A 576,716-nucleotide genomic window follows, 5' to 3' on the forward strand; every position below is an offset into this window, starting at 1 on the left:
CATCGAAATATGCGGTTTTCTCTAAGAATTTTGATAATTTCGTGCAGAATTCTGCTGTTTTCTTGCAATTCAGCCGTTGAATCTTGGTAAAAAGTGATGATTTTGTAGATTTCGTGCTCTTCTTTGCGAATTCAAGCCAGAAAACAACGAAAATCGCAGAGAAATCGTCGTTTTGCATCGAAATATGCGGTTTTCTCTAAGAATTTTGATGATTTCGTGCAGAATTCTGCTGTTTTCTTGCAATTCAGCCGTTGAATCTTGGTAAAAAGTCATGATTTTGTAGATTTCGTGCTATTCTTTGCAAATTCATGCCAGAAAACAACGAAAATCGGCGAGAAATCGTCGTTTTGCATTGAAAAATGCGGTTTTCTGTAAGAATTTTGATAATTTCGTGCAGAATTTTGCTGTTTTCTTGCAATTCAGCCGTGGAATCTTGGTAAAAAGTGATGATTTTGTAGATTTCGTGCTCTTCTTTGCGAATTCAAACCAGAAAACAACGAAAATCGGCGAGAAATCGTTGTTATGCGTCGAAATATGCGGTTTTCTGTAAGAATTTTGATGATTTCGTGCAGAATTCTGCTGTTTTATTGCAATTCAGCCGTTTAATCTTGGTAAAAAGTTATGATTTTGTAGATTTCGTGCTCTTCTTTGCGAATTCAAGCCAGAAAACAACGAAAATCGGCGAGAAATCGTCGTTTTGCATCGAAAAATGCGGTTTTCTCTAAAAATTTTGACGATTTCGTGCAGAATTCTGCTGTTTACTTGCAATTCAGCCGTTGAATCTTGGTAAAAAGTCATGATTTTGTACATTTCGTGCTCTTCTTTGCGAATTCAAGCGAGAAAACAACAAAAATCGGCGAGAAATCGTCGTTTTGCATCGAAATATGCGGTTTTCTGTAAGAATTTTGTTGATTTCGTGCAGAATTCTGCTGTTTTCTTGCAATTCAGATGTTGAATCTTGGTAAAAAGTGATGATTTTGTAGATTTCGTGCTCTTCTTTGCGAATTCAAGCCAGAAAACAACGAAAATCGGCGAGAAATCGTCGTTTTGCATCGAAATATGCGGTTTTCTCTAAGAATTTTAATGATTTCGTGCAGAATTCTGCTGTTTTCTTGCAATTCAGCCGTTGAATCTTGGTAAAAAGTGAAGATTTTGTAGATTTCGTGCTCTTCTTTGCGAATTCAAGCCAGAAAACAACGAAAATCGGCGAGAAATCGTCGTTTTGCATCGAAATATGCGGTTTTCTCTAAGAATTTTGATGATTTCGTGCAGAATTCTGCTGTTTTCTTGCAATTCAGCCGTTGAATCTTGGTAAAAGGTGATGATTTTGTAGATTTCGTGCTCTTCTTTGCGAATTCAAGCCAGAAAACAACGAAAATCGGCGAGAAATTGTCGTTTTGCATCAAAATATGCGGTTTCCTCTAAGAATTTTGATGACTTCGTGGAGAATTCTGCTGTTTTCTTGCAATTCAGCCGTAGAATCTTGGTAAAAAGTGATGATTTTGTAGATTTCGTGCTCTTCTTTGCGAATTCAAGCCAGAAAACAACGAAAATCGGTGAGAAATCGTTGTTATGCGTCGAAATATGCGGTTTTCTGTAAGAATTTTGATGATTTCGTGCAGAATTCTGCTGTTTTCTTGCAATTCAGCCGTAGAATCTTGGTAAAAAGTGATGATTTTGTAGATTTTGTGCTCTTCTTTGCGAATTCAAGCCAGAAAACAACGAAAATCGTCGAGGAATTGTCGTTTTGCATCGAAATATGCGGTTTTCTGTAAGAATTTTGATGATTTCGTGCAGAATTCTGCTGTTTTATTGCAATTCAGCCGTTGAATCTTGGTAAAAAGTTATGATTTTGTAGATTTCGTGCTCTTCTTTGCGAATTCAAGCCAGAAAACAACGAAAATCGGCGAGAAATCGTCGTTTTGCATCGAAATATGCGGTTTTCTCTAAGAATTTTGACGATTTCGTGCAGAATTCTGCTGTTTACTTGCAATTCAGCCGTTGAATCTTGGTAGAAAGTCATGATTTTGTAGATTTCGTGCTCTTCTTTGCGAATTCAAGATAGAAAACAACGAAAATCAGCGAAAAATCGTCGTTTTGCATCGAAATATGCGGTTTTCTCTAAGAATTTCGATGATTTCGTGCAGAATTCTGCTGTTTTCTTGCAATTCAGCCGTTGAATCTTGGTAAAAAGTCATGATTTTGTAGATTTCGTGCTCTTCTTTGCAAATTCATGCCAGAAAACAACGAAAATCGGCGAGAAATCGTCGTTTTGCATCGAAATATGCGGTTTTCTCTAAGAATTTTGATGATTTCGAGCAGAATTCTGCTGTTTTCTTGCAATTCAGCCGTTGAATCTTGGTAAAAAGTCATGATTTTGTACATTTCGTGCTCTTCTTTGCGAATTCAAGCGAGAAAACAACGAAAATCGGCGAGAAATCGTCGTTTTGCATCGAAATATGCGGTTTTCTGTAAGAATTTTGATGATTTCGTGCAGAATTCTGCTGTTTTCTTGCAATTCAGATGTTGAATCTTGGTAAAAAGTGATGATTTTGTAGATTTCGTGCTCTTCTTTGCGAATTCAAGCCAGAAAACAACGAAAATCGGCGAGAAATCGTCGTTTTGCATCGAAATATGCGATTTTCTCTAAGAATTTTGATGATTTCGTGCAGAATTCTGCTGTTTTCTTGCAATTCAGCCGTTGAATCTTGGTAAAAAGTGAAGATTTTGTAGATTTCGTGTTCTTCTTTGCGAATTCAAGCCAGAAAACAACGAAAATCGGCGAGAAATCGTCGTTTTGCATCGAAATATGCGGTTTTCTCTAAGAATTTTGATGATTTCGTGCGGAATTCTGCTGTTTTCTTGCAATTCAGCCGTTGAATCTTGGTAAAAGGTGATGATTTTGTAGATTTCGTGCTCTTCTTTGCGAATTCAAGCCAGAAAACAACGAAAATCGGCGAGAAATCGTCGTTTTGCATCGAAATATGCGGTTTCCTCTAAGAATTTTGATGATTTCGTGCAGAATTCTGCTGTTTTCTTGCAATTCAGCCGTTGAATCTTGGTAAAAAGTGATGATTTTGTAGATTTCGTTCTCTTCTTTGCGAATTCAAGCCAGAAAACAACGAAAATCGGCGAGAAATCGTCGTTTTGCATCGAAATATGCGGTTTTCTCTAAGAATTTTGATGAAATCGTGCAGAATTCTGCTGTTTACTTGCAATTCAGCCGTTGAATCTTGGTAAAAAGTCATGATTTTGTAGATTTCGTGCTCTTCTTTGCGAATTCAAGATAGAAAACAACGAAAATCAGCGAGAAATCGTCGTTTTGCATCGAAATATGCGGATTTCTGTAAGAATTTTGATGATTTCGTGCAGAATTCTGCTGTTTTCTTGCAATTCAGCCGTTGAATCTAGGTAAAAAGTCATGATTTTATAGATTTCGTGCTCTTCTTGGCGAATTCAAGATAGAAAACAACGAAAATCGGCGAGAAATCGTCGTTTTGCATCGAAATATGCGGTTTTCTGTAAGAATTTTGATGATTTCGTGCAGAATTCTGCTGTTTTCTTGCAATTCAGCCGTTGAATCTTGGTAAAAAGTGATGATTTTGTAGATTTCGTGCTCTTCTTTGCGAATTCAAGCCAGAAAACAACGAAAATCGGCGAGAAATCGTCGTTTTGCATCGAAATATGCGGTTTTCTCTAAGAATTTTGATGATTTCGTGCAGAATTCTGCTGTTTTCTTGCAATTCAGCCGTTGAATCTTGGTAAAAAGTGATGATTCTTTAGATTTCGTGCTCTTCTTTGCGAATTCAAGTCAGAAAACAACGAAAATCGGCGAGAAATCGTCGTTTTGCATCGAAATATGCGGTTTTCTCTAAGAATTTTTATGATTTCGTGCAGAATTCTGCTGTTTTCTTGCAATTCAGCCGTTGAATCTTGGTAAAAAGTGATGATTTTGTAGATTTCGTGCTCTTCTATGCGAATTCAAGCCTGAAAACAACGAAAATCGGCGAGAAATCGTCGTTTTGCATCGAAATATGCGGTTTTCTGTAAGAATTTTGATGATTTCGAGCAGAATTCTGCTGTTTTCTTGCAATTCAGCCGTTGAATCTTGGTAAAAAGTCATGATTTTGTACATTTCGTGCTCTTCTTTGCGAATTCAAGCGAGAAAACAACGAAAATCGGCGAGAAATCGTCGTTTTGCATCGAAATATGCGGTTTTCTGTAAGAATTTTGATGATTTCGTGCAGAATTCTGCTGTTTTCTTGCAATTCAGATGTTGAATCTTGGTAAAAAGTGATGATTTTGTAGATTTCGTGCTCTTCTTTGCGAATTCAAGCCAGAAAGCAACGAAAATCGGCGAGAAATCGTCGTTTTGCATCGAAATATGCGGTTTTCTCTAAGAATTTTGATGATTTCGTGCAGAATTCTGCTGTTTTCTTGCAATTCAGCCGTTGAATCTTGGTAAAAAGTGATGATTTTGTAGATTTCGTGCTCTTCTTTGCGAATTCAAGCCAGAAAACAACGAAAATCGGCGAGAAATCGTCGTTTTGCATCGAAATATGCGGTTTTCGCTAAGAATTTTGATGATTTCGTGCAGAATTCTGCTGTTTTCCTGCAATTCAGCCGTTGAATCTTGGTAAAAAGTCATGATTTTGTAGATTTCGTTCTCTTCTTTGCGAATTCAAGCCAGAAAACAACGAAAACCGGCGAGAAATCGTCGTTTTGCATCGAAATATGCGGTTTTCTGTAAGAATTTTGATGATTTCGTGCAGAATTCTGCTGTTTTCTTGCAATTCAGCCGTTGAATCTTGGTAAAAAGTCATGATTTTGTAGATTTCGTGCTCTTCTTTGCGAATTCAAGCCAGAAAACAACGAAAATCGGCGAGAAATCATCGTTTTGCATCGAAAAATGCGGTTTTCTGTAAGAATTTTGATGATTTCGTGCAGTATTCTGCTGTTTTCTTGCAATTCAGCCGTTGAATCTTGGTAAAAAGTCATGATTTTGTAGATTTCGTGCTCTTCTTTGCGAATTCAAGCCAGAAAACAACGAAAATCGGCGAGAAATCGTCGTTTTGCATCGAAATATGCGGTTTTCTGTAAGAATTTTGATGATTTCGTGCAGAATTCTGCTGTGTTCTTGCAATTCAGCCGTTGAATCTTGGTAAAAAGTGATCATTTTGTAGATTTCGTGCTCTTTTGCGAATTCAAGCCAGAAAACAACGAAAATCGGCGAGAAATCGTCGTTTTGCATCGAAATATGCGGTTTTCTCTAAGAATTCTGACGATTTCGTGCAGAATTCTGCTGTTTTCTTGCAATTCAGCCGTTGAATCTTGGTAAAAAGTCATGATTTTGTAGATTTCGTGCTCTTCTTGGCGAATTCAAGATAGAAAACAACGAAAATCAGCGAGAAATCGTCGTTTTGCATCGAAATATGCGGTTTTCTCTAAGAATTTTGATGATTTCGTGCAGAATTCTGTTGTTTTCTTGCAATTCAGCCGTTGAGTCTTGGTAAAAAGGGTGATTTTGTAGATTTCGTGCTCTTCTTTGCAAATTCATGCCAGAAAACAACGAAGATCGGCGAGAAATCGTCGTTTTGCATCGAAATATGCGGTTTTCTGTAAGAATTTTGATGATTTCGTGCAGAATTCTGCTGTTTTCTTGCAATTCAGCCATGAATCTTGGTAAAAAGTCATGATTTTGTGGATTTCGTGTTCATCTTTGCGAATTCAAGCCAGAAAACAACGAAAATCGGCGAGAAATCGTCGTTTTACATCGAAATATCCGGTTTTCTGTAAGAATTTTGATGATTTCGTGCAGAATTCTGCTGTTTTCTTGCAATTCAGCTGTTGAATCTAGGTAAAAAGTCATGATTTTGTAGATTTCGTGCTCTTCTTGGCGAATTCAAGATAGAAAACAACGAAAATCGGCGAGAAATCGTTGTTTTGCATCGAAATATGCGGTTTTCTGTAAGAATTTTGTTGATTTCGTGCAGAATCCTGCTGTTTTCTTGCAATTCAGCCGTTGAATCTATGTAAAAAGTCATGATTTTGTAGATTTCGTGCTCTTCTTGGCGAATTCAAGATAGAAAACAACGAAAATCGGCGAGAAATCGTTGTTTTGCATCGAAATATGCAGTTTTCTCTAAGAATTTTGATGAAATCTACAAAATCATGACTTTTTACCAAGATTCTACGGCTGAATTGCAAGAAAACAGCAGAATTCTGCACGAAATCATCAAAATTCTTACAGAAAACCGCATATTTCGATGCAAAACGACGATTTCTCGCCAATTTTCGTTGCTTTCTGGCATGAATTCGCAAAGAAGAGCACGAAATCTACAAAATCATGACTTTTTACCAAGATTCAACGGCTGAATTGCAAGAAAACAGCAGAATTCTGCACGAAATCATCAATATTCTTAGAGAAAACCGCATATTTCGATGCAAAACGACGATTTCTCGCTGATTTTCGTTGTTTTCTATCTTGAATTCGCAAAGAAGAGCACGAAATCTACAAAATCATGACTTTTTACCAAGATTCAACGGCTGAATTGCAAGAAAACAGCAGAATTCTGCACGAAATTGTCAAAATTCTTAGAGAAAACCGCATATTTCGATGCAAAACGACGATTTCTCGCCGATTTTCGTTGTTTTCTGGCTTGAATTCGCAAAGAAGGGCACGAAATCTACAAAATCATCACTTTTTACCAAGATTCAACGGCTGAATTGCAAGAAAACAGCAGAATTCTGCACGAAATCATCAAAATTCTTAGAGAAAACCGCATATTTCGATGTAAAACGACGATTTCTCGCCGATTTTCGTGGTTTTCTGGCTTGAATTCGCAAAGAAGAGCACGAAATCTACAAAATCATGACTTTCTGCACGAAATCATCAAAATTCTTACAGAAAACCGCATTTTTCGATGCAAAACGACGATTTCTCGCCGATTTTCGTTGTTTTCTGGCTTGAATTCGCAAAGAAGAGCACGAAATCTACAAAATCATGACTTTTTACCAAGATTCAACGGCTGAATTGCAAGAAAACAGCAGAATTCTGCACGAAATTGTCAAAATTCTTAGAGAAAACCGCATATTTCGATGCAAAACGACGATTTCTCGCCGATTTTCGTTGTTTTCTGGCTTGAATTCGCAAAGAAGAGCACGAAATCTACAAAATCATCACTTTTTACCAAGATTCAACGGCTGAATTGCAAGAAAACAGCAGAATTCTGCACGAAATCATCAAAATTCTTAGAGAAAACCGCATATTTCGATGCAAAACGACGATTTCTCGCCGATTTTCGTGGTTTTCTGGCTTGAATTCGCAAAGAAGAGCACGAAATCTACAAAATCATGACTTTCTGCACGAAATCATCAAAATTCTTACAGAAAACCGCATTTGTCGATGCAAAACGACGATTTCTCGCCGATTTTCGTTGTTTTCTGGCTTGAATTCGCAAAGAAGAGCACGAAATCTACAAAATCATGACTTTTTACCAAGATTCAACGGCTGAATTGCAAGAAAACAGCAGAATTCTGCACGAAATCGTCAAAATTCTTACAGAAAACTGCATATTTCGATGCAAAACAACGATTTCTCGCCGATTTTCGTTGTTTTTTATCTTGAATTCGCCAAGAAGAGCACCGAAATCTACAAAATCATAACTTTTTACATAGATTCAACGGCTGAATTGCAAGAAAACAGCAGAATTCTGCACGAAATCAACAAAATTCTTACAGAAAACCGCATATTTCGATGCAAAACAACGATTTCTCGCCGATTTTCGTTGTTTTCTATCTTGAATTCGCGAAGAAGAGCACGAAATCTACAAAATCATGACTTTTTACCTAGATTCATCGGCTGAATTGCAAGAAAACAGCAGAATTCTGCACGAAATCATCAAAATTCTTACAGAAAACCGGAAATTTCGATGCAAAACGACGATTTCTCGCCGATTTTCGTTGTTTTCTGGCTTGAATTAGCAAAGAAGAGCACGAAATCTACAAAATCATGACTTTTTACCAAGATTCATGGCTGAATTGCAAGAAAACGGCAGAATTCTGCACGAAATCATCAAAATTCTTACAGAAAACCGCATATTTCGATGCAAAACGACGATTTCTCGCCGATCTTCGTTGTTTTCTCATGAATTTGCAAAGAAGAGCACGAAATCTACAAAATCATGACTTTTTACCAAGATTCAACGGCTGAATTGCAAGAAAACAACAGAATTCTGCACGAAATCATCAAAATTCTTACAGAAAACCGCATATTTCGATGCAAAACGACGATTTCTCGCCGATTTTCGTTGTTTTCTGGCTTGAATTCGCAAAGAAGAGCACGAAATCTACAAAATCATGACTTTTTACCAAGATTCAACGGCTGAATTGCAAGAAAACAGCAGAATTCTGCACGAAATCATCAATATTCTTAGAGAAAACCGCATATTTCGATGCAAAACGACGATTTCTCGCTGATTTTCGTTGTTTTCTATCTTGAATTCGCAAAGAAGAGCACGAAATCTACAAAATCATGACTTTTTACCAAGATTCAACGGCTGAATTGCAAGAAAACAGCAGAATTCTGCACGAAATTGTCAAAATTCTTAGAGAAAACCGCATATTTCGATGCAAAACGACGATTTCTCGCCGATTTTCGTTGTTTTCTGGCTTGAATTCGCAAAGAAGGGCACGAAATCTACAAAATCATCACTTTTTACCAAGATTCAACGGCTGAATTGCAAGAAAACAGCAGAATTCTGCACGAAATCATCAAAATTCTTAGAGAAAACCGCATATTTCGATGTAAAACGACGATTTCTCGCCGATTTTCGTGGTTTTCTGGCTTGAATTCGCAAAGAAGAGCACGAAATCTACAAAATCATGACTTTCTGCACGAAATCATCAAAATTCTTACAGAAAACCGCATTTTTCGATGCAAAACGACGATTTCTCGCCGATTTTCGTTGTTTTCTGGCTTGAATTCGCAAAGAAGAGCACGAAATCTACAAAATCATGACTTTTTACCAAGATTCAACGGCTGAATTGCAAGAAAACAGCAGAATTCTGCACGAAATTGTCAAAATTCTTAGAGAAAACCGCATATTTCGATGCAAAACGACGATTTCTCGCCGATTTTCGTTGTTTTCTGGCTTGAATTCGCAAAGAAGAGCACGAAATCTACAAAATCATCACTTTTTACCAAGATTCAACGGCTGAATTGCAAGAAAACAGCAGAATTCTGCACGAAATCATCAAAATTCTTAGAGAAAACCGCATATTTCGATGCAAAACGACGATTTCTCGCCGATTTTCGTGGTTTTCTGGCTTGAATTCGCAAAGAAGAGCACGAAATCTACAAAATCATGACTTTCTGCACGAAATCATCAAAATTCTTACAGAAAACCGCATTTGTCGATGCAAAACGACGATTTCTCGCCGATTTTCGTTGTTTTCTGGCTTGAATTCGCAAAGAAGAGCACGAAATCTACAAAATCATGACTTTTTACCAAGATTCAACGGCTGAATTGCAAGAAAACAGCAGAATTCTGCACGAAATCGTCAAAATTCTTACAGAAAACTGCATATTTCGATGCAAAACAACGATTTCTCGCCGATTTTCGTTGTTTTTTATCTTGAATTCGCCAAGAAGAGCACCGAAATCTACAAAATCATAACTTTTTACATAGATTCAACGGCTGAATTGCAAGAAAACAGCAGAATTCTGCACGAAATCAACAAAATTCTTACAGAAAACCGCATATTTCGATGCAAAACAACGATTTCTCGCCGATTTTCGTTGTTTTCTATCTTGAATTCGCGAAGAAGAGCACGAAATCTACAAAATCATGACTTTTTACCTAGATTCATCGGCTGAATTGCAAGAAAACAGCAGAATTCTGCACGAAATCATCAAAATTCTTACAGAAAACCGGAAATTTCGATGCAAAACGACGATTTCTCGCCGATTTTCGTTGTTTTCTGGCTTGAATTAGCAAAGAAGAGCACGAAATCTACAAAATCATGACTTTTTACCAAGATTCATGGCTGAATTGCAAGAAAACGGCAGAATTCTGCACGAAATCATCAAAATTCTTACAGAAAACCGCATATTTCGATGCAAAACGACGATTTCTCGCCGATCTTCGTTGTTTTCTCATGAATTTGCAAAGAAGTGCACGAAATCTACAAAATCATGACTTTTTACCAAGATTCAACGGCTGAATTGCAAGAAAACAACAGAATTCTGCACGAAATCATCAAAATTCTTACAGAAAACCGCATATTTCGATGCAAAACGACGATTTCTCGCCGATTTTCGTTGTTTTCTGGCTTGAATTCGCAAAGAAGAGCACGAAATCTACAAAATCATGACTTTTTACCAAGATTCAACAGCTGAATTGCAAGAAAACAGCAGAATTCTGCACGAAATCATCAAACTTCTTACAGAAAACCGCATTATTCGTTGCAAAACGACGATTTCTCGCCGATTTTCGTGGTTTTCTGGCTTGAATTTGCAAATAAGAGCACGAAATCTACAAAATCATGACTTTTTACCAAGATTCAACGGCTGAATTGCAAGAAAACAGCAGAATTCTGCACGAAATCATCAAAATTCTTACAGAAAACCGCATATTTCGATGCAAAACAACGATTTCTCGCCGATTTTCGTTGTTTTCTGGCTTGAATTCGCAAAGAAGAGCACGAAATCTACAAAATCATCACTTTTTACCAAGATTCTACGGCTAAATTGCAAGAAAACAGCAGAATTCTGCACGAAATCATCAAAATTCTTACAGAAAACCGCATATTTCGATGCAAAACGACGATTTCTCGCCGATTTTCGTTGTTTTCTGGCTTGAATTCGCAAAGAAGAGCACGAAATCTACAAAATCATGACTTTTTCCAAGATTCAACGGCTAAATTGCAAGAAAACAGCAGAATTCTGCACGAAATCATCAAAATTCTCAGAGAAAACTGCATATTTCGATGCAAAACAACGATTTCTCGCCGATTTTCGTTGTTTTCTATCTTGAATTCGCCAAGAAGAGCACGAAATCTACAAAATCATGACTTTTTACATAGATTCAACGGCTGAATTGCAAACAAACAGCAGGATTCTGCACGAAATCAACAAAATTCTTACAGAAAACCGCATATTTCGATGCAAAACAACGAAAATCGGCGAGAAATCGTTGTTTTGCATCGAAATATGCGGTTTTCTGTAAGAATTTAGTTGATTTCGTGCAGAATCCTGCTGTTTTCTTGCAATTCAGCCGTTGAATCTATGTAAAAAGTCATGATTTTGTAGATTTCGTGCTCTTCTTGGCGAATTCAAGATAGAAAACAACGAAAATCGGCGAGAAATCGTTGTTTTGCATCGAAATATGCAGTTTTCTCTAAGAATTTTGATGAAATCTACAAAATCATGACTTTTTACCAAGATTCTACGGCTGAATTGCAAGAAAACAGCAGAATTCTGCACGAAATCATCAAAATTCTTACAGAAAACCGCATATTTCGATGCAAAACGACGATTTCTCGCCAATTTTCGTTGCTTTCTGGCATGAATTCGCAAAGAAGAGCACGAAATCTACAAAATCATGACTTTTTACCAAGATTCAACGGCTGAATTGCAAGAAAACAGCAGAATTCTGCACGAAATCATCAATATTCTTAGAGAAAACCGCATATTTCGATGCAAAACGACGATTTCTCGCTGATTTTCGTTGTTTTCTATCTTGAATTCGCAAAGAAGAGCACGAAATCTACAAAATCATGACTTTTTACCAAGATTCAACGGCTGAATTGCAAGAAAACAGCAGAATTCTGCACGAAATTGTCAAAATTCTTAGAGAAAACCGCATATTTCGATGCAAAACGACGATTTCTCGCCGATTTTCGTTGTTTTCTGGCTTGAATTCGCAAAGAAGAGCACGAAATCTACAAAATCATCACTTTTTACCAAGATTCAACGGCTGAATTGCAAGAAAACAGCAGAATTCTGCACGAAATCATCAAAATTCTTAGAGAAAACCGCATATTTCGATGTAAAACGACGATTTCTCGCCGATTTTCGTGGTTTGCTGGCTTGAATTCGCAAAGAAGAGCACGAAATCTACAAAATCATGACTTTCTGCACGAAATCATCAAAATTCTTACAGAAAACCGCATTTTTCGATGCTAAACGACGATTTCTCGCCGATTTTCGTTGTTTTCTGGCTTGAATTCGCAAAGAAGAGCACGAAATCTACAAAATCATGACTTTTTACCAAGATTCAACGGCTGAATTGCAAGAAAACAGCAGAATTCTGCACGAAATTGTCAAAATTCTTAGAGAAAACCGCATATTTCGATGCAAAACGACGATTTCTCGCCGATTTTCGTTGTTTTCTGGCTTGAATTCGCAAAGAAGAGCACGAAATCTACAAAATCATCACTTTTTACCAAGATTCAACGGCTGAATTGCAAGAAAACAGCAGAATTCTGCACGAAATCATCAAAATTCTTAGAGAAAACCGCATATTTCGATGCAAAACGACGATTTCTCGCCGATTTTCGTGGTTTTCTGGCTTGAATTCGCAAAGAAGAGCACGAAATCTACAAAATCATGACTTTCTGCACGAAATCATCAAAATTCTTACAGAAAACCGCATTTTTCGATGCAAAACGACGATTTCTCGCCGATTTTCGTTGTTTTCTGGCTTGAATTCGCAAAGAAGAGCACGAAATCTACAAAATCATGACTTTTTACCAAGATTCAACGGCTGAATTGCAAGAAAACAGCAGAATTCTGCACGAAATCATCAAAATTCTTACAGAAAACTGCATATTTCGATGCAAAACAACGATTTCTCGCCGATTTTCGTTGTTTTCTATCTTGAATTCGCCAAGAAGAGCACCGAAATCTACAAAATCATGACTTTTTACATAGATTCAACGGCTGAATTGCAAGAAAACAGCAGAATTCTGCACGAAATCAACAAAATTCTTACAGAAAACCGCATATTTCGATGCAAAACAACGATTTCTCGCCGATTTTCGTTGTTTTCTATCTTGAATTCGCGAAGAAGAGCACGAAATCTACAAAATCATGACTTTTTACCTAGATTCAACGGCTGAATTGCAAGAAAACAGCAGAATTCTGCACGAAATCATCAAAATTCTTACAGAAAACCGGATATTTCGATGCAAAACGACGATTTCTCGCCGATTTTCGTTGTTTTCTGGCTTGAATTAGCAAAGAAGAGCACGAAATCTACAAAATCATGACTTTTTACCAAGATTCATGGCTGAATTGCAAGAAAACGGCAGAATTCTGCACGAAATCATCAAAATTCTTACAGAAAACCGCATATTTCGATGCAAAACGACGATTTCTCGCCGATCTTCGTTGTTTTCTCATGAATTTGCAAAGAAGAGCACGAAATCTACAAAATCATGACTTTTTACCAATATTCAACGGCTGAATTGCAAGAAAACAACAGAATTCTGCACGAAATCATCAAAATTCTTACAGAAAACCGCATATTTCGATGCAAAACGACGATTTCTCGCCGATTTTCGTTGTTTTCTGGCTTGAATTCGCAAAGAAGAGCACGAAATCTACAAAATCATGACTTTTTACCAAGATTCAACGGCTGAATTGCAAGAAAACAGCAGAATTCTGCACGAAATCATCAAACTTCTTACAGAAAACCGCATTATTCGTTGCAAAACGACGATTTCTCGCCGATTTTCGTGGTTTTCTGGCTTGAATTCGCAAATAAGAGCACGAAATCTACAAAATCATGACTTTTTACCAAGATTCAACGGCTGAATTGCAAGAAAACAGCAGAATTCTGCACGAAATCATCAAAATTCTTACAGAAAACCGCATATTTCGATGCAAAACAACGATTTCTCGCCGATTTTCGTTGTTTTCTGGCTTGAATTCGCAAAGAAGAGCACGAAATCTACAAAATCATCACTTTTTACCAAGATTCAACGGCTGAATTGCAAGAAAACAGCAGAATTCTGCACGAAATCATCAAAATTCTTAGAGAAAACCGCATATTTCGATGCAAAACGACGATTTCTCGCCGATTTTCGTGGTTTTCTGGCTTGAATTCGCAAAGAAGAGCACGAAATCTACAAAATCATGACTTTCTGCACGAAATCATCAAAATTCTTACAGAAAACCGCATTTTTCGATGCAAAACGACGATTTCTCGCCGATTTTCGTTGTTTTCTGGCTTGAATTCGCAAAGAAGAGCACGAAATCTACAAAATCATGACTTTTTACCAAGATTCAACGGCTGAATTGCAAGAAAACTGCAGAATTCTGCACGAAATCATCAAAATTCTTACAGAAAACCGCATTTTTCGATGCTAAACGACGATTTCTCGCCGATTTTCGTTGTTTTCTGGCTTGAATTCGCAAAGAAGAGCACGAAATCTACAAAATCATGACTTTTTACCAAGATTCAACGGCTGAATTGCAAGAAAACAGCAGAATTCTGCACGAAATTGTCAAAATTCTTAGAGAAAACCGCATATTTCGATGCAAAACGACGATTTCTCGCCGATTTTCGTTGTTTTCTGGCTTGAATTCGCAAAGAAGAGCACGAAATCAACAAAATCATCACTTTTTACCAAGATTCAACGGCTGAATTGCAAGAAAACAGCAGAATTCTGCACGAAATCATCAAAATTCTTAGAGAAAACCGCATATTTCGATGCAAAACGACGATTTCTCGCCGATTTTCGTGGTTTTCTGGCTTGAATTCGCAAAGAAGAGCACGAAATCTACAAAATCATGACTTTCTGCACGAAATCATCAAAATTCTTACAGAAAACCGCATTTTTCGATGCAAAACGACGATTTCTCGCCGATTTTCGTTGTTTTCTGGCTTGAATTCGCAAAGAAGAGCACGAAATCTACAAAATCATGACTTTTTACCAAGATTCAACGGCTGAATTGCAAGAAAACAGCAGAATTCTGCACGAAATCATCAAAATTCTTACAGAAAACTGCATATTTCGATGCAAAACAACGATTTCTCGCCGATTTTCGTTGTTTTCTATCTTGAATTCGCCAAGAAGAGCACCGAAATCTACAAAATCATGACTTTTTACATAGATTCAACGGCTGAATTGCAAGAAAACAGCAGAATTCTGCACGAAATCAACAAAATTCTTACAGAAAACCGCATATTTCGATGCAAAACAACGATTTCTCGCCGATTTTCGTTGTTTTCTATCTTGAATTCGCGAAGAAGAGCACGAAATCTACAAAATCATGACTTTTTACCTAGATTCATCGGCTGAATTGCAAGAAAACAGCAGAATTCTGCACGAAATCATCAAAATTCTTACAGAAAACCGGAAATTTCGATGCAAAACGACGATTTCTCGCCGATTTTCGTTGTTTTCTGGCTTGAATTAGCAAAGAAGAGCACGAAATCTACAAAATCATGACTTTTTACCAAGATTCATGGCTGAATTGCAAGAAAACGGCAGAATTCTGCACGAAATCATCAAAATTCTTACAGAAAACCGCATATTTCGATGCAAAACGACGATTTCTCGCCGATCTTCGTTGTTTTCTCATGAATTTGCAAAGAAGTGCACGAAATCTACAAAATCATGACTTTTTACCAAGATTCAACGGCTGAATTGCAAGAAAACAACAGAATTCTGCACGAAATCATCAAAATTCTTACAGAAAACCGCATATTTCGATGCAAAACGACGATTTCTCGCCGATTTTCGTTGTTTTCTGGCTTGAATTCGCAAAGAAGAGCACGAAATCTACAAAATCATGACTTTTTACCAAGATTCAACAGCTGAATTGCAAGAAAACAGCAGAATTCTGCACGAAATCATCAAACTTCTTACAGAAAACCGCATTATTCGTTGCAAAACGACGATTTCTCGCCGATTTTCGTGGTTTTCTGGCTTGAATTTGCAAATAAGAGCACGAAATCTACAAAATCATGACTTTTTACCAAGATTCAACGGCTGAATTGCAAGAAAACAGCAGAATTCTGCACGAAATCATCAAAATTCTTACAGAAAACCGCATATTTCGATGCAAAACAACGATTTCTCGCCGATTTTCGTTGTTTTCTGGCTTGAATTCGCAAAGAAGAGCACGAAATCTACAAAATCATCACTTTTTACCAAGATTCTACGGCTAAATTGCAAGAAAACAGCAGAATTCTGCACGAAATCATCAAAATTCTTACAGAAAACCGCATATTTCGATGCAAAACGACGATTTCTCGCCGATTTTCGTTGTTTTCTGGCTTGAATTCGCAAAGAAGAGCACGAAATCTACAAAATCATGACTTTTTCCAAGATTCAACAGCTAAATTGCAAGAAAACAGCAGAATTCTGCACGAAATCATCAAAATTCTCAGAGAAAACTGCATATTTCGATGCAAAACAACGATTTCTCGCCGATTTTCGTTGTTTTCTATCTTGAATTCGCCAAGAAGAGCACGAAATCTACAAAATCATGACTTTTTACATAGATTCAACGGCTGAATTGCAAACAAACAGCAGGATTCTGCACGAAATCAACAAAATTCTTACAGAAAACCGCATATTTCGATGCAAAACAACGAAAATCGGCGAGAAATCGTTGTTTTGCATCGAAATATGCGGTTTTCTGTAAGAATTTAGTTGATTTCGTGCAGAATCCTGCTGTTTTCTTGCAATTCAGCCGTTGAATCTATGTAAAAAGTCATGATTTTGTAGATTTCGTGCTCTTCTTGGCGAATTCAAGATAGAAAACAACGAAAATCGGCGAGAAATCGTTGTTTTGCATCGAAATATGCAGTTTTCTCTAAGAATTTTGATGAAATCTACAAAATCATGACTTTTTACCAAGATTCTACGGCTGAATTGCAAGAAAACAGCAGAATTCTGCACGAAATCATCAAAATTCTTACAGAAAACCGCATATTTCGATGCAAAACGACGATTTCTCGCCAATTTTCGTTGCTTTCTGGCATGAATTCGCAAAGAAGAGCACGAAATCTACAAAATCATGACTTTTTACCAAGATTCAACGGCTGAATTGCAAGAAAACAGCAGAATTCTGCACGAAATCATCAATATTCTTAGAGAAAACCGCATATTTCGATGCAAAACGACGATTTCTCGCTGATTTTCGTTGTTTTCTATCTTGAATTCGCAAAGAAGAGCACGAAATCTACAAAATCATGACTTTTTACCAAGATTCAACGGCTGAATTGCAAGAAAACAGCAGAATTCTGCACGAAATTGTCAAAATTCTTAGAGAAAACCGCATATTTCGATGCAAAACGACGATTTCTCGCCGATTTTCGTTGTTTTCTGGCTTGAATTCGCAAAGAAGAGCACGAAATCTACAAAATCATCACTTTTTACCAAGATTCAACGGCTGAATTGCAAGAAAACAGCAGAATTCTGCACGAAATCATCAAAATTCTTAGAGAAAACCGCATATTTCGATGTAAAACGACGATTTCTCGCCGATTTTCGTGGTTTGCTGGCTTGAATTCGCAAAGAAGAGCACGAAATCTACAAAATCATGACTTTCTGCACGAAATCATCAAAATTCTTACAGAAAACCGCATTTTTCGATGCTAAACGACGATTTCTCGCCGATTTTCGTTGTTTTCTGGCTTGAATTCGCAAAGAAGAGCACGAAATCTACAAAATCATGACTTTTTACCAAGATTCAACGGCTGAATTGCAAGAAAACAGCAGAATTCTGCACGAAATTGTCAAAATTCTTAGAGAAAACCGCATATTTCGATGCAAAACGACGATTTCTCGCCGATTTTCGTTGTTTTCTGGCTTGAATTCGCAAAGAAGAGCACGAAATCTACAAAATCATCACTTTTTACCAAGATTCAACGGCTGAATTGCAAGAAAACAGCAGAATTCTGCACGAAATCATCAAAATTCTTAGAGAAAACCGCATATTTCGATGCAAAACGACGATTTCTCGCCGATTTTCGTGGTTTTCTGGCTTGAATTCGCAAAGAAGAGCACGAAATCTACAAAATCATGACTTTCTGCACGAAATCATCAAAATTCTTACAGAAAACCGCATTTTTCGATGCAAAACGACGATTTCTCGCCGATTTTCGTTGTTTTCTGGCTTGAATTCGCAAAGAAGAGCACGAAATCTACAAAATCATGACTTTTTACCAAGATTCAACGGCTGAATTGCAAGAAAACAGCAGAATTCTGCACGAAATCATCAAAATTCTTACAGAAAACTGCATATTTCGATGCAAAACAACGATTTCTCGCCGATTTTCGTTGTTTTCTATCTTGAATTCGCCAAGAAGAGCACCGAAATCTACAAAATCATGACTTTTTACATAGATTCAACGGCTGAATTGCAAGAAAACAGCAGAATTCTGCACGAAATCAACAAAATTCTTACAGAAAACCGCATATTTCGATGCAAAACAACGATTTCTCGCCGATTTTCGTTGTTTTCTATCTTGAATTCGCGAAGAAGAGCACGAAATCTACAAAATCATGACTTTTTACCTAGATTCAACGGCTGAATTGCAAGAAAACAGCAGAATTCTGCACGAAATCATCAAAATTCTTACAGAAAACCGGATATTTCGATGCAAAACGACGATTTCTCGCCGATTTTCGTTGTTTTCTGGCTTGAATTAGCAAAGAAGAGCACGAAATCTACAAAATCATGACTTTTTACCAAGATTCATGGCTGAATTGCAAGAAAACGGCAGAATTCTGCACGAAATCATCAAAATTCTTACAGAAAACCGCATATTTCGATGCAAAACGACGATTTCTCGCCGATCTTCGTTGTTTTCTCATGAATTTGCAAAGAAGAGCACGAAATCTACAAAATCATGACTTTTTACCAATATTCAACGGCTGAATTGCAAGAAAACAACAGAATTCTGCACGAAATCATCAAAATTCTTACAGAAAACCGCATATTTCGATGCAAAACGACGATTTCTCGCCGATTTTCGTTGTTTTCTGGCTTGAATTCGCAAAGAAGAGCACGAAATCTACAAAATCATGACTTTTTACCAAGATTCAACGGCTGAATTGCAAGAAAACAGCAGAATTCTGCACGAAATCATCAAACTTCTTACAGAAAACCGCATTATTCGTTGCAAAACGACGATTTCTCGCCGATTTTCGTGGTTTTCTGGCTTGAATTCGCAAATAAGAGCACGAAATCTACAAAATCATGACTTTTTACCAAGATTCAACGGCTGAATTGCAAGAAAACAGCAGAATTCTGCACGAAATCATCAAAATTCTTACAGAAAACCGCATATTTCGATGCAAAACAACGATTTCTCGCCGATTTTCGTTGTTTTCTGGCTTGAATTCGCAAAGAAGAGCACGAAATCTACAAAATCATCACTTTTTACCAAGATTCAACGGCTGAATTGCAAGAAAACAGCAGAATTCTGCACGAAATCATCAAAATTCTTAGAGAAAACCGCATATTTCGATGCAAAACGACGATTTCTCGCCGATTTTCGTGGTTTTCTGGCTTGAATTCGCAAAGAAGAGCACGAAATCTACAAAATCATGACTTTCTGCACGAAATCATCAAAATTCTTACAGAAAACCGCATTTTTCGATGCAAAACGACGATTTCTCGCCGATTTTCGTTGTTTTCTGGCTTGAATTCGCAAAGAAGAGCACGAAATCTACAAAATCATGACTTTTTACCAAGATTCAACGGCTGAATTGCAAGAAAACTGCAGAATTCTGCACGAAATCATCAAAATTCTTACAGAAAACCGCATTTTTCGATGCTAAACGACGATTTCTCGCCGATTTTCGTTGTTTTCTGGCTTGAATTCGCAAAGAAGAGCACGAAATCTACAAAATCATGACTTTTTACCAAGATTCAACGGCTGAATTGCAAGAAAACAGCAGAATTCTGCACGAAATTGTCAAAATTCTTAGAGAAAACCGCATATTTCGATGCAAAACGACGATTTCTCGCCGATTTTCGTTGTTTTCTGGCTTGAATTCGCAAAGAAGAGCACGAAATCAACAAAATCATCACTTTTTACCAAGATTCAACGGCTGAATTGCAAGAAAACAGCAGAATTCTGCACGAAATCATCAAAATTCTTAGAGAAAACCGCATATTTCGATGCAAAACGACGATTTCTCGCCGATTTTCGTGGTTTTCTGGCTTGAATTCGCAAAGAAGAGCACGAAATCTACAAAATCATGACTTTCTGCACGAAATCATCAAAATTCTTACAGAAAACCGCATTTTTCGATGCAAAACGACGATTTCTCGCCGATTTTCGTTGTTTTCTGGCTTGAATTCGCAAAGAAGAGCACGAAATCTACAAAATCATGACTTTTTACCAAGATTCAACGGCTGAATTGCAAGAAAACAGCAGAATTCTGCACGAAATCATCAAAATTCTTACAGAAAACTGCATATTTCGATGCAAAACAACGATTTCTCGCCGATTTTCGTTGTTTTCTATCTTGAATTCGCCAAGAAGAGCACCGAAATCTACAAAATCATGACTTTTTACATAGATTCATCGGCTGAATTGCAAGAAAACAGCAGAATTCTGCACGAAATCAACAAAATTCTTACAGAAAACCGCATATTTCGATGCAAAACAACGATTTCTCGCCGATTTTCGTTGTTTTCTATCTTGAATTCGCGAAGAAGAGCACGAAATCTACAAAATCATGACTTTTTACCTAGATTCAACGGCTGAATTGCAAGAAAACAGCAGAATTCTGCACGAAATCATCAAAATTCTTACAGAAAACCGGATATTTCGATGCAAAACGACGATTTCTCGCCGATTTTCGTTGTTTTCTGGCTTGAATTAGCAAAGAAGAGCACGAAATCTACAAAATCATGACTTTTTACCAAGATTCATGGCTGAATTGCAAGAAAACGGCAGAATTCTGCACGAAATCATCAAAATTCTTACAGAAAACCGCATATTTCGATGCAAAACGACGATTTCTCGCCGATCTTCGTTGTTTTCTCATGAATTTGCAAAGAAGAGCACGAAATCTACAAAATCATGACTTTTTACCAATATTCAACGGCTGAATTGCAAGAAAACAACAGAATTCTGCACGAAATCATCAAAATTCTTACAGAAAACCGCATATTTCGATGCAAAACGACGATTTCTCGCCGATTTTCGTTGTTTTCTGGCTTGAATTCGCAAAGAAGAGCACGAAATCTACAAAATCATGACTTTTTACCAAGATTCAACGGCTGAATTGCAAGAAAACAGCAGAATTCTGCACGAAATCATCAAACTTCTTACCGAAAACCGCATTATTCGTTGCAAAACGACGATTTCTCGCCGATTTTCGTGGTTTTCTGGCTTGAATTCGCAAATAAGAGCACGAAATCTACAAAATCATGACTTTTTACCAAGATTCAACGGCTGAATTGCAAGAAAACAGCAGAATTCTGCACGAAATCATCAAAATTCTTACAGAAAACCGCATATTTCGATGCAAAACAACGATTTCTCGCCGATTTTCGTTGTTTTCTGGCTTGAATTCGCAAAGAAGAGCACGAAATCTACAAAATCATCACTTTTTACCAAGATTCTACGGCTAAATTGCAAGAAAACAGCAGAATTCTGCACGAAATCATCAAAATTCTTACAGAAAACCGCATATTTCGATGCAAAACGACGATTTCTCGCCGATTTTCGTTGTTTTCTGGCTTGAATTCGCAAAGAAGAGCACGAAATCTACAAAATCATGACTTTTTCCAAGATTCAACGGCTAAATTGCAAGAAAACAGCAGAATTCTGCACGAAATCATCAAAATTCTTAGAGAAAACTGCATATTTCGATGCAAAACAACGATTTCTCGCCGATTTTCGTTGTTTTCTATCTTGAATTCGCCAAGAAGAGCACGAAATCTACAAAATCATGACTTTTTACATAGATTCAACGGCTGAATTGCAAGAAAACAGCAGGATTCTGCACGAAATCAACAAAATTCTTACAGAAAACCGCATATTTCGATGCAAAACAACGAAAATCGGCGAGAAATCGTTGTTTTGCATCGAAATATGCGGTTTTCTGTAAGAATTTTGTTGATTTCGTGCAGAATCCTGCTGTTTTCTTGCAATTCAGCCGTTGAATCTATGTAAAAAGTCATGATTTTGTAGATTTCGTGCTCTTCTTGGCGAATTCAAGATAGAAAACAACGAAAATCGGCGAGAAATCGTTGTTTTGCATCGAAATATGCAGTTTTCTCTAAGAATTTTGATGATTTCGTGCAGAATTCTGCTGTTTTCTTGATATTTAGCCGTTGAATCTTGAAAAAAGTCATGATTTTGTAGATTTCGTGCTCTTCTTTGCGAATTCAAGCCAGAAAACAACGAAAATCGGCGAGAAATCGTCGTTTTGCATCGAAATATGCGGTTTTCTGTAAGAATTTTGATGATTTCGTGCAGAATTCTGCTGTTTTCTTGCAATTTAGCCGTAGAATCTTGGTAAAAAGTGATGATTTTGTAGATTTCGTGCTCTTCTTTGCGAATTCAAGCCAGAAAACAACGAAAATCGGCGAGAAATCGTTGTTTTGCATCGAAATATGCGGTTTTCTGTAAGAATTTTGATGATTTCGTGCAGAATTCTGCTGTTTTCTTGCAATTCAGCCGTTGAATCTTGGTAAAAAGTCATGATTTTGTAGATTTCGTGCTCTTATTTGCGAATTCAAGCCAGAAAACCACGAAAATCGGCGAGAAATCGTCGTTTTGCAACGAATAATGCGGTTTTCTGTAAGAAGTTTGATGATTTCGTGCAGAATTCTGCTGTTTTCTTGCAATTCAGCCGTTGAATCTATGTAAAAAGTCATGATTTTGTAGATTTCGTGCTCTTCTTGGCGAATTCAAGATAGAAAACAACGAAAATCGGCGAGAAATCGTCGTTTTGCATCGAAAAATGCGGTTTTCTGTAAGAATTTTGATGATTTCGTGCAGAAAGTCATGATTTTGTAGATTTCGTGCTCTTCTTTGCGAATTCAAGCCAGAAAACCACGAAAATCGGCGAGAAATCGTCGTTTTGCATCGAAATATGCGGTTTTCTCTAAGAATTTTGATGATTTCGTGCAGAATTCTGCTGTTTTCTTGCAATTCAGCCGTTGAATCTTGGTAAAAAGTGATGATTTTGTAGATTTCGTGCTCTTCTTTGCGAATTCAAGCCAGAAAACAACGAAAATCGGCGAGAAATCGTCGTTTTGCATCGAAATATCCGGTTTTCTGTAAGAATTTTGATGATTTCGTGCAGAATTCTGCTGTTTTCTTGCAATTCAGCTGTTGAATCTTGGTAAAAAGTCATGATTTTGTAGATTTCGTGCTCTTCTTTGCGAATTCATGCCAGAAAACAACGAAAATCGGCGAGAAATTGTCGTTTTGCATCGAAATATGCGGTTTTCTGTAAGAATTTTGATGATTTCGTGCAGAATTCTGCTGTTTTCTTGCAATTCAGCCGTTGAATCTAGGTAAAAAGTCATGATTTTGTAGATTTCGTGCTCTTCTTGGCGAATTCAAGATAGAAAACAACGAAAATCGGCGAGAAATCGTTGTTTTGCATCGAAATATGCAGTTTTCTCTAAGAATTTTGACAATTTCGTGCAGAATTCTGCTGTTTTCTTGCAATTCAGCCGTTGATTCTTGGTAAAAAGTCATGATTTTGTAGATTTCGTGCTCTTCTTTGCGAATTAAAGATAGAAAACAACGAAAATCAGCGAGAAATCGTCGTTTTGCATCGAAATATGCGGTTTTCTCTAAGAATATTGATGATTTCGTGCAGAATTCTGCTGTTTTCTTGCAATTCAGCCGTTGAATCTTGGTAAAAAGTCATGATTTTGTAGATTTCGTGCTCTTCTTTGCGAATTCATGCCAGAAAGCAACGAAAATTGGCGAGAAATCGTCGTTTTGCATCGAAATATGCGGTTTTCTGTAAGAATTTGGATGATTTCGTGCAGAATTCTGCTGTTTTCTTGCAATTCAGCCGTAGAATCTTGGTAAAAAGTCATGATTTTGTAGATTTCGTGCTCTTCTTTGCGAATTCAAGATAGAAAACAACGAAAATCAGCGAGAAATCGTCGTTTTGCATCGAAATATGCGGTTTTCTCTAAGAATTTTGATGATTTCGTGCAGAATTCTGCTGTTTTCTTGCAATTCAGCCGTTGAATCTTGGTAAAAAGTCATGATTTTGTAGATTTCGTGCTCTTCTTTGCAAATTCTTGCCAGAAAACAACGAAGATCGGCGAGAAATCGTCGTTTTGCATCGAAATATCCGGTTTTCTGTAAGAATTTTGATGATTTCGTGCAGAATTCTGCTGTTTTCTTGCAATTCAGCTGTTGAATCTTGGTAAAAAGTCATGATTTTGTAGATTTCGTGCTCTTCTTTGCGAATTCATGCCAGAAAACAACGAAAATCGGCGAGAAATTGTCGTTTTGCATCGAAATATGCGGTTTTCTGTAAGAATTTTGATGATTTCGTGCAGAATTCTGCTGTTTTCTTGCAATTCAGCCGTTGAATCTAGGTAAAAAGTCATGATTTTGTAGATTTCGTGCTCTTCTTGGCGAATTCAAGATAGAAAACAACGAAAATCGGCAAGAAATCGTCGTTTTGCATCGAAAAATGCGGTTTTCTGTAAGAATTTTGATGATTTCGTGCAGAATTCTGCTGTTTTCTTGCAATTCAGCCGTTGAATCTTGGTAAAAAGTCATGATTTTGTAGATTTCGTGCTCTTCTTTGCGAATTCAAGCCAGAAAACAACGAAAATCGGCGAGAAATCGTCGTTTTGCATCGAAATATGCGGTTTTCTGTAAGAATTTTGATGATTTCGTGCAGATTTCTGCTGTTTTCTTGTAATTCAGCCATTGAATTTTGGTAAAAAGTCATGATTTTGTAGATTCCGTGCTCTTCTTTGCGAATTCAAGATAGGAAACAACGAAAATCAGCGAGAAATCGTCGTTTTGCATCGAAATATGGGGTTTTCTCTAAGAATTTTGATGATTTCGTGCAGAATTCTGCTGTTTTCTTGCAATTCAGCCGTTGAATCTTGGTAAAAAGTGATGATTTTGTAGATTTCGTGCTCTTCTTTGCGAATTCAAGCCAGAAAACAACGAAAATCAGCGAGAAATCGTCGTTTTGCATCGAAAGATGCGGTTTTCTCTAAGAATTTTGATGATTTCGTGCAGAATTCTGCTGTTTTCTTGCAATTCAGCCGTTGAATCTTGGTAAAAAGTGATGATTTTGTAGATTTCGTGCTCTTTTTTGCGAATTCAAGCCAGAAAACAACGAAAATCGGCGAGAAATCGTCGTTTTACATCGAAATATGCGGTTTTCTCTAAGAATTTTGACGATTTCGTGCAGAATTCTGCTGTTTTCTTGCAATTCAGCCGTTGAATCTTGGTAAAAAGTCATGATTTTGTAGATTTCGTGCTCTTCTTGGCGAATTCAAGATAGAAAACAACGAAAATCGGCAAGAAATCGTCGTTTTGCATCGAAAAATGCGGTTTTCTGTAAGAATTTTGATGATTTCGTGCAGAATTCTGCTGTTTTCTTGCAATTCAGCCGTTGAATCTTGGTAAAAGGTCATGATTTTGTAGATTTCGTGCTCTTCTTTGCGAATTCAAGCCAGAAAACAACGAAAATCGGCGAGAAATCGTCGTTTTGCATCGAAATATGCGGTTTTCTGTAAGAATTTTGATGATTTCGTGCAGATTTCTGCTGTTTTCTTGTAATTCAGCCGTTGAATTTTGGTAAAAAGTCATGATTTTGTAGATTCCGTGCTCTTCTTTGCGAATTCAAGATAGGAAACAACGAAAATCAGCGAGAAATCGTCGTTTTGCATCGAAATATGGGGTTTTCTCTAAGAATTTTGATGATTTCGTGCAGAATTCTGCTGTTTTCTTGCAATTCAGCCGTTGAATCTTGGTAAAAAGTGATGATTTTGTAGATTTCGTGCTCTTCTTTGCGAATTCATGCCAGAAAGCAACGAAAATTGGCGAGAAATCGTCGTTTTGCATCGAAATATGCGGTTTTCTGTAAGAATTTTGATGATTTCGTGCAGAATTCTGCTGTTTTCTTGCAATTCAGCTGTAGAATCTTGGTAAAAAGTCATGATTTTGTAGATTTCGTGCTCTTCTTTGCGAATTCAAGATAGAAAACAGCGAAAATCAGCGAGAAATCGTCGTTTTGCATCGAAATATGCGGTTTTCTCTAAGAATTTTGATGATTTCGTGCAGAATTCTGCTGTTTTCTTGCAATTCAGCCGTTGAATCTTGGTAAAAAGTCATGATTTTGTAGATTTCGTGCTCTTCTTTGCAAATTCTTGCCAGAAAACAACGAAGATCGGCGAGAAATCGTCGTTTTGCATCGAAATATCCGGTTTTCTGTAAGAATTTTGATGATTTCGTGCAGAATTCTGCTGTTTTCTTGCAATTCAGCTGTTGAATCTTGGTAAAAAGTCATGATTTTGTAGATTTCGTGCTCTTCTTTGCGAATTCATGCCAGAAAACAACGAAAATCGGCGAGAAATTGTCGTTTTGCATCGAAATATGCGGTTTTCTGTAAGAATTTTGATGATTTCGTGCAGAATTCTGCTGTTTTCTTGCAATTCAGCCGTTGAATCTAGGTAAAAAGTCATGATTTTGTAGATTTCGTGCTCTTCTTGGCGAATTCAAGATAGAAAACAACGAAAATCGGCAAGAAATCGTCGTTTTGCATCGAAAAATGCGGTTTTCTGTAAGAATTTTGATGATTTCGTGCAGAATTCTGCTGTTTTCTTGCAATTCAGCCGTTGAATCTTGGTAAAAAGTCATGATTTTGTAGATTTCGTGCTCTTCTTTGCGAATTCAAGCCAGAAAACAACGAAAATCGGCGAGAAATCGTCGTTTTGCATCGAAATATGCGGTTTTCTGTAAGAATTTTGATGATTTCGTGCAGATTTCTGCTGTTTTCTTGTAATTCAGCCATTGAATATTGGTAAAAAGTCATGATTTTGTAGATTCCGTGCTCTTCTTTGCGAATTCAAGATAGGAAACAACGAAAATCAGCGAGAAATCGTCGTTTTGCATCGAAATATGGGGTTTTCTCTAAGAATTTTGATGATTTCGTGCAGAATTCTGCTGTTTTCTTGCAATTCAGCTGTTGAATCTTGGTAAAAAGTGATGATTTTGTAGATTTCGTGCTCTTCTTTGCGAATTCAAGCCAGAAAACAACGAAAATCAGCGAGAAATCGTCGTTTTGCATCGAAAGATGCGGTTTTCTCTAAGAATTTTGATGATTTCGTGCAGAATTCTGCTGTTTTCTTGCAATTCAGCCGTTGAATCTTGGTAAAAAGTGATGATTTTGTAGATTTCGTGCTCTTTTTTGCGAATTCAAGCCAGAAAACAACGAAAATCGGCGAGAAATCGTCGTTTTACATCGAAATATGCGGTTTTCTCTAAGAATTTTGACGATTTCGTGCAGAATTCTGCTGTTTTCTTGCAATTCAGCCGTTGAATCTTGGTAAAAAGTCATGATTTTGTAGATTTCGTGCTCTTCTTGGCGAATTCAAGATAGAAAACAACGAAAATCGGCAAGAAATCGTCGTTTTGCATCGAAAAATGCGGTTTTCTGTAAGAATTTTGATGATTTCGTGCAGAATTCTGCTGTTTTCTTGCAATTCAGCCGTTGAATCTTGGTAAAAAGTCATGATTTTGTAGATTTCGTGCTCTTCTTTGCGAATTCAAGCCAGAAAACAACGAAAATCGGCGAGAAATCGTCGTTTTGCATCGAAATATGCGGTTTTCTGTAAGAATTTTGATGATTTCGTGCAGATTTCTGCTGTTTTCTTGTAATTCAGCCGTTGAATTTTGATAAAAAGTCATGATTTTGTAGATTCCGTGCTCTTCTTTGCGAATTCAAGATAGGAAACAACGAAAATCAGCGAGAAATCGTCGTTTTGCATCGAAATATGGGGTTTTCTCTAAGAATTTTGATGATTTCGTGCAGAATTCTGCTGTTTTCTTGCAATTCAGCCGTTGAATCTTGGTAAAAAGTGATGATTTTGTAGATTTCGTGCTCTTCTTTGCGAATTCAAGCCAGAAAACAACGAAAATCAGCGAGAAATCGTCGTTTTGCATCGAAAGATGCGGTTTTCTCTAAGAATATTGATGATTTCGTGCAGAATTCTGCTGTTTTCTTGCAATTCAGCCGTTGAATCTTGTAAAAAGTCATGATTTTGTAGATTTCGTGCTCTTCTTTGCAAATTCATGCCAAAAAACAACGAAAATTGGCGAGAAATCGTCGTTTTGCATCGAAATATGCGGTTTTCTGTAAGAATTTTGATGATTTCGTGCAGAATTCTGCTGTTTTCTTGCAATTCAGCCGTAGAATCTTGGTAAAAAGTCATGATTTTGTAGCTTTCGTGCTCTTCTTTGCGAATTCAAGATAGAAAACAACGAAAATCAGCGAGAAATCGTCGTTTTGCATCGAAATATGCGGTTTTCTCTAAGAATTTTGATGATTTCGTGCAGAATTCTGCTGTTTTCTTGCAATTCAGCCATTGAATCTTGGTAAAGAGTCATGATTTTGTAGATTTCGTGCTCTTCTTTGCAAATTCTTGCCAGAAAACAACGAAGATCGGCGAGAAATCGTCGTTTTGCATCGAAATATCCGGTTTTCTGTAAGAATTTTGATGATTTCGTGCAGAATTCTGCTGTTTTCTTGCAATTCAGCCGTTGAATCTAGGTAAAAAGTCATGATTTTGTAGATTTCGTGCTCTTCTTGGCGAATTCAAGATAGAAAACAACGAAAATCGGCGAGAAATCGTTGTTTTGCATCGAAATATGCAGTTTTCTCTAAGAATTTTGATTATTTCGTGCAGAATTCTGCTGTTTTCTTGCAATTCAGCTGTTGAATCTTGGTAAAAAGTCATGATTTTGTAGATTTCGTGCTCTTCTTTGCGAATTCATGCCAGAAAACAACGAAAATTGGCAAGAAATCGTCGTTTTGCATCGAAATATGCGGTTTTCTGTAAGAATTTTGATGATTTAACTCAAGCCAGAAAACCACGAAAATCGTCGAGAAATCGTCGTTTTGCATCGAAATATGCGGTTTTCTCTAAGAATTTTGATGATTTCGTGCAGAATTCTGCTGTTTTCTTGCAATTCAGCCGTTGAATCTTGGTAAAAAGTGATGATTTTGTTGATTTCGTGCTCTTCTTTGCGAATTCAAGCCAGAAAACAACGAAAATCGGCGAGAAATCGTTGTTTAGCATCGAAATATGCGGTTTTCTGTAAGAATTTTGATGATTTCGTGCAGAATTCTGCTGTTTTCTTGCAATTCTGCCGTAGAATCTTGGTAAAAAGTGATGATTTTGTAGATTTCGTGCTCTTCTTTGCGAATTCAAGCCAGAAAACAACGAAAATCGGCGAGAAATCGTTGTTTTGCATCGAAATATGCGGTTTTCTGAAAGAATTTTGATAATTTCGTGCAGAATTCTGCGGTTTTCTTGCAATTCAGCCGTTGAATCTTGGTAAAAAGTCATGATTTTGTAGATTTCGTGCTCTTCTTTGCGAATTCAAGCCAGAAAACAACGAAAATTGGCGAGAAATCGTCGTTTTGCATCGAAATATGCGGTTTTCTGTAGGAATTTTGATGATTTCGTGCAGAATTCTGCTGTTTTCTTGCAATTCAGGTGTTGAATCTTGGTAAAAAGTCATGATTTTGTAGATTTCGTGCTCTTCTTTGCGAATTCAAGCCAGAAAACAACGAAATTCGGCGAGAAATAATCGTTATGCATCGAAATATGCGGTTTTCTGTAAGAATTTTGATGATTTCGTGCAGAATTCTGCTGTTTTCTTGCAATGCAGCCGTTGAATCTTAATAAAAAGTCATGATTTTGTAGATTTCGTGCTCTTCTTTGCGAACTCAAGCCAGAAAACCACGAAAATCGGCGAGAAATCGTCGTTTTGCATCGAAATATGCGGTTTTCTCTAAGAATTTTGATGATTTCGTGCAGAATTCTGCTGTTTTCTTGCAATTCAGCCGTTGAATCTTGGTAAAAAGTGATGATTTTGTTGATTTCGTGCTCTTCTTTGCGAATTCAAGCCAGAAAACAACGAAAATCGGCGAGAAATCGTCGTTTTGCATCGAAATACGCGATTTTCTCTAAGAATTTTGACGATTTCGTGCAGAATTCTGCTGTTTTCTTGCAATTCAGCCGTTGAATCTTGGTAAAAAGTCATGATTTTGTAGATTTCGTGCTCTTCTTTGCGAATTCAAGCCAGAAAACAACGAAAATCGGCGAGAAATCGTCGTTTTGCATCGAAATATGCGGTTTTCTGTAAGAATTTTGATGATTTCGTGCAGAATTCTGCTGTTTTCTTGCAATTCAGCTGTTGAATCTTGGTAAAAAGTCATGATTTTGTAGATTTCGTGCTCTTCTTTGCGAATTCAAGCCAGAAAACAACGAAAATCGGCGAGAAATCGTCGTTTTGCATCGAAATATGCGGTTTTCTGTAAGAATTTTTATGATTTCGTGCAGAATTCTGCTGTTTTCTTGCAATGCAGCCGTTGAATCTTAATAAAAAGTCATGATTTTGTAGATTTCGTGCTCTTCTTTGCGAACTCAAGCCAGAAAACCACGAAAATCGGCGAGAAATCGTCGTTTTGCATCGAAATATGCGGTTTTCTCTAAGAATTTTGATGATTTCGTGCAGAATTCTGCTGTTTTCTTGCAATTCAGCCGTTGAATCTTGGTAAAAAGTGATGATTTTGTTGATTTCGTGCTCTTCTTTGCGAATTCAAGCCAGAAAACAACGAAAATCGGCGAGAAATCGTCGTTTTGCATCGAAATACGCGATTTTCTCTAAGAATTTTGACGATTTCGTGCAGAATTCTGCTGTTTTCTTGCAATTCAGCCGTTGAATCTTGGTAAAAAGTCATGATTTTGTAGATTTCGTGCTCTTCTTTGCGAATTCAAGCCAGAAAACAACGAAAATCGGTGAGAAATCGTCGTTTTGCATCGAAATATGCGGTTTTCTGTAAGAATTTTTATGATTTCGTGCAGAATTCTGCTGTTTTCTTGCAATTCAGCCGTTGAATCTTGGTAAAAAGTCATGATTTTGTAGATTTTGTGCTCGTCTTTGCGAATTCAAGCCAGAAAACAACGAAAATCGGCGAGAAATCGTCGTTTTGCATCGAAATATGCGGTTTTCTGTAAGAATTTTGATGATTTCGTGCAGAATTCTGCTGTTTTCTTGCAATTCAGCCGTTGAATCTTGGTAAAAAGTGATGATTTTGTAGATTTCGTGCTCTTCTTTGCGAATTCAAGCCAGAAAACAACGAAAATCGGCGAGAAATCGTCGTTTTGCATCGAAATATGCGGTTTTCTCTAAGAATTTTGATGATTTCGTGCAGAATTCTGTTGTTTTCTTGCAATTCAGCCGCTGAATCTTGGTAAAAAGTCATGATTTTGTAGATTTCGTGCTCTTCTTTGCAAATTCATGCCAGAAAACAACGAAAATCGGCGAGAAATCGTCGTTTTGCATCAAAATATGCGGTTTTCTGTAAGAATTTTGATGATTTCGTGCAGAATTCTGCTGTTTTCTTGCAATTCAGCCGTTGAATCTTGGTAAAAAGTCATGATTTTGTAGATTTCGTGCTCTTCTTTGCGAATTCAAGCCAGAAAACAACGAAAATCGGCGAGAAATCGTCGTTTTGCATCGAAATATGCGGTTTTCTGTAAGAATTTTGATGATTTTGTGCAGAATTCTGCTGTTTTCTTGCAATTCAGCCGTTGAATCTAGGTAAAAAGTCATGATTTTATAGATTTTGTGCTCTTCTTGGCGAATTCAAGATAGAAAACAACGAAAATCGGCGAGAAATCGTTGTTTTGCATCGAAATATGCGGTTTTCTGTAAGAATTTTGATGATTTCGTGCAGAATTCTGCTGTTTTCTTGCAATTCAGCCGTTGAATCTAGGTAAAAAGTCATGATTTTGTAGATTTCGTGCTCTTCTTGGCGAATTCAAGATAGAAAACAACGAAAATCGGCGTGAAATCGTTGTTTTGCATCGAAATATGCAGTTTTCTCTAAGAATTTTGATGATTTCGTGCGGAATTCTGCTGTTTTCTTGCAATTCAGCCGTTGAATCTTGGTAAAAAGTCATGATTTTGTAGATTTCGTGCTCCTCTTTGCGAATTCAAGCCAGAAAACAACGAAAATCGGCGAGAAATCGTCGTTTTGCATCGAAATATGCGGTTTTCTGTCAGAATTTTGATGATTTCGTGCAGAATTCTGCGGTTTTCTTGCAATTCAGCCGTTGAATCTTGGTAAAAAGTCATGCTTTTGTAGATTTCGTGCTCTTCCTTGCGAATTCAAGCCAGAAAACAACGAAAATCGGCGAGAAATAATCGTTTTGCATCGAAATATGCGGTTTTCTGTAAGAATTTTGATGATTTTGTGCAGAATTCTGCTGTTTTCTTGCAATTCAGCCGTTGAATCTTGGTAAAAAGTCATGATTTTGTAGATTTCGTGCTTTTCTTTGCGAATTCAAGCCAGAAAACCACGAAAATCGGCGAGAAATCGTCGTTTTGCATCGAAATATGCGGTTTTCTCTAAGAATTTTGATGATTTCGTGCAGAATTCTACTGTTTTCTTGCAATTCAGCCGTTGAATCTTGGTAAAAAGTGATGATTTTGTAGATTTCGTGCTCTTCTTTGCGAATTCAAGCCAGAAAACCACGAAAATCGGCGAGAAATAATCGTTTTGCATCGAAATATGCGGTTTTCTGTAAGAATTTTGATGATTTCGTGCAGAATTCTGCTGTTTTCTTGCAATTCAGCCGTTGAATCTTAATAAAAAGTCATGATTTTGTAGATTTCGTGTTCTTCTTTGCGAACTCAAGCCAGAAAACCACGAAAATCGTCGAGAAATCGTCGTTTTGCATCGAAATATGCGGTTTTCTCTAAGAATTTTGATGATTTCGTGCAGAATTCTGCTGTTTTCTTGCAATTCACCCGTTGAATCTTGGTAAAAAGTGATGATTTTGTTGATTTCGTGCTCTTCTTTGCGAATTCAAGCCAGAAAACAACGAAAATCGGCGAGAAATCGTTGTTTAGCATCGAAATATGCGGTTTTCTGTAAGAATTTTGATGATTTCGTGCAGAATTCTGCTGTTTTCTTGCAATTCAGCCGTTGAATCTTAATAAAAAGTGATGATTTTGTAGATTTCGTGCTCTTCTTTGCGAATTCAAGCCAGAAAACAACGAAAATCGGCGAGAAATCGTTGTTTTGCATCGAAATATGCGGTTTTCTGAAAGAATTTTGATAATTTCGTGCAGAATTCTGCGGTTTTCTTGCAATTCAGCCGTTGAATCTTGGTAAAAAGTCATGATTTTGTAGATTTCGTGCTCTTCTTTGCGAATTCAAGCCAGAAAACAACGAAAATTGGCGAGAAATCGTCGTTTTGCATCGAAATCTGCGGTTTTCTGTAAGAATTTTGATGATTTCGTGCAGAATTCTGCTGTTTTCTTGCAATTCAGCTGTTGAATCTTGGTAAAAAGTCATGATTTCGTAGATTTCGTGCTCTTCTTTGCGAATTCAAGCCAGAAAACAACGAAAATAGGCGAGAAATAATCGTTATGCATCGAAATATGCGGTTTTCTGTAAGAATTTTGATGATTTCGTGCAGAATTCTGCTGTTTTCTTGCAATTCAGCCGTTGAATCTTAATAAAAAGTCATGATTTTGTAGATTTCGTGCTCTTCTTTGCGAACTCAAGCCAGAAAACCACGAAAATCGGCGAGAAATCGTCGTTTTGCATCGAAATATGCGGTTTTCTCTAAGAATTTTGATGATTTCGTGCAGAATTCTGCTGTTTTCTTGCAATTCAGCCGTTGAATCTTGGTAAAAAGTGATGATTTTGTTGATTTCGTGCTCTTCTTTGCGAATTCAAGCCAGAAAACAACGAAAATCGGCGAGAAATCGTCGTTTTGCATCGAAATACGCGGTTTTCTCTAAGAATTTTGACGATTTCGTGCAGAATTCTGCTGTTTTCTTGCAATTCAGCCGTTGAATCTTGGTAAAAAGTCATGATTTTGTAGATTTCGTGCTCTTCTTGGCGAATTCAAGATAGAAAACAACGAAAATCGGCGAGAAATCGTTGTTTTGCATCGAAATATGCAGTTTTCTCTAAGAATTTTGATGATTTCGTGCAGAATTCTGTTGTTTTCTTGCAATTCAGCCGTTGAATCTTGGTAAAAAGTCATGATTTTGTAGACTTCGTGCTCTTCTTTGCGAATTCAAGCCAGAAAACAACGAAAATCGGCGAGAAATCGTCGTTTTGCATCGAAATATGCGGTTTTCTGTAAGAATTTTGATGATTTCGTGCAGAATTCTGCTGTTTTCTTGCAATTCAGCCGTAGAATCTTGGTAAAAAGTGATGATTTTGTAGATTTCGTGCTCTTCTTTGCGAATTCAAGCCAGAAAACAACGAAAATCGGCGAGAAATCGTTGTTTTGCATCGAAATATGCGGTTTTCTGTAAGAATTTTGATGATTTCGTGCAGAATTCTGCTGTTTTCTTGCAATTCAGCCGTTGAATCTTGGTAAAAAGTCATGATTTTGTAGATTTCGTGCTCTTCTTTGCGAATTCAAGCCAGAAAACAACGAAAATCGGCGAGAAATCGACGTTTTGCATCGAAATATGCGGTTTTCTGTAAGAATTTTAATGATTTCGTGCAGAATTCTGCTGTTTTCTTGCAATTCAGCCGTTGAATCTTGGTAAAAAGTCATGATTTTGTAGATTTCGTGCTCTTCTTTGCGAATTCAAGCCAGAAAACAACGAAAATCGGCGAGAAATCGTCGTTTTGCATCGAAATATGCGGTTTTCTGTAAGAATTTTGATGATTTCGTGCAGAATTCTGCTGTTTTCTTGCAATTCAGCCGTTGAATCTTGGTAAAAAGTCATGATTTTGTAGATTTCGTGCTCTTCTTTGCGAATTCAAGCCAGAAAACAACGAAAATCGGCGAGAAATCGTCGTTTTGCATCGAAATATGCGGTTTTCTGTAAGAATTTTGATGATTTCGTGCAGAATTCTGCTGTTTTCTTGCAATTCAGAAGTTGAATCTAGGTAAAAAGTCATGATTTTGTAGATTTCGTGCTCTTCTTGGCGAATTCAAGATAGAAAACAACGAAAATCGGCGAGAAATCGTTGTTTTGCATCGAAATATGCAGTTTTCTCTAAGAATTTTAATGATTTCGTGCAGAATTCTGCTGTTTTCCTGCAATTCAGCCGTTGAATCTTGGTAAAAAGTCATGATTTTGTAGATTTCGTGCTCTTCTTTGCGAATTCATGCCAGAAAACAACGAAAATCGGCGAGAAATTGTCGTTTTGCATCGAAATATGCGGTTTTCTGTAAGAATTTTGATGATTTCGTGCAGAATTCTGCTGTTTTCTTGCAATTCAGCCGTTGAATCTTGGTAAAAAGTCATGATTTTGTAGATTTCGTGCTCTTCTTTGTGAATTCAAGCCAGAAAACAACGAAAATCGGCGAGATATCGTTGTTTTGCATCGAAATATGCGGTTTTCTGTAAGAATTTTGATGATTTCGTGCAGAATTCTGCTGTTTTCTTGCAATTCAGCCGTTGAATCTAGGTAAAAAGTCATGATTTTGTAGATTTCGTGCTCTTCTTGGCGAATTCAAGATAGAAAACAACGAAAATCGGCGAGAAATCGTTGTTTTGCATCGAAATATGCAGTTTTCTCTAAGAATTTTAATGATTTCGTGCAGAATTCTGCTGTTTTCCTGCAATTCAGCCGTTGAATCTTGGTAAAAAGTCATGATTTTGTAGATTTCGTGCTCTTCTTTGCGAATTCATGCCAGAAAACAACGAAAATCGGCGAGAAATTGTCGTTTTGCATCGAAATATGCGGTTTTCTGTAAGAATTTTGATGATTTCGTGCAGAATTCTGCTGTTTTCTTGCAATTCAGCCGTTGAATCTTGGTAAAAAGTCATGATTTTGTAGATTTCGTGCTCTTCTTTGTGAATTCAAGCCAGAAAACAACGAAAATCGGCGAGATATCGTTGTTTTGCATCGAAATATGCGGTTTTCTGTAAGAATTTTGATGATTTCGTGCAGAATTCTGCTGTTTTCTTGCAATTCAGCCGTTGAATCTAGGTAAAAAGTCATGATTTTGTAGATTTCGTGCTCTTCTTGGCGAATTCAAGATAGAAAACAACGAAAATCGGCGAGAAATCGTTGTTTTGCATCGAAATATGCAGTTTTCTCTAAGAATTTTAATGATTTCGTGCAGAATTCTGCTGTTTTCCTGCAATTCAGCCGTTGAATCTTGGTAAAAAGTCATGATTTTGTAGATTTCGTGCTCTTCTTTGCAAATTCATGCCAGAAAACAACGAAAATCGGCGAGAAATCGTCGTTTTGCATCGAAATATGCGGTTTTCTGTAAGAATTTTGATGATTTCGTGCAGAATTCTGCTGTTTTCTTGCAATTCAGCCGTTGAATCTTAGTAAAAAGTCATGATTTTGTAGATTTCGTGCTCTTCTTTGTGAATTCAAGCCAGAAAACAACGAAAATCGGCGAGAAATCGTTGTTTTGCATCGAAATATGCGGTCTTCTGTAAGAATTTTGATGATTTCGTGCAGAATTCTGCTGTTTTCTTGCAATTCAGCCGTTGAATCTTGGTAAAAAGTGATGATTTTGTAGATTTCGTGCTCTTCTTTGCGAATTCAAGCCAGAAAACAACGAAAATCGGCGAGAAATCGTCGTTTTGCATCGAAATATGCGGTTTTCTCTAAGAATTTTGACGATTTCGTGCAGAATTCTGCTGTTTTCTTGCAATTCAGCCGTTGAATCTTGGTAAAAAGTCATGATTTTGTAGATTTCGTGCTCTTCTTTGCGAATTCAAGCGAGAAAACAACGAAAATCGGCGAGAAATCGTTGTTTTGCATCGAAATATGCAGTTTTCTCTAAGAATTTTAATGATTTCGTGCAGAATTCTGCTGTTTTCTAGCAATTCAGCCGTTGGATCTTGGTAAAAAGTCATGATTTTGTAGATTTAGTGCTCTTCTTTGCGAATTCATGCCAGAAAACAACGAAAATCGGCGAGAAATCGTCGTTTTGCATCGAATTATGCGGTTTTCTGTAAGAATTTTGATGATTTCGTGCAGAATTCTGCAGTTTTCTTGCAATTCAGCCGTTGAATCTTGGTAAAAAGTCATGATTTTGTAGATTTCGTGCTCTTCTATGCGAATTAAAGCCAGAAAACAACGAAAATCGGCGAGAAATCGTCGTTTTGCATCGAAATATGCGGTTTTCTCTAAGAATTTTGATGATTTCGTGCAGAATTCTGCTGTTTTCTTGCAATTCAGCCGTTGAATCTTGGTAAAAAGTGATGATTTTGTAGATTTCGTGCTCTTCTTTGCGAATTCAAGCCAGAAAACAACGAAAATCGGCGAGAAATCGTCGTTTTGCATCGAAATATGCGGTTTTCTGTAAGAATTTTGATGATTTCGTGCAGAATTCTGCTGTTTTCTTGCAATTCAGCCGTAGAATCTTGGTAAAAAGTGATGATTTTGTAGATTTCGTGCTCTTCTTTGCGAATTCAAGCCAGAAAACAACGAAAATCGGTGAGAAATCGTTGTTTTGCATCAAAATATGCGGTTTTCTGTAAGAATTTTGATGATTTCGTGCAGAATTCTGCTGTTTTCTTGCAATTCAGCCGTTGAATCTTGGTAAAAAGTCATGATTTTGTAGATTTTGTGCTCTTCTTTGCGAATTCAGGATAGAAAACAACGAAAATCAGCGAGAAATCGTCGTTTTGCATCGAAATATGCGGTTTTCTCTAAGAATTTTGATGATTTCGTGCAGAATTCTGCTGTTTTCTTACAATTCAGCCGTTGAATCTAGGTAAAAAGTCATGATTTTGTAGATTTCGTGCTCTTCTTGGCGAATTCAAGATAGAAAACAACGAAAATCGGCGAGAAATCGTTGTTTTGCATCGAAATATGCGGATTTCTGTAAGAATTTTGATGATTTCGTGCAGAATTCTGCTGTTTTCTTGCAATTCAGCCGTTGAATCTTGGTAAAAAGTCATGATTTTGTAGATTTCGTGCTCTTCTTTGCGAATTCAAGCCAGAAAACAACGAAAATCGGCGAGAAATCGTTGTTTTGCATCGAAATATGCGGTTTTCTGTAAGAATTTTGATGATTTCGTGCAGAATTCTGCTGTTTTCTTGCAATTCAGCCGTTGAATCTTGGTAAAAAGTCATGATTTTGTAGATTTCGTGCTCTTCTTTGCGAATTCAAGCCAGAAAACAACGAAAATTGGCGAGAATCGTCGTTTTGCATCGAAAAATGCGGTTTTCTCTAAGAATTTTGATGATTTCGTGCAGAATTCTGCTGTTTTCTTGCAATTCAGCCGTTGAATCTTGGTAAAAAGTGATGATTTTGTAGATTTCGTGCTCTTCTTTGCGAATTCAAGCCGGAAAACAACGAAAATCGGCGAGAAATCGTCGTTTTGCATCGAAATATGCGGTTTTCTCTAAGAATTTTGACGATTTCGTGCAGAATTCTGCTGTTTTCTTGCAATTCAGCCGTTGAATCTTGGTAAAAAGTCATGATTTTGTAGATTTTGTGCTCTTCTTTGCGAATTCAGGATAGAAAACAACGAAAATCAGCGAGAAATCGTCGTTTTGCATCGAAATATGCGGTTTTCTCTAAGAATTTTGATGATTTCGTGCAGAATTCTGCTGTTTTCTTACAATTCAGCCGTTGAATCTAGGTAAAAAGTCATGATTTTGTAGATTTCGTGCTCTTCTTGGCGAATTCAAGATAGAAAACAACGAAAATCGGCGAGAAATCGTTGTTTTGCATCGAAATATGCGGATTTCTGTAAGAATTTTGATGATTTCGTGCAGAATTCTGCTGTTTTCTTGCAATTCAGCCGTTGAATCTTGGTAAAAAGTCATGATTTTGTAGATTTCGTGCTCTTCTTTGCGAATTCAAGCCAGAAAACAACGAAAATTGGCGAGAATCGTCGTTTTGCATCGAAAAATGCGGTTTTCTCTAAGAATTTTGATGATTTCGTGCAGAATTCTGCTGTTTTCTTGCAATTCAGCCGTTGAATCTTGGTAAAAAGTGATGATTTTGTAGATTTCGTGCTCTTCTTTGCGAATTCAAGCCAGAAAACAACGAAAATTGGCGAGAATCGTCGTTTTGCATCGAAAAATGCGGTTTTCTCTAAGAATTTTGATGATTTCGTGCAGAATTCTGCTGTTTTCTTGCAATTCAGCCGTTGAATCTTGGTAAAAAGTGATGATTTTGTAGATTTCGTGCTCTTCTTTGCGAATTCAAGCCAGAAAACAACGAAAATCGGCGAGAAATCGTCGTTTTGCATCGAAATATGCGGTTTTCTCTAAGAATTTTGACGATTTCGTGCAGAATTCTGCTGTTTTCTTGCAATTCAGCCGTTGAATCTAGGTAAAAAGTCATGATTTTGTAGATTTCGTGCTCTTCTTGGCGAATTCAAGATAGAAAACAACGAAAATCGGCGAGAAATCGTTGTTTTGCATCGAAATATGCAGTTTTCTCTAAGAATTTTAATGATTTCGTGCAGAATTCTGCTGTTTTCTTGCAATTCAGCCGTTGAATCTTGGTAAAAAGTCATGATTTTGTAGATTTCGTGCTCTTCTTTGCGAATTCATGCCAGAAAACAACGAAAATCGGCGAGAAATCGTCGTTTTGCATCGAAATATGCGGTTTTCTGTAAGAATTTTGATGATTTCGTGCAGAATTCTGCTGTTTTCGTGCAATTCAGCCGTTCAATCTTGGTAAAAAGTCATGATTTTGTAGATTTCGTGCTCTTCTTTGCGAATTCAAGCCAGAAAACAACGAAAATCGGCGAGAAATCGTCGTTTTGCATCGAAATATGCGGTTTTCTGTAAGAATTTTGATGATTTCGTGCAGAATTCTGCTGTTTTCTTGCAATTCAGCCGTTGAATCTAGGCAAAAAGTCATGATTTTGTAGATTTCGTGCTCTTCTTGGCGAATTCAAGATAGAAAACAACGAAAATCGGCGAGAAATCGTTGTTTTGCATCGAAATATGCAGTTTTCTCTAAGAATTTTAATGATTTCGTGCAGAATTCTGCTGTTTTCTTGCAATTCAGCCGTTGGATCTTGGTAAAAAGTCATGATTTTGTAGATTTCGTGCTCTTCTTTGCGAATTCATGCCAGAAAACAACGAAAATCGGCGAGAAATCGTCGTTTTGCATCGAATTATGCGGTTTTCTGTAAGAATTTTGATGATTTCGTGCAGAATTCTGCAGTTTTCTTGCATTCAGCCGTTGAATCTTGGTAAAAAGTCATGATTTTGTAGATTTCGTGCTCTTCTTTGCGAATTAAAGCCAGAAAACAACGAAAATCGGCGAGAAATCGTCGTTTTGCATCGAAATATGCGGTTTTCTCTAAGAATTTTGATGATTTCGTGCAGAATTCTGCTGTTTTCTTGCAATTCAGCCGTTGAATCTTGGTAAAAAGTCATGATTTTGTAGATTTCGTGCTCTTCTTTGCGAATTCAAGATAGAAAACAACGAAAATCAGCGAGAAATCGTCGATTTGCATCGAAATATGCGGTTTTCTCTAAGAATTTTGATAATTTCGTGCAGAATTCTGCTGTTTTCTTGCAATTCAGCCGTTGAATCTTGGTAAGAAGTGATGATTTTGTAGATTTCGTGCTCTTCTTTGCAAATTCATGCCAGAAAACAACGAAAATCGGCGAGAATCGTCGTTTTGCATCGAAATATGCGGTTTTCTGTAAGAATTTTGATGATTTCGTGCAGAATTCTGCTGTTTTCTTGCAATTCAGCCGTTGAATCTTGGTAAAAAGTCATGATTTTGTAGATTTCGTGCTCTTCTTTGCGAATTCAAGCCAGAAAACAACGAAAATCGGCGAGAAATCGTCGTTTTGCATCGAAATATGCGGTTTTCTGTAAGAATTTTGATGATTTCGTGCAGAACTCTGCTGTTTTCTTGCAATTCAGCCGTTGAATCTATGTAAAAAGTCATGATTTTGTAGATTTCGTGCTCTTCTGGGCGAATTCAAGATAGAAAACAACGAAAATCGGCGAGAAATGGTTGTTTTGCATCGAAATATGCGGTTTTCTGTAAGAATTTTGATGATTTCGTGCAGAATTCTGCTGTTTTCTTGCAATTCAGCCGTTGAATCTAGGTAAAAAGTCATGATTTTGTAGATTTCGTGCTCTTCTTGGCGAATTCAAGATAGAAAACAACGAAAATCGGCGAAAAATCGTCGTTTTGCATCGAAATATGCGGTTTTCTGTAAGAATTTTGATGATTTCGTGCAGAATTCTGCTGTTTTCTTGCAATTCAGCCGTTGAATCTTGGTAAAAAGTCATGATTTTGTAGATTTCGTGCTCTTCTTTGCGAATTCAAGCCAGAAAACAACGAAAATCGGCGAGAAATCGTCGTTTTGCATCGAAATATGCGGTTTTCTGTAAGAATTTTGATGATTTCGTGCAGAACTCTGCTGTTTTCTTGCAATTCAGCCGTTGAATCTATGTAAAAAGTCATGATTTTGTAGATTTCGTGCTCTTCTTGGCGAATTCAAGATAGAAAACAACGAAAATCGGCGAGAAATGGTTGTTTTGCATCGAAATATGCGGTTTTCTGTAAGAATTTTGATGATTTCGTGCAGAATTCTGCTGTTTTCTTGCAATTCAGCCGTTGAATCTAGGTAAAAAGTCATGATTTTGTAGATTTCGTGCTCTTCTTGGCGAATTCAAGATAGAAAACAACGAAAATCGGCGAGAAATGGTTGTTTTGCATCGAAATATGCGGTTTTCTGTAAGAATTTTGATGATTTCGTGCAGAATTCTGCTGTTTTCTTGCAATTCAGCCGTTGAATCTAGGTAAAAAGTCATGATTTTGTAGATTTCGTGCTCTTCTTGGCGAATTCAAGATAGAAAACAACGAAAATCGGCGAAAAATTGTTGTTTTGCATCGATATATGCAGTTTTCTCTAAGAATTTTGATGATTTCGTGCAGAATTCTGCTGTTTTCTTGCAATTCAGCCGTTGAATCTTGGTAAAAAGTCATGATTTTGTAGATTTCGTGCTCTTCTTTGCGAATTCAAGCCAGAAAACAACGAAAATCGGCGAGAAATCGTCGTTTTGCATCGAAAAATGCGGTTTTCTCTAAGAATTTTGACGATTTCGTGCAGAATTCTGCTGTTTTCTTGCAATTCAGCCGTTGAATCTTGGTAAAAAGTCATGATTTTGTAGATTTCGTGCTCTTCTTTGCGAATTCAGGATAGAAAACAACGAAAATCAGCGAGAAATCGTCGTTTTGCATCGAAATATGCAGTTTTCTTTAAGAATTTTGATGATTTCGTGCAGAATTCTGCTGTATTCTTACAATTCAGCCGTTGAATCTAGGTAAAAAGTCATGATTTTGTAGATTTCGTGCTCTTCTTGGCGAATTCAAGATAGAAAACAACGAAAATCGGCGAGAAATCGTTGTTTTGCATCGAAATATGCGGTTTTCTGTATGAATTTTGATGATTTCGTGCAGAATTCTGCTGTTTTCTTGCAATTCAGCCGTTGAATCTAGGTAAAAAGTCATGATTTTGTAGATTTCGTGCTCTTCTTGGCGAATTCAAGATAGAAAACAACGAAAATCGGCGAGAAATTGTTGTTTTGCATCGAAATATGCAGTTTTCTCTAAGAATTTTGATGATTTCGTGCAGAATTCTGCTGTTTTCTTGCAATTCAGCCGTTGAATCTTGGTAAAAAGTCATGATTTTGTAGATTTCGTGCTCTTCTTGGCGAATTCAAGATAGAAAACAACGAAAATCGGCGAGAAATCGTTGTTTTGCATCGAAATATGCAGTTTTCTCTAAGAATTTTAATGATTTCGTGCAGAATTCTGCTGTTTTCTTGCAATTCAGCCGTTGGATCTTGGTAAAAAGTCATGATTTTGTAGATTTCGTGCTCTTCTTTGCGAATTCATGCCAGAAAACAACGAAAATCGGCGAGAAATCGTCGTTTTGCATCGAATTATGCGGTTTTCTGTAAGAATTTTGATGATTTCGTGCAGAATTCTGCAGTTTTCTTGCATTCAGCCGTTGAATCTTGGTAAAAAGTCATGATTTTGTAGATTTCGTGCTCTTCTTTGCGAATTAAAGCCAGAAAACAACGAAAATCGGCGAGAAATCGTCGTTTTGCATCGAAATATGCGGTTTTCTCTAAGAATTTTGATGATTTCGTGCAGAATTCTGCTGTTTTCTTGCAATTCAGCCGTTGAATCTTGGTAAAAAGTCATGATTTTGTAGATTTCGTGCTCTTCTTTGCGAATTCAAGATAGAAAACAAAGAAAATCAGCGAGAAATCGTCGATTTGCATCGAAATATGCGGTTTTCTCTAAGAATTTTGATAATTTCGTGCAGAATTCTGCTGTTTTCTTGCAATTCAGCCGTTGAATCTTGGTAAAAAGTGATGATTTTGTAGATTTCGTGCTCTTCTTTGCAAATTCATGCCAGAAAACAACGAAAATCGGCGAGAATCGTCGTTTTGCATCGAAATATGCGGTTTTCTGTAAGAATTTTGATGATTTCGTGCAGAATTCTGCTGTTTTCTTGCAATTCAGCCGTTGAATCTTGGTAAAAAGTCATGATTTTGTAGATTTCGTGCTCTTCTTTGCGAATTCAAGCCAGAAAACAACGAAAATCGGCGAGAAATCGTCGTTTTGCATCGAAATACGCGGTTTTCTGTAAGAATTTTGATGATTTCGTGCAGAATTCTGCTGTTTTCTTGCAATTCAGCCGTTGAATCTATGTAAAAAGTCATGATTTTGTAGATTTCGTGCTCCTCTTGGCGAATTCAAGATAGAAAACAACGAAAATCGGCGAGAAATCGTTGTTTTGCATCGAAATATGCGGTTTTCTGTAAGAATTTTGATGATTTCGTGCGGAATTCTGCTGTTTTCTTGCAATTCAGCCGTTGAATCTAGGTAAAAAGTCATGATTTTGTAGATTTCGTGCTCTTATTGGCGAATTCAAGATAGAAAACAACGAAAATCGGCGAAAAATTGTTGTTTTGCATCGATATATGCAGTTTTCTCTAAGAATTTTGATGATTTCGTGCAGAATTCTGCTGTTTTCTTGCAATTCAGCCGTTGAATCTTGGTAAAAAGTCATGATTTTGTAGATTTCGTGCTCTTCTTTGCGAATTCAAGCCAGAAAACAACGAAAATCGGCGAGAAATCGTCGTTTTGCATCGAAATATGCGGTTTTCTGTAAGAATTTTGATGATTTCGTGCAGAATTCTGCTGTTTTCTTGCAATTCAGCCGTAGATTCTTGGTAAAAAGTGATGATTTTGTAGATTTCGTGATCTTCTTTGCAAATTCAAGCCAGAAAACAACGAAAATCGGTGAGAAATCGTTGTTTTTCATCAAAATATGCGGTTTTCTGTAAGAATTTTGATGATTTCGTGCAGAATTCTGCTGTTTTCTTGCAATTCAGCCGTTGAATCTTGGTAAAAAGTCATGATTTTGTAGATTTCGTGCTCTTCTTTGCGAATTCAAGCCAGAAAACAACGAAAATCGGCGAGAAATCGTCGTTTTGCATCGAAAAATGCGGTTTTCTCTAAGAATTTTGACGATTTCGTGCAGAATTCTGCTGTTTTCTTGCAATTCAGCCGTTGAATCTTGGTAAAAAGTCATGATTTTCTAGATTTCGTGCTCTTCTTTGCGAATTCAAGCCAGAAAACAACGAAAATCGGCGAGAAATCGTTGTTTTGCATCGAAATATGCGGTTTTCTGTAAGAATTTTGAAGATTTCGTGCAGAATTCTGCTGTTTTCTTGCAATTCAGCCGTTGAATCTTGGTAAAAAGTCATGATTTTGTAGATTTCGTGCTTTTCTTTGCGAATTCAAGCCAGAAAACAACGAAAATTGGCGAGAAATCGTCGTTTTGCATCGAAAAATGCGGTTTTCTCTAAGAATTTTGATGATTTCGTGCAGAATTCTGCTGTTTTCTTGCAATTCTGTTGTTGAATCTTGGTAAAAAGTGATGATTTTGTAGATTTCGTGCTCTTCTTTGCGAATTCAAGCCAGAAAACAACGAAAATCGGCGAGAAATCGTCGTTCTGCATCGAAATATGCAGTTTTCTCCAAGAATTTTGACGATTTCGTGCAGAATTCTGCTGTTTTCTTGCAATTCAGCCGTTGAATCTTGGTAAAAAGTCATGATTTTGTAGATTTCGTGCTCTTCTTTGCGAATTCAGGATAGAAAACAACGAAAATCAGCGAGAAATCGTCGTTTTGCATCGAAATATGCAGTTTTCTCTAAGAATTTTGATGATTTCGTGCAGAATTCTGCTGTTTTCTTACAATTCAGCCGTTGAATCTAGGTAAAAAGTCATGATTTTGTAGATTTCGTGCTCTTCTTGGCGAATTCAAGATAGAAAACAACGAAAATCGGCGAGAAATCGTTGTTTTGCATCGAAATATGCGGTTTTCAGTAAGAATTTTGAAGATTTCGTGCAGAATTCTGCTGTTTTCTTGCAATTCAGCCGTTGAATCTTGGTAAAAAGTCATGATTTTGTAGATTTCGTGCTCTTCTTTGCGAATTCAAGCCAGAAAACAACGAAAATCGGCGAGAAATCGTCGTTTTGCATCGAAATATGCGGTTTTCTGTAAGAATTTTGATGATTTCGTGCAGAATTCTGCTGTTTTCTTGCAATTCAGCCGTTGAATCTATGTAAAAAGTCATGATTTTGTAGATTTCGTGCTTTTCTTGGCGAATTCAAGATAGAAAACAACGAAAATCGGCGAGAAATCGTTGTTTTGCATCGAAATATGCGGTTTTCTGTAAGAATTTTGATGATTTCGTGCAGAATTCTGCTGTTTTCTTGCAATTCAGCCGTTGAATCTAGGTAAAAAGTCATGATTTTGTAGATTTCGTGCTCTTCTTGGCAAATTCAAGATAGAAAACAACGAAAATCGGCGAGAAATTGTTGTTTTGCATCGAAATATGCAGTTTTCTCTAAGAATTTTGATGATTTCGTGCAGAAGTCTGCTGTTTTCTTGCAATTCAGCCGTTGAATCTTGGTAAAAAGTCATGATTTTGTAGATTTCGTGCTCTTCTTTGCGAATTCAAGCCAGAAAACAACGAAAATCGGTGAGAAATCGTTGTTTTGCATCGAAATATGCGGTTTTCTGTAAGAATTTTGATGATTTCGTGCAGAATTCTGCTGTTTTCTTGCAATTCAGCCGTTGAATCTTGGTAAAAAGTCATGATTTTGTAGATTTCGTGCTCTTCTTTGCGAATTCAAGCCAGAAAACAACGAAAATCGGCGAGAAATCGTTGTTTTGCATCGAAATATGCGGTTTTCTGTAAGAATTTTGATGATTTCGTGCAGAATTCTGCTGTTTTCTTGCAATTCAGCCGTTGAATCTTGGTAAAAAGTCATGATTTTGTAGATTTCGTGCTCTTCTTTGCGAATTCAAGCCAGAAAACAACGAAAATTGGCGAGAAATCGTCGTTTTGCATCGAAAAATGCGGTTTTCTCTAAGAATTTTGATGATTTCGTGCAGAATTCTGCTGTTTTCTTGCAATTCAGCCGTTGAATCTTGGTAAATAGTGATGATTTTGTAGATTTCGTGCTTTTCTTTGCGAATTCAAGCCAGAAAACAACGAAAATCGGCGAGAAATCGTCGTTTTGCATCGAAATATGCGGTTTTCTCTAAGAATTTTGACGATTTCGTGCAGAATTCTGCTGTTTTCTTGCAATTCAGCCGTTGAATCTTGGTAAAAAGTCATGATTTTGTAGATTTCGTGCTCTTCTTTGCGAAGTCAGGATAGAAAACAACGAAAATCAGCGAGAAATCGTCGTTTTGCATCGAAATATGCGGTCTTCTCTAAGAATTTTGATGATTTCGTGCAGAATTCTGCTGTTTTCTTACAATTCAGCCGTTGAATCTAGGTAAAAAGTCATGATTTTGCAGATTTCGTGCTCTTCTAGGCGAATTCAAGATAGAAAACAACGAAAATCGGCGAGAAATCGTCGTTTTGCATCGAAATATGCGGTTTTCTGTAAGAATTTTGATGATTTCGTGCAGAATTCTGCTGTTTTCTGGCAATTCAGCCGTTGAATCTTGGTAAAAAGTCATGATTTTGTAGATTTCGTGCTCTTCTTTGCGAATTCAAGCCAGAAAACAACGAAAATCGGCGAGAAATCGTCGTTTTGCATCGAAAAATGCGGTTTTCTGTAAGAATTTTGATGATTTCGTGCAGAATTCTGCTGTTTTCTTGCAATTCAGCCGTTGAATCTTGGTAAAAAGTGATGATCTTGTAGATTTCGTGCTCTTCTTTGCGAATTCAAGCCAGAAAACAACGAAAATCGGCGAGAAATCGTCGTTTTGCATCGAAAAATGCGGTTTTCTCTAAGAATTTTGACGATTTCGTGCAGAATTCTGCTGTTTTCTTGCAATTCAGCCGTTGAATCTTGGTAAAAACTCATGATTTTGTAGATTTCGTGCTCTTCTTTGCGAATGCAAAATAGAAAACAACGAAAATCAGCGAGAAATCGTCGATTTGCATCGAAATATGCAGTTTTCTCTAAGAATTTTGATGATTTCGTGTAGAATTCTGCTGTTTTCTTGCAATTCAGCCGTTGAATCTTGGTATAAAGTGATGATTTTGTAGATTTCGTGCTCTTCTTTGCGAATTCAAGATAGAAAACAACGAAAATCAGCAAGAAATCGTCGTTTTGCATCGAAATATGCGGTTTTCTCTAAGAATTTTGATGATTTCGTGCAGAATTCTGCTTGTTTCTTGCAATTCAGCCGTTGAATCTTGGTAAAAAGTCATGATTTTGTAGATTTCGTGCTCTTCTTTGCGAATTCAAGCCAGAAAACAACGAAAATCGCCGAGAAATCGTCGATCTGCATCGAAATATGCGGTTTTCTGTAAGAATTTTGATGATTTCGTGCAGAATTCTGCTGTTTTCTTGCAATTCAGCCGTTGAATCTAGGTAAAAAGTCATGATTTTGTTGATTTCGTGCTCTTCTTGGCGAATTCAAGATAGAAAACAACGAAAATCGGCGAGAAATCGTTGTTTTGCATCGAAATATGCGGTTTTCTGTAAGAATTTTGATGATTTCGTGCAGAATTCTGCTGTTTTCTTGCAATTCAGCCGTTGAATCTAGGTAAAAAGTCATGATTTTGTAGATTTTGTGCTCTCCTTGGCGAATTCAAGATAGAAAACAACGAAAATCGGCGAGAAATCGTTGTTTTGCATCGAAATATGCAGTTTTCTCTAAGAATTTTGATGATTTTGTGCAGAATTCGGCTGTTTTCTTGCAATTGAGCCGTTGAATCTTGGTAAAAAGTCATGATTTTGTCGATTTCGTGCTCTTCTTTGCGAATTCAAGCCAGAAAACAACGAAAATTGGCGAGAAATCGATGTTTTGCATCGAAATATGCGGTTTTCTGTAAGAATTTTGATGATTTCGTGCAGAATTCTGCTGTTTTCTTGCAATTCAGCCGTTGAATCTAGGTAAAAAGTCATGATTTTGTAGATTTCGTGCTCTCCTTGGCGAATTCAAGATAGAAAACAACGAAAATCGGCGAGAAATCGTTGTTTTGCATCGAAATATGCAGTTTTCTCTAAGAATTTTGATGATTTTGTGCAGAATTCGGCTGTTTTCTTGCAATTCAGCCGTTGAATCTTGGTAAAAAGTCATGATTTTGTAGATTTCGTGCTCTTCTTTGCGAATTCAAGATAGAAAACAACGAAAATCGGCGAGAAATCGTTGTTTTGCATCGAAATATGCGGTTTTCTGTAAGAATTTTGATGATTTCGTGCAGAATTCTGCTGTTTTCTTGCAATTCAGCCGTTGAATCTTGGTAAAAAGTCATGATTTTGTAGATTTCGTGCTCTTCTTTGCGAATTCAAGCCAGAAAACAACGAAAATCGGCGAGAAATCGTCGTTTTGCATCGAAAAATGCGGTTTTCTGTAAGAATTTTGATGATTTCGTGCAGAATTCTGCTGTTTTCTTGCAATTCAGCCGTTGAATCTTGGTAAAAAGTCATGATTTTGTAGATTTCGTGCTCTTCTTTGCGAATTCAAGCCAGAAAACAACGAAAATGGGCGAGAAATCGTCGTTTTGCATCGAAATATGCGGTTTTCTGTAAGAATTTTGATGATTTTGTGCAGAATTCGGCTGTTTTCTTGCAATTCAGCCGTTGAATCTTGGTAAAAAGTCATGATTTTGTAGATTTCGTGCTCTTCTTTGCGAATTCAAGATAGAAAACAACGAAAATCGGCGAGAAATCGTTGTGTTGCATCGAAATATGCGGTTTTCTGTAAGAATTTTGATGATTTCGTGCAGAATTCTGCTGTTTTCTTGCAATTCAGCCGTTGAATCTTGGTAAAAAGTCATAATTTTGTAGATTTCGTGCTCTTCTTTGCGTATTCAAGCCAGAAAACAACGAAAATCGGCGAGAAATCGTCGTTTTGCATCGAAAAATGCGGTTTTCTGTAAGAATTTTGATGATTTCGTGCAGAATTCTGCTGTTTTCTTGCAATTCAGCCGTTGAATCATGGTAAAAAGTCATGATTTTGTAGATTTCGTGCTCTTCTTTGCGAATTCAAGCCAGAAAACAACGAAAATGGGCGAGAAATCGTCGTTTTGCATCGAAATATGCGGTTTTCTGTAAGAATTTTGATGATTTCGTGCAGAATTCTGCTGTTTTCTTGCAATTCAGCCGTTGAATCTTGGTAAAAAGTCATGATTTTGTAGATTCCGTGCTCTTCTTTGCGAATTCAAGATAGAAAACAACGAAAATCAGCGAGAAATCGTCGTTTTGCATCGAAATATGCGGTTTTCTCTAAGAATTTTGATGATTTCGTGCAGAATTCTGCTGTTTTCTTGCAATTCAGCCGTTGAATCTTGGCAAAAAGTGATGATTTTGTAGATTTCGTGCTCTTCTTTGCGAATTCAAGCCAGAAAACAACGAAAATCGGCGAGAAATCGTCGCTTTGCATCGAAATATGCGGTTTTCTGTAAGAATTTTGATAATTTCGTGCAAAATTCTACTGTTTTCTTGCAATTCAGCCGTTGAATCTTGGTTAAAAGTCATGATTTTGTAGATTTTGTGCTCTTCTTTGCGAATTCAAGCCAGAAAACAACGAAAATCGCCGAGAAATCGTCGATCTGCATCGAAATATGCGGTTTTCTGTAAGAATTTTGATGATTTCGTGCAAAATTCTGCTGTTTTCTTGCAATTCAGCCGTTGAATCTAGGTAAAAAGTCATGATTTTGTAGATTTCGTGCTCTTCTTGGCGAATTCAAGATAGAAAACAACGAAAATCGGCGAGAAATCGATGTTTTGCATCGAAATATGCGGTTTTCTTTAAGAATTTTGATGATTTCGTGCAGAATTCTGCTGTTTTCTTGCAATTCAGCCGTTGAATCTAGGTAAAAAGTCATGATTTTGTAGATTTCGTGCTCTCCTTGGCGAATTCAAGATAGAAAACAACGAAAATCGGCGAGAAATCGTTGTTTTGCATCGAAATATGCAGTTTTCTCTAAGAATTTTGATGATTTTGTGCAGAATTCTGCTGTTTTCTTGCAATTCAGCCGTTGAATCTTGGTAAAAAGTCATGATTTTGTAGATTTCGTGCTCTTCTTTGCGAATTTAAGATAGAAAACAACGAAAATCAGCGAGAAAACGTCGTTTTGCATCGAGATATGCGGTTTTCTCTAAGAATTTTGATGATTTCGTGCAGAAATCTGCTGTTTTCTTGCAATTCAGCAGTTGAATCTTGGTAAAAAGTCATGATTTTGTAGATTTCGTGCTCTTCTTTGCAAATTCATGCCAGAAAACAACGAAAATCGGCGAGAAATCGTCGTTTTGCATCGAAAAATGCGGTTTTCTGTAAGAATTTTGATGATTTCGTGCAGAATTCTGCTGTTTTCTTGCAATTCAGCCGTTGAATCTTGGTAAAAAGTCATGATTTTGTAGATTTCGTGCTCTTCTTTGCGAATTCAAGCCAGAAAACAACGAAAATGGGCGAGAAATCGTCGTTTTGCATCGAAATATGCGGTTTTCTGTAAGAATTTTGATGATTTTGTGCAGAATTCGGCTGTTTTCTTGCAATTCAGCCGTTGAATCTTGGTAAAAAGTCATGATTTTGTAGATTTCGTGCTCTTCTTTGCGAATTCAAGATAGAAAACAACGAAAATCGGCGAGAAATCGTTGTGTTGCATCGAAATATGCGGTTTTCTGTAAGAATTTTGATGATTTCGTGCAGAATTCTGCTGTTTTCTTGCAATTCAGCCGTTGAATCTTGGTAAAAAGTCATGATTTTGTAGATTTCGTGCTCTTCTTTGCGAATTCAAGCCAGAAAACAACGAAAATGGGCGAGAAATCGTCGTTTTGCATCGAAATATGCGGTTTTCTGTAAGAATTTTGATGATTTCGTGCTCTCCTTGGCGAATTCAAGATAGAAAACAACGAAAATCGGCGAGAAATCGTTGTTTTGCATCGAAATATGCAGTTTTCTCTAAGAATTTTGATGATTTTGTGCAGAATTCTGCTGTTTTCTTGCAATTCAGCCGTTGAATCTTGGTAAAAAGTCATGATTTTGTAGATTTCGTGCTCTTCTTTGCGAATTCAAGATAGAAAACAACGAAAATCAGCGAGAAAACGTCGTTTTGCATCGAGATATGCGGTTTTCTCTAAGAATTTTGATGATTTCGTGCAGAAATCTGCTGTTTTCTTGCAATTCAGCAGTTGAATCTTGGTAAAAAGTCATGATTTTGTAGATTTCGTGCTCTTCTTTGCAAATTCATGCCAGAAAACAACGAAAATCGGCGAGAAATCGTCGTTTTGCATCGAAAAATGCGGTTTTCTGTAAGAATTTTGATGATTTCGTGCAGAATTCTGCTGTTTTCTTGCAATTCAGCCGTTGAATCTTGGTAAAAAGTCATGATTTTGTAGATTTCGTGCTCTTCTTTGCGAATTCAAGCCAGAAAACAACGAAAATGGGCGAGAAATCGTCGTTTTGCATCGAAATATGCGGTTTTCTGTAAGAATTTTGATGATTTTGGGCAGAATTCGGCTGTTTTCTTGCAATTCAGCCGTTGAATCTTGGTAAAAAGTCATGATTTTGTAGATTTCGTGCTCTTCTTTGCGAATTCAAGATAGAAAACAACGAAAATCGGCGAGAAATCGTTGTGTTGCATCGAAATATGCGGTTTTCTGTAAGAATTTTGATGATTTCGTGCAGAATTCTGCTGTTTTCTTGCAATTCAGCCGTTGAATCTTGGTAAAAAGTCATGATTTTGTAGATTTCGTGCTCTTCTTTGCGAATTCAAGCCAGAAAACAACGAAAATCGGCGAGAAATCGTCGTTTTGCATCGAAAAATGCGGTTTTCTGTAAGAATTTTGATGATTTCGTGCAGAATTCTGCTGTTTTCTTGCAATTCAGCCGTTGAATCTTGGTAAAAAGTCATGATTTTGTAGATTTCGTGCTCTTCTTTGCGAATTCAAGCCAGAAAACAACGAAAATGGGCGAGAAATCGTCGTTTTGCATCGAAATATGCGGTTTTCTGTAAGAATTTTGATGATTTCGTGCAGGATTCTGCTGTTTTCTTGCAATTCAGCCGTTGAATCTTGGTAAAAAGTCATGATTTTGTAGATTCCGTGCTCTTCTTTGCGAATTCAAGATAGAAAACAACGAAAATCAGCGAGAAATCGTCGTTTTGCATCGAAATATGCGGTTTTCTCTAAGAATTTTGATGATTTCGTGCAGAATTCTGCTGTTTTCTTGCAATTCAGCCGTTGAATCTTGGCAAAAAGTGATGATTTTGTAGATTTCGTGCTCTTCTTTGCGAATTCAAGCCAGAAAACAACGAAAATCGGCGAGAAATCGTCGCTTTGCATCGAAATATGCGGTTTTCTGTAAGAATTTTGATGATTTCGTGCAAAATTCTACTGTTTTCTTGCAATTCAGCCGTTGAATCTTGGTAAAAAGTCATGATTTTGTAGATTTTGTGCTCTTCTTTGCGAATTCAAGCCAGAAAACAACGAAAATCGCCGAGAAATCGTCGATCTGCATCGAAATATGCGGTTTTCTGTAAGAATTTTGATGTTTTCGTGCAGAATTCTGCTGTTTTCTTGCAATTCAGCCGTTGAATCTTGGTAAAAAATCATGATTTTGTAGATTTCGTGCTCTTCTTTGCAAATTCAAGCCAGAAAACAACGAAAATCGGCGAGAAATCGTCGTTTTGCATCGAAATATTCCTTTTTTCTGTAAGAATTTTGATGATTTCGTGCAGAATTCTGCTGTTTTCTTGCAATTCAGCCGTTGAATCTAGGTAAAAAGTCATGATTTTGTAGATTTCGTGCTCTTCTTGGCGAATTCAAGATAGAAAACAACGAAAATCGGCGAGAAATCGTTGTTTTGCATCGAAATATGCAGTTTTCTCTAAGAATTTTGATGATTTCGTGCAGAATTCTGCTGTTTTCTTGCAATTCAGCCGTTGAATCTTGGTAAAAAGTCATGATTTTGTAGATTTCGTGCTCTTCTTTGCGAATTCAAGCCAGAAAACAACGAAAATGGGCGAGAAATCGTCGATCTGCATCGAAATATGCGGTTTTCTGTAAGAATTTTGATGATTTCGTGCAGAATTCTGCTGTTTTCTTGCAATTCAGCCGTTGAATCTAGGTAAAAAGTCATGATTTTGTAGATTTCGTGCTCTTCTTGGCGAATTCAAGCCAGAAAACAACGAAAATGGGCGAGAAATCGTCGTTTTGCATCAAAATATGCGGTTTTCTGTAAGAATTTTGATGATTTCGTGCAGAATTCTGCTGTTTTCTTGCAATTCAGCCGTTGAATCTTGGTAAAAAGTCATGATTTTGTAGATTTCGTGCTCTTCTTTGCGAATTCAAGCCAGAAAACAACGAAAATCGGCGAGAAATCGTCGTTTTGCATCGAAAAATGCGGTTTTCTGTAAGAATTTTGATGATTTCGTGCAGAATTCTGCTGTTTTCTTGCAATTCAGCCGTTGAATCTTGGTAAAAAGTCATGATTTTGTAGATTTCGTGCTCTTCTTTGCGAATTCAAGCCAGAAAACAACGAAAATGGGCGAGAAATCGTCGATCTGCATCGAAATATGCGGTTTTCTGTAAGAATTTTGATGATTTCGTGCAGAATTCTGCTGTTTTCTTGCAATTCAGCCGTTGAATCTAGGTAAAAAGTCATGATTTTGTAGATTTCGTGCTCTTCTTGGCGAATTCAAGATAGAAAACAACGAAAATCGGCGAGAAATCGATGTTTTGCATCGAAATATGCGGTTTTCTTTAAGAATTTTGATGATTTCGTGCAGAATTCTGCTGTTTTCTTGCAATTCAGCCGTTGAATCTAGCTAAAAAGTCATGATTTTGTAGATTTCGTGCTCTCCTTGGCGAATTCAAGATAGAAAACAACGAAAATCGGCGAGAAATCGTTGTTTTGCATCGAAATATGCAGTTTTCTCTAAGAATTTTGATGATTTTGTGCAGAATTCTGCTGTTTTCTTGCAATTCAGCCGTTGAATCTTGGTAAAAAGTCATGATTTTGTAGATTTCGTGCTCTTCTTTGCGAATTTAAGATAGAAAACAACGAAAATCAGCGAGAAAACGTCGTTTTGCATCGAGATATGCGGTTTTCTCTAAGAATTTTGATGATTTCGTGCAGAAATCTGCTGTTTTCTTGCAATTCAGCAGTTGAATCTTGGTAAAAAGTCATGATTTTGTAGATTTCGTGCTCTTCTTTGCAAATTCATGCCAGAAAACAACGAAAATCGGCGAGAAATCGTCGTTTTGCATCGAAAAATGCGGTTTTCTGTAAGAATTTTGATGATTTCGTACAGAATTCTGCTGTTTTCTTGCAATTCAGCCGTTGAATCTTGGTAAAAAGTCATGATTTTGTAGATTTCGTGCTCTTCTTTGCGAATTCAAGCCAGAAAACAACGAAAATGGGCGAGAAATCGTCGTTTTGCATCGAAATATGCGGTTTTCTGTAAGAATTTTGATGATTTTGTGCAGAATTCGGCTGTTTTCTTGCAATTCAGCCGTTGAATCTTGGTAAAAAGTCATGATTTTGTAGATTTCGTGCTCTTCTTTGCGAATTCAAGATAGAAAACAACGAAAATCGGCGAGAAATCGTTGTGTTGCATCGAAATATGCGGTTTTCTGTAAGAATTTTGATGATTTCGTGCAGAATTCTGCTGTTTTCTTGCAATTCAGCCGTTGAATCTTGGTAAAAAGTCATGATTTTGTAGATTTCGTGCTCTTCTTTGCGAATTCAAGCCAGAAAACAACGAAAATCGGCGAAAAATCGTCGTTTTGCATCGAAAAATGCGGTTTTCTGTAAGAATTTTGATGATTTCGTGCAGAATTCTGCTGTTTTCTTGCAATTCAGCCGTTGAATCTTGGTAAAAAGTCATGATTTTGTAGATTTCGTGCTCTTCTTTGCGAATTCAAGCCAGAAAACAACGAAAATGGGCGAGAAATCGTCGTTTTGCATCGAAATATGCGGTTTTCTGTAAGAATTTTGATGATTTCGTGCTCTCCTTGGCGAATTCAAGATAGAAAACAACGAAAATCGGCGAGAAATCGTTGTTTTGCATCGAAATATGCAGTTTTCTCTAAGAATTTTGATGATTTTGTGCAGAATTCTGCTGTTTTCTTGCAATTCAGCCGTTGAATCTTGGTAAAAAGTCATGATTTTGTAGATTTCGTGCTCTTCTTTGCGAATTCAAGATAGAAAACAACGAAAATCAGCGAGAAAACGTCGTTTTGCATCGAGATATGCGGTTTTCTCTAAGAATTTTGATGATTTCGTGCAGAAATCTGCTGTTTTCTTGCAATTCAGCAGTTGAATCTTGGTAAAAAGTCATGATTTTGTAGATTTCGTGCTCTTCTTTGCAAATTCATGCCAGAAAACAACGAAAATCGGCGAGAAATCGTCGTTTTGCATCGAAAATGCGGTTTTCTGTAAGAATTTTGATGATTTCGTGCAGAATTCTGCTGTTTTCTTGCAATTCAGCCGTTGAATCTTGGTAAAAAGTCATGATTTTGTAGATTTCGTGCTCTTCTTTGCGAATTCAAGCCAGAAAACAACGAAAATGGGCGAGAAATCGTCGTTTTGCATCGAAATATGCGGTTTTCTGTAAGAATTTTGATGATTTTGGGCAGAATTCGGCTGTTTTCTTGCAATTCAGCCGTTGAATCTTGGTAAAAAGTCATGATTTTGTAGATTTCGTGCTCTTCTTTGCGAATTCAAGATAGAAAACAACGAAAATCGGCGAGAAATCGTTGTGTTGCATCGAAATATGCGGTTTTCTGTAAGAATTTTGATGATTTCGTGCAGAATTCTGCTGTTTTCTTGCAATTCAGCCGTTGAATCTTGGTAAAAAGTCATGATTTTGTAGATTTCGTGCTCTTCTTTGCGAATTCAAGCCAGAAAACAACGAAAATCGGCGAGAAATCGTCGTTTTGCATCGAAAAATGCGGTTTTCTGTAAGAATTTTGATGATTTCGTGCAGAATTCTGCTGTTTTCTTGCAATTCAGCCGTTGAATCTTGGTAAAAAGTCATGATTTTGTAGATTTCGTGCTCTTCTTTGCGAATTCAAGCCAGAAAACAACGAAAATGGGCGAGAAATCGTCGTTTTGCATCGAAATATGCGGTTTTCTGTAAGAATTTTGATGATTTCGTGCAGGATTCTGCTGTTTTCTTGCAATTCAGCCGTTGAATCTTGGTAAAAAGTCATGATTTTGTAGATTCCGTGCTCTTCTTTGCGAATTCAAGATAGAAAACAACGAAAATCAGCGAGAAATCGTCGTTTTGCATCGAAATATGCGGTTTTCTCTAAGAATTTTGATGATTTCGTGCAGAATTCTGCTGTTTTCTTGCAATTCAGCCGTTGAATCTTGGCAAAAAGTGATGATTTTGTAGATTTCGTGCTCTTCTTTGCGAATTCAAGCCAGAAAACAACGAAAATCGGCGAGAAATCGTCGCTTTGCATCGAAATATGCGGTTTTCTGTAAGAATTTTGATGATTTCGTGCAAAATTCTACTGTTTTCTTGCAATTCAGCCGTTGAATCTTGGTAAAAAGTCATGATTTTGTAGATTTTGTGCTCTTCTTTGCGAATTCAAGCCAGAAAACAACGAAAATCGCCGAGAAATCGTCGATCTGCATCGAAATATGCGGTTTTCTGTAAGAATTTTGATGTTTTCGTGCAGAATTCTGTTGTTTTCTTGCAATTCAGCCGTTGAATCTTGGTAAAAAATCATGATTTTGTAGATTTCGTGCTCTTCTTTGCAAATTCAAGCCAGAAAACAACGAAAATCGGCGAGAAATCGTCGTTTTGCATCGAAATATTCCTTTTTTCTGTAAGAATTTTGATGATTTCGTGCAGAATTCTGCTGTTTTCTTGCAATTCAGCCGTTGAATCTAGGTAAAAAGTCATGATTTTGTAGATTTCGTGCTCTTCTTGGCGAATTCAAGATAGAAAACAACGAAAATCGGCGAGAAATCGTTGTTTTGCATCGAAATATGCAGTTTTCTCTAAGAATTTTGATGATTTCGTGCAGAATTCTGCTGTTTTCTTGCAATTCAGCCGTTGAATCTTGGTAAAAAGTCATGATTTTGTAGATTTCGTGCTCTTCTTTGCGAATTCAAGCCAGAAAACAACGAAAATGGGCGAGAAATCGTCGTTTTGCATCAAAATATGCGGTTTTCTGTAAGAATTTTGATGATTTCGTGCAGAATTCTGCTGTTTTCTTGCAATTCAGCCGTTGAATCTTGGTAAAAAGTCATGATTTTGTAGATTCCGTGCTCTTCTTTGCGAATTCAAGATAGAAAACAACGAAAATCAGCGAGAAATCGTCGTTTTGCATCGGAATATGCGGTTTTCTCTAAGAATTTTGATGATTTCGTGCAGAATTCTGCTGTTTTCTTGCAATTCAGCCGTTGAATCTTGGTAAAAAGTCATGATTTTGTAGATTTCGTGCTCTTCTTTGCGAATTCAAGCCAGAAAACAACGAAAATGGGCGAGAAATCGTCGTTTTGCATCAAAATATGCGGTTTTCTGTAAGAATTTTGATGATTTCGTGCAGAATTCTGCTGTTTTCTTGCAATTCAGCCGTTGAATCTTGGTAAAAAGTCATGATTTTGTAGATTCCGTGCTCTTCTTTGCGAATTCAAGATAGAAAACAACGAAAATCAGCGAGAAATCGTCGTTTTGCATCGAAATATGCGGTTTTCTCTAAGAATTTTGATGATTTCGTGCAGAATTCTGCTGTTTTCTTGCAATTCAGCCGTTGAATCTTGGTAAAAAGTGATGATTTTGTAGATTTCGTGCTCTTCTTTGCGAATTCAAGCCAGAAAACAACGAAAATCGGCGAGAAATCGTCGCTTTGCATCGAAATATGCGGTTTTCTGTAAGAATTTTGATGATTTCGTGCAAAATTCTGCTGTTTTCTTGCAATTCAGCCGTTGAATCTTGGTAAAAAGTCATGATTTTGTAGATTTTGTGCTCTTCTTTGCGAATTCAAGCCAGAAAACAACGAAAATCGCCGAGAAATCGTCGATCTGCATCGAAATATGCGGTTTTCTGTAAGAATTTTGATGATTTCGTGCAGAATTCTGCTGTTTTCTTGCAATTCAGCCGTTGAATCTAGGTAAAAAGTCATGATTTTGTAGATTTCGTGCTCTTCTTGGCGAATTCAAGATAGAAAACAACGAAAATCGGCGAGAAATCGTTGTTTTGCATCGAAATATGCAGTTTTCTCTAAGAATTTTGATGATTTTGTGCAGAATTCTGCTGTTTTCTTGCAATTCAGCAGTTGAATCTTGGTAAAAAGTCATGATTTTGTAGATTTCGTGCTCTTCTTTGCGAATTCAAGATAGAAAACAACGAAAATCAGCGAGAAAACGTCGTTTTGCATCGAGATATGCGGTTTTCTCTAAGAATTTTGATGATTTCGTGCACAATTCTGCTGTTTTCTTGCAATTCAGCCGTTGAATCTTGGTAAAAAGTGATGATTTTGTAGATTTCGTGCTCTTCTTTGCGAATTCAAGGCAGAAAACAACGAAAATCGGCGAGAAATCGTCGTTTTGCATCGAAATATGCGGTTTTCTCTAAGAATTTTGATGATTTCGTGCAGAATTCTGCTGTTTTCTTGCAATTCAGCCGTTGAATCTTGGTGAAAAGTGATGATTTTGTAGATTTCGTGCTCTTCTTTGCGAATTAAAGCCAGAAAACAACGAAAATCGGCGAGAAATCGTCGTTTTGCATCGAAATATGCGGTTTTCTCTAAGAATTTTGACGATTTCGTGCAGAATTCTGCTGTTTACTTGCAATTCAGCCGTTGAATCTTGGTAAAAAGTCATGATTTTGTAGATTTCGTGCTCTTCTTTGCGAATTCAAGATAGAAAACAACGAAAATCAGCGAGAAATCGTCGTTTTGCATCGAAATATGCGGTTTTCTCTAAGAATTTTGATGATTTCGTGCAGAATTCTGCTGTTTTCTTGAAATTCAGCCGTTGAATCTTGGTAAAAAGTCATGATTTTGTAGATTTCGTGCTCTTCTTTGCAAATTCATGCCAGAAAACAACGAAAATCGGCGAGAAATCGTCGTTTTGCATCGAAATATGCGGTTTTCTGTAAGAATTTTGATAATTTCGTGCAGAATTCTGCTGTTTTCTTGCAATTCAGCCGTTGAATCTTGGTAAAAAGTCATGATTTTGTAGATTTCGTGCTCTTCTTTGCAAATTCATGCCAGAAAACAAGATTTCTCTTCTTTGCGAATTCAAGATAGAAAACAACGAAAATCAGCGAGAAATCGTCGTTTTGCATCGAAATATGCGGTTTTCTCTAAGAATTTTGATGATTTCGTGCAGAATTCTGCTGTTTTCTTGCAATTCAGCCGTTGAATCTTGGTAAAAAGTAATGATTTTGTAGATTTCGTGCTCTTCTTTGCGAATTCAAGCTAGAAAACAACGAAAATCGGCGAGAAATCGTCGTTTTGCATCGAAATATGCGGTTTTCTCTAAGAATTTTGACGATTTCGTGCAGAATTCTGCTGTTTTCTTGCAATTCAGCCGTTGAATCTTGGTAAAAAGTCATGATTTTGTAGATTTTGTGCTCTTCTTTGCGAATTCAAGATAGAAAACAACGAAAATCAGCAAGAAATCGTCGTTTTGCATCGAAATATGCGGTTTTCTCTAAGAATTTTGATGATTTCGTGCAGAATTCTGCTGTTTTCTTGCAATTCAGCAGTTGAATCTTGGTAAAAAGTCATGATTTTGTAGATTTCGTGCTCTTCTTTGCAAATTCATGCCAGAAAACAACGAAAATCGGCGAGAAATCGTCGTTTTGCATCGAAAAATGCGGTTTTCTGTAAGAATTTTGATGATTTCGTGCAGAATTCTGCTGTTTTCTTGCAATTCAGCCGATGAATCTTGGTAAAAAGTCATGATTTTGTAGATTTCGTGCTCTTCTTTGCGAATTCAAGCCAGAAAACAACGAAAATGGGCGAGAAATCGTCGTTTTGCATCGAAATATGCGGTTTTCTGTAAGAATTTTGATGATTTTGGGCAGAATTCGGCTGTTTTCTTGCAATTCAGCCGTTGAATCTTGGTAAAAAGTCATGATTTTGTAGATTTTGTGCTCTTCTTTGCGAATTCAAGATAGAAAACAACGAAAATCGGCGAGAAATCGTTGTGTTGCATCGAAATATGCGGTTTTCTGTAAGAATTTTGATGATTTCGTGCAGAATTCTGCTGTTTTCTTGCAATTCAGCCGTTGAATCTTGGTAAAAAGTCATGATTTTGTAGATTTCGTGCTCTTCTTTGCGAATTCAAGCCAGAAAACAACGAAAATCGGCGAGAAATCGTCGTTTTGCATCGAAAAATGCGGTTTTCTGTAAGAATTTTGATGATTTCGTGCAGAATTCTGCTGTTTTCTTGCAATTCAGCCGTTGAATCTTGGTAAAAAGTCATGATTTTGTAGATTTCGTGCTCTTCTTTGCGAATTCAAGCCAGAAAACAACGAAAATGGGCGAGAAATCGTCGTTTTGCATCGAAATATGCGGTTTTCTGTAAGAATTTTGATGATTTCGTGCAGGATTCTGCTGTTTTCTTGCAATTCAGCCGTTGAATCTTGGTAAAAAGTCATGATTTTGTAGATTCCGTGCTCTTCTTTGCGAATTCAAGATAGAAAACAACGAAAATCAGCGAGAAATCGTCGTTTTGCATCGAAATATGCGGTTTTCTCTAAGAATTTTGATGATTTCGTGCAGAATTCTGCTGTTTTCTTGCAATTCAGCCGTTGAATCTTGGCAAAAAGTGATGATTTTGTAGATTTCGTGCTCTTCTTTGCGAATTCAAGCCAGAAAACAACGAAAATCGGCGAGAAATCGTCGCTTTGCATCGAAATATGCGGTTTTCTGTAAGAATTTTGATGATTTCGTGCAAAATTCTACTGTTTTCTTGCAATTCAGCCGTTGAATCTTGGTAAAAAGTCATGATTTTGTAGATTTTGTGCTCTTCTTTGCGAATTCAAGCCAGAAAACAACGAAAATCGCCGAGAAATCGTCGATCTGCATCGAAATATGCGGTTTTCTGTAAGAATTTTGAGGTTTTCGTGCAGAATTCTGCTGTTTTCTTGCAATTCAGCCGTTGAATCTTGGTAAAAAATCATGATTTTGTAGATTTCGTGCTCTTCTTTGCAAATTCAAGCCAGAAAACAACGAAAATCGGCGAGAAATCGTCGTTTTGCATCGAAATATGCGGTTTTCTGTAAGAATTTTGATGATTTCGTGCAGAATTCTGCTGTTTTCTTGCAATTCAGCCGTTGAATCTAGGTAAAAAGTCATGATTTTGTAGATTTCGTGCTCTTCTTGGCGAATTCAAGATAGAAAACAACGAAAATCGGCGAGAAATCGTTGTTTTGCATCGAAATATGCAGTTTTCTCTAAGAATTTTGATGATTTCGTGCAGAATTCTGCTGTTTTCTTGCAATTCAGCCGTTGAATCTTGGTAAAAAGTCATGATTTTGTAGATTTCGTGCTCTTCTTTGCGAATTCAAGCCAGAAAACAACGAAAATGGGCGAGAAATCGTCGTTTTGCATCAAAATATGCGGTTTTCTGTAAGAATTTTGATGATTTCGTGCAGAATTCTGCTGTTTTCTTGCAATTCAGCCGTTGAATCTTGGTAAAAAGTCATGATTTTGTAGATTCCGTGCTCTTCTTTGCGAATTCAAGATAGAAAACAACGAAAATCAGCGAGAAATCGTCGTTTTGCATCGGAATATGCGGTTTTCGCTAAGAATTTTGATGATTTCGTGCAGAATTCTGCTGTTTTCTTGCAATTCAGCCGTTGAATCTTGGTAAAAAGTCATGATTTTGTAGATTTCGTGCTCTTCTTTGCGAATTCAAGCCAGAAAACAACGAAAATGGGCGAGAAATCGTCGTTTTGCATCAAAATGTGCGGTTTTCTGTAAGAATTTTGATGATTTCGTGCAGAATTCTGCTGTTTTCTTGCAATTCAGCCGTTGAATCTTGGTAAAAAGTCATGATTTTGTAGATTCCGTGCTCTTCTTTGCGAATTCAAGATAGAAAACAACGAAAATCAGCGAGAAATCGTCGTTTTGCATCGAAATATGCGGTTTTCTCTAAGAATTTTGATGATTTCGTGCAGAATTCTGCTGTTTTCTTGCAATTCAGCCGTTGAATCTTGGTAAAAAGTGATGATTTTGTAGATTTCGTGCTCTTCTTTGCGAATTCAAGCCAGAAAACAACGAAAATCGGCGAGAAATCGTCGCTTTGCATCGAAATATGCGGTTTTCTGTAAGAATTTTGATGATTTCGTGCAAAATTCTGCTGTTTTCTTGCAATTCAGCTGTTGAATCTTGGTAAAAAGTCATGATTTTGTAGATTTTGTGCTCTTCTTTGCGAATTCAAGCCAGAAAACAACGAAAATCGCCGAGAAATCGTCGATCTGCATCGAAATATGCGGTTTTCTGTAAGAATTTTGATGATTTCGTGCAGAATTCTGCTGTTTTCTTGCAATTCAGCCGTTGAATCTAGGTAAAAAGTCATGATTTTGTAGATTTCGTGCTCTTCTTGGCGAATTCAAGATAGAAAACAACGAAAATCGGCGAGAAATCGTTGTTTTGCATCGAAATATGCAGTTTTCTCTAAGAATTTTGATGATTTTGTGCAGAATTCTGCTGTTTTCTTGCAATTCAGCTGTTGAATCTTGGTAAAAAGTCATGATTTTGTAGATTTCGTGCTCTTCTTTGCGCATTCAAGATAGAAAACAACGAAAATCAGCGAGAAAACGTCGTTTTGCATCGAGATATGCGGTTTTCTCTAAGAATTTTGATGATTTCGTGCAGAAATCTGCTGTTTTCTTGCAATTCAGCAGTTGAATCTTGGTAAAAAGTCATGATTTTGTAGATTTCGTGCTCTTCTTTGCAAATTCATGCCAGAAAACAACGAAAATCGGCGAGAAATCGTCGTTTTGCATCGAAATTTGCGGTTTTCTGTAAGAATTTTGATGATTTCGTGCAGAATTCTGCAGTTTTCTTGCAATTCAGCCGTTGAATCTTGGTAAAAAATCATGATTTTGTAGATTTCGTGCTCTTCTTTGCAAATTCAAGCCAGAAAACAACGAAAATCGGTGAGAAATCGTCGTTTTGCATCGAAATATGCGGTTTTCTGTAAGAATTTTGATGATTTCGTGCAGAATTCTGCTGTTTTCTTGCAATTCAGCCGTTGAATCTAGGTAAAAAGTCATGATTTTGTAGATTTCGTGCTCTTCTTGGCGAATTCAAGATAGAAAACAACGAAAATCGGCGAGAAATCGTTGTTTTGCATCGAAATATGCAGTTTTCTCTAAGAATTTTGATGATTTCGTGCAGAATTCTGCTGTTTTCTTGCAATTCAGCCGTTGAATCTTGGTAAAAAGTGATGATTTTGTAGATTTCGTGCTCTTCTTTGCGAATTCAAGCCAGAAAACAACGAAAATCGGCGAGAAATCGTTGTTTTGCATTGAAATATGAGGTTTTCTGTAAGAATTTTGATGATTTTCTTGCAGATTTCTGCTGTTTTCTTGCAATTCAGCCGTTGAATCTTGGTAAAAAGTCATGATTTTGTAGATTTCGTGCTCTTCTTTGCGAATTCAAGCCAGAAAACAACGAAAATCGGCGAGAAATCGTCGTTTTGCATCGAAAAATGCGGTTTTCTGTAGGAATTTTGATGATTTCGCGCAGAATTCTGCTGTTTTCTTGCAATTTAGCCGTTGAATCTTGGTAAAAAGTCATGATTTTGTAGATTTCGTGCTCTTCTTTGCGAATTCAAGCCAGAAAACAACGAAAATCGGCGAGAAATCGTCGTTTTGCATCGAAATATGCGGTTTTCTGTAAGAATTTTGATGATTTCGTGCAGAATTCTGCTGTTTTCTTGCAATTCAGCCGTTGAATCTTGGTAAAAAGTCATGATTTTGTAGATTTCGTGCTCTTCTTTGCGAATTCAAGCCAGAAAACAACGAAAATCGGCGAGAAATCGTCGTTTTGCATCAAAATATGCGGTTTTCTGTAAGAATTTTGATGATTTCGTGCAGAATTCTGCTGTTTTCTTGCAATTCAGCCGTTGAATCTTGGTAAAAAGTGATGATTTTGTAGATTTCGTGCTCTTCTTTGCGAATTCAAGCCAGAAAACAACGAAAATCGGCGAGAAATCGTCGTTTTGCATCGAAATATGCGGTTTTCTCTAAGAATTTTGATGATTTCGTGCAGAATTCTGCTGTTTTCTTGCAATTCAGCCGTTGAATCTTGGTGAAAAGTGATGATTTTGTAGATTTCGTGCTCTTCTTTGCGAATTAAAGCCAGAAAACAACGAAAATCGGCGAGAAATCGTCGTTTTGCATCGAAATATGCGGTTTTCTCTAAGAATTTTGACGATTTCGTGCAGAATTCTGCTGTTTACTTGCAATTCAGCCGTTGAATCTTGGTAAAAAGTCATGATTTTGTAGATTTCGTGCTCTTCTTTGCGAATTCAAGATAGAAAACAACGAAAATCAGCGAGAAATCGTCGTTTTGCATCGAAATATGCGGTTTTCTCTAAGAATTTTGATGATTTCGTGCAGAATTCTGCTGTTTTCTTGCAATTCAGCCGTTGAATCTTGGTAAGAAGTCATGATTTTGTAGATTTCGTGCTCTTCTTTGAAAATTCATGGCAGAAAACAACGAAAATCGGCGAGAAATCGTCGTTTTGCATCGAAATATGCGGTTTTCTGTAAGAATTTTGATGATTTCGTGCAGAATTCTGCTGTTTTCTTGCAATTCAGCCGTTGAATCTTGGTAAAAAGTCATGATTTTGTAGATTTCCTGCTCTTCTTTGCGAATTCAAGCCAGAAAACAACGAAAATCGGCGAGAAATCGTCGTTTTGCATCGAAATATGCGGTTTTCTGTAAGAATTTTGATGATTTCGTGCAGAATTTTGCTGTTTTCTTGCAATTCAGCCGTTGAATCTAGGTAAAATGTCATGATTTTGTAGATTTGGTGCTCTTCTTGGCGAATTCAAGATAGAAAACAACGAAAATCGTCGAGAAATCGTTGTTTTGCATCGAAATATGCGGTTTTCTGTAAGAATTTTGATGATTTCGTGCAGAATTCTGCTGTTTTCTTGCAATTCAGCCGTTGAATCTAGGTAAAAAGTTATGATTTTGTAGATTTCGTGCTCTTCTTGGCGAATTCAAGATAGAAAACAACGAAAATCGGCGAGAAATCGTTGTTTTGCATCGAAATATGCAGTTTTCTCTAAGAATTTTGATGATTTCGTGCAGAATTCTGCTGTTTTCTTGCAATTCAGCCGTTGAATCTTGGTAAAAAGTCATGATTTTGTAGATTTCGTGCTCTTCTTTGCGAATTCAAGCCAGAAAACAACGAAAATCGGCGAGAAATCGTCGTTTTGCATCGAAATATGCGGTTTTCTCTAAGAATTTTGACGATTTCGTGCAGAATTCTGCTGTTTTCTTGCAATTCAGCAGTTGAATCTTGGTAAAAAGTCATGATTTTGTAGATTTCGTGTTCTTCTTTGCAAATTCAAGATAGAAAACAACGAAAATCAGCGAGAAATCGTCGTTTTGCATCGAAATATGCGGTTTTCTCTAAGAATTTTGATGATTTCGTGCAGAATTCTGCTGTTTTCTTGAAATTCAGCCGTTGAATCTTGGTAAAAAGTCATGATTTTGTAGATTTCGTGCTCTTCTTTGCAAATTCACGCCAGAAAACAACGAAAATCGGCGAGAAATCGTCGTTTTGCATCGAAATATGCGGTTTTCTGTAAGAATTTTGATAATTTCGTGCAGAATTCTGCTGTTTTCTTGCAATTCAGCCGTTGAATCTTGGTAAAAAGTCATGATTTTGTAGATTTCGTGCTCTTCTTTGCAAATTCATGCCAGAAAACAAGATTTCTCTTCTTTGCGAATTCAAGATAGAAAACAACGAAAATCAGCGAGAAATCGTCGTTTTGCATCGAAATATGCGGTTTTCTCTAAGAATTTTGATGATTTCGTGCAGAATTCTGCTGTTTTCTTGCAATTCAGCCGTTGAATCTTGGTAAAAAGTAATGATTTTGTAGATTTCGTGCTCTTCTTTGCGAATTCAAGCTAGAAAACAACGAAAATCGGCGAGAAATCGTCGTTTTGCATTGAAATATGCGGTTTTCTCTAAGAATTTTGACGATTTCGTGCAGAATTCTGCTGTTTTCTTGCAATTCAGCCGTTGAATCTTGGTAAAAAGTCATGATTTTGTAGATTTTGTGCTCTTCTTTGCGAATTCAAGATAGAAAACAACGAAAATCAGCAAGAAATCGTCGTTTTGCATCGAAATATGCGGTTTTCTCTAAGAATTTTGATGATTTCGTGCAGAATTCTGCTGTTTTCTTGCAATTCAGCCGTTGAATCTTGGTAAGAAGTCATGATTTTGTAGATTTCGTGCTCTTCTTTGCAAATTCATGCCAGAAACCAACGAAAATCGGCGAGAAATCGTTGTTTTGCATCGAAATATGCAGTTTTCTCTAAGAATTTTGATGATTTCGTGCAGAATTCTGCTGTTTTCTTGCAATTCAGCCGTTGAATCTTGGTAAAAAGTCATGATTTTGTAGATTTCGTGCTCTTCTTTGCGAATTCAAGCCAGAAAACAACGAAAATCGGCGAGAAATCGTCGTTTTGCATCGAAATATGCGGTTTTCTCTAAGAATTTTGACGATTTCGTGCAGAATTCTGCTGTTTTCTTGCAATTCAGCAGTTGAATCTTGGTAAAAAGTCATGATTTTGTAGATTTCGTGTTCTTCTTTGCGAATTCAAGATAGAAAACAACGAAAATCAGCGAGAAATCGTCGTTTTGCATCGAAATATGCGGTTTTCTCTAAGAATTTTGATGATTTCGTGCAGAATTCTGCTGTTTTCTTGCAATTCAGCTGTTGAATCTTGGTAAAAAGTAATGATTTTGTAGATTTCGTGCTCTTCTTTGCGAATTCAAGCTAGAAAACAACGAAAATCGGCGAGAAATCGTCGTTTTGCATCGAAATATGCGGTTTTCTCTAAGAATTTTGACGATTTCGTGCAGAATTCTGCTGTTTTCTTGCAATTCAGCCGTTGAATCTTGGTAAAAAGTCATGATTTTGTAGATTTTGTGCTCTTCTTTGCGAATTCAAGATAGAAAACAACGAAAATCAGCAAGAAATCGTCGTTTTGCATCGAAATATGCGGTTTTCTCTAAGAATTTTGATAATTTCGTGCAGAATTCTGCTGTTTTCTTGCAATTCAGCCGTTGAATCTTGGTAAAAAGTCATGATTTTGTAGATTTCCTGCTCTTCTTTGCGAATTCTGTAAGAATTTTGATGATTTCGTGCAGAATTCTGCTGTTTTCTTGCAATTCAGCAGTTGAATCTTGGTAAAAAGTCATGATTTTGTAGATTTCGTGGTCTTCTTTGCGAATTCAAGCCAGAAAACAACGAAAATCGGCGAGAAATCGTCGTTTTGCATCGAAATATGCGGTTTTCTCTAAGAATTTTGACGATTTCGTGCAGAATTCTGCTGTTTTCTTGCAATTCAGCAGTTGAATCTTGGTAAAAAGTCATGATTTTGTAGATTTCGTGCTCTTCTTTGCGAATTCAAGATAGAAAACAACGAAAATCAGCGAGAAATCGTTGTTTTGCATCGTAATATGCAGTTTTCTGTAAGAATTTTGATGATTTCGTTCAGAATTCTGCTGTTTTCTTGCAATTCAGCCGTTGAATCTTGGTAAAAAGTAATGATTTTGTAGATTTCGTGCTCTTCTTTGCGAATTCAAGCTAGAAAACAACGAAAATCGGCGAGAAATCGTCGTTTTGCATCGAAATATGCGGTTTTCTCTAAGAATTTTGACGATTTCGTGCAGAATTCTGCTGTTTTCTTGCAATTCAGCCGTTGAATCTTGGTAAAAAGTCATGATTTTGTAGATTTTGTGCTCTTCTTTGCGAATTCAAGATAGAAAACAACGAAAATCAGCAAGAAATCGTCGTTTTGCATCGAAATATGCGGTTTTCTCTAAGAATTTTGATGATTTCGTGCAGAATTCTGCTGTTTTCTTGCAATTCAGCCGTTGAATCTTGGTAAGAAGTCATGATTTTGTAGATTTCGTGCTCTTCTTTGCAAATTCATGCCAGAAAACAACGAAAATCGGCGAGAAATCGTCGTTTTGCATCGAAATATGCGGTTTTCTGTAAGAATTTTGATGATTTCGTGCAGAATTCTGCTGTTTTCTTGCAATTCAGCCGTTGAATCTTGGTAAAAAGTCATGATTTTGTAGATTTCCTGCTCTTCTTTGCGAATTCTGTAAGAATTTTGATGATTTCGTGCAGAATTCTGCTGTTTTCTTGCAATTCAGCCGTTGAATCTAGGTAAAAAGTCATGATTTTGTAGATTTCGTGCTCTTCTTTGCGAATTCAAGCCAGAAAACAACGAAAATCGGCGAGAAATCGTCGTTTTGCATCGAAATATGCGGTTTTCTCTAAGAATTTTGACGATTTCGTGCAGAATTCTGCTGTTTTCTTGCAATTCAGCAGTTGAATCTTGGTAAAAAGTCATGATTTTGTAGATTTCGTGTTCTTCTTTGCGAATTCAAGATAGAAAACAACGAAAATCAGCGAGAAATCGTCGTTTTGCATCGAAATATGCGGTTTTCTCTAAGAATTTTGATGATTTCGTGCAGAATTCTGCTGTTTTCTTGCAATTCAGCCGTTGAATCTTGGTAAAAGGTGATGATTTTGTAGATTTCGTGCTCTTCTTTGCGAATTAAAGCCAGAAAACAACGAAAATCGGCGAGAAATCGTCGTTTTGCATCGAAATATGCGGTTTTCTCTAAGAATTTTGACGATTTCGTGCAGAATTCTGCTGTTTACTTGCAATTCAGCCGTTGAATCTTGGTAAAAAGTCATGATTTTGTAGATTTCGTGCTCTTCTTTGCGAATTCAAGACAGAAAACAACGAATATCAGCGAGAAATCGTCGTTTTGCATCGAAATATGCGGTTTTCTCTAAGAATTTTGATGATTTCGTGCAGAATTCTGCTGTTTTCTTGCAATTCAGCCGTTGAATCTTGGTAAAAAGTCATGATTTTGTAGATTTCGTGCTTTTCTTTGCAAATTCATGCCAGAAAACAACGAAAATCGGCGAGAAATCGTCGTTTTGCATCGAAATATGCGGTTTTCTGTAAGAATTTTGATGATTTCGTGCAGAATTCTGCTGTTTTCTTGCAATTCAGCCGTTGAATCTTGGTAAAAAGTCATGATTTTGTAGATTTCGTGCTCTCCATTGCGAATTCAAGCCAGAAAACAACGAAAATCGGCGAGAAATCGTCGTTTTGCATCGAAATATGCGGTTTTCTGTAAGAATTTTGATGATTTTGTGCAGAATTCTGCTGTTTTCTTGCAATTCAGCCGTTGAATCTTGGTAAAAAGTCATGATTTTGTAGATTTCGTGCTCTTCTTTGCGAATTCAAGCCAGAAAACAACGAAAATCGGCCAGAAATCGTTGTTTTGCATCGAAATATGCGGTTTTCTGTAAGAATTTTGATAATTTCGTGCAGAATTCTGCGGTTTTCTTGCAATTCAGCCGTTGAATCTTGGTAAAAAGTCATGATTTTGTAGATTTCGTGCTCTTCTTTGCGAATTCAAGCCAGAAAACAACGAAAATCGGCGAGAAATCATCGTTTTGCATCGAAATATGCGGTTTTCTGTAAGAATTTTGATGATTTCGTGCAGAATTCTGCTGTTTTCTTGCAATTCAGCTGTTGAATCTTGGTAAAAAGTCATGATTTTGTAGATTTCGTGCTCTTCTTTGCGAATTCAAGCCAGAAAACAACAAAAATCGGCGAGAAATAATCGTTTTGCATCGAAATATGCGGTTTTCTGTAAGAATTTTGATGATTTCGTGCACAATTCTGCCGTTTTCTTGCAATTCAGCCGTTGAATCTTAATAAAAAGTCATGATTTTGTAGATTTCGTGCTCGTCTTTGCGAACTCAAGCCAGAAAACCACGAAAATCGGCGAGAAATCGTCGTTTTGCATCGAAATATGCGGTTTTCTCTAAGAATTTTGATGATTTCGTGCAGAATTCTGCTGTTTTCTTGCAATTCAGCCGTTGAATCTTGGTAAAAAGTGATGATTTTGTTGATTTCGTGCTCTTCTTTGCGAATTCAAGCCAGAAAACAACGAAAATCGGCGAGAAATCTTTGTTTTGCATCGAAATATGCGGTTTTCTGTAAGAATTTTGATGATTTCGTGCAGAATTCTGCTGTTTTCTTGCAATTCTGCCGTAGAATTATTGGTAAAAAGTGATGATTTTGTAGATTTCGTGCTCTTCTTTGCGAATTCAAGCCAGAAAACAACGAAAATCGGCGAGAAATCGTTGTTTTGCATCGAAATATGCGGTTTTCTGTAAGAATTTTGATAATTTCGTGCAGAATTCTGCGGTTTTCTTGCAATTCAGCCGTTGAATCTTGGTAAAAAGTCATGATTTTGTAGATTTCGTGCTCTTCTTTGCGAATTCAAGCCAGAAAACAACGAAAATCGGCGAGAAATAATCGTTTTGCATCGAAATATGCGGTTTTCTGTAAGAATTTTGATGATTTCGTGCAGAGGTCTGCTGTTTTCTTGCAATTCAGCCGTTGAATCTTAATAAAATGTCATGATTTTGTAGATTTCGTGCTCTTCTTTGCGAACTCAAGCCAGAAAACCACGAAAATCGGCGAGAAATCGTCGTTTTGCATCGAAATATGCGGTTTTCTGTAAGAATTTTGATGATTTTGTGCAGAATTCTGCTGTTTTCTTGCAATTCAGCCGTTGAATCTTGGTAAAAAGTCATGATTTTGTAGATTTCGTGCTCTTCTTTGCGAATTCAAGCCAGAAAACAACGAAAATCGGCGAGAAATCGACGTTTTGCATCGAAATATGCGGTTTTCTGTAAGAATTTTGATGATTTCGTGCAGAATTCTGCTGTTTTCTTGCAATTCAGCCGTTGAATCTTGGCAAAAAGTCATGATTTTGTTGATTTCGTGCTCTGTTTGGCGAATTCAAGATAGAAAACAACGAAAATCGGCGAGAAATCGTTGTTTTGCATCGAAATATGCAGTTTTTTCTAAGAATTTTGATGATTTCGTGCAGAATTTTGCTGTTTTCTTGCAATTCAGCCGTTGAATCTTGGTAAAAAGTCATGATTTTGTAGATTTCGTGCTCTTCTTTGCGAATTCAAGCCAGAAAACAACGAAAATCGGCGATAAATCGTTGTTTTGCATCGAAATATGCGGTTTTCTGTAAGAATTTTGATGATTTCGTGCAGAATTCTGCTGTTTTCTTGCAATTCTGCCGTAGAATCTTGGTAAAAAGTGATGATTTTGTAGATTTCGTGCTCTTCTTTGCGAATTTAAGCCAGAAAACAACGAAAATCGGCGAGAAATCGTTGTTTTGCATCGAAATATGCGGTTTTCTGTAAGAATTTTGATAATTTCGTGCAGAATTCTGCGGTTTTCTTGCAATTCAGCCGTTGAATCTTGGTAAAAAGTCATGATTTTGTAGATTTCGTGCTCTTCTTTGCGAATTCAAGCCAGAAAACAACGAAAATCGGCGAGAAATCATCGTTTTGCATCGAAATATGCGGTTTTCTGTAAGAATTTTGATGATTTCGTGCAGAATTCTGCTGTTTTCTTGCAATTCAGCTGTTGAATCTTGGTAAAAAGTCATGATTTTGTAGATTTCGTGCTCTTCTTTGCGAATTCAAGCCAGAAAACAACAAAAATCGGCGAGAAATAATCGTTTTGCATCGAAATATACGGTTTTCTGTAAGAATTTTGATGATTTCGTGCACAATTCTGCCGTTTTCTTGCAATTCAGCCGTTGAATCTTAATAAAAAGTCATGATTTTGTAGATTTCGTGCTCTTCTTTGCGAACTCAAGCCAGAAAACCACGAAAATCGGCGAGAAATCGTCGTTTTGCATCGAAATATGCGGTTTTCTCTAAGAATTTTGATGATTTCGTGCAGAATTCTGCTGTTTTCTTGCAATTCAGCCGTTGAATCTTGGTAAAAAGTGATGATTTTGTTGATTTCGTGCTCTTCTTTGCGAATTCAAGCCAGAAAACAACGAAAATCGGCGAGAAATCTTTGTTTTGCATCGAAATATGCGGTTTTCTGTAAGAATTTTGATGATTTCGTGCAGAATTCTGCTGTTTTCTTGCAATTCTGCCGTAGAATCTTGGTAAAAAGTGATGATTTTGTAGATTTCGTGCTCTTCTTTGCGAATTCAAGCCAGAAAACAACGAAAATCGGCGAGAAATCGTTGTTTTGCATCGAAATATGCGGTTTTCTGTAAGAATTTTGATAATTTCGTGCAGAATTCTGCGGTTTTCTTGCAATTCAGCCGTTGAATCTTGGTAAAAAGTCATGATTTTGTAGATTTCGTGCTCTTCTTTGCGAATTCAAGCCAGAAAACAACGAAAATCGGCGAGAAATAATCGTTTTGCATCGAAATATGCGGTTTTCTGTAAGAATTTTGATGATTTCGTGCAGAATTCTGCTGTTTTCTTGCAATTCAGCCGTTGAATCTTAAGAAAAAGTCATGATTTTGTAGATTTCGTGCTCTTCTTTGCGAACTCAAGCCAGAAAACCACGAAAATCGGCGAGAAATCGTCGTTTAGCATCGAAATATGCGGTTTTCTCTAAGAATTTTGATGATTTCGTGCAGAATTCTGCTTGTTTTCTTGCAATTCAGCCGTTGAATCTTGGTAAAAAGTGATGATTTTGTTGATTTCGTGCTCTTCTTTGCGAATTCAAGCCAGGAAACAACGAAAATCGGCGAGAAATCGTCGTTTTGCATTGAAATATGCGGTTTTCTCTAAGAATTTTGACGATTTCGTGCAGAATTCTGCTGTTTTCTTGCAATTCAGCCGTTGAATCTTGGTAAAAAGTCATGATTTTGTAGATTTCGTGCTCTTCTTGGCGAATTCAAGATAGAAAACAACGAAAATCGGCGAGAAATCGTTGTTTTGCATCGAAATATGCAGTTTTCTCTAAGAATTTTGATGATTTCGTGCAGAATTCTGCTGTTTTCTTGCAATTCAGTCGTTGAATCTTGGTAAAAAGTCATGATTTTGTAGATTTCGTGCTCTTCTTTGCGAATTCAAGCCAGAAAACAACGAAAATCGGCGAGAAATCGTCGTTTTGCATCGAAATATGCGGTTTTCTGTAAGAATTTTGATGATTTCGTGCAGAATTCTGCTGTTTTCTTGCAATTCAGCCGTTGAATCTTGGTAAAAAGTCATGATTTTGTAGATTTCGTGCTCTTCTTTGCGAATTCAAGCCAAAAAACAACGAAAATCGGCGAGAAATCGTCGTTTTGCATCGAAATATGCGGTTTTCTCTAAGAATTTTGACGATTTCGTGCAGAATTCTGCTGTTTTCTTGCAATTCAGCCGTTGAATCTTGGTAAAAAGTCATGATTTTGTAGATTTTGTGCTCTTCTTTGCGAATTCATGCCAGAAAACAACGAAAATCGGCGAGAAGTCGTCGTTTTGCATCGAAATATGCGGTTTTCTGTAAGAATTTTGATGATTTCGTGCAGAATTCTGCTGTTTTCTTGCAATTCAGCCGTTGAATCTTGGTAAAAAGTCATGATTTTGTAGATTTTGTGCTCTTCTTTGCGAATTCAAGCCAGAAAACAATGAAAATCGGCGAGAAATCGTCGTTTTGCATCGAAATATGCGGTTTTCTGTAAGAATTTTGATGATTTCGTGCAGAATTCTGCTGTTTTCTTGCAATTCAGCCGTTGAATCTTGGTAAAAAGTCATGATTTTGTAGATTTCGTGCTCTTCTTTGCGAATTCAAGCCAGAAAACAACGAAAATCGGCGAGAAATCGACGTTTTGCATCGAAATATGCAGTTTTCTGTAAGAATTTTGATGATTTCGTGCAGAATTCTGCTGTTTTCTTGCAATTCAGCCGTTGAATCTAGGTAAAAAGTCATGATTTTGTAGATTTCGTGCTCTTCTTGGCGAATTCAAGATAGAAAACAACGAAAATCGGCGAGAAATCGTTGTTTTGCATCGAAATATGCAGTTTTCTCTAAGAATTTTGATGATTTCGTGCAGAATTCTGCTGTTTTCTTGCAATTCAGTCGTTGAATCTTGCTAAAAAGTCATGATTTGGTAGATTTTGTGCTCTTCTTTGCGAATTCAAGCCAGAAAACAACGAAAATCGGCGAGAAATCGTCGTTTTGCATCGAAATATGCGGTTTTCTGTAAGAATTTTGATGATTTCGTGCAGAATTCTGCTGTTTTCTTGCAATTCAGCCGTTGAATCTTGGTAAAAAGTCATGATTTTTGTAGATTTCGTGCTCTTCTTTGCGAATTCATGCCAGAAAACAACGAAAATCGGCGAGAAGTCGTCGTTTTGCATCGAAATATGCAGTTTTCTGTAAGAATTTTGATGATTTCGTGCAGAATTCTGCTGTTTTCTTGCAATTCAGCCGTTGAATCTAGGTAAAAAGTCATGATTTTGTAGATTTCGTGCTCTTCTTGGCGAATTCAAGCCAAAAAACAACGAAAATCGGCGAGAAATCGTCGTTTTGCATCGAAATATGCGGTTTTCTCTAAGAATTTTGACGATTTCGTGCAGAATTCTGCTGTTTTCTTGCAATTCAGCCGTTGAATCTTGGTAAAAAGTCATGATTTTGTAGATTTCGTGCTCTTCTTTGCGAATTCATGCCAGAAAACAACGAAAATCGGCGAGAAGTCGTCGTTTTGCATCGAAATATGCAGTTTTCTGTAAGAATTTTGATGATTTCGTGCAGAATTCTGCTGTTTTCTTGCAATTCAGCCGTTGAATCTAGGTAAAAAGTCATGATTTTGTAGATTTCGTGCTCTTCTTGGCGAATTCAAGATAGAAAACAACGAAAATCGGCGAGAAATCGTTGTTTTGCATGGAAATATGCAGTTTTCTCTAAGAATTTTAATGATTTCGTGCAGAATTCTGCTGTTTTCTTGCAATTCAGCCGTAGAATCTTGGTAAAAAGTGATGATTTTGTAGATTTCGTGCTCTTCTTTGCGAATTCATGCCAGAAAACAACGAAAATCGGCGAGAAATCGTCGTTTTGCATCGAAATATGAGGTTTTCTGTAAGAATTTTGATGATTTCGTGCAGAATTCTGCTGTTTTCTTGCAATTCAGCCGTTGAATCTTGGTAAAAATTCATGATTTTGTAGATTTCGTGCTCTTCTTTGCGAATTCAAGCCAGAAAACAACGAAAATCGGCGAGAAATCGTCGTTTTGCATCGAAAAATGCGGTTTTCTGTAAGAATTTTGATAATTTCGTGCAGAATTCTGCTGTTTTCTTGCAATTCAGCCGTTGAATCTTGGTAAAAAGTCATGATTTTGTAGATTTCGTGCTCTTCTTTGCGAATTCAAGCCAGAAAACAACGAAAATCGGCCAGAAATCGTCGTTTTGCATCGAAATATGGGGTTTTCTGTAAGAATTTTGATGATTTCGTGCAGAATTCTGCTGTTTTCTTGCAATTCAGCCGTTGAATCTAGGTAAAAAGTCATGATTTTGTAGATTTCGTGCTCTTCTTGGCGAATTCAAGATAGAAAACAACGAAAATCGGCGAGAAATCATTGTTTTGCATCGAAATATGCAGTTTTCTCTAAGAATTTTAATGATTTCGTGCAGAATTCTGCTGTTTTCTTGCAATTCAGCCGTTGAATCTTGGTAAAAAGTCATGCTTTTGTAGATTTCGTGCTCTTCTTTGCGAATTCATGCCAGAAAACAACGAAAATCGGCGAGAAATCGTCGTTTTGCATCGAAATATGCGGTTTTCTGTAAGAATTTTGATGATTTCGTGCAGAATTCTGCTGTTTTCTTGCAATTCAGCCGTTGAATCTTGGTAAAAAGTCATGATTTTGTAGATTTCGTGCTCTTCTTTGCGAATTCAAGCCAAAAAACAACGAAAATCGGCGAGAAATCGTCGTTTTGCATCGAAATATGCGGTTTTCTCTAAGAATTTTGACGATTTCGTGCAGAATTCTGCTGTTTTCTTGCAATTCAGCCGTTGAATCTTGGTAAAAAGTCATGATTTTGTAGATTTCGTGCTCTTCTTTGCGAATTCATGCCAGAAAACAACGAAAATCGGCGAGAAGTCGTCGTTTTGCATCGAAATATGCAGTTTTCTGTAAGAATTTTGATGATTTCGTGCAGAATTCTGCTGTTTTCTTGCAATTCAGCCGTTGAATCTAGGTAAAAAGTCATGATTTTGTAGATTTCGTGCTCTTCTTGGCGAATTCAAGATAGAAAACAACGAAAATCGGCGAGAAATCGTTGTTTTGCATGGAAATATGCAGTTTTCTCTAAGAATTTTAATGATTTCGTGCAGAATTCTGCTGTTTTCTTGCAATTCAGCCGTAGAATCTTGGTAAAAAGTGATGATTTTGTAGATTTCGTGCTCTTCTTTGCGAATTCATGCCAGAAAACAACGAAAATCGGCGAGAAATCGTCGTTTTGCATCGAAATATGAGGTTTTCTGTAAGAATTTTGATGATTTCGTGCAGAATTCTGCTGTTTTCTTGCAATTCAGCCGTTGAATCTTGGTAAAAATTCATGATTTTGTAGATTTCGTGCTCTTCTTTGCGAATTCAAGCCAGAAAACAACGAAAATCGGCGAGAAATCGTCGTTTTGCATCGAAAAATGCGGTTTTCTGTAAGAATTTTGATAATTTCGTGCAGAATTCTGCTGTTTTCTTGCAACTCAGCCGTTGAATCTTGGTAAAAAGTCATGATTTTGTAGATTTCGTGCTCTTCTTTGCGAATTCAAGCCAGAAAACAACGAAAATCGGCGAGAAATCGTCGTTTTGCATCGAAATATGGGGTTTTCTGTAAGAATTTTGATGATTTCGTGCAGAATTCTGCTGTTTTCTTGCAATTCAGCCGTTGAATCTAGGTAAAAAGTCATGATTTTGTAGATTTCGTGCTCTTCTTGGCGAATTCAAGATAGAAAACAACGAAAATCGGCGAGAAATCATTGTTTTGCATCGAAATATGCAGTTTTCTCTAAGAATTTTAATGATTTCGTGCAGAATTCTGCTGTTTTCTTGCAATTCAGCCGTTGAATCTTGGTAAAAAGTCATGCTTTTGTAGATTTCGTGCTCTTCTTTGCGAATTCATGCCAGAAAACAACGAAAATCGGCGAGAAATCGTCGTTTTGCATCGAAATATGCGGTTTTCTGTAAGAATTTTGATGATTTCGTGCAGAATTCTGCTGTTTTCTTGCAATTCAGCCGTTGAATCTTGGTAAAAAGTCATGATTTTGTAGATTTCGTGCTCTTCTTTGCGAATTCAAGCCAGAAAACAACGAAAATCGGCGAGAAATCATCGTTTTGCATCGAAATATGCGGTTTTCTCTAAGAATTTTGATGATTTCGTGCAGAATTCTGCTGTTTTCTTGCAATTCAGCCGTAGAATCTTGGTAAAAAGTGTTGTAGATTTCGTGCTCTTCGTTGCGAATTCAAGCCAGAAAACAACGAAAATCGGCGAGAAATCGTTGTTTTGCATCGAAATATGAGGTTTTCTGTAAGAATTTTGATGATTTCGTGCAGAATTCTGCTGTTTTCTTGCAATTCAGTCGTTGAATCTTGGTAAAAAGTCATGATTTTGTAGATTTCGTGCTCTTCTTTGCGAATTCAAGCCAGAAAACAACGAAAATCGGCGAAAAATCGTCGTTTTGCATCGAAATATGCGGTTTTCTGTAAGAATTTTGATGATTTCGTGCAGAATTCTGCTGTTTTCTTGCAATTCAGCCGTTGAATCTTGGTAAAAAGTCATGATTTTGTAGATTTCGTGCTCTTCTTTGCGAATTCAAGCCAGAAAACAACGAAAATCGGCGAGAAATCGTCGTTTTGCATCGAAATATGCGGTTTTCTCTAAGAATTTTGACGATTTCGTGCAGAATTCTGCTGTTTTCTTGCAATTCAGCCGTTGAATCTTGGTAAAAAGTCATGATTTTGTAGATTTCGTGCTCTTCTTTGCGAATTCAAGCCAGAAAACAACGAAAATCGGCGAGAAATCGTCGTTTTGCATCGAAATATGCGGTTTTCTGTAAGAATTTTGATGATTTCGTGCAGAATTCTGCTGTTTTATTGCAATTCAGCCGTTGAATCTAGGTAAAAAGTCATGATTTTGTAGATTTCGTGCTCTTCTTGGCGAATTCAAGATAGAAAACAACGAAAATCGGCGAGAAATCATTGTTTTGCATCGAAATATGCAGTTTTCTCTAAGAATTTTAATGATTTCGTGCAGAATTCTGCTGTTTTCTTGCAATTCAGCCGTTGAATCTTGGTAAAAAGTCATGCTTTTGTAGATTTCGTGCTCTTCTTTGCGAATTCATGCCAGAAAACAACGAAAATCGGCGAGAAATCGTCGTTTTGCATCGAAATATGCGGTTTTCTGTAAGAATTTTGATGATTTCGTGCAGAATTCTGCTGTTTTCTTGCAATTCAGCCGTTGAATCTTGGTAAAAAGTCATGATTTTGTAGATTTCGTGCTCTTCTTTGCGAATTCAAGCCAAAAAACAACGAAAATCGGCGAGAAATCGTCGTTTTGCATCGAAATATGCGGTTTTCTCTAAGAATTTTGACGATTTCGTGCAGAATTCTGCTGTTTTCTTGCAATTCAGCCGTTGAATCTTGGTAAAAAGTCATGATTTTGTAGATTTCGTGCTCTTCTTTGCGAATTCATGCCAGAAAACAACGAAAATCGGCGAGAAGTCGTCGTTTTGCATCGAAATATGCAGTTTTCTGTAAGAATTTTGATGATTTCGTGCAGAATTCTGCTGTTTTCTTGCAATTCAGCCGTTGAATCTAGGTAAAAAGTCATGATTTTGTAGATTTCGTGCTCTTCTTGGCGAATTCAAGATAGAAAACAACGAAAATCGGCGAGAAATCGTTGTTTTGCATGGAAATATGCAGTTTTCTCTAAGAATTTTAATGATTTCGTGCAGAATTCTGCTGTTTTCTTGCAATTCAGCCGTAGAATCTTGGTAAAAAGTGATGATTTTGTAGATTTCGTGCTCTTCTTTGCGAATTCATGCCAGAAAACAACGAAAATCGGCGAGAAATCGTCGTTTTGCATCGAAATATGAGGTTTTCTGTAAGAATTTTGATGATTTCGTGCAGAATTCTGCTGTTTTCTTGCAATTCAGCCGTTGAATCTTGGTAAAAATTCATGATTTTGTAGATTTCGTGCTCTTCTTTGCGAATTCAAGCCAGAAAACAACGAAAATCGGCGAGAAATCGTCGTTTTGCATCGAAAAATGCGGTTTTCTGTAAGAATTTTGATAATTTCGTGCAGAATTCTGCTGTTTTCTTGCAACTCAGCCGTTGAATCTTGGTAAAAAGTCATGATTTTGTAGATTTCGTGCTCTTCTTTGCGAATTCAAGCCAGAAAACAACGAAAATCGGCGAGAAATCGTCGTTTTGCATCGAAATATGGGGTTTTCTGTAAGAATTTTGATGATTTCGTGCAGAATTCTGCTGTTTTCTTGCAATTCAGCCGTTGAATCTAGGTAAAAAGTCATGATTTTGTAGATTTCGTGCTCTTCTTGGCGAATTCAAGATAGAAAACAACGAAAATCGGCGAGAAATCATTGTTTTGCATCGAAATATGCAGTTTTCTCTAAGAATTTTAATGATTTCGTGCAGAATTCTGCTGTTTTCTTGCAATTCAGCCGTTGAATCTTGGTAAAAAGTCATGCTTTTGTAGATTTCGTGCTCTTCTTTGCGAATTCATGCCAGAAAACAACGAAAATCGGCGAGAAATCGTCGTTTTGCATCGAAATATGCGGTTTTCTGTAAGAATTTTGATGATTTCGTGCAGAATTCTGCTGTTTTCTTGCAATTCAGCCGTTGAATCTTGGTAAAAAGTCATGATTTTGTAGATTTCGTGCTCTTCTTTGCGAATTCAAGCCAGAAAACAACGAAAATCGGCGAGAAATCATCGTTTTGCATCGAAATATGCGGTTTTCTCTAAGAATTTTGATGATTTCGTGCAGAATTCTGCTGTTTTCTTGCAATTCAGCCGTAGAATCTTGGTAAAAAGTGTTGTAGATTTCGTGCTCTTCGTTGCGAATTCAAGCCAGAAAACAACGAAAATCGGCGAGAAATCGTTGTTTTGCATCGAAATATGAGGTTTTCTGTAAGAATTTTGATGATTTCGTGCAGAATTCTGCTGTTTTCTTGCAATTCAGTCGTTGAATCTTGGTAAAAAGTCATGATTTTGTAGGTTTCGTGCTCTTCTTTGCGAATTCAAGCCAGAAAACAACGAAAATCGGCGAAAAATCGTCGTTTTGCATCGAAATATGCGGTTTTCTGTAAGAATTTTGATGATTTCGTGCAGAATTCTGCTGTTTTCTTGCAATTCAGCCGTTGAATCTTGGTAAAAAGTCATGATTTTGTAGATTTCGTGCTCTTCTTTGCGAATTCAAGCCAGAAAACAACGAAAATCGGCGAGAAATCGTCGTTTTGCATCGAAATATGCGGTTTTCTCTAAGAATTTTGACGATTTCGTGCAGAATTCTGCTGTTTTCTTGCAATTCAGCCGTTGAATCTTGGTAAAAAGTCATGATTTTGTAGATTTCGTGCTCTTCTTTGCGAATTCAAGCCAGAAAACAACGAAAATCGGCGAGAAATCGTCGTTTTGCATCGAAATATGCGGTTTTCTGTAAGAATTTTGATGATTTCGTGCAGAATTCTGCTGTTTTATTGCAATTCAGCCGTTGAATCTAGGTAAAAAGTCATGATTTTGTAGATTTCGTGCTCTTCTTGGCGAATTCAAGATAGAAAACAACGAAAATCGGCGAGAAATCGTTGTTTTGCATCGAAATATGCAGTTTTCTCTAAGAATTTTAATGATTTCGTGCAGAATTCTGCTGTTTTCTTGCAATTCAGCCGTTGAATCTTGGTAAAAAGTCATGATTTTGTAGATTTCGTGCTCTTCTTTGCGAATTCATGCCAGAAAACAACGAAAATCGGCGAGAAATCGTCGTTTTGCATCGAAATATGCTGTTTTCTGTAAGAATTTTGATGATTTCGTGCAGAATTCTGCTGTTTTCTTGCAATTCAGCCGTTGAATCTTGGTAAAAAGTCATGATTTTGTAGATTTCGTGCTCTTCTTTGCGAACTCAAGCCCGAAAACAACGAAAAACGGCGAGAAATCGTCGTTTTGCATCGAAATATGCGGTTTTCTCTAAGAATTTTGATGATTTCGTGCAGAATTCTGCTGTTTTCTTGCAATTCAGCCGTAGAATCTTGGTAAAAAGTGATGATTTTGTAGATTTCGTGCTCTTCTTTGCGAATTCAAGCCAGAAAACAACGAAAATCAGCGAGAAATCGTTGTTTTGCATTGAAATATGAGGTTTTCTGTAAGAATTTTGATGATTTCGTGCAGAATTCTGCTGTATTTCAAGATAGAAAACAACGAAAATCAGCAAGAAATCGTCGTTTTGCATCGAAATATGCGGTTTTCTCTAAGAATTTTGATGATTTCGTGTAGAATTCTGCTGTTTTCTTGCAATTCAGCCGTTGAATCTTGGTAAAATGTCATGATTTTGTAGATTTCGTGCTCTTCTTTGCAAATTCATGCCAGAAAACAAGATTTCTCTTCTTTGCGAATTCAAGATAGAAAAAAACGAAAATCAGCGAGAAATCGTCGTTTTGCATCGAAATATGCGGTTTTCTCTAAGAATTTTGATGATTTCGTGCAGAATTCTGCTGTTTTCTTGCAATTCAGCCGTTGAATCTTGGTAAAAAGTAATGATTTTGTAGATTTCGTGCTCTTCTTTGCGAATTCAAGCTAGAAAACAACGAAAATCGGCGAGAAATCGTCGTTTTGCATCGAAATATGCGGTTTTCTCTAAGAATTTTGACGATTTCGTGCAGAATTCTGCTGTTTTCTTGCAATTCAGCCGTTGAATCTTGGTAAAAAGTCATGATTTTGTAGATTTTGTGCTCTTCTTTGCGAATTCAAGATAGAAAACAACGAAAGTCAGCAAGAAATCGTCGTTTTGCATCGAAATATGCGGTTTTCTCTAAGAATTTTGATGATTTCGTGCAGAATTCTGCTGTTTTCTTGCAATTCAGCCGTTGAATCTTGGTAAGAAGTCATGATTTTGTAGATTTCGTGCTCTTCTTTGCAAATTCATGCCAGAAAACAACGAAAATCGGCGAAAAATCGTCGTTTTGCATCGAAATATGCGGTTTTCTGTAAGAATTTTGATGATTTCGTGCAGAATTCTGCTGTTTTCGTGCAATTCAGCCGTTGAATCTAGGTAAAAAGTCATGATTTTGTAGATTTGGTGCTCTTCTTGGCGAATTCAAGATAGAAAACAACGAAAATCGTCGAGAAATCGTTGTTTTGCATCGAAATATGCGGTTTTCTGTAAGAATTTTGATGATTTCGTGCAGAATTTTGCTGTTTTCTTGCAATTCAGCCGTTGAATCTAGGTAAAAAGTTATGATTTTGTAGATTTCGTGCTCTTCTTGGCGAATTCAAGATAGAAAACAACGAAAATCGGCGAGAAATCGTCGTTTTGCATCGAAATATGCTGTTTTCTGTAAGAATTTTGATGATTTCGTGAAGAATTCAGCTGTTTTCTTGCAATTCAGCCGTTGAATCTTGGTAAAAAGTCATGATTTTGTAAATTTCGTGCTCTTCTTTGCGAATTCAAGCCCGAAAACAACGAAAAACGGCGAGAAATCGTCGTTTTGCATCGAAATATGCGGTTTTCTCTAAGAATTTTGATGATTTCGTGCAGAATTCTGCTGTTTTCTTGCAATTCAGCCGTAGAATCTTGGTAAAAAGTGATGATTTTGTAGATTTCGTGCTCTTCTTTGCGAATTCAAGCCAGAAAACAACGATAATCGGCGAGAAATCGTCGTTTTGCATCGAAATATGCTGTTTTCTGTAAGAATTTTGATGATTTCGTGCAGAATTCTGCTGTTTTCTTGCAATTCAGCCGTTGAATCTAGGTAAAAAGTTACGATTTTGTAGATTTCGTGCTCTTCTTGGCGAATTCAAGATAGAAAACAACGAAAATCGGCGAGAAATCGTCGTTTTGCATCGATATATGCTGTTTTCTGTAAGAATTTTGATGATTTCGTGCAGAATTCTGCTGTTTTCTTGCAATTCAGCCGTTGAATCTTGGTAAAAAGTCATGATTTTGTTGATTTCGTGCTCTTCTTTGCGAATTCAAGCCAGAAAACAACGAAAATCGGCGAGAAATCGTCGTTTTGCATCAAAATATGCGGTTTTCTGTAAGAATTTTGATGATTTCGTGCAGAATTCTGCTGTTTTCTTGCAATTCAGCTGTTGAATCTTGGTAAAGAGTCATGATTTTGTAGATTCCGTGCTCTTCTTTGCGAATTCAAGATAGAAAACAACGAAAATCAGCGAGAAATCGTCGTTTTGCATCAAAATATGCGGTTTTCTCTAAGAATTTTGATGATTTCGTGCAGAATTCTGCTGTTTTCTTGCAATTCAGCCGTTGAATCTTGGTAAAAAGTGATGATTTTGTAGATTTCGTGCTCTTCTTTGCGAATTCAAGCCAAAAAACAACGAAAATCGGCGAGAAATCGTCGTTTTGCATCGAAATATGCGGTTTTCTCTAAGAATTTTGATGATTTCGTGCAGAATTCTGCTGTTTTCTTGTAATTCAGCCGTTGAATCTTGGTAAAAAGTGATGATTTTGTAGATTTCGTGCTCTTCTTTGCGAATTAAAGCCAGAAAACAACGAAAATCGGCGAGAAATCGTCGTTTTGCATCGAAATATGCGGTTTTCTCTAAGAATTTTGACGATTTCGTGCAGAATTCTGCTGTTTACTTGCAATTCAGCCGTTGAATCTTGGTAAAAAGTCATGATTTTGTAGATTTCGTGCTCTTCTTTGCGAATTCAAGCCAGAAAACAACGAAAATCGGCGAGAAATCGTCGTTTTGCATCGAAATATGCGGTTTTCTGTAAGAATTTTGATGATTTTGTGCAGAATTCTGCTGTTTTCTTGCAATTCAGCCGTTGAATCTAGGTAAAAAGTCATGATTTTATAGATTTCGTGCTCTTCTTGGCGAATTCAAGATAGAAAACAACGAAAATCGGCGAGAAATCGTCGTTTTGCATCGAAATATGCGGTTTTCTCTAAGAATTTTGATGATTTCGTGTAGAATTCTGCTGTTTTCTTGCAATTCAGCCGTTGAATCTTGGTAAAAAGTGATGATTTTGTAGATTTCGTGCTCTTCTTTGCGAATTCAAGATAGAAAACAACGAAAATCAGCAAGAAATCGTCGTTTTGCATCGAAATATGCGGTTTTCTCTAAGAATTTTGATGATTTCGTGCAGAATTCTGCTGTTTTCTTGCAATTCAGCCGTTGAATCTTGGTAAAAAGTCATGATTTTGTAGATTTCGTGCTCTTCTTTGCAAATTCATGCCAGAAAACAACGAAAATCGGCGAAAAATCGTCGTTTTGCATCGAAATATGCGGTTTTCTGTAAGAATTTTGATGATTTCGTGCAGAATTCTGCTGTTTTCTTGCAATTCAGCCGTTGAATCTTGGTAAAAAGTCATGATTTTGTAGATTTCGTGCTCTTCTTTGCGAATTCAAGCCAGAAAACAACGAAAATCGGCGAGAAATCGTCGTTTTGCATCGAAATATGCGGTTTTCTCTAAGAATTTTGACGATTTCGTGCAGAATTCTGCTGTTTTCTTGCAATTCAGCCGTTGAATCTTGGTAAAAAGTCATGATTTTGTAGATTTCGTGCTCTTCTTTGCGAATTCAAGCCAGAAAACAACGAAAATCGGCGAGAAATCGTCGTTTTGCATCGAAATATGCTGTTTTCTGTAAGAATTTTGATGATTTCGTGCAGATTTCAGCTGTTTTCTTGCAATTCAGCCGTTGAATCTTGGTAAAAAGTCATGATTTTGTAAATTTCGTGCTCTTCTTTGCGAATTCAAGCCCGAAAACAACGAAAAAACGGCGAGAAATCGTCGTTTTGCATCGAAATATGCGGTTTTCTGTAAGAATTTTGATGATTTCGTGCAGAATTCTGCTGTTTTCTTGCAATTCAGCCGTAGAATCTTGGTAAAAAGTGATGATTTTGTAGATTTCGTGCTCTTCTTTGCGAATTCAAGCCAGAAAACAACGATCATCGGCGAGAAATCGTCGTTTTGCATCGAAATATGCTGTTTTCTGTAAGAATTTTGATGATTTCGTGCAGAATTCTGCTGTTTTCTTGCAATTCAGCCGTTGAATCTAGGTAAAAAGTTATGATTTTGTAGATTTCGTGCTCTTCTTGGCGAATTCAAGATAGCAAACAACGAAAATCGGCGAGAAATCGTCGTTTTGCATCGAAATATGCTGTTTTCTGTAAGAATTTTGATGATTTCGTGCAGAATTCTGCTGTTTTCTTGCAATTCAGCCGTTGAATCTTGGTAAAAAGTCATGATTTTGTTGATTTCGTGCTCTTCTTTGCGAATTCAAGCCAGAAAACAACGAAAATCGGCGAGAAATCGTCGTTTTGCATCAAAATATGCGGTTTTCTGTAAGAATTTTGATGATTTCGTGCAGAATTCTGCTGTTTTCTTGCAATTCAGCTGTTGAATCTTGGTAAAGAGTCATGATTTTGTAGATTCCGTGCTCTTCTTTGCGAATTCAAGATAGAAAACAACGAAAATCAGCGAGAAATCGTCGTTTTGCATCAAAATATGCGGTTTTCTCTAAGAATTTTGATGATTTCGTGCAGAATTCTGCTGTTTTCTTGCAATTCAGCCGTTGAATCTTGGTAAAAAGTGATGATTTTGTAGATTTCGTGCTCTTCTTTGCGAATTCAAGCCAAAAAACAACGAAAATCGGCGAGAAATCGTCGTTTTGCATCGAAATATGCGGTTTTCTCTAAGAATTTTGATGATTTCGTGCAGAATTCTGCTGTTTTCTTGTAATTCAGCCGTTGAATCTTGGTAAAAAGTGATGATTTTGTAGATTTCGTGCTCTTCTTTGCGAATTAAAGCCAGAAAACAACGAAAATCGGCGAGAAATCGTCGTTTTGCATCGAAATATGCGGTTTTCTCTAAGAATTTTGACGATTTCGTGCAGAATTCTGCTGTTTACTTGCAATTCAGCCGTTGAATCTTGGTAAAAAGTCATGATTTTGTAGATTTCGTGCTCTTCTTTGCGAATTCAAGCCAGAAAACAACGAAAATCGGCGAGAAATCGTCGTTTTGCATCGAAATATGCGGTTTTCTGTAAGAATTTTGATGATTTTGTGCAGAATTCTGCTGTTTTCTTGCAATTCAGCCGTTGAATCTAGGTAAAAAGTCATGATTTTATAGATTTCGTGCTCTTCTTGGCGAATTCAAGATAGAAAACAACGAAAATCGGCGAGAAATCGTCGTTTTGCATCGAAATATGCGGTTTTCTCTAAGAATTTTGATGATTTCGTGTAGAATTCTGCTGTTTTCTTGCAATTCAGCCGTTGAATCTTGGTAAAAAGTGATGATTTTGTAGATTTCGTGCTCTTCTTTGCGAATTCAAGATAGAAAACAACGAAAATCAGCAAGAAATCGTCGTTTTGCATCGAAATATGCGGTTTTCTCTAAGAATTTTGATGATTTCGTGCAGAATTCTGCTGTTTTCTTGCAATTCAGCCGTTGAATCTTGGTAAAAAGTCATGATTTTGTAGATTTCGTGCTCTTCTTTGCAAATTCATGCCAGAAAACAACGAAAATCGGCGAAAAATCGTCGTTTTGCATCGAAATATGCGGTTTTCTGTAAGAATTTTGATGATTTCGTGCAGAATTCTGCTGTTTTCTTGCAATTCAGCCGTTGAATCTTGGTAAAAAGTCATGATTTTGTAGATTTCGTGCGCTTCTTTGCGAATTCAAGCCAGAAAACAACGAAAATCGGCGAGAAATCGTCGTTTTGCATCGAAATATGCGGTTTTCTCTAAGAATTTTGACGATTTCGTGCAGAATTCTGCTGTTTTCTTGCAATTCAGCCGTTGAATCTTGGTAAAAAGTCATGATTTTGTAGATTTCGTGCTCTTCTTTGCGAATTCAAGCCAGAAAACAACGAAAATCGGCGAGAAATCGTCGTTTTGCATCGAAATATGCGGTTTTCTGTAAGAATTTTGATGATTTCGTGCAGAATTCTGCTGTTTTCTTGCAATTCAGCCGTTGAATCTAGGTAAAAAGTCATGATTTTGTAGATTTCGTGCTCTTCTTGGCGAATTCAAGATAGAAAACAACGAAAATCGGCGAGAAATCGTTGTTTTGCATCGAAATATGCAGTTTTCTCTAAGAATTTTAATGATTTCGTGCAGAATTCTGCTGTTTTCTTGCAATTCAGCCGTTGAATCTTGGTAAAAAGTCATGATTTTGTAGATTTCGTGCTCTTCTTTGCGAATTCATGCCAGAAAACAACGAAAATCGGCGAGAAATCGTCGTTTTGCATCGAAATATGCTGTTTTCTGTAAGAATTTTGATGCTTTCGTGCAGAATTCTGCTGTTTTCTTGCAATTCAGCCGTTGAATCTTGGTAAAAAGTCATGATTTTGTAGATTTCGTGCTCTTCTTTGCGAACTCAAGCCCGAAAACAACGAAAAACGGCGAGAAATCGTCGTTTTGCATCGAAATATGCGGTTTTCTCTAAGAATTTTGATGATTTCGTGCAGAATTCTGCTGTATTCTTGCAATTCAGCCGTAGAATCTTGGTAAAAAGTGATGATTTTGTAGATTTCGTGCTCTTCTTTGCGAATTCAAGCCAGAAAACAACGAAAATCAGCGAGAAATCGTTGTTTTGCATTGAAATATGAGGTTTTCTGTAAGAATTTTGATGATTTCGTGCAGAATTCTGCTGTATTTCAAGATAGAAAACAACGAAAATCAGCAAGAAATCGTCGTTTTGCATCGAAATATGCGGTTTTCTCTAAGAATTTTGATGATTTCGTGTAGAATTCTGCTGTTTTCTTGCAATTCAGCCGTTGAATCTTGGTAAAAAGTCATGATTTTGTAGATTTCGTGCTCTTCTTTGCAAATTCATGCCAGTAAACAAGATTTCTCTTCTTTGCGAATTCAAGATAGAAAAAAACGAAAATCAGCGAGAAATCGTCGTTTTGCATCGAAATATGCGGTTTTCTCTAAGAATTTTGATGATTTCGTGCAGAATTCTGCTGTTTTCTTGCAATTCAGCCGTTGAATCTTGGTAAAAAGTAATGATTTTGTAGATTTCGTGCTCTTCTTTGCGAATTCAAGCTAGAAAACAACGAAAATCGGCGAGAAATCGTCGTTTTGCATCGAAATATGCGGTTTTCTCTAAGAATTTTGACGATTTCGTGCAGAATTCTGCTTTCTTGCAATTCAGCCGTTGAATCTTGGTAAAAAGTCATGATTTTGTAGATTTTGTGCTCTTCTTTGCGAATTCAAGATAGAAAACAACGAAAGTCAGCAAGAAATCGTCGTTTTGCATCGAAATATGCGGTTTTCTCTAAGAATTTTGATGATTTCGTGCAGAATTCTGCTGTTTTCTTGCAATTCAGCCGTTGAATCTTGGTAAGAAGTCATGATTTTGTAGATTTCGTGCTCTTCTTTGCAAATTCATGCCAGAAAACAACGAAAATCGGCGAGAAATCGTCGTTTTGCATCGAAATATGCGGTTTTCTGTAAGAATTTTGATGATTTCGTGCAGAATTCTGCTGTTTTCGTGCAATTCAGCCGTTGAATCTTGGTAAAAAGTCATGATTTTGTAGATTTCCTGCTCTTCTTTGCGAATTCAAGCCAGAAAACAACGAAAATCGGCGAGAAATCGTCGTTTTGCATCGAAATATGCGGTTTTCTGTAAGAATTTTGATGATTTCGTGCAGAATTCTGCTGTTTTCTTGCAATTCAGCCGTTGAATCTAGGTAAAAAGTCATGATTTTGTAGATTTGGTGCTCTTCTTGGCGAATTCAAGATAGAAAACAACGAAAATCGTCGAGAAATCGTAGTTTTGCATCGAAATATGCGGTTTTCTGTAAGAATTTTGATGATTTCGTGCAGAATTCTGCTGTTTTCTTGCAATTCAGCCGTTGAATCTAGGTAAAAAGTTATGATTTTGTAGATTTCGTGCTCTTCTTGGCGAATTCAAGATAGAAAACAACGAAAATCGGCGAGAAATCGTCGTTTTGCATCGAAATATGCTGTTTTCTGTAAGAATTTTGATGATTTCGTGCAGAATTCAGCTGTTTTCTTGCAATTCAGCCGTTGAATCATGGTAAAAAGTCATGATTTTGTAAATTTCGTGCTCTTCTTTGCGAATTCAAGCCCGAAAACAACGAAAAACGGCGAGAAATTGTCGTTTTGCATCGAAATATGCGGTTTTCTCTAAGAATTTTGATGATTTCGTGCAGAATTCTGCTGTTTTCTTGCAATTCAGCCGTAGAATCTTGGTAAAAAGTGATGATTTTGTAGATTTCGTGCTCTTCTTTGCAAATTCAAGCCAGAAAACAACGAAAATCAGCGAGAAATCGTTGTTTTGCATTGAAATATGAGGTTTTCTGTAAGAATTTTGATGATTTCGTGCAGAATTCTGCTGTTTTTCAAGATAGAAAACAACGAAAATCAGCAAGAAATCGTCGTTTTGCATCGAAATATGCGGTTTTCTCTAAGAATTTTGATGATTTCGTGCAGAATTCTGCTGTTTTCTTGCAATTCAGCCGTTGAATCTTGGTAAAAAGTCATGATTTTGTAGATTTCGTGCTCTTCTTTGCAAATTCATGCCAGAAAACAAGATTTCTCTTCTTTGCGAATTCAAGATAGAAAACAACGAAAATCAGCGAGAAATCGTCGTTTTGCATCGAAATATGCGGTTTTCTCTAAGAATTTTGATGATTTCGTGCAGAATTCTGCTGTTTTCTTGCAATTCAGCCGTTGAATCTTGGTAAAAAGTAATGATTTTGTAGATTTCGTGCTCTTCTTTGCGAATTCAAGCTAGAAAACAACGAAAATCGGCGAGAAATCGTCGTTTTGCATCGAAATATGCGGTTTTCTCTAAGAATTTTGACGATTTCGTGCAGAATTCTGCTGTTTTCTTGCAATTCAGCCGTTGAATCTTGGTAAAAAGTCATGATTTTGTAGATTTTGTGCTCTTCATTGCGAATTCAAGATAGAAAACAACGAAAATCAGCAAGAAATCGTCGTTTTGCATCGAAATATGCGGTTTTCTCTAAGAATTTTGATGATTTCGTGCAGAATTCTGCTGTTTTCTTGCAATTCAGCCGTTGAATCTTGGTAAAAAGTCATGATTTTGTAGATTTCCTGCTCTTCTTCGCGAATTCAAGCCAGAAAACAACGAAAATCGGCGAGAAATCGTCGTTTTGCATCGAAATATGCGGTTTTCGGTAAGAATTTTGATGATTTCGTGCAGAATTCTGCTGTTTTCTTGCAATTCAGCCGTTGAATCTAGGTAAAAAGTCATGATTTTGTAGATTTGGTGCTCTTCTTGGCGAATTAAAGATAGAAAACAACGAAAATCGTTGAGAAATCGTTGTTTTGCTTCGAAATATGCGGTTTTCTGTAAGAATTTTGATGATTTCGTGCAGAATTCTGCTGTTTTCTTGCAATTCAGCCGTTGAATCTTGGTAAAAAGTCATGATTTTGTAGATTTCGTGCTCTTCTTTGCAAATTCATGCCAGAAAACAAGATTTCTCTTCTTTGCGAATTCAAGATAGAAAACAACGAAAATCAGCGAGAAATCGTCGTTTTGCATCGAAATATGCGGTTTTCTCTAAGAATTTTGATGATTTCGTGCAGAATTCTGCTGTTTTCTTGCAATTCAGCCGTTGAATCTTGGTAAAAAGTAATGATTTTGTAGATTTCGTGCTCTTCTTTGCGAATTCAAGCTAGAAAACAACGAAAATCGGCGAGAAATCGTCGTTTTGCATCGAAATATGCGGTTTTCTCTAAGAATTTTGACGATTTCGTGCAGAATTCTGCTGTTTTCTTGCAATTCAGCCGTTGAATCTTGGTAAAAAGTCATGATTTTGTAGATTTTGTGCTCTTCATTGCGAATTCAAGATAGAAAACAACGAAAATCAGCAAGAAATCGTCGTTTTGCATCGAAATATGCGGTTTTCTCTAAGAATTTTGATGATTTCGTGCAGAATTCTGCTGTTTTCTTGCAATTCAGCCGTTGAATCTTGGTAAAAAGTCATGATTTTGTAGATTTCCTGCTCTTCTTCGCGAATTCAAGCCAGAAAACAACGAAAATCGGCGAGAAATCGTCGTTTTGCATCGAAATATGCGGTTTTCGGTAAGAATTTTGATGATTTCGTGCAGAATTCTGCTGTTTTCTTGCAATTCAGCCGTTGAATCTAGGTAAAAAGTCATGATTTTGTAGATTTGGTGCTCTTCTTGGCGAATTAAAGATAGAAAACAACGAAAATCGTTGAGAAATCGTTGTTTTGCTTCGAAATATGCGGTTTTCTGTAAGAATTTTGATGATTTCGTGCAGAATTCTGCTGTTTTCTTGCAATTCAGCCGTTGAATCTAGGTAAAAAGTTATGATTTTGTAGATTTCGTGCTCTTCTTGGCGAATTCAAGATAGAAAACAACGAAAATCGGCGAGAAATCGTTGTTTTGCACCGAAATATGCAGTTTTCTCTAAGAATTTTGATGATTTCGTGCAGAATTCTGCTGTTTTCTTGCAATTCAGCCGTTGAATCTTGGTAAAAAGTCATGATTTTGTAGATTTTGTGCTCTTCTTTGCGAATTCAAGCCAGAAAACAACGAAAATCGGCGAGAAATCGTCGTTTTGCATCGAAATATGCGGTTTTCTCTAAGAATTTTGACGATTTCGTGCAGAATTCTGCTGTTTTCTTGCAATTCAGCAGATGAATCTTGGTAAAAAGTCATGATTTTGTAGATTTCGTGTTCTTCTTTGCGAATTCAAGATAGAAAACAACGAAAATCAGCGAGAAATCGTCGTTTTGCATCGAAATATGCGGTTTTCTCTAAGAATTTTGATAATTTCGTGCAGAATTCTGCTGTTTTCTTGCAATTCAGCCGTTGAATCTTGGTAAAAAGTCATGATTTTGTAGATTTCGTGCTCTTCTTTGCGAATTCAAGCCAGAAAACAACGAAAATCGGCGAGAAATCGTCGTTTTGCATCGAAATATGCGGTTTTCTCTAAGAATTTTGACGATTTCGTGCAGAATTCTGCTGTTTTCTTGCAATTCAGCAGTTGAATCTTGGTAAAAAGTCATGATTTTGTAGATTTCGTGCTCTTCTTTGCGAATTCAAGATAGAAAACAACGAAAATCAGCGAGAAATCGTTGTTTTGCATCGTAATATGCAGTTTTCTGTAAGAATTTTGATGATTTCGTGCAGAATTCTGCTGTTTTCTTGCAATTCAGCCGTTGAATCTTGGTAAAAAGTCATGATTTTGTAGATTTCGTGTTCTTCTTTGCGAATTCAAGCCAGAAAACAACGAAAATCGGCGAGAAATCGTCGTTTTGCATCGAAATATGCGGTTTTCTGTAAGAATTTTGATGATTTCGTGCAGAATTCTGCTGTTTTCTTGCAATTCAGCCGTTGAATCTAGGTAAAAAGTCATGATTTTGTAGATTTCGTGCTCTTCTTGGCGAATTCAAGATAGAAAACAACGAAAATCGGCGAGAAATCGTTGTTTTGCATCGTAATATGCAGTTTTCTCTAAGAATTTTGATGATTTCGTGCAGAATTCTGCTGTTTTCTTGCAATTCAGCCGTTGAATCTTGGTAAAAAGTGATGATTTTGTAGACTTCGTGCTCTTCTTGGCGAATTCAAGCCAGAAAACAACGAAAATCGGCGAGAAATCGTCGTTTTGCATCGAAAAATGCGGTTTTCTGTAAGAATTTTGATGATTTCGTGCAGAATTCTGCTGTTTTCTTGCAATTCAGCCGTTGAATCTTGGTAAAAAGTCATGATTTTGTAGATTTCGTGCTCTTCTTTGCAAATTCAAGCCAGAAAACAACAAAAATCGGCGAGAAATCGTCGTTTTGCATCGAAATATGCGGTTTTCTGTAAGAATTTTGATGATTTCGTGCAGAATTCTGCTGTTTTCTTGCAATTCAGCCGTTGAATCTTGGTAAAAAGTGATGATTTTGTAGATTTCGTGCTCTTCTTTGCGAATTAAAGCCAGAAAACAACGAAAATCGGCGAGAAATCGTCGTTTTGCATCGAAATATGCGGTTTTCTGTAAGAATTTTGATGATTTCGTGCAGAATTCTGCTGTTTTCTTGCAATTCAGCCGTTGAATCTTGGTAAAAAGTGATGATTTTGTAGATTTCGTGCTCTTCTTTGCGAATTAAAGCCAGAAAACAACGAAAATCGGCGAGAAATCGTCGTTTTGCATCGAAATATGCGGTTTTCTCTAAGAATTTTGACGATTTCGTGCAGAATTCTGCTGTTTACTTGCAATTCAGCCGTTGAATCTTGGTAAAAAGTCATGATTTTGTAGATTTCGTGCTCTTCTTTGCGAATTCAAGACAGAAAACAACGAAAATCAGCGAGAAATCGTCGTTTTGCATCGAAATATGCGGTTTTCTCTAAGAATTTTGATGATTTCGTGCAGAATTCTGCTGTTTTCTTGCAATTCAGCCGTTGAATCTTGGTAAAAGGTCATGATTTTGTAGATTTCGTGCTCTTCTTTGCAAATTCATGCCAGAAAACAACGAAAATCGGCGAGAAATCGTTCGAAATATGCGGTTTTCTGTAAGAATTTTGATGATTTCGTGCAGAATTCTGCTGTTTTCTTGCAATTCAGCCGTTGAATCTTGGTAAAAAGTCATGATTTTGTAGATTTCGTGCTCTCCTTTGCGAATTCAAGCCAGAAAACAACGAAAATCGGCGAGAAATCGTCGTTTTGCATCGAAATATGCAGTTTTCTGTAAGAATTTTGATGATTTTGTGCAGAATTCTGCTGTTTTCTTGCAATTCAGCCGTTGAATCTTGGTAAAAAGTCATGATTTTGTAGATTTCGTGCTCTTCTTTGCGAATTCAAGCCAGAAAACAACGAAAATCGGCGAGAAATCGTCGTTTTGCATCGAAATATGCGGTTTTCTGTAAGAATTTTGATGATTTCGTGCAGAATTCTGCTGTTTTCTTGCAATTCAGCCGTTGAATCTTGGCAAAAAGTCATGATTTTGTTGATTTCGTGCTCTGTTTGGCGAATTCAAGATAGAAAACAACGAAAATCGGCGAGAAATCGTTGTTTTGCATCGAAATATGCGGTTTTCTGTAAGAATTTTGATGATTTCGTGCAGAATTCTGCTGTTTTCTTGCAATTCTGCCGTAGAATCTTGGTAAAAAGTGATGATTTTGTAGATTTCGTGCTCTTCTTTGCGAATTCAAGCCAGAAAACAACGAAAATCGGCGAGAAATCGTTGTTTTGCATCGAAATATGCGGTTTTCTGTAAGAATTTTGATAATATCGTGCAGAATTCTGCGGTTTTCTTGCAATTCAGCCGCTGAATCTTGGTAAAAAGTCATGATTTTGTAGATTTCGTGCTCTTCTTTGCGAATTAAAGCCAGAAAACAACGAAAATCGGCGAGAAATCGTCGTTTTGCATCGAAATATGCGGTTTTCTCTAAGAATTTTGATGATTTCGTGCAGAATTCTGCTGTTTTCTTGCAATTCAGCCGTTGAATCTTGGTAAAAAGTGATGATTTTGTAGATTTCGTGCTCTTCTTTGCGAATTAAAGCCAGAAAACAACGAAAATCGGCGAGAAATCGTCGTTTTGCATCGAAATATGCGGTTTTCTCTAAGAATTTTGACGATTTCGTGCAGAATTCTGCTGTTTACTTGCAATTCAGCCGTTGAATCTTGGTAAAAAGTCATGATTTTGTAGATTTCGTGCTCTTCTTTGCGAATTCAAGACAGAAAACAACGAAAATCAGCGAGAAATCGTCGTTTTGCATCGAAATATGCGGTTTTCTCTAAGAATTTTGATGATTTCGTGCAGAATTCTGCTGTTTTCTTGCAATTCAGCCGTTGAATCTTGGTAAAAGGTCATGATTTTGTAGATTTCGTGCTCTTCTTTGCAAATTCATGCCAGAAAACAACGAAAATCGGCGAGAAATCGTTCGAAATATGCGGTTTTCTGTAAGAATTTTGATGATTTCGTGCAGAATTCTGCTGTTTTCTTGCAATTCAGCCGTTGAATCTTGGTAAAAAGTCATGATTTTGTAGATTTCGTGCTCTCCTTTGCGAATTCAAGCCAGAAAACAACGAAAATCGGCGAGAAATCGTCGTTTTGCATCGAAATATGCAGTTTTCTGTAAGAATTTTGATGATTTTGTGCAGAATTCTGCTGTTTTCTTGCAATTCAGCCGTTGAATCTTGGTAAAAAGTCATGATTTTGTAGATTTCGTGCTCTTCTTTGCGAATTCAAGCCAGAAAACAACGAAAATCGGCGAGAAATCGTCGTTTTGCATCGAAATATGCGGTTTTCTGTAAGAATTTTGATGATTTCGTGCAGAATTCTGCTGTTTTCTTGCAATTCAGCCGTTGAATCTTGGCAAAAAGTCATGATTTTGTTGATTTCGTGCTCTGTTTGGCGAATTCAAGATAGAAAACAACGAAAATCGGCGAGAAATCGTTGTTTTGCATCGAAATATGCGGTTTTCTGTAAGAATTTTGATGATTTCGTGCAGAATTCTGCTGTTTTCTTGCAATTCTGCCGTAGAATCTTGGTAAAAAGTGATGATTTTGTAGATTTCGTGCTCTTCTTTGCGAATTCAAGCTAGAAAACAACGAAAATCGGCGAGAAATCGTTGTTTTGCATCGAAATATGCGGTTTTCTGTAAGAATTTTGATAATTTCGTGCAGAATTCTGCGGTTTTCTTGCAATTCAGCCGCTGAATCTTGGTAAAAAGTCATGATTTTGTAGATTTCGTGCTCTTCTTTGCGAATTCAAGCCAGAAAACAACGAAAATCGGCGAGAAATCATCGTTTTGCATCGAAATATGCGGTTTTCTGTAAGAATTTTGATGATTTCGTGCAGAATTCTGCTGTTTTCTTGCAATTCAGCTGTTGAATCTTGGTAAAAAGTCATGATTTTCTAGATTTCGTGCTCTTCTTTGCGAATTCAAGCCAGAAAACAACGAAAATCGGCGAGAAATAATCGTTTTGCATCGAAATATGCGGTTTTCTGTAAAAATTTTGATGATTTCGTGCACAATTCTGCCGTTTTCTTGCAATTCAGCCGTTGAATCTTAATAAAAAGTCATGATTTTGTAGATTTCGTGCTCTTCTTTGCGAACTCAAGCCAGAAAACCACGAAAATCGGCGAGAAATCGTCGTTTTGCATCGAAATATGCGGTTTTCTCTAAGAATTTTGATGATTTCGTGCAGAATTCTGCGGTTTTCTTGCAATTCAGCCGTTGAATCTTGGTAAAAAGTGATGATTTTGTTGATTTCGTGCTCTTCTTTGCGAATTCAAGCCAGAAAACAACGAAAATCGGCGAGAAATCTTTGTTTTGCATCGAAATATGCGGTTTTCTGTAAGAATTTTGATGATTTCGTGCAGAATTCTGCTGTTTTCTTGCAATTCTGCCGTAGAATCTTGGTAAAAAGTGAAGATTTTGTAGATTTCGTGCTCTTCTTTGCGAATTTAAGCCAGAAAACAACGAAAATCGGCGAGAAATCTTTGTTTTGCATCGAAATATGCGGTTTTCTGTAAGAATTTTGATGATTTCGTGCAGAATTCTGCTGTTTTCTTGCAATTCTGCCGTAGAATCTTGGTAAAAAGTGAAGATTTTGTAGATTTCGTGCTCTTCTTTGCGAATTTAAGCCAGAAAACAACGAAAATCGGCGAGAAATCGTTGTTTTGCATCGAAATATGCGGTTTTCTGTAAGAATTTTGATAATTTCGTGCAGAATTCTGCGGTTTTCTTGCAATTCAGCCGTTGAATCTTGGTAAAAAGTCATGATTTTGTAGATTTCGTGCTCTTCTTTGCGAATTCAAGCCAGAAAACAACGAAAATCGGCGAGAAATAATCGTTTTGCATCGAAATATGCGGTTTTCTGTAAGAATTTTGATGATTTCGTGCACAATTCTGCCGTTTTCTTGCAATTCAGCCGTTGAATCTTAATAAAAAGTCATGATTTTGTAGATTTCGTGCTCTTCTTTGCGAACTCAAGCCAGAAAACCACGAAAATCGGCGAGAAATCGTCGTTTTGCATCGAAATATGCGGTTTTCTCTAAGAATTTTGATGATTTCGTGCAGAATTCTGCTGTTTTCTTGCAATTCAGCCGTTGAATCTTGGTAAAAAGTGATGATTTTGTTGATTTCGTGCTCTTCTTTGCGAATTCAAGCCAGAAAACAACGAAAATCGGCGAGAAATCTTTGTTTTGCATCGAAATATGCGGTTTTCTGTAAGAATTTTGATGATTTCGTGCAGAATTCTGCTGTTTTCTTGCAATTCTGCCGTAGAATCTTGGTAAAAAGTGATGATTTTGTAGATTTCGTGCTCTTCTTTGCGAATTCAAGCCAGAAAACAACGAAAATCGGCGAGAAATCGTTGTTTTGCATCGAAATATGCGGTTTTCTGTAAGAATTTTGATAATTTCGTGCAGAATTCTGCGATTTTCTTGCAATTCAGCCGTTGAATCTTGGTAAAAAGTCATGATTTTGTAGATTTCGTGCTCTTCTTTGCGAATTCAAGCCAGAAAACAACGAAAATCGGCGAGAAATAATCGTTTTGCATCGAAATATGCGGTTTTCTCTAAGAATTTTGATGATTTCGTGCAGAATTCTGCTGTTTTCTTGCAATTCAGCCGTTGAATCTTGGTAAAAAGTGATGATTTTGTTGATTTCGTGCTCTTCTTTGCGAATTCAAGCCAGAAAACAACGAAAATCGGCGAGAAATCGTCGTTTTGCATTGAAATATGCGGTTTTCTCTAAGAATTTTGACGATTTCGTGCAGAATTCTGCTGTTTTCTTGCAATTCAGCCGTTGAATCTTGGTAAAAAGTCATGATTTTGTAGATTTCGTGCTCTTCTTTGCGAATTCAAGCCAAAAAACAACGAAAATCGGCGAGAAATCGTCGTTTTGCATCGAAATATGCGGTTTTCTCTAAGAATTTTGACGATTTCGTGCAGAATTCTGCTGTTTTCTTGCAATTCAGCCGTTGAATCTTGGTAGAAAGTCATGATTTTGTAGATTTTGTGCTCTTCTTTGCGAATTCATGCCAGAAAACAACGAAAATCGGCGAGAAGTCGTCGTTTTGCATCGAAATATGCGGTTTTCTTTAAGAATTTTGATGATTTCGTGCAGAATTCTGCTGTTTTCTTGCAATTCAGCCGTTGAATCTTGGTAAAAAGTCATGATTTTGTAGATTTCGTGCTCTTCTTTGCGAATTCAAGCCAGAAAACAATGAAAATCGGCGAGAAATCGTCGTTTTGCATCGAAATATGCGGTTTTCTGTAAGAATTTTGATGATTTCGTGCAGAATTCTGCTGTTTTCTTGCAATTCAGCCGTTGAATCTTGGTAAAAAGTCATGATTTTGTAGATTTCGTGCTCTTCTTTGCGAATTCAAGCCAGAAAACAACGAAAATCGGCGAGAAATCGTCGTTTTGCATCGAAATATGCAGTTTTCTGTAAGAATTTTGATGATTTCGTGCAGAATTCTGCTGTTTTCTTGCAATTCAGCCGTTGAATCTAGGTAAAAAGTCATGATTTTGTAGATTTCGTGCTCTTCTTGGCGAATTCAAGATAGAAAACAACGAAAATCGGGGAGAAATCGTTGTTTTGCATCGAAATATGCAGTTTTCTCTAAGAATTTTAATGATTTCGTGCAGAATTCTGCTGTTTTCTTGCAATTCAGCCGTAGAATCTTGGTAAAAAGTGATGATTTTGTAGACTTCGTGCTCTTCTTTGCGAATTCATGCCAGAAAACAACGAAAATCGGCGAGAAATCGTCGTTTTGCATCGAAATATGAGGTTTTCTGTAAGAATTTTGATGATTTCGTGCAGAATTCTGCTGTTTTCTTGCAATTCAGCCGTTGAATCTTGGTAAAAAGTCATGATTTTGTAGATTTCGTGCTCTTCTTTGCGAATTCAAGCCAGAAAACAACGAAAATCGGCGAGAGATCGTCGTTTTGCATCGAAAAATGCGGTTTTCTGTAAGAATTTTGATAATTTCGTGCAGAATTCTGCTGTTTTCTTGCAATTCAGCCGTTGAATCTTGGTAAAAAGTCATGATTTTGTAGATTTCGTGCTCTTCTTTGCAAATTCAAGCCAGAAAACAACGAAAATCGGCGAGAAATCGTCGTTTTGCATCGAAATATGGGGTTTTCTGTAAGAATTTTGATGATTTCGTGCAGAATTCTGCTGTTTTCTTGCAATTCTGCCGTAGAATCTTGGTAAAAAGTCATGATTTTGTAGATTTCGTGCTCTTCTTTGCGAATTCAAGCCAGAAAACAACGAAAATCGGCGAGAAATCGTTGTTTTGCATCGAAATATGCGGTTTTCTGTAAGAATTTTGATAATTTCGTGCAGAATTCTGCGGTTTTCTTGCAATTCAGCCGTTGAATCTTGGTAAAAAGTCATGATTTTGTAGATTTCGTGCTCTTCTTTGCGAATTCAAGCCAGAAAACAACGAAAATCGGCGAGAAATCATCGTTTTGCATCGAAATATGCGGTTTTCTGTAAGAATTTTGATGATTTCGTGCAGAATTCTGCTGTTTTCTTGCAATTCAGCTGTTGAATCTTGGTAAAAAGTCATGATTTTGTAGATTTCGTGCTCTTCTTTGCGAATTCAAGCCAGAAAACAACGAAAATCGGCGAGAAATAATCGTTTTGCATCGAAATATGCGGTTTTCTGTAAGAATTTTGATGATTTCGTGCACAATTCTGCCGTTTTCTTGCAATTCAGCCGTTGAATCTTAATAAAAAGTCATGATTTTGTAGATTTCGTGCTCTTCTTTGCGAACTCAAGCCAGAAAACCACGAAAATCGGCGAGAAATCGTCGTTTTGCATCGAAATATGCGGTTTTCTCTAAGAATTTTGATGATTTCGTGCAGAATTCTGCTGTTTTCTTGCAATTCAGCCGTTGAATCTTGGTAAAAAGTGATGATTTTGTTGATTTCGTGCTCTTCTTTGCGAATTCAAGCCAGAAAACAACGAAAATCGGCGAGAAATCTTTGTTTTGCATCGAAATATGCGGTTTTCTGTAAGAATTTTGATGATTTCGTGCAGAATTCTGCTGTTTTCTTGCAATTCTGCCGTAGAATCTTGGTAAAAAGTGATGATTTTGTAGATTTCGTGCTCTTCTTTGCGAATTCAAGCCAGAAAACAACGAAAATCGGCGAGAAATCGTTGTTTTGCATCGAAATATGCGGTTTTCTGTAAGAATTTTGATAATTTCGTGCAGAATTCTGCGGTTTTCTTGCAATTCAGCCGTTGAATCTTGGAAAAAAGTCATGATTTTGTAGATTTCGTGCTCTTCTTTGCGAATTCAAGCCAGAAAACAACGAAAATCGGCGAGAAATAATCGTTTTGCATCGAAATATGCGGTTTTCTCTAAGAATTTTGATGATTTCGTGCAGAATTCTGCTGTTTTCTTGCAATTCAGCTGTTGAATCTTGGTAAAAAGTGATGATTTTGTTGATTTCGTGCTCTTCTTTGCGAATTCAAGCCAGAAAACAACGAAAATCGGCGAGAAATCGTCGTTTTGCATCGAAATATGCGGTTTTCTCTAAGAATTTTGATGATTTCGTGCAGAATTCTGCTGTTTTCTTGCAATTCAGCCGTTGAATCTTGGTAAAAAGTCATGATTTTGTAGATTTCGTGCTCTTCTTTGCGAATTCAAGCCAAAAAACAACGAAAATCGGCGAGAAATCGTCGTTTTGCATCGAAATATGCGGTTTTCTGTAAGAATTTTGATGATTTCGTGCAGAATTCTGCTGTTTTCTTGCAATTCTGCCGTAGAATCTTGGTAAAAAGTGATGATTTTGTAGATTTCGTGCTCTTCTTGGCGAATTCAAGATAGAAAACAACGAAAATCTGCGAGAAATCGTTGTTTTTCATCGAAATATGCAGTTTTCTCTAAGAATTTTGATGATTTCGTGCAGAATTCTGCTGTTTTCTTGAAATTCAGTTGTTGAATCTTGGTAAAAAGTCATGATTTTGTAGATTTCGTGCTCTTCTTTGCGAATTCAAGCCAGAAAACAACGAAAATCGGCGAGAAATCGTCGTTTTGCATCGAAATATGCGGTTTTCTGTAAGAATTTTGATGATTTCGTGCAGAATTCTGCTGTTTTCTTGCAATTCAGCCGTTGAATCTTGGTAAAAAGTCATGATTTTGTGGATTTCGTGCTCTTCTTTGCGAATTCAAGCCAAAAAACAACGAAAATCGGCGAGAAATCGTCGTTTTGCATCGAAATATGCGGTTTTCTCTAAAAATTTTGACGATTTCGTGCAGAATTCTGCTGTTTTCTTGCAATTCAGCCGTTGAATTTTGGTAAAAAGTCATGATTTTGTAGATTTTGTGCTCTTCTTTGCGAATTCATGCCAGAAAACAACGAAAATCGGCGAGAAATCGTCGTTTTGCATCGAAATATGCGGTTTTCTCTAAGAATTTTGATGATTTCGTGCAGAATTCTGCTGTTTTCTTGCAATTCAGCCGTTGAATCTTGGTAAAAAGTCATGATTTTGTAGATTTCGTGCTCTTCTTTGCGAATTCAAGCCAAAAAACAACGAAAATCGGCGAGAAATCGTCGTTTTGCATCGAAATATGCGGTTTTCTGTAAGAATTTTGATGATTTCGTGCAGAATTCTGCTGTTTTCTTGCAATTCTGCCGTAGAATCTTGGTAAAAAGTGATGATTTTGTAGATTTCGTGCTCTTCTTGGCGAATTCAAGATAGAAAACAACGAAAATCTGCGAGAAATCGTTGTTTTGCATCGAAATATGCAGTTTTCTCTAAGAATTTTGATGATTTCGTGCAGAATTCTGCTGTTTTCTTGCAATTCAGTCGTTGAATCTTGGTAAAAAGTCATGATTTTGTAGATTTCGTGCTCTTCTTTGCGAATTCAAGCCAGGAAACAACGAAAATCGGCGAGAAATCGTCGTTTTGCATCGAAATATGCGGTTTTCTGTAAGAATTTTGATGATTTCGTGCAGAATTCTGCTGTTTTCTTGCAATTCAGCCGTTGAATCTTGGTAAAAAGTCATGATTTTGTGGATTTCGTGCTCTTCTTTGCGAATTCAAGCCAAAAAACAACGAAAATCGGCGAGAAATCGTCGTTTTGCATCGAAATATGCGGTTTTCTCTAAAAATTTTGACGATTTCGTGCAGAATTCTGCTGTTTTCTTGCAATTCAGCCGTTGAATCTTGGTAAAAAGTCATGATTTTGTAGATTTTGTGCTCTTCTTTGCGAATTCATGCCAGAAAACAACGAAAATCGGCGAGAAGTCGTCGTTTTGCATCGAAATATGCGGTTTTCTGTAAGAATTTTGATGATTTCGTGCAGAATTCTGCTGTTTTCTTGCAATTCAGCCGTTGAATTTTGGTAAAAAGTCATGATTTTGTAGATTTCGTGCTCTTCTTTGCGAAATCAAGCCAGAAAACAATGAAAATCGGCGAGAAATCGTCGTTTTGCATCGAAATATGCGGTTTTCTGTAAGAATTTTGATGATTTCGTGCAGAATTCTGCTGTTTTCTTGCAATTCTGCCGTAGAATCTTGGTAAAAAGTGATGATTTTGTAGATTTCGTGCTCTTCTTGGCGAATTCAAGATAGAAAACAACGAAAATCTGCGAGAAATCGTTGTTTTGCATCGAAATATGCAGTTTTCTCTAAGAATTTTGATGATTTCGTGCAGAATTCTGCTGTTTTCTTGCAATTCAGTCGTTGAATCTTGGTAAAAAGTCATGATTTTGTAGATTTCGTGCTCTTCTTTGCGAGTTCAAGCCAGAAAACAACGAAAATCGGCGAGAAATCGTCGTTTTGCATCGAAATATGCGGTTTTCTGTAAGAATTTTGATGATTTCGTGCAGAATTCTGCTGATTTCTTGCAATTCAGCCGTTGAATCTTGGTAAAAAGTCATGATTTTGTAGATTTCGTGCTCTTCTTTGCGAATTCAAGCCAGAAAACAACGAAAATCGGCGAGAAATTATCGTTTTGCATCGAAATATGCAGTTTTCTGTAAGAATTTTGATGATTTCGTGCACAATTCTGCCGTTTTCTTGCAATTCAGCCGTTGAATCTTAATCAAAAATCATGATTTTGTAGATTTCGTGCTCTTCTTTGCGAACTCAAGCCAGAAAACCACGAAAATCGGCGAGAAATCGTCGTTTTGCATCGAAATATGCGGTTTTCTCTAAGAATTTTGATGATTTCGTGCAGAATTCTGCTGTTTTCTTGCAATTCAGCCGTTGAATCTTGGTAAAAAGTGATGATTTTGTTGATTTCGTGCTCTTCTTTGCGAATTCAAGCCAGAAAACAACGAAAATCGGCGAGAAATCTTTGTTTTGCATCGAAATATGCGGTTTTCTGTAAGAATTTTGATGATTTCGTGCAGAATTCTGCTGTTTTCTTGCAATTCTGCCGTAGAATCTTGGTAAAAAGTGATGATTTTGTAGATTTCGTGCTCTTCTTTGCGAATTCAAGCCAGAAAACAACGAAAATCGGCGAGAAATCGTTGTTTTGCATCGAAATATGCGGTTTTCTGTAAGAATTTTGATAATTTCGTGCAGAATTCTGCGGTTTTCTTGCAATTCAGCCGTTGAATCTTGGTAAAAAGTCATGATTTTGTAGATTTCGTGCTCTTCTTTGCGAATTCAAGCCAGAAAACAACGAAAATCGGCGAGAAATAATCGTTTTGCATCGAAATATGCGGTTTTCTCTAAGAATTTTGATGATTTCGTGCAGAATTCTGCTGTTTTCTTGCAATTCAGCCGTTGAATCTTGGTAAAAAGTGATGATTTTGTTGATTTCGTGCTCTTCTTTGCGAATTCAAGCCAGAAAACAACGAAAATCGGCGAGAAATCGTCGTTTTGCATCGAAATATGCGGTTTTCTCTAAGAATTTTGATGATTTCGTGCAGAATTCTGCTGTTTTCTTGCAATTCAGCCGTTGAATCTTAGTAAAAAGTCATGATTTTGTAGATTTCGTGTTCTTCTTTGCGAATTCAAGCCAAAAAACAACGAAAATCGGCGAGAAATCGTCGTTTTGCATCGAAATATGCGGTTTTCTCTAAAAATTTTGACGATTTCGTGCAGAATTCTGCTGTTTTCTTGCAATTCAGCCGTTGAATCTTGGTAAAAAGTCATGATTTTGTAGATTTTGTGCTCTTCTTTGCGAATTCATGCCAGAAAACAACGAAAATCGGCGAGAAGTCGTCGTTTTGCATCGAAATATGCGGTTTTCTGTAAGAATTTTGATGATTTCGTGCAGAATTCTGCTGTTTTCTTGCAATTCAGCCGTTGAATCTTGGTAAAAAGTGATGATTTTGTTGATTTCGTGCTCTTCTTTGCGAATTCAAGCCAGAAAACAACGAAAATCGGCGAGAAATCTTTGTTTTGCATCGAAATATGCGGTTTTCTGTAAGAATTTTGATGATTTCGTGCAGAATTCTGCTGTTTTCTTGCAATTCTGCCGTAGAATCTTGGTAAAAAGTGATGATTTTGTAGATTTCGTGCTCTTCTTTGCGAATTCAAGCCAGAAAACAACGAAAATCGGCGAGAAATCGTTGTTTTGCATCGAAATATGCGGTTTTCTGTAAGAATTTTGATAATTTCGTGCAGAATTCTGCGGTTTTCTTGCAATTCAGCCGTTGAATCTTGGTAAAAAGTCATGATTTTGTAGATTTCGTGCTCTTCTTTGCGAATTCAAGCCAGAAAACAACGAAAATCGGCGAGAAATAATCGTTTTGCATCGAAATATGCGGTTTTCTCTAAGAATTTTGATGATTTCGTGCAGAATTCTGCTGTTTTCTTGCAATTCAGCCGTTGAATCTTGGTAAAAAGTGATGATTTTGTTGATTTCGTGCTCTTCTTTGCGAATTCAAGCCAGAAAACAACGAAAATCGGCGAGAAATCGTCGTTTTGCATCGAAATATGCGGTTTTCTCTAAGAATTTTGATGATTTCGTGCAGAATTCTGCTGTTTTCTTGCAATTCAGCCGTTGAATCTTGGTAAAAAGTCATGATTTTGTAGATTTCGTGCTCTTCTTTGCGAATTCAAGCCAAAAAACAACGAAAATCGGCGAGAAATCGTCGTTTTGCATCGAAATATGCGGTTTTCTGTAAGAATTTTGATGATTTCGTGCAGAATTCTGCTGTTTTCTTGCAATTCTGCCGTAGAATCTTGGTAAAAAGTGATGATTTTGTAGATTTCGTGCTCTTCTTGGCGAATTCAAGATAGAAAACAACGAAAATCTGCGAGAAATCGTTGTTTTTCATCGAAATATGCAGTTTTCTCTAAGAATTTTGATGATTTCGTGCAGAATTCTGCTGTTTTCTTGAAATTCAGTCGTTGAATCTTGGTAAAAAGTCATGATTTTGTAGATTTCGTGCTCTTCTTTGCGAATTCAAGCCAGAAAACAACGAAAATCGGCGAGAAATCGTCGTTTTGCATCGAAATATGCGGTTTTCTGTAAGAATTTTGATGATTTCGTGCAGAATTCTGCTGTTTTCTTGCAATTCCGCCGTTGAATCTTGGTAAAAAGTCATGATTTTGTGGATTTCGTGCTCTTCTTTGCGAATTCAAGCCAAAAAACAACGAAAATCGGCGAGAAATCGTCGTTTTGCATCGAAATATGCGGTTTTCTCTAAAAATTTTGACGATTTCGTGCAGAATTCTGCTGTTTTCTTGCAATTCAGCCGTTGAATTTTGGTAAAAAGTCATGATTTTGTAGATTTTGTGCTCTTCTTTGCGAATTCATGCCAGAAAACAACGAAAATCGGCGAGAAATCGTCGTTTTGCATCGAAATATGCGGTTTTCTCTAAGAATTTTGATGATTTCGTGCAGAAATCTGCTGTTTTCTTGCAATTCAGCCGTTGAATCTTGGTAAAAAGTCATGATTTTGTAGATTTCGTGCTCTTCTTTGCGAATTCAAGCCAAAAAACAACGAAAATCGGCGAGAAATCGTCGTTTTGCATCGAAATATGCGGTTTTCTGTAAGAATTTTGATGATTTCGTGCAGAATTCTGCTGTTTTCTTGCAATTCTGCCGTAGAATCTTGGTAAAAAGTGATGATTTTGTAGATTTCGTGCTCTTCTTGGCGAATTCAAGATAGAAAACAACGAAAATCTGCGAGAAATCGTTGTTTTGCATCGAAATATGCAGTTTTCTCTAAGAATTTTGATGATTTCGTGCAGAATTCTGCTGTTTTCTTGCAATTCAGTCGTTGAATCTTGGTAAAAAGTCATGATTTTGTAGATTTCGTGCTCTTCTTTGCGAATTCAAGCCAGGAAACAACGAAAATCGGCGAGAAATCGTCGTTTTGCATCGAAATATGCGGTTTTCTGTAAGAATTTTGATGATTTCGTGCAGAATTCTGCTGTTTTCTTGCAATTCAGCCGTTGAATCTTGGTAAAAAGTCATGATTTTGTGGATTTCGTGCTCTTCTTTGCGAATTCAAGCCAAAAAACAACGAAAATCGGCGAGAAATCGTCGTTTTGCATCGAAATATGCGGTTTTCTCTAAAAATTTTGACGATTTCGTGCAGAATTCTGCTGTTTTCTTGCAATTCAGCCGTTGAATCTTGGTAAAAAGTCATGATTTTGTAGATTTTGTGCTCTTCTTTGCGAATTCATGCCAGAAAACAACGAAAATCGGCGAGAAGTCGTCGTTTTGCATCGAAATATGCGGTTTTCTGTAAGAATTTTGATGATTTCGTGCAGAATTCTGCTGTTTTCTTGCAATTCAGCCGTTGAATCTTGGTAAAAAGTCATGATTTTGTAGATTTCGTGCTCTTCTTTGCGAAATCAAGCCAGAAAACAATGAAAGTCGGCGAGAAATCGTCGTTTTGCATCGAAATATGCGGTTTTCTCTAAGAATTTTGATGATTTCGTGCAGAATTCTGCTGTTTTCTTGCAATTCTGCCGTAGAATCTTGGTAAAAAGTGATGATTTTGTAGATTTCGTGCTCTTCTTGGCGAATTCAAGATAGAAAACAACGAAAATCTGCGAGAAATCGTTGTTTTGCATCGAAATATGCAGTTTTCTCTAAGAATTTTGATGATTTCGTGCAGAATTCTGCTGTTTTCTTGCAATTCAGTCGTTGAATCTTGGTAAAAAGTCATGATTTTGTAGATTTCGTGCTCTTCTTTGCGAGTTCAAGCCAGAAAACAACGAAAATCGGCGAGAAATCGTCGTTTTGCATCGAAATATGCGGTTTTCTGTAAGAATTTTGATGATTTCGTGCAGAATTCTGCTGTTTTCTTGCAATTCAGCCGTTGAATCTTGGTAAAAAGTCATGATTTTGTAGATTTCGTGCTCTTCTTTGCGAATTCAAGCCAGAAAACAACGAAAATCGGCGAGAAATAATCGTTTTGCATCGAAATATGCAGTTTTCTGTAAGAATTTTGATGATTTCGTGCACAATTCTGCCGTTTTCTTGCAATTCAGCCGTTGAATCTTAATAAAAAGTCATGATTTTGTAGATTTCGTGCTCTTCTTTGCGAACTCAAGCCAGAAAACCACGAAAATCGGCGAGAAATCGTCGTTTTGCATCGAAATATGCGGTTTTCTCTAAGAATTTTGATGATTTCGTGCAGAATTCTGCTGTTTTCTTGCAATTCAGCCGTTGAATCTTGGTAAAAAGTGATGATTTTGTTGATTTCGTGCTCTTCTTTGCGAATTCAAGCCAGAAAACAACGAAAATCGGCGAGAAATCTTTGTTTTGCATCGAAATATGCGGTTTTCTGTAAGAATTTTGATGATTTCGTGCAGAATTCTGCTGTTTTCTTGCAATTCTGCCGTAGAATCTTGGTAAAAAGTGATGATTTTGTAGATTTCGTGCTCTTCTTTGCGAATTCAAGCCAGAAAACAACGAAAATCGGCGAGAAATCGTTGTTTTGCATCGAAATATGCGGTTTTCTGTAAGAATTTTGATAATTTCGTGCAGAATTCTGCGGTTTTCTTGCAATTCAGCCGTTGAATCTTGGTAAAAAGTCATGATTTTGTAGATTTCGTGCTCTTCTTTGCGAATTCAAGCCAGAAAACAACGAAAATCGGCGAGAAATAATCGTTTTGCATCGAAATATGCGGTTTTCTCTAAGAATTTTGATGATTTCGTGCAGAATTCTGCTGTTTTCTTGCAATTCAGCCGTTGAATCTTGGTAAAAAGTGATGATTTTGTTGATTTCGTGCTCTTCTTTGCGAATTCAAGCCAGAAAACAACGAAAATCGGCGAGAAATCGTCGTTTTGCATCGAAATATGCGGTTTTCTCTAAGAATTTTGATGATTTCGTGCAGAATTCTGCTGTTTTCTTGCAATTCAGCCGTTGAATCTTAGTAAAAAGTCATGATTTTGTAGATTTCGTGTTCTTCTTTGCGAATTCAAGCCAAAAAACAACGAAAATCGGCGAGAAATCGTCGTTTTGCATCGAAATATGCGGCTTTCTCTAAAAATTTTGACGATTTCGTGCAGAATTCTGCTGTTTTCTTGCAATTCAGCCGTTGAATCTTGGTAAAAAGTCATGATTTTGTAGATTTTGTGCTCTTCTTTGCGAATTCATGCCAGAAAACAACGAAAATCGGCGAGAAGTCGTCGTTTTGCATCGAAATATGCGGTTTTCTGTAAGAATTTTGATGATTTCGTGCAGAATTCTGCTGTTTTCTTGCAATTCAGCCGTTGAATCTTGGTAAAAAGTCATGATTTTGTAGATTTCGTGCTCTTCTTTGCGAATTCAAGCCAGAAAACAATGAAAATCGGCGAAAAATCGTCGTTTTGCATCGAAATATGCGGTTTTCTGTAAGAATTTTGATGATTTCGTGCAGAATTCTGCTGTTTTCTTGCAATTCAGCCGTTGAATCTTGGTAAAAAGTCATGATTTTGTAGATTTCGTGCTCTTCTTGGCGAATTCAAGATAGAAAACAACGAAAATCGGCGAGAAATCGTTGTTTTGCATCGAAATATGCAGTTTTCTCTAAGAATTTTAATGATTTCGTGCAGAATTCTGCTGTTTTCTTGCAATTCAGCCGTTGAATCTTGGTAAAAAGTCATGATTTTGTAGATTTCGTGCTCTTCTTTGCAAATTCATGCCAGAAAACAAAATTTTTCTTCTTTGCGAATTCAAGATAGAAAACAACGAAAATCAGCGAGAAATCGTCGTTTTGCATCGAAATATGCGGTTTTCTGTAAGAATTTTGATGATTTCGTGCAGAATTCTGCTGTTTTCTTGCAATTCAGCCGTTGAAACTTGGTAAAAAGTCATGATTTTGTAGATTTCGTGCTCTTCTTTGCGAATTCAAGCCAGAAAACAACGAAAATCGGCGAGAAATCGTCGTTTTGCATCGAAAAATGCGGTTTTCTGTAAGAATTTTGATAATTTCGTGCAGAATTCTGCTGTTTTCTTGCAATTCAGCCGTTGAATCTTGGTAAAAAGTGATGATTTTGTAGATTTCGTGCTCTTCTTTGCGAATTCATGCCAGAAAACAACGAAAATCGGCGAGAAATCGTCGTTTTGCATCGAAATATGAGGTTTTCTGTAAGAATTTTGATGATTTCGTGCAGAATTCTGCTGTTTTCTTGCAATTCAGCCGTTGAATCTTGGTAAAAAGTCATGATTTTGTAGATTTCGTGCTCTTCTTTGCGAATTCAAGCCAGAAAACAACGAAAATCGGCGAGAAATCGTCGTTTTGCATCGAAAAATGCGGTTTTCTGTAAGAATTTTGATAATTTCGTGCAGAATTCTGCTGTTTTCTTGCAATTCAGCCGTTGAATCTTGGTAAAAAGTCATGATTTTGTAGATTTCGTGCTCTTCTTTGCAAATTCAAGCCAGAAAACAACGAAAATCGGCGAGAAATCGTCGTTTTGCATCGAAATATGGGGTTTTCTGTAAGAATTTTGATGATTTCGTGCAGAATTCTGCTGTTTTCTTGCAATTCAGCCGTTGAATCTAGGTAAAAAGTCATGATTTTGTAGATTTCGTGCTCTTCTTGGCGAATTCAAGATAGAAAACAACGAAAATCGGCGAGAAATCGTTGTTTTGCATCGAAATATGCAGTTTTCTCTAAGAATTTTAATGATTTCGTGCAGAATTCTGCTGTTTTCTTGCAATTCAGCCGTTGAATCTTGGTAAAAAGTCATGATTTTGTAGATTTCGTGCTCTTCTTGGCGAATTCAAGATAGAAAACAACGAAAATCGGCGAGAAATCGTTGTTTTGCATCGAAATATGCAGTTTTCTCTAAGAATTTTGATGATTTCGTTCAGAATTCTGCTGTTTTCTTGCAATTCAGTCGTTGAATCTTGGTAAAAAGTCATGATTTTGTAGATTTTGTGCTCTTCTTTCCGAATTCAAGCCAGAAAACAACGAAAATCGGCGAGAAATCGTCGTTTTGCATCGAAATATGCGGGTTTCTGTAAGAATTTTGATGATTTCGTGCAGAATTCTGCTGTTTTCTTGCAATTCAGCCGTTGAATCTTGGTAAAAAGTCATGATGTTGTAGATTTCGTGCTCTTCTTTGCGAATTCAAGCCAAAAAACAACGAAAATCGGTGAGAAATCGTCGTTTTGCATCGAAATATGCGGTTTTCTGTAAGAATTTTGATGATTTCGTGCAGAATTCTGCTGTTTTCTTGCAATTCAGCCGTTGAATCTTGGTAAAAAGTCATGATTTTGTAGATTTCGTGCTCTTCTTTGCGAATTCAAGCCAGAAAACAACGAAAATCGGCGAGAAATCGTCGTTTTGCATCGAAAAATGCGGTTTTCTGTAAGAATTTTGATAATTTCGTGCAGAATTCTGCTGTTTTCTTGCAATTCAGCCGTTGAATCTTGGTAAAAAGTGATGATTTTGTAGATTTCGTGCTCTTCTTTGCGAATTCATGCCAGAAAACAACGAAAATCGGCGAGAAATCGTCGTTTTGCATCGAAATATGAGGTTTTCTGTAAGAATTTTGATGATTTCGTGCAGAATTCTGCTGTTTTCTTGCAATTCAGCCGTTAAATCTTGGTAAAAAGTCATGATTTTGTAGATTTCGTGCTCTTCTTTGCGAATTCAAGCCAGAAAACAACGAAAATCGGCGAGAAATCGTCGTTTTGCATCGAAAAATGCGGTTTTCTGTAAGAATTTTGATAATTTCGTGCAGAATTCTGCTGTTTTCTTGCAATTCAGCCGTTGAATCTTGGTAAAAAGTCATGATTTTGTAGATTTCGTGCTCTTCTTTGCAAATTCAAGCCAGAAAACAACGAAAATCGGCGAGAAATCGTCGTTTTGCATCGAAATATGGGGTTTTCTGTAAGAATTTTGATGATTTCGTGCAGAATTCTGCTGTTTTCTTGCAATTCAGCCGTTGAATCTAGGTAAAAAGTCATGATTTTGTAGATTTCGTGCTCTTCTTGGCGAATTCAAGATAGAAAACAACGAAAATCGGCGAGAAATCGTTGTTTTGCATCGAAATATGCAGTTTTCTCTAAGAATTTTAATGATTTCGTGCAGAATTCTGCTGTTTTCTTGCAATTCAGCCGTTGAATCTTGGTAAAAAGTCATGATTTTGAAGATTTCGTGCTCTTCTTGGCGAATTCAAGATAGAAAACAACGAAAATCGGCGAGAAATCGTTGTTTTGCATCGAAATATGCAGTTTTCTCTAAGAATTTTGATGATTTCGTTCAGAATTCTGCTGTTTTCTTGCAATTCAGTCGTTGAATCTTGGTAAAAAGTCATGATTTTGTAGATTTTGTGCTCTTCTTTGCGAATTCAAGCCAGAAAACAACGAAAATCGGCGAGAAATCGTCGTTTTGCATCGAAATATGCGGGTTTCTGTAAGAATTTTGATGATTTCGTGCAGAATTCTGCTGTTTTCTTGCAATTCAGCCGTTGAATCTTGGTAAAAAGTCATGATTTTGTAGATTTCGTGCTCTTCTTTGCGAATTCAAGCCAAAAAACAACGAAAATCGGTGAGAAATCGTCGTTTTGCATCGAAATATGCGGTTTTCTCTAAGAATTTTGACGATTTCGTGCTGAATTCTGCTGTTTTCTTGCAATTCAGCCGTTGAATCTTGGTAAAAAGTCATGATTTTGTAGATTTCGTGCTCTTCTTTGCGAATTCATGCCAGAAAACAACGAAAATCGGCGAGAAGTCGTCGTTTTGCATCGCAATATGCGGTTTTCTGTAAGAATTTTGATGATTTCGTGCAGAATTCTGCTGTTTTCTTGCAATTCAGCCGTTGAATCTTGGTAAAAAGTCATGATTTTGTAGATTTCGTGCTCTTCTTTGCAAAATCAAGCCAGAAAACAACGAAAATCGGCGAGAAATCGTCGTTTTGCATCGAAATATGCGGTTTTATGTAAGAATTTTGATGATTTCGTGCAGAATTCTGCTGTTTTCTTGCAATTCAGCCGTTGAATCTTGGTAAAAAGTCATGATTTTGTAGATTTCGTGCTCTTCTTTGCGAATTAAAGCCAGAAAACAACGAAAGTCGGCGAGAAATCGTCGTTTTGCATCGAAATATGCAGTTTTCTGTAAGAATTTTGATGATTTCGTGCAGAATTCAGCTGTTTTCTTGCAATTCAGCCGTTGAATCTAGGTAAAAAGTCATGATTTTGTAGATTTCGTGCTCTTCTTGGCGAATTCAAGATAGAAAACAACGAAAATCGGCGAGAAATCGTTGTTTTGCATCGAAATATGCAGTTTTCTCTAAGAATTTTAATGATTTCGTGCAGAATTCTGCTGTTTTCTTGCAATTCAGCCGTTGAATCTTGGTAAAAAGTCATGCTTTTGTAGATTTCGTGCTCTTCTTTGCGAATTCATGCCAGAAAACAACGAAAATCGGCGAGAAATCGTCGTTTTGCATCGAAATATGCGGTTTTCTGTAAGAATTTTGATGATTTCGTGCAGAATTCTGCTGTTTTTTTGCAATTCAGCCGTTGAATCTTGGTAAAAAGTCATGATTTTGTAGATTTCGTGCTCTTCTTTGCGAATTCAAGCCAAAAAACAACGAAAATCGGTGAGAAATCGTCGTTTTGCATCGAAATATGCGGTTTTCTCTAAGAATTTTGACGATTTCGTGCTGAATTCTGCTGTTTTCTTGCAATTCAGCCGTTGAATCTTGGTAAAAAGTCATGATTTTGTTGATTTCGTGCTCTTCTTTGCGAATTCAAGCCAGAAAACAACGAAAATCGGCGAGAAATCGTCGTTTTGCATCAAAATATGCGGTTTTCTGTAAGAATTTTGATGATTTCGTGCAGAATTCTGCTGTTTTCTTGCAATTCAGCTGTTGAATCTTGGTAAAAAGTCATGATTTTGTAGATTCCGTGCTCTTCTTTGCGAATTCAAGATAGAAAACAACGAAAATCAGCGAGAAATCGTCGTTTTGCATCGAAATATGCGGTTTTCTCTAAGAATTTTGATGATTTCGTGCAGAATTCTGCTGTTTTCTTGCAATTCAGCCGTTGAATCTTGGTAAAAAGTCATGATTTTGTAGATTTCGTGCTCTTCTTTGCGAATTCAAGCCAGAAAACAACGAAAGTCGGCGAGAAATCGTCGTTTTGCATCGAAATATGCAGTTTTCTGTAAGAATTTTGATGATTTCGTGCAGAATTCTGCTGTTTTCTTGCAATTCAGCCGTTGAATCTAGGTAAAAAGTCATGATTTTGTAGATTTCGTGCTCTTCTTGGCGAATTCAAGATAGAAAACAACGAAAATCGGCGAGAAATCGTTGTTTTGCATCGAAATATGCAGTTTTCTCTAAGAATTTTAATGATTTCGTGCAGAATTCTGCTGTTTTCTTGCAATTCAGCCGTAGAATCTTGGTAAAAAGTGATGATTTTGTAGATTTCGTGCTCTTCTTTGCGAATTCATGCCAGAAAACAACGAAAATCGGCGAGAAATCGTCGTTTTGCATCGAAATATGAGGTTTTCTGTAAGAATTTTGATGATTTCGTGCAGAATTCTGCTGTTTTTTTGCAATTCAGCCGTTGAATCTTGGTAAAAAGTCATGATTTTGTAGATTTCGTGCTCTTCTTTGCGAATTCAAGCCAAAAAACAACGAAAATCGGTGAGAAATCGTCGTTTTGCATCGAAATATGCGGTTTTCTCTAAGAATTTTGACGATTTCGTGCTGAATTCTGCTGTTTTCTTGCAATTCAGCCGTTGAATCTTGGTAAAAAGTCATGATTTTGTTGATTTCGTGCTCTTCTTTGCGAATTCAAGCCAGAAAACAACGAAAATCGGCGAGAAATCGTCGTTTTGCATCAAAATATGCGGTTTTCTGTAAGAATTTTGATGATTTCGTGCAGAATTCTGCTGTTTTCTTGCAATTCAGCTGTTGAATCTTGGTAAAAAGTCATGATTTTGTAGATTCCGTGCTCTTCTTTGCGAATTCAAGATAGAAAACAACGAAAATCAGCGAGAAATCGTCGTTTTGCATCGAAATATGCGGTTTTCTCTAAGAATTTTGATGATTTCGTGCAGAATTCTGCTGTTTTCTTGCAATTCAGCCGTTGAATCTTGGTAAAAAGTCATGATTTTGTAGATTTCGTGCTCTTCTTTGCGAATTCAAGCCAGAAAACAACGAAAGTCGGCGAGAAATCGTCGTTTTGCATCGAAATATGCAGTTTTCTGTAAGAATTTTGATGATTTCGTGCAGAATTCTGCTGTTTTCTTGCAATTCAGCCGTTGAATCTAGGTAAAAAGTCATGATTTTGTAGATTTCGTGCTCTTCTTGGCGAATTCAAGATAGAAAACAACGAAAATCGGCGAGAAATCGTTGTTTTGCATCGAAATATGCAGTTTTCTCTAAGAATTTTAATGATTTCGTGCAGAATTCTGCTGTTTTCTTGCAATTCAGCCGTAGAATCTTGGTAAAAAGTGATGATTTTGTAGATTTCGTGCTCTTCTTTGCGAATTCATGCCAGAAAACAACGAAAATCGGCGAGAAATCGTCGTTTTGCATCGAAATATGAGGTTTTCTGTAAGAATTTTGATGATTTCGTGCAAAATTCTGCTGTTTTCTTGCAATTCAGCCGTTGAATCTTGGTAAAAAGTCATGATTTTGTAGATTTCGTGCTCTTCTTGGCGAATTCAAGATAGAAAACAACGAAAATCGGCGAGAAATCGTTGTTTTGCATCGAAATATGCAGTTTTCTCTAAGAATTTTAATGATTTCGTGCAGAATTCTGCTGTTTTCTTGCAATTCAGCCGTAGAATCTTGGTAAAAAGTGATGATTTTGTAGATTTCGTGCTCTTCTTTGCGAATTCAAGCCAGAAAACAACGAAAGTCGGCGAGAAATCGTCGTTTTGCATCGAAATATGCAGTTTTCTGTAAGAATTTTGATGATTTCGTGCAGAATTCTGCTGTTTTCTTGCAATTCAGCCGTTGAATCTAGGTAAAAAGTCATGATTTTGTAGATTTCGTGCTCTTCTTGGCGAATTCAAGATAGAAAACAACGAAAATCGGCGAGAAATCGTTGTTTTGCATCGAAATATGCAGTTTTCTCTAAGAATTTTAATGATTTCGTGCAGAATTCTGCTGTTTTCTTGCAATTCAGCCGTAGAATCTTGGTAAAAAGTGATGATTTTGTAGATTTCGTGCTCTTCTTTGCGAATTCATGCCTGAAAACAACGAAAATCGGCGAGAAATCGTCGTTTTGCATCGAAATATGCGGTTTTCTCTAAGAATTTTGATGATTTCGTGCAGAATTCTGCTGTTTTCTTGCAATTCAGCCGTTGAATCTTGGTAAAAAGTGATGATTTTGTAGATTTCGTGCTCTTCTTTGCGAATTAATGCCAGAAAACAACGAAAATCGGCGAAAAATCGTCGTTTTGCATCGAAATATGCGGTTTTCTCTAAGAATTTTGACGATTTCGTGCAGAATTCTGCTGTTTACTTGCAATTCAGCCGTTGAATCTTGGTAAAAAGTCATGATTTTGTAGATTTCGTGCTCTTCTTTGCGAATTCAAGATAGAAAACAACGAAAATCAGCGAGAAATCGTCGTTTTGCATCGAAATATGCGGTTTTCTCTAAGAATTTTGATGACTTCGTGCAGAATTCTGCTGTTTTCTTGCAATTCAGCCGTTGAATCTTGGTAAAAAATCATGATTTTGTAGATTTCGTGCTCTTCTTTGCAAATTCATGCCAGAAAACAACGAAAATCGGCGAGAAATCGTCGTTTTGCATCGAAATATGCGGTTTTCTGTAAGAATTTTGATGATTTCGTGCAGAATTCTGCTGTTTTCTTGCAATTCAGCCGTTGAGTCTTGGTAAAAAGTCATGATTTTGTAGATTTCGTGCTCTTCTTTGCGAATTCAAGCCAGAAAACAACGAAAATCGGCGAGAAATCGTCGTTTTGCATCGAAATATGCGGTTTTCTGTAAGAATTTTGATGATTTTGTGCAGAATTCTGCTGTTTTCTTGCAATTCAGCCGTTGAATCTAGGTAAAAAGTCATGATTTTATAGATTTCGTGCTCTTCTTGGCGAATTCAAGATAGAAAACAACGAAAATCGGCGAGAAATCGTCGTTTTGCATCGAAATATGCGGTTTTCTCTTAGAATTTTGATGATTTCGTGTTGAATTCTGCTGTTTTCTTGCAATTCAGCCGTTGAATCTTGGTAAAAAGTGATTATTTTGTAGATTTCGTGCTCTTCTTTGCGAATTCAAGATAGAAAACAACGAAAATCAGCAAGAAATCGTCGTTTTGCATCGAAATATGCGGTTTTCTCTAAGAATTTTGATGATTTCGTGCAGAATTCTGCTGTTTTCTTGCAATTCAGCCGTTGAATCTTGGTAAAAAGTCATGATTTTGTAGATTTCGTGCTCTTCTTTGCAAATTCATGCCAGAAAACAAGATTTTTCTTCTTTGCGAATTCAAGATAGAAAACAACGAAAATCAGCGAGAAATCGTCGTTTTGCATCGAAATATGCGGTTTTCTCTAAGAATTTTGATGATTTCGTGCAGAATTCTGCTGTTTTCTTGCAATTCAGCCGTTGAATCTTGGTAAAAAGTAATGATTTTGTAGATTTCGTGCTCTTCTTTGCGAATTCAAGCCAGAAAACAACGAAAGTCGGCGAGAAATCGTCGTTTTGCATCGAAATATGCAGTTTTCTGTAAGAATTTTGATGATTTCGTGCAGAATTCTGCTGTTTTCTTGCAATTCAGCCGTTGAATCTAGGTAAAAAGTCATGATTTTGTAGATTTCGTGCTCTTCTTGGCGAATTCAAGATAGAAAACAACGAAAATCGGCGAGAAATCGTTGTTTTGCATCGAAATATGCAGTTTTCTCTAAGAATTTTAATGATTTCGTGCAGAATTCTGCTGTTTTCTTGCAATTCAGCCGTAGAATCTTGGTAAAAAGTGATGATTTTGTAGATTTCGTGCTCTTCTTTGCGAATTCATGCCAGAAAACAACGAAAATCGGCGAGAAATCGTCGTTTTGCATCGAAATATGAGGTTTTCTGTAAGAATTTTGATGATTTCGTGCAGAATTCTGCTGTTTTCTTGCAATGCAGCCGTTGAATCTTGGTAAAAAGTCATGATTTTGTAGATTTCGTGCTCTTCTTGGCGAATTCAAGATAGAAAACAACGAAAATCGGCGAGAAATCGTTGTTTTGCATCGAAATATGCAGTTTTCTCTAAGAATTTTAATGATTTCGTGCAGAATTCTGCTGTTTTCTTGCAATTCAGCCGTAGAATCTTGGTAAAAAGTGATGATTTTGTAGATTTCGTGCTCTTCTTTGCGAATTCAAGCCAGAAAACTACGAAAGTCGGCGAGAAATCGTCGTTTTGCATCGAAATATGCAGTTTTCTGTAAGAATTTTGATGATTTCGTGCAGAATTCTGCTGTTTTCTTGCAATTCAGCCGTTGAATCTAGGTAAAAACTCATGATTTTGTAGATTTCGTGCTCTTCTTGGCGAATTCAAGATAGAAAACAACGAAAATCGGCGAGAAATCGTTGTTTTGCATCGAAATATGCAGTTTTCTCTAAGAATTTTAATGATTTCGTGCAGAATTCTGCTGTTTTCTTGCAATTCAGCCGTAGAATCTTGGTAAAAAGTGATGATTTTGTAGATTTCGTGCTCTTCTTTGCGAATTCATGCCTGAAAACAACGAAAATCGGCGAGAAATCGTCGTTTTGCATCGAAATATGCGGTTTTCTCTAAGAATTTTGATGATTTCGTGCAGAATTCTGCTGTTTTCTTGCAATTCAGCCGTTGAATCTTGGTAAAAAGTGATGATTTTGTAGATTTCGTGCTCTTCTTTGCGAATTAATGCCAGAAAACAACGAAAATCGGCGAAAAATCGTCGTTTTGCATCGAAATATGCGGTTTTCTCTAAGAATTTTGACGATTTCGTGCAGAATTCTGCTGTTTACTTGCAATTCAGCCGTTGAATCTTGGTAAAAAATCATGATTTTGTAGATTTCGTGCTCTTCTTTGCGAATTCAAGATAGAAAACAACGAAAATCAGCGAGAAATCGTCGTTTTGCATCGAAATATGCGGTTTTCTCTAAGAATTTTGATGATTTCGTGCAGAATTCTGCTGTTTTCTTGCAATTCAGCCGTTGAATCTTGGTAAAAAATCATGATTTTGTAGATTTCGTGCTCTTCTTTGCAAATTCATGCCAGAAAACAACGAAAATCGGCGAGAAATCGTCGTTTTGCATCGAAATATGCGGTTTTCTGTAAGAATTTTGATGATTTCGTGCAGAATTCTGCTGTTTTCTTGCAATTCAGCCGTTGAATCTTGGTAAAAAGTCATGATTTTGTAGATTTCGTGCTCTTCTTTGCGAATTCAAGCCAGAAAACAACGAAAATCGGCGAGAAATCGTCGTTTTGCATCGAAATATGCGGTTTTCTGTAAGAATTTTGATGATTTTGTGCAGAATTCTGCTGTTTTCTTGCAATTCAGCCGTTGAATCTAGGTAAAAAGTCATGATTTTATAGATTTCGTGCTCTTCTTGGCGAATTCAAGATAGAAAACAACGAAAATCGGCGAGAAATCGTCGTTTTGCATCGAAATATGCGGTTTTCTCTAAGAATTTTGATGATTTCGTGTTGAATTCTGCTGTTTTCTTGCAATTCAGCCGTTGAATCTTGGTAAAAAGTGATTATTTTGTAGATTTCGTGCTCTTCTTTGCGAATTCAAGATAGAAAACAACGAAAATCAGCAAGAAATCGTCGTTTTGCATCGAAATATGCGGTTTTCTCTAAGAATTTTGATGATTTCGTGCAGAATTCTGCTGTTTTCTTGCAATTCAGCCGTTGAATCTTGGTAAAAAGTCATGATTTTGTAGATTTCGTGCTCTTCTTTGCAAATTCATGCCAGAAAACAAGATTTTTCTTCTTTGCGAATTCAAGATAGAAAACAACGAAAATCAGCGAGAAATCGTCGTTTTGCATCGAAATATGCGGTTTTCTCTAAGAATTTTGATGATTTCGTGCAGAATTCTGCTGTTTTCTTGCAATTCAGCCGTTGAATCTTGGTAAAAAGTAATGATTTTGTAGATTTCGTTCTCTTCTTTGCGAATTTAAGCTAGAAAACAACGAAAATCGGCGAGAAATCGTCGTTTTGCATCGAAATATGCGGTTTTCTCTAAGAATTTTGACGATTTCGTGCAGAATTCTGCTGTTTTCTTGCAATTCAGCCGTTGAATCTTGGTAAAAAGTCATGATTTTGTAGATTTTGTGCTCGTCTTTGCGAATTCAAGATAGAAAACAACGAAAATCAGCAAGAAATCGTCGTTTTGCATCGAAATATGCGGTTTTCTCTAAGAATTTTGATGATTTCGTGCAGAATTCTGCTGTTTTCTTGCAATTCAGCCGTTGAATCTTGGTAAAAAGTCATGATTTTGTAGATTTCGTGCTCTTCTTTGCAAATTCATGCCAGAAAACAACGAAAATCGGCGAAAAATCGTCGTTTTGCATCGAAATATGCGGTTTTCTGTAAGAATTTTGATGATTTCGTGCAGAATTCTGCTGTTTTCTTGCAATTCAGCCGTTGAATCTTGGTAAAAAGTGATGATTTTGTAGATTTCGTGCTCTTCTTTGCGAATTCAAGCCCGAAAACAACGAAAAACGGCGAGAAACCGTCGTTTTGCATCGAAATATGCGGTTTTCTCTAAGAATTTTGATGATTTCGTGCAGAATTCTGCTGTTTTCTTGCAATTCAGCCGTAGAATCTTGGTAAAAAGTGATGATTTTGTAGATTTCGTGCTCTTCTTTGCGAATTCAAGCCAGAAAACAACGAAAATCGGCGAGAAATTGTTGTTTTGCATTGAAATATGAGGTTTTCTGTAAGAATTTTGATGATTTCGTGCAGAATTCTGCTGTTTTCTTGCAATTCAGCCGTTGAATCTTGGTAAAAAGTCATGATTTTGTAGATTTCGTGCTCTTCTTTGCGAATTCAAGCCAGAAAACAACGAAAATCGGCGAGAAATCGTCGTTTTGCATCGAAAAATGCGGTTTTCTGTAAGAATTTTGATGATTTCGTGCAGAATTCTGCTGTTTTCTTGCAATTCAGCCGTTGAATCTTGGTAAAAAGTCATGATTTTGTAGATTTCGTGCTCTTCTTTGCGAATTCAAGCCAGAAAACAACGAAAATCGGCGAGAAATCGTCGTTTTGCATCAAAATATGCGGTTTTCTGTAAGAATTTTGATGATTTCGTGCAGAATTCTGCTGTTTTCTTGCAATTCAGCTGTTGAATCTTGGTAAAAAGTCATGTTTTTGTAGATTCCGTGCTCTTCTTTGCGAATTCAAGATAGAAAACAACGAAAATCAGCGAGAAATCGTCGTTTTGCATCGAAATATGCGGTTTTCTCTAAGAATTTTGATGATTTCGTGCAGAATTCTGCTGTTTTCTTGCAATTCAGCCGTTGAATCTTGGTAAAAAGTGATGATTTTGTAGATTTCGTGCTCTTCTTTGCGAATTCAAGCCAGAAAACAACGAAAATCGGCGAGAAATCGTCGTTTTGCATCGAAATATGGGGTTTTCTCTAAGAATTTTGATGATTTCGTGCAGAATTCTGCTGTTTTCTTGCAATTCAGCCGTTGAATCTTGGTAAAAAGTGATGATTTTGTAGATTTCGTGCTCTTCTTTGCGAATTAATGCCAGAAAACAACGAAAATCGGCGAAAAATCGTCGTTTTGCATCGAAATATGCGGTTTTCTCTAAGAATTTTGACGATTTCGTGCAGAATTCTGCTGTTTACTTGCAATTCAGCCGTTGAATCTTGGTAAAAAGTCATGATTTTGTAGATTTCGTGCTCTTCTTTGCGAATTCAAGATAGAAAACAACGAAAATCAGCGAGAAATCGTCGTTTTGCATTGAAATATGCGGTTTTCTCTAAGAATTTTGATGATTTCGAAATATGCGGTTTTCTCTAAGAATTTTGATGATTTCGTGCAGAATTCTGCTGTTTTCTTGCAATTCAGCCGTTGAATCTTGGTAAAAAGTGATGATTTTGTAGATTTCGTGCTCTTCTTTGCAAATTCAAGCCAGAAAACAACGAAAATCGGCGAGAAATCGTCGTTTTGCATCGAAATATGCGGTTTTCTGTAAGAATTTTGATGATTTCGTGCAGAATTCTGCTGTTTCCTTGCAATTCAGCTGTTGAATCTTGGTAAAAAGTCATGATTTTGTAGATTTCGTGCTCTTCTTTGCGAATTCAAGCCAGAAAACAACGAAAATCGGCGAAAAATAATCGTTTTGCATCGAAATATGCGGTTTTCTGTAAGAATTTTGATGATTTCGTGCAGAATTCTGCTGTTTTCTTGCAATTCAGCCGTTGAATCTTAATAAAAAGTCATGATTTTGTAGATTTCGTGCTCTTCTTTGCGAACTCAAGCCAGAAAACCACGAAAATCGGCGAGAAATCGTTGTTTTGCATCGAAATATGCGGTTTTCTCTAAGAATTTTGAAGATTTCGTGCAGAATTCTGCTGTTTTCTTGCAATTCAGCCGTTGAATCTTGGTAAAAAGTGATGATTTTGTTGATTTCGTGCTCTTCTTTGCGAATTCAAGCCAGAAAACAACGAAAATCGGCGAGAAATCGTTGTTTTGCATCGAAATATGCGGTTTTCTGTAAGAATTTTGATGATTTCGTGCAGAATTCTGCTGTTTTCTTGCAATTCTGCCGTAGAATTTTGGTAAAAAGTGATGATTTTGTAGATTTCGTGCTCTTCTTTGCGAATTCAAGCCAGAAAACAACGAAAATCGGCGAGAAATCGTTGTTTTGCATCGAAATATGCGGTTTTCTGTAAGAATTTTGAAGATTTCGTGCAGAATTCTGCTGTTTTCTTGCAATTCTGCCGTAGAATTTTGGTAAAAAGTGATGATTTTGTAGATTTCGTGCTCTTCTTTGCGAATTCAAGCCAGAAAACCACGAAAATCGGCGAGAAATCGTTGTTTTGCATCGAAATATGCGGTTTTCTCTAAGAATTTTGAAGATTTCGTGCAGAATTCTGCTGTTTTCTTGCAATTCAGCCGTTGAATCTTGGTAAAAAGTGATGATTTTGTTGATTTCGTGCTCTTCTTTGCGAATTCAAGCCAGAAAACAACGAAAATCGGCGAGAAATCGTCGTTTTGCATCGAAATATGCGGTTTTCTCTAAGAATTTTGACAATTTCGTGCAGAATTCTGCTGTTTTCTTGCAATTCAGCCGTTGAATCTTGGTGAAAAGTCATGATTTTGTAGATTTCGTGCTCTTCTTGGCGAATTCAAGATAGAAAACAACGAAAATCGGCGAGAAATCGTTGTTTTGCATCGAAATATGCAGTTTTCTCTAAGAATTTTGATGATTTCGTGCAGAATTCTGCTGTTTTCTTGCAATTCAGCCGTTGAATCTTGGTAAAAAGTCATGATTTTGTAGATTTCGTGCTCTTCTTTGCGAATTCAAGCCAGAAAACAACAAGAATCGGCGAGAAATCGTCGTTTTGCATCGAAATATGCGGTTTTCTGTAAGAATTTTGATGATTTCGTGCAGAATTCTGCTGTTTTCTTGCAATTCAGCCGTAGAATCTTGGTAAAAAGTGATGATTTTGTAGATTTCGTGCTCTTCTTTGCGAATTCAAGCCAGAAAACAACGAAAGTCGGCGAGAAATCGTTGTTTTGCATCGAAATATGCGGTTTTCTGTAAGAATTTTGATGATTTCGTGCAGAATTCTGCTGTTTTCTTGCAATTCAGCCGTTGAATCTTGGTAAAAAGTGATGATTTTGTAGATTTCGTGCTCTTCTTTGCAAATTAATGCCAGAAAACAACGAAAATCGGCGAGAAATCGTCGTTTTGCATCGAAATATGCGGTTTTCTGTTAGAATTTTGATGATTTCGTGCTGAGTTCTGCTGTTTTCTTGCAATTCAGCCGTTCAATCTTGGTAAAAAGTCATGATTTTGTAGATTTCGTGCTCTTCTTTGCGAATTCAAGCCAGAAAACAACGAAAATCGGCGAGAAATCGTCGTTTTGCATCGAAATATGCGGTTTTCTGTGAGAATTTTGATGATTTCGTGCAGAATTCTGCTGTTTTCTTGCAATTCAGCCGTTGAATCTATGTAAAAAGTCATGATTTTGTAGATTTCGTGCTCTTCTTGGCGAATTCAAGATAGAAAACAACGAAAATCGGCGAGAAATCGTTGTTTTGCATCGAAATATGCGGATTTCTGTAAGAATTTTGATGATTTCGTGCAGAATTCTGCTGTTTTCTTGCAATTCAGCCGTTGAATCTAGGTAAGAAGTCATGATTTTGTAGATTTCGTGCTCTTCTTGGCGAATTCAAGATAGAAAACTACGAAAATCGGCGAGAAATTGTTGTTTTGCATCGAAATATGCAGTTTTCTCTAAGAATTTTGATGATTTCGTGCAGAATTCTGCTGTTTTCTTGCAATTCAGCCGTTAAATCTTGGTAAAAAGTCATGATTTTGTAGATTTCGTGCTCTTCTGTGCGAATTCAAGCCAGAAAACAACGAAAATCGGCGAGAAATCGTCGTTTTGCATCGAAATATGCGGTTTTCTGTAAGAATTTTGATGATTTCGTGCAGAATTCTGCTGTTTTCTTGCAATTCAGCCGTAGAATCTTGGTAAAAAGTGATGATTTTGTAGATTTCGTGCTCTTCTTTGCGAATTCAAGCCAGAAAACAACGAAAATCGGCGAGAATTCTTAGAGAAAACTGCATATTTCGATGCAAAACAACGATTTCTCGCCGATTTTCGTTGTTTTCTATCTTGAATTCGCCAAAAAGAGCACGAAATCTACAAAATCATGACTTTTTACCTAGATTCAACGGCTGAATTGCAAGATAACAGCAGAATTCTGCACGAAATCATCAAAATTCTTACAGAAAACCGCATATTTCGATGCAAAAGAACGATTTCTCACCGATTTTCGTTGTTTTCTATCTTGAATTCGCCTAGAAGAGCACGAAATATACAAAATCATGACTTTTTACCAAGATTCAACGGCTGAATTGCAAGAAAACAGCAGAATTCTGCACGAAATCATCAAAATTCTTACAGAAAACCGCATATTTCGTTGCAAAACGACGATTTCTCGCTGATTTTCGTTGTTTTCTATCTTGAATTCGCAAAGGAGAGCACGAAATCTACAAAATCATGACTTTTTACCAAGATTCAACGGCTGAATTGCAAGAAAACAGCAGAATTCTGCACGAAATCGTCAAAATTCTTAGAGAAAACCGCATATTTCGATGCAAAACGACAATTTCTCGCCGATTTTCGTTGTTTTCTGGCTTGAATTCGCAAAGAAGAGCACGAAATCTACAAAATCATCACTTTTTACCAAGATTCAACGGCTGAATTGCAAGAAAACAGCAGAATTCTGCACGAAATCTTCAAAATTCTTAGAGAAAACCGCATATTTCGATGCAAAACGACGATTTCTCGCCAATTTTCGTTGTTTTCTGGCTTGAATTCGCAAAGAAGAGCACGAAATCTACAAAATCATCACTTTTTACCAAGATTCAACGGCTGAATTGCAAGAAAACAGCAGAATTCTGCACGAAATCATCAAAATTCTTAGAGAAAACCGCATATTTCGATGCAAAACGACGATTTCTCGCTGATTTTCGTTGTTTTCTATCATGAATTCGCAAAGAAGAGCACGGAATCTACAAAATCATGACTTTTTACCAAGATTCAACGGCTGAATTGCAAGAAAACAGCAGAATTCTGCACGAAATCATCAAAATTCTTACAGAAAACCGCAAATTTCGATGCAAAACGACGATTTCTCGCCGATTTTCGTTGTTTTCTGGCTTGAATTCGCGAAGAAGAGCACGAAATCTACAAAATCATGACTTTTTACCAAGATTCAACGGCTGAATTGCAAGAAAACAGCAGAATTCTGCACGAAATCATCAAAATTCTTACAGAAAACCGCATATTTCGATGCAAAACGACGATTTCTCGCCGATTTTCGTTGTTTTCTGGCTTGAATTCGCAGAGAAGAGCACGAAATCTACAAAATCATGACTTTTTACCAAGATTCAAAGGCTGAATTGCAAGAAAACAGCAGAATTCTGCACGAAATCATCAAAATTCTCACAGAAAACCGCATATTTCGATGCAAAACAACGATTTCTCGCCGATTTTCGTTGTTTTCTATCTTGAATTCGCCAAAAAGAGCACGAAATCTACAAAATCATGACTTTTTACCTAGATTCAACGGCTGAATTGCAAGATAACAGCAGAATTCTGCACGAAATCATCAAAATTCTTACAGAAAACCGCATATTTCGATGCAAAACAACGATTTCTCGCCGATTTTCGTTGTTTTCTATCTTGAATTCGCCAAGAAGAGCACGAAATCTACAAAATCATGACTTTTTACCAAGATTCAACGGCTGAATTGCAAGAAAACAGCAGAATTCTGCACGAAATCATCAAAATTCTTACAGAAAACCGCATATTTCGTTGCAAAACGACGATTTCTCGCTGATATTCGTTGTTTTCTATCTTGAATTCGCAAAGGAGAGCACGAAATCTACAAAATCATGACTTTTTACCAAGATTCAACGGCTGAATTGCAAGAAAACAGCAGAATTCTGCACGAAATCGTCAAAATTCTTAGAGAAAACCGCATATTTCGATGCAAAACGTCAATTTCTCGCCGATTTTCGTTGTTTTCTGGCTTGAATTCGCAAAGAAAAGCACGAAATCTACAAAATCATCACTTTTTACCAAGATTCAACGGCTGAATTGCAAGAAAACAGCAGAATTCTGCACGAAATCATCAAAATTCTTAGAGAAAACCGCATATTTCGATGCAAAACGACGATTTCTCGCCAATTTTCGTTGTATTCTGGCTTGAATTCGCAAAGAAGAGCACGAAATCTACAAAATCATCACTTTTTACCAAGATTCAACGGCTGAATTGCAAGAAAACAGCAGAATTCTGCACGAAATCATCAAAATTCTTACAGAAAACCGCATATTTCGATGCAAAACGACGATTTCTCGCCGATTTTCGTTGTTTTCTGGCTTGAATTCGCAAAGAAGAGCACGAAATCTACAAAATCATGACTTTTTACCAAGATTCAACGGCTGAATTGCAAGAAAACAGCAGAATTCTGCACGAAATCATCAAAATTCTTACAGAAAACTGCATTTTTCGATGCAAAACGACGATTTCTCGCCGATTTTCGTTGTTTTCTGGCTTGAATTCGCAAAGAAGAGCACGAAATCTACAAAATGATGACTTTTTACCAAGATTCAACGGCTGAATTGCAAGAAAACAGCAGAATTCTGCACGAAATCATCAAAATTCTTAGAGAAAACCGCATATTTCGATGCAAAACGACGATTTCTCGCTGATTTTCGTTGTTTTCTATCATGAATTCGCAAAGAAAAGCACGGAATCTACAAAATCATGACTTTTTACCAAGATTCAACGGCTGAATTGCAAGAAAACAGCAGAATTCTGCACGAAATCATCAAAATTCTTACAGAAAACCGCATATTTCGATGCAAAACAACGATTTCTCGCCGATTTTCGTTGTTTTTTATCTTGAATTCGCCAAGAAGAGCACGAAATTTACAAAATCATGACTTTTTACCTAGATTCAACGGCTGAATTGCAAGAAAACAGCAGAATTCTGCACGAAATCATCAAAATTCTTACAGAAAACCGCATATTTCGATGCAAAACGACGATTTCTCGCCGATTTTCGTTGTATTCTGGCTTGAATTCGCAAAGAAGAGCACGAAATCTACAAAATCATGACTTTTTACCAAGATTCAACGGCTGAATTGCAAGAAAACAGCAGAGTTCTGCACGAGATCATCAAAATTCTTACAGAAAACCGCATATTTCGATGCAAAACGACGATTTCTCGCCGATTTTCGTTGTTTTCTGGCTTGAATTCGCAAAGAAGAGCACGAAATCTACAAAATCATGACTTTTTACCAAGATTCAACGGCTGAATTGCAAGAAAACAGCAGAATTCTGCACGAAATCATCAAAAATCTTAGAGAAAACTGCATATTTCGATGCAAAACAACGATTTCTCGCCGATTTTCGTTGTTTTCTATCTTGAATTCGCCAAGAAGAGCACGAAATCTACAAAATCATGACTTTTTACCAAGATTCAACGGCTGAATTGCAAGAAAACAGCAGAATTCTGCACGAAATCATCAAAATTCTTACAGAAAACTGCATTTTTCGATGCAAAACGACGATTTCTCGCCGATTTTCGTTGTTTTCTGGCTTGAATTCGCAAAGAAGAGCACGAAATCTACAAAATGATGACTTTTTACCAAGATTCAACGGCTGAATTGCAAGAAAACCGCAGAATTCTGCACGAAAACATCAAAATTCTTAGAGAAAACTGCATATTTTGATGCAAAACAATGATTTCTCGCCGATTTTCGTTGTTTTCTATCTTGAATTCGCCAACAAGAGCACGAAATCTACAAAATCATGACTTTTTACCTAGATTCAACGGTTGAATTGCAAGAAAACAGCAGAATTCTGCACGATATCATCAAAATTCTTACAGAAACCCGCATATTTCGATGCAAAACAACGATTTCTCGCCGATTTTCGTTGTTTTTTATCTTGAATTCGCCAAGAAGAGCACGAAATTTACAAAATCATGACTTTTTACCTAGATTCAACGGCTGAATTGCAAGAAAACAGCAGAATTCTGCACGAAATCATCAAAATTCTTACAGAAAACAGCATATTTCGATGCAAAACGACGATTTCTCGCCGATTTTCGTTGTTTTCTGGCTTGAATTCGCAAAGAAGAGCACGAAATCTACAAAATCATGACTTTTTACCAAGATTCAACGGCTGAATTGCAAGAAAACAGCAGAATTCTGCACGAAATCATCAAAATTCTTACAGAAAACTGCGTTTTTCGATGCAAAACGACGAATTCTCGATGATTTTCGTTGTTTTCTGGCTTGAATTCGCAAAGAAGAGCACGAAATCTACAAAATCATCACTTTTTACCAAGATTCAACGGCTGAATTGCAAGAAAACAGCAGAGTTCTGCACGAGATCATCAAAATTCTTACAGAAAACCGCATATTTCGATGCAAAACGACGATTTCTCGCCGATTTTCGTTGTTTTCTGGCTTGAATTCGCAAAGAAGAGCACGAAATCTACAAAATCATGACTTTTTACCAAGATTCAACGGCTGAATTGCAAGAAAACAGCAGAATTCTGCACGAAATCATCAAAAATCATAGAGAAAACTGCATATTTCGATGCAAAACAACGATTTCTCGCCGATTTTCGTTGTTTTCTATCTTGAATTCGCCAAGAAGAGCACGAAATCTACAAAATCATGACTTTTTACCAAGATTCAACGGCTGAATTGCAAGAAAACAGCAGAATTCTGCACGAAATCATCAAAATTCTTAAAGAAAACTGCATTTTTCGATGCAAAACGACGATTTCTCGCCGATTTTCGTTGTTTTCTGGCTTGAATTCGCAAAGAAGAGCACGAAATCTACAAAATGATGACTTTTTACCAAGATTCAACGGCTGAATTGCAAGAAAACAGCAGAATTCTGCACGAAAACATCAAAATTCTTAGAGAAAACTGCATATTTTGATGCAAAACGACGATTTCTCGCCGATTTTCGTTGTTTTCTGGCTTGAATTCGCGAAGAAGAGCACGAAATCTACAAAATCATGACTTTTTACCAAGATTCAACGGCTGAATTGCAAGAAAACAGCAGAATTCTGCACGAAATCATCAAAATTCTTACAGAAAACCGCATATTTCGATGCAAAACAACGATTTCTCGCCGATTTTCGTTGTTTTCTATCTTGAATTTGCCAAAAAGAGCACGAAATCTACAAAATCATGACTTTTTACCTAGATTCAACGGCTGAATTGCAAGATAACAGCAGAATTCTGCACGAAATCATCAAAATTCTCACAGAAAACCGCATATTTCGATGCAAAACAACGATTTCTCGCCGATTTTCGTTGTTTTCTATCTTGAATTCGCCAAAAAGAGCACGAAATCTACAAAATCATGACTTTTTACCTAGATTCAACGGCTGAATTGCAAGATAACAGCAGAATTCTGCACGAAATCATCAAAATTCTTACAGAAAACCGCATATTTCGATGCAAAACAACGATTTCTCGCCGATTTTCGTTGTTTTCTATCTTGAATTCGCCAAGAAGAGCACGAAATCTACAAAATCATGACTTTTTACCAAGATTCAACGGCTGAATTGCAAGAAAACAGCAGAATTCTGCACGAAATCATCAAAATTCTTACAGAAAACCGCATATTTCGTTGCAAAACGACGATTTCTCGCTGATTTTCGTTGTTTTCTATCTTGAATTCGCCAAGAAGAGCACGAAATCTACAAAATCATGACTTTTTACCAAGATTCAACGGCTGAATTGCAAGAAAACAGCAGAATTCTGCACGAAATCATCAAAATTCTTACAGAAAACTGCATTTTTCGATGCAAAACGACGATTTCTCGCCGATTTTCGTTGTTTTCTGGCTTGAATTCGCAAAGAAGAGCACGAAATCTACAAAATGATGACTTTTTACCAAGATTCAACGGCTGAATTGCAAGAAAACAGCAGAATTCTGCACGAAAACATCAAAATTCTTAGAGAAAACTGCATATTTTGATGCAAAACAACGATTTCTCGCCGATTTTCGTTGTTTTCTATCTTGAATTCGCCAACAAGAGCACAAAATCTACAAAATCATGACTTTTTACCTAGATTCAACGGTTGAATTGCAAGAAAACAGCAGAATTCTGCACGAAATCATCAAAATTCTTACAGAAACCCGCATATTTCGATGCAAAACAACGATTTCTCGCCGATTTTCGTTGTTTTTTATCTTGAATTCGCCAAGAAGAGCACGAAATTTACAAAATCATGACTTTTTACCTAGATTCAACGGCTGAATTGCAAGAAAACAGCAGAATTCTGCACGAAATCATCAAAATTCTTACAGAAAACAGCATATTTCGATGCAAAACGACGATTTCTCGCCGATTTTCGTTGTTTTCTGGCTTGAATTCGCAAAGAAGAGCACGAAATCTACAAAATCATGACTTTTTACCAAGATTCAACGGCTGAATTGCAAGAAAACAGCAGAATTCTGCACGAAATCATCAAAATTCTTACAGAAAACTGCGTTTTTCGATGCAAAACGACGAATTCTCGCCGATTTTCGTTGTTTTCTGGCTTGAATTCGCAAAGAAGAGCACGAAATCTACAAAATCATCACTTTTTACCAAGATTCAACGGCTGAATTGCAAGAAAACAGCAGAGTTCTGCACGAGATCATCAAAATTCTTACAGAAAACCGCATATTTCGATGCAAAACGACGATTTCTCGCCGATTTTCGTTGTTTTCTGGCTTGAATTCGCAAAGAAGAGCACGAAATCTACAAAATCATGACTTTTTACCAAGATTCAACGGCTGAATTGCAAGAAAACAGCAGAATTCTGCACGAAATCATCAAAAATCTTAGAGAAAACTGCATATTTCGATGCAAAACAACGATTTCTCGCCGATTTTCGTTGTTTTCTATCTTGAATTCGCCAAGAAGAGCACGACATCTACAAAATCATGACTTTTTACCAAGATTCAACGGCTGAATTGCAAGAAAACAGCAGAATTCTGCACGAAATCATCAAAATTCTTACAGAAAACTGCATTTTTCGATGCAAAACGACGATTTCTCGCCGATTTTCGTTGTTTTCTGGCTTGAATTCGCAAAGAAGAGCACGAAATCTACAAAATGATGACTTTTTACCAAGATTCAACGGCTGAATTGCAAGAAAACAGCAGAATTCTGCACGAAAACATCAAAATTCTTAGAGAAAACTGCATATTTTGATGCAAAACAACGATTTCTCGCCGATTTTCGTTGTTTTCTATCTTGAATTCGCCAACAAGAGCACGAAATCTACAAAATCATGACTTTTTACCTAGATTCAACGGTTGAATTGCAAGAAAACAGCAGAATTCTGCACGAAATCATCAAAATTCTTACAGAAACCCGCATATTTCGATGCAAAACAACGATTTCTCGCCGATTTTCGTTGTTTTTTATCTTGAATTCGCCAAGAAGAGCACGAAATTTACAAAATCATGACTTTTTACCTAGATTCAACGGCTGAATTGCAAGAAAACAGCAGAATTCTGCACGAAATCATCAAAATTCTTACAGAAAACAGCATATTTCGATGCAAAACGACGATTTCTCGCCGATTTTCGTTGTTTTCTGGCTTGAATTCGCAAAGAAGAGCACGAAATCTACAAAATCATGACTTTTTACCAAGATTCAACGGCTGAATTGCAAGAAAACAGCAGAATTCTGCACGAAATCATCAAAATTCTTACAGAAAACTGCGTTTTTCGATGCAAAACGACGAATTCTCGCCGATTTTCGTTGTTTTCTGGCTTGAATTCGCAAAGAAGAGCACGAAATCTACAAAATCATCACTTTTTACCAAGATTCAACGGCTGAATTGCAAGAAAACAGCAGAATTCTGCACGAAATCATCAAAATTCTTAGAGAAAACCTCATATTTCGATGCAAAACGACGATTTCTCGCTGATTTTCGTTGTTTTCTATCTTGAATTCGCAAAGAAGAGCACGGAATCTACAAAATCATGACTTTTTACCAAGATTCAACGGCTGAATTGCAAGAAAACAGCAGAATTCTGCACGAAATCATCAAAATTCTTACAGAAAACCGCATATTTCGATGCAAAACAACGATTTCTCGCCGATTTTCGTTGTTTTCTATCTTGAATTCGCCAAGAAGAGCACGAAATCTACAAAATCATGACTTTTTACCAAGATTCAACGGCTGAATTGCAAGAAAACAGCAGAATTCTGCACGAAATCATCAAAATTCTTGCAGAAAACCGCATATTTCGATGCAAAACGACGATTTCTCGCCGATTTTCGTTGTTTTCTGTCTTGAATTCGCAAAGGAGAGCACGAAATCTACAAAATCATGACTTGTTACCAAGATTCAACGGCTGAATTGCAAGAAAACAGCAGAATTCTGCACGAAATCGTCAAAATTCTTAGAGAAAACCGCATATTTCGATGCAAAACGACGATTTCTCGCCGATTTTCGTTGTTTTCTGGCTTGAATTCGCAAAGAAGAGCACGAAATCTACAAAATCATCACTTTTTACCAAGATTCAACGGCTGAATTGCGAGAAAACAGCAGAATTCTGCACGAAATCATCAAAATTCTTAGAGAAAACCGCATATTTCGATGCAACACGACGATTTCTCGCTGATTTTCGTTGTTTTCTATCTTGAATTCGCAAAGAAGAGCACGGAATCTACAAAATCATGACTTTTTACTAAGATTCAACAGCTAAATTGCAAGAAAACAGCAGAATTCTGCCCAAATCATCAAAATTCTTGCAGAAAACCGCATATTTCGATGCAAAACGACGATTTCTCGCCGATTTTCGTTGTTTTCTATCTTGAATTCGCCAAGAAGAGCACGAAATCTACAAAATCATGACTTTTTACCAAGATTCAACAGCTGAATTGCAAGAAAACAGCAGAATTCTGCACGAAATCGTCAAAATTCTTAGAGAAAACCGCATATTTCGATGCAAAACGACGATTTTTCGACGATTTTCGTTTTTTTCTGGCTTGAATTCGCAAAGAAGAGCACGAAATCTACAAAATTATCACTTTTTACCAAGATTCAACGGCTGAATTGCAAGAAAACAGCAGAATTCTGCACGAAATCATCAAAATTCTTAGAAAAAACCGCATATTTCGATGCAAAACGACGTTTTCTCGCCGATTTTCGTGGTTTTCTGGCTTGAATTCGCAAAGAGGAGCACGAAATCTACAAAATCATGAATTTTTACCAAGATTCAACGGCTGAATTGCAAGAAAACAGCAGAATTCTGCACGAAATCATCAAAATTCTTACAGAAAACCGCATATTTCGATGCAAAACGATTATTTCTCGCCGATTTTCGTTGTTTCTGGCTTGAATTCGCCAAAAAGAGCACGAAATCTACAAAATCATGACTTTTTACCAAGATTCAACGGCTGAATTGCAAGAAAACAGCAGAATTCTGCACGAAATCATCAAAATTCTTAAAGAAAACCGCATATTTCGTTGCAAAACGACGATTTCTCGCTGATTTTCGTTGTTTTCTATCTTGAATTCGCAAAGGAGAGCACGAAATCTACAAAATCAAGACTTTTTACCAAGATTCAACGGCTGAATTGCAAGAAAACAGCAGAATTCTGCACGAAATCGTCAAAATTCTTAGAGAAAACCGCATATTTCGATGCAAAACGACGGTTTCTCGCCGATTTTCGTTGTTTTCTGGCTTGAATTCGCAAAGAAGAGCACGAAATCTACAAAATCATCACTTTTTACCAAGATTCAACGGCTGAATTGCGAGAAAACAGCAGAATTCTGCACGAAATCATCAAAATTCTTAGAGAAAACCGCATATTTCGATGCAAAACGACGATTTCTCGCCGATTTTCGTTGTTTTGTGGCTTGAATTCGCAAAGAAGAGCACGAAATCTACAAAATCATCACTTTTTACCAAGATTCAACGGCTGAATTGCAAGAAAACAGCAGAATTCTGCACGAAATCATCAAAATTCTTAGAGAAAACCGCATATTTCGATGCAAAACGACGATTTCTCGCCGATTTTCGTTGTTTTCTATTATGAATTCGCAAAGAAGAGCACGGAATCTACAAAATCATGACTTTTTACCAAGATTCAACGGCTGAATTGCAAGAAAACAGCAGAATTCTGCACGAAATCATCAAAATTTATACAGAAAACCGCATATTTCGATGCAAAACGACGAATTCTCGCCGATTTTCGTTGTTTTCTGGCTTGAAGTCGCAAAGAAGAGCACGAAATCTGCAAAATCATGACTTTTTACCAAGATTCAACGGCTGAATTGCAAGAAAACAGCAGAATTCTGCACGAAATCATCAAAATTCTTGCAGAAAACCGCATATTTCGATGCAAAACGACGATTTCTCGTCGATTTTCGTTGTTTTCTGGCTTGAATTCGCAAGAAGAGCACGAAATCTACAAAATCATCACTTTTTACCAAGATTCAACGGCTGAATTGCAAGAAAACAGCAGAATTCTGCACGAAATCATCAAAATTCTTAGAGAAAACCGCATATTTCGATGCAAAACGAAGATTTCTCGCTGATTTTCGTTGTTTTCTATCTTGAATTCGCAAAGAAGAGCACGGAATCTACAAAATCATGACTTTTTACCAAGATTCAACGGCTGAATTGCAAGAAAACAGCAGAATTCTGCACGAAATCATCAAAATTCTTACAGAAAACCGCATATTTCGATGCAAAACAACGATTTCTCGCCGATTTTCGTTGTTTTCTATCTTGAAATCGTCAAGAAGAGCACGAAATCTACAAAATCATGACTTTTTACCTAGATTCAACGGCTGAATTGCAAGAAAACAGCAGAATTCTGCACGAAATCATCAAAATTCTTACAGAAAACCGCATATTTCGATGCAAAACAACGATTTCTCGTCGATTTTCGTTGTTTTCTGGCTTGAATTCGCAAGAAGAGCACGAAATCTACAAAATCATCACTTTTTACCAAGATTCAACGGCTGAATTGCAAGAAAACAGCAGAATTCTGCACGAAATCATCAAAATTCTTAGAGAAAACCGCATATTTCGATGCAAAACGACGATTTCTCGCTGATTTTCGTTGTTTTCTATCTTGAATTCGCAAAGAAGAGCACGGAATCTACAAAATCATGACTTTTTACCAAGATTCAACGGCTGAATTGCAAGAAAACAGCAGAATTCTGCACGAAATCATCAAAATTCTTACAGAAAACCGCATATTTCGATGCAAAACAACGATTTCTCGCCGATTTTCGTTGTTTTCTATCTTGAAATCGCCAAGAAGAGCACGAAATCTACAAAATCATGACTTTTTACCTAGATTCAACGGCTGAATTGCAAGAAAACAGCAGAATTCTGCACGAAATCATCAAAATTCTTACAGAAAACAGCATATTTCGATGCAAAACGACGATTTCTCGCCGATTTTCGTTGTTTTCTGGCTTGAATTCGCAAAGAAGAGCACGAAATCTACAAAATCATGACTTTTTACCAAGATTCAACGGCTGAATTGCAAGAAAACAGCAGAATTCTGCACGAAATCATCAAAATTCTTACAGAAAACTGCGTTTTTCGATGCAAAACGACGAATTCTCGCCGATTTTCGTTGTTTTCTGGCTTGAATTCGCAAAGAAGAGCACGAAATCTACAAAATCATCACTTTTTACCAAGATTCAACGGCTGAATTGCAAGAAAACAGCAGAATTCTGCACGAAATCATCAAAATTCTTAGAGAAAACCGCATATTTCGATGCAAAACGACGATTTCTCGCTGATTTTCGTTGTTTTCTATCTTGAATTCGCAAAGAAGAGCACGGAATCTACAAAATCATGACTTTTTACCAAGATTCAACGGCTGAATTGCAAGAAAACAGCAGAATTCTGCACGAAATCATCAAAATTCTTACAGAAAACCGCATATTTCGATGCAAAACAACGATTTCTCGCCGATTTTCGTTGTTTTCTATCTTGAATTCGCCAAGAAGAGCACGAAATCTACAAAATCATGACTTTTTACCAAGATTCAACGGCTGAATTGCAAGAAAACAGCAGAATTCTGCACGAAATCATCAAAATTCTTGCAGAAAACCGCATATTTCGATGCAAAACGACGATTTCTCGCCGATTTTCGTTGTTTTCTGTCTTGAATTCGCAAAGGAGAGCACGAAATCTACAAAATCATGACTTGTTACCAAGATTCAACGGCTGAATTGCAAGAAAACAGCAGAATTCTGCACGAAATCGTCAAAATTCTTAGAGAAAACCGCATATTTCGATGCAAAACGACGATTTCTCGCCGATTTTCGTTGTTTTCTGGCTTGAACTCGCAAAGAAGAGCACGAAATCTACAAAATCATCACTTTTTACCAAGATTCAACGGCTGAATTGCGAGAAAACAGCAGAATTCTGCACGAAATCATCAAAATTCTTAGAGAAAACCGCATATTTCGATGCAACACGACGATTTCTCGCTGATTTTCGTTGTTTTCTATCTTGAATTCGCAAAGAAGAGCACGGAATCTACAAAATCATGACTTTTTACTAAGATTCAACAGCTAAATTGCAAGAAAACAGCAGAATTCTGCCCAAATCATCAAAATTCTTGCAGAAAACCGCATATTTCGATGCAAAACGACGATTTCTCGCCGATTTTCGTTGTTTTCTATCTTGAATTCGCCAAGAAGAGCACGAAATCTACAAAATCATGACTTTTTACCAAGATTCAACAGCTGAATTGCAAGAAAACAGCAGAATTCTGCACGAAATCGTCAAAATTCTTAGAGAAAACCGCATATTTCGATGCAAAACGACGATTTTTCGACGATTTTCGTTTTTTTCTGGCTTGAATTCGCAAAGAAGAGCACGAAATCTACAAAATTATCACTTTTTACCAAGATTCAACGGCTGAATTGCAAGAAAACAGCAGAATTCTGCACGAAATCATCAAAATTCTTAGAAAAAACCGCATATTTCGATGCAAAACGACGTTTTCTCGCCGATTTTCGTGGTTTTCTGGCTTGAATTCGCAAAGAGGAGCACGAAATCTACAAAATCATGAATTTTTACCAAGATTCAACGGCTGAATTGCAAGAAAACAGCAGAATTCTGCACGAAATCATCAAAATTCTTACAGAAAACCGCATATTTCGATGCAAAACGATTATTTCTCGCCGATTTTCGTTGTTTCTGGCTTGAATTCGCCAAAAAGAGCACGAAATCTACAAAATCATGACTTTTTACCAAGATTCAACGGCTGAATTGCAAGAAAACAGCAGAATTCTGCACGAAATCATCAAAATTCTTAAAGAAAACCGCATATTTCGTTGCAAAACGACGATTTCTCGCTGATTTTCGTTGTTTTCTATCTTGAATTCGCAAAGGAGAGCACGAAATCTACAAAATCAAGACTTTTTACCAAGATTCAACGGCTGAATTGCAAGAAAACAGCAGAATTCTGCACGAAATCGTCAAAATTCTTAGAGAAAACCGCATATTTCGATGCAAAACGACGGTTTCTCGCCGATTTTCGTTGTTTTCTGGCTTGAATTCGCAAAGAAGAGCACGAAATCTACAAAATCATCACTTTTTACCAAGATTCAACGGCTGAATTGCGAGAAAACAGCAGAATTCTGCACGAAATCATCAAAATTCTTAGAGAAAACCGCATATTTCGATGCAAAACGACGATTTCTCGCCGATTTTCGTTGTTTTGTGGCTTGAATTCGCAAAGAAGAGCACGAAATCTACAAAATCATCACTTTTTACCAAGATTCAACGGCTGAATTGCAAGAAAACAGCAGAATTCTGCACGAAATCATCAAAATTCTTAGAGAAAACCGCATATTTCGATGCAAAACGACGATTTCTCGCCGATTTTCGTTGTTTTCTATTATGAATTCGCAAAGAAGAGCACGGAATCTACAAAATCATGACTTTTTACCAAGATTCAACGGCTGAATTGCAAGAAAACAGCAGAATTCTGCACGAAATCATCAAAATTTATACAGAAAACCGCATATTTCGATGCAAAACGACGAATTCTCGCCGATTTTCGTTGTTTTCTGGCTTGAAGTCGCAAAGAAGAGCACGAAATCTGCAAAATCATGACTTTTTACCAAGATTCAACATCTGAATTGCAAGAAAACAGCAGAATTCTGCACGAAATCATCAAAATTCTTGCAGAAAACCGCATATTTCGATGCAAAACGACGATTTCTCGTCGATTTTCGTTGTTTTCTGGCTTGAATTCGCAAGAAGAGCACGAAATCTACAAAATCATCACTTTTTACCAAGATTCAACGGCTGAATTGCAAGGAAACAGCAGAATTCTGCACGAAATCATCAAAATTCTTAGAGAAAACCGCATATTTCGATGCAAAACGACGATTTCTCGCTGATTTTCGTTGTTTTCTATCTTGAATTCGCAAAGAAGAGCACGGAATCTACAAAATCATGACTTTTTACCAAGATTCAACGGCTGAATTGCAAGAAAACAGCAGAATTCTGCACGAAATCATCAAAATTCTTACAGAAAACCGCATATTTCGATGCAAAACAACGATTTCTCGCCGATTTTCGTTGTTTTCTATCTTGAAATCGCCAAGAAGAGCACGAAATCTACAAAATCATGACTTTTTACCTAGATTCAACGGCTGAATTGCAAGAAAACAGCAGAATTCTGCACGAAATCATCAAAATTCTTACAGAAAACCGCATATTTCGATGCAAAACAACGATTTCTCGTCGATTTTCGTTGTTTTCTGGCTTGAATTCGCAAGAAGAGCACGAAATCTACAAAATCATCACTTTTTACCAAGATTCAACGGCTGAATTGCAAGAAAACAGCAGAATTCTGCACGAAATCATCAAAATTCTTAGAGAAAACCGCATATTTCGATGCAAAACGACGATTTCTCGCTGATTTTCGTTGTTTTCTATCTTGAATTCGCAAAGAAGAGCAAGGAATCTACAAAATCATGACTTTTTACCAAGATTCAACGGCTGAATTGCAAGAAAACAGCAGAATTCTGCACGAAATCATCAAAATTCTTACAGAAAACCGCATATTTCGATGCAAAACAACGATTTCTCGCCGATTTTCGTTGTTTTCTATCTTGAAATCGCCAAGAAGAGCACGAAATCTACAAAATCATGACTTTTTACCTAGATTCAACGGCTGAATTGCAAGAAAACAGCAGAATTCTGCACGAAATCATCAAAATTCTTACAGAAAGCCGCATATTTCGATGCAAAACAACGATTTCTCGCCGATTTTCCTTGTTTTCTATCTTGAATTCGCCAAGAAGAGCACAAAATCAACAAAATCATGACTTTTTACCTAGATTCAACGGCTGAATTGCAAGAAAACAGCAGAATTCTGCACGAAATCATCAAAATTCTTACAGAAAACCGCATATTTCGATGCAAAACGACGATTTCTCGCCGATTTTCGTTGTTTTCTGGCTTGAATTCGCAAAGAAGAGCACGAAATCTACAAAATCATGACTTTTTACCAAGATTCAACGGCTGAATTGCAAGAAAACAGCAGAATTCTGCACGAAATCATCAAAATTCTTACAGAAAACTGCATTTTTCGATGCAAAACGACGATTTCTCGCCGATTTTCGTTGTTTTCTGGCTTGAATTCGCAAAGAAGAGCACGAAATCTACAAAATGATGACTTTTTACCAAGATTCAACGGCTGAATTGCAAGAAAACAGCAGAATTCTGCACGAAATCATCAAAATTCTTACAGAAAACCGCATATTTCGTTGCAAAACGACGATTTCTCGCTGATTTTCGTTGTTTTCTATCTTGAATTTGCAAAGGAGAGCACGAAATCTACAAAATCATGACTTTTTACCAAGATTCAACGGCTGAATTGCAAGAAAACAGCAGAATTCTGCACGAAATCGTCAAAATTCTTAGAGAAAACCGCATATTTCGATGCAAAACGACGATTTCTCGCCGATTTTCGTTGTTTTCTGGCTTGAATTCGCAAAGAAGAGCACGAAATCTACAAAATCATCACTTTTTACCAAGATTCAACGGCTGAATTGCAAGAAAACAGCAGAATTCTGCACGAAATCATCAAAATTCTTAGAGAAAACCGCATATTTCGATGCAAAACGACGATTTCTCGCCGATTTTCGTTGTTTTCTGGCTTGAATTCGCAAAGAAGAGCACGAAATCTACAAAATCATCACATTTTACCAAGATTCAACAGCTGAATTGCAAGAAAACAGCAGAATTCTGCACGAAATCATCAAAATTCTTAGAGAAAACCGCATATTTCGATGCAAAACGACGATTTCTCGCTGGTTTTCGTTGTTTTCTATCATGAATTCGCAAAGAAGAGCACGGAATCTACAAAATCATGACTTTTTACCAAGATTCAACGGCTGAATTGCAAGAAAACAGCCGAATTCTGCACGAAATCATCAAAATTCTTACAGAAAACCGCATATTTCGATGCAAAACGACGATTTCTCGCCGATTTTCGTTGTTTTCTGGCTTGAATTCGCAAAGAAGAGCACGATATCTACAAAATCATGACTTTTTACCTAGATTCAACGGCTGAATTGCAAGAAAACAGCAGAATTCTGCACGAAATCATCAAAATTCTTACAGAAAACCGCATATTTCGATGCAAAACGACGATTTCTCGCCGATTTTCGTTGTTTTCTGGCTTGAATTCGCAAAGAAGAGCACGAAATCTACAAAATCATGACTTTTTACCAAGATTCAACGGCTGAATTGCAAGAAAACAGCAGAATTCTGCACGAGATCATCAAAATTCTTACAGAAAACCGCATATTTCGATGCAAAACGACGATTTCTCGCCGACTTTCGTTGTTTTCTGGCTTGAATTCGCAAAGAAGAGCACGAAATCTACAAAATCATGACTTTTTACCAAGATTCAACAGCTGAATTGCAAGAAAACAGCAGAATTCTGCACGAAATCATCAAAATTCTTAGAGAAAACTGCATATTTCGATGCAAAACAACGATTTCTCGCCGATTTTCGTTGTTTTCTATCTTGAATTCGCCAAGAAGAGCACGAAATCTACAAAATCATGATTTTTACCTAGATTCAACGGCTGAATTGCAAGAAATCAGCAGAATTCTGCACGAAATCATCAAAATTCTTACAGAAAACCGCATATTTCGATGCAAAACAACGATTTCTCGCCGATTTTCCTTGTTTTCTATGTTGAATTCGCCAAGAAGAGCACAAAATCAACAAAATCATGACTTTTTACCTAGATTCAACGGCTGAATTGCAAGAAAACAGCAGAATTCTGCACGAAATCATCAAAATTTATACAGAAAACCGCATATTTCGATGCAAAACGACGATTTCTCGCCGATTTTCGTTGTTTTCTGGCTTGAATTCGCAAAGAAGAGCACGAAATCTACAAAATCATGACTTTTTACCAAGATTCAACGGCTGAATTGCAAGAAAACAGCAGAATTCTGCACGAAATCATCAAAATTCTTACAGAAAACTGCGTTTTTCGATGCAAAACGACGATTTCTCGCCGATTTTCGTTGTTTTCTGGCATGAATTCGCAAAGAAGAGCACGAAATCTACAAAATCATCACTTTTTACCAAGATTCAACGGCTGAATTGCAAGAAAACAGCAGAATTCTGCACGAAATCATCAAAATTCTTAGAGAAAACCGCATATTTCGATGCAAAACGACGATTTCTCGCTGATTTTCGTTGTTTTCTATCTTGAATTCGCAAAGAAGAGCACGGAATCTACAAAATCATGACTTTTTACCAAGATTCAACGGCTGAATTGCAAGAAAACAGCAGAATTCTGCACGAAATCATCAAAATTCTTACAGAAAACCGCATATTTCGATGCAAAACAACGATTTCTCGCCGATTTTCGTTGTTTTCTATCTTGAATTCGCCAAGAAGAGCACGAAATCTACAAAATCATGACTTTTTACCAAGATTCAACGGCTGAATTGCAAGAAAACAGCAGAATTCTGCACGAAATCATCAAAATTCTTAAAGAAAACCGCATATTTCGTTGCAAAACGACGATTTCTCGCTGATTTTCGTTGTTTTCTATCTTGAATTCGCAAAGGAGAGCACGAAATCTACAAAATCATTACTTTTTACCAAGATTCAACGGCTGAATTGCAAGAAAACAGCAGAATTCTGCACGAAATCATCAAAATTCTTACAGAAAACCGCATATTTCGATGCAAAACGACGATTTCTCGCCGATTTTCGTTGTTTTCTGGCTTGAAGTCGCAAAAAAGAGCACGAAATCTGCAAAATCATGACTTTTTACCAAGATTCAACGGCTGAATTGCAAGAAAACAGCAGAATTCCGCACGAAATCATCAAAATTCTTGCAGAAAACCGCATATTTCGATGCAAAACGACGATTTCTCGTCGATTTTCGTTGTTTTCTGGCTTGAATTCGCAAGAAGAGCACGAAATCTACAAAATCATCACTTTTTACCAAGATTCAACGGCTGAATTGCAAGAAAACAGCAGAATTCTGCACGAAATCATCAAAATTCTTAGAGAAAACCGCATATTTCGATGCAAAACGACGATTTCTCGCTGATTTTCGTTGTTTTCTATATTGAATTCGCAAAGAAGAGCACGGAATCTACAAAATCATGACTTTTTACCAAGATTCAACGGCTGAATTGCAAGAAAACAGCAGAATTCTGCACGAAATCATCAAAATTCTTACAGAAAACCGCATATTTCGATGCAAAACAACGATTTCTCGCCGATTTTCGTTGTTTTCTATCTTGAAATCGCCAAGAAGAGCACGAAATCTACAAAATCATGACTTTTTACCTAGATTCAACGGCTGAATTGCAAGAAAACAGCAGAATTCTGCACGAAATCATCAAAATTCTTACAGAAAACCGCATATTTCGATGCAAAACAACGATTTCTCGTCGATTTTCGTTGTTTTCTGGCTTGAATTCGCAAGAAGAGCACGAAATCTACAAAATCATCACTTTTTACCAAGATTCAACGGCTGAATTGCAAGAAAACAGCAGAATTCTGCACGAAATCATCAAAATTCTTAGAGAAAACCGCATATTTCGATGCAAAACGACGATTTCTCGCTGATTTTCGTTGTTTTCTATCTTGAATTCGCAAAGAAGAGCACGGAATCTACAAAATCATGACTTTTTACCAAGATTCAACGGCTGAATTGCAAGAAAACAGCAGAATTCTGCACGAAATCATCAAAATTCTTACAGAAAACCGCATATTTCGATGCAAAACAACGATTTCTCGCCGATTTTCGTTGTTTTCTATCTTGAAATCGCCAAGAAGAGCACGAAATCTACAAAATCATGACTTTTTACCTAGATTCAACGGCTGAATTGCAAGAAAACAGCAGAATTCTGCACGAAATCATCAAAATTCTTACAGAAAGCCGCATATTTCGATGCAAAACAACGATTTCTCGCCGATTTTCCTTGTTTTCTATCTTGAATTCGCCAAGAAGAGCACAAAATCAACAAAATCATGACTTTTTACCTAGATTCAACGGCTGAATTGCAAGAAAACAGCAGAATTCTGCACGAAATCATCAAAATTCTTACAGAAAACCGCATATTTCGATGCAAAACGACGATTTCTCGCCGATTTTCGTTGTTTTCTGGCTTGAATTCGCAAAGAAGAGCACGAAATCTACAAAATCATGACTTTTTACCAAGATTCAACGGCTGAATTGCAAGAAAACAGCAGAATTCTGCACGAAATCATCAAAATTCTTACAGAAAACTGCATTTTTCGATGCAAAACGACGATTTCTCGCCGATTTTCGTTGTTTTCTGGCTTGAATTCGCAAAGAAGAGCACGAAATCTACAAAATGATGACTTTTTACCAAGATTCAACGGCTGAATTGCAAGAAAACAGCAGAATTCTGCACGAAATCATCAAAATTCTTACAGAAAACCGCATATTTCGTTGCAAAACGACGATTTCTCGCTGATTTTCGTTGTTTTCTATCTTGAATTCGCAAAGGAGAGCACGAAATCTACAAAATCATGACTTTTTACCAAGATTCAACGGCTGAATTGCAAGAAAACAGCAGAATTCTGCACGAAATCGTCAAAATTCTTAGAGAAAACCGCATATTTCGATGCAAAACGACGATTTCTCGCCGATTTTCGTTGTTTTCTGGCTTGAATTCGCAAAGAAGAGCACGAAATCTACAAAATCATCACTTTTTACCAAGATTCAACGGCTGAATTGCAAGAAAACAGCAGAATTCTGCACGAAATCATCAAAATTCTTAGAGAAAACCGCATATTTCGATGCAAAACGACGATTTCTCGCCGATTTTCGTTGTTTTCTGGCTTGAATTCGCAAAGAAGAGCACGAAATCTACAAAATCATCACATTTTACCAAGATTCAACAGCTGAATTGCAAGAAAACAGCAGAATTCTGCACGAAATCATCAAAATTCTTAGAGAAAACCGCATATTTCGATGCAAAACGACGATTTCTCGCTGGTTTTCGTTGTTTTCTATCATGAATTCGCAAAGAAGAGCACGGAATCTACAAAATCATGACTTTTTACCAAGATTCAACGGCTGAATTGCAAGAAAACAGCAGAATTCTGCACGAAATCATCAAAATTCTTACAGAAAACCGCATATTTCGATGCAAAACGACGATTTCTCGCCGATTTTCGTTGTTTTCTGGCTTGAATTCGCAAAGAAGAGCACGATATCTACAAAATCATGACTTTTTACCTAGATTCAACGGCTGAATTGCAAGAAAACAGCAGAATTCTGCACGAAATCATCAAAATTCTTACAGAAAACCGCATATTTCGATGCAAAACGACGATTTCTCGCCGATTTTCGTTGTTTTCTGGCTTGAATTCGCAAAGAAGAGCACGAAATCTACAAAATCATGACTTTTTACCAAGATTCAACGGCTGAATTGCAAGAAAACAGCAGAATTCTGCACGAGATCATCAAAATTCTTACAGAAAACCGCATATTTCGATGCAAAACGACGATTTCTCGCCGACTTTCGTTGTTTTCTGGCTTGAATTCGCAAAGAAGAGCACGAAATCTACAAACTCATGACTTTTTACCAAGATTCAACAGCTGAATTGCAAGAAAACAGCAGAATTCTGCACGAAATCATCAAAATTCTTAGAGAAAACTGCATATTTCGATGCAAAACAACGATTTCTCGCCGATTTTCGTTGTTTTCTATCTTGAATTCGCCAAGAAGAGCACGAAATCTACAAAATCATGACTTTTTACCTAGATTCAACGGCTGAATTGCAAGAAAACAGCAGAATTCTGCACGAAATCATCAAAATTCTTACAGAAAACCGCATATTTCGATGCAAAACAACGATTTCTCGCCGATTTTCCTTGTTTTCTATGTTGAATTCGCCAAGAAGAGCACAAAATCAACAAAATCATGACTTTTTACCTAGATTCAACGGCTGAATTGCAAGAAAACAGCAGAATTCTGCACGAAATCATCAAAATTTATACAGAAAACCGCATATTTCGATGCAAAACGACGATTTCTCGCCGATTTTCGTTGTTTTCTGGCTTGAATTCGCAAAGAAGAGCACGAAATCTACAAAATCATGACTTTTTACCAAGATTCAACGGCTGAATTGCAAGAAAACAGCAGAATTCTGCACGAAATCATCAAAATTCTTACAGAAAACTGCGTTTTTCGATGCAAAACGACGATTTCTCGCCGATTTTCGTTGTTTTCTGGCATGAATTCGCAAAGAAGAGCACGAAATCTACAAAATCATCACTTTTTACCAAGATTCAACGGCTGAATTGCAAGAAAACAGCAGAATTCTGCACGAAATCATCAAAATTCTTAGAGAAAACCGCATATTTCGATGCAAAACGACGATTTCTCGCTGATTTTCGTTGTTTTCTATCTTGAATTCGCAAAGAAGAGCACGGAATCTACAAAATCATGACTTTTTACCAAGATTCAACGGCTGAATTGCAAGAAAACAGCAGAATTCTGCACGAAATCATCAAAATTCTTACAGAAAACCGCATATTTCGATGCAAAACAACGATTTCTCGCCGATTTTCGTTGTTTTCTATCTTGAATTCGCCAAGAAGAGCACGAAATCTACAAAATCATGACTTTTTACCAAGATTCAACGGCTGAATTGCAAGAAAACAGCAGAATTCTGCACGAAATCATCAAAATTCTTAAAGAAAACCGCATATTTCGTTGCAAAACGACGATTTCTCGCTGATTTTCGTTGTTTTCTATCTTGAATTCGCAAAGGAGAGCACGAAATCTACAAAATCATTACTTTTTACCAAGATTCAACGGCTGAATTGCAAGAAAACAGCAGAATTCTGCACGAAATCGTCAAAATTCTTAGAGAAAACCGCATATTTCGATGCAAAACGACGATTTCTCGCCGATTTTCGTTGTTTTCTGGCTTGAATTCGCAAAGAAGAGCACGAAATCTACAAAATCATCACTTTTTACCAAGATTCAACGGCTGAATTGCGAGAAAACAGCAGAATTCTGCACGAAATCATCAAAATTCTTAGACAAAACCGCATATTTCGATGCAAAACGACGATTTCTCGCCGATTTTCGATGTTTTGTGGCTTGAATTCGAAAAGAAGAGCACGAAATCTACAAAATCATCACTTTTTACCAAGATTCAACGGCTGAATCGCAAGAAAACAGCAGAATTCTGCACGAAATCATCAAAATTCTTAGAGAAAACCGCATATTTCGATGCAAAACGACGATTTCTCGCTGATTTTCGTTGTTTTCTATCTTGAATTCGCAAAGAAGAGCACGGAATCTACAAAATCATGACTTTTTACCAAGATTCAACGGCTGAATTGCAAGAAAACAGCAGAATTCTGCACGAAATCATCAAAATTTATACAGAAAACCGCATATTTCGATGCAAAACGACGATTTCTCGCCGATTTTCGTTGTTTTCTGGCTTGAAGTCGCAAAGAAGAGCACGAAATCTACAAAATCATGACTTTTTACCAAGATTCAACGGCTGAATTGCAAGAAAACAGCAGAATTCTGCACGAAATCATCAAAATTCTTGCAGAAAACCGCATATTTCGATGCAAAACGACGATTTCTCGCCGATTTTCGTTGTTTTCTGGCTTGAATTCGCAAAGAAGAGCACGAAATCTACAAAATCATGACTTTTAACCAAGATTCAACAGCTAAATTGCAAGAAAACAGCAAAATTCTGCACGAAATCATCAAAATTCTTGCAGAAAACCGCATATTTCGATGCAAAACGACGATTTCCCGCCGATTTTCGTTGTTTTCTATCTTGAATTCGCCAAGAAGAGCACGAAATCTACAAAATCATGACTTTTTACCTAGATTTAACAGCTGAATTGTAAGAAAACAGCAGAATTCTGCACGAAATCGTCAAAATTCTTAGAGAAAACCGCATATTTCGATGCAAAACGACGATTTTTCGCCGATTTTCGTTTTTTTCTGGCTTGAATTCGCAAAGAAGAGCACGAAATCTACAAAATTATCACTTATTTCCAAGATTCAACGGCTGAATTGCAAGAAAACAGCAGAATTCTGCACGAAATCATCAAAATTCTTACAGAAAACCGCATATTTCGATGCAAAACGACGATTTCTCGCCGATTTTCGTTGTTTTCTGGCTTGAATTCGCAAAGAAGAGCACGGAATCTACAAAATCATGACTTTTTACCAAGATTCAACGGCTGAATTGCAAGAAAACAGCAGAATTCTGCACGAAATCATCAAAATTCTTAAAGAAAACCGCATATTTCGTTGCAAAACGACGATTTCTCGCTGATTTTCGTTGTTTTCTATCTTGAATTCGCAAAGGAGAGCACGAAATCTACAAAATCATTACTTTTTACCAAGATTCAACGGCTGAATTGCAAGAAAACAGCAGAATTCTGCACGAAATCGTCAAAATTCTTAGAGAAAACCGCATATTTCGATGCAAAACGACGATTTCTCGCCGATTTTCGTTGTTTTCTGGCTTGAATTCGCAAAGCAGAGCACGAAATCTACAAAATCATCACTTTTTACCAAGATTCAACGGCTGAATTGCGAGAAAACAGCAGAATTCTGCACGAAATCATCAAAATTCTTAGACAAAACCGCATATTTCGATGCAAAACGACGATTTCTCGCCGATTTTCGATGTTTTGTGGCTTGAATTCGAAAAGAAGAGCACGAAATCTACAAAATCATCACTTTTTACCAAGATTCAACGGCTGAATTGCAAGAAAACAGCAGAATTCTGCACGAAATCATCAAAATTCTTAGAGAAAACCGCATATTTCGATGCAAAACGACGATTTCTCGCTGATTTTCGTTGTTTTCTATCTTGAATTCGCAAAGAAGAGCACGGAATCTACAAAATCATGACTTTTTACCAAGATTCAACGGCTGAATTGCAAGAAAACAGCAGAATTCTGCACGAAATCATCAAAATTTATACAGAAAACCGCATATTTCGATGCAAAACGACGATTTCTCGCCGATTTTCGTTGTTTTCTGGCTTGAAGTCGCAAAGAAGAGCACGAAATCTACAAAATCATGACTTTTTACCAAGATTCAACGGCTGAATTGCAAGAAAACAGCAGAATTCTGCACGAAATCATCAAAATTCTTGCAGAAAACCGCATATTTCGATGCAAAACGACGATTTCTCGCCGATTTTCGTTGTTTTCTGGCTTGAATTCGCAAAGAAGAGCACGAAATCTACAAAATCATGACTTTTTACCAAGATTCAACAGCTAAATTGCAAGAAAACAGCAAAATTCTGCACGAAATCATCAAAATTCTTGCAGAAAACCGCATATTTCGATGCAAAACGACGATTTCCCGCCGATTTTCGTTGTTTTCTATCTTGAATTCGCCAAGAAGAGCACGAAATCTACAAAATCATGACTTTTTACCTAGATTTAACAGCTGAATTGCAAGAAAACAGCAGAATTCTGCACGAAATCGTCAAAATTCTTAGAGAAAACCGCATATTTCGATGCAAAACGACGATTTTTCGCCGATTTTCGTTTTTTTCTGGCTTGAATTCGCAAAGAAGAGCACGAAATCTACAAAATTATCACTTATTTCCAAGATTCAACGGCTGAATTGCAAGAAAACAGCAGAATTCTGCACGAAATCATCAAAATTCTTACAGAAAACCGCATATTTCGATGCAAAACGACGATTTCTCGCCGATTTTCGTTGTTTTCTGGCTTGAATTCGCAAAGAAGAGCACGAAATCTACAAAATCATGACTTTTTACCAAGATTCAACGGCTGAATTGCAAGAAAACAGCAGAATTCTGCAGGAAATCTTCAAAATTCTTACAGAAAACCGCATATTTCGATGCAAAACAACGATTTCTCGCCGATTTTCGTTGTTTTCTGGCTTGAGTTCGCAAAGAAAAGCACGAAATCTACAAAATCATCACTTTTTACCAAGATTCTACAGTTGAATTGCAAGAAAACAGCAGAATTCTTCACGAAATCATCAAAATTCTTACAGAAAACCGCATATTTCGATGCAAAACGACGATTTCTCGCCGATTTTCGTTGTTTTCTATCTTGAATTCGCAAAGAAGAGCACGGAATCTTCAAAATCATGACTTTTTACCAAGATTCAACGGCTGAATTGCAAGAAAACAGCAGAATTCTGCACGAAATCATCAAAATTCTTTCAGAAAACCGCATATTTCGATGCAAAACGACGATTTCTCGCCGATTTTCGTTGTTTTTTGGCTTGAATTCGCAAAGAAGAGCACGAAATCTACAAAATCATGACTTTTTACCAAGATTCAACGGCTGAATTGCAAGAAAACAGCAGAATTCTGCACGAAATCATCAAAATTCTTACAGAAAACCGCATATTTCGATGCAAAACAACGATTTCTCGCCGATTTTCGTTGTTTTCTGGCTTGAATTCGCAAAGAAGAGCACAAAATCTACAAAATTATGACTTTTTACCAAGATTCAACGGCTGAATTGCAAGAAAACAGCAGAATTCTGCACAAAATCATCAAAATTCTTACAGAAAACCGCATATTTCAATGCAAAACGACGATTTCTCGCCGATTTTCGTTGTTTTCTGGCTTGAATTCGCAAAGAAGAGCACGAAATCTACAAAATCATGACTTTCTACCAAGATTCAACGGCTGAATTGCAAGAAAACAGCACAATTCTTCACGAAATCATCAAAATTCTTACAGAAAACTACATTTTTCGATGCAAAACGACGATTTCTCGCCGATTTTCGTTGTTTTCTGGCTTGAATTCGCAAAGAAGAGCACGAAATCTACAAAATCATGACTTTTTACCAAGATTCAACGGCTGAATTGCAAGAAAACAGCAGAATTCTGCAGGAAATCATCAAAATTCTTACAGAAAACCGCATATTTCGATGCAAAACAACGATTTCTCGCCGATTTTCGTTGTTTTCTGGCTTGAATTCGCAAAGAAGAGCACGAAATCTACAAAATCATCACTTTTTACCAAGATTCTACAGCTGAATTGCGAGAAAACAGCAGAATTCTGCACGAAATCATCAAAATTCTTAGACAAAACCGCATATTTCGATGCAAAACGACGATTTCTCGCCGATTTTCGTTGTTTTGTGGCTTGAATTCGAAAAGAAGAGCACGAAATCTACAAAATCATCACTTTTTACCAAGATTCAACGGCTGAATTGCAAGAAAACAGCAGAATTCTGCACGAAATCATCAAAATTCTTGCAGAAAACCGCATATTTCGATGCAAAACGACGATTTCTCGCCGATTTTCGTTGTTTTCTGGCTTGAATTCGCAAAGAAGAGCACGAAATCTACAAAATCATGACTTTTTACCAAGATTCAACAGCTAAATTGCAAGAAAACAGCAAAATTCTGCACGAAATCATCAAAATTCTTGCAGAAAACCGCATATTTCGATGCAAAACGACGATTTCCCGCCGATTTTCGTTGTTTTCTATCTTGAATTCGCCAAGAAGAGCACGAAATCTACAAAATCATGACTTTTTACCTAGATTCAACAGCTGAATTGCAAGAAAACAGCAGAATTCTGCACGAAATCGTCAAAATTCTTAGAGAAAACCGCATATTTTGATGCAAAACGACGATTTTTCGCCGATTTTCGTTTTTTTCTGGCTTGAATTCGCAAAGAAGAGCACGAAATCTACAAAATCATGACTTTTTAAAAAGATTCAACGGCTGAATTGCAAGAAAACAGCAAAATTCTGCACGAAATCATCAAAATTCTTAGAGAAAACCGCATATTTTGATGCAAAACGACGATTTCTCGCCGATTTTCGTTGTTTTCTGGCTTGAATTCGCAAAGAAGAGCACGAAATCTACAAAATCATGACTTTTTACCAAGATTCAACGGCTGAATTGCAAGAAAACAGCAGAATTCTGCAGGAAATCTTCAAAATTCTTACAGAAAACCGCATATTTCGATGCAAAACAACGATTTCTCGCCGATTTTCGTTGTTTTCTGGCTTGAATTCGCAAAGAAAAGCACGAAATCTACAAAATCATCACTTTTTACCAAGATTCTACAGCTGAATTGCAAGAAAACAGCAGAATTCTTCACGAAATCATCAAAATTCTTACAGAAAACCGCATATTTCGATGCAAAACGACGATTTCTCGCCGATTTTCGTTGTTTTCTATCTTGAATTCGCAAAGAAGAGCACGGAATCTACAAAATCATGACTTTTTACCAAGATTCAACGGCTGAATTGCAAGAAAACAGCAGAATTCTGCACGAAATCATCAAAATTCTTTCAGAAAACCGCATATTTCGATGCAAAACGACGATTTCTCGCCGATTTTCGTTGTTTTCTGGCTTGAATTCGCAAAGAAGAGCACGAAATCTACAAAATCATGACTTTTTACCAAGATTCAACGGCTGAATTGCAAGAAAACAGCAGAATTCTGCACGAAATCATCAAAATTCTTACAGAAAACCGCATATTTCGATGCAAAACGACGATTTCTCGCCGATTTTCGTTGTTTTCTGGCTTGAATTCGCAAAGAAGAGCACAAAATCTACAAAATTATGACTTTTTACCAAGATTCAACGGCTGAATTGCAAGAAAACAGCAGAATTCTGCACGAAATCATCAAAATTCTTACAGAAAACCGCATATTTCAATGCAAAACGACGATTTCTCGCCGATTTTCGTTGTTTTCTGGCTTGAATTCGCAAAGAAGAGCACGAAATCTACAAAATCATGACTTTCTACCAAGATTCAACGGCTGAATTGCAAGAAAACAGCAGAATTCTTCACGAAATCATCAAAATTCTTACAGAAAACTACATTTTTCGATGCAAAACGACGATTTCTCGCCGATTTTCGTTGTTTTCTGGCTTGAATTCGCAAAGAAGAGCACGAAATCTACAAAATCATGACTTTTTACCAAGATTCAACGGCTGAATTGCAAGAAAACAGCAGAATTCTGCAGGAAATCATCAAAATTCTAACAGAAAACCGCATATTTCGATGCAAAACAACGATTTCTCGCCGATTTTCGTTGTTTTCTGGCTTGAATTCGCAAAGAAGAGCACGAAATCTACAAAATCATCACTTTTTACCAAGATTCTACAGCTGAATTGCGAGAAAACAGCAGAATTCTGCACGAAATCATCAAAATTCTTAGACAAAACCGCATATTTCGATGCAAAACGACGATTTTTCGCCGATTTTCGTTGTTTTGTGGCTTGAATTCGAAAAGAAGAGCACGAAATCTACAAAATCATCACTTTTTACCAAGATTCAACAGCTGAATTGCAAGAAAACAGCAGAATTCTGCACGAAATCATCAAAATTTATACAGAAAACCGCATATTTCGATACAAAACGACGATTTCTCGCCGATTTTCGTTGTTTTCTGGCTTGAAGTCGCAAAGAAGAGCACGAAATCTACAAAATCATGACTTTTTACCAAGATTCAACGGCTGAATTGCAAGAAAACAGCAGAATTCTGCACGAAATCATCAAAATTCTTGCAGAAAACCGCATATTTCGATGCAAAACGACGATTTCTCGCCGATTTTCGTTGTTTTCTGGCTTGAATTCGCAAAGAAGAGCACGAAATCTACAAAATCATGACTTTTTACCAAGATTCAACAGCTAAATTGCAAGAAAACAGCAAAATTCTGCACGAAATCATCAAAATTCTTCCAGAAAACCGCATATTTCGATGCAAAACGACGATTTCTCGCCGATTTTCGTTGTTTTCTGGCTTGAATTCGCAAAGAAGAGCACAAAATCTACAAAATTATGACTTTTTACCAAGATTCAACGGCTGAATTGCAAGAAAACAGCAGAATTCTGCACGCAATCATCAAAATTCTTACAGAAAACCGCATATTTCAATGCAAAACGACGATTTCTCGCCGATTTTCGTTGTTTTCTGGCTTGAATTCGCAAAGAAGAGCACGAAATCTACAAAATCATGACTTTCTACCAAGATTCAACGGCTGAATTGCAAGAAAACAGCAGAATTCTTCACGAAATCATCAAAATTCTTACAGAAAACTACATTTTTCGATGCAAAACGACGATTTCTCGCCGATTTTCGTTGTTTTCTGGCTTGAATTCGCAAAGAAGAGCACGAAATCTACAAAATCATGACTTTTTACCAAGATTCAACGGCTGAATTGCAAGAAAACAACAAAATTCTGCACGAAATCATCAAAATTCTTGCAGAAAACCGCATATTTCGATGCAAAACGACGATTTCTCGCCGATTTTCGTTGTTTTCTATCTTGAATTCGCCAAGAAGAGCACGAAATCTACAAAATCATGACTTTTTACCTAGATTCAACAGCTGAATTGCAAGAAAACAGCAGAATTCTGCACGAAATCGTCAAAATTCTTAGAGAAAACCGCATATTTCGATGCAAAACGACGATTTTTCGCCGATTTTCGTTTTTTTCTGGCTTGAATTCGCAAAGAAGAGCACGAAATCTACAAAATTATCACTTTTTACCAAGATTCAACCGCTGAATTGCAAGAAAACAGCAGAATTCTGCACGAAATCATCAAAATTCTTAAAAGAAACCGCATATTTCGATGCAAAACGACGTTTTCTCGCCGATTTTCGTTGTTTTCTGGCTTGAATTCGCAAAGAGGAGCACGAAATCTACAAAATCATGACTTTTTACCAAGATTCAACGGCTGAATTGCAAGAAAACAGCAGAATTCTGCACGAAATCATCAAAATTCTTACAGCAAACCGCATATTTCGATGCAAAACGATTATTTCTCGCCGATTTTCGTTGTTTCTGGCTTGAATTTGCAACGAAGAGCACGAAATCTACAAAATCATGACTTTTTAAAAAGATTCAACGGCTGAATTGCAAGAAAACAGCAAAATTCTGCACGAAATCATCAAAATTCTTAGAGAAAACCGCATATTTCGATGCAAAACGACGATTTCTCGCTGATTTTCGTTGTTTTCTATCTTGAATTCGCAAAGAAGAGCACAGAATCTACAAAATCATGACTTTTTACCAAGATTCAACGGCTGAATTGCAAGAAAACAGCAGAATTCTGCACGAAATCATCAAAATTCTTTCAGAAAACCGCATATTTCGATGCAAAACGACGATTTCTCGCCGATTTTCGTTGTTTTCTGGCTTAAATTCGCAAAGAAGAGCACGAAATCTACAAAATCATGACTTTTTACCAAGATTCAACGGCTGAATTGCAAGAAAACAGCAGAATTCTGCACGAAATCATCAAAATTCTTACAGAAAACCGCATATTTCGATGCAAAACGACGATTTCTCGCCGATTTTCGTTGTTTTCTGGCTTGAATTCGCAAAGAAGAGCACAAAATCTACAAAATTATGACTTTTTACCAAGATTCAACGGCTGAATTGCAAGAAAACAGCAGAATTCTGCACGAAATCATCAAAATTCTTACAGAAAACCGCATATTTCAATGCAAAACGACGATTTCTCGCCGATTTTCGTTGTTTTCTGGCTTGAATTCGCAAAGAAGAGCACAAAATCTACAAAACCATGACTTTCTACCAAGATTCAACTGCTGAATTGCAAGAAAACAGCAGAATTCTTCACGAAATCATCAAAATTCTTACAGAAAACTACATTTTTCGATGCAAAACGACGATTTCTCGCCGATTTTCGTTGTTTTCTGGCTTGAATTCGCAAAGAAGAGCACGAAATCTACAAAATCATGACTTTTTACCAAGATTCAACGGCTGAATTGCAAGAAAACAGCAGAATTCTGCAGGAAATCATCAAAATTCTTACAGAAAACCGCATATTTCGATGCAAAACAACGATTTCTCGACGATTTTCGTTGTTTTCTGGATTGAATTCGCAAAGAAGAGCACGAAATCTACAAAATCATCACTTTTTACCAAGATTCTACAGCTGAATTGCAAGAAAACAGCAGAATTCTGCACGAAATCATCAAAATTCTTACAGAAAACCGCATATTTCGATGCAAAACGACGATTTCTCGCCGATTTTCGTTGTTTTCTGGCTTGAATTCGCAAAGAAGAGCACGAAATCTACAAAATCATGACTTTTTACCAAGATTCAACGGCTGAATTGCAAGAAAACAGCAGAATTCTGCACGAAATCATCAAAATTCTTAGAGAAAAGCGCATATTTCGATGCAAAACGACGATTTCTCGCTGATTTTCGTTGTTTTCTATCTTGAATTCGCAAAGAAGAGCACGAAATCTACAAAATCATGACTTTTTACCAAGATTCAACGGCTGAATTGCAAGAAAACAGCAGAATTCTGCACGAAATCATCAAAATTCTTAGAGAAAACTGCATATTTCGATGCAAAACAACGATTTCTCGCCGATTTTCGTTGTTTTCTATCTTGAATTCGCCAAGAAGAGCACGAAATCTACAAAATCATGACTTTTTACCAAGATTCAACGGCTGAATTGCAAGAAAACAGCAGAATTCTGCACGAAATCATCAAAATTCTTTCAGAAAACCGCATATTTCGATGCAAAACGACGATTTCTCGCCGATTTTCGTTGTTTTCTGGCTTGAATTCTCAAAGAAGAGCACGAAATCTACAAAATCATGACTTTTTACCAAGATTCAACGGCTGAATTGCAAGAAAACAGCAGAATTCTGCACGAAATCATCAAAATTCTTTCAGAAAACCGCATATTTCGATGCAAAACGACGATTTCTCGCCGATTTTCGTTGTTTTCTGGCTTGAATTCGCAAAGAAGAGCACGAAATCTTCAAAATCATGACTTTTTACCAAAATTTAACGGCTGAATTGCAAGAAAATAGCAGAATTCTGCACGAAATCATCAAAATTCTTACAGAAAACCGCATATTTCGATGCAAAACGACGATTTCTCGCCGATTTTCGTTGTTTTCTGGCTTGAATTCGCAAAGAAGAGCACAAAATCTACAAAATTATGACTTTTTACCAAGATTCAACGGCTGAATTGCAAGAAAACAGCAGAATTCTGCACGAAATCATCAAAATTCTTACAGAAAACCGCATATTTCAATGCAAAACGACGATTTCTCGCCGATTTTCGTTGTTTTCTGGCTTGAATTCGCAAAGAAGAGCACGAAATCTACAAAATCATGACTTTCTACCAAGATTGAAGGCTGAATTGCAAGAAAACAGCAGAATCCTTCACGAAATCATCAAAATTCTTACAGAAAACTGCATTTTTCGATGCAAAACGACGATTTCTCGCCGATTTTCGTTGTTTTCTGGCTTGAATTCGCAAAGAAGAGCACGAAATCTACAAAATCATGACTTTTTACCAAGATTCAACGGCTGAATTGCAAGAAAACAGCAGAATTCTGCAGGAAATCATCAAAATTCTTACAGAAAACCGCATATTTCGATGCAAAACAACGATTTCTCGCCGATTTTCGTTGTTTTCTGGCTTGAATTCGCAAAGAAGAGCACGAAATCTACAAAATCATCACTTTTTACCAAGATTCAACGGCTGAATTGCAAGAAAACAGCAAAATTCTGCACGAAATCTTAAAAATTCTTACAGAAAACCGCATCTTTTGATGCAAAACGACGATTTCTCGCTGATTTTCGTTGTTTTCTATCTTGAATTCGCAAAGAAGAGCACGGAATCTACAAAATCATGACTTTTTACCAAGATTCTACAGCTGAATTGCAAGAAAACAGCAGAATTCTTCACGAAATCATCAAAATTCTTATAGAAAACCGCATATTTCGATGCAAAACAACGATTTCTCGCCGATTTTCGTTGTTTTCTGGCTTGAATTCGCAAAGAAGAGCACGAAATCTACAAAATTATCACTTTTTACCAAGATTCAACGGCTGAATTGCAAGAAAACAGCAGAATTCTGCACGAAATCATCAAAATTCTTAGAAAAAACCGCATATTTCGATGCAAAACGACGATTTCTCGCCGATTTTCGTTGTTTTCTGGCTTGAATTCGCAAAGAAGAGCACGAAATCTACAAAATCATGACTTTTTACCAAGATTCAACGGCTGAATTGCAAGAAAACAGCAGAATTCTGCAGGAAATCTTCAAAATTCTTACAGAAAACCGCATATTTCGATGCAAAACAACGATTTCTCGCCGATTTTCGTTGTTTTCTGGCTTGAATTCGCAAAGAAAAGCACGAAATCTACAAAATCATCACTTTTTACCAAGATTCTACAGCTGAATTGCAAGAAAACAGCAGAATTCTTCACGAAATCATCAAAATTCTCACAGAAAACCGCATATTTCGATGCAAAACGACGATTTCTCGCCGATTTTCGTTGTTTTCTATCTTGAATTCGCAAAGAAGAGCACGAAATCTACAAAATTATCACTTTTTACCAAGATTCAACGGCTGAATTGCAAGAAAACAGCAGAATTCTGCACGAAATCATCAAAATTCTTAGAAAAAACCGCATATTTCGATGCAAAACGACGATTTCTCGCCGATTTTCGTTGTTTTCTGGCTTGAATTCGCAAAGAAGAGCACGAAATCTACAAAATCATGACTTTTTACCAAGATTCAACGGCTGAATTGCAAGAAAACAGCAGAATTCTGCAGGAAATCATCAAAATTCTTACAGAAAACCGCATATTTCGATGCAAAACAACGATTTCTCGCCGATTTTCGTTGTTTTCTGGCTTGAAGTCGCAAAGAAGAGCACGAAATCTACAAAATTATGACTTTTTACCAAGATTCAACGGCTGAATTGCAAGAAAATAGCAGAATTCTGCACGAAATCATCAAAATTCTTGCAGAAAACCGCATATTTCGATGCAAAACGACGATTTCTCGCCGATTTTCGTTGTTTTCTGGCTTGAATTCGCAAAGAAGAGCACGAAATCTACAAAATCATGACTTTTTACCAAGATTCAACAGCTAAATTGCAAGAAAACAGCAAAATTCTGCACGAAATCATCAAAATTCTTGCAGAAAACCGCATATTTCGATGCAAAACGACGATTTCTCGCCGATTTTCGTTGTTTTCTATCTTGAATTCGCCAAGAAGAGCACGAAATCTACAAAATCATGACTTTTTACCAAGATTAAACCGCTGAATTGCAAGAAAACAGCAGAATTCTGCACGAAATCATCAAAATTCTTAGAAAAAACCGCATATTTCGATGCAAAACGACGTTTTCTCGCCGATTTTCGTTGTTTTCTGGCTTGAATTTGCAAAGAGGAGCACGAAATCTACAAAATCATGACTTTTTACCAAGATTCAACGGCTGAATTGCAAGAAAACAGCAGAATTCTGCACGAAATCATCAAAATTCTTACAGAAAACCGCATATTTCGAAGCAAAACGATTATTTCTCGCCGATTTTCGTTGTTTCTGGCTTGAATTCGCAACGAAGAGGACGAAATCTACAAAATCATGACTTTTTAAAAAGATTCAACGGCTGAATTGCAAGAAAACAGCAAAATTCTGCACGAAATCATCAAAATTCTTAGAGAAAACCGCATATTTCGATGCAAAACGACGATTTCTCGCTGATTTTCGTTGTTTTCTATCTTGAATTCGCAAAGAAGAGCACGGAATCTACAAAATCATGACTTTTTACCAAGATTCAACGGCTGAATTGCAAGAAAACAGCAGAATTCTGCACGAAATCATCAAAATTCTTTCAGAAAACCGCATATTTCGATGCAAAACGACGATTTCTCGCCGATTTTCGTTGTTTTCTGGCTTGAATTCGCAAAGAAGAGCACGAAATCTACAAAATCATGACTTTTTACCAAGATTCAACGGCTGAATTGCAAGAAAACAGCAGAATTCTGCACGAAATCATCAAAATTCTTACAGAAAACCGCATATTTCGATGCAAAACGACGATTTCTCGCCGATTTTCGTTGTTTTCTGGCTTGAATTCGCAAAGAAGAGCACAAAATCTACAAAATTATGACTTTTTACCAAGATTCAACGGCTGAATTGCAAGAAAACAGCAGAATTCTGCACGAAATCATCAAAATTCTTACAGAAAACCGCATATTTCAATGCAAAACGACGATTTCTCGCCGATTTTCGTTGTTTTCTGGCTTGAATTCGCAAAGAAGAGCACGAAATCTACAAAATCATGACTTTCTACCAAGATTCAACGGCTGAATTGCAAGAAAACAGCAGAATTCTTCACGAAATCATCAAAATTCTTACAGAAAACTACATTTTTCGATGCAAAACGACGATTTCTCGCCGATTTTCGTTGTTTTCTGGCTTGAATTCGCAAAGAAGAGCACGAAATCTACAACATCATGACTTTTTACCAAGATTCAACGACTGAATTGCAAGAAAACAGCAGAATTCTGCAGGAAATCATCAAAATTCTTACAGAAAACCGCATATTTCGATGCAAAACAACGATTTCTCGCCGATTTTCGTTGTTTTCTGGCTTGAATTCGCAAAGAAGAGCACGAAATCTACAAAATCATCACTTTTTACCAAGATTCTACAGCTGAATTGCAAGAAAACAGCAGAATTCTGCACGAAATCATCAAAATTCTTACAGAAAACCGCATATTTCGATGCAAAACGACGATTTCTCGCCGATTTTCGTTGTTTTCTGGCTTGAATTCGCAAAGAAGAGCACGAAATCTACAAAATCATGACTTTTTACCAAGATTCAACGGCTGAATTGCAAGAAAACAGCAGAATTCTGCACGAAATCATCAAAATTCTTAGAGAAAAGCACATATTTCGATGCAAAACGACGATTTCTCGCTGATTTTCGTTGTTTTCTATCTTGAATTCGCAAAGAAGAGCACGAAATCTACAAAATCATGACTTTTTACCAAGATTCAACAGCTGAATTGCAAGAAAACAGCAGAATTCTGCACGAAATCATCAAAATTCTTAGAGAAAACTGCATATTTCGATGCAAAACAACGATTTCTCGCCGATTTTCGTTGTTTTCTATCTTGAATTCGCCAAGAAGAACACGAAATCTACAAAATCATGACTTTTTACCAAGATTCAACGGCTGAATTGCAAGAAAACAGCAGAATTCTGCACGAAATCATCAAAATTCTTTCAGAAAACCGCATATTTCGATGCAAAACGACGATTTCTCGCCGATTTTCGTTGTTTTCTGGCTTGAATTCGCAAAGAAGAGCACGAAATCTACAAAATCATGACTTTTTACCAAGATTCAACGGCTGAATTGCAAGAAAACAGCAGAATTCTGCACGAAATCATCAAAATTCTTTCAGAAAACCGCATATTTCGATGCAAAACGACGATTTCTCGCCGATTTTCGTTGTTTTCTGGCTTGAATTCGCAAAGAAGAGCACAAAATCTACAAAATCATGACTTTTTACCAAAATTTAACGGCTGAATTGCAAGAAAATAGCAGAATTCTGCACGAAATCATCAAAATTCTTACAGAAAACCGCATATTTCGATGCAAAACGACGATTTCTCGCCGATTTTCGTTGTTTTCTGGCTTGAATTCGCAAAGAAGAGCACAAAATCTACAAAATTATGACTTTTTACCAAGATTCAACGGCTGAATTGCAAGAAAACAGCAGAATTCTGCACGAAATCATCAAAATTCTTACAGAAAACCGCATATTTCAATGCAAAACGACGATTTCTCGCCGATTTTCGTTGTTTTCTGGCTTGAATTCGCAAAGAAGAGCACGAAATCTACAAAATCATAACTTTCTACCAAGATTCAACGGCTGAATTGCAAGAAAACAGCAGAATTCTTCACGAAATCATCAAAATTCTTACAGAAAACTGCATTTTTCGATGCAAAACGACGATTTCTCGCCGATTTTCGTTGTTTTCTGGCTTGAATTCGCAAAGAAGAGCACGAAATCTACAAAATCATGACTTTTTACCAAGATTCAACGGCTGAATTGCAAGAAAACAGCAGAATTCTGCAGGAAATCATCAAAATTCTTACAGAAAACCGCATATTTCGATGCAAAACAACGATTTCTCGCCGATTTTCGTTGTTTTCTGGCTTGAATTCGCAAAGAAGAGCACGAAATCTACAAAATCATCACTTTTTACCAAGATTCAACGGCTGAATTGCAAGAAAACAGCAGAATTCTGCACGAAATCATCAAAATTCTTACAGAAAACCGCATATTTCGATGCAAAACGACGATTTCTCGCCGATTTTCGTTGTTTTCGGGCTTGAATTCGCAAAGAAGAGCACGAAATCTACAAAATCATGACTTTTTACCAAGATTCAACGGCTGAATTGCAAGAAAACAGCAGAATTCTGCACGAAATCATCAAAATTCTTAGAGAAAACCGCATCTTTTGATGCAAAACGACGATTTCTCGCTGATTTTCGTTGTTTTCTATCTTGAATTCGCAAAGAAGAGCACGAAATCTACAAAATCATGACTTTTTACCAAGATTCAACGGCTGAATTGCAAGAAAACAGCAGAATTCTGCACGAAATCATCAAAATTCTTAGAGAAAACTGCATATTTCGATGCAAAACAACGATTTCTCGCCGATTTTCGTTGTTTTCTATCTTGAATTCGCCAAGAAGAGCACGAAATCTACAAAATCATGACTTTTTACCAAGATTCAACGGCTGAATTGCAAGAAAACAGCAGAATTCTGCACGAAATCATCAAAATTCTTTCAGAAAACCGCATATTTCGATACAAAACGACGATTTCTCGCCGATTTTCGTTGTTTTCTGGCTTGAATTCGCAAAGAAGAGCACGAAATCTACAAAATCATGACTTTTTACCAAGATTCAACGGCTGAATTGTAAGAAAACAGCAGAATTCTGCACGAAATCATCAAAATTCTTTCAGAAAACCGCATATTTCGATGCAAAACGACGATTTCTCGCCGATTTTCGTTGATTTCTGGCTTGAATTCGCAAAGAAGAGCACGAAATCTACAAAATCATGACTTTTTACCAAAATTCAACGGCTGAATTGCAAGAAAACAGCAGAATTCTGCACGAAATCATCAAAATTCTTACAGAAAACCGCATATTTCGATGCAAAACGACGATTTCTCGCCGATTTTCGTTGTTTTCTGGCTTGAATTCGCAAAGAAGAGCACAAAATCTACAAAATTATGACTTTTTACCAAGATTCAACGGCTGAATTGCAAGAAAACAGCAGAATTCTGCACGAAATCATCAAAATTCTTACAGAAAACCGCATATTTCAATGCAAAACGACGATTTCTCGCCGATTTTCGTTGTTTTCTGGCTTGAATTCGCAAAGAAGAGCACGAAATCTACAAAATCATGACTTTCTACCAAGATTCAACGGCTGAATTGCAAGAAAACAGCAGAATTCTTCACGAAATCATCAAAATTCTTACAGAAAACTGCATTTTTCGATGCAAAACGACGATTTCTCGCCGATTTTCGTTGTTTTCTGGCTTGAATTCGCAAAGAAGAGCACGAAATCTACAAAATCATGACTTTTTACCAAGATTCAACGGCTGAATTGCAAGAAAACAGCAGAATTCTGCAGGAAATCATCAAAATTCTTACAGAAAACCGCATATTTCGATGCAAAACAACGATTTCTCGCCGATTTTCGTTGTTTTCTGGCTTGAATTCGCAAAGAAGAGCACGAAATCTACAAAATCATGACTTTTTACCAAGATTAAACGGCTGAATTGCAAGAAAACAGCAGAATTCTGCACGAAATCATCAAAATTCTTACAGAAAACTGCGTTTTTCGATGCAAAACGACGATTTCTCGCCGATTTTCGTTGTTTTCTGGCTTGAATTCGCAAAGAAGAGCACGAAATCTACAAAATCATCACTTTTTACCAAGATTTAACGGCTGAATTGCAAGAAAACAGCAGAATTCTGCACGAAATCATCAAAATTCTTAGAGAAAACCGCATATTTCGATGCAAAACGACGATTTCTCGCTGATTTTCGTTGTTTTCTATCTTGAATTCGCAAAGAAGAGCACGGAATCTACAAAATCATGACTTTTTACCAAGATTCAACGGCTGAATTGCAAGAAAACAGCAGAATTCTGCACGAAATCATCAAAATTCTTACAGAAAACCGCATATTTCGATGCAAAACAACGATTTCTCGCCGATTTTCGTTGTTTTCTATCTTGAATTCGCCAAGAAGAGCACGAAATCTACAAAATCATGACTTTTTACCAAGATTCAACGGCTGAATTGCAAGAAAACAGCAGAATTCTGCACGAAATCATCAAAATTCTTACAGAAAACTGCATTTTTCGATGCAAAACGACGATTTCTCGCCGATTTTCGTTGTTTTCTGGCTTGAATTCGCAAAGAAGAGCACGAAATCTACAAAATCATGACTTTTTACCAAGATTCAACGGCTGAATTGCAAGAAAACAGCAGAATTCTGCAGGAAATCATCAAAATTCTTACAGAAAACCGCATATTTCGATGCAAAACAACGATTTCTCGCCGATTTTCGTTGTTTTCTGGCTTGAATTCGCAAAGAAGAGCACGAAATCTACAAAATCATCACTTTTTACCAAGATTCAACGGCTGAATTGCAAGAAAACAGCAGAATTCTGCACGAAATCATCAAAATTCTTACAGAAAACCGCATATTTCGATGCAAAACGACGATTTCTCGCCGATTTTCGTTGTTTTCGGGCTTGAATTCGCAAAGAAGAGCACGAAATCTACAAAATCATGACTTTTTACCAAGATTCAACGGCTGAATTGCAAGAAAACAGCAGAATTCTGCACGAAATCATCAAAATTCTTAGAGAAAACCGCATCTTTTGATGCAAAACGACGATTTCTCGCTGATTTTCGTTGTTTTCTATCTTGAATTCGTAAAGAAGAGCACGAAATCTACAAAATCATGACTTTTTACCAAGATTCAACGGCTGAATTGCAAGAAAACAGCAGAATTCTGCACGAAATCATCAAAATTCTTAGAGAAAACTGCATATTTCGATGCAAAACAACGATTTCTCGCCGATTTTCGTTGTTTTCTATCTTGAATTCGCCAAGAAGAGCACGAAATCTACAAAATCATGACTTTTTACCAAGATTCAACGGCTGAATTGCAAGAAAACAGCAGAATTCTGCACGAAATCATCAAAATTCTTTCAGAAAACCGCATATTTCGATGCAAAACGACGATTTCTCGCCGATTTTCGTTGTTTTCTGGCTTGAATTCGCAAAGAAGAGCACGAAATCTACAAAATCATGACTTTTTACCAAGATTCAACGGCTGAATTGTAAGAAAACAGCAGAATTCTGCACGAAATCATCAAAATTCTTTCAGAAAACCGCATATTTCGATGCAAAACGACGATTTCTCGCCGATTTTCGTTGATTTCTGGCTTGAAATAGCAAAGAAGAGCACGAAATCTACAAAATCATGACTTTTTACCAAAATTCAACGGCTGAATTGCAAGAAAACAGCAGAATTCTGCACGAAATCATCAAAATTCTTACAGAAAACCGCATATTTCGATGCAAAACGACGATTTCTCGCCGATTTTCGTTGTTTTCTGGCTTGAATTCGCAAAGAAGAGCACAAAATCTACAAAATTATGACTTTTTACCAAGATTCAACGGCTGAATTGCAAGAAAACAGCAGAATTCTGCACGAAATCATCAAAATTCTTACAGAAAACCGCATATTTCAATGCAAAACGACGATTACTCGCCGATTTTCGTTGTTTTCTGGCTTGAATTCGCAAAGAAGAGCACGAAATCTACAAAATCATGACTTTCTACCAAGATTCAACGGCTGAATTGCAAGAAAACAGCAGAGTTCTTCACGAAATCATCAAAATTCTTACAGAAAACTGCATTTTTCGATGCAAAACGACGATTTCTCGCCGATTTTCGTTGTTTTCTGGCTTGAATTCGCAAAGAAGAGCACGAAATCTACAAAATCATGACTTTTTACCAAGATTCAACGGCTGAATTGCAAGAAAACAGCAGAATTCTGCAGGAAATCATCAAAATTCTTACAGAAAACCGCATATTTCGATGCAAAACAACGATTTCTCGCCGATTTTCGTTGTTTTCTGGCTTGAATTCGCAAAGAAGAGCACGAAATCTACAAAATCATGACTTTTTACCAAGATTAAACGGCTGAATTGCAAGAAAACAGCAGAATTCTGCACGAAATCATCAAAATTCTTACAGAAAACTGCGTTTTTCGATGCAAAACGACGATTTCTCGCCGATTTTCGTTGTTTTCTGGCTTGAATTCGCAAAGAAGAGCACGAAATCTACAAAATCATCACTTTTTACCAAGATTTAACGGCTGAATTGCAAGAAAACAGCAGAATTCTGCACGAAATCATCAAAATTCTTAGAGAAAACCGCATATTTCGATGCAAAACGACGATTTCTCGCTGACTTTCGTTGTTTTCTATCTTGAATTCGCAAAGAAGAGCACGGAATCTACAAAATCATGACTTTTTACCAAGATTCAACGGCTGAATTGCAAGAAAACAGCAGAATTCTGCACGAAATCATCAAAATTCTTACAGAAAACCGCATATTTCGATGCAAAACAACGATTTCTCGCCGATTTTCGTTGTTTTCTATCTTGAATTCGCCAAGAAGAGCACGAAATCTACAAAATCATGACTTTTTACCAAGATTCAACGGCTGAATTGCAAGAAAACAACAGAATTCTGCACGAAATCATCAAAATTCTGAAAGAAAACCGCATATTTCGTTGCAAAACGACGATTTCTCGCTGATTTTCGTTGTTTTCTATCTTGAATTCGCAAAGGAGAGCACGAAATCTACAAAATCATGACTTTTTACCAAGATTTAACGGCTGAATTGCAAGAAAACAGCAGAATTCTGCACGAAATCGTCAAAATTCTTAGAGAAAACCGCATATTTCGATGCAAAACGACGATTTCTCGCCGATTTTCGTTGTTTTCTGGCTTGAATTCGCAAAGAAGAGCACGAAATCTACAAAATCATCACTTTTTACCAAGATTCAACGGCTGAATTGCGAGAAAACAGCAGAATTCTGCACGAAATCATCAAAATTCTTAGACAAAACCGCATATTTCGATGCAAAACGACGATTTCTCGCCGATTTTCGTTGTTTTGTGGCTTGAATTCGAAAAGAAGAGCACGAAATCTACAAAATCATCACTTTTTACCAAGACTTAACGGCTGAATTGCAAGAAAACAGCAGAATTCTGCACGAAATCATCAAAATTCTTAGAGAAAACCGCATATTTCGATGCAAAACGACGATTTCTCGCTGATTTTCGTTGTTTTCTATCTTGAATTCGCAAAGAAGAGCACGGAATCTACAAAATCATGACTTTTTACCAAGATTCAACGGCTGAATTGCAAGAAAACAGCAGAATTCTGCACGAAATCATCAAAATTCTTGCAGAAAACCGCATATTTCGATGCAAAACGACGATTTCTCGCCGATTTTCGTTGTTTTCTGGCTTGAATTCGCAAAGAAGAGCACGAAATCTACAAAATCATGACTTTTTACCAAGATTCAACAGCTAAATTGCAAGAAAACAGCAAAATTCTGCACGAAATCATCAAAATTCTTGCAGAAAACCGCATATTTCGATGCAAAACGACGATTTCTCGCCGATTTTCGTTGTTTTTTATCTTGAATTCGCCAAGAAGAGCACGAAATCTACAAAATCATGACTTTTTACCTAGATTCAACAGCTGAATTGCAAGAAAACAGCAGAATTCTGCACGAAATCGTCAAAATTCTTAGAGAAAACCGCATATTTCGATGCAAAACGACGATTTTTCGCCGATTTTCGTTTTTTTCTGGCTTGAATTCGCAAAGAAGAGCACGAAATCTACAAAATCATGACTTTTTACCAAGATTCAACGGCTGAATTTCGATGCAAAACGACGTTTTCTCGCCGATTTTCGTGGTTTTCTGGCTTGAATTCGCAAAGAGGAGCACGAAATCTACAAAATCATGACTTTTTACCAAGATTCAACGGCTGAATTGCAAGAAAACAGCAGAATTCTGCACGAAATCATCAAAATTCTTACAGAAAACCGCATATTTCGATGCAAAACGATTATTTCTCGCCGATTTTCGTTGTTTCTGGCTTGAATTCGCAACGAAGAGCACGAAATCTACAAAATCATGACTTTTTAAAAAGATTCAACGGCTGAATTGCAAGAAAACAGCAAAATTCTGCACGAAATCATCAAAATTCTTAGAGAAAACCGCATATTTCGATGCAAAACGACGATTTCTCGCTGATTTTCGTTGTTTTCTATCTTGAATTCGCAAAGAAGAGCACGGAATCTACAAAATCATGACTTTTTACCAAGATTCAACGGCTGAATTGCAAGAAAACAGCAGAATTCTTCACGAAATCATCAAAATTCTTACAGAAAACTGCATTTTTCGATGCAAAACGACGATTTCTCGCCTATTTTCGTTGTTTTCTGGCTTGAATTCGCAAAGAAGAGCACGAAATCTACAAAATCATGACTTTTTACCAAGATTCAACGGCTGAATTGCAAGAAAACAGCAGAATTCTGCAGGAAATTATCAAAATTCTTACAGAAAACCGCATATTTCGATGCAAAACGACGATTTCTCGCTGATTTTCGTTGTTTTCTATCTTGAATTCGCAAAGAAGAGCACGAAATCTACAAAATCATGACTTTTTACCAAGATTCAACGGCTGAATTGCAAGAAAACAGCAGAATTCTGCACGAAATCATCAAAATTCTTAGAGAAAACTGCATATTTCGATGCAAAACAACGATTTCTCGCCGATTTTCGTTGTTTTCTATCTTGAATTCGCCAAGAAGAGCACGAAATCTACAAAATCATGACTTTTTACCAAGATTCAACGGCTGAATTGCAAGAAAACAGCAGAATTCTGCACGAAATCATCAAAATTCTTTCAGAAAACCGCATATTTCGATGCAAAACGACGATTTCTCGCCGATTTTCGTTGTTTTCTGGCTTGAATTCGCAAAGAAGAGCACGAAATCTACAAAATCATGACTTTTTACCAAGATTCAACGGCTGAATTGCAAGAAAACAGCAGAATTCTGCACGAAATCATCAAAATTCTTTCAGAAAACCGCATATTTCGATGCAAAACGACGATTTCTCGCCGATTTTCGTTGTTTTCTGGCTTGAATTCGCAAAGAAGAGCACGAAATCTACAAAATCATGACTTTTTACCAAAATTCAACGGCTGAATTGCAAGAAAACAGCAGAATTTTGCACGAAATCATCAAAATGACCTCGGAATTACGTTCGATCAGCAATTAAGTTTCTCAAATCACATAGAAAATATGGTGTCTTCAGCATTTAAAACACTCGGTTTTATGATAAGAAACTGTAAAGATTTTGGTAATATTTGTGTTTGCAAATTGTTGTACACTTCACTGGTTCGGACTAAGCTAGAGTACTGTGCGGTTGTTTGGTCGCCTTTCTATGCCGGACACTCTCTTAGTATTGAAAAAGTTCAACCGCGATTTTTGAAGTATTTGAACCTAGTTGATTCAGGAGAGTACCCAGCTCGCGGTACTCAGCAAAAATTGCTGCTTAATAAGTATGATTTTAAGTCTTTGTCCACTCGGCGAATTGTCAGTGGAATATCGTTTTTATATAAAATTTTAAACAACTTTGTGCAGTGTTCTGAACTCTTATCTATGTTGCCGATTAATATATATTCATACAACACTCGGCATTTTCAGTTCTTTAGGCTTGAAACACCACCAACAAATGTAGGAGTAAAGTCAGCACTCCATACAGCCATGAGTAATTTCAACAAGGTGTGTAGTAGTGTAGATGTGTTTCATGATAGAATCGGACTTTTGTTGCAAATTTCATACAAGCATTTTCAAAATTTGTGATTTATTTTTTAATTTTTTTTTTTGGGTTATCGCTAAATTCTATTTCTTCTTTAATTTATATTTGGTAATTTTCTTCTTTTTTTTTACACTGCCCAATAAATGGCATTGCTGCTGGGCAGTTCTACTACTACTAATGTTTGACCAACTTAATTCCCATGCTTAAGCTACCTGCGCACTTTCTGGCGCAGCTACAAGGGTATAGTAGTAGTAGTCTAATAATAATAATAATAATAATAATAATAAAATTCTTACAGAAAACCGCATATTTCGATGCAAAACGACGATTTCTCGCCGATTTTCGTTGTTTTCTGGCTTGAATTCGCAAAGAAGAGCACAAAATCTACAAAATTATGACTTTTTACCAAGATTCAACGGCTGAATTGCAAGAAAACAGCAGAATTCTGCACGAAATCATCAAAATTCTTACAGAAAACCGCATATTTCAATGCAAAACGACGATTTCTCGCCGATTTTCGTTGTTTTCTGGCTTGAATTCGCAAAGAAGAGCACGAAATCTACAAAATCATGACTTTTTACCAAGATTCAACGGCTGAATTGCAAGAAAACAGCAGAATTCTGCACGAAATCATCAAAATTCTTTCAGAAAACCGCATATTTCGATGCAAAACGACGATTTCTCGCCGATTTTCGTTGTTTTCTGGCTTGAATTCGCAAAGAAGAGCACGAAATCTACAAAATCATGACTTTTTACCAAAATTCAACGGCTGAATTGCAAGAAAACAGCAGAATTTTGCACGAAATCATCAAAATGACCTCGGAATTACGTTCGATCAGCAATTAAGTTTCTCAAATCACATAGAAAATATGGTGTCTTCAGCATTTAAAACACTCGGTTTTATGATAAGAAACTGTAAAGATTTTGGTAATATTTGTGTTTGCAAATTGTTGTACACTTCACTGGTTCGGACTAAGCTAGAGTACTGTGCGGTTGTTTGGTCGCCTTTCTATGCCGGACACTCTCTTAGTATTGAAAAAGTTCAACGGCGATTTTTGAAGTATTTGAACCTAGTTGATTCAGGAGAGTACCCAGCTCGCGGTACTCAGCAAAAATTGCTGCTTAATAAGTATGATTTTAAGTCTTTGTCCACTCGGCGAATTGTCAGTGGAATATCGTTTTTATATAAGATTTTAAACAACTTTGTGCAGTGTTCTGAACTCTTATCTATGTTGCCGATTAATATATCTTCATACAACACTCGGCATTTTCAGTTCTTTAGGCTTGAAACACCACGAACAAATGTAGGAGTAAAGTCAGCACTCCATACAGCCATGAGTAATTTCAACAAGGTGTGTAGTAGTGTAGATGTGTTTCATGATAGAATCGGACTTTTGTTGCAAATTTCATACAAGCATTTTCAAAATTTGTGATTTATTTTTTCATTTATTTTTTTTTGGGTTATCGCTAAATTCTATTTCTTCTTTAATTTATATTTGGTAATTTTCTTCTTTTTTTTTACACTGCCCAATAAATGGCATTGCTGCTGGGCAGTTCTACTACTACTAATGTTTGACCAACTTAATTCCCATGCTTAAGCTACCTGCGCACTTTCTGGCGCAGCTACAAGGGTATAGTAGTAGTAGTCTAATAATAATAATAATAATAACAATAATAAAATTCTTACAGAAAACCGCATATTTCGATGCAAAACGACGATTTCTCGCCGATTTTCGTTGTTTTCTGGCTTGAATTCGCAAAGAAGAGCACAAAATCTACAAAATTATGACTTTTTACCAAGATTCAACGGCTGAATTGCAAGAAAACAGCAGAATTCTGCACGAAATCATCAAAATTCTTACAGAAAACCGCATATTTCAATGCAAAACGACGATTTCTCGCCGATTTTCGTTGTTTTCTGGCTTGAATTCGCAAAGAAGAGCACGAAATCTACAAAATCATGACTTTCTACCAAGATTCAACGGCTGAATTGCAAGAAAACAGCAGAATTCTTCACGAAATCATCAAAATTCTTACAGAAAACTGCATTTTTCGATGCAAAACGACGATTTCTCGCCGATTTTCGTTGTTTTCTGGCTTGAATTCGCAAAGAAGAGCACGAAATCTACAAAATCATGACTTTTTACCAAGATTCAACGGCTGAATTGCAAGAAAACAGCAGAATTCTGCAGGAAATCATCAAAATTCTTACAGAAAACCGCATATTTCGATGCAAAACAACGATTTCTCGCCGATTTTCGTTGATTTCTGGCTTGAATTCGCAAAGAAGAGCACGAAATCTACAAAATCATCACTTTTTACCAAGATTCAACGGCTGAATTGCAAGAAAACAGCAGAATTCTGCACGAAATCATCAAAATTCTTACAGAAAACCGCATATTTCGATGCAAAACGACGATTTCTCGCCGATTTTCGTTGTTTTCTGGCTTGAATTCGCAAAGAAGAGCACGAAATCTACAAAATCATGACTTTTTACCAAGATTCAACGGCTGAATTGCAAGAAAACAGCAGATTTCTGCACGAAATCATCAAAATTCTTAGAGAAAACCGCATCTTTCGATGCAAAACGACGATTTCTCGCTGATTTTCGTTGTTTTCTATCTTGAATTCGCAAAGAAGAGCACGAAATCTACAAAATCATGACTTTTTACCAAGATTCAACGGCTGAATTGCAAGAAAACAGCAGAATTCTGCACGAAATCATCAAAATTCTTAGAGAAAACTGCATATTTCGATGCAAAACAACGATTTCTCGCCGATTTTCGTTGTTTTCTATCTTGAATTCGCCAAGAAGAGCACGAAATCTACAAAATCATGACTTTCTACCAAGATTCAACGGCTGAATTGTAAGAAAACAGCAGAATTCTGCACGAAATCATCAAAATTCTTTCAGAAAACCGCATATTTCGATGCAAAACGACGATTTCTCGCCGATTTTCGTTGTTTTCTGGCTTGAATTCGCAAAGAAGAGCACGAAATCTACAAAATCATGACTTTTTACGAAGATTCAACGGCTGAATTGCAAGAAAACAGCAGAATTCTGCACGAAATCATCAAAATTCTTTCAGAAAACCGCATATTTCGATGCAAAACGACGATTTCTCGCCGATTTTCGTTGTTTTCTGGCTTGAATTCGCAAAGAAGAGCACGAAATCTACAAAATCATGACTCTTTACCAAAATTCAACGGCTGAATTGCAAGAAAACAGCAGAATTCTGCACGAAATCATCAAAATTCTTACAGAAAACCGCATATTTCAATGCAAAACGACGATTTCTCGCCGATTTTCGTTGTTTTCTGGCTTGAATTCGCAAAGAAGAGCACGAAATCTACAAAATCATGACTTTCTACCAAGATTCAACGGCTGAATTGCAAGAAAACAGCAGAATTCTGCACGAAATCATCAAAATTCTTAGAGAAAACCGCATATTTCGATGCAAAACGAGGTTTTTCTCGCTGATTTTCGTTGTTTTCTATCTTGAATTCGCAAAGAAGAGCACGAAATCTACAAAATCATGACCTTTTACCTAGATTCAACGGCTGAATTGCAAGAAAACAGCTGAATTCTGCACGAAATCATCAAAATTCTTAAAGAAAATCGCATATTTCGATGCAAAACGATGATTTCTCGCCGATTTTCGTTGTTTTCTGGCATGAATTCGCAAAGAAGAGCACGAACTCTACAAAATCATGACTTTTTACCAAGATTCAACGGCTGAATTGCAAGAAAACAGCAGAATTTTGAACGAAATCATCAAAATTCTTAGAGAAAACCGCATATTTCGATGCAAAACGACGATTTCTCGCTGATTTTCGTTGTTTTCTATCTTGAATTCGCAAAGAAGAGCACGAAATCTACAAAATCATGACTTTTTACCAAGATTCAACGGCTGAATTGCAAGAAAACAGCAGAATTCTGCACGAAATCATCAAAATTCTTTCAGAAAACCGCATATTTCGATGCAAAACGACGATTTCTCGCCGATTTTCGTTGTTTTCTGGCATGAATTCGCAAAGAAGAGCACGAAATTTACAAAATCATGACTTTTTACCAAGATTCAACGGCTGAATTGCAAGAAAACAGCAGAATTCTGCACGAAATCATCAAAATTCTTACAGAAAACCGCATATTTCGATGCAAAACGACGATTTTTCGCCGATTTTCGTTGTTTTCTGGCTTGAATTCGCAAAGAAGAGCACGAAATCTACAAAATCATGACTTTTTATCAAGATTCAACGGCTGAATTGCAAGAAAACAGCAGAATTCTGCACGAAATCATCAAAATTCTTAGAGAAAACTGCATATTTCGATGCAAAACAACGATTTCTTGCCGATTTTCGTTGTTTTCTATCTTGAATTCGCAAAGAAGAGCACGAAATCTACAAAATCATGACTTTTTACCTAGATTCAACGGCTGAATTGCAAGAAAACAGCAGAATTCTGCACGAAATCGTCAAAATTCTTAGAGGAAACCGCATATTTCGATGCAAAACGACGATTTCTCGCCGATTTTCGTTGTTTTCTGGCTTGAATTCGCAAAGAAGAGCACGAAATCTATAAAATCATCACTTTTTGCCAAGATTCAACGGCTGAATTGCAAGAAAACAGCAGAATTCTGCACGAAATCATCAAAATTCTTAGAGAAAACCGCATATTTCGATGCAAAACGACGATTTCTCGCCGATTTTCGTGGTTTTCTGGCTTGAATTCGCAAAGAAGAGCACGAAATCTACAAAATCATGACTTTTTACCAAGATTCAACGGCTGAATTGCAAGAAAACAGCAGAATTCTGCACGAAATCATCAAAATTCTTACAGAAAACCGCATATTTCGATGCAAAACGATTATTTCTCGCCGATTTTCGTTGTTTTCTGGCTTGAATTCGCAAAGAAGAGCACGAAATCCACAAAATCATGACTTTTTACCAAGATTCAACGGCTGAATTGCAAGAAAACAGCAGAATTCTGCACGAAATCATCAAAATTCTTACAGAAAACCGCATATTTCGATGCAAAACGATGATTTCTCGCCGATTTTCGTTGTTTTCTGGCATGAATTCGCAAAGAAGAGCACGAAATCTACAAAATCATGACTTTTTACCAAGATTCAACGGCTGAATTGCAAGAAAACAGCAGAATTCTTCACGAAATCATCAAAATTCTTAGAGAAAACCGCATATTTCGATGCAAAACGACGATTTTTCGCTGATTTTCGTTGTTTTCTATCTTGAATTCGCAAAGATGAGCACGAAATCTACAAAATCATGACTTTTTACCAAGACTCAACGGCTGAATTGCAAGAAAACAGCAGAATTCTGCACGAAATCATCAAAATTCTTAGAGAAAACTGCATATTTCGATGCAAAACAACGATTTCTCGCCGATTTTCGTTGTTTTCTATCTTGAATTCGCCAAGAAGAGCACGAAATCTACAAAATCATGATTTTTTACCTAGATTCAACGGCTGAATTGCAAGAAAACAGCAGAATTCTGCACGAAATCATCAAAATTCTTACAGAAAACCGCATATTTCGATGCAAAACGACGATTTCTCGCCGATTTTCGTTGTTTTCTGGCTTGAATTCGCAAAGAAGAGCACGAAATCTACAAAATCATGACTTTTTACCAAGATTCAACGACTGAATTGCAAGGAAACAGCAGAATTTTGCACGAAATCATCAAAATTCTTACAGAAAACCGCATTTTTCGATGCAAAACGACGATTTCTCGCCGATTTTCGTTGTTTTCTGGCTTGAATTCGCAAAGAAGAGCACGAAATCTACAAAATCATGACTTTTTACCAAGATTCAACGGCTGAATTGCAAGAAAACAGCAGAATTCTGCACGAAATCATCAAAATTCTTACAGAAAACCGAATATTTCGATGCAAAACGACGATTTCTCGCCGATTTTTGTTGTTTTCTGGCTTGAATTCGCAAAGAAGAGCACGAAATCTACAAAATCATGACTTTTTACCAAGATTCAACAGCTGAATTGCAAGAAAACAGCAGAATTCTGCACGAAATCATAAAAATTCTTAGAGAAAACTGCATATTTCGATGCAAAACAACGATTTCTCGACGATTTTCGTTGTTTTCTATCTTGAATTCGCCAAGAAGAGCACGAAATCTACAAAATCATGACATTTTACCTAGATTCAACGGCTGAATTGCAAGAAAACAGCAGAATTCTGCACGAAATCATCAAAATTCTTACAGAAAACCGCATATTTCGATGCAAAACGACGATTTCTCGCCGATTTTCGTTGTTTTCTGGCTTGAATTCGCAAAGAAGAGCACGAAATCTACAAAATCATGACTTTTTACCAAGATTCAACGGCTGAATTGCAAGAAAACAGCAGAATTCTGCACGAAATCATCAAAATTCTTACAGAAAACCGCATATTTCGATGCAAAACGATGATTTCTCGCCGATTTTCGTTGTTTTCTGGCATGAATTCGCAAAGAAGAGCACGAAATCTACAAAATCATGACTTTTTACCAAGATTCAACGGCTGAATTGCAAGAAAACAGCAGAATTCTTAGAGAAAACCGCATATTTCGATGCAAAACGACGATTTCACGCCGATTTTCGTGGTTTTCTGGCTTGAATTCGCAAAGAAGAGCACGAAATCTACAAAATCATGACTTTTTACCAAGATTCAACGGCTGAATTGCAAGAAAACAGCAGAATTCTGCACGAAATCATCAAAATTCTTAGAGAAAACCGCATATTTCGATGCAAAACGACGATTTCTCGCCGATTTTCGTTGTTTTCTGGCTTGAATTCGCAAAGAAGAGCACGAAATCTACAAAATCATGACTTTTTACCAAGATTTAATGGCTGAATTGCAAGTAAACAGCAGAATTCTGCACGAAATCATCAAAATTCTTACAGAAAACCGCATATTTCGATGCAAAACGATGATTTCTCGCCGATTTTCGTTGTTTTCTGGCATGAATTCGCAAAGAAGAGCACGAAATCTACAAAATCATCACTTTTTACCAAGATTCAACGGCTGAATTCGCAAAGAAGAGCACGAAATCTACAAAATCATGACTTTTTACAAGATTCAACGGCTGAATTGCAAGAAAACAGCAGAATTCTGCACGAAATCATCAAAATTCTTACAGAAAACTTTGATGATTTCGTGCAGAATTCTGCTGTTTTCTTGCAATTCAGTGGTTGAATCTTGGTAAAAAGTGATGATTTTGTAGATTTCGTGCTCTTCTTTGCGAATTCAAGCCAGAAAACAACGAAAATCGGCGAGAAATCGTCGTTTTGCATCGAAATATGCGGTTTTCTCTAAGTATTTTGATGATTTCGTGCAGAATTCTGCTGTTTTCTTGCAATTCAGCCGTTGAATCTTGGTAAAAAGTGATGATTTTGTAGATTTCGTGCTCTTCTTTGCGAATTCAAGCCAGAAAACAACGAAAATCGGCGAGAAATCGTCATTTTGCATCGAAATATGCGGTTTTCACTAAGAATTTTGACGATTTCGTGCAGAATTCTGCTGTTTTCTTGCAATTCAGCCGTTGAATCTTGGTAAAAAGTCATGATTTTGTAGATTTCGTGCTCTTCTTTGCGAATTCAAGATAGAAAACAACAAAAATCAGCGAGAAATCGTCGTTTTGCATCGAAATATGCGGTTTTCTCTAAGAATTTTGATGATTTCGTGCAGAATTCTGCTGTTTTCTTGCAATTCAGCCGTAGAATCTTGGTAAAAAGTGATGATTTTGTAGATTTCGTGCTCTTCTTTGCGAATTCAAGCCAGAAAACAACGAAAATCGGCGAGAAATCGTTGTTTTGCATCGAAATATGCGGTTTTTTGTAAGAATTTTGATGATTTCATGCAGAATTCTGCTGTTTTCTTGCAATTCAGCCGTTGAATCTTGGTAAAAAGTCATGGTTTTGTAGATTTCGTGCTCTTCTTTGCGAATTCAAGCCAGAAAACAACGAAAATCGGCGAGAAATCGTCGTTTTGCATCGAAAAATGCGGTTTTCTGTAAGAATTTTGATGATTTCGTGCAGAATTCTGCTGTTTTCTTGCAATTCAGCCGTTGAATCTAGGTAAAATGTCATGATTTTTTAGATTTCGTAGTCGTCTTGGCGAATTCAAGATAGAAAACAACGAAAATCGGCGAGAAATCGTTGTTTTGCATCGAAATATGCCGTTTTCTGTAAGAATTTTGATGATTTCGTGCAGAATTCTGCTGTTTTCTTGTAATTCAGCCGTTGAATCTATGTAAAAAGTCATGATTTTGTAGATTTCGTGCTCTTCTTGGCGAATTCAAGATAGAAAACAACGAAAATCGGCGAGAAATCGTTGTTTTGCATCGAAATATGCAGTTTTCTCTAAGAATTTTGATGATTTCGTGCAGAATTCTGCTGTTTTCTTGCAATTCAGCCGTTGAATCTTGGTAAAAAGTCATGATTTTGTAGATTTCGTGCTCTTCTTTGCGAATTCAAGCCAGAAAACAACGAAAATCGGCGAGAAATCGTCGTTTTGCATCGAAATATGCGGTTTTCTGTAAGAATTTTGATGATTTCGTGCAGAATTTTGCTGTTTTCTTGCAATTCAGCCATAGAATCTTGGTAAAAAGTGATGATTTTGTAGATTTCGTGCTCTTCTTTGCGAATTCAAGCCAGAAAACAACGAAAATCGGCGAGAAATCGTTGTTTTGCATCGAAATATGCGGTTTTCTGTAAGAATTTTGATGATTTCGTGCATAATTCTGCTGTTTTCTTGCAATTCAGCCGTTGAATCTTGGTAAAATGATTTTGTAGATTTCGTGCTCTTCTTTGCGAATTCAAGCCAGAAAACAACGAAAATCGGCGAGAAATCGTCGTTTTGCATCGAAAAATGCGGTTTTCTGTAAGAATTTTGATGATTTCGTGCAGAATTCTGCTGTTTTCTTGCAATTCAGCCGTTGAATCTTGGTAAAAAGTCATGATTTTGTAGATTTCGTGCTCTTCTTTGCGAATTCAAGCCAGAAAACAACGAAAATCGGCGAGAAATCGTCGTTTTGCATCGAAAAATGCGGTTTTCTCTAAGAATTTTGACGATTTCGTGCAGAATTCTGCTGTTTTCTTGCAATTCAGCTGTTGAATCTTGGTAAAAAGTCATGATTTTGTAGATTTCGTGCTTTTTGCGAATTCAAGATAGAAAACAACAAAAATCGTTGTTTTGGATCGAAATATGCCGTTTTCTGTAAGAATTTTGATGATTTCGTGCAGAATTCTGCTGTTTTCTTGTAATTCAGCCGTTGAATCTATGTAAAAAGTCATGATTTTGTAGATCTCGTGCTCTTCTTGGCGAATTCAAGATAGAAAACAACGAAAATCGGCGAGAAATCGTTGTTTTGCATCGAAATATGCAGTTTTCTCTAAGAATTTTGATGATTTCGTGCAGAATTCTGCTGTTTTCTTGCAACTCAGCCGTTGAATCTTGGTAAAAAGTCATGATTTTGTAGATTTCGTGCTCTTCTTTGCGAATTTAAGCCAGAAAACAACGAAAATCGGCGAGAAATCGTCGTTTTGCATCGAAATATGCGGTTTTCTGTAAGAATTTTGATGATTTCGTGCAGAATTCTGCTGTTTTCTTGCAATTCAGCCGTAGAATCTTGGTAAAAAGTGATGATTTTGTAGATTTCGTGCTCTTCTTTGCGAATTCAAGTGAGAAAACAACGAAAATCGGCGAGAAATCGTTGTTTTGCATCGAAATATGCGGTTTTCTGTAAGAATTTTGATGATTTCGTGCATAATTCTGCTGTTTTCTTGCAATTCAGCCGTTGAATCTTGGTAAAAAGTCATGATTTTGTAGATTTCGTGCTCTTCTTTGCGAATTCAAGCCAGAAAACAACGAAAATCGGCGAGAAATCGTCGTTTTGCATCGAAAAATGCGGTTTTCTCTAAGAATTTTGATGATTTCGTGCAGAATTCTGCTGTTTTCTTGCAATTCAGCCGTTGAATCTTGGTAAAAAGTCATGATTTTGTAGATTTCGTGCTCTTCTTTGCGAATTCAAGCCAGAAAACAACGAAAATCGGCGAGAAATCGTCGTTTTGCATCGAAATATGCGGTTTTCTCTAAGAATTTTGACGATTTCGTGCAGAATTCTGCTGTTTTCTTGCAATTCAGCCGTTGAATCTTGGTAAAAAGTCATGATTTTGTAGATTTCGTGCTTTTTGCGAATTCAAGATAGAAAACAACGAAAATCAGCGAGAAATCGTCGTTTTGCATCGAAATATGCGGTCTTCTCTAAGAATTTTGATGATTTCGTGCAGAATTCTGCTGTTTTCTTGCAATTCAGCCGTTGAATCTTGGTAAAAAGTTATGATTTTGTAGATTTCGTGCTCTTCTTTGCAAATTCATGCCAGAAAACAACGAAGATCGGCGAGAAATCGTCGTTTTGCATCGAAATATGCGGTTTTCTGTAAGAATTTTGATGATTTTGTGCAGAATTCTGCTGTTTTCTTGCAATTCAGCCGTTGAATCTTGGTAAAGAGTCATGATTTTGTAGATTTCGTTCTCTTCTTTGCGAATTCAAGCCAGAAAATAACGAAAATCGGCGAGAAATCTTCGTTTTGTATCGAAATATGCGGTTTTCTGTAAGAATTTTGATGATTTCGTGCATAATTCTGCTGTTTTCTTGCAATTCAGCCGTTGAATCTTGGTAAAAAGTCATGATTTTGTAGATTTCGTGCTCTTCTTGGCGAATTCAAGATAGAAAACAACGAAAATCGGCGAGAAATCGTTGTTTTGCATCGAAATATGCGGTTTTCTGTAAGAATTTTGATGATTTCGTGCAGAATTCTGCTGTTTTCTTGCAATTCAGCCGTTGAATCTATGTAAAAAGTCATGATTTTGTAGATTTCGTGCTCTTCTTGGCAAATTCAAGATAGAAAACAACGAAAATCGGCGAGAAAGCGTTGTTTTGCATCGAAATATGCAGTTTTCTCTAAGAATTTTGATGATTTCGTGGAGAATTCTGCTGTTTTCTTGCAATTCAGCCGTTGAATCTTGGTAAAAAGTCATGATTTTGTAGATTTCGTGCTCTTCTTTGCGAATTCAAGCCAGAAAACAACGAAAATCGGCGAGAAATCGTCGTTTTGCATCGAAATATGCGGTTTTCTGTAAGAATTTTGATGATTTCGTGCAGAATTCTGCTGTTTTCTTGCAATTCAGCCGTAGAATCTTGGTAAAAAGTGATGATTTTGTAGATTTCGTGCTCTTCTTTGCGAATTCAAGCCAGAAAACAACGAAAATCGGCGAGAAATCGTTGTTTTGCATCGAAATATGCGGTTTTCTGTAAGAATTTTGATGATTTCGTGCAGAATTCTGATGTTTTCTTGCAATTCAGCCGTTGAATCTTGGTAAAAAGTCATGATTTTGTAGATTTCGTGCTCTTCTTTGCGAATTCAAGCCAGAAAACAACGAAAATCGGCGAGAAATCGTCGTTTTGCATCGAAAGATGCGGTTTTCTGTAAAAATTTTGATGATTTCGTGCAGAATTCTGCTGTTTTCTTGCAATTCAGCCGTTGAATCTTGGTGAAAAGTCATGATTTTGTAGATTTCGTGCTCTTCTTTGCGAATTCAAGCCAGAAAACAACGAAAATCGGCGAGAAATCGTCGTTTTGCATCGAAAAATGCGGTTTTCTGTAAGAATTTTGATGATTTCGTGCAGAATTCTGCTGTTTTCATGCAATTCAGCCGTTGAATCTTGGTAAAAAGTGATGATTTTGTAGATTTCGTGCTCTTCTTTGCAAATTCAAGCCAGAAAACAACGAAAATCGGCGAGAAATCGTCGTTTTGCATCGAAATATGCGGTTTTCTCTAAGAATTTTGATGATTTCGTGCAGAATTCTGCTGTTTTCTTGCAATTCAGCCGTTGAATCTTGGTAAAAAGTCATGATTTTGTAGATTTCGTGCTCTTCTTTGCAAATTCATGCCAGAAAACAGCGAAGATCGGCGAGAAATCGTTGTTTTGCATCGAAATATGCAGTTTTCTCTAAGAATTTTGATGATTTCGTGCAGAATTCTGCTGTTTTCTTGCAATTCAGCCGTTGAATCTTGGTAAAAAGTCATGATTTTGTAGATTTCGTGCTCTTCTTGGCGAATTCAAGATAGAAAACAACGAAAATCGGCGAGAAATCGTTGTTTTGCATCGAAATATGCAGTTTTCTCTAAGAATTTTGATGATTTCGTGCAGAATTCTGCTGTTTTCATGCAATTCAGCCGTTGAATCTTGGTAAAAAGTGATGATTTTGTAGATTTCGTGCTCTTCTTTGCAAATTCAAGCCAGAAAACAACGAAAATCGGCGAGAAATCGTCGTTTTGCATCGAAATATGCGGTTTTCTCTAAGAATTTTGATGATTTCGTGCAGAATTCTGCTGTTTTCTTGCAATTCAGCCGTTGAATCTTGGTAAAAAGTCATGATTTTGTAGATTTCGTGCTCTTCTTTGCAAATTCATGCCAGAAAACAGCGAAGATCGGCGAGAAATCGTCGTTTTGCATCGAAATATGCGGTTTTCTGTAAGAATTTTGATGATTTCGTGCAGAATTCTGCTGTTTTCTTGCAATTCAGCCGTTGAATCTTGGTAAAAAGTGATAATTTTGTAGATTTCGTGCTCTTCTTTGCGAATTCAAGCCAGAAAACAACGAAAATCGGCGAGAAATCGTTGTTTTGCATCAAAATATGCGGTTTTCTGTAAGAATTTTGATGATTTCGTGCAGAATTCTGCTGTTTTCTTGCAATTCAGCCGTTGAATCTATGTAAAAAGTCATGATTTTGTAGATTTCGTGCTCTTCTTGGCGAATTCAAGATAGAAAACAACGAAAATCGGCGAGAAATCGTTGTTTTGCATCGAAATATGCAGTTTTCTCTAAGAATTTTGATGATTTCGTGCAGAATTCTGCTGTTTTCTTGCAATTCAGCCGTTGAATCTTGGTAAAAAGTCATGATTTTGTAGATTTCGTGCTCCTCTTTGCGAATTCAAGCCAGAAAACAACGAAAATCGGCGAGAAATCGTTGTTTTGCATCGAAATATGCAGTTTTCTCTAAGAATTTTGATGATTTCGTGCAGAATTCTGCTGTTTTCTTGCAATTCAGCCGTTGAATCTTGTAAAAAGTCATGATTTTGTAGATTTCGTGCTCTTCTTTGCGAATTCAAGCCAGAAAACAACGAAAATCGGCGAGAAATCGTCGTTTTGCATCGAAATATGCGGTTTTCTGTAAGAATTTTGATGATTTCGTGCAGAATTCTGCTGTTTTCTTGCAATTCAGCCGTTGAATCTTGGTAAAAAGTGATGATTTTGTAGATTTCGTGCTCTTCTTTGCGAATTCGAGCCAGAAAACAACGAAAATCGGCGAGAAATCGTTGTTTTGCATCGAAATATGCAGTTTTCTCTAAGAATTTTGATGAATTCGTGCAGAATTCTGCTGTTTTCTTGCAATTCAGCCGTTGAATCTTGTAAAAAGTCATGATTTTGTAGATTTCGTGCTCTTCTTTGCGAATTCAAGCCAGAAAACAACGAAAATCGGCGAGAAATCGTCGTTTTGCATCGAAATATGCGGTTTTCTGTAAGAATTTTGATGATTTCGTGCAGAATTCTGCTGTTTTCTTGCAATTCAGCCGTTGAATCTTGGTAAAAAGTGATGATTTTGTAGATTTCGTGCTCTTCTTTGCGAATTCAAGCCAGAAAACAACGAAAATCGGCGAGAAATCGTCGTTTTGCATCGAAATATGCGGTTTTCTCTAAGAATTTTGACGATTTCGTGCAGAATTCTGCTGTTTTCTTGCAATTCAGCCGTTGAATCTTGGTAAAAAGTCATGATTTTGTAGATTTCGTGCTCTTCTTTGCGAATTCAAGATAGAAAACAACGAAAATCAGCGAGAAATCGTCGTTTTGCATCGAAATATGCGGTTTTCTCTAAGAATTTTGATGATTTCGTGCAGAATTCTGCTGTTTTCTTGCAATTCAGCAATAGAATCTTGGTGAAAAGTGATGATTTTGTAGATTTCGTGCTCTTCTTTGCGAATTCAAGCCAGAAAACAACGAAAATCGGCGAGAAATCGTTGTTTTGCATCGAAATATGCGGTTTTCTGTAAGAATTTTGATGATTTCGTGCAGAATTCTGCTGTTTTCTTGCAATTCAGCCGTTGAATCTTGGTAAAAAGTCATGGTTTTGTAGATTTCGTGCTCTTCTTTGCGAATTCAAGCCAGAAAACAACGAATATCGGCAAGAAATCGTCGTTTTGCATCGAAATATGCGGTTTTCTGTAAGAATTTTGATGATTTCGTGCAGAATTCTGCTGTTTTCTTGCAATTCAGCTGTTGAATCTAGGTAAAATGTCATGGTTTTTTAGATTTCGTGGTCGTCTTGGCGAATTCAAGATAGAAAACAACGAAAATCGGCGAGAAATCGTTGTTCTGCATCGAAATATGCCGTTTTCTGTTAGAATTTTGATGATTTCGTGCAGAATTCTGCTGTTTTCTTGTAATTCAGCCGTTGAATCTATGTAAAAAGTCATGATTTTGTAGATTTCGTGCTCTTCTTGGCGAATTCAAGATAGAAAACAACGAAAATCGGCGAGAAATCGTTGTTTTGCATCGAAATATGCAGTTTTCTCTAAGAATTTTGATGATTTCGTGCAGAATTCTGCTGTTTTCTTGCAATTCAGCCGTTGAATCTTGGTAAAAAGTCATGATTTTGTAGATTTCGTGCTCTTCTTTGCGAATTCAAGCCAGAAAACAACGAAAATCGGCGAGAAATCGTCGTTTTGCATCGAAATATGCGGTTTTCTGTAAGAATTTTGATGATTTCGTGCAGAATTCTGCCGTTTTCTTGCAATTCAGCCGTAGAATCTTGGTAAAAAGTGATGATTTTGTAGATTTCGTGCTCTTCTTTGCGAATTCAAGCCAGAAAACAACGAAAATCGGCGAGAAATCGTTGTTTTGCATCGAAATATGCGGTTTTCTGTAAGAATTTTGATGATTTCGTGCATAATTCTGCTGTTTTCTTGCAATTCAGCCGTTGAATCTTGGTAAAAAGTTATGATTTTGTAGATTTTGTGCTCTTCTTTGCGAATTCAAGCCAGAAAACAACGAAAATCGGCGAGAAATCGTCGTTTTGCATCGAAAAATGCGGTTTTCTGTAAGAATTTTGATGATTTCGTGCAGAATTCTGCTGTTTTCTTGCAATTCAGCCGTTGAATCTTGGTAAAAAGTCATGATTTAGTAGATTTCGTGCTCTTCTTTGCGAATTCAAGCCAGAAATCAACGAAAATCGGCGAGAAATCGTCGTTTTGCATCGAAATATGCGGTTTTCTCTAAGAATTTTGACGATTTCGTGCAGAATTCTGCTGTTTTCTTGCAATTCAGCCGTTGAATCTTGGTAAAAAGTCATGATTTAGTAGATTTCGTGCTTTTTGCGAATTCAAGATAGAAAACAACGAAAATCAGCGAGAAATCGTCGTTTTGCATCGAAATATGCGGTTTTCTCTAAGAATTTTGATGATTTCGTGCAGAATTCTGCTGTTTTCTTGCAATTCAGCCGTTGAATCTTGGTAAAAAGTCATGATTTTGTTGATTTCGTGCTCTTCTTTGAGAATTCAAGCCAGAAAACAACGAAAATCGGCGAGAAATCGTCGTTTTGCATCGAAATATGCGGTTTTCTCTAAGAATTTTGACGATTTCGTGCAGAATTCTGCTGTTTTCTTGCAATTCAGCCGTTGAATCTTGGTAAAAAGTCATGATTTTGTAGATTTCGTGCTTTTTGCGAATTCAAGATAGAAAACAACGAAAATCAGCGAGAAATCGTCGTTTTGCATCGAAATATGCGGTTTTCTCTAAGAATTTTGATGATTTCGTGCAGAATTCTGCTGTTTTCTTGCAATTCAGCCGTTGAATCTATGTAAAAAGTCATGATTTTGTAGATTTCGTGCTCTTCTTGGCAAATTCAAGATAGAAAACAACGAAAATCGGCGAGAAAGCGTTGTTTTGCATCGAAATATGCAGTTTTCTCTAAGAATTTTGATGATTTCGTGGAGAATTCTGCTGTTTTTTTGCAATTCAGCGGTTGAATCTTGGTAAAAAGTCATGATTTTGTAGATTTCGTGCTCTTCTTTGCGAATTCAAGCCAGAAAACAACGAAAATCGGCGAGAAATCGTCGTTTTGCATCGAAATATGCGGTTTTCTGTAAGAATTTTGATGATTTCGTGCAGAATTCTGCTGTTTTCTTGCAATTCAGCCGTTGAATTTTGGTAAAAAGTCATGATTTTGTAGATTTCGTGCTCTTCTTTGCGAATTCAAGCCAGAAAACAACGAAAATCGGCGAGAAATCGTCGTTTTGCATCGAAATATGCGGTTTTCTGTAAGAATTTTGATGATTTCGTGCAGAATTCTGCTGTTTTCTTGCAATTCAGCCGTTGAATCTAGGTAAAAAGTCATGATTTTGTAGATTTCGTGCTCTTCTTGGCGAATTCAAGATAGAAAACAACGAAAATCGGCGAGAAATCGTTTCAATAGATTCAACGGCTGAATTGCAAGAAAACAGCAGAATTCTGCACGAAATCATCAAAATTCTTACAGAAAACCGCATATTTTGATGCAAAACGACGATTTCTCGCCGATTTTCTTTGTTTTCTGGCTTGAATTCGCAAAGAAGAGCACGAAATCTACAAAATCATGACTTTTTACCAAGATTCAACAGCTGAATTGCAAGAAAACAGCAGAATTCTGCACGAAATCATCAAAATTCTTACAGAAAACCGCATATTTCGATGCAAAACGACGATTTCTCGCTGATTTTCGTTGTTTTCTATCTTTAATTCGCAAGAAAGAGCACGAAATCTACAAAATCATGACTTTTTACCAAGATTCAACGGCTGAATTGCAAGAAAACAGCAGAATTCTGCACGAAATCATCAAAATTCTTAGAGAAAACCGCATATTTTGATGCAAAACGACGATTTCTCGCCGATTTTCGTTGTTTTCTGGCTTGAATTTGCAAAGAAGAGCACGAAATCTACAAAATCATCACTTTTTACCAAGATTCAACGGCTGAATTGCATGAAAACAGCAGAATTCTGCACGAAATCATCAAAATTCTTAGAGAAAACTGCATATTTCGATGCAAAACAACGATTTCTCGCCGATTTTCGTTGTTTTCTATCTTGAATTCGCCAAGAAGAGCACGAAATCTACAAAATCATGACTTTTTACCTAGATTCAACGGCTGAATTGCAAGAAAACAGCAGAATTTTGCACGAAATCATCAAAATTCTTACAGAAAACCGCATATTTCGATGCAAAACAACGATTTCTCGCCGATTTTCGTTGTTTTCTATCTTGAATTCGCCAAGAAGAGCACGAAATCTACAAAATCACGACTTTTTACCTAGATTCAACGGCTGAATTGCAAGAAAACAGCAGAATTCTGCACGAAATCATCAAAATTCTTACAGAAAACCGCATATTTCGATGCAAAACGACGATTTCTCGCCGATTTTCGTTGTTTTCTGGCTTGAATTCGCAAAGAAGAGCACGAAATCTACAAAATCATGACTTTTTACCAAAATTCAACGGCTGAATTGCAAGAAAACAGCAGAATTCTGCACGAAATCATCAAAATTCTTACAGAAAACCGCATATTTCGATGCAAAACGACGATTTCTCGCCGATTTTCGTTGTTTTCTTTCATGAATTTGCAAAGAAGAGCACGAAATCTACAAAATCATGATTTTATACCAAGATTCAACGGCTGAATTGCAAGAAAACAGCAGAATTCTGCACGAAATCATCAAAATTCTTAGAGATAACCGCATATTTCGATGCAAAACGACGATTTCTCGCTGATTTTCGTTGTTTTCTATCTTGAATTCGCAAAGAAGAGCACAAAATTCTACAAAATCATGACTTTTTACCAAGATTCAACGGCTGAATTGCAAGAAAACAGCAGAATTCTGCACGAAATCGTCAAAATTCTTAGAGAAAACCGCATATTTCGATGCAAAACGACGATTTCTCGCCGATTTTCGTTGTTTTCTGGCTTGAATTCGCAAAGAAGAGCACGAAATCTACAAAATCATTACTTTTTACCAAGATTCAACGGCTGAATTGCAAGAAAACAGCAGAATTCTGCACGAAATCATCAAAATTCTTACAGAAAACCGCATTTTTCGATGCAAAACGACGATTTCTCGCCGATTTTCGTTGTTTTCTGGCTTGAATTCGCAAAGAAGAGCACAAAATCTACAAAATCATGACTTTTTACCAAGATTCAACGGCTGAATTGCAAGAAAACAGCAGAATTTTGCACGAAATCATCAAAATTCTTACAGAAAACCGCATTTTGCGATGCAAAACGACGATTTCTCGCCGATTTTCGTTGTTTTCTGGCTTGAATTCGCAAAGAAGAGCACAAAATCTACAAAATCATGACTTTTTACCAAGATTCAACGGCTGAATTGCAAGAAAACAGCAGAATTCTGCACGAAATCGTCAAAATTCTTAGAGAAAACCGCATATTTCGATGCAAAACGACGATTTCTCGCCGATTTTCGTTGTTTTCTGGCTTGAATTCGCGAAGAAGAGCACGAAATCTACAAAATCATTACTTTTTACCAAGATTCAACGGCTGAATTGCAAGAAAACAGCAGAATTCTGCACGAAATCATCAAAATTCTTACAGAAAACCGCATATTTCGATGCAAAACGACGATTTCTCGCCGATTTTCGTTGTTTTCTGGCTTGAATTCGCAAAGAAGAGCACGAAATCTACAAAATCATGACTTTTTACCAAGACTCAACGGCTGAATTGCAAGAAAACAGCAGAAATCTGCACGAAATCATCAAAATTCTTACAGAAAACCGCATATTTCGATGCAAAACGACGATTTCTCGCTGATTTTCGTTGTTTTCTATCTTGAATTCGCAAAGAAGAGCACGAAATCTACAAAATCATGACTTTTTACCAAGATTCAACGGCTGAATTGCAAGAAAACAGCAGAATTCTGCACGAAATCATCAAAATTCTTAGAGAAAACTGCATATTTCGATGCAAAACAACGATTTCTCGCCGATTTTCGTTGTTTTCTATCTTGAATTCGCCAAGAAGAGCACGAAATCTACAAAATCATGACTTTTTACCTAGATTCAACGGCTGAATTGCAAGAAAACAGCAGAATTCTGCACGAAATCATCAAAATTCTTACAGAATACCGCATATTTCGATGCAAAACAACGATTTCTCGCCGATTTTCGTTGTTTTCTATCTTGAATTCGCCAAGAAAAGCACGAAATCTACAAAATCATGACTTTTTACCTAGATTCAACGGCTGAATTGCAAGAAAACAGCAGAATTCTGCACGAAATCATCAAAATTCTTACAGAAAACCGCATATTTCGATGCAAAACGACGATTTCTCGCCGATTTTCGTTGTTTTCTGGCTTGAATTCGCAAAGAAGAGCACGAAATCTACAAAATCATGACTTTTTACCAAGATTCAACGGCTGAATTGCAAGAAAACAGCAGAATTCTGCACGAAATCATCAAAATTCTTACAGAAAACCGCATATTTCGATGCAAAACGACGATTTCTCGCCGATTTTCGTTGTTTTCTGGCATGAATTTGCAAAGAAGAGCACGAAATCTACAAAATCATGACTTTTTACCAAGATTCAACGGCTGAATTGCAAGAAAACAGCAGAATCCTGCACGAAATCATCAAAATTCTTAGAGAAAACCGCATATTTCGATGCAAATCGACGATTTCTTGCTGATTTTCGTTATTTTCTATCTTGAATTCGCAAAGAAGAGCACAAAATCTACAAAATCATGACTTTTTAACAAGATTCAACGGCTGAATTGCAAGAAAACAGCAGAATTCTGCACGAAATCGTCAAAATTCTTAGAGAAAACCGCATATTTCGATGCAAAACGACGATTTCTCGCCAATTTTCGTTGTTTTCTAGCTTGAATTCGCAAAGAAAAGCACGAAATCTACAAAATCATTACTTTTTACCAAGATTCAACGGCTGAATTGCAAGAAAACAGCAGAATTCTGCACGAAATCATCAAAATTCTTAGAGAAAACCGCATATTTCGATGCAAAACGACGATTTCTCGCTGATTTTCGTTGTTTTCTATCTTGAATTCGCAAAGAAGAGCACGGAATCTACAAAATCATGACTTTTTACCAAGATTCAACGGCTGAATTGCAAGAAAACAGCAGAATTCTGCACGAAATCATCAAAATTCTTAGAGAAAACTGCATATTTCGATGCAAAACAACGATTTCTCGCCGATTTTCGTTGTTTTCTATCTTGAATTCGCCAAGAAGAGCACGAAATCTACAAAATCATGACTTTTTACCTAGATTCAACGGCTGAATTGCAAGAAAACAGCAGAATTCTGCACGAAATCATCAAAATTCTTACAGAATACCGCATATTTCGATGCAAAACAACGATTTCTCGCCGATTTTCGTTGTTTTCTATCTTGAATTCGCCAAGAAGAGCACGAAATCTACAAAATCATGACTTTTTACCTAGATTCAACGGCTGAATTGCAAGAAAACAGCAGAATTCTGCACGAAATCATCAAAATTCTTACAGAAAACCGCATATTTCGATGCAAAACGACGATTTCTCGCCGATTTTCGTTGTTTTCTGGCTTGAATTCGCAAAGAAGAGCACGAAATCTACAAAATCATGACTTTTTACCAAGATTCAACGGCTGAATTGCAAGAAAACAGCAGAATTCTGCACGAAATCGTCAAAATTCTTAGAGAAAACCGCATATTTCGATGCAAAACGACGATTTCTCGCCAATTTTCGTTGTTTTCTAGCTTGAATTCGCAAAGAAGAGCACGAAATCTACAAAATCATTACTTTTTACCAAGATTCAACGGCTGAATTGCAAGAAAACAGCAGAATTCTGCACGAAATCATCAAAATTCTTAGAGAAAACCGCATATTTCGATGCAAAACGACGATTTCTCGCTGATTTTCGTTGTTTTCTATCTTGAATTCGCAAAGAAGAGCACGGAATCTACAAAATCATGACTTTTTACCAAGATTCAACGGCTGAATTGCAAGAAAACAGCAGAATTCTGCACGAAATCATCAAAATTCTTAGAGAAAACTGCATATTTCGATGCAAAACAACGATTTCTCGCCGATTTTCGTTGTTTTCTATCTTGAATTCGCCAAGAAGAGCACGAAATCTACAAAATCATGACTTTTTACCTAGATTCAACGGCTGAATTGCAAGAAAACAGCAGAATTCTGCACGAAATCATCAAAATTCTTACAGAATACCGCATATTTCGATGCAAAACAACGATTTCTCGCCGATTTTCGTTGTTTTCTATCTTGAATTCGCCAAGAAGAGCACGAAATCTACAAAATCATGACTTTTTACCTAGATTCAACGGCTGAATTGCAAGAAAACAGCAGAATTCTGCACGAAATCATCAAAATTCTTACAAAAAACCGCATATTTCGATGCAAAACGACGATTTCTCGCCGATTTTCGTTGTTTTCTGGCTTGAATTCGCAAAGAAGAGCACGAAATCTACAAAATCATGACTTTTTACCAAGATTCAACGGCTGAATTGCAAGAAAACAGCAGAATTCTGCACGAAATCATCAAAATTCTTACAGAAAACCGCATATTTCGATGCAAAACGACGATTTCTCGCCGATTTTCGTTGTTTTCTGGCATGAATTTGCAAAGAAGAGCACGAAATCTACAAAATCATGACTTTTTACCAAGATTCAACGGCTGAATTGCAAGAAAACAGCAGAATCCTGCACGAAATCATCAAAATTCTTAGAGAAAACCGCATATTTCGATGCAAATCGACGATTTCTTGCTGATTTTCGTTATTTTCTATCTTGAATTCGCAAAGAAGAGCACAAAATCTACAAAATCATGACTTTTTAACAAGATTCAACGGCTGAATTGCAAGAAAACAGCAGAATTCTGCACGAAATCGTCAAAATTCTTAGAGAAAACCGCATATTTCGATGCAAAACGACGATTTCTCGCCAATTTTCGTTGTTTTCTAGCTTGAATTCGCAAAGAAGAGCACGAAATCTACAAAATCATTACTTTTTACCAAGATTCAACGGCTGAATTGCAAGAAAACAGCAGAATTCTGCACGAAATCATCAAAATTCTTAGAGAAAACCGCATATTTCGATGCAAAACGACGATTTCTCGCTGATTTTCGTTGTTTTCTATCTTGAATTCGCAAAGAAGAGCACGGAATCTACAAAATCATGACTTTTTACCAAGATTCAACGGCTGAATTGCAAGAAAACAGCAGAATTCTGCACGAAATCATCAAAATTCTTAGAGAAAACCGCATATTTCGATGCAAAACGACGATTTCTCGCTGATTTTCGTTGTTTTCTATCTTGAATTCGCAAAGAAGAGCACGGAATCTACAAAATCATGACTTTTTACCAAGATTCAACGGCTGAATTGCAAGAAAACAGCAGAATTCTGCACGAAATCATCAAAATTCTTACAGAAAACCGCATATTTCGATGCAAAACGACGATTTCTCGCCGATTTTCGTTGTTTTCTGGCTTGAATTCGCAAAGAAAAGCACGAAATCTACAAAATCATGACTTTTTACCAAGATTCAACTGCTGAATTGCAAGAAAACAGCAGAATTCTGCACGAAATCATCAAAATTCTTACAGAAAACCGCATATTTCGATGCAAAACGACGATTTCTCGCCGATTTTCGTTGTTTTCTGGCTTGAATTCGCAAAGAAGAGCACGAAATCTACAAAATCATCACTTTTTACCAAGATTCTACGGCTAAATTGCAAGAAAACAGCAGAATTCTGCACGAAATCATCAAAATTCTTACAGAAAACCGCATATTTCGATGCAAAACGACGATTTCTCGCCGATTTTCGTTGTTTTCTGGCTTGAATTCGCAAAGAAGAGCACGAAATCTACAAAATCATGACTTTTTACCAAGATTCAACGGCTGAATTGCAAGAAAACAGCAGAATTCTGCACGAAATCATCAGAATTCTTAGAGAAAACTGCATATTTCGATGCAAAACAACGATTTCTCGCCGATTTTCGTTGTTTTCTATCTTGAATTCGCCAAGAAGAGCACGAAATCTACAAAATCATGACTTTTTACCTAGATTCAACGGCTGAATTGCAAGAAAACAGCAGAATTCTGCACGAAATCATCAAAATTCTTACAGAAAACCGCATATTTCATGCAAAACAACGATTTCTCGCCGATTTTCGTTGTTTTCTATCTTGAATTCGCCAAGAAAAGCACGAAATCTACAAAATCATCACTTTTTACCAAGATTCTACGGCTGAATTGCAAGAAAACAGCAGAATTCTGCACGAAATCATCAAAATTCTTACAGAAAACCGCATATTTCGATGCAAAACGACGATTTCTCGCCGATTTTCGTTGTTTTCTGGCTTAAATTCGCAAAGAAGAGCACGAAATCTACAAAATCATGACTTTTTACCAAGATTCAACGGCTGAATTGCAAGAAAACAGCAGAATTCTGCACGAAATCATCAAAATTCTTACAAAAAACCGCATATTTCGATGCAAAACAACGATTTCTCGCCGATTTTCGTTGTTTTCTATCTTGAATTCGCCAAGAAGAGCACGAAATCTACAAAATCATGACTTTTTACCAAGATTCAACGGCTGAATTGCAAGAAAACAGCAGAATTCTGCACAAAATCGTCAAAATTCTTAGAGAAAACCGCATATTTCGATGCAAAACGACGATTTCTCGCCGACTTTCGTTGTTTTCTGGCTTGAATTCGCAAAGAAGAGCACGAAATCTACAAAATCATCACTTTTTACCAAGATTCAACGGCTAAATTGCAAGAAAACAGCAGAATTCTGCACGAAATCATCAAAATTCTTAGAGAAAACCGCATATTTCGATGCAAAACGACGATTTTTCGCCGATTTTCGTTGTTTTCTGCCTTGAATTCGCAAAGAAGAGCACGAAATCTACAAAATCATGACTTTTTACCTAGATTCAACGGCTGAATTGCAAGAAAACAGCAGAATTCTGCACGAAATCATCAAAATTCTTACAGAAAACCGCATATTTCGATGCAAAACGACGATTTCTCGCCGATTTTCGTTTTTTTCTGGCTTGAATTCGCAAAGAAGAGAACGAAATCTACAAAATCATGACTTTTTACCAAGATTCAACGGCTGAATTGCAAGAAAACAGCAGAATTCTGCACGAAATCATCAAAATTCTTACAGAAAACCGCATATTTCGATGCAAAACAACTATCTCTCGCCGATTTTCGTTGTTTTCTATCTTGAATTCGCCAAGAAGAGCACGAAATCTACAAAATCATGACTTTATACCTAGATTCAACGGCTGAATTGCAAGAAAACAGCAGAATTCTGCACGAAATCATCAAAATTCTTAGAGAAAACTGCATATTTCGATGCAAAACAACGATTTCTCGCCGATTTTCGTTGTTTTCTATCTTGAATTCGCCAAGAAGAGCACGAAATCCACAAAATCATGACTCTTTACATAGATTCAACGGCTGAATTGCAAGAAAACAGCAGAATTCTGCACGAAATCATCAAAATTCTTACAGAAAACCGCATATTTCGATGCAAAACAACGATTTCTCGCCGATTTTCGTTGTTTTCTATCTTGAATTCGCCAAGAAGAGCACGAAATCTACAAAATCATGACTTTTTACCAAGATTCAACAGCTGAATTGCAAGAAAACAGCAGAATTCTGCACGAAATCGTCAAAATTCTTAGAGAAAACCGCATATTTCGATGCAAAACGACGATTTCTCGCTGATTTTCGTTGTTTTCTGTCTTGAATTCGCAAAGAAGAGCACGAAATCTACAAAATCATGACTTTTTACCAAGATTCAACGGCTGAATTGCAAGAAAACAGCAGAATTCTGCACGAAATCGTCAAAATTCTTAGAGAAAACCGCATATTTCGATGCAAAACGACGATTTCTCGCCGATTTTCGTTGTTTTCTGGCTTGAATTCGCAAAGAAGAGCACGAAATCTACAAAATCATGACTTTCTGCACGAAATCATCAAAATTCTTACAGAAAACCGCATTTTTCGATGCAAAACGACGATTTCTCGCCGATTTTCGTTGTTTTCTGGCTTGAATTCGCAAAGAAGAGCACGAAATCTACAAAATCATAACTTTTTACCAAGATTCAACGGCTGAATTGCAAGAAAACTGCAGAATTCTGCACGAAATCATCAAAATTTTTACAGAAAACCGCATATTTCGATGCAAAACAACGATTTCTCGCCGATTTTCGTTGTTTTCTATCTTGAATTCGCAAAGAAGAGCACGAAATCTACAAAATCATGACTTTTTACCAAGATTCAACGGCTGAATTGAAAGAAAACAGCAGAATTCTGCACGAAATCATCAAAATTCTTAGAGAAAACCGCATATTTCGATGCAAAACGACGATTTCTCGCCGATTTTCGTGGTTTTCTGGCTTGAATTCGCAAAGAAGAATACGAAATCTACAAAATCATGACATTTTACCAAGATTCAACGGCTGAGTTGCAAGAAAACAGCAGAATTCTGCACGAAATCATCAAAATTCTTAGAGAAAACCGCATATTTCGATGCAAAACGACGATTTCTCGCCGATTTTCGTTGTTTTCTGGCTTGAATTCGCAAAGAAGAGCACGAAATCTACAAAATCATCACTTTTTACCAAGATTCTACATCTAAATTGCAAGAAAACAGCAGAATTCTGCACGAAATCATCAAAATTCTTACAGAAAACCGCATATTTCGATGCAAAACGACGATTTCTCGCCGATTTTCGTTGTTTTCTGGCTTGAATTCGCAAAGAACAGCACGAAATCTACAAAATCATGACTTTTTACCAAGATTCAACGGCTGAATTGCAAGAAAACAGCAGAATTCTGCACGAAATCATCAGAATTCTTAGAGAAAACTGCATATTTCGATGCAAAACAACGATTTCTCGCCGATTTTCGTTGTTTTCTATCTTGAATTCGCCAAGAAGAGCACGAAATCTACAAAATCATGACTTTTTACCTAGATTCAACGGCTGAATTGCAAGAAAACAGCAGAATTCTGCACGAAATCATCAAAATTCTTACAGAAAACCGCATATTTCATGCAAAACAACGATTTCTCGCCGATTTTCGTTGTTTTCTATCTTGAATTCGCCAAGAAAAGCACGAAATCTACAAAATCATCACTTTTTACCAAGATTCTACGGCTGAATTGCAAGAAAACAGCAGAATTCTGCACGAAATCATCAAAATTCCTACAGAAAACCGCATATTTCGATGCAAAACGACGATTTCTCGCCGATTTTCGTTGTTTTATGGCTTAAATTCGCAAAGAAGAGCACGAAATCTACAAAATCATGACTTTTTACCAAGATTCAACGGCTGAATTGCAAGAAAACAGCAGAATTCTGCACGAAATCATCAAAATTCTTACAAAAAACCGCATATTTCGATGCAAAACAACGATTTCTCGCCGATTTTCGTTGTTTTCTGGCTTAAATTCGCAAAGAAGAGCACGAAATCTACAAAATCATGACTTTTTACCAAGATTCAACGGCTGAATTGCAAGAAAACAGCAGAATTCTGCACGAAATCATCAAAATTCTTACAGAAAACCGCATATTTCATGCAAAACAACGATTTCTCGCCGATTTTCGTTGTTTTCTATCTTGAATTCGCCAAGAAAAGCACGAAATCTACAAAATCATCACTTTTTACCAAGATTCTACGGCTGAATTGCAAGAAAACAGCAGAATTCTGCACGAAATCATCAAAATTCTTACAGAAAACCGCATATTTCGATGCAAAACGACGATTTCTCGCCGATTTTCGTTGTTTTCTGGCTTAAATTCGCAAAGAAGAGCACGAAATCTACAAAATCATGACTTTTTACCAAGATTCAACGGCTGAATTGCAAGAAAACAGCAGAATTCTGCACGAAATCATCAAAATTCTTACAGAAAACCGCATATTTCGATGCAAAACGACGATTTCTCGCCGATTTTCGTTGTTTTCTGGCTTAAATTCGCAAAGAAGAGCACGAAATCTACAAAATCATGACTTTTTACCAAGATTCAACGGCTGAATTGCAAGAAAACAGCAGAATTCTGCACGAAATCATCAAAATTCTTACAGAAAACCGCATATTTCGATGCAAAACGACGATTTCTCGCCGATTTTCGTTGTTTTCTATCTTGAATTCGCCAAAAAGAGCACGAAATCTACAAAATCATGACTTTTTACCTAGATTCAACGGCTAAATTGCAAGAAAACAGCAGAATTCTGCACGAAATCATCAAAATTCTTACAGAAAACCGCATATTTCGATGCAAAACGACGATTTCTCGCCGATTTTCGTTTTTTTCTGGCTTGAATTCGCAAAGAAGAGAACGAAATCTACAAAATCATGACTTTTTACCAAGATTCAACGGCTGAATTGCAAGAAAACAGCAGAATTCTGCACAAAATCGTCAAAATTCTTAGAGAAAACCGCATATTTCGATGCAAAACGACGATTTCTCGCCAATTTTCGTTGTTTTCTAGCTTGAATTCGCAAAGAAGAGCACGAAATCTACAAAATCATTACTTTTTACCAAGATTCAACGGCTGAATTGCAAGAAAACAGCAGAATTCTGCACGAAATCATCAAAATTCTTAGAGAAAACCGCATATTTCGATGCAAAACGACGATTTCTCGCTGATTTTCGTTGTTTTCTATCTTGAATTCGCAAAGAAGAGCACGGAATCTACAAAATCATGACTTTTTACCAAGATTCAACGGCTGAATTGCAAGAAAACAGCAGAATTCTGCACGAAATCATCAAAATTCTTAGAGAAAACCGCATATTTCGATGCAAAACGACGATTTCTCGCTGATTTTCGTTGTTTTCTATCTTGAATTCGCAAAGAAGAGCACGGAATCTACAAAATCATGACTTTTTACCAAGATTCAACGGCTGAATTGCAAGAAAACAGCAGAATTCTGCACGAAATCATCAAAATTCTTACAGAAAACCGCATATTTCGATGCAAAACGACGATTTCTCGCCGATTTTCGTTGTTTTCTGGCTTGAATTCGCAAAGAAGAGCACGAAATCTACAAAATCATGACTTTTTACCAAGATTCAACTGCTGAATTGCAAGAAAACAGCAGAATTCTGCACGAAATCATCAAAATTCTTACAGAAAACCGCATATTTCGATGCAAAACGACGATTTCTCGCCGATTTTCGTTGTTTTCTGGCTTGAATTCGCAAAGAAGAGCACGAAATCTACAAAATCATCACTTTTTACCAAGATTCTACGGCTAAATTGCAAGAAAACAGCAGAATTCTGCACGAAATCATCAAAATTCTTACAGAAAACCGCATATTTCGATGCAAAACGACGATTTCTCGCCGATTTTCGTTGTTTTCTGGCTTGAATTCGCAAAGAAGAGCACGAAATCTACAATCATCATGACTTTTTACCAAGATTCAACGGCTGAATTGCAAGAAAACAGCAGAATTCTGCACGAAATCATCAGAATTCTTAGAGAAAACTGCATATTTCGATGCAAAACAACGATTTCTCGCCGATTTTCGTTGTTTTCTATCTTGAATTCGCCAAGACGAGCACGAAATCTACAAAATCATGACTTTTTACCTAGATTCAACGGCTGAATTGCAAGAAAACAGCAGAATTCTGCACGAAATCATCAAAATTCTTACAGAAAACCGCATATTTCATGCAAAACAACGATTTCTCGCCGATTTTCGTTGTTTTCTATCTTGAATTCGCCAAGAAAAGCACGAAATCTACAAAATCATCACTTTTTACCAAGATTCTACGGCTGAATTGCAAGAAAACAGCAGAATTCTGCACGAAATCATCAAAATTCTTACAGAAAACCGCATATTTCGATGCAAAACGACGATTTCTCGCCGATTTTCGTTGTTTTCTGGCTTAAATTCGCAAAGAAGAGCACGAAATCTACAAAATCATGACTTTTTACCAAGATTCAACGGCTGAATTGCAAGAAAACAGCAGAATTCTGCACGAAATCATCAAAATTCTTACAAAAAACCGCATATTTCGATGCAAAACAACGATTTCTCGCCGATTTTCGTTGTTTTCTATCTTGAATTCGCCAAGAAGAGCACGAAATCTACAAAATCATGACTTTTTACCTAGATTCAACGGCTAAATTGCAAGAAAACAGCAGAATTCTGCACGAAATCATCAAAATTCTTACAGAAAACCGCATATTTCGATGCAAAACGACGATTTCTCGCCGATTTTCGTTTTTTTCTGGCTTGAATTCGCAAAGAAGAGAACGAAATCTACAAAATCATGACTTTTTACCAAGATTCAACGGCTGAATTGCAAGAAAACAGCAGAATTCTGCACAAAATCGTCAAAATTCTTAGAGAAAACCGCATATTTCGATGCAAAACGACGATTTCTCGCCAATTTTCGTTGTTTTCTAGCTTGAATTCGCAAAGAAGAGCACGAAATCTACAAAATCATTACTTTTTACCAAGATTCAACGGCTGAATTGCAAGAAAACAGCAGAATTCTGCACGAAATCATCAAAATTCTTAGAGAAAACCGCATATTTCGATGCAAAACGACGATTTCTCGCTGATTTTCGTTGTTTTCTATCTTGAATTCGCAAAGAAGAGCACGGAATCTACAAAATCATGACTTTTTACCAAGATTCAACGGCTGAATTGCAAGAAAACAGCAGAATTCTGCACGAAATCATCAAAATTCTTAGAGAAAACCGCATATTTCGATGCAAAACGACGATTTCTCGCTGATTTTCGTTGTTTTCTATCTTGAATTCGCAAAGAAGAGCACGGAATCTACAAAATCATGACTTTTTACCAAGATTCAACGGCTGAATTGCAAGAAAACAGCAGAATTCTGCACGAAATCATCAAAATTCTTACAGAAAACCGCATATTTCGATGCAAAACGACGATTTCTCGCCGATTTTCGTTGTTTTCTGGCTTGAATTCGCAAAGAAGAGCACGAAATCTACAAAATCATGACTTTTTACCAAGATTCAACTGCTGAATTGCAAGAAAACAGCAGAATTCTGCACGAAATCATCAAAATTCTTACAGAAAACCGCATATTTCGATGCAAAACGACGATTTCTCGCCGATTTTCGTTTTTTTCTGGCTTGAATTCGCAAAGAAGAGAACGAAATCTACAAAATCATGACTTTTTACCAAGATTCAACGGCTGAATTGCAAGAAAACAGCAGAATTCTGCACAAAATCGTCAAAATTCTTAGAGAAAACCGCATATTTCGATGCAAAACGACGATTTCTCGCCAATTTTCGTTGTTTTCTAGCTTGAATTCGCAAAGAAGAGCACGAAATCTACAAAATCATTACTTTTTACCAAGATTCAACGGCTGAATTGCAAGAAAACAGCAGAATTCTGCACGAAATCATCAAAATTCTTAGAGAAAACCGCATATTTCGATGCAAAACGACGATTTCTCGCTGATTTTCGTTGTTTTCTATCTTGAATTCGCAAAGAAGAGCACGGAATCTACAAAATCATGACTTTTTACCAAGATTCAACGGCTGAATTGCAAGAAAACAGCAGAATTCTGCACGAAATCATCAAAATTCTTACAGAAAACCGCATATTTCGATGCAAAACGACGATTTCTCGCCGATTTTCGTTTTTTTCTGGCTTGAATTCGCAAAGAAGAGAACGAAATCTACAAAATCATGACTTTTTACCAAGATTCAACGGCTGAATTGCAAGAAAACAGCAGAATTCTGCACAAAATCGTCAAAATTCTTAGAGAAAACCGCATATTTCGATGCAAAACGACGATTTCTCGCCAATTTTCGTTGTTTTCTAGCTTGAATTCGCAAAGAAGAGCACGAAATCTACAAAATCATTACTTTTTACCAAGATTCAACGGCTGAATTGCAAGAAAACAGCAGAATTCTGCACGAAATCATCAAAATTCTTAGAGAAAACCGCATATTTCGATGCAAAACGACGATTTCTCGCTGATTTTCGTTGTTTTCTATCTTGAATTCGCAAAGAAGAGCACGGAATCTACAAAATCATGACTTTTTACCAAGATTCAACGGCTGAATTGCAAGAAAACAGCAGAATTCTGCACGAAATCATCAAAATTCTTAGAGAAAACCGCATATTTCGATGCAAAACGACGATTTCTCGCTGATTTTCGTTGTTTTCTATCTTGAATTCGCAAAGAAGAGCACGGAATCTACAAAATCATGACTTTTTACCAAGATTCAACGGCTGAATTGCAAGAAAACAGCAGAATTCTGCACGAAATCATCAAAATTCTTACAGAAAACCGCATATTTCGATGCAAAACGACGATTTCTCGCCGATTTTCGTTGTTTTCTGGCTTGAATTCGCAAAGAAGAGCACGAAATCTACAAAATCATGACTTTTTACCAAGATTCAACTGCTGAATTGCAAGAAAACAGCAGAATTCTGCACGAAATCATCAAAATTCTTACAGAAAACCGCATATTTCGATGCAAAACGACGATTTCTCGCCGATTTTCGTTGTTTTCTGGCTTGAATTCGCAAAGAAGAGCACGAAATCTACAAAATCATCACTTTTTACCAAGATTCTACGGCTAAATTGCAAGAAAACAGCAGAATTCTGCACGAAATCATCAAAATTCTTACAGAAAACCGCATATTTCGATGCAAAACGACGATTTCTCGCCGATTTTCGTTGTTTTCTGGCTTGAATTCGCAAAGAAGAGCACGAAATCTACAAAATCATGACTTTTTACCAAGATTCAACGGCTGAATTGCAAGAAAACAGCAGAATTCTGCACGAAATCATCAGAATTCTTAGAGAAAACTGCATATTTCGATGCAAAACAACGATTTCTCGCCGATTTTCGTTGTTTTCTATCTTGAATTCGCCAAGAAGAGCACGAAATCTACAAAATCATGACTTTTTACCTAGATTCAACGGCTGAATTGCAAGAAAACAGCAGAATTCTGCACGAAATCATCAAAATTCTTACAGAAAACCGCATATTTCATGCAAAACAACGATTTCTCGCCGATTTTCGTTGTTTTCTATCTTGAATTCGCCAAGAAAAGCACGAAATCTACAAAATCATCACTTTTTACCAAGATTCTACGGCTGAATTGCAAGAAAACAGCAGAATTCTGCACGAAATCATCAAAATTCTTACAGAAAACCGCATATTTCGATGCAAAACGACGATTTCTCGCCGATTTTCGTTGTTTTCTGGCTTAAATTCGCAAAGAAGAGCACGAAATCTACAAAATCATGACTTTTTACCAAGATTCAACGGCTGAATTGCAAGAAAACAGCAGAATTCTGCACGAAATCATCAAAATTCTTACAAAAAACCGCATATTTCGATGCAAAACAACGATTTCTCGCCGATTTTCGTTGTTTTCTATCTTGAATTCGCCAAGAAGAGCACGAAATCTACAAAATCATGACTTTTTACCTAGATTCAACGGCTAAATTGCAAGAAAACAGCAGAATTCTGCACGAAATCATCAAAATTCTTACAGAAAACCGCATATTTCGATGCAAAACGACGATTTCTCGCCGATTTTCGTTTTTTTCTGGCTTGAATTCGCAAAGAAGAGAACGAAATCTACAAAATCATGACTTTTTACCAAGATTCAACGGCTGAATTGCAAGAAAACAGCAGAATTCTGCACAAAATCGTCAAAATTCTTAGAGAAAACCGCATATTTCGATGCAAAACGACGATTTCTCGCCGACTTTCGTTGTTTTCTGGCTTGAATTCGCAAAGAAGAGCACGAAATCTACAAAATCATCACTTTTTACCAAGATTCAACGGCTAAATTGCAAGAAAACAGCAGAATTCTGCACGAAATCATCAAAATTCTTAGAGAAAACCGCATATTTCGATGCAAAACGACGATTTCTCGCCGATTTTCGTTGTTTTCTGCCTTGAATTCGCAAAGAAGAGCACGAAATCTACAAAATCATGACTTTTTACCTAGATTCAACGGCTGAATTGCAAGAAAACAGCAGAATTCTGCACGAAATCATCAAAATTCTTACAGAAAACCGCATATTTCGATGCAAAACGACGATTTCTCGCCGATTTTCGTTTTTTTCTGGCTTGAATTCGCAAAGAGGAGAACGAAATCTACAAAATCATGACTTTTTACCAAGATTCAACGGCTGAATTGCAAGAAAACAGCAGAATTCTGCACGAAATCGTCAAAATTCTAAGAGAAAACCGCATATTTCGATGCAAAACGACGATTTCTCGCCGATTTTCGTTGTTTTCTGGCTTGAATTCGCAAAGAAGAGCACGAAATCTACAAAATCATGACTTTTTACCTAGATTCAACGGCTGAATTGCAAGAAAAATGCAGAATTCTGCACGAAATCATCAAAATTCTTACAGAAAACCGCATATTTCGATGCAAAACAACGATTTCTCGCCGATTTTCGTTGTTTTCTATCTTGAATTCGCAAAGAAGAGCACGAAATCTACAAAATCATGACTTTTTACCAAGATTCAACGGCTGAATTGAAAGAAAACAGCAGAATTCTGCACGAAATCATCAAAATTCTTACAGAAAACCGCATATTTCGATGCAAAACAACGATTTCTCGCCGATTTTCGTTGTTTTCTATCTTGAATTCGCCAAGAAGAGCACGAAATCTACAAAATCATGACTTTTTACCAAGATTCAACAGCTGAATTGCAAGAAAACAGCAGAATTCTGCACGAAATCGTCAAAATTCTTAGAGAAAACCGCATATTTCGATGCAAAACGACGATTTCTCGCTGATTTTCGTTGTTTTCTGTCTTGAATTCGCAAAGAAGAGCACGAAATCTACAAAATCATGACTTTTTACCAAGATTCAACGGCTGAATTGCAAGAAAACAGCAGAATTCTGCACGAAATCGTCAAAATTCTTAGAGAAAACCGCATATTTCGATGCAAAACGACGATTTCTCGCCGATTTTCGTTGTTTTCTGGCTTGAATTCGCAAAGAAGAGCACGAAATCTACAAAATCATGACTTTCTGCACGAAATCATCAAAATTCTTACAGAAAACCGCATTTTTCGATGCAAAACGACGATTTCTCGCCGATTTTCGTTGTTTTCTGGCTTGAATTCGCAAAGAAGAGCACGAAATCTACAAAATCATAACTTTTTACCAAGATTCAACGGCTGAATTGCAAGAAAACAGCAGAATTCTGCACGAAATCATCAAAATTCTTAGAGAAAACCGCATATTTCGATGCAAAACGACGATTTCTCGCCGATTTTCGTGGTTTTCTGGCTTGAATTCGCAAAGAAGAATACGAAATCTACAAAATCATGACATTTTACCAAGATTCAACGGCTGAATTGCAAGAAAACAGCAGAATTCTGCACGAAATCATCAAAATTCTTAGAGAAAACCGCATATTTCGATGCAAAACGACGATTTCTCGCCGATTTTCGTTGTTTTCTGGCTTGAATTCGCAAAGAAGAGCACGAAATCTACAAAATCATCACTTTTTACCAAGATTCTACGGCTGAATTGCAAGAAAACAGCAGAATTCTGCACGAAATTATCAAAATTCTTACAGAAAACCGCATATTTCGATGCAAAACAACGATTTCTCGCCGATTTTCGTTGTTTTCTGGCTTGAATTCGCAAAGAAGAGCACGAAATCTACAAAATCATCACTTTTTACCAAGATTCTACGGCTGAATTGCAAGAAAACAGCAGAATTCTGCACGAAATCATCAAAATTCTTACAGAAAACCGCATATTTCGATGCAAAACAACGATTTCTCGCCAATTTTCGTTGTTTTCTGGCTTGAATTCGCAAAGAAGAGCACGAAATCTACAAAATCATGACTTTTTACCAAGATTCTACGGCTAAATTGCAAGAAAACAGCAGAATTCTGCACGAAATCATCAAAATTCTTACAGAAAACCGCATATTTCATGCAAAACAACGATTTCTCGCCGATTTTCGTTGTTTTCTATCTTGAATTCGCCAAGAAAAGCACGAAATCTACAAAATCATCACTTTTTACCAAGATTCTACGGCTGAATTGCAAGAAAACAGCAGAATTCTGCACGAAATCATCAAAATTCTTACAGAAAACCGCATATTTCGATGCAAAACGACGATTTCTCGCCGATTTTCGTTGTTTTCTGGCTTAAATTCGCAAAGAAGAGCACGAAATCTACAAAATCATGACTTTTTACCAAGATTCAACGGCTGAATTGCAAGAAAACAGCAGAATTCTGCACGAAATCATCAAAATTCTTACAAAAAACCGCATATTTCGATGCAAAACAACGATTTCTCGCCGATTTTCGTTGTTTTCTATCTTGAATTCGCCAAGAAGAGCACGAAATCTACAAAATCATGACTTTTTACCAAGATTCAACGGCTGAATTGCAAGAAAACAGCAGAATTCTGCACAAAATCGTCAAAATTCTTAGAGAAAACCGCATATTTCGATGCAAAACGACGATTTCTCGCCGACTTTCGTTGTTTTCTGGCTTGAATTCGCAAAGAAGAGCACGAAATCTACAAAATCATCACTTTTTACCAAGATTCAACGGCTAAATTGCAAGAAAACAGCAGAATTCTGCACGAAATCATCAAAATTCTTAGAGAAAACCGCATATTTCGATGCAAAACGACGATTTTTCGCCGATTTTCGTTGTTTTCTGCCTTGAATTCGCAAAGAAGAGCACGAAATCTACAAAATCATGACTTTTTACCTAGATTCAACGGCTGAATTGCAAGAAAACAGCAGAATTCTGCACGAAATCATCAAAATTCTTACAGAAAACCGCATATTTCGATGCAAAACGACGATTTCTCGCCGATTTTCGTTTTTTTCTGGCTTGAATTCGCAAAGAAGAGAACGAAATCTACAAAATCATGACTTTTTACCAAGATTCAACGGCTGAATTGCAAGAAAACAGCAGAATTCTGCACGAAATCGTCAAAATTCTAAGAGAAAACCGCATATTTCGATGCAAAACGACGATTTCTCGCCGATTTTCGTTGTTTTCTGGCTTGAATTCGCAAAGAAGAGCACGAAATCTACAAAATCATCACTTTTTACCAAGATTCAACGGCTAAATTGCAAGAAAACAGCAGAATTCTGCACGAAATCATCAAAATTCTTAGAGAAAACAGCATATTTCGATGCAAAACGACGATTTCTCGCCGATTTTCGTTGTTTTCTGCCTTAAATTCGCAAAGAAGAGCACGAAATCTACAAAATCATGACTTTTTACCTAGATTCAACGACTGAATTGCAAGAAAAATGCAGAATTCTGCACGAAATCATCAAAATTCTTACAGAAAACCGCATATTTCGATGCAAAACAACTATCTCTCGCCGATTTTCGTTGTTTTCTATCTTGAATTCGCCAAGAAGAGCACGAAATCTACAAAATCATGACTTTATACCTAGATTCAACGGCTGAATTGCAAGAAAACAGCAGAATTCTGCACGAAATCATCAAAATTCTTAGAGAAAACTGCATATTTCGATGCAAAACAACGATTTCTCGCCGATTTTCGTTGTTTTCTATCTTGAATTCGCCAAGAAGAGCACGAAATCCACAAAATCATGACTCTTTACATAGATTCAACGGCTGAATTGCAAGAAAACAGCAGAATTCTGCACGAAATCATCAAAATTCTTACAGAAAACCGCATATTTCGATGCAAAACAACGATTTCTCGCCGATTTTCGTTGTTTTCTATCTTGAATTCGCCAAGAAGAGCACGAAATCTACAAAATCATGACTTTTTACCAAGATTCAACAGCTGAATTGCAAGAAAACAGCAGAATTCTGCACGAAATCGTCAAAATTCTTAGAGAAAACCGCATATTTCGATGCAAAACGACGATTTCTCGCTGATTTTCGTTGTTTTCTGTCTTGAATTCGCAAAGAAGAGCACGAAATCTACAAAATCATGACTTTTTACCAAGATTCAACGGCTGAATTGCAAGAAAACAGCAGAATTCTGCACGAAATCGTCAAAATTCTTAGAGAAAACCGCATATTTCGATGCAAAACGACGATTTCTCGCCGATTTTCGTTGTTTTCTGGCTTGAATTCGCAAAGAAGAGCACGAAATCTACAAAATCATGACTTTCTGCACGAAATCATCAAAATTCTTACAGAAAACCGCATTTTTCGATGCAAAACGACGATTTCTCGCCGATTTTCGTTGTTTTCTGGCTTGAATTCGCAAAGAAGAGCACGAAATCTACAAAATCATAACTTTTTACCAAGATTCAACGGCTGAATTGCAAGAAAACTGCAGAATTCTGCACGAAATCATCAAAATTTTTACAGAAAACCGCATATTTCGATGCAAAACAACGATTTCTCGCCGATTTTCGTTGTTTTCTATCTTGAATTCGCAAAGAAGAGCACGAAATCTACAAAATCATGACTTTTTACCAAGATTCAACGGCTGAATTGAAAGAAAACAGCAGAATTCTGCACGAAATCATCAAAATTCTTAGAGAAAACCGCATATTTCGATGCAAAACGACGATTTCTCGCCGATTTTCGTGGTTTTCTGGCTTGAATTCGCAAAGAAGAATACGAAATCTACAAAATCATGACATTTTACCAAGATTCAACGGCTGAGTTGCAAGAAAACAGCAGAATTCTGCACGAAATCATCAAAATTCTTAGAGAAAACCGCATATTTCGATGCAAAACGACGATTTCTCGCCGATTTTCGTTGTTTTCTGGCTTGAATTCGCAAAGAAGAGCACGAAATCTACAAAATCATCACTTTTTACCAAGATTCTACGGCTAAATTGCAAGAAAACAGCAGAATTCTGCACGAAATCATCAAAATTCTTACAGAAAACCGCATATTTCGATGCAAAACGACGATTTCTCGCCGATTTTCGTTGTTTTCTGGCTTGAATTCGCAAAGAAGAGCACGAAATCTACAAAATCATGACTTTTTACCAAGATTCAACGGCTGAATTGCAAGAAAACAGCAGAATTCTGCACGAAATCATCAGAATTCTTAGAGAAAACTGCATATTTCGATGCAAAACAACGATTTCTCGCCGATTTTCGTTGTTTTCTATCTTGAATTCGCCAAGAAGAGCACGAAATCTACAAAATCATGACTTTTTACCTAGATTCAACGGCTGAATTGCAAGAAAACAGCAGAATTCTGCACGAAATCATCAAAATTCTTACAGAAAACCGCATATTTCATGCAAAACAACGATTTCTCGCCGATTTTCGTTGTTTTCTATCTTGAATTCGCCAAGAAAAGCACGAAATCTACAAAATCATCACTTTTTACCAAGATTCTACGGCTGAATTGCAAGAAAACAGCAGAATTCTGCACGAAATCATCAAAATTCTTACAGAAAACCGCATATTTCGATGCAAAACGACGATTTCTCGCCGATTTTCGTTGTTTTATGGCTTAAATTCGCAAAGAAGAGCACGAAATCTACAAAATCATGACTTTTTACCAAGATTCAACGGCTGAATTGCAAGAAAACAGCAGAATTCTGCACGAAATCATCAAAATTCTTACAAAAAACCGCATATTTCGATGCAAAACAACGATTTCTCGCCGATTTTCGTTGTTTTCTGGCTTAAATTCGCAAAGAAGAGCACGAAATCTACAAAATCATGACTTTTTACCAAGATTCAACGGCTGAATTGCAAGAAAACAGCAGAATTCTGCACGAAATCATCAAAATTCTTACAGAAAACCGCATATTTCATGCAAAACAACGATTTCTCGCCGATTTTCGTTGTTTTCTATCTTGAATTCGCCAAGAAAAGCACGAAATCTACAAAATCATCACTTTTTACCAAGATTCTACGGCTGAATTGCAAGAAAACAGCAGAATTCTGCACGAAATCATCAAAATTCTTACAGAAAACCGCATATTTCGATGCAAAACGACGATTTCTCGCCGATTTTCGTTGTTTTCTGGCTTAAATTCGCAAAGAAGAGCACGAAATCTACAAAATCATGACTTTTTACCAAGATTCAACGGCTGAATTGAAAGAAAACAGCAGAATTCTGCACGAAATCATCAAAATTCTTAGAGAAAACCGCATATTTCGATGCAAAACGACGATTTCTCGCCGATTTTCGTGGTTTTCTGGCTTGAATTCGCAAAGAAGAATACGAAATCTACAAAATCATGACATTTTACCAAGATTCAACGGCTGAGTTGCAAGAAAACAGCAGAATTCTGCACGAAATCATCAAAATTCTTAGAGAAAACCGCATATTTCGATGCAAAACGACGATTTCTCGCCGATTTTCGTTGTTTTCTGGCTGGAATTCGCAAAGAAGAGCACGAAATCTACAAAATCATCAAATTTTACCAAGATTCTACGGCTAAATTGCAAGAAAACAGCAGAATTCTGCACGAAATCATCAAAATTCTTAGAGAAAACCGCATATTTCGATGCAAAACGACGATTTCTCGCCGATTTTCGTGGTTTTCTGGCTTGAATTCACAAAGAAGAGCACGAAATCTACAAAATCATGACTTTTTACCAAGATTCAACAGCTGAATTGCAAGAAAACAGCAGAATTCGGCACGAAATCATCAAAATTCTTAGAGAAAACTGCATATTTCGATGCAAAACAACGATTTCTCGCCGATTTTCGTTGTTTTCTATCTTGAATTCGCCAAGAAGAGCACGAAATCTACAAAATCATGACTTTTTACCTAGATTCAACGGCTGAATTGCAAGAAAACAGCAGAATTCTGCACGAAATCATCAAAATTTTTACAGAAAACCGCATATTTCGATGCAAAACAACGATTTCTCGCCGATTTTCGTTGTTTTCTATCTTGAATTCGCAAAGAAGAGCACGAAATCTACAAAATCATGACTTTTTACCAAGATTCAACGGCTGAATTGAAAGAAAACAGCAGAATTCTGCACGAAATCATCAAAATTCTTAGAGAAAACTGCATATTTCGATGCAAAACAACGATTTCTCGCCGATTTTCGTTGTTTTCTATCTTGAATTCGCCAAGAAGAGCACGAAATCCACAAAATCATGACTCTTTACATAGATTCAACGGCTGAATTGCAAGAAAACAGCAGAATTCTGCACGAAATCATCAAAATTCTTACAGAAAACCGCATATTTCGATGCAAAACAACGATTTCTCGCCGATTTTCGTTGTTTTCTATCTTGAATTCGCCAAGAAGAGCACGAAATCTACAAAATCATGACTTTTTACCAAGATTCAACAGCTGAATTGCAAGAAAACAGCAGAATTCTGCACGAAATCGTCAAAATTCTTAGAGAAAACCGCATATTTCGATGCAAAACGACGATTTCTCGCTGATTTTCGTTGTTTTCTGTCTTGAATTCGCAAAGAAGAGCACGAAATCTACAAAATCATGACTTTTTACCAAGATTCAACGGCTGAATTGCAAGAAAACAGCAGAATTCTGCACGAAATCGTCAAAATTCTTAGAGAAAACCGCATATTTCGATGCAAAACGACGATTTCTCGCCGATTTTCGTTGTTTTCTGGCTTGAATTCGCAAAGAAGAGCACGAAATCTACAAAATCATGACTTTCTGCACGAAATCATCAAAATTCTTACAGAAAACCGCATTTTTCGATGCAAAACGACGATTTCTCGCCGATTTTCGTTGTTTTCTGGCTTGAATTCGCAAAGAAGAGCACGAAATCTACAAAATCATAACTTTTTACCAAGATTCAACGGCTGAATTGCAAGAAAACTGCAGAATTCTGCACGAAATCATCAAAATTTTTACAGAAAACCGCATATTTCGATGCAAAACAACGATTTCTCGCCGATTTTCGTTGTTTTCTATCTTGAATTCGCAAAGAAGAGCACGAAATCTACAAAATCATGACTTTTTACCAAGATTCAACGGCTGAATTGAAAGAAAACAGCAGAATTCTGCACGAAATCATCAAAATTCTTAGAGAAAACCGCATATTTCGATGCAAAACGACGATTTCTCGCCGATTTTCGTGGTTTTCTGGCTTGAATTCGCAAAGAAGAATACGAAATCTACAAAATCATGACATTTTACCAAGATTCAACGGCTGAGTTGCAAGAAAACAGCAGAATTCTGCACGAAATCATCAAAATTCTTAGAGAAAACCGCATATTTCGATGCAAAACGACGATTTCTCGCCGATTTTCGTTGTTTTCTGGCTTGAATTCGCAAAGAAGAGCACGAAATCTACAAAATCATCACTTTTTACCAAGATTCTACGGCTAAATTGCAAGAAAACAGCAGAATTCTGCACGAAATCATCAAAATTCTTACAGAAAACCGCATATTTCGATGCAAAACGACGATTTCTCGCCGATTTTCGTTGTTTTCTGGCTTGAATTCGCAAAGAAGAGCATGAAATCTACAAAATCATGACTTTTTACCAAGATTCAACGGCTGAATTGCAAGAAAACAGCAGAATTCTGCACGAAATCATCAGAATTCTTAGAGAAAACTGCATATTTCGATGCAAAACAACGATTTCTCGCCGATTTTCGTTGTTTTCTATCTTGAATTCGCCAAGAAGAGCACGAAATCTACAAAATCATGACTTTTTACCTAGATTCAACGGCTGAATTGCAAGAAAACAGCAGAATTCTGCACGAAATCATCAAAATTCTTACAGAAAACCGCATATTTCATGCAAAACAGCGATTTCTCGCCGATTTTCGTTGTTTTCTATCTTGAATTCGCCAAGAAAAGCACGAAATCTACAAAATCATCACTTTTTACCAAGATTCTACGGCTGAATTGCAAGAAAACAGCAGAATTCTGCACGAAATCATCAAAATTCTTACAGAAAACCGCATATTTCGATGCAAAACGACGATTTCTCGCCGATTTTCGTTGTTTTATGGCTTAAATTCGCAAAGAAGAGCACGAAATCTACAAAATCATGACTTTTTACCAAGATTCAACGGCTGAATTGCAAGAAAACAGCAGAATTCTGCACGAAATCATCAAAATTCTTACAAAAAACCGCATATTTCGATGCAAAACAACGATTTCTCGCCGATTTTCGTTGTTTTCTGGCTTAAATTCGCAAAGAAGAGCACGAAATCTACAAAATCATGACTTTTTACCAAGATTCAACGGCTGAATTGCAAGAAAACAGCAGAATTCTGCACGAAATCATCAAAATTCTTACAGAAAACCGCATATTTCATGCAAAACAACGATTTCTCGCCGATTTTCGTTGTTTTCTATCTTGAATTCGCCAAGAAAAGCACGAAATCTACAAAATCATCACTTTTTACCAAGATTCTACGGCTGAATTGCAAGAAAACAGCAGAATTCTGCACGAAATCATCAAAATTCTTACAGAAAACCGCATATTTCGATGCAAAACGACGATTTCTCGCCGATTTTCGTTGTTTTCTGGCTTAAATTCGCAAAGAAGAGCACGAAATCTACAAAATCATGACTTTTTACCAAGATTCAACGGCTGAATTGAAAGAAAACAGCAGAATTCTGCACGAAATCATCAAAATTCTTAGAGAAAACCGCATATTTCGATGCAAAACGACGATTTCTCGCCGATTTTCGTGGTTTTCTGGCTTGAATTCGCAAAGAAGAATACGAAATCTACAAAATCATGACATTTTACCAAGATTCAACGGCTGAGTTGCAAGAAAACAGCAGAATTCTGCACGAAATCATCAAAATTCTTAGAGAAAACCGCATATTTCGATGCAAAACGACGATTTCTCGCCGATTTTCGTTGTTTTCTGGCTGGAATTCGCAAAGAAGAGCACGAAATCTACAAAATCATCAAATTTTACCAAGATTCTACGGCTAAATTGCAAGAAAACAGCAGAATTCTGCACGAAATCATCAAAATTCTTAGAGAAAACCGCATATTTCGATGCAAAACGACGATTTCTCGCCGATTTTCGTGGTTTTCTGGCTTGAATTCACAAAGAAGAGCACGAAATCTACAAAATCATGACTTTTTACCAAGATTCAACAGCTGAATTGCAAGAAAACAGCAGAATTCGGCACGAAATCATCAAAATTCTTAGAGAAAACTGCATATTTCGATGCAAAACAACGATTTCTCGCCGATTTTCGTTGTTTTCTATCTTGAATTCGCCAAGAAGAGCACGAAATCTACAAAATCATGACTTTTTACCTAGATTCAACGGCTGAATTGCAAGAAAACAGCAGAATTCTGCACGAAATCATCAAAATTCTTACAGAAAACCGCATATTTCGATGCAAAACAACGATTTCTCGCCGATTTTCGTTGTTTTCTATCTTGAATTCGCCAAGAAGAGCACGAAATCTATAAAATCATGACTTCTTACCTAGATTCAACGGCTGAATTGCAAGAAAACAGCAGAATTCTGCACGAAATCATCAAAATTCTTACAGAAAACCGCATATTTCGATGCAAAACGACGATTTCTCGCCGATTTTCGTTGTTTTCTCGCTTGAATTCGCAAAGAAGAGCACGAAATCTACAAAATCATCACTTTTTACCAAGATTCAACGGCTGAATTGCAAGAAAACAGCAGAATTCTGCACGAAATCATCAAAATTCTTAGAGAAAACCGCATATTTCGATGCAAAACGACGATTTCTCGCCGATTTTCGTTGTTTTCTGGCATGAATTTGCAAAGAAGAGCACGAAATCTACAAAATCATCACTTTTTACCAAGATTCTACGGCTGAATTGCAAGAAAACAGCAGAATTCTGCACGAAATCATCAAAATTGTTACAGAAAACCGCATATTTCGATGCAAAACGACGATTTCTCGCCGATTTTCGTTGTTTTCTGGCTTGAATTCGCAAAGAAGAGCACGAAATCTACAAAATCATGACTTTTTACCAAGATTCAACGGCTGAATTGCAAGAAAACAGCAGAATTCTGCACGAAATCATCAAAATTCTTAGAGAAAACTGCATATTTCGATGCAAAACAACGATTTCTCGCCGATTTTCGTTGTTTTCTATCTTGAATTCGCCAAGAAGAGCACGAAATCTACAAAATCATCACTTTTTACCAAGATTCAACGGCTGAATTGCTAGAAAACAGCAGAATTCTGCACGAAATCATCAAAATTCTTACAGAAAACCGCATATTTCGATGCAAAACGACGATTTCTCGCCGATTTTCGTTGTTTTCTCGCTTGAATTCGCAAAGAAGAGCACGAAATCTACAAAATCATGACTTTTTACCAAGATTCAACGGCTGAATTGCAAGAAAACAGCAGAATTCTGCACGAAATCATCAAAATTCTTAGAGAAAACCGCATATTTCGATGCAAAACGACGATTTCTCGCCGATTTTCGTTGTTTTCTGGCTTGAATTTGCAAAGAAGAGCACGAAATCTACAAAATCATCACTTTTTACCAAGATTCAACGGCTGAATTGCAAGAAAACAGCAGAATTCTGCACGAAATCATCAAAATTCTTAGAGAAAACCGCATATTTCGATGCAAAACGACGATTTCTCGCCGACTTTCGATGTTTTCTGGCTTGAATTCGCAAAGAAGAGCACAAAATCTACAAAATCATCACTTTTTACCAAGATTCAACGGCTGAATTGCAAGAAAACAGCAGAATTCTGCACGAAATCATCAAAATTCTTAGAGAAAACCGCATATTTCGATGCAAAACGACGATTTCTCGCCGATTTTCGTTGTTTTCTGGCTTGAATTCGCAAAGAAGAGCACGAAATCTACAAAATCATCACTTTTTACCAAGATTCAACGGCTGAATTGCAAGAAATCAGCAGAATTCTGCACGAAATCATCAAAATTCTTACAGAAAACCGCATATTTCGATGCAAAACGACGATTTCTCGCCGATTTTCGTTGTTATCTCGCTTGAATTCGCAAAGAAGAGCACAAAATCTACAAAATCATGACTTTTTACCAAGATTCAACAGCTGAATTGCAAGAAAACAGCAGAATTTTGCACGAAATCATCAAAATTCTTACAGAAAACCGCATATTTCGATGCAAAACGACGATTTCTCGCCGATTTTCGATGTTTTCTGGCATGAATTTGCAAAGAAGAGCACGAAATCTACAAAATCATGACTTTTTACCAAGATTCAACGGCTGAATTGCAAGAAAACAGCAGAATTCTGCACGAAATCATCAAAATTCTTAGAGAAAACCGCATATTTCGATGCAAAACGACGATTTCTCGCTGATTTTCGTTGTTTCCTATCTTGAATTCGCAAAGAAGAGCACGAAATCTACAAAATCATCACTTTTTACCAAGATTCAACGGCTGAATTGCAAGAAAACAGCAGAATTCTGCACGAAATCATCAAAATTCTTACAGAAAACCGCATATTTCGATGCAAAACGACGATTTCTCGCCGATTTTCGTTGTTATCTCGCTTGAATTCGCAAAGAAGAGCACAAAATCTACAAAATCATGACTTTTTACCAAGATTCAACGGCTGAATTGCAAGAAAACAGCAGAATTTTGCACGAAATCATCAAAATTCTTACAGAAAACCGCATATTTCGATGCAAAACGACGATTTCTCGCCGATTTTCGATGTTTTCTGGCATGAATTTGCAAAGAAGAGCACGAAATCTACAAAATCATGACTTTTTACCAAGATTCAACGGCTGAATTGCAAGAAAACAGCAGAATTCTGCACGAAATCATCAAAATTCTTAGAGAAAACCGCATATTTCGATGCAAAACGACGATTTCTCGCTGATTTTCGATGTTTCCTATCTTGAATTCGCAAAGAAGAGCACGAAATCTACAAAATCATAACTTTTTACCAAGATTCAACGGCTGAATTGCAAGAAAACAGCAGAATTCTGCACGAAATTATCAAAATTCTTAGAGAAATCCGCATATTTCGATGCAAAACGACGATTTCTCGCCGATTTTCGTTGTTTTCTGGCTTGAATTCGCAAAGAAGAGCACGAAATCTACAAAATCATCACTTTTTACCAAGATTCAACGGCTGAATTGCAAGAAAACAGCAGAATTCTGCACGAAATCATCAAAATTCTTAGAGAAAACCGCATATTTCGATGCAAAACGACGATTTCTCGCCGATTTTCGTTGTTTTCTGGCTTGAATTTGCAAAGAAGAGCACGAAATCTACAAAATCATCACTTTTTACCAAGATTCTACGGCTGAATTGCAAGAAAACAGCAGAATTCTGCACGAAATCATCAAAATTCTTACTGAAAACCGCATATTTCGATGCAAAACGACGATTTCTCGCCGATTTTTGTTGTTTTCTGGCTTGAATTCGCAAAGAAGAGCACGAAATCTACAAAATCATCACTTTTTACCAAGATTCTACAGCTGAATTGCAAGAAAACAGCAGAATTCTGCACGAAATCATCAAAATTCTTACAGAAAACCGCATATTTCGACGCATAACAACGATTTCTCGCCGATTTTCGTTGTTTTCTGGCTTGAATTCGCAAAGAAGAGCACGAAATCTACAAAATCATGACTTTTTACCAAGATTCAACGGCTGAATTGCAAGAAAACAGCAGAATTCTGCACGAAATCATCAAAATTCTTAGAGAAAACTGCATATTTCGATGCAAAACATCGATTTCTCGCCGATTTTCGTTGTTTTCTATCTTGAATTCGCCAAGAAGAGCACGAAATCTACAAAATCATGACTTTTTACCAAGATTCAACGGCTGAATTGCAAGAAAACAGCAGAATTCTGCACGAAATCGTCAAAATTCTAAGAGAAAACCGCATATTTCGATGCAAAACGACGATTTCTCGCCGATTTTTGTTGTTTTCTGGCTTGAATTCGCAAAGAAGAGCACGAAATCTACAAAATCATCACTTTTCACCAAGATTCAATGGCTGAATTGCAAGAAAACAGCAGAATTCTGCACGAAATCATCAAAATTCTTAGAGAAAACCGCATATTTCGATGCAAAACGACGATTTCTCGCTGATTTTCGTGGTTTTCTGGCTTGAATTCGCAAAGAAGAGCACGAAATCTACAAAATCATGACTTTTTACCAAGATTCAACGGCTGAATTGCAGGAAAACCGCAGAATTCTGCACGAAATCATCAAAATTCTTACAGAAAACCGCATTTTTCGATGCAAATCGACGATTTCTCGCCGATTTTCGTTGTTTTCTGGCTTGAATTCGCAAAGAAGAGCACGAAATCTACAAAATCATGACTTTTTACCAAGATTCAACGGCTGAATTGCAGGAAAACAGCAGAATTCTGCACGAAATCATCAAAATTCTTAGAGAAAACCGCATATTTCGATGCAAAACGACGATTTCTCGCTGATTTTCGTTGTTTCCTATCTTGAATTCGCAAAGAAGAGCACGAAATCTACAAAATCATCACTTTTTACCAAGATTCAACGGCTGAATTGCAAGAAAACAGCAGAATTCTGCACGAAATCATCAAAATTCTTACAGAAAACCGCATATTTCGATGCAAAACGACGATTTCTCGCCGATTTTCGTTGTTATCTCGCTTGAATTCGCAAAGAAGAGCACAAAATCTACAAAATCATGACTTTTTACCAAGATTCAACGGCTGAATTGCAAGAAAACAGCAGAATTCTGCACGAAATCGTCAAAATTCTTAGAGAAAACCGCATATTTCGATGCAAAACGACGATTTCTCGCCGATTTTCGTTGTTTTCTGGCTTGAATTCGCAAAGAAGAGCACGAAATCTACAAAATCATCACTTTTTACCAAGATTCAACGGCTGAATTGCAAGAAAACAGCAAAATTCTGCACGAAATCATCAAAATTCTTACAGAAAACCGCATATTTCGATGCAAAACAACGATTTCTTGCCGATTTTCGTTGTTTTCTGGCTTGAATTCGCAAAGAAAAGCACGAAATCTACAAAATCATGACTTTTTACCAAGCTTCAACGGCTGAATTGCAAGATAACAGCAGAATTCTGCACGAAATCATCAAAATTCTTACAGAAAACCGCATATTTCGATGCAAAACGACGATTTCTCGCCGATTTTCGTTGTTTTCTGGCTTGAATTCGCAAAGAAGAGCACGAAATCTACAAAATCATGACTTTTTACCAAAATTCAACAGCTGAATTGCAAGAAAACAGCAGAATTCTGCACGAAATCATCAAAATTCTCACAGAAAACCGCATATTTCGATGCAAAACGACGATTTCTCGCCGATTTTCGTTGTTTTCTGGCTTGAATTCGCAATGAAGAGCACGAAATCTACAAAATCATCACTTTTTACCAAGATTCAACGGCTAAATTGCAAGAAAACAGCAGAATTCTGCACGAAATCATCAGAATTCTTAGAGAAAACCGCATATTTCGATGCAAAACGACGATTTCTCGCTGATTTTCTTTGTTTTCTATCTTGAATTCGCAAAGAAGAGCACGAAATCTACAAAATCATGACTTTTTACCAAGATTCAACGGCTGAATTGCAAGAAATCAGCAGAATTCTGCACGAAATCATCAAAATTCTTTCAGAAAACCGCATATTTCGATGCAAACCGACTATTTCTCGCCGATTTTCTTTGTTTTCTGGCTTGAATTCGCAAAGAAGAGCACGAAATCTACAAAATCATGACCTTTTACCAAGATTCAACGGCTGAATTGCAAGAAAACAGCACAATTCTGCACGAAATCATCAAAATTCTTACAGAAAACCGCATATTTCGATGCAAAACAACGATTTCTCGCCGATTTTCGTTGTTTTCTGGCTTGAATTCGCAAAGAAGAGCACGAAATCTACAAAATCATCATTTTTTACCAAGATTCTACGGCTGAATTGCAAGAAAACAGCAGAATTCTGCACGAAATCATCAAAATTCTTAGAGAAAACTGCATATTTCGATGCAAAACAACGATTTCTCGCCGATTTTCGTTGTTTTCTATCTTGAATTCGCCAAGAAGAGCACGAAATCTACAAAATCATGACTTTTTACCAAGATTCAACGGCTGAATTGCAAAAAAACAGCAGAATTCTGCACGAAATCGTCAAAATTCTTAGAGAAAACCGCATATTTCGATGCAAAACGACGATTTCTCGCCGATTTTCGTTGTTTTCTGGCTTGAATTCGCAAAGAAGAGCACGAAATCTACAAAATCATCACTTTTTACCAAGATTCAACGGCTGAATTGCAAGAAAACAGCAGAATTCTGCACGAAATCATCAAAATTCTTAAAGAAAACCGCATATTTCGATGCAAAACGACGATTTCTCGCCGATTTTCGTTGTTTTCTGGCTTGAATTCGCAAAGAAGAGCACGAAATCTACAAAATCATGACTTTTTACCAAGATTCAACGGCTGAATTGCAAGAAAACAGCAAAATTCTGCACGAAATCATCAAAATTCTTACAGAAAACCGCATATTTCGATGCAAAACAACGATTTCTTGCCGATTTTCGTTGTTTTCTGGCTTGAATTCGCAAAGAAGAGCACGAAATCTACAAAATCATCACTTTTTACCAAGATTCTACGGCTGAATTGCAAGAAAACAGCAGAATTCTGCACGAAATCATCAAAATTCTTACAGAAAACCGCATATTTCGATGCAAAACGACGATTTCTCGCCGATTTTCGTTGTTTTCTGGCTTGAATTCGCAAAGAAGAGCACGAAATCTACAAAATCATGACTTTTTACCAAGATTTAACGGCTGAATTGCAAGAAAACAGCAGAATTCTGCACGAAATCATCAAAATTCTTACAGAAAACCGCATATTTCGATGCAAAACGACGATTTCTCGCCGATTTTCGTTGTTTTCTGGCTTGAATTCGCAAAGAAGAGCACGAAATCTACAAAATCATGACTTTTTACCAAAATTCAACAGCTGAATTGCAAGAAAACAGCAGAATTCTGCACGAAATCATCAAAATTCTCACAGAAAACCGCATATTTCGATGCAAAACGACGATTTCTCGCCGATTTTCGTTGTTTTCTGGCTTGAATTCGCAATGAAGAGCACGAAATCTACAAAATCATCACTTTTTACCAAGATTCAACGGCTAAATTGCAAGAAAACAGCAGAATTCTGCACGAAATCATCAGAATTCTTAGAGAAAACCGCATATTTCGATGCCAAACGACGATTTCTCGCTGATTTTCTTTGTTTTCTATCTTGAATTCGCAAAGAAGAGCACGAAATCTACAAAATCATGACTTTTTACCAAGATTCAACGGCTGAATTGCAAGAAATCAGCAGAATTCTGCACGAAATCATCAAAATTCTTTCAGAAAACCGCATATTTCGATGCAAACCGACTATTTCTCGCCGATTTTCTTTGTTTTCTGGCTTGAATTCGCAAAGAAGTGCACGAAATCTACAAAATCATGACTTTTTACCAAGATTCAACGGCTGAATTGCAAGAAAACAGCAGAATTCTGCACGAAATCATCAGAATTCTTAGAGAAAACCGCATATTTTGATGCAAAACGACGATTTCTCGTTGATTTTCGTTGTTTTCTATCTTGAATTCGCAAAGAAGAGTGCAAAATCTAGAAAATAATGACGTTTTACCAAGATTCAACGACTGAATTGCAAGAAAACAGCAGAATTCTGCACGAAATCATCAAAATTCTTACAGAAAACCGCATATTTCGATGCAAATCGACGATTTCTCGCCGATTTTCGTTGTTTTCTGGCTTGAATTCGCAAAGAAGAGCACGAAATCTACAAAATCATCACTTTTTACCAAGATTCAACGGCTGAATTGCAAAAAAACAGCAGAATTCTGCACGAAATCATCAGAGTTCTTAGAGAAAACCGCATATTTTGATGCAAAACGACGATTTCTCGCCGATTTTCGTTGTTTTCTGGCTTGAATTCGCAAAGAAGAGCGCGAAATCTACAAAGTCATCACTTTTTACCAAGATTCAACGGCTGAATTGCAAGAAAACAGCAGAATTCTGCACGAAATCATCAAAATTCTTAGAGAAAACCGCATATTTCGATGCAAAACGACGATTTCTCGCCGATTTTCGTTGTTTTCTATCTTGAATTCGCAAAGAAGAGCACGAAATCTACAAAATCATGACTTTTTACCAAGATTCAACGGCTGAATTGCAAGAAAACAGCAGAATTATCTACGAAATCATCAAAATTCTTACAGAAAACCGCATATTTCGATGCAAAACGACGATTTCTCGCAGATTTTCGTTGTTTTCAGGCTTGAATTCGCAAAGAAGAGCACGAAATCTACTAAATAATCACTTTTTACCAAGATTCATCGGCTGAATTGCAAGAAAACAGCAGAATTCTGCACGAAATCGTCAAAATTCTTAGAGAAAACCGCATATTTCGATGCAAAACGACGATTTCTCGCCGATTTTCGTTGTTTTCAGGCTTAAATTCGCAAATAAGAGCACGAAATCCACAAAATCATCACTTTTTACCAAGATTCAACGGCTGAATTGCAAGAAAACAGCAGAATTCTGCACGAAATCATCAAAATTCTTAGAGAAAACCGCATATTTCGATGCAAAACGACGATTTCTCGCTGATTTTCGTTGTTTTCTATCTTGAATTCGCAAAGAAGAGCACAAAATCTACAAAATCATGACTTTTTACCAAGATTCAACGGCTGAATTGCAAGAAAACAGCAGAATTCTGCACGAAATCATCAAAATTCTTACAGAAAACCGCATATTTCGATGCAAAACGACGATTTCTCGCCGATTTTCGTTGTTTTCTGGCTTGAATTCGCAAAGAAGAGCGCGAAATCTACAAAGTCATCACTTTTTACCAAGATTCAACGGCTGAATTGCAAGAAAACAGCAGAATTCTGCACGAAATCATCAAAATTCTTAGAGAAAACCGCATATTTAGATGCAAAACGACGATTTCTCGCCGATTTTTGTTGTTTTCTATCTTGAATTCGCAAAGAAGAGCACAAAATCTACAAAATCATGACTTTTTACCAAGATTCAACGGCTGAATTGCAAGAAAACAGCAGAATTCTGCACGAAATCATCAAAATTCTTACAGAAAACCGCATATTTCGATGCAAAACGACGATTTCTCGCCGATTTTCGTTGTTTTCAGGCTTGAATTCGCAAAGAAGAGCACGAAATCTACTAAATAATCACTTTTTACCAAGATTCATCGGCTGAATTGCAAGAAAACAGCAGAATTCTGCACCAAATCATCAAAATTCTTACAGAAAACCGCATTTTTCAATGCAAAACGACGATTTCTCGCCGATTTTCGTTGTTTTCTGGCTTGAATTCGCAAAGAAGAGCACGAAATCTACAAAATCATGACTTTTTACCAAGATTCAACAGCTGAATTGCAAGAAAACAGCAGAATTCTGCACGAAATCATCAAAATTCTTACAGAAAACCGCATATTTCGATGCAAAACGACGATTTCTCGCCGATTTTCGTTGTTTTCTAGCTTGAATTCGCAAAGAAGAGCACGAAATCTACAAAATCATGACTTTTTACCAAGATTCAACGGCTGAATTGCAAGGAAACAGCAGAATTCTGCACGAAATCATCAAAATTCTTACAGAAAACCGCATATTTCGATGCAAAACGACGATTTCTCGCCGATTTTCGTTGATTTCTGGCTTGAATTCGGAAAGAAGAGCACGAAATCTACTAAATAATCACTTTTTACCAAGATTCAACGGCTGAATTGCAAGAAAACAGCAGAATTCTGCACGAAATCGTCAAAATTCTTAGAGAAAACCGCATATTTCGATGCAAAACGACGATTCCTCGCCGATTTTCGTTGTTTTCTGGCTTGAATTCGCAAAGAAGAGCACGAAATCCACAAAGTCATCACTTTTAACCAAGATTCAACAGCTGAATTGCAAGAAATCAGCAGAATTCTGCACGAAATCATCAGAATTCTAAAGCCTCATTTCCACGGTCCGTTCTAGAGAGAACAGAATTTGATTTACGATGGAATTTGAGTTATTGCACCATATTTTGCGGTCAGAAAATTTGCAAATCCTATTGCACCCTTGGTTTACAATCCTCTGTTCCGATTCGGGCGGACAAGCTGGTTGAAACGCCGAACCACCACACGGACTACTACATTTGGTGATAACCAAACAGTTTTAATTACTCCAATTCTTTTAATTTGAACACTAATTTTTTATCATAATGTTAATTAAGTAAATAACATATAAATGTGGATTAATTTTAATAAAAATGGTGATAAATCTAGATGAACGTACTTACTTTCTGCATTGAAATTTATAGAATTATTGTATGAAAACAGGCGTCAATGAATGCAGGTTGGTAGGTTTCTTATCTACCCTTCTTAAATACCCTTTTGAAATAACCGACAGGTCTGTATTTTTGTGGATTTAGTCAGAGTTATTACCTGAAGATTTGAATTTTTAATTTCGTTCTATGAATTGAATTTTCTGGAGATTAATTAAAGTTAACATACCGACATATCCACGTAATAGGTAACTTGAAGTATTAATAAAATAAAATAAATGCATGAACATTCTGTACTGGTTCAAATGAACGAACCATCTTGTCTGTTCGACATCGGTTCGGCGGACATTTCAACGCAGAACCAAGACAGAACGCACCGGACAGTTCAACACAGAACGCACAGAATAATTGAAATTAGACGCCCAGAATTGATGTTTAAATAACTTTTCCACCAGTAAAATAATGTCAGCAATCATCAATTTAAATCCAGTAAGATTTTATCTTAACGTATTAACTTAACTTAGTTTCAATGATTCTGTGCGTTCTGTGTGTCCGTTGCGTTCTGTCTTGGTTCTGAATTGAAATGTCCGCCGAACCGATTCTGTCTTGGTTCTGTGTTGAAATGTTCGCCGCACCGATGTCGGTCAGACAAGATGGTTCGTTCATTTGAACCAGAACAGAATGGTCATGAATCTATTTCATTTTATTTATACTTCAAGTTACCTATTACGTGGATATGTCTGGTACGTTAACTTTCACTAATTTCTAAATTCTAAAAATTCAAATTTTCAGGTAATAACTCTGACCAAATCTACAAAAATACAGACTTGTCGGGTATTTCGAAAGGGTAAATCCACTCACAGAGATAAGAAACGTACCTACCTGCATTCATTCACACCTGTTTTCATACAATGATTCTGTAAATTTCAATGCAGGAAATAAGTACGTTCATCAACATTTATCACCATCTTTATTAAAATTAATCCACATTTATATGTGTTATTTATCTTATTAACATTATGATAAAAAATTAGTGTTCAAATTAAAAGAATTGGAGTAATTAAAACTGTTTGGTTATCACCAAATGTAGCAGTCCGTGTGGTGGTTCGGCGTTTCAACCAGCTTGTCCGCCCGAATCGGAACAGAGGATTGTAAACCAAGGGTGCAATAGGATTTGCAAATTTTCTGACCGCAAAATATGGTGTAATAACTCAAATTCCATCGTAAATCAAATTCTGTTCTCTCTAGAACGGACCGTGGAAATGAGGCTTAAGAGAAAACCGCATATTTCGATGCAAAACGACGATTTCTCGCTGATTTCGTTGTTTTCTATCTTGAATTCGCAAAGAAGAGCACGAAATCTACTAAATCATGACTTTTTACGAAGATCCAACGGCTGAATTGCAAGAAAACAGCAGAATTCTGCACGAAATCATCAAAATTCTTACAGAAAACCGCATATTTCGATGCAAAACGACGATTTCTCGCCGATTTTCGTTGTTTTCTGGCTTGAAATCGCAAAGAAGAGCACAAAATCTACAAAATCATGACTTTTTACCAAGATTCAACGGCTGAATTGCAAGAAAACAGCAGAATTATCCACGAAATCATCAAAATTCTTACAGAAAACCGCATATTTCGATGCAAAACAACGATTTCTCGCCAATTTTTGTTGTTTTCTGGCTTGAATTCGCAAAGAAGAGCACGAAATCTACAAAATCATGACCTTTTACCAAGATTCAACGGCTGAATTGCAAGAAAACAGCAGAATTCTGCACGAAATCATCAAAATTCTTACAGAAAACCGCATATTTCGATGCAAAAGGACGATTTCTCGCCGATTTTCGTTGTTTTCTGGCTTGAATTCGCAAAGAAGAGCACAAAATCTACAAAATCATGACTTTTTACCAAGATTCAACGGCTGAATTGCAAGAAAACAGCAGAATTCTGCACGAAATCATCAAAATTCTTACAGAAAATCGCATATTTCGAAGCAAAAGGACGATTTCTCGCCGATTTTCGTTGTTTTCTGGCTTGAATTCGCAAAGAAGAGCACGAAATCTACAAAATCATGACTTTTTACTAAGATTCAACGGCTGAATTGCAAGAAAACAGCAGAATTATCTACGAAATCATCAAAATTCTTAGAGAAAACCGCATATTTCGATGCAAAACGACGATTTCTCGCCGATTTTCGTTGTTTTCTGGCTTGAATTCGCAAAGAAGAGCACGAAATCTACAAAATCATCACTTTTTACCAAGATTCAACGGCTGAATTGCAAAAAAACAGCAGAATTCTGCACGAAATCATCAGAGTTCTTAGAGAAAACCGCATATTTTGATGCAAAACGACGATTTCTCGCTGATTTTCGTTGTTTTCTGTCTTGAATTCGCAAAGAAGAGCACAAACTCTACAAAATAATGGCTTTTTACCAAGATTCAACGGCTGAATTGCAAGAAAACAGCAGAATTCTGCACGAAATCATCAAAATTCTTACAGAAAACCGCATATTTCGATGCAAAACGACGATTTCTCGCCGATTTTCGTTGTTTTCTATCTTGAATTCGCAAAGAAGAGCACGAAATCTACAAAATCATGACTTTTTACCAAGATTCAACGGCTGAATTGCAAGAAAACAGCAGAATTATCCACGAAATCATGAAAATTCTCACAGAAAAGCGCATATTTCGATGCAAAACGACGATTTCTCGCCGATTTTCGTTGTTTTCTGGCTTGAATTTGCAAAGAAGAGCACGAAATCTACAAAATCATCACTTTTTACCAAGATTCAACGGCTGAATTGCAAGAAAACAGCAGAATTCTGCACGAAATCATCAAAATTCTTACAGAAAATCGCATATTTCGATGCAAAACGACGATTTCTCGCCGATTTTCGTTGTTTTCTGGCTTGAATTCGCAAAGAAGAGCACGAAATCTACAAAATCATCACTTTTTACCAAGATTCAACGGCTGAATTGCAAGGAAACAGCAGAATTCTGCACGAAATCATCAAAATTCTTACAGAAAACCGCATATTTCGATGCAAAACGACGATTTCTCGCCGATTTTCGTTGATTTCTGGCTTGAATTCGGAAAGAAGAGCACGAAATCTACTAAATAATCACTTTTTACCAAGATTCAACGGCTGAATTGCAAGAAAACAGCAGAATTCTGCACGAAATCGTCAAAATTCTTAGAGAAAACCGCATATTTCGATGCAAAACGACGATTTCTCGCCGATTTTCGTTGTTTTCTGGCTTGAATTCGCAAAGAAGAGCACGAAATCTACAAAATCATCACTTTTTACCAAGATTCAACGGCTGAATTGCAAAAAAACAGCAGAATTCTGCACGAAATCATCAGAGTTCTTAGAGAAAACCGCATATTTTGATGCAAAACGACGATTTCTCGCTGATTTTCGTTGTTTTCTGGCTTGAATTCGCAAAGAAGAGCACGAAATCTACAAAATCATCACTTTTTACCAAGATTCAACGGCTGAATTGCAAGAAAACAGCAGTATTATCCACGAAATCATCAAAATTCTCACAGAAAAACGCATATTTCGATGCAAAACGACGATTTCTCGCCGATTTTCGTTGTTTTCTGGCTTGAATTCGCAAAGAAGAGCACGAAATCTACAAAATCATCACTTTTTACCAAGATTCAACGGCTGAATTGCAAGAAAACAGCAGTATTATCCACGAAATCATCAAAATTCTTACAGAAAACCGCATATTTCGATGCAAAACGACGATTTCTCGCCGATTTTTGTTGTTTTCTATCTTGAATTCGCAAAGAAGAGCACGAAATCTACAAAATCATGACTTTTTACCAAGATTCAACGGCTGAATTGCAAGGAAACAGCAGAATTCTGCACGAAATCATCAAAATTCTGACAGAAAACCGCATATTTCGATGCAAAACGACGATTTCTCGCCGATTTTCGTTGATTTCTGGCTTGAATTCGGAAAGAAGAGCACGAAATCTACTAAATAATCACTTTTTACCAAGATTCAACGGCTGAATTGCAAGAAAACAGCAGAATTCTGCACGAAATCGTCAAAATTCTTAGAGAAAACCGCATATTTCGATGCAAAACGACGATTCCTCGCCGATTTTCGTTGTTTTCTGGCTTGAATTCGCAAAGAAGAGCACAGAATCCACAAAATCATCACTTTTTACCAAGATTCAACAGCTGAATTGCTAGAAATCAGCAGAATTCTGCACGAAATCATCAGAATTCCAAGAGAAAACCGCATATTACGATGCAAAACGACGATTTCTCGCTGATTTTCGTTGTTTTCTACCTTGAATTCGCAAAGAAGAGCACGAAATCTACAAAATCATGACTTTTTACCAAGTTCCAACGGCTAAATTGCAAGAAAACAGCAGAATTCTGCACGAAATCATCAAAATTCTTACAGAAAACCGCATATTTCGATGCAAAACAACGATTTCTCGCCAATTTTTGTTGTTTTCTGGCTTGAATTCGCAAAGAAGAGCACGAAATCTACAAAATCATGACTTTTTACCAAGATTCAACGGCTGAATTGCAAGAAAACAGCAGAATTCTGCACGAAATCTTCAAAATTCTTACAGAAAACCGCATATTTCGATGCAAAAGGACGATTTCTCGCCGATTTTCGTTGTTTTCTGGCTTGAATTTGCAAAGAAGAGCACAAAATCTACAAAATCATGACTTTTTACCAAGATTCAACGGCTGAATTGCAAGAAAACAGCAGAATTCTGCACGAAATCATCAAAATTCTTACGGAAAACCGCATATTTCGATGCAAAACGACGATTTCTCGCCGATTTTCGTTGTTTTCTGGCTTGAATTCGCAAAGAAGAGCACGAAATCTACAAAATCATGACTTTTTACCAAGATTTAACGGCTGAATTGCAAGGAAACAGCAGAATTCTGCACGAAATCATCAGAATTCTTAGAGAAAACCGCATATTCCGATGCAAAACGACGATTTCTCGTTGATTTTCGTTGTTTTCTATCTTGAATTCGCAAAGAAGAGCACGAAATCTACAAAATCATGACTTTTTACCAAGATTCAACGGCTGAATTGCAAGAAATCAGCAGAATTCTGCACGAAATCATCAAAATTCTTTCAGAAAACCGCATATTTCGATGCAAAACGACTATTTCTCGCCGATTTTCTTTGTTTTCTGGCTTGAATTCGCAAAGAAGTGCACGAAATCTACAAAATCATGACTTTTTACCAAGATTCAACGGCTGAATTGCAAGAAAACAGCAGAATTCTGCACGAAATCATCAGAATTCTTAGAGAAAACCGCATATTTTGATGCAAAACGACGATTTCTCGCTGATTTTCGTTGTTTTCTATCTTGAATTCGCAAAGAAGAGCACAAAATCTAGAAAATAATGACTTTTTACCAAGATTCAACGGCTGAATTGCAAGAAAACAGCAGAATTCTGCACGAAATCATCAAAATTCTTACAGAAAACCGCATATTTTGATGCAAAACGACGATTTTTCGCCGATTTTCGTTGTTTTCTGGCTTGAATTCGCAAAGAAGAGCACGAAATCTACTAAATAATCACTTTTTACCAAGATTCAACGGCTGAATTGCAAGAAAACAGCAGAATTCTGCACGAAATCGTCAAAATTCTAAGGGAAAACCGCATATTTCGATGCAAAACGACGATTTCTCGCCGATTTTCGTTGTTTTCAGGCTTGAATTCGCAAAGAAGAGCACGAAATCCACAAAATCATCACTTTTTACCAAGATTCAACGGCTGCATTGCAAGAAAACAGCAGAATTCTGCACGAAATCATCAGAATTCTTAGAAAAAACCGCATATTTCGATGCAAAACGACGATTTCTCGCCGATTTTTGTTGTTTTCTATCTTGAATTCGCAAGAAGAGCACGAAATCCACAAAATCATCACTTTTTACCAAGATTCAACGGCTGCATTGCAAGAAAACAGCAGAATTCTGCACGAAATCATCAGAATTCTTAGAGAAAACCGCATATTTCGATGCAAAACGACGATTTCTCGCTGATTTTCGTTGTTTTCTATCTTGAATTCGCAAAGAAGAGCACGAAGTCTACAAAATCATGACTTTTTACCAAGATTCAACGGCTGAATTGCAAGAAAACAGCAGAATGCTGCACGAAATTATCAAAATTCTTACAGAAAACCGCATATTTCGATGCAAAACGACGATTTCTCGCCGATTTTCGTTGTTTTCTGGCTTGAATTCGCAAAGAAGAGCGCGAAATCTACAAAGTCATCATTTTTACCAAGATTCAACGGCTGAATTGCAAGAAAACAGCAGAATTCTGCACGAAATCATCATAATTCTTAGAGAAAACCGCATATTTCGATGCAAAACGACGATTTCTCGCCGATTTTCGTTGTTTTCTATCTTGAATTCGCAAAGAAGAGCACGAAATCTACAAAATCATGACTTTTTACCAAGATTCAACAGCTGAATTGCAAGAAAACAGCAAAATTATCTACAAAATCATCAAAATTTTCACAGAAAACCGCATATTTCGATGCAAAACGACAATTTCTCGCCGATTTTCGTTGTTTTCTGGCTTGAATTTGCAAAGAAGAGCACGAAATCCACAAAATCATCACTTTTTACCAAGATTCAACAGCTGAATTGCAAGAAATCAGCAGAATTCTGCACGAAATCATCAGAATTCTAAGAGAAAACCGCATATTTCGATGCAAAACGACGATTTCTCGCCGATTTTCGTTGTTTTCTGGCTTGAATTCGCATAGAAGAGCACGAAATCTACAAAATCATGACTCTTTACTACGATTCAACGGCTGAATTGCAAGAAAACAGCAGAATTCTGCACGAAATCGTCAAAATTCTAAGAGAAAACCGCATATTTCGATGCAAAACGACGATTTCTCGCCGATTTTCGTTGTTTTCAGGCTTGAATTCGCAAAGAAGAGCACGAAATCCACAAAATCATCACTTTTTACCAAGATTCAACGGCTGCATTGCAAGAAAACAGCAGAATTCTGCACGAAATCATCAGAATTCTTAGAAAAAACCGCATATTTCGATGCAAAACGACGATTTCTCGCCGATTTTTGTTGTTTTCTATCTTGAATTCGCAAAGAAGAGCACGAAATCTACAAAATCATGACTTTTTACCAAGATTCAACGGCTGAATTGCAAGAAAACAGCAGAATTATCCACGAAATCATCAAAATTCTCACAGAAAAACGCATATTTCGATGCAAAACGACGATTTCTCGCCGATTTTCGTTGTTTTCTGGCTTGAATTCGCAAAGAAGAGCACGAAATCTACTGAATAATCTCTTTTTACCAAGATTCAAAGGCTGAATTGCAAGAAAACAGCAGAATTCTGCACGAAATCGTCAAAATTCTTAGAGAAAACCGCATATTTCGATGCAAAACGACGATTTCTCGCCGATTTTCGTTGTTTTCTGGCTTGAATTCGCAAAGAAGAGCACGAAATCCACAAAATCATCACTTTTTACCAAGATTCAACGGCTGCATTGCAAGAAAACAGCAGAATTCTGCACGAAATCATCAGAATTCTTAGAGAAAACCGCATATTTCGATGCAAAACGACGATTTCTCGCTGATTTTCGTTGTTTTCTATCTTGAATTCGCAAAGAAGAGCACGAAGTCTACAAAATCATGACTTTTTACCAAGATTCAACGGCTGAATTGCAAGAAAACAGCAGAATGCTGCACGAAATCATCAAAATTCTTACAGAAAACCGCATATTTCGATGCAAAACGACGATTTCTCGCCGATTTTCGTTGATTTCTGGCTTGAATTCGGAAAGAAGAGCACGAAATCTACTAAATAATCACTTTTTACCAAGATTCAACGGCTGAATTGCAAGAAAACAGCAGAATTCTGCACGAAATCGTCAAAATTCTTAGAGAAAACCGCATATTTCGATGCAAAACGACGATTCCTCGCCGATTTTCGTTGTTTTCTGGCTTGAATTCGCAAAGAAGAGCACAAAATCCACAAAATCATCACTTTTTACCAAGATTCAACAGCTGAATTGCAAGAAATCAGCAGAATTCTGCACGAAATCATCAGAATTCCAAGAGAAAACCGCATATTTCGATGCAAAACGACGATTTCTCGCTGATTTTCGTTGTTTTCTACCTTGAATTCGCAAAGAAGAGCACGAAATCTACAAAATCATGACTTTTTACCAAGTTCCAACGGCTGAATTGCAAGAAAACAGCAGAATTCTGCACGAAATCATCAAAATTCTTACAGAAAACCGCATATCTCGATGCAAAACGACGATTTCTCGCCGATTTTCGTTGTTTTCTGGCTTGAATTCGCAAAGAAGAGCACAAAATCTACAAAATCATGACTTTTTACCAAGATTCAACGGCTGAATTGCAAGAAAACAGCAGAATTATCCACGAAATCATCAAAATTCTTACAGAAAACCGCATATTTCGATGCAAAACAACGATTTCTCGCCAATTTTTGTTGTTTTCTGGCTTGAATTCGCAAAGAAGAGCACGAAATCTACAAAATCATGACTTTTTACCAAGATTCAACGGCTGAATTGCAAGAAAACAGCAAAATTCTGCACGAAATCTTCAAAATTCTTACAGAAAACCGCATATTTCGATGCAAAAGGACGATTTCTCGCCGATTTTCGTTGTTTTCTGGCTTGAATTTGCAAAGAAGAGCACAAAATCTACAAAATCATGACTTTTTACCAAGATTCAACGGCTGAATTGCAAGAAAACAGCAGAATTCTGCACGAAATCATCAAAATTCTTACAGAAAACCGCATATTTCGATGCAAAAGGACGATTTCTCGCCGATTTTCGTTGTTTTCTGGCTTAAATTCGCAAAGAAGAGCACGAAATCTACAAAATCATGACTTTTTACTAAGATTCAACGGCTGAATTGCAAGAAAACAGCAGATTTATCCACGAAATCATCAAAATTCTTACAGAAAACCGCATATTTCGATGCAAAACGACGATTTCTCGCCGATTTTCGTTGTTTTCTGGCTTGAATTCGCAAAGAAGAGCACGAAATCTACAAAATCATGACTTTTTACCAAGATTCAACGGCTAAATTGCAAGAAAACAGCAGAATTCTGCACGAAATCATCAAAATTCTTACAGAAAACCGCATATTTCGATGTGAAATGACGATTTCTCGCCGATTTCCGTTGTTTTCTGGCTTGAATTCGCAAAGAAGAGCACGAAATCTACAAAATCATGACTTTTTACCAAGATTCAACGGCTGAATTGCAAGAAAACAGCAGAATTCTGCACGAAATCATCAAAATTCTTACAGAAAACCGCATATTTCGATGCAAAACGACGATTTCTCGCCGATTTTCGTTGTTTTCTGGCTTGAATTCGCAAAGAAGAGCACGAAATCTACAAAATCATGACTTTTTACCAAGATTTAACGGCTGAATTGCAAGGAAACAGCAGAATTCTGCACGAAATCATCAGAATTCTTAGAGAAAACCGCATATTTCGATGCAAAACGACGATTTCTCGCTGATTTTCGTTGTTTTCTATCTTGAATTCGCAAAGAAGAGCACGAAATCTACAAAATCATGACTTTTTACCAAGATTCAACGGCTGAATTGCAAGAAATCAGCAGAATTCTGCACGAAATCATCAAAATTCTTTCAGAAAACCGCATATTTCGATGCAAAACGACTATTTCTCGCCGATTTTCTTTGTTTTCTGGCTTGAATTCGCAAAAAAGTGCACGAAATCTACAAAATCATGACTTTTTACCAAGATTCAACGGCTGAATTGCAAGAAAACAGCAGAATTCTGCACGAAATCATCAGAATTCTTAGAGAAAACCGCATATTTTGATGCAAAACGACGATTTCTCGCTGATTTTCGTTGTTTTCTATCTTGAATTCGCAAAGAAGAGCACAAAATCTAGAAAATAATGACTTTTACCAAGATTCATCGACTGAATTGCAAGAAAACAGCAGAATTCTGCACGAAATCATCAAAATTCTTACAGAAAACCGCATATTTCGATGCAAAACGACGATTTCTCGCCGATTTTCGTTGTTTTCTGGCTTGAATTCGCTAACAAGGGCACGAAATCTACAAAATCATGACTTTTTACCAAGATTCAACGGCTGAATTGCAAGAAAACAGCAGAATTCTGCACGAAATCATCAAAATTCTTACAGAAAATCGCATATTTCGATGCAAAACGACGATTTCTCGCCGATTTTCGTTGTTTTCTGGCTTGAATTCGCAAAGAAGAGCACAAAATCTACAAAATCATGACTTTTTACCAAGATTCAACGGCTGAATTGCAAGAAAACAGCAGAATTATCCACGAAATCATCAAAATTCTTACAGAAAACCGCATATTTCGATGCAAAACAACGATTTCTCGCCAATTTTTGTTGTTTTCTGGCTTGAATTCGCAAAGAAGAGCACGAAATCTACAAAATCATGACTTTTTACCAAGATTCAACGGCTGAATTGCAAGAAAACAGCAGAATTCTGCACGAAATCGTCAAAATTCTAAAAGAAAACCGCATATTTCGATGCAAAACGACGATTTCTCGCCGATTTTCGTTGTTTTCAGGCTTGAATTCGCAAAGAAGAGCACGAAATCCACAAAATCATCACTTTTTACCAAGATTCAACGGCTGCATTGCAAGAAATCAGCAGAATTCTGCACGAAATCATCAGAATTCTTAGAAAAAACCGCATATTTCGATGCAAAACGACGATTTCTCGCCGATTTTTGTTGTTTTCTATCTTGAATTCGCAAAGAAGAGCACGAAATCCACAAAATCATCACTTTTTACCAAGATTCAACGGCTGCATTGCAAGAAAACAGCAGAATTCTGCACGAAATCATCAGAATTCTTAGAGAAAACCGCATATTTCGATGCAAAACGACGATTTCTCGCTGATTTTCGTTGTTTTCTATCTTGAATTCGCAAAGAAGAGCACGAAGTCTACAAAATCATGACTTTTTACCAAGATTCAACGGCTGAATTGCAAGAAAACAGCAGAATGCTGCACGAAATCATCAAAATTCTTACAGAAAACCGCATATTTCGATGCAAAACGACGATTTCTCGCCGATTTTCGTTGTTTTCTGACTTGAATTCGCAAAGAAGAGCGCGAAATCTACAAAGTCATCATTTTTACCAAGATTCAACGGCTGAATTGCAAGAAAACAGCAGAATTCAGCACGAAATCATCAAAATTCTTAGAGAAAACCGCATATTTCGATGCAAAACGAAGATTTCTCGCCGATTTTCGTTGTTTTCTATCTTGAATTCGCAAAGAAGAGCACGAAATCTACAAAATCATGACTTTTTACCAAGATTCAACGGCTGAATTGCAAGAAAACAGCAAAATTATCTACGAAATCATCAAAATTTTCACAGAAAACCGCATATTTCGATGCAAAACGACGATTTCTCGCCGATTTTCGTTGTTTTCTGGCCTGAATTCGCAAAGAAGAGCACGAAATCTACAAAATCATCACTTTTTACCAAGATTCAACGGCTGAATTGCAAGAAAACAGCAGAATTATCCACGAAATCATCAAAATTCTTACAGAAAACCGCATATTTCGATGCAAAACAACGATTTCTCGCCAATTTTCGTTGTTTTCTGGCTTGAATTCGCAAAGAAGAGCACGAAATCTACAAAATCATGACTTTTTACCAAGATTCAACAGCTGAATTGCAAGAAAACAGCAGAATGCTGCACGAAATCATCAAAATTCTTACAGAAAACCGCATATTTCGATGCAAAACGACGATTTCTCGCCGATTTTCGTTGTTTTCTGGCTTGAATTCGCAAAGAAGAGCGCGAAATCAACAAAGTCATCATTTTTACCAAGATTCAACGGCTGAATTGCAAGAAAACAGCAGAATACTGCACGAAATCATCAAAATTCTTAGAGAAAACCGCATATTTCGATGCAAAACGACGATTTCTCGCCGATTTTCGTTGTTTTCTATCTTGAATTCGCAAAGAAGAGCACGAAATCTACAAAATCATGACTTTTTACCAAGATTCAACGGCTGAATTGCAAGAAAACAGCAAAATTATCTACGAAATCATCAAAATTTTCACAGAAAACCGCATATTTCGATGCAAAACGACGATTTCTCGCCGATTTTCGTTGTTTTCTGGCTTGAATTCGCAAAGAAGAGCACGAAATCTACAAAATCATCACTTTTTACCAAGATTCAACGGCTGAATTGCAAGAAAACAGCAGAATTATCCACGAAATCATCAAAATTCTTAGAAAAAACCGCATATTTCGATGCAAAACGACGATTTCTCGCCGATTTTTGTTGTTTTCTATCTTGAATTCGCAAAGAAGAGCACGAAATCTACTGAATAATCTCTTTTTACCAAGATTCAACGGCTGAATTGCAAGAAAACAGCAGAATTCTGCACGAAATCGTCAAAATTCTTAGAGAAAACCGCATATTTCGATGCAAAACGACGATTTCTCGCCGATTTTCGTTGTTTTCTGTCTTGAATTCGCAAAGAAGAGCACGAAATCCACAAAATCATCACTTTTTACCAAGATTCAACGGCTGCATTGCAAGAAAACAGCAGAATTCTGCACGAAATCATCAGAATTCTTAGAGAAAACCGCATATTTCGATGCAAAACGACGATTTCTCGCTGATTTTCGTTGTTTTCTATCTTGAATTCGCAAAGAAGAGCACGAAGTCTACAAAATCATGACTTTTTACCAAGATTCAACGGCTGAATTGCAAGAAAACAGCAGAATGCTGCACGAAATCATCAAAATTCTTACAGAAAACCGCATATTTCGATGCAAAACGACGATTTCTCGCCGATTTTCGTTGTTTTCTGGCTTGAATTCGCAAAGAAGAGCGCGAAATCTACAAAGTCATCATTTTTACCAAGATTCAACGGCTGAATTGCAAGAAAACAGCAGAATTCTGCACGAAATCATCAAAATTCTTAGAGAAAACCGCATATTTCGATGCAAAACGACGATTTCTCGCCGATTTTCGTTGTTTTCTATCTTGAATTCGCAAAGAAAAGCACGAAATCTACAAAATCATGACTTTTTACCAAGATTCAACGGCTGAATTGCAAGAAAACAGCAAAATTATCTACGAAATCATCAAAATTTTCACAGAAAACCGCATATTTCCATGCAAAACGACGATTTCTCGCCGATTTTCGTTGTTTTCTGGCTTGAATTCGCAAAGAAGAGCACGAAATCTATAAAATCATCACTTTTTACCAAGATTCAACGGCTGAATTGCAAGAAAACAGCAGAATTATCCACGAAATCATCAAAATTCTTACAGAAAACCGCATATTTCGATGCAAAACAACGATTTCTCGCCAATTTTCGTTGTTTTCTGGCTTGAATTCGCAAAGAAGAGCACGAAATCTACAAAATCATGACTTTTTACCAAGATTCAACGGCTGAATTGCAAGAAAACAGCAGAATTCTGCACGAAATCGTCAAAATTCTAAGAGAAAACCGCATATTTCGATGCAAAACGACGATTTCTCGCCGATTTTCGTTGTTTTCAGGCTTGAATTCGCAAAGAAGAGCACGAAATCCACAAAATCATCACTTTTTACCAAGATTCAACGGCTGCATTGCAAGAAAACAGCAGAATTCTGCACGAAATCATCAGAATTCTTAGAAAAAACCGCATATTTCGATGCAAAACGACGATTTCTGGCCGATTTTTGTTGTTTTCTATCTTGAATTCGCAAAGAAGAGCACGAAATCTACAAAATCATGACTTTTTACAAAGATTCAACGGCTGAATTGCAAGAAAACAGCAGAATTATCCACGAAATCATCAAAATTCTCACAGAAAAACGCATATTTCGATGCAAAACGACGATTTCTCGCCGATTTTCGTTGTTTTCTGGCTTGAATTCGCAAAGAAGAGCACGAAATCTACTGAATAATCTCTTTTTACCAAGATTCAACGGCTGAATTGCAAGAAAACAGCAGAATTCTGCACGAAATCGTCAAAATTCTTAGAGAAAACCGCATATTTCGATGCAAAACGACGATTTCTCGCCGATTTTCGTTGTTTTCTGGCTTGAATTCGCAAAGAAGAGCACGAAATCCACAAAATCATCACTTTTTACCAAGATTCAACGGCTGCATTGCAAGAAAACAGCAGAATTCTGCACGAAATCATCAGAATTCTTAGAGAAAACCGCATATTTCGATGCAAAACGACGATTTCTCGCTGATTTTCGTTGTTTTCTATCTTGAATTCGCAAAGAAGAGCACGAAGTCCACAAAATCATGACTTTTTACCAAGATTCAACGGCTGAATTGCAAGAAAACAGCAGAATGCTGCACGAAATCATCAAAATTCTTACAGAAAACCGCATATTTCGATGCAAAACGACGATTTCTCGCCGATTTTCGTTGTTTTCTGGCTTGAATTCGCAAAGAAGAGCGCGAAATCTACAAAGTCATCATTTTTACCAAGATTCAACGGCTGAATTGCAAGAAAACAGCAGAATTCTGCACGAAATCATCAAAATTCTTAGAGAAAACCGCATATTTCGATGCAAAACGACGATTTCTCGCCGATTTTCGTTGTTTTCTATCTTGAATTCGCAAAGAAGAGCACGAAATCTACAAAATCATGACTTTTTACCAAGATTCAACGGCTGAATTGCAAGAAAACAGCAAAATTATCTACGAAATCATCAAAATTTTCACAGAAAACCGCATATTTCGATGCAAAACGACAATTTCTCGCCGATTTTCGTTGTTTTCTGGCTTGAATTTGCAAAGAAGAGCACGAAATCCACAAAATCATCACTTTTTACCAAGATTCAACAGCTGAATTGCAAGAAATCAGCAGAATTCTGCACGAAATCATCAGAATTCTAAGAGAAAACCGCATATTTCGATGCAAAACGACGATTTCTCGCTGATTTTCGTTGTTTTCTATCATGAATTCGCAAAGAAGAGCACGAAATCTACAAAATCATGACTTTTTACCAAGATCCAACGGCTGAATTGCAAGAAAACAGCAGAATTCTGCACGAAATCATCAAAATTCTTACAGAAAACCGCATATTTCGATGCAAAACGACGATTTCTTCCCGATTTTCGTTGTTTTCTGGCTTGAATTCGCAAAGAAGAGCACGAAATCTACAAAATCATGACTTTTTACTAAGATTCAACGGCTGAATTGCAAGAAAACAGCAGAATTATCCACGAAATCATCAAAATTCTTACAGAAAACCGCATATTTCGATGCAAAACAACGATTTCTCGCCAATTTTCGTTGTTTTCTGGCTTGAATTCGCAAAGAAGAGCACGAAATCTACAAAATCATGACTTTTTACCAAGATTCAACGGCTGAATTGCAAGAAAACAGCAGAATTCTGCACGAAATCATCAAAATTCTTACAGAAAACCGCATATTTCGATGCAAAACGACGATTTCTCGCCGATTTTCGTTGTTTTCTGGCTTGAATTCGCAAAGGAGAGCACGAAATCTACAAAATCATGACTTTTTACCAAGATCCAACGGCTGAATTGCAAGGAAACAGCAGAATTCTGCACGAAATCATCAAAATTCTTACAGAAAACCGCATATTTCGATGCAAAACGACGATTTCTCGCCGATTTTCGTTAATTTCTGGCTTGAATTCGGAAAGAAGAGCACGAAATCTACTAAATAATCACTTTTTACCAAGATTCAACGGCTGAATTGCAAGAAAACAGCAGCATTCTGCACGAAATCGTCAAAATTCTTAGAGAAAACCGCATATTTCGATGCAAAACGACGATTCCTCGCCGATTTTCGTTGTTTTCTGGCTTGAATTCGCAAAGAGGAGCACGAAATCCACAAAATCATCACTTCTTACCAAGATTCAACAGCTGAATTGCAAGAAATCAGCAGAATTTTGCACGAAATCATCAGAATTCCAAGAGAAAACCGCATATTTCGATGCAAAACGACGATTTCTCGCTGATTTTCGTTGTTTTCTATCTTGAATTCGCAAAGAAGAGCACGAAATCTACAAAATCATGATTTTTTACCAAGATTCAACGGCTGAATTGCAAGAAAACAGCAAAATTCTGCACGAAATCATCAAAATTCTTACAGAAAACCGCATAATTCGATGCAAAACGACGATTTCTCGCCGATTTTCGTTGTTTTCTGGCTTGAATTCGCAAAGAAGAGCACGAAATCTACAAAATCATGACTTTTTACTAAGATTCAACGGCTGAATTGCAAGAAAACAGCCGAATTATCCACGAAATCATCAAAATTCTTACAGAAAAAGGCATATTTCGATGCAAAACGACGATTTCTCGCCGATTTTCGTTGTTTTCTGGCTTGAATTCGCAAAGAAGAGCACGAAATCTACAAAATCATGACTTTTTACCAAGATTCAACGGCTGAATTGCAAGAAAACAGCAGAATTCTGCACGAAATCATCAAAATTCTTACAGAAAACCGCATATTTCGATGCAAAACGACGATTTCTCGTCGATTTTCGTTGTTTTCTGGCTTTAATTCGCAAAGAAGAGCACGAAATCGACAAAATCATGACTTTTTACCAAGATTCAACAGCTGAATTGCAAGAAAACAGCAGAATTCTGCACTAAATCATCAAAATTCTCACAGAAAACCGCAAATTTCGATGCAAAACGACGATTTCTCGCCGATTTTCGTTGTTTTCTGGCTTGAATTCGCAAAGGAGAGCACGAAATCTACAAAATCATGACTTTTTACCAAGATTCAACGGCTGAATTGCAAGGAAACAGCAGAATTCTGCACGAAATCATCAAAATTCTTACAGAAAACCGCATATTTCGATGCAAAACGACGATTTCTCGCCGATTTTCGTTGATTTCTGGCTTGAATTCGGAAAGAAGAGCACGAAATCTACTAAATAATCACTTTTTACCAAGATTCAACGGCTGAATTGCAAGAAAACAGCAGAATTCTGCACGAAATCGTCAAAATTCTTAGAGAAAACCGCATATTTCGATGCAAAACGACGATTCCTCGCCGATTTTCGTTGTTTTCTGGCTTGAATTCGCAAAGAGGAGCACAAAATCCACAAAATCATCACTTTTTACCAAGATTCAACAGCTGAATTGCAAGAAATCAGCAGAATTCTGCACGAAATCATCAGAATTCTAAGAGAAAACCGCATATTTCGATGCAAAACGACGATTTCTCGCTGATTTTCGTTGTTTTCTATCTTGAATTCGCAAAGAAGAGCACGAAATCTACAAAATCATGACTTTTTACCAAGATTCAACGGCTGAATTGCAAAAAAACAGCAAAATTCTGCACGAAATCATCAAAATTCTTACAGAAAACCGCATATTTCGATGCAAAAGGACGATTTCTCGCCGATTTTCGTTGTTTTCTGGCTTGAATTCGCAAAGAAGAGCACAAAATCTACAAAATCATGACTTTTTACCAAGATTCAACGGCTGAATTGCAAGAAAACAGCAGAATTCTGCACGAAATCATCAAAATTCTTACAGAAAACCGCATATTTCGATGCAAAAGGACGATTTCTCGCCGATTTTCGTTGTTTTCTGGCTTGAATTCGCAAAGAAAAGCACGAAATCTACAAAATCATGACTTTTTACTAAGATTCAACGGCTGAATTGCAAGAAAACAGCAGATTTATCCACGAAATCATCAAAATTCTTACAGAAAACCGCATATTTCGATGCAAAACGACGATTTCTCGCCGATTTTCGTTGTTTTCTGGCTTGAATTCGCAAAGAAGAGCACGAAATCTACAAAATCATGACTTTTTACCAAGATTTAACGGCTGAATTGCAAGGAAACAGCAGAATTCTGCACGAAATCATCAGAATTCTTAGAGAAAACCGCATATTTCGATGCAAAACGACGATTTCTCGCCGATTTTCGTTGTTTTCTGGCTTGAATTCGCAAAGAAGAGCACGAAATCTACAAAATCATGACTTTTTACCAAGATTCAACGGCTGAATTGCAAGGAAACAGCAGAATTCTGCACGAAATCATCAAAATTCTTACAGAAAACCGCATATTTCGATGCAAAACGACGATTTCTCGCCGATTTTCGTTGATTTCTGGCTTGAATTCGGAAAGAAGAGCACGAAATCTACTAAATAATCACTTTTTACCAAGATTCAACGGCTGAATTGCAAGAAAACAGCAGAATTCTGCACGAAATCGTCAAAATTCTTAGAGAAAACCGCATATTTCGATGCAAAACGACGATTCCTCGCCGATTTTCGTTGTTTTCTGGCTTGAATTCGCAAAGAGGAGCACAAAATCCACAAAATCATCACTTTTTACCAAGATTCAACAGCTGAATTGCAAGAAATCAGCAGAATTCTGCACGAAATCATCAGAATTCTAAGAGAAAACCGCATATTTCGATGCAAAACGACGATTTCTCGCTGATTTTCGTTGTTTTCTATCTTGAATTCGCAAAGAAGAGCACGAAATCTACAAAATCATGACTTTTTACCAAGATTCAACGGCTGAATTGCAAAAAAACAGCAAAATTCTGCACGAAATCATCAAAATTCTTACAGAAAACCGCATATTTCGATGCAAAAGGACGATTTCTCGCCGATTTTCGTTGTTTTCTGGCTTGAATTCGCAAAGAAGAGCACAAAATCTACAAAATCATGACTTTTTACCAAGATTCAACGGCTGAATTGCAAGAAAACAGCAGAATTCTGCACGAAATCATCAAAATTCTTACAGAAAACCGCATATTTCGATGCAAAAGGACGATTTCTCGCCGATTTTCGTTGTTTTCTGGCTTGAATTCGCAAAGAAGAGCACGAAATCTACAAAATCATGACTTTTTACTAAGATTCAACGGCTGAATTGCAAGAAAACAGCAGATTTATCCACGAAATCATCAAAATTCTTACAGAAAACCGCATATTTCGATGCAAAACGACGATTTCTCGCCGATTTTCGTTGTTTTCTGGCTTGAATTCGCAAAGAAAAGCACGAAATCGACAAAATCATGACTTTTTACCAAGATTCAACGGCTGAATTGCAAGAAAACAGCAGAATTCTGCACGAAATCATCAAAATTCTTACAGAAAACCGCATATTTCGATGCAAAACGACGATTTCTCGCCGATTTTCGTTGTTTTCTGGCTTGAATTCGCAAAGAAGAGCACGAAATCTACAAAATCATGACTTTTTACCAAGATTTAACGGCTGAATTGCAAGGAAACAGCAGAATTCTGCACGAAATCATCAGAATTCTTAGAGAAAACCGCATATTTCGATGCAAAACGACGATTTCTCGCTGATTTTCGTTGTTTTCTATCTTGAATTCGCAAAGAAGAGCACGAAATCTACAAAATCATGACTTTTTACCAAGATTCAACGGCTGAATTGCAAGAAAACAGCAGAATTCTGCACGAAATCATCAAAATTCTTTCAGAAAACCGCATATTTCGATGCAAAACGACTATTTCTCGCCGATTTTCTTTGTTTTCTGGCTTGAATTCGCAAAGAAGTGCACGAAATCTACAAAATCATGACTTTTTACCAAGATTCAACGGCTGAATTGCAAGAAAACAGCAGAATTCTGCACGAAATCATCAGAATTCTTAGAGAAAACCGCATATTTTGATGCAAAACGACGATTTCTCGCTGATTTTCGTTATTTTCTATCTTGATTTCGCAAAGAAGAGCACAAAATCTAGAAAATAATGACTTTTTACCAAGATTCATCGACTGAATTGCAAGAAAACAGCAGAATTCTGCACGAAATCATCAAAATTCTTACAGAAAACCGCATATTTCGATGCAAAACGACGATTTCTCGCCGATTTTCGTTGTTTTCTGGCTTGAATTCGCTAACAAGGGCACGAAATCTACAAAATCATGACTTTTTACCAAGATTCAACGGCTGAATTGCAAGAAAACAGCAGAATTCTGCACGAAATCATCAAAATTCTTACAGAAAACCGCATATTTCGATGCAAAACGACGATTTCTCGCCGATTTTCGTTGTTTTCTGGCTTGAATTCGCAAAGAAGAGCACAAAATCTACAAAATCATGACTTTTTACCAAGATTCAACGGCTGAATTGCAAGAAAACAGCAGAATTATCCACGAAATCATCAAAATTCTTACAGAAAACCGCATATTTCGATGCAAACCAACGATTTCTCGCCAATTTTTGTTGTTTTCTGGCTTGAATTCGCAAAGAAGAGCACGAAATCTACAAAATCATGACTTTTTACCAAGATTCAACGGCTGAATTGCAAGAAAACAGCAGAATTCTGCACGAAATCATCAAAATTCTTACAGAAAACCGCATATTTCGATGCAAAAGGACGATTTCTCGCCGATTTTCGTTGTTTTCTGGCTTGAATTCGCAAAGAAGAGCACAAAATCTACAAAATCATGACTTTTTACCAAGATTCAACGGCTGAATTGCAAGAAAACAGCTGAATTCTGCACGAAATCATCAAAATTCTTACAGAAAACCGCATATTTTGATGCAAAACGACGATTTTTCGCCGATTTTCGTTGTTTTCTGGCTTGAATTCGCAAAGAAGAGCACGAAATCTACTAAATAATCACTTTTTACCAAGATTCAACGGCTGAATTGCAAGAAAACAGAAGAATTCTGCACGAAATCGTCAAAATTCTAAGAGAAAACCGCATATTTCGATGCAAAACGACGATTTCTCGCCGATTTTCGTTGTTTTCAGGCTTGAATTCGCAAAGAAGAGCACGAAATCCACAAAATCATCACTTTTTACCAAGATTCAACGGCTGCATTGCAAGAAAACAACAGAATTCTGCACGAAATCATCAGAATTCTTAGAAAAAACCGCATATTTCGATGCAAAACGACGATTTCTCGCCGATTTTTGTTGTTTTCTATCTTGAATTCGCAAAGAAGAGCACGAAATCTACAAAATCATGACTTTTTACCAAGATTCAACGGCTGAATTGCAAGAAAACAGCAGAATTATCCACGAAATCATCAAAATTCTCACAGAAAAACGCATATTTCGATGCAAAACGACGATTTCTCGCCGATTTTCGTTGTTTTCTGGCTTGAATTCGCAAAGAAGAGCACGAAATCTACTGAATAATCTCTTTTTACCAAGATTCAACGGCTGAATTGCAAGAAAACAGCAGAATTCTGCACGAAATCGTCAAAATTCTTAGAGAAAACCGCATATTTCGATGCAAAACGACGATTTCTCGCCGATTTTCGTTGTTTTCTGGCTTGAATTCGCAAAGAAGAGCACGAAATCCACAAAATCATCACTTTTTACCATGATTCAACGGCTGCATTGCAAGAAAACTGCAGAATTCTGCACGAAATCATCAGAATTCTTAGAGAAAACCGCATATTTCGATGCAAAACGACGATTTCTCGCTGATTTTCGTTGTTTTCTATCTTCAATTCGCAAAGAAGAGCACGAAGTCTACAAAATCATGACTTTTTACCAAAATTCAACGGCTGAATTGCAAGAAAACAGCAGAATGCTGCACGAAATCATCAAAATTCTTACAGAAAACCGCATATTTCGATGCAAAACGACGATTTCTCGCCGATTTTCGTTGTTTTCTGGCTTGAATTCGCAAAGAAGAGCGCGAAATCTACAAAGTCATCATTTTTACCAAGATTCAACGGCTGAATTGCAAGAAAACAGCAGAATTCTGCACGAAATCATCAAAATTCTTAGAGAAAACCGCATATTTCGATGCAAAACGACGATTTCTCGCCGATTTTCGTTGTTTTCTATCTTGAATTCGCAAAGAAGAGCACGAAATCTACAAAATCATGACTTTTTACCAAGATTCAACGGCTGAATTGCAAGAAAACAGCAGAATTATCTACGAAATCATCAAAATTTTCACAGAAAACCGCATATTTCGATGCAAAACGACAATTTCTCGCCGATTTTCGTTGTTTTCTGGCTTGAATTTGCAAAGAAGAGCACGAAATCCACAAAATCATCACTTTTTACCAAGATTCAACAGCTGAATTGCAAGAAATCAGCAGAATTCTGCAGGAAATTATCAAAATTCTTACAGAAAACCGCATATTTCGATGCAAAACGACGATTTCTCGCCGATTTTCGTTGTTTTCTGGCTTGAATTCGCAAAGAAGAGCACGAAATCTACAAAATCATGACTTTTTACTACGATTCAACGGCTGAATTGCAAGAAAACAGCAGAATTATCCACGAAATCATCAAAATTCTTACTGAAAACCGCATATTTCGATGCAAAACAACGATTTCTCGTCAATTTTCGTTGTTTTCTGGCTTGAATTCGCAAAGAAGAGCACGAAATCTACAAAATCATGACTTTTTACCAAGATTCAACGGCTGAATTGCAAGAAAACAGCAGAATTCTGCACGAAATCATCAAAATTCTTACAGAAAACCGCATATTTCGATGCAAAACGACGATTTCTCGCCGATTTTCGTTGTTTTCTGGCTTGAATTCGCAAAGAAGAGCACGAAATCTACAAAATCATGACTTTTTACCAAGATTCAACGGCTGAATTGCAAGAAAACAGCAGAATTCTGCACGAAATCATCAAAATTCTTACAGAAAACCGCATATTTCGATGCAAAACGACGATTTCTCGCCGATTTTCGTTGTTTTCTGGCTTAAATTCGCAAAGAAAAGCACAAAATCTACAAAATCATGACTTTTTTACCAAAATTCAACGGCTGAATTGCAAGAAACGAGCAGAATTCTGCACCAAATCATCAAAATTCTTACAGAAAACCGCATTTTTCAATGCAAAACGACGATTTCTCGCCGATTTTCGTTGTTTTCTGGCTTGAATTCGCAAAGAAGAGCACGAAATCTACAAAATCATGACTTTTTACCAAGATTCAACAGCTGAATTGCAAGAAAACAGCAGAATTCTGCACGAAATCATCAAAATTCTCATAGAAAACCGCATATTTCGATGCAAAACGACGATTTCTCGCCGATTTTCGTTGTTTTCTGGCTTGAATTCGCAAAGAAGAGCACGAAATCTACAAAATCATGACTTTTTACCAAGATTCAACAGCTGAATTGCAAGAAAACAGCAGAATTCTGCACGAAATCATCAAAATTCTCACAGAAAACCGCAAATTTCGATGCAAAACGACGATTTCTCGCCGATTTTCGTTGTTTTCTGGCTTGAATTCGCAAAGGAGAGCACGAAATCTACAAAATCATGACTTTTTACCAAGATCCAACGGCTGAATTGCAAGGAAACAGCAGAATTCTGCACGAAATCATCAAAATTCTTACAGAAAACCGCATATTTCGATGCAAAACGACGATTTCTCGCCGATTTTCGTTAATTTCTGGCTTGAATTCGGAAAGAAGAGCACGAAATCTACTAAATAATCACTTTTTACCAAGATTCAACGGCTGAATTGCAAGAAAACAGCAGAATTCTGCACGAAATCGTCAAAATTCTTAGAGAAAACCGCATATTTCGATGCAAAACGACGATTCCTCGCCGATTTTCGTTGTTTTCTGGCTTGAATTCGCAAAGAGGAGCACGAAATCCACAAAATCATCACTTCTTACCAAGATTCAACAGCTGAATTGCAAAAAATCAGCAGAATTTTGCACGAAATCATCAGAATTCTAAGAGAAAACCGCATATTTCGATGCAAAACGACGATTTTTCGCTGATTTTCGTTGTTTTCTATCTTGAATTCGCAAAGAAGAGCACGAAATCTACAAAATCATGACTTTTTACCAAGATTCAACGGCTGAATTGCAAGAAAACAGCAAAATTCTGCACGAAATCATCAAAATTCTTACAGAAAACGGCATATTTCGATGCAAAACGACGATTTCTCGCCGATTTTCGTTGTTTTCTGGCTTGAATTCGCAAAGAAGAGCACGAAATCTACAAAATCATGACTTTTTACCAAGATTCAACGGCTGAATTGCAAGAAAACAGCAGAATTCTACACGAAATCATCAAAATTCTTACAGAAAACCGCATATTTCGATGTAAAATAACGATTTCTCGCCGATTTTCGTTGTTTTCTGGCTTGAATTCGCAAAGAAGAGCACGAAATCTACAAAATCATGACTTTTTACCAAGATTCAACGGCTGAATTGCAAGAAAACAGCAGAATTCTGCACGAAATCATCAAAATTCTTACAGAAAACCGCATATTTCGATGCAAAACGACGATTTCTCGCCGATTTTCGTTGTTTTCTGGCTTGAATTTGCAAAGAAGAGCACGAAATCTACAAAATCATGACTTTTTACCAAGATTTAACGGCTGAATTGCAAGAAAACAGCCGAATTCTGCACGAAATCATCAAAATTCTTACAGAAAACCGCATATTTCGATGCAAAACGACGATTTCTCGCCGATTTTCGTTGTTTTCTGGCTTGAATTCGCAAAGAAGAGCACGAAATCTACAAAATCATGACTTTTTACCAAAATTCAACAGCTGAATTGCAAGAAAACAGCAGAATTCTGCACGAAATCATCAAAATTCTCACAGAAAACCGCATATTTCGATGCAAAACGACGATTTCTCGCCGATTTTCGTTGTTTTCTGGCTTGAATTCGCAATGAAGAGCACGAAATCTACAAAATCATGACTTTTTACCAAGATTCAACGGCTGAATTGCAAGAAAACAGCAGAATTCTGCACGAAATCATCAAAATTCTTAGAGAAAACCGCATATTTCATGCAAAACGACGATTTCTCGCCGATTTTCGTTGTTTTCTGGCTTGAATTCGCAAAGAAGAGCACGAAATCTACAAAATCATGATTTTTTACCAAGATTCAACAGCTGAATTGCAAGAAAACAGCAGAATTCTGCACGAAATCATCAAAATTCTCACAGAAAACCGCAAATTTCGATGCAAAACGACGATTTCTCGCCGATTTTCGTTGTTTTCTGGCTTGAATTCGCAAAGGAGAGCACGAAATCTACAAAATCATGACTTTTTACCAAGATTCAACGGCTGAATTGCAAGGAAACAGCAGAATTCTGCACGAAATCATCAAAATTCTTACAGAAAACCGCATTTTTCGATGCAAAACGACGATTTCTCGCCGATTTTCGTTGATTTCTGGCTTGAATTCGGAAAGAAGAGCACGAAATCTACTAAATAATCACTTTTTACCAAGATTCAACGGCTGAATTGCAAGAAAACAGCAGAATTCTGCACGAAATCGTCAAAATTCTTAGAGAAAACCGCATATTTCGATGCAAAACGACGATTTCTCGCTGATTTTCGTTGTTTTCTATCTTGAATTCGCAAAGAAGAGCACGAAATCTACAAAATCATGACTTTTTACCAAGATTCAACGGCTGAATTGCAAAAAAACAGCAAAATTCTGCACGAAATCATCAAAATTCTTACAGAAAACCGCATATTTCGATGCAAAAGGACGATTTCTCGCCGATTTTCGTTGTTTTCTGGCTTGAATTCGCAAAGAAGAGCACGAAATCTACAAAATCATGACTTTTTACTAAGATTCAACGGCTGAATTGCAAGAAAACAGCAGAATTATCCACGAAATCATCAAAATTCTTACAGAAAACCGCATATTTCGATGCAAAACGACGATTTCTCGCCGATTTTCGTTGTTTTCTGGCTTGAATTCGCAAAGAAGAGCACGAAATCTACAAAATCATGACTTTTTACCAAGATTCAACGGCTAAATTGCAAGAAAACAGCAGAATTCTGCACGAAATCATCAAAATTCTTACAGAAAACCGCATATTTCGATGTAAAATGACGATTTCTCGCCGATTTTCGTTGTTTTCTGGCTTGAATTCGCAAAGAAGAGCACGAAATCTACAAAATCATGACTTTTTACCAAGATTCAACAGCTGAATTGCAAGAAAACAGCAGAATTCTGCACGAAATCATCAAAATTCTTACAGAAAACCGCATATTTCGATGCAAAACGACGATTTCTCGCCGATTTTCGTTGTTTTCTGGCTTGAATTCGCAAAGAAGAGCACGAAATCTACAAAATCATTACTTTTTACTAAAATTCAACGGCTGAATTGCAAGAAAACAGCAGAATTATCCACGAAATCATCAAAATTCTCACAGAAAACCGCAAATTTCGATGCAAAACGACGATTTCTCGCCGATTTTCGTTGTTTTCTGGCTTGAATTCGCAAAGGAGAGCACGAAATCTACAAAATCATGACTTTTTACCAAGATTCAACGGCTGAATTGCAAGGAAACAGCAGAATTCTGCACGAAATCATCAAAATTCTTACAGAAAACCGCATTTTTCGATGCAAAACGACGATTTCTCGCCGATTTTCGTTGATTTCTGGCTTGAATTCGGAAAGAAGAGCACGAAATCTACTAAATAATCACTTTTTACCAAGATTCAACGGCTGAATTGCAAGAAAACAGCAGAATTCTGCACGAAATCGTCAAAATTCTTAGAGAAAACCGCATATTTCGATGCAAAACGACGATTTCTCGCTGATTTTCGTTGTTTTCTATCTTGAATTCGCAAAGAAGAGCACGAAATCTACAAAATCATGACTTTTTACCAAGATTCAACGGCTGAATTGCAAAAAAACAGCAAAATTCTGCACGAAATCATCAAAATTCTTACAGAAAACCGCATATTTCGATGCAAAAGGACGATTTCTCGCCGATTTTCGTTGTTTTCTGGCTTGAATTCGCAAAGAAGAGCACGAAATCTACAAAATCATGACTTTTTACTAAGATTCAACGGCTGAATTGCAAGAAAACAGCAGATTTATCCACGAAATCATCAAAATTCTTACAGAAAACCGCATATTTCGATGCAAAACGACGATTTCTCGCCGATTTTCGTTGTTTTCTGGCTTGAATTCGCAAAGAAGAGCACGAAATCTACAAAATCATGACTTTTTACCAAGATTCAACGGCTAAATTGCAAGAAAACAGCAGAATTCTGCACGAAATCATCAAAATTCTTACAGAAAACCGCATATTTCGATGTAAAATGACGATTTCTCGCCGATTTTCGTTGTTTTCTGGCTTGAATTCGCAAAGAAGAGCACGAAATCTACAAAATCATGACTTTTTACTAAGATTCAACGGCTGAATTGCAAGAAAACAGCCGAATTATCCACGAAATCATCAAAATTCTTACAGAAAAAGGCATATTTCGATGCAAAACGACGATTTCTCGCCGATTTTCGTTGTTTTCTGGCTTGAATTCGCAAAGAAGAGCACGAAATCTACAAAATCATGACTTTTTACCAAGATTCAACGGCTGAATTGCAAGAAAACAGCAGAATTCTGCACGAAATCATCAAAATTCTTACAGAAAACCGCATATTTCGATGCAAAACGACGATTTCTCGCCGATTTTCGTTGTTTTCTGGCTTGAATTTGCAAAGAAGAGCACGAAATCTACAAAATCATGACTTTTTACCAAGATTTAACGGCTGAATTGCAAGAAAACAGCCGAATTCTGCACGAAATCATCAAAATTCTTACAGAAAACCGCATATTTCGATGCAAAACGACGATTTCTCGCCGATTTTCGTTGTTTTCTGGCTTGAATTCGCAAAGAAGAGCACGAAATCTACAAAATCATGACTTTTTACCAAAATTCAACAGCTGAATTGCAAGAAAACAGCAGAATTCTGCACGAAATCATCAAAATTCTCACAGAAAACCGCATATTTCGATGCAAAACGACGATTTCTCGCCGATTTTCGTTGTTTTCTGGCTTGAATTCGCAATGAAGAGCACGAAATCTACAAAATCATGACTTTTTACCAAGATTCAACGGCTGAATTGCAAGAAAACAGCAGAATTCTGCACGAAATCATCAAAATTCTTAGAGAAAACCGCATATTTCATGCAAAACGACGATTTCTCGCCGATTTTCGTTGTTTTCTGGCTTGAATTCGCAAAGAAGAGCACGAAATCTACAAAATCATGACTTTTTACCAAGATTCAACAGCTGAATTGCAAGAAAACAGCAGAATTCTGCACGAAATCATCAAAATTCTCACAGAAAGCCGCAAATTTCGATGCAAAACGACGATTTCTCGCCGATTTTCGTTGTTTTCTGGCTTGAATTCGCAAAGGAGAGCACGAAATCTACAAAATCATGACTTTTTACCAAGATTCAACGGCTGAATTGCAAGGAAACAGCAGAATTCTGCACGAAATCATCAAAATTCTTACAGAAAACCGCATTTTTCGATGCAAAACGACGATTTCTCGCTGATTTTCGTTGTTTTCTATCTTGAATTCGCAAAGAAGAGCACGAAATCTACAAAATCATGACTTTTTACCAAGATTCAACGGCTGAATTGCAAAAAAACAGCAAAATTCTGCACGAAATCATCAAAATTCTTACAGAAAACCGCATATTTCGATGCAAAAGGACGATTTCTCGCCGATTTTCGTTGTTTTCTGGCTTGAATTCGCAAAGAAGAGCACGAAATCTACAAAATCATGACTTTTTACTAAGATTCAACGGCTGAATTGCAAGAAAACAGCAGATTTATCCACGAAATCATCAAAATTCTTACAGAAAACCGCATATTTCGATGCAAAACGACGATTTCTCGCCGATTTTCGTTGTTTTCTGGCTTGAATTCGCAAAGAAGAGCACGAAATCTACAAAATCATGACTTTTTACCAAGATTCAACGGCTAAATTGCAAGAAAACAGCAGAATTCTGCACGAAATCATCAAAATTCTTACAGAAAACCGCATATTTCGATGTAAAATGACGATTTCTCGCCGATTTTCGTTGTTTTCTGGCTTGAATTCGCAAAGAAGAGCACGAAATCTACAAAATCATGACTTTTTACCAAGATTCAACGGCTGAATTGCAAGAAAACAGCAGAATTCTGCACGAAATCATCAAAATTCTTACAGAAAACCGCATATTTCGATGCAAAACGACGATTTCTCGCCGATTTTCGTTGTTTTCTGGCTTGAATTCGCAAAGAAGAGCACGAAATCTACAAAATCATGACTTTTTACCAAGATTTAACGGCTGAATTGCAAGGAAACAGCAGAATTCTGCACGAAATCATCAGAATTCTTAGAGAAAGCCGCATATTTCGATGCAAAACGACGATTTCTCGCTGATTTTCGTTGTTTTCTATCTTGAATTCGCAAAGAAGAGCACGAAATCTACAAAATTATGACTTTTTACCAAGATTCAACGGCTGAATTGCAAGAAATCAGCAGAATTCTGCACGAAATCATCAAAATTCTTTCAGAAAACCGCATATTTCGATGCAAAACGACTATTTCTCGCCGATTTTCTTTGTTTTCTGGCTTGAATTCGCTAAGAAGTGCACGAAATCTACAAAATCATGACTTTTTACCAAGATTCAACGGCTGAATTGCAAGAAAACAGCAGAATTCTGCACGAAATCATCAGAATTCTTAGAGAAAACCGCATATTTTGATGCAAAACGACGATTTCTCGCTGATTTTCGTTGTTTTCTATCTTGATTTCGCAAAGAAGAGCACAAAATCTAGAAAATGATGACTTTTTACCAAGATTCATCGACTGAATTGCAAGAAAACAGCAGAATTCTGCACGAAATCATCAAAATTCTTACAGAAAACCGCATATTTCGATGCAAAACGACGATTTCTCGCCGATTTTCGTTGTTTTCTGGCTTGAATTCGCAAAGAAGAGCACGAAATCTACAAAATCATGACTTTTTACTAAGATTCAACGGCTGAATTGCAAGAAAACAGCAGATTTATCCACGAAATCATCAAAATTCTTACAGAAAACCGCATATTTCGATGCAAAACGACGATTTCTCGCCGATTTTCGTTGTTTTCTGGCTTGAATTCGCAAAGAAGAGCACGAAATCTACAAAATCATGACTTTTTACCAAGATTCAACGGCTAAATTGCAAGAAAACAGCAGAATTCTGCACGACATCATCAAAATTCTTACAGAAAACCGCATATTTCGATGTAAAATGACGATTTCTCGCCGATTTTCGTTGTTTTCTGGCTTGAATTCGCAAAGAAGAGCACGAAATCTACAAAATCATGACTTTTTACCAAGATTCAACGGCTGAATTGCAAGAAAACAGCAGAATTCTGCACGAAATCATCAAAATTTTTACAGAAAACCGCATATTTCGATGCAAAACGACGATTTCTCGCCGATTTTCGTTGTTTTCTGGCTTGAATTCGCAAAGAAGAGCACGAAATCTACAAAATCATGACTTTTTACCAAGATTTAACGGCTGAATTGCAAGGAAACAGCAGAATTCTGCACGAAATCATCAGAATTCTTAGAGAAAGCCGCATATTTCGATGCAAAACGACGATTTCTCGCTGATTTTCGTTGTTTTCTATCTTGAATTCGCAAAGAAGAGCACGAAATCTACAAAATCATGACTTTTTACCAAGATTCAACGGCTGAATTGCAAGAAATCAGCAGAATTCTGCACGAAATCATCAAAATTCTTTCAGAAAACCGCATATTTCGATGCAAAACGACTATTTCTCGCCGATTTTCTTTGTTTTCTGGCTTGAATTCGCAAAGAAGTGCACGAAATCTACAAAATCATGACTTTTTACCAAGATTCATCAGCTGAATTGCAAGAAAACAGCAGAATTCTGCACGAAATCATCAGAATTCTTAGAGAAAACCGCATATTTTGATGCAAAACGACGATTTCTCGCTGATTTTCGTTGTTTTCTATCTTGATTTGGCAAAGAAGAGCACAAAATCTAGAAAATAATGACTTTTTACCAAGATTCATCGACTGAATTGCAAGAAAACAGCAGAATTCTGCACGAAATCATCAAAATTCTTACAGAAAACCGCATATTTCGATGCAAAACGACGATTTCTCGCCGATTTTCGTTGTTTTCTGGCTTGAATTCGCTAACAAGGGCACGAAATCTACAAAATCATGACTTTTTACCAAGATTCAACGGCTGAATTGCAAGAAAACAGCAGAATTCTGCACGAAATCATCAAAATTCTTACAGAAAACCGCATATTTCGATGCAAAACGACGATTTCTCGCCGATTTTCGTTGTTTTCTGGCTTGAATTCGCAAAGAAGAGCACAAAATCTACAAAATCATGACTTTTTACCAAGATTCAACGGCTGAATTGCAAGAAAACAGCAGAATTATCCACGAAATCATCAAAATTCTTACAGAAAACCGCATATTTCGATGCAAAACAACGATTTCTCGCCAATTTTTGTTGTTTTCTGGCTTGAATTCGCAAAGAAGAGCACGAAATCTACAAAATCATGACTTTTTACCAAGATTCAACGGCTGAATTGCAAGAAAACAGCAGAATTCTGCACGAAATCATCAACATTCTTACAGAAAACCGCATATTTCGATGCAAAAGGACGATTTCTCGCCGATTTTCGATGTTTTCTGGCTTGAATTCGCAAAGAAGAGCACAAAATCTACAAAATCATGACTTTTTACCAAGATTCAACGGCTGAATTGCAAGAAAACAGCAGAATTCTGCACGAAATCATCAAAATTCTTACAGAAAACCGCATATTTTGAAGCAAAACGACGATTTTTCGCCGATTTTCGTTGTTTTCTGGCTTGAATTCGCAAAGAAGAGCACGAAATCCACAAAATCATCACTTTTTACCAAGATTCAACGGCTGCATTGCAAGAAAACAGCAGAATTCTGCACGAAATCATCAGAATTCTTAGAAAAAACCGCATATTTCGATGCAAAACGACGATTTCTCGCCGATTTTTGTTGTTTTCTATCTTGAATTCGCAAAGAAGAGCACGAAATCTACAAAATCATGACTTTTTACCAAGATTCAACGGCTGAATTGCAAGAAAACAGCAGAATTATCCACGAAATCATCAAAATTCTCACAGAAAAACGCATATTTCGATGCAAAACGACGATTTCTCGCCGATTTTCGTTGTTTTCTGGCTTGAATTCGCAAAGAAGAGCACGAAATCTACAAAATCATGACTTTTTACCAAGATTCAACGGCTGAATTGCATGAAAACAGCAGAACTATCCACGAAATCATCAAAATTCTTACAGAAAACCGCATATTTCGATGCAAAACGACGATTTCTCGCCGATTTTCGTTGTTTTCTGGCTTGAATTCGCAAAGAAGAGCACGAAATCTACTGAATAATCTCTTTTTACCAAGATTCAACGGCTGAATTGCAAGAAAACAGCAGAATTCTGCACGAAATCGTCAAAATTCTTAGAGAAAACCGCATATTTCGATGCAAAACGACGATTTCTCGCCGATTTTCGTTAATTTCTGGCTTGAATTCGGAAAGAAGAGCACGAAATCTACTAAATAATCACTTTTTACCAAGATTCAACGGCTGAATTGCAAGAAAACAGCAGAATTCTGCACGAAATCGTCAAAATTCTTAGAGAAAACCGCATATTTCGATGCAAAACGACGATTCCTCCCCGATTTTCGTTGTTTTCTGGCTTGAATTCACAAAGAGGAGCACGAAATCCACAAAATCATCACTTTTTACCAAGATTCAACAGCTGAATTGCAAGAAATCAGCAGAATCTTGCACGAAATCATCAGAATTCTAAGAGAAAACCGCATATTTCGATGCAAAACGACGATTTCTCGCTGATTTTCGTTGTTTTCTATCTTGAATTCGCAAAGAAGAGCACGAAATCTACAAAATCATGACTTTTTACCAAGATTCAACGGCTGAATTGCAAGAAAACAGCAAAATTCTGCACGAAATCATCAAAATTCTTACAGAAAACCGCATATTTCGATGCAAAACGACGATTTCTCGCCGATTTTCGTTGTTTTCTGGCTTGAATTCGCAAAGAAGAGCACGAAATCTACAAAATCATGACTTTTTACTAAGATTCAACGGCTGAATTGCAAGAAAACAGCCGAATTATCCACGAAATCATCAAAATTCTTACAGAAAACGGCATATTTCGATGCAAAACGACGATTTCTCGCCGATTTTCGTTGTTTTCTGGCTTGAATTCGCAAAGAGGAGCACAAAATCCACAAAATCATCACTTTTTACCAAGATTCAACAGCTGAATTGCAAGAAATCAGCAGAATTCTGCACGAAATCATCAGAATTCTAAGAGAAAACCGCATATTTCGATGCAAAACGACGATTTCTCGCCGATTTTCGTTGTTTTCTGGCTTGAATTCGCAAAGGAGAGCACGAAATCTACAAAATCATGACTTTTTACCAAGATTCAACGGCTGAATTGCAAGAAAACAGCAGAATTCTGCACGAAATCATCAAAATTCTTAGAGAAAACTGCATATTTCGATGGAAAACAACGATTTCTCGCCGATTTTCGTTGTTTTCTATCTTGAATTCGCCAAGAAGAGCACGAAATCTACAAAATGATGACTTTTTACCTTGATTCAACAGCTGAATTGCAAGAAAACAGCAGAATTCTGCACAAAATCATCAAAATTCTTACAGAAAACCGCATAGTTCGATGCAAAACGACGATTTCTCGCCGATTTTCGTTGTTTTCTGGCTTGAATTCGCAAAGAAGAGCACGAAATCTACAAAATCATGACTTTTTACCAAGATTCAACGGCTGAATTGCAAGAAAACAGCAGAATTCTGCACGAAATCATCAAAATTCTTACAGAAAACCGCATATTTCGATGCAAAACGATGATTTCTCGCCGATTTTCGTTGTTTTCTGGCATGAATTCGCAAAGAAGAGCACGAAATCTACAAAATCATGACTTTTTACCAAGATTCAACGGCTGAATTGCAAGAAAACAGCAGAATTCTGCACGAAATCATCAAAATTCTTAGAGAAAACCGCATATTTCGATGCAAAACGACGATTTTTCGCTGATTTTCGTTGTTTTCTATCTTGAATTCGCAAAGAAGAGCACGAAATCTACAAAATCATGACTTTTTACCAAGTTTCAACGGATGAATTGCAAGAAAACAGCAGAATTCTGCACGAAATCGTCAAAATTCTTAGTGAAAGCCGCATATTTCGATGCAAAACGACGATTTCTCGCCGATTTTCGTGGTTTTCTGGCTTGAATTCGCAAAGAAGAGCACGAAATCTACAAAATCATGACTTTTTACCAAGATTCAACGGCTGAATTGCAAGAAAACAGCAGAATTCTGCACGAAATCATCAAAATTCTTAGAGAAAACCGCATATTTCGATGCAAAACGACGATTTCTCGCCGATTTTCGTTGTTTTCTGGCTTGAATTCGCAAAGAAAAGCACGAAATCTACAAAATCATGACTTTTTACCAAGATACAACGCCTGAATTGCAAGAAAACAGCAGAATTCTGCACGAAATCATCAAAATTCTTACAGAAAACAGCATATTTCGATGCAAAACAACGATTTCTCGCCGATTTTCGTGTTTTCTGGCTTGAATTCGCAAAGAAGAGCACGAAATCTACAAAATCATCACTTTTTACCAAGATTCTACGGCTGAATTGCAAGAAAACAGCAGAATTCTGCACGAAATCATCAAAATTCTTAGAGAAAACCGCATATTTCGATGCAAAACGACGATTTCTCGCCGATTTTCGTGGTTTTCTGGCTTGAATTCGCAAAGAAGAGCACGAAATCTACAAAATCATGACTTTTTACCAAGATTCAACGGCTGAATTGCGAGTAAACAGCAGAATTCTGCACGAAATCATCAAAATTCTTAGAGAAAACCGCATATTTCGATGCAAAACAACGATTTCTCGCCGATTTTCGTTGTTTTCTGGCTTGAATTCGCAAAGAAGAGCACGGAATCTACAAAATCATGACATTTTACCAAGATTCAACGGCTGAATTGCAAGAAAACAGCAGAATTCTGCACGAAATCATCAAAATTCTTACAAAAAACCGCATATTTCGATGCAAAACGACGATTTCTCGCCGATTTTCGTTGTTTTCTGGCTTGAATTCGCAAAGAAGAGAAGGAATCTACAAAATCATGACTTTTTACCAAGATTCAACGGCTGAATTGCAAGAAAACAGCAGAATTCTGCACGAAATCATCAAAATTCTTACAGAAAACCGCATATTTCGATGCAAAACGACGATTTCTCGCCGATTTTCGTGGTTTTCTGGCTTGAATTCGCAAAGAAGAGCACGAAATCTACAAAATCATGACTTTTTACCAAGATTCAACGGCTGAATTGCAAGAAAACAGCAGAATTCTGCACGAAATCATCAAAATTCTTACAAAAAACCGCATATTTCGATGCAAAACGACGATTTCTCGCCGATTTTCGTTGTTTTCTGGCTTGAATTCGCAAAGAAGAGAAGGAATCTACAAAATCATGACTTTTTACCAAGATTCAACGGCTGAATTGCAAGAAAACAACAGAATTCTGCACGAAATCATCACAATTCTTACAGAAAACCGCATTTTTCGATGCAAAACGACGATTTCTCGCCGATTTTCGTTGTTTTCTGGCTTGAATTCGCAAAGAAATGCACGAAATCTACAAAATCATGACTTTTTACCAAGATTCAACGCCTGAATTGCAAGAAAACAGCAGAATTCTGCACGAAATCATCAAAATTCTTAGAGAAAACCGCATATTTCGATGCAAAACGACGATTTCTCGCCGATTTTCGTTGTTTTCTGGCTTGAATTCGCAAAGAAGAGCACGAAATCTACAAAATCATCACTTTTTACCAAGATTCAACGGCTGAATTGCAAGAAAAATGCAGAATTCTGCACGAAATCATCAAAATTCTTAGAGAAAACCGCATATTTCGATGTAAAACGACGATTTCTCGCCGATTTTCGTTGTTTTCTGGCTTGAATTCGCAAAGAAGAGCACGAAATCTACAAAATCATGACATTTTACCAAGATTCAACGGCTGAATTGCAAGAAAACAGCAGAATTCTGCACGAAATCATCAAAATTCTCACAGAAAACCGCATATTTCGATGCAAAACGACGATTTCTCGCCGATTTTCGTTGTTTTCTGGCTTGAATTCGCAAAGAAGAGCACGAAATCTACAAAATCATGACTTTTTACCAAGATTCAACGGCTGAATTGCAAGGAAACAGCAGAATTCTGCACGAAATCATCAAAATTCTCACAGAAAACCGCATTTTTCGATGCAAAACGACGATTTCTCGCCGATTTTCGTTGTTTTCTGGCTTGAATTCGCAAAGAAAAGCACGAAATCTACAAAATCATGACTTTTTACCAAGATTCAACGCCTGAATTGCAAGAAAACAGCAGAATTCTGCACGAAATCATCAAAATTCTTACAGAAAACAGCATATTTCGATGCAAAACAACGATTTCTCGCCGATTTTCGTGTTTTCTGGCTTGAATTCGCAAAGAAGAGCACGAAATCTACAAAATCATCACTTTTTACCAAGATTCTACGGCTGAATTGCAAGAAAACAGCAGAATTCTGCACGAAATCATCAAAATTCTTAGAGAAAACCGCATATTTCGATGCAAAACGACGATTTCTCGCCGATTTTCGTGGTTTTCTGGCTTGAATTCGCAAAGAAGAGCACGAAATCTACAACATCATGACTTTTTACCAAGATTCAACGGCTGAATTGCAAGAAAACAGCAGAATTCTGCACGAAATCATCAAAATTCTTAGAGAAAACCGCATATTTCGATGCAAAACGACGATTTCTCGCCGATTTTCGTTGTTTTCTGGCTTGAATTCGCAAAGAAGAGCACGAAATCTACAAAATCATCACTTTTTACCAAGATTCAACGGCTGAATTGCAAGAAAACAGCAGAATTCTGCACGAAATCATCAAAATTCTTAGAGAAAACCGCATATTTCGATGCAAAACGACGATTTCTCGCTGATTTTCGTTGTTTTCTATCTTGAATTCGCAAAGAAGAGCACGGAATCTACAAAATCATGACATTTTACCAAGATTCAACGGCTGACTTGCAAGAAAACAGCAGAATTCTGCAGGAAATCATCAAAATTCTTACAGAAAACCGCATATTTCGATGCAAAACGACGATTTCACGCCGATTTTCGTTGTTTTCTGGCTTGAATTCGCAAAGAAGAGAAGGAATCTACAAAATCTTGACTTTTTTACCAAGATTCAAAGGCTGAATTGCATGAAAACAGCAGAATTCTGAACGAAATCATCAAAATTCTTACAGAAAACCGCATTTTTCGATGCAAAACGACGATTTCTCGCCGATTTTCGTTGTTTTCTGGCTTGAATTCGCAAAGAAAAGCACGAAATCTACAAAATCATGACTTTTTACCAAGATTCAACGCCTGAATTGCAAGAAAACAGCAGAATTCTGCACGAAATCATCAAAATTCTTACAGAAACAGCATATTTCGATGCAAAACAACGATTTCTCGCCGATTTTCGTGTTTTCTGGCTTGAATTCGCAAAGAAGAGCACGAAATCTACAAAATCATCACTTTTTACCAAGATTCTACGGCTGAATTGCAAGAAAACAACAGCATTCTGCACGAAATCATCAAAATTCTTACAGAAAACCGCATATTTCGATGCAAACCGACGATTTCTCGCCGATTTTCGTTGTTTTCTGGCTTGAATTCGCAAAGAAGAGCACGAAATCTACAAAATCATGACTTTTAACCTAGATTCAACGGCTGAATTGCAAGAAAACAGCAGAATTCTGCACGAAGTCATCAAAATTCTTAGAGAAAACTGCATATTTCGATGCAAAACAACGATTTCTCGCCGATTTTCGTTGTTTTCTATTTTGAATTCGCCAAGAAGAGCACGAAATTTACAAAATCATGACTTTTTACCTAGATTCAACGGCTGAATTGTAAGAAAACAGCAGAATTCTGCACGAAATCATCAAAATTCTTAGAGAAAACCGCATATTTCGATGCAAAACGACGATTTCTCGCTGATTTTCGTTGTTTTCTATCTTGAATTTGCAAAGAAGAGCACGAAATCTACAAAATCATGACTTTTTACCAAGATTCAACGGCTGAATTGCAAGAAAACAGCAGAATTCTGCACGAAAATCATCAAAATTCTTAGAGAAAACTGCAAATTTCGATGCAAAACAACGATTTTTCGCCGATTTTCGTTGTTTTCTATCTTGAATTCGCCAAGAAGAGCACGAAATCCACAAAATCATGACTTTTTACCAAGATTCAACGGCTGAATTGCAAGAAAACAGCAGAATTCTGCACGAAATCGTCAAAATTCTTAGAGGAAACCGCATATTTCGATGCAAAACGACGATTTCTCGCCGATTTTCGTTGTTTTCTGGCTTGAATTCGCAAAGAAGAGAAGGAATCTACAAAATCATCACTTTTTACCAAGATTCAACGGCTGAATTGCAAGAAAACAGCAGAATACTGCACGAAATCATCAAAATTCTTAGAGAAAACCGCATTTTTCGATGGAAAACGACGTTTTCTCGCCGATTTTCGTTATTTTCTGGCTTGAATTCGCAAAGAAGAGCACGAAATCTACAAAACCATGACTTTTTACCAAGATTCAACGCCTGAATTGCAAGAAAACAGCAGAATTCTGCACGAAATCATCAAAATTCTTACAGAAAACAGCATATTTCGATGCAAAACAACGATTTCTCGCCGATTTTCGTGTTTTCTGGCTTGAATTCGCAAAGAAGAGCACGAAATCTACAAAATCATCACTTTTTACCAAGATTCTACGGCTGAATTGCAAGAAAACAGCAGAATTCTGCACGAAATCATCAAAATTCTTAGAGAAAACCGCATATTTCGATGCAAAACGACGATTTCTCGCCGATTTTCGTGGTTTTCTGGCTTGAATTCGCAAAGAAGAGCACGAAATCTACAACATCATGACTTTTTACCAAGATTCAACGGCTGAATTGCAAGAAAACAGCAGAATTCTGCACGAAATCATCAAAATTCTTAGAGAAAACCGCATATTTCGATGCAAAACGACGATTTCTCGCCGATTTTCGTTGTTTTCTGGCTTGAATTCGCAAAGAAGAGCACGAAATCTACAAAATCATCACTTTTTACCAAGATTCAACGGCTGAATTGCAAGAAAACAGCAGAATTCTGCACGAAATCATCAAAATTCTTAGAGAAAACCGCATATTTCGATGCAAAACGACGATTTCTCGCTGATTTTCGTTGTTTTCTATCTTGAATTCGCAAAGAAGAGCACGGAATCTACAAAATCATGACATTTTACCAAGATTCAACGGCTGACTTGCAAGAAAACAGCAGAATTCTGCAGGAAATCATCAAAATTCTTACAGAAAACCGCATATTTCGATGCAAAACGACGATTTCACGCCGATTTTCGTTGTTTTCTGGCTTGAATTCGCAAAGAAGAGAAGGAATCTACAAAATCATGACTTTTTTACCAAGATTCAACGGCTGAATTGCAAGAAAACAGCAGAATTCTGAACGAAATCATCAAAATTCTTACAGAAAACCGCATTTTTCGATGCAAAACGACGATTTCTCGCCGATTTTCGTTGTTTTCTGGCTTGAATTCGCAAAGAAAAGCACGAAATCTACAAAATCATGACTTTTTACCAAGATTCAACGCCTGAATTGCAAGAAAACAGCAGAATTCTGCACGAAATCATCAAAATTCTTACAGAAACAGCATATTTCGATGCAAAACAACGATTTCTCGCCGATTTTCGTGTTTTCTGGCTTGAATTCGCAAAGAAGAGCACGAAATCTACAAAATCATCACTTTTTACCAAGATTCTACGGCTGAATTGCAAGAAAACAACAGCATTCTGCACGAAATCATCAAAATTCTTACAGAAAACCGCATATTTCGATGCAAACCGACGATTTCTCGCCGATTTTCGTTGTTTTCTGGCTTGAATTCGCAAAGAAGAGCACGAAATCTACAAAATCATGACTTTTAACCTAGATTCAACGGCTGAATTGCAAGAAAACAGCAGAATTCTGCACGAAGTCATCAAAATTCTTAGAGAAAACTGCATATTTCGATGCAAAACAACGATTTCTCGCCGATTTTCGTTGTTTTCTATTTTGAATTCGCCAAGAAGAGCACGAAATTTACAAAATCATGACTTTTTACCTAGATTCAACGGCTGAATTGTAAGAAAACAGCAGAATTCTGCACGAAATCATCAAAATTCTTAGAGAAAACCGCATATTTCGATGCAAAACGACGATTTCTCGCTGATTTTCGTTGTTTTCTATCTTGAATTTGCAAAGAAGAGCACGAAATCTACAAAATCATGACTTTTTACCAAGATTCAACGGCTGAATTGCAAGAAAACAGCAGAATTCTGCACGAAAATCATCAAAATTCTTAGAGAAAACTGCAAATTTCGATGCAAAACAACGATTTTTCGCCGATTTTCGTTGTTTTCTATCTTGAATTCGCCAAGAAGAGCACGAAATCCACAAAATCATGACTTTTTACCAAGATTCAACGGCTGAATTGCAAGAAAACAGCAGAATTCTGCACGAAATCGTCAAAATTCTTAGAGGAAACCGCATATTTCGATGCAAAACGACGATTTCTCGCCGATTTTCGTTGTTTTCTGGCTTGAATTCGCAAAGAAGAGAAGGAATCTACAAAATCATCACTTTTTACCAAGATTCAACGGCTGAATTGCAAGAAAACAGCAGAATACTGCACGAAATCATCAAAATTCTTAGAGAAAACCGCATTTTTCGATGGAAAACGACGTTTTCTCGCCGATTTTCGTTATTTTCTGGCTTGAATTCGCAAAGAAGAGCACGAAATCTACAAAATCATGACTTTTTACCAAGATTCAACGGCTGAATTGCAAGAAAACAGCAGAATTCTGCACGAAATCATCAAAATTCTTACAGAAAACCGCATATTTCGATGCAAAACGACGATTTCTCGCCGATTTTCGTTGTTTTCTGGCTTGAATTCGCAAAGAAGAGCACGAAATCTACAAAATCATGACTTTTTACCAAGATTCAACGGCTGAATTGCAAGAAAACAGCAGAATTCTGCACGAAAATCATCAAAATTCTTAGAGAAAACTGCATATTTCGATGCAAAACAACGATTTTTCGCCGATTTTCGTTGTTTTCTATCTTGAATTCGCCAAGAAGAGCACGAAATCCACAAAATCATGACTTTTTACCAAGATTCAACGGCTGAATTGCAAGAAAACAGCAGAATTCTGCACGAAATCATCAAAATTCTTACAGAAAACAGCATATTTCGATGCAAAACAACGATTTCTCGCCGATTTTCGTGTTTTCTGGCTTGAATTCGCAAAGAAGAGCACGAAATCTACAAAATCATCACTTTTTACCAAGATTCTACGGCTGAATTGCAAGAAAACAGCAGAATTCTGCACGAAATCATCAAAATTCTTAGAGAAAACCGCATATTTCGATGCAAAACGACGATTTCTCGCCGATTTTCGTGGTTTTCTGGCTTGAATTCGCAAAGAAGAGCACGAAATCTACAAAATCATGACTTTTTACCAAGATTCAACGGCTGAATTGCAAGAAAACAGCAGAATTCTGCACGAAATCATCAAAATTCTTAGAGAAAACCGCATATTTCGATGCAAAACGACGATTTCTCGCCGATTTTCGTTGTTTTCTGGCTTGAATTCGCAAAGAAGAGCACGAAATCTACAAAATCATCACTTTTTACCAAGATTCAACGGCTGAATTGCAAGAAAACAGCAGAATTCTGCACGAAATCATCAAAATTCTTAGAGAAAACCGCATATTTCGATGCAAAACGACGATTTCTCGCTGATTTTCGTTGTTTTCTATCTTGAATTCGCAAAGAAGAGCACGGAATCTACAAAATCATGACATTTTACCAAGATTCAACGGCTGAATTGCAAGAAAACAGCAGAATTCTGCAGGAAATCATCAAAATTCTTACAGAAAACCGCATATTTCGATGCAAAACGACGATTTCTCGCCGATTTTCGTTGTTTTCTGGCTTGAATTCGCAAAGAAGAGAAGGAATCTACAAAATCATGACTTTTTTACCAAGATTCAACGGCTGAATTGCAAGAAAACAGCAGAATTCTGAACGAAATCATCAAAATTCTTACAGAAAACCGCATTTTTCGATGCAAAACGACGATTTCTCGCCGATTTTCGTTGTTTTCTGGCTTGAATTCGCAAAGAAAAGCACGAAATCTACAAAATCATGACTTTTTACCAAGATTCAACGCCTGAATTGCAAGAAAACAGCAGAATTCTGCACGAAATCATCAAAATTCTTACAGAAAACAGCATATTTCGATGCAAAACAACGATTTCTCGCCGATTTTCGTGTTTTCTGGCTTGAATTCGCAAAGAAGAGCACGAAATCTACAAAATCATCACTTTTTACCAAGATTCTACGGCTGAATTGCAAGAAAACAACAGCATTCTGCACGAAATCATCAAAATTCTTACAGAAAACCGCATATTTCGATGCAAACCGACGATTTCTCGCCGATTTTCGTTGTTTTCTGGCTTGAATTCGCAAAAAAGAGCACGAAATCTACAAAATCATGACTTTTAACCTAGATTCAACGGCTGAATTGCAAGAAAACAGCAGAATTCTGCACGAAGTCATCAAAATTCTTAGAGAAAACTGCATATTTCGATGCAAAACAACGATTTCTCGCCGATTTTCGTTGTTTTCTATTTTGAATTCGCCAAGAAGAGCACGAAATTTACAAAATCATGACTTTTTACCTAGATTCAACGGCTGAATTGTAAGAAAACAGCAGAATTCTGCACGAAATCATCAAAATTCTTAGAGGAAACCGCATATTTCGATGCAAAACGACGATTTCTCGCTGATTTTCGTTGTTTTCTATCTTGAATTTGCAAAGAAGAGCACGAAATCTACAAAATCATGACTTTTTACCAAGATTCAACGGCTGAATTGCAAGAAAACAGCAGAATTCTGCACGAAAATCATCAAAATTCTTAGAGAAAACTGCATATTTCGATGCAAAACAACGATTTTTCGCCGATTTTCGTTGTTTTCTATCTTGAATTCGCCAAGAAGAGCACGAAATCCACAAAATCATGACTTTTTACCAAGATTCAACGGCTGAATTGCAAGAAAACAGCAGAATTCTGCACGAAATCGTCAAAATTCTTAGAGGAAACCGCATATTTCGATGCAAAACGACGATTTCTCGCCGATTTTCGTTGTTTTCTGGCTTGAATTCGCAAAGAAGAGAAGGAATCTACAAAATCATCACTTTTTACCAAGATTCAACGGCTGAATTGCAAGAAAACAGCAGAATACTGCACGAAATCATCAAAATTCTTAGAGAAAACCGCATTTTTCGATGCAAAACGACGTTTTCTCGCCGATTTTCGTTATTTTCTGGCTTGAATTCGCAAAGAAGAGCACGAAATCTACAAAATCATGACTTTTTACCAAGATTCAACGGCTGAATTGCAAGAAAACAGCAGAATTCTGCACGAAATCATCAAAATTCTTACAGAAAACCGCATATTTCGATGCAAAACGACGATTTCTCGCCGATTTTCGTTGTTTTCTGGCTTGAATTCGCAAAGAAAAGCACGAAATCTACAAAATCATGACTTTTTACCAAGATTCAACGGCTTAATTGCAAGAAAACAGCAGAATTCTGCACGAAATCATCAAAATTCTTACAGAAAACCGCATATTTCGATGCAAAACGACGATTTCTCGCCGATTTTCGTTGTTTGCTGGCATGAATTTGCAAAGAAGAGCACGAAATCTACAAAATCATCACTTTTTACCAAGATTCAACGGCAGAATTGCAAGAAAACAGCAGAATTCTACACGAAATCATCAAAATTTTTAGAGAAAACCGCATATTTCGATGCAAATCGACGATTTCTCGCTGATTTTCGTTGTTTTCTATCTTGAATTCGCAAAGAAGAGCACGAAATCTACAAAATCATGACTTTTTACCAAGATTCAAGGGCTGAATTGCAAGAAAACAGCAGAATTCTGCACGAAATCGTCAAAATTCTTGGAGAAAACCGCATATTTCGATGCAAAACGACGATTTCTCGCCGATTTTCGTTGTTTTCTGGCTTGAATTCGCAAAGAAGAGCACGAAATCTACAAGATCATCACTTTTTACCAAGATTCAACGGCTGAATTGCAAGAAAACAGCAGAATTCTGCACGAAATCATCAAAATTCTTAGAGAAAACTGCATATTTCGATGCAAAACAACGATTTATCGCCGATTTTCGTTGTTTTCTATCTTGAATTCGCCAAGAAGAGCACGAAATCTCCAAAATCATGACTTTTTACCTAGATTCAACGGCTGAAGTGTAAGAAAACAGCAGAATTCTGCCCGAAATCATCAAAATTCTTAGAGAAAACCGCATATTTCGATGCAAAACGACGATTTCTCGCTGATTTTCGTTGTTTTCTATCTTGAATTCGCAAAGAAGAGCACGAAATCTACAAAATCATGACTTTTTACCAAGATTCAACGGCTGAATTGCAAGAAAACAGCAGAATTCTGCACGAAATCGTCAAAAGTCTTAGAGAAAACCGCATATTTCGATGCAAAACGACGATTTCTCGCCGATTTTCGTTGTTTTCTGGCTTGAATTCGCAAAGAAGAGCACGAAATCTACAAAATTATGACTTTTTACCAAGATTCAACGGCTGAATTGCAAGAAAACAGCAGAATTCTGCACGAAATCATCAAAATTCTTACAAAAAACCGCATATTTCGATGCAAAACGACGATTTCTCGCCGATTTTCGTTGTTTTCTGGCTTGAATTCGCAAAGAAAAGCACGAAATCTACAAAATCATGACTTTTTACCAAGATTCAACGGCTTAATTGCAAGAAAACAGCAGAATTCTGCACGAAATCATCAAAATTCTTACAGAAAACCGCATATTTCGATGCAAAACGACGATTTCTCGCCGATTTTCGTTGTTTTCTGGCATGAATTTGCAAAGAAGAGCACGAAATCTACAAAATCATCATTTTTTACCAAGATTCAACGGCTGAATTGCAAGAAAACAGCAGAATTCTACACGAAATCATCAAAATTCTTACAAAAAACCGCATATTTCGATGCAAAACGACGATTTCTCGCCGATTTTCGTTGTTTTCTGGCTTGAATTCGCAAAGAAGAGAAGGAATCTACAAAATCATGACTTTTTACCAAGATTCAACGGCTGAATTGCAAGAAAACAGCAGAATTCTGCACGAAATCATCAAAATTCTTACAGAAAACCGCATTTTTCGATGCAAAACGACGATTTCTCGCCGATTTTCGTTGTTTTCTGGCTTGAATTCGCAAAGAAAAGCACGAAATCTACAAAATCATGACTTTTTACCAAGATTCAACGCCTGAATTGCAAGAAAACAGCAGAATTCTGCACGAAATCATCAAAATTCTTACAGAAAACCGCATATTTCGATGCAAAACGACGATTTTTCGCTGGTTTTCGTTGTTTTCTGGCTTGAATTCGCAAAGAAGAGCACGAAATCTACTAAATCATCACTTTTTGCCAAGATTCAACGGCTGAAATGCAAGAAAACAGCAGAATTCTGCACGAAATCATCAAAATTCTTAGAGAAAACCGCATATTTCGATGCAAAACGACGATTTCTCGCTGATTTTCGTTGTTTTCTATCTTGAAATCGCAAAGAAGAGCACGAAATCTACAAAATCATGACTTTTTACCAAGATTCAACGGCTGAAATGCAAGAAAACAGCAGAATTATGCACGAAATCATCAAAATTCTTAGAGAAAACCGCATATTTCGATGCAAAACGACGATTTCTCGCTGATTTTCGTTGTTTTCTATCTTGAATTTGCAAAGAAGAGCACGAAATCTACAAAATCATGACTTTTTACCAAGATTCAACAGCTGAATTGCAAGAAAATAGCAGAATTCTGCACGAAATCATCAAAATTCTTAGAGAAAACCGCATATTTCGATGCAAAACGACGATTTCTCGCTGATTTTCGTTGTTTTCTATCTTGAATTCGCAAAGAAGAGCACGAAATCTACAAAATCATGACTTTTTACCAAGATTCAACAGCTGGATTGCAAGAAAACAGCAGAATTCCGCACGAAATCATCAAAATTCTTAGAGAAAACCGCATATTTCGATGCAAAACGACGATTTCTCGCCGATTTTCGTTGTTTTCTATCTTGAATTCGCAAAGAAGAGCACGAAAACTACAAAATCATGACTTTTTACCAAGATTCAACGGCTGAATTGCAAGAAAACCGCAGAATTCTGCACGAAATCGTCAAAATTCTTAGAGAAAACCGCATATTTCGATGCAAAACGACGATTTCTCGCCGATTTTCGTAGTTTTCTGGCTTGAATTCGCAAAGAAGAGCACAAAATCCACAAAATCATCACTTTTTACCAAGATTCAACGGCTGAATTACAAGAAAACAGCAGAATTATCCACGAAATCATCAAAATTCTTAGAGAAAACCGCATATTTCGATGCAAAACGACCATTTCTCGCTGATTTTCGTTGTTTTCTATCTTGAATTCGCAAAGAAGAGCACGAAATCTACAAAATCATGACTTTTTACCAAGATTCAACGGCTGAATTGCAAGAAAACAGCAGAATTCTGCACCAAATCATGAAAATTCTTACAGAAAACCGCATATTTCGATGCAAAACGACGATTTCTCGCCGATTTTTGTTGTTTTCTATCTTGAATTCGCAAAGAAGAGCACGAAATCTACAAAATCATCACTTTTTACCAAGATTCAACGGCTGAATTGCAAGAAAACAGCAGAATTCCGCACGAAATCATCAAAATTCTTAGAGAAAACCGCATATTTCGATGCAAAACGACGATTTCTCGCTGATTTTCGTTGTTTTCTAACTTGAATTCGCAAAGAAGAGCACGAAATCTACTAAATCATCACTTTTTACCAAGATTCAACGGCTGAATTGCAAGAAAACAGCAGAATTCTGCACGAAATCGTCAAAATTCTTAGAGAAAACCGCATATTTCGATGCAAAACGACGATTTCTCGCTGATTTTCGTTGTTTTCTGGCTTGAATTCGCAAAGAAGAGCACGAAATCTACTAAATCATGGCTTCTTACCAAGATTCAACGGCTGAATTGCAAGGAAACAGCAGAATTCTGCACGAAATCATCAAAATTCTTACAGAAAACCGCATATTTCGACGCAAAACGACGATTTCTCGCCGATTTTCGTTGTTTTCCGGCTTGAATTCGCAAAGAAGAGCACGAAATCTACTAAATAATCACTTTTTACCAAGATTCAACGGCTGAATTGCAAGAAAACAGCAGAATTCTGCACGAAATCGTCAAAATTCTTAGAGAAAACCGCATATTTCGATGCAAAACGACGATTTCTCGCTGATTTTCGTTGTTTTCTATCTTGAATTCGCAAAGAAGAGCACGAAATCTACAAAATCATGACTTTTTACCAAAATTCAACGGCTGAATTGCAAGAAAACAGCAGAATTCTGCACAAAATCATCAAAATTCTTACAGAAAACCGCATATTTCGATGCAAAACGACGATTTCTCGCCGATTTTCGTTGTTTTCTGGCTTGAATTCGCAAAGAAGAGCACGAAATCTACAAAATCATGACTTTTACCAAGATTCAACGGCTGAATTGCAAGAAAACAGCAGATTTCTGCACGAAATCATCAAAATTCCTACAGAAAACCGCATATTTCGATGCAAAACGACAATTTCTCGCCGATTTTCGCTGTTTTCTGGCTTGAATTCGCAAAGAAGAGCACGAAATCCACAAAATCATCACTTTTTACCAAGATTCAACGGCTGAATTGCAAGAAAACAGCAGAATTTTGCACGAAATCATCAGAATTCTTAGAGAAAACCGCATATTTCGATGCAAAACGACGATTTCTCGCTGATTTTCGTTGTTTTCTATCTTGAATTCGCAAAGAAGAGCACGAAATCTACAAAATCATGACTTTTTACTAAGAGTCAACGGCTGAATTGCAAGAAAACAGCAGAATTCTGCACGAAATCATCAAAATTCTTACAGAAAACCGCATATTTCGATGCAAAACGACGATTTCTCGCCGATTTTCGTTGTTGTCTGGCTTGAATTTGCAAAGAAGAGCACGAAATCTACAAAATCATGACTTTTTACCAAGATTCAACGCCTGAATTGCAAGAAAACAGCAGAATTATCCACGAAATCATCAAAATTCTTACAGAAAACCGCATATTTCGATGCAAAACGACGATTTCTCGCCGATTTTCGTTATTTTCTATCTTGAATTCGCAAAGAAGAGCACGAAATCTACAAAATCATGACTTTTTACCAAGATTCAACGGCTGAATTGCAAGAAAACAGCAGAATTATCCACGATATCATCAAAATTCTAACAGAAAACCGCATATTTCGATGCAAAACGACGATATCTCGCTGATTTTCGTTGTTTTCTATCTTGAATTTGCAAAGAAGAGCACGAAATCTACAAAATCATGACTTTTTGCCAGGATTCAACGGTTGAATTGCAAGAAAACAGCAGAATTATCCACGATATCATCAAAATTCTAACAGAAAACCGCATATTTCGATGCAAAACGACGATATCTCGCTGATTTTCGTTGTTTTCTATCTTGAATTTGCAAAGAAGAGCACGAAATCTACAAAATCATGACTTTTTACCAAGATCCAACGGCTGAATTGCAAGAAAATAGCAGAATTCTGCACGAAATCATCAAAATTCTTAGAGAAAACCGCATATTTCGATGCAAAACGACCATTTCTCGCTGATTTTCGTTGTTTTCTATCTTGAATTCGCAAAGAAGAGCACGAAATCTACAAAATCATGACTTTTTACCAAGATTCAACGGCTGAATTGCAAGAAAACAGCAGAATTCTGCACCAAATCATCAAAATTCTTACAGAAAACCGCATATTTCGATGCAAAACGACGATTTCTCGCCGATTTTTGTTGTTTTCTATCTTGAATTCGCAAAGAAGAGCACGAAATCTACAAAATCATCACTTTTTACCAAGATTCAACGGCTGAATTGCAAGAAAACAGCAGAATTCCGCACGAAATCATCAAAATTCTTAGAGAAAACCGCATATTTCGATGCAAAACGACGATTTCTCGCTGATTTTCGTTGTTTTCTATCTTGAATTCGCAAAGAAGAGCACGAAATCTACTAAATCATCACTTTTTACCAAGATTCAACGGCTGAATTGCAAGAAAACAGCAGAATTCTGCACGAAATCGTCAAAATTCTTAGAGAAAACCGCATATTTCGATGCAAAACGACGATTTCTCGCTGATTTTCGTTGTTTTCTGGCTTGAATTCGCAAAGAAGAGCACGAAATCTACTAAATCATGGCTTCTTACCAAGATTCAACGGCTGAATTGCAAGGAAACAGCAGAATTCTGCACGAAATCATCAAAATTCTTACAGAAAACCGCATATTTCGACGCAAAACGACGATTTCTCGCCGATTTTCGTTGTTTTCCGGCTTGAATTCGCAAAGAAGAGCACGAAATCTACTAAATAATCACTTTTTACCAAGATTCAACGGCTGAATTGCAAGAAAACAGCAGAATTCTGCACGAAATCGTCAAAATTCTTAGAGAAAACCGCATATTTCGATGCAAAACGACGATTTCTCGCTGATTTTCGTTGTTTTCTATCTTGAATTCGCAAAGAAGAGCACGAAATCTACAAAATCATGACTTTTTACCAAAATTCAACGGCTGAATTGCAAGAAAACAGCAGAATTCTGCACAAAATCATCAAAATTCTTACAGAAAACCGCATATTTCGATGCAAAACGACGATTTCTCGCCGATTTTCGTTGTTTTCTGGCTTGAATTCGCAAAGAAGAGCACGAAATCTACAAAATCATGACTTTTACCAAGATTCAACGGCTGAATTGCAAGAAAACAGCAGATTTCTGCACGAAATCATCAAAATTCCTACAGAAAACCGCATATTTCGATGCAAAACGACGATTTCTCGCCGATTTTCGTTGTTTTCTGGCTTGAATTCGCAAAGAAGAGCACGAAATCTACAAAATCATGACTTTTTGCCAAGATTCAACGGTTGAATTGCAAGAAAACAGCAGAATTATCCACGAAATCATCAAAATTCTTACAGAAAACCGCATATTTCGATGCAAAACGACGATTTCTCGCTGATTTTCGTTGTTTTCTATCTTGAATTTGCAAAGAAGAGCACGAAATCTACAAAATCATGACTTTTTACCAAGATTCAACGGCTGAATTGCAAGAAAATAGCAGAATTCTGCACGAAATCATCAAAATTCTTAGAGAAAACCGCATATTTCGATGCAAAACGACGATTTCTCGCTGATTTTCGTTGTATTCTATCTTGAATTCGCAAAGAAGAGCACGAAATCTACAAAATCATGACTTTTTACCAAGATTCAACGGCTGAATTGCAGGAAAACAGCAGAATTCTGCACCAAATCATCAAAATTCTTACAGAAAACCGCATATTTCGATGCAAAACGACGATTTCTCGCCGATTTTCGTTGTTTTCTATCTTGAATTCGCAAAGAAGAGCACGAAATCTACAAAATCATCACTTTTTACCAAGATTCAACGGCTGAATTGCAAGAAAACAGCAGAATTCCGCACGAAATCATCAAAATTCTTAGAGAAAACCGCATATTTCGATGCAAAACGACGATTTCTCGCTGATTTTCGTTGTTTTCTATCTTGAATTCGCAATGAAGAGCACGAAATCTACTAAATCATGACTTTTTACCAAGATTCAACGGCTGAATTGCAAGAAAACAGCAGAATTCTGCACGAAATCATCAAAATTCTTACAGAAAACCGCATATTTCGATGCAAAACGACGATTTCTCGCCGATTTTCGTTGTTTTCCGGCTTGAATTCGCAATGAAGAGCACGAAATCTACTAAATAATCACTTTTTACCAAGATTCAACGGCTGAATTGCAAGAAAACAGCAGAATTCTGCACGAAATCGTCAAAATTCTTAGAGAAAACCGCATATTTCGATGCAAAACGACGATTTCTCGCCGATTTTCGTTGTTTTCTGGCTTGAATTCGCTAAGAAGAGCACGAAATCTACAAAATCATCACTTTTTACCAAGATTCAACGGCTGAATTGCAAGAAAACAGCAGAATTCTGCACGAAATCATCAGAATTCTTAGAGAAAACCGCATATTTCGATGCAAAACGACGATTTCTCGCTGATTATCGTTGTTTTCTATCTTGAATTCGCAAAGAAGAGCACGAAATCTACAAAATCATGACTTTTTACCAAGATTCAACGGCTGAATTGCAAGAAAACAGCAGAATTCTGCACCAAATCATCAAAATTCTTACAGAAAACCGCATATTTCGATGCAAAACGACGATTTCTCGCCGATTTTCGTTGTTTTCTATCTTGAATTCGCAAAGAAGAGCACGAAATCTACAAAATCATCACTTTTTACCAAGATTCAACGGCTGAATTGCAAGAAAACAGCAGAATTCTGCACCTAATCGTCAAAATTCTTAGAGAAAACCGCATATTTCGATGCAAAACGACGATTTCTCGCTGATTATCGTTGTTTTCTATCTTGAATTCGCAAAGAAGAGCACGAAATCTACTAAAAAATCACTTTTTACAAAAATTCAACGGCTGAATTGCAAGAAAACAGCAGAATTCTGCACAAAATCATCAAAATTCTTACAGAAAACCGCATATTTCGATGCAAAACGACGATTTCTCGGCGATTTTCGTTGTGTTCTGGCTTGAATTCGCAAAGAAGAGCACGAAATCTACAAAATCATGACTTTTACCAAGATTCAACAGCTGAATTGCAAGAAAACAGCAGATTTCTGCACGAAATCATCAAAATTCCTACAGAAAACCGCATATTTCGATGCAAAACGACAATTTCTCGCCGATTTTCGCTGTTTTCTGGCTTGAATTCGCAAAGAAGAGCACGAAATCTACAAAATCATGACTTTTTACTAAGAGTCAACGGCTGAATTGCAAGAAAACAGCAGAATTCTGCACGAAATCATCAAAATTCTTACAGAAAACCGCATATTTCGATGCAAAACGACGATTTCTCGCCGATTTTCGTTGTTGTCTGGCTTGAATTCGCAAAGAAGAGCACGAAATCTACAAAATCATGACTTTTTACCAAGATTCAACGGCTGAATTGCAAGAAAACAGCAGAATTATCCACGAAATCATCAAAATTCTAACAGAAAACCGCATATTTCGATGCAAAACGACGATTTCTCGCCGATTTTCGTTGTTTTCTATCTTAAATTCGCAAAGAAGAGCACGAAATCTACAAAATCATGACTTTTTACCAAGATTCAACGGCTGAATTGCAAGAAAACAGCAAAATTCTGCACAAAATCATCAAAATTCTTACAGAAAACCGCATATTTCGATGCAAAACGACGATTTCTCGCCGATTTTCGTTGTTTTCTGGCTTGAATTCGCAAAGAAGAGCACGAAATCTACAAAATCATGACTTTTTGCCAAGATTCAACGGTTGAATTGCAAGAAAACAGCAGAATTATCCACAAAATCATCAAAATTCTTACAGAAAACCGCATATTTCGATGCAAAACGACGATTTCTCGCTGATTTTCGTTGTTTTCTATCTTGAATTCGCAAAGAAGAGCACGAAATCTACAAAATCATGACTTTTTACCAAGATCCAACGGCTGAATTGCAAGAAAATAGCAGAATTCTGCACGAAATCATCAAAATTCTTAGAGAAAACCGCATATTTCGATGCAAAACGACGATTTCTCGCTGATTTTCGTTGTATTCTATCTTGAATTCGCAAAGAAGAGCACGAAATCTACAAAATCATGACTTTTTACCAAGATTCAACGGCTGAATTGCAGGAAAACAGCAGAATTCTGCACAAAATCATCAAAATTCTTACAGAAAACCGCATATTTCGATGCAAAACGACGATTTCTCGCTGATTTTCGTTGTTTTCTATCTTGAATTCGCAAAGAAGAGCACGAAATCTACAAAATCATGACTTTTTACCAAGATCCAACGGCTGAATTGCAAGAAAATAGCAGAATTCTGCACGAAATCATCAAAATTCTTAGAGAAAACCGCATATTTCGATGCAAAACGACGATTTCTCGCTGATTTTCGTTGTATTCTATCTTGAATTCGCAAAGAAGAGCACGAAATCTACAAAATCATGACTTTTTACCAAGATTCAACGGCTGAATTGCAGGAAAACAGCAGAATTCTGCACCAAATCATCAAAATTCTTACAGAAAACCGCATATTTCGATGCAAAACGACGATTTCTCGCCGATTTTCGTTGTTTTCTATCTTGAATTCGCAAAGAAGAGCACGAAATCTACAAAATCATCACTTTTTACCAAGATTCAACGGCTGAATTGCAAGAAAACAGCAGAATTCCGCACGAAATCATCAAAATTCTTAGAGAAAACCGCATATTTCGATGCAAAACGACGATTTCTCGCTGATTTTCGTTGTTTTCTATCTTGAATTTGCAATGAAGAGCACGAAATCTACTAAATCATCACTTTTTACCAAGATTCAACGGCTGAATTGCAAGAAAACAGCAGAATTCTGCACGAAATCGTCAAAATTCTTAGAGAAAACCGCATATTTCGATGCAAAACGACGATTTTTTGCTGATTTTCGTTGCTTTCTGGCTTGAATTCGCAAAGAAGAGCACGAAATCTACTAAATCATGACTTTTTACCAAGATTCAACGGCTGAATTGCAAGAAAACAGCAGAATTCTGCACGAAATCATCAAAATTCTTACAGAAAACCGCATATTTCGATGCAAAACGACGATTTCTCGCCGATTTTCGTTGTTTTCCGGCTTGAATTCGCAATGAAGAGCACGAAAACTACTAAATAATCACTTTTTACCAAGATTCAACGGCTGAATTGCAAGAAAACAGCAGAATTCTGCACGAAATCGTCAAAATTCTTAGAGAAAACCGCATATTTCGATGCAAAACGACGATTTCTCGCCGATTTTCGTTGTTTTCTGGCTTGAATTCGCAAAGAAGAGCACGAAATCTACAAAATCATCACTTTTTACCAAGATTCAACGGCTGAATTGCAAGAAAACAGCAGAATTCTGCACAAAATCACCAAAATTCTTACAGAAAACCGCATATTTCAATGCAAAACGACGATTTCTCGCCGATTTTCGTTGTGTTCTGGCTTGAATTCGCAAAGAAGAGCACGAAATCTACAAAATCATGACTTTTACCAATATTCAACGGCTGAATTGCAAGAAAACAGCAGAATTCTGCACGAAATCATCAAAATTCCTACAGAAAACCGCATATTTCGATGCCAAACGACAATTTCTCGCCGATTTTCGCTGTTTTCTGGCTTGAATTCGCAAAGAAGAGCACGAAATCCACAAAATCATCACTTTTTACCAAGATTCAACGGCTGAATTGCAAGAAAACAGCAGAATTCTGCACGAAATCATCAAAATTCTTACAGAAAACCGCATATTTCGATGCAAAACGACGATTTCTCGCCGATTTTCGTTGTTTTCTGGCTTGAATTCGCAAAGAAGAGCACGAAATCTACAAAATAATGACTTTTTACCAAGATTCAACGGCTGAATTGCAAGAAAACAGCAGAATTATCCACGAAATCATCAAAATTCTTACAGAAAACCGCATATTTCGATGCAAAACGACGATTTCTCGCCGATTTTCGTTGTGTTCTGGCTTGAATTCGCAAAAAAGAGCACGAAATCTACAAAATCATGACTTTTACCAATATTCAACGGCTGAATTGCAAGAAAACAGCAGAATTATCCACGAAATCATCACAATTCTTACAGAAAACCGCATATTTCGATGCAAAACGACGATTTCTCGCCGATTTTCGTTGTGTTCTGGCTTGAATTCGCAAAGAAGAGCACGAAATCTACAAAATCATGACTTTTACCAATATTCAACGGCTGAATTGCAAGAAAACAGCAGAATTCTGCACGAAATCATCAAAATTCCTACAGAAAACCGCATATTTCGATGCAAAACGACGATTTCTCGCTGATTTTCGTTGTTTTCTATCTTGAATTTGCAAAGAAGAGCACGAAATCTACAAAATCATGACTTTTTACTAAGAGTCAACGGCTGAATTGCAAGAAAACAGCAGAATTCTGCACGAAATCATCAAAATTCTTACAGAAAACCGCATATTCCGATGCAAAACGACGATTTCTCGCCGATTTTCGTTGTTTTCTGGCTTGAATTCGCAAAGAAGAGCACGAAATCTACAAAATAATGACTTTTTACCAAGATTCAACGGCTGAATTGCAAGAAAACAGCAGAATTATCCACGAAATCATCAAAATTCTTACAGAAAACCGCATATTTCGATGCAAAACGACGATTTCTCGCCGATTTTCGTTGTTTTCTGGCTTGAATTCGCAAAGAAGAGCACAAGATCTACAAAATCATGACTTTTTACCAATATTCAACGGCTGAATTGCAAGAAAACAGCAGAATTCTGCACGAAATCATCAAAATTCTTACAGAAAACCGCATCTTTCGATGCAAAACGACGATTTCTCGCCGATTTTTGTTGTTTTCTATCTTGTATTCGCAAAGAAGAGCACGAAATCTACAAAATCATGACTTTTTACCAAGATTCAACAGCTGAATTGCAAGAAAACAGCAGAATTCTGCACAAAATCATCAAAATTCTTACAGAAAACCGCATATTTCGATGCAAAACGACGATTTCTCGCTGATTTTCGTTGTTTTCTGGCTTGAATTCGCAAAGAAGTGCACGAAATCTACAAAATTATGACTTTTTGCCAAGATTCAACGGTTGAATTGCAAGAAAACAGCAGAATTATCCACGAAATCATCAAAATTCTTACAGAAAACCGCATATTTCGATGCAAAACGACGATTTCTCGCTGATTTTCGATGTTTTCTATCTTGAATTCGCAAAGAAGAGCACGAAATCTACAAAATCATGACTTTTTACCAAGATCCAACGGCTGAATTGCAAGAAAATAGCAGAATTCTGCACGAAATCATCAAAATTCTTAGAGAAAACCGCATATTTCGATGCAAAACGACGATTTCTCGCTGATTTTCGTTGTTTTCTATCTTGAATTCGCAATGAAGAGCACGAAATCTACTAAATCATCACTTTTTACCAAGATTCAACGGCTGAATTGCAAGAAAACAGCAGAATTCTGCACGAAATCGTCAAAATTCTTAGAGAAAACCGCATATTTCGATGCAAAACGACAATTTCTCGCTGATTTTTGTTGTTTTCTGGCTTGAATTCGCAAAGAAGAGCACGAAATCTACTAAATCATGACTTTTTACCAAGATTCAATGGCTGAATTGCAAGAAAACAGCAGAATTCTGCACGAAATCGTCAAAATTCTTAGAGAAAACCGCATATTTCGATGCAAAACGACGATTTCTCGCCGATTTTGGTTGTTTTCTGGCTTGAATTCGCAAAGAAGAGCACGAAATCTACAAAATCATCACTTTTTACCAAGATTCAACGGCTGAATTGCAAGAAAACAGCAGAATTCTGCACGAAATCATCAGAATTCTTAGAGAAAACCGCATATTTCGATGCAAAACGACGATTTCTCGCTGATTTTCGTTGTTTTCTATCTTGAATTCGCAAAGAAGAGCACGAAATCTACAAAATCATGACTTTTTACCAAGATTCAACGGCTGAATTGCAAGAAAACAGTAGAATTCTGCACAAAATCACCAAAATTCTTACAGAAAACCGCATATTTCAATGCAAAACGAAGATTTCTCGCCGATTTTCGTTGTGTTCTGGCTTGAATTCGCAAAGAAGAGCACGAAATCTACAAAATCATGACTTTTACCAATATTCAACGGCTGAATTGCAAGAAAACAGCAGAATTCTGCACGAAATCATCAAAATTCCTACAGAAAACCGCATATTTCGATGCAAAACGACAATTTCTCGCCGATTTTCGCTGTTTTCTGGCTTGAATTCGCAAAGAAGAGCACGAAATCCACAAAATCATCACTTTTTACCAAGATTCAACAGCTGAATTGCAAGAAAACAGCAGAATTCTGCACGAAATCATCAGAATTCTTAGAGAAAACCGCATATTTCGATGCAAAACGACGATTTCTCGCTGATTTTCGTTGTTTTCTATCTTGAATTCGCAAAGTAGAGCACGAAATCTACAAAATCATGACTTTTTACTAAGAGTCAACGGCTGAATTGCAAGAAAACAGCAGAATTCTGCACGAAATCATCAAAATTCTTACAGAAAACCGCATATTTCGATGCAAAACGACGATTTCTCGCCGATTTTCGTTGTTTTCTGGCTTGAATTCGCAAAGAAGAGCACGAAATCTACAAAATAATGACTTTTTACCAAGATTCAACGGCTGAATTGCAAGAAAACAGCAGAATTATCCACGAAATCATCAAAATTCTTACAGAAAACCGCATATTTCGATGCAAAACGACGATTTCTCGCCGATTTTCGTTGTTTTCTGGCTTGAATTCGCAAAGAAGAGCACAAGATCTACAAAATCTTGACTTTTTACCAATATTCAACGGCTGAATTGCAAGAAAACAGCAGAATTCTGCACGAAATCATCAAAATTCTTACAGAAAACCGCATATTTCGATGCAAAACGACAATTTCTCGCTGATTTTCGATGTTTTCTATCTTGAATTCGCAAAGAAGAGCACGAAATCTACAAAATCATGACTTTTTACCAAGATCCAACGGCTGAATTGCAAGAAAATAGCAGAATTCTGCACGAAATCATCAAAATTCTTAGAGAAAACCGCATATTTCGATGCAAAACGACGATTTCTCGCTGATTTTCGTTGTTTTCTATCTTGAATTCGCAAAGAAGAGCACAAAATCTACAAAATCATGACTTTTTACCAAGATTCAACGGCTGAATTGCAAGAAAACAGCAAAATTCTGCACGAAATCATCAAAATTCCTACAGAAAACCGCATATTTCGATGCAAAACGACGATTTCTCGCCGATTTTCGTTGTTTTCTGGCTTGAATTCGCAAAGAAGAGCACAAGATTTACAAAATCATGACTTTTTACCAATATTCAACGGCTGAATTGCAAGAAAACAGCAGAATTCTGCACGAAATCATCAAAATTCTTACAGAAAACCGCATCTTTCGATGCAAAACGACGATTTCTCGCCGATTTTTGTTGTTTTCTATCTTGTATTCGCAAAGAAGAGCACGAAATCTACAAAATCATGACTTTTTACCAAGATTCAACAGCTGAATTGCAAGAAAACAGCAGAATTCTGCACAAAATCATCAAAATTCTTACAGAAAACCGCATATTTCGATGCAAAACGACGATTTCTCGCCGATTTTCGTTGTTTTCTGGCTTGAATTCGCAAAGAAGTGCACGAAATCTACAAAATCATGACTTTTTACCAAGATCCAACGGCTGAATTGCAAGAAAATAGCAGAATTCTGCACGAAATCATCAAAATTCTTAGAGAAAACCGCATATTTCGATGCAAAACGACGATTTCTCGCTGATTTTCGTTGTTTTCTATCTTGAATTCGCAATGAAGAGCACGAAATCTACTAAATCATCACTTTTTACCAAGATTCAACGGCTGAATTGCAAGAAAACAGCAGAATTCTGCACGAAATCGTCAAAATTCTTAGAGAAAACCGCATATTTCGATGCAAAACGACGATTTCTCGCTGATTTTTGTTGTTTTCTGGCTTGAATTCGCAAAGAAGAGCACGAAATCTACTAAATCATGACTTTTTACCAAGATTCAATGGCTGAATTGCAAGAAAACAGCAGAATTCTGCCCGAAATCATCAAAATTCTTACAGAAAACCGCATATTTCGATGCAAAACGACGATTTCTCGCCGATTTTCGTTGTTTTCCGGCTTGAATTCGCAATGAAGAGCACGAAATCTACTAAATAATCACTTTTTACCAAGATTCAACGGCTGAATTGCAAGAAAACAGCAGAATTCTGCACGAAATCGTCAAAATTCTTAGAGAAAACCGCATATTTCGATGCAAAACGACGATTTCTCGCCGATTTTGGTTGTTTTCTGGCTTGAATTCGCAAAGAAGTGCACGAAATCTACAAAATCATCACTTTTTACCAAGATTCAACGGCTGAATTGCAAGAAAACAGCAGAATTCTGCACGAAATCATCAGAATTCTTAGAGAAAACCGCATATTTCGATGCAAATCGACGATTTCTCGCTGATTTTCGTTGTTTTCTATCTTGAATTCGCAAAGAAGAGCACGAAATCTACAAAATCATGACTTTTTACCAAGATTCAACGGCTGAATTGCAAGAAAACAGTAGAATTCTGCACAAAATCACCAAAATTCTTACAGAAAACCGCATATTTCAATGCAAAACGACGATTTCTCGCCGATTTTCGTTGTGTTCTGGCTTGAATTCGCAAAGAAGAGCACGAAATCTACAAAATCATGACTTTTACCAATATTCAACGGCTGAATTGCAAGAAAACAGCAGAATTCTGCACGAAATCATCAAAATTCCTACAGAAAACCGCATATTTCGATGCAAAACGACAATTTCTCGCCGATTTTCGCTGTTTTCTGGCTTGAATTCGCAAAGAAGAGCACGAAATCCACAAAATCATCACTTTTTACTAAGATTCAACAGCTGAATTGCAAGAAAACAGCAGAATTTTGCACGAAATCATCAGAATTCTTAGAGAAAACCGCATATTTCGATGCAAAACGACGATTTCTCGCTGATTTTCGTTGTTTTCTATCTTGAATTCGCAAAGAAGAGCACAAAATCTACAAAATAATGACTTTTTACCAAGATTCAACGGCTGAATTGCAAGAAAACAGCAGAATTATCCACGAAATCATCAAAATTCTTACAGAAAACCGCATATTTCGATGCAAAACGACGATTTCTCGCTGATTTTCGATGTTTTCTATCTTGAATTCGCAAAGAAGAGCACGAAATCTACAAAATCATGACTTTTTACCAAGATCCAACGGCTGAATTGCAAGAAAATAGCAGAATTCTGCACGAAATCATCAAAATTCTTAGAGAAAACCGCATATTTCGATGCAAAACGACAATTTCTCGCTGATTTTCGTTGTTTTCTATCTTGAATTCGCAAAGAAGAGCACGAAATCTACAAAATCATGACTTTTTACCAAGATTCAACGGCTGAATTGCAAGAAAACAGCAGAATTCTGCACGAAATCATCAAAATTCCTACAGAAAACCGCATATTTCGATGCAAAACGACAATTTCTCGCCGATTTTCGCTGTTTTCTGGCTTGAATTCGCAAAGAAGAGCACGAAATCCACAAAATCATCACTTTTTACCAAGATTCAACGGCTGAATTGCAAGAAAACAGCAGAATTTTGCACGAAATCATCAGAATTCTTAGAGAAAACCGCATATTTCGATGCAAAACGACGATTTCTCGCTGATTTTCGTTGTCTTCTGGCTAGAATTCGCAAAGAAGAGCACGAAATCTACAAAATCATGACTTTTTACCAAGATTCAACAGCTGAATTGCAAGAAAACAGCAGAATTCTGCACAAAATCACCAAAATTCTTACAGAAAACCGCATATTTCAATGCAAAACGACGATTTCTCGCCGATTTTCGTTGTGTTCTGGCTTGAATTCGCAAAGAAGAGCACGAAATCTACAAAATCATGACTTTTACCAATATTCAACGGCTGAATTGCAAGAAAACAGCAGAATTCTGCACGAAATCATCAAAATTCCTACAGAAAACCGCATATTTCGATGCAAAACGACAATTTCTCGCCGATTTTCGCTGTTTTCTGGCTTGAATTCGCAAAGAAGAGCACGAAATCCACAAAATCATCACTTTTTACCAAGATTCAACGGCTGAATTGCAAGAAAACAGCAGAATTTTGCACGAAATCATCAGAATTCTTAGAGAAAACCGCATATTTCGATGCAAAACGACGATTTCTCGCTGATTTTCGTTGTTTTCTATCTTGAATTCGCAAAGAAGAGCACGAAATCTACAAAATCATGACTTTTTACTAAGAGTCAACGGCTGAATTGCAAGAAAACAGCAGAATTCTGCACGAAATCATCAAAATTCTTCAAGAAAACCGCATATTTCGATGCAAAACGACGATTTCTCGCCGATTTTCGTTGTTTTCTGGCTTGAATTCGCAAAGAAGAGCACGAAATCTACAAAATAATGACTTTTTACCAAGATTCAACGGCTGAATTGCAAGAAATCAGCAGAATTATCCACGAAATCATCAAAGTTCTTACAGAAAACCGCATATTTCGATGCAAAACGACGATTTCTCGCCGATTTTCGTTGTTTTCTGGCTTGAATTCGCAAAGAAGAGCACAAGATCTACAAAATCTTGACTTTTTACCAATATTCAACGGCTGAATTGCAAGAAAACAGCAGAATTCTGCACGAAATCATCAAAATTCTTACAGAAAACCGCATCTTTCGATGCAAAACGACGATTTCTCGCCGATTTTTGTTGTTTTCTATCTTGTATTCGCAAAGAAGAGCACGAAATCTACAAAATCATGACTTTTTACCAAGATTCAACGGCTGAATTGCAAGAAAACAGCAGAATTCTGCACAAAATCATCAAAATTCTTACAGAAAACCGCATATTTCGATGCAAAACGACGATTTCTCGCCGATTTTCGTTGTTTTCTGGCTTGAATTCGCAAAGAAGTGCACGAAAACTACAAAATCATGACTTTTTGCCAAGATTCAACGGTTGAATTGCAAGAAAACAGCAGAATTATCCACGAAATCATCAAAATTCTTACAGAAAACCGCATATTTCGATGCAAAACGACGATTTCTCGCTGATTTTCGATGTTTTCTATCTTGAATTCGCAAAGAAGAGCACGAAATCTACAAAATCATGACTTTTTACCAAGATCCAACGGCTGAATTGCAAGAAAATAGCAGAATTCTGCACGAAATCATCAAAATTCTTAGAGAAAACCGCATATTTCGATGCAAAACGACGATTTCTCGCTGATTTTCGTTGTTTTCTATCTTGAATTCGCAAAGAAGAGCACGAAATCCACAAAATCATGACTTTTTACCAAGATTCAACAGCTGAATTGCAAGAAAACAGCAGAATTCTGCACCAAATCATCAAAATTCTTACAGAAAACCGCATATTTCGATGCAAAACGACGATTTCTCGCCGATTTTCGTTGTTTTCTATCTTGAATTCGCAAAGAAGAGCACGAAATCTACAAAATCATCACTTTTTACCAAGATTCAACGGCTGAATTGCAAGAAAACAGCAGAATTCCGCACGAAATCATCAAAATTCTTAGAGAAAACCGCATATTTCGATGCAAAACGACGATTTCTCGCTGATTTTCGTTGTTTTCTATCTTGAATTCGCAATGAAAAGCACGAAATCTACTAAATCATCACTTTTTACCAAGATTCAACGGCTGAATTGCAAGAAAACAGCAGAATTCTGCACGAAATTGTCAAAATTCTTAGAGAAAACCGCATATTTCGATGCAAAACGACGATTTCTCGCTGATTTTTGTTGTTTTCTGGCTTGAATTCGCAAAGAAGAGCACGAAATCTACTAAACCATGACTTTTTACCAAGATTCAATGGCTGAATTGCAAGAAAACAGCAGATTTCTGCACGAAATCATCAAAATTCTTACAGAAAACCGCATATTGAAATGCAAAACGACGATTTCTCGCCGACTTTCGTTGTTTTCCGGCTTGAATTCGCAATGAAGAGCACGAAATCTACTAAATAATCACTTTTTACCAAGATTCAACGGCTGAATTGCAAGAAAACAGCAGAATTCTGCACGAAATCGTCAAAATTCTTAGAGAAAATCGCATAATTCGATGCAAAACGACGATTTCTCGCCGATTTTCGTTGTTTTCTGGCTTGAATTCGCAAAGAAGAGCACGAAATCTACAAAATCATCACTTTTTACCAAGATTCAACGGCTGAATTGCAAGAAAACAGCAGAATTCTGCACGAAATCATCAGAATTCTTAGAGAAAACCGCATATTTCGATGCAAAACGACGATTTCTCGCTGATTTTCGTTGTTTTCTATCTTGAATTCGCAAAGAAGAGCACGAAATCTACAAAATCATGACTTTTTACCAAGATTCAACGGCTGAATTGCAAGAAAACAGCAGAATTCTGCACAAAATCATCAAAATTCTTACAGAAAACCGCATATTTCGATGCAAAACGACGATTTCTCGCCGATTTTCGTTGTGTTCTGGCTTGAATTCGCAAAGAAGAGCACGAAATCTACAAAATCATGACTTTTACCAAGATTCAACGGCTCAATTGCAAGAAAACAGCAGAATTTTGCACGAAATCATTAGAATTCTTAGAGAAATCCGCATATTTCGATGCAAAACGACGAATTCTCGCTGATTTTCGTTGTTTTCTATCTTGAATTCGCAAAGAAGAGCACGAAATCTACAAAATCATGACTTTTTACTAAGAGTCAACGGCTGAATTGCAAGAAAACAGCAGAATTCTGCACGAAATCATCAAAATTCTTACAGAAAACCGCAAATTTCGATGCAAAACGACGATTTCTCGCCGATTTTCGTTGTTTTCTGGCTTGAATTCGCAAAGAAGAGCACGAAATCTACAAAATCATGACTTTTTACCATTATTCAACGGCTGAATTGCAAGAAAACAGCAGAATTCTGCACGAAATCATCAAAATTCTTACAGAAAACCGCATCTTTCGATGCAAAACGACGATTTCTCGCCGATTTTCGTTGTTTTCTATCTTGAATTCGCAAAGAAGAGCACGAAATCTACAAAATCATGACTTTTTACCAAGATTCAACGGCTGAATTGCAAGAAAACAGCAGAATTCTGCAAAAAATCATCAAAATTCTTACAGAAAACCGCATATTTCGATGCAAAACGACGATTTCTCGCCGATTTTCGTTGTTTTCTGGCTTGAATTCGCAAAGAAGAGCACGAAATCTACAAAATCATGACTTTTTGCCAAGATTCAACGGTTGAATTGCAAGAAAACAGCAGAATTCTGCACGAAATTATCAAAATTCTCACAGAAAACCGCATATTTCGATGCAAAACGACGATTTCTCGCCGATTTTCGTTGTTTTCTGGCTTGAATTCGCAAAGAAGAGCACGAAATTTACAAAATCATGACTTTTTACCAAGATTCAACGCCTGAATTGCAAGAAAACAGCAGAATTCTGCACGAAATCATCAAAATTCTTACAGAAAACCGCATATTTCGATGCAAAACGAAGATTTCTCGCCGATTTTCGTTGTTTTCTGGCCTGAATTCGCAAAGAAGAGCACGAAATCTACAAAATCATGACTTTTTACTAAGATTCAACGGCTGAATTGCAAGAAAACAGCAGAATTTTGAACGAAATCATCAAAATTCTTACAGAAAACCGCATATTTCGATGCAAAACGCCGATTTCTCGTCGATTTTCGTTGTTTTCTGGCTTGAATTCGCAAAGAAGAGCACAAAATCTACAAAATCATGACTTTTTACCAAGATTCAACGGCTGAATTGCAAGAAAACAGCAGAATTTTGTACGAAATCATCAAAATTCTTACAGAAATCCGCATATTTCGATGCAAAACGCCGATTTCTCGTCGATTTTCGTTGTTTTCTGGCTTGAATTCGCAAAGAAGAGCACAAAATCTACAAAATCATGACTTTTTACCAAGATTCAACGGCTGAATTGCAAGAAAACAGCAGAATTTTGTACGAAATCATCAAAATTCTTACAGAAAACCGCATATTTCGATGCAAAACGAAGATTTCTCGCCGATTTTCGTTGTTTTCTGGCCTGAATTCGCAAAGAAGAGCACGAAATCTACAAAATCATGACTTTTTACTAAGATTCAACGGCTGAATTGCAAGAAAACAGCAGAATTTTGCACGAAATCATCAGAATTCTTAGAGAAAATCGCATATTTCGATGCAAAACGACGATTTCTCGCTGATTTTCGTTGTTTTCTATCTTGAATTCGCAAAGAAGAGCACGAAATCTACAAAGTCATGACTTTTTACTAAGAGTCAACGGCTGAATTGCAAGAAAACAGCAGAATTCTGCACGAAATCATCAAAATTCTTACAGAAAACCGAATATTTCGATGCAAAACGACGATTTCTCACCGATTTTCGTTGTTTTCTGGCTTGAATTCGCAAAGAAGAGCACGAAATCTACAAAATAATGACTTTTTACCAAGATTCAACGGCTGAATTGCAAGAAAACAGCAGAATTCTGCACAAAATCATCAACATTCTTACAGAAAATCGCATATTTCGATGCAAAACGACGATTTCTCGCCGATTTTTGTTGTTTTCTGGCTTAAATTCGCAAAGAAGAGCACGAAATCTACAAAATCACGACTTTTTGCCAAGATTCAACGGTTGAATTGCAAGAAAACAGCAGAATTATCCACGAAATCATCAAAATTCTTACAGAAAACCGCATATTTCGATGCAAAACGACGATTTCTCGCTGATTTTCGTTGTTTTCTATCTTGAATTCGCAAAGAAGAGCACGAAATCTACAAAATCATGACTTTTTACCAAGATCCAACGGCTGAATTGCAAGAAATTCAAGCCAGAAAACAACGAAAATTGGCGAGAAATCGTCGTTTTGCATCGAAATATGCGGTTTTCTCTAAGAATTTTGACGATTTCGTGCAGAATTCTGCTGTTTACTTGCAATTCAGCCGATGAATCTTGGTAAAAAGTCATGATTTTGTAGATTTCGTGCTCTTCTTTGCGAATTCAAGATAGAAAACAACGAAAATCAGCGAGAAATCGTCGTTTTGCATCGAAATATGCGGTTTTCTCTAAGAATTTTGATGATTTCGTGCAGAATTCTGCTGTTTTCTTGCAATTCAGCCGTTGAATCTTGGTAAAAAGTCATGATTTTGTAGATTTCGTGCTCTTCTTTGCAAATTCATGCCAGAAAACAACGAAAATCGGCGAGAAATCGTCGTTTTGCATCGAAATATGCGGTTTTCTGTAAGAATTTTGATGATTTCGTGCAGAATTCTGCTGTTCAGCCGTAGACTCTTGGTAAAAAGTGATGATTTTGTAGATTTCGTGCTTTTCTTTGCGAATTCAAGCCAGAAAACAACGAAAATCGGCGAGAAATCGTTGTTTTGCACCGAAATATGCGGTTTTCTGTAAGAATTTTGATGATTTCGTGCAGAATTCTGCTGTTTTCTTGCAATTCAGCGGTTGAATCTTGGTAAAAAGTCATGATTTTGTGGATTTCGTGCTCTTCTTTACGAATTCAAGCCAAAAAACAACGAAAATCGGTGAGAAATCGTCGATTTGCATCGAAAAATGCGGTTTTCTGTAAGAATTTTGATGATTTCGTGCAGAATTCTGCTGTTTTCTTGCAATTCAGCCGTTGAATCTTGGTAAAAAGTGATGATTTTGTAGATTTCGTGCTCTTCTTTGCGAATTCAAGCTAGAAAACAACGAAAATCGGCGAGAAATCGTTGTTTTGCATCGAAATATGCGGTTTTCTGTAAGAATTTTGATGATTTCGTGCAGAATTCTGCTGTTTTCTTGCAATTCAGCCGTTGAATCTTGGTAAAAAGTTATGATTTTGTAGATTTCGTGCTCTTCTTTGCGAATTCAAGCCAGAAAACAACGAAAATCGGCGAGAAATCGTTGTCTTGCATCGAAATATGCGGTTTTCTCTAAGAATTTTGACGATTTCGTGCAGAATTCTGCTGTTTACTTGCAATTCAGCCGTTGAATCTTGGTAAAAAGTCATGATTTTGTAGATTTCGTGCTCTTCTTTGCGAATTCAAGATAGAAAACAACGAAAATCAGCGAGAAATCGTCGTTTTGCATCGAAATATGCGGTTTTCTCTAAGAATTTTGATGATTTCGTGCAGAATTCTGCTGTTTTCTTGCAATTCAGCCGTTGAATCTTGCTAAAAAGTGATGATTTTGTAGATTTCGTGCTCTTCTTTGCGAATTCAAGCCAGAAAACAACGAAAATCGGCGAGAAATCGTCGTTTTGCATCGAAATATGCGGTTTTCTCTAAGAATTTTTGATGATTTCGTGCAGAATTCTGCTGTTTTCTTGCAATTCAGCCGTTGAATCTTGGTAAAAAGTGATGATTTTGTAGATTTCGTGCTCTTCTTTGCGAATTCAAGCCAGAAAACAACGAAAATCGGCGAGAAATCGTCGTTTTGCATCGAAATATGCGGTTTTCTCTAAGAATTTTTATGATTTCGTGCAGAATTCTGCTGTTTTCTTGCAATTCAGCCGTTGAATCTTGGTAAAAAGTGATGATTTTGTAGATTTCGTGCTCTTCTGTGCGAATTCAAGCCAGAAAACAACGAAAATCGGCGAGAAATCGTCGTTTTGCATCGAAATATGCGGTTTTCTCTAAGAATTTTGACGATTTCGTGCAGAATTCTGCTGTTTACTTGCAATTCAGCCGTTGAATCTTGGTAAAAAGTCATGATTTTGTAGATTTCGTGCTCTTCTTTGCGAATTCAAGATAGAAAACAACGAAAATCAGCGAGAAATCGTCGTTTTGCATCGAAATATGCGGTTTTCTCTAAGAATTTTGATGATTTCGTGCAGAATTCTGCTGTTTTCTTGCAATTCAGCCGTTGAATCTTGGTAAAAAGTCATGATTTTGTAGATTTCGTGCTCTTCTTTGCAAATTCATGCCAGAAAACAACGAAAATCGGCGAGAAATCGTCGTTTTGCATCGAAATATGCGGTTTTCTGTAAGAATTTTGATGATTTCGTGCAGAATTCTGCTGTTTTCTTGCAATTCAGCCGTTGAATCTTGGTAAAAAGTCATGATTTTGTAGATTTCGTGCTCTTCTTTGCGAATTCAAGCGAGAAAACAACGAAAATCGGCGAGAAATCGTCGTTTTGCATCGAAATATGCGGTTTTCTGTAAGAATTTTGATGATTTCGTGCAGAATTCTGCTGTTTTCTTGCAATTCAGCCGTTGAATCTAGGTAAAAAGTCATGATTTTATAGATTTCGTGCTCTTCTTGGCGAATTCAAGATAGAAAACAACGAAAATCGGCGAGAAATCGTTGTTTTGCATCGAAATATGCGGTTATCTGTAAGAATTTTGATGATTTCGTGCAGAATTCTGCTGTTCAGCCGTAGACTCTTGGTAAAAAGTGATGATTTTGTAGATTTCGTGCTCTTCTTTGCGAATTCAAGCCAGAAAACAACGAAAATCGGCGAGAAATCGTCGATTTGCATCGAAAAATGCGGTTTTCTGTAAGAATTTTGATGATTTCGTGCAGAAATCTGCGGTTTTCTTGCAATTCAGCCGTTGAATCTTGGTAAAAAGTCATGATTTTGTAGATTTCGTGCTCTTCTTTGCGAATTCAAGCCAGAAAACAACGAAAATCGGCGAGAAATCGTCGTTTTGCATCGAATAATGCGGTTTTCTGTAAGAATTTTGATGATTTCGTGCAGAATTCTGCTGTTTTCTTGCAATTCAGCCGTTGAATCTTGGTAAAAAGTCATGATTTTGTAGATTTCGTGCTATTCTTTGCGAATTCAAGCCAGAAAACAACGAAAATCGGCGATAAATAATCGTTTTGCATCGAAATATGCGGTTTTCTGTAAGAATTTTGATGATTTCGTGCAAAATTCTGCTGTTTTCTTGCAATTCAGCCGTTGAATCTTGGAAAAAAGTCATGATTTTGTAGATTTCGTGCTCTTCTTTGCGAATTCAAGCCAGAAAACCACGAAAATCGGCGAGAAATCGTCGTTTTGCATCGAAATATGCGGTTTTCTCTAAGAATTTTGATGATTTCGTGCAGAATTCTGCTGTTTTCTTGCAATTCAGCTGTTGAATCTTGGTAAAAAGTGATGATTTTGTAGATTTCGTGCTCTTCTTTGCGAATTCAAGCCAGAAAACAACGAAAATCGGCGAGAAATCGTCGTTTTGCATCGAAATATGCGGTTTTCTCTAAGAATTTTGACGATTTCGTGCAGAATTCTGCTGTTTTCTTGCAATTCAGCCGTTGAATCTTGGTAAAAAGTCATGATTTTGTAGATCTCGTGCTCTTCTTGGCGAATTCAAGATAGAAAACAACGAAAATCGGCGAGAAATCGTTGTTTTGCATCGAAATATGCAGTTTTCTCTAAGAATTTTCATGATTTCGTGCAGAATTCTGCTGTTTTCTTGCAATTCAGCCGTTGAATCTTGGTAAAAAGTCATGATTTTGTAGATTTCGTGCTCTTCTTTGCGAAATCAAGCCAGAAAACAACGAAAATCGGCGAGAAATCGTCGTTTTGCATCGAAATATGCGGTTTTCTGTAAGAATTTTGATGATTTCGAGCAGAATTCTGCTGTTTTCTTGCAATTCAGCCGTTGAATCTTGGTAAAAAGTCATGATTTTGTACATTTCGTGCTCTTCTTTGCGAATTCAAGCGAGAAAACAACGAAAATCAGCGAGAAATCGTCGATTTGCATCGAAATATGCGGTTTTCTCTAAGAATTTTGATGATTTCGTGCAGAATTCTGCTGTTTTCTTGCAATTCAGCCGTTGAATCTTGGTAAAAAGTCATGATTTTGTAGATTTCGTGCTCTTCTTTGCAAATTCATGCCAGAAAACAACGAAAATCGGCGAGAAATCGTCGTTTTGCATCGAAATATGCGGTTTTCTGTAAGAATCTTGATGATTTCGTGCAGAATTCTGCTGTTTTCTTGCAATTCAGCTGTTGAATCTTGGTAAAAAGTCATGATTTTGTAGATTTCGTGCTCTTCTTTGCGAATTCAAGCGAGAAAACAACGAAAATCGGCGAGAAATCGTTGTTTTGCATCGAAATATGCGGTTTTCTGTAAGAATTTTGATGATTTCGTGCAGAATTCTGCTGTTTTCTTGCAATCCAGCCGTTGAATCTAGGTAAAAAGTCATGATTTTGTAGATTTCGTGCTCTTCTTGGCGAATTCAAGATAGAAAACAACGAAAATCGGCGAAAAATCGTTGTTTTGCATCGAAATATGCAGTTTTCTCTAAGAATTTTGACCATTTCGGGCAGAATTCTGCTGTTTTCTTGCAATTCAGCCGTTGAATCTTGGTAAAAAGTCATGATTTTGTAGATTTCGTGCTCTTCTTTGCGAATTCAAGCCAGAAAACAACGAAAATCGGCGAGAAATCGTCGTTTTGCATCGAAATATGCGGTTTTCTGTAAGAATTTTGATGATTTCGTGCAGAATTCGGCTGTTCAGCCGTAGACTCTTGGTAAAAAGTGATGATTTTGTAGATTTCGTGCTTTTCTTTTCGAATTCAAGCCAGAAAACAACGAAAATCGGCGAGAAATCGTTGTTTTGCACCGAAATATGCGGTTTTCTGTAAGAATTTTGATGATTTCGTGCAGAATTTTGCTGTTTTCTTGCAATTCAGCGGTTGAATCTTGGTAAAAGGTCATGATTTTGTAGATTTCGTGCTCTTCTTTACGAATTCAAGCCAGAAAACAACGAAAATCGGTGAGAAATCGTCGATTTGCATCGAAAAATGCGGTTTTCTTTAAGAATTTTGATGATTTCGTGCAGAATTCTGCTGTTTTCTTGCAATTCAGCCGTTGAATCTTGGTAAAAAGTGATGATTTTGTAGATTTCGTGCTCTTCTTTGCGAATTCAAGCCAGAAAACAACGAAAATCGGCGAGAAATCGTCGTTTTGCATCGAAATATGCGGTTTTCTCTAAGAATTTTGATGATTTCGTGCAGAATTCTGCTGTTTTCTTGCAATTCAGCCGTTGAATCTTGGTAAAAAGTGATGATTTTGTAGATTTCGTGCTCTTCTTTGCGAATTCAAGCCAGAAAACAACGAAAATCGGCGAGAAATCGTCGTTTTGCATCGAAATATGAGGTTTTCTCTAAGAATTTTTATGATTTCGTGCAGAATTCTGCTGTTTTCTTGCAATTCAGCCGTTGAATCTTGGTAAAAAGTGATGATTTTGTAGATTTCGTGCTCTTCTGTGCGAATTCAAGCCAGAAAACAACGAAAATCGGCGAGAAATCGTCGTTTTGCATCGAAATATGCGGTTTTCTCTAAGAATTTTGACGATTTCGTGCAGAATTCTGCTGTTTACTTGCAATTCAGCCGTTGAATCTTGGTAAAAAGTCATGATTTTGTAGATTTCGTGCTTTTCTTTGCGAATTCAAGATAGAAAACAACGAAAATCAGCGAGAAATCGTCGTTTTGCATCGAAATATGCGGTTTTCTCTAAGAATTTTGATGATTTCGTGCAGAATTCTGCTGTTTTCTTGCAATTCAGCTGTTGAATCTTGGTAAAAAGTCATGATTTTGTAGATTTTGTGCTCTTTTTTGCAAATTCATGCCAGAAAACAACGAAAATCGGCGAGAAATCGTCGTTTTGCATCGAAATATGCGGTTTTCTGTAAGAATTTTGATGATTTCGTGCAGAATTCTGCTGTTTTCTTGCAATTCAGCCGTTGAATCTTGGTAAAAAGTCATGATTTTGTAGATTTCGTGCTCTTCTTTGCGAATTCAAGCGAGAAAACAACGAAAATCGGCGAGAAATCGTCGTTTTGCATCGAAATATGCGGTTTTCTGTAAGAATTTTGATGATTTCGTGCAGAATTCTGCTGTTTTCTTGCAATTCAGCCGTTGAATCTAGGTAAAAAGTCATGATTTTATAGATTTCGTGCTCTTCTTGGCGAATTCAAGATAGAAAACAACGAAAATCGGCGAGAAATCGTTGTTTTGCATCGAAATATGCGGTTTTCTGTAAGAATTTTGATGATTTCGTGCAGAATTCTGCTGTTCAGCCGTAGACTCTTGGTAAAAAGTGATGATTTTGTAGATTTCGTGCTCTTCTTTGCGAATTCAAGCCAGAAAACAACGAAAATCGGCGAGAAATCGTCGATTTGCATCGAAAAATGCGGTTTTCTGTAAGAATTTTGATGATCTCGTGCAGAAATCTGCGGTTTTCTTGCAATTCAGCCGTTGAATCTTGGTAAAAAGTCATGATTTTGTAGATTTCGTGCTCTTCTTTGCGAATTCAAGCCAGAAAACAACGAAAATCGGCGAGAAATCGTCGTTTTGCATCGAATAATGCGGTTTTCTGTAAGAATTTTGATGATTTCGTGCAGAATTCTGCTGTTTTCTTGCAATTCAGCCGTTGAATCTTGGTAAAAAGTCATGATCTTGTAGATTTCGTGCTATTCTTTGCGAATTCAAGCCAGAAAACAACGAAAATCGGCGAGAAATAATCGTTTTGCATCGAAATATGTGGTTTTCTGTAAGAATTTTGATGATTTCGTGCAAAATGCTGTTCTTTTCTTGCAATTCAGCCGTTGAATCTTGGAAAAAAGTCATGATTTTGTAGATTTCGTGCTCTTCTTTGCGAATTCAAGCCAGAAAACCACGAAAATCGGCGAGAAATCGTCGTTTTGCATCGAAATATGCGGTTTTCTGTAAGAATTTTGATGATTTCGTGCAGAATTCTGCTGTTTTCTTGCAATTCAGCCGTTGAATCTAGGTAAAAAGTCATGATTTTATAGATTTCGTGCTCTTCTTGGCGAATTCAAGATAGAAAACAACGAAAATCGGCGAGAAATCGTTGTTTTGCATCGAAATATGCAGTTTTCTCTAAGAATTTTCATGATTTCGTGCAGAATTCTGCTGTTTTCTTGCAATTCAGCCGTTGAATCTTGGTAAAAAGTCATGATTTTGTAGATTTCGTGCTCTTCTTTGCGAATTCAAGCCAGAAAACAACGAAAATCGGCGAGAAATCGTCGTTTTGCATCGAAATACGCGGTTTTCTGTAAGAATTTTGATGATTTCGTGTAGAATTCTGCTGTTTTCTTGCAATTCAGCCGTAGAATCTTGGTAAAAAGTGATGATTTTGTAGATTTCGTTCTCTTCTTTGCGAATTCATGCCAGAAAACAACGAAAATCGGCAGAAATCGTTATGCGTCGAAATATGCGGTTTTCTGTAAGAATTTTGATGATTTCGTGCAGAATTCTGCTGTTTTCTTGCAATTCAGCCGTAGAATCTTGGTAAAAAGTGATGATTTTGTAGATTTCGTGCTCTTCTTTGCGAATTCAAGCCAGAAAACAACGAAAATCGGCGAGAAATCGTCGTTTTGCATCGAAATATGCGGTTTTCTGTAAGAATTTTGATGATTTTGAACAGAATTCTGCTGTTTTCTTGCAATTCAGCCGTAGAATCTTGGTAAAAAGTGATGATTTTGTTGATTTCGTGCTCGTCTTTGCGAATTCAAGCCAGAAAACAACGAAAATCGGTGAGAAATCGTCGTTTTGCATCGAAAAATGCGGTTTTCTGTAAGAATTTTGATGATTTCGTGCAGAATTCTGCTGTTTTCTTGCAATTCAGCCGTTGAATCTTGGTAAAAAGTCATGATTTTGTAGATTTCGTGCTTTTCTTTGCGAATTCAAGCCATAAAACAACGAAAATCGGCGAGAAATCGTCGTTTTGCATCGAAATAAGCGGTTTTCTCTAAGAATTTTGATGATTTCGTGCAGAATTCTGCTGTTTTCTTGCAATTCAGCCGTTGAATCTTGGTAAAAAGTGATGATTTTGTAGATTTCGTGCTCTTCTTTGCGAATTCAAGCCAGAAAACAACGAAAATCGGCGAGAAATCGTCGTTTTGCATCGAAATATGCGGTTTTCTCTAAGAATTTTGATGATTTCGTGCAGAATTCTGCTGTTTTCTTGCAATTCAGCCGTTGAATCTTGGTAAAAAGTGATGATTTTGTAGATTTCGTGCTCTTCTTTGCGAATTCAAGCCAGAAAACAACGAAAATCGCCGAGAAATCGTCGTTTTGCATCGAAATATGCGGTTTTCTCTAAGAATTTTGATGATTTCGTGCAGAATTCTGCTGTTTTCTTGCAATTCAGCCGTTGAATCTTGGTAAAAAGTCATGATTTTGTAGATTTCGTGCTCTTCTTTGCAAATTCATGCCAGAAAACAACGAAAATCGGCGAGAAATCGTCGTTTTGCATCGAAAAATGCGGTTTTCTGTAAGAATTTTGATGATTTCGTGCAGAATTCTGCTGTTTTCTTGCAATTCAGCCGTAGAATCTTGGTAAAAAGTGATGATTTTGTAGATTTCGTGCTCTTCTTTGCGAATTCAAGCCAGAAAACAACGAAAATCGGCGAGAAATCGTTGTTATGCGTCGAAATATGCGGTTTTCTGTAAGGATTTTGATGATTTCGTGCAGAATTCTGCTGTTTTCTTGCAATTGAGCCGTAGAATCTTGGTAAAAAGTGATGATTTTGTAGATTTCGTGCTCTTCTTTGCGAATTCAAGCCAGAAAACAACGAAAATCGTCGAGAAATTGTCGTTTTGCATCGAAATATGCGGTTTTCTGTAAGAACTTTGATGATTTCGTGCAGAATTCTGCTGTTTTCTTGCAATTCAGCGGTAGAATCTTGGTAAAAAGTGATGATTTTGTAGATTTCGTGCTCTTCTTTGCGAATTCAAGCCAGAAAACAACGAAAATCGGCGAGAAATCGTTGTTTTGCATCGAAATATGCGGTTTTCTGTAGGAATTTTGATGATTTCGTGCAGAATTCTGCTGTTTTCTTGCAATTCAGCCGTTGAATCTTGGTAAAAAGTTATGATTTTGTAGATTTCGTGCTCTTCTTTGCGAATTCAAGCGAGAAAACAACGAAAATCGGCGAGAAATCGTTGTTTTGCATCGAAATATGCGGTTTTCTGTAAGAATTTTGATGATTTCGTGCAGAATTCTGCTGTTTTCTTGCAATTCAGCCGTTGAATCTAGGTAAAAAGTCATGATTTTGTAGATTTCGTGCTCTTCTTGGCGAATTCAAGATAGAAAACAACGAAAATCGGCGAGAAATCGTTGTTTTGCATCGAAATATGCAGTTTTCTCTAAGAATTTTGACCATTTCGGGCAGAATTCTGCTGTTTTCTTGCAATTCAGCCGTTGAATCTTGGTAAAAAGTCATGATTTTGTAGATTTCGTGCTCTTCTTTGCGAATTCAAGCCAGAAAACAACGAAAATCGGTGAGAAATCGTCGATTTGCATCGAAAAATGCGGTTTTCTGTAAGAATTTTGATGATTTCGTGCAGAATTCTGCGGTTTTCTTGCAATTCAGCCGTTGAATCTTAGTAAAAAGTCATGATCTTGTAGATTTCGTGCTCATCTTTGCGAATTCAAGCCAGAAAACAACGAAAATCGGCGAGAAATCGTCGTTTTGCATCGAAATATGCGGTTTTCTGTAAGAATTTTGATGATTTCGTGCAGAATTCTGCTGTTTTCTTGCAATTCAGCCGTTGAATCTTGGTAAAAAGTCATGATTTTGTAGATTTCGTGCTCTTCCTTGCGAATTCAAGCCAGAAATCAACGAAAATCGGCGAGAAATTGTTGTTTTGCATCGAAATATGCGGTTTTCTGTAAGAATTTTGATGATTTTGTGCAGAATTCTGCTGTTTTCTTGCAATTCAGCCGTTGAATCTTGGTAAAAAGTCATGATTTTGTAGATTTCGTGCTCTTCTTTGCGAATTCAAGCCAGAAAACAACGAAAATCGGTGAGAAATCGTCGATTTGCATCGAAAAATGCGGTTTTCTGTTAGAATTTTGATGATTTCGTGCAGAATTCTGCGGTTTTCTTGCAATTCAGCCGTTGAATATTGGTAAAAAGTGATGATTTTGTAGATTTCGTGCTCTTCTTTGCGAATTCAAGCCAGAAAACAACGAAAATCGGCGAGAAATCGTCGTTTTGCATCGAAATATGCGGTTTTCTCTAAGAATTTTGACGATTTCGTGCAGAATTCTGCTGTTTTCTTGCAATTCAGCCGTTGAATTTTGGTAAAAAGTCATGATTTTGTAGATTTCGTGCTCTTCTTGGCGAATTCAAGATAGAAAACAACGAAAATCGGCGAGAAATCGTTGTTTTGCATCGAAATATGCAGTTTTCTCTAAGAATTTTGATGATTTCGTGCAGAATTCTGCTGTTTTCTTGCAATTCAGCCGTTGAATCTTGGTAAAAAGTCATGATTTTGTAGATTTCGTGCTCTTCTTTGCGAATTCAAGCGAGAAAACAACGAAAATCGGCGAAAAATCGTCGTTTTGCATCGAAATATGCGGTTTTCTGTAAGAATTTTGATGATTTCGTGCAGAATTCTGCTGTTTTCTTGCAATTCAGATGTTGAATCTTGGTAAAAAGTGATGATTTTGTAGATTTCGTGCTCTTCTTTGCGAATTCAAGCCAGAAAACAACGAAAATCGGCGAGAAATCGTCGTTTTGCATCGAAATATGCGGTTTTCTCTAAGAATTTTGATGATTTCGTGCAGAATTCTGCTGTTTTCTTGCAATTCAGCCGTTGAATCTTGGTAAAAAGTGATGATTTTGTAGATTTCGTGATCTTCTTTGCGAATTCAAGCCAGAAAACAACGAAAATCGGTGAGAAATCGTCGTTTTGCATCGAAATATGCGGTTTTCTCTAAGAATTTTGATGATTTCGTGCAGAATTCTGCTGTTTTCTTGCAATTCAGCCGTTGAATCTTGGTAAAAAGTGATGATTTTGTAGATTTCGTGCTCTTCTTTGCGAATTCAAGCCAGAAAACAACGAAAATCGGCGAGAAATCGTCGTTTTGCATCGAAATATGCGGTTTTCTCTAAGAATTTTGATGATTTCGTGCAGAATTCTGCTGTTTTCTTGCAATTCAGCCGTTGAATCTTAGTAAAAAGTGATGATTTTGTAGATTTCGTGCTCTTCTTTGCGAATTCAAGCCAGAAAACAACGAAAATCGGCGAGAAATCATCGTTTTGCATCGAAATATGCGGTTTTCTCTAAGAATTTTGACGATTTCGTGCAGAATTCTGCTGTTTACTTGCAATTCAGCCGTTGAATCTTGGTAAAAAGTCATGATTTTGTAGATTTCGTGCTCTTCTTGGCGAATTCAAGATAGAAAACAACGAAAATCGGCGAGAAATCGTTGTTTTGCATCGAAATATGCAGTTTTCTCTAAGAATTTTGATGATTTCGTGCAGAATTCTGCTGTTTTCTTGCAATTCAGCCGTTGAATCTTGGTAAAAAGTCATGATTTTGTAGATTTCGTGCTCTTCTTTGCGAATTCAAGCCAGAAAACAACGAAAATCGGCGAGAAATCGTCGTTTTGCATCGAAATATGCGGTTTTCTGTAAGAATTTTGATGATTTCGTGCAGAATTCTGCTGTTTTCTTGCAATTCAGCCGTTGAATCTTGGTAAAAAGTGATGATTTTGTAGATTTCGTGCTCTTCTTTGCGAATTCAAGCCAGAAAACAACGAAAATCGGCGAGAAATCGTCGTTTTGCATCGAAATATGCGGTTTTCTCTAAGAATTTTGATGATTTCGTGCAGAATTCTGCTGTTTTCTTGCAATTCAGCCGTTGAATCTTGGAAAAAAGTGATGATTTTGTAGATTTCGTGCTCTTCTTTGCGAATTCGAGCCAGAAAACAACGAAAATCGGCGAGAAATCGTTGTTTTGCATCGAAATATGCGGTTTTCTGTAAGAATTTTGATGATTTCGTGCAGAATTCTGCTGTTTTCTTGCAATTCAGCCGTTGAATCTTGGTAAAAAGTTATGATTTTGTAGATTTCGTGCTCTTCTTTGCGAATTCAAGCCAGAAAACAACGAAAATCGGCGAGAAATCGTCGTTTTGCATCGAAATATGCGGTTTTCTCTAAGAATTTTGACGATTTCGTGCAGAATTCTGCTGTTTACTTGCAATTCAGCCGTTGAATCTTGGTAAAAAGTCATGATTTTGTAGATTTCGTGCTCTTCTTTGCGAATTCAAGATAGAAAACAACGAAAATCAGCGAGAAATCGTCGTTTTGCATCAAAATATGCGGTTTTCTCTAAGAATTTTGATGATTTCGTGCAGAATTCTGCTGTTTTCTTGCAATTCAGCCGTTGAATCTTGGTAAAAAGTCATGATTTTGTAGATTTCGTGCTCTTCTTTGCAAATTCATGCCAGAAAACAACGAAAATCGGCGAGAAATCGTCGTTTTGCATCGAAATATGCGGTTTTCTGTAAGAATTTTGATGATTTCGAGCAGAATTCTGCTGTTTTCTTGCAATTCAGCCGTTGAATCTTGGTAAAAAGTCATGATTTTGTACATTTCGTGCTCTTCTTTGCGAATTCAAGCGAAAAAAACAACGAAAATCAGCGAGAAATCGTCGTTTTGCATCGAAATATGCGGTTTTCTCTAAGAATTTTGATGATTTCGTGCAGAATTCTGCTGTTTTCTTGCAATTCAGCCGTTGAATCTTGGTAAAAAGTCATGATTTTGTAGATTTCGTGCTCTTCTTTGCAAATTCATGCCAGAAAACAACGAAAATCGGCGAGAAATCGTCGTTTTGCATCGAAATATGCGGTTTTCTGTAAGAATTTTGATGATTTCGTGCAGAATTCTGCTGTTTTCTTGCAATTCAGCCGTTGAATCTTGGTAAAAAGTCATGATTTTGTAGATTTCGTGCTCTTCTTTGCGAATTCAAGCGAGAAAACAACGAAAATCGGCGAGAAATCGTCGTTTTGCATCGAAATATGCGGTTTTCTGTAAGAATTTTGATGATTTCGTGCAGAATTCTGCTGTTTTCTTGCAATTCAGCCGTTGAATCTAGGTAAAAAGTCATGATTTTATAGATTTCGTGCTCTTCTTGGCGAATTCAAGATAGAAAACAACGAAAATCGGCGAGAAATCGTTGTTTTGCATCGAAATATGCGGTTTTCTGTAAGAATTTTGATGATTTCGTGCAGAATTCTGCTGTTTTCTTGCAATTCAGCCGTTGAATCTAGGTAAAAAGTCATGATTTTGTAGATTTCGTGCTCTTCTTGGCGAATTCAAGATAGAAAACAACGAAAATCGGCGAGAAATCGTTGTTTTGCTTCGAAATATGCAGTTTTCTCTAAGAATTTTGATGATTTCGGGCAGAATTCTGCTGTTTTCTTGCAATTCAGCCGTTGAATCTTGGTAAAAAGTCATGATTTTGTAGATTTCGTGCTCTTCTTTGCGAATTCAAGCCAGAAAACAACCAAAATCGGCGAGAAATCGTCGTTTTGCATCGAAATATGCGGTTTTCTGTAAGAATTTTGATGATTTCGTGCAGAATTCTGCTGTTCAGCCGTAGACTCTTGGTAAAAAGTGATGATTTTGTAGATTTCGTGCTCTTCTTTGCGAATTCAAGCCAGAAAACAACGAAAATCGGCGAGAAATCGTTGTTTTGCACCGAAATATGCGATTTTCTGTAAGAATTTTGATGATTTCGTGCAGAATTCTGCTGTTTTCTTGCAATTCAGCGGTTGAATTTTGGTAAAAAGTCATGATTTTGTAGATTTCGTGCTCTTCTTTACGAATTCAAGCCAGAAAACAACGAAAATCGGTGAGAAATCGTCGATTTGCATCGAAAAATGCGGTTTTCTGTAAGAATTTTGATGATTTCGTGCAGAATTCTGCTGTTTTCTTGCAATTCAGCCGTTGAATCTTGATAAAAAGTGATGATTTTGTAGATTTCGTGCTCTTCTTTGCGAATTCAAGCCAGAAAACAACGAAAATCGGCGAGAAATCGTCGTTTTGCATCGAAATATGCGGTTTTCTCTAAGAATTTTGATGATTTCGTGTAGAATTCTGCTGTTTTCTTGCAATTCAGCCGTTGAATCTTGGTAAAAAGTGATGATTTTGTAGATTTCGTGCTCTTCTTTGCGAATTCAAGCCAGAAAACCACGAAAATCGGCGAGAAATCGTCGTTTTGCATCGAAATATGCGGTTTTCTCTAAGAATTTTTGTGATTTCGTGCAGAATTCTGCTGTTTTCTTGCAATTCAGCCGTTGAATCTTGGTAAAAAGTGATGATTTTGTAGATTTCGTGCTCTTCTGTGCGAATTCAAGCCAGAAAACAACGAAAATCAGCGAGAAATCGTCGTTTTGCATCGAAATATGCGGTTTTCTCTAAGAATTTTGACGATTTCGTGCAGAATTCTGCTGTTTACTTGCAATTCAGCCGTTGAATCTTGGTAAAAAGTCATGATTTTGTAGATTTCGTGCTCTTCTTTGCGAATTCAAGATAGAAAACAACGAAAATCGGCGAGAAATCGTCGTTTTGCATCGAAATATGCGGTTTTCTCTAAGAATTTTTGTGATTTCGTGCAGAATTCTGCTGTTTTCTTGCAATTCAGCCGTTGAATCTTGGTAAAAAGTCATGATTTTGTAGATTTCGTGCTCTTCTTTGCAAATTCATGCCAGAAAACAACGAAAATCGGCGAGAAATCGTCGTTTTGCATCGAAATATGCGGTTTTCTGTAAGAATTTTGATGATTTCGTGCAGAATTCTGCTGTTTTCTTGCAATTCAGCCGTTGAATCTTGGTAAAAAGTCATGATTTTGTAGATTCCGTGCTCTTCTTTGCAAATTCATGCCAGAAAACAACGAAAATCGGCGAGAAATCGTCGTTTTGCATCGAAATATGCGGTTTTCTGTAAGAATTTTGATGATTTCGAGCAGAATTCTGCTGTTTTCTTGCAATTCAGCCGTTGAATCTTGGTAAAAAGTCATGATTTTGTACATTTCGTGCTCTTCTTTGCGAATTCAAGCGAAAAAACAACGAAAATCAGCGAGAAATCGTCGTTTTGCATCGAAATATGCGGTTTTCTCTAAGAATTTTGATGATTTCGTGCAGAATTCTGCTGTTTTCTTGCAATTCAGCCGTTGAATCTTGGTAAAAAGTCATGATTTTGTAGATTTCGTGCTCTTCTTTGCAAATTCATGCCAGAAAACAACGAAAATCGGCGAGAAATCGTCGTTTTGCATCGAAATATGCGGTTTTCTGTAAGAATTTTGATGATTTCGTGCAGAATTCTGCTGTTTTCTTGCAATTCAGCCGTTGAATCTTGGTAAAAAGTCATGATTTTGTAGATTTCGTGCTCTTCTTTGCGAATTCAAGCGAGAAAACAACGAAAATCGGCGAGAAATCGTCGTTTTGCATCGAAATATGCGGTTTTCTGTAAGAATTTTGATGATTTCGTGCAGAATTCTGCTGTTTTCTTGCAATTCAGCCGTTGAATCTAGGTAAAAAGTCATGATTTTATAGATTTCGTGCTCTTCTTGGCGAATTCAAGATAGAAAACAACGAAAATCGGCGAGAAATCGTTGTTTTGCATCGAAATATGCGGTTTTCTGTAAGAATTTTGATGATTTCGTGCAGAATTCTGCTGTTTTCTTGCAATTCAGCCGTTGAATCTAGGTAAAAAGTCATGATTTTGTAGATTTCGTGCTCTTCTTGGCGAGTTCAAGATAGAAAACAACGAAAATCGGCGAGAAATCGTTGTTTTGCTTCGAAATATGCAGTTTTCTCTAAGAATTTTGATGATTTCGGGCAGAATTCTGCTGTTTTCTTGCAATTCAGCCGTTGAATCTTGGTAAAAAGTCATGATTTTGTAGATTTCGTGCTCTTCTTTGCGAATTCAAGCCAGAAAACAACAAAAATCGGCGAGAAATCGTCGTTTTGCATCGAAATATGCGGTTTTCTGTAAGAATTTTGATGATTTCGTGCAGAATTCTGCTGTTCAGCCGTAGACTCTTGGTAAAAAGTGATGATTTTGTAGATTTCGTGCTCTTCTTTGCGAATTCAAGCCAGAAAACAACGAAAATCGGCGAGAAATCGTTGTTTTGCACCGAAATATGCGGTTTTCTGTAAGAATTTTGATGATTTCGTGCAGAATTCTGCTGTTTTCTTGCAATTCAGCCGTTGAATCTTGGTAAAAAGTGATGATTTTGTAGATTTCGTGCTCTTCTTTGCGAATTCAAGCCAGAAAACAACGAAAATCGGCGAGAAATCGTCGTTTTGCATCGAAATATGCGGTTTTCTCTAAGAATTTTTGTGATTTCGTGCAGAATTCTGCTGTTTTCTTGCAATTCAGCCGTTGAATCTTGGTAAAAAGTGATGATTTTGTAGATTTCGTGCTCTTCTGTGCGAATTCAAGCCAGAAAACAACGAAAATCGGCGAGAAATCGTCGTTTTGCATCGAAATATGAGAATTCTGCTGTTTTCTTGCAATTCAGCAGTTGAATCTTGGTAAAAAGTCATGATTTTGTATATTTCGTGCTCTTCTTTGCAAATTCATGCCAGAAAACAACGAAAATCGCCGAGAAATCGTCGTTTTGCATCGAAATATGCGGTTTTCTGTAAGAATTTTGATGATTTCGTGCAGAATTCTGCTGTTTTCTTGCAATTCAGCCGTTGAATCTTAGTAAAAAGTCATGATTTTGTAGATTTTGTGCTCTTCTTTGCAAATTCAAGCCAGAAAACAACGAAAATCGGCGAGAAATCGTCGTTTTGCATCGAAATATGCGATTTTCTGTAAGAATTTTGATGATTTCGTGCAGAATTCTGCTGTTTTCTTGCAATTCAGCCGTTGAATCTAGGTAAAAAGTCATGATTTTATAGATTTCGTGCTCTTCTTGGCGAATTCAAGCCAGAAAACAACGAAAATCGGCGAGAAATCGTTGTTTTGCATCGAAATATGCGGTTTTCTGTAAGAATTTTGATGATTTCGTGCAGAATTCTGCTGTTTTCTTGCAATTCAGCCGTTGAATCTTGGTAAAAAGTCATGATTTTGTAGATTTCGTGCTCTTCTTTGCGAATTCAAGTCAGAAAACAACGAAAATCGGCGAGAAATCGTCGTTTTGCATCGAAATATGCGATTTTCTGTAAGAATTTTGATAATTTCGTGCAGAATTCTGCTGTTATCTTGCAATTCAGCCGTTGAATCTTGGTAAAAAGTCATGATTTTGTAGATTTCGTGCTCTTCTTTGCGAATTCAAGCCAGAAAACAACGAAAATCTGCGAGAAATAATCGTTTTGCATCGAAATATGCGGTTTTCTGTAAGAGTTTTGATGATTTTGTGCAGAATTCTGCTGTTTTCTTGCAATTCAGCCGTTGAATCTTGGTAAAAAGTCATGATTTTGTAGATTTCGTGCTCTTCTTTGCGAATTCAAGCCAGAAAACAACGAAAATCGGCGAGAAATCGTCGTTTTGCATCGAAATATGCGGTTTTATGTAAGAATTTTGATGATTTCGTGCAGAATTCTGCTGTTATCTTGCAATTCAGCTGTTGAATCTTGGTAAAAAGTCATGATTTTGTAGATTTCGTGCTCTTCTTTGCGAATTCAAGCCAGAAAACATCGAAAATCGGCGAGAAATCGTCGTTTTGCATCGAAATATGCGGTTTTCTGTAAGAATTTTGATGATTTCGTGCAGAATTCTGCTGTTTTCTTGCAATTCAGCAATAGAATCTTGGTAAAAAGTGATGATTTTGTAGATTTCGTGCTCTTCTTTGCGAATTCAAGGCAGAAAACAACGAAAATCGGCAAGAAATCGTTGTTTTGCATCGAAATATGCGGTTTTCTGTAAGAATTTTGATGATTTCGTGCAGAATTTTGCTGTTTTCTTGCAATTCAGCTGTTGAATCTTGGTAAAAAGTCATGATTTTGTAGATTTGGTGCTCTTCTTTGCGAATTCAAGCCAGAAAACAACGAAAATCGGCGAGAAATCGTCGTTTTGCATCGAAAAATGCGGTTTTCTGGAAGAATTTTGATGATTTTGTGCAGAATTCTGCTGTTTTCTTGCAATTCAGCCGTTGAATCTTGGTAAAAAGTCATGATTTTGTAGATTTCGTGCTCTTCTTTGCGAATTCAAGCCAGAAAACAACGAAAATCGGCGAGAAATCGTCGTTTTGCATCGAAATATGCGGTTTTCTGTAAGAATTTTGATGATTTCGTGCAGAATTCTGCTGTTTTCTTGCAATTCAGCCGTTGAATCTTGGTAAAAATCATGATTTTGTAGATTCCGTGCTCTTCTTTGCGAATTCAAGATAGAAAACAACGAAAATCAGCGAGAAATCGTCGTTTTGCATCGAAATATGCGGTTTTCTCTAAGAATTTTGATGATTTCGTGCAGAATTCTGCTGTTTTCTTGCAATTCAGCCGTTGAATCTTGGTAAAAAGTAATGATTTTGTAGATTTTGTGCTCTTCTTTGCGAATTCAAGCCAGAAAACAACGAAAATCGGCGAGAAATCGTCGTTTTGCATCGAAATATGCGGTTTTCTCTAAGAATTTTGACGATTTCGTGCAGAATTCTGCTGTTTACTTGCAATTCAGCCGTTGAATCTTGGTAAAAAGTCATGATTTTGTAGATTTCGTGCTCTTCTTTGCGAATTCAAGATAGAAAAGAACGAAAATCAGCGAGAAATCGTCGTTTTGCATCGAAATATGCGGTTTTCTCTAAGAATTTTGATGATTTCGTGCAGAATTCTGCTGTTTTCTTGCAATTCAGCCGTTGAATCTTGGTAAAAAGTCATGATTTTGTAGATTTCGTGCTCTTCTTTGCGAATTCAAGCCAGAAAACAACGAAAATCGGCGAGAAATCGTCGTTTTGCATCGAAATATGCGGTTTTCTGTAAGAATTTTGATGATTTCGTGCAGAATTCTGCTGTTTTCTTGCAATTCAGCCGTTGAATCTTGGTAAAAAGTCATGATTTTGTAGATTTCGTGCTCTTCTTTGCAAATTCAAGCCAGAAATCAACGAAAATCGGCGAGAAATCGTCGTTTTGCATCGAAATATGCGGTTTTCTCTAAGAATTTTGACGATTTCGTGCAGAATTCTGCTGTTTACTTGCAATTCAGCCGTTGAATCTTGGTAAAAAGTCATGATTTTGTAGATTTCGTGCTCTTCTTTGCAAATTCATGCCAGAAAACAACGAAAATCGCCGAGAAATCGTCGTTTTGCATCGAAATATGCGGTTTTCTCTAAGAATTTTGATGATTTCGTGCAGAATTCTGCTGTTTTCTTGCAATTCAGCAGTTGAATCTTGGTAAAAAGTCATGATTTTGTATATTTCGTGCTCTTCTTTGCAAATTCATGCCAGAAAACAACGAAAATCGCCGAGAAATCGTCGTTTTGCATCGAAATATGCGGTTTTCTGTAAGAATTTTGATGATTTCGTGCAGAATTCTGCTGTTTTCTTGCAATTCAGCCGTTGAATCTTGGTAAAAAGTCATGATTTTGTAGATTTTGTGCTCTTCTTGGCGAATTCAAGATAGAAAACAACGAAAATCGGCGAGAAATCGTCGTTTTGCATCGAAATATACGATTTTCTGTAAGAATTTTGATGATTTCGTGCAGAATTCTGCTGTTTTCTTGCAATTCAGCCGTTGAATCTAGGTAAAAAGTCATGATTTTATAGATTTCGTGCTCTTCTTGGCGAATTCAAGATAGAAAACAACGAAAATCGGCGAGAAATCGTTGTTTTGCATCGCCATATGCGGTTTTCTGTAAGAATTTTGATGATTTCGTGCAGAATTCTGCTGTTTTCTTGCAATTCAGCCGTTGAATCTAGGTAAAAAGTCATGATTTTGTAGATTTCGTGCTCTTCTTGGCGAATTCAAGATAGAAAACAACGAAAATCGGCGAAAAATCGTTGTTTTGCATCGAAATATGCAGTTTTCTCTAAGAATTTTGATGATTTCGTGCAGAATTCTGCTGTTTTCTTGCAATTCAGCCGTTGAATCTTGGTAAAAGTCATGATTTTGTAGATTTCGTGCTCTTCTTTGCGAATTAAAGCCAGAAAACAACGAAAATCGGCGAGAAATAATCGTTTTGCATCGAAATATGCGGTTTTCTGTAAGAATTTTGATGATTTCGTGCAGAATTCTGCTGTTTTCTTGCAATTCAGCCGTTGAATCTTGGTAAAAAGTAATGATTTTGTAGATTTTGTGCTCTTCTTTGCGAATTCAAGCCAGAAAACAACGAAAATCGGCGAGAAATCGTCGTTTTGCATCGAAATATGCGGTTTTCTCTAAGAATTTTGACGATTTCGTGCAGAATTCTGCTGTTTACTTGCAATTCAGCCGTTGAATCTTGGTAAAAAGTCATGATTTTGTAGATTTCGTGCTCTTCTTTGCGAATTCAAGATAGAAAAGAACGAAAATCAGCGAGAAATCGTCGTTTTGCATCGAAATATGCGGTTTTCTCTAAGAATTTTGATGATTTCGTGCAGAATTCTGCTGTTTTCTTGCAATTCAGCCGTTGAATCTTGGTAAAAAGTCATGATTTTGTAGATTTCGTGCTCTTCTTTGCGAATTCAAGCCAGAAAACAACGAAAATCGAAGAGAAATCGTCGTTTTGCATCGAAATATGCGGTTTTCTGTAAGAATTTTGATGATTTCGTGCAGAATTCTGCTGTTTTCTTGCAATTCAGCCGTTGAATCTTGGTAAAAAGTCATGATTTTGTAGATTTCGTGCTCTTCTTTGCGAATTCAAGCCAGAAATCAACGAAAATCGGCGAGAAATCGTCGTTTTGCATCGAAATATGCGGTTTTCTCTAAGAATTTTGACGATTTCGTGCAGAATTCTGCTGTTTTCTTGCAATTCAGCCGTTGAATCTTGGTAAAAAGTCATGATTTTGTAGATTTCGTGCTCTTCTTTGCAAATTCATGCCAGAAAACAACGAAAATCGCCGAGAAATCGTCGTTTTGCATCGAAATATGCGGTTTTCTCTAAGAATTTTGATGATTTCGTGCAGAATTCTGCTGTTTTCTTGCTATTCAGCAGTTGAATCTTGGTAAAAAGTCATGATTTTGTATATTTCGTGCTCTTCTTTGCAAATTCATGCCAGAAAACAACGAAAATCGCCGAGAAATCGTCGTTTTGCATCGAAATATGCGGTTTTCTGTAAGAATTTTGATGATTTCGTGCAGAATTCTGCTGTTTTCTTGCAATTCAGCCGTTGAATCTAGGTAAAAAGTCATGATTTTATAGATTTCGTGCTCTTCTTGGCGAATTCAAGATAGAAAACAACGAAAATCGGCGAGAAATCGTTGTTTTGCATCGAAATATGCGGTTTTCTGTAAGAATTTTGATGATTTCGTGCAGAATTCTGCTGTTTTCTTGCAATTCAGCCGTTGAATCTAGGTAAAAAGTCATGATTTTGTAGATTTCGTGCTCTTCTTGGCGAATTCAAGATAGAAAACAACGAAAATCGGCGAGAAATCGTTGTTTTGCATCGAAATATGCAGTTTTCTCTAAGAATTTTGATGATTTCGTGCAGAATTCTGCTGTTTTCTTGCAATTCAGCCGTTGAATCTTGGTAAAAGTCATGATTTTGTAGATTTCGTGCTCTTCTTTGCGAATTAAAGCCAGAAAACAACGAAAATCGGCGAGAAATAATCGTTTTGCATCGAAATATGCGGTTTTCTGTAAGAATTTTGATGATTTCGTGCAGAATTCTGCTGTTTTCTTGCAATTCAGCCGTAGAATCTTGGTAAAAAGTGATGATTTTGTAGATTTCGTGCTCTTCTTTGCGAATTCAAGCCAGAAAACAACGAAAATCGGCGAGAAATCGTTGTTTTGCATCGAAATATGCGGTTTTCTGTAAGAATTTTGATGATTTCGTGCAGAATTCTGCTGTTATCTTGCAATTCAGCCGTTGAATCTTGGTAAAAAGTCATGATTTTGTAGATTTCGTGCTCTTTTTTGCGAATTCAAGCCAGAAAACCACAAAAATCGGCGAGAAATCGTCGTTTTGCATCGAAATATGCGGTTTTCTCTATGAATTTTGACGATTTCGTCCAGAATTCTGCTGTTTTCTTGCAATTCAGCCGTTGAATCTTGGTAAAAAGTCATGATTTTGTAGATTTCGTGCTCTTCTTGGCGAATTCAAGATAGAAAACAACGAAAATTGGCGAGAAATCGTTGTTTTGCATCGAAATATGTAGTTTTCTCTAAGAATTTTGATGATTTCGTGCAGAATTCTGCTGTTTTCTTGCAATTCAGCCGTTGAATCTTGGTAAAAAGTCATGATTTTGTAGATTTCGTGCTCATCTTTGCGAATTCAAGCCAGAAAACAACGAAAATCGGCGAGAAATCGTCGTTTTGCATCGAAATATGCGGTTTTCTCTTAGAATTTTGATGATTTCGTGCAGAATTCTGCTGTTTTCTTGCAATTCAGCAATAGAATCTTGGTAAAAAGTGATGATTTTGTAGATTTCGTGCTCTTCTTTGCGAATTCAAGGCAGAAAACAACGAAAATCGGCAAGAAATCGTTGTTTTGCATCGAAATATGCGGTTTTCGGTAAGAATTTTGATGATTTCGTGCAGAATTTTGCTGTTTTCTTGCAATTCAGCCGTTGAATCTTGGTAAAAAGTCATGATTTAGTAGATTTCGTGCTCTTCTTTGCGAATTCAAGCCAGAAAACAAAGAAAATCGGCGAAAAATCGTCGTTTTGCATCGAAATATGCGGTTTTCTGTAAGAATTTTGATGATTTCGTGCAGAATTCTGCTGTTTTCTTGCAATTCAGCCTTTGAATCTTGGTAAAAAGTCATGATTTTGTAGATTTCGTGTTCTTCTTTGCGAATTCAAGCCAGAAAACAACGAAAATCGGCGAGAAATCGTCGTTTTGCATCGAAATATGCGGTTTTCTCTAAGAATTTTGATGATTTCGTGCAGAATTCTGCTGTTTTCTTGCAATTCAGCCGTTGAATCTTGGTAAAAAGTGATGATTTTGTAGATTTCGTGCTCTTCTTTGCGAATTCAAGCCAGAAAACAACGAAAATGAGCGAGAAATCGTCGTTTTGCATCGAAATATGCGGTTTTCTCTAAGAATTTTGACGATTTCGTGCAGAATTCTGCTGTTTTCTTGCAATTCAGCCGTTCAATCTTGGTAAAAAGTCATGATTTTGTAGATTTCGTGCTCTTCATTGCGAATTCAAGATAGAAAACAACGAAAATCAGCGAGAAATCGTCGTTTTGCATCGAAATATGCGGTTTTCTCTAAGAATTTTGATGATTTCGTGCAGAATTCTGCTGTTTTCTTGCAATTCAGCCATGAATCTTGGTAAAAAGTCATGATTTTGTAGATTTCGTGCTCTTCTTGGCGAATTCAAGATAGAAAACAACGAAAATCGGCGAGAAATCGTTGTTTTGCATCGAAATATGCAGTTTTCTCTAAGAATTTTGATGATTTCGTGCAGAATTCTGCTGTTTTCTTGCCATTCAGCCGTTGAATCTTGGTAAAAAGTGATGATTTTGTAGATTTCGTGCTCTTTTGCGAATTCAAGCCAGAAAACAACGAAAATCGGCGAGAAATCGTCGTTTTGCATCGAAATATGCGGTTTTCTCTAAGAATTTTGATGATTTCGTGCAGAATTCTGCTGCTTTCTTGCAATTCAGCGGTTGAATCTTGGTAAAAAGTGATGATTTTGTAGATTTCGTGCTCTTCTTTGCGAATTCAAGCCAGAAAACAACGAAAATCGGCGAGAAATCGTCGTTTTGCATCGAAATATGCGGTTTTCTCTAAGAATTTTGACGATTTCGTGCAGAATTCTGCTGTTTTCTTGCAATTCAGCTGTTGAATCTTGGTAAAAAGTCATGATTTTGTAGATTTCGTGCTCTTCATTGCGAATTCAAGATAGAAAGCAACGAAAATCAGCGAGAAATCGTCGTTTTGCATCGAAATATGCGGTTTTCTCTAAGAATTTTGATGATTTCGTGCAGAATTCTGCTGCTTTCTTGCAATTCAGCCGTTGAATCTTGGTAAAAAGTCATGATTTTGTAGATTTCGTGCTCTTCTTTGCAAATTCATGCCAGAAAACAACGAAGATCGGCGAGAAATCGTCGTTTTGCATCGAAATATGCGGTTTTCTGTAAGAATTTTGATGATTTCGTGCAGAATTCTGCTGTTTTCTTGCAATTCAGCCATGAATCTTGGTAAAATGTCATGATTTTGTAGATTTCGTGCTCTTCTTTGCGAATTCAAGCCAGAAAACAACGAAAATCGGCGAGAAATCGTCGTTTTGCATCGAAATATCCGGTTTTCTGTAAGAATTTTGATGATTTCGTGCAGAATTCTGCTGTTTTCTTGCAATTCAGCCGCTGAATCTAGGTAAAAAGTAATGATTTTGTAGATTTCGTGCTCTTCTTTGCGAATTCAAGCCAGAAAACATCGAAAATCGGCGAGAAATCGTCGTTTTGCATCGAAATATGCGGTTTTCTCTAAGAATTTTGACGATTTCGTGCAGAATTCTGCTGTTTTCTTGCAATTCAGCCGTTGAATCTTGGTAAAAAGTCATGATTTTGTAGATTTTGTGCTCTTCTTTGCGAATTCAAGATAGAAAACAACGAAAATCAGCGAGAAATCGTGGTTTTGCATCGAAATATGCGGTTTTCTCTAAGAATTTTGATGATTTCGTGCAGAATTCTGCTGTTTTCTTGCAATTCAGCCGTTGAATCTTGGTAAAAAGTGATGATTTTGTAGATTTCGTGCTCTTTTGCGAATTCAAGCCAGAAAACAACGGAAATCGGCGAGAAATCGTCGTTTTGCATCGAAATATGCGGTTTTCTCTAAGAATTTTGATGATTTCGTGCAGAATTCTGCTGCTTTCTTGCAATTCAGCCGTTGAATCTTGGTAAAAAGTGATGATTTTGTAGATTTCGTGCTCTTTTTTGCGAATTCAAGCCAGAAAACAACGAAGATCGGCGAGAAATCGTCGTTTTGCATCGAAATATGCGGTTTTCTGTAAGAATTTTGATGATTTCGTGCAGAATTCTGCTGTTTTCTTGCAATTCAGCCATGAATCTTGGTAAAATGTCATGATTTTGTAGATTTCGTGCTCTTCTTTGCGAATTCAAGCCAGAAAACAACGAAAATCGGCGAGAAATCGTCGTTTTGCATCGAAATATGCGGTTTTCTCTAAGAATTTTGACGATTTCGTGCAGAATTCTGCTGTTTTCTTGCAATTCAGCCGTTGAATCTTGGTAAAAAGGCATGATTTTGTAGATTTTGTGCTCTTCTTTGCGAACTCAAGATAGAAAGCAACGAAAATCAGCGAGAAATCGTCGTTTTGCATCGAAATATGCGGTTTTCTCTAAGAATTTTGATGATTTCGTGCAGAATTCTGCTGTTTTCTTGCAATTCAGCCGTTGAATCTTGGTAAAAAGTCATGATTTTGTAGATTTCGTGCTCTTCTTTGCAAATTCATGCCAGAAAACAACGAAGATCGGCGAGAAATCGTCGTTTTGCATCGAAATATGCGGTTTTCTGTAAGAATTTTGATGATTTCGTGCAGAATTCTGCTGTTTTCTTGCAATTCAGCCATGAATCTTGGTAAAATGTCATGATTTTGTAGATTTCGTGCTCTTCTTTGCGAATTCAAGCCAGAAAACAACGAAAATCGGCGAGAAATCGTCGTTTTGCATCGAAATATCCGGTTTTCTGTAAGAATTTTGATGATTTCGTGCAGAATTCTGCTGTTTTCTTGCAATTCAGCCGCTGAATCTAGGTAAAAAGTAATGATTTTGTAGATTTCGTGCTCTTCTTTGCGAATTCAAGCCAGAAAACATCGAAAATCGGCGAGAAATCGTCGTTTTGCATCGAAATATGCGGTTTTCTCTAAGAATTTTGACGATTTCGTGCAGAATTCTGCTGTTTTCTTGCAATTCAGCCGTTGAATCTTGGTAAAAAGGCATGATTTTGTAGATTTTGTGCTCTTCTTTGCGAATTCAAGATAGAAAACAACGAAAATCAGCGAGAAATCGTGGTTTTGCATCGAAATATGCGGTTTTCTCTAAGAATTTTGATGATTTCGTGCAGAATTCTGCTGTTTTCTTGCAATTCAGCCGCTGAATCTTGGTAAAAAGTCATGATTTTGTAGATTTCGTGCTCTTCTTCGCGAATTCAAGCCAGAAAACAACGAAAATCGGCGAAAAATCGTCGTTTTGCATCGAAATATGCGGTTTTCTGTAAGAATTTTGATGATTTCGTGGAGAATTCTGCTGTTTTCCTGCAATTCAGCCGTTGAATCTAGGTAAAAACTCATGATTTTGTAGATTTCGTGCTCTTCTTGGCGAATTCAAGATAGAAAACAACGAAAATCGGCGAGAAATCGTTGTTTTGCATCGAAATATGCAGTTTTCTCTAAGAATTTTGATGATTTCGTGCAGAATTCTGCTGTTTTCTTGCAATTCAGCCGTTGAATCTTGGTACAAAGTGATGATTTTGTAGATTTCGTGCTCTTTTGCGAATTCAAGCCAGAAAACAACGAAAATCGGCGAGAAATCGTCGTTTTGCATCGAAATATGCGGTTTTCTCTAAGAATTTTGATGATTTCGTGCAGAATTCTGCTGTTTTCTTGCAATTCAGCCGTTGAATCTTGGTAAAAAGTGATGATTTTTTAGATTTCGTGCTCTTCTTTGCGAATTCAAGCCAGAAAACATCGAAAATCGGCGAGAAATCGTCGTTTTGCATCGAAATATGCGGTTTTCTCTAAGAATTTTGATGATTTCGTGCAGAATTCTGCTGTTTTCTTGCAATTCAGCCGTTGAATCTTGGTAAAAAGTCTTGATTTTGTAGATTTCGTGCTCTTCTTGGCGAATTCAAGATAGAAAACAACGAAAATCGGCGAGAAATCGTTGTTTTGCATCGAAATATGCAGTTTTCTCTAAGAATTTTGACGATTTCGTGCAGAATTCTGCTGTTTTCTTGCAATTCAGCCGTTGAATCTTGGTAAAAAGTCATGATTTTGTAGATTTCGTGCTCTTCTTTGCGAATTCAAGCCAGAAAACCTCGAAAATTTGCGAGAAATCGTCGTTTTGCATCGAAATATGCGGTTTTCTCTAAGAATTTTTGACGATTTCGTGCAGAATTCTGCTGTTTTCTTGCAATTCAGCCGTTGAATCTTGGTAAAAACTCATGATTTTGTAGATTTTGTGCTCTTCTTTGCGAATTCAAGATAGAAAACAACGAAAATCAGCGAGAAATCGTCGTTTGGCATCGAAATATGCGGTTTTCTCTAAGAATTTTGATGATTTCGTGCAGAATTCTGCTGTTTTCTTGCAATTCAGCCGTTGAATCTTGGTAAAAAGTCATGATTTTGTAGATTTCGTGCTCTTCTTTGCGAATTCAAGCCAGAAAACAACGAAAATCAGCGAGAAATCGTCGTTTTGCATCGAAATATGCGGTTTTCTCTAAGAATTTTGACGATTTCGTGCAGAATTCTGCTGTTTTCTTGCAATTCAGCTGTTGAATCTTGGTAAAAAGTCATGATTTTGTAGATTTCGTGCTCTTCATTGCGAATTCAAGATAGAAAGCAACGAAAATCAGCGAGAAATCGTCGTTTTGCATCGAAATATGCGGTTTTCTCTAAGAATTTTGATGATTTCGTGCAGAATTCTGCTGTTTTCTTGCAATTCAGCCGTTGAATCTTGGTAAAAAGTCATGATTTTGTAGATTTCGTGCTCTTCTTTGCAAATTCATGCCAGAAAACAACGAAGATCGGCGAGAAATCGTCGTTTTGCATCGAAATATGCGGTTTTCTGTAAGAATTTTGATGATTTCGTGCAGAATTCTGCTGTTTTCTTGCAATTCAGCCATGAATCTTGGTAAAATGTCATGATTTTGTAGATTTCGTGCTCTTCTTTGCGAATTCAAGCCAGAAAACAACGAAAATCGGCGAGAAATCGTCGTTTTGCATCGAAATATGCGGTTTTCTCTAAGAATTTTGATGATTTCGTGCAGAATTCTGCTGTTTTCTTGCAATTCAGCCGTTGAATCTTGGTAAAAAGTGATGATTTTGTAGATTTCGTGCTCTTCTTTGCGAATTCAAGCCAGAAAACAACGAAAATCGGCGAGAAATCGTCGTTTTGCATCGAAATATGCGGTTTTCTCTAAGAATTTTGATGATTTCGTGCAGAATTCTGCTGTTTTCTTGCAATTCAGCCGTTGAATCTTGGTAAAAAGTCATGATTTTGTAGATTTCGTGCTCTTCTTGGCGAATTCAAGATAGAAAACAACGAAAATCGGCGAGAAATCGTTGTTTTGCATCGAAATATGCAGTTTTCTCTAAGAATTTTGACGATTTCGTGCAGAATTCTGCTGTTTTCTTGCAATTCAGCCGTTGAATCTTGGTAAAAAGTCATGATTTTGTAGATTTCGTGCTCTTCTTTGCGAATTCAAGCCAGAAAACCTCGAAAATTTGCGAGAAATCGTCGTTTTGCATCGAAATATGCGGTTTTCTCTAAGAATTTTTGACGATTTCGTGCAGAATTCTGCTGTTTTCTTGCAATTCAGCCGTTGAATCTTGGTAAAAAGTCATGATTTTGTAGATTTTGTGCTCTTCTTTGCGAATTCAAGATAGAAAACAACGAGAATCAGCGAGAAATCGTCGTTTTGCATCGAAATATGCGGTTTTCTCTAAGAATTTTGATGATTTCGTGCAGAATTCTGCTGTTTTCTTGCAATTCAGCCGTTGAATCTTAGTAAAAAGTCATGATTTTGTGGATTTCGTGCTCTTCTTTGCAAATTCATGCCAGAAAACAACGAAAATCGGCGAGAAATCGTCGTTTTGCATCGAAATATGCGGTTTTCTGTAAGAATTTTTGATGATTTCGTGCAGAATTCTGCTGTTTTCTTGCAATTCAGCCGTTGAATCTTGGTAAAAAGTCATGATTTTGTAGATTTCGTGCTCTTCTTTGTGAATTCAAGCCAGAAAACAACGAAAATCGGCGAAAAATCGTCGTTTTGCATCGAAATATGCGGTTTTCTGTAAGAATTTTGATGATTTCGTGGAGAATTCTGCTGTTTTCCTGCAATTCAGCCGCTGAATCTAGGTAAAAAGTCATGATTTTGTAGATTTCGTGCTCTTTTTGGCGAATTCAAGATAGAAAACAACGAAAATCGGCGAGAAATCGTTCTTTTGCATCGAAATATGCGGTTTTCTGTAAGAATTTTGATGATTTCGTGCAGAATTCTGCTGTTTTCTTGCAATTCAGCCGTTGAATCTAGGTAAAAAGTCATGATTTTGTAGATTTCGTGCTCTTCTTGGCGAATTCAAGATAGAAAACAACGAAAATCGGCGAGAAATCGTTGTTTTGCATCGAAATATGCAGTTTTCTCTAAGAATTTTGATGATTTCGTGCAGAATTCTGCTGTTTTCTTGCAATTCAGCCGTTGAATCTTGGTAAAAAGTGACGATTTTATAGATTTCGTGCTCTTCTTTGCGAATTCAAGCCAGAAAACAACGAAAATCGGCGAGAAATCGTCGTTTTGCATCGAAATATGCGGTTTTTTCTAAGAATTTTGATGATTTCGTGCAGAATTCTGCTGTTTTCTTGCAATTCAGCCGTTGAATCTTGGTAAAAAGTCATGATTTTGTAGATTTCGTGCTCTTCTTTGCAAATTCATGCCAGAAAACAACGAAGATCGGCGAGAAATCGTCGTTTTGCATCGAAATATGCGGTTTTCTGTAAGAATTTTGATGATTTCGTGCAGAATTCTGCTGTTTTCTTGCAATTCAGCCATGAATCTTGGTAAAATGTCATGATTTTGTAGATTTCGTGCTCTTCTTTGCGAATTCAAGCCAGAAAACCTCGAAAATTTGCGAGAAATCGTCGTTTTGCATCGAAATATGCGGTTTTCTCTAAGAATTTTTGACGATTTCGTGCAGAATTCTGCTGTTTTCTTGCAATTCAGCCGTTGAATCTTGGTAAAAAGTCATGATTTTGTAGATTTTGTGCTCTTCTTTGCAAATTCAAGATAGAAAACAACGAAAATCAGCGAGAAATCGTCGTTTTGCATCGAAATATGCGGTTTTCTCTAAGAATTTTGATGATTTCGTGCAGAATTCTGCTGTTTTCTTGCAATTCAGCCATGAATCTTGGTAAAATGTCATGATTTTGTAGATTTCGTGCTCTTCTTTGCGAATTCATGCCAGAAACAACGAAAATCGGCGAGAAATCGTCGTTTTGCATCGAAATATGCGGTTTTCTGTAAGAATTTTGATGATTTCGTGCAGAATTCTGCTGTTTTCTTGCAATTCAGCCGTTGAATCTTGGTAAAAAGTCATGATTTTGTAGATTTCGTGCTCTTCTTTGCGAATTCAAGCCAGAAAACAACGAAAATCGGCGAGAAATCGTCGTTTTGCATCGAAATATGCGGTTTTTTCTAAGAATTTTGACGATTTCGTGCAGAATTCTGCTGTTTTCTTGCAATTCAGCCGTTGAATCTTGGTAAAAAGTCATGATTTTGTAGATTTCGTGCTCTTCAGTGCGAATTCAAGATAGAAAACAACGAAAATCAGCGAGAAATCGTCGTTTTGCATCGAAATATGCGGTTTTCTCTAAGAATTTTGATGATTTCGTGCAGAATTCTGCTGTTTTCTTGCAATTCAGCCGTTGAATCTTGGTAAAAAGTCATGATTTTGTAGATTTCGTGCTCTTCTTTGTAAATTCATGCCAGAAAACAACGAAGATCGGCGAGAAATCGTCGTTTTGCATCGAAATATGCGGTTTTCTGTAAGAATTTTGATGATTTCGTGCAGAATTCTGCTGTTTTCTTGCAATTCAGCCATGAATCTTGGTAAAATGTCATGATTTTGTAGATTTCGTGCTCTTCTTTGCGAAGTCAAGCCAGAAAACAACGAAAATCGGCGAGAAATCGTCGTTTTGCATCGAAATATCCGGTTTTCTGTAAGAATTTTGATGATTTCGTGCAGAATTCTGCTGTTTTCTTGCAATTCAGCCGTTGAATCTATGTAAAAAGTCATGATTTTGTAGATTTTGTGCTCTTCTTGGCGAATTCAAGATAGAAAACAACGAACATCGGCGAGAAATCGTTGTTTTGCATCGAAATATGCAGTTTTCTCTAAGAATTTTGATGATTTCGTGCAGAATTCTGCTGTTTTCTTGCAATTCAGCCGTTGAATTTTGGTAAAAAGTGATGATTTTGTAGATTTCGTGCTCTTTTGCGAATTCAAGCCAGAAAACAACCAAAATCGGCGAGAAATCGTCGTTTTGCATCGAAATATGCGGTTTTCTCTAAGAATTTTGACAATTTCGTGCAGAATTCTGCTGTTTTCTTGCAATTCAGCCGTTGAATCTTGGTAAAAAGTCATGATTTTGTAGATTTCGTGCTCTTCTTGGCGAATTCAAGATAGAAAACAACGAAAATCGGCGAGAAATCGTTGTTTTGCATCGAAATATGCAGTTTTCTCTAAGAATTTTGATGATTTCGTGCAGAATTCTGCTGTTTTCTTGCAATTCAGCCGTTGAATCTTGGTAAAAAGTCATGATTTTGTAGATTTCGTGCTCTTCTTTGCGAATTCAAGCCAGAAAACAACAAGAATCGGCGAGAAATCGTCGTTTTGCATCGAAATATGCGGTTTTCTGTAAGAATTTTGATGATTTCGTGCAGAATTCTGCTGATTTCTTGCAATTCAGCCGTAGAATCTTGGTAAAAAGTGATGATTTTGTAGATTTCGTGCTCTTCTTTGCGAATTGAAGCCAGAAAACAACGAAAGTCGGCGAGAAATCGTTGTTTTGCATCGAAATATGCGGTTTTCTGTAAGAATTTTGATGATTTCGTGCAGAATTCTGCTGTTTTCTTGCAATTCAGCCGTTGAATCTTGGTAAAAAGTGATGATTTTGTAGATTTCGTGCTCTTCTTTGCAAATTCATGCCAGAAAACAACGAAAATCGGCGAGAAATCGTCGTTTTGCATCGAAATATGCGGTTTTCTGTTAGAATTTTGATGATTTCGTGCAGAGTTCTGCTGTTTTCTTGCAATTCAGCCGTTGAATCTTGGTAAAAAGTCATGATTTTGTAGATTTCGTGCTCTTCTTTGCGAATTCAAGCCAGAAAACAACGAAAATCGGCGAGAAATCGTCGTTTTGCATCGAAATAAGCGGTTTTCTGTAAGAATTTTGATGATTTTGTGCAGAATTCTGCTGTTTTCTTGCAATTCAGCCGTTGAATCTATGTAAAAAGTCATGATTTTGTAGATTTCGTGCTCTTCTTGGCGAATTCAAGATAGAAAACAACGAAAATCGGCGAGAAATCGTTGTTTTGCATCGAAATATGCGGATTTCTGTAAGAATTTTGATGATTTCGTGCAGAATTCTGCTGTTTTCTTGCAATTCAGCCGTTGAATCTAGGTAAGAAGTCATGATTTTGTAGATTTCGTGCTCTTCTTGGCGAATTCAAGATAGAAAACTACGAAAATCGGCGAGAAATTGTTGTTTTGCATCGAAATATGCAGTTTTCTCTAAGAATTTTGATGATTTCGTGCAGAATTCTGCTGTTTTCTTGCAATTCAGCCGTTAAATCTTGGTAAAAAGTCATGATTTTGTAGATTTCGTGCTCTTCTGTGCGAATTCAAGCCAGAAAACAACGAAAATCGGCGAGAAATCGTCGTTTTGCATCGAAATATGCGGTTTTCTGTAAGAATTTTGATGATTTCGTGCAGAGTTCTACTGTTTTCTTGCAATTCAGCCGTTGAATCTTGGTAAAAAGTCATGATTTTGTAGATTTCGTGCTCTTCTTTGCGAATTCAAGCCAGAAAACAACGAAAATCGGCGAGAAATCGTCGTTTTGCATCGAAATATGCGGTTTTCTGTAAGAATTTTGATGATTTCGTGCAGAATTCTGCTGTTTTCTTGCAATTCAGCCGTTGAATCTATGTAAAAAGTCATGATTTTGTAGATTTCGTGCTCTTCTTGGCGAATTCAAGATAGAAAACAACGAAAATCGGCGAGAAATCGTTGTTTTGCATCGAAATATGCGGATTTCTGTAAGAATTTTGATGATTTCGTGCAGAATTCTGCTGTTTTCTTGCAATTCAGCTGTTGAATCTAGGTAAGAAGTCATGATTTTGTAGATTTCGTGCTCTTCTTGGCGAATTCAAGATAGAAAACTACGAAAATCGGCGAGAAATTGTTGTTTTGCATCGAAATATGCAGTTTTCTCTAAGAATTTTGATGATTTCGTGCAGAATTCTGCTGTTTTCTTGCAATTCAGCCGTTAAATCTTGGTAAAAAGTCATGATTTTGTAGATTTCGTGCTCTTCTGTGCGAATTCAAGCCAGAAAACAACGAAAATCGGCGAGAAATCGTCGTTTTGCATCGAAATATGCGGTTTTCTGTAAGAATTTTGATGATTTCGTGCAGAATTCTGCTGTTTTCTTGCAATTCAGCCGTAGAATCTTGGTAAAAAGTGATGATTTTGTAGATTTCGTGCTCTTCTTTGCGAATTCAAGCCAGAAAACAACGAAAATCGGCGAGAAATCGTTGTTTTGCATCGAAATATGCGGTTTTCTGTAAGAATTTTGTTGATTTCGTGCAGAATTCTGCTGTTTTCTTGCAATTCAGCCGTTGAATCTTGGTAAAAAGTCATGATTTTGTAGATTTCGTGCTCTTCTTTGCGAATTCAAGCCAGAAAACAACGAAAATCGGCGAGAAATAATCATTTTGCATCGAAAAATGCGGTTTTCTCTAAGAATTTTGATGATTTCGTGCAGAATTCTGCTGTTTTCTTGCAATTCAGCCGTTGAATCTTGGTAAAAAGTGATGATTTTGTAGATTTCGTGCTCTTCTTTGCGAATTCAAGCCAGAAAACAACGAAAATCGGCGAGAAATCGTCGTTTTGCATCGAAATATGCGGTTTTCTCTAAGAATTTTGACGATTTCGAGCAGAATTCTGCTGTTTTCTTGCAATTCAGCCGTTGAATCTTGGTAAAAAGTCATGATTTTGTAGATTTCGTGCTCTTCTTTGCGAATTCAAGATAGAAAACAACGAAAATCAGCGAGAAATCGTCGTTTTGCATCGAAATATGCGGTTTTCTCTAAGAATTTTGATGATTTCGTGCAGAATTCTGCTGTTTTCTTACAATTCAGCCGTTGAATCTAGGTAAAAAGTCATGATTTTGTAGATTTCGTGCTCTTCTTGGCAAATTCAAGATAGAAAACAACGAAAATCGGTAAGAAATCGTTGTTTTGCATCGAAATATGCAGTTTTCTCTAAGAATTTTGATGATTTCGTGCAATTCAGCCGTTGAATCTAGGTAAAAAGTCATGATTTTGTAGATTTCGTGCTCTTCTTTGCGAATTCAAGCCAGAAAACAACGAAAATCGGCGAGAAATCGTCGTTTTGCATCGAAATATGCGGTTTTCTATAAGAATTTTGATGATTTCGTGCAGAATTCTGCTGTTTTCTTGCAATTCAGCCGTAGAATCTTGGTAAAAAGTGATGATTTTGTAGATTTCGTGCTCTTCTTTGCGAATTCAAGCCAGAAAACACGAAAATCGACGAGAAATGGTTGTTTTGCATCGAAATATGCTGTTTTCTGTAAGAATTTTGATGATTTCGTGCAGAATTCTGCTGTTTTCTTGCAATTCAGCCGTTGAATCTTGGTAAAAAGTCATGATTTTGTAGATTTCGTGTTCTTCTTTGCGAATTCAAGCCAGAAAACAACGAAAATCGGCGAGAAATCGTAGTTTTGCATCGAAAAATGCGGTTTTCTGTAAGAATTTTGATGATTTCGTGCGAGAATTCTGCTGTTTTCTTGCAATTCAGCCGTTGAATCTTGGTAAAAAGTCATGATTTTGTAGATTTCGTGCTCTTCTTTGCGAATTCAAGCCAGAAAACAACGAAAATCGGCGAGAAATCGTCGTTTTGCATCGAAAAATGCGGTTTTCTGTAAGAATTTTGATGATTTCGTGCAGAATTCTGCTGTTTTCTTGCAATTCAGCCGTTGAATCTTGGTAAAAAATCATGATTTTGTAGATTTCGTGCTCTTCTTTGCGAATTCAAGCCAGAAAACAACGAAAATCGGCGAGAAATCGTTGTTTTGCATCGAAATATGCTGTTTTCTGTAAGAATTTTGATGATTTCGTGCAGAATTCTGCTGTTTTCTTGCAATTCAGCCGTTGAATCTTGGTAAAAAGTCATGATTTTGTAGATTTCGTGCTCTTCTTTGCGAATTCAAGCCAGAAAACAACGAAAATCGGCGAGAAATCGTCGTTTTGCATCGAAATATGCGGTTTTCTCTAAGAATTTTGACGATTTCGTGCAGAATTCTGCTGTTTTCTTGCAATTCAGCCGTTGAATCTTGGTAAAAAGTCATGATTTTGTAGATTTCGTGCTCTTCTTTGCGAATTCAAGATAGAAAACAACGAAAATCAGCGAGAAATCGTCGTTTTGCATCGAAATATGCGGTTTTCTCTAAGAATTTTGATGATTTCGTGCAGAATTCTGCTGTTTTCTTACAATTCAGCCGTTGAATCTAGGTAAAAAGTCATGATTTTGTAGATTTCGTGCTCTTCTTGGCAAATTCAAGATAGAAAACAACGAAAATCGGCAAGAAATCGTTGTTTTGCATCGAAATATGCAGTTTTCTCTAAGAATTTTGATGATTTCGTGCAGAATTCTGCTGTTTTCTTGCAATTCAGCCGTTGAATCTAGGTAAAAAGTCATGATTTTGTAGATTTCGTGCTCTTCTTTGCAAATTCATGCCAGAAAACAACGAAAATCGGCGAGAAATCGTCGTTTTGCATCGAAATATGCGGTTTTCTGTTAGAATTTTGATGATTTCGTGCAGAGTTCTGCTGTTTTCTTGCAATTCAGCCGTTGAATCTTGGTAAAAAGTGATGATTTTGTAGATTTCGTGCTCTTCTTTGCGAATTCAAGCCAGAAAACACGAAAATCGGCGAGAAATCGTTGTTTTGCATCGAAATATGCTGTTTTCTGTAAGAATTTTGATGATTTCGTGCAGAATTCTGCTGTTTTCTTGCAATTCAGCCGTTGAATCTTGGTAAAAAGTCATGATTTTGTAGATTTCGTGCTCTTCTTTGCGAATTCAAGCCAGAAAACAACGAAAATCGGCGAGAAATCGTAGTTTTGCATCGAAAAATGCGGTTTTCTGTAAGAATTTTGATGATTTCGTGCAGAATTCTGCTGTTTTCTTGCAATTCAGCCGTTGAATCTTGGTAAAAACTCATGATTTTGTAGATTTCATGCTCTTCTTTGCGAATTCAAGCCAGAAAACAACGAAAATCGGCGAGAAATCGTCGTTTTGCATCGAAAAATGCGGTTTTCTGTAAGAATTTTGATGATTTCGTGCAGAATTCTGCTGTTTTCTTGCAATTCAGCCGTTGAATCTTGGGAAAAAGTCATGATTTTGTAGATTTCGTGCTCTTCTTTGCGAATTCAAGCCAGAAAACAACGAAAATCGGCGAGAAATCGTCGTTTTGCATCGAAAAATGCGGTTTTCTGTAAGAATTTTGATGATTTCGTGCAGAATTCTGCTGTTTTCTTGCAATTCAGCCGTTGAATCTTGGTAAAAAATCATGATTTTGTAGATTTCGTGCTCTTCTTTGCGAATTCAAGCCAGAAAACAACAAAAATCGGCGAGAAGTCGTTGTTTTGCATCGAAATATGCTGTTTTCTGTAAGAATTTTGATGATTTCGTGCAGAATTCTGCTGTTTTCTTGCAATTCAGCCGTTGAATCTTGGTAAAAAGTCATGATTTTGTAGATTTCGTGCTCTTCTTTGCGAATTCAAGCCAGAAAACAACGAAAATCGGCGAGAAATCGTCGTTTTGCATCGAAAAATGCGGTTTTCTGTAAGAATTTTGATGATTTCGTGCAGAATTCTGCTGTTTTCTTGCAATTCAGCCGTTGAATCTTGGTAAAAAGTCATGATTTGGTAGATTCCGTGCTCTTCTTTGCGAATTCAAGATAGAAAACAACGAAAATCAGCGAGAAATCGTCGTTTTCCATCGAAATATGCGGTTTTCTCTGAGAATTTTGATGATTTCGTGCAGAATTCTGCTGTTTTCTTGCAATTCAGCCGTTGAATCTTGGTAAAAAGTGATGATTTTGTAGATTTCGTGCTCTTCTTTGCGAATTCAAGCCAGAAAACAACGAAAATCGGCGAGAAATGGTCGTTTTGCATCGAAATATGCGGTTTTCTCTAAGAATTTTGATGATTTCGTGCAGAATTCTGCTGTTTTCTTGCAATTCAGCCGTTGAATCTTGGTAAAAAGTGATGATCTTGTAGATTTCGTGCTCTTCTTTGCGAATTCAAGCCAGAAAACAACGAAAATCGGCGAGAAATCGTCGTTTTGCATCGAAATATGCGGTTTTCTCTAAGAATTTTGACGATTTCGTGCAGAATTCTGCTGTTTTCTTGCAATTCAGCCGTTGAATCTTGATAAAAAGTCATGATTTTGTAGATTTCGTGCTCTTCTTTGCGAATTCAAGATAGAAAACAACGAAAATCAGCGAGAAATCGTCGATTTGCATCGAAATATGCGGTTTTCTCTAAGAATTTTGATGATTTCGTGCAGAATTCTGCTGCTTTCTTGCATTCAGCCGTTGAATCTTGGTAAAAATTGATGATTTTGTAGATTTCGTGCTCTTCTTTGCGAATTCAAGCCAGAAAACAACGAAAATCGGCGAGAAATCATCGTTTTGCATCGAAATATGCGGTTTTCTCTAAGAATTTTGATGATTTCGTGCAGAATTCTGCTGTTTTCTTGCAATTCAGCCGTTGAATCTTGGTAAAAAGTCATGATTTTGTAGATTTCGTGCTTTTCTTTGCAAATTCATGCCAGAAAACAACGAAAATCGGCGAGAAATCGTCGTTTTGCATCGAAAAATGCGGTTTTCTGTATGAATTTTGATGATTTCGTGCAGAATTCTGCTGTTTTCTTGCAATTCAGATGTAGAATCTTGGTAAAAAGTGATGATTTTGTAGATTTCGTGCTCTTCTTTGCGAATTCAAGCCAGAAAACAACGAAAATCGGCGAGAAATCGTTGTTATGCGTCGAAATATGCGGTTTTCTGTAAGAATTTTGATGATTTCGTGCAGAATTCTGCTGTTTTCTTGCAATTTAGCCGTAGAATCTTGGTAAAAAGTGATGATTTTGTAGATTTCGTGCTCTTCTTTGCGAATTCAAGCCAGAAACAACGAAAATCGTCGAGAAATCGTCGTTTTGCATCGAAATATGCGGTTTTCTGTAAGAATTTTGATGATTTCGTGCAGAATTCTGCTGTTTTCTTGGAATTCAGCCGTAGAATCTTGGTAAAAAGTGATGATTTTGTAGATTTCGTGCTCTTCTTTGCGAATTCAAGCCAGAAAACAACGAAAATCGGCGAGAAATCGTTGTTTTGCATCGAAATATGCGGTTTTCTGTAAGAATTTTGATGATTTCGTGCAGAATTCTGCTGTTTTCTTGCAATTCAGCCGTTGAATCTTGGTAAAAAGTTATGATTTTGTAGATTTCGTGCTCTTCTTTGCGAATTGAAGCCAGAAAACAACGAAAATCGGCGAGAAATCGTCGTTTTGCATCGAAATAAGCGGTTTTCTCTAAGAATTTTGATGATTTCGTGCAGAATTCTGCTGTTTACTTGCAATTCAGCCGTTGAATCTTAGTAAAAAGTCATGATTTTGTAGATTTCGTGCTCTTCTTTGCGAATTCAAGATAGAAAACAACGAAAATCAGCGAGAAATCGTCGTTTTGCATCGAAATATGCGGTTTTCTCTAAGAATTTTGATGATTTCGTGCAGAATTTTGCTGTTTTCTTGCAATTCAGCCGTTGAATCTTGGTAAAAAGTGATGATTTTGTAGATTTCGTGCTCTTCTTTGCGAATTCAGGCCAGAAAACAACGAAAATCGGCGAGAAATCGTCGTTTTGCATCGAAATATGCGGTTTTCTCTTAGAATTTTGATAATTTCGTGCAGAATTCTGCTGTTTTCTTGCAATTCAGCCGTTGAATCTTGGTAAAAAGTGATGATTTTGTAGATTTCGTGCTTTTCTTTGCGAATTCAAGCCAGAAAACAACGAAAATCGGCGAGAAATCGTCGTTTTGCATCGAAATATGCGGTTTTCTCTAAGAATTTTGACGATTTCGTGCAGAATTCTGCTGTTTACTTGCAATTCAACCGTTGAATCTTGGTAAAAAGTCATGATTTTGTAAATTTCGTGCTCTTCTTTGCAAATTCAAGATAGAAAACAACGAAAATCAGCGAGAAATCGTCGTTTTGCATCGAAATATGCGGTTTTCTCTAAGAATTTTTATGATTTCGTGCAGAATTCTGCTGTTTTCTTGCATTCAGCCGTTGAATCTTGGTAAAAAGTTATGATTTTGTAGATTTCGTGCTCTTCTTTGCAAATTCATGCCAGAAAACAACGAAAATCGGCGAGAAATCGTCGTTTTGCATCGAAATATGCGGTTTTCTGTAAGAATTTTGATGATTTCGTGCAGAATTCTGCTGTTTTCTTGCAATTCAGAGGTTGAATTTTGGTAAAAAGTCATGATTTTGTAGATTTCGTGCTCTTCTTTGCGAATTCAAGCGAGAAAACAACGAAAATCGGCGAGAAATCGTCGTTTTGCATCGAAATATGCGGTTTTCTGTAAGAATTTTGATGATTTCGTGCAGAATTCTGCTGTTTTCTTGCAATTCAGCCGTTGAATCTTGGTAAAAAGTGATGATTTGGTAGATTTCGTGCTCTTCTTTGCGAATTCAAGCCAGAAAACAACGAAAATCGGCGAGAAATCGTCGTTTTGCATCGAAATATGCGGTATTCTCTAAGAATTTTGACGATTTCGTGCAGAATTCTACTGTTTTCTTGCAATTCAGCCGTTGAATCTTGGTAAAAAGTCATGATTTTGTAGATTTCGTGCTCTCCTTTGCGAATTCAAGATAGAAAACAACGAAAATCAGCGAGAAATCGTCGTTTTGCATCGAAATATGCGGTTTTCTCTAAGAATTTTGATGATTTCGTGCAGAATTCTGCTGTTTTCTTGCAATTCAGCCGTTGAATCTTGGTAAAAAGTCATGATTTTGTAGATTTCGTGCACGAAATTATCAAAATTCTTACAGAAAACCGCATATTTCGATGCAAAACAACGATTTCTCGCCGATTTTCGTTGTTTTCTATCTTGAATTCGCCAAGAAGAGCACGAAATCTACAAAATCATGACTTTTTACCTAGATTCAACGGCTGAATTGCAAGAAAACAGCAGAATTCTGCACGAAATCATCAAAATTCTTACAGAAAACCGCATATTTCGATGCAAAACGACGATTTCTCGCCGATTTTCGTTGTTTTCTGGCTTGAATTCGCAAAGAAGAGCACGAAATCTACAAAATCATGACTTTTTACCAAGATTCAACGGCTGAATTGCAAGAAAACAGCAGAATTCTGCACGAAATCATCAAAATTCTTACAGAAAACCGCATATTTCGTTGCAAAACGACGATTTCTCGCCGATTTTCGTTGTTTTCCGGCATGAATTTGCAAAGAAGAGCACGAAATCTACAAAATCATGACTTTTTACCAAGATTCAACGGCTGAATTGCAAGAAAACAGCAGAATTCTGCACGAAATCATCAAAATTCTTAGAGAAAACCGCATATTTCGATGCAAAACGACGATTTCTCGCTGATTTTCGTTGTTTTCTATCTTGAATTCGCAAAGGAGAGCACGAAATCTACAAAATCATGACTTTTTACCAATATTCAACGGCTGAATTGCAAGAAAACAGCAGAATTCTGCACGAAATCGTCAAAATTCTTAGAGAATACCGCATATTTCGATGCAAAACGACGATTTCTCGCCGATTTTCGTTGTTTTCTGGCTTGAATTCGCAAAGAAGAGCACGAAATCTACAAAATCTTCACTTTTTACCAAGATTCAACGGCTGAATTGCAAGAAAACAGCAGAATTCTGCACGAAATCATCAAAATTCTTACAGAAAACCGTATATTTCGATGCAAAACGACGATTTCTCGACGATTTTCGTTGTTTTCTGGCTTGAATTCGCAAAGAAGAGCACGAAATCTACAAAATCATGACTTTTTACCAAGATTCAACGGCTGAATTGCAAGAAAACAGCAGAATTCTGCACGAAATCATCAAAATTCTTACAGAAAACCGCATATTTCGTTGCAAAACGACGATTTCTCGCCGATTTTCGTTGTTTTCTGGCATGAATTTGCAAAGAAGAGCACGAAATCTACAAAATCATGACTTTTTACCAAGATTCAACGGCTGAATTGCAAGAAAACAGCAGAATTCTGCACGAAATCATCAAAATTTTCACAGAAAACTGCATTTTTCGATGCAAAACGACGATTTCTCGCCGATTTTCGTTGTTTTCTGGCTTGAATTCGCAAAGAAGAGCACGAAATCTACAAAATCATGACTTTTTACCAAGATTCAACGGCTGAATTGCAAGAAAACAGCAGAATTCTGCAGGAAATCATCAAAATTCATACAAAAAACCGCATATTTCGATGCAAAACAACGATTTCTCGCCGATTTTCGTTGTTTTCTATCTTGAATTCGCCAAGAAGAGCACGAAATCTACAAAATCATGACTTTTTACCTAGATTCAACGGCTGAATTGCAAGAAAACAGCAGAATTCTGCACAAAATCATCAAAATTCTTACAGAAAACCGCATATTTCGATGCAAAACAACGATTTCTCGCCGATTTTCGTTGTTTTCTATCTTGAATTCGCCAAGAAGAGCACGAAATCTACAAAATCATGACTTTTTACGTAGATTCAACGGCTGAATTGCAAGAAAACAGCAGAATTCTGCACGAAATCATCAAAATTCTTACAGAAAACCGCATATTTCGATGCAAAACGACGATTTCTCGCCGATTTTCGTTGTTTTCTGGCTTGAATTCGCAAAGAAGAGCACGAAATCTACAAAATCATGACTTTTTACCAAGATTCAACGGCTGAATTGCAAGAAAACAGCAGAATTCTGCACGAAATCATCAAAATTCTTAGAGAAAACCGCATATTTCGATGCAAAACGACGATTTCTCGCTGATTTTCGTTGTTTTCTATCATGAATTCGCAAAGAAGAGCACGGAATCTACAAAATCATGACTTTTTACCAAGATTCAACGGCTGAATTGCAAGAAAACAGCAGAATTCTGCACGAAATCATCAAAATTCTTACAGAAAACCGCAAATTTCGATGCAAAACGACGATTTCTCGCCGATTTTCGTTGTTTTCTGGCTTGAATTCGCAAAGAAGAGCACGAAATCTACAAAATCATGACTTTTTACCAAGATTCAACGGCTGAATTGCAAGAAAACAGCAGAATTCTGCACGAAATCATCAAAATTCTTACAGAAAACCGCATATTTCGATGCAAAACGACGATTTCTCGCCGATTTTCGTTGTTTTCTGGCTTGAATTCGCAAAGAAGAGCACGAAATCTACAAAATCATGACTTTTTACCAAGATTCAAAGGCTGAATTGCAAGAAAACAGCAGAATTCTGCACGAAATCATCAAAATTCTTAGAGAAAACTGCATATTTCGATGCAAAACAACGATTTCTCGCCGATTTTCGTTGTTTTCTATCTTGAATTTGCCAAAAAGAGCACGAAATCTACAAAATCATGACTTTTTACCTAGATTCAACGGCTGAATTGCAAGATAACAGCAGAATTCTGCACGAAATCATCAAAATTCTTACAGAAAACCGCATATTTCGATGCAAAACAACGATTTCTCGCCGATTTTCGTTGTTTTCTATCTTGAATTCGCCAAAAAGAGCACGAAATCTACAAAATCATGACTTTTTACCTAGATTCAACGGCTGAATTGCAAGAAAACAGCAGAATTCTGCACGAAATCATCAAAATTCTTACAGAAAACCGCATATTTCGATGCAAAACGACGATTTCTCGCCGATTTTCGTTGTTTTCTGGCTTGAATTCGCAAAGAGGAGCACGAAATCTACAAAATCATGACTTTTTACCTAGATTCAACAGCTGAATTGCAAGAAAACAGCAGAATTCTGCACGAAATCGTCAAAATTCTTAGAGAAAACCGCATATTTCGATGCAATACGGCGATTTCTCGCCGATTTTCGTTGTTTTCTGGCTTGAATTCGCAAAGAAGAGCACGAAATCTACAAAATTATCACGTTTTACCAAGATTCAACGGCTGAATTGCAAGAAAACAGCAGAATTCTGCACGAAATCATCAAAATTCTTAGAGAAAACCGCACATTTCGATGCAAAACGACGATTTCTCGCCGATTTTCGTGGTTTTCTGGCTTGAATTCGCAAAGAGGAGCACGAAATCTACAAAATCATGACTTTTTACCAAGATTCAACAGCTGAATTGCAAGAAAACAGCAGAATTCTGCACGAAATCATCAAAATTCTTACAGAAAACCGCATATTTCGATGCAAAACGATTATTTCTCGCCGATTTTCGTTGTTTTCTGGCTTGAATTCGCAAAGAAGAGCACGAAATCTACAAAATCATGACTTTTTACCAAGATTCAACGGCTGAATTGCAAGTAAACAGCAGAATTCTGCACGAAATCATCAAAATTCTTACAGAAAACCGCATATTTCGATGCAAAACGACGATTTCTCGCCGATTTTCGTTGTTTTCTGGCTTGAATTCGCAAAGAAGAGCACGAAATCTACAAAATCATGACTTTTTACCAAGATTCAACGGCTGAATTGCAAGAAAACAGCAGAATTTTGCAGGAAATCATCAAAATTCTTACAGAAAACCGCATATTTCGATGCAAAACGACGATTTCTCACCGATTTTCGTTGTTTTCTGGCTTGAATTCGCAAAGAAGAGCACGAAATCTACAAAATCATGACTTTTTACCAAGATTCAACGGCTGAATTGCAAGAAAACAGCAGAATTCTGCACGAAATCATCAAAATTCTTAGAGAAAACTGCATATTTCGATGCAAAACAACGATTTCTCGCCGATTTTTATTGTTTTCTATCTTGAATTCGCCAAGAAGAGCACGAAATCTACAAAATCATGACTTTTTACCTAGATTCAACGGCTGAATTGCAAGAAAACAGCAGAATTCTGCACAAAATCATCAAAATTCTTACAGAAAACCGCATATTTCGATGCAAAACAACGATTTCTCGCCGATTTTCGTTGTTTTCTATCTTGAATTCGCCAAGAAGAGCACGAAATCTACAAAATCATGACTTTTTACCTAGATTCAACGTCTGAATTGCAAGAAAACAGCAGAATTCTGCACGAAATCATCAAAATTCTTACAGAAAACCGCATATTTCGATGCAAAACGACGATTTCTCGCCGATTTTCGTTGTTTTCTGGCTTGAATTCGCAAAGAAGAGCACGAAATCTACAAAATCATGACTTTTTACCAAGATTCAACGGCTGAATTGCAAGAAAACAGCAGAATTCTGCACGAAATCATCAAAATTCTTAGAGAAAACCGCATATTTCGATGCAAAACGACGATTTCTCGCTGATTTTCGTTGTTTTCTATCATGAATTCGCAAAGAAAAGCACGGAATCTACAAAATCATGACTTTTTACCAAGATTCAACGGCTGAATTGCAAGAAAACAGCAGAATTCTGCACGAAATCATCAAAATTCTTACAGAACACCGCAAATTTCGATGCAAAACGACGATTTCTCGCCGATTTTCGTTGTTTTCTGGCTTGAATTCGCAAAGAAGAGCACGAAATCTACAAAATCATGACTTTTTACCAAGATTCAACGGCTGAATTGCAAGAAAACAGCAGAATTCTGCACGAAATCATCAAAATTCTTACAGAAAACCGCATATTTCGATGCAAAACGACGATTTCTCGCCGATTTTCGTTGTTTTCTGGCTTGAATTCGCAGAGAAGAGCACGAAATCTACAAAATCATGACTTTTTACCTAGATTCAACAGCTGAATTGCAAGAAAACAGCAGAATTCTGCACGAAATCATCAAAATTCTTAGAGAAAACTGCATATTTCGATGCAAAACAACGATTTCTCGCCGATTTTCGTTGTTTTCTATCTTGAATTTGCCAAAAAGAGCACGAAATCTACAAAATCATGACTTTTTACCTAGATTCTACGGCTGAATTGCAAGATAACAGCAGAATTCTGCACGAAATCATCAAAATTCTTACAGAAAACCGCATATTTCGATGCAAAACAACGATTTCTCGCCGATTTTCGTTGTTTTCTATCTTGAATTCGCCAAAAAGAGCACGAAATCTACAAAATCATGACTTTTTACCTAGATTCAACGGCTGAATTGCAAGAAAACAGCAGAATTCTGCACGAAATCATCAAAATTCTTACAGAAAACCGCATATTTCAATGCAAAACGACGATTTCTCGCCGATTTTCGTTGTTTTCTGGCTTGAATTCGCAAAGAGGAGCACGAAATCTACAAAATCATGACTTTTTACCTAGATTCAACAGCTGAATTGCAAGAAAACAGCAGAATTCTGCACGAAATCGTCAAAATTCTTAGAGAAAACCGCATATTTCGATGCAAAACGATTATTTCTCGCCGATTTTTGTTGTTTTCTATCTTGAATTCGCCAAGAAGAGCACGAAATCTACAAAATCATGACTTTTTACCTAGATTCAACGGCTGAATTGCAAGAAAACAGCAGAATTCTGCACAAAATCATCAAAATTCTTACAGAAAACCGCATATTTCGATGCAAAACAACGATTTCTCGCCGATTTTCGTTGTTTTCTATCTTGAATTCGCCAAGAAGAGCACGAAATCTACAAAATCATGACTTTTTACCTAGATTCAACGTCTGAATTGCAAGAAAACAGCAGAATTCTGCACGAAATCATCAAAATTCTTACAGAAAACCGCATATTTCGATGCAAAACGACGATTTCTCGCCGATTTTCGTTGTTTTCTGGCTTGAATTCGCAAAGAAGAGCACGAAATCTACAAAATCATGACTTTTTACCAAGATTCAACGGCTGAATTGCAAGAAAACAGTAGAATTCTGCACGAAATCATCAAAATTTTTACAGAAAACTGCATTTTTCGATGCAAAACGACGATTTCTCGCCGATTTTCGTTGTTTTCTGGCTTGAATTCGCAAAGAAGAGCACGAAATCTACAAAATCATGACTTTTTACCAAGATTCAACGGCTGAATTGCAAGAAAACAGCAGAATTCTGCAGGAAATCATCAAAATTCTTACAGAAAACCGCATATTTCGATGCAAAACGACGATTTTTCGCCGATTTTCGTTGTTTTCTGGCTTGAATTCGCAAAGAAAAGCACGAAATCTACAAAATCATGACTTTTTACCAAGATTGAACGGCTGAATTGCAAGAAAACAGCAGAATTCTGCACGAAATCATCAAAATTCTTAGAGAAAACTGCATATTTCGATGCAAAACAACGATTTCTCGCCGATTTTCGTTGTTTTCTATCTTGAATTCGCCAAAAAGAGCACGAAATCTACAAAATCATGACTTTTTACCTAGATTCAACGGCTGAATTGCAAGATAACAGCAGAATTCTGCACGAAATCATCAAAATTCTTACAGAAAACCGCATATTTCGATGCAAAACAACGATTTCTCGCCGATTTTCGTTGTTTTCTATCTTGAATTCGCCAAGAAGAGCACGAAATATACAAAATCATGACTTTTTACCAAGATTCAACAGCTGAATTGCAAGAAAACAGCAGAATTCTGCACGAAATCATCAAAATTCTTACAGAAAACCGCATATTTCGATGCAAAACGACGATTTCTCGCCGATTTTCGTTGTTTTCTGGCTTGAATTCGCAAAGAAGAGCACGAAATCTACAAAATCATGACTTTTTACCAAGATTCAACGGCTGAATTGCAAGAAAACAGTAGAATTCTGCACGAAATCATCAAAATTTTTACAGAAAACTGCATTTTTCGATGCAAAACGACGATTTCTCGCCGATTTTCGTTGTTTTCTGGCTTGAATTCGCAAAGAAGAGCACGAAATCTACAAAATCATGACTTTTTACCAAGATTCAACGGCTGAATTGCAAGAAAACAGCAGAATTCTGCAGGAAATCATCAAAATTCTTACAGAAAACCGCATATTTCGATGCAAAACGACGATTTTTCGCCGATTTTCGTTGTTTTCTGGCTTGAATTCGCAAAGAAAAGCACGAAATCTACAAAATCATGACTTTTTACCAAGATTGAACGGCTGAATTGCAAGAAAACAGCAGAATTCTGCACGAAATCATCAAAATTCTTAGAGAAAACTGCATATTTCGATGCAAAACAACGATTTCTCGCCGATTTTCGTTGTTTTCTATCTTGAATTCGCCAAAAAGAGCACGAAATCTACAAAATCATGACTTTTTACCTAGATTCAACGGCTGAATTGCAAGATAACAGCAGAATTCTGCACGAAATCATCAAAATTCTTACAGAAAACCGCATATTTCGATGCAAAACAACGATTTCTCGCCGATTTTCGTTGTTTTCTATCTTGAATTCGCCAAGAAGAGCACGAAATATACAAAATCATGACTTTTTACCAAGATTCAACAGCTGAATTGCAAGAAAACAGCAGAATTCTGCACGAAATCATCAAAATTCTTACAGAAAACCGCAAATTTCGATGCAAAACGACGATTTCTCGCCGATTTTCGTTGTTTTCTGGCTTGAATTCGCAAAGAAGAGCACGAAATCTACAAAATCATCACTTTTTACCAAGATTCAACGGCTGAATTGCAAGAAAACAGCAGAATTCTGCACGAAATCATCAAAATTCTTAGAGAAAACCGCATATTTCGATGCAAAACGACGATTTCTCGCCAATTTTCGTTGTTTTCTGGCTTGAATTCGCAAAGAAGAGCACGAAATCTACAAAATCATCACTTTTTACCAAGATTCAACGGCTGAATTGCAAGAAAACAGCAGAATTCTGCTCGAAATCATCAAAATTCTTACAGAAAACCGCATATTTCGATGCAAAACGACGATTTCTCGCCGATTTTCGTTGTTTTCTGGCTTGAGTTCGCAAAGAAGAGCACGAAATCTACAAAATCATGACTTTTTACCAAGATTCAACGGCCGAATTGCAAGAAAACAGCAGAATTCAGCACGAAATCATCAAAATTCTTACAGAAAACTGCATTTTTCGATGCAAAACGACGATTTCTCGCCGATTTTCGTTGTTTTCTGGCTTGAATTCGCAAAGAAGAGCACGAAATCTACAAAATGATGACTTTTTACCAAGATTCAACGGCTGAATTGCAAGAAAACAGCAGAATTCTGCACGAAATCATCAAAATTCTTAGAGAAAACTGCATATTTCGATGCAAAACAACGATTTCTCGCCGATTTTCGTTGTTTTCTATCTTGAATTCGCCAAGAAGAGCACAAAATCTACAAAATCATGACTTTTTACCTAGATTCAAAGGCTGAATTGCAAGAAAACAGCAGAATTCTACACGAAATCATCAAAATTCTTACAGAAAACCGCATATTTCGATGCAAAACAACGATTTCTCGCCGATTTTCGTTGTTTTTTATCTTGAATTCGCCAAGAAGAGCACGGAATCTACAAAATCATGACTTTTTACCAAGATTCAACGGCTGAATTGCAAGAAAACAGCAGAATTCTGCACGAAATCATCAAAATTCTTACAGAAAACCGCAAATTTCGATGCAAAACGACGATTTCTCGCCGATTTTCGTTGTTTTCTGGCTTGAATTCGCAAAGAAGAGCACGAAATCTACAAAATCATGACTTTTTACCAAGATTCAACGGCTGAATTGCAAGAAAACAGCAGAATTCTGCACGAAATCATCAAAATTCTTACAGAAAACCGCATATTTCGATGCAAAACGACGATTTCTCGCCGATTTTCGTTGTTTTCTGGCTTGAATTCGCAGAGAAGAGCACGAAATCTACAAAATCATGACTTTTTACCAAGATTCAAAGGCTGAATTGCAAGAAAACAGCAGAATTCTGCACGAAATCATCAAAATTCTTAGAGAAAACTGCATATTTCGATGCAAAACAACGATTTCTCGCCGATTTTCGTTGTTTTCTATCTTGAATTTGCCAAAAAGAGCACGAAATCTACAAAATCATGACTTTTTACCTAGATTCAACGGCTGAATTGCAAGATAGCAGAATTCTGCACGAAATCATCAAAATTCTTACAGAAAACCGCATATTTCGATGCAAAACAACGATTTCTCGCCGATTTTCATTGTTTTCTATCTTGAATTCGCCAAGAAGAGCACGAAATCTACAAAATCATTACTTTTTACCAAGATTCAACGGCTGAATTGCAAGAAAACAGCAGAATTCTGCACGAAATCATCAAAATTCTTACAGAAAACCGCATATTTCGTTGCAAAACGACGATTTCTCGCTGATTTTCGTTGTTTTCTATCTTGAATTCGCAAAGGAGAGCACGAAATCTACAAAATCATGACTTTTTACCAAGATTCAACGGCTGAATTGCAAGAAAACAGCAGAATTCTGCACGAAATCGTCAAAATTCTTAGAGAAAACCGCATATTTCGATGCAAAACGACAATTTCTCGCCGATTTTCGTTGTTTTCTGGCTTGAATTCGCAAAGAAGAGCTCGAAATCTACAAAATCATCACTTTTTACCAAGATTCAACGGCTGAATTGCAAGAAAACAGCAGAATTCTGCACGAAATCATCAAAATTCTTAGAGAAAACCGCATATTTCGATGCAAAACGACGATTTCTCGCCAATTTTCGTTGTTTTCTGGCTTGAATTCGCAAAGAAGAGCACGAAATCTACAAAATCATCACTTTTTACCAAGATTCAACGGCTGAATTGCAAGAAAACAGCAGAATTCTGCACGAAATCATCAAAATTCTTACAGAAAACCGCATATTTCGATGCAAAACGACGATTTCTCGCCGATTTTCGTTGTTTTCTGGCTTGAATTCGCAATGAAGAGCACGAAATCTACAAAATCATGACTTTTTACCAAGATTCAACGGCTGAATTGCAAGAAAACAGCAGAATTCTGCACGAAATCATCAAAATTCTTACAGAAAACTGCATTTTTCGATGCAAAACGACGATTTCTCGCCGATTTTCGTTGTTTTCTGGCTTGAATTCGCAAAGAAGAGCACGAAATCTACAAAATGATGACTTTTTACCAAGATTCAACGGCTGAATTGCAAGAAAACAGCAGAATTCTGCACGAAATCATCAAAATTCTTAGAGAAAACTGCATATTTCGATGCAAAACAACGATTTCTCGCCGATTTTCGTTGTTTTCTATCTTGAATTCGCCAAGAAGAGCACGATATCTACAAAATCATGACTTTTTACCTAGATTCAACGGCTGAATTGCAAGAAAACAGCAGAATTCTGCACGAAATCATCAAAATTCTTACAGAAAACCGCATATTTCGATGCAAAACAACGATTTCTCGCCGATTTTCGTTGTTTTTTATCTTGAATTCGCCAAGAAGAGCACGAAATTTACAAAATCATGACTTTTTACCTAGATTCAACGGCTGAATTGCAAGAAAACAGCAGAATTCTGCACGAAATCATCAAAATTCTTACAGAAAACCGCATATTTCGATGCAAAACGACGATTTCTCGCCGATTTTCGTTGTTTTCTGGCTTGAATTCGCAAAGAAGAGCACGAAATCTACAAAATCATGACTTTTTACCAAGATTCAACGGCTGAATTGCAAGAAAACTGCAGAATTCTGCACGAAATCATCAAAATTCTTACAGAAAACTGCGTTTTTCGATGCAAAACGACGATTTCTCGCCGATTTTCGTTGTTTTCTGGCTTGAATTCGCAAAGAAGAGCGCGAAATCTACAAAATCATCACTTTTTACCAAGATTCAACGGCTGAATTGCAAGAAAACAGCAGAATTCTGCACGAAATCATCAAAATTCTTAGAGAAAACCGCATATTTCGATGCAAAACGACATTTCTCGCCGATTTTCGTTGTTTTCTGGCTTGAATTCGCAAAGAAGAGCACGAAATCTACAAAATCATCACATTTTACCAAGATTCAACAGCTGAATTGCAAGAAAACAGCAGAATTCTGCACGAAATCATCAAAATTCTTAGAGAAAACCGCATATTTCGATGCAAAACGACGATTTCTCGCTGATTTTCGTTGTTTTCTATCATGAATTCGCAAAGAAGAGCACGGAATCTACAAAATCATGACTTTTTACCAAGATTCAACGGCTGAATTGCAAGAAAACAGCAGAATTCTGCACGAAATCATCAAAATTCTTACAGAAAACCGCATATTTCGATGCAAAACGACGATTTTTCGCCGATTTTCGTTGTTTTCTGGCTTGAATTCGCAAAGAAGAGCACGAAATCTACAAAATCATGACTTTTTACCTAGATTCAACGGCTGAATTGCAAGAAAACAGCAGAATTCTGCACGAAATCATCAAAATTCTTACAGAAAACCGCATATTTCGATGCAAAACGACGATTTCTCGCCGATTTTCGTTGTTTTCTGGCTTGAATTCGCAAAGAAGAGCACGAAATCTACAAAATTATAAATTTTTACCAAGATTCAACGGCTGAATTGCAAGAAAACAGCAGAATTCTGCACGAGATCATCAAAATTCTTACAGAAAATCGCATATTTCGATGCAAAACGACGATTTCTCGCCGATTTTCGTTGTTTTCTGGCTTGAATTCGCAAAGAAGAGCACGAAATCTACAAAATCATGACTTTTTACCAAGATTCAACGGCTGAATTGCAAGAAAACAGCAGAATTCTGCACGAAATCATCAAAATTCTTAGAGAAAACTGCATATTTCGATGCAAAACAACGATTTCTCGCCGATTTTCGTTGTTTTCTATCATGAATTCGCCAAGAAGAGCACGAAATCTACAAAATCATGACTTTTTACCTAGATTCAACGGCTGAATTGCAAGAAAACAGCAGAATTCTGCACGAAATCATCAAAATTCTTACAGAAAACCGCATATTTCGATGCAAAACGACGATTTCTCGCCGATTTTCGTTGTTTTCTGGCTTGAATTCGCAAAGAAGAGCACGAAATCTACAAAATCATGACTTTTTACCAAGATTCAACGGCTGAATTGCAAGAAAACAGCAGAATTCTGCACGAAATCATCAAAATTCTTACAGAAAACTGCATTTTTCGATGCAAAACGACGATTTCTCGCCGATTTGCGTTGTTTTCTGGCTTGAATTCGCAAAGAAGAGCACGAAATCTACAAAATGATGACTTTTTACCAAGATTCAACGGCTGAATTGCAAGAAAACAGCAGAATTCTGCACGAAATCATCAAAATTCTTAGAGAAAACTGCATATTTTGATGCAAAACAACGATTTCTCGCCGATTTTCGTTGTTTTCTATCTTGAATTCGCCAACAAGAGCACGAAATCTACAAAATCATGACTTTTTACCTAGATTCAACGGCTGAATTGCAAGAAAACAGCAGAATTCTGCACGAAATCATCAAAATTCTTACAGAAAACCGCATATTTCGATGCAGAACGACGATTTCTCGCCGATTTTCGTTGTTTTTTATCTTGAATTCGCCAAGAAGAGCACGAAATTTACAAAATCATGACTTTTTACCTAGATTCAACGGCTGAATTGCAAGAAAACAGCAGAATTCTGCACGAAATCATCAAAATTCTTACAGAAAACAGCATATTTCGATGCAAATCGACGATTTCTCGCCGATTTTCGTTGTTTTCTGGCTTGAATTCGCAAAGAAGAGCACGAAATCTACAAAATCATGACTTTTTACCAAGATTAAACGGCTGAATTGCAAAAAAACAGCAGAATTCTGCACGAAATCATCAAAATTCTTACAGAAAACCGCATATTTCGATGCAAAACAACGATTTCTCGCCGATTTTCGTTGTTTTCTATCTTGAATTCGCCAAGAAGAGCACGAAATCTACAAAATCATGACTTTTTACCAAGATTCAACGGCTGAATTGCAAGAAAACAGCAGAATTCTGCACGAAATCGTCAAAATTCTTAGAGAAAACCGCATATTTCGATGCAAAACGACGATTTCTCGCCGATTTTCGTTGTTTTCTGGCTTGAATTTGCAAAGAAGAGCACGAAATCTACAAAATCATCACTTTTTACCAAGATTCAACGGCTGAATTGCGAGAAAACAGCAGAATTCTGCACGAAATCATCAAAATTCTTAGAGAAAACCGCATATTTCGATGCAAAACGACGATTTCTCGCCGATTTTCGTTGTTTTGTGGCTTGAATTCGCAAAGAAGAGCACGAAATCTACAAAATCATCACTTTTTACCAAGATTCAACGGCTGAATTGCAAGAAAACAGCAGAATTCTGCACGAAATCATCAAAATTCTTAGAGAAAACCGCATATTTCGATGCAACACGACGATTTCTCGCTGATTTTCGTTGTTTTCTATTTTGAATTCGCAAAGAAGAGCACGGAATCTACAAAATCATGACTTTTTACCAAGATTCAACGGCTGAATTGAAAGAAAACAGCAGAATTCTGCACGAAATCATCAAAATTTATACAGAAAACCGCATATTTCGATGCAAAACGACGATTTCTCGCCGATTTTCGTTGTTTTCTGGCTTGAAGTCGCAAAGAAGAGCACGAAATCTACAAAATCATGACTTTTTACCAAGATTCAACGGCTGAATTGCAAGAAAACAGCAGAATTCTACACGAAATCATCAAAATTCTTGCAGAAAACCGCATATTTCGATGCAAAACGACGATTTTTCGCCGATTTTCGTTGTTTTCTGGCTTGAATTCGCAAAGAAGAGCACGAAATCTACAAAATCATGACTTTTTACCAAGATTCAACAGCTAAATTGCAAGAAAACAGCAGAATTCTGCACGAAATCATCAAAATTCTTGCAGAAAACCGCATATTTCGATGCAAAACGACGATTTCTCGCCGATTTTCGTTGTTTTCTATCTTAAATTCGCCAAGAAGAGCACGAAATCTACAAAATCATGACTTTTTACCTAGATTCAACAGCTGAATTGCAAGAAAACAGCAGAATTCTGCACGAAATCGTCAAAATTCTTAGAGAAAACCGCATATTTCGATGCAAAACGACGATTTTTCGCCGATTTTCGTTTTTTTCTGGCTTGAATTCGCAAAGAAGAGCACGAAATCTACAAAATTATCACTTTTTACCAAGATTCAACGGCTGAATTGCAAGAAAACAGCAGAATTCTGCACGAAATCATCAAAATTCTTAGAAAAAACCGCATATTTCGATGCAAAACGACGTTTTCTCGCCGATTTTCGTGGTTTTCTGGCTTGAATTCGCAAAGAGGAGCACGAAATCTACAAAATCATGAATTTTTACCAAGATTCAACGGCTGAATTGCAAGAAAACAGCAGAATTCTGCACGAAATCATCAAAATTCTTACAGAAAACCGCATATTTCGATGCAAAACGATTATTTCTCGCCGATTTTCGTTGCTTCTGGCTTGAATTCGCAACGAAGAGCACGAAATTTACAAAATCATGACTTTTTACCAAGATTCAACGGCTGAATTGCAAGAAAACAGCAGAATTCTGCACGAAATCATCAAAATTCTTACAGAAAACCGCATATTTCGATGCAAAACAACGATTTCTCGCCGATTTTTGTTGTTTTCTATCTTGAATTCGCCAAAAAGAGCACGAAATCTACAAAATCATGACTTTTTACCAAGATTCAACGGCTGAATTGCAAGAAAACAGCAGAATTCTGCACGAAATCATCAAAATTCTTAAAGAAAACCGCATATTTCGTTGCAAAACGACGATTTCTCGCTGATTTTCGTTGTTTTCTATCTTGAATTCGCAAAGGAGAGCACGAAATCTACAAAATCATGACTTTTTACCAAGATTCAACGGCTGAATTGCAAGAAAACAGCAGAATTCTGCACGAAATCGTCAAAATTCTTAGAGAAAACCGCATATTTCGATGCAAAACGACGATTTCTCGCCGATTTTCGTTGTTTTCTGGCTTGAATTCGCAAAGAAGAGCACGAAATCTACAAAATCATCACTTTTTACCAAGATTCAACGGCTGAATTGCGAGAAAACAGCAGAATTCTGCACGAAATCATCAAAATTCTTAGAGAAAACCGCATATTTCGATGCAAAACGACGATTTCTCGCCGATTTTCGTTGTTTTGTGGCTTGAATTCGCAAAGAAGAGCACGAAATCTACAAAATCATCACTTTTTACCAAGACTCAACGGCTGAATTGCAAGAAAACAGCAGAATTCTGCACGAAATCATCAAAATTCTTAGAGAAAACCGCATATTTCGATGCAAAACGACGATTTCTCGCTGATTTTCGTTGTTTTCTATCATGAATTCGCAAAGAAGAGCACGGAATCTACAAAATCATGACTTTTTACCAAGATTCAACGGCTGAATTGCAAGAAAACAGCAGAATTCTGCACGAAATCATCAAAATTTATACAGAAAACCGCATATTTCGATGCAAAACGACGATTTCTCGCCGATTTTCGTTGTTTTCTGGCTTGAAGTCGCAAAGAAGAGCACGAAATCTACAAAATCATGACTTTTTACCAAGATTCAACGGCTGAATTGCAAGAAAACAGCAGAATTCTGCACGAAATCATCAAAATTCTTGCAGAAAACCGCATATTTCGATGCAAAACGACGATTTCTCGTCGATTTTCGTTGTTTTCTGGCTTGAATTCGCAAAGAAGAGCACGAAATCTACAAAATCATCACTTTTTACCAAGATTCAACGGCTGAATTGCAAGAAAACAGCAGAATTCTGCACGAAATCATCAAAATTCTTAGAGAAAACCGCATATTTCGATGCAAAACGACGATTTCTCGCTGATTTTCGTTGTTTTCTACCTTGAATTCGCAAAGAAGAGCACGGAATCTACAAAATCATGACTTTTTACCAAGATTCAACGGCTGAATTGCAAGAAAACAGCAGAATTCTGCACGAAATCATCAAAATTCTTACAGAAAACCGCATATTTCGATGCAAAACAACGATTTCTCGCCGATTTTCGTTGTTTTCTATCTTGAATTCGCCAAGAAGAGCACGAAATCTACAAAATCATGACTTTTTACCAAGATTCAACAGCTGAATTGCAAGAAAACAGCAGAATTCTGCACGAAATCATCAAAATTCTTACAGAAAACCGCATATTTCGATGCAAAACAACGATTTCTCGCCGATTTTCGTTGTTTTCTATCTTTAATTCGCCAAGAAGAGCACGAAATCTACAAAATCATGACTTTTTACCAAGATTCAACGGCTGAATTGCAAGAAAACAGCAGAATTCTGCACGAAATCATCAAAATTCTTACAGAAAACCGCATATTTCGTTGCAAAACGACGATTTCTCACTGATTTTCGTTGTTTTCTATCTTGAATTCGCAAGGGAGAGCACGAAATCTACAAAATCATGACTTTTTACCAAGATTCAACGGCTGAATTGCAAGAAAACAGCAGAATTCTGCACGAAATCGTCAAAATTCTCAGAGAAAACCGCATATTTCGATGCAAAACGACGATTTCTCGTCGATTTTCGTTGTTTTCTGGCTTGAATTCGCAAAGAAGAGCACGAAATCTACAAAATCATCACTTTTTACCAAGATTCAACGGCTGAATTGCAAGAAAACAGCAGAATTCTGCACGAAATCATCAAAATTCTTAGAGAAAACCGCATATTTCGATGCAAAACGACGATTTCTCGCCGATTTTCGTTGTTTTCTGGCTTGAATTCGCAAAGGAGAGCACGAAATCTACAAAATCATCACATTTTACCAAGATTCAACAGCTGAATTGCAAGAAAACAGCAGAATTCTGCACGAAATCATCAAAATTCTTAGAGAAAACCGCATATTTCGATGCAAAACGACGATTTCTCGCTGATTTTCGTTGTTTTCTATCATGAATTCGCAAAGAAGAGCACGGAATCTACAAAATCATGACTTTTTACCAAGATTCAACGGCTGAATTGCAAGAAAACAGCAGAATTCTGCACGAAATCATCAAAATTCTTACAGAAAACCGCATATTTCGATGCAAAACGACGATTTCTCGCCGATTTTCGTTGTTTTCTGGCTTGAATTCGCAAAGAAGAGCACGAAATCTACAAAATCATGACTTTTTACCTAGATTCAACGGCTGAATTGCAAGAAAGCAGCAGAATTCTGCACGAAATCATCAAAATTCTTACAGAAAACCGCATATTTCGATGCAAAACGACGATTTCTCGCCGATTTTCGTTGTTTTCTGGCTTGAATTCGCAAAGAAGAGCACGAAATCTACAAAATCATGACTTTTTACCAAGATTCAACGGCTGAATTGCAAGAAAACAGCAGAATTCTGCACGAGATCATCAAAATTCTTACAGAAAACCGCATATTTCGATGCAAAACGACGATTTCTCGCCGATTTTCGTTGTTTTCTGGCTTGAATTCGCAAAGAAGAGCACGAAATCTACAAAATCATGACTTTTTACCAAGATTCAACGGCTGAATTGCAAGAAAACAGCGAAATCGTCAAAATTCTTAGAGAAAACCGCATATTTCGATGCAAAACGACGATTTTTCGCCGATTTTCGTTTTTTTCTGGCTTGAATTCGCAAAGAAGAGCACGAAATCTACAAAATTATCACTTTTTACCAAGATTCAACGGCTGAATTGCAAGAAAACAGCAGAATTCTGCACGAAATCATCAAAATTCTTAGAAAAAACCGCATATTTCGATGCAAAACGACGTTTTCTCGCCGATTTTCGTGGTTTTCTGGCTTGAATTCGCAAAGAGGAGCACGAAATCTACAAAATCATGACTTTTTACCAAGATTCAACGGCTGAATTGCAAGAAAACAGCAGAATTCTGCACGAAATCATCAAAATTCTTACAGAAAACCGCATATTTCGATGCAAAACGATTATTTCTCGCCGATTTTCGTTGTTTCTGGCTTGAATTCGCAACGAAGAGCACGAAATCTACAAAATCATGACTTTTTAAAAAGATTCAACGGCTGAATTGCAAGAAAACAGCAAAATTCTGCACGAAATCATCAAAATTCTTAGAGAAAACCGCATATTTCGATGCAAAACGACGATTTCTCGCTGATTTTCGTTGTTTTCTATCTTGAATTCGCAAAGAAGAGCACGGAATCTACAAAATCATGACTTTTTACCAAGATTCAACGGCTGAATTGCAAGAAAACAGCAGAATTCTGCACGAAATCATCAAAATTTATACAGAAAACCGCATATTTCGATGCAAAACGACGATTTCTCGCCGATTTTCGTTGTTTTCTGGCTTGAAGTCGCAAAGAAGAGCACGAAATCTACAAAATCATGACTTTTTACTAAGATTCAACGGCTGAATTGCAAGAAAACAGCAGAATTCTGCACGAAATCATCAAAATTCTTGCAGAAAACCGCATATTTCGATGCAAAACGACGATTTCTCGCCGATTTTCGTTGTTTTCTGGCTTGAATTCGCAAAGAAGAGCACGAAATCTACAAAATCATGACTTTTTACCAAGATTCAACAGCTAAATTGCAAGAAAACAGCAAAATTCTGCACGAAATCATCAAAATTCTTGCAGAAAACCGCATATTTCGATGCAAAACGACGATTTCCCGCCGATTTTCGTTGTTTTCTATCTTGAATTCGCCAAGAAGAGCACAAAATCTACAAAATCATGACTTTTTAACTAGATTCAACAGCTGAATTGCAAGAAAACAGCAGAATTCTGCACGAAATCGTCAAAATTCTTAGAGAAAACCGCATATTTCGAAGCAAAACGACGATTTTTCGCCGATTTTCGTTTTTTTCTGGCTTGAATTCGCAAAGAAGAGCACGAAATCTACAAAATTATCACTTTTTACCAAGATTCAACGGCTGAATTGCAAGAAAACAGCAGAATTCTGCACGAAATCATCAAAATTTTTAGAAAAAACTGCATATTTCGATGCAAAACGACGATTTCTCGCCGATTTTCGTTGTTTTCTGGCTTGAATTCGCAAAGAAGAGCACGAAATCTACAAAAACATGACTTTTTACCAAGATTCAACGGCTGAATTGCAAGAAAACAGCAGAATTCTGCAGGAAATCTTCAAAATTCTTACAGAAAACCGCATATTTCGATGCAAAACAACGATTTCTCGCCGATTTTCGTTGTTTTCTGGCTTGAATTCGCAAAGAAAAGCACGAAATCTACAAAATCATCACTTTTTACCAAGATTCTACAGCTGAATTGCAAGAAAACAGCAGAATTCTTCACGAAATCATCAAAATTCTTACAGAAATCCGCATATTTCGATGCAAAACGACGATTTCTCGCCGATTTTCGTTGTTTTCTGGCTTGAATTCGCAAAGAAGAACACGAAATCTACAAAATCATGACTTTCTACCAAGATTCAACGGCTGAATTGCAAGAAAACAGCAGAATTCTTCACGAAATCATCAAAATTCTTACAGAAAACTACATTTTTCGATGCAAAACGACGATTTCTCGCCGATTTTCGTTGTTTTCTGGCTTGAATTCGCAAAGAAGAGCACGAAATCTACAAAATCATGACTTTTTACCAAGATTCAACGGCTGAATTGCAAGAAAACAGCAGAATTCTGCAGGAAATCATCAAAATTCTTACAGAAAACCGCATATTTCGATGCAAAACAACGATTTCTCGCCGATTTTCGTTGTTTTCTGGCTTGAATTCGCAAAGAAGAGCACGAAATCTACAAAATCATCACTTTTTACCAAGATTCTACTGCTGAATTGCGAGAAAACAGCAGAATTCTGCACGAAATCATCAAAATTCTTAGACAAAACCGCATATTTCGATGCAAAACGACGATTTCTCGCCGATTTTCGTTGTTTTGTGGCTTGAATTCGAAAAGAAGAGCACGAAATCTACAAAATCATCACTTTTTACCAAGATTCAACGGCTGAATTGCAAGAAAACAGCAGAATTCTGCACGAAATCATCAAAATTTATACAGAAAACCGCATATTTCGATGCAAAACGACGATTTCTCGCCGATTTTCGTTGTTTTCTGGCTTGAAGTCGCAAAGAAGAGCACGAAATCTACAAAATCATGACTTTTTACCAAGATTCAACGGCTGAAATGCAAGAAAACAGCAGAATTCTGCACGAAATCATCAAAATTCTTGCAGAAAACCGCATATTTCGATGCAAAACGACGATTTCTCGCCGATTTTCGTTGTTTTCTGGCTTGAATTCGCAAAGAAGAGCACGAAATCTACAAAATCATGACTTTTTACCAAGATTCAACAGCTAAATTGCAAGAAAACAGCAAAATTCTGCACGAAATCATCAAAATTCTTGCTGAAAACCGCATATTTCGATGCAAAACGACGATTTCTCGCCGATTTTCGTTGTTTTCTGGCTTGAATTCGCAAAGAAGAGCACATAATCTACAAAATTATGACTTTTTACCAAGATTCAACGGCTGAATTGCAAGAAAACAGCAGAATTCTGCACGAAATCATCAAAATTCTTGCAGAAAACCGCATATTTCGATGCAAAACGACGATTTCTCGCCGATTTTCGTTGTTTTCTGGCTTGAATTCGCAAAGAAGAGCTCGAAATCTACAAAATCATGACTTTTTACCAAGATTCAACAGCTAAATTGCAAGAAAACAGCAAAATTCTGCACGAAATCATCAAAATTCTTGCAGAAAACCTGACTTTTTACCTAGATTCAACAGCTGAATTGCAAGAAAACAGCAGAATTCTGCACGAAATCGTCAAAATTCTTAGAGAAAACCGCATATTTCGATGCAAAACGACGATTTTTCGCCGATTTTCGTTTTTTTCTGGCTTGAATTCGCAAAGAAGAGCACGAAATCTACAAAATTATCACTTTTTACCAAGATTCAACGGCTGAATTGCAAGAAAACAGCAGAATTCTGCAGGAAATCATCAAAATTCTTACAGAAAACCGCATATTTCGATGCAAAACAACGATTTCTCGCCGATTTTCGTTGTTTTCTGGCTTGAATTCGCAAAGAAGAGCACGAAATCTACAAAATCATCACTTTTTACCAAGATTCTACTGCTGAATTGCGAGAAAACAGCAGAATTCTGCACGAAATCATCAAAATTCTTAGACAAAACCGCATATTTCGATGCAAAACGACGATTTCTCGCCGATTTTCGTTGTTTTGTGGCTTGAATTCGAAAAGAAGAGCACGAAATCTACAAAATCATCACTTTTTACCAAGATTCAACGGCTGAATTGCAAGAAAACAGCAGAATTCTGCACGAAATCATCAAAATTTATACAGAAAACCGCATATTTCGATGCAAAACGACGATTTCTCGCCGATTTTCGTTGTTTTCTGGCTTGAAGTCGCAAAGAAGAGCACGAAATCTACAAAATCATGACTTTTTACCAAGATTCAACGGCTGAAATGCAAGAAAACAGCAGAATTCTGCACGAAATCATCAAAATTCTTGCAGAAAACCGCATATTTCGATGCAAAACGACGATTTCTCGCCGATTTTCGTTGTTTTCTGGCTTGAATTCGCAAAGAAGAGCACGAAATCTACAAAATCATGACTTTTTACCAAGATTCAACAGCTAAATTGCAAGAAAACAGCAAAATTCTGCACGAAATCATCAAAATTCTTGCAGAAAACCGCATATTTCGATGCAAAACGACGATTTCTCGCCGATTTTCGTTGTTTTCTGGCTTGAATTCGCAAAGAAGAGCACATAATCTACAAAATTATGACTTTTTACCAAGATTCAACGGCTGAATTGCAAGAAAACAGCAGAATTCTGCACGAAATCATCAAAATTCTTGCAGAAAACCGCATATTTCGATGCAAAACGACGATTTCTCGCCGATTTTCGTTGTTTTCTGGCTTGAATTCGCAAAGAAGAGCACGAAATCTACAAAATCATGACTTTTTACCAAGATTCAACAGCTAAATTGCAAGAAAACAGCAAAATTCTGCACGAAATCATCAAAATTCTTGCAGAAAACCTGACTTTTTACCTAGATTCAACAGCTGAATTGCAAGAAAACAGCAGAATTCTGCACGAAATCGTCAAAATTCTTAGAGAAAACCGCATATTTCGATGCAAAACGACGATTTTTCGCCGATTTTCGTTTTTTTCTGGCTTGAATTCGCAAAGAAGAGCACGAAATCTACAAAATTATCACTTTTTACCAAGATTCAACGGCTGAATTGCAAGAAAACAGCAGAATTCTGCACGAAATCATCAAAATTCTTAGAAAAAACCGCATATTTCGATGCAAAACGACGTTTTCTCGCCGATTTTCGTGGTTTTCTGGCTTGAATTCGCAAAGAGGAGCACGAAATCTACAAAATCATGACTTTTTACCAAGATTCAACGGCTGAATTGCAAGAAAACAGCAGAATTCTGCACGAAATCATCAAAATTCTTACAGAAAACCGCATATTTCGATGCAAAACGATTATTTCTCGCCGATTTTCGTTGTTTCTGGTTTGAATTCGCAACGAAGAGCACGAAATCTACAAAATCATGACTTTTTAAAAAGATTCAACGGCTGAATTGCAAGAAAACAGCAAAATTCTGCACGAAATCATCAAAATTCTTAGAGAAAACCGCATATTTCGATGCAAAACGACGATTTCTCGCTGATTTTCGTTGTTTTCTATCTTGAATTCGCAAAGAAGAGCACGGAATCTACAAAATCATGACTTTTTACCAAGATTCAACGGCTGAATTGCAAGAAAACAGCAGAATTCTGCACGAAATCATCAAAATTTATACAGAAAACCGCATATTTCGATGCAAAACGACGATTTCTCGCCGATTTTCGTTGTTTTCTGGCTTGAAGTCGCAAAGAAGAGCACGAAATCTACAAAATCATGACTTTTTACCAAGATTCAACGGCTGAATTGCAAGAAAACAGCAGAATTCTGCACGAAATCATCAAAATTCTTGCAGAAAACCGCATATTTCGATGCAAAACGACGATTTCTCGCCGATTTTCGTTGTTTTCTGGCTTGAATTCGCAAAGAAGAGCACGAAATCTACAAAATCATGACTTTTTACCAAGATTCAACAGCTAAATTGCAAGAAAACAGCAAAATTCTGCACGAAATCATCAAAATTCTTGCAGAAAACCGCATATTTCGATGCAAAACGACGATTTCCTGCCGATTTTCGTTGTTTTCTATCTTGAATTCGCCAAGAAGAGCACGAAATCTACAAAATCATGACTTTTTACCTAGATTCAACAGCTGAATTGCAAGAAAACAGCAGAATTCTGCACGAAATCGTCAAAATTCTTAGAGAAAACCGCATATTTCGATGCAAAACGACGATTTTTCGCCGATTTTCGTTTTTTTCTGGCTTGAATTCGCAAAGAAGAGCACGAAATCTACAAAATTATCACTTTTTACCAAGATTCAACGGCTGAATTGCAAGAAAACAGCAGAATTCTGCACGAAATCATCAAAATTCTTAGAAAAAACCGCATATTTCGATGCAAAACGACGATTTCTCGCCGATTTTCGTTGTTTTCTGGCTTGAATTCGCAAAGAAGAGCACGAAATCTACAAAATCATGACTTTTTACCAAGATTCAACGGCTGAATTGCAAGAAAACAGCAGAATTCTGCAGGAAATCTTCAAAATTCTTACAGAAAACCGCATATTTCGATGCAAAACAACGATTTCTCGCCGATTTTCGTTGTTTTCTGGCTTGAATTCGCAAAGAAAAGCACGAAATCTACAAAATCATCACTTTTTACCAAGATTCTACAGCTGAATTGCAAGAAAACAGCAGAATTCTTCACGAAATCATCAAAATTCTTTCAGAAAACCGCATATTTCGATGCAAAACGACGATTTCTCGCCGATTTTCGTTGTTTTCTATCTTGAATTCGCAAAGAAGAGCACGGAATCAACAAAATCATGACTTTTTACCAAGATTCAACGGCTGAATTGCAAGAAAACAGCAGAATTCTGCACGAAATCATCAAAATTCTTACAGAAAACCGCATATTTCAATGCAAAACGACGATTTCTCGCCGATTTTCGTTGTTTTCTGGCTTGAATTCGCAAAGAAGAGCACGAAATCTACAAAATCATGACTTTTTACCAAGATTCAACGGCTGAATTGCAAGAAAACAGCAGAATTCTGAAGGAAATCATCAAAATTCTTACAGAAAACCGCATATTTCGATGCAAAACAACGATTTCTCGCCGATTTTCGTTGTTTTCTGGCTTGAATTTTCAAAGAAGAGCACGAAATCTACAAAATCATCACTTTTTACCAAGATTCTACAGCTGAATTGCGAGAAAACAGCAGAATTCTGCTCGAAATCATCAAAATTCTTAGACAAAACCGCATATTTCGATGCAAAACGACGATTTCTCGCCGATTTTCGTTGTTTTGTGGCTTGAATTCGAAAAGAAGAGCACGAAATCTACAAAATCATCACTTTTTACCAAGATTCAACGGCTGAATTGCAAGAAAACAGCAGAATTCTGCACGAAATCATCAAAATTTATACAGAAAACCGCATATTTCGATGCAAAACGACGATTTCTCGCCGATTTTCGTTGTTTTCTGGCTTGAATTCGCAAAGAAGAGCACGAAATCTACAAAATCATGACTTTTTACCAAGATTCAACAGCTAAATTGCAAGAAAACAGCAAAATTCTGCACGAAATCATCAAAATTCTTGCAGAAAACCGCATATTTCGATGCAAAACGACGATTTCTCGCCGATTTTCGTTGTTTTCTATCTTGAATTCGCCAAGAAGAGCACGAAATCTACAAAATCATGACTTTTTACCTAGATTCAACAGCTGAATTGCAAGAAAACAGCAGAATTCTGCACGAAATCGTCAAAATTCTTAGAGAAAACCGCATATTTCGATGCAAAACGACGATTTTTCGCCGATTTTCGTTTTTTTCTGGCTTGAATTCGCAAAGAAAAGCACGAAATCTACAAAATTATTACTTTTTACCAAGATTCAACGGCTGAATTGCAAGAAAACAGCAGAATTCTGCACGAAATCGTCAAAATTCTTAGAGAAAACCGCATATTTCGATGCAAAACGACGATTTTTCGCCGATTTTCGTTTTTTTCTGGCTTGAATTCGCAAAGAAAAGCACGAAATCTACAAAATTATTACTTTTTACCAAGATTCAACGGCTGAATTGCAAGAAAACAGCAGAATTCTGCACGAAATCATCAAAATTCTTAGAAAAAACCGCATATTTCGATGCAAAACGACGTTTTCTCGCCGATTTTCGTGGTTTTCTGGCTTGAATTCGCAAAGAGGAGCACGAAATCTACAAAATCATGACTTTTTACCAAGATTCAACGGCTGAATTGCAAGAAAACAGCAGAATTCTGCAGGAAATCTTCAAAATTCTTACAGAAAACCGCATATTTCGATGCAAAACAACGATTTCTCGCCGATTTTCGTTGTTTTCTGGCTTGAATTCGCAAAGAAAAGCACGAAATCTACAAAATCATCACTTTTTACCAAGATTCTACAGCTGAATTGCAAGAAAACAGCAGAATTCTTCACGAAATCATCAAAATTCTTACAGAAAACCGCATATTTCGATGCAAAACGACGATTTCTCGCCGATTTTCGTTGTTTTCTATCTTGAATTCGCAAAGAAGAGCACGGAATCTACAAAATCATGACTTTTTACCAAGATTCAACGGCTGAATTGCATGAAAACAGCAGAATTCTGCACGAAATCATCAAAATTCTTTCAGAAAACCGCATATTTCGATGCAAAACGACGATTTCTCGCCGATTTTCGTTGTTTTCTGGCTTGAATTCGCAAAGAAGAGCACGAAATCTACAAAATCATGACTTTTTACCAAGATTCAACGGCTGAATTGCAAGAAAACAGCAGAATTCTGCACGAAATCATCAAAATTCTTACAGAAAACCGCATATTTCGATGCAAAACGACGATTTCTCGCCGATTTTCGTTGTTTTCTGGCTTGAATTCGCAAAGAAGAGCACAAAATCTACAAAATTATGACTTTTTACCAAGATTCAACGGCTGAATTGCAAGAAAACAGCAGAATTCTGCACGAAATCATCAAAATTCTTACAGAAAACCGCATATTTCAATGCAAAACGACGATTTCTCGCCGATTTTCGTTGTTTTCTGGCTTGAATTCGCAAAGAAGAGCACGAAATCTACAAAATCATGACTTTTTACCAAGATTCAACGGCTGAATTGCAAGAAAACAGCAGAATTCTGAAGGAAATCATCAAAATTCTTACAGAAAACCGCATATTTCGATGCAAAACAACGATTTCTCGCCGATTTTCGTTGTTTTCTGGCTTGAATTCGCAAAGAAGAGCACGAAATCTACAAAATCATCACTTTTTACCAAGATTCTACAGCTGAATTGCGAGAAAACAGCAGAATTCTGCACGAAATCATCAAAATTCTTAGACAAAACCGCATTTTTCGATGCAAAACGACGATTTCTCGCCGATTTTCGTTGTTTTGTGGCTTGAATTCGAAAAGAAGAGCACGAAATCTACAAAATCATCACTTTTTACCAAGATTCAACGGCTGAATTGCAAGAAAACAGCAGAATTCTGCACGAAATCATCAAAATTTATACAGAAAACCGCATATTTCGATGCAAAACGACGATTTCTCGCCGATTTTCGTTGTTTTCTGGCTTGAAGTCGCAAAGAAGAGCACGAAATCTACAAAATCATGACTTTTTACCAAGATTCAACGGCTGAATTGCAAGAAAACAGCAGAATTCTGCACGAAATCATCAAAATTCTTGCAGAAAACCGCATATTTCGATGCAAAACGACGATTTCTCGCGGATTTTCGTTGTTTTCTGGCTTGAATTCGCAAAGAAGAGCACGAAATCTACAAAATCATGACTTTTTACCAAGATTCAACAGCTAAATTGCAAGAAAACAGCAAAATTCTGCACGAAATCATCAAAATTCTTGCAGAAAACCGCATATTTCGATGCAAAACGACGATTTCTCGCCGATTTTCGTTGTTTTCTATCTTGAATTCGCCAAGAAGAGCACGAAATCTACAAAATCATGACTTTTTACCTAGATTCAACAGCTGAATTGCAAGAAAACAGCAGAATTCTGCACGAAATCGTCAAAATTCTTAGAGAAAACCGCATATTTCGATGCAAAACGACGATTTTTCGCCGATTTTCGTTTTTTTCTGGCTTGAATTCGCAAAGAAAAGCACGAAATCTACAAAATTATTACTTTTTACCAAGATTCAACGGCTGAATTGCAAGAAAACAGCAGAATTCTGCACGAAATCATCAAAATTCTTAGAAAAAACCGCATATTTCGATGCAAAACGACGTTTTCTCGCCGATTTTCGTGGTTTTCTGGCTTGAATTCGCAAAGAGGAGCACGAAATCTACAAAATCATGACTTTTTACCAAGATTCAACGGCTGAATTGCAAGAAAACAGCAGAATTCTGCAGGAAATCTTCAAAATTCTTACAGAAAACCGCATATTTCGATGCAAAACAACGATTTCTCGCCGATTTTCGTTGTTTTCTGGCTTGAATTCGCAAAGAAAAGCACGAAATCTACAAAATCATCACTTTTTACCAAGATTCTACAGCTGAATTGCAAGAAAACAGCAGAATTCTTCACGAAATCATCAAAATTCTTACAGAAAACCGCATATTTCGATGCAAAACGACGATTTCTCGCCGATTTTCGTTGTTTTCTATCTTGAATTCGCAAAGAAGAGCACGGAATCTACAAAATCATGACTTTTTACCAAGATTCAACGGCTGAATTGCATGAAAACAGCAGAATTCTGCACGAAATCATCAAAATTCTTTCAGAAAACCGCATATTTCGATGCAAAACGACGATTTCTCGCCGATTTTCGTTGTTTTCTGGCTTGAATTCGCAAAGAAGAGCACGAAATCTACAAAATCATGACTTTTTACCAAGATTCAACGGCTGAATTGCAAGAAAACAGCAGAATTCTGCACGAAATCATCAAAATTCTTACAGAAAACCGCATATTTCGATGCAAAACGACGATTTCTCGCCGATTTTCGTTGTTTTCTGGCTTGAATTCGCAAAGAAGAGCACAAAATCTACAAAATTATGACTTTTTACCAAGATTCAACGGCTGAATTGCAAGAAAACAGCAGAATTCTGCACGAAATCATCAAAATTCTTACAGAAAACCGCATATTTCAATGCAAAACGACGATTTCTCGCCGATTTTCGTTGTTTTCTGGCTTGAATTCGCAAAGAAGAGCACGAAATCTACAAAATCATGACTTTTTACCAAGATTCAACGGCTGAATTGCAAGAAAACAGCAGAATTCTGAAGGAAATCATCAAAATTCTTACAGAAAACCGCATATTTCGATGCAAAACAACGATTTCTCGCCGATTTTCGTTGTTTTCTGGCTTGAATTCGCAAAGAAGAGCACGAAATCTACAAAATCATCACTTTTTACCAAGATTCTACAGCTGAATTGCGAGAAAACAGCAGAATTCTGCACGAAATCATCAAAATTCTTAGACAAAACCGCATTTTTCGATGCAAAACGACGATTTCTCGCCGATTTTCGTTGTTTTGTGGCTTGAATTCGAAAAGAAGAGCACGAAATCTACAAAATCATCACTTTTTACCAAGATTCAACGGCTGAATTGCAAGAAAACAGCAGAATTCTGCACGAAATCATCAAAATTTATACAGAAAACCGCATATTTCGATGCAAAACGACGATTTCTCGCCGATTTTCGTTGTTTTCTGGCTTGAATTCGCAAAGAAGAGCACGAAATCTACAAAATCATGACTTTTTACCAAGATTCAACGGCTGAATTGCAAGAAAACAGCAGAATTCTGCACGAAATCATCAAAATTCTTACAGAAAACCGCATATTTCGATGCAAAACGACGATTTCTCGCCGATTTTCGTTGTTTTCTGGCTTGAATTCGCAAAGAAGAGCACAAAATCTACAAAATTATGACTTTTTACCAAGATTCAACGGCTGAATTGCAAGAAAACAGCAGAATTCTGCACGAAATCATCAAAATTCTTACAGAAAACCGCATATTTCAATGCAAAACGACGATTTCTCGCCGATTTTCGTTGTTTTCTGGCTTGAATTCGCAAAGAAGAGCACGAAATCTACAAAATCATGACTTTTTACCAAGATTCAACGGCTGAATTGCAAGAAAACAGCAGAATTCTGAAGGAAATCATCAAAATTCTTACAGAAAACCGCATATTTCGATGCAAAACAACGATTTCTCGCCGATTTTCGTTGTTTTCTGGCTTGAATTCGCAAAGAAGAGCACGAAATCTACAAAATCATCACTTTTTACCAAGATTCTACAGCTGAATTGCGAGAAAACAGCAGAATTCTGCACGAAATCATCAAAATTCTTAGACAAAACCGCATTTTTCGATGCAAAACGACGATTTCTCGCCGATTTTCGTTGTTTTGTGGCTTGAATTCGAAAAGAAGAGCACGAAATCTACAAAATCATCACTTTTTACCAAGATTCAACGGCTGAATTGCAAGAAAACAGCAGAATTCTGCACGAAATCATCAAAATTTATACAGAAAACCGCATATTTCGATGCAAAACGACGATTTCTCGCCGATTTTCGTTGTTTTCTGGCTTGAAGTCGCAAAGAAGAGCACGAAATCTACAAAATCATGACTTTTTACCAAGATTCAACGGCTGAATTGCAAGAAAACAGCAGAATTCTGCACGAAATCATCAAAATTCTTGCAGAAAACCGCATATTTCGATGCAAAACGACGATTTCTCGCGGATTTTCGTTGTTTTCTGGCTTGAATTCGCAAAGAAGAGCACGAAATCTACAAAATCATGACTTTTTACCAAGATTCAACAGCTAAATTGCAAGAAAACAGCAAAATTCTGCACGAAATCATCAAAATTCTTGCAGAAAACCGCATATTTCGATGCAAAACGACGATTTCTCGCCGATTTTCGTTGTTTTCTATCTTGAATTCGCCAAGAAGAGCACGAAATCTACAAAATCATGACTTTTTACCTAGATTCAACAGCTGAATTGCAAGAAAACAGCAGAATTCTGCACGAAATCGTCAAAATTCTTAGAGAAAACCGCATATTTCGATGCAAAACGACGATTTTTCGCCGATTTTCGTTTTTTTCTGGCTTGAATTCGCAAAGAAAAGCACGAAATCTACAAAATTATTACTTTTTACCAAGATTCAACGGCTGAATTGCAAGAAAACAGCAGAATTCTGCACGAAATCATCAAAATTCTTAGAAAAAACCGCATATTTCGATGCAAAACGACGTTTTCTCGACGATTTTCGTGGTTTTCTGGCTTGAATTCGCAAAGAGGAGCACGAAATCTACAAAATCATGACTTTTTACCAAGATTCAACGGCTGAATTGCAAGAAAACAGCAGAATTCTGCAGGAAATCTTCAAAATTCTTACAGAAAACCGCATATTTCGATGCAAAACAACGATTTCTCGCCGATTTTCGTTGTTTTCTGGCTTGAATTCGCAAAGAAAAGCACGAAATCTACAAAATCATCACTTTTTACCAAGATTCTACAGCTGAATTGCAAGAAAACAGCAGAATTCTTCACGAAATCATCAAAATTCTTACAGAAAACCGCATATTTCGATGCAAAACGACGATTTCTCGCCGATTTTCGTTGTTTTCTATCTTGAATTCGCAAAGAAGAGCACGGAATCTACAAAATCATGACTTTTTACCAAGATTCAACGGCTGAATTGCATGAAAACAGCAGAATTCTGCACGAAATCATCAAAATTCTTTCAGAAAACCGCATATTTCGATGCAAAACGACGATTTCTCGCCGATTTTCGTTGTTTTCTGGCTTGAATTCGCAAAGAAGAGCACGAAATCTACAAAATCATGACTTTTTACCAAGATTCAACGGCTGAATTGCAAGAAAACAGCAGAATTCTGCACGAAATCATCAAAATTCTTACAGAAAACCGCATATTTCGATGCAAAACGACGATTTCTCGCCGATTTTCGTTGTTTTCTGGCTTGAATTCGCAAAGAAGAGCACAAAATCTACAAAATTATGACTTTTTACCAAGATTCAACGGCTGAATTGCAAGAAAACAGCAGAATTCTGCACGAAATCATCAAAATTCTTACAGAAAACCGCATATTTCAATGCAAAACGACGATTTCTCGCCGATTTTCGTTGTTTTCTGGCTTGAATTCGCAAAGAAGAGCACGAAATCTACAAAATCATGACTTTTTACCAAGATTCAACGGCTGAATTGCAAGAAAACAGCAGAATTCTGAAGGAAATCATCAAAATTCTTACAGAAAACCGCATATTTCGATGCAAAACAACGATTTCTCGCCGATTTTCGTTGTTTTCTGGCTTGAATTCGCAAAGAAGAGCACGAAATCTACAAAATCATCACTTTTTACCAAGATTCTACAGCTGAATTGCGAGAAAACAGCAGAATTCTGCACGAAATCATCAAAATTCTTAGACAAAACCGCATTTTTCGATGCAAAACGACGATTTCTCGCCGATTTTCGTTGTTTTGTGGCTTGAATTCGAAAAGAAGAGCACGAAATCTACAAAATCATCACTTTTTACCAAGATTCAACGGCTGAATTGCAAGAAAACAGCAGAATTCTGCACGAAATCATCAAAATTTATACAGAAAACCGCATATTTCGATGCAAAACGACGATTTCTCGCCGATTTTCGTTGTTTTCTGGCTTGAATTCGCAAAGAAGAGCACGAAATCTACAAAATCATGACTTTTTACCAAGATTCAACAGCTAAATTGCAAGAAAACAGCAAAATTCTGCACGAAATCATCAAAATTCTTGCAGAAAACCGCATATTTCGATGCAAAACGACGATTTCTCGCCGATTTTCGTTGTTTTCTATCTTGAATTCGCCAAGAAGAGCACGAAATCTACAAAATCATGACTTTTTACCTAGATTCAACAGCTGAATTGCAAGAAAACAGCAGAATTCTGCACGAAATCGTCAAAATTCTTAGAGAAAACCGCATATTTCGATGCAAAACGACGATTTTTCGCCGATTTTCGTTTTTTTCTGGCTTGAATTCGCAAAGAAAAGCACGAAATCTACAAAATTATTACTTTTTACCAAGATTCAACGGCTGAATTGCAAGAAAACAGCAGAATTCTGCACGAAATCGTCAAAATTCTTAGAGAAAACCGCATATTTCGATGCAAAACGACGATTTTTCGCCGATTTTCGTTTTTTTCTGGCTTGAATTCGCAAAGAAAAGTACGAAATCTACAAAATTATTACTTTTTACCAAGATTCAACGGCTGAATTGCAAGAAAACAGCAGAATTCTGCACGAAATCATCAAAATTCTTAGAAAAAACCGCATATTTCGATGCAAAACGACGTTTTCTCGCCGATTTTCGTGGTTTTCTGGCTTGAATTCGCAAAGAGGAGCACGAAATCTACAAAATCATGACTTTTTACCAAGATTCAACGGCTGAATTGCAAGAAAACAGCAGAATTCTGCAGGAAATCTTCAAAATTCTTACAGAAAACCGCATATTTCGATGCAAAACAACGATTTCTCGCCGATTTTCGTTGTTTTCTGGCTTGAATTCGCAAAGAAAAGCACGAAATCTACAAAATCATCACTTTTTACCAAGATTCTACAGCTGAATTGCAAGAAAACAGCAGAATTCTTCACGAAATCATCAAAATTCTTACAGAAAACCGCATATTTCGATGCAAAACGACGATTTCTCGCCGATTTTCGTTGTTTTCTATCTTGAATTCGCAAAGAAGAGCACGGAATCTACAAAATCATGACTTTTTACCAAGATTCAACGGCTGAATTGCATGAAAACAGCAGAATTCTGCACGAAATCATCAAAATTCTTTCAGAAAACCGCATATTTCGATGCAAAACGACGATTTCTCGCCGATTTTCGTTGTTTTCTGGCTTGAATTCGCAAAGAAGAGCACGAAATCTACAAAATCATGACTTTTTACCAAGATTCAACGGCTGAATTGCAAGAAAACAGCAGAATTCTGCACGAAATCATCAAAATTCTTACAGAAAACCGCATATTTCGATGCAAAACGACGATTTCTCGCCGATTTTCGTTGTTTTCTGGCTTGAATTCGCAAAGAAGAGCACAAAATCTACAAAATTATGACTTTTTACCAAGATTCAACGGCTGAATTGCAAGAAAACAGCAGAATTCTGCACGAAATCATCAAAATTCTTACAGAAAACCGCATATTTCAATGCAAAACGACGATTTCTCGCCGATTTTCGTTGTTTTCTGGCTTGAATTCGCAAAGAAGAGCACGAAATCTACAAAATCATGACTTTTTACCAAGACTCAACGGCTGAATTGCAAGAAAACAGCAGAATTCTGAAGGAAATCATCAAAATTCTTACAGAAAACCGCATATTTCGATGCAAAACAACGATTTCTCGCCGATTTTCGTTGTTTTCTGGCTTGAATTCGCAAAGAAGAGCACGAAATCTACAAAATCATCACTTTTTACCAAGATTCTACAGCTGAATTGCGAGAAAACAGCAGAATTCTGCACGAAATCATCAAAATTCTTAGACAAAACCGCATTTTTCGATGCAAAACGACGATTTCTCGCCGATTTTCGTTGTTTTGTGGCTTGAATTCGAAAAGAAGAGCACGAAATCTACAAAATCATCACTTTTTACCAAGATTCAACGGCTGAATTGCAAGAAAACAGCAGAATTCTGCACGAAATCATCAAAATTTATACAGAAAACCGCATATTTCGATGCAAAACGACGATTTCTCGCCGATTTTCGTTGTTTTCTGGCTTGAAGTCGCAAAGAAGAGCACGAAATCTACAAAATCATGACTTTTTACCTAGATTCAACAGCTGAATTGCAAGAAAACAGCAGAATTCTGCACGAAATCGTCAAAATTCTTAGAGAAAACCGCATATTTCGATGCAAAACGACGATTTTTCGCCGATTTTCGTTTTTTTCTGGCTTGAATTCGCAAAGAAAAGCACGAAATCTACAAAATTATTACTTTTTACCAAGATTCAACGGCTGAATTGCAAGAAAACAGCAGAATTCTGCACGAAATCATCAAAATTCTTAGAAAAAACCGCATATTTCGATGCAAAACGACGTTTTCTCGCCGATTTTCGTGGTTTTCTGGCTTGAATTCGCAAAGAGGAGCACGAAATCTACAAAATCATGACTTTTTACCAAGATTCAACGGCTGAATTGCAAGAAAACAGCAGAATTCTGCAGGAAATCTTCAAAATTCTTACAGAAAACCGCATATTTCGATGCAAAACAACGATTTCTCGCCGATTTTCGTTGTTTTCTGGCTTGAATTCGCAAAGAAAAGCACGAAATCTACAAAATCATCACTTTTTACCAAGATTCTACAGCTGAATTGCAAGAAAACAGCAGAATTCTTCACGAAATCATCAAAATTCTTACAGAAAACCGCATATTTCGATGCAAAACGACGATTTCTCGCCGATTTTCGTTGTTTTCTATCTTGAATTCGCAAAGAAGAGCACGGAATCTACAAAATCATGACTTTTTACCAAGATTCAACGGCTGAATTGCATGAAAACAGCAGAATTCTGCACGAAATCATCAAAATTCTTTCAGAAAACCGCATATTTCGATGCAAAACGACGATTTCTCGCCGATTTTCGTTGTTTTCTGGCTTGAATTCGCAAAGAAGAGCACGAAATCTACAAAATCATGACTTTTTACCAAGATTCAACGGCTGAATTGCAAGAAAACAGCAGAATTCTGCACGAAATCATCAAAATTCTTACAGAAAACCGCATATTTCGATGCAAAACGACGATTTCTCGCCGATTTTCGTTGTTTTCTGGCTTGAATTCGCAAAGAAGAGCACAAAATCTACAAAATTATGACTTTTTACCAAGATTCAACGGCTGAATTGCAAGAAAACAGCAGAATTCTGCACGAAATCATCAAAATTCTTACAGAAAACCGCATATTTCAATGCAAAACGACGATTTCTCGCCGATTTTCGTTGTTTTCTGGCTTGAATTCGCAAAGAAGAGCACGAAATCTACAAAATCATGACTTTTTACCAAGATTCAACAGCTAAATTGCAAGAAAACAGCAAAATTCTGCACGAAATCATCAAAATTCTTGCAGAAAACCGCATATTTCGATGCAAAACGACGATTTCTCGCCGATTTTCGTTGTTTTCTATCTTGAATTCGCCAAGAAGAGCACGAAATCTACAAAATCATGACTTTTTACCTAGATTCAACAGCTGAATTGCAAGAAAACAGCAGAATTCTGCACGAAATCGTCAAAATTCTTAGAGAAAACCGCATATTTCGATGCAAAACGACGATTTTTCGCCGATTTTCGTTTTTTTCTGGCTTGAATTCGCAAAGAAAAGCACGAAATCTACAAAATTATTACTTTTTACCAAGATTCAACGGCTGAATTGCAAGAAAACAGCAGAATTCTGCACGAAATCATCAAAATTCTTAGAAAAAACCGCATATTTCGATGCAAAACGACGTTTTCTCGCCGATTTTCGTGGTTTTCTGGCTTGAATTCGCAAAGAGGAGCACGAAATCTACAAAATCATGACTTTTTACCAAGATTCAACGGCTGAATTGCAAGAAAACAGCAGAATTCTGCAGGAAATCTTCAAAATTCTTACAGAAAACCGCATATTTCGATGCAAAACAACGATTTCTCGCCGATTTTCGTTGTTTTCTGGCTTGAATTCGCAAAGAAAAGCACGAAATCTACAAAATCATCACTTTTTACCAAGATTCTACAGCTGAATTGCAAGAAAACAGCAGAATTCTTCACGAAATCATCAAAATTCTTACAGAAAACCGCATATTTCGATGCAAAACGACGATTTCTCGCCGATTTTCGTTGTTTTCTATCTTGAATTCGCAAAGAAGAGCACGGAATCTACAAAATCATGACTTTTTACCAAGATTCAACGGCTGAATTGCATGAAAACAGCAGAATTCTGCACGAAATCATCAAAATTCTTTCAGAAAACCGCATATTTCGATGCAAAACGACGATTTCTCGCCGATTTTCGTTGTTTTCTGGCTTGAATTCGCAAAGAAGAGCACGAAATCTACAAAATCATGACTTTTTACCAAGATTCAACGGCTGAATTGCAAGAAAACAGCAGAATTCTGCACGAAATCATCAAAATTCTTACAGAAAACCGCATATTTCGATGCAAAACGACGATTTCTCGCCGATTTTCGTTGTTTTCTGGCTTGAATTCGCAAAGAAGAGCACAAAATCTACAAAATTATGACTTTTTACCAAGATTCAACGGCTGAATTGCAAGAAAACAGCAGAATTCTGCACGAAATCATCAAAATTCTTACAGAAAACCGCATATTTCAATGCAAAACGACGATTTCTCGCCGATTTTCGTTGTTTTCTGGCTTGAATTCGCAAAGAAGAGCACGAAATCTACAAAATCATGACTTTTTACCAAGATTCAACGGCTGAATTGCAAGAAAACAGCAGAATTCTGAAGGAAATCATCAAAATTCTTACAGAAAACCGCATATTTCGATGCAAAACAACGATTTCTCGCCGATTTTCGTTGTTTTCTGGCTTGAATTCGCAAAGAAGAGCACGAAATCTACAAAATCATCACTTTTTACCAAGATTCTACAGCTGAATTGCGAGAAAACAGCAGAATTCTGCACGAAATCATCAAAATTCTTAGACAAAACCGCATTTTTCGATGCAAAACGACGATTTCTCGCCGATTTTCGTTGTTTTGTGGCTTGAATTCGAAAAGAAGAGCACGAAATCTACAAAATCATCACTTTTTACCAAGATTCAACGGCTGAATTGCAAGAAAACAGCAGAATTCTGCACGAAATCATCAAAATTTATACAGAAAACCGCATATTTCGATGCAAAACGACGATTTCTCGCCGATTTTCGTTGTTTTCTGGCTTGAAGTCGCAAAGAAGAGCACGAAATCTACAAAATCATGACTTTTTACCAAGATTCAACGGCTGAATTGCAAGAAAACAGCAGAATTCTGCACGAAATCATCAAAATTCTTGCAGAAAACCGCATATTTCGATGCAAAACGACGATTTCTCGCGGATTTTCGTTGTTTTCTGGCTTGAATTCGCAAAGAAGAGCACGAAATCTACAAAATCATGACTTTTTACCAAGATTCAACAGCTAAATTGCAAGAAAACAGCAAAATTCTGCACGAAATCATCAAAATTCTTGCAGAAAACCGCATATTTCGATGCAAAACGACGATTTCTCGCCGATTTTCGTTGTTTTCTATCTTGAATTCGCCAAGAAGAGCACGAAATCTACAAAATCATGACTTTTTACCTAGATTCAACAGCTGAATTGCAAGAAAACAGCAGAATTCTGCACGAAATCGTCAAAATTCTTAGAGAAAACCGCATATTTCGATGCAAAACGACGATTTTTCGCCGATTTTCGTTTTTTTCTGGCTTGAATTCGCAAAGAAAAGCACGAAATCTACAAAATTATTACTTTTTACCAAGATTCAACGGCTGAATTGCAAGAAAACAGCAGAATTCTGCACGAAATCATCAAAATTCTTAGAAAAAACCGCATATTTCGATGCAAAACGACGTTTTCTCGCCGATTTTCGTGGTTTTCTGGCTTGAATTCGCAAAGAGGAGCACGAAATCTACAAAATCATGACTTTTTACCAAGATTCAACGGCTGAATTGCAAGAAAACAGCAGAATTCTGCACGAAATCATGAAAATTCTTACAGAAAACCGCATATTTCGATGCAAAACGATTATTTCTCGCCGATTTTCGTTGTTTCTGGCTTGAATTCGCAACGAAGAGCACGAAATCTACAAAATCATGACTTTTTAAAAAGATTCAACGGCTGAATTGCAAGAAAACAGCAAAATTCTGCACGAAATCATCAAAATACTTAGAGAAAACCGCATATTTCGATGCAAAACGACGATTTCTCGCTGATTTTCGTTGTTTTCTATCTTGAATTCGCAAAGAAGAGCACGGAATCTACAAAATCATGACTTTTTACCAAGATTCAACGGCTGAATTGCAAGAAAACAGCAGAATTCTGCACGAAATCATCAAAATTTATACAGAAAACCGCATATTTCGATGCAAAACGACGATTTCTCGCCGATTTTCGTTGTTTTCTGGCTTGAAGTCGCAAAGAAGAGCACGAAATCTACAAAATCATGACTTTTTACCAAGATTCAACGGCTGAATTGCAAGAAAACAGCAGAATTCTGCACGAAATCATCAAAATTCTTGCAGAAAACCGCATATTTCGATGCAAAACGTCGATTTCTCGCCGATTTTCGTTGTTTTCTGGCTTGAATTCGCAAAGAAGAGCACGAAATCTACAAAATCATGACTTTTTACCAAGATTCAACAGCTAAATTGCAAGAACACAGCAAAATTCTGCACGAAATCATCAAAATTCTTGCAGAAAACCGCATATTTCGATGCAAAACGACGATTTCCCGCCGATTTTCGTTGTTTTCTATCTTGAATTCGCCAAGAAGAGCACGAAATCTACCAAATCATGACTTTTTACCTAGATTCAACAGCTGAATTGCAAGAAAACAGCAGAATTCTGCACGAAATCGTCAAAATTCTTAGAGAAAACCGCATATTTCGATGCAAAACGACGATTTTTCGCCGATTTTCGTTTTTTTCTGGCTTGAATTCGCAAAGAAGAGCACGAAATCTACAAAATTATCACTTTTTACCAAAATTCAACGGCTGAATTGCAAGAAAACAGCAGAATTCTGCACGAAATCATCAAAATTCTTAGAAAAAACCGCATATTTCGATGCAAAACGACGATTTCTCGCCGATTTTCGTTGTTTTCTGGCTTGAATTCGCAAAGAAGAGCACGAAATCTACAAAATCATGACTTTTTACCAAGATTCAACGGCTGAATTGCAAGAAAACAGCAAAATTCTGCACGAAATCATCAAAATTCTTACAGAAAACCGCATATTTCGATGCAAAACGACGATTTCTCGCCGATTTTCGTTGTTTTCTATCTTGAATTCGCAAAGAAGAGCACGGAATCTACAAAATCATGACTTTTTACCAAGATTCAACGGCTGAATTGCAAGAAAACAGCAGAATTCTGCACGAAATCATCAAAATTCTTTCAGAAAACCGCATATTTCGATGCAAAACGACGATTTCTCGCCGATTTTCGTTGTTTTCTGGCTTGAATTCGCAAAGAAGAGCACGAAATCTACAAAATCATGACTTTTTACCAAGATTCAACGGCTGAATTGCAAGAAAACAGCAGAATTCTGCACGAAATCATCAAAATTCTTACAGAAAACCGCATATTTCGATGCAAAACAACGATTTCTCGCCGATTTTCGTTGTTTTCTGGCTTGAATTCGCAAAGAAGAGCACGAAATCTACAAAATTATTACTTTTTACCAAGATTCAACGGCTGAATTGCAAGAAAACAGCAGAATTCTGCACGAAATCATCAAAATTCTTAGAAAAAACCGCATATTTCGATGCAAAACGACGTTTTCTCGCCGATTTTCGTGGTTTTCTGGCTTGAATTCGCAAAGAGGAGCACGAAATCTACAAAATCATGACTTTTTACCAAGATTCAACGGCTGAATTGCAAGAAAACAGCAGAATTCTGCACGAAATCATCAAAATTCTTACAGAAAACCGCATATTTCGATGCAAAACGACGATTTCTCGCCGATTTTCGTTGTTTTCTGGCTTGAATTCGCAAAGAAGAGCACGAAATCTACAAAATCATGACTTTTTACCAAGATTCAACAGCTAAATTGCAAGAAAACAGCAAAATTCTGCACGAAATCATCAAAATTCTTGCAGAAAACCGCATATTTCGATGCAAAACGACGATTTCTCGCCGATTTTCGTTGTTTTCTATCTTGAATTCGCCAAGAAGAGCACGAAATCTACAAAATCATGACTTTTTACCTAGATTCAACAGCTGAATTGCAAGAAAACAGCAGAATTCTGCACGAAATCGTCAAAATTCTTAGAGAAAACCGCATATTTCGATGCAAAACGACGATTTTTCGCCGATTTTCGTTTTTTTCTGGCTTGAATTCGCAAAGAAAAGCACGAAATCTACAAAATTATTACTTTTTACCAAGATTCAACGGCTGAATTGCAAGAAAACAGCAGAATTCTGCACGAAATCATCAAAATTCTTAGAAAAAACCGCATATTTCGATGCAAAACGACGTTTTCTCGCCGATTTTCGTGGTTTTCTGGCTTGAATTCGCAAAGAGGAGCACGAAATCTACAAAATCATGACTTTTTACCAAGATTCAACGGCTGAATTGCAAGAAAACAGCAGAATTCTGCACGAAATCATCAAAATTCTTACAGAAAACCGCATATTTCGATGCAAAACGATTATTTCTCGCCGATTTTCGTTGTTTCTGGCTTGAATTCGCAACGAAGAGCACGAAATCTACAAAATCATGACTTTTTAAAAAGATTCAACGGCTGAATTGCAAGAAAACAGCAAAATTCTGCACGAAATCATCAAAATTCTTGCAGAAAACCGCATATTTCGATGCAAAACGACGATTTCTCGCCGATTTTCGTTGTTTTCTGGCTTGAATTCGCAAAGAACAGCACGAAATCTACAAAATCATGACTTTTTACCAAGATTCAACAGCTAAATTGCAAGAAAACAGCAAAATTCTTGCAGAAAACCGCATATTTCGATGCAAAACGACGATTTCCCGCCGATTTTCGTTGTTTTCTATCTTGAATTCGCCAAGAAGAGCACGAAATCTACCAAATCATGACTTTTTACCTAGATTCAACAGCTGAATTGCAAGAAAACAGCAGAATTCTGCACGAAATCGTCAAAATTCTTAGAGAAAACCGCATATTTCGATGCAAAACGACGATTTTTCGCCGATTTTCGTTTTTTTCTGGCTTGAATTCGCAAAGAAGAGCACGAAATCTACAAAATTATCACTTTTTACCAAGATTCAACGGCTGAATTGCAAGAAAACAGCAGAATTCTGCACGAAATCATCAAAATTCTTAGAAAAAACCGCATATTTCGATGCAAAACGACGATTTCTCGCCGATTTTCGTTGTTTTCTGGCTTGAATTCGCAAAGAAGAGCACGAAATCTACAAAATCATGACTTTTTACCAAGATTCAACGGCTGAATTGCAAGAAAACAGCAGAATTCTGCAGGAAATCTTCAAAATTCTTACAGAAAACCGCATATTTCGATGCAAAACAACGATTTCTCGCCGATTTTCGTTGTTTTCTGGCTTGAATTCGCAAAGAAAAGCACGAAATCTACAAAATCATCACTTTTTACCAAGATTCTACAGCTGAATTGCAAGAAAACAGCAGAATTCTTCACGAAATCATCAAAATTCTTACAGAAAACCGCATATTTCGATGCAAAACGACGATTTCTCGCCGATTTTCGTTGTTTTCTATCTTGAATTCGCAAAGAAGAGCACGGAATCTACAAAATCATGACTTTTTACCAAGATTCAACGGCTGAATTGCAAGAAAACAGCAGAATTCTGCACGAAATCATCAAAATTCTTTCAGAAAACCGCATATTTCGATGCAAAACGACGATTTCTCGCCGATTTTCGTTGTTTTCTGGCTTGAATTCGCAAAGAAGAGCACGAAATCTACAAAATCATGACTTTTTACCAAGATTCAACGGCTGAATTGCAAGAAAACAGCAGAATTCTGCACGAAATCATCAAAATTCTTACAGAAACCGCATATATCGATGCAAAACAACGATTTCTCGCCGATTTTCGTTGTTTTCTGGCTTGAATTCGCAAAGAAGAGCACGAAATCTACATAATCATGACTTTTTACCTAGATTCAACAGCTGAATTGCAAGAAAACAGCAGAATTCTGCACGAAATCGTCAAAATTCTTAGAGAAAACCGCATATTTCGATGCAAAACGACGATTTTTCGCCGATTTTCGTTTTTTTCTGGCTTGAATTCGCAAAGAAGAGCACGAAATCTACAAAATTATTACTTTTTACCAAGATTCAACGGCTGAATTGCAAGAAAACAGCAGAATTCTGCACGAAATCATCAAAATTCTTAGAAAAAACCGCATATTTCGATGCAAAACGACGTTTTCTCGCCGATTTTCGTGGTTTTCTGGCTTGAATTCGCAAAGAGGAGCACGAAATCTACAAAATCATGACTTTTTACCAAGATTCAACGGCTGAATTGCAAGAAAACAGCAGAATTCTGCACGAAATCATCAAAATTCTTACAGAAAACCGCATATTTCGATGCAAAACGGTTATTTCTCGCCGATTTTCGTTGTTTCTGGCTTGAATTCGCAACGAAGAGCACGAAATCTACAAAATCATGACTTTTTAAAAAGATTCAACGGCTGAATTGCAAGAAAACAGCAAAATTCTGCACGAAATCATCAAAATTCTTAGAGAAAACCGCATATTTCGATGCAAAACGACGATTTCTCGCTGATTTTCGTTGTTTTCTATCTTGAATTCGCAAAGAAGAGCACGGAATCTACAAAATCATGACTTTTTACCAAGATTCAACGGCTGAATTGCAAGAAAACAGCAGAATTCTGCACGAAATCATCAAAATTCTTACAGAAAACCGCATATTTCGATGCAAAACGACGATTTCTCGCCGATTTTCGTTGTTTTCTGGCTTGAATTCGCAAAGAAGAGCACGAAATCTACAAAATCATAACTTTTTACCAAGATTCAACGGCTGAATTGCAAGAAAACAGCAGAATTCTGCACGAAATCATCAAAATTCTTACAGAAAACCGCATATTTCAATGCAAAACGACAATTTCTCGCCGATTTTCGTTGTTTTCTGGCTTGAATTCGCAAAGAAGAGCACGAAATCTACAAAATCATGACTTTTTACCAAGATTCAACGGCTGAATTGCAAGAAAACAGCAGAATTCTGCACGAAATCATCAAAATTCTTACAGAAAACTACATTTTTCGATGCAAAACGACGATTTCTCGCCGATTTTCGTTGTTTTCTGGCTTGAATTCGCAAAGAAGAGCACGAAATCTACAAAATCATGACTTTTTACCAAGATTCAACGGCTGAATTGCAAGAAAACAGCAGAATTCTGCAGGAAATCATCAAAATTCTTACAGAAAACCGCATATTTCGATGCAAAACAACGATTTCTCGCCGATTTTCGTTGTTTTCTGGCTTGAATTCGCAAAGAAGAGCACGAAATCTACAAAATCATCACTTTTTACCAAGATTCTACAGCTGAATTGCAAGAAAACAGCAGAATTCTGCACGAAATCATCAAAATTCTTACAGAAAACCGCATATTTCAATGCAAAACGACAATTTCTCGCCGATTTTCGTTGTTTTCTGGCTTGAATTCGCAAAGAAGAGCACGAAATCTACAAAATCATGACTTTCTACCAAGATTCAACGGCTGAATTGCAAGAAAACAGCAGAATTCTTCACGAAATCATCAAAATTCTTACAGAAAACTACATTTTTCGATGCAAAACGACGATTTCTCGCCGATTTTCGTTGTTTTCTGGCTTGAATTCGCAAAGAAGAGCACGAAATCTACAAAATCATGACTTTTTACCAAGATTCAACGGCTGAATTGCAAGAAAACAGCAGAATTCTGCACGAAATCATCAAAATTTATACAGAAAACCGCATATTTCGATGCAAAACGACGATTTCTCGCCGATTTTCGTTGTTTTCTGGCTTGAAGTCGCAAAGAAGAGCACGAAATCTACAAAATCATGACTTTTTACCAAGATTCAACGGCTGAATTGCAAGAAAACAGCAGAATTCTGCACGAAATCATCAAAATTCTTGCAGAAAACCGCATATTTCGATGCAAAACGTCGATTTCTCGCCGATTTTCGTTGTTTTCTGGCTTGAATTCGCAAAGAAGAGCACGAAATCTACAAAATCATGACTTTTTACCAAGATTCAACAGCTAAATTGCAAGAAAACAGCAAAATTCTGCACGAAATCATCAAAATTCTTGCAGAAAACCGCATATTTCGATGCAAAACGACGATTTCCCGCCGATTTTCGTTGTTTTCTATCTTGAATTCGCCAAGAAGAGCACGAAATCTACCAAATCATGACTTTTTACCTAGATTCAACAGCTGAATTGCAAGAAAACAGCAGAATTCTGCACGAAATCGTCAAAATTCTTAGAGAAAACCGCATATTTCGATGCAAAACGACGATTTTTCGCCGATTTTCGTTTTTTTCTGGCTTGAATTCGCAAAGAAGAGCACGAAATCTACAAAATTATCACTTTTTACCAAGATTCAACGGCTGAATTGCAAGAAAACAGCAGAATTCTGCACGAAATCATCAAAATTCTTAGAAAAAACCGCATATTTCGATGCAAAACGACGATTTCTCGCCGATTTTCGTTGTTTTCTGGCTTGAATTCGCAAAGAAGAGCACGAAATCTACAAAATCATGACTTTTTACCAAGATTCAACGGCTGAATTGCAAGAAAACAGCAAAATTCTGCACGAAATCATCAAAATTCTTACAGAAAACCGCATATTTCGATGCAAAACGACGATTTCTCGCCGATTTTCGTTGTTTTCTATCTTGAATTCGCAAAGAAGAGCACGGAATCTACAAAATCATGACTTTTTACCAAGATTCAACGGCTGAATTGCAAGAAAACAGCAGAATTCTGCACGAAATCATCAAAATTCTTTCAGAAAACCGCATATTTCGATGCAAAACGACGATTTCTCGCCGATTTTCGTTGTTTTCTGGCTTGAATTCGCAAAGAAGAGCACGAAATCTACAAAATCATGACTTTTTACCAAGATTCAACGGCTGAATTGCAAGAAAACAGCAGAATTCTGCACGAAATCATCAAAATTCTTACAGAAAACCGCATATTTCGATGCAAAACAACGATTTCTCGCCGATTTTCGTTGTTTTCTGGCTTGAATTCGCAAAGAAGAGCACGAAATCTACAAAATTATTACTTTTTACCAAGATTCAACGGCTGAATTGCAAGAAAACAGCAGAATTCTGCACGAAATCATCAAAATTCTTAGAAAAAACCGCATATTTCGATGCAAAACGACGTTTTCTCGCCGATTTTCGTGGTTTTCTGGCTTGAATTCGCAAAGAGGAGCACGAAATCTACAAAATCATGACTTTTTACCAAGATTCAACGGCTGAATTGCAAGAAAACAGCAGAATTCTGCACGAAATCATCAAAATTCTTACAGAAAACCGCATATTTCGATGCAAAACGACGATTTCTCGCCGATTTTCGTTGTTTTCTGGCTTGAATTCGCAAAGAAGAGCACGAAATCTACAAAATCATGACTTTTTACCAAGATTCAACAGCTAAATTGCAAGAAAACAGCAAAATTCTGCACGAAATCATCAAAATTCTTGCAGAAAACCGCATATTTCGATGCAAAACGACGATTTCTCGCCGATTTTCGTTGTTTTCTATCTTGAATTCGCCAAGAAGAGCACGAAATCTACAAAATCATGACTTTTTACCTAGATTCAACAGCTGAATTGCAAGAAAACAGCAGAATTCTGCACGAAATCGTCAAAATTCTTAGAGAAAACCGCATATTTCGATGCAAAACGACGATTTTTCGCCGATTTTCGTTTTTTTCTGGCTTGAATTCGCAAAGAAAAGCACGAAATCTACAAAATTATTACTTTTTACCAAGATTCAACGGCTGAATTGCAAGAAAACAGCAGAATTCTGCACGAAATCATCAAAATTCTTAGAAAAAACCGCATATTTCGATGCAAAACGACGTTTTCTCGCCGATTTTCGTGGTTTTCTGGCTTGAATTCGCAAAGAGGAGCACGAAATCTACAAAATCATGACTTTTTACCAAGATTCAACGGCTGAATTGCAAGAAAACAGCAGAATTCTGCACGAAATCATCAAAATTCTTACAGAAAACCGCATATTTCGATGCAAAACGATTATTTCTCGCCGATTTTCGTTGTTTCTGGCTTGAATTCGCAACGAAGAGCACGAAATCTACAAAATCATGACTTTTTAAAAAGATTCAACGGCTGAATTGCAAGAAAACAGCAAAATTCTGCACGAAATCATCAAAATTCTTGCAGAAAACCGCATATTTCGATGCAAAACGACGATTTCTCGCCGATTTTCGTTGTTTTCTGGCTTGAATTCGCAAAGAACAGCACGAAATCTACAAAATCATGACTTTTTACCAAGATTCAACAGCTAAATTGCAAGAAAACAGCAAAATTCTTGCAGAAAACCGCATATTTCGATGCAAAACGACGATTTCCCGCCGATTTTCGTTGTTTTCTATCTTGAATTCGCCAAGAAGAGCACGAAATCTACCAAATCATGACTTTTTACCTAGATTCAACAGCTGAATTGCAAGAAAACAGCAGAATTCTGCACGAAATCGTCAAAATTCTTAGAGAAAACCGCATATTTCGATGCAAAACGACGATTTTTCGCCGATTTTCGTTTTTTTCTGGCTTGAATTCGCAAAGAAGAGCACGAAATCTACAAAATTATCACTTTTTACCAAGATTCAACGGCTGAATTGCAAGAAAACAGCAGAATTCTGCACGAAATCATCAAAATTCTTAGAAAAAACCGCATATTTCGATGCAAAACGACGATTTCTCGCCGATTTTCGTTGTTTTCTGGCTTGAATTCGCAAAGAAGAGCACGAAATCTACAAAATCATGACTTTTTACCAAGATTCAACGGCTGAATTGCAAGAAAACAGCAGAATTCTGCAGGAAATCTTCAAAATTCTTACAGAAAACCGCATATTTCGATGCAAAACAACGATTTCTCGCCGATTTTCGTTGTTTTCTGGCTTGAATTCGCAAAGAAAAGCACGAAATCTACAAAATCATCACTTTTTACCAAGATTCTACAGCTGAATTGCAAGAAAACAGCAGAATTCTTCACGAAATCATCAAAATTCTTACAGAAAACCGCATATTTCGATGCAAAACGACGATTTCTCGCCGATTTTCGTTGTTTTCTATCTTGAATTCGCAAAGAAGAGCACGGAATCTACAAAATCATGACTTTTTACCAAGATTCAACGGCTGAATTGCAAGAAAACAGCAGAATTCTGCACGAAATCATCAAAATTCTTTCAGAAAACCGCATATTTCGATGCAAAACGACGATTTCTCGCCGATTTTCGTTGTTTTCTGGCTTGAATTCGCAAAGAAGAGCACGAAATCTACAAAATCATGACTTTTTACCAAGATTCAACGGCTGAATTGCAAGAAAACAGCAGAATTCTGCACGAAATCATCAAAATTCTTACAGAAACCGCATATATCGATGCAAAACAACGATTTCTCGCCGATTTTCGTTGTTTTCTGGCTTGAATTCGCAAAGAAGAGCACGAAATCTACATAATCATGACTTTTTACCTAGATTCAACAGCTGAATTGCAAGAAAACAGCAGAATTCTGCACGAAATCGTCAAAATTCTTAGAGAAAACCGCATATTTCGATGCAAAACGACGATTTTTCGCCGATTTTCGTTTTTTTCTGGCTTGAATTCGCAAAGAAGAGCACGAAATCTACAAAATTATTACTTTTTACCAAGATTCAACGGCTGAATTGCAAGAAAACAGCAGAATTCTGCACGAAATCATCAAAATTCTTAGAAAAAACCGCATATTTCGATGCAAAACGACGTTTTCTCGCCGATTTTCGTGGTTTTCTGGCTTGAATTCGCAAAGAGGAGCACGAAATCTACAAAATCATGACTTTTTACCAAGATTCAACGGCTGAATTGCAAGAAAACAGCAGAATTCTGCACGAAATCATCAAAATTCTTACAGAAAACCGCATATTTCGATGCAAAACGGTTATTTCTCGCCGATTTTCGTTGTTTCTGGCTTGAATTCGCAACGAAGAGCACGAAATCTACAAAATCATGACTTTTTAAAAAGATTCAACGGCTGAATTGCAAGAAAACAGCAAAATTCTGCACGAAATCATCAAAATTCTTAGAGAAAACCGCATATTTCGATGCAAAACGACGATTTCTCGCTGATTTTCGTTGTTTTCTATCTTGAATTCGCAAAGAAGAGCACGGAATCTACAAAATCATGACTTTTTACCAAGATTCAACGGCTGAATTGCAAGAAAACAGCAGAATTCTGCACGAAATCATCAAAATTCTTTCAGAAAACCGCATATTTCGATGCAAAACGACGATTTCTCGCCGATTTTCGTTGTTTTCTGGCTTGAATTCGCAAAGAAGAGCACGAAATCTACAAAATCATAACTTTTTACCAAGATTCAACGGCTGAATTGCAAGAAAACAGCAGAATTCTGCACGAAATCATCAAAATTCTTACAGAAAACCGCATATTTCGATGCAAAACGACGATTTCTCGCCGATTTTCGTTGTTTTCTGGCTTGAATTCGCAAAGAAGAGCACAAAATCTACAAAATTATGACTTTTTACCAAGATTCAACGGCTGAATTGCAAGAAAACAGCAGAATTCTGCACGAAATCATCAAAATTCTTACAGAAAACCGCATATTTCAATGCAAAACGACAATTTCTCGCCGATTTTCGTTGTTTTCTGGCTTGAATTCGCAAAGAAGAGCACGAAATCTACAAAATCATGACTTTCTACCAAGATTCAACGGCTGAATTGCAAGAAAACAGCAGAATTCTTCACGAAATCATCAAAATTCTTACAGAAAACTACATTTTTCGATGCAAAACGACGATTTCTCGCCGATTTTCGTTGTTTTCTGGCTTGAATTCGCAAAGAAGAGCACGAAATCTACAAAATCATGACTTTTTACCAAGATTCAACGGCTGAATTGCAAGAAAACAGCAGAATTCTGCAGGAAATCATCAAAATTCTTACAGAAAACCGCATATTTCGATGCAAAACAACGATTTCTCGCCGATTTTCGTTGTTTTCTGGCTTGAATTCGCAAAGAAGAGCACGAAATCTACAAAATCATCACTTTTTACCAAGATTCTACAGCTGAATTGCAAGAAAACAGCAGAATTCTGCACGAAATCATCAAAATTCTTACAGAAAACCGCATATTTCAATGCAAAACGACAATTTCTCGCCGATTTTCGTTGTTTTCTGGCTTGAATTCGCAAAGAAGAGCACGAAATCTACAAAATCATGACTTTCTACCAAGATTCAACGGCTGAATTGCAAGAAAACAGCAGAATTCTTCACGAAATCATCAAAATTCTTACAGAAAACTACATTTTTCGATGCAAAACGACGATTTCTCGCCGATTTTCGTTGTTTTCTGGCTTGAATTCGCAAAGAAGAGCACGAAATCTACAAAATCATGACTTTTTACCAAGATTCAACGGCTGAATTGCAAGAAAACAGCAGAATTCTGCAGGAAATCATCAAAATTCTTACAGAAAACCGCATATTTCGATGCAAAACAACGATTTCTCGCCGATTTTCGTTGTTTTCTGGCTTGAATTCGCAAAGAAGAGCACGAAATCTACAAAATCATCACTTTTTACCAAGATTCTACAGCTGAATTGCAAGAAAACAGCAGAATTCTGCACGAAATCATCAAAATTCTTACAGAAAACCGCATATTTCGATGCAAAACGACGATTTCTCGCCGATTTTCGTTGTTTTCTGGCTTGAATTCGCAAAGAAGAGCACGAAATCTACAAAATCATGACTTTTTACCAAGATTCAACGGCTGAATTGCAAGAAAACAGCAGAATTCTGCACGAAATCATCAAAATTCTTAGAGAAAACCGCATATTTCGATGCAAAACGACGATTTCTCGCTGATTTTCGTTGTTTTCTATCTTGAATTCGCAAAGAAGAGCACGAAATCTACAAAATCATGACTTTTTACCAAGATTCAACGGCTGAATTGCAAGAAAACAGCAGAATTCTGCACGAAATCATCAAAATTCTTAGAGAAAACTGCATATTTCGATGCAAAACAACGATTTCTCGCCGATTTTCGTTGTTTTCTATCTTGAATTCGCCAAGAAGAGCACGAAATCTACAAAATCATGACTTTTTACCAAGATTCAACGGCTGAATTGCAAGAAAACAGCAGAATTCTGCACGAAATCATCAAAATTCTTTCAGAAAACCGCATATTTCGATGCAAAACGACGATTTCTCGCCGATTTTCGTTGTTTTCTGGCTTGAATTCGCAAAGAAGAGCACGAAATCTACAAAATCATGACTTTTTACCAAGATTCAACGGCTGAATTGCAAGAAAATAGCAGAATTCTGCACGAAATCATCAAAATTCTTACAGAAAACCGCATATTTCGATGCAAAACGACGATTTCTCGCCGATTTTCGTTGTTTTCTGGCTTGAATTCGCAAAGAAGAGCACAAAATCTACAAAATTATGACTTTTTACCAAGATTCAACGGCTGAATTGCAAGAAAACAGCAGAATTCTGCACGAAAACATCAAAATTCTTACAGAAAACCGCATATTTCGATGCAAAACGACGATTTCTCGCCGATTTTCGTTGTTTTCTGGCTTGAATTCGCAAAGAAGAGCACAAAATCTACAAAATTATGACTTTTTACCAAGATTCAACGGCTGAATTGCAAGAAAACAGCAGAATTCTGCAAGAAATCATCAAAATTCTTACAGAAAACCGCATATTTCAATGCAAAACGACGATTTCTCGCCGATTTTCGTTGTTTTCTGGCTTGAATTCGCAAAGAAGAGCACGAAATCTACAAAATCATGACTTTCTACCAAGATTCAACGGCTGAATTGCAAGAAAACAGCAGAATTCTTCACGAAATCATCAAAATTCTTACAGAAAACTGCATTTTTCGATGCAAAACGACGATTTCTCGCCGATTTTCGTTGTTTTCTGGCTTGAATTCGCAAAGAAGAGCACGAAATCTACAAAATCATGACTTTTTACCAAGATTCAACGGCTGAATTGCAAGAAAACAGCAGAATTCTGCAGGAAATCATCAAAATTCTTACAGAAAACCGCATATTTCGATGCAAAACAACGATTTCTCGCCGATTTTCGTTGTTTTCTGGCTTGAATTCGCAAAGAAGAGCACGAAATCTACAAAATCATCACTTTTTACCAAGATTCAACGGCTGAATTGCAAGAAAACAGCAGAATTCTGCACGAAATCATCAAAATTCTTACAGAAAACCGCATATTTCGATGCAAAACGACGATTTCTCGCCGATTTTCGTTGTTTTCTGGCTTGAATTCGCAAAGAAGAGCACGAAATCTACAAAATCATGACTTTTTACCAAGATTCAACGGCTGAATTGCAAGAAAACAGCAGAATTCTGCACGAAATCATCAAAATTCTTAGAGAAAACCGCATCTTTCGATGCAAAACGACGATTTCTCGCTGATTTTCGTTGTTTTCTATCTTGAATTCGCAAAGAAGAGCACGAAATCTACAAAATCATGACTTTTTACCAAGATTCAACGGCTGAATTGCAAGAAAACAGCAGAATTCTGCACGAAATCATCAAAATTCTTAGAGAAAACTGCTTATTTCGATGCAAAACAACGATTTCTCGCCGATTTTCGTTGTTTTCTATCTTGAATTCGCCAAGAAGAACACGAAATCTACAAAATCATGACTTTTTACCAAGATTCAACGGCTGAATTGCAAGAAAACAGCAGAATTCTGCACGAAATCATCAAAATTCTTACAGAAAACCGCATATTTCGATGCAAAACGACGATTTCTCGCCGATTTTCGTTGTTTTCTGGCTTGAATTCGCAAAGAAGAGCACGAAATCTACAAAATCATGACTTTTTACCAAGATTCAACGGCTGAATTGTAAGAAAACAGCAGAATTCTGCACGAAATCATCAAAATTCTTTCAGAAAACCGCATATTTCGATGCAAAACGACGATTTCTCGCCGATTTTCGTTGTTTTCTGGCTTGAATTCGCAAAGAAGAGCACGAAATCTACAAAATCATGACTTTTTACCAAAATTGAACAGCTGAATTGCAAGAAAACAGCAGAATTCTGCACGAAATCATCAAAATTCTTACAGAAAACCGCATATTTCGATGCAAAACGACGATTTCTCGCCGATTTTCGTTGTTTTCTGGCTTGAATTCGCAAAGAAGAGCACAAAATCTACAAAATTATGACTTTTTACCAAGATTCAACGGCTGAATTGCAAGAAAACAGCAGAATTCTGCACGAAATCATCAAAATTCTTACAGAAAACCGCATATTTCAATGCAAAACGACGATTTCTCGCCGATTTTCGTTGTTTTCTGGCTTGAATTCGCAAAGAAGAGCACGAAATCTACAAAATCATGACTTTCTACCAAGATTCAACGGCTGAATTGCAAGAAAACAGCAGAATTCTTCACGAAATCATCAAAATTCTTACAGAAAACTGCATTTTTCGATGCAAAACGACGATTTCTCGCCGATTTTCGTTGTTTTCTGGCTTGAATTCGCAAAGAAGAGCACGAAATCTACAAAATCATGACTTTTTACCAAGATTCAACGGCTGAATTGCAAGAAAACAGCAGAATTCTGCAGGAAATCATCAAAATTCTTAGAGAAAACCGCATATTTCGATGCAAAACGACGATTTCTCGCTGATTTTCGTTGTTTTCTATCTTGAATTCGCAAAGAAGAGCACGGAATCTACAAAATCATGACTTTTTACCAAGATTCAACAGCTGAATTGCAAGAAAACAGCAGAATTCTGCACGAAATCATCAAAATTCTTACAGAAAACCGCATATTTCGATGCAAAACAACGATTTCTCGCCGATTTTCGTTGTTTTCTATCTTGAATTCGCCAAGAAGAGCACGAAATCTACAAAATCATGACTTTTTACCAAGATTCAACGGCTGAATTGCAAGAAAACAGCAGAATTCTGCACGAAATCATCAAAATTCTTAAAGAAAACCGCATATTTCGTTGCAAAACGATTTCTCGCTGATTTTCGTTGTTTTCTATCTTGAATTCGCAAAGGAGAGCACGAAATCTACAAAATCATGACTTTTTACCAAGATTCAACGGCTGAATTGCAAGAAAACAGCAGAATTCTGCACGAAATCGTCAAAATTCTTAGAGAAAACCGCATATTTCGATGCAAAACGACGATTTCTCGCCGATTTTCGTTGTTTTCTGGCTTGAATTCGCAAAGAAGAGCACGAAATCTACAAAATCATCACTTTTTACCAAGATTCAACGGCTGAATTGCGAGAAAACAGCAGAATTCTGCACGAAATCATCAAAATTCTTAGACAAAACCGCATATTTCGATGCAAAACGACGATTTCTCGCCGATTTTCGTTGTTTTGTGGCTTGAATTCGAAAAGAAGAGCACGAAATCTACAAAATCATCACTTTTTACCAAGATTCAACGGCTGAATTGCAAGAAAACAGCAGAATTCTGCACGAAATCATCAAAATTCTTAGAGAATACCGCATATTTCGATGCAAAACGACGATTTCTCGCTGATTTTCGTTGTTTTCTATCTTGAATTCGCAAAGAAGAGCACGGAATCTACAAAATCATGACTTTTTACTAAGATTCAACGGCTGAATTGCAAGAAAACAGCAGAATTCTGCACGAAATCATCAAAATTTATACAGAAAACCGCATATTTCGATGCAAAACGACGATTTCTCGCCGATTTTCGTTGTTTTCTGGCTTGAAGTCGCAAAGAAGAGCACGAAATCTACAAAATCATGACTTTTTACCAAGATTCAACGGCTGAATTGCAAGAAAACAGCAGAATTCTGCACGAAATCATCAAAATTCTTGCAGAAAACCGCATATTTCGATGCAAAACGATGATTTCTCGCCGATTTTCGTTGTTTTCTGGCTTGAATTCGCAAAGAAGAGCACGAAATCTACAAAATCATGACTTTTTACCAAGATTCAACAGCTAAATTGCAAGAAAACAGCAAAATTCTGCACGAAATCATCAAAATTCTTGCAGAAAACCGCATATTTCGATGCAAAACGACGATTAGTCGACGATTTTCGTTGTTTTTTATCTTGAATTCGCCAAGAAGAGCACGAAATCTACAAAATCATGACTTTTTACCAAAATTCAACGGCTGAATTGCAAGAAAACAGCAGAATTCTGCACGAAATCATCAAAATTCTTACAGAAAACCGCATATTTCGATGCAAAACGACGATTTCTCGCCGATTTTCGTTGTTTTCTGGCTTGAATTCGCAAAGAAGAGCACAAAATCTACAAAATTATGACTTTTTACCAAGATTCAACAGCTGAATTGCAAGAAAACAGCAGAATTCTGCACGAAATCATCAAAATTCTTACAGAAAACCGCATATTTCGATGCAAAACGACGATTTCTCGCTGATTTTCGTTGTTTTCTATCTTGAATTCGCAAAGAAGAGCACGGAATCTACAAAATCATGACTTTTTACCAAGATTCAACGGCTGAATTGCAAGAAAACAGCAGAATTCTGCACGAAATCATCAAAATTCTTGCAGAAAACCGCATATTTCGATGCAAAACGACGATTTCTCGCCGATTTTCGTTGTTTTCTGGCTTGAATTCGCAAAGAAGAGCACGAAATCTACAAAAACATGACTTTTTACCAAGATTCAAGAGCTAAATTGCAAGAAAACAGCAAAATTCTGCACGAAATCATCAAAATTCTTGCAGAAAACCGCATATTTCGATGCAAAACGACGATTTCTCGCCGATTTTCGTTGTTTTTTATCTTGAATTCGCCAAGAAGAGCACGAAATCTACAAAATCATGACTTTTTACCAAAATTCAACGGCTGAATTGCAAGAAAACAGCAGAATTCTGCACGAAATCATCAAAATTCTTACAGAAAACCGCATATTTCGATGCAAAACGACGATTTCTCGCCGATTTTCGTTGTTTTCTGGCTTGAATTCGCAAAGAAGAGCACAAAATCTACAAAATTATGACTTTTTACCAAGATTCAACGGCTGAATTGCAAGAAAACAGCAGAATTCTGCACGAAATCATCAAAATTCTTACAGAAAACCGCATATTTCGATGCAAAACGACGATTTCTCGCTGATTTTCGTTGTTTTCTATCTTGAATTCGCAAAGAAGAGCACGGAATCTACAAAATCATGACTTTTTACCAAGATTCAACGGCTGAATTGCAAGAAAACAGCAGAATTCTGCACGAAATCATCAAAATTCTTACAGAAAACCGCATATTTCGATGCAAAACAACGATTTCTCGCCGATTTTCGTTGTTTTCTATCTTGAATTCGCAAAGGAGAGCACGAAATCTACAAAATCATCACTTTTTACCAAGATTCAACGGCTGAATTGCAAGAAAACAGCAGAATTCGGCACGAAATCATCAAAATTCTTACAGAAAACCGCATATTTCGATGCAAAACAACGATTTCTCGCCGATTTTCGTTGTTTTCTATCTTGAATTCGCAAAGGAGAGCACGAAATCTACAAAATCATCACTTTTTACCAAGATTCAACGGCTGAATTGCAAGAAAACAGCAGAATTCGGCACGAAATCATCAAAATTCTTACAGAAAACCGCATATTTCGATGCAAAACGACGATTTCTCGCCGATTTTCGTTGTTTTCTGGCTTGAATTCGCAAAGAAGAGCACGAAATCTACAAAATCATCACTTTTTACCAAGATTCAATGGCTGAATTGCAAGAAAACAGCGGAATTCTGCACGAAATCGTCAAAATTCTTAGAGAAAACCGCATATTTCGATGCAAAACGACAATTTCTCGCCGATTTTCGTTGTTTTCTGGCTTGAATTCGCAAAGAAGAGCACGAAATCTACAAAATTATGACTTTTTACCAAGATTCAACGGCTAAATTGCAAGAAAACAGCAGAATTCTGCACGAAATCGTCAAAATTCTTAGAGAAAACCGCATATTTCGATGCAAAACGACGATTTCTCGCCGATTTTCGTTGTTTTCTGGCTTGAATTCGCAAAGAAGAGCACGAAATCTACAAAATCATGACTTTTTACCAAGATTCAACGGCTGAATTGCAAGAAAACAGCGGAATTCTGCACGAAATCGTCAAAATTCTTAGAGAAAACCGCATATTTCGATGCAAAACGGCGATTTCTCGCCGATTTTCGTTGTTTTCTGGCTTGAATTCGCAAAGAAGAGCACGAAATCTACAAAATCATGACTTTTTACCAAGATTCTACGGCTGAATTGCAAGAAAACAGCAGAATTCTGCACGAAATCATCAAAATTCTTACAGAAAACCGCATATTTCGATGCAAAACGTCGATTTCTCGCCGATTTTCGTTGTTTTCTGGCTTGAATTCGCAAAAAAGAGCACGAAATCTACAAAATCATGACTTTTTACCAAGATTCAACGGCTGAATTGCAAGAAAACAGCAGAATTCTGCACTAAATCATCAAAATTCTTACAGAAAACCGCATATTTCGATGCAAAACGACGATTTCTCGCCGATTTTCGTTGTTTTCTGGCTTGAATTCGCAAAGAAGAGCACGAAATCTACAAAATCATGACTTTTTACCAAGATTCAACGGCTGAATTGCAAGAAAACAGCAGAATTCTGCACGAAATCATCAAAATTCTTACAGAAAACCGCATATTTCGATGCAAAACAACGATTTCTCGCTGATTTTCGTTGTATTCTATCTTGAATTCGCAAAGAAGAGCACGAAATCTACAAAATTATGACTTTATACCAAGATTCAACGGCTGAATTGCAAGAAAACAGCAGAATTCTGCACGAAATCATCAAAATTCTTACAGAAAACCGCATATTTCGATGCAAAACGACGATTTCTCGCCGATTTTCGTTGTTTTCTGGCTTGAATTCGCAAAGAAGAGCACGAAATCTACAAAATCATGACTTTTTACCAAGATTCAACGGCTGAATTGCAAGAAAACAGCAGAATTCAGCACGAAATCATCAAAATTCATACAGAAAACCGCATTTTTCGATGCAAAACGACGATTTCTCGCCGATTTTCGTTGTTTTCTGGCTTGAATTAGCAAAGAAGAGCACGAAATCTACAAAATCATGACTTTTTGCCAAGATTCAACGGCTGAATTGCAAGAAAACAGCAGAATTCTGCACGAAATCATCAAAATTCTTACAGAAAACCGCATATTTCGATGCAAAACAACGATTTCTCGCTGATTTTCGTTGTTTTCTATCTTGAATTCGCAAAGAAGAGCACGAAATCTACAAAATTATGACTTTATACCAAGATTCAACGGCTGAATTGCAAGAAAACAGCAGAATTCTGCACGAAATCATCACAATTCTTAGAGAAAACTGCATATTTCGATGCAAAACAACGATTTCTCGCCGATTTTCGTTGTTTTCTATCTTGAATTTGCCAAGAAGAGCACGAAATCTACAAAATCATGACTTTTTACCAAGATTCAACGGCTGAATTGCAAGAAAACAGCAAAATTTTGCACGAAATTATCAAAATTCTTACAGAAAATCGCATATTTCGATGCAAAACAACGATTTCTCGCCGATTTTCGTTGTTTTCTATCTTGAATTCGCCAAGAAGAGCACGAAATCTACAAAATCATGACTTTTTACATAGATTCAACGGCTGAATTGCAAGAAAACAGCAGAATTCTGCACGAAATCATCAAAATTCTTACAGAAAACCTCATATTTCGATGCAAAACGACAATTTCTCGCCGATTTTCGTTGTTTTCTGGCATGAATTTGCAAAGAAGAGCACGAAATCTACAAAATCATCACTTTTTACCAAGATTCAACGGCTGAATTGCAAGAAAACAGCAGAATTCTGCACGAAATCATCAAAATTCTTAGAGAAAACCGCATATTTCGATGCAAATCGACGATTTCTCGCTGATTTTCGTTGTTTTCTATCTTGAATTCGCAAAGAAGAGCACGAAATCTACAAAATTATGACTTTATACCAAGATTCAACGGCTGAATTGCAAGAAAACAGCGGAATTCTGCACGAAATCGTCAAAATTCTTAGAGAAAACCGCATATTTCGATGCAAAACGACAATTTCTCGCCGATTTTCGTTGTTTTCTGGCTTGAATTCGCAAAGAAGAGCATGAAATCTACAAAATCATCACTTTTTACCAAGATTCAACGGCTGAATTGCAAGAAAACAGCAGAATTCTGCACGAAATCATCAAAATTCTTAGAGAAAACCGCATATTTCGATGCAAAACGACGATTTCTCGCCGATTTTCGTTGTTTTCTGGCTTGAATTCGCAAAGAAGAGCACGAAATCTACAAAATCATGACTTTTTACCAAGATTCAACGGCTGAATTGCAAGAAAACAGCAGAATTTTGCACGAAATCATCAAAATTCTTACAGAAAACCGCATATTTCGATGCAAAACGACGATTTCTCGCCGATTTTCGTTGTTTTCTAGCTTGAATTCGCAAAGAAGAGCAAGAAAACTACAAAATCATGACTTTTTACCAAGATTCAACGGCTGAATCGCAAGAAAACAGCAGAATTCTGCACGAAATCATCAAAATTCTTACAGAAAACCGCATTTTTCGATGCAAAACGTCGATTTCTCGCCGATTTTCGTTGTTTTCTGGCTTGAATTCGCGAAAAAGAGCACGAAATCTACAAAATCATGACTTTTTAATAAGATTCAACGGCTGAATTGCAAGAAAACCGCAGAATTCTGCACGAAATTATCAAAATTCTTACAGAAAACCGCATATTTTGATGCAAAACAACGATTTCTCGCCGATTTTCGTTGTTTTCTGGCTTGAATTCGCAAAGAAGAGCACGAAATCTACAAAATCATCACTTTTTACCAAGATATTTCGGCAGAATTGCAAGAAAACAGCAGAATTCTGCACGAAATCATCACAATTCTTACAGAAAACCGCATATTTCGATGCAAAACGACGATTTCTCGCCGATTTTCGTTGTTTTCTGGCTTGAATTCGCAAAGAAGAGCACGAAATCTACAAAATCATGACTTTTTACCAAGATTCTACGGCTGAATTGCAAGAAAACAGCAGAATTCTGCACGAAATCATCAAAATTCTTACAGAAAACCGCATATTTCGATGCAAAACGACGATTTCTCGCCGATTTTCGTTGTTTTCTGGCTTGAATTCGCAAAGAAGAGCACGAAATCTACAAAATCATCACTTTTTACCAAGATTCAACGGCTGAATTGCAAGAAAACAGCGGAATTCTGCACGAAATCGTCAAAATTCTTAGAGAAAACCGCATATTTCGATGCAAAACGACAATTTCTCGCCGATTTTCGTTGTTTTCTGGCTTGAATTCGCAAAGAAGAGCACGAAATCTACAAAATCATCACTTTTTACCAAGATTCAACGGCTGAATTGCAAGAAAACAGCAGAATTCTGCACGAAATCATCAAAATTCTTAGAGAAAACCGCATATTTCGATGCAAAACGACGATTTCTCGCCGATTTTCGTTGTTTTCTGGCTTGAATTCGCAAAGAAGAGCACGAAATCTACAAAATCATCACTTTTTACCAAGATTCAACGGCTGAATTGCAAGAAAACAGCAGAATTCTGCACGAAATCATCAAAATTCTTACAGAAAACCGCATATTTCGATGCAAAACGACGATTTCTCGCCGATTTTCGTTGTTTTCTGGCTTGAATTCGCAAAGAAGAGCACGAAATCTACAAAATCATCACTTTTTACCAAGATTCTACGGCTGAATTGCAAGAAAACAGCAGAATTCTGCACGAAATCATCAAAATTCTCACAGAAAACCGCATATTTCGATGCAAAACGACGATTTCTCGCCGATTTTCGTTGTTTTCTGGCTTGAATTCGCAAAGAAGAGCACGAAATCTACAAAATCATGACTTTTTACCAAGATTCAACGGCTGAATTGCAAGAAAACAACAGAATTCTGCACGAAATCATCAAAATTCTTAGAGAAAACTGCATATTTCGATGCAAAACAACGATTTCTCGCCGATTTTCGTTGTTTTCTATCTTGAATTCGCCAAGAAGAGCACGAAATCTACAAAATCATGACTTTTTACCAATATTCAACGGCTAAATTGCAAGAAAACAGCAGAATTCTGCACGAAATCGTCAAAATTCTTAGAGAAAACCGCATATTTCGATGCAAAACGACGATTTCTCGCCGATTTTCGTTGTTTTCTGGCTTGAATTCGCAAAGAAGAGCACGAAATCTACAAAATCATCACTTTTTACCAAGATTCAACGGCTGAATTGCAAGAAAACAGCAGAATTCTGCACGAAATCATCAAAATTCTTACAGAAAACCGCATATTTCGATGCAAAACGACGATTTCTCGCCGATTTTCGTTGTTTTCTGGCTTGAATTCGCAAAGAAGAGCACGAAATCTACAAAATCATGACTTTTTACCAAGATTCTACGGCTGAATTGCAAGAAAACAGCAGAATTCTGCACGAAATCATCAAAATTCTTACAGAAAACCGCATATTTCGATGCAAAACGACGATTTCTCGCCGATTTTCGTTGTTTTCTGGCTTGAATTCGCAAAGAAGAGCACGAAATCTACAAAATCATCACTTTTTACCAAGATTCAACGGCTGAATTGCAAGAAAACAGCGGAATTCTGCACGAAATCGTCAAAATTCTTAGAGAAAACCGCATATTTCGATGCAAAACGACAATTTCTCGCCGATTTTCGTTGTTTTCTGGCTTGAATTCGCAAAGAAGAGCACGAAATCTACAAAATCATCACTTTTTACCAAGATTCAACGGCTGAATTGCAAGAAAACAGCAGAATTCTGCACGAAATCATCAAAATTCTTAGAGAAAACCGCATATTTCGATGCAAAACGACGATTTCTCGCCGATTTTCGTTGTTTTCTGGCTTGAATTCGCAAAGAAGAGCACGAAATCTACAAAATCATCACTTTTTACCAAGATTCAACGGCTGAATTGCAAGAAAACAGCAGAATTCTGCACGAAATCATCAAAATTCTTACAGAAAACCGCATATTTCGATGCAAAACGACGATTTCTCGCCGATTTTCGTTGTTTTCTGGCTTGAATTCGCAAAGAAGAGCACGAAATCTACAAAATCATCACTTTTTACCAAGATTCTACGGCTGAATTGCAAGAAAACAGCAGAATTCTGCACGAAATCATCAAAATTCTCACAGAAAACCGCATATTTCGATGCAAAACGACGATTTCTCGCCGATTTTCGTTGTTTTCTGGCTTGAATTCGCAAAGAAGAGCACGAAATCTACAAAATCATGACTTTTTACCAAGATTCAACGGCTGAATTGCAAGAAAACAACAGAATTCTGCACGAAATCATCAAAATTCTTAGAGAAAACTGCATATTTCGATGCAAAACAACGATTTCTCGCCGATTTTCGTTGTTTTCTATCTTGAATTCGCCAAGAAGAGCACGAAATCTACAAAATCATGACTTTTTACCAATATTCAACGGCTAAATTGCAAGAAAACAGCAGAATTCTGCACGAAATCGTCAAAATTCTTAGAGAAAACCGCATATTTCGATGCAAAACGACGATTTCTCGCCGATTTTCGTTGTTTTCTGGCTTGAATTCGCAAAGAAGAGCACGAAATCTACAAAATCATCACTTTTTACCAAGATTCAACGGCTGAATTGCAAGAAAACAGCAGAATTCTGCACGAAATCATCAAAATTCTTACAGAAAACCGCATATTTCGATGCAAAACGACGATTTCTCGCCGATTTTCGTTGTTTTCTGGCTTGAATTCGCAAAGAAGAGCACGAAATCTACAAAATCATGACTTTTTACCAAGATTCAACGGCTGAATTGCAAGAAAACAGCAGAATTCTGCACGAAATCATCAAAATTCTTACAGAAAACCGCATATTTCGATGCAAAACGACGATTTCTCGCCGATTTTCGTTGTTTTCTGGCTTGAATTCGCAAAGAAGAGCACGAAATCTACAAAATCATGACTTTTTACCAAGATTCTACGGCTGAATGCAAGAAAACAGCAGAATTCTGCACGAAATCATCAAAATTCTTACAGAAAACCGCATATTTCGATGCAAAACGACGATTTCTCGCCGATTTTCGTTGTTTTCTGGCTTGAATTCGCAAAGAAGAGCACAAAATCTACAAAATTATGACTTTTTACCAAGATTCAACGGCTGAATTGCAAGAAAACAGCAGAATTCTGCACGAAATCATCAAAATTCTTACAGAAAACCGCATATTTCGATGCAAAACGACGATTTCTCGCTGATTTTCGTTGTTTTCTATCTTGAATTCGCAAAGAAGAGCACGGAATCTACAAAATCATGACTTTTTACCAAGATTCAACGGCTGAATTGCAAGAAAACAGCAGAATTCTGCACGAAATCATCAAAATTCTTACAGAAAACCGCATATTTCGATGCAAAACAACGATTTCTCGCCGATTTTCGTTGTTTTCTATCTTGAATTCGCAAAGGAGAGCACGAAATCTACAAAATCATGACTTTTTACATAGATTCAACGGCTGAATTGCAAGAAAACAGCAGAATTCTGCACGAAATCATCAAAATTCTTACAGAAAACCTCATATTTCGATGCAAAACGACAATTTCTCGCCGATTTTCGTTGTTTTCTGGCATGAATTTGCAAAGAAGAGCACGAAATCTACAAAATCATCACTTTTTACCAAGATTCAACGGCTGAATTGCAAGAAAACAGCAGAATTCTGCACGAAATCATCAAAATTCTTAGAGAAAACCGCATATTTCGATGCAAATCGACGATTTCTCGCTGATTTTCGTTGTTTTCTATCTTGAATTCGCAAAGAAGAGCACGAAATCTACAAAATTATGACTTTATACCAAGATTCAACGGCTGAATTGCAAGAAAACAGCGGAATTCTGCACGAAATCGTCAAAATTCTTAGAGAAAACCGCATATTTCGATGCAAAACGACAATTTCTCGCCGATTTTCGTTGTTTTCTGGCTTGAATTCGCAAAGAAGAGCATGAAATCTACAAAATCATCACTTTTTACCAAGATTCAACGGCTGAATTGCAAGAAAACAGCAGAATTCTGCACGAAATCATCAAAATTCTTAGAGAAAACCGCATATTTCGATGCAAAACGACGATTTCTCGCCGATTTTCGTTGTTTTCTGGCTTGAATTCGCAAAGAAGAGCACGAAATCTACAAAATCATGACTTTTTACCAAGATTCAACGGCTGAATTGCAAGAAAACAGCAGAATTTTGCACGAAATCATCAAAATTCTTACAGAAAACCGCATATTTCGATGCAAAACGACGATTTCTCGCCGATTTTCGTTGTTTTCTAGCTTGAATTCGCAAAGAAGAGCAAGAAAACTACAAAATCATGACTTTTTACCAAGATTCAACGGCTGAATCGCAAGAAAACAGCAGAATTCTGCACGAAATCATCAAAATTCTTACAGAAAACCGCATTTTTCGATGCAAAACGTCGATTTCTCGCCGATTTTCGTTGTTTTCTGGCTTGAATTCGCAAAAAAGAGCACGAAATCTACAAAATCATGACTTTTTAATAAGATTCAACGGCTGAATTGCAAGAAAACCGCAGAATTCTGCACGAAATTATCAAAATTCTTACAGAAAACCGCATATTTTGATGCAAAACAACGATTTCTCGCCGATTTTCGTTGTTTTCTGGCTTGAATTCGCAAAGAAGAGCACGAAATCTACAAAATCATCACTTTTTACCAAGATATTTCGGCAGAATTGCAAGAAAACAGCAGAATTCTGCACGAAATCATCACAATTCTTACAGAAAACCGCATATTTCGATGCAAAACGGCGATTTCTCGCCGATTTTCGTTGTTTTCTGGCTTGAATTCGCAAAGAAGAGCACGAAATCTACAAAATCATGACTTTTTACCAAGATTCTACGGCTGAATTGCAAGAAAACAGCAGAATTCTGCACGAAATCATCAAAATTCTTACAGAAAACCGCATATTTCGATGCAAAACGACGATTTCTCGCCGATTTTCGTTGTTTTCTGGCTTGAATTCGCAAAGAAGAGCACGAAATCTACAAAATCATCACTTTTTACCAAGATTCAACGGCTGAATTGCAAGAAAACAGCGGAATTCTGCACGAAATCGTCAAAATTCTTAGAGAAAACCGCATATTTCGATGCAAAACGACAATTTCTCGCCGATTTTCGTTGTTTTCTGGCTTGAATTCGCAAAGAAGAGCACGAAATCTACAAAATCATCACTTTTTACCAAGATTCAACGGCTGAATTGCAAGAAAACAGCAGAATTCTGCACGAAATCATCAAAATTCTTAGAGAAAACCGCATATTTCGATGCAAAACGACGATTTCTCGCCGATTTTCGTTGTTTTCTGGCTTGAATTCGCAAAGAAGAGCACGAAATCTACAAAATCATCACTTTTTACCAAGATTCAACGGCTGAATTGCAAGAAAACAGCAGAATTCTGCACGAAATCATCAAACTTCTTACAGAAAACCGCATATTTCGATGCAAAACGACGATTTCTCGCCGATTTTCGTTGTTTTCTGGCTTGAATTCGCAAAGAAGAGCACGAAATCTACAAAATCATCACTTTTTACCAAGATTCTACGGCTGAATTGCAAGAAAACAGCAGAATTCTGCACGAAATCATCAAAATTCTCACAGAAAACCGCATATTTCGATGCAAAACGACGATTTCTCGCCGATTTTCGTTGTTTTCTGGCTTGAATTCGCAAAGAAGAGCACGAAATCTACAAAATCATGACTTTTTACCAAGATTCAACGGCTGAATTGCAAGAAAACAACAGAATTCTGCACGAAATCATCAAAATTCTTAGAGAAAACTGCATATTTCGATGCAAAACAACGATTTCTCGCCGATTTTCGTTGTTTTCTATCTTGAATTCGCCAAGAAGAGCACGAAATCTACAAAATCATGACTTTTTACCAATATTCAACGGCTAAATTGCAAGAAAACAGCAGAATTCTGCACGAAATCGTCAAAATTCTTAGAGAAAACCGCATATTTCGATGCAAAACGACGATTTCTCGCCGATTTTCGTTGTTTTCTGGCTTGAATTCGCAAAGAAGAGCACGAAATCTACAAAATCATCACTTTTTACCAAGATTCAACGGCTGAATTGCAAGAAAACAGCAGAATTCTGCACGAAATCATCAAAATTCTTACAGAAAACCGCATATTTCGATGCAAAACGACGATTTCTCGCCGATTTTCGTTGTTTTCTGGCTTGAATTCGCAAAGAAGAGCACGAAATCTACAAAATCATGACTTTTTACCAAGATTCAACGGCTGAATTGCAAGAAAACCGCACAATTCTGCACGAAATCATCAAAATTCTTACAGAAAACCGCATTTTTCGATGCAAATCGACAATTTCTCGCCGATTTTCGTTGTTTTCTGGCTTGAATTCGCAAAGAAGAGCACGAAATCTACAAAATCATGACTTTTTACCAAGATTCAACGGCTGAATTGCAAGAAAACAGCAGAATTCTGCACGAAATCATCAAAATTCTTACAGAAAACCGCATATTTCGATGCAAAACAACGATTTCTCGCCGATTTTCGTTGTTTTCTATCTTGAATTCGCCAAGAAGAGCACGAAATCTACAAAATCATGACTTTTTACCAAGATTCAACGGCTGAATTGCAAGAAAACAGCAGAATTCTGCACGAAATCGTCAAAATTCTCAGAGAAAACCGCATATTTCGATGCAAAACGACGATTTCTCGCCGATTTTCGTTGTTTTCTGGCTTGAATTCGCAAAGAAGAGCACGAAATCAACAAAATCATCACTTTTTACCAAGATTCAACGGCTGAATTGCAAGAAAACCGCAAAATTCTGCACGAAATTATCAAAATTCTTACAGAAAACCGCATATTTCGATGCAAAACAACGATTTCTCGCCGATTTTCGTTGTTTTCTGGCTTGAATTCGCAAAGAAGAGCACGAAATCTACAAAATCATCACTTTTTACCAAGATTCTACGACAGAATTGCAAGAAAACAGCAGACTTCTGCACGAAATCATCAAAATTCTTACATAAAACCGCATATTTCGATGCAAAACAACGATTTCTCGCCGATTTTCGTTGTTTTCTGGCTTGAATTCGCAAAGAAAAGCACGAAATCTACAAAATCATCACTTTTTACCAAGATTCTACGGTTAAATTGCAAGAAAACAGCAGAATTCTGCACGAAATCATCAAAATTCTTACAGAAAACCGCATATTTCGATGCAAAACGACGATTTCTCGCCGATTTTCGTTGTTTTCTGGCTTGAATTCGCAAAGAAGAGCACGAAATCTACAAAATCATGACTTTTTACCAAGATTCAACGGCTGAATTGCAAGAAAACAGCAGAATGCTGCACGAAATCATCAAATTTCTTAGAGAAAACTGCATATTTCGATGCAAAACAACGATTTCTCGCCGATTTTCGTTGTTTTCTATCTTGAATTCGCCAAGAAGAGCACGAAATCTACAAAATCATGACTTTTTACCAAGATTTAACGGCTAAATTGCAAGAAAACAGCAGAATTCTGCACGAAATCGTCAAAATTCTTAGAGAAAACCGCATATTTCGATGCAAAACGACGATTTCTCGCCGATTTTCGTTGTTTTCTGGCTTGAATTCGCAAAGAAGAGCACGAAATCTACAAAATCATCACTTTTTACCAAGATTCAACTTCTGAATTGCAAGAAAACAGCAGAATTCTGCACGAAATCATCAAAATTCTTAGAGAAAACCGCATATTTCGATGCAAAACGACGATTTCTCGCCGATTTTCGTGGTTTTCTGGCTTGAATTCGCAAAGAAGAGCACGAAATCTACAAAATCATGACTTTTTACCAAGATTCAACAGCTGAATGCAAGAAAACAGCAGAATTCTGCACGAAATCATCAAAATTCTTACAGAAAACCGCATATTTCGATGCAAAACGACGATTTTTCGCCGATTTTCGTTGTTTTCTGGCTTGAATTCGCAAAGAAGAGCACGAAATCTACAAAATCATGACTTTTTACCAAGATTCAACGGCTGAAATGCAAGAAAACCGCAGAATTCTGCACGAAATCATTAAAATTCTTACAGAAAACCGCATTTTTCGATGCAAATCGACAATTTCTCGCCGATTTTCGTTGTTTTCTGGCTTGAATTCGCAAAGAAGAGCACGAAATCTACAAAATCATCACTTTTTACCAAGTTTCTACGGCTGAATTGCAAGAAAACAGCAGAATTCTGCACGAAATCATCAAAATTCTTACAGAAAACCGCATATTTCGATGCAAAACGACGATTTCTCGCCGATTTTCGTTGTTTTCTGGCTTGAATTCGCAAAGAGGAGCACGAAATCTACAAAATCATGACTTTTTACCAAGATTCAACGGCTGAATTGCAAGAAAACAGCAGAATTTTGCACGAAATCATCAAAATTCTTAGAGAAAACTGCATATTTCGATGCAAAACAACGATTTCTCGCCGATTTTCGTTGCTTTCTATCTTGAATTCGCCAAGAGGAGCACGAAATCTACAAAATCATGACTTTTTACCTAGATTCAACGGCTGAATTGCAAGAAAACAGCAGAATTCTGCACGAAATCATCAAAATTCTTACAGAAAACCGCATATTTCGTTGCAAAACAACGATTCCTCGCCGATTTTCGTAGTTTTCTGGCTTGAATTCGCCAAGAAGAGCACGAAATCTATAAAATCATGACTTTTTACCCAGATTCAACGGCTGAATTGCAAGAAAACAGCAGAATTCTGCACGAAATCATCAAAATTCTTACAGAAAACCGCATATTTCGATGCAAAACGACGATTTCTCGCCGATTTTCGTTGTTTTCTGGCTTGAATTCGCAAAGAAGAGCACGAAATCTACAAAATCATGACTTTTTACCAAGATTCAACGGCTGAATTGCAAGAAAACCGCAGAATTTTGCACGAAATCATCAAAATTCTTACAGAAAACCGCATATTTCGATGCAAAACGACGATTTCTTGCTGATTTTCGTTGTTTTCTATCTTGAATTCGCAAAGAAGAGCACGGAATCTACAAAGTCATGACTTTTTACCAAGATTCAACGGCTGAATTGCAAGAAAACAGCAGAATTCTGCACGAAATCATCAAAATTCTTAGAGAAAACCGCATATTTCGATGCAAAACGACGATTTCTCGCCGATTTTCGTTGTTTTCTGGCTTGAATTTGCAAAGAAGAGCACAAAATCTACAAAATCATGACTTTTTACCAAGATTCAACTGCTGAATTGCAAGAAATCAGCAGAATTCTGCACGAAATCATCAAAATTCTTACAGAAAACCGCATTTTTCGATGCAAAACGACGATTTCTCGCCGATTTTCGTTGTTTTCTGGCTTGAATTCGCAAAGAAGAGCACGAAATCTACAAAATCATGACTTTTTACCAAGATTCAACGGCTGAATTGCAAGAAAACAGCTGAATTCTGCACGAAATCATCAAAATTCTTACAGAAAACCGCATATTTCGATGCAAAACAACGATTTCTCGCCGATTTTCGTTGTTTTCTGGCTTGAATTCGCAAAGAAGAGCACGAAATCTACAAAATCATCACTTTTTACCAAGATTCTACGGCTGAATTGCAAGAAAACAGCAGAATTCTGCACGAAATCATCAAAATTCTTACAGAAAACCGCATATTTCGATGCAAAACGACGACTTCTCGCAGATTTTCGTTGTTTTCTGGCTTGAATTCGCAAAGAAGAGCACGAAATCTACAAAATCATGACTTTTTACCAAGATTCAACGGCTGAATTGCAAGAAAACAGCAGAATTCTGCACGAAATCATCAAAATTCTTAGAGAAAACTGCATATTTCGATGCAAAACAACGATTTCTCGCCGATTTTCGTTGTTTTCTATCTTGAATTCGCCAAGAAGAGCACGAAATCTACAAAATCATGACTTTTTACCTAGATTCAACGGCTGAATTGCAAGAAAACAGCAGAATTCTGCACGAAATCATCAAAATTCTTACAGAAAACCGCATATTTCGATGCAAAACGACGATTTCTCGCCGATTTTCGTTGTTTTCTGGCATGAATTTGCAAAGAAGAGCACGAAATCTACAAAATCATGACTTTTTACCAAGATTCAACGGCTGAATTGCAAGAAAACAGCAGAATTCTGCACGAAATCATCAAAATTCTTAGAGAAAACCGCATATTTCGATGCAAAACGACGTTTTCTCGCTGGTTTTCGTTGTTTTCTATCTTGAATTCGCAAAGAAGAGCACGAAATCTACAAAATCATGACTTTTTACCAAGATTCAACTGCTGAATTGCAAGAAATCAGCAGAATTCTGCACGAAATCATCAAAATTCTTACAGAAAACCGCATTTTTCGATGCAAAACGACGATTTCTCGCCGATTTTCGTTGTTTTCTGGCTTGAATTCGCAAAGAAGAGCACGAAATCTACAAAATCGTGACTTTTTACCAAGATTCAACGGCTGAATTGCAAGAAAACAGCAGAATTCTGCACGAAATCATCAAAATTCTTACAGAAAACCGCATATTTCGATGCAAAACAACGATTTCTCGCCGATTTTCGTTGTTTTCTGGCTTGAATTCGCAAAGAAGAGCACGAAATCTACAAAATCATCACTTTTTACCAAGATTCAACTTCTGAATTGCAAGAAAACAGCAGAATTCTGCACGAAATCATCAAAATTCTTAGAGAAAACCGCATATTTCGATGCAAAACGACGATTTCTCGCCGATTTTCGTGGTTTTCTGGCTTGAATTCGCAAAGAAGAGCACGAAATCTACAAAATCATGACTTTTTACCAAGATTCAACAGCTGAATGCAAGAAAACAGCAGAATTCTGCACGAAATCATCAAAATTCTTACAGAAAACCGCATATTTCGATGCAAAACGACGATTTTTCGCCGATTTTCGTTGTTTTCTGGCTTGAATTCGCAAAGAAGAGCACGAAATCTACAAAATCATGACTTTTTACCAAGATTCAACGGCTGAAATGCAAGAAAACCGCAGAATTCTGCACGAAATCATTAAAATTCTTACAGAAAACCGCATTTTTCGATGCAAATCGACAATTTCTCGCCGATTTTCGTTGTTTTCTGGCTTGAATTCGCAAAGAAGAGCACGAAATCTACAAAATCATCACTTTTTACCAAGTTTCTACGGCTGAATTGCAAGAAAACAGCAGAATTCTGCACGAAATCATCAAAATTCTTACAGAAAACCGCATATTTCGATGCAAAACGACGATTTCTCGCCGATTTTCGTTGTTTTCTGGCTTGAATTCGCAAAGAGGAGCACGAAATCTACAAAATCATGACTTTTTACCAAGATTCAACGGCTGAATTGCAAGAAAACAGCAGAATTTTGCACGAAATCATCAAAATTCTTAGAGAAAACTGCATATTTCGATGCAAAACAACGATTTCTCGCCGATTTTCGTTGCTTTCTATCTTGAATTCGCCAAGAGGAGCACGAAATCTACAAAATCATGACTTTTTACCTAGATTCAACGGCTGAATTGCAAGAAAACAGCAGAATTCTGCACGAAATCATCAAAATTCTTACAGAAAACCGCATATTTCGTTGCAAAACAACGATTCCTCGCCGATTTTCGTAGTTTTCTGGCTTGAATTCGCCAAGAAGAGCACGAAATCTATAAAATCATGACTTTTTACCCAGATTCAACGGCTGAATTGCAAGAAAACAGCAGAATTCTGCACGAAATCATCAAAATTCTTACAGAAAACCGCATATTTCGATGCAAAACGACGATTTCTCGCCGATTTTCGTTGTTTTCTGGCTTGAATTCGCAAAGAAGAGCACGAAATCTACAAAATCATGACTTTTTACCAAGATTCAACGGCTGAATTGCAAGAAAACCGCAGAATTTTGCACGAAATCATCAAAATTCTTACAGAAAACCGCATATTTCGATGCAAAACGACGATTTCTTGCTGATTTTCGTTGTTTTCTATCTTGAATTCGCAAAGAAGAGCACGGAATCTACAAAGTCATGACTTTTTACCAAGATTCAACGGCTGAATTGCAAGAAAACAGCAGAATTCTGCACGAAATCATCAAAATTCTTAGAGAAAACCGCATATTTCGATGCAAAACGACGATTTCTCGCCGATTGTCGTTGTTTTCTGGCTTGAATTTGCAAAGAAGAGCACAAAATCTACAAAATCATGACTTTTTACCAAGATTCAACTGCTGAATTGCAAGAAATCAGCAGAATTCTGCACGAAATCATCAAAATTCTTACAGAAAACCGCATTTTTCGATGCAAAACGACGATTTCTCGCCGATTTTCGTTGTTTTCTGGCTTGAATTCGCAAAGAAGAGCACGAAATCTACAAAATCATGACTTTTTACCAAGATTCAACGGCTGAATTGCAAGAAAACAGCAGAATTCTGCACGAAATCATCAAAATTCTTACAGAAAACCGCATATTTCGATGCAAAACAACGATTTCTCGCCGATTTTCGTTGTTTTCTGGCTTGAATTCGCAAAGAAGAGCACGAAATCTACAAAATCATCACTTTTTACCAAGATTCTACGGCTGAATTGCAAGAAAACAGCAGAATTCTGCACGAAATCATCAAAATTCTTACAGAAAACCGCATATTTCGATGCAAAACGACGACTTCTCGCAGATTTTCGTTGTTTTCTGGCTTGAATTCGCAAAGAAGAGCACGAAATCTACAAAATCATGACTTTTTACCAAGATTCAACGGCTGAATTGCAAGAAAACAGCAGAATTCTGCACGAAATCATCAAAATTCTTAGAGAAAACTGCATATTTCGATGCAAAACAACGATTTCTCGCCGATTTTCGTTGTTTTCTATCTTGAATTCGCCAAGAAGAGCACGAAATCTACAAAATCATGACTTTTTACCTAGATTCAACGGCTGAATTGCAAGAAAACAGCAGAATTCTGCACGAAATCATCAAAATTCTTACAGAAAACCGCATATTTCGATGCAAAACGACGATTTCTCGCCGATTTTCGTTGTTTTCTGGCATGAATTTGCAAAGAAGAGCACGAAATCTACAAAATCATGACTTTTTACCAAGATTCAACGGCTGAATTGCAAGAAAACAGCAGAATTCTGCACGAAATCATCAAAATTCTTAGAGAAAACCGCATATTTCGATGCAAAACGACGTTTTCTCGCTGGTTTTCGTTGTTTTCTATCTTGAATTCGCAAAGAAGAGCACGAAATCTACAAAATCATGACTTTTTACCAAGATTCAACTGCTGAATTGCAAGAAATCAGCAGAATTCTGCACGAAATCATCAAAATTCTTACAGAAAACCGCATTTTTCGATGCAAAACGACGATTTCTCGCCGATTTTCGTTGTTTTCTGGCTTGAATTCGCAAAGAAGAGCACGAAATCTACAAAATCGTGACTTTTTACCAAGATTCAACGGCTGAATTGCAAGAAAACAGCAGAATTCTGCACGAAATCATCAAAATTCTTGCAGAAAACCGCATATTTCGATGCAAAACAACGATTTCTCGCCGATTTTCGTTGTTTTCTGGCTTGAATTCGCAAAGAAGAGCACGAAATCTACAAAATCATCACTTTTTACCAAGATTCTACGGCTGAATTGCAAGAAAACAGCAGAATTCTGCACGAAATCATCAAAATTCTTACAGAAAACCGCATATTTCGATGCAAAACGACGACTTCTCGCAGATTTTCGTTGTTTTCTGGCTTGAATTCGCAATGAAGAGCACGAAATCTACAAAATCATGACTTTTTACCAAGATTCAACGGCTGAATTGCAAGAAAACAGCAGAATTCTGCACGAAATCATCAAAATTCTTAGAGAAAACTGCATATTTCGATGCAAAACAACGATTTCTCGCCGATTTTCGTTGTTTTCAATCTTGAATTCGCCAAGAAGAGCACGAAATCTACAAAATCATGACTTTTTACCTAGATTCAACGGCTGAATTGCAAGAAAACAGCAGAATTCTGCACGAAATCATCAAAATTCTTACAGAAAACCGCATATTTCGATGCAAAACGACGATTTCTCGCCGATTTTCGTTGTTTTCTGGCTTGAATTTGCAAAGAAGAGTACGAAATCTACAAAATCATGACTTTTTACCAAGATTCAACAGCTGAATTGCAAGAAAACAGCAGAATTCTGCACGAAATCATCAAAATTCTTACAGAAAACCGCATATTTCGATGCAAAACGACGATTTCTCGCCGATTTTCGTTGTTTTCTGGCATGAATTTGCAAAGAAGAGCACGAAATCTACAAAATCATGACTTTTTACCAAGATTCAACGGCTGAATTGCAAGAAAACAGCAGAATTCTGCACGAAATCATCAAAATTCTTAGAGAAAACCGCATATTTCGATGCAAAACGACGTTTTCTCGCTGGTTTTCGTTGTTTTCTATCTTGAATTCGCAAAGAAGAGCACGAAATCTACAAAATCATGACTTTTTACCAAGATTCAACGGCTGAATTGCAAGAAAACAGCAGAATTCTGCACGAAATCATCAAAATTCTTACAGAAAACCGCATATTTCGATGCAAAACGACGATTTCTCGCCGATTTTCGTTGTTTTCTGGCTTGAATTCGCAAAGAAGAGCACGAAATCTACAAAATCATCACTTTTTACCAAGATTCTACGGCTGAATTGCAAGAAAACAGCAGAATTCTGCACGAAATCATCAAAATTCTTACAGAAAACCGCATATTTCGATGCAAAATGACGATTTCTCGCCGATTTTCGTTGTTTTCTATCTTGAATTCGCCAAGAAGAGCACGAAATCTACAAAATCATGACTTTTTACCTAGATTCAACGGCTGAATTGCAAGAAAACAGCAGAATTCTGCACGAAATCATCAAAATTCTTACAGAAAACCGCATATTTCGATGCAAAACAACGATTTCTCGCCGATTTTCGTTGTTTTCTGGCTTGAATTCGCAAAGAAGAGCACGAAATCTACAAAATCATCACTTTTTACCAAGATTCAACGGCTGAATTGCAAGAAAACAGCAGAATTCTGCACGAAATCATCAAAATTCTTAGAGAAAACCGGATATTTCGATGCAAAACGACGATTTCTCGCCGATTTTCGTTGTTTTCTGGCTTGAATTCGCAAAGAAGAGCACGAAATCTACAAAATCATGACTTTTTACCAAGATTCAACGGCTGAATTGCAAGAAAACCGCAGAATTCTGCACGAAATTATCAAAATTCTTACAGAAAACCGCATATTTTGATGCAAAACAACGATTTCTCGCCGATTTTCGTTGTTTTCTGACTTGAATTCGCAAAGAAGAGCACGAAATCTACAAAATCATCACTTTTTACCAAGATTCTACGGCAGAATTGCAAGAAAACAGCAGAATTCTGCACGAAATCATCAAAATTCTTACAGAAAACCGCATATTTCGATGCAAAACAACGATTTCTCGCCGATTTTCGTTGTTTTCTGGCTTGAATTCGCAAAGAAGGGCACGAAATCTACAAAATCATCACTTTTTACCAAGATCCTTCGGCTGAATTGCAAGAAGACAGCAGAATTCTGCACGAAATCATCAAAATTCTTACAGAAAACCGCATATTTCGATGCAAAATGACGATTTCTCGCCGATTTTCGTTGTTTTCTGGCTTGAATTCGCAAAGAAGAGCACGAAATCTACAAAATCATGAGTTTTTACCAAGATTCAACGGCTGAATTGCAAGAAAACAGCAGAATTCTGCATGAAATCATCAAAATTCTTAGAGAAAACTGCATATTTCGATGCAAAACAACGATTTCTCGCCGATTTTCGTTGTTTTCTATCTTGAATTCGCCAAGAAGAGCACGAAATCTACAAAATCATGACATTTTACCAAGATTCAACGGCTGAATTGCAAGAAAACAGCAGAATTCTGCACGAAATCATCAAAATTCTTACAGAAAACCGCATATTTCGATGCAAAACAACGATTTCTCGCCGATTTTCGTTGTTTTCTATCTTGAATTCGCCAAGAAGAGCACGAAATCTACAAAATCATGACTTTTTAGCAAGATTCAACGGCTGAATTGCAAGAAAACAGCAGAATTCTGCACGAAATCGTCAAAATTCTTAGAGAAAACCGCATATTTCGATGCAAAACGACGATTTCTCGCCGATTTTCGTTGTTTTCTGGCTTGAATTCGCAAAGAAGAGCACGAAATCAACAAAGTCATCACTTTTTACCAAGATTCAACGGCTGAATTGCAAGAAAACAGCAGAATTCTGCACGAAATCATCAAAATTCTTACAGAAAACCGCATATTTCGATGCAAAACGATTATTTCTCGCTGATTTCCGTTGTTTTCTGGCTTGAATTCGCAAAGAAGAGCACGAAATCTACAAAATCATGACTTTTTACCCAGATTCAACAGCTGAATTGCAAGAAAACAGCAGAATTCTGCACGAAATCATCAATATTCTTACAGAAAACCGCATATTTCGATGCAAAACGACGATTTCTCGCCGATTTTTGTTGTTTTCTGGCTTGAATTTGCAAAGAAGAGCACGAAATCTACAAAATCATGACTCATTACCAAGATTCAGCGGCTGAATTGCAAGAAAACAGCAGAATTCTGCACGAAATCATCAAAATTCTTACAGAAAACCGCATATTTCGATGCAAAACGACGATTTCTCGCCGATTTTCGTTGTTTTCTGGCATGAATTTGCAAAGAAGAGCACGAAATCTACAAAATCATGACTTTTTACCTAGATTCAACGGCTGAATTGCAAGAAAACAGCAGAATTCTGCACGAAATCATCAAAATTCTTACAGAAAACCGCATTTTTCGATGCAAAACGACGATTTCTCGCCGATTTTCGTTGTTTTCTATCTTGAATTCGCCAAGAGGAGCACGAAATCTACAAAATCATGACTTTTTACCTAGATTCAACGGCTGAATTGCAAGAAAACAGCAGAATTCTGCACGAAATCATCAAAATTCTTACAGAAAACCGCATTTTTCGATGCAAAACGACGATTTCTTGCTGATTTTCGTTGTTTTCTATCTTGAATTCGCAAAGAAGAGCACGGAATCTACAAAATCATGACTTTTTACCAAGATTCAACGGCTGAATTGCAAGAAAACAGCAGAATTCTGCACGAAATCATCAAAATTCTTACAGAAAACCGCATATTTCGATGCAAAACGACGATTTCTCGCCGATTTTCGTTGTTTTCTGGCTTGAGTTCGCAAAGAAGAGCACGAAATCTACAAAATCATGACTTTTTACCAAGATTCAACGGCTGAATTGCAAGAAAACAGCAGAATTCTGCACGAAATCATCAAAATTCTTAGAGAAAACTGCATATTTCGATGCAAAACAACGATTTCTCGCCGATTTTCGTTGTTTTCTATCTTGAATTCGCCAAGAAGAGCACGAAATCTACAAAATCATGACTTTTTACCTAGATTCAACGGCTGAATTGCAAGAAAACAGCAGAATTCTGCACGAAATCATCAAAATTCTTACAGAAATCCGCATATTTCGATGCAAAACGACGATTTCTCGCCGATTTTCGTTGTTTTCTGGCTTGAATTTGCAAAGAAGAGCACGAAATCTACAAAATCATGACTCATTACCAAGATTCAGCGGCTGAATTGCAAGAAAACAGCAGAATTCTGCACGAAATCATCAAAATTCTTACAGAAAACCGCATATTTCGATGCAAAACGACGATTTCTCGCCGATTTTCGTTGTTTTCTGGCATGAATTATCAAAGAAGAGCACGAAATCTACAAAATCATGACTTTTTACCAACATTCAACGGCTGAATTGCAAGAAAACAGCAGAATTCTGCACGAAATCATCAAAATGCTTAGAGAAAACCGCATATTTCGATGCAAAACGACGTTTTCTCGCTGATTTTCGTTGTTTTCTATCTTGAATTCGCAAAGAAGAGCACGAAATCCACAAAATCATGACTTTTTACCAAGATTCAACGGCTGAATTGCAAGAAAACAGCAGAATTCTGCACGAAATCATCAAAATTCTTAGAGAAAACTGCATATTTCGATGCAAAACAACGATTTCTCGCCGATTTTCGTTGTTTTCTATCTTGAATTCGCCAAGAAGAGCACGAAATCTACAAAATCATGACTTTTTACCTAGATTCAACGGCTGAATTGCAAGAAAACAGCAGAATTCTGCACGAAATCATCAAAATTCTTACAGAAAACCGCATATTTCGATGCAAAACAACGATTTCTTGCCGATTTTCGTTGTTTTCTGGCTTGAATTCGCAAAGAAGAGCACGAAATCTACAAAATCATGACTTTTTACCAAGATTCAACGGCTGAATTGCAAGAAAACAGCAGAATTCTGCACGAAATCATCAAAATTCTTACAGAAAACCGCATTTTTCGATGCAAAACGACGATTTCTCGCCGATTTTCGTTGTTTTCTGCCTTGAATTCGCAAAGAAGAGCACGAAATCTACAAAATCATGACTTTTTACCAAAATTCAACGGCTGAATTGCAAGAAAACAGCAGAATTCTGCACGAAATCATCAAAATTCTTAGAGAAAACCGCATATTTCGATGCAAAACGACGATTTCTCGCTGATTTTCGTTGTTTTCTATCTTGAATTCGCAAAGAAGAGCACAAAATCTACAAAATCATGACTTTTTACCAAGATTCAACGGCTGAATTGCAAGAAAACATCAGAATTCTGCACGAAATCGTCAAAATTCTTAGAGAAAACCGCATATTTCGATGCAAAACGACGATTTCTCGCCGATTTTCGTTGTTTTCTGGCTTGAATTCGCAAAGAAGAGCACGAAATCTACAAAATCATCACTTTTTACCAAGATTCAATGGCTGAATTGCAAGAAAACAGCAGAATTCTGCACGAAATCATCAAAATTCTTAGAGAAAACCGCATATTTCGATGCAAAACGACGATTTCTCGCCGATTTTCGTTGTTTTCTGGCTTGAATTCGCAAAGAAGAGCACGAAATCTACAAAATCATCACTTTTTACCAAGATTCAACGGCTGAATTGCAAGAAAACAGCAGAATTCTGCACGAAATCATCAAAATTCTTAGAGAAAACCGCATATTTCGATGCAAAACGACGATTTCTCGCTGATTTTCGTTGTTTTCTATCTTGAATTCGCAAAGAAGAGCACGGAATCTACAAAATCATGACTTTTTACCAAGATTCAACGGCTGAATTGCAAGAAAACAGCAGAATTCTGCACGAAATCATCAAAATTCTTACAGAAAACCGCATATTTCGATGCAAAACGACGATTTCTCGCCGATTTTCGTTGTTTTCTGGCTTGAATTCGCAAAGAAGAGCACGAAATCTACAAAAGCATGACTTTTTACCAAGATTCAACGGCTGAATTGCAAGAAAACAGCAGAATTCTGCACGAAATCATCAAAATTCTTACAGAAAACCGCATTTTTCGATGCAAAACAACGATTTCTCGCCGATTTTCGTTGTTTTCTGGCTTGAATTCGCAAAGAAGGGCACGAAATCTACAAAATCATCACTTTTTACCAAGGTTCTACGGCTGAATTGCAAGAAAACAGCAGAATTCTGCACGAAATCATCAAAATTCTTACAGAAAACCGCATATTTCGATGCAAAACGACGATTTCTCGCCGATTTTCGTTGTTTTCTGGCTTGAATTCGCAAAGAAAAGCACGAAATCTACAAAATCATGACTTTTTACCGAGATTCAACGGCTGAATTGCAAGAAAACAGCAGAATTCTGCAGGAAATCATCAAAATTCTTAGAGAAAACCGCATATTTCGATGCAAAACGACGATTTCTCGCTGATTTTCGTTGTTTTCTATCTTGAATTCGCAAAGAAGAGAACGAAATCTACAAAATCATGACTTTTTACCAAGATTCAACTGCTGAATTGCAAGAAAACAGCAGAATTCTGCACGAAATCGTCCAAATTCTTAGAGAAAACCGCATATTTCGATGCAAAACGACGATTTCTCGCCGATTTTCGTTGTTTTCTGGCTTGAATTCGCAAAGAAGAGCACGAAATCTACAAAATCATGACTTTTTACCAAGATTCAACTGCTGAATTGCAAGAAAACAGCAGAATTCTGCACGAAGTCATCAAAATTCTTAGAGAAAACTGCATATTTCGATGCAAAACAACGATTTCTCGCCGATTTTCGTTGTTTTCTATCTTGAATTTGCCAAGAAGAGCACGAAATCTACAAAATCATAACTTTTTACCTAGATTCAACGGCTGAATTGCAAGAAAACAGCAGAATTCTGCACGAAATCATCAAAATTCTTACAGCAAACCGCATATTTCGATGCAAAACAACGATTTCTCGCCGATTTTCGTTGTTTTCTATCTTGAATTCGCCAAGAAGAGCACGAAATCTACAAAATCATGACTTTTTACCTAGATTCAACGGCTGAATTGCAAGAAAACAGCAGAATTCTGCACGAAATCATCAAAATTCTTACAGAAAACCGCATATTTCGATGCAAAACGACGATTTCTCGCCGATTTTCGTTGTTTTCTGGCTTGAATTCGCAAAGAAGAGCACGAAATCTACAAAATCATGACTTTTTACCAAGATTCAACGGCTGAATTGCAAGAAAACAGCAGAATTCTGCACGAAATCATCAAAATTCTTACAGAAAACCGCATATTTCGATGCAAAACGACGATTTCTCGCCGATTTTCGTTGTTTTCTGGCATGAATTTGCAAAGAAGAGCACAAAATCTACAAAATCATGACTTTTTACCAAGATTCAACGGCTGAATTGCAAGAAAACAGCAGAATTCTGCACGAAATCATCAAAATTCTTAGAGAAAACTGCATATTTCGATGCAAAACAACGATTTCTCGCCGATTTTCGTTGTTTTCTATCTTGAATTCGCCAAGAAGAGCACGAAATCTACAAAATCATGACTTTTTACCTAGATTCAACGGCTGAATTGCAAGAAAACTGCAGAATTCTGCACGAAATCATCAAAATTCTTACAGAAAACCGCATATTTCGATGCAAAACAACGATTTCTTGCCGATTTTCGTTGTTTTCTGACTTAAATTCGCAAAGAAGAGCACGAAATCTACAAAATCATGACTTTTTACCAAGATTCAACGGCTGAATTGCAAGAAAACAGCAGAATTCTGCACGAAATCATCAAAATTCTTAGAGAAAACTGCATATTTCGATGCAAAACAACGATTTCTCGCCGATTTTCGTTGTTTTCTATCTTGAATTCGCCAAGAAGAGCACGAAATCTACAAAATCATGACTTTTTACCTAGATTCAACGGCTGAATTGCAAGAAAACAGCAGAATTCTGCACGAAATCATCAAAATTCTCACAGAAAACCGCATATTTCGATGCAAAACAACGATTTCTCGGCGATTTTCGTTGTTTTCTGGCTTCAATTTGCAAAGAAGAGCACGAAATCTACAAAATCATGACTTTTTACCAAGATTCAACGGCTGAATTGCAAGAGAACAGCAGAATTCTGCACGAAATCATCAAAATTCTTAGAGAAAACCGCATATTTCGATGCAAAACGACGATTTCTCGCTGATTTTCGTTGTTTTCTATCTTGATTTCGCAAAGAAGAGCACAAAATCTACAAAATCATGACTTTTTACCAAGATTCAACGGCTGAATTGCAAGAAAACAGCAGAATTCTGCACGAAATCGTCAAAATTCTTAGAGAAAACCGCATATTTCGATGCAAAACGACGATTTCTCGCCGATTTTCGTTGTTTTCTGGCTTGAATTCGCCAAGATGAGCACGAAATCTACAAAATCATGACTTTTTACCTAGATTCAACGGCTGAATTGCAAGAAAACAGCAGAATTCTGCACGAAATCATCAAAATTCCTACAGAAAACCGCATATTTCGATGCAAAACGACGATTTCTCGCCGATTTTCGTGGTTTTCTGGCATGAATTTGCAAAGAAGAGCACGAAATCTACAAAATCATGACTTTTTACCAAGATTCAACGGCTGAATTGCAAGAAAACAGCAGAATTCTGCACGAAATCATCAAAATTCTTAGAGAAAACCGCATATTTCGATGCAAAACGACGATTTCTCGCTGATTTTCGTTGTTTTCTATCTTGAATTCGCCAAGAAGAGCACGAAATCTACAAAATCATGACTTTTTACATAGATTCAGCGGCTGAATTGCAAGAAAACAGCAGAATTCTGCACGAAATCATCAAAATTCTTAGAGAAAACCGCATATTTCGATGCAAAACAACGATTTCTCGCCGATTTTCGTTGTTTTCTATCTTGAATTCGCCAAGAAGAGCACGAAATCTACAAAATCATGACTTTTTACCTAGATTCAACGGCTGAATTGCAAGAAAACAGCAGAATTCTGCACGAAATCATCAAAATTCTTACAGAAAACCGGATATTTCGATGCAAAACGACGATTTCTCGCCGATTTTCGTTGTTTTCTGGCTTGAATTCGCAAAGAAGAGCACGAAATCTACAAAATCATCACTTTTTACCAAGATTCAACGGCTGAATTGCAAGAAAACAGCAGAATTCTGCACGAAATCAACAAAATTCTTAGAGAAAACCGCATATTTCGATGCAAAACGACGATTTCTCGCTGATTTTCGTTGTTTTCTATTTTGAATTCGCAAAGAAGAGCACGGAATCTACAAAATCATGACTTTTTACCAAGATTCAACGGCTGAATTGCAAGAAAACAGCAGAATTCTGCACGAAATCATCAAAATTCTTACAGAAAACCGCATATTTCGATGCAAAACGACGATTTCTCGCCGATTTTCGTTGTTTTCTGGCTTGAATTCGCAAAGAAGAGCACGAAATCTACAAAATCATGACTTTTACCAAGATTCAACGGCTGAATTGCAAGAAAACAGCAGAATTCTGCACAAAATCATAAAATTTTTACAGAAAACCGCATTTTTCGATGCAAATCGACGATTTTTCGCCGATTTTCGTTGTTTTCTGGCTTGAATTCGCAAAGAAGAGCACGAAATCTACAAAATCATGACTTTTTACCAAGATTCAACGGCTGAATTGCAAGAAAACAGCAGAATTCTGCACGAAATCATCAAAATTCTTACAGAAAACCGCATATTTCGATGCAAAACAACGATTTCTCGCCGATTTTCGTTGTTTTCTGGCTTGAATTCGCAAAGAAGAGCACGAAATCTACAAAATCATCACTTTTTACCAAGATTCTACGGCTGAATTGCAAGAAAACAGCAGAATTCTGCACGAAATCATCAAAATTCTTACAGAAAACCGCATATTTCGATGCAAAACGACGATTTCTCGCCGATTTTCGTTATTTTCTGGCTTGAATTCGCAAAGAAGAGCACGAAATCTACAAAATCATGACTTTTTATCAAGATTCAACGGCTGAATTGCAAGAAATCAGCAGAATTCTGCACGAAATCGTCAAAATTCTTAGAGAAAACTGCATATTTCGATGCAAAACAACGATTTCTCGCCGATTTTCGTTGTTTTTTATCTTGAATTCGCTAAGAAGAGCACGAAATCTACAAAATCATGACTTTTTACATAGATTCAGCGGCTGAATTGCAAGAAAACAGCAGAATTCTGCACGAAATCATCAAAATTCTTACAGAAAACCGCATATTTCGATGCAAAACAACGATTTCTCGCCGATTTTCGTTGTTTTCTATCTTGAATTCGCCAAGAAGAGCACGAAATCTACAAAATCATGACTTTTTACCTAGATTCAACGGCTGAATTGCAAGAAAACAGCAGAATTCTGCACGAAATCATCAAAATTCTTACAGAAAACCGGATATTTCGATGCAAAACGACGATTTCTCGCCGATTTTCGTTGTTTTCTGGCGTGAATTCGCAAAGAAGAGCACGAAATCTACAAAATCATGACTTTTTACCAAGATTCATGGCTGAATTGCAAGAAAACAGCAGAATTCTGCACGAAATCATCAAAATTCTTACAGAAAACCGCATATTTCGATGCAAAACGACGATTTCTCGCTGATCTTCGTTGTTTTCTGGCATGAATTTGCAAAGAAGAGCACGAAATCTACAAAATCATGACTTTTTACCAAGATTCAACGGCTGAATTGCAAGAAAACAGCAGAATTCTGCACGAAATCGTCAAAATTCTTAGAGAAAACCGCATATTTCGATGCAAAACGACGATTTCTCGCCGATTTTCGTTGTTTTCTGGCTTGAATTCGCAAAGAAGAGCACGAAATCTACAAAATCATCACTTTTTACCAAGATTCAACGGCTGAATTGCAAGAAAACAGCAGAATTCTGCACGAAATCGTCAAAATTCTTAGAGAAAACCGCATATTTCGATGCAAAACGACGATTTCTCGCCGATTTTCGTTGTTTTCTAGCTTGAATTCGCAAAGAAGAGCACGAAATCTACAAAATCATTACTTTTTACCAAGATTCAACGGCTGAATTGCAAGAAAACAGCAGAATTCTGCACGAAATCATCAAAATTCTTAGAGAAAACCGCATATTTCGATGCAAAACGACGATTTCTCGCTGATTTTCGTTGTTTTCTATTTTGAATTCGCAAAGAAGAGCACGGAATCTACAAAATCATGACTTTTTACCAAGATTCAACAGCTGAATTGCAAGAAAACAGCAGAATTCTGCACGAAATCATCAAAATTCTTACAGAAAACCGCATATTTCGATGCAAAACGACAATTTCTCGCCGATTTTCGTTGTTTTCTGGCTTGAATTCGCAAAGAAGAGCACGAAATCTACAAAATCATGACTTTTACCAAGATTCAACGGCTGAATTGCAAGAAAACAGCAGAATTCTGCACGAAATCATCAAAATTCTTACAGAAAACCGCATTTTTCGATGCAAAACGACGATTTTTCGCCGATTTTCGTTGTTTTCTGGCTTGAATTCGCAAAGAAGAGCAAGAAATCTACAAAATCATGACTTTTTACCAAGATTCAACGGCTGAATTGCAAGAAAACAGCAGAATTCTGCACGAAATCATCAAAATTCTTACAGAAAACCGCATATTTCGATGCAAAACAACGATTTCTCGCCGATTTTCGTTGTTTTCTGGCTTGAATTCGCAAAGGAGAGCACGAAATCTACAAAATCATGACTTTTTACCAAGATTCAACGGCTGAATTGCAAGAAATCAGCAGAATTCTGCACGAAATCATCAAAATTCTTACAGAAAACCGCATATTTCGATGCAAAACAACGATTTCTCGCCGATTTTCGTTGTTTTCTATCTTGCATTCGCCAAGAAGAGCACGAAATCTACAAAATCATGACTTTTTACCTAGATTCAACGGCTGAATTGCAAGAAAACAGCAGAATTCTGCACGAAATCATCAAAATTCTTACAGAAAACCGCATATTTCGATGCAAAACAACGATTTCTCGCCGATTTTCGTTGTTTTCTATCTTGAATTCGCCAAGAAGAGCACGAAATCTACAAAATCATGACTTTTTACCTAGATTCAACGGCTGAATTGAAAGAAAACAGCAGAATTCTGCACGAAATCATCAAAATTCTTACAGAAAACCGCATATTTCGATGCAAAACGACGATTTCTCGCTGATCTTCGTTGTTTTCTGGCATGAATTTGCAAAGAAGAGCACGAAATCTACAAAATCATGACTTTTTACCAAGATTCAACGGCTGAATTGCAAGAAAACAGCAGAATTCTGCACGAAATCATCAAAATTCTTAGAGAAAACCGCATATTTCGATGCAAAACGACGATTTCTCGCCGATTTTCGTTGTTTTCTGGCTTGAATTCGCCAAGAAGAGCACGAAATCTACAAGATCATGACTTTTTACATAGATTCAACGGCTGAATTGCAAGAAAACAGCAGAATTCTGCACGAAATCATCAAAATTCTTACAGAAAACCGCATATTTCGATGCAAAACAACGATTTCTCGCCGATTTTCGTTGTTTTCTATCTTGAATTCGCCAATAAGAGCACGAAATCTACAAAATCATGACTTTTTACCTAGATTCAACGGCTGAATTGCAAGAAAACAGCAGAATTCTGCACGAAATCATCAAAATTCTTACAGAAAACCGGATATTTCGATGCAAAACGACGATTTCTCGCCGATTTTCGTTGTTTTCTGGCTTGAATTCGCAAAGAAGAGCACGAAATCTACAAAATCATGACTTTTTACCAAGATTCATGGCTGAATTGCAAGAAAACAGCAGAATTCTGCACGAAATCGTCAAAATTCTTAGAGAAAACCGCATATTTCGATGCAAAACGACGATTTCTCGCCGATTTTCGTTGTTTTTTGGCTTGAATTCGCAAAGAAGAGCACGAAATCTACAAAATCATCACTTTTTACCAAGATTCAACGGCTGAATTGCAAGAAAACAGCAGAATTCTGCACGAAATCATCAAAATTCTTAGGGAAAACTGCATATTTCGATGCAAAACAACGATTCCTCGCCGATTTTCGTTGTTTTCTATCTTGAATTCGCCAAGAAGAGCACGAAATCTACAAAATCATGACTTTTTACCTAGATTCAACGGCTGAATTGCAAGAAAACAGCAGAATTCTGCACGAAATCATCAAAATTCTTACAGAAAACCGTATATTTCGATGCAAAACGACGATTTTTCGCCGATTTTCGTTGTTTTCTGGCTTGAATTCGCAAAGAAGAGCACGAAATCTACAAAATCATGACTTTTTACCAAGATTCAACGGCTGAATTGCAAGAAAACAGCAGAATTCTGCACGAAATCATCAAAATTCTTACAGAAAACCGCATATTTCGATGCAAAACGACGATTTCTCGCCGATTTTCGTTGTTTTTTGGCTTGAATTCGCAAAGAAGAGCACGAAATCTACAAAATCATCACTTTTTACCAAGATTCAACGGCTGAATTGCAAGAAAACAGCAGAATTCTGCACGAAATCATCAAAATTCTTAGGGAAAACTGCATATTTCGATGCAAAACAACGATTCCTCGCCGATTTTCGTTGTTTTCTATCTTGAATTCGCCAAGAAGAGCACGAAATCTACAAAATCATGACTTTTTACCTAGATTTAACGGCTGAATTGCAAGAAAACAGCAGAATTCTGCACGAAATCATCAAAATTCTCACAGAAAACCGCATATTTCGATGCAAAACAACGATTTCTCGCCGATTTTCGTTGTTTTCTATCTTGAATTCGCCAAGAAGAGCACGAAATCTACAAAATCATGACTTTTTACCTAGATTCAACGGCTGAATTGCAAGAAAACAGCAGAATTCTGCACGAAATCATCAAAATTCTTACAGAAAACCGCATATTTCGATGCAAAACGACGATTTTTCGCCGATTTTCGTTGTTTTCTGGCTTGAATTCGCAAAGAAGAGCACGAAATCTACAAAATCATGACTTTTTACCAAGATTCAACGGCTGAATTGCAAGAAAACAGCAGAATTCTGCACGAAATCATCAAAATTCTTACAGAAAACCGCATATTTCGATGCAAAACGACGATTTCTCGCCGATTTTCGTTGTTTTCTGGCATGAATTTGCAAAGAAGAGCACGAAATCTACAAAATCATGACTTTTTACCAAGATTCAACGGCTGAAATGCAAGAAAACAGCAGAATTCTGCACGAAATCATCAAAATTCTTAGAGAAAACCGCAAATTTCGATGGAAACCGACGATTTCTCGCTGATTTTCGTTGTTTTCTATCTTGAATTCGCAAAGAAGAGCACAAAATCTACAAAATCATGACTTTTTACCAAGATTCAACGGCTGAATTGCAAGAAAACAGCAGAATTCTGCACGAAATCGTCAAAATTCTTAGAGAAAACCGAATATTTCGATGCAAAACAACGATTTCTCGCCGATTTTCGAAATTTTCTGGCTTGAATTCGCAAAGAAGAGCACGAAATCTACAAAATCATTACTTTTTACCAAGATTCAACGGCTGAATTGCAAGAAAACAGCAGAATTCTGCACGAAATCATCAAAATTCTTAGAGAAAACCGCATATTTCGATGCAAAACGACGATTTCCAGCTGATTTTCGTTGTTTTCTATCTTGAATTCGCAAAGAAGAGCACGGAATCTACAAAATCATGACTTTTTACCAAGATTCAACGGCTGAATTGCAAGAACACAGCAGAATTCTGCACGAAATCATCAATTTTCTTACAGAAAACCGCATATTTCGATGCAAAACGACGATTTCTCGCCGATGTTCGTTGTTTTCTGGCTTGAATTCGCAAAGAAGAGCACGAAATCTACAAAATCCTCACTTTTTACCAAGATTCAACGGCTGAATTGCAAGAAAACAGCAGAATTCTGCACGAAATCATCAAAATTCTTAGAGAAAACCGCATATTTCGATGCAAAACGACGATTTCTCGCCGATTTTCGTTGTTTTCTGGCTTGAATTCGCAAAGAAGAGCACGAAATCTACAAAATCATCACTTTTTACCAAGATTCAACGGCTGAATTGCAAGAAAACAGCAGAATTCTGCACGAAATCATCAAAATTCTTACAGAAAACCGCATATTTCGATGCAAAACGACGATTTCTCGCCGATTTTCGTTGTTTTCTGGCATGAATTTGCAAAGAAGAGCACGAAATCTACAAAATCATGACTTTTTACCAAGATTCAACGGCTGAATTGCAAGAAAACAGCAGAATTCTGCACGAAATCATCAAAATTCTTACAGAAAACCGCATATTTCGATGCAAAACGACGATTTCTCGCTGATTTTCGTTGTTTTCTATCTTGAATTCGCAAAGAAGAGCACAAAATCTACAAAATCATGACTTTTTACCAAGATTCAACGGCTGAATTGCAAGAAAACAGCAGAATTCTGCACGAAATCGTCAAAATTCTTAGAGAAAACCGCATATTTCGATGCAAAACGACGATTTCTCGCCGATTTTCGAAATTTTCTGGCTTGAATTCGCAAAGAAGAGCACGAAATCTACAAAATCATTACTTTTTACCAAGATTCAACGGCTGAATTGCAAGAAAACAGCAGAATTCTAAACGAAATCATCAAAATTCTTAGAGAAAACCGCATATTTCGATGCAAAACGACGATTTCTAGCTGATTTTCGTTGTTTTCTATCTTGAATTCGCAAAGAAGAGCACGGAATCTACAAAATCATGACTTTTTACCAAGATTCAACCGCTGAATTGCAAGAACACAGCAGAATTCTGCACGAAATCATCAAAATTCTTACAGATAACCGCATATTTCGATGCAAAACGACGATTTCTCGCCGATTTTCGTTGTTTTCTGGCTTGAATTCGCAAAGAAGAGCACGAAATCTACAAAATCATCACTTTTTACCAAGATTCAACGGCTGAATTGCAAGAAAACAGCAGAATTCTGCACGAAATCATCAAAATTCTTACAGATAACCGCATATTTCGATGCAAAACGACGATTTTTCGCCGATTTTCGTTGTTTTCTGGCTTGAATTCGCAAAGAAGAGCACGAAATCTACAAAATCATGACTTTTTACCAAGATTCAACGGCTGAATTGCAAGAAAACAGCAGAATTCTGCACGAAATCATCAAAATTCTTACAGAAAACCGCATATTTCGATGCAAAACGACGATTTCTCGCCGATTTTCGTTGTTTTCTGGCATGAATTTGCAAAGAAGAGCACGAAATCTACAAAATCATGACTTTTTACCAAGATTCAACGGCTGAATTGCAAGAAAACAGCAGAATTCTGCACGAAATCATCAAAATTCTTACAGAAAACCGCATATTTCGATGCAAAACGACGATTTCTCGCTGATTTTCGTTGTTTTCTATCTTGAATTCGCAAAGAAGAGCACAAAATCTACAAAATCATGACTTTTTACCAAGATTCAACGGCTGAATTGCAAGAAAACAGCAGAATTCTGCACGAAATCGTCAAAATTCTTAGAGAAAACCGCATATTTCGATGCAAAACGACGATTTCTCGCCGATTTTCGAAATTTTCTGGCTTGAATTCGCAAAGAAGAGCACGAAATCTACAAAATCATTACTTTTTACCAAGATTCAACGGCTGAATTGCAAGAAAACAGCAGAATTCTGCACGAAATCATCAAAATTCTTAGAGAAAACCGCATATTTCGATGCAAAACGACGATTTCTAGCTGATTTTCGTTGTTTTCTATCTTGAATTCGCAAAGAAGAGCACGGAATCTACAAAATCATGACTTTTTACCAAGATTCAACCGCTGAATTGCAAGAACACAGCAGAATTCTGCACGAAATCATCAAAATTCTTACAGATAACCGCATATTTCGATGCAAAACGACGATTTCTCGCCGATTTTCGTTGTTTTCTGGCTTGAATTCGCAAAGAAGAGCACGAAATCTACAAAATCATCACTTTTTACCAAGATTCAACGGCTGAATTGCAAGAAAACAGCAGAATTCTGCACGAAATCATCAAAATTCTTAGAGAAAACTGCATATTTCGATGCAAAACAACGATTCCTCGCCGATTTTCGTTGTTTTCTATTTTGAATTCGCCAAGAAGAGCACGAAATCTACAAAATCATGACTTTTTACCTAGATTCAACGGCTGAATTGCAAGAAAACAGCAGAATTCTGCACGAAATCATCAAAATTCTTACAGAAAACCGCATATTTCGATGCAAAACAACGATTTCTCGCCGATTTTCGTTGTTTTCTATCTTGAATTCGCCAAGAAGAGCACGAAATCTACAAAATCATGACTTTTTACCTAGATTCAACGGCTGAATTGCAAGAAACCAGCAGAATTCTGCACGAAATCATCAAAATTCTTACAGAAAACCGCATATTTCGATGCAAAACGACGATTTTTCGCCGATTTTCGTTGTTTTCTGGCTTGAATTCGCAAAGAAGAGCACGAAATCTTCAAAATCATGACTTTTTACCAAGATTCAACGGCTGAATTGCAAGAAAACAGCAGAATTCTGCACGAAATCATCAAAATTCATACAGAATACCGCATATTTCGATGCAAAACGACGATTTCTCGCCGATTTTCGTTGTTTTCTGGCATCAATTTGCAAAGAAGAGCACGAAATCTACAAAATCATGACTTTTTACCAAGATTCAACAGCTGAATTGCAAGAAAACAGCAGAATTCTGCACGAAATCATCAAAATTCTTAGAGAAAACCGCAAATTTCGATGGAAAACGACGATTTCTCGCTGATTTTCGTTGTTTTCTATCTTGAATTCGCAAAGAAGAGCACAAAATCTACAAAATCATGACTTTTTACCTAAATTCAACGGCTGAATTGCAAGAAAACAGCAGAATTCTGAACGAAATCTTCAAAATTCTTAGAGAAAACCGCATATTTCGATGCAAAACGACGATTTCTAGCTGATTTTCGTTGTTTTCTATCTTGAATTCGCAAAGAAGAGCACGGAATCTACAAAATCATGACTTTTTACCAAGATTCAACGGCTGAATTGCAAGAACACAGCAGAATTCTGCACGAAATCATCAAAATTCTTACAGAAAACCGCATATTTCGATGCAAAACGACGATTTCTCGCCGATTTTCGTTGTTTTCTGGCTTGAATTCGCAAAGAAGAGCACGAAATCTACAAAATCATAACTTTTTACCAAGATTCAACAGCTGAATTGCAAGAAAACAGCAGAATTCTGCACGAAATCAACAAAATTCTTACAGAAAACCGCATTTTTTGATGCAAAACGACGATTTCTCGCCGATTTTCGTTGTTTTCTGGCTTGAATTCGCAAAGAAGAGCACGAAATCTACAAAATCATGACTTTTTACCAAGATTCAACGGCTGAATTGCAAGAAAACAGCAGAATTCTGCACGAAATCATCAAAATTCTTACAGAAAAACGCATATCTCGATGCAAAACAACGATTTCTCGCCGATTTTTGTTGTTTTCTGGCTTGAATTCGCAAAGAAGAGCACGAAATCTACAAAATCATCACTTTTTACCAAGATTCTACGGCTGAATTGCAAGTAAACAGCAGAATTCTGCACGAAATCATCAAAATTCTTACAGAAAACCGCATATTTCGATGCAAATCGACGATTTCTCGCCGATTTTCGTTGTTTTCTGTCTTGAATTCGCAAAGAAGAGCACGAAATCTACAAAATCATGACTTTTTACCAAGATTCAACGGCTGAATTGCAAGAAAACAGCAGAATTCTGCACGAAATCATCAAAATTCTTAGAGAAAACTGCATATTTCGATGCAAAACAAGGATTTCTCGCCGATTTTCGTTGTTTTCTATCTTGAATTCGCCAAGAAGAGCACGAAATCTACAAAATCATTACTTTTTACCAAGATTCAACGGCTGAATTGCAAGAAAACAGCAGAATTCTGCACGAAATCATCAAAATTCTTACAGAAAACCGCATATTTTGATGCAAAACAACGATTTCTCGCCGATTTTCGTTGTTTTCTATCTTGAATTCGCCAAGAAGAGCACGAAATCTACAAAATCATGACTTTTTACCAAGATTCAACGGCTGAATTGCAAGAACACAGCAGAATTCTGCACGAAATCATCAAAATTCTTACAGAAAACCGCATATTTCGATGCAAAACGACGATTTCTCGCCGATTTTCGTTGTTTTCTGGCTTGAATTCGCAAAGAAGAGCACGAAATCTACAAAATCATGACTTTTTACCAAGATGCAACGGCTGAATTGCAAGAAAACAGCAGAATTCTGCACGAAATCATCAAAATTCTTACAGAAAAACGCATATCTCGATGCAAAACAACGATTTCTCGCCGATTTTTGTTGTTTTCTGGCTTGAATTCGCAAAGAAGAGCACGAAATCTACAAAATCATCACTTTTTACCAAGATTCTACGGCTGAATTGCAAGAAAACAGCAGAATTCTGCACGAAATCATCAAAATTCTTACAGAAAACCGCATATTTCGATGCAAAACGACGATTTCTCGCCGATTTTCGTTGTTTTCTGGCTTGAATTCGCAAAGAAGAGCACGAAATCTACAAAATCATGACTTTTTACCAAGATTCAACGGCTGAATTGCAAGAAAACAGCAGAATTCTGCACGAAATCATCAAAATTCTTAGAGAAAACTGCATATTTCGATGCAAAACAACGATTTTTCGCCGATTTTCGTTGTTTTCTATCTTGAATTCGCCAAGAAGAGCACGAAATCTACAAAATCATGACTTTTTACATAGATTCAACGGCTGAATTGCAAGAAAACAGCAGAATTCTGCACGAAATCATCAAAATTCTAACAGAAAACCGCATATTTTGATGCAAAACAACGATTTCTCGCCGATTTTCGTTGTTTTCTATCTTGAATTCGCCAAGAAGAGCACGAAATCTACAAAATCATGACTTTTTACCTAGATTCAACGGCTGAATTGCAAGAAAACAGCAGAATTCTGCACGAAATCATCAAAATTCTTACAGAAAACCACATATTTCGATGCAAAACGACGATTTCTCGCCGATTTTCGTTGTTTTCTGGCTTGAATTGGCAAAGAAGAGAACGAAATCTACAAAATCATGACTTTTCACCAAGATTCAACGGCTGAATTGCAAGAAAACAGCAGAATTCTGCACGAAATCATCAAAATTCTTACAGAAGACCGCATATTTCGATGCAAAACGACGATTTCTCGCCGATCTTCGTTGTTTTCTGGCAAGAATTTGCAAAGATGAGCACGAATTCTACAAAATCATGACTTTTTACCAAGATTCAACGGCTGAATTGCAAGAAAACAGCAGAATTCTGCACGAAATCATCAAAATTCTTAGAGAAAACCGCATATTTCGATGCAAAACGACGATTTCTCGCTGATTTTCGTTGTTTTCTATCTTGAATTCGCAAAGAAGAGCACGAAATCTACAAAATCATGACTTTTTACCAAGATTCAACGGCTGAATTGCAAGAAAACAGCAGAATTCTGCACGAAATCGTCAAAATTCTTAGAGAAAACCGCATGTTTCGATGCAAAACGACGATTTCTCGCCGATTTTCGTTGTTTTCTGGCTTGAATTCGCAAAGAAGAGCACGAAATCTACAAAATCATCACTTTTTACCAAGATTCAACGGCTGAATTGCAAGAAAACAGCAGAATTCTGCACGAAATCATCAAAATTCTTAGAGAAAACCGCATATTTCGATGCAAAACGACGATTTCTCGCCGATTTTCGTTGTTTTCTGGCTTGAATTCGCAAAGAAGAGCACGAAATCTACAAAATCATCACTTTTTACCAAGATTCAACGGCTGAATTGCAAGAAAACAACAGAATTCTGCACGAAATCATCAATATTCTTAGAGAAACTTGTAGATTTCGTGCCCTTCTTTGCGAACTCAAGCCAGAAAACAACGAAAATCGGCGAGAAATCGTCGTTTTGCATCGAAATATGCGGTTTTCTGTAAGAATTTTGATGATTTCGTGCAGAATACTGCTGTTTTCTTGCAATTCAGCCGTAGAATCTTGGTAAAAAGTGATGATTTTGTAGATTTCGTGTTCTTCTTTGCGAATTCAAGCCAGAAAACAACGAAAATCGGCGAGAAATTGTTGTTTTGCATCGAAATATGCAGTTTTCTGTAAGAATTTTGATGATTTCGTGCAGAATTCTGCTGTTTTCTTGCAATTCAGCCGTTGAATCTTGGTAAAAAGTGATGATTTTGTAGATTTCGTGCTCTACTTTGCGAATTCTAGCCAGAAAACAACGAAAATCGGCGAGAAATCGTCGTTTTGCATCGAAATATGCGGTTTTCTGTAAGAATTTTGATGATTTCGTGCAGAATTCTGCTGTTTTCTTGCAATTCAGCCGTTGAATCTTGGTAAAAAGTCATGATTTTGTTGATTTTGTGCTCTTCTTTGCAAATTCAAGCCAGAAAACAACGAAAATCGGCGAGAAATCGTCGTTTTGCATCGAAATATGCGGTTTTCTCTAAGAATTTTGATGATTTCGTGCAGAATTCTGCTGTTTTCTTGCAATTCAGCCGTTGAATCTAGGTAAAAACTCATGATTTTGTATATTTCGTGCTCTTCTTGGCGAATTCAAGATAGAAAACAACGAAGATCGGCGAGAAATCGTCGTTTTTCATCGAAATATGCGGTTTTCTCTAAGAATTTTGACGATTTCGTGCAGAATTTTGCTGTTTACTTGCAATTCAGCCGTTGAATCTTGGTAAAAAGTCATGATTTTGTAGATTTCGTGCTCTTCTTGGCGAATTCAAGATAGAAAACAACGAAAATCAGCGAGAAATCGTCGTTTTGCATCGAAATATGCGGTTTTCTCTAAGAATTTTGATGATTTCGTGCAGAATTCTGCTGTTTTCTTGCAATTCAGCAGTTGAATCTTGGTAAAAAGTCATGATTTTGTAGATTTCGTGCTCTTCTTTGCAAATTCATGCCAGAAAACAACGAAAATCGCCGAGAAATCGTCGTTTTGCATCGAAATATGCGGTTTTCTGTAAGAATTTTGATGATTTCGTGCAGAATTCTGCTGTTTTCTTGCAATTCAGCCCTTGAATTTTGGTAAAAAGTCATGATTTTGTTGATTTTGTGCTCTTCTTTGCAAATTCAAGCCAGAAAACAACGAAAATCGGCGAGAAATCGTCGTTTTGCATCGAAATATGCGATTTTCTGTAAGAATTTTGATGATTTCGTGCAGAATTCTGCTGTTTTCTTGCAATTCAGCCGTTGAATCTAGGTAAAAAGTCATGATTTTATAGATTTCGTGCTCTTCTTGGCGAATTCAAGATAGAAAACAACGAAAATCGGCGAGAAATCGTTGTTTTGCATCGAAATATGCGGTTTTCTGTAAGAATTTTGATGATTTCGTGCAGAATTCTGCTGTTTTCTTGCAATTCAGCCGTTGAATCTAGGTAAAAAGTCATGATTTTGTAGATTTCGTGCTCTTCTTGGCGAATTCAAGATAGAAAACAACGAAAATCGGCGAGAAATCGTTGTTTTGCATCGAAATATGCAGTTTTCTCTAAGAATTTTGATGATTTCGTGCAGAATTCTGCTGTTTTCTTGCAATTCAGCCGTTGAATCTTGGTAAAAAGTGATGATTTTGTAGATTTCGTGCTCTTCTTTGCGAATTCAAGCCAGAAAACAACGAAAATCGGCGAGAAATCGTCGTTTTGCATCGAAATATGCGGTTTTCTCTAAGAATTTTGACGATTTCGTGCAGAATTCTGCTGTTTACTTGCAATTCAGCCGTTGAATCTTGGTAAAAAGTCATGATTTTGTAGATTTCGTGCTCTTCTTTGCGAATTCAAGATAGAAAACAACGAAAATCAGCGAGAAGTCGTCGTTTTGCATCGAAATATGCGGTTTTCTCTAAGAATTTTGATGATTTCGTGCAGAATTCTGCTGTTTTCTTGCAATTCAGCAGTTGAATCTTGGTAAAAAGTCATGATTTTGTAGATTTCGTGCTCTTCTTTGCAAATTCATGCCAGAAAACAACGAAAATCGCCGAGAAATCGTCGTTTTGCATCGAAATATGCGGTTTTCTGTAAGAATTTTGATGATTTCGTGCAGAATTCTGCTGTTTTCTTGCAATTCAGCCGTTGAATCTTGGTAAAAAGTCATGATTTTGTAGATTTTGTGCTCTTCTTTGCAAATTCAAGCCAGAAAACAACGAAAATCGGTGAGAAATCGTCGTTTTGCATCGAAATATGCGATTTTCTGTAAGACTTTTGATGATTTCGTGCAGAACTCTGCTGTTTTCTTGCAATTCAGCCGTTGAATCTAGGTAAAAAGTCATGATTTTATAGATTTCGTGCTCTACTTGGCGAATTCAAGATAGAAAACAACGAAAATCGGCGAGAAATCGTTGTTTTGCATCGAAATATGCGGTTTTCAGTAAGAATTTTGATGATTTCGTGCAGAATTCTGCTGTTTTCTTGCAATTCAGCCGTTGAATCTAGGTAAAAAGTCATGATTTTGTAGATTTCGTGCTCTTCTTGGCGAATTCAAGCCAGAAAACAACGAAAATCGGCAAGAAATCGTTGTTTTGCATCGAAATATGCGGTTTTCTGTAAGAATTTTGATGATTTCGTGCAGAATTCTGCTGTTTTCTTGCAATTCAGCCGTTGAATCTTGGTAAAAAGTAATGATTTTGTAGATTTCGTGCTCTTCTTTGCGAATTCAAGCCAGAAAACAACGAAAATCGGCGAGAAATCGTCGTTTTGCATCGAAATATGCGGTTTTCTGCAAGAATTTTGATGATTTCGTGCAGAATTCTGCTGTTATCTTGCAATTCAGCCGTTGAATCTTGGTAAAAAGTCATGATTTTGTAGATTTCGTGCTCTTCTTTGCGAATTCAAGCCAGAAAACAACGAAAATCGGCGAGAAATAATCGTTTTGCATCGAAATATGCGGTTTTCTGTAAGAATTTTGATGATTTCGTGCAGAATTCTGCTGTTTTCTTGCAATTCAGCCGTTGAATCTTGGTAAAAAGTCATGATTTTGTAGATTTCGTGCTCTTTTTTGCGAATTCAAGCCAGAAAACCACAAAAATCGGCGAGAAATCGTCGTTTTGCATCGAAATATGCGGTTTTCTCTAAGAATTTTGATGATTTCGTGCAGAATTCTGCTGTTTTCTTGCAATTCAGCCGTAGAATCTAGGTAAAAAATGATGATTTTGTAGATTTCGTGCTCTTCTTTGCGAATTCAAGCCAGAAAACAACGAAAATCGGCGAGAAATCGTTGTTTTGCATCGAAATATGCGGTTTTCTGTAAGAATTTTGATGATTTCGTGCAGAATTCTGCTGTTTTCTTGCAATTCAGCCGTAGAATCTTGGTAAAAAGTGATGATTTTGTAGATTTCGTGCTCTTCTTTGCGAATTCAAGCCAGAAAACAACGAAAATCGTCGAGAAATCGTCGTTTTGCATCGAAATATGCGGTTTTCTGTAAGAATTTTGATGATTTCGTGCAGAATTCTGCAGTTTTCTTGCAATTCAGCCGTAGAATCTTGGTAAAAAGTGATGATTTTGTAGATTTCGTGCTCTTCTTTGCGAATTCAAGCCAGAAAACAACGAAAATCGGCAAGAAATCGTTGTTTTGCATCGAAATATGCGGTTTTCTGTAAGAATTTTGATGATTTCGTGCAGAATTCTGCTGTTTTCTTGCAATTCAGCCGTTGAATCTAGGTAAAAAGTCATGATTTTGTAGATTTCGTGCTCTTCTTGGCGAATTCAAGATAGAAAACAACGAAAATCGGCGAGAAATCGTTGTTTTGCATCGAAATATGCAGTTTTCTCTAAGAATTTTGATGATTTCGGGCAGCATTCTGCTGTTTTCTTGCAATTCAGCCGTTGAATCTTGGTAAAAAGTGTTGATTTTGTAGATTTCGTGCTCTTCTTTGCGAATTCAAGCCAGAAAACAACGAAAATCGGCGAGAAATCGTCGTTTTGCATTGAAATATGCGGTTTTCTCTAAGAATTTTGACGATTTCGTGCAGAATTCTGCTGTTTACTTGCAATTCAGCCGTTGAATCTTGGTAAAAAGTCATGATTTTGTAGATTTCGTGCTCTTCTTTGCGAATTCAAGCCAGAAAACAACGAAAATCGGCGAGAAATCGTTGTTTTGCATCGAAATATGCGGTTTTCTGTAAGAATTTTGATGATTTCGTGCAGAATTCTGCTGTTTTCTTGCAATTCAGCCGTTGAATCTTGGTAAAAAGTCATGATTTTGTAGATTTCGTGCTCTTCTTTGCGAATTCAAGCCAGAAAACAACGAAAATCGGCGAGAAATCGTCGTTTTGCATCGAAATATGCGGTTTTCTGTAAGAATTTTGATGATTTCGTGCAGAATTCTGCTGTTCTCTTGCAATTCAGCCGTAGAATCTAGGTAAAAAGTGATGATTTTGTAGATTTCGTGCTCTTCTTTGCGAATTCAAGCCAGAAAACAACGAAAATCGGCGAGAAATCGTTGTTTTGCATCGAAATATGCGGTTTTCTGTAAGAATTTTGATGATTTCGTGCAGAATTCTGCTGTTTTCTTGCAATTCAGCCGTAGAATCTTGGCAAAAAGTGATGATTTTGTAGATTTCGTGCTCTTCTTTGCGAATTCAAGCCAGAAAACAACGAAAATCGGCGAGAAATCGAAATTTTGCATCGAAATGTGCGGTTTTCTGTAAGAATTTTGATGATTTCGTGCATAATTCTGCTGTTTTCTTGCAATTCAGCCGTAGAATCTTGGTAAAAAGTGATGATTTTGTAGATTTCGTGCTCTTCTTTGCGAATTCAAGCCAGAAAACAACGAAAATCGGCAAGAAATCGTTGTTTTGCATCGAAATATGCGGTTTTCTGTAAGAATTTTGATGATTTCGTGCAGAATTTTGCTGTTTTCTTGCAATTCGGCCGTTGAATCTTGATAAAAAGTCATGATTTTGTAGATTTCGTGCTCTTCTTTGCGAATTCAAGCCAGAAAATAACGAAAATCGGCGAGAAATCGTCGTTTTGCATCGAAAAATGCGGTTTTCTGTAAGAATTTTGATGATTTCGTGCAGAATTCTGCTGTTTTCTTGCAATTCAGCCGTTGAACTTGGTAAAAATCATGATTTTGTAGATTCCGTGCTCTTCTTTGCGAATTCAAGATAGAAAACAACGAAAATCAGCGAGAAATCGTCGTTTTGCATCGAAATATGCGGTTTTCTCTAAGAATTTTGATGATTTCGTGCAGAATTCGGCTGTTTTCTTGCAATTCACCAGTTGAATCTTGGTAAAAAGTCATGATTTTGTAGATTTCGTGCTCTTCTTTGCAAATTCATGCCAAAAAACAACGAAAATCGCCGAGAAATCGTCGTTTTGCATCGAAATATGCGGTTTTCTGTAAGAATTTTGATGATTTCGTGCAGAATTCTGCTGTTTTCTTGCAATTCAGCCGTTGAATCTTGGTAAAAAGTCATGATTTTGTAGATTTCGTGCTCTTCTTTGCGAATTCAAGCCAGAAAACAACGAAAATCGGCAAGAAATCGTCGTTTTGCATCGAAATATGCGGTTTTCTGTAAGAATTTTGATGATTTCGTGCAGAATTCTGCTGTTTTCTTGCAATTCAGCCGTAGAATCTAGGTAAAAAGTGATGATTTTGTAGATTTCGTGCTCTTCTTTGCGAATTCAAGCCAGAAAACAACGAAAATCGGCGAGAAATCGTTGTTTTGCATCGAAATATGCGGTTTTCTGTAAGAATTTTGATGATTTCGTGCAGAATTCTGCTGTTTTCTTGCAATTCAGCCGTAGAATCTTGGTAAAAAGTGATGATTTTGTAGATTTCGTGCTCTTCTTTGCGAATTCAAGCCAGAAAACAACGAAAATCGGCGAGAAATCGTCGTTTTGCATCGAAATATGCGGTTTTCTGTAAGAATTCTGATGATTTCGTGCAGAATTCTGCTGTTTTCTTGCAATTCAGCCGTTGAATCTTGGTAAAAATCATGATTTTGTAGATTCCGTGCTCTTCTTTGCGAATTCAAGATAGAAAACAACGAAAATCAGCGAGAAATCGTCGTTTTGCATCGAAATATGCGGTTTTCTCTAAGAATTTTGATGATTTCGTGCAGAATTCTGCTGTTTTCTTGCAATTCACCAGTTGAATCTTGGTAAAAAGTCATGATTTTGTAGATTTCGTGCTCTTCTTTGCAAATTCATGCCAGAAAACAACGAAAATCGCCGAGAAATCGTCGTTTTGCATCGAAATATGCGGTTTTCTGTAAGAATTTTGATGATTTCGTGCAGAATTCTGCTGTTTTCTTGCAATTCAGCCGTTGAATCTTGGTAAAAAGTCATGATTTTGTAGATTTCGTGCTCTTCTTTGCGAATTCAAGCCAAAAAACAACGAAAATCGGCGAGAAATCGTCGTTTTGCATCGAAAAATGCGGTTTTCTGTAAGAATTTTGATGATTTCGTGCAGAATTCTGCTGTTTTCTTGCAATTCAGCCGTTGAATCTTCGTAAAAAGTCATGATTTTGTAGATTTCGTGCCCTTCTTTGCGAACTCAAGCCAGAAAACAACGAAAATCGGCGAGAAATCGTCGTTTTGCATCGAAATATGCGGTTTTCTGTAAGAATTTTGATGATTTCGTGCAGAATACTGCTGTTTTCTTGCAATTCAGCCGTAGAATCTTGGTAAAAAGTGATGATTTTGTAGATTTCGTGTTCTTCTTTGCGAATTCAAGCCAGAAAACAACGAAAATCGGCGAGAAATCGTTGTTTTGCATCGAAATATGCAGTTTTCTCTAAGAATTTTGATGATTTCGTGCAGAATTCTGCTGTTTTCTTGCAATTCAGCCGTTGAATCTTGGTAAAAAGTGATGATTTTGTAGATTTCGTGCTCTACTTTGCGAATTCTAGCCAGAAAACAACGAAAATCGGCGAGAAATCGTCGTTTTGCATCGAAATATGCGGTTTTCTGTAAGAATTTTGATGATTTCGTGCAGAATTCTGCTGTTTTCTTGCAATTCAGCCGTTGAATCTTGGTAAAAAGTCATGATTTTGTTGATTTTGTGCTCTTCTTTGCAAATTCAAGCCAGAAAACAACGAAAATCGGCGAGAAATCGTCGTTTTGCATCGAAATATGCGGTTTTCTCTAAGAATTTTGATGATTTCGTGCAGAATTCTGCTGTTTTCTTGCAATTCAGCCGTTGAATCTAGGTAAAAAGTCATGATTTTGTAGATTTCGTGCTCTTCTTGGCGAATTCAAGATAGAAAACAACGAAGATCGGCGAGAAATCGTCGTTTTTCATCGAAATATGCGGTTTTCTCTAAGAATTTTGACGATTTCGTGCAGAATTTTGCTGTTTACTTGCAATTCAGCCGTTGAATCTTGGTAAAAAGTCATGATTTTGTAGATTTCGTGCTCTTCTTGGCGAATTCAAGATAGAAAACAACGAAAATCAGCGAGAAATCGTCGTTTTGCATCGAAATATGCGGTTTTCTCTAAGAATTTTGATGATTTCGTGCAGAATTCTGCTGTTTTCTTGCAATTCAGCAGTTGAATCTTGGTAAAAAGTCATGATTTTGTAGATTTCGTGCTCTTATTTGCAAATTCATGCCAGAAAACAACGAAAATCGCCGAGAAATCGTCGTTTTGCATCGAAATATGCGGTTTTCTGTAAGAATTTTGATGATTTCGTGCAGAATTCTGCTGTTTTCTTGCAATTCAGCCGTTGAATTTTGGTAAAAAGTCATGATTTTGTTGATTTTGTGCTCTTCTTTGCAAATTCAAGCCAGAAAACAACGAAAATCGGCGAGAAATCGTCGTTTTGCATCGAAATATGCGATTTTCTGTAAGAATTTTGATGATTTCGTGCAGAATTCTGCTGTTTTCTTGCAATTCAGCCGTTGAATCTAGGTAAAAAGTCATGATTTTATAGATTTCGTGCTCTTCTTGGCGAATTCAAGATAGAAAACAACGAAAATCGGCGAGAAATCGTTGTTTTGCATCGAAATATGCGGTTTTCTGTAAGAATTTTGATGATTTCGTGCAGAATTCTGCTGTTTTCTTGCAATTCAGCCGTTGAATCTAGGTAAAAAGTCATGATTTTGTAGATTTCGTGCTCTTCTTGGCGAATTCAAGATAGAAAACAACGAAAATCGGCGAGAAATCGTTGTTTTGCATCGAAATATGCAGTTTTCTCTAAGAATTTTGATGATTTCGTGCAGAATTCTGCTGTTTTCTTGCAATTCAGCCGTTGAATTTTGGTAAAAAGTGATGATTTTGTAGATTTCGTGCTCTTCTTTGCGAATTCAAGCCAGAAAACAACGAAAATCGGCGAGAAATCGTCGTTTTGCATCGAAATATGCGGTTTTCTCTAAGAATTTTGACGATTTCGTGCAGAATTCTGCTGTTTACTTGCAATTCAGCCGTTGAATCTTGGTAAAAAGTCATGATTTTGTAGATTTCGTGCTCTTCTTTGCGAATTCAAGATAGAAAACAACGAAAATCAGCGAGAAGTCGTCGTTTTGCATCGAAATATGCGGTTTTCTCTAAGAATTTTGATGATTTCGTGCAGAATTCTGCTGTTTTCTTGCAATTCAGCAGTTGAATCTTGGTAAAAAGTCATGATTTTGTAGATTTCGTGCTCTTCTTTGCAAATTCATGCCAGAAAACAACGAAAATCGCCGAGAAATCGTCGTTTTGCATCGAAATATGCGGTTTTCTGTAAGAATTTTGATGATTTCGTACAGAATTCTGCTGTTTTCTTGCAATTCAGCCGTTGAATCTTGGTAAAAAGTCATGATTTTGTAGATTTTGTGCTCTTCTTTGCAAATTCAAGCCAGAAAACAACGAAAATCGGCGAGAAATCGTCGTTTTGCATCGAAGTATGCGATTTTCTGTAAGACTTTTGATGATTTCGTGCAGAACTCTGCTGTTTTCTTGCAATTCAGCCGTTGAATCTAGGTAAAAAGTCATGATTTTATAGATTTCGTGCTCTACTTGGCGAATTCAAGATAGAAAACAACGAAAATCGGCGAGAAATCGTTGTTTTGCATCGAAATATGCGGTTTTCAGTAAGAATTTTGATGATTTCGTGCAGAATTCTGCTGTTTTCTTGCAATTCAGCCGTTGAATCTAGGTAAAAAGTCATGATTTTGTAGATTTCGTGCTCTTCTTGGCGAATTCAAGATAGAAAACAACGAAAATCGGCGAGAAATCGTTGTTTTGCATCGAAATATGCAGTTTTCTCTAAGAATTTTGATGATTTCGTGCAGAATTCTGCTGTTTTCTTGCAATTCAGCCGTTGAATCTTGGTAAAAAGTAATGATTTTGTAGATTTCGTGCTCTTCTTTGCGAATTCAAGCCAGAAAACAACGAAAATCGGCGAGAAATCGTCGTTTTGCATCGAAATATGCGGTTTTCTGCAAGAATTTTGATGATTTCGTGCAGAATTCTGCTGTTATCTTGCAATTCAGCCGTTGAATCTTGGTAAAAAGTCATGATTTTGTAGATTTCGTGCTCTTCTTTGCGAATTCAAGCCAGAAAACAACGAAAATCGGCGAGAAATAATCGTTTTGCATCGAAATATGGGGTTTTCTGTAAGAATTTTGATGATTTCGTGCAGAATTCTGCTGTTTTCATGCAATTCAGCCGTTGAATCTTGGTAAAAAGTCATGATTTTGTAGATTTCGTGCTCTTTTTTGCGAATTCAAGCCAGAAAACCACAAAAATCGGCGAGAAATCGTCGTTTTGCATCGAAATATGCGGTTTTCTCTAAGAATTTTGATGATTTCGTGCAGAATTCTGCTGTTTTCTTGCAATTCAGCCGTAGAATCTAGGTAAAAAATGATGATTTTGTAGATTTCGTGCTCTTCTTTGCAAATTCAAGCCAGAAAACAACGAAAATCGCCGAGAAATCGTCGTTTTGCATCGAAATATGCGGTTTTCTGTAAGAATTTTGATGATTTCGTGCAGAATTCTGCTGTTTTCTTGCAATTCAGCCGTTGAATCTTGGTAAAAAGTCATGATTTTGTAGATTTCGTGCTCTTCTTTGCGAATTCAAGCCAGAAAACAACGAAAATCGGCAAGAAATCGTCGTTTTGCATCGAAATATGCGGTTTTCTGTAAGAATTTTGATGATTTCGTGCAGAATTCTGCTGTTTTCTTGCAATTCAGCCGTAGAATCTAGGTAAAAAGTGATGATTTTGTAGATTTCGTGCTCTTCTTTGCGAATTCAAGCCAGAAAACAACGAAAATCGGCGAGAAATCGTTGTTTTGCATCGAAATATGCGGTTTTCTGTAAGAATTTTGATGATTTCGTGCAGAATTCTGCTGTTTTCTTGCAATTCAGCCGTAGAATCTTGGTAAAAAGTGATGATTTTGTAGATTTCGTGCTCTTCTTTGCGAATTCAAGCCAGAAAACAACGAAAATCGGCGAGAAATCGTCGTTTTGCATCGAAATATGCGGTTTTCTGTAAGAATTTTGATGATTTCGTGCAAAATTCTGCTGTTTTCTTGCAATTCAGCCGTTGAATCTTGGTAAAAAGTCATGATTTTGTAGATTTTGTGCTCTTCTTTGCGAATTCAAGCCAGAAAATAACGAAAATCGGCGAGAAATCGTCGTTTTGCATCGAAAAATGCGGTTTTCTGTAAGAATTTTGATGATTTCGTGCAGAATTCTGCTGTTTTCTTGCAATTCAGCCGTTGACTCTTGGTAAAAAGTCATGATTTTGTAGATTTCGTGCTCTTCTTTGCGAATTCAAGCCAAAAAACAACGAAAATCGGCGAGAAATCGTCGTTTTGCATCGAAAAATGCGGTTTTCTGTAAGAATTTTGATGATTTCGTGCAGAATTCTGCTGTTTTCTTGCAATTCAGCCGTTGAATCTTCGTAAAAAGTCATGATTTTGTAGATTTCGTGCTCTTCTTTGCGAGTTCAAGCCAGAAAACAACGAAAATCGGCGAGAAATCGTCGTTTTGCATCGAAATATGCGGTTTTCTGTAAGAATTCTGATGATTTCGTGCAGAATTCTGCTGTTTTCTTGCAATTCAGCCGTTGAATCTTGGTAAAAATCATGATTTTGTAGATTCCGTGCTCTTCTTTGCGAATTCAAGATAGAAAACAACGAAAATCAGCGAGAAATCGTCGTTTTGCATCGAAATATGCGGTTTTCTTTAAGAATTTTGATGATTTCGTGCAGAATTCTGCTGTTTTCTTGCAATTCACCAGTTGAATCTTGGTAAAAAGTCATGATTTTGTAGATTTCGTGCTCTTCTTTGCAAATTCATGCCAGAAAACAACGAAAATCGCCGAGAAATCGTCGTTTTGCATCGAAATATGCGGTTTTCTGTAAGAATTTTGATGATTTCGTGCAGAATTCTGCTGTTTTCTTGCAATTCAGCCGTTGAATCTTGGTAAAAAGTCATGATTTTGTAGATTTCGTGCTCTTCTTTGCGAATTCAAGCCAGAAAACAACGAAAATCGGCGAGAAATCGTCGTTTTGCATCGAAATATGCGGTTTTCTGTAAGAATTCTGATGATTTCGTGCAGAATTCTGCTGTTTTCTTGCAATTCAGCCGTTGAATCTTGGTAAAAATCATGATTTTGTAGATTCCGTGCTCTTCTTTGCGAATTCAAGATAGAAAACAACGAAAATCAGCGAGAAATCGTCGTTTTGCATCGAAATATGCGGTTTTCTCTAAGAATTTTGATGATTTCGTGCAGAATTCTGCTGTTTTCTTGCAATTCACCAGTTGAATCTTGGTAAAAAGTCATGATTTTGTAGATTTCGTGCTCTTCTTTGCAAATTCATGCCAGAAAACAACGAAAATCGCCGAGAAATCGTCGTTTTGCATCGAAATATGCGGTTTTCTGTAAGAATTTTGATGATTTCGTGCAGAATTCTGCTGTTTTCTTGCAATTCAGCCGTTGAATCTTGGTAAAAAGTCATGATTTTGTAGATTTCGTGCTCTTCTTTGCGAATTCAAGCCAGAAAACAACGAAAATCGGCAAGAAATCGTCGTTTTGCATCGAAATATGCGGTTTTCTGTAAGAATTTTGATGGTTTCGTGCAGAATTCTGCTGTTTTCTTGCAATTCAGCCGTAGAATCTAGGTAAAAAGTGATGATTTTGTAGATTTCGTGCTCTTCTTTGCGAATTCAAGCCAGAAAACAACGAAAATCGGCGAGAAATCGTTGTTTTGCATCGAAATATGCGGTTTTCTGTAAGAATTTTGATGATTTCGTGCAGAATTCTGCTGTTTTCTTGCAATTCAGCCGTAGAATCTTGGTAAAAAGTGATGATTTTGTAGATTTCGTGCTCTTCTTTGCGAATTCAAGCCAGACAACAACGAAAATCGGCGAGAAATCGTCGTTTTGCATCGAAATATGCGGTTTTCTGTAAGAATTTTGATGATTTCGTGCAAAATTCTGCTGTTTTCTTGCAATTCAGCCGTTGAATCTTGGTAAAAAGTCATGATTTTGTAGATTTCGTGCTCTTCTTTGCGAATTCAAGCCAGAAAACAACGAAAATCGGCGAGAAATCGTCGTTTTGCATCGAAATATGCGGTTTTCTCTAAGAATTTTGATGATTTCGTGCAGAATTCTGCTGTTTTCTTGCAATTCAGCAGTTGAATCTTGGTAAAAAGTCATGATTTTGTAGATTTCGTGCTCTTCTTTGCAAATTCATGCCAGAAAACAACGAAAATCGCCGAGAAATCGTCTTTTTGCATCGAAATATGCGGTTTTCTGTAAGAATTTTGATGATTTCGTGCAGAATTCTGCTGTTTTCTTGCAATTCAGCCGTTGAATCTTGGTAAAAATTCATGATTTTGTAGATTTCGTGCTCTTCTTGGCGAATTCAAGATAGAAAACAACGAAAATCGGCGAGAAATCGTTGTTTTGCATCGAAATATGCAGTTTTCTCTAACAATTTTGATGATTTCGTGCAGAATTCTGCTGTTTTCTTGCAATTCAGCCGTTGAATCTTGGTAAAAAGTCATGATTTTGTAGATTTCGTGCTCTTCTTTGCGAATTCAAGCCAGAAAACAACGAAAATCGGCGAGAAATCGTCGTTTTGCATCGAAATATGCGGTTTTCTGTAAGAATTTTGATGATTTCGTGAAGAATTCTGCTGTTTTCTTGCAATTCAGCCGTAGAATCTTGGTAAAAAGTGATGATTTTGTAGATTTCGTGCTCTTCTTTGCGAATTCAAGCCAGAAAACAACGAAAATCGGCGAGAAATCGTCGTTTTGCATCGAAATATGCGGTTTTCTGTAAGAATTTTGATGATTTCGTGCAGAATTCTGCTGTTTTCTTGCAATTCAGCCGTAGAATCTTGGTAAAAAGTCATGATTTTGTAGATTTCGTGCTTTTCTTTGCGAATTCAAGCCAGAAAACAACGAAAATCGGCGAGAAATCGTTGTTTTGCATCGAAATATGCGGTTTTCTGTAAGAATTTTGATGATTTCGTGCAGAATTCTGCTGTTTTATTGCAATTCAGCCGTTGAATCTTGGTAAAAAGTTATGATTTTGTAGATTTCGTGCTCTTTCTTGCGAATTCAAGCCAGAAAACAACGAAAATCGGCGAGAAATCGTCGTTTTGCATCGAAAAATGCGGTTTTCTGTAAGAATTTTGATGATTTCGTGCAGAATTCTGCTGTTTTCTTGCAATTCAGCCGTTGAATCTTGGTAAAAAGTCATGATTTTGTAGATTTCGTGCTCTTCTTTGCGAATTCAAGCCAGAAAACAACGAAAATTGGCGAGAAATCGTCGTTTTGCATCGAAATATGCGGTTTTCTCTATGAATTTTGATGATTTCGTGCAGAATTTTGCTGTTTTCTTGCAATTCAGCCGTTGAATCTTGGTAAAAAGTCATGATTTTGTAGATTTCGTGCTCTTCTTTGCAAATTTATGCCAGAAAACAACGAAAATCGGCGAGAAATCGTCGTTTTGCATCGAAAAATGCGGTTTTCTGTAAGAATTTTGATGATTTCGTGCAGAATTCTGCTGTTTTCTTGCAATTCAGCCGTAGAATCTTGGTAAAAAGTGATGATTTTGTAGATTTCGTGCTCTTCTTTGCAAATTCAAGCCAGAAAACAACGAAAATCGGCGAGAAATCGTTGTTATGCGTCGAAATATGCAGTTTTCTGTAAGAATTTTGATGATTTCGTGCAGAATTCTGCTGTTTTCTTGCAATTCAGCCGTAGAATCTTGGTAAAAAGTGATGATTTTGTAGATTTCGTGCTCTTCTTTGCGAATTCAAGCCAGAAAACAACGAAAATCGTCGAGAAATCGTCGTTTTGCATCGAAATATGCGGTTTTCTGTAAGAATTTTGATGATTTCGTGCAGAATTCTGCTGTTTTCTTGCAATTCAGCCGTAGAATCTTGGTAAAAAGTGATGATTTTGTAGATTTCGTGTTCTTCTTTGCGAATTCAAGCCAGAAAGCAACGAAAATCGGCGAGAAATCGTTGTTTTGCATCGAAATATGCGGTTTTCTGTAAGAATTTTGATGATTTCGTGCAGATTTCTGCTGTTTTTTTGCAATTCAGCCGTTGAATCTTGGTAAAAAGTTATGATTTTGTAGATTTCGTGCTCTTCTTTGCGAATTCAAGCCAGAAAACAACGAAAATCGGCGAGAAATCGTCGTTTTGCATCGAAATATGCGGTTTTCTCTAAGAATTTTGACGATTTCGTGCAGAATTCTGCTGTTTACTTGCAATTCAGCCGTTGAATCTTGGTAAAAAGTCATGATTTTGTAGATTTCGTGCTCTTCTTTGCGAATTCAAGATAGAAAACAACGAAAATCAGCGAGAAATCGTCGTTTTGCATCGAAATATGCGGTTTTCTCTAAGAATTTTGATGATTTCGTGCAGAATTCTGCTGTTTTCTTGCAATTCAGCCGTTGAATCTTGGTAAAAAGTCATGATTTTGTAGATTTCGTGCTCTTCTTTGCAAATTCATGCCAGAAAACAACGAAAATCGGCGAGAAATCGTCGTTTTGCATCGAAATATGCGGTTTTCTGTAAGAATTTTGATGATTTCGTGCAGAATTCTGCTGTTTCTTGCAATTCAGCCGTAGAATCTTGGTAAAAAGTGATGATTTTGTAGATTTCGTGCTCTTCTTTGCGAATTCAAGCCAGAAAACAACGAAAATCGGCGAGAAATCGTCGTTTTGCATCGAAATATGCGGTTTTCTCTAAGAATTTTGATGATTTCGTGCAGAATTCTGCTGTTTTCTTGCAATTCAGCCGTTGAATCTTGGTAAAAAGTGATGATTTTGTAGATTTCGTGCTCTTCTTTGCGAATTCAAGCCAGAAAACAACGAAAATCGGCGAGAAATCGTCGTTTTGCATCGAAATATGCGGTTTTCTCTAAGAATTTTGATGATTTCGTGCAGAATTCTGCTGTTTTCTTGCAATTCAGCCGTTGAATCTTGGTAAAAAGTGATGATTTTGTAGATTTCGTGCTCTTCTTTGCGAATTCAAGCCAGAAAACAACGAAAATCGGCGAGAAATCGTCGTTTTGCATCGAAATATGCGGTTTTCTCTAAGAATTTTGACGATTTCGTGCAGAATTCTGCTGTTTACTTGCAATTCAGCCGTTGAATCTTGCTAAAAAGTCATGATTTTGTAGATTTCGTGCTCTTCTTTGCGAATTCAAGATAGAAAATAACGAAAACAAGCGAGAAATCGTCGTTTGGCATCGAAATATGCGGTTTTCTCTATGAATTTTGATGATTTCGTGCAGAATTCTGCTGTTTTCTTGCAATTCAGCCGTTGAATCTTGGTAAAAAGTCATGATTTTGTAGATTTCGTGCTCTTCTTTGCGAATTCAAGCCAGAAAACAACGAAAATCTGCGAGAAATCGTCGTTTTGCACCGAAATATGCGGTTTTCTGTAAGAATTTTGATAATTTCGTGCAGAATTCTGCTGTTTTCTTGCAATTCAGCCGTTGAATCTTGGTAAAAAGTCATGATTTTGTAGATTTCGTGCTCTTCTTTGCAAATTCATGCCAGAAAACAACGAAAATCGGCGAGAAATCGTCGTTTTGCATCGAAATATGCGGTTTTCTGTAAGAATTTTGATTATTTCGTGCAGAATTCTGCTGTTTCTTGCAATTCAGCCGTTGAATCTTGGTAAAAAGTCATGATTTTGTAGATTTCATGCTCTTCTTTGCGAATTCAAGCGAGAAAACAACGAAAATCGGCGAGAAATCGTCGTTTTGCATCGAAATATGCGGTTTTCTGTAAGAATTTTGATGATTTCGTGCAGAATTCTGCTGTTTTCTTGCAATTCAGATGTTGAATCTTGGTAAAAAGTGATGATTTTGTAGATTTCGTGCTCTTCTTTGCGAATTCAAACCAGAAAACAACGAAAATCGGCGAGAAATCGTCGTTTTGCATCGAAATATGCGGTTTTCTCTAAGAATTTTCATGATTTCGTGCAGAATTCTGCTGTTTTCTTGCAATTCAGCCGTTGAATCTTGGTAAAAAGTGATGATTTTGTAGATTTCGTGCTCTTCTTTGCGAATTCAAGCCAGAAAACAACGAAAATCGGCGAGAAATCGTCTTTTTGCATCGAAATATGCGGTTTTCTCTAAGAATTTTGATGATTTCGTGCAGAATTCTGCTGTTTTCTTGCAATTCAGCAGTAGAATCTTGGTAAAAAGTGATGATTTTGTAGATTTCGTGCTCTTCTTTGCGAATTCAAGCCAGAAAACAACGAAAATCGTCGAGAAATCGTCGTTTTGCATCGAAATATGCGGTTTTCTCTATGAATTTTGATGATTTCGTGCAGAATTCTGCTGTTTTCTTGCAATTCAGCCGTTGAATCTTGGTAAAAAGTCATGATTTTGTAGATTTCGTGCTCTTCTTTGCGAATTCAAGCCAGAAAACAACGAAAATCGGCGAGAAATCGTCGTTTTGCATCGAAATATGCGGTTTTCTGTAAAAATTTTGATGATTTCGTGCAGAATTCTGCTGTTTTCTTGCAATTCAGCCGTAGAATCTTGGTAAAAAGTCATGATTTTGTAGATTTCGTGCTCTTCTTTGCAAATTCATGCCAGAAAACAACGAAAATCGGCGAGAAATCGTCGTTTTGCATCGAAATATGCGGTTTTCTGTAAGAATTTTGATTATTTCGTGCAGAATTCTGCTGTTTCTTGCAATTCAGCCGTTGAATCTTGGTAAAAAGTCATGATTTTGTAGATTTCATGCTCTTCTTTGCGAATTCAAGCGAGAAAACAACGAAAATCGGCGAGAAATCGTCGTTTTGCATCGAAATATGCGGTTTTCTGTAAGAATTTTGATGATTTCGTGCAGAATTCTGCTGTTTTCTTGCAATTCAGATGTTGAATCTTGGTAAAAAGTGATGATTTTGTAGATTTCGTGCTCTTCTTTGCGAATTCAAGCCAGAAAACAACGAAAATCGGCGAGAAATCGTCGTTTTGCATCGAAATATGCGGTTTTCTGTAAGAATTTTGATGATTTCGTGCAGAATTCTGCTGTTTTCTTGCAATTCAGCCGTTGAATCTTGGTAAAAAGTGATGATTTTGTAGATTTCGTGCTCTTCTTTGCGAATTCAAGCCAGAAAACAACGAAAATCGGCGAGAAATCGTCGTTTTGCATCGAAATATGCGGTTTTCTCTAAGAATTTTGATGATTTCGTGCAGAATTCTGCTGTTTTCTTGCAATTCAGCCGTTGAATCTTGGTAAAAAGTGATGATTTTGTAGATTTCGTGCTCTTCTTTGCGAATTCAAGCCAGAAAACAACGAAAATCGGCGAGAAATCGTCGTTTTGCATCGAAATATGCGGTTTTCTCTAAGAATTTTGACGATTTCGTGCAGAATTCTGCTGTTTACTTGCAATTCAGCCGTTGAATCTTGCTAAAAAGTCATGATTTTGTAGATTTCGTGCTCTTCTTTGCGAATTCAAGATAGAAAATAACGAAAACAAGCGAGAAATCGTCGTTTGGCATCGAAATATGCGGTTTTCTCTATGAATTTTGATGATTTCGTGCAGAATTCTGCTGTTTTCTTGCAATTCAGCCGTTGAATCTTGGTAAAAAGTGATGATTTTGTAGATTTCGTGCTCTTCTTTGCGAATTCAAGCCAGAAAACAACGAAAATCGGCGAGAAATCGTCGTTTTGCATCGAAATATGCGGTTTTCTCTAAGAATTTTGATGATTTCGTGCAGAATTCTGCTGTTTTCTTGCAATTCAGCCGTTGAATCTTGGTAAAAAGTGATGATTTTGTAGATTTCGTGCTCTTCTTTGCGAATTCAAGCCAGAAAACAACGAAAATCGGCGAGAAATCGTCGTTTTGCATCGAAATATGCGGTTTTCTCTAAGAATTTTGACGATTTCGTGCAGAATTCTGCTGTTTACTTGCAATTCAGCCGTTGAATCTTGCTAAAAAGTCATGATTTTGTAGATTTCGTGCTCTTCTTTGCGAATTCAAGATAGAAAATAACGAAAACAAGCGACAAATCGTCGTTTGGCATCGAAATATGCGGTTTTCTCTATGAATTTTGATGATTTCGTGCAGAATTCTGCTGTTTTCTTGCAATTCAGCCGTTGAATCTTGGTAAAAAGTGATGATTTTGTAGATTTCGTGCTCTTCTTTGCGAATTCAAGCCAGAAAACAACGAAAATCGGCGAGAAATCGTCGTTTTGCATCGAAATATGCGGTTTTCTGTAAGAATTTTGATGATTTCGTGCAGAATTCTGCTGTTTTCTTGCAATTCAGCCGTTGAATCTTGGTAAAAAGTGATGATTTTGTAGATTTCGTGCTCTTCTTTGCGAATTCAAGCCAGAAAACAACGAAAATCGGCGAGAAATCGTCGTTTTGCATCGAAATATGCGGTTTTCTCTAAGAATTTTGATGATTTCGTGCAGAATTCTGCTGTTTTCTTGCAATTCAGCCGTTGAATCTTGGTAAAAAGTGATGATTTTGTAGATTTCGTGCTCTTCTTTGCGAATTCAAGCCAGAAAACAACGAAAATCGGCGAGAAATCGTCGTTTTGCATCGAAATATGCGGTTTTCTCTAAGAATTTTGATGATTTCGTGCAGAATTCTGCTGTTTTCTTGCAATTCAGCCGTTGAATCTTGGTAAAAAGTGATGATTTTGTAGATTTCGTGCTCTTCTTTGCGAATTCAAGCCAGAAAACAACGAAAATCGGCGAGAAATCGTCGTTTTGCATCGAAATATGCGGTTTTCTCTAAGAATTTTGACGATTTCGTGCAGAATTCTGCTGTTTACTTGCAATTCAGCCGTTGAATCTTGCTAAAAAGTCATGATTTTGTAGATTTCGTGCTCTTCTTTGCGAATTCAAGATAGAAAATAACGAAAACAAGCGAGAAATCGTCGTTTGGCATCGAAATATGCGGTTTTCTCTATGAATTTTGATGATTTCGTGCAGAATTCTGCTGTTTTCTTGCAATTCAGCCGTTGAATCTTGGTAAAAAGTCATGATTTTGTAGATTTCGTGCTCTTCTTTGCGAATTCAAGCCAGAAAACAACGAAAATCTGCGAGAAATCGTCGTTTTGCACCGAAATATGCGGTTTTCTGTAAGAATTTTGATAATTTCGTGCAGAATTCTGCTGTTTTCTTGCAATTCAGCCGTTGAATCTTGGTAAAAAGTCATGATTTTGTAGATTTCGTGCTCTTCTTTGCAAATTCATGCCAGAAAACAACGAAAATCGGCGAGAAATCGTCGTTTTGCATCGAAATATGCGGTTTTCTGTAAGAATTTTGATTATTTCGTGCAGAATTCTGCTGTTTCTTGCAATTCAGCCGTTGAATCTTGGTAAAAAGTCATGATTTTGTAGATTTCATGCTCTTCTTTGCGAATTCAAGCGAGAAAACAACGAAAATCGGCGAGAAATCGTCGTTTTGCATCGAAATATGCGGTTTTCTGTAAGAATTTTGATGATTTCGTGCAGAATTCTGCTGTTTTCTTGCAATTCAGATGTTGAATCTTGGTAAAAAGTGATGATTTTGTAGATTTCGTGCTCTTCTTTGCGAATTCAAACCAGAAAACAACGAAAATCGGCGAGAAATCGTCGTTTTGCATCGAAATATGCGGTTTTCTCTAAGAATTTTCATGATTTCGTGCAGAATTCTGCTGTTTTCTTGCAATTCAGCCGTTGAATCTTGGTAAAAAGTGATGGTTTTGTAGATTTCGTGCTCTTCTTTGCGAATTCAAGCCAGAAAACAACGAAAATCGGCGAGAAATCGTCTTTTTGCATCGAAATATGCGGTTTTCTCTAAGAATTTTGATGATTTCGTGCAGAATTCTGCTGTTTTCTTGCAATTCAGCAGTAGAATCTTGGTAAAAAGTGATGATTTTGTAGATTTCGTGCTCTTCTTTGCGAATTCAAGCCAGAAAACAACGAAAATCGTCGAGAAATCGTCGTTTTGCATCGAAATATGCGGTTTTCTCTATGAATTTTGATGATTTCGTGCAGAATTCTGCTGTTTTCTTGCAATTCAGCCGTTGAATCTTGGTAAAAAGTCATGATTTTGTAGATTTCGTGCTCTTCTTTGCGAATTCAAGCCAGAAAACAACGAAAATCGGCGAGAAATCGTCGTTTTGCATCGAAATATGCGGTTTTCTGTAAAAATTTTGATGATTTCGTGCAGAATTCTGCTGTTTTCTTGCAATTCAGCCGTAGAATCTTGGTAAAAAGTCATGATTTTGTAGATTTCGTGCTCTTCTTTGCAAATTCATGCCAGAAAACAACGAAAATCGGCGAGAAATCGTCGTTTTGCATCGAAATATGCGGTTTTCTGTAAGAATTTTGATTATTTCGTGCAGAATTCTGCTGTTTCTTGCAATTCAGCCGTTGAATCTTGGTAAAAAGTCATGATTTTGTAGATTTCATGCTCTTCTTTGCGAATTCAAGCGAGAAAACAACGAAAATCGGCGAGAAATCGTCGTTTTGCATCGAAATATGCGGTTTTCTGTAAGAATTTTGATGATTTCGTGCAGAATTCTGCTGTTTTCTTGCAATTCAGATGTTGAATCTTGGTAAAAAGTGATGATTTTGTAGATTTCGTGCTCTTCTTTGCGAATTCAAGCCAGAAAACAACGAAAATCGGCGAGAAATCGTCGTTTTGCATCGAAATATGCGGTTTTCTCTAAGAATTTTGATGATTTCGTGCAGAATTCTGCTGTTTTCTTGCAATTCAGCCGTTGAATCTTGGTAAAAAGTGATGATTTTGTAGATTTCGTGCTCTTCTTTGCGAATTCAAGCCAGAAAACAACGAAAATCGGCGAGAAATCGTCGTTTTGCATCGAAATATGCGGTTTTCTCTAAGAATTTTGATGATTTCGTGCAGAATTCTGCTGTTTTCTTGCAATTCAGCCGTTGAATCTTGGTAAAAAGTGATGATTTTGTAGATTTCGTGCTCTTCTTTGCGAATTCAAGCCAGAAAACAACGAAAATCGGCGAGAAATCGTCGTTTTGCATCGAAATATGCGGTTTTCTCTAAGAATTTTGATGATTTCGTGCAGAATTCTGCTGTTTTCTTGCAATTCAGCCGTTGAATCTTGGTAAAAAGTCATGATTTTGTAGATTTTGTGCTCTTCTTTGCAAATTCATGCCAGAAAACAACGAAAATCGGCGAGAAATCGTCGTTTTGCATCGAAATATGCGGTTTTCTGTAAGAATTTTGATGATTTCGTGCAGAATTCTGCTGTTTTCTTGCAATTCAGCCGTTGAATCTTGGTAAAAAGTCATGATTTTGTAGACTTCGTGCTCTTCTTTGCGAATTCAAGCGAAAAAACAACGAAAATCGGCGAGAAATCGTCGTTTTGCATCGAAATATGCGGTTTTCTGTAAGAATTTTGATGATTTCGTGCAGAATTCTGCTGTTTTCTTGCAATTCAGCCGTTGAATCTAGGTAAAAAGTTATGATTTTATAGATTTCGTGCTCTTCTTGGCGAATTCAAGATAGAAAACAACGAAAATCGGCGAGAAATCGTTGTTTTGCATCGAAATATGCGGTTTTCTGTAAGAATTTTGATGATTTCGTGCAGAATTCTGCTGTTTTCTTGCAATTCAGCCGTTGAATCTAGGTAAAAAGTCATGATTTTGTAGATTTCGTGCTCTTCTTGGCGAATTCAAGATAGAAAACAACGAAAATCGGCGAGAAATCGTTGTTTTTCATCGAAATATGCAGTTTTCTCTAAGAATTTTGATGATTTCGTGCAGAATTCTGCTGTTTTCTTGCAATTCAGCCGTTGAATCTTGGTAAAAAGTCATGATTTTGTAGATTTCGTGCTCTTCTTTGCGAATTCAAGCCAGAAAACAACGAAAATCGGCGAGAAATCGTCGTTTTGCATCGAAATATGCGGTTTTCTGTAAGAATTTTGATGATTTCGTGCAGAATTCTGCTGTTTTCTTGCAATTCAGCCGTAGAATCTTGGTAAAATGTGATGATTTTGTAGATTTCGTGCTCTTCTTTGCGAATTCAAGCCAGAAAACAACGAAAATCGGCGAGAAATCGTTGTTTTGCATCGAAATATGCGGTTTTCTGTAAGAATTTTGATGATTTCGTGCAGAATTCTGCTGTTTTCTTGCAATTCAGCCGTTGAATCTTAGTAAAAAGTGATGAATTTGTAGATTTCGTGCTCTTCTTTGCGAATTCAAGCCAGAAAACAACGAAAATCGGCGAGAAATCGTTGTTTTGCATCGAAATATGCGGTTTTCTGTAAGAATTTTGATGATTTCGTGCAGAATTCTGCTGTTCTCTTGCAATTCAGCCGTTGAATCTTGGTAAAAAGTCATGATTTTGTAGATTTCGTGCTCTTCTTTGCGAATTCAAGCCAGAAAACAACGAAAATCGGTGAGAAATCGTCGATTTGCATCGAAAAATGCGGTTTTCTGTAAGAATTTTGATGATTTCGTGCAGAATTCTGCTGTTTTCTCGCAATTCAGCCGTAGAATCTTGGTAAAAAGTGATGATTTTGTAGATTTCGTGCTCTTCTTTGCGAATTCAAGGCAGAAAACAACGAAAATCGGCGAGAAATCGTCGTTTTGCATCGAAATATGCGGTTTTCTCTAAGAATTTTGATGATTTCGTGCAGAATTCTGCTGTTTTCTTGCAATTCAGCCGTTGAATCTTGGTAAAAAGTGATGATTTTGTAGATTTCGTGCTCTTCTTTGCGAATTCAAGCCAGAAAACAACGAAAATCGGCGAGAAATCGTCGTTTTGCATCGAAATATGCGGTTTTCTCTAAGAATTTTGATGATTTCGTGCAGAATTCTGCTGTTTTCTTGCAATTCAGCCGTTGAATCTTGGTAAAAAGTGATGATTTTGTAGATTTCGTGCTCTTCTTTGCGAATTCAAGCCAGAAAACAACGAAAATCGGCGAGAAATCGTCGTTTTGCATCGGAAGATGCGGTTTTCTCTAAGAATTTTGATGATTTCGTGCAGAATTCTGCTGTTTTCTTGCAATTCAGCCGTTGAATCTTGGTAAAAAGTCATGATTTTGTAGATTTTGTGCTCTTCTTTGCAAATTCATGCCAGAAAACAACGAAAATCGGCGAGAAATCGTCGTTTTGCATCGAAATATGCGGTTTTCTGTAAGAATTTTGATGATTTCGTGCAGAATTCTGCTGTTTTCTTGCAATTCAGCCGTTGAATCTTGGTAAAAAGTCATGATTTTGTAGACTTCGTGCTCTTCTTTGCGAATTCAAGCGAGAAAACAACGAAAATCGGCGAGAAATCGTCGTTTTGCATCGAAATATGCGGTTTTCTGTAAGAATTTTGATGATTTCGTGCAGAATTCTGCTGTTTTCTTGCAATTCAGCCGTTGAATCTAGGTAAAAAGTTATGATTTTATAGATTTCGTGCTCTTCTTGGCGAATTCAAGATAGAAAACAACGAAAATCGGCGAGAAATCGTTGTTTTGCATCGAAATATGCGGTTTTCTGTAAGAATTTTGATGATTTCGTGCAGAATTCTGCTGTTTTCTTGCAATTCAGCCGTTGAATCTAGGTAAAAAGTCATGATTTTGTAGATTTCGTGCTCTTCTTGGCGAATTCAAGATAGAAAACAACGAAAATCGGCGAGAAATCGTTGTTTTTCATCGAAATATGCAGTTTTCTCTAAGAATTTTCATGATTTCGTGCAGAATTCTGCTGTTTTCTTGCAATTCAGCCGTTGAATCTTGGTAAAAAGTCATGATTTTGTAGATTTCGTGCTCTTCTTTGCGAATTCAAGCCAGAAAACAACGAAAATCGGCGAGAAATCGTCGTTTTGCATCGAAATATGCGGTTTTCTGTAAGAATTTTGATGATTTCGTGCAGAATTCTGCTGTTTTCTTGCAATTCAGCCGTAGAATCTTGGTAAAATGTGATGATTTTGTAGATTTCGTGCTCTTCTTTGCGAATTCAAGCCAGAAAACAACGAAAATCGGCGAGAAATCGTTGTTTTGCATCGAAATATGCGGTTTTCTGTAAGAATTTTGATGATTTCGTGCAGAATTCTGCTGTTTTCTTGCAATTCAGCCGTTGAATCTTAGTAAAAAGTGATGAATTTGTAGATTTCGTGCTCTTCTTTGCGAATTCAAGCCAGAAAACAACGAAAATCGGCGAGAAATCGTTGTTTTGCATCGAAATATGCGGTTTTCTGTAAGAATTTTGATGATTTCGTGCAGAATTCTGCTGTTTTCTTGCAATTCAGCCGTTGAATCTAGGTAAAAAGTCATGATTTTGTAGATTTCGTGCTCTTCTTGGCGAATTCAAGATAGAAAACAACGAAAATCGGCGAGAAATCGTTGTTTTTCATCGAAAAATGCAGTTTTCTCTAAGAATTTTGATGATTTCGTGCAGAATTCTGCTGTTTTCTTGCAATTCAGCCGTTGAATCTTGGTAAAAAGTCATGATTTTGTAGATTTCGTGCTCTTCTTTGCGAATTCAAGCCAGAAAACAACGAAAATCGGCGAGAAATCGTCGTTTTGCATCGAAATATGCGGTTTTCTGTAAGAATTTTGATGATTTCGTGCAGAATTCTGCTGTTTTCTTGCAATTCAGCCGTAGAATCTTGGTAAAATGTGATGATTTTGTAGATTTCGTGCTCTTCTTTGCGAATTCAAGCCAGAAAACAACGAAAATCGGCGAGAAATCGTTGTTTTGCATCGAAATATGCGGTTTTCTGTAAGAATTTTGATGATTTCGTGCAGAATTCTGCTGTTTTCTTGCAATTCAGCCGTTGAATCTTAGTAAAAAGTGATGAATTTGTAGATTTCGTGCTCTTCTTTGCGAATTCAAGCCAGAAAACAACGAAAATCGGCGAGAAATCGTTGTTTTGCATCGAAATATGCGGTTTTCTGTAAGAATTTTGATGATTTCGTGCAGAATTCTGCTGTTCTCTTGCAATTCAGCCGTTGAATCTTGGTAAAAAGTCATGATTTTGTAGATTTCGTGCTCTTCTTTGCGAATTCAAGCCAGAAAACAACGAAAATCGGTGAGAAATCGTCGATTTGCATCGAAAAATGCGGTTTTCTGTAAGAATTTTGATGATTTCGTGCAGAATTCTGCTGTTTTCTCGCAATTCAGCCGTAGAATCTTGGTAAAAAGTGATGATTTCGTAGATTTCGTGCTCTTCTTTGCGAATTCAAGGCAGAAAACAACGAAAATCGGCGAGAAATCGTCGTTTTGCATCGAAATATGCGGTTTTCTGTAAGAATTTTGATGATTTCGTGCAGAATTCTGCAGTTTTCTTGCAATTCAGCCGTAGAATCTTGGTAAAAAGTGATGATTTTGTAGATTTCGTGCTCTTCTTTGCGAATTCAAGCGAGAAAACAACGAAAATCGGCGAGAAATCGTCGTTTTGCATCGAAATATGCGGTTTTCTGTAAGAATTTTGATGATTTCGTGCAGAATTCTGCTGTTTTCTTGCAATTCAGCCGTTGAATCTTGGTAAAAAGTCATGATTTTGTAGACTTCGTGCTCTTCTTTGCGAATTCAAGCGAGAAAACAACGAAAATCGGCGAGAAATCGTCGTTTTGCATCGAAATATGCGGTTTTCTCTAAGAATTTTTATGATTTCGTGCAGAATTCTGCTGTTTTCTTGCAATTCAGCCGTTGAATCTTGGTATAAAGTCATGATTTTGTAGATTTCGTGCACTTCTTTGCGAATTCAAGCCAGAAAACAACGAAAATCGGCGAGAAATAATCGTTTTGCATCCAAATATGCGGTTTTCTGTAAGAATTTTGATGATTTTGTGCAGAATTCTGCTGTTTTCTTGCAATTCAGCCGTTGAATCTTGGTAAAAAGTCATGATTTTGTAGATTTCGTGCTCTCCTTTGCGAATTCAAGCCAGAAAACCACGAAAATCTTCGAGAAATCGTCGTTTTGCATCGAAATATGCGGTTTTCTCTAAGAATTTTGATGATTTCGTGCAGAATTCTGCTGTTTTCTTGCAATTCAGCCGTTGAATCTTGGTAAAAAGTGATGATTTTGTAGATTTCGTGCTCTTCTTTGCGAATTCAAGCCAGAAAACAACGAAAATCGGTGAGAAATCGTCGATTTGCATCAAAAAATGCGGTTTTCTGTAAGAATTTTAATGATTTCGTGCAGAATTCTGCTGTTTTCTTGCAATTCAGCCGTTGAATCTTGGTAAAAAGTGATGATTTTGTAGATTTCGTGCTCTTCTTTGCGAATTCAAGCCAGAAAACAACGAAAATCGGCGAGAAATCGTCGTTTTGCATCGAAATATGCGGTTTTCTCTAAGAATTTTGATGATTTCGTGCAGAATTCTGCTGTTTTCTTGCAATTCAGCCGTTGAATCTTGGTAAAAAGTGATGATTTTGTAGATTTCGTGCTCTTCTTTGCGAATTCAAGCCAGAAAACAACGAAAATCGGCGAGAAATCGTTGTTTTGCATCGAAATATGCGGTTTTCTGTAAGAATTTTGATGATTTCGTGCAGAATTCTGCTGTTTTCTTGCAATTCAGCCGTTGAATTTCAAGCCAGAAAACAACGAAAATCCGCGAGAAATCGTCGTTTTGCATCGAAATATGCGGTTTTCTGTAAGAATTTTGAAGATTTCGTGCAGAATTCTGCTGTTTTCTTGCAATTCAGCCGTTGAATCTTGGTAAAAAGTCATGATTTTGTAGACTTCGTGCTCTTCTTTGCGAATTCAAGCGAGAAAACAACGAAAATCGGCGAGAAATCGTCGTTTTGCATCGAAATATGCGGTTTTCTCTAAGAATTTTTATGATTTCGTGCAGAATTCTGCTGTTTTCTTGCAATTCAGCCGTTGAATCTTGGTATAAAGTCATGATTTTGTAGATTTCGTGCACTTCTTTGCGAATTCAAGCCAGAAAACAACGAAAATCGGCGAGAAATAATCGTTTTGCATCCAAATATGCGGTTTTCTGTAAGAATTTTGATGATTTTGTGCAGAATTCTGCTGTTTTCTTGCAATTCAGCCGTTGAATCTTGGTAAAAAGTCATGATTTTGTAGATTTCGTGCTCTTCTTTGCGAATTCAAGCCAGAAAACCACGAAAATCTTCGAGAAATCGTCGTTTTGCATCGAAATATGCGGTTTTCTCTAAGAATTTTGATGATTTCGTGCAGAATTCTGCTGTTTTCTTGCAATTCAGCCGTTGAATCTTGGTAAAAAGTGATGATTTTGTAGATTTCGTGCTCTTCTTTGCGAATTCAAGCCAGAAAACAACGAAAATCGGTGAGAAATCGTCAGTTTGCATCGAAAAATGCGGTTTTCTGTAAGAATTTTAATGATTTCGTGCAGAATTCTGCTGTTTTCTTGCAATTCAGCCGTTGAATCTTGGTAAAAAGTGATGATTTTGTAGATTTCGTGCTCTTCTTTGCGAATTCAAGCCAGAAAACAACGAAAATCGGCGAGAAATCGTCGTTTTGCATCGAAATATGCGGTTTTCTCTAAGAATTTTGATGATTTCGTGCAGAATTCTGCTGTTTTCTTGCAATTCAGCCGTTGAATCTTGGTAAAAAGTGATGATTTTGTAGATTTCGTGCTCTTCTTTGCGAATTCAAGCCAGAAAACTAAGAAAATCGGCGAGAAATCGTTGTTTTGCATCGAAATATGCGGTTTTCTGTAAGAATTTTGATGATTTCGTCCAGAATTCTGCTGTTTTCTTGCAATTCAGCCGTTGAATTTCAAGCCAGAAAACAACGAAAATCCGCGAGAAATCGTCGTTTTGCATCGAAATATGCGGTTTTCTGTAAGAATTTTGAAGATTTCGTGCAGAATTCTGCTGTTTTCTTGCAATTCAGCCGTAGAATCTTGGTAAAAAGTGATGATTTTGTAGATTTCGTGCTCTTCTTTGCGAATTCAAGCCAGAAAACAACAAAAATCGGCGAGAAATCGTTGCTTTGCATCGAAATATGCGGTTTTCTGTAAGAATTTTGATGATTTCGTGCAGAATTCTGCTGTTTTCTTGCAATTCAGCCGTTGAATCTTGGTAAAAAGTCATGATTTAGTAGATTTCGTGCTCTTCTTTGCGAATTCAAGCCAGAAAACAACAAAAATCGGCGAGAAATCGTCGTTTTGCATCGAAAAATGCGGTTTTCTGTAAGAATTTTGATGATTTCGTGCAGAATTCTGCTGTTTTCTTGCAATTCAGCCGTTGAATCTTGATAAAAAGTCATGATTTTGTAAATTTCGTGCTCTTCTTTGCGAATTCAAGCCAGAAAACAACGAAAATCGGCAAGAAATCGTCGTTTTGCATTGAAATATGCGGTTTTCTGTAAGAATTTTGATGATTTCGTGCAGAATTCTGCTGTTTTCTTGCAATTCAGCCGTTGAATCTTGGTAAAAAGTCATGATTTTGTAGATTTCGTGCTCTTCTTTGCGAATTTAAGCCAGAAAACCACGAAAATCGGCGAGAAATTGTCGTTTTGCATCGAAATATGCGGTTTTCTCTAAGAATTTTGATGATTTCGTGCAGAATTCTGCTGTTTAATTGCAATTCAGCCGTTGAATCTTTGTAAAAAGTGATGATTTTGTAGATTTCGTGCTCTTCTTTACGAATTCAAGCCAGAAAACAACGAAAATCGGCGAGAAATCGTCGTTTTGCATCGAAATATGCGGTTTTCTCTAAGAATTTTGACTATTTCGTGCAGAATTGGGCTGTTTTCTTGCAATTCAGCCGTTGAATCTTGGTAAAATGTCATGATTTTGTAGATTTCGTGCTCTTCTTTGCGAATTCAAGATAAAAAACAACGAAAATCAGCGAGAAATCGTCGTTTTGCATCGAAATATGCGGTTTTCTCTAAGAATTTTGATGATTTCGTGCAGAATTCTGCTGTTTTCTTGCAATTCAGCCGTTGAATCTTGGTAAAAAGTCATGATTTTGTAGATTTTGTGCTCTTCCTTAGGAATTCATGCCAGAAAACAACGAAAATCGGCGAGAAATCGTCGTTCTGCATCGAAATATGCGGTTTTCTGTAAGAATTTTGATGATTTTGTGCAGAATTCTGCTGTTTTCTTGCAATTCAGCCGTTGAATCTTGGTAAAAAGTCATGATTTTGTAGATTTCGTGCTCTTCTTTGCGAATTCAAGCCAGAAAACCACGAAAATCGGCGAGAAATCGTCGTTTTGCATCGAAATATGCGGTTTTCTCTAAGAATTTTGATGATTTCGTGCAGAATTCTGCTGTTTTCTTGCAATTCAGCCGTTGAATCTTGGTAAAAAGTGATGATTTTGTAGATTTCGTGCTCTTCTTTGCGAATTCAAGCCAGAAAACAACGAAAATCGGTGAGAAATCGTCGATTTGCATCGAAAAATGCGGTTTTCTGTAAGAATTTTGACGATTTCGTGCAGAATTGGGCTGTTTTCTTGCAATTCAGCCGTTGAATCTTGGTAAAATGTCATGATTTTGTAGATTTCGTGCTCTTCTTTGCGAATTCAAGATAAAAAACAACGAAAATCAGCGAGAAATCGTCGTTTTGCATCGAAATATGCGGTTTTCTCTAAGAATTTTGATGATTTTGTGAAGAATTCTGCTGTTTTCTTGCAATTCAGCCGTTGAATCTTGGTAAAAAGTCATGATTTTGTAGATTTCGTGCTCTTCTTTGCGAATTCAAGCCAGAAAACCACGAAAATCGGCGAGAAATCGTCGTTTTGCATCGAAATATGCGGTTTTCTCTAAGAATTTTGATGATTTCGTGCAGAATTCTGCTGTTTTCTTGCAATTCAGCTGTTGAATCTTGGTAAAAAGTGATGATTTTGTAGATTTCGTGCTCTTCTTTGCGAATTCAAGCCAGAAAACAACGAAAATCGGTGAGAAATCGTCGATTTGCATCGAAAAATGCGGTTTTCTGTAAGAATTTTGATGATTTCGTGCAGAATTCTGCTGTTTTCTTGCAATTCAGCCGTTGAATCTTGGTAAAATGTGATGATTTTGTAGATTTCGTGCTCTTCTTTGCGAATTCAAGCCAGAAAACAACGAAAATCGGCGAGAAATCGTCGTTTTGCATCGAAATATGCGGTTTTCTCTAAGAATTTTGATGATTTCGTGCAGAATTCTGCTGTTTTCTTGCAATTCAGCCGTTGAATCTTGGTAAAAAGTGATGATTTTGTAGATTTCGTGCTCTTCTTTGCGAATTCAAGCCAGAAAACAACGAAAATCGGCGAGAAATCGTTGTTTTGCATCGAAATATGCGGTTTTCTGTAAGAATTTTGATGATTTCGTGCAGAATTCTGCTGTTTTCTTGCAATTCAGCCGTTGAATTTCAAGCCAGAAAACAACGAAAATCCGCAAGAAATCGTCGTTTTGCATCGAAATATGCGGTTTTCTGTAAGAATTTTGATGATTTCGTGCAGAATTCTGCTGTTTTCTTGCAATTCAGCCGTAGAATCTTGGTAAAAAGTGATGATTTTGTAGATTTCGTGCTCTTCTTTGCGAATTCAAGCCAGAAAACAACAAAAATCGGCGAGAAATCGTTGTTTTGCATCGAAATATGCGGTTTTCTGTAAGAATTTTGATGATTTCGTGCAGAATTCTGCTGTTTTCTTGCAATTCAGCTGTTGAATCTTGGTAAAAAGTCATGATTTAGTAGATTTCGTGCTCTTCTTTGCGAATTCAAGCCAGAAAACAACAAAAATCGGCGAGAAATCGTCGTTTTGCATCGAAAAATGCGGTTTTCTGTAAGAATCTTGATGATTTCGTGCAGAATTCTGCTGTTTTCTTGCAATTCAGCCGTTGAATCTTGATAAAAAGTCATGATTTTGTAGATTTCGTGCTCTTCTTTGCGAATTCAAGCCAGAAAACAACGAAAATCGGCAAGAAATCGTCGTTTTGCATCGAAATATGCGGTTTTCTGTAAGAATTTTGATGATTTCGTGCAGAATTCTGCTGTTTTCTTGCAATTCAGCCGTTGAATCTTGGTAAAAAGTCATGATTTTGTAGATTTCGTGCTCTTCTTTGCGAATTTAAGCCAGAAAACCACGAAAATCGGCGAGAAATCGTCGTTTTGCATCGAAATATGCGGTTTTCTCTAAGAATTTTGATGATTTCGTGCAGAATTCTGCTGTTTTCTTGCAATTCAGCCGTTGAATCTTTGTAAAAAGTGATGATTTTGTAGATTTCGTGCTCTTCTTTGCGAATTCAAGCCAGAAAACAACGAAAATCGGCGAGAAATCGTCGTTTTGCATCGAAATATGCGGTTTTCTCTAAGAATTTTGACGATTTCGTGCAGAATTGGGCTGTTTTCTTGCAATTCAGCTGTTGAATCTTGGTAAAATGTCATGATTTTGTAGATTTCGTGCTCTTCTTTGCGAATTCAAGATAGAAAACAACGAAAATCAGCGAGAAATCGTCGTTTAGCATGGAAAAATGCGGTTTTCTCTAAGAATTTTGATGATTTCGTGCAGAATTCTGCTGTTTTCTTGCAATTCAGCCGTTGAATCTTGGTAAAAAGTCATGATTTTGTAGATTTTGTGCTCTTCTTTGGGAATTCATGCCAGAAAACAACGAAAATCGGCGAGAAATCGTCGTTCTGCATCTAAATATGCGGTTTTCTGTAAGAATTTTGATGATTTCGTGCAGAATTCTGCTGTTTTCTTGCAATTCAGCCGTTGAATCTAGGTAAAAAGTCATGATTTTGTAGATTTCGTGCTCTTCTTGGCGAATTCAAGATAGAAAACAACGAAAATCGGCGAGAAATCGTTGTTTTGCATCGAAATATGCAGTTTTCTCTAAGAATTTTGATGATTTCGTGCAGAATTCTGCTGATTTCTTGCAATTCAGCCGTTGAATCTTGATAAAAAGTCATGATTTTGTAGATTTCGTGCTCTTCTTTGCGAATTCAAGCCAGAAAACAACGAAAATCCGCGAGAAATCGTCGTTTTGCATCGAAATATGCGGTTTTCTGTAAGAATTTTGATGATTTCGTGCAGAATTCTGCTGTTTTCTTGCAATTCAGCCGTTGAATCTTGATAAAAAGTCATGATTTTGTAGATTTCGTGCTCTTCTTTGCGAATTCAAGCCAGAAAACAACGAAAATCCGCGAGAAATCGTCGTTTTGCATCGAAATATGCGGTTTTCTGTAAGAATTTTGATGATTTCGTGCAGAATTCTGCTGTTTTCTTGCAATTCAGCCGTAGAATCTTGGTAAAAAGTGATGATTTTGTAGATTTCGTGCTCTTCTTTGCGAATTCAAGCCAGAAAACAACAAAAATCGGCGAGAAATCGTTGTTTTGCATCGAAATATGCGGTATTCTGTAAGAATTTTGATGATTTCGTGCAGAATTCTGCGGTTTTCTTGCAATTCAGCCGTTGAATCTTGGTAAAAAGTCATGATTTAGTAGATTTCGTGCTCTTCTTTGCGAATTCAAGCCAGAAAACAACAAAAATCGGCGAAAAATCGTCGTTTTGCATCGAAAAATGCGGTTTTCTGTAAGAATTTTGATGATTTCGTGCAGAATTCTGCTGTTTTCTTGCAATTCAGCCGTTGAATCTTGATAAAAAGTCATGATTTTGTAGATTTCGTGCTCTTCTTTGCGAATTCAAGCCAGAAAACAACGAAAATCGGCAAGAAATCGTCGTTTTGCATCGAAATATGCGGTTTTCTGTAAGAATTTTGATGATTTCGTGCAGAATTCTGCTGTTTTCTTGCAATTCAGCCGTTGAATCTTGGTAAAAAGTCATGATTTTGTAGATTTCGTGCTCTTCTTTGCAAATTCAAGATAGAAAACAACGAAAATCGGCGAGAAATCGTTGTTTTGCATCAAAATATGCAGTTTTCTCTAAGAATTTTGATGATTTCGTGCAGAATTCTGCTGTTTTCTTGCAATTCAGCCGTTGAATCTTGGTAAAAAGTCATGATTTTGTAGATTTTGTGCTCTTCTTTGCAAATTCATGCCAGAAAACAACGAAGATCGGCGAGAAATCGTCGTTTTGCATCGAAATATGCGGTTTTCTGTAAGAATTTTGATGATTTCGTGCAGAATTCTGCTGTTTTCTTGCAATTCAGCCGTAGAATCTTGGTAAAAAGTGATGATTTTGTAGATTTCGTGCTCTTCTTTGCGAATTCAAGCCAGAAAACAACGAAAATCGGCGAGAAATCGTTGTTTTGCATCGAAATATGCGGTTTTCTGTAAGAATTTTGATGATTTCGTGCAGAATTCTGCTGTTTTCTTGCAATTCAGCCGTTGAATCTTGGTAAAAAGTCATGATTTTGTAGATTTCGTGCTCTTCTTTGCGAATTCAAGCCAGAAAACAACGAAAATCGGCGAGAAATCGTCGTTTTGCATCGAAAAATGCGGATTTCTGTAAGAATTTTGATGATTTCGTGCAGAATTCGGCTGTTTTCTTGCAATTCAGCCGTTGAATCTTGGTAAAATGTCATGATTTTGTAGATTTCGTGCTCTTCTTGGCGAATTCAAGATAGAAAACAACGAAAATCGGCGAAAAATCGTCGTTTTGCATCGAAAAATGCGGTTTTCTGTAAGAATTTTGATGATTTCGTGCAGAATTCTGCTGTTTTCTTGCAATTCAGCCGTTGAATCTTGATAAAAAGTCATGATTTTGTAGATTTCGTGCTCTTCTTTGCGAATTCAAGCCAGAAAACAACGAAAATCGGCAAGAAATCGTCGTTTTGCATCGAAATATGCGGTTTTCTGTAAGAATTTTGATGATTTCGTGCAGAATTCTGCTGTTTTCTTGCAATTCAGCCGTTGAATCTTGGTAAAAAGTCATGATTTTGTAGATTTCGTGCTCTTCTTTGCAAATTCAAGATAGAAAACAACGAAAATCGGCGAGAAATCGTTGTTTTGCATCAAAATATGCAGTTTTCTCTAAGAATTTTGATGATTTCGTGCAGAATTCTGCTGTTTTCTTGCAATTCAGCCGTTGAATCTTGGTAAAAAGTCATGATTTTGTAGATTTTGTGCTCTTCTTTGCAAATTCATGCCAGAAAACAACGAAGATCGGCGAGAAATCGTCGTTTTGCATCGAAATATGCGGTTTTCTGTAAGAATTTTGATGATTTCGTGCAGAATTCTGCTGTTTTCTTGCAATTCAGCCGTAGAATCTTGGTAAAAAGTGATGATTTTGTAGATTTCGTGCTCTTCTTTGCGAATTCAAGCCAGAAAACAACGAAAATCGGCGAGAAATCGTTGTTTTGCATCGAAATATGCGGTTTTCTGTAAGAATTTTGATGATTTCGTGCAGAATTCTGCTGTTTTCTTGCAATTCAGCCGTTGAATCTTGGTAAAAAGTCATGATTTTGTAGATTTCGTGCTCTTCTTTGCGAATTCAAGCCAGAAAACAACGAAAATCGGCGAGAAATCGTCGTTTTGCATCGAAAAATGCGGATTTCTGTAAGAATTTTGATGATTTCGTGCAGAATTCGGCTGTTTTCTTGCAATTCAGCCGTTGAATCTTGGTAAAATGTCATGATTTTGTAGATTTCGTGCTCTTCTTGGCGAATTCAAGATAGAAAACAACGAAAATCGGCGAGAAATCGTTGTTTTGCATCGAAATATGCAGTTTTCTCTAAGAATTTTGATGATTTCGTGCAGAATTCTGCTGTTTTCTTGCAATTCAGCCGTTGAATCTTGATAAAAAGTCATGATTTTGTAGATTTCGTCTTCTTCTTTGCGAATTCAAGCCAGAAAACAACGAAAATCCGCGAGAAATCGTCGTTTTGCATCGAAATATGCGGTTTTCTGTAAGAATTTTGATGATTTCGTGCAGAATTCTGCTGTTTTCTTGCAATTCAGCCGTAGAATCTTGGTAAAAAGTGATGATTTTGTAGATTTCGTGCTCTTCTTTGCGAATTCAAGCCAGAAAACAACAAAAATCGGCGAGAAATTGTTGTTTTGCATCGAAATATGCGGTTTTCTGTAAGAATTTTGATGATTTCGTGCAGAATTCTGCTGTTTTCTTGCAATTCAGCCGTTGAATCTTGGTAAAAAGTCATGATTTAGTAGATTTCGTGCTCTTCTTTGCGAATTCAAGCCAGAAAACAACAAAAATCGGCGAGAAATCGTCGTTTTGCATCGAAAAATGCGGTTTTCTGTAAGAATTTTGATGATTTCGTGCAGAATTCTGCTGTTTTCTTGCAATTCAGCCGTTGAATCTTGATAAAAAGTCATGATTTTGTAGATTTTGTGCTCTTCTTTGCGAATTCAAGCCAGAAAACAACGAAAATCGGCAAGAAATCGTCGTTTTGCATCGAAATATGCGGTTTTCTCTAAGAATTTTGATGATTTCGTGCAGAATTCTGCTGTTTTCTTGCAATTCAGCCGTTGAATCTTGATAAAAAGTCATGATTTTGTAGATTTCGTGCTCTTCTTTGCGAATTCAAGCCAGAAAACAACGAAAATCCGCGAGAAATCGTCGTTTTGCATCGAAAAATGCGGTTTTCTGTAAGAATTTTGATGATTTCGTGCAGAATTCTGCTGTTTTCTTGCAATTCAGCTGTTGAATCTTGGTAAAAAGTCATGATTTTGTAGATTTCGTGCTCTTCTTTGCGAATTTAAGCCAGAAAACCACGAAAATCGGCGAGAAATTGTCGTTTTGCATCGAAATATGCGGTTTTCTCTAAGAATTTTGATGATTTCGTGCAGAATTCTGCTGTTTTCTTGCAATTCAGCCGTTGAATCTTTGTAAAAAGTGATGATTTTGTAGATTTCGTGCTCTTCTATGCGAATTCAAGCCAGAAAACAACGAAAATCGGCGAGAAATCGTCGTTTTGCATCGAAATATGCAGTTTTCTCTAAGAATTTTGATGATTTCGTGCAGAATTCTGCTGTTTTCTTGCAATTCAGCCGTTGAATCTTGATAAAAAGTCATGATTTTGTAGATTTCGTGCTCTTCTTTGCGAATTCAAGCCAGAAAACAACGAAAATCCGCGAGAAATCGTCGTTTTGCATGGAAATATGCGGTTTTCTGTAAGAATTTTGATGATTTCGTGCAGAATTCTGCTGTTTTCTTGCAATTCAGCCGTAGAATCTTGGTAAAAAGTGATGATTTTGTAGATTTCGTGCTCTTCTTTGCGAATTCAAGCCAGAAAACAACAAAAATCGGCGAGAAATCGTTGTTTTGCATCGAAATATGCGGTTTTCTGTAAGAATTTTGATGATTTCGTGCAGAATTATGCTGTTTTCTTGCAATTCAGCCGTTGAATCTAGGTTAAAAGTCATGATTTTGTAGATTTCGTGCTCTTCTTGGCGAATTCAAGATAGAAAACAACGAAAATCGGCGAGAAATCGTTGTTTTGCATCGAAATATGCAGTTTTCTCTAAGAATTTTGATGATTTCGTGCAGAATTCTGCTGTTTTCTTGCAATTCAGCCGTTGAATCTTGATAAAAAGTCATGATTTTGTAGATTTCGTGCTCTTCTTTGCGAATTCAAGCCAGAAAACAACGAAAATCCGCGAGAAATCGTCGTTTTGCATCGAAATATGCGGTTTTCTGTAAGAATTTTGATGATTTCGTGCAGAATTCTGCTGTTTTCTTGCAATTCAGCCGTAGAGTCTAGGTAAGAAGTGATGATTTTGTAGATTTCGTGCTCTTCTTTGCGAATTCAAGCCAGAAAACAACAAAAATCAGCGAGAAATCGTTGTTTTGCATCGAAATATGCGGTTTTCTGTAAGAATTTTGATGATCTCGTGCAGAATTCTGCTGTTTTCTTGCAATTCAGCCGTTGAATCTTGATAAAAAGTCATGATTTTGTAGATTTCGTGCTCTTCTTTGCGAATTCAAGCCAGAAAACAACGAAAATCGGCAAGAAATCGTCGTTTTGCATCGAAATATGCGGTTTTCTGTAAGAATTTTGATGATTTCGTGCAGAATTCTGCGGTTTTCTTGCAATTCAGCCGTTGAATCTTGGTAAAAAGTCATGATTTTGTAGATTTCGTGCTCTTCTTTGCGAATTTAAGCCAGAAAACCACGAAAATCGGCGAGAAATCGTCGTTTTGCATCGAAATATGCGGTTTTCTCTAAGAATTTTGATGATTTCGTGCAGAATTCTGCTGTTTTCTTGCAATTCAGCCGTTGAATCTTTGTAAAAAGTGATGATTTTGTAGATTTCGTGCTCTTCTTTACGAATTCAAGCCAGAAAACAACGAAAATCGGCGAGAAATCGTCGTTTTGCATCGAAATATGCGGTTTTCTCTAAGAATTTTGACGATTTCGAGCTGAATTGGGCTGTTTTCTTGCAATTCAGCCGTTGAATCTTGGTAAAATGTCATGATTTTGTAAATTTCGTGCAGAAAACAACGAAAATCGGCGAGAAATCGTCGTTTTGCATCGAAATATGCGGTTTTCTCTAAGAATTTTGACGATTTCGTGCAGAATTGGGCTGTTTTCTTGCAATTCAGCTGTTGAATCTTGGTAAAATGTCATGATTTTGTAGATTTCGTGCTCTTCTTTGCGAATTCAAGATAGAAAACAACGAAAATCAGCGAGAAATCGTCGTTTTGCATCGAAAAATGCGGTTTTCTCTAAGAATTTTGATGATTTCGTGCAGAATTCTGCTGTTTTCTTGCAATTCAGCCGTTGAATCTTGGTAAAAAGTCATGATTTTGTAGATTTTGTGCTCCTCTTTGGGAATTCATGCCAGAAAACAACGAAAATCGGCGAGAAATCGTCGTTCTGCATCGAAATATGCGGTTTTCTGTAAGAATTTTGATGATTTCGTGCAGAATTCTGCTGTTTTCTTGCAATTCAGCCGTTGAATCTAGGTAAAAAGTCATGATTTTGTAGATTTCGTGCTCTTCTTGGCGAATTCAAGATAGAAAACAACGAAAATCGGCGAGAAATCGTTGTTTTGCATCGAAATATGCAGTTTTCTCTAAGAATTTTGATGATTTCGTGCAGAATTCTGCTGATTTCTTGCAATTCAGCCGTTGAATCTTGATAAAAAGTCATGATTTTGTAGATTTCGTGCTCTTCTTTGCGAATTCAAGCCAGAAAACAACGAAAATCCGCGAGAAATCGTCGTTTTGCATCGAAATATGCGGTTTTCTGTAAGAATTTTGATGATTTCGTGCAGAATTCTGCTGTTTTCTTGCAATTCAGCCGTTGAATCTTGGTAAAAAGTCATGATTTAGTAGATTTCGTGCTCTTCTTTGTGAATTCAAGCCAGAAAACAACAAAAATCGGCGAGAAATCGTCGTTTTGCATCGAAAAATGCGGTTTTCTGTAAGAATTTTGATGATTTCGTGCAGAATTCTGCTGTTTTCTTGCAATTCAGCCGTTGAATCTTGATAAAAAGTCATGATTTTGTAGATTTCGTGCTTTTCTTTGCGAATTCAAGCCAGAAAACAACGAAAATCGGCAAGAAATCGTCGTTTTGCATCGAAATATGCGGTTTTCTGTAAGAATTTTGATGATTTCGTGCAGAATTCTGCTGTTTTCTTGCAATTCAGCTGTTGAATCTTGGTAAAAAGTCATGATTTTGTAGATTTCGTGCTCTTCTTTGCGAATTTAAGCCAGAAAACCACGAAAATCGGCGAGAAATTGTCGTTTTGCATCGAAATATGCGGTTTTCTCTAAGAATTTTGATGATTTCGTGCAGAATTCTGCTGTTTTCTTGCAATTCAGCCGTTGAATCTTTGTAAAAAGTGATGATTTTGTAGATTTCGTGCTCTTCTATGCGAATTCAAGCCAGAAAACAACGAAAATCGGCGAGAAATCGTCGTTTTGCATCGAAATATGCGGTTTTCTCTAAGAATTTTGACGATTTCGTGCAGAATTGGGCTGTTTTCTTGCAATTCAGCCGTTGAATCTTGGTAAAAAGTCATGATTTTGTAGATTTTGTGCTCTTCTTTGCGAATTCATGCCAGAAAACAACGAAAATCGGCGAGAAATCGTCGTTCTGCATCGAAATATGCGGTTTTCTGTAAGAATTTTGATGATTTCGTGCAGAATTATGCTGTTTTCTTGCAATTCAGCCGTTGAATCTAGGTAAAAAGTGATGATTTTGTAGATTTCGTGCTCTTCTTGGCGAATTCAAGATAGAAAACAAAAAATCGGCGAGAAATCGTTGTTTTGCATCGAAATATGCAGTTTTCTCTAAGAATTTTGATGATTTCGTGCAGAATTCTGCTGTTTTCTTGCAATTCAGCCGTTGAATCTTGATAAAAAGTCATGATTTTGTAGATTTCGTGTGCTCTTCTTTGCGAATTCAAGCCAGAAAACAACGAAAATCCGCGAGAAATCGTCGTTTTGCATGGAAATATGCGGTTTTCTGTAAGAATTTTGATGATTTCGTGCAGAATTCTGCTGTTTTCTTGCAATTCAGCCGTAGAATCTTGGTAAAAAGTGATGATTTTGTAGATTTCGTGCTCTTCTTTGCGAATTCAAGCCAGAAAACAACAAAAATCGGCGAGAAATCGTTGTTTTGCATCGAAATATGCGGTTTTCTGTAAGAATTTTGATGATTTCGTGCAGAATTATGCTGTTTTCTTGCAATTCAGCCGTTGAATCTAGGTTAAAAGTCATGATTTTGTAGATTTCGTGCTCTTCTTGGCGAATTCAAGATAGAAAACAACGAAAATCGGCGAGAAATCGTTGTTTTGCATCGAAATATGCAGTTTTCTCTAAGAATTTTGATGATTTCGTGCAGAATTCTGCTGTTTTCTTGCAATTCAGCCGTTGAATCTTGATAAAAAGTCATGATTTTGTAGATTTCGTGCTCTTCTTTGCGAATTCAAGCCAGAAAACAACGAAAATCCGCGAGAAATCGTCGTTTTGCATCGAAATATGCGGTTTTCTGTAAGAATTTTGATGATTTCGTGCAGAATTCTGCTGTTTTCTTGCAATTCAGCCGTAGAATCTTGGTAAAAAGTGATGATTTTGTAGATTTCGTGCTCTTCTTTGCGAATTCAAGCCAGAAAACAACAAAAATCAGCGAGAAATCGTTGTTTTGCATCGAAATATGCGGTTTTCTGTAAGAATTTTGATGATTTCGTGCAGAATTCTGCTGTTTTCTTGCAATTCAGCCGTTAAATCTTGATAAAAAGTCATGATTTTGTAGATTTCGTGCTCTTCTTTGCGAATTCAAGCCAGAAAACAACGAAAATCGGTAAGAAATCGTCGTTTTGCATCGAAATATGCGGTTTTCTGTAAGAATTTTGATGATTTCGTGCAGAATTCTGCTGTTTTCTTGCAATTCAGCCGTTGAATCTTGGTAAAAAGTCATGATTTTGTAGATTCCGTGCGCTTCTTTGCGAATTCAAGATAGAAAACAACGAAAATCAGCGAGAAATCGTCGTTTTGCATCGAAATATGCGGTTTTCTCTAAGAATTTTGATGATTTCGTGCAGAATTCTGCTGTTTTCTTGCAATTCAGCCGTTGAATCTTGGTAAGAAGTGATGATTTTGTAGATTTCGTGCTCTTCTTTGCGAATTCAAGCCAGAAAACCACGGAAATCGGCGAGAAATCGTCGTTTTGCATCGAAATATGCGGTTTTCTCTAAGAATTTTGATGATCTCGTGCAGAATTCTGCTGTTTTCTTGCAATTCAGCCGTTGAATCTTGATAGAAAGTCATGATTTTGTAGATTTCGTGCTCTTCTTTGCGAATTCAAGCCAGAAAACAACGAAAATCGGCAAGAAATCGTCGTTTTGCATCGAAATATGCGGTTTTCTGTAAGAATTTTGATGATTTCGTGCAGAATTCTGCGGTTTTCTTGCAATTCAGCCGTTGAATCTTAGTAAAAAGTCATGATTTTGTAGATTTCGAGCTCTTCTTTGCGAATTTAAGCCAGAAAACCACGAAAATCGGCGAGAAATCGTCGTTTTGCATCGAAATATGCGGTTTTCTCTAAGAATTTTGATGATTTCGTGCAGAATTCTGCTGTTTTCTTGCAATTCAGCCGTTGAATCTTTGTAAAAAGTGATGATTTTGTAGATTTCGTGCTCTTCTTTGCGAATTCAAGCCAGAAAACAACGAAAATCGGCGAGAAATCGTCGTTTTGCATCGAAATATGCGGTTTTCTCTAAGAATTTTGACGATTTCGAGCAGAATTGGGCTGTTTTCTTGCAATTCAGCCGTTGAATCTTGGTAAAATGTCATGATTTTGTAGATTTCGTGCAGAAAACAACGAAAATCCGCGAGAAATCGTCGTTTTGCAACGAAATATGCGGTTTTCTGTAAGAATTTTGATGATTTCGTGCAGAATTCTGCTGTTTTCTTGCAATTCAGCCGTTGAATCTTGATAAAAAGTCATGATTTTGTAGATTTCGTGCTCTTCTTTGCGAATTCAAGCCAGAAAACAACGAAAATCGGCAAGAAATCGTCGTTTTGCATCGAAATCTGCGGTTTTCTGTAAGAATTTTGATGATTTCGTGCAGAATTCTGCTGTTTTCTTGCAATTCAGCCGTTGAATCTTGGTAAAAAGTCATGATTTAGTAGATTTCGTGCTCTTCTTTGCGAATTCAAGCCAGAAAACAACAAAAATCGGCGAGAAATCGTCGTTTTGCATCGAAAAATGCGGTTTTCTGTAAGAAATTTGATGATTTCGTGCAGAATTCTGCTGTTTTCTTGCAATTCAGCCGTTGAATCTTGACAAAAAGTCATGATTTTGTAGATTTCGTGCTCTTCTTTGCGAATTCAAGCCAGAAAACAACGAAAATCGGCAAGAAATCGTCGTTTTGCATCGAAATATGCGGTTTTCTGTAAGAATTTTGATGATTTCGTGCAGAATTCTGCTGTTTTCTTGCAATTCAGCCGTTGAATCTTGGTAAAAAGTCATGATTTTGTAGATTCCGTGCGCTTCTTTGCGAATTCAAGATATAAAACAACGAAAATCAGCGAGAAATCGTCGTTTTGCATCGAAATATGCGGTTTTCTCTAAGAATTTTGATGATTTCGTGCAGAATTCTGCTGTTTTCTTGCAATTCAGCCGTTGAATCTTGGTAAAAAGTGATGATTTTGTAGATTTCGTGCTCTTCTTTGCGAATTCAAGCCAGAAAACCACGGAAATCGGCGAGAAATCGTCGTTTTGCATCGAAATATGCGGTTTTCTCTAAGAATTTTGACGATCTCGTGCAGAATTCTGCTGTTTTCTTGCAATTCAGCCGTTGAATCTTGGTAAAAAGTCATGATTTTGTAGATTTCGTGCTCCTCTTTGCGAATTCAAGATAGAAAACAACGAAAATCAGCGAGAAATTGTCGTTTTGCATCGAAATATGCGGTTTTCTCTAAGAATTTTGATGATTTCGTGCAGAATTCTGCTGTTTTCTTGCAATTCAGCCGTTGAATCTTGGTAAAAATTCATGATTTTGTAGATTTCGTGCTCTTCTTTGCGAATTCAAGCCAGAAAACAACAAAAATCGGCGAGAAATCGTTGTTTTGCATCGAAATATGCGGTTTTCTGTTAGAATTTTGATGATTTCGTGCAGAATTCTGCGGTTTTCTTGCAATTCAGCCGTTGAATCTTGGTAAAAAGTCATGATTTAGTAGATTTCGTGCTCTTCTTTGCGAATTCAAGCCAGAAAACAACAAAAATCGGCGAGAAATCGTCGTTTTGCATCGAAAAATGCGGTTTTCTGTAAGAATTTTGATGATTTCGTGCAGAATTCTGCTGTTTTCTTGCAATTCAGCCGTTGAATCTTGATAAAAAGTCATGATTTTGTAGATTTCGTGCTCTTCTTTGCGAATTCAAGCCAGAAAAGAACGAAAATCGGCAAGAAATCGTCGTTTTGCATCGAAATATGCGGTTTTCTCTAAGAATTTTGATGATTTCGTGCAGAATTCTGCTGTTTTCTTGCAATTCAGCCGTTGAATCTTGGTAAAAAGTCATGATTTTGTAGATTCCGTGCGCTTCTTTGCGAATTCAAGATAGAAAACAACGAAAATCAGCGAGAAATCGTCGTTTTGCATCGAAATATGCGGTTCTCTCTAAGAATTTTGATGATTTCGTGCAGAATTCTGCTGTTTTCTTGCAATTCAGCCGTTGAATCTTGGTAAAAAGTGATGATTTTGTAGATTTCGTGCTCTTCTTTGCGAATTCAAGCCAGAAAACCACGGAAATCGGCGAGAAATCGTCGTTTTGCATCGAAATATGCGGTTTTCTCTAAGAATTTTGACGATCTCGTGCAGAATTCTGGTGTTTTCTTGCAATTCAGCCGTTGAATCTTGGTAAAAAGTCATGATTTTGTAGATTTCGTGCTCCTCTTTGCGAATTCAAGATAGAAAACAACGAAAATCAGCGAGAAATTGTCGTTTTGCATCGAAATATGCGGTTTTCTCTAAGAATTTTGATGATTTCGTGCAGAATTCTGCTGTTTTCTTGCAATTCAGCCGTTGAATCTTGGTAAAAAGTCATGATTTTGTAGATTTCGTGCTCTTCATTGCAAATTCAAGATAGAAAACAACGAAAATCGGCGAGAAATTGTTGTTTTGCATCGAAATATGCAGTTTTCTCTAAGAATTTTGATGATTTCGTGCAGAATTCTGCTGTTTTCTTGCAATTCAGCCGTTGAATCTTGGTAAAAAGTCATGATTTTGTAGATTTCGTGCTCTTCTTTGCGAATTCAAGCCAGAAAACAACGAAAATCGGCGAGAAATCGTCGTTTTGCATCGAAATATGCGGTTTTCTGTAAGAATTTTGATGATTTCGTGCAGAATTCTGCTGTTTTCTTGCAATTCAGCCGTTGAATCTTGGTAAAAAGTGATGATTTTGTAGATTTCGTGCTCTTTTTTGCGAATTCAAGCCAGAAAACAACGAAAATCGGCGAGAAATCGTCGTTTTGCATCAAAATATGCGGTTTTCTCTAAGAATTTTGACGATTTCGTGCAGAATTCTGCTGTTTTCTTGAAATTCAGCCGTTGAATCTTGGTAAAAAGTCATGATTTTGTTGATTTCGTGCTCTTCTTTGCGAATTCAAGATAGAAAACAACGAAAATCAGCGAGAAATCGTCGTTTTGCATCGAAATATGCGGTTTTCTCTAAGAATTTTGATGATTTCGTGCAGAATTCTGCTGTTTTCTTGCAATTCAGCCGTTGAATCTTGGTAAAAAGTCATGATTTTGTAGATTTCGTGCTCTTCTTTGCGAATTTAAGCCAGAAAATAACGAAAGTCGGCGAGGAAAACGTCGTTTTGCATCGAAATATGCGGTTTTCTGTAAGAATTTTTATGATTTCGTGCAGAATTCTGCTGTTTTCTTGCAATTCAGCCGTTGAATCTTGGTAAAAAGTCATGATTTTGTAGATTTCGTGCTATTCTTTGCGAATTCAAGCCAGAAAACAACGAAAATCGGCGAGAAATCGTCGTTTTGCATCGAAATATGCGGTTTTCTGTAAGAATTTTGATGATTTCGTGCAGAATTCTGCTGTTTTCTTGCAATTCAGCCGTTGAATCTTGGTAAAAAGTGATGATTTTGTAGATTTCGTGCTCTTCTTTGCGAATTCAAGCCAGAAAACAATGAAAATCGGCGAGAAATCGTCGTTTTGCATCGAAATATGCGGTTTTCTCTAAGAATTTTGATGATTTCGTGCAGAATTCTGCTGTTTTCTTGCAATTCAGCCGTTGAATCTTGGTAAAAAGTGATGATTTTGTAGATTTCGTGCTCTTCTTTGCGAATTCAAGCCAGATAACAACGAAAATCGGCGAGAAATCGTCGTTTTGCATCGAAATATGCGGTTTTCTCTAAGAATTTTGACGATTTCGTGCAGAATTCTGCTGTTTTCTTGCAATTCAGCCGTTGAATCTTGGTAAAAAGTCATGATTTTGTAGATTTCGTGCTCTTCTTTGCGAATTCAAGATAGAAAACAACGAAAATCAGCGAGAAATCGTCGTTTTGTATCGAAATATGCGGTTTTCTCTAAGAATTTTGATGATTTCGTGCAGAATTCTGCTGTTTTCTTGCAATTCAGCCGTTGAATCTTGGTAAAAAGTCATGATTTTGTAGACCTCGTGCTCTTCTTTGCAAATTCAAGCCAGAAAACAACGAAGATCAGCGAGAAATCGTCGTTTTGCATCGAAATATGCGGTTTTCTGTAAGAATTTTGATGATTTCGTGCAGAATTCTGCTGTTTTCTTGCAATTCAGCCGTAGAATCTTGGTAAAAAGTGATGATTTTGTAGATTTCGTGCTCTTCTTTGCGAATTCAAGCCAGAAAACAACGAAAATCGGCGAGAAATCGTTGTTTTGCATCGAAATATGCGGTTTTCTGTAAGAATTTTGATGATTTCGTGCAGAATTCTGCTGTTTTCTTGCAATTCAGCCGTTGAATCTTGGTAAAAAGTCATGATTTTGTAGATTTCGTGCTCTTCTTTGCGAATTCAAGCCAGAAAACAACGAAAATCGGCGAGAAATCGTCGTTTTGCATCGAAAAATGCGGTTTTCTGTAAGAATTTTGATGATTTCGTGCAGAATTCGGCTGTTTTCTTACAATTCAGCCGTAGAATCTTGGTAAAATGTCATGATTTTGTAGATTTCGTGCTCTTCTTGGCAAATTCAAGATAGAAAACAACGAAAATCGGCGAGAAATCGTTGTTTTGCATCGAAATATGCAGTTTTCTCTAAGAATTTTGATGATTTCGTGCAGAATTCTGCTGTTTTCTTGCAATTCAGCCGTTGAATCTTGATAAAAAGTCATGATTTTGTAGATTTCGTGCTCTTCTTTGCGAATTCAAGCCAGAAAACAACGAAAATCCGCGAGAAATCGTCGTTTTGCATCGAAATATGCGGTTTTCTGTAAGAATTTTGATGATTTCGTGCAGAATTCTGCTGTTTTCTTGCAATTCAGCCGTAGAATCTTGGTAAAAAGTGATGATTTTGTAGATTTCGTGCTCTTCTTTGCGAATTCAAGCCAGAAAACAACAAAAATCGGCGAGAAATTGTTGTTTTGCATCGAAATATGCGGTTTTCTGTAAGAATTTTGATGATTTCGTGCAGAATTCTGCTGTTTTCTTGCAATTCAGCCGTTGAATCTTGGTAAAAAGTCATGATTTAGTAGATTTCGTGCTCTTCTTTGCAAATTCAAGCCAGAAAACAACAAAAATCGGCGAGAAATCGTCGTTTTGCATCGAAATATGCGGTTTTCTGTAAGAATTTTGATGATTTCGTGCAGAATTCTGCTGTTTTCTTGCAATTCAGCCGTTGAATCTTGGTAAAAAGTCATGATTTTGTAGATTTCGTGCTCTTCTTTTGCGAATTTAAGCCAGAAAACCACGAAAATCGGCGAGAAATCGTCGTTTTGCATCGAAATATGCGGTTTTCTCTAAGAATTTTGACGATTTCGTGCAGAATTCTGCTGTTTTCTTGCAATTCAGCCGTTGAATCTTGGTAAAAAGTCATGATTTTGTAGATTTCGTGCTCTTCTTTGCGAATTCAAGATAGAAAACAACGAAAATCAGCGAGAAATCGTCGTTTTGTATCGAAATATGCGGTTTTCTCTAAGAATTTTGATGATTTCGTGCAGAATTCTGCTGTTTTCTTGCAATTCAGCCGTTGAATCTTGGTAAAAAGTCATGATTTTGTAGATTTCGTGCTCTTCTTTGCAAATTCATGCCAGAAAACAACGAAGATCGGCGAGAAATCGTCGTTTTGCATCGAAATATGCGGTTTTCTGTAAGAATTTTGATGATTTCGTGCAGAATTCTGCTGTTTTCTTGCAATTCAGCCGTAGAATCTTGGTAAAAAGTGATGATTTTGTAGATTTCGTGCTCATCTTTGCGAATTCAAGCCAGAAAACAACGAAAATCGGCGAGAAATCGTTGTTTTGCATCGAAATATGCGGTTTTCTGTAAGAATTTTGATGATTTCGTGCAGAATTCTGCTGTTTTCTTGCAATTCAGCCGTTGAATCTTGGTAAAAAGTCATGATTTTGTAGATTTCGTGCTCTTCTTTGCGAATTCAAGCCAGAAAACAACGAAAATCGGCGAGAAATCGTCGTTTTGCATCGAAAAATGCGGTTTTCTGTAAGAATTTTGATGATTTCGTGCAGAATTCGGCTGTTTTCTTACAATTCAGCCGTTGAATCTTGGTAAAATGTCATGATTTTGTAGATTTCGTGCTCTTCTTGGCAAATTCAAGATAGAAAACAACGAAAATCGGCGAGAAATCGTTGTTTTGCATCGAAATATGCAGTTTTCTCTAAGAATTTTGATGATTTCGTGCAGAATTCTGCTGTTTTCTTGCAATTCAGCCGTTGAATCTTGATAAAAAGTCATGATTTTGTAGATTTCGTGCTCTTCTTTGCGAATTCAAGCCAGAAAACAACGAAAATCCGCGAGAAATCGTCGTTTTGCATCGAAATATGCGGTTTTCTGTAAGAATTTTGATGATTTCGTGCAGAATTCTGCTGTTTTCTTGCAATTCAGCCGTAGAATCTTGGTAAAAAGTGATGATTTTGTAGATTTCGTGCTCTTCTTTGCGAATTCAAGCCAGAAAACAACAAAAATCGGCGAGAAATTGTTGTTTTGCATCGAAATATGCGGTTTTCTGTAAGAATTTTGATGATTTCGTGCAGAATTCTGCTGTTTTCTTGCAATTCAGCAGTTGAATCTTGGTAAAAAGTCATGATTTAGTAGATTTCGTGCTCTTCTTTGCGAATTCAAGCCAGAAAACAACAAAAATCGGCGAGAAATCGTCGTTTTGCATCGAAATATGCGGTTTTCTGTAAGAATTTTGATGATTTCGTGCAGAATTCTGCTGTTTTCTTGCAATTCAGCCGTTGAATCTTGGTAAAAAGTCATGATTTTGTAGATTTCGTGCTCTTCTTTGCGAATTTAAGCCAGAAAACCACGAAAATCGGCGAGAAATCGTCGTTTTGCATCGAAATATGCGGTTTTCTCTAAGAATTTTGATGATTTCGTGCAGAATTCTGCTGTTTTCTTGCAATTCAGCCGTTGAATCTTTGTAAAAAGTGATGATTTTGTAGATTTCGTGCTCTTCTTTGCGAATTCAAGCCAGAAAACAACGAAAATCAGCGAGAAATCGTCGTTTTGCATCGAAATATGCGGTTTTCTCTAAGAATTTTGATGATTTCGTGCAGAATTCTGCTGTTTTCTTGCAATTCAGCCGTTGAATCTTGGTAAAAAGTCATGATTTTGTAGATTTTGTGCTCTTCTTTGCGAATTCATGCCAGAAAACAACAAAAATCGGCGAGAAATCGTCGTTCTGCATCGAAATATGCGGTTTTCTGTAAGAATTTTGATGATTTCGTGCAGAATTATGCTGTTTTCTTGCAATTCAGCCGTTGAATCTAGGTAAAAAGTCATGATTTTGTAGATTTCGTGCTCTTCTTGGCGAATTCAAGATAGAAAACAACGAAAATCGGCGAGAAATCGTTGTTTTGCATCGAAATATGCAGTTTTCTCTAAGAATTTTGATGATTTCGTGCAGAATTCTGCTGTTTTCTTGCAATTCAGCCGTTGAATCTTGATAAAAAGTCATGATTTTGTAGATTTCGTGCTCTTCTTTGCGAATTCAAGCCAGAAAACAACGAAAATCCGCGAGAAATCGTCGTTTTGCATCGAAAAATGCGGTTTTCTGTAAGAATTTTGATGATTTCGTGCAGAATTCTGCTGTTTTCTTGCAATTCAGCCGTAGAATCTTGGTAAAAAGTGATGATTTTGTAGATTTCGTGCTCTTCTTTGCGAATTCAAGCCAGAAAACAACAAAAATCGGCGAGAAATCGTTGTTTTGCATCGAAATATGCGGTTTTCTGTAAGAATTTTGATGATTTCGTGCAGAATTATGCTGTTTTCTTGCAATTCAGCCGTTGAATCTAGGTAAAAAGTCATGATTTTGTAGATTTCGTGCTCTTCTTGGCGAATTCAAGATAGAAAACAACGAAAATCGGCGAGAAATCGTTGTTTTGCATCGAAATATGCAGTTTTCTCTAAGAATTTTGATGATTTCGCGCAGAATTCTGCTGTTTTCTTGCAATTCAGCCGTTGAATCTTGATAAAAAGTCATGATTTTGTAGATTTCGTGCTCTTCTTTGCGAATTCAAGCCAGAAAACAACGAAAATCCGCGAGAAATCGTCGTTTTCCATCGAAATATGCGGTTTTCTGTAAGAATTTTGATGATTTCGTGCAGAATTCTGCTGTTTTCTTGCAATTCAGCCGTAGAATCTTGGTAAAAAGTGATGATTTTGTAGATTTCGTGCTCTTCTTGGCGAATTAAAGCCAGAAAACAACAAAAATCGGCGAGAAATCGTTGTTTTGCATCGAAATATGCGGTTTTCTGTAAGAATTTTGATAATTTCGTGCAGAATTCTGCGGTTTTCTTGCAATTCAGCCGTTGAATCTTGATAAAAAGTCATGATTTAGTAGATTTCGTGCTCTTCTTTGCGAATTCAAGCCAGAAAACAACAAAAATCGGCGAGAAATCGTCGTTTTGCATCGAAAAATGCGGTTTTCTGTAAGAATTTTGATGATTTCGTGCAGAATTCTGCTGTTTTCTTGCAATTCAGCCGTAGAATCTTGGTAAAAAGTGATGATTTTGTAGATTTCGTGCTCTTCTTTGCAAATTCAAGCCAGAAATCAACAAAAATCGGCGAGAAATCGTCGTTTTGCATCGAAATATGCGGTTTTCTGTAAGAATTTTGATGATTTCGTGCAGAATTCTGCTGTTTTCTTGCAATTCAGCCGTTGAATCTTGGTAAAAAGTCATGATTTTGTAGATTTCGTGCTCTTCTTTGCGAATATAAGCCAGAAAACCACGAAAATCGGCGAGAAATCGTCGTTTTGCATCGAAATATGCGGTTTTCTCTAAGAATTTTGACGATTTCGTGCAGAATTCGGCTGTTTTCTTACAATTCAGCCGTTGAATCTTGGTAAAATGTCATGATTTTGTAGATTTCGTGCTCTTCTTGGCAAATTCAAGATAGAAAACAACGAAAATCGGCGAGAAATCGTTGTTTTGCATCGAAATATGCAGTTTTCTCTAAGAATTTTGATGATTTCGTGCAGAATTCTGCTGTTTTCTTGCAATTCAGCCGTTGAATCTTGATAAAAAGTCATGATTTTGTAGATTTCGTGCTCTTCTTTGCGAATTCAAGCCAGAAAACAACGAAAATCCGCGAGAAATCGTCGTTTTGCATCGAAATATGCGGTTTTCTGTAAGAATTTTGATGATTTCGTGCAGAATTCTGCTGTTTTCTTGCAATTCAGCCGTAGAATCTTGGTAAAAAGTGATGATTTTGTAGATTTCGTGCTCTTCTTTGCGAATTCAAGCCAGAAAACAACAAAAATCGGCGAGAAATTGTTGTTTTGCATCGAAATATGCGGTTTTCTGTAAGAATTTTGATGATTTCGTGCAGAATTCTGCTGTTTTCTTGCAATTCAGCCGTTGAATCTTGGTAAAAAGTCATGATTTAGTAGATTTCGTGCTCTTCTTTGCGAATTCAAGCCAGAAAACAACAAAAATCGGCGAGAAATCGTCGTTTTGCATCGAAATATGCGGTTTTCTGTAAGAATTTTGATGATTTCGTGCAGAATTCTGCTGTTTTCTTGCAATTCAGCCGTTGAATCTTGGTAAAAAGTCATGATTTTGTAGATTTCGTGCTCTTCTTTGCGAATTTAAGCCAGAAAACCACGAAAATCGGCGAGAAATCGTCGTTTTGCATCGAAATATGCGGTTTTCTCTAAGAATTTTGATGATTTCGTGCAGAATTCTGCTGTTTTCTTGCAATTCAGCCGTTGAAGCTTTGTAAAAAGTGATGATTTTGTAGATTTCGTGCTCTTCTTTGCGAATTCAAGCCAGAAAACAACGAAAATCGGCGAGAAATCGTCGTTTTGCATCGAAATATGCGGTTTTCTCTAAGAATTTTGACGATTTCGTGCAGAATTGGGCTGTTTTCTTGCAATTCAGCCGTTGAATCTTGGTAAAATGTCATGATTTTGTAGATTTCGTGCTCTTCTTTGCGAATTCAAGATAGAAAACAACGAAAATCAGCGAGAAATCGTCGTTTTGCATCGAAATATGCGGTTTTCTCTAAGAATTTTGATGATTTCGTGCAGAATTCTGCTGTTTTCTTGCAATTCAGCCGTTGAATCTTGGTAAAAAGTCATGATTTTGTAGATTTTGTGCTCTTCTTTGCGAATTCATGCCAGAAAACAACAAAAATCGGCGAGAAATCGTCGTTCTGCATCGAAATATGCGGTTTTCTGTAAGAATTTTGATGATTTCGTGCAGAATTATGCTGTTTTCTTGCAATTCAGCCGTTGAATCTAGGTAAAAAGTCATGATTTTGTAGATTTCGTGCTCTTCTTGGCGAATTCAAGATAGAAAACAACGAAAATCGGCGAGAAATCGTTGTTTTGCATCGAAATATGCAGTTTTCTCTAAGAATTTTGATGATTTCGTGCAGAATTCTGCTGTTTTCTTGCAATTCAGCCGTTGAATCTTGATAAAAAGTCATGATTTTGTAGATTTCGTGCTCTTCTTTGCGAATTCAAGCCAGAAAACAACGAAAATCCGCGAGAAATCGTCGTTTTGCATCGAAAAATGCGGTTTTCTGTAAGAATTTTGATGATTTCGTGCAGAATTCTGCTGTTTTCTTGCAATTCAGCCGTAGAATCTTGGTAAAAAGTGATGATTTTGTAGATTTCGTGCTCTTCTTTGCGAATTCAAGCCAGAAAACAACAAAAATCGGCGAGAAATCGTTGTTTTGCATCGAAATATGCGGTTTTCTGTAAGAATTTTGATGATTTCGTGCAGAATTATGCTGTTTTCTTGCAATTCAGCCGTTGAATCTAGGTAAAAAGTCATGATTTTGTAGATTTCGTGCTCTTCTTGGCGAATTCAAGATAGAAAACAACGAAAATCGGCGAGAAATCGTTGTTTTGCATCGAAATATGCAGTTTTCTCTAAGAATTTTGATGATTTCGTGCAGAATTCTGCTGTTTTCTTGCAATTCAGCCGTTGAATCTTGATAAAAAGTCATGATTTTGTAGATTTCGTGCTCTTCTTTGCGAATTCAAGCCAGAAAACAACGAAAATCCGCGAGAAATCGTCGTTTTCCATCGAAATATGCGGTTTTCTGTAAGAATTTTGATGATTTCGTGCAGAATTCTGCTGTTTTCTTGCAATTCAGCCGTAGAATCTTGGTAAAAAGTGATGACTTTGTAGATTTCGTGCTCTTCTTTGCGAATTAAAGCCAGAAAACAACAAAAATCGGCGAGAAATCGTTGTTTTGCATCGAAATATGCGGTTTTCTGTAAGAATTTTGATAATTTCGTGCAGAATTCTGCGGTTTTCTTGCAATTCAGCCGTTGAATCTTGATAAAAAGTCATGATTTAGTAGATTTCGTGCTCTTCTTTGCGAATTCAAGCCAGAAAACAACAAAAATCGGCGAGAAATCGTCGTTTTGCATCGAAAAATGCGGTTTTCTGTAAGAATTTTGATGATTTCGTGCAGAATTCTGCTGTTTTCTTGCAATTCAGCCGTAGAATCTTGGTAAAAAGTGATGATTTTGTAGATTTCGTGCTCTTCTTTGCAAATTCAAGCCAGAAAACAACAAAAATCGGCGAGAAATTGTTGTTTTGCATCGAAATATGCGGTTTTCTGTAAGAATTTTGATGATTTCGTGCAGAATTCTGCTGTTTTCTTGCAATTCAGCCGTTGAATCTTGGTAAAAAGTCATGATTCAGTAGATTTCGTGCTCTTCTTTGCAAATTCAAGCCAGAAATCAACAAAAATCGGCGAGAAATCGTCGTTTTGCATCGAAATATGCGGTTTTCTGTAAGAATTTTGATGATTTCGTGCAGAATTCTGCTGTTTTCTTGCAATTCAGCCGTTGAATCTTGGTAAAAAGTCATGATTTTGTAGATTTCGTGCTCTTCTTTGCGAATTTAAGCCAGAAAACCACGAAAATCGGCGAGAAATCGTCGTTTTGCATCGAAATATGCGGTTTTCTCTAAGAATTTTGACGATTTCGTGCAGAATTCTGCTGTTTTCTTGCAATTCAGCCGTTGAATCTTGGTAAAAAGTCATGATTTTGTAGATTTCGTGCTCTTCTTTGCGAATTCAAGATAGAAAACAACGAAAATCAGCGAGAAATCGTCGTTTTGTATCGAAATATGCGGTTTTCTCTAAGAATTTTGATGATTTCGTGCAGAATTCTGCTGTTTTCTTGCAATTCAGCCGTTGAATCTTGGTAAAAAGTCATGATTTTGTAGATTTCGTGCTCTTCTTTGCAAATTCATGCCAGAAAACAACGAAGATCGGCGAGAAATCGTCGTTTTGCATCGAAATATGCGGTTTTCTGTAAGAATTTTGATGATTTCGTGCAGAATTCTGCTGTTTTCTTGCAATTCAGCCGTAGAATCTTGGTAAAAAGTGATGATTTTGTAGATTTCGTGCTCTTCTTTGCGAATTCAAGCCAGAAAACAACGAAAATCGGCGAGAAATCGTTGTTTTGCATCGAAATATGCGGTTTTCTGTAAGAATTTTGATGATTTCGTGCAGAATTCTGCTGTTTTCTTGCAATTCAGCCGTTGAATCTTGGTAAAAAGTCATGATTTTGTAGATTTCGTGCTCTTCTTTGCGAATTCAAGCCAGAAAACAACGAAAATCGGCGAGAAATCGTCGTTTTGCATCGAAAAATGCGGTTTTCTGTAAGAATTTTGATGATTTCGTGCAGAATTCGGCTGTTTTCTTACAATTCAGCCGTTGAATCTTGGTAAAATGTCATGATTTTGTAGATTTCGTGCTCTTCTTGGCAAATTCAAGATAGAAAACAACGAAAATCGGCGAGAAATCGTTGTTTTGCATCGAAATATGCGGTTTTCTATAAGAATTTTGATGATTTCGTGCAGAATTCTGCTGTTTTCTTGCAATTCAGCCGTAGAATCTTGGTAAAAAGTGATGATTTTGTAGATTTCGTGCTCTTCTTTGCGAATTCAAGCCAGAAAACAACAAAAATCGGCGAGAAATTGTTGTTTTGCATCGAAATATGCGGTTTTCTGTAAGAATTTTGATGATTTCGTGCAGAATTCTGCTGTTTTCGTGCAATTCAGCCGTTGAATCTTGGTAAAAAGTCATGATTTAGTAGATTTCGTGCTCTTCTTTGCGAATTCAAGCCAGAAAACAACAAAAATCGGCGAGAAATCGTCGTTTTGCATCGAAATATGCGGTTTTCTGTAAGAATTTTGATGATTTCGTGCAGAATTCTGCTGTTTTCTTGCAATTCAGCCGTTGAATCTTGGTAAAAAGTCATGATTTTGTAGATTTCGTGCTCTTCTTTGCGAATTTAAGCCAGAAAACCACGAAAATCGGCGAGAAATCGTCGTTTTGCATCGAAATATGCGGTTTTCTCTAAGAATTTTGATGATTTCGTGCAGAATTCTGCTGTTTTCTTGCAATTCAGCCGTTGAATCTTGGTAAAAAGTCATGATTTTGTAGATTTCGTGCTCTTCTTTGCGAATTTAAGCCAGAAAACCACGAAAATCGGCGAGAAATCGTCGTTTTGCATCGAAATATGCGGTTTTCTCTAAGAATTTTGACGATTTCGTGCAGAATTCTGCTGTTTTCTTGCAATTCAGCCGTTGAATCTTGGTAAAAAGTCATGATTTTGTAGATTTCGTGCTCTTCTTTGCGAATTCAAGATAGAAAACAACGAAAATCAGCGAGAAATCGTCGTTTTGTATCGAAATATGCGGTTTTCTCTAAGAATTTTGATGATTTCGTGCAGAATTCTGCTGTTTTCTTGCAATTCAGCCGTTGAATCTTGGTAAAAAGTCATGATTTTGTAGATTTCGTGCTCTTCTTTGCAAATTCATGCCAGAAAACAACGAAGATCGGCGAGAAATCGTCGTTTTGCATCGAAATATGCGGTTTTCTGTAAGAATTTTGATGATTTCGTGCAGAATTCTGCTGTTTTCTTGCAATTCAGCCGTAGAATCTTGGTAAAAAGTGATGATTTTGTAGATTTCGTGCTCTTCTTTGCGAATTCAAGCCAGAAAACAACGAAAATCGGCGAGAAATCGTTGTTTTGCATCGAAATATGCGGTTTTCTGTAAGAATTTTGATGATTTCGTGCAGAATTCTGCTGTTTTCTTGCAATTCAGCCGTTGAATCTTGGTAAAAAGTCATGATTTTGTAGATTTCGTGCTCTTCTTTGCGAATTCAAGCCAGAAAACAACGAAAATCGGCGAGAAATCGTCGTTTTGCATCGAAAAATGCGGTTTTCTGTAAGAATTTTGATGATTTCGTGCAGAATTCGGCTGTTTTCTTACAATTCAGCCGTTGAATCTTGGTAAAATGTCATGATTTTGTAGATTTCGTGCTCTTCTTGGCAAATTCAAGATAGAAAACAACGAAAATCGGCGAGAAATCGTTGTTTTGCATCGAAATATGCGGTTTTCTATAAGAATTTTGATGATTTCGTGCAGAATTCTGCTGTTTTCTTGCAATTCAGCCGTAGAATCTTGGTAAAAAGTGATGATTTTGTAGATTTCGTGCTCTTCTTTGCGAATTCAAGCCAGAAAACAACAAAAATCGGCGAGAAATTGTTGTTTTGCATCGAAATATGCGGTTTTCTGTAAGAATTTTGATGATTTCGTGCAGAATTCTGCTGTTTTCGTGCAATTCAGCCGTTGAATCTTGGTAAAAAGTCATGATTTAGTAGATTTCGTGCTCTTCTTTGCGAATTCAAGCCAGAAAACAACAAAAATCGGCGAGAAATCGTCGTTTTGCATCGAAATATGCGGTTTTCTGTAAGAATTTTGATGATTTCGTGCAGAATTCTGCTGTTTTCTTGCAATTCAGCCGTTGAATCTTGGTAAAAAGTCATGATTTTGTAGATTTCGTGCTCTTCTTTGCGAATTTAAGCCAGAAAACCACGAAAATCGGCGAGAAATCGTCGTTTTGCATCGAAATATGCGGTTTTCTCTAAGAATTTTGATGATTTCGTGCAAAATTCTGCTGTTTTCTTGCAATTCAGCCGTTGAATCTTTGTAAAAAGTGATGATTTTGTAGATTTCGTGCTCTTCTTTGCGAATTCAAGCCAGAAAACAACGAAAATCGGCGAGAAATCGTCGTTTTGCATCGAAATATGCGGTTTTCTCTAAGAATTTTGACGATTTCGTGCAGAATTGGGCTGTTTTCTTGCAATTCAGCCGTTGAATCTTGGTAAAATGTCATGATTTTGTAGATTTCGTGCTCTTCTTTGCGAATTCAAGATAGAAAACAACGAAAATCAGCGAGAAATCGTCGTTTTGCATCGAAATATGCGGTTTTCTCTAAGAATTTTGATGATTTCGTGCAGAATTCTGCTGTTTTCTTGCAATTCAGCCGTTGAATCTTGGTAAAAAGTCATGATTTTGTAGATTTTGTGCTCGTCTTTGCGAATTCATGCCAGAAAACAACGAAAATCGGCGAGAAATCGTCGTTCTGCATCGAAATATGCGGTTTTCTGTAAGAATTTTGATGATTTCGTGCAGAATTATGCTGTTCTTCAGCCGTTGAATCTAGGTAAAAAGTCATGATTTTGTAGATTTCGTGCTCTTCTTGGCGAATTCAAGATAGAAAACAACGAAAATCGGCGAGAAATCGTTGTTTTGCATCGAAATATGCTGTTTTCTCTAAGAATTTTGATGATTTCGTGCAGAATTCTGCTGTTTTCTTGCAATTCAGCCGTTGAATCTTGATAAAAAGTCATGATTTTGTAGATTTCGTGCTCTTCTTTGCGAATTCAAGCCAGAAAACAACGAAAATCCGCGAGAAATCGTCGTTTTGCATCGAAAAATGCGGTTTTCTGTAAGAATTTTGATGATTTCGTGCAGAATTCTGCTGTTTTCTTGCAATTCAGCCGTAGAATCTTGGTAAAAAGTGATGATTTTGTAGATTTCGTGCTCTTCTTTGCGAATTCAAGCCAGAAAACAACAAAAATCGGCGAGAAATCGTTGTTTTGCATCGAAATATTCGGTTTTCTGTAAGAATTTTGATGATTTCGTGCAGAATTATGCTGTTTTCTTGCAATTCAGCCGTTGAATCTAGGTAAAAAGTCATGATTTTGTAGATTTCGTGCTCTTCTTGGCGAATTCAAGATAGAAAACAACGAAAATCGGCGAGAAATCGTTGTTTTGCATCGAAATATGCAGTTTTCTCTAAGAATTTTGATGATTTCGTGCAGAATTCTGCTGTTTTCTTGCAATTCAGCCGTTGAATCTTGATAAAAAGTCATGATTTTGTAGATTTCGTGCTCTTCTTTGCGAATTCAAGCCAGAAAACAACGAAAATCCGCGAGAAATCGTCGTTTTCCATCGAAATATGCGGTTTTCTGTAAGAATTTTGATGATTTCGTGCAGAATTCTGCTGTTTTCTTGCAATTCAGCCGTAGAATCTTGGTAAAAAGTGATGATTTTGTAGATTTCGTGCTCTTCTTTGCGAATTCAAGCCAGAAAACAACAAAAATCGGCGAGAAATCGTTGTTTTGCATCGAAATATGCGGTTTTCTGTAAGAATTTTGATAATTTCGTGCAGAATTCTGCGGTTTTCTTGCAATTCAGCCGTTGAATCTTGGTAAAAAGTCATGATTTAGTAGATTTCGTGCTCTTCTTTGCGAATTCAAGCCAGAAAACAACAAAAATCGGCGAGAAATCGTCGTTTTGCATCGAAAAATGCGGTTTTCTGTAAGAATTTTGATGATTTCGTGCAGAATTCTGCTGTTTTCTTGCAATTCAGCCGTTGAATCTTGATAAAAAGTCATGATTTTGTAGATTTCGTGCTCTTCTTTGCGAATTCAAGCCAGAAAACAACGAAAATCGGCAAGAAATTGTCGTTTTGCATCGAAATATGCGGTTTTCTGTAAGAATTTTGATGATTTCGTGCAGAATTCTGCTGTTTTCTTGCAATTCAGCCGTTGAATCTTGGTAAAAAGTCATGATTTTGTAGATTCCGTGCGCTTCTTTGCGAATTCAAGATAGAAAACAACGAAAATCATCGAGAAATCGTCGTTTTGCATCGAAATATGCGGTATTCTCTAAGAATTTTGATGATTTCGTGCAGAATTCTGCTGTTTTCTTGCAATTCAGCCGTTGAATCTTGGTAACAAGTGATGATTTTGTAGATTTCGTGCTCTTCTTTGCGAATTCAAGCCAGAAAACCACGGAAATCGGCGAGAAATCGTCGTTTTGCATCGAAATATGCGGTTTTCTCTAAGAATTTTGACGATCTCCTGCAGAATTCTGCTGTTTTCTTGCAATTCAGCCGTTGAATCTTGATAAAAAGTCATGATTTTGTAGATTTCGTGCTCTTCTTTGCCAATTCAAGCCAGAAAACCACGAAAATCGGCGAGAAATCGTCGTTTTGCATCGAAATATGCGGTTTTCTCTAAGAATTTTGATGATTTCGTGCAGAATTCTGCTGTTTTCTTGCAATTCAGCCGTTGAATCTTTGTAAAAAGTGATGATTTTGTAGATTTCGTGGTCTTCTTTGCGAATTCAAGCCAGAAAACAACGAAAATCGGCGAGAAATCGTCGTTTTGCATCGAAATATGCGGTTTTCTCTCAGAATTTTGACGATTTCGTGCAGAATTGGGCTGTTTTCTTGCAATTCAGCCGTTGAATCTTGGTAAAATGTCATGATTTTGTAGATTTCGTCAAGAAAACAACGAAAATCGGAGAGAAATGGTCGTTTTGCATCGAAAAATGCGGTTTTCTGTAAGAATTTTGATGATTTCGTGCAGAATTCTGCTGTTTTCTTGCAATTCAGCCGTTGAATCTTGATAAAAAGTCATGATTTTGTAGATTTCGTGCTCTTCTTTGCGAATTCAAGCCAGAAAACAACGAAAATCGGCAAGAAATCGTCGTTTTGCATCGAAATATGCGGTTTTCTGTAAGAATTTTGATGATTTCGTGCAGAATTCTGCTGTTTTCTTGCAATTCAGCCGTTGAATCTTGGTAAAAAGTGATGATTTTGTAGATTTCGTGCTCTTCTTTGCGAATTCAAGATAGAAAACAACGAAAATCAGCGAGAAATCGTCGTTTTGCATCGAAATATGCGGTTTTCTCTAAGAATTTTGATGATTTCGTGCAGAATTCTGCTGTTTTCTTGCAATTCAGCCGTTGAATCTTGGTAAAAAGTCATGATTTTGTAGATTTCGTGCTCTTCTTTGCGAATTCAAGCCAGAAAATAACGAAAATCGGCGAGAAAACGTCGTTTTGCATCGAAATATGCGGTTTTCTGTAAGAATTTTTATGATTTCGTGCAGAATTCTGCTGTTTTCTTGCAATTCAGCCGTTGAATCTTGGTAAAAAGTCATGATTTTGTAGATTTCGTGCTCTTCTTTGCGAATTCAAGCCAGAAAACAACGAAAATCGGCGAGAAATCGTCGTTTTGCATCGAAATATGCGGTTTTCTGTAAGAATTTTGATGATTTCGTGCAGAATTCTGCTGTTTTCTTGCAATTCGAAAACAGCAGAATTCTGCACGAAATCATCAAAATTCTTAAAGAAAACCGCATATTTCGATGCAAAACGACGATTTCTCGCCGATTTTCGTTGTTTTCTTGAATCTCCGTTGAATCTTGGTAAAAAGTCATGATTTTGTAGATTTCGTGCTCTTCTTTGCGAATTCAAGCGAGAAAACAACGAAAATCGGCGAGAAATCGTCGTTTTGCATCGAAATATGCGGTTTTCTGTAAGAATTTTGATGATTTCGTGCAGAATTCTGCGGTTTTCTTGCAATTCAGCCGTTGAATCTTGGTAAAAAGTCATGATTTTGTAGATTTCGTGCTCTTCTTTGCGAATTTAAGCCAGAAAACCACGAAAATCGGCGAGAAATCGTCGTTTTGCATCGAAATATGCGGTTTTCTCTAAGAATTTTGATGATTTCGTGCAGAATTCTGCTGTTTTCTTGCAATTCAGCCGTTGAATCTTTGTAAAAAGTGATGATTTTGTAGATTTCGTGCTCTTCTTTGCGAATTCAAGCCAGAAAACAACGAAAATCGGCGAGAAATCGTCGTTTTGCATCGAAATATGCGGTTTTCTCTAAGAATTTTGGCGATTTCGTGCAGAATTGGGCTGTTTTCTTGCAATTCAGCCGTTGAATCTTGGTAAAATGTCATGATTTTGTAGATTTCGTGCAGAAAACAACGAAAATCCGCGAGAAATCGTCGTTTTGCATCGAAATATGCGGCTTTCTGTAAGAATTTTGATGATTTCGTGCAGAATTCTGCTGTTTTCTTGCAATTCAGCCGTAGAATCTTGGTAAAAAGTGATGATTTTGTAGATTTCGTGCTCTTCTTTGCGAATTCAAGCCAGAAAACAACAAAAATCGGCGAGAAATCGTTGTTTTGCATCGAAATATGCGGTTTTCTGTAAGAATTTTGATGATTTCGTGCAGAATTCTGCGGTTTTCTTGCAATTCAGCCGTTGAATCTTGGTAAAAAGTCATGATTTAGTAGATTTCGTGCTCTTCTTTGCGAATTCAAGCCAGAAAACAACAAAAATCGGCGAGAAATCGTCGTTTTGCATCGAAAAATGCGGTTTTCTGTAAGAATTTTGATGATTTCGTGCAGAATTCTGCTGTTTTCTTGCAATTCAGCCGTTGAATCTTGATAAAAAGTCATGATTTTGTAGATTTCGTGCTCTTCTTTGCGAATTCAAGCCAGAAAACAACGAAAATCGGCAAGAAATCGTCGTTTTGCATCGAAATATGCGGTTTTCTGTAAGAATTTTGATGATTTCGTGCAGAATTCTGCTGTTTTCTTGCAATTCAGCCGTTGAATCTTGGTAAAGTCATGATTTTGTAGATTTCGTGCTCTTCTTTGCGAATTCAAGATAGAAAACAACGAAAATCAGCGAGAAATTGTCGTTTTGCATCGAAATATGCGGTTTTTTCTAAGAATTTTGATGATTTCGTGCAGAATTCTGCTGTTTTCTTCCAATTCAGCCGTTGAATCTTGGTAAAAAGTCATGATTTTGTAGATTCCGTGCTCTTCTTTGCGAATTCAAAATAGAAAACAACGAAAATCAGCGAGAAATCGTCGTTTTGCATCGAAATATGCGGTTTTCTCTAAGAATTTTGATGATTTCGTGCAGAATTCTGCTGTTTTCTTGCAATTCAGCCGTTGAATCTTGGTAAAAAGTAATGATTTTGTAGATTTCGTGCTCTTCTTTGCGAATTCAAGCTAGAAAACAACGAAAATCGGCGAGAAATCGTCGTTTTGCATCGAAATATGCGGTTTTCTGTAAGAATTTTTATGATTTCGTGCAGAATTCTGCTGTTTTCTTGCAATTCAGCCGTTGAATCTTGGTAAAAAGTCATGATTTTGTAGATTTCGTGCTCTTCTTTGCGAATTCAAGCCAGAAAACAACGAAAATCGGCGAGAAATCGTCGTTTTGCATCGAAATATGCGGTTTTCTGTAAGAATTTTGATGATTTCGTGCAGAATTCTGCTGTTTTCTTGCAATTCGAAAACAGCAGAATTCTGCACGAAATCATCAAAATTCTTAAAGAAAACCGCATATTTCGATGCAAAACGACGATTTCTCGCCGATTTTCGTTGTTTTCTTGAATCTCCGTTGAATCTTGGTAAAAAGTCATGATTTTGTAGATTTCGTGCTCTTCTTTGCGAATTCAAGCGAGAAAACAACGAAAATCGGCGAGAAATCGTCGTTTTGCATCGAAATATGCGGTTTTCTGTAAGAATTTTGATGATTTCGTGCAGAATTCTGCGGTTTTCTTGCAATTCAGCCGTTGAATCTTGGTAAAAAGTCATGATTTTGTAGATTTCGTGCTCTTCTTTGCGAATTTAAGCCAGAAAACCACGAAAATCGGCGAGAAATCGTCGTTTTGCATCGAAATATGCGGTTTTCTCTAAGAATTTTGATGATTTCGTGCAGAATTCTGCTGTTTTCTTGCAATTCAGCCGTTGAATCTTTGTAAAAAGTGATGATTTTGTAGATTTCGTGCTCTTCTTTGCGAATTCAAGCCAGAAAACAACGAAAATCGGCGAGAAATCGTCGTTTTGCATCGAAATATGCGGTTTTCTCTAAGAATTTTGGCGATTTCGTGCAGAATTGGGCTGTTTTCTTGCAATTCAGCCGTTGAATCTTGGTAAAATGTCATGATTTTGTAGATTTCGTGCAGAAAACAACGAAAATCCGCGAGAAATCGTCGTTTTGCATCGAAATATGCGGCTTTCTGTAAGAATTTTGATGATTTCGTGCAGAATTCTGCTGTTTTCTTGCAATTCAGCCGTAGAATCTTGGTAAAAAGTGATGATTTTGTAGATTTCGTGCTCTTCTTTGCGAATTCAAGCCAGAAAACAACAAAAATCGGCGAGAAATCGTTGTTTTGCATCGAAATATGCGGTTTTCTGTAAGAATTTTGATGATTTCGTGCAGAATTCTGCGGTTTTCTTGCAATTCAGCCGTTGAATCTTGGTAAAAAGTCATGATTTAGTAGATTTCGTGCTCTTCTTTGCGAATTCAAGCCAGAAAACAACAAAAATCGGCGAGAAATCGTCGTTTTGCATCGAAAAATGCGGTTTTCTGTAAGAATTTTGATGATTTCGTGCAGAATTCTGCTGTTTTCTTGCAATTCAGCCGTTGAATCTTGATAAAAAGTCATGATTTTGTAGATTTCGTGCTCTTCTTTGCGAATTCAAGCCAGAAAACAACGAAAATCGGCAAGAAATCGTCGTTTTGCATCGAAATATGCGGTTTTCTGTAAGAATTTTGATGATTTCGTGCAGAATTCTGCTGTTTTCTTGCAATTCAGCCGTTGAATCTTGGTAAAGTCATGATTTTGTAGATTTCGTGCTCTTCTTTGCGAATTCAAGATAGAAAACAACGAAAATCAGCGAGAAATTGTCGTTTTGCATCGAAATATGCGGTTTTTTCTAAGAATTTTGATGATTTCGTGCAGAATTCTGCTGTTTTCTTCCAATTCAGCCGTTGAATCTTGGTAAAAAGTCATGATTTTGTAGATTCCGTGCTCTTCTTTGCGAATTCAAAATAGAAAACAACGAAAATCAGCGAGAAATCGTCGTTTTGCATCGAAATATGCGGTTTTCTCTAAGAATTTTGATGATTTCGTGCAGAATTCTGCTGTTTTCTTGCAATTCAGCCGTTGAATCTTGGTAAAAAGTAATGATTTTGTAGATTTCGTGCTCTTCTTTGCGAATTCAAGCTAGAAAACAACGAAAATCGGCGAGAAATCGTCGTTTTGCATCGAAATATGCGGTTTTCTCTAAGAATTTTGACGATTTCGTGCAGAATTCTGCTGTTTTCTTCCAATTCAGTCGTTGAATCTTGGTAAAAAGTCATGATTTTGTAGATTCCGTGCTCTTCTTTGCGAATTCAAAATAGAAAACAACGAAAATCAGCGAGAAATCGTCGTTTTGCATCGAAATATGCGGTTTTTTCTAAGAATTTTGATGATTTCGTGCAGAATTCTGCTGTTTTCTTGCAATTCAGCCGTTGAATCTTGGTAAAAGGTAATGATTTTGTAGATTTCGTGCTCTTCTTTGCGAATTCAAGCTAGAAAACAACTAAAATCGGCGAGAAATCGTCGTTTTGCATCGAAATATGCGGTTTTCTCTAAGAATTTTGACGATTTCGTGCAGAATTCTGCTGTTTTCTTGCAATTCAGCCGTTGAATCTTGGTAAAAAGTCATGATTTTGTAGATTTTGTTCTCTTCTTTGCGAATTCAAGATAGAAAACAACGAAAATCAGCGAGAAATCGTCGTTTTGCATCGAAATATGCGGTTTTCTCTAAAAATTTTGATGATTTCGTGCAGAATTCTGCTGTTTTCTTGCAATTCAGCCGTTGAATCTTGGTAAAAAGTCATGATTTTGTAGATTTCGTGCTCTTATTTGCAAATTCTTGCCAGAAAACAACGAAGATCGGCGAGAAATCGTCGTTTTGCATCGAAATATGCGGTTTTCTGTAAGAATTTTGATAATTTCGTGCAGAATTCTGCTGTTTTCTTGCAATTCAGCCGTTGAATCTTGGTAAAAAGTCATGATTTTGTAGGTTTCGTTTTCTTCTTTGCGAATTCAAGCCAGAAAACAACGAAAATCGGCGAGAAATCGTCGTTTTGCATCGAAATATGCGGTTTTCTGAAAGAATTTTGATGATTTCGTGCAGAATTCTGCTGTTTTCTTGCAATTCAGCCGTTGAATCTATGTAAAAAGTCATGATTTTGTAGATTTCGTGCTCTTCTTGGCGAATTCAAGATAGAAAACAACGAAAATCGGCGAGAAATCGTTGTTTTGCATCGAAATATGCGGTTTTCTGTAAGAATTTTGATGATTTCGTGCAGAATTCTGCTGTTTTCTTGCAATTCAGCCGTTGAATCTTGGTAAAAAGTCATGATTTTGTAGATTCCGTGCGCTTCTTTGCGAATTCAAGATAGAAAACAACGAAAATCAGCGAGAAATCGTCGTTTTGCATCGAAATATGCGGTTTTCTCTAAGAATTTTGATGATTTCGTGCAGAATACTGCTGTTTTCTTGCAATTCAGCCGTTGAATCTTGGTAAAAAGTGATGATTTTGTAGATTTCGTGCTCTTCTTTGCGAATTCAAGCCAGAAAACCACGGAAATCGGCGAGAAATCGTCGTTTTGCATCGAAATATGCGGTTTTCTCTAGGAATTTTGACGATCTCGTGCAGAATTCTGCTGTTTTCTTGCAATTCAGCCGTTGAATCTTGGTAAAGTCATGATTTTGTAGATTTCGTGCTCTTCTTTGCGAATTCAAGATAGAAAACAACGAAAATCAGCGAGAAATTGTCGTTTTGCATCGAAATATGCGGTTTTCTCTAAGAATTTTGATGATTTCGTGCAGAATTCTGCTGTTTTCTTGCAATTCAGCCGTTGAATCTTGGTAAAAAGTCATGATTTTGTAGATTTCGTGCTCTTCTTTGCAAATTCAAGATAGAAAACAACGAAAATCAGCGAGAAATCGTCGTTTTGCATCGAAATATGCGGTTTTCTCTAAGAATTTTGATGATTTCGTGCAGAATTCTGCTGTTTTCTTGCAATTCAGTAGTTGAATCTTGGTAAAAGTCATGATTTTGTAGATTTCGTGCTCTTCTTTGCGAATTCAAGATAGAAAACAACGAAAATCAGCGAGAAATCGTCGTTTTGCATCGAAATATGCGGTTTTCTCTAAGAATTTTGATGATTTCGTGCAGAATTCTGCTGTTTTCTTGCAATTCAGCCGTTGAATCTTGGTAAAAAGTCATGATTTTGTAGATTTCGTGCTCTTATTTGCAAATTCTTGCCAGAAAACAACGAAGATCGGCGAGAAATCGTCGTTTTGCATCGAAATATGCGGTTTTCTGTAAGAATTTTGATAATTTCGTGCAGAATTCTGCTGTTTTCTTGCAATTCAGCCGTTGAATCTTGGTAAAAAGTCATGATTTTGTAGGTTTCGTTTTCTTCTTTGCGAATTCAAGCCAGAAAACAACGAAAATCGGCGAGAAATCGTCGTTTTGCATCGAAATATGCGGTTTTCTGAAAGAATTTTGATGATTTCGTGCAGAATTCTGCTGTTTTCTTGCAATTCAGCCGTTGAATCTATGTAAAAAGTCATGATTTTGTAGATTTCGTGCTCTTCTTGGCGAATTCAAGATAGAAAACAACGAAAATCGGCGAGAAATCGTTGTTTTGCATCGAAATATGCGGTTTTCTGTAAGAATTTTGATGATTTCGTGCAGAATTCTGCTGTTTTCTTGCAATTCAGCCGTTGAATCTTGGTAAAAAGTCATGATTTTGTAGATTCCGTGCGCTTCTTTGCGAATTCAAGATAGAAAACAACGAAAATCAGCGAGAAATCGTCGTTTTGCATCGAAATATGCGGTTTTCTCTAAGAATTTTGATGATTTCGTGCAGAATACTGCTGTTTTCTTGCAATTCAGCCGTTGAATCTTGGTAAAAAGTGATGATTTTGTAGATTTCGTGCTCTTCTTTGCGAATTCAAGCCAGAAAACCACGGAAATCGGCGAGAAATCGTCGTTTTGCATCGAAATATGCGGTTTTCTCTAGGAATTTTGACGATCTCGTGCAGAATTCTGCTGTTTTCTTGCAATTCAGCCGTTGAATCTTGGTAAAGTCATGATTTTGTAGATTTCGTGCTCTTCTTTGCGAATTCAAGATAGAAAACAACGAAAATCAGCGAGAAATTGTCGTTTTGCATCGAAACATGCGGTTTTCTCTAAGAATTTTGATGATTTCGTGCAGAATTCTACTGTTTTCTTGCAATTCAGCCGTTGAATCTTGGTAAAAAGTCATGATTTTGTAGATTTCGTGCTCTTCTTTGCAAATTCAAGATAGAAAACAACGAAAATCAGCGAGAAATCGTCGTTTTGCATCGAAATATGCGGTTTTCTCTAAGAATTTTGATGATTTCGTGCAGAATTCTGCTGTTTTCTTGCAATTCAGTAGTTGAATCTTGGTAAAAGTCATGATTTTGTAGATTTCGTGCTCTTCTTTGCGAATTCAAGCCAGAAAACAACGAAAATCGGCGAGAAATCGTCGTTTTGCATCGAAATATGCGGTTTTCTGTTAGAATTTTGATGATTTCGTGCAGAATTCTGCTGTTTTCTTCCAATTCAGCCGTTGAATCTTGGTAAAAAGTCATGATTTTGTAGATTCCGTGCTCTTCTTTGCGAATTCAAAATAGAAAACAACGAAAATCAGCGAGAAATCGTCGTTTTGCATCGAAATATGCGGTTTTCTCTAAGAATTTTGATGATTTCGTGCAGAATTCTGCTGTTTTCTTGCAATTCAGCCGTTGAATCTTGGTAAAAAGTAATGATTTTGTAGATTTCGTGCTCTTCTTTGCGAATTCAAGCTAGAAAACAACGAAAATCGGCGAGAAATCGTCGTTTTGCATCGAAATATGCGGTTTTCTCTAAGAATTTTGACGATTTCGTGCAGAATTCTGCTGTTTTCTTCCAATTCAGTCGTTGAATCTTGGTAAAAAGTCATGATTTTGTAGATTCCGTGCTCTTCTTTGCGAATTCAAAATAGAAAACAACGAAAATCAGCGAGAAATCGTCGTTTTGCATCGAAATAAGCGGTTTTTTCTAAGAATTTTGATGATTTCGTGCAGAATTCTGCTGTTTTCTTGCAATTCAGCCGTTGAATCTTGGTAAAAGGTAATGATTTTGTAGATTTCGTGCTCTTCTTTGCGAATTCAAGCTAGAAAACAACTAAAATCGGCGAGAAATCGTCGTTTTGCATCGAAATATGCGGTTTTCTCTAAGAATTTTGACGATTTCGTGCAGAATTCTGCTGTTTTCTTGCAATTCAGCCGTTGAATCTTGGTAAAAAGTCATGATTTTGTAGATTTTGTTCTCTTCTTTGCGAATTCAAGATAGAAAACAACGAAAATCAGCGAGAAATCGTCGTTTTGCATCGAAATATGCGGTTTTCTCTAAGAATTTTGATGATTTCGTGCAGAATTCTGCTGTTTTCTTGCAATTCAGCCGTTGAATCTTGGTAAAAAGTCATGATTTTGTAGATTTCGTGCTCTTATTTGCAAATTCTTGCCAGAAAACAACGAAGATCGGCGAGAAATCGTCGTTTTGCATCGAAATATGCGGTTTTCTCTAAGAATTTTGATGATTTCGTGCAGAATTCTGCTGTTTTCTTGCAATTCAGTTGTTGAATCTTGGTAAAAAGTCATGATTTTGTAGGTTTCGTTTTCTTCTTTGCGAATTCAAGCCAGAAAACAACGAAAATCGGCGAGAAATCGTCGTTTTGCATCGAAATATGCGGTTTTCTGAAAGAATTTTGATGATTTCGTGCAGAATTCTGCTGTTTTCTTGCAATTCAGCCGTTGAATCTATGTAAAAAGTCATGATTTTGTCGATTTCGTGCTCTTCTTGGCGAATTCAAGATAGAAAACAACGAAAATCGGCGAGAAATCGTTGTTTTGCATCGAAATATGCAGTTTTCTCTAAGAATTTTGATGATTTCGTGCAGAATTCTGCTGTTTTCTTGCAATTCAGCCGTTGAATCTTGGTAAAAAGTCATGATTTTGTAGATTTCGTGCTCTTCTTTGCGAATTCAAGCCAGAAAACAACGAAAATCGGCGAGAAATCGTCGTTTTGCATCGAAATATGCGGTTTTCTGTAAGAATTTTGATGATTTCGTGCAGAATTCTGCTGTTTTCTTGCAATTCAGCCGTAGAATCTTGGTAAAAAGTGATGATTTTGTAGATTTCGTGCTCTTCTTTGCGAATTCAAGCCAGAAAACAACAAAAATCGGCGAGAAATCGTTGTTTTGCATCGAGATATGCGGTTTTCTGTAAGAATTTTGATGATTTCGTGCAAAATTCTGCTGTTTTCTTGCAATTCAGTCGTTGAATCTTGGTAAAAAGTCATGATTTTGTAGATTTCGTGCTCTTCTTTGCGAATTCAAGCCAGAAAACAACGAAAATCGGCGAGAAATCGTCGTTTTGCATCGAAATCTGCGGTTTTCTGTAAGAATTTTGATGATTTCGTGCAGAATTCTGCTGTGTTCTTGCAATTCAGCCGTTGACTCTTAGTAAAAAGTCATGATTTTGTAGATTCCGTGCTCTTCTTTGCGAATTCAAGATAGAAAACAACGAAAATCAGCGAGAAATCGTCGTTTTGCATCGAAATATGCGGTTTTCTCTAAGAATTGTGATGATTTCGTGCAGAATTCTGCTGTTTTCTTGCAATTCAGCCGTTGAATCTTGGTAAAAAGTAATGATTTTGTAGATTTCGTGCTCTTCTTTGCGAATTCAAGCCAGAAAACATCGAAAATCGGCGAGAAATCGTCGTTTTGCATCGAAATATGCGGTTTTCTCTAAGAATTTTGACGATTTCGTGCAGAATTCTGCTGTTTTCTTGCAATTTAGCCGTTGAATCTTGGTAAAAAGTCATGATTTTGTAGATTTTGTGCTCTTCTTTGCGAATTCAAGATAGAAAACAACGAAAATCAGCGAGAAATCGTCGTTTTGCATCGAAATATGCGGTTTTCTCTAAGAATTTTGATGATTTCGTGCAGAATTCTGCTGTTTTCTTGCAATTCAGCCGTTGAATCTTGGTAAAAAGTCATGATTTTGTAGATTTCGTGCTCTTCTTTGCAAATTCATGCCAGAAAACAACGAAAATCGGCGAGAAATCGTCGTTTTGCATCGAAATATGCGGTTTTCTGTAAGAATTTTGATGATTTCGTGCAGAATTCTGCTGTTTTCTTGCAATTCAGCCGTTGAATCTTGGTAAAAGGTAATGATTTTGTAGATTTCGTGCTCTTCTTTGCGAATTCAAGCTAGAAAACAACTAAAATCGGCGAGAAATCGTCGTTTTGCATCGAAATATGCGGTTTTCTCTAAGAATTTTGACGATTTCGTGCAGAATTCTGCTGTTTTCTTGCAATTCAGCCGTTGAATCTTGGTAAAAAGTCATGATTTTGTAGATTTTGTTCTCTTCTTTGCGAATTCAAGATAGAAAACAACGAAAATCAGCGAGAAATCGTCGTTTTGCATCGAAATATGCGGTTTTCTCTAAGAATTTTGATGATTTCGTGCAGAATTCTGCTGTTTTCTTGCAATTCAGCCGTTGAATCTTGGTAAAAAGTCATGATTTTGTAGATTTCGTGCTCTTATTTGCAAATTCTTGCCAGAAAACAACGAAGATCGGCGAGAAATCGTCGTTTTGCATCGAAATATGCGGTTTTCTCTAAGAATTTTGATGATTTCGTGCAGAATTCTGCTGTTTTCTTGCAATTCAGTTGTTGAATCTTGGTAAAAAGTCATGATTTTGTAGGTTTCGTTTTCTTCTTTGCGAATTCAAGCCAGAAAACAACGAAAATCGGCGAGAAATCGTCGTTTTGCATCGAAATATGCGGTTTTCTGAAAGAATTTTGATGATTTCGTGCAGAATTCTGCTGTTTTCTTGCAATTCAGCCGTTGAATCTATGTAAAAAGTCATGATTTTGTCGATTTCGTGCTCTTCTTGGCGAATTCAAGATAGAAAACAACGAAAATCGGCGAGAAATCGTTGTTTTGCATCGAAATATGCAGTTTTCTCTAAGAATTTTGATGATTTCGTGCAGAATTCTGCTGTTTTCTTGCAATTCAGCCGTTGAATCTTGGTAAAAAGTCATGATTTTGTAGATTTCGTGCTCTTCTTTGCGAATTCAAGCCAGAAAACAACGAAAATCGGCGAGAAATCGTCGTTTTGCATCGAAATATGCGGTTTTCTGTAAGAATTTTGATGATTTCGTGCAGAATTCTGCTGTTTTCTTGCAATTCAGCCGTAGAATCTTGGTAAAAAGTGATGATTTTGTAGATTTCGTGCTCTTCTTTGCGAATTCAAGCCAGAAAACAACAAAAATCGGCGAGAAATCGTTGTTTTGCATCGAGATATGCGGTTTTCTGTAAGAATTTTGATGATTTCGTGCAAAATTCTGCTGTTTTCTTGCAATTCAGTCGTTGAATCTTGGTAAAAAGTCATGATTTTGTAGATTTCGTGCTCTTCTTTGCGAATTCAAGCCAGAAAACAACGAAAATCGGCGAGAAATCGTCGTTTTGCATCGAAATCTGCGGTTTTCTGTAAGAATTTTGATGATTTCGTGCAGAATTCTGCTGTGTTCTTGCAATTCAGCCGTTGACTCTTAGTAAAAAGTCATGATTTTGTAGATTCCGTGCTCTTCTTTGCGAATTCAAGATAGAAAACAACGAAAATCAGCGAGAAATCGTCGTTTTGCATCGAAATATGCGGTTTTCTCTAAGAATTGTGATGATTTCGTGCAGAATTCTGCTGTTTTCTTGCAATTCAGCCGTTGAATCTTGGTAAAAAGTAATGATTTTGTAGATTTCGTGCTCTTCTTTGCGAATTCAAGCCAGAAAACATCGAAAATCGGCGAGAAATCGTCGTTTTGCATCGAAATATGCGGTTTTCTCTAAGAATTTTGACGATTTCGTGCAGAATTCTGCTGTTTTCTTGCAATTTAGCCGTTGAATCTTGGTAAAAAGTCATGATTTTGTAGATTTTGTGCTCTTCTTTGCGAATTCAAGATAGAAAACAACGAAAATCAGCGAGAAATCGTCGTTTTGCATCGAAATATGCGGTTTTCTCTAAGAATTTTGATGATTTCGTGCAGAATTCTGCTGTTTTCTTGCAATTCAGCCGTTGAATCTTGGTAAAAAGTCATGATTTTGTAGATTTCGTGCTCTTCTTTGCAAATTCATGCCAGAAAACAACGAAAATCGGCGAGAAATCGTCGTTTTGCATCGAAATATGCGGTTTTCTGTAAGAATTTTGATGATTTCGTGCAGAATTCTGCTGTTTTCTTGCAATTCAGCCGTTGAATCTTGGTAAAAAGTCATGATTTTGTAGATTTCGTGCTCTTCTTTGCGAATTTAAGCCAGAAAACCACGAAAATCGGCGAGAAATCGTCGTTTTGCATCGAAATATGCGGTTTTCTCTAAGAATTTTGATGATTTCGTGCAAAATTCTGCTGTTTTCTTGCAATTCAGCCGTTGAATCTTTGTAAAAAGTGATGATTTTGTAGATTTCGTGCTCTTCTTTGCGAATTCAAGCCAGAAAACAACGAAAATCGGCGAGAAATCGTCGTTTTGCATCGAAATATGCGGTTTTCTCTAAGAATTTTGACGATTTCGTGCAGAATTGGGCTGTTTTCTTGCAATTCAGCCGTTGAATCTTGGTAAAATGTCATGATTTTGTAGATTTCGTGCTCTTCTTTGCGAATTCAAGATAGAAAACAACGAAAATCAGCGAGAAATCGTCGTTTTGCATCGAAATATGCGGTTTTCTCTAAGAATTTTGATGATTTCGTGCAGAATTCTGCTGTTTTCTTGCAATTCAGCCGTTGAATCTTGGTAAAAAGTCATGATTTTGTAGATTTTGTGCTCTTCTTTGCGAATTCATACCAGAAAACAACGAAAATCGGCGAGAAATCGTCGTTCTGCATCGAAATATGCGGTTTTCTGTAAGAATTTTGATGATTTCGTGCAGAATTATGCTGTTCTTCAGCCGTTGAATCTAGGTAAAAAGTCATGATTTTGTAGATTTCGTGCTCTTCTTGGCGAATTAGATAGAAAACAACGAAAATCGGCGAGAAATCGTTGTTTTGCATCGAAATATGCAGTTTTCTCTAAGAATTTTGATGATTTCGTGCAGAATTCTGCTGTTTTCTTGCAATTTAGCCGTTGAATCTTGATAAAAAGTCATGATTTTGTAGATTTCGTGCTCTTCTTTGCGAATTCAAGCCAGAAAACAACGAAAATCCGCGAGAAATCGTCGTTTTGCATCGAAAAATGCGGTTTTCTGTAAGAATTTTGATGATTTCGTGCAGAATTCTGCTGTTTTCTTGCAATTCAGCCGGAGAATCTTGGTAAAAAGTGATGATTTTGTAGATTTCGTGCTCTTCTTTGCGAATTCAAGCCAGAAAACAACAAAAATCGGCGAGAAATCGTTGTTTTGCATCGAAATATGCGGTTTTCTGTAAGAATTTTGATGATTTCGTGCAGAATTATGCTGTTTTCTTGCAATTCAGCCGTTGAATCTAGGTAAAAAGTCATGATTTTGTAGATTTCGTGCTCTTCTTGGCGAATTCAAGATAGAAAACAACGAAAATCGGCGAGAAATCGTTGTTTTGCATCGAAATATGCAGTTTTCTCTAAGAATTTTGATGATTTCGTGCAGAATTCTGCTGTTTTCTTGCAATTCAGCCGTTGAATCTTGATAAAAAGTCATGATTTTGTAGATTTCGTGCTCTTCTTTGCGAATTCAAGCCAGAAAACAACGAAAATCCGCGAGAAATCGTCGTTTTCCATCGAAATATGCGGTTTTCTGTAAGAATTTTGATGATTTCGTGCAGAATTCTGCTGTTTTCTTGCAATTCAGCCGTAGAATCTTGGTAAAAAGTGATGATTTTGTAGATTTCGTGCTCTTCTTTGCGAATTCAAGCCAGAAGACAACAAAAATCGGCGAGAAATCATTGTTTTGCATCGAAATATGCGGTTTTCTGTAAGAATTTTGATAATTTCGTGCAGAATTCTGCGGTTTTCTTGCAATTCAGCCGTTGAATCTTGGTAAAAAGTCATGATTTAGTAGATTTCGTGCTCTTCTTTGCGAATTCAAGCCAGAAAACAACAAAAATCGGCGAGAAATCGTCGTTTTGCATCGAAAAATGCGGTTTTCTGTAAGAATTTTGATGATTTCGTGCAGAATTCTGCTGTTTTCTTGCAATTCAGCCGTTGAATCTTGATAAAAAGTCATGATTTTGTAGATTTCGTGCTCTTCTTTGCGAATTCAAGCCAGAAAACAACGAAAATCGGCAAGAAATCGTCGTTTTGCATCGAAATATGCGGTTTTCTGTAAGAATTTTGATGATTTCGTGCAGAATTCTGCTGTTTTCTTGCAATTCAGCCGTTGAATCTTGGTAAAAAGTCATGATTTTGTAGATTCCGTGCGCTTCTTTGCGAATTCAAGATAGAAAACAACGAAAATCATCGAGAAATCGTCGTTTTGCATCGAAATATGCGGTTTTCTCTAAGAATTTTGATGATTTCGTGCAGAATTCTGCTGTTTTCTTGCAATTCAGCCTTTGAATCTTGGTAACAAGTGATGATTTTGTAGATTTCGTGCTCTTCCTTGCGAATTCAAGCCAGAAAACCACGGAAATCGGCGAGAAATCGTCGTTTTGCATCGAAATATGCGGTTTTCTCTAAGAATTTTGACGATCTCCTGCAGAATTCTGCTGTTTTCTTGCAATTCAGCCGTTGAATCTTGATAAAAAGTCATGATTTTGTAGATTTCGTGCTCTTCTTTGCCAATTCAAGCCAGAAAACCACGAAAATCGGCGAGAAATCGTCGTTTTGCATCGAAATATGCGGTTTTCTCTAAGAATTTTGATGATTTCGTGCAGAATTCTGCTGTTTTCTTGCAATTCAGCCGTTGAATCTTGGTAAAATGTCATGATTTTGTAGATTTCGTCAAGAAAACAACGAAAATCCGCGAGAAATCGTCGTTTTGCATCGAAATATGCGGTTTTCTGTAAGAATTTTGATGATTTCGTGCAGAATTCTGCTGTTTTCTTGCAATTCAGCCGTAGAATCTTGGTAAAAAGTGATGATTTTGTAGATTTCGTGCTCTTCTTTCCGAATTCAAGCCAGAAAACAACAAAAATCGGCGAGAAATCGTTATTTTGCATCGAAATATGCGGTTTTCTGTAAGAATTTTGATGATTTCGTGCAGAATTCTGCGGTTTTCTTGCAATTCAGCCGTTGAATCTTGGTAAAAAGTTATGATTTAGTAGATTTCGTGCTCTTCTTTGCGAATTCAAGCCAGAAAACAACAAAAATCGGAGAGAAATGGTCGTTTTGCATCGAAAAATGCGGTTTTCTGTAAGAATTTTGATGATTTCGTGCAGAATTCTGCTGTTTTCTTGCAATTCAGCCGTTGAATCTTGATAAAAAGTTATGATTTTGTAGATTTCGTGCTCTTCTTTGCGAATTCAAGCCAGAAAACAACGAAAATCGGCAAGAAATCGTCGTTTTGCATCGAAATATGCGGTTTTCTGTAAGAATTTTGATGATTTCGTGCAGAATTCTGCTGTTTTCTTGCAATTCAGCTGTTGAATCTTGGTAAAAAGTCATGATTTTGTAGATTTCGTGCTCTTCTTTGCGAATTCAAGATAGAAAACAACGAAAATCAGCGAGAAATCGTCGTTTTGCATCGAAATATGCGGTTTTCTCTAAGAATTTTGATGATTTCGTGCAGAATTCTGCTGTTTTCTTGCAATTCAGCCGTTGAATCTTGGTAAAAAGTCATGATTTTGTAGATTTCGTGCTCTTCTTTGCGAATTCAAGCCAGAAAATAACGAAAATCGGCGAGAAAACGTCGTTTTGCATCGAAATATGCGGTTTTCTGTAAGAATTTTTATGATTTCGTGCAGAATTCTGCTGTTTTCTTGCAATTCAGCCGTTGAATCTTGGTAAAAAGTCATGATTTTGTAGATTTCGTGCTCTTCTTTGCGAATTCAAGCCAGAAAACAACGAAAATCGGCGAGAAATCGTCGTTTTGCATCGAAATATGCGGTTTTCTGTAAGAATTTTGATGATTTCGTGCAGAATTCTGCTGTTTTCTTGCAATTCGAAAACAGCAGAATTCTGCACGAAATCATCAAAATTCTTAAAGAAAACCGCATATTTCGATGCAAAACGACGATTTCTCGCCGATTTTCGTTGTTTTCTTGAATCTCCGTTGAATCTTGGTAAAAAGTCATGATTTTGTAGATTTCGTGCTCTTCTTTGCGAATTCAAGCGAGAAAACAACGAAAATCGGCGAGAAATCGTCGTTTTGCATCGAAATATGCGGTTTTCTGTAAGAATTTTGATGATTTCGTGCAGAATTCTGCGGTTTTCTTGCAATTCAGCCGTTGAATCTTGGTAAAAAGTGATGATTTTGTAGATTTCGTGCTCTTCTTTGCGAATTTAAGCCAGAAAACCACGAAAATCGGCGAGAAATCGTCGTTTTGCATCGAAATATGCGGTTTTCTCTAAGAATTTTGATGATTTCGTGCAGAATTCTGCTGTTTTCTTGCAATTCAGCCGTTGAATCTTTGTAAAAAGTGATGATTTTGTAGATTTCGTGCTCTTCTTTGCGAATTCAAGCCAGAAAACAACGAAAATCGGCGAGAAATCGTCGTTTTGCATCGAAATATGCGGTTTTCTCTAAGAATTTTGACGATTTCGTGCAGAATTGGGCTGTTTTCTTGCAATTCAGCCGTTGAATCTTGGTAAAATGTCATGATTTTGTAGATTTCGTGCAGAAAACAACGAAAATCCGCGAGAAATCGTCGTTTTGCATCGAAATATGCGGTTTTCTGTAAGAATTTTGATGATTTCGTGCAGAATTCTGCTGTTTTCTTGCAATTCAGCCGTTGAATCTTGGTAAAAAGTCATGATTTTGTAGATTCCGTGCGCTTCTTTGCGAATTCAAGATAGAAAACAACGAAAATCAGCGAGAAATCGTCGTTTTGCATCGAAATATGCGGTTTTCTCTAAGAATTTTGATGATTTCGTGCAGAATACTGCTGTTTTCTTGCAATTCAGCCGTTGAATCTTGGTAAAAAGTGATGATTTTGTAGATTTCGTGCTCTTCTTTGCGAATTCAAGCCAGAAAACCACGGAAATCGGCGAGAAATCGTCGTTTTGCATCGAAATATGCGGTTTTCTCTAGGAATTTTGACGATCTCGTGCAGAATTCTGCTGTTTTCTTGCAATTCAGCCGTTGAATCTTGGTAGTCATGATTTTGTAGATTTCGTGCTCTTCTTTGCGAATTCAAGATAGAAAACAACGAAAATCAGCGAGAAATTGTCGTTTTGCATCGAAATATGCGGTTTTCTCTAAGAATTTTGATGATTTCGTGCAGAATTCTGCTGTTTTCTTGCAATTCAGCCGTTGAATCTTGGTAAAAAGTCATGATTTTGTAGATTTCGTGCTCTTCTTTGCAAATTCAAGATAGAAAACAACGAAAATCGGCGAGAAATCGTTGTTTTGCATCGAAATATGCAGTTTTCTCTAAGAATTTTGATGATTTCGTGCAGAATTCTGCTGTTTTCTTGCAATTCAGCCGTTGAATCTTGGTAAAAAGTCATGATTTTGTAGATTTCGTGCTCTTCTTTGCGAATTCAAGCCACAAAACAACGAAAATCGGCGAGAAATCGTCGTTTTGCATCGAAATATGCGGTTTTCTGTAAGAATTTTGATGATTTCGTGCAGAATTCTGCTGTTTTCTTGCAATTCAGCCGTTGAATCTTGGTAAAAAGTGATGATTTTGTAGATTTCGTGCTCTTTTTTGCGAATTCAAGCCAGAAAACAACGAAAATCGGCGAGAAATCGTCGTTTTGCATCAAAATATGCGGTTTTCTCTAAGAATTTTGACGATTTCGTGCAGAATTCTGCTGTTTTCTTGCAATTCAGCCGTTGAATCTTGGTAAAAAGTCATGATTTTGTAGATTTCGTGCTCTTCTTTGCGAATTCAAGATAGAAAACAACGAAAATCAGCGAGAAATCGTCGTTTTGCATCAAAATATGCGGTTTTCTCTAAGAATTTTGATGATTTCGTGCAGAATTCTGCTGTTTTCTTGCAATTCAGCCGTTGAATCTTGGTAAAATGTCATGATTTTGTAGATTTCGTGCAGAAAACAACGAAAATCCGCGAGAAATCGTCGTTTTGCATCGAAATATGCGGTTTTCTGTAAGAATTTTGATGATTTCGTGCAGAATTCTGCTGTTTTCTTGCAATTCAGCCGTTGAATCTTGGTAAAAAGTCATGATTTTGTAGATTCCGTGCGCTTCTTTGCGAATTCAAGATAGAAAACAACGAAAATCAGCGAGAAATCGTCGTTTTGCATCGAAATATGCGGTTTTCTCTAAGAATTTTGATGATTTCGTGCAGAATACTGCTGTTTTCTTGCAATTCAGCCGTTGAATCTTGGTAAAAAGTGATGATTTTGTAGATTTCGTGCTCTTCTTTGCGAATTCAAGCCAGAAAACCACGGAAATCGGCGAGAAATCGTCGTTTTGCATCGAAATATGCGGTTTTCTCTAGGAATTTTGACGATCTCGTGCAGAATTCTGCTGTTTTCTTGCAATTCAGCCGTTGAATCTTGGTAAAGTCATGATTTTGTAGATTTCGTGCTCTTCTTTGCGAATTCAAGATAGAAAACAACGAAAATCAGCGAGAAATTGTCGTTTTGCATCGAAATATGCGGTTTTCTCTAAGAATTTTGATGATTTCGTGCAGAATTCTGCTGTTTTCTTGCAATTCAGCCGTTGAATCTTGGTAAAAAGTCATGATTTTGTAGATTTCGTGCTCTTCTTTGCAAATTCAAGATAGAAAACAACGAAAATCGGCGAGAAATCGTTGTTTTGCATCGAAATATGCAGTTTTCTCTAAGAATTTTGATGATTTCGTGCAGAATTCTGCTGTTTTCTTGCAATTCAGCCGTTGAATCTTGGTAAAAAGTCATGATTTTGTAGATTTCGTGCTCTTCTTTGCGAATTCAAGCCACAAAACAACGAAAATCGGCGAGAAATCGTCGTTTTGCATCGAAATATGCGGTTTTCTGTAAGAATTTTGATGATTTCGTGCAGAATTCTGCTGTTTTCTTGCAATTCAGCCGTTGAATCTTGGTAAAAAGTGATGATTTTGTAGATTTCGTGCTCTTTTTTGCGAATTCAAGCCAGAAAACAACGAAAATCGGCGAGAAATCGTCGTTTTGCATCAAAATATGCGGTTTTCTCTAAGAATTTTGACGATTTCGTGCAGAATTCTGCTGTTTTCTTGCAATTCAGCCGTTGAATCTTGGTAAAAAGTCATGATTTTGTAGATTTCGTGCTCTTCTTTGCGAATTCAAGATAGAAAACAACGAAAATCAGCGAGAAATCGTCGTTTTGCATCAAAATATGCGGTTTTCTCTAAGAATTTTGATGATTTCGTGCAGAATTCTGCTGTTTTCTTGCAATTCAGCCGTTGAATCTTGGTAAAAAGTCATGATTTTGTAGATTTCGTGCTCTTCTTTGCGAATTCAAGCCAGAAAACAACGAAAATCGGCGAGAAATCGTCGTTTTGCATCGAAATATGCGGTTTTCTGTAAGAATTTTGATGATTTCGTGCAGAATTCTGCTGTTTTCTTGCAATTCAGCCGTTGAATCTTGGTAAAAAGTGATGATTTTGTAGATTTCGTGCTCTTCTTTGCGAATTCAAGCCAGAAAACAATGAAAATCGGCGAGAAATCGTCGTTTTGCATCGAAATATGCGGTTTTCTCTAAGAATTTTGATGATTTCGTGCAGAATTCTGCTGTTTTCTTGCAATTCAGCCGTTGAATCTTAGTAAAAAGTGATGATTTTGTAGATTTCGTGCTCTTCTTTGCGAATTCAAGCCAGAAAACAACGAAAATCGGCGAGAAATCGTCGTTTTGCATCGAAATATGCGGTTTTCTCTAAGAATTTTGACGATTTCGTGCAGAATTCTGCTGTTTTCTTGCAATTCGAAAACAGCAGAATTCTGCACGAAATCATCAAAATTCTTAAAGAAAACCGCATATTTCGATGCAAAACGACGATTTCTCGCCGATTTTCGTTGTTTTCTTAAATCTCCGTTGAATCTTGGTAAAAAGTCATGATTTTGTAGATTTCGTGCTCTTCTTTGCGAATTCAAGCGAGAAAACAACGAAAATCGGCGAGAAATCGTCGTTTTGCATCGAAATATGCGGTTTTCTGTAAGAATTTTGATGATTTCGTGCAGAATTCTGCTGCTTTCTTGCAATTCAGCCGTTGAATCTTGATAAAAAGTCATGATTTTGTAGATTTCGTGCTTTTCTTTGCGAATTCAAGCCAGAAAACAACGAAAATCGGCAAGAAATCGTCGTTTTGCATCGAAATATGCGGTTTTCTGTAAGAATTTTGATGATTTCGTGCAGAATTCTGCTGTTTTCTTGCAATTCAGCCGTTGAATCTTGGTAAAAAGTCATGATTTTGTAGATTCCGTGCGCTTCTTTGCGAATTCAAGATAGAAAACAACGAAAATCAGCGAGAAATCGTCGTTTTGCATCGAAATATGCGGTTTTCTCTAAGAATTTTGATGATTTCGTGCAGAATACTGCTGTTTTCTTGCAATTCAGCCGTTGAATCTTGGTAAAAAGTGATGATTTTGTAGATTTCGTGCTCTTCTTTGCGAATTCAAGCCCGAAAACCACGGAAATCGGCGAGAAATCGTCGTTTTGCATCGAAATATGCGGTTTTCTCTAGGAATTTTGACGATCTCGTGCAGAATTCTGCTGTTTTCTTGCAATTCAGCCGTTGAATCTTGGTAAAGTCATGATTTTGTAGATTTCGTGCTCTTCTTTGCGAATTCAAGATAGAAAACAACGAAAATCAGCGAGAAATTGTCGTTTTGCATCGAAATATGCGGTTTTCTCTAAGAATTTTGATGATTTCGTGCAGAATTCTGCTGTTTTCTTGCAATTCAGCCGTTGAATCTTGGTAAAAAGTCATTATTTTGTAGATTTCGTGCTCTTCTTTGCAAATTCAAGATAGAAAACAACGAAAATCGGCGAGAAATCGTTGTTTTGCATCGAAATATGCAGTTTTCTCTAAGAATTTTGATGATTTCGTGCAGAATTCTGCTGTTTTCTTGCAATTCAGCCGTTGAATCTTGGTAAAAAGTGATGATTTTGTAGATTTCGTGCTCTTTTTTGCGAATTCAAGCCAGAAAACAACGAAAATCGGCGAGAAATCGTCGTTTTGCATCAAAATATGCGGTTTTCTCTAAGAATTTTGACGATTTCGTGCAGAATTCTGCTGTTTTCTTGCAATTCAGCCGTTGAATCTTGGTAAAAAGTCATGATTTTGTAGATTTCGTGCTCTTCTTTGCGAATTCAAGATAGAAAACAACGAAAATCAGCGAGAAATCGTCGTTTTGCATCGAAATATGCGGTTTTCTCTAAGAATTTTGATGATTTCGTGCAGAATTCTGCTGTTTTCTTGCAATTCAGCCGTTGAATCTTGGTAAAAAGTCATGATTTTGTAGATTTCGTGCTCTTCTTTGCGAATTCAAGCCAGAAAATAACGAAAATCGGCGAGAAAACGTCGTTTTGCATCGAAATATGCGGTTTTCTGTAAGAATTTTTATGATTTCGTGCAGAATTCTGCTGTTTTCTTGCAATTCAGCCGTTGAATCTTGGAAAAAAGTCATGATTTTGTAGATTTCGTGCTCTTCTTTGCGAATTCAAGCCAGAAAACAACGAAAATCGGCGAGAAATCGTCGTTTTGCATCGAAATATGCGGTTTTCTGTAAGAATTTTGATGATTTCGTGCAGAATTCTGCTGTTTTCTTGCAATTCAGCCGTTGAGTCTTGGTAAAAAGTGATGATTTTGTAGATTTCGTGCTCTTCTTTGCGAACTCAAGCCAGAAAACAATGAAAATCGGCGAGAAATCGTCGTTTTGCATCGAAATATGCGGTTTTCTCTAAGAATTTTGATGATTTCGTGCAGAATTCTGCTGTTTTCTTGCAATTCAGCCGTTGAATCTTAGTAAAAAGTGATGATTTTGTAGATTTCGTGCTCTTCTTTGCGAATTCAAGCCAGAAAACAACGAAAATCGGCGAGAAATCGTCGTTTTGCATCGAAATATGCGGTTTTCTCTAAGAATTTTGACGATTTCGTGCAGAATTCTGCTGTTTTCTTGCAATTCGAAAACAGCAGAATTCTGCACGAAATCATCAAAATTCTTAAAGAAAACCGCATATTTCGATGCAAAACGACGATTTCTCGCCGATTTTCGTTGTTTTCTTAAATCTCCGTTGAATCTTGGTAAAAAGTCATGATTTTGTAGATTTCGTGCTCTTCTTTGCGAATTCAAGCGAGAAAACAACGAAAATCGGCGAGAAATCGTCGTTTTGCATCGAAATATGCGGTTTTCTGTAAGAATTTTGATGATTTCGTGCAGAATTCTGCTGTTTTCTTGCAATTCAGCCGTAGAATCTTGGTAAAAAGTGATGATTTTGTAGATTTCGTGCTCTTCTTTGCGAATTCAAGCCAGAAAACAACAAAAATCGGCGAGAAATCGTTGTTTTGCATCGAAATATGCGGTTTTCTGTAAGAATTTTGATGATTTCGTGCAGAATTCTGCGGTTTTCTTGCAATTCAGCCGTTGAATCTTGATAAAAAGTCATGATTTTGTAGATTTCGTGCTCTTCTTTGCGAATTCAAGCCAGAAAACAACGAAAATCGGCAAGAAATCGTCGTTTTGCATCGAAATATGCGGTTTTCTGTAAGAATTTTGAAGATTTCGTGCAGAATTCTGCTGTTTTCTTGCAATTCAGCCGTTGAATCTTGGTAAAAAGTCATGATTTTGTAGATTCCGTGCGCTTCTTTGCGAATTCAAGATAGAAAACATCGAAAATCAGCGAGAAATCGTCGTTTTGCATCGAAATATGCGGTTTTCTCTAAGAATTTTGATGATTTCGTGCAGAATACTGCTGTTTTCTTGCAATTCAGCCGTTGAATCTTGGTAAAAAGTGATGATTTTGTAGATTTCGTGCTCTTCTTTGCGAATTCAAGCCAGAAAACCACGGATATCGGCGAGAAATCGTCGTTTTGCATCGAAATATGCGGTTTTCTCTAGGAATTTTGACGATCTCGTGCAGAATTCTGCTGTTTTCTTGCAATTCAGCCGTTGAATCTTGGTAAAGTCATGATTTTGTAGATTTCGTGCTCTATTTTGCGAATTCAAGATAGAAAACAACGAAAATCAGCGAGAAATTGTCGTTTTGCATCGAAATATGCGGTTTTCTCTAAGAATTTTGATGATTTCGTGCAGAATTCTGCTGTTTTCTTGCAATTCAGCCGTTGAATCTTGGTAAAAAGTGATGATTTTGTAGATTTCGTGCTCTTTTTTGCGAATTCAAGCCAGAAAACAACGAAAATCGGCGAGAAATCGTCGTTTTGCCTCAAAATATGCGGTTTTCTCTAAGAATTTTGACGATTTCGTGCAGAATTCTGCTGTTTTCTTGCAATTCAGCCGTTGAATCTTGGTAAAAAGTCATGATTTTGTAGATTTCGTGCTCTTCTTTGCGAATTCAAGATAGAAAACAACGAAAATCAGCGAGAAATCGTCGTTTTGCATCGAAATATGCGGTTTTCTCTAAGAATTTTGATGATTTCGTGCAGAATTCTGCTGTTTTCTTGCAATTCAGCCGTTGAATCTTGGTAAAAAGTCATGATTTTGTAGATTTCGTGCTCTTCTTTGCGAATTCAAGCCAGAAAATAACGAAAATCGGCGAGAAAACGTCGTTTTGCATCGCAATATGCGGTTTTCTGTGAGAATTTTTATGATTTCGTGCAGAATTCTGCTGTTTTCTTGCAATTCAGCCGTTGAATCTTGGTAAAAAGTCATGATTTTGTAGATTTCGTGCTCTTCTTTGCGAATTCAAGCCAGAAAACAACGAAAATCGGCGAGAAATCGTCGTTTTGCATCGAAATATGCGGTTTTCTGTAAGAATTTTGATGATTTCGTGCAGAATTCTGCTGTTTTCTTGGAATTGAGCCGTTGAATCTTGGTAAAAAGTGATGATTTTGTAGATTTCGTGCTCTTCTTTGCGAATTCAAGCCAGAAAACAATGAAAATCGGCGAGAAATCGTCGTTTTGCATCGAAATATGCGGTTTTCTCTAAGAATTTTGATGATTTCGTGCAGAATTCTGCTGTTTTCTTGCAATTCAGCCGTTGAATCTTGGTAAAAAGAGATGATTTTGTAGATTTCGTGCTCTTCTTTGCGAATTCAAGCCAGAAAACAACGAAAATCGGCGAGAAATCGTCGTTTTGCATCGAAATATGCGGTTTTCTCTAAGAATTTTGACGATTTCGTGCAGAATTCTGCTGTTTTCTTGCAATTCAGCCGTTGAATCTTGGTAAAAAGTGATGATTTTGTAGATTTCGTGCACTTCTTTGCGAATTCAAGCCAGAAAACAACGAAAATCGGCGAGAAATCGTCGTTTTGCATCGAAATATGCGGTTTTCTTTAAGAATTTTGGTGATTTCGTGCAGAATTCTGCTGTTTTCTTGCAATTCAGCCGTAGAATCTTGGTAAAAAGTGATGACTTTGTAGATTTCGTGCTCTTCTTTTCGAATTCAAGCCAGAAAACAACGAAAATCGGCGAGAAATCGTCGTTTTGCATCGAAATATGCGGTTTTCTCTAAGAATTTTGATGATTTCGTGCAGAATTCTGCTGTTTTCTTGCAATTCAGCCGTTGAATCTTGGTAAAAAGTGATGATTTTGTAGATTTTGTGCTCTTCTTTGCGAATTCATGCCAGAAAACAACGAAAATCGGCGAGAAATCGTCGTTTTGCATCGAAATATGCGGTTTTCTGTAAGAATTTTGATGATTTCGTGCAGAATTCTGCTGTTTTCTTGCAATTCAGCTGTTGAATCTTGGTTAAAAGTCATGATTTTGTTGATTTCGTGCTCTTCTTTGCGAATTCAAGATAGAAAACAACGAAAATCGGCGAGAAATCGTTGTTTTGCATCGAAATATGCAGTTTTCTCTAAGAATTTTGATGATTTCGGGCAGAATTCTGCTGTTTTCTTGCAATTCAGCCGTTGAATCTTGGTAAAAAGTCATGATTTTGTAGATTTCGTGCTCTTCTTTGCGAATTCAAGCCAGAAAACAACGAAAATCGGCGAGAAATCGTCGTTTTGCATCGAAATATGCGGTTTTCTGTGAAAATTTTGATGATTTCGTGCAGAATTCTGCTGTTTTCTTGCAATTCAGCCGTAGAATCTTGGTAAAAAGTAATGATTTTGTAGATTTCGTGCTCTTCTTTGCGAATTCAAGCCAGAAAACAACGAAAATCGGCGAGAAATCGTCGTTTTGCATCGAAATATGCGGTTTTCTCTAAGAATTTTGATGATTTCGTGCAGAATTCTGCTGTTTTCTTGCAATTCAGATGTTGAATCTTGGTAAAAAGTCATGATTTTGTAGATTTCGTGCTCTTCTTGGCGAATTCAAGATAGGAAACAACGAAAATCGGCGAGAAATCGTTGTTTTGCATCGAAATATGCAGTTTTCTCTAAGAATTTTGATGATTTCGTGCAGAATTCTGCTGTTTTCTTGCAATTCAGCCGTTGAATCTTGGTAAAAAGTCATGATTTTGTAGATTTCGTGCTCTTCTTTGCGAATTCAAGCCAGAAAACAACGAAAATCGGCGAGAAATCGTCGTTTTGCATCGAAATATGCGGTTTTCTCTAAGAATTTTGACGATTTCGTGGAGAATTCTGCTGTTTTCTTGCAATTCAGCCGTTGAATCTTGGTAAAAAGTGATGATTTTGTAGATTTCGTGCTCTTCTTTGCGAATTCAATCCAGAAAACAACGAAAATCGGCGAGAAATCGTCGTTTTGCGACGAAATATGCGGTTTTCTTTAAGAATTTTGATGATTTCGTGCAGAATTCTGCTGTTTTCTTGCAATTCAGCCGTTGAATCTTGGTAAAAAGTAATGATTTTGTAGATTTCGTGCTCTTCTTTGCGAATTCAAGCCAGAAAACAACGAAAATCGGCGAGAAATCGTCGTTTTGCATCGGAATATGCGGTTTTCTCTAAGAATTTTGATGATTTCGTGCAGAATTCTGCTGTTTTCTTGCAATTCAGCCGTTGAATCTTGGTAAAAAGTGATGATTTTGTAGATTTCGTGCTCTTCTTTGCGAATTCAAGCCAGAAAACAACGAAAATCGGCGAGAAATCGTCGTTTTGCATCGAAATATGCGGTTTTCTCTAAGAATTTTGATGATTTCCTGCAGAATTCTGCTGTTTTCTTGCAATTCAGCCGTTGAATCTTGGTAAAAAGTGATGATTTTGTAGATTTCGTGCCCTTCTTTGCGAATTCAAGCCAGAAAACAACGAAAATCGGCGAGAAATCGTCGTTTTGCATCGAAATATGCGGTTTTCTCTAAGAATTTTGACGATTTCGTGCAGAATTCTGCTGTTTACTTGCAATTCAGCCGTTGAATCTTGGTAAAAAGTGATGATTTTGTAGATTTCGTGCTCTTCTTTGCGAATTCAAGCCAGAAAACAACGAAAATCGGCGAGAAATCGTCGTTTTGCATCGAAATATGCGGTTTTCTCTAAGAATTTTGATGATTTCGTGCAGAATTTTGCTGTTTTCTTGCAATTCAGCCGTTGAATCTTGGTAAAAAGTGATGATTTTGTAGATTTCGTGCTCTTCTTTGCGAATTCAAGCCAGAAAACAACGAAAATCGGCGAGAAATCGTCGTTTTGCATCGAAATATGCGGTTTTCTCTAAGAATTTTGACGATTTCGTGGAGAATTCTGCTGTTTTCTTGCAATTCAGCCGTTGAATCTTGGTAAAAAGTCAATATTTTGTAGATTTCGTGCTCTTTTTGGCGAATTCAAGCGAGAAAACAACGAAAATCGGCGAGAAATCGTCGTTTTGCATCGAAATATGCGGTTTTCTGTAAGAATTTTGATGATTTCGTGCAGAATTCTGCTGTTTTCTTGCAATTCAGATGTTGAATCTTGGTAAAAAGTCATGATTTTGTAGATTTCGTGCTCTTCTTTGCGAATTCAAGCCAGAAAACAACGAAAATCGGCGAGAAATCGTCGTTTTGCATCGAAATATGCGGTTTTCTTTAAGAATTTTGATGATTTCGTGCAGAATTCTGCTGTTTTCTTGCAATTCAGCCGTTGAATCTTGGTAAAAAGTGATGATTTTGTAGATTTCGTGCTCTTGTTTGCGAATTCAAGCCAGAAAACAACGAAAATCGGCGAGAAATCGTCGGTTTGCATCGAAATATGCGGTTTTCTCTAAGAATTTTGATGATTTCGTGCAGAATTCTGCTGTTTTCTTGCAATTCAGCCGTTGAATCCTGGTAAAAAGTGATGATTTTGTAGATTTCGTGCTCTTCTTTGCGAATTCAAGCCAGAAAACAACGAAAATCGGCGAGAAATCGTCGTTTTGCATCGAAATATGCGGTTTTCTCTAAGAATTTTGATGATTTCGTGCAGAATTCTGCTGTTTTCTTGCAATTCAGCCGTTGAATCTTGGTAAAAAGTGATGATTTTGTAGATTTCGTGCTCTTCTTTGCGAATTCAAGCCAGAAAACAACGAAAATCGGCGAGAAATCGTCGTTTTGCATCGAAATATGCGGTTTTCTCTAAGGATTTTGACGATTTCGTGGAGAATTCTGCTGTTTTCTTGCAATTCAGCCGTTGAATCTTGGTAAAAAGTCATTATTTTGTAGATTTCGTGCTCTTCTTGGCGAATTCAAGATAGGAAACAACGAAAATCGGCGAGAAATCGTTGTTTTGCATCGAAATATGCAGTTTTCTCTAAGAATTTTGATGATTTCGTGCAGAATTCTGCTGTTTTCTTGCAATTCAGGCGTTGAATCTTGGTAAAAAGTCATGATTTTGTAGATTTCGTGCTCTTCTTTGCGAATTCAAGCCAGAAAACAACGAAAATCGGCGAGAAATCGTCGTTTTGCATCGAAATATGCGGTTTTCTCTAAGAATTTTGATGATTTCGTGCAGAATTCTGCTGTTTTCTTGCAATTCAGCCGTTGAATCTTGGTAAAAAGTCATGATTTTGTAGATTTCGTGCTCTTCTTTGCGAATTCAAGCCAGAAAACAACGCAAATCGGCGAGAAATCGTCGTTTTGCATCGAAATATGCGGTTTTCTTTAAGAATTTTGATGATTTCGTGCAGAATTCTGCTGTTTTCTTGCAATTCAGCAGTTGAATCCTGGTAAAAAGTGATGATTTTGTAGATTTCGTGCTCTTCTTTGCGAATTCAAGCCGGAAAACAACGAAAATCGGCGAGAAATCGTCGTTTTGCATCGAAATATGCGGTTTTCTCTAAGAATTTTGACGATTTCGTGGAGAATTCTGCGGTTTTCTTGCAATTCAGCCGTTGAATCTTGGTAAAAAGTCATTATTTTGTAGATTTCGTGCTCTTCTTGGCGAATTCAAGATAGGAAACAACGAAAATCGGCGAGAAATCGTTGTTTTGCATCGAAATATGCAGTTTTCTCTAAGAATTTTGATGATTTCGTGCAGAATTCTGCTGTTTTCTTGCAATTCAGCCGTTGAATCTTGGTAAAAAGTCATGATTTTGTAGATTTCGTGCTCTTCTTTGCGAATTCAAGCCAGAAAACAACGAAAATCGGCGAGAAATCGTCGTTTTGCATCGAAATATGCGGTTTTCTCTAAGAATTTTGACGATTTCGTGGAGAATTCTGCTGTTTTCTTGCAATTCAGCCGTTGAATCTTGGTAAAAAGTGATGATTTTGTAGATTTCGTGCTCTTCTTTGCGAATTCAAGCCAGAAAACAACGAAAATCGGCGAGAAATCGTCAATTTGCATCGAAATATGCGGTTTTCTCTAAGAATTTTGATGATTTCGTGCAGAATTCTGCTGTTTTCTTGCAATTCAGCCGTTGAATCTTGGTAAAAAGTGATGATTTTGTAGATTTCGTGCTCTTCTTTGCAAATTCAAGCCAGAAAACAACAAAAATCGGCGAGAAATCGTCGTTTTGCATCGAAATATGCGGTTTCCTCTAAGAATTTTGATGATTTCGTGTAGAATTCTGCTGTTTTCTTGCAATTCAGCCGTTGAATCTTGGTAAAAAGTGATGATTTTGTAGATTTCGTGCTCTTCTTTGAGAATTGAAGCCAGAAAACAACGAAAATCGGCGAGAAATCGTCGTTTTGCATCGAAATATGCGGTTTTCTCTAAGAATTTTGACGATTTCGTGGAGAATTCTGCTGTTTTCTTGCAATTCAGCCGTTGAATCTTGGTAAAAAGTCATTATTTTGTAGATTTCGTGCTCTTCTTGGCGAATTCAAGATAGGAAACAACGAAAATCGGCGAGAAATCGTTGTTTTGCATCGAAATATGCAGTTTTCTCTAAGAATTTTGATGATTTCGTGCAGAATTCTGCTGTTTTCTTGCAATTCAGCCGTTGAATCTTGGTAAAAAGTCATGATTTTGTAGATTTCGTGCTCTTCTTTGCGAATTCAAGCGAGAAAACAACGAAAATCGGCGAGAAATCGTCGTTTTGCATCGAAATATGCGGTTTTCTGTAAGAATTTTGATGATTTCGTGCAGAATTCTGCTGTTTTCTTGCAATTCAGATGTTGAATCTTGGTAAAAAGTGATGATTTTGTAGATTTCGTGCTCTTCTTTGCGAATTCAAGCCAGAAAACAACGAAAATCGGCGAGAAATCGTCGTTTTGCATCGAAATATGCGGTTTTCTTTAAGAATTTTGATGATTTCGTGCAGAATTCTGCTGTTTTCTTGCAATTCAGCCGTTGAATCTTGGTAAAAAGTAATGATTTTGTAGATTTCGTGCTCTTCTTTGCGAATTCAAGCCAGAAAACAACGAAAATCGGCGAGAAATCGTCGTTTTGCATCGGAATATGCGGTTTTCTCTAAGAATTTTGATGATTTCGTGCAGAATTCTGCTGTCTTCTTGCAATTCAGCCGTTGAATCTTGGTAAAAAGTGATGATTTTGTAGATTTCGTGCTCTTCTTTGCGAATTCAAGCCAGAAAACAACGAAAATCGGCGAGAAATCGTCGTTTTGCATCGAAATATGCGGTTTTCTCTAAGAATTTTGATGATTTCCTGCAGAATTCTGCTGTTTTCTTGCAATTCAGCCGTTGAATCTTGGTAAAAAGTGATGATTTTGTAGATTTCGTGCTCTTCTTTGCGAATTCAAGCCAGAAAACAACGAAAATCGGCGAGAAATCGTCGTTTTGCATCGAAATATGCGGTTTTCTCTAAGAATTTTGATGATTTCGTGCAGAATTCTGCTGTTTTCTTGCAATTCAGCCGTTGAATCTTGGTAAAAAGTGATGATTTTGTAGATTTCGTGCTCTTCTTTGCGAATTCAAGCCAGAAAACAACGAAAATCGGCGAGAAATCGTCGTTTTGCATCGAAATATGCGGTTTTCTCTAAGAATTTTGATGATTTCGTGCAGAATTCTGCTGTTTTCTTGCAATTCAGCCGTTGAATCTTGGTAAAAAGTGATGATTTTGTAGATTTCGTGCTCTTCTTTGCGAATTCAAGCCAGAAAACAACGAAAATCGGCGAGAAATCGTCGTTTTGCATCGAAATATGCGGTTTTCTCTAAGAATTTTGACGATTTCGTGGAGAATTCTGCTGTTTTCTTGCAATTCAGCCGTTGAATCTTGGTAAAAAGTCATTATTTTGTAGATTTCGTGCTCTTCTTGGCGAATTCAAGATAGGAAACAACGAAAATCGGCGAGAAATCGTTGTTTTGCATCGAAATATGCAGTTTTCTCTAAGAATTTTGATGATTTCGTGCAGAATTCTGCTGTTTTCTTGCAATTCAGCCGTTGAATCTTGGTAAAAAGTCATGATTTTGTAGATTTCGTGCTCTTCTTTGCGAATTCAAGCCAGAAAACAACGAAGATCGGCGAGAAATCGTCGTTTTGCATCGAAATATGCGGTTTTCTCTAAGAATTTTGACGATTTCGTGGAGAATTCTGCTGTTTTCTTGCAATTCAGCCTTTGAATCTTGGTAAAAAGTGATGATTTTGTAGATTTCGTGCTCTTCTTTGCGAATTCAAGCCAGAAAACAACGAAAATCGGCGAGAAATCGTCGTTTTGCATCGAAATATGCGGTTTTCTCTAAGAATTTTGATGATTTCGTGCAGAATTCTGCTGTTTTCTTGCAATTCAGCCGTTGAATCTTGGTAAAAAGTGATGATTTTGTAGATTTCGTGCTCTTCTTTGCGAATTCAAGCCAGAAAACAACGAAAATCGGCGAGAAATCGTCGTTTTGCATCGAAATATGCGGTTTTCTCTAAGAATTTTGATGATTTCGTGCAGAATTCTGCTGTTTTCTTGCAATTCAGCCGTTGAATCTTGGTAAAAAGTGATGATTTTGTAGATTTCGTGCTCTTCTTAGCGAATTCAAGCCAGAAAACAACGAAAATCGGCGAGAAATCGTCGTTTTGCATCGAAATATGCGGTTTTCTCTAAGAATTTTGACGATTTCGTGGAGAATTCTGCTGTTTTCTTGCAATTCAGCCGTTGAATCTTGGTAAAAAGTCATTATTTTGTAGATTTCGTGCTCTTCTTGGCGAATTCAAGATAGGAAACAACGAAAATCGGCGAGAAATCGTTGTTTTGCATCGAAATATGCAGTTTTCTCTAAGAATTTTGATGATTTCGTGCAGAATTCTGCTGTTTTCTTGCAATTCAGCCGTTGAATCTTGGTAAAAAGTCATGATTTTGTAGATTTCGTGCTCTTCTTTGCGAATTCAAGCAAGAAAACAACGAAAATCGGCGAGAAATCGTCGTTTTGCATCGAAATATGCGGTTTTCTGTAAGAATTTTGATGATTTCGTGCAGAATTCTGCTGTTTTCTTGCAATTCAGATGTTGAATCTTGGTAAAAAGTGATGATTTTGTAGATTTCGTGCTCTTCTTTGCGAATTCAAGCCAGAAAACAACGAAAATCGGCGAGAAATCGTCGTTTTGCATCGAAATATGCGGTTTTCTTTAAGAATTTTGATGATTTCGTGCAGAATTCTGCTCTTTTCTTGCAATTCAGCCGTTGAATCTTGGTAAAAAGTAATGATTTTGTAGATTTCGTGCTCTTCTTTGCGAATTCAAGCCAGAAAACAACGAAAATCGGCGAGAAATCGTCGTTTTGCATCGGAATATGCGGTTTTCTCTAAGAATTTTGATGATTTCGTGCAGAATTCTGCTGTTTTCTTGCAATTCAGCCGTTGAATCTTGGTAAAAAGTGATGATTTTGTAGATTTCGTGCTCTTCTTTGCGAATTCAAGCCAGAAAACAACGAAAATCGGCGAGAAATCGTCGTTTTGCATCGAAATATGCGGTTTTCTCTAAGAATTTTGATGATTTCCTGCAGAATTCTGCTGTTTTCTTGCAATTCAGCCGTTGAATCTTGGTAAAAAGTGATGACTTTGTAGATTTCGTGCTCTTCTTTGCGAATTCAAGCCAGAAAACAACGAAAATCGGCGAGAAATCGTCGTTTTGCATCGAAATATGCGGTTTTCTCTAAGAATTTTGACGATTTCGTGCAGAATTCTGCTGTTTACTTGCATTTCAGCCGTTGAATCTTGGTAAAAAGTCTTGATTTTGTAGATTTCGTGCTCTTCTTTGCGAATTCAAGATTGAAAACAACGAAAATCAGCGAGAAATCGTCGTTTTGCATCGAAATATGCGGTTTTCTTTAAGAATTTTGATGATTTCGTGCAGAATTCTGCTGTTTTCTTGCAATTCAGCCGTTGAATCTTGGTAAAAAGTGATGATTTTGTAGATTTCGTGCTCTTCTTTGCGAATTCAAGCCAGAAAACAACGAAAATCGGCGAGAAATCGTCGTTTTGCATCGAAATATGCGGTTTTCTCTAAGAATTTTGATGATTTCGTGCAGAATTCTGCTGTTTTCTTGCAATTCAGCCGTTGAATCTTGGTAAAAAGTGATGATTTTGTAGATTTCGTGCTCTTCTTTGCGAATTCAAGCCAGAAAACAACGAAAATCGGCGAGAAATCGTCGTTTTGCATCGAAATATGCGGTTTTCTCTAAGAATTTTGATGATTTCGTGCAGAATTCTGCTGTTTTCTTGCAATTCAGCCGTTGAATCTTGGTAAAAAGTGATGATTTTGTAGATTTCGTGCTCTTCTTTGCGAATTCAAGCCAGAAAACAACGAAAATCGGCGAGAAATCGTCGTTTTGCATCGAAATATGCGGTTTTCTCTAAGAATTTTGACGATTTCGTGGAGAATTCTGCTGTTTTCTTGCAATTCAGCCGTTGAATCTTGGTAAAAAGTCATTATTTTGTAGATTTCGTGCTCTTCTTGGCGAATTCAAGATAGGAAACAACGAAAATCGGCGAGAAATCGTTGTTTTGCATCGAAATATGCAGTTTTCTCTAAGAATTTTGATGATTTCGTGCAGAATTCTGCTGTTTTCTTGCAATTCAGCCGTTGAATCTTGGTAAAAAGTCATGATTTTGTAGATTTCGTGCTCTTCTTTGCGAATTCAAGCCAGAAAACAACGAAAATCGGCGAGAAATCGTCGTTTTGCATCGAAATATGCGGTTTTCTGTAAGAATTTTGATGATTTCGTGCAGAATTCTGCTGTTTTCTTGCAATTCAGATGTTGAATCTTGGTAAAAAGTGATGATTTTGTAGATTTCGTGCTCTTCTTTGCGAATTCAAGCCAGAAAACAACGAAAATCGGCGAGAAATCGTCGTTTTGCATCGAAATATGCGGTTTTCTTTAAGAATTTTGATGATTTCGTGCAGAATTCTGCTGTTTTCTGGCAATTCAGCCGTTGAATCTTGGTAAAAAGTAATGATTTTGTAGATTTCGTGCTCTTCTTTGCGAATTCAAACCAGAAAACAACGAAAATCGGCGAGAAATCGTCGTTTTGCATCGGAATATGCGGTTTTCTCTAAGAATTTTGATGATTTCGTGCAGAATTCTGCTGTTTTCTTGCAATTCAGCCGTTGAATCTTGGTAAAAAGTGATGATTTTGTAGATTTCGTGCTCTTCTTTGCGAATTCAAGCCAGAAAACAACGAAAATCGGCGAGAAATCGTCGTTTTGCATCGAAATATGCGGTTTTCTCTAAGAATTTTGATGATTTCCTGCAGAATTCTGCTGTTTTCTTGCAATTCAGCCGTTGAATCTTGGTAAAAAGTGATGACTTTGTAGATTTCGTGCTCTTCTTTGCGAATTCAAGCCAGAAAACAACGAAAATCGGCGAGAAATCGTCGTTTTGCATCGAAATATGCGGTTTTCTCTAAGAATTTTGACGATTTCGTGCAGAATTCTGCTGTTTACTTGCATTTCAGCCGTTGAATCTTGGTAAAAAGTCTTGATTTTGTAGATTTCGTGCTCTTCTTTGCGAATTCAAGATTGAAAACAACGAAAATCAGCGAGAAATCGTCGTTTTGCATCGAAATATGCGGTTTTCTTTAAGAATTTTGATGATTTCGTGCAGAATTCTGCTGTTTTCTTGCAATTCAGCCGTTGAATCTTGGTAAAAAGTGATGATTTTGTAGATTTCGTGCTCTTCTTTGCGAATTCAAGCCAGAAAACAACGAAAATCGGCGAGAAATCGTCGTTTTGCATCGAAATATGCGGTTTTCTCTAAGAATTTTGATGATTTCGTGCAGAATTCTGCTGTTTTCTTGCAATTCAGCCGTTGAATCTTGGTAAAAAGTGATGATTTTGTAGATTTCGTGCTCTTCTTTGCGAATTCAAGCCAGAAAACAACGAAAATCGGCGAGAAATCGTCGTTTTGCATCGAAATATGCGGTTTTCTCTAAGAATTTTGATGATTTCGTGCAGAATTCTGCTGTTTTCTTGCAATTCAGCCTTTGAATCTTGGTAAAAAGTGATGATTTTGTAGATTTCGTGCTCTTCTTTGCGAATTCAAGCCAGAAAACAACGAAAATCGGCGAGAAATCGTCGTTTTGCATCGAAATATGCGGTTTTCTCTAAGAATTTTGACGATTTCGTGGAGAATTCTGCTGTTTTCTTGCAATTCAGCCGTTGAATCTTGGTAAAAAGTCATTATTTTGTAGATTTCGTGCTCTTCTTGGCGAATTCAAGATAGGAAACAACGAAAATCGGCGAGAAATCGTTGTTTTGCATCGAAATATGCAGTTTTCTCTAAGAATTTTGATGATTTCGTGCAGAATTCTGCTGTTTTCTTGCAATTCAGCCGTTGAATCTTGGTAAAAAGTAATGATTTTGTAGATTTCGTGCTCTTCTTTGCGAATTCAAGCCAGAAAACAACGAAAATCGGCGAGAAATCGTCGTTTTGCATCGGAATATGCGGTTTTCTCTAAGAATTTTGATGATTTCGTGCAGAATTCTGCTGTTTTCTTGCAATTCAGCCGTTGAATCTTGGTAAAAAGTGATGACTTTGTAGATTTCGTGCTCTTCTTTGCGAATTCAAGCCAGAAAACAACGAAAATCGGCGAGAAATCGTCGTTTTGCATCGAAATATGCGGTTTTCTCTAAGAATTTTGACGATTTCGTGCAGAATTCTGCTGTTTACTTGCATTTCAGCCGTTGAATCTTGGTAAAAAGTCATGATTTTGTAGATTTCGTGCGCTTCTTTGCGAATTCAAGATTGAAAACAACGAAAATCAGCGAGAAATCGTCGTTTTGCATCGAAATATGCGGTTTTCTTTAAGAATTTTGATGATTTCGTGCAGAATTCTGCTGTTTTCTTGCAATTCAGCCGTTGAATCTTGGTAAAAAGTGATGATTTTGTAGATTTCGTGCTCTTCTTTGCGAATTCAAGCCAGAAAACAACGAAAATCGGCGAGAAATCGTCGTTTTGCATCGAAATATGCGGTTATCTCTAAGAATTTTGATGATTTCGTGCAGAATTCTGCTGTTTTCTTGCAATTCAGCCGTTGAATCTTGGTAAAAAGTCATGATTTTGTAGATTTCGTGCTCTTCTTTGCGAATTCAAGCGAGAAAACAACGAAAATCGGCGAGAAATCGTCGTTTTGCATCGAAATATGCGGTTTTCTGTAAGAATTTTGATGATTTCGTGCAGAATTCTGCTGTTTTCTTGCAATTCAGATGTTGAATCTTGGTAAAAAGTGATGACTTTGTAGATTTCGTGCTCTTCTTTGCGAATTCAAGCCAGAAAACAACGAAAATCGGCGAGAAATCGTTGTTTTGCATCGAAATATGCGGTTTTCTTTAAGAATTTTGATGATTTCGTGCAGAATTCTGCTGTTTTCTTGCAATTCAGCCGTTGAATCTTGGTAAAAAGTGATGATTTTGTAGATTTCGTTCTCTTCTTTGCGAATTCAAGCCAGAAAACAACGAAAATCGGCGAGAAATCGTCGTTTTGCATCGAAATATGCGGTTTTCTCTAAGAATTTTGATGATTTCGTGCAGAATTCTGCTGTTTTCTTGCAATTCAGCCGTTGAATCTTGGTAAAAAGGGATGATTTTGTAGATTTCGTGATCTTCTTTGCGAATTCAAGCCAGAAAACAACGAAAATCGGCGAGAAATCGTCGTTTTGCATCGAAATATGCGGTTTTCTCTAAGAATTTTGATGATTTCGTGCAGAATTCTGCTGTTTTCTTGCAATTCAGCTGTTGAATCTTGGTAAAAAGTCATGATTTTGTAGATTTCGTGCTCTTCTTTGCGAATTCAAGCGAGAAAACAACGAAAATCGGCGAGTAATCGTCGTTTTGCATCGAAATATGCGGTTTTCTGTAAGAATTTTGATGATTTCGTGCAGAATTCTGCTGTTTTCTTGCAATTCAGATGTTGAATCTTGGTAAAAAGTGATGATTTTGTAGATTTCGTGCTATTCTTTGCGAATTCAAGCCAGAAAACAACGAAAATCGGCGAGAAATCGTCGTTTTGCATCGAAATATGCGGTTTTCTTTAAGAATTTTGATGATTTCGTGCAGAATTCTGCTGTTTTCTTGCTATTCAGCTGTTGAATCTTGGTAAAAAGTGATGATTTTGTAGATTTCGTGCTCTTCTTTGCGAATTCAAGCCAGAAAACAACGAAAATCGGCGAGAAATCGTCGTTTTGCATCGAAATATGCGGTTTTCTTTAAGAATTTTGATGATTTCGTGCAGAATTCTGCTGTTTTCTTGCAATTCAGCCGTTGAATCTTGGTAAAAAGTGATGATTTTGTAGATTTCGTGCTCTTCTTTGCGAATTCAAGCCAGAAAACAACGAAAATCGGCGAGAAATCGTCGTTTTGCATCGAAATATGCGGTTTTCTCTAAGAATTTTGATGATTTCGTGCAGAATTCTGCTGTTTTCTTGCAATTCAGCCGTTGAATCTTGGTAAAATGTGATGATTTTGTAGATTTCGTGCTCTTCTTTGCGAATTCAAGCCAGAAAACAACGAAAATCGGCGAGAAATCGTCGATTTGCATCGAAATATGCGGTTTTCTCTAAGAATTTTGATGATTTCGTGCAGAATTCTGCTGTTTTCTTGCAATTCAGCCGTTGAATCTTGGTAAAAAGTGATGATTTTGTAGATTTCGTGCTCTTCTTTGCGAATTCAAGCCAGAAAACAACGAAAATCGGCGAGAAATCGTCGTTTTGCATCGAAATATGCGGTTTTCTCTAAGAATTTTGACGATTTCGTGCAGAATTCTGCTGTTTACTTGCATTTCAGTCGTTGAATCTTGGTAAAAAGTCATGATTTTGTAGATTTCGTGCTCTTCTTTGCGAATTCAAGATAGAAAACAACGAAAATCAGCGAGAAATCGTCGTTTTGCATCGAAATATGCGGTTTTCTCTAAGAATTTTGATGATTTCGTGCAGAATTCTGCTGTTTTCTTGCAATTCAGCCGTTGAATCTTGGTAAAAAGTCATGATTTTGTAGATTTCGTGCTCTTCTTTGCGAATTCAAGCCAGAAAACAACGAAAATCGGCGAGAAATCGTCGTTTTGCATCGAAATATGCGGTTTTCTGTAAGAATTTTGATGATTTCGTGCAGAATTCTGCTGTTTTTTTGCAATTCAGCCGTAGAATCTTGGTAAAAAGTGATGATTTTGTAGATTTCGTGCTCTTCTTTGCGAATTCAAGCCAGAAAACAACGAAAATCGGCGACAAATCGTCGTTTTGCATCGAAATATGCGGTTTTCTGTAAGAATTTTGATGATTTCGTGCAGAATTCTGCTGTTTTCTTGCAATTCAGCCGTTGAATCTTGGTAAAAAGTCATGATTTTGTAGATTTCGTGCTCTTCTTTGCGAATTCAAGCCAGAAAACAACGAAAATCGGTGAGAAATCGTCGATTTGCATCGAAAAATGCGGTTTTCTGTAAGAATTTTGATGATTTCGTGCAGAATTCTGCGGTTTTCTTGCAATTCAGCCGTTGAATCTTAGTAAAAAGTCATGATTTTGTAGATTTCGTGCTCTTCTTTGCGAATTCAAGCCAGAAAACAACGAAAATCGGCGAGAAATCGTCGTTTTGCATCGAAATATGCGGTTTTCTGTAAGAATTTTGATGATTTCGTGCAGAATTCTGCTGTTTTCTTGCAATTCAGCCGTTGAATCTTGGTAAAAAGTCATGATTTTGTAGATTTCGTGCTCTTCTTTGCGAATTCAAGCCAGAAAACAACGAAAATCGGCGAGAAATAATCGTTTTGCATCGAAATATGCGGTTTTCTGTAAGAATTTTGATGATTTTGTGCAGAATTCTGCTGTTTTCTTGCAATTCAGCCGTTGAATCTTGGTAAAAAGTCATGATTTTGTAGATTTCGTGCTCTTCTTTGCGAATTCAAGCCAGAAAACAACGAAAATCGGCGAGAAATCGTCGTTTTGCATCGAAATATGCGGTTTTCTGTAAGAATTTTGATGATTTCGTGCAGAATTCTGCTGTTTTCTTGCAATTCAGCCGTAGAATCTTGGTAAAAAGTAATGATTTTGTAGATTTCGTGCTCTTCTTTGCGAATTCAAGCCAGAAAACAACGAAAATCGGCGAGAAATCGTCGTTTTGCATCGAAATATGCGGTTTTATCTAAGAATTTTGACGATTTCGTGCAGAATTCTGCTGTTTTCTTGCAATTCAGCCGTTGAATCTTGGTAAAAAGTCATGATTTTGTAGATTTCGTGCTCTTCTTGGCGAATTCAAGATAGAAAACAACAAAAATCGGCGAGAAATCGTTGTTTTGCATCGAAATATGCAGTTTTCTCTAAGAATTTTGATGATTTCGTGCAGAATTTTGCTGTTTTCTTGCAATTCAGCCGTTGAATCTTGGTAAAAAGTCATGATTTTGTAGATTTCGTGCTCTTCCTTGCAAATTCAAGCCAGAAAACAACGAAAATCGGCGAGAAATCGTCGTTTTGCATCGAAATATGCGGTTTTCTGTAAGAATTTTGATGATTTCGTGCAGAAGTCTGCTGTTTTCTTGCAATTCAGCCGTAGAATCTTGGTAAAAAGTGATGATTTTGTAGATTTCGTGCTCTTCTTTGCGAATTCAAGCCAGAAAACAACGAAAATCGGCGAGAAATCGTTGTTTTGCATCGAAATATGCGGTTTTCTGTAAGAATTTTGGTGATTTCGTGCAGAATTCTGCTGTTTTCTTGCAATTCAGCCGTAGAATCTTGGCAAAAAGTGATGATTTTGTAGATTTCGTGCTCTTCTTTGCGAATTCAAGCCAGAAAACAACGAAAATCGGCGAGAAATCGTTGTTTTGCATCGAAATATGCGGTTTTCTGTAAGAATTTTGATAATTTCGTGCAGAATTCTGCGGTTTTCTTGCAATTCAGCCGTTGAATCTTGGTAAAAAGTCATGATTTTGTAGATTTCGTGCTCTTCTTTGCGAATTCAAGCCAGAAAACATCGAAAATCGGCGAGAAATTGTCGTTTTGCATCGAAATATGCGGTTTTCTGTAAGAATTTTGATGATTTCGTGAAGAATTCTGCTGTTTTCTTGCAATTCAGCCGTTGAATCTTGGTAAAAAGTCATGATTTTGTAGATTTCGTGCTCTTCTTTGCGAATTCAAGCCAGAAAACAATGAAAATCGGCGAGAAATAATCGTTTTGCATCGAAATATGCGGTTTTCTGTAAGAATTTTGATGATTTCGTGCAGAATTCTGCTGTTTTCTTGCAATTCAGCCGTTGAATCTTGGTAAAATGTCATGACTTTGTAGATTTCGTACTCTTCTTTGCGAATTCAAGCCAGAAAACCACGAAAATCGGCGAGAAATCGTCGTTTTGCATCGAAATATGCGGTTTTCTCTAAGAATTTTGATGATTTCTTGCAGAATTTTGCTGTTTTCTTGCCGTTGAATTCAGCCGTTGAATCTTGGTAAAAAGTAATGATTTTGTTGATTTCGTGCTCTTCTTTGCGAATTCAAGCCAGAAAACAAGGAAAATCGGCGAGAAATCGTCGTTTTGCATCGAAATATGCGGTTTTCTGTAAGAATTTTGATGATTTCGTGCAGAATTCTGCTGTTTTCTTGCAATTCAGATGTTGAATCTTGGTAAAAAGTGATGATTTTGTAGATTTCGTGCTCTTCTTTGCGAATTCAAGCCAGAAAACAACGAAAATCGGCGAGAAATCGTCGTTTTGCATCGAAATATGCGGTTTTCTTTAAGAATTTTGATGATTTCGTGCAGAATTCTGCTGTTTTCTGGCAATTCAGCCGTTGAATCTTGGTAAAAAGTAATGATTTTGTAGATTTCGTGCTCTTCTTTGCGAATTCAAGCCAGAAAACAACGAAAATCGGCGAGAAATCGTCGTTTTGCATCGGAATATGCGGTTTTCTCTAAGAATTTTGATGATTTCGTGCAGAATTCTGCTGTTTTCTTGCAATTCAGCCGTTGAATCTTGGTAAAAAGTGATGATTTTGTAGATTTCGTGCTCTTCTTTGCGAATTCAAGCCAGAAAACAACGAAAATCGGCGAGAAATCGTCGTTTTGCATCGAAATATGCGGTTTTCTCTAAGAATTTTGATGATTTCCTGCAGAATTCTGCTGTTTTCTTGCAATTCAGCCGTTGAATCTTGGTAAAAAGTGATGACTTTGTAGATTTCGTGCTCTTCTTTGCGAATTCAAGCCAGAAAACAACGAAAATCGGCGAGAAATCGTCGTTTTGCATCGAAATATGCGGTTTTCTCTAAGAATTTTGACGATTTCGTGCAGAATTCTGCTGTTTACTTGCATTTCAGCCGTTGAATCTTGGTAAAAAGTCTTGATTTTGTAGATTTCGTGCTCTTCTTTGCGAATTCAAGATTGAAAACAACGAAAATCAGCGAGAAATCGTCGTTTTGCATCGAAATATGCGGTTTTCTTTAAGAATTTTGATGATTTCGTGCAGAATTCTGCTGTTTTCTTGCAATTCAGCCGTTGAATCTTGGTAAAAAGTGATGATTTTGTAGATTTCGTGCTCTTCTTTGCGAATTCAAGCCAGAAAACAACGAAAATCGGCGAGAAATCGTCGTTTTGCATCGAAATATGCGGTTTTCTCTAAGAATTTTGATGATTTCGTGCAGAATTCTGCTGTTTTCTTGCAATTCAGCCGTTGAATCTTGGTAAAAAGTGATGATTTTGTAGATTTCGTGCTCTTCTTTGCGAATTCAAGCCAGAAAACAACGAAAATCGGCGAGAAATCGTCGTTTTGCATCGAAATATGCGGTTTTCTCTAAGAATTTTGATGATTTCGTGCAGAATTCTGCTGTTTTCTTGCAATTCAGCCTTTGAATCTTGGTAAAAAGTGATGATTTTGTAGATTTCGTGCTCTTCTTTGCGAATTCAAGCCAGAAAACAACGAAAATCGGCGAGAAATCGTCGTTTTGCATCGAAATATGCGGTTTTCTCTAAGAATTTTGACGATTTCGTGGAGAATTCTGCTGTTTTCTTGCAATTCAGCCGTTGAATCTTGGTAAAAAGTCATTATTTTGTAGATTTCGTGCTCTTCTTGGCGAATTCAAGATAGGAAACAACGAAAATCGGCGAGAAATCGTTGTTTTGCATCGAAATATGCAGTTTTCTCTAAGAATTTTGATGATTTCGTGCAGAATTCTGCTGTTTTCTTGCAATTCAGCCGTTGAATCTTGGTAAAAAGTAATGATTTTGTAGATTTCGTGCTCTTCTTTGCGAATTCAAGCCAGAAAACAACGAAAATCGGCGAGAAATCGTCGTTTTGCATCGGAATATGCGGTTTTCTCTAAGAATTTTGATGATTTCGTGCAGAATTCTGCTGTTTTCTTGCAATTCAGCCGTTGAATCTTGGTAAAAAGTGATGACTTTGTAGATTTCGTGCTCTTCTTTGCGAATTCAAGCCAGAAAACAACGAAAATCGGCGAGAAATCGTCGTTTTGCATCGAAATATGCGGTTTTCTCTAAGAATTTTGACGATTTCGTGCAGAATTCTGCTGTTTACTTGCATTTCAGCCGTTGAATCTTGGTAAAAAGTCATGATTTTGTAGATTTCGTGCGCTTCTTTGCGAATTCAAGATTGAAAACAACGAAAATCAGCGAGAAATCGTCGTTTTGCATCGAAATATGCGGTTTTCTTTAAGAATTTTGATGATTTCGTGCAGAATTCTGCTGTTTTCTTGCAATTCAGCCGTTGAATCTTGGTAAAAAGTGATGATTTTGTAGATTTCGTGCTCTTCTTTGCGAATTCAAGCCAGAAAACAACGAAAATCGGCGAGAAATCGTCGTTTTGCATCGAAATATGCGGTTTTCTCTAAGAATTTTGATGATTTCGTGCAGAATTCTGCTGTTTTCTTGCAATTCAGCCGTTGAATCTTGGTAAAAAGTGATGATTTTGTAGATTTCGTGCTCTTCTTTGCGAATTCAAGCCAGAAAACAACGAAAATCGGCGAGAAATCGTCGTTTTGCATCGAAATATGCGGTTTTCTCTAAGAATTTTGATGATTTCGTGCAGAATTCTGCTGTTTTCTTGCAATTCAGCCTTTGAATCTTGGTAAAAAGTGATGATTTTGTAGATTTCGAGCTCTTCTTTGCGAATTCAAGCCAGAAAACAACGAAAATCGGCGAGAAATCGTCGTTTTGCATCGAAATATGCGGTTTTCTCTAAGAATTTTGACGATTTCGTGGAGAATTCTGCTGTTTTCTTGCAATTCAGCCGTTGAATCTTGGTAAAAAGTCATTATTTTGTAGATTTCGTGCTCTTCTTGGCGAATTCAAGATAGGAAACAACGAAAATCGGCGAGAAATCGTTGTTTTGCATCGAAATATGCAGTTTTCTCTAAGAATTTTGATGATTTCGTGCAGAATTCTGCTGTTTTCTTGCAATTCAGCCGTTGAATCTTGGTAAAAAGTAATGATTTTGTAGATTTCGTGCTCTTCTTTGCGAATTCAAGCCAGAAAACAACGAAAATCGGCGAGAAATCGTCGTTTTGCATCGGAATATGCGGTTTTCTCTAAGAATTTTGATGATTTCGTGCAGAATTCTGCTGTTTTCTTGCAATTCAGCCGTTGAATCTTGGTAAAAAGTGATGACTTTGTAGATTTCGTGCTCTTCTTTGCGAATTCAAGCCAGAAAACAACGAAAATCGGCGAGAAATCGTCGTTTTGCATCGAAATATGCGGTTTTCTCTAAGAATTTTGACGATTTCGTGCAGAATTCTGCTGTTTACTTGCATTTCAGCCGTTGAATCTTGGTAAAAAGTCATGATTTTGTAGATTTCGTGCGCTTCTTTGCGAATTCAAGATTGAAAACAACGAAAATCAGCGAGAAATCGTCGTTTTGCATCGAAATATGCGGTTTTCTTTAAGAATTTTGATGATTTCGTGCAGAATTCTGCTGTTTTCTTGCAATTCAGCCGTTGAATCTTGGTAAAAAGTGATGATTTTGTAGATTTCGTGCTCTTCTTTGCGAATTCAAGCCAGAAAACAACGAAAATCGGCGAGAAATCGTCGTTTTGCATCGAAATATGCGGTTATCTCTAAGAATTTTGATGATTTCGTGCAGAATTCTGCTGTTTTCTTGCAATTCAGCCGTTGAATCTTGGTAAAAAGTCATGATTTTGTAGATTTCGTGCTCTTCTTTGCGAATTCAAGCGAGAAAACAACGAAAATCGGCGAGAAATCGTCGTTTTGCATCGAAATATGCGGTTTTCTGTAAGAATTTTGATGATTTCGTGCAGAATTCTGCTGTTTTCTTGCAATTCAGATGTTGAATCTTGGTAAAAAGTGATGATTTTGTAGATTTCGTGCTCTTCTTTGCGAATTCAAGCCAGAAAACAACGAAAATCGGCGAGAAATCGTTGTTTTGCATCGAAATATGCGGTTTTCTTTAAGAATTTTGATGATTTCGTGCAGAATTCTGCTGTTTTCTTGCAATTCAGCCGTTGAATCTTGGTAAAAAGTGATGATTTTGTAGATTTCGTTCTCTTCTTTGCGAATTCAAGCCAGAAAACAACGAAAATCGGCGAGAAATCGTCGTTTTGCATCGAAATATGCGGTTTTCTCTAAGAATTTTGATGATTTCGTGCAGAATTCTGCTGTTTTCTTGCAATTCAGCCGTTGAATCTTGGTAAAAAGTGATGATTTTGTAGATTTCGTGATCTTCTTTGCGAATTCAAGCCAGAAAACAACGAAAATCGGCGAGAAATCGTCGTTTTGCATCGAAATATGCGGTTTTCTCTAAGAATTTTGATGATTTCGTGCAGAATTCTGCTGTTTTCTTGCAATTCAGCTGTTGAATCTTGGTAAAAAGTCATGATTTTGTAGATTTCGTGCTCTTCTTTGCGAATTCAAGCGAGAAAACAACGAAAATCGGCGAGTAATCGTCGTTTTGCATCGAAATATGCGGTTTTCTGTAAGAATTTTGATGATTTCGTGCAGAATTCTGCTGTTTTCTTGCAACTCAGATGTTGAATCTTGGTAAAAAGTGATGATTTTGTAGATTTCGTGCTATTCTTTGCGAATTCAAGCCAGAAAACAACGAAAATCGGCGAGAAATCGTCGTTTTGCATCGAAATATGCGGTTTTCTTTAAGAATTTTGATGATTTCGTGCAGAATTCTGCTGTTTTCTTGCTATTCAGCTGTTGAATCTTGGTAAAAAGTGATGATTTTGTAGATTTCGTGCTCTTCTTTGCGAATTCAAGCCAGAAAACAACGAAAATCGGCGAGAAATCGTCGTTTTGCATCGAAATATGCGGTTTTCTTTAAGAATTTTGATGATTTCGTGCAGAATTCTGCTGTTTTCTTGCAATTCAGCCGTTGAATCTTGGTAAAAAGTGATGATTTTGTAGATTTCGTGCTCTTCTTTGCGAATTCAAGCCAGAAAACAACGAAAATCGGCGAGAAATCGTCGTTTTGCATCGAAATATGCGGTTTTCTCTAAGAATTTTGATGATTTCGTGCAGAATTCTGCTGTTTTCTTGCAATTCAGCCGTTGAATCTTGGTAAAATGTGATGATTTTGTAGATTTCGTGCTCTTCTTTGCGAATTCAAGCCAGAAAACAACGAAAATCGGCGAGAAATCGTCGATTTGCATCGAAATATGCGGTTTTCTCTAAGAATTTTGATGATTTCGTGCAGAATTCTGCTGTTTTCTTGCAATTCAGCCGTTGAATCTTGGTAAAAAGTGATGATTTTGTAGATTTCGTGCTCTTCTTTGCGAATTCAAGCCAGAAAACAACGAAAATCGGCGAGAAATCGTCGTTTTGCATCGAAATATGCGGTTTTCTCTAAGAATTTTGACGATTTCGTGCAGAATTCTGCTGTTTACTTGCATTTCAGTCGTTGAATCTTGGTAAAAAGTCATGATTTTGTAGATTTCGTGCTCTTCTTTGCGAATTCAAGATAGAAAACAACGAAAATCAGCGAGAAATCGTCGTTTTGCATCGAAATATGCGGTTTTCTCTAAGAATTTTGATGATTTCGTGCAGAATTCTGCTGTTTTCTTGCAATTCAGCCGTTGAATCTTGGTAAAAAGTCATGATTTTGTAGATTTCGTGCTCTTCTTTGCGAATTCAAGCCAGAAAACAACGAAAATCGGCGAGAAATCGTCGTTTTGCATCGAAATATGCGGTTTTCTGTAAGAATTTTGATGATTTCGTGCAGAATTCTGCTGTTTTTTTGCAATTCAGCCGTAGAATCTTGGTAAAAAGTGATGATTTTGTAGATTTCGTGCTCTTCTTTGCGAATTCAAGCCAGAAAACAACGAAAATCGGCGAGAAATCGTCGTTTTGCATCGAAATATGCGGTTTTCTGTAAGAATTTTGATGATTTCGTGCAGAATTCTGCTGTTTTCTTGCAATTCAGCCGTTGAATCTTGGTAAAAAGTCATGATTTTGTAGATTTCGTGCTCTTCTTTGCGAATTCAAGCCAGAAAACAACGAAAATCGGTGAGAAATCGTCGATTTGCATCGAAAAATGCGGTTTTCTGTAAGAATTTTGATGATTTCGTGCAGAATTCTGCGGTTTTCTTGCAATTCAGCCGTTGAATCTTAGTAAAAAGTCATGATTTTGTAGATTTCGTGCTCTTCTTTGCGAATTCAAGCCAGAAAACAACGAAAATCGGCGAGAAATCGTCGTTTTGCATCGAAATATGCGGTTTTCTGTAAGAATTTTGATGATTTCGTGCAGAATTCTGCTGTTTTCTTGCAATTCAGCCGTTGAATCTTGGTAAAAAGTCATGATTTTGTAGATTTCGTGCTCTTCTTTGCGAATTCAAGCCAGAAAACAACGAAAATCGGCGAGAAATAATCGTTTTGCATCGAAATATGCGGTTTTCTGTAAGAATTTTGATGATTTTGTGCAGAATTCTGCTGTTTTCTTGCAATTCAGCCGTTGAATCTTGGTAAAAAGTCATGATTTTGTAGATTTCGTGCTCTTCTTTGCGAATTCAAGCCAGAAAACAACGAAAATCGGCGAGAAATCGTCGTTTTGCATCGAAATATGCGGTTTTCTGTAAGAATTTTGATGATTTCGTGCAGAATTCTGCTGTTTTCTTGCAATTCAGCCGTAGAATCTTGGTAAAAAGTAATGATTTTGTAGATTTCGTGCTCTTCTTTGCGAATTCAAGCCAGAAAACAACGAAAATCGGCGAGAAATCGTCGTTTTGCATCGAAATATGCGGTTTTATCTAAGAATTTTGACGATTTCGTGCAGAATTCTGCTGTTTTCTTGCAATTCAGCCGTTGAATCTTGGTAAAAAGTCATGATTTTGTAGATTTCGTGCTCTTCTTGGCGAATTCAAGATAGAAAACAACAAAAATCGGCGAGAAATCGTTGTTTTGCATCGAAATATGCAGTTTTCTCTAAGAATTTTGATGATTTCGTGCAGAATTTTGCTGTTTTCTTGCAATTCAGCCGTTGAATCTTGGTAAAAAGTCATGATTTTGTAGATTTCGTGCTCTTCCTTGCAAATTCAAGCCAGAAAACAACGAAAATCGGCGAGAAATCGTCGTTTTGCATCGAAATATGCGGTTTTCTGTAAGAATTTTGATGATTTCGTGCAGAAGTCTGCTGTTTTCTTGCAATTCAGCCGTAGAATCTTGGTAAAAAGTGATGATTTTGTAGATTTCGTGCTCTTCTTTGCGAATTCAAGCCAGAAAACAACGAAAATCGTCGAGAAATCGTTGTTTTGCATCGAAATATGCGGTTTTCTGTAAGAATTTTGGTGATTTCGTGCAGAATTCTGCTGTTTTCTTGCAATTCAGCCGTAGAATCTTGGCAAAAAGTGATGATTTTGTAGATTTCGTGCTCTTCTTTGCGAATTCAAGCCAGAAAACAACGAAAATCGGCGAGAAATCGTTGTTTTGCATCGAAATATGCGGTTTTCTGTAAGAATTTTGATAATTTCGTGCAGAATTCTGCGGTTTTCTTGCAATTCAGCCGTTGAATCTTGGTAAAAAGTCATGATTTTGTAGATTTCGTGCTCTTCTTTGCGAATTCAAGCCAGAAAACATCGAAAATCGGCGAGAAATTGTCGTTTTGCATCGAAATATGCGGTTTTCTGTAAGAATTTTGATGATTTCGTGAAGAATTCTGCTGTTTTCTTGCAATTCAGCCGTTGAATCTTGGTAAAAAGTCATGAGTTTGTAGATTTCGTGCTCTTCTTTGCGAATTCAAGCCAGAAAACAATGAAAATCGGCGAGAAATAATCGTTTTGCATCGAAATATGCGGTTTTCTGTAAGAATTTTGATGATTTCGTGCAGAATTCTGCTGTTTTCTTGCAATTCAGCCGTTGAATCTTGGTAAAATGTCATGACTTTGTAGATTTCGTACTCTTCTTTGCGAATTCAAGCCAGAAAACCACGAAAATCGGCGAGAAATCGTCGTTTTGCATCGAAATATGCGGTTTTCTCTAAGAATTTTGATGATTTCTTGCAGAATTCTGCTGTTTTCTTGCCGTTGAATTCAGCCGTTGAATCTTGGTAAAAAGTAATGATTTTGTTGATTTCGTGCTCTTCTTTGCGAATTCAAGCCAGAAAACAAGGAAAATCGGCGAGAAATCGTCGTTTTGCATCGAAATATGCGGTTTTCTCTAAGAATTTTGACGATTTCGTGCAGAATTCTGCTGTTTTCTTGCAATTCAGCCGTTGAATCTTGGTAAAAAGTGATGATTTTCTAGATTTCGTGCTCTTCTTTGCGAATTCAAGCCAGAAAACAACGAAAATCGGCGAGAAATCGTCGTTTTGCATCGAAATATGCGGTTTTCTCTAAGAATTTTGATGATTTCGTGCAGAATTCTGCTGTTTTCTTGCAATTCAGCTGTTGAATCTTGGTAAAAAGTGATGATTTTGTAGATTTCGTGCTCTTCTTTGCGAATTCAAGCCAGAAAACAACGAAAATCGGCGAGAAATCGTTGTTTTGCATCGAAATATGCGGTTTTCTATAAGAATTTTGATGACTTCGTGCAGAATTCTGCTGTTTTCTTCCAATTCAGCCGTTGAATCTTGGTAAAAAGTCATGATTTTGTAGATTTCGTGCTCTTCTTTGCGAATTCAAGCCAGAAAACAACGAAAGTCGGTGAGAAATCGTCGATTTGCATCGAAAAATGCGGTTTTCTGTAAGAATTTCGATGATTTCGTGCAGAATTCTGCGGTTTTCTTGCAATTCAGCCGTTGAATCTTAGTAAAAAGTCATGATTTTGTAGATTTCGTGCTCTTTTTTGCGAATTCAAGCCAGAAAACAACGAAAATCGGCGAGAAATCGTCGTTTTGCATCGAAATATGCGGTTTTCTGTAAGAATTTTGACGATTTCGTGCAGAATTCTGCTGTTTTCTTGCAATTCAGCCGTTGAATCTTGGTAAAAAGTCATGATTTTGTAGATTTCGTGCTCTTCTTGGCGAATTCAAGATAGAAAACAACAAAAATCGGCGAGAAATCGTTGTTTTGCATCGAAATATGCAGTTTTCTCTAAGAATTTTGATGATTTCGTGCAGAATTCTGCTGTTTTCTTGCAATTCAGCCGTTGAATCTTGGTAAAAAGTCATGATTTTGTAGATTTCGTGCTCTTCCTTGCGAATTTAAGCCAGAAATCAACGAAAATCGGCGAGAAATCGTCGTTTTGCATCGAAATATGCGGTTTTCTGTAAGAATTTTGATGATTTCGTGCAGAAGTCTGCTGTTTTCTTGCAATTCAGCCGTAGAATCTTGGTAAAAAGTGATGATTTTGTAGATTTCGTGCTCTTCTTTGCGAATTCAAGCCAGAAAACAACGAAAATCGGCGAGAAATCGTTGTTTTGCATCGAAATATGCGGTTTTCTGTAAGAATTTTGATGATTTCGTGCAGAATTCTGCTGTTTTCTTGCAATTCAGCCGTAGAATCTTGGTAAAAAGTAATGATTTTGTAGATTTCGTGCTCTTCTTTGCGAATTCAAGCCAGAAAACAACGAAGATCGGCGAGAAATCGTCGTTTTGCATCGAAATATGCGGTTTTCTCTAAGAATTTTGACGATTTCGTGCAGAATTCTGCTGTTTTCTTGCAATTCAGCCGTTGAATCTTGGTAAAAAGTCATGATTTTGTAGATTTCGTGCTCTTCTTGGCGAATTCAAGATAGAAAACAACGAAAATCGGCGAGAAATCATTGTTTTGCATCGAAATATGCAGTTTTCTCTAAGAATTTTGATGATTTCGTGCAGAATTCTGCTGTTTTCTTGCAATTCAGCTGTTGAATCTTGGTAAAAAGTCATGATTTTGTAGATTTCGTGCTCTTCCTTGCAAATTCAAGCCAGAAAACAACGAAAATCGGCGAGAAATCGTCGTTTTGCATCGAAATATGCGGTTTTCTGTAAGAATTTTGATGATTTCGTGCAGAAGTCTGCTGTTTTCTTGCAATTCAGCCGTAGAATCTTGGTAAAAAGTGATGATTTTGTAGATTTCGTGCTCTTCTTTGCGAATTCAAGCCAGAAAACAACGAAATTCGGCGAGAAATCGTTGTTTTGCATCGAAATATGCGGTTTTCTGTAAGAATTTTGGTGATTTCGTGCAGAATTCTGCTGTTTTCTTGCAATTCAGCCGTAGAATCTTGGTAAAAAGTGATGATTTTGTAGATTTCGTGCTCTTCTTTGGGAATTGAAGCCAGAAAACAACGAAAATCGGCGAGAAATCGTTGTTTTGCATCGAAATATGCGGTTTTCTGTAAGAGTTTTGATAATTTCGTGCAGAATTCTGCGGTTTTCTTGCAATTCAGCCGTTGAATCTTGGTAAAAAGTCATGATTTTGTAGATTTCGTGCTCTTCTTTGCGAATTCAAGCCAGAAAACATCGAAAATCGGCGAGAAATCGTCGTTTTGCATCGAAAAATGCGGTTTTCTGTAAGAATTTTGATAATTTCGTGCAGAATTCTGCTGTTTTCTTGCAATTCAGCCGTTGAATCTTGGTAAAAAGTCATGATTTTGTAGATTTCGTGCTCTTCTTTGCGAATTCAAGCCAGAAAACAATGAAAATCGGCGAGAAATAATCGTTTTGCATCGAAATATGCGGTTTTCTGTAAGAATTTTGATGATTTCGTGCAGAATTCTGCTGTTTTCTTGCAATTCAGCTGTTGAATCTTGGTAAAATGTCATGATTTTGTAGATTTCGTACTCTTCTTTGCGAATTCAAGCCAGAAAACCACGAAAATCGGCGAGAAATCGTCGTTTTGCATCGAAATATGCGGTTTTCTCTAAGAATTTTGATGATTTCGTGCAGAATTCTGCTGTTTTCTTGCCGTTGAATTCAGCCGTTGAATCTTGGTAAAAAGTAATGATTTTGTTGATTTCGTGCTCTTCTTTGCGAATTCAAGCCAGAAAACAAGGAAAATCGGCGAGAAATCGTCGTTTTGCATCGAAATATGCGGTTTTGTCTAAGAATTTTGACGATTTCGTGCAGAATTCTGCTGTTTTCTTGCAATTCAGCCGTTGAATCTTGGTAAAAAGTGATGATTTTCTAGATTTCGTGCTCTTCTTTGCGAATTCAAGCCAGAAAACAACGAAAATCGGCGAGCAATCGTCGTTTTGCATCGAAATATGCGGTTTTCTCTAAGAATTTTGATGATTTCGTGCAGAATTCTGCTGTTTTCTTGCAATTCAGCTGTTGAATCTTGGTAAAAAGTGATGATTTTGTAGATTTCGTGCTCTTCTTTGCGAATTCAAGCCAGAAAACAACGAAAATCGGCGAGAAATCGTTGTTTTGCATCGAAATATGCGGTTTTCTGTAAGAATTTTGATGACTTCGTGCAGAATTCTGCTGTTTTCTTGCAATTCAGCCGTCGAATCTTGGTAAAAAGTCATGATTTTGTAGATTTCGTGCTCTTCTTTGCGAATTCAAGCCAGAAAACAACGAAAGTCGGTGAGAAATCGTCGATTTGCATCGAAAAATGTGGTTTTCTGTAAGAATTTCGATGATTTCGTGCAGAATTCTGCGGTTTTCTTGCAATTCAGCCGTTGAATCTTAGTAAAAAGTCATGATTTTGTAGATTTCGTGCTCTTTTTTGCGAATTCAAGCCAGAAAACAACGAAAATCGGCGAGAAATCGTCGTTTTGTATCGAAATATGCGGTTTTCTGTAAGAATTTTGATGATTTCGTGCAGAATTCTGCTCTTTTCTTGCAATTCAGCCGTTGAATCTTGGTAAAAAGTCATGATTTTGTAGATTTCGTGCTCTTCTTTGCGAATTCAAGCCAGAAAATAACGAAAATCGGCGAGAAATAATCGTTTTGCATCGAAATATGCGGTTTTCTGTAAGAATTTTGATGATTTTGTGCAGAATTCTGCTGTTTTCTTGCAATTCAGCCGTTGAATCTTGGTAAAAAGTCATGATTTTGTAGATTTCGTGCTCTTCTTTGCGAATTCAAGCCAGAAAACCACGAAAATCGGCGAGAAATCGTCGTTTTGCATCGAAATATGCGGTTTTCTCTAAGAATTTTGATGATTTCGTGCAGAATTCTGCTGTTTTCTTGCAATTCAGCCGTTGAATCTTGGTAAAAAGTCATGATTTTGTAGATTTCGTGCTCTTCTTTGCGAATTCAAGCCAGAAAACAATGAAAATCACGAGAAATAATCGTTTTGCATCGAAATATGCGGTTTTCTGTAAGAATTTTGATGATTTCGTGCAGAATTCTGCTGTTTTCTTGCAATTCAGCTGTTGAATCTTGGTAAAATGTCATGATTTTGTAGATTTCGTGCTCTTCTTTGCGAATTCAAGCCAGAAAACAACGAAAATCGGCGAGAAATCGTCGTTTTGCATCGAAATATGCGGTTTTCTCTAAGAATTTTGACGATTTCGTGCAGAATTCTGCTGTTTTCTTGCAATTCAGCCGTTGAATCTTGGTAAAAAGTCATGATTTTGTAGATTTCGTGCTCTTCTTTGCGAATTCAAGCCAGAAAACAACGAAAGTCGGTGAGAAATCGTCGATTTGCATCGAAAAATGCGGTTTTCTGTAAGAATTTCGATGATTTCGTGCAGAATTCTGCGGTTTTCTTGCAATTCAGCCGTAGAATCTTGGTAAAAAGTAATGATTTTGTAGATTTCGTGCTCTTCTTTGCGAATTCAAGCCAGAAAACAACGAAAATCGGCGAGAAATCGTCGTTTTGCATCGAAATATGCGGTTTTCTCTAAGAATTTTGACGATTTCGTGCAGAATTCTGCTGTTTTCTTGCAATTCAGCCGTTGAATCTTGGTAAAAAGTCATGATTTTGTAGATTTCGTGCTCTTCTTGGCGAATTCAAGATAGAAAACAACGAAAATCGGCGAGAAATCATTGTTTTGCATCGAAATATGCAGTTTTCTCTAAGAATTTTGATGATTTCGTGCAGAATTCTGCTGTTTTCTTGCAATTCAGCTGTTGAATCTTGGTAAAAAGTCATGATTTTGTAGATTTCGTGCTCTTCCTTGCGAATTCAAGCCAGAAAACAACGAAAATCGGCGAGAAATCGTCGTTTTGCATCGAAATATGCGGTTTTCTGTAAGAATTTTGATGATTTCGTGCAGAAGTCTGCTGTTTTCTTGCAATTCAGCCGTAGAATCTTGGTAAAAAGTGATGATTTTGTAGATTTCGTGCTCTTCTTTGCGAATTCAAGCCAGAAAACAACGAAAATCGGCGAGAAATCGTTGTTTTGCATCGAAATATGCGGTTTTCTGTAAGAATTTTGATGATTTCGTGCAGAATTCTGCTGTTTTCTTGCAATTCAGCCGTAGAATCTTGGTAAAAAGTGATGATTTTGTAGATTTCGTGCTCTTCTTTGCGAATTCAAGCCAGAAAACAACGAAAATCGGCGAGAAATCGTTGTTTTGCATCGAAATATGCGGTTTTCTGTAAGAATTTTGATAATTTTGTGCAGAATTCTGCGGTTTTCTTGCAATTCAGCCGTTGAATCTTGGTAAAAAGTGATGATTTTCTAGATTTCGTGCTCTTCTTTGCGAATTCAAGCCAGAAAACAACGAAAATCGGCGAGAAATCGTCGTTTTGCATCGAAATATGCGGTTTTCTGTAAGAATTTTGATGACTTCGTGCAGAATTCTGCTGTTTTCTTGCAATTCAGCTGTTGAATCTTGGTAAAAAGTCATGATTTTGTAGATTTCGTGCTCTTCTTTGCGAATTCAAGCCAGAAAACAACGAAAGTCGGTGAGAAATCGTCGATTTGCATCGAAAAATGCGGTTTTCTGTAAGAATTTCGATGATTTCGTGCAGAATTCTGCTCTTTTCTTGCAATTCAGCCGTTGAATCTTGGTAAAAAGTCATGATTTTGTAGATTTCGTGCTCTTCTTTGCGAATTCAAGCCAGAAAACAACGAAAATCGGCGAGAAATAATCGTTTTGCATCGAAATATGCGGTTTTCTGTAAGAATTTTGATGATTTTGTGCAGAATTCTGCTGTTTTCTTGCAATTCAGCCGTTGAATCTTGGTAAAAAGTCATGATTTTGTAGATTTCGTGCTCTTCTTTGCGAATTCAAGCCAGAAAACCACGAAAATCGGCGAGAAATCGTCGTTTTGCATCGAAATATGCAGTTTTCTCTAAGAATTTTGATGATTTCGTGCAGAATTCTGCTGTTTTCTTGCAATTCAGCCGTTGAATCTTGGTAAAAAGTGATGATTTTGTAGATTTCGTGCTCTTCTTTGCGAATTCAAGCCAGAAAACAACGAAAATCGGCGAGAAATCGTCGTTTTGCATCGAAATATGCGGTTTTCTCTAAGAATTTTGACGATTTCGTGCAGAATTCTGCTGTTTTCTTGCAATTCAGCCGTTGAATCTTGGTAAAAAGTCATGATTTTGTAGATTTCGTGCTCTTCTTGGCGAATTTAAGATAGAAAACAACGAAAATCGGCGAGAAATCGTTGTTTTGCATCGAAATATGCAGTTTTCTCTAAGAATTTTGATGATTTCGTGCAGAATCCTGCTGTTTTCTTGCAATTCAGCCGTTGAATCTTGGTAAAAAGTCATGATTTTGTAGATTTCGTGCTCTTCTTTGCGAATTCAAGCCAGAAAACAACGAAAATCGGCGAGAAATCGTTGTTTTGCATGGAAATATGCGGTTTTCTGTAAGAATTTTAATGATTTCGTGCAGAATTCTGCTGTTTTCTTGCAATTCAGCCGTAGAATCTTGGTAAAAAGTGATGATTTTGTAGATTTCGTGCTCTTCTTTGCGAATTCAAGCCAGAAAACAACGAAAATCGGCGAAAAATCGTCGTTTTGCATCGAAATATGCGGTTTTCTGTGAGAATTTTGATGATTTCGTGCAGAATTCTGCTGTTTTCTTGCAATTCAGCCGTAGAATCTTGGTAAAAAGTGATGATTTTGTAGATTTCGTGCTCTTCTTTGCGAATTCAAGCCAGAAAACAACGAAAATCGGCGAGAAATCGTTGTTTTGCATCGAAATATGCGGTTTTCTCTAAGAATTTTGATGATTTCGTGCAGATTTCTGCTGTTTTCTTGCAATTCAGCCGTTGAATCTTGGTAAAAAGTGATGATTTTGTAGATTTCGTGCTCTTCTTTGCGAATTCAAGCCAGAAAACAACGAAAATCAGCGAGAAATCGTCGTTTTGCATCGAAATATGCGGTTTTCTCTAAGAATTTTGACGATTTCGTGCAGAATTCTGCTGTTTTCTTGCAATTCAGCCGTTGAATCTTGGTAAAAAGTCATGATTTTGTAGATTTCGTGCTCTTCTTGGCGAATTCAAGATAGAAAACAACGAAAATCGGCGAGAAATCGTTGTTTTGCATCGAAATATGCAGTTTTCTCTAAGAATTTTGATGATTTCGTGCAGAATCCTGCTGTTTTCTTGCAATTCAGCCGTTGAATCTTGGTAAAAAGTCATGATTTTGTAGATTTCGTGCTCTTCTTTGCGAATTCAAGCCGGAAAACAACGAAAATCGGCGAGAAATCGTTGTTTTGCATCGAAATATGCGGTTTTCTGTAAGAATTTTAATGATTTCGTGCAGAATTCTGCTGTTTTCTTGCAATTCAGCCGTAGAATCTTGGTAAAAAGTGATGATTTTGTAGATTTCGTGCTCTTCTTTGCGAATTCAAGCCAGAAAACAACGAAAATCGGCGAAAAATCGTCGTTTTGCATCGAAATATGCGGTTTTCTGTATGAATTTTGATGATTTCGTGCAGAATTCTGCTGTTTTCTTGCAATTCAGCCGTAGAATCTTGGTAAAAAGTGATGATTTTGTAGATTTCGTGCTCTTCTTTGCGAATTCAAGCCAGAAAACAACGAAAATCGGCGAGAAATCGTTGTTTTGCATCGAAATATGCGGTTTTCTGTAAGAATTTTGATGATTTCGTGCAGAATTCTGCTGTTTTCTTGCAATTCAGCCGTTGAATCTTGGTAAAAAGTCATGATTTTGTAGATTTCGTGCTCTTCTTTGCGAATTCAAGCCAGAAAACAACGAAAATCGGCGAGAAATCGACGTTTTGCATCGAAAAATGCGGTTTTCTGTAAGAATTTTGATGATTTCGTGCAGAATTCTGCTGTTTTCTTGCAATTCAGCCGTTAAATCTTGGTAAAAAGTCATGATTTTGTAGATTTCGTGCTCTTCTTTGCGAATTCAAGCCAGAAAACAACGAAAATCGGCGAGAAATCGTCGTTTTGCATCGAAATATGCGGTTTTCTGTAAGAATTTTGATGATTTCGTGCAGAATTCTGCGGTTTTCTTGCAATTCAGCCGTTGAATCTTGGTAAAAAGTCATGATTTTGTAGATTTCGTGCTCTTCTTTGCGAATTCAAGCCAGAAAACAACGAAAATCGGCGAGAAATCGTCGTTTTGCATCGAAATATGCGGTTTTCTGTAAGAATTTTGATGATTTCGTGCAGAATTCTGCTGTTTTCTTGCAATTCAGCCGTTGAATCTTAATAAAAAGTCATGATTTTGTAGATTTCGTGCTCTTTTTTGCGAACTCAAGCCAGAAAACCACGAAAATCGGCGAGCAATCGTCGTTTTGCATCGAAATATGCGGTTTTCTCTAAGAATTTTGATGATTTCGTGCAGAATTCTGCTGTTTTCTTGCAATTCAGCTGTTGAATCTTGGTAAAAAGTGATGATTTTGTAGATTTCGTGCTCTTCTTTGCGAATTCAAGCCAGAAAACAACGAAAATCGGCGAGAAATCGTTGTTTTGCATCGAAATATGCGGTTTTCTGTAAGAATTTTGATGACTTCGTGCAGAATTCTGCTGTTTTCTTGCAATTCAGCCGTCGAATCTTGGTAAAAAGTCATGATTTTGTAGATTTCGTGCTCTTCTTTGCGAATTCAAGCCAGAAAACAACGAAAGTCGGTGAGAAATCGTCGATTTGCATCGAAAAATGCGGTTTTCTGTAAGAATTTCGATGATTTCGTGCAGAATTCTGCGGTTTTCTTGCAATTCAGCCGTTGAATCTTAGTAAAAAGTCATGATTTTGTAGATTTCGTGCTCTTTTTTGCGAATTCAAGCCAGAAAACAACGAAACTCGGCGAGAAATCGTCGTTTTGCATCGAAATATGCGGTTTTCTGTAAGAATTTTGATGATTTCGTGCAGAATTCTGCTCTTTTCTTGCAATTCAGCCGTTGAATCTTGGTAAAAAGTCATGATTTTGTAGATTTCGTGCTCTTCTTTGCGAATTCAAGCCAGAAAATAACGAAAATCGGCGAGAAATAATCGTTTTGCATCGAAATATGCGGTTTTCTGTAAGAATTTTGATGATTTTGTGCAGAATTCTGCTGTTTTCTTGCAATTCAGCCGTTGAATCTTGGTAAAAAGTCATGATTTTGTAGATTTCGTGCTCTTCTTTGCGAATTCAAGCCAGAAAACCACGAAAATCGGCGAGAAATCGTCGTTTTGCATCGAAATATGCGGTTTTCTCTAAGAATTTTGATGATTTCGTGCAGAATTCTGCTGTTTTCTTGCAATTCAGCCGTTGAATCTTGGTAAAAAGTGATGATTTTGTAGATTTCGTGCTCTTCTTTGCGAATTCAAGCCAGAAAACAACGAAAATCGGCGAGAAATCGTCGTTTTGCATCGAAATATGCGGTTTTCTCTAAGAATTTTGACGATTTCGTGCAGAATTCTGCTGTTTTCTTGCAATTCAGCCGTTGAATCTTGGTAAAAAGTCATGATTTTGTAGATTTCGTGCTCTTCTTTGCGAATTCAAGCCAGAAAACAACGAAAATCGGCGAGAAATCGTCGTTTTGCATCGAAATATGGGGTTTTCTCTAAGAATTTTGACGATTTCGTGCAGAATTCTGCTGTTTTCTTGCAATTCAGCCGTTGAATCTTGGTAAAAAGTCATGATTTTGTAGATTTCGTGCTCTTCTTTGCGAATTCAAGCCAGAAAACAACGAAAGTCGGTGAGAAATCGTCGATTTGCATCGAAAAATGCGGTTTTCTGTAAGAATTTCGATGATTTCGTGCAGAATTCTGCGGTTTTCTTGCAATTCAGCCGTAGAATCTTGGTAAAAAGTAATGATTTTGTAGATTTCGTGCTCTTCTTTGCGAATTCAAGCCAGAAAACAACGAAAATCGGCGAGAAATCGTCGTTTTGCATCGAAATATGCGGTTTTCTCTAAGAATTTTGACGATTTCGTGCAGAATTCTGCTGTTTTCTTGCAATTCAGCCGTTGAATCTTGGTAAAAAGTCATGATTTTGTAGATTTCGTGCTCTTCTTGGCGAATTCAAGATAGAAAACAACGAAAATCGGCGAGAAATCATTGTTTTGCATCGAAATATGCAGTTTTCTCTAAGAATTTTGATGATTTCGTGCAGAATTCTGCTGTTTTCTTGCAATTCAGCTGTTGAATCTTGGTAAAAAGTCATGATTTTGTAGATTTCGTGCTCTTCCTTGCGAATTCAAGCCAGAAAACAACGAAAATCGGCGAGAAATCGTCGTTTTGCATCGAAATATGCGGTTTTCTGTAAGAATTTTGATGATTTCGTGCAGAAGTCTGCTGTTTTCTTGCAATTCAGCCGTAGAATCTTGGTAAAAAGTGATGATTTTGTAGATTTCGTGCTCTTCTTTGCGAATTCAAGCCAGAAAACAACGAAAATCGGCGAGAAATCGTTGTTTTGCATCGAAATATGCGGTTTTCTGTAAGAATTTTGATGATTTCGTGCAGAATTCTGCTGTTTTCTTGCAATTCAGCCGTAGAATCTTGGTAAAAAGTGATGATTTTGTAGATTTCGTGCTCTTCTTTGCGAATTCAAGCCAGAAAACAACGAAAATCGGCGAGAAATCGTTGTTTTGCATCGAAATATGCGGTTTTCTGTAAGAATTTTGATAATTTTGTGCAGAATTCTGCGGTTTTCTTGCAATTCAGCCGTTGAATCTTGGTAAAAAGTGATGATTTTCTAGATTTCGTGCTCTTCTTTGCGAATTCAAGCCAGAAAACAACGAAAATCGGCGAGAAATCGTCGTTTTGCATCGAAATATGCGGTCTTCTGTAAGAATTTTGATGACTTCGTGCAGAATTCTGCTGTTTTCTTGCAATTCAGCTGTTGAATCTTGGTAAAAAGTCATGATTTTGTAGATTTCGTGCTCTTCTTTGCGAATTCAAGCCAGAAAACAACGAAAGTCGGTGAGAAATCGTCGATTTGCATCGAAAAATGCGGTTTTCTGTAAGAATTTCGATGATTTCGTGCAGAATTCTGCTCTTTTCTTGCAATTCAGCCGTTGAATCTTGGTAAAAAGTCATGATTTTGTAGATTTCGTGCTCTTCTTTGCGAATTCAAGCCAGAAAACAACGAAAATCGGCGAGAAATAATCGTTTTGCATCGAAATATGCGGTTTTCTGTAAGAATTTTGATGATTTTGTGCAGAGTTCTGCTGTTTTCTTGCAATTCAGCCGTTGAATCTTGGTAAAAAGTCATGATTTTGTAGATTTCGTGCTCTTCTTTGCGAATTCAAGCCAGAAAACCACGAAAATCGGCGAGAAATCGTCGTTTTGCATCGAAATATGCAGTTTTCTCTAAGAATTTTGATGATTTCGTGCAGAATTCTGCTGTTTTCTTGCAATTCAGCCGTTGAATCTTGGTAAAAAGTGATGATTTTGTAGATTTCGTGCTCTTCTTTGCGAATTCAAGCCAGAAAACAACGAAAATCGGCGAGAAATCGTCGTTTTGCATCGAAATATGCGGTTTTCTCTAAGAATTTTGACGATTTCGTGCAGAATTCTGCTGTTTTCTTGCAATTCAGCCGTTGAATCTTGGTAAAAAGTCATGATTTTGTAGATTTCGTGCTCTTCTTGGCGAATTTAAGATAGAAAACAACGAAAATCGGCGAGAAATCGTTGTTTTGCATCGAAATATGCAGTTTTCTCTAAGAATTTTGATGATTTCGTGCAGAATCCTGCTGTTTTCTTGCAATTCAGCCGTTGAATCTTGGTAAAAAGTCATGATTTTGTAGATTTCGTGCTCTTCTTTGCGAATTCAAGCCAGAAAACAACGAAAATCGGCGAGAAATCGTTGTTTTGCATGGAAATATGCGGTTTTCTGTAAGAATTTTAATGATTTCGTGCAGAATTCTGCTGTTTTCTTGCAATTCAGCCGTAGAATCTTGGTAAAAAGTGATGATTTTGTAGATTTCGTGCTCTTCTTTGCGAATTCAAGCCAGAAAACAACGAAAATCGGCGAAAAATCGTCGTTTTGCATCGAAATATGCGGTTTTCTGTGAGAATTTTGATGATTTCGTGCAGAATTCTGCTGTTTTCTTGCAATTCAGCCGTAGAATCTTGGTAAAAAGTGATGATTTTGTAGATTTCGTGCTCTTCTTTGCGAATTCAAGCCAGAAAACAACGAAAATCGGCGAGAAATCGTTGTTTTGCATCGAAATATGCGGTTTTCTCTAAGAATTTTGATGATTTCGTGCAGATTTCTGCTGTTTTCTTGCAATTCAGCCGTTGAATCTTGGTAAAAAGTGATGATTTTGTAGATTTCGTGCTCTTCTTTGCGAATTCAAGCCAGAAAACAACGAAAATCGGCGAGAAATCGTCGTTTTGCATCGAAATATGCGGTTTTCTCTAAGAATTTTGACGATTTCGTGCAGAATTCTGCTGTTTTCTTGCAATTCAGCCGTTGAATCTTGGTAAAAAGTCATGATTTTGTAGATTTCGTGCTCTTCTTGGCGAATTCAAGATAGAAAACAACGAAAATCGGCGAGAAATCGTTGTTTTGCATCGAAATATGCAGTTTTCTCTAAGAATTTTGATGATTTCGTGCAGAATCCTGCTGTTTTCTTGCAATTCAGCCGTTGAATCTTGGTAAAAAGTCATGATTTTGTAGATTTCGTGCTCTTCTTTGCGAATTCAAGCCGGAAAACAACGAAAATCGGCGAGAAATCGTTGTTTTGCATCGAAATATGCGGTTTTCTGTAAGAATTTTAATGATTTCGTGCAGAATTCTGCTGTTTTCTTGCAATTCAGCCGTAGAATCTTGGTAAAAAGTGATGATTTTGTAGATTTCGTGCTCTTCTTTGCGAATTCAAGCCAGAAAACAACGAAAATCGGCGAGAAATCGTCGTTTTGCATCGAAATATGCGGTTTTCTGTAAGAATTTTGATGATTTCGTGCAGAATTCTGCTGTTTTCTTGCAATTCAGCCGTTGAATCTTAATAAAAAGTCATGATTTTGTAGATTTCGTGCTCTTTTTTGCGAACTCAAGCCAGAAAACCACGAAAATCGGCGAGAAATCGTCGTTTTGCATCGAAATATGCGGTTTTCTGTAAGAATTTTGATGATTTCGTGCAGAATTCTGCTGTTTTCTTGCAATTCAGCCGTTGAATCTTGGTAAAAAGTCATGATTTTGTAGATTTCGTGCTCATCTTTGCGAATTCAAGCCAGAAAACAACGAAAATCGGCGAGAAATCGTCGTTTTGCATCGAAATATGCGGTTTTCTCTAAGAATTTTGATGATTTCGTGCAGAATTCTGCTGTTTTCTTGCAATTCAGCCGTTGAATCTTGGTAAAAAGTGATGATTTTGTTGATTTTGTGCTCTTCTTTGCGAATTCAAGCCAGAAAACAACGAAAATCGGCGAGAAATCGTCGTTTTGCATCGAAATATGCGGTTTTCTTTAAGAATTTTGACGATTTCGTGCAGAATTCAGCTGTTCTCTTGCAATTCAGCCGTTGAATCTTGGTAAAAAGTCATGATTTTGTAGATTTCGTGCTCTTCTTGGCGAATTCAAGATAGAAAACAACGAAAATCGGCGAGAAATCGTTGTTTTGCATCGAAATATGCAGTTTTCTCTAAAAATTTTGATGATTTCGTGCAGAATTCTGCTGTTTTCTTGCAATTCAGCCGTTGAATCTTGGTAAAAAGTCATGATTTTATAGATTTCGTGCTCTTCTTTGCGAATTCAAGCCAGAAAACAACGAAAATCGGCGAGAAATCGTCGTTTTGCATCGAAATATGCGGTTTTCTGTAAGAATTTTGATGATTTCGTGCAGAATTCTGCTGTTTTCTTGCAATTCAGCCGTAGAATCTTGGTAAAAAGTGATGATTTTGTAGATTTCGTGCTCTTCTTTGCGTATTCAAGCCAGAAAACAACGAAAATCGGCGAGAAATCGTTGTTTTGCATCGAAATATGCGGTTTTCTGTAAGAATTTTGATGATTTCGTGCAGAATTCTGCTGTTTTCTTGCAATTCAGCCGTTGAATCTTGGTAAAAAGTCATGATTTTGTAGATTTCGTGCTCTTCTTTGCGAACTCAAGCCAGAAAACAACGAAAATCGGCGAGAAATCGTCGTTTTGCATCGAAATATGCGGTTTTCTGTAAGAATTTTGATGATTTCGTGCAGAATTCTGCTGTTTTCTTGCAATTCAGCCGTAGAATCTTGGTAAAAAGTGATGATTTTGTAGATTTCGTGCTCTTCTTTGCGAATTCAAGCCAGAAAACAACGAAAATCGGCGAGAAATCGTTGTTTTGCATCGAAATATGCGGTTTTCTGTAAGAACTTTGATGATTTCGTGCAGAATTCTGCTGTTTTCTTGCAATTCAGTTGTTGAATCTTGGTAAAAAGTCATGATTTTGTAGATTTCGTGCTCTTCTTTGCGAATTCAAGCCAGAAAACAACGAAAATCGGCGAGAAATCGACGTTTTGCATCGAAAAATGCGGTTTTCTGTAAGAATTTTGATGATTTCGTGCAGAATTCTGCTGTTTTCTTGCGATTCAGCCGTTGAATCTTGGTAAAAAGTCATGATTTTGTAGATTTCGTGCTCTTCTTTGCGAATTCAAGCCACAAAACAACGAAAATCGGCGGGAAATCGTCGTTTTGCATCGAAGTATGCGGTTTTCTGTAAGAATTTTGATGATTTCGTGCAGAATTCTGCTGTTTTCTTGCAATTCAGCCGTTGAATCTTGGTAAAAAGTCATGATTTTGTAGATTTCGTGCTCTTCGTTGCGAATTCAAGCCAGAAAACAACGAAAATCGGCGAGAAATCGTCGTTTTGCATCGAAATATGCGGTTTTCTGTAAGAATTTTGATGATTTCGTGCAGAATTCTGCTGTTTTCTTGCAATTCAGCCGTAGAATCTTGGTAAAAAGTGATGATTTTGTAGATTTCGTGCTCTTCTTTGCGTATTCAAGCCAGAAAACAACGAAAATCGGCGAGAAATCGTTGTTTTGCATCGAAATATGCGGTTTTCTGTAAGAATTTTGATGATTTCGTGCAGAATTCTGCTGTTTTCTTGCAATTCAGCCGTTGAATCTTGGTAAAAAGTCATGATTTTATAGATTTCGTGCTCTTCTTTGCGAATTCAAGCCAGAAAACAACGAAAATCGGCGAGAAATCGTCGTTTTGCATCGAAATATGCGGTTTTCTGTAAGAATTTTGATGATTTCGTGCAGAATTCTGCTGTTTTCTTGCAATTCAGCCGTAGAATCTTGGTAAAAAGTGATGATTTTGTAGATTTCGTGCTCTTCTTTGCGTACTCAAGCCAGAAAACAACGAAAATCGGCGAGAAATCGTTGTTTTGCATCGAAATATGCGGTTTTCTGTAAGAATTTTGATGATTTCGTGCAGAATTCTGCTGTTTTCTTGCAATTCAGCCGTTGAATCTTGGTAAAAAGTCATGATTTTGTAGATTTCGTGCTCTTCTTTGCGAACTCAAGCCAGAAAACAACGAAAATCGGCGAGAAATCGTCGTTTTGCATCGAAATATGCGGTTTTCTGTAAGAATTTTGATGATTTCGTGCAGAATTCTGCTGTTTTCTTGCAATTCAGCCGTAGAATCTTGGTAAAAAGTGATGATTTTGTAGATTTCGTGCTCTTCTTTGCGAATTCAAGCCAGAAAACAACGAAAATCGGCGAGAAATCGTTGTTTTGCATCGAAATATGCGGTTTTCTGTAAGAACTTTGATGATTTCGTGCAGAATTCTGCTGTTTTCTTGCAATTCAGTTGTTGAATCTTGGTAAAAAGTCATGATTTTGTAGATTTCGTGCTCTTCTTTGCGAATTCAAGCCAGAAAACAACGAAAATCGGCGAGAAATCGACGTTTTGCATCGAAAAATGCGGTTTTCTGTAAGAATTTTGATGATTTCGTGCAGAATTCTGCTGTTTTCTTGCGATTCAGCTGTTGAATCTCGGTAAAAAGTCATGATTTTGTAGATTTCGTGCTCTTCTTTGCGAATTCAAGCCACAAAACAACGAAAATCGGCGGGAAATCGTCGTTTTGCATCGAAGTATGCGGTTTTCTGTAAGAATTTTGATGATTTCGTGCAGAATTCTGCTGTTTTCTTGCAATTCAGCCGTTGAATCTTGGTAAAAAGTCATGATTTTGTAGATTTCGTGCTCTTCTTTGCGAATTCAAGCCAGAAAACAACGAAAATCGGCGAGAAATCGTCGTTTTGCATCGAAATATGCGGTTTTCTGTAAGAATTTTGATGATTTCGTGCAGAATTCTGCTGTTTTCTTGCAATTCAGCCGTAGAATCTTGGTAAAAAGTGATAATTTTGTAGATTTCGTGCTCTTCTTTGCGTATTCAAGCCAGAAAACAACGAAAATCGGCGAGAAATCGTTGTTTTGCATCGAAATATGCGGTTTTCTGTAAGAATTTTGATGATTTCGTGCAGAATTCTGCTGTTTTCTTGCATTCAGCCGTTGAATCTTGGTAAAAAGTCATGATTTTGTAGATTTCGTGCTCTTCTTTGCGAACTCAAGCCAGAAAACAACGAAAATCGGCGAGAAATCGTCGTTTTGCATCGAAATATGCGGTTTTCTGTAAGAATTTTGATGATTTCGTGCAGAATTCTGCTGTTTTCTTGCAATTCAGCCGTAGAATCTTGGTAAAAAGTGATGATTTTGTAGATTTCGTGCTCTTCTTTGCGAATTCAAGCCAGAAAACAACGAAAATCGGCGAGAAATCGTTGTTTTGCATCGAAATATGCGGTTTTCTGTAAGAATTTTGATGATTTCGTGCAGAATTCTGCTGTTTTCTTGCAATTCAGCCGTTGAATCTTGGTAAAAAGTCATGATTTTGTAGATTTCGTGCTCTTCTTTGCGAATTCAAGCCAGAAAACAACGAAAATCGGCGAGAAATCGTCGTTTTGCATCGAAATATGCGGTTTTCTGTAAGAATTTTGATGATTTCGTGCAGAATTCTGCTGTTTTCTTGCAATTCAGCCGTTGAATCTAGGTAAAAAGTCATGATTTTGTAGATTTCGTGCTCTTCTTGGCGAATTCAAGATAGAAAACAACGAAAATCGGCGAGAAATCGTTGCTTTGCATCGAAATATGCAGTTTTCTCTAAGAATTTTAATGATTTCGTGCAGAATTCTGCTGTTTTCTTGCAATTCAGCCGTTGAATCTTGGTAAAAAGTCATGATTTTGTAGATTTCGTGCTCTTCTTTGCGAATTCATGCCAGAAAACAACGAAAATCGGCGAGAAATCGTCGTTTTGCATCGAAATATGCGGTTTTCTGTAAGAATTTTGATGATTTCGTGCAGAATTCTGCTGTTTTATTGCAATTCAGCCGTTGAATCTTGGTAAAAAGTCATGATTTTGTAGATTTCGTGCTCTTCTTTGCGAATTCAAGCCAGAAAACAACGAAAATCGGCGAGAAATCGTCGTTTTGCATCGAAATATGCGGTTTTCTCTAAGAATTTTGATGATTTCGTGCAGAATTCTGCTGTTTTCTTGCAATCCAGCCGTTGAATCTTGGTAAAAAGTGATGATTTTGTAGATTTCGTGCTCTTCTTTGCGAATTCAAGCCAGAAAACAACGAAAATCGGCGAGAAATCGTCGTTTTGCATCGAAATATGCGGTTTTCTCTAAGAATTTTGACGATTTCAACGGCTGAATTGCAAGAAAACAGCAGAATTCTGCACGAAATCATCAAAATTCTTACAGAAAACCGCATATTTCGATGGAAAACGACGATTTCTCGCCGATTTTCGTTGTTTTCTGGCTCGAATTCGCAAAGAAGAGCACGAAATCTACAAAATCATGACTTTTTACCAAGATTCAACGGCTGAATTGCAAGAAAAGAATTTTGATGATTTCGTGCAGAATTCTGCTGTTTTCTTGCAATTCAGCCGTTGAATCTTGGTCAAAAGTCATGATTTTGTAGATTTCGTGCTCTTCTTTGCGAATTCAAGCCAGAAAACAACGAAAATCGGCGAGAAATCGTCGTTTTGCATCGAAATATGCGGTTTTCTGTAAGAATTTTGATGATTTCGTGCAGAAGTCTGCTGTTTTCTTGCAATTCAGCCGTAGAATCTTGGTAAAAAGTGATGATTCTGTAGATTTCGTGCTCTTCTTTGCGAATTCAAGCCAGAAAACAACGAAAATCGGCGAGAAATCGTTGTTTTGCATCGAAATATGCGGTTTTCTGTAAGAATTTTGATGATTTCGTGCTGAATTCTGCTGTTTTCTTGCAATTCAGCCGTAGAATCTTGGTAAAAAGTAATGATTTTGTAGATTTCGTGCTCTTCTTTGCGAATTCAAGCCAGAAAACAACGAAAATCGGCGAGAAATCGTTGTTTTGCATCGAAATATGCGGTTTTCTGTAAGAATTTTGATGATTTCGTGCAGAATTCTGCTGTTTTCTTGCAATTCAGCCGTTGAATCTTGGTAAAAAGTCATGATTTTGTAGATTTCGTGCTCTTCTTTGCGAATTCAAGCCAGAAAACAACGAAAATCGGCGAGAAATCGTCGTTTTGCATCGAAAAATGCGGTTTTCTGTAAGAATTTTGATGATTTCGTGCAGAAAGTCATGATTTTGTAGATTTCGTGCTCTTCTTTGCGAATTCAAGCCAGAAAACCACGAAAATCGGCGAGAAATCGTCGTTTTGCATCGAAATATGCGGTTTTCTCTAAGAATTTTGATGATTTCGTGCAGAATTCTGCTGTTTTCTTGCAATTCAGCCGTTGAATCTTGGTAAAAAGTGATGATTTTGTAGATTTCGTGCTCTTCTTTGCGAATTCAAGCCAGAAAACAACGAAAATCGGCGAGAAATCGTCGTTTTGCATCGAAATATGCGGTTTTCTGTAAGAATTTTGATGATTTCGTGCAGAATTCTGCTGTTTTCTTGCAATTCAGCCGTTGAATCTAGGTAATAAGTCATGATTTTGTAGATTTCGTGCTCTTCTTGGCGAATTCAAGATAGAAAACAACGAAAATCGGCGAGAAATCGTTGCTTTGCATCGAAATATGCAGTTTTCTCTAAGAATTTTAATGATTTCGGGCAGAATTCTGCTGTTTTCTTGCAATTCAGCCGTTGAATCTTGGTAAAAAGTCATGATTTTGTAGATTTCGTGCTCTTCTTTGCGAATTCATGCCAGAAAACAACGAAAATCGGCGAGAAATCGTCGTTTTGCATCGAAATATGCGGTTTTCTGTAAGAATTTTGATGATTTCGTGCAGAATTCTGCTGTTTTCTTGCAATTCAGCCGTTGAATCTTGGTAAAAAGTCATGATTTTGTAGATTTCGTGCTCTTCTTTGCGAATTCAAGCCAGAAAACAACGAAAATCGGCGAGAAATCGTCGTTTTGCATCGAAATATGCGGTTTTCTCTAAGAATTTTGATGATTTCGTGCAGAATTCTGCTGTTTTCTTGCAATCCAGCCGTTGAATCTTGGTAAAAAGTGATGATTTTGTAGATTTCGTGCTCTTCTTTGCGAATTCAAGCCAGAAAACAACGAAAATCGGCGAGAAATCGTCGTTTTGCATCGAAATATGCGGTTTTCTCTAAAAATTTTGACGATTTCAACGGCTGAATTGCAAGAAAACAGCAGAATTCTGCACGAAATCATCAAAATTCTTACAGAAAACCGCATATTTCGATGCAAAACAACGATTTCCCGCCGATTTTCGTTGTTTTCTATCTTGAATTCGCCAAGAAGAGCACGAAATCTACAAAATCATGACTTTTTACATAGATTCAACGGCTGAATTGCAAGAAAACAGCAGAATTCTGCACGAAATCATCAAAATTCTTACAGAAAACCGCATATTTCGATGCAAAACGACGATTTCTCGCCGATTTTCGTTGTTTTCTGGCTCGAATTCGCAAAGAAGAGCACGAAATCTACAAAATCATGACTTTTTACCAAGATTCAACGGCTGAATTGCAAGAAAAGAATTTTGATGGTTTCGTGCAGAATTCTGCTGTTTTCTTGCAATTCAGCCGTTGAATCTTGGTCAAAAGTCATGATTTTGTAGATTTCGTGCTCTTCTTTGCGAATTCAAGCCAGAAAACAACGAAAATCGGCGAGAAATCGTCGTTTTGCATCGAAATATGCGGTTTTCTGTAAGAATTTTGATGATTTCGTGCAGAAGTCTGCTGTTTTCTTGCAATTCAGCCGTAGAATCTTGGTAAAAAGTGATGATTTTGTAGATTTCGTGCTCTTCTTTGCGAATTCAAGCCAGAAAACAACGAAAATCGGCGAGAAATCGTTGTTTTGCATCGAAATATGCGGTTTTCTGTAAGAATTTTGATGATTTCGTGCAGAATTCTGCTGTTTTCTTGCAATTCAGCCGTAGAATCTTGGTAAAAAGTGATGATTTTGTAGATTTCGTGCTCTTCTTTGCGAATTCAAGCCAGAAAACCACGAAAATCGGCGAGAAATCGTTGTTTTGCATCGAAATATGCGGTTTTCTGTAAGAATTTTGATAATTTCGAGCAGAATTCTGCTGTTTTCTTGCAATTCAGCCGTTGAATCTTGGTAAAAAGTAATGATTTTGTTGATTTCGTGCTCTTCTTTGCGAATTCAAGCCAGAAAACAACGAAAATCGGCGAGAAATCGTCGTTTTGCATCGAAATATGCGGTTTTCTCTAAGAATTTTGACGATTTCGTGCAGAATTCTGCTGTTTTCTTGCAATTCAGTCGTTGAATCTTGGTAAAAAGTCATGATTTTGTAGATTTCGTGCTCTTCTGTGCGAATTCAAGCCAGAAAACAACGAAAATCGGCGAGAAATCGTCGTTTTGCATCGAAATATGCGGTTTTCTGTAAGAATTTTGATGATTTCGTGCAGAATTCTGCTGTTTTCTTGAAATTCAGCCGTAGAATCTTGGTAAAAAGTGATGATTTTGTAGATTTCGTGCTCTTCTTTGCGAATTCAAGCCAGAAAACAACGAAAATCGGCGAGAAATCGTTGTTTTGCATCGAAATATGCGGTTTTCTGTAAGAATTTTGATGATTTCGTGCAGAATTCTGCTGTTTTCTTGCAATTCAGCCGTTGAATCTTGGTAAAAAGTCATGATTTTGTAGATTTCGTGCTCTTCTTTGCGAATTCAAGCCAGAAAACAACGAAAATCGGCGAGAAATCGTCGTTTTGCATCGAAAAATGCGGTTTTCTGTAAGAATTTTGATGATTTCGTGCAGAAAGTCATGATTTTGTAGATTTCGTGCTCTTCTTTGCGAATTCAAGCCAGAAAACCACGAAAATCGGCGAGAAATCGTCGTTTTGCATCGAAATATGCGGTTTTCTCTAAGAATTTTGATGATTTCGTGCAGAATTCTGCTGTTCTCTTGCAATTCAGCCGTTGAATCTTGGTAAAAAGTCATGATTTTGTAGATTTCGTGCTCTTCTTTGCGAATTCAAGCCAGAAAACAACGAAAATCGGCGAGAAATCGTCGTTTTGCATCGAAATATGCGGTTTTCTCTAAGAATTTTGACGATTTCGTGCAGAATTCTGCTGTTTTCTTGCAATTCAGTCGTTGAATCTTGGTAAAAAGTCATGATTTTGTAGATTTCGTGCTCTTCTGTGCGAATTCAAGCCAGAAAACAACGAAAATCGGCGAGAAATCGTCGTTTTGCATCGAAATATGCGGTTTTCTGTAAGAATTTTGATGATTTCGTGCAGAATTCTGCTGTTTTCTTGAAATTCAGCCGTAGAATCTTGGTAAAAAGTGATGATTTTGTAGATTTCGTGCTCTTCTTTGCGAATTCAAGCCAGAAAACAACGAAAATCGGCGAGAAATCGTTGTTTTGCATCGAAATATGCGGTTTTCTGTAAGAATTTTGATGATTTCGTGCAGAATTCTGCTGTTTTCTTGCAATTCAGCCGTTGAATCTTGGTAAAAAGTCATGATTTTGTAGATTTCGTGCTCTTCTTTGCGAATTCAAGCCAGAAAACAACGAAAATCGGCGAGAAATCGTCGTTTTGCATCGAAAAATGCGGTTTTCTGTAAGAATTTTGATGATTTCGTGCAGAAAGTCATGATTTTGTAGATTTCGTGCTCTTCTTTGCGAATTCAAGCCAGAAAACCACGAAAATCGGCGAGAAATCGTCGTTTTGCATCGAAATATGCGGTTTTCTCTAAGAATTTTGATGATTTCGTGCAGAATTCTGCTGTTTTCTTGCAATTCAGCCGTTGAATCTTGGTAAAAAGTGATGATTTTGTAGATTTCGTGCTCTTCTTTGCAAATTCAAGCCAGAAAACAACGAAAATCGGCGAGAAATCGTCGTTTTGCATCGAAATATGCGGTTTTCTCTAAGAATTTTGACAATTTCGTGCAGAATTCTGCTGTTTTCTTGCAATTCAGCCGTTGAATCTTGGTAAAAAGTCATGATTTTGTAGATTTGGTGCTCTTCTTTGCGAACTCAAGATAGAAAAAAACGAAAATCAGCGAGAAATCGTCGTTTTGCATCGAAATATGCGGTTTTCTGTAAGAATTTTGATGATTTCGTGCAGAATTCTGCTGTATTCTTGCAATTCAGCCGTTGAATCTAGGTAAAAAGTCATGATTTTGTAGATTTCGTGCTCTTCTTGGCGAATTCAAGATAGAAAACAACGAAAATCGGCGAGAAATCGTTGTTTTGCATCTAAATATGCAGTTTTCTCTAAGAATTTTGATGATTTCGTGCAGAATTCTGCTGTTTTCTTGCAATTCAGCCGTTGAATCTTGGAGTCATGATTTTGTAGATTTCGTGCTCTTCTTTGCGAATTCATGCCAGAAAACAACGAAATTTGGCGAGAAATCGTCGTTTTGCATCGAAATATGCGGTTTTCTGTAAGAATTTTGATGATTTCGTGCAGAATTCTGCTGTTTTCTTGCAATTCAGCCGTAGAATCTAGGTAAAAAGTGATGATTTTGTAGATTTCGTGCTCTTCTTTGCGAATTCAAGCCAGAAAACAACGAAAATCGGCGAGAAATCGTTGTTTTGCATCGAAATATGCGGTTTTCTGTAAGAATTTTGATGATTTCGTGCAGAATTCTGCTGTTTTCTTGCAATTCAGCCGTTGAATCTTGGTAAAAAGTTATGATTTTGTAGATTCCGTGCTGTTCTTTGCAAATTCAAGATAGAAAACAACGAAAATCAGCGAGAAATCGTCGTTTTGCATCGAAATATGCGGTTTTCTTTAAGAATTTTGATGATTTCGTGCAGAATTCTGCTGTTTTCTTGCAATTCAGCCGTTGAATCTTGGTAAAAAGTCATGATTTTGTAGATTTCGTGCTCTTCTTTGCGAATTCAAGCCAGAAAACAACGAAAATCGGCGAGAAATCGTCGTTTTGCATCGAAATATGCGGTTTTCTGTAAGAATTTTGATGATTTCGTGCAGAATTCTGCTGTTTTCTTGCAATTCAGCCGTTGAATCTTGGTAAAAAGTCATGATTTTGTAGATTCCGTGCTGTTCTTTGCAAATTCAAGATAGAAAACAACGAAAATCAGCGAGAAATCGTCGTTTTGCATCGAAATATGCGGTTTTCTTTAAGAATTTTGATGATTTCGTGCAGAATTCTGCTGTATTCTTGCAATTCAGCCGTTGAATCTAGGTAAAAAGTCATGATTTTGTAGATTTCGTGCTCTTCTTGGCGAATTCAAGATAGAAAACAACGAAAATCGGCGAGAAATCGTTGTTTTGCATCTAAATATGCAGTTTTCTCTAAGAATTTTGATGATTTCGTGCAGAATTCTGCTGTTTTCTTGCAATTCAGCCGTTGAATCTTGGAGTCATGATTTTGCAGATTTCGTGCTCTTCTTTGCGAATTCATGCCAGAAAACAACGAAAATTGGCGAGAAATCGTCGTTTTGCATCGAAATATGCGGTTTTCTGTAAGAATTTTGATGATTTCGTGCAGAATTCTGGTGTTTTCTTGCAATTCAGCCGTAGAATCTAGGTAAAAAGTGATGATTTTGTAGATTTCGTGCTCTTCTTTGCGAATTCAAGCCAGAAAACAACGAAAATCGGCGAGAAATCGTTGTTTTGCATCGAAATATGCGGTTTTCTGTAAGAATTTTGATGATTTCGTGCAGAATTCTGCTGTTTTCTTGCAATTCAGCCGTTGAATCTTGGTAAAAAGTTATGATTTTGTAGATTCCGTGCTGTTCTTTGCAAATTCAAGATAGAAAACAACGAAAATCGGCGAGAAATCGTCGTTTTGCATCGAAATATGCGGTTTTCTCTAAGAATTTTGACGATTTCGTGCAGAATTCTGCTGTTTTCTTGCAATTCAGTCGTTGAATCTTGGTAAAAAGTCATGATTTTGTAGATTTCGTGCTCTTCTGTGCGAATTCAAGCCAGAAAACAACGAAAATCGGCGAGAAATCGTCGTTTTGCATCGAAATATGCGGTTTTCTGTAAGAATTTTGATGATTTCGTGCAGAATTCTGCTGTTTTCTTGAAATTCAGCCGTAGAATCTTGGTAAAAAGTGATGATTTTGTAGATTTCGTGCTCTTCTTTGCGAATTCAAGCCAGAAAACAACGAAAATCGGCGAGAAATCGTTGTTTTGCATCGAAATATGCGGTTTTCTGTAAGAATTTTGATGATTTCGTGCAGAATTCTGCTGTTTTCTTGCAATTCAGCCGTTGAATCTTGGTAAAAAGTCATGATTTTGTAGATTTCGTGCTCTTCTTTGCGAATTCAAGCCAGAAAACAACGAAAATCGGCGAGAAATCGTCGTTTTGCATCGAAAAATGCGGTTTTCTGTAAGAATTTTGATGATTTCGTGCAGAAAGTCATGATTTTGTAGATTTCGTGCTCTTCTTTGCGAATTCAAGCCAGAAAACCACGAAAATCGGCGAGAAATCGTCGTTTTGCATCGAAATATGCGGTTTTCTCTAAGAATTTTGATGATTTCGTGCAGAATTCTGCTGTTCTCTTGCAATTCAGCCGTTGAATCTTGGTAAAAAGTCATGATTTTGTAGATTTCGTGCTCTTCTTTGCGAATTCAAGCCAGAAAACAACGAAAATCGGCGAGAAATCGTCGTTTTGCATCGAAATATGCGGTTTTCTCTAAGAATTTTGACGATTTCGTGCAGAATTCTGCTGTTTTCTTGCAATTCAGTCGTTGAATCTTGGTAAAAAGTCATGATTTTGTAGATTTCGTGCTCTTCTGTGCGAATTCAAGCCAGAAAACAACGAAAATCGGCGAGAAATCGTCGTTTTGCATCGAAATATGCGGTTTTCTGTAAGAATTTTGATGATTTCGTGCAGAATTCTGCTGTTTTCTTGAAATTCAGCCGTAGAATCTTGGTAAAAAGTGATGATTTTGTAGATTTCGTGCTCTTCTTTGCGAATTCAAGCCAGAAAACAACGAAAATCGGCGAGAAATCGTTGTTTTGCATCGAAATATGCGGTTTTCTGTAAGAATTTTGATGATTTCGTGCAGAATTCTGCTGTTTTCTTGCAATTCAGCCGTTGAATCTTGGTAAAAAGTCATGATTTTGTAGATTTCGTGCTCTTCTTTGCGAATTCAAGCCAGAAAACAACGAAAATCGGCGAGAAATCGTCGTTTTGCATCGAAAAATGCGGTTTTCTGTAAGAATTTTGATGATTTCGTGCAGAAAGTCATGATTTTGTAGATTTCGTGCTCTTCTTTGCGAATTCAAGCCAGAAAACCACGAAAATCGGCGAGAAATCGTCGTTTTGCATCGAAATATGCGGTTTTCTCTAAGAATTTTGATGATTTCGTGCAGAATTCTGCTGTTTTCTTGCAATTCAGCCGTTGAATCTTGGTAAAAAGTGATGATTTTGTAGATTTCGTGCTCTTCTTTGCAAATTCAAGCCAGAAAACAACGAAAATCGGCGAGAAATCGTCGTTTTGCATCGAAATATGCGGTTTTCTCTAAGAATTTTGACAATTTCGTGCAGAATTCTGCTGTTTTCTTGCAATTCAGCCGTTGAATCTTGGTAAAAAGTCATGATTTTGTAGATTTGGTGCTCTTCTTTGCGAACTCAAGATAGAAAAAAACGAAAATCAGCGAGAAATCGTCGTTTTGCATCGAAATATGCGGTTTTCTGTAAGAATTTTGATGATTTCGTGCAGAATTCTGCTGTATTCTTGCAATTCAGCCGTTGAATCTAGGTAAAAAGTCATGATTTTGTAGATTTCGTGCTCTTCTTGGCGAATTCAAGATAGAAAACAACGAAAATCGGCGAGAAATCGTTGTTTTGCATCTAAATATGCAGTTTTCTCTAAGAATTTTGATGATTTCGTGCAGAATTCTGCTGTTTTCTTGCAATTCAGCCGTTGAATCTTGGAGTCATGATTTTGTAGATTTCGTGCTCTTCTTTGCGAATTCATGCCAGAAAACAACGAAATTTGGCGAGAAATCGTCGTTTTGCATCGAAATATGCGGTTTTCTGTAAGAATTTTGATGATTTCGTGCAGAATTCTGCTGTTTTCTTGCAATTCAGCCGTAGAATCTAGGTAAAAAGTGATGATTTTGTAGATTTCGTGCTCTTCTTTGCGAATTCAAGCCAGAAAACAACGAAAATCGGCGAGAAATCGTTGTTTTGCATCGAAATATGCGGTTTTCTGTAAGAATTTTGATGATTTCGTGCAGAATTCTGCTGTTTTCTTGCAATTCAGCCGTTGAATCTTGGTAAAAAGTTATGATTTTGTAGATTCCGTGCTGTTCTTTGCAAATTCAAGATAGAAAACAACGAAAATCAGCGAGAAATCGTCGTTTTGCATCGAAATATGCGGTTTTCTTTAAGAATTTTGATGATTTCGTGCAGAATTCTGCTGTTTTCTTGCAATTCAGCCGTTGAATCTTGGTAAAAAGTCATGATTTTGTAGATTTCGTGCTCTTCTTTGCGAATTCAAGCCAGAAAACAACGAAAATCGGCGAGAAATCGTCGTTTTGCATCGAAATATGCGGTTTTCTGTAAGAATTTTGATGATTTCGTGCAGAATTCTGCTGTTTTCTTGCAATTCAGCCGTTGAATCTTGGTAAAAAGTCATGATTTTGTAGATTCCGTGCTGTTCTTTGCAAATTCAAGATAGAAAACAACGAAAATCAGCGAGAAATCGTCGTTTTGCATCGAAATATGCGGTTTTCTTTAAGAATTTTGATGATTTCGTGCAGAATTCTGCTGTATTCTTGCAATTCAGCCGTTGAATCTAGGTAAAAAGTCATGATTTTGTAGATTTCGTGCTCTTCTTGGCGAATTCAAGATAGAAAACAACGAAAATCGGCGAGAAATCGTTGTTTTGCATCTAAATATGCAGTTTTCTCTAAGAATTTTGATGATTTCGTGCAGAATTCTGCTGTTTTCTTGCAATTCAGCCGTTGAATCTTGGAGTCATGATTTTGCAGATTTCGTGCTCTTCTTTGCGAATTCATGCCAGAAAACAACGAAAATTGGCGAGAAATCGTCGTTTTGCATCGAAATATGCGGTTTTCTGTAAGAATTTTGATGATTTCGTGCAGAATTCTGGTGTTTTCTTGCAATTCAGCCGTAGAATCTAGGTAAAAAGTGATGATTTTGTAGATTTCGTGCTCTTCTTTGCGAATTCAAGCCAGAAAACAACGAAAATCGGCGAGAAATCGTTGTTTTGCATCGAAATATGCGGTTTTCTGTAAGAATTTTGATGATTTCGTGCAGAATTCTGCTGTTTTCTTGCAATTCAGCCGTTGAATCTTGGTAAAAAGTTATGATTTTGTAGATTCCGTGCTGTTCTTTGCAAATTCAAGATAGAAAACAACGAAAATCAGCGAGAAATCGTCGTTTTGCATCGAAATATGCGGTTTTCTTTAAGAATTTTGATGATTTCGTGCAGAATTCTGCTGTTTTCTTGCAATTCAGCCGTTGAATCTTGGTAAAAAGTCATGATTTTGTAGATTTCGTGCTCTTCTTTCCGAAATATGCGGTTTTCTCTAAGAATTGTGATGATTTCGTGCAGAATTCTGCTGTTTTCTTGCAATTCAGCCGTTGAATCTTGGTAAAAAGTAATGATTTTGTAGATTTCGTGCTCTTCTTTGCGAATTCAAGCCAGAAAACATCGAAAATCGGCGAGAAATCGTCGTTTTGCATCGAAATATGCGGTTTTCTCTAAGAATTTTGACGATTTCGTGCAGAATTCTGCTGTTTTCTTGCAATTCAGCCGTTGAATCTTGGTAAAAAGTCATGATTTTGTAGATTTTGTGCTCTTCTTTGCGAATTCCAGATAGAAAACAACGAAAATCAGCGAGAAATCGTCGTTTTGCATCGAAATATGCGGTTTTCTCTAAGAATTTTGATGATTTCGTGCAGAATTCTGCTGTTTTCTTGCAATTCAGCCGTTGAATCTTGGTAAAAAGTAATGATTTTGTAGATTTCGTGCTCTTCTTTGCGAATTCAAGCCAGAAAACAACGAAAATCGGCGAGAAATCGTCGTTTTGCATCGAAATATGCGGTTTTCTCTAAGAATTTTGATGACTTCGTGCAGAATTCTGCTGTTTTCTTGCAATTCAGCCGTTGAATCTTGGTAAAAAGTGATGATTTTGTAGATTTCGTGCTCTTCTTTGCGAATTCAAGCCAGAAAACAACGAAAATCGGCGAGAAATCGTCGTTTTGCATCGAAATATGCGGTTTTCTCTAAGAATTTTGATGATTTCGTGCAGAATTCTGCTGTTTTCTTGCAATTCAGCCGTTGAATCTTGGTAAAAAGTCATGATTTTGTAGATTTCGTGCTCTTCTTTGCAAATTCATGACAGAAAACAACGAAGATCAGCGAGAAATCGTCGTTTTGCATCGAAATATGCGGTTTTCTGTAAGAATTTTGATGATTTCGTGCAGAATTCTGCTGTTTTCTTGCAATTCAGCCATGAATCTTGGTAAAAAGTCATGATTTTGTAGATTTCGTGCTCTTCTTTGCGAATTCAAGCCAGAAAACAACGAAAATCGGCGAGAAATCGTCGTTTTGCATCGAAATATCCGGTTTTCTGTAAGAATTTTGATGATTTCGTGCAGAATTCTGCTGTTTTCTTGCAATTCAGCCGTTGAATCTAGGTAAAAAGTCATGATTTTGTAGATTTCGTGCTCTTCTTGGCGAATTCAAGATAGAAAACAACGAAAATCGGCGAGAAATCGTTGTTTTGCATCGAAATATGCGGTTTGCTGTAAGAATTTTGATGATTTCGTGCAGAATTCTGCTGTTTTCTTGCAATTCACCCGTTGAATCTATGTAGAAAGTCATGATTTTGTAGATTTCGTGCTCTTCTTGGCGAATTCAAGATAGAAAACAACGAAAATCGGCGAGAAATCGTTGTTTTGCATCGAAATATGCAGTTTTCTCTAAGAATTTTGATGATTTCGTGCAGAATTCTGCTGATTTCTTGCAATTCAGCCGTTGAATCTTGGTAAAAAGTCATGATTTTGTAGGTTTCGTGCTCTTCTTTGCGAATTCAAGCCAGAAAACAACGAAAATCGGCGAGAAATCGTCGTTTTGCATCGAAATATGCGGTTTTCTGTAAGAATTTTGATGATTTCGTGCAGAATTCTGCTGTTTTCTTGCAATTCAGCCGTAGAATCTTGGTAACAAGTGATGATTTTGTAGATTTCGTGCTCTTCTTTGCGAATTCAAGCCAGAAAACAACGAAAATCGGCGAGAAATCGTTGTTATGCATCGAAATATGCGGTTTTCTGTAAGAATTTTGATGATTTCGTGCAGAATTCTGCAGTTTTCTTGCAATTCAGCAGTTAAATCTTGGTAAAAAGTCATGATTTTGTAGATTTCGTGCTCTTCTTTGCGAATTCAAGCCAGAAAACAACGAAAATCGGCGAGAAATCGTCGTTTTGCATCGAAAAATGCGGTTTTCTTTAAGAATTTTGATGATTTCGTGCAGAATTCTGCTGTTTTCTTGCAATTCAGCCGTTGAATCTTGGTAAAAGTCATGATTTTGTAGATTTCGTGCTCTTCATTGCGAATTCAAGCCAGAAAACAACGAAAATCGGCGAGAAATCGTCGTTTTGCATCGAAATATGCGGTTTTCTCTAAGAATTTTGATGATTTCGTGCAGAATTCTGCTGTTTTCTTGCAATTCAGTAGTTGAATCTTGGTAAAAGTCATGATTTTGTAGATTTCGTGCTCTTCTTTGCGAATTCAAGCCAGAAAACAACGAAAATCGGCGAGAAATCGTCGTTTTGCATCGAAATATGCGGTTTTCTGTTAGAATTTTGATGATTTCGTGCAGAATTCTGCTGTTTTCTTCCAATTCAGCCGTTGAATCTTGGTAAAAAGTCATGATTTTGTAGATTCCGTGCTCTTCTTTGCGAATTCAAAATAGAAAACAACGAAAATCAGCGAGAAATCGTCGTTTTGCATCGAAATATGCGGTTTTCTCTAAGAATTTTGATGATTTCGTGCAGAATTCTGCTGTTTTCTTGCAATTCAGCCGTTGAATCTTAGTAAAAAGTAATGATTTTGTAGATTTCGTGCTCTTCTTTGCGAATTCAAGCTAGAAAACAACGAAAATCGGCGAGAAATCGTCGTTTTGCATCGAAATATGCGGTTTTCTCTAAGAATTTTGACGATTTCGTGCAGAATTCTGCTGTTTTCTTCCAATTCAGTCGTTGAATCTTGGTAAAAAGTCATGATTTTGTAGATTCCGTGCTCTTCTTTGCGAATTCAAAATAGAAAACAACGAAAATCAGCGAGAAATCGTCGTTTTGCATCGAAATATGCGGTTTTTTCTAAGAATTTTGATGATTTCGTGCAGAATTCTGCTGTTTTCTTGCAATTCAGCCGTTGAATCTTGGTAAAAGGTAATGATTTTGTAGATTTCGTGCTCTTCTTTGCGAATTCAAGCTAGAAAACAACTAAAATCGGCGAGAAATCGTCGTTTTGCATCGAAATATGCGGTTTTCTCTAAGAATTTTGACGATTTCGTGCAGAATTCTGCTGTTTTCTTGCAATTCAGCCGTTGAATCTTGGTAAAAAGTCATGATTTTGTAGATTTTGTTCTCTTCTTTGCGAATTCAAGATAGAAAACAACGAAAATCAGCGAGAAATCGTCGTTTTGCATCGAAATATGCGGTTTTCTCTAAGAATTTTGATGATTTCGTGCAGAATTCTGCTGTTTTCTTGCAATTCAGCCGTTGAATCTTGGTAAAAAGTCATGATTTTGTAGATTTCGTGCTCTTATTTGCAAATTCTTGCCAGAAAACAACGAAGATCGGCGAGAAATCGTCGTTTTGCATCGAAATATGCGGTTTTCTGTAAGAATTTTGATAATTTCGTGCAGAATTCTGCTGTTTTCTTGCAATTCAGCCGTTGAATCTTGGTAAAAAGTCATGATTTTGTAGGTTTCGTTTTCTTCTTTGCGAATTCAAGCCAGAAAACAACGAAAATCGGCGAGAAATCGTCGTTTTGCATCGAAATATGCGGTTTTCTGAAAGAATTTTGATGATTTCGTGCAGAATTCTGCTGTTTTCTTGCAATTCAGCCGTTGAATCTATGTAAAAAGTCATGATTTTGTAGATTTCGTGCTCTTCTTGGCGAATTCAAGATAGAAAACAACGAAAATCGGCGAGAAATCGTTGTTTTGCATCGAAATATGCAGTTTTCTCTAAGAATTTTGATGATTTCGTGCAGAATTCTGCTGTTTTCTTGCAATTCAGCCGTTGAATCTTGGTAAAAAGTCATGATTTTGTAGATTTCGTGCTCTTCTTTGCGAATTCAAGCCAGAAAACAACGAAAATCGGCGAGAAATCGTCGTTTTGCATCGAAATATGCGGTTTTCTGTAAGAATTTTGATGATTTCGTGCAGAATTCTGCTGTTTTCTTGCAATTCAGCCGTAGAATCTTGGTAAAAAGTGATGATTTTGTAGATTTCGTGCTCTTCTTTGCGAATTCAAGCCAGAAAACAACAAAAATCGGCGAGAAATCGTTGTTTTGCATCGAGATATGCGGTTTTCTGTAAGAATTTTGATGATTTCGTGCAAAATTCTGCTGTTTTCTTGCAATTCAGTCGTTGAATCTTGGTAAAAAGTCATGATTTTGTAGATTTCGTGCTCTTCTTTGCGAATTCAAGCCAGAAAACAACGAAAATCGGCGAGAAATCGTCGTTTTGCATCGAAATCTGCGGTTTTCTGTAAGAATTTTGATGATTTCGTGCAGAATTCTGCTGTGTTCTTGCAATTCAGCCGTTGACTCTTAGTAAAAAGTCATGATTTTGTAGATTCCGTGCTCTTCTTTGCGAATTCAAGATAGAAAACAACGAAAATCAGCGAGAAATCGTCGTTTTGCATCGAAATATGCGGTTTTCTCTAAGAATTGTGATGATTTCGTGCAGAATTCTGCTGTTTTCTTGCAATTCAGCCGTTGAATCTTGGTAAAAAGTAATGATTTTGTAGATTTCGTGCTCTTCTTTGCGAATTCAAGCCAGAAAACATCGAAAATCGGCGAGAAATCGTCGTTTTGCATCGAAATATGCGGTTTTCTCTAAGAATTTTGACGATTTCGTGCAGAATTCTGCTGTTTTCTTGCAATTCAGCCGTTGAATCTTGGTAAAAAGTCATGATTTTGTAGATTTTGTGCTCTTCTTTGCGAATTCAAGATAGAAAACAACGAAAATCAGCGAGAAATCGTCGTTTTGCATCGAAATATGCGGTTTTCTCTAAGAATTTTGATGATTTCGTGCAGAATTCTGCTGTTTTCTTGCAATTCAGCCGTTGAATCTTGGTAAAAAGTCATGATTTTGTAGATTTCGTGCTCTTCTTTGCAAATTCATGCCAGAAAACAACGAAAATCGGCGAGAAATCGTCGTTTTGCATCGAAATATGCGGTTTTCTGTAAGAATTTTGATGATTTCGTGCAGAATTCTGCTGTTTTCTTGCAATTCAGCCGTTGAATCTTGGTAAAAAGTCATGATTTTGTAGATTTCGTGCTCTTCTTTGCGAATTCAAGCCAGAAAACAACGAAAATCGGCGAGAAATCGTCGTTTTGCATCGAAATATGGGGTTTTCTCTAAGAATTTTGATGATTTCGTGCAGAATTCTGCTGTTTTCTTGCAATTCAGCCGTTGAATCTTGGTAAAAAGTCATGATTTTGTAGATTTCGTGCTCTTCTTTGCAAATTCATGCCAGAAAACAACGAAGATCAGCGAGAAATCGTCGTTTTGCATCGAAATATGCGGTTTTCTGTAAGAATTTTGATGATTTCGTGCAGAATTCTGCTGTTTTCTTGCAATTCAGCCATGAATCTTGGTAAAAAGTCATGATTTTGTAGATTTCGTGCTCTTCTTTGCGAATTCAAGCCAGAAAACAACGAAAATCGGCGAGAAATCGTCGTTTTGCATCGAAATATCCGGTTTTCTGTAAGAATTTTGATGATTTCGTGCAGAATTCTGCTGTTTTCTTGCAATTCAGCCGTTGAATCTAGGTAAAAAGTCATGATTTTGTAGATTTCGTGCTCTTCTTGGCGAATTCAAGATAGAAAACAACGAAAATCGGCGAGAAATCGTTGTTTTGCATCGAAATATGCGGTTTTCTGTAAGAATTTTGATGATTTCGTGCAGAATTCTGCTGTTTTCTTGCAATTCAGCCGTTGAATCTATGTAGAAAGTCATGATTTTGTAGATTTCGTGCTCTTCTTGGCGAATTCAAGATAGAAAACAACGAAAATCGGCGAGAAATCGTTGTTTTGCATCGAAATATGCAGTTTTCTCTAAGAATTTTGATGATTTCGTGCAGAATTCTGCTGATTTCTTGCAATTCAGCCGTTGAATCTTGGTAAAAAGTCATGATTTTGTAGATTTCGTGCTCTTCTTTGCGAATTCAAGCCAGAAAACAACGAAAATCGGCGAGAAATCGTCGTTTTGCATCGAAATATGCGGTTTTCTGTAAGAATTTTGATGATTTCGTGCAGAATTCTGCTGTTTTCTTGCAATTCAGCCGTAGAATCTTGGTAAAAAGTGATGATTTTGTAGATTTCGTGCTCTTCTTTGCGAATTCAAGCCAGAAAACAACGAAAATCGGCGAGAAATCGTTGTTTTGCATCGAAATATGCGGTTTTCTGTAAGAATTTTGATGATTTCGTGCAGAATTCTGCTGTTTTCTTGCAATTCAGCAGTTGAATCTTGGTAAAAAGTCATGATTTTGTAGATTTCGTGCTCTTCTTTGCGAATTCAAGCCAGAAAACAACGAAAATCGGCGAGAAATCGTCGTTTTGCATCGAAAAATGCGGTTTTCTTTAAGAATTTTGATGATTTCGTGCAGAATTCTGCTGTTTTCTTGCAATTCAGCCGTTGAATCTTGGTAAAAGTCATGATTTTGTAGATTTCGTGCTCTTTTTTGCGAATTCAAGCCAGAAAACAACGAAAATCGGCGAGAAATCGTCGTTTTGCATCGAAATATGCGGTTTTCTGTAAGAATTTTGATGATTTCGTGCAGAATTCTGCTGTTTTCTTCCAATTCAGTCGTTGAATCTTGGTAAAAAGTCATGATTTTGTAGATTCCGTGCTCTTCTTTGCGAATTCAAAATAGAAAACAACGAAAATCAGCGAGAAATCGTCGTTTTGCATCGAAATATGCGGTTTTCTCTAAGAATTTTGATGATTTCGTACAGAATTCTGCTGTTTTCTTGTAATTCAGCCGTTGAATCTTGGTAAAAAGTAATGATTTTGTAGATTTCGTGCTCTTCTTTGCGAATTCAAGCTAGAAAACAACGAAAATCGGCGAGAAATCGTCGTTTTGCATCGAAATATGCGGTTTTCTCTAAGAATTTTGACGATTTCGTGCAGAATTCTGCTGTTTTCTTGCAATTCAGCCGTTGAATCTTGGTAAAAAGTCATGATTTAGTAGATTTTGTGCTCTTCTTTGCGAATTCAAGATAGAAAACAACGAAAATCAGCGAGAAATCGTCGTTTTGCATCGAAATATGCGGTTTTCTCTAAGAATTTTGATGATTTCGTGCAGAATTCTGCTGTTTTCTTGCAATTCAGCCGTTGAATCTTGGTAAAAAGTCATGATTTTGTAGATTTCGTGCTCTTCTTTGCGAATTCAAGCTAGAAAACAACGAAAATCGGCGAGAAATCGTTGTTTTGCATCGAAATATGCAGTTTTCTCTAAGAATTTTGATGATTTCGTGCAGAATTCTGCTGATTTCTTGCAATTCAACCGTTGAATCTTGGTAAAAAGTCATGATTTTGTAGATTTCGTGCTCTTCTTTGCGAATTCAAGCCAGAAAACAACGAAAATCGGCGAGAAATCGTCGTTTTGCATCGAAATATGCGGTTTTCTGTAAGAATTTTGATGATTTCGTGCAGAATTCTGCTGTTTTCTTGCAATTCAGCGGTAGAATCTTGGTAAAAAGTGATGATTTTGTAGATTTCGTGCTCTTCTTTGCGAATTCAAGCCAGAAAACAACGAAAATCGGCGAGAAATCGTTGTTTTGCATCGAAATATGCGGTTTTCTGTAAGAATTTTGATGATTTCGTGCAGAATTCTGCTGTTTTCTTGCAATTCAGCCGTTGAATCTTGGTAAAAAGTCATGGTTTTGTAGATTTCGTGCTCTTCTTTGCGAATTCAAGCCAGAAAACAACGAAAATCGGCGAGATCTCGTCGTTTTGCATCGAAAAATGCGGTTTTCTGTAAGAATTTTGATGATTTCGTGCAGAATTCTGCTGTTTTCTTGCAATTCAGCCGTTGAATCTTGGTAAAAGTCATGATTTTGTAGATTTCGTGCTCTTCTTTGCGAATTCAAGCCAGAAAACAACGAAAATCGGCGAGAAATCGTCGTTTTGCATCGAAATATGCGGTTTTCTGTAAGAATTTTGATGATTTCGTGCAGAATTCTGCTGTTTTCTTCCAATTCAGTTGTTGAATCTTGGTAAAAAGTCATGATTTTGTAGATTCCGTGCTCTTCTTTGCCAATTCAAAATAGAAAACAACGAAAATCAGCGAGAAATCGTCGTTTTGCATCGAAATATGCGGTTTTCTCTAAGAATTTTGATGATTTCGTGCAGAATTCTGCTGTTTTCTTGCAATTCAGCCGTTGAATCTTGGTAAAAAGTAATGATTTTGTAGATTTCGTGCTCTTCTTTGCGAATTCAAGCTAGAAAACAACGAAAATCGGCGAGAAATCGTCGTTTTGCATCGAAATATGCGGTTTTCTCAAAGAATTTTGACGATTTCGTGCAGAATTCTGCTGTTTTCTTGCAATTCAGCCGTTGAATCTTGGTAAAAAGTCATGATTTTGTAGATTTTGTGCTCTTCTTTGCGAATTCAAGATAGAAAACAACGAAAATCAGCGAGAAATCGTCGTTTTGCATCGAAATATGCGGTTTTCTCTAAGAATTTTGATGATTTCGTGCAGAATTCTGCTGTTTTCTTGCAATTCAGCCGTTGAATCAAGCCTGAAAACAACGAAAATCGGCGAGAAATCGTCGTTTTGCATCGAAATATGCGGTTTTCTGTAAGAATTTTGATGATTTCGTGCAGAATTCTGCTGTTTTCTTGCAATTCAGCCGTTGAATCTAGGTAAAAAGTCATGATTTTGTAGATTTCGTGCTCTTCTTGGCGAATTCAAGATAGAAAACAACGAAAATCGGCGAGAAATCGTTGTTTTGCATCGAAATATGCGGTTTTCTCTAAGAATTTTGATGATTTCGTGCAGAATTCTGCTGTTTTCTTGCAATTCAGCCGTTGAATCTTGGTAAAAAGTCATGATTTTGTAGATTTCGTGCTCTTCTTTGCGAATTCAAGCCAGAAAACAACAAAAATCGGCGAGAAATCGTCGTTTTGCATCGAAATATGCGGTTTTCTGTAAGAATTTTGATGATTTCGTGCAGAATTCTGCTGTTTTCTTGCAATTCAGCCGTTGAATCTAGGAAAAAAGTCATGATTTTGTAGATTTCGTGCTCTTCTTTGCGAATTCAAGCCAGAAAACAACGAAAATCGGCGAGAAATCGTCGTTTTGCATCGAAATATGCAGTTTTCTGTAAGAATTTTGATGATTTCGTGCAGAATTCTGCTGTTTTCTTGCAATTCAGCCGTTGAATCTTGGTAAAAAGTCATGATTTTGTAGATTTCGTGCTCTTCTTTGCGAATTCAAGCCAGAAAACAACTAAAATCGGCGAGAAATCGTCGTTTTGCATCGAAATATGCGGTTTTCTGTAAGAATTTTGATGATTTCGTGCAGAATTCTGCTGTTTTCTTGCAATTCAGCCGTTGAATCTAGCTAAAAAGTCATGATTTTGTAGATTTCGTGCTCTTCTTGGCGAATTCAAGATAGAAAACAACGAAAATCGGCGAGAAATCGTTGTTTTGCATCGAAATATGCGGTTTTCTGTAAGAATTTTGATGATTTCGTGCAGAATTCTGCTGTTTTCTTGCAATTCAGCCGTTGAATCTAGGTAAAAAGTCATGATTTTGTAGATTTCGTGCTCTTCTTGGCGAATTCAAGATAGAAAACAACGAAAATCGGCGAGAAATCGTTGTTTTGCATCGAAATATGCAGTTTTCTCTAAGAATTTTGATGATTTCGTGCAGAATTCTGCTGTTTTCTTGCAATTCAGCCGATGAATCTTGGTAAAAAGTCATGATTTTGTAGATTTCGTGCTCTTCTTTGCGAATTCAAGCCAGAAAACAACGAAAATTGGCGAGAAATCGTCGTTTTGCATCGAAATATGCGGTTTTCTGTAAGAATTTTGATGATTTCGTGCAGAATTCTGCTGTTTTCTTGCAATTCAGCCGTTGAATCTTGGTAAAAAGTCATGATTTTGTAGATTTCGTGCTCTTCTTTGCGAATTCATGATAGAAAACAACGAAAATCAGCGAGAAATCGTCGTTTTGCATCGAAATATGCGGTTTTCTCTAAGAATTTTGATGATTTCGTGCAGAATTCTGCTGTTTTCTTGCAATTCAGCCGTTGAATCTTGGTAAAAAGTGATGATTTTGTAGATTTCGTGCTCTTCTTTGCGAATTCAAGCCAGAAAACAACGAAAATCGGCGAGAAATCGTCGTTTTGCATCGAAATATGCGGTTTTCTCTAAGAATTTTGATGATTTCGTGCAGAATTCTGCTGTTTTCTTGCAATTCAGCCGTTGAATCTTGGTAAAAAGTGATGATTTTGTAGATTTCGTGCTCTTCTTTGCGAATTCAAGCCAGAAAACAACGAAAATCGGCGAGAAATCGTCGTTTTGCATCGAAATATGCGGTTTTCTCTAAGAATTTTGACGATTTCGTGCAGAATTCTGCTGTTTTCTTGCAATTCAGCCGTTGAATCTTGGTAAAAAGTCATGATTTTGTAGATTTCGTGCTCTCTTTTGCGAATTCAAGATAGAAAACAACGAAAATCAGCGAGAAATCGTCGTTTTGCAACGAAATATGCGGTTTTCTGTAAGAATTTTGATGATTTCGTGCAGAATTCTGCTGTTTTCTTGCAATTCAGCCGTTGAATTTTGGTAAAAAGTCATGATTTTGTAGATTTCGTGCTCTTCTTGGCGAAATCAAGATAGAAAACAACGAAAATCGGCGAGAAATCGTTTTTTGCATCGAAATGTGCGGTTTTCTGAAAGAATTTTGATGATTTCGTGCAGAATTCTGCTGTTTTCTTGCAATTCAGCCGTTGAATCTAGGTAAAAAGTCATGATTTTGTAGATTTCGTGCTCTTTTTGGCGAATTCAAGATAGAAAACAACGAAAATCGGCGAGAAATCGTTGTTTTACATCGAAATATGCAGTTTTCTCTAAGAATTTTGATGATTTCGTGCAGAATTCTGCTGTTTTCTTGCAATTCAGCCGTTGAATCTTGGTAAAAAGTCATGATTTTGTAGATTTCGTGCTCTTCTTTGCGAATTCAAGCCAGAAAACAACGAAAATCGGCGAGAAATCGTCGTTTTGCATCGAAATATGCGGTTTTCTGTAAGAATTTTGATGACTTCGTGTAGAATTCTGCTGTTTTCTTGCAATTCAGCCGTTGAATCTAGCTAAAAAGTCATGATTTTGTAGATTTCGTGCTCTTCTTGGCGAATTCAAGATAGAAAACAACGAAAATCGGCGAGAAATCGTTGTTTTGCATCGAAATATGCGGTTTTCTGTAAGAATTTTGATGATTTCGTGCAGAATTCTGCTGTTTTCTTGCAATTCAGCCGTTGAATCTAGGTAAAAAGTCATGATTTTGTAGATTTCGTGCTCTTCTTGGCGAATTCAAGATAGAAAACAACGAAAATCGGCGAGAAATCGTTGTTTTGCATCGAAATATGCAGTTTTCTCTAAGAATTTTGATGATTTCGTGCAGAATTCTGCTGTTTTCTTGCAATTCAGCCGATGAATCTTGGTAAAAAGTCATGATTTTGTAGATTTCGTGCTCTTCTTTGCGAATTCAAGCCAGAAAACAACGAAAATTTGCGAGAAATCGTCGTTTTGCATCGAAATATGCGGTTTTCTGTAAGAATTTTGATGATTTCGTGCAGAATTCTGCTGTTTTCTTGCAATTCAGCCGTTGAATCTTGGTAAAAAGTGATGATTTTGTAGATTTCGTGCTCTTCTTTGCGAATTCAAGCCAGAAAACAACGAAAATCGGCGAGAAATCGTCGTTTTGCATCGAAATATGCGGTTTTCTCTAAGAATTTTGACGATTTCGTGCAGAATTCTGCTGTTTTCTTGCAATTCAGCCGTTGAATCTTGGTAAAAAGTCATGATTTTGTAGATTTCGTGCTCTCCTTTGCGAATTCAAGATAGAAAACAACGAAAATCAGCGAGAAATCGTCGTTTTGCAACGAAATATGCGGTTTTCTGCAAGAATTTTGATGATTTCGTGCAGAATTCTGCTGTTTTCTTGCAATTCAGCCGTTGAATTTTGGTAAAAAGTCATGATTTTGTAGATTTCGTGCTCTTCTTGGCGAATTCAAGATAGAAAACAACGAAAATCGGCGAGAAATCGTTTTTTGCATCGAAATGTGCGGTTTTCTGAAAGAATTTTGATGATTTCGTGCAGAATTCTGCTGTTTCCTTGCAATTCAGCCGTTGAATCTAGGTAAAAAGTCATGATTTTGTAGATTTCGTGCTCTTTTTGGCGAATTCAAGATAGAAAACAACGAAAATCGGCGAGAAATCGTTGTTTTGCATCGAAATATGCAGTTTTCTCTAAGAATTTTGATGATTTCGTGCAGAATTCTGCTGTTTTCTTGCAATTCAGCCGTTGAATCTTGGTAAAAAGTCATGATTTTGTAGATTTCGTGCTCTTCTTTGCGAATTCAAGCCAGAAAACAACGAAAATCGGCGAGAAATCGTCGTTTTGCATCGAAATATGCGGTTTTCTGTAGGAATTTTGATGATTTCGTGCAAAATTCTGCTGTTTTCTTGCAATTCAGCCGTTGAATCTTGGTAAAAAGTCATGATTTTGTAGATTTCGTGCTCTTCTTTGCGAATTCAAGCCAGAAAACAACTAAAATCGGCGAGAAATCGTCGTTTTGCATCGAAATATGCGGTTTTCTGTAAGAATTTTGATGATTTCCTGCAGAATTCTGCTGTTTTCTTGCAATTCAGCCGTTGAATCTTGGTAAAAAGTCATGATTTTGTAGATTTCGTGCTCTTCTTTGCGAATTCAAGCCAGAAAACAACGAAAATCGGCGAAAAATCGTCGTTTTGCATCGAAAAATGCAGTTTTCTGTGAGAATTTTGATGATTTCGTGCAGAATTCTGCTGTTTTCTTGCAATTCAGCCGATGAATCTTGGTAAAAAGTCATGATTTTGTAGATTTCGTGCTCTTCTTTGCGAATTCAAGCCAGAAAACAACGAAAATTTGCGAGAAATCGTCGTTTTGCATCGAAATATGCGGTTTTCTGTAAGAATTTTGATGATTTCGTGCAGAATTCTGCTGTTTTCTTGCAATTCAGCCGTTGAATCTTGGTAAAAAGTGATGATTTTGTAGATTTCGTGCTCTTCTTTGCGAATTCAAGCCAGAAAACAACGAAAATCGGCGAGAAATCGTCGTTTTGCATCGAAATATGCGGTTTTCTCTAAGAATTTTGACGATTTCGTGCAGAATTCTGCTGTTTTCTTGCAATTCAGCCGTTGAATCTTGGTAAAAAGTCATGATTTTGTAGATTTCGTGCTCTCCTTTGCGAATTCAAGATAGAAAACAACGAAAATCAGCGAGAAATCGTCGTTTTGCAACGAAATATGCGGTTTTCTGCAAGAATTTTGATGATTTCGTGCAGAATTCTGCTGTTTTCTTGCAATTCAGCCGTTGAATTTTGGTAAAAAGTCATGATTTTGTAGATTTCGTGCTCTTCTTGGCGAATTCAAGATAGAAAACAACGAAAATCGGCGAGAAATCGTTTTTTGCATCGAAATGTGCGGTTTTCTGAAAGAATTTTGATGATTTCGTGCAGAATTCTGCTGTTTTCTTGCAATTCAGCCGTTGAATCTAGGTAAAAAGTCATGATTTTGTAGATTTCGTGCTCTTTTTGGCGAATTCAAGATAGAAAACAACGAAAATCGGTGAGAAATCGTTGTTTTGCATCGAAATATGCAGTTTTCTCTAAGAATTTTGTTGATTTCGTGCAGAATTCTGCTGTTTTCTTGCAATTCAGCCGTTGAATCTTGGTAAAAAGTCATGATTTTGTAGATTTCGTGCTCTTCTTTGCGAATTCAAGCCAGAAAACAACGAAAATCGGCGAGAAATCGTCGTTTTGCATCGAAATATGCGGTTTTCTGTAGGAATTTTGATGATTTCGTGCAGAATTCTGCTGTTTTCTTGCAATTCAGCCGTTGAATCTTGGTAAAAAGTCATGATTTTGTAGATTTCGTGCTCTTCTTTGCGAATTCAAGCCAGAAAACAACGAAAATCGGCGAGAAATCGTCGTTTTGCATCGAAATATGCGGTTTTCTGTAAGAATTTTGATGATTTCCTGCAGAATTCTGCTGTTTTCTTGCAATTCAGCCGTTGAATCTTGGTAAAAAGTCATGATTTTGTAGATTTCGTGCTCTTCTTTGCGAATTCAAGCCAGAAAACAACGAAAATCGGCGAGAAATCGTCGTTTTGCATCGAAAAATGCAGTTTTCTGTGAGAATTTTGATGATTTCGTGCAGAATTCTGCTGTTTTCTTGCAATTCAGCCGTTGAATCTTGGTAAAAAGTCATGATTTTGTAGATTTCGTGCTCTTCTTTGCGAATTCAAGCCAGAAAACAACGAAAATCAGCGAGAAATCGTCGTTTTGCATCGAAATATGCGGTTTTCTCTAAGAATTTTGATGATTTCGTGCAGAATTCTGCTGTTTTCTTGCAATTCAGCCGTTGAATCTTGGTAAAAAGTCATGATTTTGTAGATTTCGTGCTCTTCTTTGGGAATTCAAGCCAGAAAACAACGAAAATCGGCGAGAAATAATCGTTTTGCATCGAAATATGCGGTTTTCTGTAAGAACTTTGATGATTTCGTGCAGAATTCTGCTGTTTTCTTGCAATTCAGCCGTTGAATCTTGGTAAAAAGTCATGATTTTGTAGATTTCGTGCTCCTCTTTGCGAATTCAAGCCAGAAAACCACGAAAATCGGCGAGAAATCGTCGTTTTGCATCGAAATGTGCGGTTTTCTCTAAGAATTTTGATGATTTCGTGCAGAATTCTGCTGTTTTCTTGCAATTCAGCCGTTGAATCTTGGTAAAAAGTCATGATTTTGTAGATTTCGTGCTCTTCTTTGCGAATTCAAGCCAGAAAACAACGAAAATCGGCGAGAAATCGTCGTTTTGCATCGAAATATGCGGTTTTCTGTAAGAATTTTGATGATTTCGTGCAGAATTCTGCTGTTTTCTTGCAATTCAGCCGTTGAATCTTGGTAAAAAGTCATGATTTTGTAGATTTCGTGCTCTTCTTTGCGAATTCAAGCCAGAAAACAACGAAAATCGGCGAGAAATCGTCGTTTTGCATCGAAATATGCGGTTTTCTGTAGGAATTTTGATGATTTCGTGCAGAATTCTGCTGTTTTCTTGCAATTCAGCCGTTGAATCTTGGTAGAAAGTCATGATTTTGTAGATTTCGTGCTCTTCTTTGCGAATTCAAGCCAGAAAACAACGAAAATCGGCGAGAAATCGTCGTTTTGCATCGAAATATGCGGTTTTCTGTAAGAATTTTGATGATTTCCTGCAGACTTCTGCTGTTTTCTTGCAATTCAGCCGTTGAATCTTGGTAAAAAGTCATGATTTTGTAGATTCCGTGCTCTTCTTTGCAAATTCAAGATAGAAAACAACGAAAATCAGCGAGAAATCGTCGTTTTGCATCGAAATATGCGGTTTTCTCTAAGAATTTTGATGATTTCGTGCAGAATTCTGCTGTTTTCTTGCAATTCAGCCGTTGAATCTTGGTAAAAAGTCATGATTTTGTAGATTTCGTGCTCTTCTTTGCGAATTCAAGCCAGAAAACAACGAAAATCGGCGAGAAATAATCGTTTTGCATCGAAATATGCGGTTTTCAGTAAGAATCTTGATGATTTCGTGCAGAATTCTGCTGTTTTCTTGCAATTCAGCCGTTGAATCTTGGTAAAAAGTCATGATTTTGTAGATTTCGTGCTCCTCTTTGCGAATTCAAGCCAGAAAACAACGAAAATCGGCGAGAAATCGCCGTTTTGCATCGAAATATGCGGTTTTCTCTAAGAATTTTGACGATTTCGTGCAGAATTCTGCTGTTTTCTTGCAATTCAGCTGTTGAATCTAGGTAAAAAGTCATGATTTTGTAGATTTCGTGCTCTTCTTTGCGAATTCAAGCCAGAAAACAACGAAAATCGGCGAGAAATCGTCGTTTTGCATCGAAATATGCGGTTTTCTGTAAGAATTTTGATGATTTCGTGCAGAATTCTGCTGTTTTCTTGCAATTCAGCCGTTGATTCTTGGTAAAAAGTCATGATTTTGTAGATTTCGTGCTCTTCTTTGCGAATTCAAGCCAGAAAACAACGGAAATCGGCGAGAAATCGTCGTTTTGCATCGAAATATGCGGTTTTCTGTAAGAATTTTGATGATTTCGTGCAGAATTCTGCTGTTTTCTTGCAATTCAGCCGTTGAATCTTGGTAAAAAGTCATGATTTTGTAGATTCCGTGCTCTTCTTTGCAAATTCAAGATAGAAAACAACGAAAATCAGCGAGAAATCGTCGTTTTGCATCGAAATATGCGGTTTTCTCTAAGAATTTTGATGATTTCGTGCAGAATTCTGCTGTTTTCTTGCAATTCAGCCGTTGAATCTTGGTAAAAAGTGATGATTTTGTAGATTTCGTGCTCTTCTTTGCGAATTCAAGCCAGAAAACAACGAAAATCGGCGAGAAATCGTCGTTTTGCATCGAAATATGCGGTTTTCTCTAAGAATTTTGATGATTTCGTGCAGAATTCTGCTGTTTTCTTGCAATTCAGCCGTTGAATCTTGGTAAAAAGTCATGATTTTGTAGATTTCGTGTTCTTCTTTGCAAATTCATGCGAGAAAACAACGAAAATCGGCGAGAAATTGTCGTTTTGCAACGAAATATGCGGTTTTCTGTAAGAATTTTGATGATTTCGTGCAGAATTCTGCTGTTTTCTTGCAATTCAGCCGTTGAATCTTGGTAAAAAGTCACGATTTTGTAGATTTCGTGCTCTTCTTTCCGAATTCAAGCCAGAAAACAACGAAAATCGGCGAGAAATCGTCGTTTTGCATCGAAATATGCGGTTTTCTGTAAGAATTTTGATGATTTCGTGCAGAATTCTGCTGTTTTCTTGCAATTCAGCCGTTGAATCTTGGTAAAAAGTCATGATTTTGTAGATTTCGTGCTCTTCTTTGCGAATTCAAGCCAGAAAACAACGAAAATCGGCGAGAAATAATCGTTTTGCAACGAAATATGCGGTTTTCTGTAAGAATTTTGATGATTTCGTGCAGAATTCTGCTGTTTTCTTGCAATTCAGCCGTTGAATCTTGGTAAAAAGTCATGATTTTGTAGATTTCGTGCTCTTCTTTGCGAATTCAAGCCAGAAAACAACGAAAATCGGCGAGAAATCGTCGTTTTGCATCGAAATATTCGGTTTTCTCTAAGAATTTTGATGATTTCGTGCAGAATTCTGCTGTTTTCTTGCAATTCAGCCGTTGAATCTTGGTAAAAAGTCATGATTTTGTAGATTTCGTGCTCTTCTTTGCGAATTCAAGCCAGAAAACAACGAAAATCGGCGAGAAATCGTCGTTTTGCATCGAAATATGCGGTTTTCTGTAAGAATTTTGATGATTTCGTGCAGAATTCTGCTGTTTTCTTGCAATTCAGCCGTTGAATCTTGGTAAAAAGTGATGATTTTGTAGATTTTGTGCTTTTCTTTGCGAATTCAAGCCAGAAAACAAAGAAAATCGGCGAGAAATCGTTGTTTTGCATCGAAATATGCGGTTTTCTGTAAGAATTTTGATGATTTCGTGCAGAATTCTGCTGTTTTCTTGCAATTTAGCCGTTGAATCTTGGTAAAAAGTCATGATTTTGTAGATTTCGTGCTCTTCTTTGCGAATTCAAGCCAGAAAACAACGAAAATCGGCGAGAAATCGTCGTTTTGCATCGAAATATGCGGTTTTCTGTAAGAATTTTGATGATTTCGTGCAGAATTCTGCTGTTTTCTTGCAATTCAGTCGTTGAATCTTGGTAAAAAGTGATGATTTTGTAGATTCCGTGCTCTTCTTTGCAAATTCAAGATAGAAAACAACGAAAATCAGCGTGAAATCGTCGTTTTGCATCGAAATATGCGGTTTTCTCTAAGAATTTTGATGATTTCGTGCAGAATTCTGCTGTTTTCTTGCAATTCAGCCGTTGAATCTTGGTAAAAAGTGATGATTTTGTAGATTTCGTGCTCTTCTTTGCGAATTCAAGCCAGAAAACAACGAAAATCGTCGAGAAATCGTCGTTTTGCATC

Source organism: Gnatocerus cornutus, chromosome 1, assembly GCF_029298725.1.
Source record: "Gnatocerus cornutus isolate USDA-ARS CGAHR chromosome 1, icGnaCorn1.1, whole genome shotgun sequence".
Classification (NCBI taxonomy): domain Eukaryota; kingdom Metazoa; phylum Arthropoda; class Insecta; order Coleoptera; family Tenebrionidae; genus Gnatocerus; species Gnatocerus cornutus.